The following is a 576,716-nucleotide window of genomic DNA, read 5'->3' on the forward strand; positions in this document are numbered from 1 at the left end:
CGTTAAACCCTACAAACCAAACGAAACAAACTTATTGCTTTTAACAGCGCAGCCGATTTGTTTTCCGTGGTTGTCTTAACTGCACAATTTCGAGTGCAGCATGAACTCTGAAAGCAAGATTTTATAAAGCACCTTTATAAGTTACAACATTCGCATCTACGTTCAGAACATCATCTTAAAACATTCCGCACCTGCGTCAGTTATAAATGACGCCGCATAAACCTGGATTTACTTTGATCTCTAAGGGGCAAATAAGTGATAGAAAAATTTTCACATGTTTTGTGAAGGTTTTGTTTTCGCTCTTATGGTTTAACGTCCTAACGTTAATTCGACTAAGATGGAAGGAACAGTGCAGGGCTGCGGAAATATCGACCATCCGGAGCTCCTTTGACGGTCGCCTTGACGCCGTGTACTCGGTACAGATACACTGGCTGTCGCGGCTGGGATTGAATTCGACTCCTTGGGTTCAGCATTCGAGCGATAAGGCACCATGCCCCAGCGACGAGGTAGTTTTAATAATAATATACATGCTTTTGCAACGCACACACCTCCCGGTTACAAAACAGTCATTCATAAGCTCCATACTCGTTTTTAAGCTTTATAGAGATGTCGGCATCCTATAAAAGCTGTAATTCTTATAAACACATTGAGCATGCCATTACTATCACAACCATATTTTAGAGATCTCATTAGCTCGTTCCGCAAAGGCGCATACCAAGTTCTCGAAGAAAAGCAGCGGTGCCAGGTACACGGGAGCAGAGATCCCAACGATGTTCCAGGCCTGACGGCCCTTCCTGGCCATCGAAAAGGTCGGTCGAGCTCCTCACAAAAATTGCGAGGACGTCTTCGACAGGTATTTTGCGATGACCCCTGTTGTAAAGTAAACATTGACCAGCTTGTCAGTCTATTTTGCGATTCAAAGACTGCACCCGCTCTTCTAAAGAATGCTGGTAACAGCAAGGATCGAGAGACCGGTTGGAAAAGGCAGCACTGCGACGCGACATCAAGTAAAGCCACTCGTAAAACGATGGATGTTAAATGCGCTCAGTATACCAAATTCATACATCCTAAGTTCGCATCTCCAACACGCGCTCCTTTCGTAGCTTCACTTCTTTGATTCCGTCGATCGGTATGAAACAATGGCTTGGTTGACGCTCACCTGAATACTGATTTCTTACGAGAGTATTCTTTTTTCTGATACACATATATGACGTCAATACAATGATAAAGCCCGATTTAATGAACCGTAATTTATTTATGCAATGAAATAATTATAGAATGACATCATATAATCGAAACAAGAAATTATTTTTATAACCTCTTCTCACTGTGCAGTACACACAATATTTGAATGCAAATTTTTAAAGGAGACCATACTCACAGGATAGGAGGAACCTACCCCACGTTTAGATCACCTTAAGAACAGGTCAAGAGCCTATGGCTATATGAATGAAGCCTTTCCGAGTTTTCAAAACAGAGAATATGGGCTGGGACGAAAGCCGAAAAAAATTAAAAGGCGCTGCCTTACTCAGGGATCGAATGCTTGCTAATGGCCAGGATCTTGAAACGAGTCTCAGCGGTCGTGACAAAGATGTAGCCTGGTGATGATCATCTTCATCTTCTCAGAACGTGAGATGCATCCGCACGCACCTGCAATAAAGCACGACCTCGTAAAAGACGTACTTTAAAATGACACCATAAATATTTAAGCAACTATAGACGACTTTTTTCATACATTCTGGTCTCATTTTTGTCCCAGCTTGTTTTGAAGCAAAAATGTGGCCCTAATTCGTTTAGTAAAGAAACTTCCTTACGAATACAGACGTTTCACACTTTTTATTGCGAAAGCAACACTGCTCGCAGTTTGATCCGTCAGCGTGGCCCGGCGGTGAACGCCATTGACCTTTGACCTCTAGACGACCGCCGTAGATGACCCCAAGCTAGCAAGAGGTGCAACTTGGGTCTCTCGTTTCACATGAGACGGTTATGTCAGAATCAGCCTGCCAGGACCCTGGCATTCACGTTACTCCTAGAGCCCAATAAGGCACGTTCATACGGCTTGATTAAAGAGGGGCTTTATATGTGGGCTGGCAGGAGCTGCCAACTTGGGTCTCGTTTCACATGGGACGCTTATGTTAGAATCGGCCTGCCAGGACCTTGGCATTTCGTTACCCCTCTAGAACACTAAGACATTCATACAGCTTGGTTAAAGTGGGGCTTTATGTGTGGGCTGGGGAAGAAGAAGAAAAATTTGGAGGACGCATAAGCTTCGCCTTCAAGAGTAGAACGCGATAGCGTTATTGCACCTCGTTCGCACCGCCCACTCATTCGCTAGGTATGCTCTTGAGTGATCTAAAGAAAGGAAAGACGCTTGATTCTACAACCCGTGAGGGTGCACGGCGAAACGTCAGGGGTGAGTGGGGCGCCACGTGTCGGGGCAGCGCCGCACATTGCGAGGAGGGGTTCTTCTGTGTTTGCCGCAAGATGACTCTGCATGTGCGCAGAGCGCAGAAGAAATGTAGTGGAAACGTACTTCGCTGCATACTTAGATGCATATGGCATACGATTTTTACCTTTTCATAATACAGAGGAGTTTCCCTTTGATACAATAATGCTCCTGGACCTCCACAGCTTGTGGAAAACCAGAATGCAGTTTAACAATGCAGATATACAAGTCAATCCTGTACGAGAACATTTCATACACAGTGTTGTGCGGTTCAGGGAAGTGCATATGACACTCCCCGAGCAGCCACAATGGATTCATGTGCTTGACAGTTTGGTAAAACTGAAAAAGTTTTAACCCGCCGTGTCACGCGAAAGTGTGCTGGTACGTTTTATTGTTCATCGTCTTGTTTTGAATGTCCAAGTCAGCAATAAAGAACAAAAAAAAAAACCGTGGCTGAGTGGTAGCGTCTCCGTCTCACACTCCGGAGACCCTGGTTCGATTCCCACTGAGCCCATCTTGGAAGTTGCTTTTTATTTATGAAGTGCATGCCGGGATTTATCGCTCACGGCCAACGCCGCCGACGCCGACGACACCGGCTTTTCTGCGACACGAGCTCCTTAACGCTACCGCGTTAAAAGAAGAGGAAGAATTAGAATTCTCGGTCACCCACAGCTCTTGCTTTCGCTCAATATTCGGTTCAGCTGCGTTGAAGTCTTCTAATTTTTTAGCCCTCGCGCAGATCGAACGAATTGCCTAATGAATCCCATGACAGGCCAAAGAGGATGATAGGCGCGTAGGAACGCAATCATGTTCAGCACCCCATCCTGATTGCCTTACCCTTCGTAGTGTTGAGAACACCTTGTGACGCAGAGAACGGAGCTGGTTGAAATGCCTACAAGGTGCATCTTTACACGCTTAACATAAATGAAAGTGAAAATGTAGAGAAGCCATTTAACATTTTAAGCTGTGGCAAATTACTCACTCGGTATCGATACACCCCCAGCCAATACCGAGTATCCTTTGGATACCACTTCTAGAGTAAGGCCCCATGGAATATACATCAACAGTCTGTTTCTCTCATGCCGTACAAGCAGTTCTTGCGCGGCGTAGTTGGTATACTTGTCACGTTCGCAATCCAAGGACCAATATAGTTTGGATTCCGCTTGACATACCTGAAAGTTTTCCAAAGTGAAATCACTTCAGACGTGCGACAACATCCAATATCTGTTTTTATCATGTACATTCCACTCGTAATGTCACGTTAAACGTCAGCATTGAGGCGAGTTTGAAAATTCCGCGCAGTGTGATGGACCCGTGGCGTCATGACCATGTCAACCATCCACGATATTTTGTTCACAGCCGACGACGCCCACGCCGGCTTCTCTGCGATACAGGATCTTAATGCTGTCGTGTTATAAATATGTAAAGCCTAATATTGGTCAACTAGCATATTACAGTCGCGTGCAAAAATATTAGCGCTATTGGCGCGTTTCCGGAGCGGGAATTAACAAAGCTCGGCGCATGCGGTTACGAATACGCCAATAGCGAAAGTGTCAAGCATATTCGCAAAGAACGCAGTGACGCCAACCGCGTGGTTGTGTTTTCGCCTCTTCGTTGACATCGCCATGTTTTTTGTTTTTTTTTTTTTTTTGTTCACTCGTGAGTGACAGTACAACGGGGCTGCGTGTTGGCACTGCTGCGCAAGAAACACGGGGACTGATATAAAGGTAGCCAAGGACTGACGCAATGCTACTTAGCTTTCTTCAATCGTGTAGACACGATCTAATTTATCCATCTTCACATGAGGTATGACCAAACTTATGGCAACAGGACCAAGGTGGCGTTTTTATGAGTGCGGAACGATTCGAGCTCTAATAACCTCACAGTAACAGAGCAAACCAGAAGGTTTACTTGAGAAACCGGGGCGGCAACCATAATTTGAACTGGGCAATCAATAACTACAGAGGCGGGACAACTAAAAACGTAACCTTAGCCAGTTGTCTTCGTTATTGATCCAGAAAGAGCAGCCAACGACCAGCCCAATGGTGAATTCCATTCGCAGAGCCAAGAGTGGTCCGCACACTCCGCGACAGAGCACCCGCATTCTGCGGATGGCATGCGTTCCGACTCTGCGTTTGGAACCCTCGTGTTCCGACCTGAAGTAGGTGGCACTCGCGAACTGGCGGAAGAAAAGCCAGTCATTCCTTCCGCTTGCCTATAGCTGCGCTTCATGTATCATCTTCGACAAAGGTAACTAAACTGCGTGTCACGCTTCTCGGTTGTATTCTAAAGCCAATATTGAATACCAGAGGATACATGTCAAGAAGTGACGACAGGAGCTCGCCTTTACTTTGAACAGATTTACAGGTTGAGAAGTGGTACGAACTCTTCACTGCGCGATTGAGATGCGGAACACGCAGCCTGGTTACGTTTCGCAAATACAGTACTTATCGTATCGTCTGTTTTCAAACCTGCTTTCTTGAAATGTTGACATAAACAGTTCACGCATTATTTCATTCGTTCATTCGTGGTCGCACAGCCGAATTTTTCGGCATTTTATCAAAATAATGTCGCGGCGCGCTGTTTTTAGCCTCCCAAAGCATAGCATGCATTAATTGAGTGGCTTCGAGTTTACGAAATAGAACCATCAGTCGCTCTTCGAGCTGAAGCTGCTCTTCGACTCGCTGTCCCCAAGAGAAAGCGCGAGAGCGCCAGTTCGCGACGAGAATTTGAGCAGAAAGCGGCGGCAAGTACTGATCGTCTGCTACAAAAAACAAAGGGTGGAGCCGGTGAAGCGAGGACAACAAGCGGACGAAAATGTAGAGTGCCATTGAAGGAACACGTCACACAAACTTCAGGCTGACTGCCTATTTCGGCGGAGCAGTCTTTACTGCTCCATAGAGCGACCATGGCTCGGCGATTGCTTTCCATCTGCATTTTGAACACGCCATCCGTGTCCCGGATCTGCATTTGGAATACAATTGCTCTGGAAAGAGCAGAACCATGATAACGGCGCTCTAAAGCTGGCTTCAGTAATAAAATGGCGCTCGAAAGATCCTCTGAGCTCTAACTTGCAGCAACGCATCTCCCACTATGCTATGCTCTCACACACAGAGTCTTCCATCCGCTAGCCTCGCGGGGCCTGACTCATTTTCCCATCTGCTCGTGCTCTCACGGTACAATGCATTCAGGAATGAACCAGCTGGGTTGTGCCAGAAACTCCTTCAGCGATGGCTCACACTGACATCATTTCGAATGTTGGCATAATCACATCACCCCAAGGCACGTTTCCGACCAAAGCGGTCTCGTTCCCGTGCATCACTCTCGCATCCTTCGTTGAAACCCAACCAGGCAGGTGTTGGCCAACACTGTGTGCTTATTATCATACCTCTTCTTGCCAGTACAATCTGGCTTCTTCAGTTGGACAAACACAACACAAGTTTAGGTTTAGCAACTGAAAAGTCATGCAACAAGTAACATCCCTCACCAGCGTGAAGAAAATGAAAGAAGTAATAATGACCTTCATGAAAGTTACTTAAATTTAAACCACAGGAGCCAAGAAATTAGCACTGTCCGAAAACATTTTGCGCAGGAATTTGTTCGCTATCCTCGTGGAGAAATCTAATGGGATGGGTTTGTTTTCTTCCTTGCCTGTTTTTTCTAGCGTTAGCTGTATTTGACCTGCATTCTATTCATTAGCTTCCTAAGGTATACGCCATACACAATGCTCGGGGAATATAGGGTCGGACGCAGAATTACATTTTGCTATTTCAAAGGTTATTTTATTTGAATTCAAAGCCAGATCGAAGTTTAAGCAATGTGTTAGGGTGAAATACAAACTGATTTTGTTTATTTCCAGCAGGTGAGCGGTTTCCTTGTTCCGGTAGAGGTGGCATGCGCATATATAGTGCAGCCGCAGACTTCGCTTGGGACGTCCTTTTCATGTATTGATATTTTGTTATATGCATTTTTTTTCATTTCCTGTGAAATTCGCTTCAACGAGGTATGGAAAGCCGTTTATTGTGAAGAAGCTCTTTACGAACAGAGTAAAACATGTACTGTCGTCAGTGATGGTCACTTGTTCTCCTTACTTTTGCTATTCGATTTTCAAATGCAGAAACGCGTCCAAGTATGCATAAATGACTGGTGCTGCTTCAGTTATTATTTCACTTGTCGTCCACATTGAATTGCAGCCAGGCCAGTACTAACGTTGTGATCTCGTGACTAGAAACAATTATACGGAGAGCGCGTGTCTTTCGACATTTCGAAAGACTGTGCCGTTGTTGCCAGAGAACTTTGTCCATCAAGTCCAAGGAGTAACAACGAAGCAGACATGCATAAAAGTTGGTGATGCGCTTTCTTAACTTATTTCTCAAAATCAACACCAAACAGAACTGATTTCTCAAAATCAACACCAAACAGAACTGATTTCTCAAAATCAACACCAAACAGTTCTTGATAGTTTCAGCTCTTTTCAAGGAACGAAAGGCATGCTTTCAGAAGCAGCGCTGCCCGGAAGCGAAGCCACTCCCTACTCTGAAAGGAAAACTGTTGATGCGCTGCTGTTCGACTGCTGAGATGAACCGGTTGCAATTCATCGGTTTTGTATGTCTGAGCTGCTTTATCAGTGCTGCAGCGTGCTCGGCTTTTAGCTCCAATATAGCTTCAGAGTCATCATGAACGAGCGCCAGCACAACAATTACATAGTGTTCTGTGCGGTCAGAATGTACATCGATGGCTGTGAAGTGTAGTTCAATATTGAGAACCAATGCGAAAAACTAGGGGATCACCGAAACATATATACTTGCACGAATACTTGCATTACGTAATAAACGTTGTGAGTTAGACATTTCCGAGGCTTTCAAGGGCCACGCTAATTCAGTCAGAAAATATCAATGAACGTTGTGCAGGTTGATGGTCTGCGTAGCGAACGTAAATAGCAAGTCAGAGTGCGCCATCTATACGCTTTTATCATCGACTGTGAAATAGTGGTAACAGCCGCATAATAGGATTAGATCTTGCCATGGACGAAGTATTTGGCGGAGTTTTGTCGAGAGAGGCCGTATATTCCTATATACCACTCGGTGAGTATAGTAAATGCAAAGGACTAATTCAAGCGACTTTCATACAAAGCTATCGTTATAGACAAAGCAGAAAGCTGGGCTAGTTGGTGTGTCATCATAAATAAAAAGACTAGAGCAAATAACATAGACACAGACATAGGAGAAGACAGGACGAGCGCTCGTCCTGTCTTCTCCTCTGTCTGTGTTTGTGTTATTTGCGCTAGTCTTTTTATTTATATCGTTATAGAAAATCGACATGGACTCTATTATGGGCTAATGTTAACATAATAAGTATGTTGATGTATGTTGTGGATAACAGCCCTTCGTTTTAAAGGGTGCATGACTCGTGTAGCGATTAAAAGCGCTCTTTTACTATAGGCTGTGGCTAAAGGTACGTCGGACGGACCCGATCGATGGTCTTAAAGGTACGTCCGACGGACCCGGTGCGTTTTTCTTCGGGATACGACGGACGGATCCGGGAAATAATTTTCAGAGGTACGGCGGACGGATCCGAGCGGTAGGGTTCTTCCGACGGACCCAACGCATTTTTCTCCGATATGGGCCTTGGGATCCGTCGGGAAAGCCGGACGGATCCGAGATCCCCAGATGTGGTTGTAGCAACTAGTAACGTTGGTAGCAACAACATGGTAGCCATATGTAGCCAAATCGAAGTTGGTATGAGGTGTACGTGCGAGGTGCAAGAAGTATGTACTACATCCTGCATGCGTGAAATGTGAAATTACAAAGAATAGTACAGTGGCAAGAATAGTGCCTAGAATGGATGATATACTACGTGATGGCATGATGATAGGTTTACGTGAGTTGGACCGCGGCAGGGTGGCAAGCACCACCAGAGCGCAACCGCATGTAATCGCGGTGTTGACGGCCAGCCCGCGGCCCGCACGCCCGTTCATTTGGTCCTCGTTATCATGTGGATTAACGTCTACGACGGTCGTTATGTAGTTATGTAGTTTTGATTCTTCAAAGTTTCGTCACTTCCATCTGTGATGAGAAGCGTCACGTAACGCATCGCTTTCTGCTCGCATTGAGGTTTGGTGCTGCAAGTTCTACGTATATAGTACATTTACAAGCGGCGCTGAAAAAGCTGGGCGCCGCCGGCGTGTCTCTAGCCCAAGCATTGCGTCATTCGTGTTTGTTGGAGGTGTGGTTTGTGCTTACCGTGAGATGCTGTGATGTACGGATTAAGTCCTACTAGAGTGCTGTGATGAGTGCGCCGATGTCCGGACGGACATCAGTGTATCCGTTTATGATCGGCGATGTTGCACGTGCATGTCAGTGTTTATTAGGTGCAGTGGTCATTTATTTACACGCGCTGTGCAGCAATCAGACGAAAATAAGTCATCGACAATTTGTTAGCCTGCACTACAAAGCTCAAAACTCGAAAAATGGGAATGCACATGATGCAGTTGTCGCATGTTGGAGTGGACCGAAAAATAAGTGCCCAGCCCACACCGCCGCGATGCGCATTACTACAGGTGAAATGGTTCAGGTTTCTGTAAAATAGCTGCCTGGCACAGCACCTTCCTAAATGTTCAGGCTTTGTACTATTGTTGAAGGCCACTTTATCATAATAAAGGAACGAATATGCTTTATGTGTTAATGACTATATGCTTTTTCAACATATGTTCATTTTTTTTCGTTTTTCCTTAGTTGCCTTTGTTTGTCATGCTAGACAAACACAAATAGTACACTTTTAAACTTGTCAGTCCAAAGCTGAACATGAATATCTGCCATGCATGTGACAGCTTTAATGCTAGAAAGGTTGACGTGTATAGCATGCACGTAGACGCTGCGACATCTTAGTGGCACGTTCCGCTACTTGCCCCAAGGTCGTGATGTTTAATGCCAGTGACGGCAGTCGCACTTTGGTGCAGGTGAAATGCAAATGCTTCTCTTTCCTGCAAGATGTCAACGCAAAGTACAAAGCCCGGCAGTCAAATTACTCTGGAGCTCTCCACTACGGTATTTTTCATAGCTACATATGTCACTTTAGGATGTGAAACCCTACGTGCCACAGGTAGGCTGCATTGTTTTTTTAGATTTTGTAACCTCTCACCTATGTTTTGCAACATTTGGCTAATTTTAGTTCTCAAACAGTTGTTAAAGATGAAACCGAAGCAGTTCTTGGCATCGTTTCCTGCTTGGATTAATTTGCTCATTGCAGTTCTGTGAAACTTGCATCAATGCTTGACAGTTCAAATAGCAGGCAGTTGAATTACAGAAATTATGTGGATCGTGCATTTCAGTTCTGACAAATGGAAAGTAACGGTCCCCTCCTTGCATGCATAGGTGCCCTTAGACAAATACATACTCGGGTGTGTGGTTGTGACGCATATCAAGGGTCAACAGAAGGCCATGTGGAGCCAGTGTGATATTCTTCATGAAGGCTAAAGTAAAATTGTACAACAGCTGCTGTACCATGCAGAAAAAAATCGATCATTTAGTGTATGATTAACTGACCATGAATAGCATCTTACTCAGAGTATGATGCGATATATATCTGGTTTAGCATCCCAAAATAACTACGGCTATGAGGAACACAGTAGTTGAGGGCTCCGGTATAATTTCGACCACCTGGGGTTCTTTTACATGCACTGACACCGCACGGTGCATGACGGCCTATTGTTTCGCCTCTATTGAAATACCCCTGCTGTGACTGGAACCAAATCTGCACCTTTCGGTTCAGCAGCCAAGCACTCTAACTACTGAGCCAGCACAACGGGGCCAAGTATCAAAATGCATGCTATTACATTTCCTTCTAGCCGGTGGTTTTCTTCACAGAACTAATGTATACAAGGAAAAGTAAATAGCAAGAAAACCCTAGTTTCATTGCACATTATATTCACATTTCAGCAAACATTCCCTAGGAAAAAATTTCTCATAATGTTTGCATGGAAACCATGAACATCTTACAAAACAAAACAGTGCACTTACTCCACTCTAATTATTAATGGGCAACGTTGCATCTATGCTACTACACTGCACTTATCACAAAACCACAAGCCCCATCTGCTTTGGCCAATCACTTGATGAAACTAACGGAGACAGATGTCGCGCACCACAGACTGGTCGTCTCGCAACATATCTCTGCATATGAATTGCATTTCAATTTCATGCCTTTCCACTTAGCTTCAACTGTTGCCAGCATTACTAGTCACCCATCTTTTCTGAAGTTCCTTTTTACGCTGTTGGGATCAGCGTCCTTGTTAACGATGGTCTCTGAAATTTTCGATGCTATCATTTTCACATCTTCCTCATCTGGAAGAACGAAGGAAATGACAAGCTTTGAGCAGAAGAAAAATTAGGGAGACTCCTAATCTCCACCTGTAAGGGTATGGTGTGCCAGCATTAATGGTTCTTGTCTGCAGATCCCACTGTGGATTCCCGTTGATTTACATGCCATTTGCTACAAACATAATTACTAACTCCCTAATTCATGTCTCTGTTATCTCAGATATACTCATTAGCATACGGTCGTAGGCTGCCCTGTTAGGTGATAGACAACCTGGCATAGACCTCTGTAAGCCTTAACCTTTCTTAATTGGAGCTGAAACCTCCCAGAACATATTTCAAATATAACTTTGTAAGCTTGACTTAACAGCTCCTGCCATGTCGTGTGGCCTCGTGACATTTGGCTCGTGGCACTTTTGGCTTGTGCACAGGGGTCATCTGTTAAATACTGGTTAACATGCATGAAAATTACATTTTCACACAAACTGGTGGCAAATGGTCAAGTGGTGCACTGCAGATTCTTAAATGTATACCTATATGCATGCAAGGATCGTATCATCACATAACATGATCAAGAGTTCTATCAGTACCTGTAGTTACATAGCATTTCAATGCCCATTAAAGGACCACCTCAGACAATGGTTGCTGTTACCACAAGACCTGTTCTAACAGCGTACTGACACCATTCCACTGAGCGATGGACATGTATATGCATACCCTAGATAGCTCATGATTGTGGATCTCATTTATTTCTATGACTTCCAAGGAGTTTCTGTCGTCAGAAATCCTACACTTTATGAAATCGGGACAGTTGTCTTGGAAGGTGATTAAAAGAAATAACCAGGTTACCTTGACACAATGCTAAATTACAGAGGGTGAATATGCTGCATGAAGATACCAAGAAGCTTGTACAAAGAAAAGTGAGAGTGAAATGGCAGGATTTTTGAAACATTGAAATAAACTACAAACTATACTTGTCAAACCTGTCATTAAGGAATGGAAATCATGCAGTAATCAAAAACGCAACATGGAGGCCATTTTAGGTCATCTTCACAAAACACATACCCACACCTCACACACAGCTTCATACTTATGAGAGAGGACAAACCAATATGCAAGGAGTGTGGAGATGAACTAACAATAAACCATATCTTACATGTGCGCCAGAGTCGAGAAAATAAGAGGAAACATTTTGTACAATTTTGCAACAGATCCCTTTCCATCCCAGCATGATCCTAGGAGAGACGTGCAAATTTCCTGCATTTTTGGTTTCCTAAAATGTTCCTAAACAAGCTACATCCTAAAGACCATTTTAGTCATTACACACAAAATAAATACATTAAACCTTGTTCTTGGTGCATGGCAGCATTAGTCGCTTATGCCCATAAAAATCAACACAATGCTGTAAGGTATACCTTGGTTAGCTATGTTATATGAGACAAGCTTTCGGTCTGGTGTGGTCCTTATTCACGTGACAGCGCTGTCATGAGGGGATCTATGTTTCAGCGATGGGAAAGTGACCTATTCCAATAATTTTACAAATTGAAGGCGATTCTACAGATTTCTAAAGACTGGAGTGCTCAAATGTTTTATCAACGTTCCGCCTGCTTTGACAGCCTGGAGTGAAACTGTTGAAGAGAATACATTTTTGAACATTTAACGCGTTTCTGAAGGCGTTGCTTTCAATTACGGGGCCCACAAAAACCAGCTGAATGTCAAGCGCCGCCTAGGTAGGCTTTCTAGCAAGACAGCAGTGTAGCGTGGAAAATCGCTCCGCCGGTCCATCGCTGGCGCCGCTGACTTGACAGGCGAACTGTTCAAACTTATAGCTCCTGATCACACCTGAAACACTGAATTGCGCATGATCAAAGCAGAATGTCTCTAACACTGAGAACTGGTAGCTATCGATTTCGCGCCCAATATTGTGAAAATCTGTCCTCTATTCGATCATTGATACGTCCACGGTTGAACATTTATGCGCCTCAGGGTAGGCCAGCCGTTGGAACATGGATGTGTGGTTGTAGCAACGATCACTTGCATGGCACACTCTGCAAAATTCCAAGAGTCAGCTTCTTCAACGAAATGTGCAGCGCAGATTTTCTACCGCGTACCTAAGTCCGGCGATGCATGCATATCGATCCCGATCGTTTCGAAGCTGCGCGGCCGTTCAGTCGGGTCACGCTAACCTCGAGCATGTGGGGGTTTACATGTACGCAAAATTCAACGACAAGAAGAAGATGCAGGCTAAGCAGTTCAGTCTAGTCTTCCCCTAAATACCAAAGAACATTGCTGTTCACAGGGAATTCGGATCATTCGCGCTTCCGGCTTTCCGGTTGTGCACTCTTGCGGTGCGGTGCAGTAGGTCTTCGCCTCGACGAGTCGATGTGCAGCTCGCCGCAGTAGCAGCGCAGGCCTCTAGTAGATTCGGCATGTCTTTTGCCACGGCTCTGAGGTAGAATTTAAACGAAGAAGTTAGCCAGAAACATCCTGTTTCTCGGTCTGCATGTGAGGAACGAGCATAATGCCATTTCACATACATACTTTGGACTGCCGAATGTTCTGCACGGCGAGGTGTGTGTGTGTTGTGCCGGCGCTAGATCTTCGGAGGTCGATGCAGGACCTAAGACAGCGTAAATGCTAGGAATAGCTCGCTCGCATCACGGGCAGATCGAGGTGATAGTTAAGTGCGAAGCGAAAGCTGCTCGTGAATGTGCGTATCTCGATGCCAGCTGGTGGAGCTGGTGCAGTACGTAGCATCTTGCCGTACACAACCCTAAGCGAAGACCGTGATTTATGTTAGAACGGATGCACTCTTCGTAGCACCTCATCGAAAGTCGCGGCTAGCTGATATCATAGAGGATAATAGATTCATTCACGCGTAGCAAGCGGAATGTGGCCGCGTTCGACGTGCATATAGCCATGAGCCTGTATATCGACGTCCGCCGTATCTTTACGAGAATCGAATGGATACGTCGGACGTACCTTTAGACACTTCGTTTACTATATGTCCCTTTTTACGGATCGTCTTCCACAGGCTAAGCACTGATAAACTATGCAAGTACCGGCCTAACAAGTGTGGTAAACATGACATGGTAAAGACTGATGACCAGAACAGAAAGAAAAATTTTAGCTTACGATGGTATTCAGCTTGTTTCCTACTAACGGCAGTAGTACGTAAAGCGTTTAAGACATCTACATTTATAATTGTTCTCCTCTGTCCTAAAGGTCCGACACGGTGTGAATATTTCCCACGGTACGAAAAAAAGAATATTGGACTATTTGAAATCGTCATAGTTAAAGCAAGCCAATCTTGCAATGCTAGTCACCGATCATCTGACGAGGAATACTTCTGTCATTAAGTATCTTTGTCAGTGCGCATTTCGTCTTCGATTGGTGACTACCGTTCATCGAAATACTAAATGCATAGACGCTTGTTCGCAGAGTCAAAAGTGCTAGACATTTAGGGTTTTTAACACTGTTGGACAGGCATATGTCTCGCTTGCTTATACTCGTTTCAGGTATATGCTCCTGGACTGTACTGACAAGGCTCAATGCCCTACATACAACTGCTCTGACAGGTGAAAGCTTTGCATTACACTTTGCTCTGTGCATTCCTTCTATAGCTGATAAGACCAACCGCAGTGGCGCAATGGTTAAGGCGCTCAATGACTATGCCATGAGAGATCGAATCCCGGCAGCGGCGGCCGCTTATGATGATGAATCAACATTTATTGGGCCCGAAATAAATCGGTGGTGCACGCACACACCAGACGGGATGCCTGCATATGCTCCTAGCAGCTCCTGGCCCCTGTTCGTCAGTGCGAGCTGAATCGATTGAGCGAGGCTGGATAACAAGGTATCCCATCGCTCAAGGTGTTGGGGATTGGGCTATTGGCGGGAAGGGGAGGGCGGTCTTGATGGTTGGTTGGTTTGTGGGGTTTAACGTCCCGAAGCAACTCAGGCTATGAGAGACGCCGTAGTGGAGGACTCCGGAAATTTCGACCACCTGGGGTTCTTTACGTGCACTGACATCGCACAGCACACGGACGCCTTGCTTTTTGCCTCCACCGAAAAGCTGCCGCCGAGGCCGGGATTCGATCCCGCGTCCTTGGGAACAGTAGTCGAGCGTCGTAACCACTGCGCCACCCCGGCGGGATGGCGGTCTTGAGTTTTGTGCACTCTACCAAAACGCATGGCAGGGAGTCTTTTTCTCTTTTGCAAAAAAGGCAGAGCATATCGTGTTCCACATGGTATATGCGGTTCATCAGTATGCGATGCACAAGCGATCCCGCCTGCGCTCGACGCATGATTGTCTGGTGTTGCCTGGTTTTATTGGGGCGCGATTCTGGCATTCTGCACCTTTCCTCTCGGTACATGCGGGTAATCTCCCGAAAGCTGGTAAGCGGATGCGGTAGCTCTTCCAACAAAAGAGGATCTGAAGGGGCGTCGTGTGACTGATCACTCTATCCGAGTCTCCGAAAGTGCATCTGCAACCCAGAGATTTGAAGCAGACTTTCTAAACAATCCGTTTGGACACACGTGTAGTGTTCGCGAGAGACTGTTGCACCAAATGGACTTGACGGTGGTGAGTAATTCAATGTATGAGACTTTGCGTTTGGACTCTGCCAAATCGAAATACTATACAGACAAAATTGAGACCGCTGCATACTACTTCATAGTTCATCGGGCAGTCATCGCCTCTGTCAAGCACAATGAATAAAAGATATGTGTATACCCAACGTCTCTCTTTGCTAAACATACATGACCCCAACAAGCTCAGCCAAGGAAACGTACCTCTCGCTACGTATATCCTGACATAGTGGCAGTACTAAGCCACTGCCACATTTTTGTCGAAGCTGAAAGGTAGCACCCGCATATACCTAGATATATCGTCCCAAGAATATCAGATCGATGGAAGTTTTCGTATTTTATATATGAAAAAAATCTGCCGCGACGATGCTCAGTAAGGCGAAATCAAAACGCAGCTCTTTATGTATTTTGGGTTTTAGCTAAATTTGGGCAAACAATTTTAGAGACTTATGTAGATATGCAACGGTACAAAACACACCTTATTTTCCGCGCATACTCGTCCTTCAAGTTACTCGCTCTTAATTCTCAGTCCTTCGTTATAACGAAAAAAGCCTTGTGGTCGGAGAAATTGATAGAAATATGTTCCACTTGCTATCCCAATGGCTGGTTAAAAAAGAGCAGATATATCCAACTGTTTCGTGAGGTCGCCAAGCAGTGGGACGGGTTACAAACGAGGGGAATGAGATTTTGTCGCGCCTAACCATAGCCTGGAGGCTATGGCCTAACTTGTATGAAGTTCTCGTTTGTGTTTGTATCTAGATTAAAGTTCCGCAGTACTATAGCACTGGTGTCGATCTATGAGCGGTTAATTCATGACGAAGTAAATGTACGTAGTCTATGGTGAAAGCGGTAGGAGAGAAGCAGACAGCCACTAGCAGCAATACGATGCAAATTTGCAGCACACAGTTCACTAGTAAAGTACCAAACTACTCGAGGGTGAAGGGAACGATCGCCCATCGTTCCCTTTAAGGTCGACTTTCCCCTGCAGTACTAACTCTAGCTATCACAAGATGGTGCCAGTGTCGGTGGTTAACATTAATTATCAAGAGATGGCGCCAGCATCCCGGCAGCCTGAAAGTCTGGCAGCACCAGAGCCACCAGAGGCCTCGTCCCTGCCCACGCGGGGAAGGTCAGATGTATTCGGCATCGAAAACTCAACGCGACCGGACGAATTCTCGCGGAACTCCGCAGTCGCCAGCGAGGCGGAGCCTCGCGGGACTTTTCCCACTTGCTCGCCCTGTCCAGTCTCGGGGCTTATATCCCCTGCCCTAACGTGAGAAAACATTCGCCCGTAACCTTGTTGGAAAGCTCGACGGCCTATAGATTCATTAGCGTGTTTTATTGCTAGCTAGCGTTGTTGTTAGGGAAGCAATAAATGCCTGTTGTTTGTCAGCACGTTTTTTTTTGTTGTTGTTGTTGTTCCCAACAGCATGGCCCTCAGTGGTCGGTGTGCGTTCGATAGTGCATGCGATCACTGGGTAGGGTCGGTGTTTTGGATTATCAGCCGCGAATGAGGAGGCAAAACGTATTTAACTCTTGTTAAAACCCCACTTCTGCCACTCTGGCGGATATTGCAAGCGCCACAGCAGTGCTGGTAGTTTATAATTACCTCAACACACGGACAAGCGCAACTACTTAAGCATGTTGACCACCCGCGGAAATCTTACAGCACTATAGTCTAGGCAGAAGGGAATACGCGCCACCTGATAAAAACCTAGATAAATAACAATAAATAACACCGATAAGAATTCAAACAAACACGTACTCAAATACACAAAGACTTGATGTAATCTACCCACATGACTATGAACTACAATGCGCCCTCTGTGACAGGGAGGCACACCTTATACAACATGGTATGGCCTGTCAGTACAGCACAGCAGCAGAAAGGATAAAATACCCGACGAATGAGCGGTGGGTAGAAATTCTGTCTAGCTCGGGCCCGAACGTTCAGCACCAGCTGAATTTAAGGGCAAGAGCGGCTGCAAAATCCAACGAACTCCTTGAATAGAGCGGCCGTCCGCCAAATTTTGTTTCATTAAAGAATGTTTTAATCGTCATCATCGGTGGACAGCTTGAAGTTATCGCGGTCACTAAGCGGAGCAGGTTCGTCTACGAGATCATTACGCTGTTCACCGAGCCATCAGAAACATCAGTGTTGCGTATACGACTATGGAAGGTTGCTCGAGGTTGAGCAGAATCATGTGCCCTAGGTTGGCCTTCCTTTTGAAATTGGGTGGCAACACAGGGCACTTTTAAGCTTCGCACATATGTATAAGATGCGACAGAGTTAGGAGGTCCGTCAGGTTGTGGTGGTGAAACTTCATTTCCCTCAGTATCCCAAAGCTGCAACTAACCAAACTGTTGAGACGTCTTCGTTCCGGATGACCAAGGCACGTTGCGGCCCAAGTCGGCCAGTGCTAACTGTGATGGGCTCTACAATCCTTCAGATGCCCACCGGTTACATAGATGACGATGCTCTTAAAGCCAAAATCAGGGTTCTAAGAAAAGTGCTCTAATATTTGGAAACACATAACCTTAAAACCCTTCTCTGTCAGCCTCCGAGGGAAATTAGTGCTGGAAGGCGACATCAGCATGTCATATACGTATCACTTTGGCTTGTAGATGGTACTAGGTAGAGCAGAATAAATGTTTCTGAAACGTTCAAAACGAGAACAAAGGTTATTCACAGTGCAGGTATTGTTTTTACAATTACAATGTGGATGCTGCAAGTTGTACAAGGTATTCGCTTCGTATCAGTAGATTAAGTTTCGGTATTTTTGACCTCAACTTTACAGCAATCTTGGGAAGTGGTTTTACCGCGAGCGCTGAAAAGTGGGAACCAAAAACAGTTTCCAATTCAAGACAGTTAGTCATCAACGGAAGAAAGTAAAGTAATAATTAACCAAACTTTAATGAAGCTTGGTTTGGTTGGTTGGGTTTAACGTCCCGAAGCGACTCAGGCTATTAAAGACGCCGTCGTGGAGAACTCCGCAAATTTCGACCACCTGGGGTTCTTTAACGTGCACTGACATCGCACAGTACACGGGTGCCTTGCTTTCCGCCTCCATCGGAAAGTGGCCGCCGAGACCGAGATTCGATCCCGCATCCTTGAGCACAGTAGTCGGGTGCCGTTACAACTGCGCCACACCGGCCTTTTTTTTTTTTTTCCTTATTGACTATGCCACCCCGGATGCAGTCAATAAAGCTTGGAATAGAACCAAAAAGCGGTTATTTCACTGAGTCCTGCAGCCTTTCTTTTTTCTGTTTGCTGTCATGTCAGCAACAATAAGCCGGTATCAGAGATAAAAAACAGGTGTTCCCAAACATATTTACTTCGCGATAACCAAATGCCTTCAATAGCTTTCAAATTGTGCAGCGTCGCCTTCTATTACTGCTTCGGCGTGTTTTGGCCTTTCGGCACAAATGGGCTCGCCGGCGTCAAATTTTACTTGCAGCGTTCCATCCACAAATCGCCGAAAAAATGCTCGAAAAAGCGCTCTTTAGAGGCGCGTGCTTTCTTTTTATCTTGACTTGGCTCGGCATTGCGGCCCAAGTCTCCGTCAGCTGCTCGCCTGCGCGTGCGATGCCGATAAGAAAAGGAAAATCAAATGCAGGTTGATAATGATTGTAGTAAGTTAAAAAAAAAAAAAAGCAAATGCATGGTGTAGAGGTAATCTTGTGCGGCGGTAATTTTGGGCGAGCTCGTAGTGTTTACTTTTACAGCGACAGCTTTAAAAGCCCCATTCGCCGAAAATCAGGTTTTTGAGATTCGCAATAATATAAAAAGTTGGGTTCTCATGAAAATTAGGTCGTTTTAAGCATATGATTTGCAGCTCGACAAGTCTCAAAGAAACTGCTCTCGTGAGCTGGAAGGTGTAGCGGCATCATCTTGTGAAAGCGGTCGTGAGGAAGCAAGGTTCTTGCGCAGTACAAAAGTTCATCCAAAATGCAGCTTTTCCTTCCCTGTATAATTAATTACGCATCGCGAGGCGATGTTCACACCCGGTTGTACCCGCAAGTACTCGTCTGAGGTTAAGCCAAATTTAGGTGAAGCTAAATTTTTCCGCCTGACACCCGAATTAGTGCCGTCGCTTGTTTGGCATCAATGGAAAAATTTTGCGATCTTACACCTAAATATAGCATTGTTTCCATAATGTGTTTATTATTTCATTCATTTGCGTGCACACTGCAAAATACGCAAAATGACTGTTTCGTCGCCTATCTCATTTCAGCGCCAGTTCGAGGGCAAACACAGTCTATGGACAGTGGCTCCTCAAGTCAACGGCTGTCCCGACATTGTTTTATTGCGTGTAAAAATTTATCGGAACAAAACGACATCTTCCATTTGAAGAGTCGAGTAAAATCCTAAAAATACCTTATCTAACAAACCATTCCGATTCCAGTGGTTGATTGCGCGGAATACCCAAAGCTTATGAACAGACTGTTAGAGCGGTTTGGGACGATGCGCTTGCGCATTTACTTCAGTTGGCTAAGTCAGCCAGAAAAATCGAATGATGGGTACGGCAGCAAAACTGTACCTGGCACCAACTATTAAAAGATGTCTCCTAGGCATGCATCCAAAATCAGCTTCAAAGTCTTAATGAAGATTGTTTTGGAATAAAATGCCGTGTCCATCAGCATGCGACACGTGTAAAGGTTGATTTACGCATCGTTTTTTTGCTGTGTCTTTTGTACGGTTTACGATGGGCCATTGCGATACAAATTATTTTCGATATACGGCTCCCTGAAAAGTACACATGGTTGTTGATCTATAGCAATAGACGCAACTGAATGTTATGCACCTCATAAACTCATTCATGTCCGGCAGTGCAAAATGCATTGCTTTATAAAACAGCCAGTCGTCAAAATAACCGCATTTGAACATCCGAGACGGCGAAAGAGTAAATGCTTACCATCTGCAATTTGATCATTTTCTCTTAAACTACGTATGCTAGCAAGCAGTAGTTGCTTCCACATTTTTTTCTTCGAGCAAAAAAGAGCTCAGGATTGAGAGTATGTGTGTAAAAACGGTACGCAGCTGAGCCTGCTAGCGCAAGCGCGTGCTGAAAATGAAATCGGGCCGCGGCTCCATAGCCCGCCGTATCTGAGCTTGCCCCAACATGGCGCCGTCGAAGGCGGCGTGCTGCATCGAGGCACCCTAGGGGGCCTGTCTCGTCACTCGTTTCGCTGGCGTTTCTATGGGCGCACCTAGGATGGGCACTTGATTTTGACACATAGGGGCGTTCGCCTGTTTGAAACAATTTTTTTGGGTTGGAGGTATGTTCCTTTATATTTCTGCCCACGTTCTGAGTTACAGTTCGACTCGATGCCGCATGAATGATTTCTTAACATATATGCAGCTTTGCGGTTCAAGAAACGTCGTTATAGCGTCGTAGATGAGGCGCTGCCCAAAAGACGGACTGGGATCCCAGTGACAATTAGTGAAAGCCCCTGCGAGATTTCGGTATGCTCAGCCCGCACGGCAGACTTCGCCTGTAGACCATAATTGCAGCTCTTTTTAACGCTCACCTCCTATGCACGACACCACAGAGCACGCACAGCACATACGGTTGCGTACCCAGGAAGATATTGCATCATATTTCCCGGACAGGCCTGGAAAAATAGAAATATGAGAATATGTAGCAAATGGATGGATGGACGGATGAATAACAACTTTTTTCGCCCGGAAATGGAGGCTCCCTACTCCCCACCGATGGAACGCAAGCCTTGAGGACGGGGGCCAGAGCCTCCACGACTAAAGGCTGAAAATGAAATTTTGTCTCTTCGCGCATGAGCAAGAAGATGAAGTCGATATAACACGTGACGTTTTGCGTATCAGCAAGAGTTTTGCTTTTTGTTTCGCATATTCACATTAAGAAATGGAGTGGCTGCAGCGGGAATACTGGTTTTGGTGAAAATGCATATTAGACTCCCCTTTAAACCTGACAGGGAGTGAACCTCCTGTCAGCAGACGAATAATGAACTTGAATAAAAATCCGCTCCTTTTCTTATAGGAATTTGTTGTTCGCACGCAGCGGTGAACAATGGTGGCAGGTGCGCTCAGCAAAACACTCGCGATAGCCGTCACGGAGGAAGAGGGGCGGGGGGCGGGAGGAGCGCGCGGTACCCCGGCTGCGGAGCTGGTTATGAGGGACAACGGCGACGCGAAATGTAGGGACGGGCGCCAAACCGCTTCGCTCTAAATTAAAGAACACCGGATAAACAAAACGACGGTCAGGGCTTTACCGCGGTAAGACAAAACACACTGCGGCGCGAATAGGGCGAGCAATAGGGCCAAAACGCTAACGGCGGCACAAGAAACATTGCTCCTCGCGTGGAGACAACTCACTCAAATACGCCGAATCCATCGTCGCAGGCAATGCTTCCGTCTTCATCTCGCAAGTCTTGGTTCCGTCATCCGTGCACATCCCGCTGGCCTATGACGCTTTCTGGCCGTTCCTCACTGGCCTCCTTGCGGGCAAAAGCCACGAACTTCGCTTTCTATGCGTTTGTTTACCTTCGTTTCTCCGCAGATAAAAGTCCGCCCCCACGATTTCCAGCTCGCTCATGCGCACTCGTGCTGCCCGGCCGAACACCAATACAAACAAGAAAAAGCGCGCGCGGTTTGCAACAATAAAAGAGGCCGCAGGGCCCCACAATAAGACGACGAAAATTTTGAACGATTTTGAGAGCGCGGGGCCAAATAACCTATATATATTTTACTATTTTACCCTTACTAGTACAAAACGAAAAAGAAGCAACACATCGGTTAGGGGGGGGGGGAGTCTATCTTCAAGTGGGCAAAGCGCACCCACCCAATGTTCACTCAAACGCCGGTTTTTTATACTCGTTATTTTTTCTTGCGTTCTGGTGACATTGCATGTATGGGCTTACAAACTCTGCTTTAGGAAATGCAATTTCGCGTTCCATTCGGTAAAGCCTACCCCAGTTCTCGGCGCAAAAGAGGTGGCTTTGTTTATGTCCCTGAAATAAACAGGTTTGCTATCTGCACTCATTAGTACGCAACTAAGACCACATTAATAGATCGATCGATCGATCGGTGATATTGATCAGTTAATCAATCAAAGCTTCTCTGCTCGTATTTTACTTGATTCACTTTCCTTGTAGCCACTTTATGCCAGCATGTGCAATTAAGCAGAAACGAACTCATCGGTAGATTCTATAGACTGGCCTCTCACGTCCGTCAGTTTTCGTTTCGTACAGAGAAGAAGCAGGGTCAACAACGCGAAAACAGCATCCGTGTCATGCAGTCGTCGTCGTACGCCGTGTTCCTGGTCGCGCTGTTCACGGTTCTTGAGTCAGTCCCACTGGCTGTTGTGTCGCTGGTTCCCCGGGTGGCCGCAGCTTTTATCAGTGCTTCGAGTTGTGACTACGGACACCTCGTCAAAAAGAGCGCAGCTGTGAGTAAATATTAAAATTTTAACCTATACGTGCAGTCGTGAGCAATAGGAGGGGTAAGGAACGTTTCTGAGAAAAGTTTGGATTCTCTGCTTGTTTAGCCATTGAATCTGAGAATAAAATTTGAAATATTTAGGTCAAAATGAAAACTACCTATACAACAAAAAACTATGTTTTTTCAAAAATAACTGGGAAGTTCTCAATTCATGAATGCCCAAATTGTGTTCCCTCTCATAGCGCCAACGAGCGCACTTACAAAATGTAGCTAAATGAAGGACTCGTACTAATGCCGCTTAACTCTGGCACCACCCACGCTGTACCATATAACGTGGGAATGCCAGAGGATAAGCGTAGTACCCGTTATAACAAACCCGAGTGCGGAGCAATGGGAGGGAGTGTTCTACAGCGATCGCCGAGTCAACCAAGAAGGTCTGATTCGGCGAGCACAACTGGCAGCAGCATCCAGCGGAGCCCTGGATTAAGGGCAACCGACCTTTGTCTTAGAAGATGGACGAAGCCATCTGAAAACCACAGAAGACAAGCCAATCTAGAGCTTAATAAAGTTTTTCACTCACTCACTCACACTCGTTGCAAATGACACACATAGATGGCGTGTCTCTGATCTTTGCCCTTGGACATGACCAACTTTACATAAATTGGGTTCAGTCGAAGAACTGCAATATGCGTAGTTTAAGAGGAAGTCAGAACTTTCGAGACGGACTGCACTGGATCGCGGTTACAGAACCAACATAAAGGTATCACGATAGTGGAAAGAAGACCGGGAAGCGATGTGTTGGTTATGAACTTTGATTTGATATTCACGTCAACAGTGTTGGCGTTCAGAACGCAGTCGTGCCATTTTATTTAATACCCTGTAGCCGAGAAACGTTTTTGAACAAAACATAATTATGTAATTCCAATTCCGCTCAGGCTTGTGAGCCACAACGAACCTCACAAATTAGTCTGTGTTGTTACTTGCGGAGAAGTGGGCTGTCACATCAAGAAGTAATCGCTTATTGCAGCAACTTAACGCGTTGCTCTTATCTCATTTTCAGAGCTGACAGTATCAACTTTTCTTTTGCGCCATATTATAACACTGCTGCGTGAGGGTTGCTTCTTTTATGCTTAGCAAATGCAGTACCTACCTAATTGTTCCGTCTGCATGTCACCATATGATACATCTTTTTAAATCCTGCGCATATGTTTTCGACCATGCTAAACTAACAACAGCAAACAGATGATAAAACATGTTTCTGGGTAAGTTGGTACACTTGTCTTTCTCAAACACAGCGAAACAAAAGACAACGACAATGGGAAAACATTCCATGGAGCTGTGTGCTGTGTCCTTCCATTGCCATTGTTCGTCGTTGCGCTGTGTGTATGAAAAGCGGATGCTGTGGCTAGCATAACAATTTAGCTTTCATACACTACATGGTGTTAACGTCCCGAAGCGAAATGGGCTACGCAATGGTGGAAGGCTCTGGAAATCCAATTTCTGCTCACAAAATTTACATTCCACTGAGAAAACTTCTGACGCAGTCGAGTGAATTCTTACTGGATTATACAAACACAGTTTGTAGCCATCGTAAATTCCAATGTTCTGCTTTGTCCAATTCTTGGTTGAGCACTAAATCTTTCGTCTTGGTAAGCTCTAGTGCTGTAGACGTCCGCGTGGGAACACTTTCTGTGGTGAACACAAGTTTCTAGGCGTTTGGTTCAATGAAAACCTTTCATGGAATACGCACATTTTAAATTTAGTAAAATACTTGAGTAGAATTGTAGGATGTCTTTACAAAATTTCTAATTTGGTACCCGTTTGGTTAAAAATTTCAATTTATTATGCTCTTTTTTATTCCAAACTAACATACTGTATTCTCATATGGGGAACCACAACTTCTACAAATATTAATAAGTTGCTTGTTCTTCAAAAAAAAAAAAAAGCTCTTAGAGCTATTGAAGGTTATTACGGTATACCGCGCGACTTGCCTACAGAAGCCTTATTTAAAAAATATGCCATATTAGCCGCTAATCAGATTTACTACTTTCGTCTTCTGCAGTACATTCACCATAATAGGCTGTATACTACTCTACCTGATAGATCTACAGTAACGTATGACCTGCGAACACGAAAAAAACTTGTACCTATTACCCGAACCAACTATGGAAAACAGAAATTAACTTTTCAGGTGCCATCCCTAATCAACAACACACCAAATGTGGAATTTTCATTTTCACCTAAGGTATTTAAAAGGAACGTAAAACAATATTTAAATGAATATCCCCTATAATTGCAATGGTGGTAGTAACTGTATTTTTCTCATATGTAATCTTTTTTGTGTAAATATTTTTTGGTTTTAGTGTAAATATTTATGTTATTGACAGCGTGATCTGTTGATTTGTATATCCAATGAATACTGCATGTATTCATATCTTTTACATATCGTATGTAAGTGTTGCATAATGTTTTGTTTTATTTTATTTTACACTAGAGGTGTGTGCTGTTGTCTGTTGTTATCTGTTTTGGAAGCCAAGGCCCAGTCAGGCTTGTCGCCTTTTGCCTTGGCTTCCCCTTTCTTGTAAAAGAAAGAAATAAACTTTAACTCCAACTCCAACTTCGGGGAGGGAGGGAAGGAGGAGAGGGGGGGGGGGGAGAGGGAGAAATGTTCAGGTGGCAGCGTGTGTACGCTCAATTTCTTCTACGCCATTATGGCCGCCCGGTACCCAAGTAGTCTGCGCGAAACGAGTACCTCAGATTGTTTCAAAATCTTGCAGTCTAGCGGCGCAATTTTCCCAGCATATAATGTCTGTACGCAGTCAAATCTGGGATGGTGCAAAACTACCATGGCGATGGCCTCCTCTTCCCGCTCTTCAATTTCCCCGAGCTGGTCAAAAAGTACATTGATCGTCTGCCCCTGATGCGCCACCGACATTGTCGAGACCCCACCTACAGGACCCGCAGTCCCGGGAAAAAGGCTCCCTCCAATTTAGATCTGCCCCTATTCATTATCTTGGCCCTGACACTCTTCTTTGCTGGATGATATTCCGGGTGCATATTTTTTAGGATGAGACACAGTCCAAAACTTGCCTCTCTATTATACAGGGATGTCTTGTTTTGCTTCCGCGTTTCAAAGCAGGTAATTTTTAAGTCTTCCAGTAACTTTCACGCAGCTTTTGTTCTCGAAAATACTGAGTTGAGAGGTGGGCCTCGTTAAGCTCCTACGTGGCATTTTGCACCCCCACTGCACTGATCGCTGTGTAGTTTTTTACAGCGACATTCCCAAAGCCTTTTTGTATGCTGGCGAGCGATTGGTGACCGAAAACGCGTTTCGTCTAAACATCTTTCAGCCCACAGCACGTCGATCCGACTAATTCCATTGTTTTTTAGTCAAATCAATACTTTTGTATTCGCATCCACAAACTCAGATGACTAAAAAAAATACCGCGCATTCATTTATCTCGTGTTAAGAACAAACACAAAAATAAAATATCACGGCACAAATCTGCTTATAAGTAGTGATTTCCAGTTCCTGCCTTGCTTGAATCGTATATTGCACTTTTTTGAGGGCAATCCAGCATATCTACACTCTAGTATGGTTTCTGCACGCCCAGGAGCTGGCATGGCTGGCCTCGTTCCTGACCGTGTACGTGGTGGTGGACTCCACGCGGCTCTGGAGGCGGCTTTCGCTGTTGCTTCTGCTCAAGTTGCACATCACCCGCGTAAGGTCACTGTTTGTGTCACTCATGGCGTTTGCCTTCGCGGCATCGCTGGTGCTTCCGCCCACCTTCGTTACCTTCCTACTGGCTGCCTTAATCTGGCGTCTCGTGGACCATTGCGAGTATGCACTTCCACCTCACTTCTTGTTGCCAACACTGAGACTAATGAGAATGTACTACATTAACGCTAGTTCGGGAGGTTACGCAAAGAGTCTGATCGAAATGCTGTTTCCGTACTCCAGTTTCGGCTCGAGTGTTGTCGGAAATTGTCGGATGTGTACGGAAGGAAGCGGGAAAGATGGATCTATTCTTGATCGATAACAGCTAGGTAACTGATGGAAAGTGTGGCAGCTGACTGGTCCTTAATACCGTAGCCAGAACTGATTGAGTAATTATCAGTAATCTATAATTTTACAAAGTAAATTATTCGATATTAGTCATTGTTCCGTAGTCTACTGTACTAAAAGCGCTAAGGCATTGAGTCGTAGTCCATCGCAGCTTATAAAAACAGGTGATGCAAACAGAAAAATATCAGGGGCTGGCCTGCACCCTAATTGCCCTTACTTTGCCCTTCTCGGGGGACCCGATTGAAGGTTCAGCATTACAGTAAATACGGTTCAGTTCAATACAGTGAGTCCTGGAATTTAAATAAAAAACGCCAAAGTACAAAAGCCTCCAAACAAACAGACAGAGTAGGAGGAGGAGGAAGAGGAGGAGGAAAGGCAGGGAGGTTAACCGGTTTGCTACCCTGCACTGGCGGAAAGAGGTGAGTGGATATAAAAGTTGTTGGACAGGATAGGACTGGCAGAGCTATCAATTTGATCAATATGTGCAAAGTGTCCGACATTAGTAAGTATAACATGGAGAAAATCGAGCATGGTATAAAAAATAGTGGTAGCCTTAAAACGAAGAAGAGGAAATTAGGCATAGGCAAAAGTCAGGTATATGCGTTAAAGGATAAGGCGAGGAATGTCATTTCTAATGTACACAAGATAATTAAAGTAGCCTAGGGGTTCTATAGCCTAAGTAGTGAGGACAGTATTATGATTGGCAGTATTAAAGGGAAATTAGACGTTCCAGCAGCAATGAGGGAAGGAGCGAAGACGGTTTAGAAGAAAGGGGAAAGCAGCTGGGAAGGATGAAGTAGCTGTATATTTCTTGATTTACAAATCGGCGGGGGGGGGGGGGGGGAGGGATCGTGCTAGATAGACAGGCCACCCTGTATACGCAATTCCTTATGATATCGACGGTACCGGAATCATGAAAGAACGCTAATAGCCTAATTCATAAGAAATGGGACTCTAAAGACTTGAAAAATTTCAGATCAATCAACTTCATATCAGTTATCCGCAAGCAATTTACTGGTATAATTGCTAGTATAGTCAGGACAAGCCTAGTCTTCAATCAATATCAGAGGATTAAGCATATTTTCAGAACTGGTACTTACTGTCCATCATATCCATACTATAAACCAAGTGATACAAAAATGCACGGAATATAACCAGCCCCTATACATAGCAACCATTCGTTACGAAATAACATTTGACTCAGTCTAAACACAGCAAGCATGTTGGCATTGCGAAATCAGGCTGTAGATGAGCCGCATGTGGAAGTACAGAAAGATATTTATAGTGGCTGCACAGCAATCGTATTTCTGCATAAAGAAAGTAATAAAAGTCCTGTAAAGAAAGGTGTTAGGGAAGGAGACACGATCTCCTCAGTCTATTCACAATTTGCTTAGAGGAGGTATCGAGAGACTTGGAATGGGAGCAGTTAAGGATAAATTTTCATGAATAATACCTCAGTAATCTGCGATTCGTTCATGACATTGCCTTGCTAAGTAACTTAGAGGATGAACTGCAAAGAATGACTCATGACCTAGAGAGGAAAAGCAGAAATGTAGGCCAATATAATATGCAGAAGGCTAAGGTAATGTTCAACAGTGTCTGGAAGGAACAGCAGTTTACAATCGGTAGCGAAGTACTGCAAATAGTAGGTGAATTTGTCTATTTAGGGAAGGAGGTAATAACCACAGATCCGGACCATAGAAGGGAAACAACCGGGATAATAAAATTAGGATAGAGTGTATTATTCAAGTACTCGCAGATTATGACTAGCAGCTTACCGGTGTCTCGCAACAGAAAAATATATAATAGTTTTATCTTACCTATACTCACCAAAGAGGATGAAAAGCAGAGGATAACGAAAAGGGTTCTGCCAGTGAAACTGCTGACGGACGAGTTAGGAACTCATCGAGGCACGCAAAGCATCGCGAAGACTCACGAGACACAAGCTAGAACTCCCGGTAAACACAAGAGCGTGCTAAACAGCTTGAGAGCAATTGTGCTTCAGTAACTATATAGGCCGACTGACTGTATGATCGAGGGTCCGCTGCCAACCATTGCTAACTTTCGTTTCCGATCAGAGCAAATGACGTTAAGGACAACGCAGAGAGCAATTGAACGGAAAATGGTAGGTGTAACGTTAAGATATAGGAAGTGTGCAGACTGAGTCAAAGAAGCAACACGAGTTACATGACATTCTAGAGGTAATCGACAAGAAGAAATGGGAATGGGCAGGGCATGCCGTGCGAATAGAGAATAACCGATGGTCGATAACGGTAACAAATTGGATTACAAAGGGAAGGAAAACACCCCGCCGCGGCCTTACAGAGGTGAGATGCCCGAATACTGTGCCGGGGTTCCCGGGTTCGATCCCGATAGCCGGCGACTGCGTTTCGATGGAGGCGAAAAGGAGCGGCGTCCATGTGCTGTGCGATGTCAGCGCACGTTAAAGATTTCCAGGTGATCAAAATTACTCCGTAGCCTCCACTATGGCTCCTCTTTCTCTTTTTTTACTTTTACTCCCACCTTCCTTCCTTCCCTTATGGCGCGGTCGGGTGTCCACAGAACAAGTGTGACAGATACTGCCCCTTTCCTTTCCTGTGAACCAATTATTATTATCACGGGAAGAAAAGCGTTGCAGGGGGCGGCAGGACAGATGAGGTTAAGAAATTCTCAGGGGTCTAGTGGGTGCAGACAGCACAGGACCGCGTTGATTTCAGTGGGTATAGGCCGGCTTATTATGATGATGACGAGCCCTGGAGTTTAAATCTTGATGAAATACTTTCTTCTCTTATAGGGCATTCTTACAGGCTTCAATTTGATCTTCTAGGAAAATCAGTAACGGGAACAGCTTAACATAGACCTGACGCGAAAGAAGTAACACAGCCAAGTACTAATTTTAGACAAGCGTATGTTTTCGACATGATGTTTTGTGGTACGGTATCTCACGGTGATGTATGTGGAGGTCACCGTCTCAAAGCTGCACATGGGGTAAAAATATAGTTGAGATAAAACAGGCATGATCATCATTGAGCAACATGTGAGTCGAGATATATTGCTAACATATTACGGCATATTGGTAACTAATTTACCCATCTTTCAATCTGCCCTGAGTATCGCTGTATAAACGCGCAAGTTATCTGATCGTTGCCTGTAAGCCAGTCGTCTTTCAGGGTCCCGCGGGGTGCTAGAACTAGCCGCAAAATGTGGGTACCGCGCTGCTTTCATTGATAGGTAATGTTCACGCTGGTATCTGATAAAGCGAAGGCCAGTTTGGTCAACATAAACTTGGCCACAAGTCAGCGTAATTTTACTATATTGCATCAGCATTGTACTCTGAATACTTTGGCTGGAATGTTTACGCCTACAGAACTGCTCTCACCTGAAGGTGCTCCTGCGTAAGCACTATTACCTCACTTTCGTTTGGCTGAAGTCTGCAAGAAAGGGTGGTTATATCGCGATTTCAGGTAAAATTGCCTGAATATTTCAAATAACCGAAACGAAAGACAGGGAGGTTAGTCAGGCATCGGTAACTTTGTATGAGGAGGAGTTCATTTTTTAGAACACAGACATACGTTTTGAATTATGCTCATTTTTCTTCAGTTACCACGTGCCCTTAGAGCTCAGTCGAAAGCTCAACTGTACAAGCAAGTCCAAGCAGGTTTGCTTAGACGATTTTCCAATTGAAATTCTGGCCCACTCAGGCTTTTTTTATGATGAGGGCGGCCCGGTGATTGCAGGCCGTCTCCGTTTAATGAGCGGGGCTCATTAGGTGCAGCTGATCAGCCAGGTGAGCGGACCGCGGTGAAAATATTTATTTAAATGAAGTGAGAATGTTGTGAAGGGGAGGGTGATGCACTAGTCCGGAACTCCATTTTCGTAAGCTGCTGCCCTCGGTTCTTCCATAAGCTGGAGCTGACATCCTTCGTTGGAGCTAGATAGTGCACGTTACCTCCCACCTATTTTTGTGCGGTTCCCACCTATTTTATGCTATTTACAGCTTGCTTAGAGAGTGCTTAGAGAGCTTGCTAAGAGTAACCAATTCAATTCCAAGGGAAAGTAAGCGTAGCAGAGGGGGGCAGGAAATTAGGTGGGTCGATGCGATTAAGAAATTCGCAGGGGTCAAGTGAATGCAGATAGCACAGGACCGGTTTAATTTTAGGAAAATGGTAGCGGCCTTCGTTCTGCAGTGGGTACAGTCTGCCTGATGATATCCTCCCACCCCTGCCGCGTTGACTGAGTTATGATATCAACAACTTGTTTTTGTTTTCAGCAGGCCCTTACAATGTGGCACAGGTCTGCCTTCTGCCCAGAAAATCTGCATTTGGATTCCATGGAATCCGGGTATATTTGCGGGGCACGAATAGTGAGGTCATGCCTGAGTCTGTAGCATACGGATGTAAATCTAATTTTTGCTAAAGTTTTTTTGCTGGTGAGACACACATCTGATGCTGCTGCTCTGGTCGATAGCTGAGGTGTTCTCTTCTATCCCAGCATTCGCGCTCGGGCTCATCCTTATCCGCTTCTTCGCCAGTAGCGCAGGTGGCTTTGGTGCCGAAGGCAGTTCCGCGGCAAGATCACTCTACTCAGCCGCTGCGTGATCATGAATCCTTGAACTGTACCTATATCTGTAAATGATACGAACAGCTACATTTTAAATAGGATACCCTCCATTAAAACGTATGCAGCTGAAAAGCTTTGCTCGTGCAATTTATCATGTTAATAAACTTGTACTTTTCGCCTCGAGGGTCCAGACATGGTATGAAGAGGCTGCGATCTTGAACGCGGCCGCAGATATTGCATGCGGCTCTCAATATCCCCGCAGGACGACATGGTGGTGGTTCAGGCACGTCTGAATCTGCGCGCAGCCGTTACGCCGAAGATGACGGGCGCAAGAAGGCATGATATCGACTCCTGCAATCCGTCGCAGTTGCCAACACCTCTCGGGCCCAGGTATCTCTCGAGTGGCAGCAACCGCGCTGGCTCGAGGGCCAGCCAGGAGAATGTGCTGCCGGAACATCGGTTCCCTGTTTCGCTTATGCGGATCAATGAAATTTCGAGGCAGCTCACCAGAGCTTTCCGATCAGCCTGCACCGAGTCTCCCATATTGCGAGCTCTGCGTACCAAGGGGCTGTCCCGTTCTGCGGACGCTGTGGACAGCCAGATCAGGAGCGAGCTGTACAGTACCGGGTCGGATACAAGGAGCATGACGTCCACACAAAAGGCAAATAATTTTTTTAGTAAACGAAAACTGCAACAGAATAAGCTTAAGAGGTCTCACCAGCGCGAATGCCGCCCGTATAGGTTTGCTTTGGTTTATGGGGTTTACGGCCCAAAGCGGCTCAGGTTATAGGAGACACATAGAGCTTAGGGAATTTCGACCACCTGGTGTTCCTTAACGTGCGCTGACATCGCACAGCACGTAGGTGCCTTGCTTTCCGCCTCCATCGAAAAGCGGCTGCCTCATTTTTTTCGTTCATTTTTGTTTTTATCGTGATATTTTCACCTAAAATAATAAATTGCGTGTTTAGAGTGAACTTTTACTTTTGTTCACGTTAGGAAAGCACTGATGCAACGGCAAATAAGGGACGAAAGATGGAGGAACTACTCTGCTGCAATTTAATTACACATTATTGTTTTGAGCCCCTTTTTTATCCTCTCATTATGCTTTCCAATCGTTTTTTGATCAATATTTTTTTGTTTCTGCGTTACACAGATGATCGCAGGGTGTCTGCGATTCATCCTTCAGCTGATTACCTGAGGCAAAGTGAAAAGATTTACGCGTTGCTAAAACTTTCTAAGGGAAGGAACGAAGTGAGAAAGATGCGCTTCGTTTGTGGGCACAGTGTGCAGCGAATCCATCAACTATTATGACTGCATTAACCGTATGGCAGATTATACGAAGCATCGTCTCAGGGCATTTCTCTCATTTACAAGCCGCTAGTGTACGCGCACAGAACGCTGACGACGAAAGCGTGTAGCTAGCTGTGGCTAGGATCCTTTATTGTACTCTTAAAAACATGGCTTCTGATGAGGTCGAATTCTGCAGAAACCCTCTCACACAAAACTAAATGGGACAAAATTTCGTTCGCATTGTCATTCCTTGTTCGCACAAGTGGAAGAGCTCATACTTTCGTTCCAGGGTGGTATTTGCAATTTGGAGTCAAATATTGTCATCTATGAACACAAAACTTTAAAATTTCATTTGTCTTCGAGCTGGTGAGACCTCCTAATGAGAAAAAGTTAAACTGATGAGTGGCGAACTATTTCTTTTAACTTCGCGAGACCTGTATTAACACTGTAATTTGGTTTATGTAAATATTTACAGCTTATAATATGATCCTGCAATCAAAGAAGGAGAACACGAACAGAACATTATACTTCAGAAAAATCTATTTCCTACTCGGCCAAAACGGTGCTGACTATGAGGTCACTGCGCAACGTCTATATATTTTAGCGCATGATGAGCTGCATGCCGAAGGGAGCCCTCAGGTGATCTAGAATGAGCAAACAATTAGGCTCATTTTTAATGTGGTTACTATACTAACATACGCAACACAATTGTGGGTTGGCTACTGGTATGTAGCGCTACGAGTACCGTCTACCATTGTTGTCAATTGTAACCAGGCAGGCCACTGGTTTGACCACGCCCCATTTGCAGCAACGTTAACCCAAAGCTTTTGCGTTTAACTTGTCAAGTGTCACTATACCATTAGATATGGTGGCTGTGCAATGAGATACACAGGATGCTTAACGGACATAAATTATTTAAGACATTTGAGGTAAGGCTGTTTGCAACCGAGCCCTTACTACACCACCCAAAACCATAAGGTCTCACAGATGAGGAAAACGGTTCCTATCTTCCACCTAAGAAGCGTAACAAACTCCCTTGCCATGTTACCTTTCGAAAAGAAGCAGCATTAGACATATCTCGCAAAGCTAATCCGAAAGATTTTGCTCGCTGTATCGTTTCTCTCCACTGGGGACAAGAACCTCACGTAGAACCGAAATCAAGGACGATGTCTTCTACAATCTTTTATTTGTACGTATTGTAGCTCCATAGGCGATGTAATACGCGTGGCGATATACGAAACAGGGCAAGTAGTTGCGTATATATGTTCATACATGAACACATACATACACGTACATACAAACACACAAGCTGCAATATAAAATGAGCAAGCCATAGGTGTCAGTGACATTTATTAGCAGTCAAAAATTGTATAAATGAAAGTGAATGAACTGCACCGAGCAGGGACTGCTCCTGTCTCGATACGAGAACTTCTATATGTCAGCTGATTGGCTCTGGAGGTTGTTGGTTTCTCTACATTGATTGCTGCCCCTCGATTTTATTCATTCCTAGCGGTCTGGCACCGAGACGTCAGCAGTGAAGTTCCATCGAGTGAAGAGGTCCTCAGCAGGGTCATACACCAAGAGGCAACGTCGCCTATCTGCGCCACCGCTGACTTCCAGTTCCGGTAGAAGCATGCAGAGCGCTGGTCCCACGTTCCCGCGCTTCATTACTCCCACTCTGAATCTTCGAACCGGTTGGTACACGCCACAAAGCAAGATCAGAACTGGGCAGCCGTCCAGGGGAAGGGCGGGCCTGCCCTTACCGAGCGTCTCGTCGACCTCAACACCACCGAAACGGACGAGGTCTCGAAGCCTTTTCTCAAAGGCGGAAAAGCCAGACAATTCAGGGTAATTAGACTCTTTCTGCGGTTAGAAAGCCGAATAAAGATTGCCACTGCTTTGACCAAGCCCAATCGCACATTTATCAAAATATGTTGCATCTAACTTGCGAAATTTTGCTCCACCAATCTATGAGATTAGGGCTGAAGATGAGACTGGCAAAGTTCAGCGCGCCCCTTTTCTGACTGAAGACCCGTTTCTCACCTATTGAATTAAATCGAATCAAATCAAATTTTTATTTCCACCATGCACATTCCACAGATGGAGGACGACGGAAAAAAAGCTGCTAAGAGGTGGCTTGACGAGTCTGTAGGCCTAGTCAATGAGTGGTGTTTGGGCAACAACAATGAAATACAGTCAAGCAAATAAAAAACACTTGATCAGTGCAGAACAAAAAGTAAGACAAGGGAGTCCGAGAAACAAAATCCCAGGATAAGCAAAATCATTTTTCATCTTCTGTAAACATAGATCGAAGCTTCGCAGTGGAGCAGATAAATAAGTCAAAGTTAGTAGACAGATAATGGTTTAACAGTGGTGGTAAAGAATAACAAGCGTTCCATGCCAGAGCTTAAACGGGGTGCAACGACTTTCCAATATTCTCTGTGTCTGGTAGCGTAATATTGCTCATTCTTTTCTAAATGCTCAGAGTATCAAGGTTATGTATATTATACCTGACTTCATATTTGAACCTAGTACTCAAACGATAGAGGTATAGATGGTAAGCCGTAATAACATGCGCTCTGTGAAAAAAAAAAAAAAAAAAAAAAACCTGCAGTTGTTGCGTTGTAACCAGTGTTGTACACGTGGCACAGGCATCGTTTCTGTATAACGTAAACTTTTTGTAGGTTGGAGGATGTGGTTGTACCCCAGACAAGTTGGCAATAGTTAACGTGTGAGTATAAAAGGGAATTATAGACCAATAGTTTAAGTTTTGAAAAAAGAATGCATCTGAGACGACCGATTATTCAAGTTATTCGAGCTAGATTTGTCACTAGTAAGTTCACATGAGGTTCCCAGGACATGTGCGCAGTAAATGCAACACCAAGGCATTTGAAATGTTTAACTATGTCAACAGAACGAGAGTTAAAATAATATCGGCATGAGGCAGGATTGGCTTATTCTTTGCCCGAAAGATAACCGCTTTTGTTTTATTCTCGTTAACCCTCATAGAATTATATGAGGATCATTGTTCTAGCTGAACTATTGTGTCATTACAATTAGAGATAAGGTGATCAATGTCCCTCGCCAATATCTATACGTGCGTGCCTACCCTGCGCCAAGCGACGCTGCTTTCGAAACAAAAAAAAATTATTTCGAAGCATCTGCGCCTCTTGTGCTAAGAAACGTTTCTGTTTATGCCTGGAGAGAAGTTCTGTAAGTTTCCAGCCTATTCCCTAACTGTTTTTACCGGGCAGTGTTCTTATCAGCTTCCTTCTCCTTGGCAGCACCAGTGCGGCTACGGTGGGCGGCTCTACTGTGATTAAGTTAAATGAAAACTGGAAAGAGCATGGTATGAGAAATAGTAATTGCCCACACTCCTCAACTAGCGGGCCGATCGTTAGCGAATTCAAGGACGTGGATGTCACCATGAACTACTGGAAGCCTCTTTTTCATATTAGAACCTTTGCTGGGTCTTCTGCTACTACGAAAACCGCTCACTCTAGAGAACGTAGAAAATTATTCGGCATCTTCAGCCGTAAAGTTTCTTCCGATGAGAGGCACTCGACCTCGTTTATTCTTTGTATCTTCGCAGATTGCGCTGCCAATTTAAACTATTCTAATCTGTTGATGAAAAAAAATAAAATGTTTATAAGTCCAGGTCATTCACAGATAATGACTACATTGGCGGTCCTCAAGAACGTTCTCATGTTCCATGCTTGGATTTATAGGAGAGAGGCGAAAGCGCAAATGCAAACATTATATATAAACATCTTCCATGAACTTGCAGCGAAAATTAAGCTCACTTTTCCGAGTTTTTGTAATAAACCATGAAATTGTTTATTGAAACATACGTCACCTTATTACGCTTATATTGTATTCCTCATAACCGATTTTCCTTTTTGGACATTGCACTACATATATCATATATGCCATAATTATACGTGGACGTTTTTCGTCTTAGTCAGGTTCTCAATGACTTAACTTTAATAAAAGAATTGAGATAATCTGAGAAAGAACACTGAGTGACTGCGTAGAGATCCTAGCAACGTTTACTCCCTTTCTAGGGCTGCGATGACGGAAGGGTAACTTCTTGAAACTCGTAAAAGTGAAAATGGAGCAAAGCAGATATATCGGCAACAGCGCGCTTAGTGGCTCGCCATGAGCTGGCCGCAGCTTTTCTGTCATTTCCTGTAAGAACAGAATTCCGGCAGTATAGTACAGGTGAATAGGTTTTGTAAGCTTGGCCACCCTGCGTTTAAGATCCCATGCACATGAAATATCTTGTCTAAACTTCTGACCTTGAAATTACAATAAAACGTGCAAGAACTTCGGGCGTTAGTTCTTACGCTGTTCGTCGCGTCAACGAAGAGCAACCACAACTACTAAGAGCCTGAAACGAGTAATCAAGTTTCAATGCAGAAATGCAACGCGCGATGAAGGCGATCTTTCCTCGAAGGGTAGTGCTCTACTACGCTGCCCTTCGCTTCCATCTCTATCCGACCGCGAGAAACATCTGAAAACAGCCTTCGTCTTCGTTATTGTGTCTGGGGGCGCAATCAGCGGCACCCCATGTTGCCGGAATATTGGTAATTGTACTCGGAAACACAGCAAGCGCCGCGAAAACCAATGCAGACGTGACAAAGGTTTTTGCATACGCCACGAAAGTCACTCCTGACGCCAGCGCCACCGCATATCCACTGAAGTAATGGGCTGACGCTGGTGCATAAGCTCCACGCAGAGCCTTTATCACAAATGCAATCTCTATGAGTTTCTTGCATTAGAGTAATCTTAACGTTTTAGGCTCCTTTAAGATAATATTGTCGTCCTTCCAAGCATCACAGAAGATCAAGGTATTGAGGCTTTGTACACACAGGGCGGCGAGCTTCTCTAAACAAATCTCCCCATCTTCCCGGCTGTCCATGAACAGTGCTGCAGACATCTAATCCTTGTCCGCTGCTTTTGTCCTTCGCATTGCTTCCAAGGTTTAGTTTACATTCGCTTTCGTTACCGGCGCACAGCCCAGTTCATCTACTCCGCTGTCTCGTTATTAGAGTCCCGGTTACTTCGGTTACTGCACAGATCAGTGTATAACACCTCGGCTACGTTAACTACCTTATTTATATTAGCAATGACTTTGCCCTGCTCGTGCTGTAGCGCATAATTTTCATTACTTCTTATGCCTCAACATTTATCCGCCTGGTGCTTGCAGGACTAGCAAAGCGAAAATAACGAATAGAACTACGGGGGCGCAAGATGAAACCTCCGCTTTTTTCTGGACATTTTTTCGTTGTTAGTTTTCCTGTGAACGCTATGAAAGATTGACTAATCAAATAGCGCATCAAAAGATGCTTTTAACTAGAATCTTCAGTTTAGACTTTTAGGCATTACAGTTTAGATAAACCAGTTTATAATTAAAAAAACAGCATATTTGAGCAGGACATTTGAATTTTCTGTTGTTGTTTCTTTTGTCTTTAAAAGAAAAATGAAGCATTGCTTTTTCCCGTCTGGTGGCTCTTCAGACGCAGGAGTTTTACTCTCGCATGTTCTTGTAGATTCATTCTGGACATATAGGGAAATATTAGTGTTGCAGGGAGTTTATGGTGCCCCTAACACGAACATGCTGTTTATCACGAAAAGCTGAGGGTTGATGAATGAAGCATAAGTGGCGGTAATAGATGTAATATTCTTTGGGGATTGTAGTGCAGACGCTGGATCAGCAGATCACTGCACCACACAGTGACTTCATCAGCGTACAATAAGAACCTAATGTCTCCGGAAGAACGTTATTTATTTGTCATGAGATAGGAATCGAGGCGATAGTAAATAAATCTGGTGTGGCCACTGATGAATGCTGCGGCCACGGACGAATGAGTACGAAGGCGCCACCACTGAGGCATTCCGGAGATGGACTGCCTTCAAGAAAGGATTTTACAACAAAGCGCTCTTCGTTCGGAACAACAATTGGTAGTTACCATTATTAGGGACAAGGAGGGTGCAGTGTGGGCCAGAGAAAAAACTCGAGGTAATCGCTTTTTGAAGAAATCAAGAAGAAGAAATGACCACGGACAGGGCATGTTGAGCGGAGGGAGGATACCAGATGGTCGCTGAGGGTAATATTAGATTTCAAGGGAAGGCAGGTGTAGCCGGGGGTTGGCTGAAAGCCAGATGGGCGAATAAGATTATGAAGGTTGTGGGGGTCAAGTGGATGCAGGTAACCCAGAACCGGGTTAATTGGAGGAATATGGGGAGGCCCATGCCCTGCAATTGGTATAGTCCGGCTGTTTCTGCTGCTGCTACTGATGATGATGATGATAATTGTGCTCTTCGTGCATGCCATTGTCTAAAAGCGCTAAAAGGTTGTAATTACAGTAGACGACATCTGTTTACTTATTACACGTGAACCATTTATCCTCATTGTCCTCTATTTTTGCGTTTCTTCTAACATTCATTTATTTGCAGACGCGTTCACATAACAAGGCATCTAACTTGGTCTTTTCACATCACTTCCGTAATTAACAATGCCAACCGCGCTCTCGGCTACCTTCGTCGCAACTTTTTTTCTGCTCCCATCACACTTAAACTTCTGCTCTACAAATCTCTAGTTCGCAGTAAGTTGGAATATGCTGCATCCATCATTGATCATCAGCGTTTTTGTTCAGCGTCAGCTAATATTGTATGATTAGAATTGTAACACCCTGTACATAACTGCATATCTACTGCACTCTATATATATCTATTGTATTCTACCACTCCCCTCTTAAATGCCTCGGGCCTTGAGGGTAAAATAAATGAAATGAATTATGTGGTATACTATATGCAGTGATTCGTTTAACGCCTTTATTTACATGTTACACGCGAAAACTTTATCCCTGCAGTATGTGATATACTGCAGTGCGCTTGCCGTTCAGGTCACAATCCAGCGGAAGCGATGTGTCCAGTCTTCGCTGGATATCCGCTTCTTCGAGTAAGGGGAACTCGCCCGACGTCAGTGCCACGAAGCAAGAGACAGTCCGCGAGCGGACTGTCTTTCAGGTCAAGCAGTTCCCGGCAAGGGAAAGAGAAGGTATGGCAGCTGTAGTCAGGTGACAATGAAATGCCCACTTACTTTCATGCCCTCCCGTCTGTCACACTGAACTGCCGTTGGGACATGCTCCAGTGTGTCGCTTGTTTCTCTAGATCAGAAATATTGTAGAAAGCCTCTGAACCATCTTCTTGGTTCAGTTGCGTCCGTGGCGCACGTAACTATGGCAGTGACTGTACCACACGGCATGACATAATCTGATGGCACTGATAAGCAATGTGAGCCCCTAATCCAGTTGTGAGAATTCTGAATAATACCTTCGAAATTTGAAAATCATATTCAGAGGCACACAATTATAGTTCACACTTGACATCCGCCTTTAAGAGTATGACGCGATAGCGTAGCCTACCACCCCACGTATAAAGCCCCGCTTTAATCAAACCGTAGCGTGCCTACGTGGTCTAGGGGTAACGCGAATAAGATGTTAAGGCAGGCTGATTCTGATATCACCCTCCCATGTGAAAAAATAGGACCTTGTTAACAGTTCCTGCCAAATATAACATCAGGCAAACACATCGTCCAGTCAGTGCGCATAGCCATGTGAGCTGCCAGCGCTATTCTTGTGATTTTTTGCTGACAACGCCAGCGTCGACGCCTCGGAGAAACGTATGCTTCCAATGGGTCCGCAGTTTACAAAGAATGGTTGTTTATCGAAGGAGTCTGAGCAATGGTGCTATCATTCCAAAACTTCGAAATATCCGAAAACACCAGTACGCTTTGTGTTTTAGTATTGCGTGCACTCGCTAAACAAGGCTAGTTCAAGAATTCGCATTCTTTGGTAACTCCAGCACATGATCAATATAGCGCAGTACCGTAGTAGATAACACAAGTGATTTCACGAATTTTTAGATTCCGCATCCTTCTTAGATTAGATTATTTGTCGACGATTGTATAGCTTGCAAAATTGAATTGCCGTGATACGGAAATTCTGCAGGAAGATTTAAACAACAACAACCTAGTCTTGGGAGCTGCAGTTGAATACTGAAAAATGTTATCATCTAACATTTTCGATAAAAAAGGGTAATAGCTTTCGTTCGAAATTGAAAATAGTATGCTGAAACTAAAGGCCGAACTAAAATACCTAAGTGTTACTTTCTGAGATCTCACATGCCATCAACACGTAAATAAAAGAAATCCTTAACTTAGTAAACCATACACCTCGTAATGCTGCCCATAAATTAAAACTTCCAACTTATAAGGCTCTGGTAAGGCCGCACTTGGAGCACGCTCGTCGTATGGAATCCCAATCAAAGCAATTTCATCTATAAGATCGGTAGCTGTTATTAAAAACGTTTACAAAACCGGGAAGCCAAGTTCATATTAAAGCCATATTCAAGAGACGCGCAAACATCACTGAAATGAAAACCACAGTCGGACTAAAACTATTGGCGGAAAGGCAAAAAAGTAGGATAAATGTCATGCACTCCATGTATTATACAATGACAAAAAGGGAGAGGCAAAATATATTCAAGCCCTGTCAGCTGGAAGGGACCACGAAAATAAGATTCGCAAAATTAAGTGCAACACAAATTACATGAAATTCCTCTCTTTTTTTTTTTTTTTTTCCTAAAAACAATCACTGAACGGAATACGCTTCCGGCGCATGTGGCGGGCGCTAGTAGCAACACGTTTGTTTCCTCACTGAACGAGATCTAGTCCCACGCACTGTAGTTGTTTGTTTCTGTATCTGTTCACAAGATCTGTTTGCACTTTTTTTGCATACCTTGATGCTGTCTGTGAAATTTATTCCCCTGCTGTAACACCTTGGGACTGCAGGGTGCATAGTAAATAAATAAATAAATAGAATCATTGAGCCCATCAGTTGAACACCAAAGCCACTTAGCCAGCGTAACAAGACTCATGTGAAGGTTATGCTTTTGAGCCGAGTTCGCGAATAAGACCACTCGCAAGCCCGACATGTGCGCCTTTTCTGCGCATAAATTCACTCCGAGGGCCACGCTGAGGTAGTGCAACGGTTAGGGCTCTCGACTTCTGAGCCCAAGGATGCAGGAATGAATGCCACATGCAAGGCTTCCGTTTGTTGTGCGATGTCAGTGCACGTTAAAGAACCCCAGGTGGTCGAAATTTCCGGAGCCCTCCACTACGGCATCTCTCATAGCCTGAGTCGCTTTAGGACATTAAATCCCACAAACCAAAAAGAAAAAGGGATAATCTATTTTATGCGTTCAAACTTAGCCTGTAAACAGTTCTGCCAGGGCTCAGTGCATGTTACGTACCAACTGTATATTTTTACATGAGTACACTTTTTTTATACTTTTCAGGTCACATTGGTGACAAGTCAAGACATGAGCTCGGAGAAACGTATGTTTCCAAGGGGTCTGCAGTTTGCAAAGAATCGTTTTTCTTCATAGTGCCTAGGTAGAAAAGTACCGTATGACATCTGCCAGAGGGCTCTGAGTATGGGTGCGAATATCCGAAAACTTCCAATGGTGATGCAAATATCTAATGCTCGAGCGAATCAGTTACTGTATATTCAAAATTATTCGAAATGAGTCGACTATGTACTAAGGATTATGAATTCTTTTTCAACATAAGAATGCTTGAAGCACATCATAATAATATTCGTTGATGAATGTTCCAAGAACAAGACCAACGCAAACAGCACGTATAATTCTGCAATGATTGGTGCGGACGGTAAGAACAGATCAGCTCTTCACCACCGAGAGCATCACAAGGCCGGTGCATCGCCTTCTTTCCATGCAGCGAACGTCATGACAACAGGATTCGCCGTGATGGGCAAATGAACCAACGAGCCCACATCTGACTGAAGTCACATGGTGTCACCTCACTATGTTACTCATTCGCGTGCGCACAAACTCATTTGCATACCCATCATTGCCCATACGGTAATCGTGACGTTCGTCGCTGAGAAAGAAGGTGATGCGCCGCTTTTGTTAACCGCTGGGGGGTGACAATTAGCTCAGTTAAGTGATTCGTTCATGTGCCTGTGTTCATAATGCTCTTGCATGGCTTATATTGGGGCTGCATGGACAACATGGCTAGCTCAGAGAGGTCTAATCTCTTATTTTATAGCTTTTTTTTCTTGCACCTCCTCTTTCTCGTAAGCAAATGTTTGCCATCTCATCTCCTGAGATGGGGATCTTGTATACACTCGGTCATCATTGATGGGAAAAATTATTTTAGTGCAAATGTACTATTTCACGAGGTCTATTCGGGCCTTCAGGATGAGCGCCACAGACACAGCGCCTTTCTTTCCTTGTAAACCAATTTCTAATGAAAGCATTAGTAGGGTATGTAAAAATGATAAATCGTGATGATGGTAATTACCAACATGGTAATAAAATAATATTTTATGATAATTAGTGGGATAAAAGAATAAAAGAAAAACTAAAAATAACAAAAATAAATAAATAAATAATATAGCATCTTGCTGCGCCTCATGGTTGCCTGCATAGGCGCACTGCGCAATCTACGGTGCGTCAGACCACACTAGGATAAGCGTAACCAAATCGAAATTTAAAGAAAAAAAAAGTAAATAGCGACCAACAGCTTAAATTTATTAAACCGTGTTTTCCCGCGTCTCACTCGGTGTAACCTTATTTGAAACCCTAGTAATTTTTTTTCTTTGGGTTAACTTGAGGCTCATAGTTTACATACCAAGGTTACAGCACTTTAATAGTGATTTTTGGTGTAGATTTATCGGCGCATTTTACAATCCCGGATGCACTGTTTTGCAGTATTACTCGTTTGGCACAACTGTTCTGAAGAGTAGCGAAAGTTAAAGTTCTGTTATTATTAGATTCGGTATACAGCGAAGCTACACTATGCGCATTCGGTTCGTGCCAGAGCTACGCTATTCATATCTAAGTTTGGAAATATAATAAGATATTATTCGCGCTCCTGGGATTATTCGCGCTCCTGGGATGGATGACTCTGAGGACTTCATATTTTGTTTGGCTCAAACTTATCCTACAAACCGTCTCTCGGGCAAGCAGGTATTTTTTGTTTCGCGTCATTATGTTTTTGAGCGTGATTGTAGACCAGGTTCAGAAATGACTGGCCCTTTTATCGAGCTCTCATGAAATCAGCTTAGTGAGCTGACAGTTTACACATAGTGCATAGTAAACTACAGATTTTACGATTTGTGACTGATGGCAATTACTGTGTTCAGAATACGGAACCTTAAGTTAGAATCACCCGATCGCATTCAGGTTTAGAGTTTATAAATAGATTATAGATGTTTTAATACCCTCTACCCCATATCTGTGTCCAGGGTGTACAGGCGAATACAGACTGTGCTGGTGGTAGGCGTGGCCTACACTTGTCTCGTGGCTACCGAGTGCAGCTTCAGAAGTACAGCCAGGCTCATCATCGACGACGTCTACGCCGCGTAAGACACCGCATTCAATATTTCACAACCCATGCATGTGAACCAAATGAGCATGCACCCTCTGCGGCCTTTATTAAAGATTCGTCAAAGAAGCTTGCTCCTTCCCTACAGGCTCAATAACACTGGAAATACAGCCATGCATTGCTGATAAGCCTTGCAGTCACTATCAGGGTGTTATCCTCCTGCGCATTTACCATCTACCAGTCCGATATAAAAGGAAGTGCAGTATTGTCCATCCCAAACTCCTTGAAAACCTGCTTCTGACAGTAAACCTTCACTTATGAAAGCATTTTCTGCCGTTCGGCGCCATAACAGCACACATTTGAAGAAGAGAGCAACTGTGTACGAGTAACGACGGATATTGTATGAGCAATAAATTAGGAATAAACTGAGAACGAATTTGTTTGGCCATGAAAGGAAATTATAAATGTTAGCTATTTGATAATGGTGGTTGAGAATATATTTTACTTCGGATCATAGTTCTAGCTCCTGGCAGAATGAGACTACGGCATACGCTACAACCCAGCTTAGAGAATAATAATTACGACCATTATTTTCTGGACCAAAATACGAAATATTATACCTTCTCTCGTTTATTCCTCCATCTTTAATTCAGTGGACACTTCACCTGCGTAGATGGGCCTTACAACGTTATATGCCAATTACGTATTTTAGATTTTTACTTTATTTTGAAAAGGCAAGAACTCTCTTTTTGTGTGTGTGTGTGTTTTCTCTTTCCACTGTCGCACATGCAGCCAGAAGAAACCGAGCCCGCTCAACATGTCCTCGTACCTGGTCATCCTTTTCGCCGTGCCTCTGATTTCGATCGTGGTGTTTTGTGTCTTCATCTACCGTTTCTACCTCACCGACAAGTGCGTTAGGAACACCGCTTTAGAGAGTAGAAGATTTTGTAACCCTTCTCTTAAGGGGCCTAGCTCCACTGTCACTTGAATTACACCATGAACAGGACATGCTTCCTTGGCCTGCAACAAGGTACCAACTCTCCTGAGACCGTATTCGGAGCTTGCGTCGTTATCGAAAGTGTCGCTATCTCACGTGACCTCGAGTCATCTGATTGGCGGAAACGCCGGAACATGATGTTGCCACCTCTTCCTGTTCCGCAGTGGCAACACCCGGTTCCGGCGTTTCGACCAATCAGATGACTCGAGGTCACGTGAGATAGCAACACTTCGATAATGACGCAAACCCTGAATATGGGCCCTGTGCTCGCAGAATTTGTTTCAAATGAAGGCACACCACTCTTTCCCTCATGCATAGTTCGAGGATCTACTACGAATCTTAAGCGATTCCACATACACCCTAAAATATGTGGTAGAAATGCTATAAAATTACAGCACGTGATAAAATTTTATATAAATTTAGCATTGAAGGGGAGAGCTAGAATCTCTATAAAGTCACCAATTTTGTTGCAACTTTCTTCTCTCACTAGTCGAGGCTTTTATAGAAAACATTGTCACATGTTCGGTGGCTCGGAGGTGGCAATAAGAAGGCAAGGAGCTTTTAAAAATGACAGGGGGCTAGCCCAAAGGAAACGGCTCGAATTACACAGACGCGCAAGCGCGAGTGACACTTGTCGTCCTTTGTTCTTCAGTCATGCTAGGTGGCATTACCCCCCCCCCCCCCCTTTCCTCCCGCTTCCGAAAAAAAAAAAGAATGAAGAAAAATGAAGAACGCGAGAATGAACAGTACGGAAATCAAGACAGGCAAAAAACAAGACATGCTGACATCGGTGGCCGTGCGTTAACAAAATAGTACGGCTTAAGCTGCACAATGTGCGCCATGTCGAAGCTGGGCTTTTGACGTTTTGGTTGTGTCGACTCCGGAGCCATCTGTAATCACTTCATAGCTTGATGTCACGGACACTGCGTAACACTTTGTAGGGCTCAAAGTAACGGGGAAGAAGTTTCTCAAACAAGCCTTGGAGGCGGACTGGTGTCCACACCCAGATTTGGTCGCCCAGTTGATAGCCAGCATAGATCAAAGAAAAACATACGTAAATTTGGTTTATTGTCCCACTTGATTCATTTAGTGCGAGTTAGCTTCGATAACGCCTAAGCGAGCTCTTAAACTTAAGCGAGCTCTGGGAATTAAAGAAGGGGAACTGCAAAATAATAATGCATTTGGAAGTGCAAAAACGTTGATCTTAAAGATCTTACTTATGAATGCGTGATCCCATACACGTAAATCAACCGCCTTACTAAAATGAGGACATTTTGCTCCCTCAATGTTATGCTACGGGCACGGCGCCTATTTTCCCATTGCTTATACACGACATTTCTTTCTCAAAGCATAGCCTTATCGATTTTATAACATATAAAAGCAATTTAATGTAACCGTTTTTAAGCATTGAAATTTTATAGTTGCTAATAATTCATCCTACGTCATTGCATCTTCTGTGAGGAGACTTCTGTATCACTGAAAACGTGTAGAGCAGCTCCGCAGCCCTGACTGCTGCCCCTCCGACGCCGACAATGAACACTGCATTTAACAAAACTTGAAGTTGGGCTAGATGGTGCATTGCAACTCGACTGAAGATAAAGCGCACAGCAAGACGCACACAAGAGAAGAAGACACAGGACACGCGCTAACTCTCATCTGGTCTATTTGCAGCAATAACAGCAAATATATGCTGAAAAGGGGTCATGCGCAGTACATATCAATAACATAAAGACAGAGTCAAAATAAGGAATATTACAAAATATGATCAAGGAATATCACAAAACACGATCAAGAAAACTGATCTCTGCCTTCCAGAGCCGCACCGACGTATCGCTGACACACCTATCTCCCCTTTTCCCGATATGGAATGCCTCCAAAAGCTCTCGCGCTGTCTTATCACGGCCTCTGCGCAGAATCTTAATGTTATCCAGTCGCGGCCCGCACGCAGTGCAGTTCGCGCAGTGCGCTGCCAAATTTGACCCTCCACCCCTGCTCGATCATTGATGCAGCGCCCGGTCTGTCCAATGTAGGCCTTCCCACAGGTCAGCGGGATCTCATATACGACCCCCATGCAGCAGTCGACAAACCGCTTAGCATGTTTTTTCTCACAACCGCTCGGTTTTCCAACACGCGAAATGCGTGAGCACAGCTCCGCCGTCTTCTTCGGAGCGGAGAACACCGCCGGCACGCCATGTCTGTTCGCCACTTTCTTCACGTGGTGCGCAACCTTATGCATATACGGTACCACAACAGGTTTAGCCGTATTTCTCACCGGAGCAGTTTTTTTCCCAAACATGGCTCGCTTGGTTTTCTGGAGCAGGGCTTCCGTCACTGACATAATGACCGCGCAGGGGTAACCAGCAGGCAGCAACCGCTGTATTTGCCTATTAAAACTCGACTGCACAGCATGCGGGCACGACTTCGTGAGGGCAGACCCTAAGCATTGGCTAGCGATAGCTCTTTTAACAGTTTTAGAATGTGCCGAAGAGTAGGGCAAAAGTTGTTTCTGTGCCCGCGGAGCGTACAACCAACAAACATGACCATTCCCTAAAGTAACGTTAATATCTAAAACCTGCAATGAACCCTGCGAAGGAAGTTCATGAGTAAAAACCAGACCTCTCCCATTCTGCCGAAAGTCGTCCAAAATCCCACCCACCGCGCCAGTGTACGTCGAGTTTGGAAGCTTGTTAATAATAATCAGAAAATCATCCACGTACCGAAATACCTTTAGCACACCTTTCCCATTAAAGCTCTGCTCAAGGGCGCGGTCAACAAAAGCTAAAAACACATTACAAAGAACCGGGGCAACACAAGAATCAATGCATATCCCTTGTTTCTGGCGATAAAATCTGTTCTCAAAAGAGATAAACGTAACACCAATATAAAACTCAAGCACACGTATAAAATTATCCACTGTTAGACCACTAGAGTTCTGAAATCGCACAACCCCACTTTCTTCAATAGCATCTCTAACAGCAACAAACAGGGCAGCATGAGGCACCGAATAAAATAAATCTTCCACGTCTACAGAGAATACATAGCCAATCGACGCATTATCCTCGAGAAAGCTCACTACTTCATTCGAATTCTTCGTTAAAAAGGGGTCTTGAATCTGCAGTGAATTTAAATGCTTTTGAAGGTACTTGCTTAATACATGCTGCCAAGTACCATTTTCACTAACAACTGACCTAAAAGGCATATTCAGCTTATGTGTTTTAGCCGTAAAAAACACTGAGAGAGCATTGCACCTAGTACTAACAATATCATTTGCTAACCTGTCGAGAACAAAGTATTTGCACAAGGCAGCCGCTTTACCCTTCACTCTAGTGGCGCTGGACTTTACTTCCTCGAAATTCTTGGCGATCGCATCCTGCGCTCTCCTGTGGTATTCCTCTTCAGTCAACACCACGAAGCCTCCTTCCTTGTCCGACTGAACCAGTCGTAACTTATTGTGCTGGAAGAAGGATACAACCTTCCCCCACCCATCCTTGGAACGGCCTGCATAGGTCCTGACAGTTTTCATCAGCGCGTCCACACCATCAAGTAGGCATCTTTGTTGGTCTTCTCCTGCAGCCTTCCTAGCTATTTGCCGATTCAGCGCTAGCAATTCATGGCCCGGTACACTTGGTTCCAGACAGAATTTGGGACCCTTGCTTAAAATATTGGAAATGTCCCCCGGCAACACCGCATCTCCAACCACTCAGTAGCCCGACGAACACTGCTCTGCCTGCCCTCAGTCGAATGCAAGGCTTGGTTCAAGGTTTGGGCCCAGAGGAATGCCGTCAGATTAGCCGAACACTACAGAACGAACACTACATTATATTTCACTTCGTCGTCATCACTACCTACACCTTACTTGCCTTACCGGGCCTACGTGGTTGCCAAACCCCAGCGAGGACCTGTAGTGATCCGTGGCCTAGCTGACAATCGATATATTGGACGCCACTGTATTCATACTGTCAATTAAAGTATTCCCCCCCCCCCTCTTGTATGGGGAGAACGCATTATGAGCATTTATACTTGATACGCGTTATGACTTATCTGGTATGATACTCAATTACACTAAAGGCAATTGATCTTCTCAACGAGGGAATCTGCGAAGCAAAAATCCCTGTTCTTTATAATATATTCACTGGGGTTTGTCACATCGAGCGCTCAGCAGTAGTTTCGACCAAAAGCTAACAATAATAGAAATAATAGCGGTTTTTTCATGTTTCAGAGTATTTGTACGTCTTCCCTTCCTGAATTACGAATGTAATTCAGGCGATGAAATACCAAATTTACTAAGCGAACAAGCATGACAGTGAACAATACGGGAGACCTTGTTGAAAATCACAATAGTGTATTCATGAATGGCATATATCTTATATTTCAGGGACGTCAGTCATACTGAAGATTACGCCTTTGCCATGCATGAGGTCATCAAGGAAAAATGGGAACGGCAACGTCCAATCACGTATGTGTTTCTAAGGAGCTGCGTTCGCAGCCGGTTTCAGCACTTCTGTTAGCGAATGTTGTCATCACTCATCAAACCTCAATCAACACATGTTTCCATGCGTTTACGACAGTTCTGAGTTTATTATGCACCCACTAAAGCGCTCAGAATACTTCGACATTACCATACTAAAAAGCAGCGCTTTGAAGAGTCTAGCTTCCGTAGAGTAGGGACCACGTGAAGAGAGTGGTAAATATTTGGCAGTGACCAAAGATTGAAGCGAAAGAAAACGGATAAGCTTCACGAGTCATATAAACACATTCCGAGACTCTTAGTCAAGGAAATACATCAAGCTATCCAGGAGGAGAATATAATTGTAGAGGATTTAAAGCATTGCGGCATTGCACATAAAATGACGGTCTGCCGTTTTGATCAGGAAGCCTTCGGACCTTTCCTTGGACTTTTCTTTACCGGCATTTTTTTTTTCTAGTGCGTTGTGGTGCAACTGGAAATATATTCAATGATAAATTCTGTTGCTTCAATGTTATGTTGCTTTATCATTCCATCACACACAACTATGAAGCTCAAATTACCCAGCGCCCTCTACTACGGCAACCCTCAAAGTTTCAGTCATATGAGGGTATTAAACACCATAATAAAAACGAAACAAAACAAAACATCTATGCCAAAGTTTTGGCTTTATCCGAGGTAATTTCATGCCATCATTCACCCTCTGACAGTGACCTTTGTCGATCTGTGCCTAATACAACCTTTCAAGTAACAATCAATTGCAAACTCCTAAGGCATTGCATCTAGGAGCTTTCTAAGTGGTATGCCTCTAAAACATGTTCAGCAGTTTCAATTTAACAACATAGGAGTCAATGGGCAGAAAAAAATACGAGCGCAACCTCGGAGAAATAGGCGAATCTCAGTCGGGAATGACTTAAAGTGTTGCCATGAAAGAATACAATGGTTAACCCAATGTATGGTTTTATCTCACTTACGTAATGCACTTTAAACTCTCCTGCAGTGCAAAGGAGATCGTGGGCCTCCTGATGCTGTTTGGAATCGGCCTTTCGCTTGCAATTGATACAGGCCGTTGCTTGGGGTACGTTTGCCTCTAGAAAATACCCATTGCCTTGGACTAATCATATATTCTTATATATACATTATCCCTTTATATTTCCGTCACTAAGTACTCTCGCTGAAAATTAAACAATATGTATATTTTTTCGGTTGCTCAGAAGTAACCCTGGATCTGCTCTCGGCACATTCGTTTTAGAGCTAAAAGATGGCCGCGATATATACACGATAGCGTAGGTTACCAGTCCAGTTTCGAAGCCAGAGTTAAAGGCTTATACTCTATCAGCTGGGACGAGAGGTTAGCACGAGTAAACAGATCACTTCCTTCACCCTGCTCAATTTTTAGAGAAATTTTTCGTTTCGATGCTCAAAACAGTCGTCGAAGCAACTAACCTTCCTTCAAAGACCTAGCAAATGTTGTTTATAGTAAAACTTATGCTTAGGCTTGCAGTGTTCCGGCAATGAAAAAAAAAAAAGGCCTTCGAAACTGAAGTGCGGCACCACATCCCTGCTTTCTTTCTTTTTGTTGTTTTCCTACTGCACGCCACCAGTCCTTGTGCGTTGGCCTGACGATTCAGGGTTGACTAAAACTGATGATGTGAATAATAAAAGGCTACCTAAATACGGGTCACTACTGATGTATTGGATGTTATTGTGCCTGGGAGAGAATAAATAGTGTGCATGATTAAGGTAACATATAGAAAGCGAGAAAAGTGTGTCAAGAAAAAAATGCAAGTTGTAGTCGAAATCGCGAAGAAGAAATGGGCAGGTTATGTAATGGGAAGGTAAGATATGCTTTGTGCGCTATGGATGATTGGATTATAAGAAGATGCATGCGTAGCGAGGGCGGCTGAAAATTATTTTGTGAAGGAAATTATCGGCGATTAAATAGATGCAGCTGGCACTGGGCCGGGTTAATTGGAGGGCCGTGGGAGAGACATTTGCCCTGCTGTGGGTGTTGTCACCCCTTCATGGATCACTGCCTTGTCGTGGCGGAGGGGCTTGCGAAACTCGATGAAGTCGTGAGCTCTGCTGTGTAGGGCCACCCAAGATAGACAGGTCACGGCAGAGAGTTCTGACAAAATGTGATTCACTGGAGAAGGTAATGGCAACCCACTCCAGTATTTCCTGCCAAGAAAACCCTATGACCAGTCACAATACCATTAATTGCGTGGCGTGAAATGGTCCATAGGGTCACGAAGAGTCGGACACGACTGAACGACTGAACTGAACTGGGTGTTGTCAGGCTGGTGATATGGTGTTTGGATCTATGGAAAGCGCCCCAACCTCACTGGACACTTAGTAGAACGTTAATTTGGGCCAATTGGTAGCGATTCATAATATAAACGCGTCAAAGCCGATCGACAAGAGAAAGGAAAACAACGGACAAGCGCTAACTCACTGCTAAGGGTTTCATTCGCTGAAACTTTTATATACAATAGAACAAGCAAGGGAACGAAAGCAAATGTACCATAACACATAACTAAAAGCCACACAGACATGCGCACAACTCTCGAGCATTCTTGAGAAAATGCATCTCCTTATCGCGCAGTAAAACAGTTGGTTTGCTGATACAATTCGCTTGTATGATACAATTCTATCGAAAGCCTTAACCACTTCCCATGTTGCCTGACCTTTGTGGGTGTTTAGTATCCGTGTGTGATAGAGTAATGCAGTGCAGTGAAAGATTCACTACAGTATGTATCACCAAGCTGTTTGAACTTAAACGATCCAGAGGTGACGGTGTGGCTGTATAGCTTAACCATGTATGCCACCTTCGGAGTACCACCGCTTGGCCTTTGATCTTGATCTTGTACCTTTGACCTTGAGCTTTGATGGCGAATACAGCCTCGCGTGTTCCACCTTGTAGTTCAAAGCGTTCTTGACTCCAAAGTCTCGGCAATTTAATCGCTTTAAAACCAACTCTGGCCTTGTCTAAACCTAAGCCTAACCAAATCAAAACCAGGTAAAACGATCCTTTCCCTTTGCCGGGCTAAGTTCAGCACGGTTACATCTCAGCCATTTTTCCTTTGCCCGAGAAGAAATGTATTCAAAGGTGCAAGCGGAAGACAATCAAAGTAAAAACGAAATGCACAACCAATACTGCATAGCAACGCAGGTGCGTATCACACCATTGTATATTTGTGGATGATTTTCTTTTCGTATCCGGGGGACGTGCTCCTGATAAGAATCTGAAAAATCTAGTCCTCGTCATCCGAAATTCAAATTAATTTAGTGCGTACTTGGGTGCTCGGAGGGAACTCCGCAACAGTAGCGCGCCGGAACGCGAAGGCACGTCGGAATGAGGCCTTGAAAAGTCGGCGTGCCGAAGAGACCGATGAAGAGCATGCTTTGTGTTTAGAGAAACGCAAAATTTGAAAACATACACCGCATTCTTGTGTGTGGTGTTTTCTATGCTCACTCTTGAAAAGCATAGCAAAGCAACTAACATAACAGCATGCGGTCTCACAGCGTCGACTCGACCACGATGTCCTCGTTGTGCGCTATGGTGGCGGTTGGCTTCCCGCGGGCGTTGGGCAATCCCATGCTGACCGACAGCGCCATCAGCTGGCGGCTGGTTCTGCGCTGCTTGCCCTGGGACCTGGTACTGGTGCGGCTAGGAGGAAGCGCCCTGCAGCTGGTAGCCAAGGTGCGCATATTACTACACGATTAATAGGGCAGGCAAGCACAGCTACAGGACATAAAGCTCCATGCTTCATTCATATGGGTGTCCTCACTTCAATGTGCAGATATGTCCATAACTATTGCACGCACCTCTGTCAAGGCCAATGATTCAACCTGAAAGAAAATCCAACTAAAATTGAAAGATGGCAATACTTCATTGAAGAAGGCACACCGAGCTCTGAATATAACAGGCACTCAGTTCAGCGATGGGAGCTGTGTTTTTCAGCTAAATCGACGACCGACAGCCAGGCATCTCAGGGGAGCGATTGAAGCGAACAAAAACAAAGAAGCGGAGAGGGCGGAGATACACGAGAAGAGACAGTGTAAAAAAGATAGTAGAGCCATGGTAAAAATGGCTATCACTCGAATCCATATACTTCGAGTCAAATAAAATATAAAAATCTGTTTTGCTAGTAGAGACTGGAACCTGGCCTACAGAAGCAATGTGGCGCTCACTAACTAGTTGAGCGCGCCTCGCAAGTGATGTGCAGAATTTGTTTGGCTCGTCACTTTAGATTATGTGATTAGCAGGTGCAACAGCAAATACTCTGTGTATATGAAGACAGCCTGTCCGGTATAGAGGATGGGCTAAAACGGGAGCGCCAGATAAAGAATTGCATTCGCCGTTTGCAGCCGAGAAATAAAACTCATTTTACGCGTCGTGTGTGTGCCAGGAGAAACAGTAGATTTTAAGAGGGACGCATCTAACAGAAGTGGACAGGTGTTAAGTGGCCATTGGCTGACTGTGCGTACTGAGCTGCTTGTTTAGCGGGTACAAATGTTTCCCTGAAAAGTTATGTGCTTGTATAACCGAAAAGGAGAGCCCTGTGGTGGTAGCACTTGTCTCAGGCCAAAACTTTTAGAGCTTAAATCCGGGATTACTTGCTATTACGTAAGGGTGATCGTAGACAGGCATTACACACACTCCCAGAACAATTTTTCAGCGTAATGGAGACCTTTATTCCCTAGGGTACGGTAATTTGTCGTTAGAAAGGCAACAAAGAAATGTTTTCTCCTGACGGCTGTTTCGGGCTTGGTAAGGATTATCTTTGAGCAATAGCTCTACTCCTCCGGGCACATACCTGAGGATCGCTTGGTTCCGTCGTTGTTACCTTTCAGCTGAGCCAAGGTCAAAGTGGCGCTTAGCCTATCTAGCGACAAGTCTCGTCCAATGTGTTGTGGCATGACGACAGCTGGTGCATGACCACAAAACTAACTACTTCACCATCATTAATGAAGTTTGGCTTAGAAAGGTGAAAAGTTTTCAGTAAAGAGAGCGATTATGGGATAGGCGCTCCATGGTCTCAGCAGAACAAGTAGTATCAGCAAAACAAAGAGACGTATCCCTCGTCAAACTTGGTTAGCCCCTTTTAACCATTGCTAACCGTTTGTTTAGCTGGTAAAAGTCAGCCAATCAATTTTAGTGAATCACAAAACAATGTTGTGTGTCATATACCGAAAAAAAAAAGTACGGTACCAATATGTATTAATCACTAAATTACGAGCATGTGTGCGCGCAAAAACTGTGAACTGTGATACGTGAACCTACGTTGACTTATGTTATTACGCAGCATTCCGGTGCTTCCTCGTGGCTTCTGGAGACTGCGCTGGCGGACAGCATCAGGCCCGAATTGCGGCCTGAATGGTGTCTGATTGCGCTGCTCGCTACCACAGCGGTGGTCGCTGAACTAGACACCACGGACATCGACCCAAAACTCGTCAGGAGCCTGGTTTTTCTGGTGAGAAAGCACACACAAAAATTGGCTATTTTGGCAATTGTGCTGCCGTGATATTCTTTGGACAAAAATGAGCTGCCTGCAAAAAATTGTGCTGTTTTGTTCTGCTCCCGCGATATTAACGCAGTGTTGTAAATTTACCATCTGCAGTAATCATCAAACCACTCATTCCTCTGTGAAGTATTGCACTACATATATTGCACTGGTTTTCAGAACACATTGAATGTGTTCGCTTGAGGTAAACATAATATCTTTGTGTCGTCTCTGCTGTATAATATTTCTTGTTTGTGAACCTTTGACGCTGATTCATTATCTCGCTTACCACGGGCGAATTTCACCCATCTCCGTCACGGCGCAGTTGAATGTTTGCTGACTGTGTGATGGTAAGTGAGGAAATATCTTACAACTCTGAAACAGCTACACGCACTAAAGATGACGGGGAATAATCACCATCGGTGTGCATGTAATACCGTAATGTGTTTCAGCGGGGAGCTTTTGTTTATTATTTCTAAGCGGAGCGCAGACCACGTGAGTGGGCCAGCTCCTGCTTTGTTTTGCTGTCTTGAATGGATCGACAATCCAGACAGTACGCCTGAGACGTAAGTCTCTGCAGCTGGGTTTCATTTTTGTAACGAGTAATGCAGATTCAAAACATCACATAGAAAAGAATGAAATCGCGGTAATTCATCTTGTTCTCGTCTTCTATGCGTAGTGTTTTGAAGTTACATGTGATCTCGAGTTAAAGTATTGCTCGCAGTGCAGGTCGTGCTATAGAGACGCCCTCATGAGCAAATAGAAGACGTTTCAAGCAAGCAGACGTCATGTATATGCATCTAAATCAAAGGTATTTGACATGTGTGCTCATAGTAGAGCGAGAAGAACGACCGACCAGAAATAGGCAGTACCCTTACGCCGGTACTACCTCTGGCGGCCGCACGGTACATAACAGTTTAGCGGCTCCTCGTAGGTCGGTTAGATCACCTCTTTTTCACCGTTGTCTGTATCCTTACATCGGTTGAAATAATGAAACCGCAATTTTGCCAAGCGCGTCTCCAACGGCTCAGGCCTAAGAGATCGATTGCCGCAAAAAGACTGCGTTTGTTTGTGATCGCAAACGCCCCAGCATCTCACAAGCACAGTGCCATCACTCGGAAAAATTGTGGCACACACAGCCTTTGAGAAATGTTTAAAGTTTGAACCCTGTAGTTAACTTCCTGTAACATTTACACTTTGATCTTAGGCGAAAGGCTGAGAAGCGGTCTTCGTAACATCTATGGAAATGCTATCATTCTGACGAGGAAGGAACAGTTCTTGTTACCCTTTAAAAGCTACGTTCAGAACGCTGCAGGCGCATAACAAGCTATACGACGGGGTGCTGAAAAGAAATAAAGTCTTGGAAAATGCTGTACGTTTTGCAAAAGGAACTGGGATTATTATAGCGGTGAGGCTCACCTTTTGTCAGCGCTCACGTTTCTTGCGCGTATTCGCAGGCGGAGAAGTTCGAACGCCACCCTCTGTACTTCGCGCTGCCCGTCGTGATGCAGTCCCGCTACGTGCTGCTCATGCCTTACACGCGGCCATCGCTCATCTTCCTGCGCCTACACGGCAACGTACGCAGCGCGCAACTCGTGAGTTTGCATCCGTTTCTCGCTTTTCTTAATGATAAGCACTCGTAGGGTCACCTTGTGGGGCTTTAACGCAATAGCGGGAAAGATATCTTTTTGAGGAAAATTAGCCGTTGGCATTGGCGATGTGAGCGAAGCGCCACGAGCATTGCTCTGGCATACAGACGGTATACATGCCGGTTGGCATGACAGGCCACTGACTGCTCAGTGAGCTTTGTACGTCACGAGAACACGTGACCTTTCTGAGTTGGCGGAAGCTGCTAACTGCGGCCGCTTCTTTGAGACGGGAAGGCGAGATGTAAGTTTCACACTTGACAGCTGGATCCCAGACCATAGGACCAGTGCACCGCCAGCATGATGCCAATATTGTGTCAATGTGGAGTGTGCTTTCACGAATCGGTACCCGGCCATGTCGTCAGCCAACAGCCACCTGCCAAGGTCATGACCCGTAATAATTCGCTCATAACGTCTAACAATGCCGGCTCTTGTGCATAATGGGGCCTTTAAAGTTGTTGCGTTAAAACTGGATTAAAATTAGCGCTGCTTTCCGGCCCCGCTTTTAAGAGCGCGATAATAAATAAAAGATTGAGCACGAAAGATTAGCCGGTACCCCCCCCCCCCCCCCCCCCTCCGCCCCAAAGAAAGAAGGCAATGAGGGAACGGAGAGGCCATCACAAGCTCGAAAATATGTATGAGTCTTCATAACATCCTTCATCCATCGTTTGGTTTGTTTAATGCAACACCTGGTGGCCCTACACATACCTGTAATTAAAAACACATCTGGAGTTGCCATAAAGGCTCATTTTTCTCTATCATCCTTAGAGAGAGTGCAGGGATGTGTATACTCGACGATCCGAGGCAGGTAGAACTTGAAGCCGTTGGGAAAGATAACACACTACGAGCGGGAGCCGAAGGTGTCGCAGGGAAATGAAAACAGAACCGCGCATATCCTGTTGACAGCAAAGATTCTTGGATAACTGCAATTGGAACCATGATGTGACAGCTAGCCTCGGTAGCTTTTGGCTCATCTTCTCTTATGAAGAAGGTCAGTGCGTAGCGAGCCTAGATATAAGAGAATGCGTCGATTATTAAGAGCACCGCAGTAAAAAAGTGATGGAGTCCGTGTGTCCGTATGTTTCCATCAGGTGAATGACATATTCAATTTCTGCGGTTCTTCTTGTGCGCCAAAACCTCCTTGCCCGACGCCACGTATATTGGCGTCAAAAGCTATGGCTATTCGCTTGGTTCTTAATTCCTGTCTGTTATTTTCATTTTGTTTTTTTGCACAGCTCATGATTGGAATCCTGATCAAGGTCGCTACCTTCGTCTGCTCCGTGATTGCATCCAACACAATGCTCCTCGTGTAGCTGCTGCAGACCTAGAGCTCTGTTCATTGCTGTGTTTTTCATTTCTCATTTTTTTCTGGGAAGCTACTTGTTCATCAGTATATCTCTTTTGATCGTAGCCATCACGGTGGTGATCTCATGAGACTTTATCGTCATATGCATTGGCGCTTACTATATTACCTGACTGTCCATAATCCAGTTTAAAGACATTAATCAAGCTATCTTTATTAAGATAGAACTGTGTGGCAGCTCGTCGTTTTCCCGAAAAGTACTTTAGATATTTAGCTTTACCTCAAAATCTAGGGCGTCCAATACGATTTCAATGACTGCGCTAGAATAGCGGCCGTTATTACGTTTACAAGAAATCGGTGTATTATAAAATAATTTCCGTTGAGAATATTTCATTCCCGTACGGTCCGCGGGGAAAAAAAAGTTTTATATGTCTCAGTGCGGCATGAGAACTCCTTCAGTGTTAAGGAGTAGTAAGATGATGTTCAACAACCAGCGACGAGCTCAACGTACTTCTCCTGTGAATTCCTAAGTTATTGTGAACGATCATATACGTGTACGTAATTCACTCCCGGTATCTCCTGAGCTACAAAGACTTCAAATTTGCCTTATTAAGTAACATGGTAGGGGATGTCCGCCGACAGTAAAAATTATAAATAAATCGTACTGACATTCTTTGAAAATTTTCGAGATTTTTTTTCTTTAGTAAAGCGATCGCACACATCTGAGGCGTATTATAATGCAAATCGAATGAAGGTTTTGCGTGCTTGCTTAATTTCCTGCGGGGAATAGCGGCGAGGCCATCTTAATAGCTAACTTTTTTCAAAGCCTTTTTTTGAACATTAGAATTGTTTGTTCCACTGTAGATCAGAGGTTATTGTTAATTCCAAGCACTTGTAGCTGTTCACGACGAACAGAGGGCGAACTTCTTAAGCATTAAGAGGAAAAACTTAATGCTTCCGGGTTATAGACATTTAAAGAGTTTCTTCGGTATTAATACTCATCAGCCACGTTGAACAGCAATTTTGAGTTTTAGCTAAGGCATATTTAAAAAAAAAAAAAACGCTGGCCACAAGGAGTTCATATTTCATGATGTGTACACAGTCGTCGGCAAACAGCTTGATTTTAGCAGGAATCTATTTAACAATGTAATTTATAAATACTAAAAGCACAATGGCCCAAGCACTAATTCTTGCGAGATACCGGAGCTTGCCAAAGCTGGGCTCGAACACGCATTGTCGATTGTTATGGATTGAGATCGAAACGATAAGTACGCCTGTAGTCCCCCGCCCCAAACAGTAAATCGTTTTTAAAGATATTCTTCAGTTTGAATAACAACATTGTGTGTGAGATACGGTCAAGTGCTCTTTCAAAATCTAAAAAACATAACATCTATTTGACACTGGTTATGAATGGCAGCGGCAAAGTACTGAATCGCCTCCAGAAGTTGGGTCACTGTAGATAAGTCCTTGAGAAAACCTTGTTGCCGGTTGTCAATTACGTTATTAGCTTCCAGAAAAGCTTATATGTGTCATTACTGTTTGGTTTGGTTTGGTTTGGTTTGGTTTGTGGGGTTTAACCAAACCAAACCATTACTATTCCTAATTTACATCAATGATCTGCCTTCTAACATGAAATCTAAATTGAGATTGTTCGCCGATGATTGTGTCGCATACCGCGCCATGTGAGATATAGATTTCAGTAAGGCGCTTGATACACTAAATCATAATACCCTCTTTGCAAAACTCAAACTTTGTAGTATACGTGGCCATGCTCTCATCCTTCTCAAGTCATATATGTGCTCGCGACCCCAATATGTTGTTATCAATAATTGTCGTTCCGATGTGCTACAAATATCGAATGGCGTGCCACAGAGCAGTCTTCTGGTTCCTATACTCTTTAACGTATACATTAATAATATTGTTATTATATGCAATCAGATAAAATTTATTATTTACGCTGACGACACTAGCTTATTCTGCTCCTCTACTGATATTAATCAACTAACGGATTCTGCGAATAAAGTACCCACTTCTCTGAAGGAATGGTCGTTCTTAAATTCTTGGACGATAAACAAAGAAAAAACAAAGGCAATAATATATCATTATTAGGTTGTATTGATAAGAAATGCGTCTGTCAACGATTCATATTTTTTATTTTTTCTTGTCATTGTATAATTTTTGTTCTGTTTCAAAGCACTGTCTCATTTTGTAAAGCGTGAATTGTTCGTTTTATTTCGAACAAACTGCCGCTGCTGCTTATCGTCGACTTTACGGGTGGCGAAGTCCGTCAAGCGGTCATTACGAACTGCTTTTTTTCGTCACGACAAAAGCGGAATAAACATTCATTCATTCATTCATTCATTCATTCATTCATTCATTCATTCATTCATTCGTTCATTCATTCATTCATTCATTCATTCATTCATTCATTCATTCATTCATTCATTCATAATAATAATAATTGGTTCACAGGAAGGGGAATGCGCAGTATCTGTCACACTTGCACTGTGGACACCTGAACCGCGCCGTAAGGGAAGGGAGTAAGGTGGGAGTGAAGGTGGAAAGAGAGAATGGATGAATGTAAAGGGGGAGCCGTAGTGGAGGGCTACGGAGTAATTTCGACCACCTGGGGATCTTTAACGTGCGCTGACATCGCACAGCACACGGACGCCACTTCGTTTCGCCTTCATCGAAACGCAGCCGCCGTGGCCGGGTTCGAACCCGACCACGGCGGCTGCGTTTCGATGAAGGCGAAACGAAGTGGCGTCCGTGTGCTGTGCGATGTCAGCGCACGTTAAAGATCCCCAGGTGGTCGAAATTACTCCGTAGCCCTCCACTACGGCTCCCCCTTTACGTTCACTCATTCAATAACTAATCAAGACGACACGTGCACCCTCCAACAAGACCCAAAACGCTATTCACTTTGGTGTGAAGCATGGCTCATGCCTTTAAACGCAACCAAATGTAATGTCATGGCATTTTCCCGCCTTCACAATTAGATTGAGACTACCTACTACCTCAACTCCACCCGCGATGCCTACTCATTGTCATACAAATATCTAGGCCTGCACAGGACACCATCGCTATCATGGATAACACGTGATCTGAAGCCTCACCCGCCCTGGGCTACATGAGACGTAATCTCGGCTACTCGTCCCCAGACATAAAAAGCTAGCATATCTCACGTTCATCAGACCTAAGCTTGAGGTCGCGTCAGCTATCTGGCACCCGTCACAATTATATCTCACCGCAAACCTTGAAGTCACTCAAAACCGCACTGTACGATTTACACCTCGACCTATGCAAGACATTTCAGCGCCACCTCAATGAAAAGAGACCTCGACTTGCCGTCCCACGCATCACGCCGCATGATATCTCGTTTGTGCCTTCTCTACACATTTAACAATATTGACAATCCATACTTGTCTAGTGTTTCTGTACTTTTAAATGGCACATGGAATTATAAATGGAAAACAAAAGAAAAATATGACAATACAATCCAGCTGAAGACATGTTTCACTATATTTGTGCATGGGTAAGCCTAACATGGGTAAGCCTAACTATTCAAGGAACAGTTGGAAACTGTGGAATGAAACTATCTGGTAATGAGCAATTAACCACTTCAACAGCTAAAGCATTCCATTCGCGGACCGCTAGGGAAAAAATACAGGAACGTATAGCGGAGCGATCGATACTCGTCTAAATTCTTAGAATGCTGCGTTCTTTCGTTTCTATGGGTTGAAATTGAAGTGTATCAGTTGCGATCAATTTTAGTGGCTCCAGTAAGAAGGCAAATAAACCTGAGTTGTGTGTTCTTCGCTCGGGTATTAATAGTGCTAAGACTGCCAGTCTCTTTGATATAAAGTTCGGAGGGGGAGTCAAGTCGGCGATACCTGTTGTAGACAAATCTCATGGTCTTGCGTTGGATTTTTTTGAGTATGGTAATTAAATTTTTTATCTGGGGTAATCAGCATATTATGTTGTACTAAATGATTGATAGCACGGCGGATGTATATGCAGTTACTTTTTTGACTATTCGTGTTAATCTCTTTATCTTCTGACAAGCCTGAGGGCATCGTAACTGTTATCTATGCCCATTTGTAGGCTTTCTAGAATATTTCCTTCGCCATAGCAGTGCGACGAATATCGGGATACACACGGCAGGAAGCGAACTTTGAAGGGCGACTGACCTAATGCTTCGGTCAGGTATGTATCGCAGATATAGTCAGCGAAATACCGCAGATATGCAGGCGCCTAAAAGCAGCAAAAAATACAAAGCAAAGCTCTCTCACATTCCTTTTCGAAATGCCAATCTCCTCTTTTCATACGCATGGTCAGTGGAGCCATAGATATGACATGTCTGACAGGACGACATATTTGATCCGTCTCTCTGACTGACGAGTGAAGCGCGTCGCGTGCTTGTGTCGTGCGCGCCTTTCGTTTTCGCTCACGAATACAACCGCGCAAAACGGATTTTTGTTCTCTGTCTCAGTCCACGTAGACGCTTCACACTGTTTCGTGCCACTCGTGCACTCAAGCAACCGCGAACGCAAAAAGCGCCTAAACACAAAGAGTGCGCAAACACAGCCACGCTTACGAGCATTGACCTGCTTTTCTGAGAAATGCCGGAGAGCCCTTTGGAAGGTCGACACTTGGCACGGATGGCTCCTCACCGATAGTAATGTATTGTACAGAAATAAAGATGGTATTGTAAAATATCAACACAAGATTACGTGTTTTATAGATCAAGAATGCAGCTCCAGTTTCTTGCTCTTTATTTTTTTGACATATTTCTCATTTTGCCTCTCAATTTTCCAACACAAGACCGTAATGCCGGTGTTGGCAAAGAGATATACTACGGAGAGAACATCCAATCAGCGACTTGCACTGCGGTTTCACATGGTGGACATCCAATGCTGTTCATTATTTTATTAGTGTCATTGGGGCTAAGTAGCTCAACATCTTATGAAACAACACCCACAGCTCATTCGCACCAGTCACGACTCCGTTCTTGCATTTGCAATACGGTGGTCAACGGTTTTCCTCTGCAACGGCTTCTTGACGCATTATTTTCTTCCAATCGTTTCAAAAAGCCCATTTGGAGAGTTGGGTCCCAGTGAACGTGCTGCAATTCTCGAAGATAAAAATCCCTTTAGGCTTAATCGCACAATTAGCTAAAAGTGATAGAACCCGAAAACGGTGTTAGTAAATATTGATTTCTCACGAGAAACCCACGTCGCCAAACGTGTCGGAAAAACACGAACGCTATCGCGTCAAGTGCATGTTAAGCGGAGTCTAAGCGTCTTCCAAGAATTTTTAAAGTGGGACTTTCACGACTACGTTTTATCACAATGTGTCCTGAGCTATCACTTGAGAACTGGGGTTGACAGTTACTGATGAACATCTTTAACATTTGTCACAGTGCCAATAAAGTTTGCTGTATTATGGATTTTCTGAAGTGGCCCCTCGAAACAAATGAGTTCTGGTCTTACCCTGTAGAAGGGCTCCCTTAGATTGATACTAACAATCTACAAATACCCTTGGAACTGAATATATGCCTCTGTTGTAATTTGCATGTCCCAGTGTCTGCGCTTTGTTATCTGCGTTTTGGTATACCATCTAGTTATAGCTGTAGTTAGGGACAGTTGACGCAGATCGTTCATGTCAAAATTGAAGAGCAGCGGTTCGGAAACACCCTTGTGTCACTTCATATCTTAAAGGTTGTATAAGTCGCTGGTTATATTGCTTAACCTAGCTACTTGATAACGGCCCTGAAAACAAAACACCGACACCAGTGGCACTCCGTACTTTTAGGTCTGAAGATCACTTGCTATATTTCTTATGTGAACTACTTAATAATGACCCTAAAATGAAACAAAAAGTGCTTAATATGGCCATCCTTTTCTTGATAACTTTGCACTCACTGTTTTTTATGTATTATCTCAAAAGCCCTTTCAACGTCAATGAGCTGCTCTATAGCACTTTGGATCGGGGATACACTGATTATAAAATCAAATAATGTTCTAGGTTAAACTTGATGGTTAAATTCAACATGCTCATGGCTTAATGTCACATGGAATGTGTGCAAACAATGAAGCAGTCAGAGCAGATGGCCTGTAGGTAATCTGCGCTGAGAATACTGGAGAATTCTGAGGAGCACAGACAAAGGGTACAGTTTATTCAAAACACGTGCGACATTCTCCGACATTCTCACGACATTCTCCGTCGTAGGCAGTGCAAGCTGAAAGCACCAATATTATGGCACCTGTGCCGTTATGCGCCACTTGTCTACAGGTCGCTCGTGCGTTACTCACAGGCTACGTTTGCTACGAAGGTAAGGAACAGTATAGAAATAACTGTTCAATGTTTATTCTCAGAATTCGTAATTCCATTCCCTCGAGTCATCACTATCGTGTCTGCGCCAAAGGACACTGGCGCCATGGCGCAGTTGGCGAGCCATACCTGTCTTCGTTCTTTCAGGACATCTTAGCATAAGAGGCCTCGTACAGCCAGTGTAACACAGCGTTCATCATCTTTGCGTCTCCAGGGGTACGTCCAGGTGAACTATCGCTTACTATCGCTATGCGGCACATTTGAATACTTGAAAAAAAAACAACGACAAAGCTAAGATATCTACATTCCTTGTTGCTCTACTTCTGACCCACTTATTAATTTCCTCTATTTCATATTAAATTCTGGGGCACGCTAAGGCAAGACACCTTTGTTTACCGGCTGTTGCAGAAGGTGATTATGACTGATTTCTCTTTCCGTATCACGAAGTCGACTACATGCAGCCATTAGTGATCTCTGTTTTACGCAACATCATTTTGTGAGTGACTACTAAATCCTATCATGGTACGCATATAACATCCGCAGCCTTTATATGTGCCTGATGTTGCTATTCTCTTTTCCATATACGCACACCAACGCTAAGAACAATTACGGTGCCGTATATTAAGCTGCAATTCAGTCGATGTACCTTGCATGATAAGCACACGCTCGCGTATTGTTCAACTGTTTTCTACCATAAACTGTTTGCTACAGAAAACCACGCAAACATTTTCCTTTTTTTTAGAACAACGCTATTGTGCTATATTGTACTACCTCACCAAAGCAGGCAACTTCAAAGCAATCAGACGTGCGAAACAGTGTCTCTTACATCTGAAATTATTGCCTACTCTTAGGAGCAAAGAGTAGCAAGGTGTGCACACTTACTATTAGCAGAGCAGTAACTGCGTCTTTATCGAAAGTTTTACTTCGTACCCGTTGGGGCTGCGGATAAAGACAGCGAGGCCAATTCACAGTACGTGCATGCCGAAGTGATAAAGTGCAAGAACACCACGGCAATACATATACTATGGAGAGGCAGGCAAAAAGTAAAGAAAAATAAAGTGCCTCTGCCCGTGCCACTAAGTATAACGGGCTTAACCACGGCAATACATATAATATGGTGAGGCAGCCATAAAAGAGAATAAAATAATATGCCTCTGCCCGTGTCACTAGGTATAACAGGCTCAATCCAATCGAATATAAAATAATTGGTCCCGAAGGACAAGCTTGGTCTGTGTTTGCACCTGTAGGCGAAAGAACCCGAAGGTTCCAAAAAAATGCGGGAATCTCTACGCAGCGACCCACAGCCGGAGAGCGGGCCCGGGGAGATCCCCCGTGATCTCCCCTGGGAAGTAGAGGGAAGGGATGGGAAAAGGGAAAGGGAAATGGGATATCGGGAAAGGGTTACGGGATTGTGGGAGGGATCGGAGCACCTTCGGGATTTCCTCAAATGATCCTGATTCGATTCGAGCTCCAATTCCTTGGCCTCACTTGAGGGCGAGCACTCGTTTTAGCCAATGCACGGCCCTCGGCCTTCAAGCGCATTCACATCCACATCACGTTCGCCGGGTCTCCGGCACATGAGACAGGCTGCTGGGTCACTTTGGGGTTCCCCGTCCCCCAAGTCAGGCTCCCTCGCCCCGACTGTACCAGGGCTACTGGAGAGGCGCATTTCGCCGTACTATGATTCTTTCAGCCCTACTCCAGGTACTCCGAAGCGGTGCCCAGAGTTCACCCTGTTATAGACCCTCAGTGGTTTCCATTCACCGTTTTCTCTCCAACATAGTATGTTTGACGGCTACTTCGCCAAGTTGGGATACCTGGCCCCATCCGGTTTGACCGGTCTGATTATGTCCGCAAAGATACTCGTGCGCGCACCTACAGAGGTACGACACTAAAGGGTCTCCACTCCCCTTTTTTGGCCCTGAGTCAGCGAGCCGCGGTTCCCTTAGTACTTCGCGAGCAGCGCCACCGGGCCCATGGCAGCGGGCTGGGCTTTCCCTCGGCCAGCACTACCGCCCAAGAACAAGGGGTCTCGAACCCCTCGCCTGAGCCCTTAGTTAGCAAGCCGCGGTTCCTTGCGTACTGCGCGTGCAAAGCCACCTTTAGGTGGCCGACTGGGCTTTCCCTAGGCCAGCTCAACCAACCTCGGTTCTGCGAGGGGTTGCCCCTGGAGGAAATCCAAGTCAGCGAGCCGCGGTTCCTCTCGTACTACGCGAGCAGCGCCATCGTTCCCTTGATGGCCGGCTGAGCTTTCCCTCGGCCAGCCGTACCGACTCGGTTCCTCGTAAGGGGTCTTCACTTCCCCCTGCGTGCAAGCATATGAACCAGCCAGCCGCGGTTCCTCGCGTACTGCGCGGCTGAGCCATTTGCCCTTGACAGCCGGCTGGGCTTTCCCTCGGCCAGCCAACTGACTCATATCATTGCGGGGTCTGACTCCCCTGAGTAGTTCTGCGTTTTCGTTGAAGATACTGACAGTGAAGGACACGGTGTGCTTTAGCACCAACCCAAAATGCTTTAGCACTTTGTGCGACCACTGTTCTTTTCCCAAGTTTCTGGCTTACTAGAGATCATGTAGGCTACTTTGACACCGTCTTTTTCGCCTTTTCGAGCCTAAAGGCAAGTTCCCCAGAACATGGACTTGGTTCGCCCCAGCCGCGGCCCCGCGAGGACCCGCTCTCCCTGGCAGCGAAAACCAACGCGTCTGCGGCTGGGAGATTCACTTTCTCGCACCGAGGGGTACTTTTGATCCAACATACGGAGTCAGCTAACTGCATTTCCTTTAGTACTGTGCAGCTACGCCACCGTTCCCTAGGCGGCGGGCAGGGATTTCCCTCGGCCTACCGACCACCCCGTACATTGGGAATTTTGTTTGCTTTTAATCGGATTCCACGTGCCAAGTCCGAACCCCTTCAGACTTGCCACCGTGTTAGGCAACGGGCTACGTGGGCGCGGCACGCTCACAATGCCGCAGGGAGTAAGCTGACAACCTCCTCGGGGATTCGCAACCCCTCAGTATGGGTTCCGGCTGCACCCATACTGACCGCTGGCCGCTGCAACTGGACAAAGCCTAGCAGCCTTAACCGCTCCGGCCCATCCAGCCGGCGGGGGGGACCTCGTGCAGGTCGCCAGATTGGATTTGCCACGGCAATACAGTAATCACAATACTCCCAAGAACTAGGCAAATCAAATTGCGTAAGAAGAGCCAAAGGCTCGAAGTAAACAATAAAATAAAGGCCCGCACTGCTGTACTTCTTTAACTATTTGGCTTTAGATTGCCTCTCTAGTAGCGCTCGATTGGGAGCGGTGGGTAGCCAAGCATGCTATACAAGTGCATAGTTATGCGATGCGAATTCCGCACAGCTCAGTTTCTCTTCCGCCGCAGTACTTCCTTGTGCTGCAGCAATGACAAGGACGTCATTTTCTAAATTGTAACGACTGATATGGATATTATTTAGGTAGGCACAAAACAATAAATAGGTTAAGAGCATATCATGAATAGTTAGAAGGGTAACTACAGAAGTAACTTTAGTTCACTAGCCGTCTAGTTAATGAGACTTCTTGTGCAATCTGCATACTAGAAATGCCAAATAGCTCTCTACGACGCACCCACTAGTTTTATCGCAACAGCTAGGGAGCCTGGTTCACTGCTTTTCGGCTGACCGTTAGCATCACACAGGGACGCGTAATTTCGATCACTCAATGGTAGGGTCCCGGAACTTCTTCCTCCTCTCAGGTTGTATATGTAAGCTAGTTAAACGATGATTGCGGTGCAGAAATGTGTCTAAACACCACCTAAATGTAATACACCCACTGAAGGTAAGAAACAAGTACCGAAATAATTACAGAATTACGTAGTGTGAGCGGTGCCATACCATGTTGCCTCCCATCTCGTAGACGGCTGCTTTTACTTTCACAGCAACTTACAAGTAAAACCCTCACATAACTGAGCCTAAACGAGAACACACCCCACTGAAATATGTTGGTGATTTATTTTATTGTTGTCAATGGTAAACACGAGTGCAGAAAAAAGTATCAAGTGGATTTTAAGCTCTGTTTCGTGTTCGAAAACGCAGCCCTAATCCACTGCGCCACAGAAGCGATGAGAATTACAGGGTTTAATTGCGCTCTTCGTTTTAAGAGTATTTCTGCCATTTGTGGCCAGGTGACGCTGCTCAGAAGACCCTACCGTTGAGAACACGGAATCGCGCCACCGTGACGAGGTTATCATTATTTAGTTATATCTTCAGGATCTTCGTATTGGACTCGCATAAGATGCGTGCGTGTGTAAAGAAATTATTAGTGACTACATTGCGGCAGCCGTGGCAATGACAAAACATTTTGTTTATAGGCAGTATTAGAACAAGCAGGAGGGTGGGTGGGTTCCAGGCATCCGGGAGGGCCATAACAGTCCTGAGCATTAAGGACGAAAGAAGTCTCGTGAAACTCGGCTGTGTGGGTACGTAGGAGACCATGCTACAAGGAAGAGATGTGCTTGTTGTGTTCGATGCAGTGATTGCATGAGCTGACTGTCATGGTGTAAGGTATTAAAACATGATGTTGTGAAGGTAAAGATACGAAATTCAGTGGCGAGGAGGGAAATAAAGTAGTAATTGGAGTTTCGTGGAGGAGATGCTAGAGTACTATAAGAAGCTTGAACGAATGAACCAAGTGAAATGACTCTGGCCAAAACAGCTAGTGTTATTGTAAGCTTGTCAGAAAAACAAGATTGGCCCTAAAACCATGTTAACATGTTCTCTAAAACCTTATCATGTTCTCTGTGATGTGCTGCACGAAGCACTGCTCAGTGGCTCTAAGCGCTTCCTGTGTCTGCAAATGAGAGGCGAGATAAACAGTGATCATATTTTAGGTATGATGACCAGTTCACTCGAATAACAGCGCTTGGAGATTTTTTAAAATTCCGTCGTCAGTCCTCAGCAAAAATACAAGGAAAACACTGTCATCACGTCCTTTTGTAACAACGAGACACGGCTATACGCGATATAAACATTGGTAGGGGTTACCTTAGTTAAACCGACTATAGTTCGAAAGCAAAAGCTTTTATGTTGTTTTAATTCTCAATGTAATTGCTGTTTTTATTTATTTATTTTATTCAGTGATTGTGTGGGCAATACATGGTACTGCCCGTGGGGCAGGACAAAAGGAGGTAATTAGTCTCCTGACGAGGTCCTGGCCCCACTGGGCGCAACAGCAGCGGGTACAAAGTACAGGCAATGCACATGCAACTACATACAACAATCTTCACCGTATATAACTACACATGAAACAAAAACACTGAGTTAAAAACTATCACCGCAGTACAAAATACGCATTCAGACACGTGCCAATAACAAAACATAAGGAAATGTAACAACAGTTATGAAACTCTGGAACAATGTAAAGGAATAACACAATACATTTCGATTCCGCATCTACTTTAGTCATGTATTTGGTTTTCTATTGAAGTGAAAAGAGGTTTTATTCTCCGTTTGAAAGTTGGCAGACTTCTACTTGTTCTTGCGATATCAAGTATGACTGGGTAATTATTACATAGTTTCATGATTTGATGATCAATTGTCTGTTTAGCATAATTAGTCCGAGGTTTATCTACAACAATGAAAGTCCTCCGCAGATTGTGACCAGTAACCCTATTTAGATAATGACTAGAAAATCTATTATAATTGCTCGACACTTCAGAAAATACGTACACAGATAATTTCTGCTTATATATATCGTGGAAAGGTAGGTTATTATGTGTTGCCATGAACGTTACGGTGTCTAAACTTTCCTTATATAATGCTCTAATGGCCCTCCGCTGCAGTGCAAATAGTCTGTCATTATCAGTCTTAATTCCGGTACCCCATACTAAACAACAGTAATTAAAGAGAGAGTGTATTAGTGAGAAATAGAGCTGCTTTTTGAGCCTGACAGGGATAAGATTTCGACGTGGCTTCTTAGTGGCTTCGGTGATTAAATTTTCACAACCATTTGCAAGCATGACTTCTAGAAGTTATTTTGGTTGCTCAGCTGAAAAAAGGTCAACATTGAAATCACCAATGAAAACAACGTTCCATTTTTTGGCGTTTACTAAAACCAACATTCTCTCAACAAAGCTAAGAAAGTTTTTAAGAATGCCATGGGGAGGCCGGTAGAGTGCAAGAACTAGTACATTGTGACACACAATCGCAACTGTTTAAAAATCGATACGATACTTACCTGATATAAACGTTCTGTGTCCATGAGCCTGGTGACCTGCAACATCAGCTGTACATTGGCGCCATCTGGGAGCCACTCCGTCAAATACCTCCGCAACAGAGCCAGTATGAATAATTTGGAGGTGCGATTGGTACCTTGATTCGAGCATCGGCCTGCCTATAACTACAAACGAGCAAACTACATCTGTCCACGTTCCGCTCTGCCGCTCCTTGCTCTATTTACGTTCCTTTTCTATCTACTGCCACTGTAAGCTCGCATGTACACGGAATATAATCCTGGATATCGTATGATTTATTGACGTAACCGGAGGGAATTCGGGGAAATTACGAAGTTTTTTAAGCTTGCTGGTAGTCGTAAGGAGCGAGCGAAGTGACTTACGAAAGGCAACCATTGTCTCGCTTGGACTTTTTGGGCAGTCCTGACTGAGCACGGCCCATGATCACCCGGTCAGTGCAGTTTATCACGTCTAGTGAGCGGAGCAATGATTGCACAGTATGCTATGTGATCCTCTCAAGCGAAATAATTCATTAACCCGCTTCCCTGAATGCCGTCACGTATTCTCGCTTCTCAGCTGCCCTTAGCGCTGCAGTTATGCTTCGCACATTCATTGCGGCATAAGTTGTATGTTCAAGCACTTTAGTCGCTTTGCTGATCAGTTACTGTGTAATCTGATGTAGGAGGCGAAGTCGCGTTCAGACTGCGCGCTCTAGCTCAGTGTGGTATGTGGAAATGTGAATGTCACTTATGGAGGCCGGCAACACAAAGGGCACAAATGCAGAATCCTGCCGTGATTGCCGTTGGAAAGTAGGAAGTGGTCGCAACCTAAATCGTGTGATTAGAACGAGGTGACGTCAGTAATCTGGAATAACCCCTCTGAGCAGCGCTTTCTCTGCCAGATTCGATAGTAAAGCTGGCGATACCAGAACCTGCTGCTCAAGTGTAACATGAAGTATAACTCCTCAATATATTCTTGAATTGCTTGATAATTATTTTTACCATGCGGGTAATATATGGCGAATGCCTTTCTTGGTTCATGGGTGGAGTGGACGAAAGTATCGGCAAAAGCGTCAGCCAAAAATGTCGACTGGGCGTGTCCGCACGAACTGTCAATTATCATATAGTTAGTGTTAGAAATAGATATTGATGTAGGTATAATAATATGATCACACCCACGCATTATATATATATATATATATATATATATATATATATATATATATATATATATATATATATATATGTGTGTGTGTGTGTGTGTGTGTGTCCTCAATTCTACCTTGAAGAAGGACGGTCCACCGTCCGTAACAGTTGTTAGAATAAAATAGGATCATCGGGAAAGGTTATGTGACATCCTGTTTTGAAGTTCCCTGGGCCAAATACCATAGTTGACGATAGTATAGTAGTGATACTTGGTGATAGTGTTAGTGTCAGTTGCGATGCCGATGGTAGTTATTGACAGGGTGATGATGATGGTGGCGATGACGATGAAGATGTTGCCAGTCATAGTGATGATAATGATATGTTGACAGTAGGGATAGGGATAATAATATTTCGTATAGTGATAATGATGATAATATTGATCACGTAACGTCCGGGTTTGAGAGGAAAGAGGAAGGCGCTCGCATCTCCACTCTTAGTCAGACTTAGGCGCTAAACTGTTTTTTACATCTCCCAAGGCCAAACGCACAGTTGCATCGAATCAATCCATTAATCACGTTGAGAAACTGAGCAAATTCACCATACTCGCATGCTGTCCGGCACTAACTGTTGACGCAAACAGCCGAAAGGCGCAGTTATTCTCACCCGATTAGTGCGGTAGTGCTGTGCGCAGACAGCGTGATATTTGCAGATGCCTCGCACCAGCTGAAAAAAGAAGCGAAATCACACTTAATGACCTATCGAACATTTGCGCGACTGAACAAGGATAAGTGAATTATTACTTGATAATTCGCTCAGAAATCACTGGCATTCGGAATCAGTTTAAGTGCTATCTCGATCAATTTTTGAATTATGCTACTTCATTCAGGGATTGGATAACACCGAGCCAGGACGACGATCGAGCCCAATCCACGCTGCTAGCCCTCTGGCAGTTTGCACGTGAGGCAGGCATTGACGCCAAAATGTGACCGCCCTGACCCAGCTACTCATCTTCCAGGCCTTCGTGCCAGCTATACTTATAATTAACGATTACTCATCCACTCACAACTTGAAACAAGCTGTAATGTTCTTCAAACCTTCTCTCCATACACTTTCCATAATTCATTTTAGTTAAAACTGATAGAAAAGTACTTCTATGCTGTTATTTTTTACTGCTCTCAGGGGAACAGGTTGGACTACTGGGCACCGGTTCCATGGACTCAGCCTCTTGCGTCAATGTTCACGCTTTAGCACACTTAATAGATAGCATGACTACAAACATCGCTATGGTACTAGCTGTAAGTGAGTAGCCGCTACGTAAATTTGGTAAGATAAAAATTTGAGAAAGAATGCGAAACTGAAACTTAAAAAAAAAATCCGAGCAGCAGAGCAGCAGGAATAGTAATGATACACAGGGGAAGTTATCGAACGTACGTTATGTAGTTCGCAGGATAGACATAGGTCATTTTTTTACTTACATTCATAACAAATGTCAACCGGACCTTGTATCGAATTATGATATCTGACGTGCAGTCGACGAGCATCTTTGACGTCGGTCGCAGCACCAATGCCATGTCAGCGGAGGCTGCAATGCGAATTCCAGTTTATATAATTTCAAGATGCTGTACGCTGTTCGATCCATTTGCGTGAAATAATCGGGTCCTTCGTAAGAAATATGCTATTTGATGAAAAGGCACTAAATGTTAGCAATAAAAAGTGGTATTAGCAAAAACAAAACAATTTTTTTTGAGATGCAGTGAGAAGTACTGGGTTGAATAATCTGCACATCGCAGCATACCTACTATCACGGCACCGTTAGGGTTACTTAAAATAAGTTGAAAATAGCATTATTGTAATGACGTGCTTGTTTTGTTCTTTGCTAACAGCAGTCGAGAAGCAACCCGGAGTCAGTGAATACGCGTTGAATATATAAAAGCGCGGGGGGGGGGGGGGATTACACTACGGAATTACCTTATTGAAATCAATTCCGGCCTTCAGTGAGCATATGTTACCATTAAACTGCATTCAGACGCACCTCTCCGCAAAAATGGCCATTTTAACTCGCCGAGAGACAACTAGTGAGGAGAAAGAAGTTGAGGGACCCTATCGTTGAGAAAACTAAATTATGCCACGCCCATATCTAAGTTAACTTGTTCAATTAACGTAGCAAAGATGGCGTGACGGACGCAACTGATATATTAAGTTCAATTAACGTAGCAAAAACGACGCGACGGACCCAACCAATATTTAAGTTCTCTGCTGTAAGTAAATCAGAAAACAATTTAATTAATACTGCATTTCAATTTGTGTACTGCGCTGTATGCTCAAATAAAGCGTAAGGCTTTTATTGACTTGCTTATTGTTGTTTTATATTTTAGTGGCGTACCCGGCACATCACTTTCTTCAGTTTTCAGGGAACAGCAATACGCGCCACCGCTGTCGATAACTGCATGGGAACCCCCTCGCCCCCCCCCCCCCCCCAAAAAAAAAAAAAAAAAAAAAAAGATGTGGTACTCGCGATTGTAGACTCGACGGAAATGCTCAGCAGGTGTCATTGTGCTAAGTTCGACTTAGATATTTTGGAGCGTAGTGTTTATGGGGCCCGTTCTGCCTTTGAGCTTCGTCGTTGGTGTCGCTGACGGCGTTAAGCGAGAGCCCCGAGCCACAAAAGCATGAGCCACAGACAATTTCTGAGAAGAATAATGACACATGCGAGTTTTGCGCTGTTTATTGCCTCAAGCCATAAAGGAAGTTAGGAAAAAAAGGCAGGAGTTGTAAAATAAATGATAAAAGGTTAGCCAGCCGAATGAAGTCGAGGAGGGAGCGGTGATGAGGCCCGTACGTCCTGGCAGTATATGAGGATGAGGATGGGTTGTTCGTCGGGAGACCCGCTGCTGCCATGTGCGGACTAATTCTTGTTGGTTTTAGTCCAAGGCAAAGGGGTGAATATCTGCCCCATGGTTTTCGCAGACAGGAGCCACGGCATTACAGGGCGGCTTGGTGTGCATTCTGCATGTACAGACACAGAGAGCGCTGCGCCGTTCGACACCTCACCCCCCCCCCCCCCCCCCCCTTGTGGCTCTTCTTTCTATTCTTATTCTCTTTGGCGCGTGATGAAAAATAAAGCGCCTTGTAACTGCACATGCATACATACAAATATTGCTCAAATTATTTGCTTTAAAATATCGTAACAGCGCTTAAATTGCTGCGCTCCAATTTCGCATTAAGGGGTATCGTATTCTTTAGAATACTTTATTCTTCAGATGGTTCAGACAGTTCTTTGGCAACTATCACACTGCAGCCGACCTTGTGCATTCATTTTAGCCTTGAGCAGAAAAATACCGGTACGAAAACGATTCGTCGCGTGGCTTTATTTAACGCAGAAAAAAAAAAAAAAAACACTCGATATATATCTTGTAGAAAACATTTTATTCAGAAGTTTTTGAAGGTGCCTACAAATGATTTTGTCACACTCAAGAATCTTCAACCAATACCTAAATACTTCAGAAATTACTAGTATGTTAAGGGGAAAATAGCCTGAGTAACTCTAGGCTTTAGTGCCAACATCGTGTCTCCGGTTCCACTCGTATCCGAAGTGCATTTTCATTTTAAATTATTCGCTTAATTTACCTGAGACAACCTGTACATATATATTTATCATCTGCAGCTTCTTGTTCTTAACAGAAAGCGCTTTTTATCCACCACCAGCCGGAAGAATGCTTTTTTCTACAGATTTACTATTTTAGCTTCTGCTTCACTTATACTGCTCTCAGAGAGGGTCAGTGGACTGCATTGCAGGTCCTTTGTAATGAGGCGTTTCAGACAGCTACCCGTTAAGAGCGCGAGAAGTGCTTGTTATTTTTGCTGGACTATTGCTGTCCCACTTTATTGAGCACCCTAAAAAATCGGCTTACAGCTTCTAACTGCGACAATGTTTGTTCAAGATTCGACGCTTTATACTCATGTTAACAACGCATGTCAAGTCAGTTTAACATTTTTTTAATTAGCATGCCAAAATAGTATGACCTGGAAATATTAACGACACTAAGAAAAACAACTAAAGTTGTTATTGTCAGATAACTATGAAAAGCAATAGAATATACATATGTTAAACATATTACAAAGCACAGCACGCATTTCAACCGCAGGGCCAGAATGCATGGTTTCCACAGAACTACAGCTAATAACCTCACGGACCGCGCTCTGGTAAAAAAAAAAAACGCTTTAACCTTCTTTGGAATCGCATTATGGGCAGCAAAAGAACTGAGAATCGATCGCGTACTACTCTTTTTTTTTTATGCTTCTCCATTAGTTATCTTCAAACATGTCCTTTTATATTTAATTTGTCGTTCTTGCTGTACATGTGCTTTTAACCATGCTTTCCGTTGATATGTTGCCAGTTGCTGGCATTTTTTTCTGACAGTTCCTCGCCATGAATGGCCTGGAGGACTGCACTACGCTCCTAATAAGAAAACGAAATCACTATAACTAGCCGCTGTGTACTAACTAATATTCCATATCAACTAGACTCTATATAACAGATGTAGTCCTGCAACAATGGGCCTAATCACCACATACACACAAAGACATGGACTGGCTTCAAATGTAACGTAAATATAATGAACTTGCCATCACTTCTCGCATCACTTGCTTTACGGTAACGCATGATCTGCCATTCCAGTGCATCTTAGAATGCATATCAATGAGGTCCGTTGTCACATGTTTAAAACATTCTAAGTGCCGGTTTTGCAGAGTTTACATTCGATTAATAAATGAATCAATACAGAAGCGAAAATACTTTGTGAAATTCAGCGAGTGCAATAAACCGCATCGAACTACTGCTGCAGTAAGAGACTTAACGAAGCATCGGTATAACTTCCATAAAAGCCTATTCCGTATAGTGTTCTCCATTATTGTCGAGGATCATTGAATGGTCATTCGTAATCCCCGCTGTGTTTTGATGATGTGCCGACACGCACACGAGGGCCCCGCAAACATCATAATAAGGTGAATATATGAGTCCGTCAGAGGAGATGTGCGTAGAGAACCTGGTCGCTAGACGAACAACACGATGTTGGCCGCGATCACAAATCCCACGCAGATGAAGACCTTGAGCAGCAGTCCGAGCCAGAGCTGTGGAAAACAAGAAACTGTTTAACTAATGCGTTTTATACGATGAATATGAAATACTTTTCATTTTCATCTTGACTTGTTATTTTCCTTCAGGTCTGGTAGAGTGCGCGTGAATCCCCAATGCTGTCATTCGTGATATCACTGTCAGCCTTCTCAGCGTGGAGCATTGTCATGTAGCGTTTCAGTAGCGCCTCGCATGACTTCACCGAACATTGACCAAGCCATGACGTTAAGATTACTCCAAGCCATATAACGAGAAAACTTCTCGCTATGAAAAGTATTGGCGTAACAGACCGTAATATATTGACTTATGAAATCCATCTTTTGACGCACACCTGTCTGAAGGTATTATCACGCGGGAAAGCTTCGAGCGCCATCGACTCTTTGAATATTGAAACTCAAGCAGACTAAAAGCTGAAGAAAGGCCGCTACAGCTTCTCTAAAGAGTACAATTAAAATAAGACCCCATGCAGCCATGGGGCTATTTCCGAAATGGAGCAGAGGGAGTACGCATGAGACGATACGCAACAGCGGATTTCCTCTTTCCGTTTTCTCCTCACGACGTGCGAGGAGCAGAACAGCAGGCACCAAAGTTTGTTTGTCTGTCTTTTGCAGCGATCGAAAAAAAATACTCATTTTTCGACAGCAACTCTCTCAACGTCCCCGCAAAGTGAAAAGTTACGTCATCATGCCGTGGCATGAAACTTTGTTTAGGCAACCAGCCTCATGTATATGTGCAGCGAAGTCGCAGGCAACGCTTGTCTTCAATCATGTGACATGTAAATGTGTGACAAAGCTGGCTGGTGCAGTGCGACAACGTGAAAGTCGAAAATGTTTATGAGTTTCGCCTTTATCGAAGGATGCCAGTCGTGCCCATATTACGACAAAAGGTTTTGCAGAAGCGCTGAGAGATGAAGAAAGATTCTGACCAGTTCTGAGCCGCGCACGTTTCCGTACAGGTGCAGGAAGATGAGCGGCGTGTTCGTATAAGGCAGCAGCAGCACGCAGCAGGACTGCATGGCCACGGGCAGCGCGAAGTACAGCTGGTTCATCTGGAACCGCTCCGCCTGCGCCGTGGTGCGTCATCAAATTAACGCCTCTGAGTTCATACAAGTACATTAACCAACCGTATAGGCCTTGACAGAGCCTCACGTACAGTACCGCAACATTCGGCTTGACTGCTCACAGCTGCAAAAATTGGCACGTTGAAACTCTGCGGCATTCTAAAACAAGCTAACGTGAAAAAAGCCCTGGGTGCAGATACTGCCCTGACGTTGTCGTTCGTTTAGGGAATGCATACTAGTTGGAAAATACACAGTGCGCCGATTTTGATTGTGATCGAAGAGTATCTGTGAAAGTACGATAAGACGCATTCCAATACTCTTCATGGGTTTCGGATCTCTCGCATTTCAAGAGCAGCCTTTGCCTTGTACTCAGCTTTTTCGAGGACGCAATGTGTGTGAAAGGTGCGCTTAAGCGGAATGCCCAACATCATTAATTATTGCGCACGGACCAAATTCATTCATGGCCAGTTGTGCTGTGTCATGCTAATCAGCTCTTCCTTTCTTATGGCGGAGGGGAAGGGAAATGAGTTTTTAAGTTCCCGATGACGCTTCATGGGCCAGCACTGCTTCTAACAGCAGGTCGCAGCATCCTTAATGTCAACAGTTGGGCGAGTCGGTATTTTCTGGAGAAGTACGAACTTGAGATTGGCACGAGTAGACGATGCAACCCGCAACCAAATTTTCATGGAGGGGCTTCGAATATATGTACAGAGAAATACAAACACCAAGCGAGTACACCCGTTATTAAAATATAAAAGCAGAAAATTTTCTCCAAGGAGAAAACATTTGTTGCCTGCTAAGAAACTAATTTCCTCATTCCTGGGAAGAACCTAATAGGGGCTATTAGGATAACCATTGTCTGGCTTTTAACGCGTAGTGCCTGAATATTTAATGAATTGATCAGAATGCATGAAAATAACTATGGCATAACCAGAAATGGGCACACAAGGACAATGATTCTTCTTTCCTTCTTGTGATGCATAGAAATATGAAAAGGTGCCGATCGCAGTTCAGAGCAATTATACGCTCTCTGAGCCAAGCATTTCAAAATTTTACAGCTATACTATGCAATTAGGCTACATCATCAGAGGTAGTCATATACGCGCCAACCGTGTCCTTCTTATACTGAGTTCAAAATCTCTGATCCGCCGTTTTGTAAAAAAGGCCTTTGTAGATGGTAAGCGTGGGCGTAGGCCACACTGAAAGGCATGCACGCCCAATTAGGGTCGTGCCTACACGCGTGCAGAACAAATTTATAAGCGAGAATATCACTCCTTCTCAATCCATTAGTCTTCCCTGCATGCCGCTGGCCCTACATTGCTCTAAAAATATCTATAATGCTTAGGCGGCTCTGGGTGAGGTCCACCTCATGCCTAAAAAATACCCCTGGCACCCGTTTAGGTCGCGACAAACTGACATCCAATCCTGAACAATTAGAGACGCATGTTCGCCTATATTCCTTGCATAGGAGGCCTTTACATTTACTAGCTAACTGACGCACTCAAAGCCACTTGTGACTTCGGCATAGCCGGGACCATAAGGAGCAGGAAATTGTCTTAGCAAATAAACACAGGCCCATCTAGAGATGTTTCAACTGTATCGCGGCTGTAACTGCGTGATGGAGCTGCAATCTAATCGCCAGGCTACATCACGGGCTTTTTATAAGCTATTCCTTCATCCTTGACCCTCGTTCTCAAACCCCCACCCACAATGCCCTTTTTCGTCTGCAGAAGTAACACATGACAATTGTATGTATTGCGCCTACAGGCAAATGTTTATCTCGTTGGCACAATTATTGGTTTTAGAGCAGCTTGCCTATTCAACTGTATCATTATTTTAACCGATCTTATCTGAAAATAGCCTTTGCGGCCAGAGTCATGTTTCGAAACTATACCCAGCAGCCTCGTCATGCTTAGAAGAAACGGATTTACATAGTTCCTAAACTAGGGAACTCGTTTGCGTGCATGCTTAAGTTCAAAGACCGGGGACGCTGCCAGGGAAGTTTTTGTGGGGCCATCTTAAGCAGCAAGACTGCTGCTACACAACATGCACATTCACGTGCTCAACACATACAATACAACATGCACATTCAACATTTTGAATTCGCTTGATAGCCAGTGCAGCCATCAGGTGAGCAGTCTGGAGAAGCAGAGAGCCAAGTTGACTTTCTGGTAGCGCACCTGTAGATAAGGAACCACCTGGAAAGCTTCATGGTTGCTTATGCACTACCCGCTTACCAAGTGCGTCAATGTGCCGACGTTATCAATGCTGACGGCGGTGCTGTCCATCTCGGAGACCAGCGCTGTCGCGGCCATCAGCGCCACTAGGCACCAAGCAGGGTGCACTTGTGGACCCATGTGGGATATCAGCTTAGTCAGCACCCACGTCGACGCTCTAGAACGCTGCACATGTTACGCTCCTTATAGAGTAAGCGTATTTATTCGAGTGTCCATTGCATTTTTTGCCTGTAATGGCATTGCGCGCTGTTTCACATTGTGTTTAGCAACAAGTGATTAGCAGGGCAAGCTGGATAGAAGAAGTGGATGCCTGCGTATAAAAGCGACCACTCAATAAAATCTCTGAAATTCGTGACTTGTGCAGTATGTGGTCCTGGCTACATTCAGAGAAATGTGACCAAGAGGAACAATCTGCAAAACCTGAACGGGCACCTTTAAATCGCTTAACTATGCAGATGCCGGTCGGGTGTTTGTGCTGAAGAACTAGCTGAAGAAGCGTAGTCACTGCGCATTGCTACGGATACAGTGTCAGTTGCTCTAAACGCTGCTAGGGTCTAATTCAAAGGATGCTAAAAATAATATATTGAAGGAAATCGTAGCATAGAGTCGCTTCAGTTCAACTGGGTGAACCAAATGAAAGCTTTTGAGCGCCTCCACACATACCATAATGGAAACCAGGCCTTTCGAGAGTTTTCTTCAAAATGTTTTCTTTGCATACAAGGATTGAAACAAGAATGTGTATTGGTGTTTGGCACGAGAGCAGCTATTTCCTAAACACCCTGCGGAGAGTCTACAATTCGTATTCCTTGCATTCTTATTCATTCCTGCATGCCTCTTAGTCCTACTGGCTTTCATACCTAAAGTTACGTGTTCAGTAAGAGCAACAAATTTCACTAACGGACATATATCCCATTTTTCAGTAGTGCTAGGATCAGGGTTCCAGTCAAGGTTATCACGGCTCCTCCAGCCCCTTAAAACAGGAGCCGAACGGGTGCCGACGAGCTGCGGTCATCCAAAGCTCCATTGTGCCCGCATTCTAATTCATCTGGACGCAAACTTCTCGCCTAACGCCCCTTGACAAGTGACAAGCTCCAGTGCTGCGCCGCAAGGCAGCTGTGCCGTGCAGGGAAGCCTCACCCACCAGTCAACCTGACGGGTACCCTCCTCTCCCCACTCGTGCCGCTATAAGACCTCTTGGGCCGCCGCCAACTACTGCCTCCGAATTGGGCAGCTCAAGTGGCAGCGGTTTCCTGGTCTGTACAAGCAGGAGCGCTGCTGCTTGGAGACAATCCAGAGGGCCCATCCAGTGCTGTGCTGCTTGACTAGGGGGGAAACGGCGGAATTTCTCAGGCCTTCGCTGTGCGAAGACAGTTGCGTGTAGCCAGTAGCTTTTGGCCTCCGTGAAGATGCTGTTCTGTTTATTACGATGACTGTAAATATTGTATTAAGCCACTTTTCGCTAACCTCATCTCATAAGCTCGAAGCTTTGATACCCGGACCCGAATCGCGACACTAGCTTCTTTAAAGTGTAATAAAAAAAATTTGAAACGAAACACTAGTTAGGTCGAACATGAAAAATCAACATTTTACTTGTACAACAGCTATCATATACATTAAATGAATAAAGTCCTGCTTCCCTGGACATTTTTTAACGGTAATGTGACTGTGGAATGTTTGTTCTACCATACTTTGATCAATATATTGATAGTATCTAATCTTCAAATATGCAATGAATGTTTTATTTTTATGTTTATCCTGCGCTCACAACAAGGCATAAACATGTATTGTGAGGCAACTTCGGAATATTGTAAGCTATACGAGCATATATTGTTTGGAATGTCAATAGATTGCAAACTTCCGATCATAGCAAAATCTTGCTTCAAATGTTTTTCTTATGTTCGCACCTATCTTTTGATGTTTTGCTGGAAAACCAATGAACCTAGTTCTTGAAAATGAAAACCATAAAAGTACAGGTGTCTTGAGGGTGGATTCGTGAACATATAAATAATTATGGCGGTGTTATAAGATACCCGAAAACATGCGCTGATAATAAACTTCTTGTTAAAGATTGCATTTGTGTTGAATTCGGTAGTATATACGTAGTGTTCAGATATATATTATATATATCCGAATGCTGTTAAAACGGTCTTTCCAAAACCATTGTGCTGAATTTGAGTAAGGACATGCTAAATGTTGGAATTTTTTATTAGGAGCTGGCATATTGCTTCTAACCATGAGATCGATATAGACTCTGCAGTCCGCTATTTTTTGTTTGACTGCCCAATTCATTTTAATCTTTGAGATACCAGATTCTGACTTTATTTCTTATTACTTATTTCTTCGAAATCTATGTGAAGCTCTTTTTACCTGTGGTTATACATTTAAAAAAATGCGTCTATTCAAGGCGCACCTCAGTTAACACAGAAGAGACGGACTCCTCCCTGCTGCGGGAGTATATCAGCTGCGCTGGAAAAAATATGGCTGTCGCGACGGCGGTTACAATGGTTTCCCAATGCCAGTAGTTTTATTACAGGCCAGAACATGGCGCCATCACAAGGTGTGCCACATGCTCCTCTTCGCATTTCTTTTTTGGTGTTTTCCAGTTCAAATAAGCTTCGGTTCCACGAGGACGATCTCTGCGATTACAAAGTGGTCCCATACAATGCAGGCCAACTTCTGTATTTCCTCAGTATCCGTTTGAAAGGTTTTTCTCTACTTTGGGAACGTATGGACGTAAATCTGAGAGCTGCGGGGGTTCCATAAGCTCCGGACAAGGCGGCTCAAAGGCAAACCTTCTAGTCTGAACTTTTAGGACCGAAGCTGAAAACCTGCCTCCTACTGTATGCACCTACCTCAACTACCAGCTGCAGGGCGCTTCCTCCAAGTCTGACCAGCACCAGGTCCCAGGGCAGGCAGCGCAGCACCAGTCGCCATCGCATGCCGTCGTCGGCGAGTATGGGCAAGCCCAGGCCTCGCACGAGAACTGTCAGAGCCACAGCGCACAAGCAGGACGCCGTGGTCGAAACACCTCTGCGGAAGGGAGCGAGATCAAACTCACAGCGGTGGCACATAGCAACCAATAATGCGCTCGTGTGATAAAGGCTGCGCGAAAGGCGAGCGAATTCAAAGAACTATATCAGACGAATGAGTCGTAGAGTTTTAGCATTTGCTCTTAGAAACGTCCAAAAACGTTCCACTTCAAGAATTACATTACTTGTCCCCTTTTTAGGGTTTAGGTCCGCTCTTGCTAAACTTTTTAGATTCTACTTACTGCCCATGAGTCAGTGTGCACTAAAGTTCGCCTGAAAACTCTAGAAGACATCGCCCACAGGTCAATTTCTGCCATCCACGTGCATTATCAAGAGCATAAAACCAAACTTACCCGTTGAGTATGTCATGTTCCATCGCAAGTGATAGGCCGATTAGAAGAAGCGACGCGATGGCAATGACTTCCTTAATCCTGCATAAATGTTAGTAAATAATTGGCATGTAAAGAAGCAAACAAACTTTGCTTTTAAGTAAAAGCTTCTACCACAAACTATATATGTACATACACAGGGTGTCCAAGCTAAATTTAGCCAAGGGTTAAAAAATAAAACAATTCAGGCAGGACAGAGAAACCACTTCTATACAGCTTCCAGCCATCTGGCACACCACAGGCAATTTCTTATTTTGCCATTAACTGATTAATAATTAAGACAAGGTTTCTAATTTACTACCTATACACTTTAGGTAATAAATGTGATTTGCAAAGTTGGAGAGCACCTTCTGAAATCCGCATTCCATTGATTTCCTATAAAGAAAGCCTCACGTGCATCTTTTTTCCAAACCTTTCAAAAAGACCGCGAAGTACAAAAATATCACGTGACTAACGCATTCGTGCGTCACGAATGTGCTGCTCTCGATCGTGGCCTCAGTGAACGAAATCAGCTGTGGCCGTGACTCGAGAGCCAAGTCCTAACGGTAGGCTATGTTGGCGATGGCTGCAGCCAGCGCGGAGAGTGCGCTGCAACTTGCACCGTCACGTGCGCCGACTGCCTGAAGCGGACTAAGAAACCACCCCACACACGTGTATATATATACCCCGCACCTCCACCAAGTGAAATGGGTTTTACTGAGGGTTCAACATGGAATATAGCCCTCTGTAAGCTGCACGGCGAACAGCACAGAGAAAACAGTCCGTTACGGCACAAACCAGCGAGCTCGAGCAGCACAGCGGCCCTTCGTCGCTCTCTTCCTTGTCTTCATGACATCCGCTCTTCGTTTACTACAATTTGTATATATATATCCGAAGTGAAAAAGCCGGTGATCCAGAGTAAGCAAATAACTTAAGGTGGTCACGGCAAAAAACACTTATAATACTGATGTTTCGGCCGGAGTCCGGCCTTCGTTGGAGTGAACAAATCTGAAGTTGGAAAGAGGCTTTTAAGCCAGCATCTATCAAGAAATATGACTAGTAACAGAGCACAGAACACACTGAGCTATTTTTATACAATCAGAAATGATAATTAAAGCCAGAATCCATCAAGAAACATGATTCGTAACAGAACACAAAACATTTTGCTGTTTAGATACCATCAGTAATGATAATGAAAGGTACAAAAGAAGAACTCGAAACATGGCAAATGCGAACGCACATGTCAAAAGCCAATTAGTCAGCGCAGCAAAAAGGACAGAGCACCAGGATTTTCGTTCAAACCTGCGGAAATAGTATCAAATTTATATATTAGATATGACTCACGGGTTTCTCTGTCATGATGCGCCCGAAAACCTGACTGCAAAATGATTAATCTTATTTTGTCGAATGAGTGACCAAGAATGCGGACGTGTTTGGAAAGCGGAAGGTTGGGGAGAGATGTGCAATGAGCCTTATGGTTGTTGAAGCTCAAATGGAAGTTTCAGTTTGCCCAATGTAATGCTTATTGCACACTGAGCACTCCAACAGAGAGATTACGTTTGAAGTATCGCAACAGAAGGTACCATTTATTTTAATCTGATACTTAGAGGCGGTGCTAGTCGCTGTTACTGAGGTGGTCATCTGTGCACAGATTTTACACCTTGGCTTATTACACGGGCGGCAGCCTTCCGAGCTGTGTGAAAATTTAGAAGAGATCAGCATATCACGTACATTTTTTCACCGCCTATAGACTACCCTGGGTGGATCAGGAAATATCACTTTAATTCGTTCGCTTTGTCCGATGATGTTGTGATGCTTGTGAAGGATGCCAGTGTCATTAGGAATAGAAGCTGAATGCGTCATTATCAAGTTTGTCGGACTGGGTTAGGGCGATGTGATTCATCCAAGAGTGCTCTTCGGTCAAGCTGATCCGCACGTTCAAACGCGTCGTCAATTAGAGAAGCAGGGTACTTTTCTTCAATTAGTGCCTCTTTCAGGGTCAAACAGTTACGGTTGAAATCAGATTGATCGGAGCAGATTCGTTTGTAGCGGAGTGCTTGGCCGTAGGGAATACTCGTTTTGCTATGTTTTACGTGGCTGCTATGGAAGTGAAGGCGCCGGTGTCTATCTGTGGGTTTCCTGTAAAGCGTCTAAACTAGCTTACCATCTTGTAAGAGCACATTCATGTCCAGAAAGTTCATACGATCACTTGAGTAAGCGTGTGAAAACGATATCGACCTGTGTTCGTTATTAAAAGCAGCTATAAAAGATAAAGTTCAGCCTCGCCATGCTCCCATATGAAGAATATGTCGTCAACATATCGTTTATAATAAAATGGCTTGAGTGGCGACCGGACAAGAATTTGTTTTCTAATACGCCCGTGATGTTTACATAGTTAGGCCCGATTTTTGTGCCCATCGGTGTACCGCTGATTTGAACGCAATGTTGGTTATTAAATTGAACATTGTTCAGCTCAAGAATTAATTTCAGCAAAGCAGCAAGGGTTAAGGCTTCGACACGATTGTTAGCGCATGACGATTCATAGATATGCTGTACGGATTGAATACTATCTTCGTGGGGTATGTTTGTGTATAGCGAACGCCAGGCTTGTGCACCTTCGGCAATAGATAAAATCTGCCTGGAATCGGGCTTAGTGGAAGAATGGAGTGCTTGTCGTTATTAGTGATTCTATTTTCTTTGCACAGTTTGTCAGTGGCTTTTTTGATTATCGAATAGAACTGTTAAGTGGGATCATTTGTCACTTTCTTATAAAACAAGGAATCGCCCAACTGCCTATGAGCCTCTGCGATGTAGTCAATCGTGTTCATGACGACGATCGCACCACCTTTATCGGCGGACTTGATGACTATATCACTGTTGTTCGCAAAGTTCTTAATCGCGCTGCTTTCTTTAGCTGAAATATTGTGCTTAAACCGACGCTACCTGTTATAGGCGTCAAGGATGTCATGTTGAACAGCCTTAATGTAAAGATCGAGGCAACTATGTCATTGGCTTGGAGGTTTTTTGTTGATCATGAACGGCTAATCGCGGCTAATCATATTTGGCAGGAAGGAAAGGAAACCAAAAGGTAACCTGCTAAGTAAAAACCACCGAGACAGGAACTGTTGATTTCAAGGGATCAGAAGCACTGCCAGGACATATCCCGAGTATGGAAACAGCTTACACCTTTGCTTTACGCAAGAAAGGGGCTACTTCTATGCCTTCCACGCAACGAAACGTAGCCTCTATTACTGCAGCATGTTACCAAACCATAACACACACACACACCAATTTCTTCTGTATTTCTAACTACAATATCTTATTCCTTTGCATTCGTTTATGGGTGCATAAGTATTTTCTTAATATATGGCCCCATAGATGGTTAAATAGCGACACCAATGAATCGCACTCATTGTCTTCTGGTTGTGCTATGAGGCATGGACATCGATTTGATTTGCTTCCTTTTCAACCAGAAATATAATGTTTTTAAATATTAATTATTTACTCGCATGTAATTGAATAGAAGAGCCGGGATACTAGGTGGTGAAATGGATAACATACAGCAATTTGAAACGTTCATTGAACATAATGTGGAAAGTCTGGTCGTTACCATTAGTTTCTTGTTTGTTTGTTTGTCTGCTTGTTATTTTTTGTGTGTGTGCGTGTTTACAAGGTTTAACGTCTCAAAGCGACTTCGACTATGAGAGACGCCGTAGTGGAGGGCAAAGGAAATCGCCACCGCCAGGGGTTCTTAACGTACACTGACATCACGCAGCCCACGGGTGCATAGCTTTTCGTCGCCATGGGAGAGCAGCCGCCTACGCCGGGATTCGATCCCGGAACTTTGGACACAGTATTCGAACGCCCCAACCACTGGGCCACACCATCGGAGCCAATTAGTTGTAGTGTTTTTTTCTTGTACTTCCATTCATGTGTCTACTGTTTCATGTATTGTGCCATTTTAGACATTATTATATTTAATTTTGTGGTTTTGCAATGTTGATGGTTACTGTAGTCAATCCCACCCTGTCAGGGATCTTACCTTGGGTATAGCACCTTTGTAAATAAAGTTAATAAATAACTAGATAAATTAGCTATAAAACTGGCAGTCAGTACCCAGTACTGTGTGTATTTCAATACAGACAATTAGGCTTATTGGAAATAGGTAGTTCGAAAATTCAAAGAAAATCGAGGTCCACAGGAAAAAGAGGACACGTACAAATTACCGCCCACCAATGAGTATCTTTGGATTTTGCTGCAACGTGCTTAATTTGAACACGAAGGCTGCTTCGAAATGCTACCTGGTTCGCTGCAATGCACAGACAGCCATTTTAAAATACCGGTATACCCACAGCAGCACGACTCACGATATTCGGTCTTCTTGCTGCCACTTTTCCCTGATGATCTCTTGAATAGCGGTGCGATACTCCACGCTGTGGCCTATGTTCCTGCAAACACACATTTGCTTAGGGTACAGCGCTGTGAGAATATTTCGGAGTAGTTAGCAAGTCAAAAGAGCACCTCACGAAGATCAATCTATCGCAGCAACTTCGGCTACGGAACGGTGATATATACCAACGTATATTTATAGATCTATCAACGAAGGACGCGACGCGTTCCTGTCGCACCACTAAGGCTAATCTAAACGTAAGACGAGGAACGATTTTATACTGCTAACCAGGTGAATCATTTCCTTGAAAGAAAGTCACAAATTGTTTTTGTTTTGCAAGTATGCCGTGTTGAGCGCACAGGTACTCATAGTGATGCCCTTATGTGTTCATATAATTGCCAATATCCCCTACGGACACTCATATGCTGTATGTTTCGGTTAACTTACACGTCCTTGAGGTAGAAGTGGTAGATGAAGACCAAAAAGAGCAGGATCGAGATAAGGGAGACAGGAATCATGCAGGACACGAAGATGGCCATGTTCAACGGGCTGGGTTTCTTCTGCCTGCACACAGAGAGAAGTCGGAAGGAGGCTCCCGGAACGGGTAATTTTGTGCGAACGCGTTATTTTGTGCGTACGCCATAGGGGCGTTATACGTGCACGGGGGCGGTCGGATTGTTGTCCACCAGCCCTCACTGTACCTGCGCTAGGACACATGCATTAAATCGGTACTCTGCACGCAGTGATCATCAGACTGCTCCTAGGAAGGTGGCACTATTAAAAAAGCAGCTCTAAAGGCCGAAATTACGGAACTGGTGAATAAACAAACAGCAGAGTGCTTGTACGTGACCGAATATCTGCAATGGGACTCCAGAAGGAAGCCACTAACGCTATCTCGTTATACCGTTAAAGATGGAGCCTAAGCGTTCCCCACATTTGTCTTAAGTTACCTGGATTGAGCGTTACGAATCAAACGCCCGCCTCAGAAAATACATGTCCTTTATTGATTCTTTGTGTCGGAGCTCGCAATTTGTACCAAGGAAAGTTAAACGTGAGGAGCCGGCACACCCGTGCGCTTCTTCTAGCTCACACGTGTGATAGCTTCGGACCGAAGCCTCGAGAACTAAGCATATTATTCGTAAACTTTTGTTACGGCTCAGTCGCAATAAGAATTGTTACGATCCAGGTTGTGTGCTAGAGACCGAATGCCAGATCGAAGGGTGGTACGTTTAGCTCGACAGTGCGGCAATGCGTTAATGCAGTCACAGTAGCCACTTTGAAACTATAGAAAAATATAGGACTCAAACTTGCCTGTCTATATGCAAATGAATTAAAGAATTGCTATTGGCAGAAAATCTTATTCCAGTTATTCACGTTATGACTGTGTCCTAGTATGCTCTAGCTAACTGCAGTGTGTTGGCGTTTGTTCACTTCAAAAAAGATGTTCAAGAAACATTTCGGTAGCCCCGAACGCATTTTGTGCAGATGGCGAGGCATTCGCAAGAGCAATTCCACGAACGTTAGATTGTTCTGCCGTATTTAAGATGCTTTAGAACTTCGGAATATAGTCGCCACTATAACAGTGCCACTTCAGATCATGATACTGCATGTGATTGTGTAAAACTAACGTCAATAAAAAAAGAGCTTTAGTAGTCTCGACGAAAGTTATGCTGTCAAGCAACGTGTCTCCAATCTGTGAGGCAGCACTGACTTACGAGGTGTAGTAGGCGTCGATCACAACCCTGGCCTGGCTCTTGAGTCCGCACTCTCCGGCCACGATGGAGGTGTAGGCGACGCCCATTATGAGCCCTTTCTGGATCCGCTTGTACACGCTGCATACGAGATGCAAATACACATCAGAAAGGAGTCGGTAAGAACAACGACGCGCTATGATCAGCGCGTGACACGGCCGCAATAAGGTGAGCCTAACCAAACGCCTTCGTATAGCAAGCTGCAAGGTGATCAGTTGTGACACCAAGAACGCGGTTTGCACCAAAGCGGAGAGCCCTGTAATGACCCCGGCATTTTACTGGAGTGCTATATAGAGATATCATGTGCCCTATATAAATTTTAAACAATTGAGACAGAGCTGCTGGCAGTCGCGTGGACTAACTGCAGTGTTTTCTCTGCTCTAAAATCACTAATTAGTAAAGACTACATAGCTTAGTTTGATTTTGGTTCCAGTAACGAAATGTCCATTCAGATCGATATTTTAGATTTTTTCAGAAAGCAGTTGGCGGCATTGATGGGACCAAATTACAAATACGCAGTTTTATTTTTGAATTGCTTGACTGAGCGGTGGCTATTATCCCCCTCGTAGACCACATGAAAAGCCTCATGGGGGAGAGCGCCATGAGATGTGTCTTGGGACGATCGAGTAGCACCGCTGTGACGTGTAAGTTTTTTTTTATTACAAAAGTTATCTGAATATCGATAGACAAAAAACTAACTACTCTACTGAAATGGTAGCTCGCTCCAAAGATATTCGTCCGCTGTTCTTCAATACGGTCTAAAACTTCTCAATTGGGGATTTGTTCCTTAAATCAATAATTAGAAAGTTCGCTAATCGTATAAAGACCCAGCAATAATGTTTTGGAAAAATACTGCGGGTTACACCGCGCCACTCTGAACAGCCCGTACCTGGTTTCATTAAACTAGAACACTTCGTTTTTTTTTTGTTTTTTGTTTTTTAAAGCTAAGGTACGTTTTGCTGGGACACCTGATATGCATTACGCTATCATTGCTGATGTATACTACTAGTTGCTACGCATCGGTTAATCGGTTTTTAACAATAGTTCGCCGTTTTTTATGTCATTAGGAGAATCACCAGGCTGGAGTACAATTTGTAATGAGGGTGCAAATACTCATTAGCATCCAACGAAGCGGAGCCATACAGGTACAAAGGAAAGCTAAAGATCTTTCAAAGAAGTAAATGACAAGACAGAATAGCTTCTTTTGAACCATATCGCGTAGGCTGCAATTACTTACGTTTCAGAGAGATCAATCCTAGACTCGGACCCTGTAATATCTGAGAAAACACACAGGCTATGAGCAAAGAGTAAAATAACTCCGAAAGTGATAATGCTGGAAAACATGCACCTCGCATCTTTGGTGTTTATCATGCTTTTTTTCTGCGAACCCTACTGAAAAACCAAAAGCTCTACATAAGGCAATAACCTCATAAAATCTTATATAATATCATAGACTCTCATGAGGTTCACATCATTGTCATAAAATATCGTACATAATTTATGTTAATGTACAAGAAGCTATGAGACCTTATACAATTATATGCGACTTGTATGTGATTTCGTATGTGAATTTAGTGAGATTGTGTGAGAAAATGTGAGGTTATTTATTGCCTCAAACAATTTTTCAGTAGGGAAGCACCTAAGTATAGCTAGCCAAACACGTCGTTAAAGATTCTGGAAAGTGCGTGTAAAAATGTACAGTCTTGGTAAAACGTCCTCGAGTCAAAATATTTTCCTCTAAGCTGCAAAATGGAGCCATCAGGGCAACATTAGAGGCCAAAGGCATTTAGAATGAAGGGAACGGAAATGATCTCTTATCACAGAAGGAAACTGACCCAGAATTGCACGACCCTATAGTCTTTATTGATCACGTGACGGGGCCATTTTTCGGCTAAGAAGGAAATTCTTTGCCTTCAGGACTTATTTCTGGAACTGAGAAATGATTGAGAAATAGAAATAAGAAATGGAAATAAAATAAGGTCAAAGTGTTCTTCACATTATCCAGAATATTTATTTCACTGCACGGCGACACCTAACGGTGCCAGCTTGGCCCGCCGGGCTAGAATGCAATGTAAGCATGCATTTCTCTTTCACAGACACTGGTTCATGATATCAAAGTACATGTCAGGTACTCGTGTCATCGATCAAGTTACTCGGGATCCCGAAGTTACACCGAATGCGATGGCGGAAATGGATTAAAGGTAAATCCGTTGCTTCCTCCGTTTTAACGCGATAGCATTAAAGAGCTTGCTACGCAGAACATCCGGCCTCACTTCCAGTGTTGGTATTGTGAGCGAAAAGCCACGGGCATGATGCCGGCTGTTGGTAGCAGGTGACATAGCGGAGCACTAATTCGTCTATGGTTACTGCGACTTAACGAGACGACGTGTTGTCAGAAGATGGGAGGAGCTGCCAACCAGCTGGGAAGATGGAATAAGTATCAGCCTTCTAGTTCTCTTCGGGCTTTATATCGTGTGGGTGATAGCCTACTCCATCGTGTCATACCTTAAAGGCGGAGCTTAATCGTCCTTCATACTTTTTTCTTTAAATCACAGCGTCTGTCCATCACCCCCCCCCCCTATCTTCCCTCCTTCCTCTAATCCCGGCTCTTCTCTGTTCTGTTATCTTTTATTCTTGGCTTTCATGACCTGTGGCTTTGGACGGACATCATGCACGTGCAGTGCAACGTTTTCACCCGGGATGAGCATAGTTTCTCGCAGGTACTTGCATATTTGCTTTTCCAGACGTATATGCAGGATGTGTGCTTGATGCATGCTTGTGTTAATTCTGTGCCGTTTTTACACCCGAGTCCTGTGCCTTGTACTTGAACAGCACAAATATGCTAATCTCCGCAGTGTATCAACACATTGCTTGTCCCTTTTTCGCCAAGGCCAGGTTACCAGGCCAAGGCCAGGCTGCCAATTTTTTTGGACCATGAAACACTTAGCCTAAAGAAAACAAGTTAACCGCTACGGACTATAGGCTTTAGTGGACATGTTTCCGGGCACGCAGCTTGAAGTGTCATCAACATAAACCTGGCGTCGCCCTTACATGCCGACCTAACAACCTCCCTTACCATGTCTTGCATGCGGGAAAGACAGGTTGACCGGCTCGCGTGTGCTTCCAGAATGATGGCCTTTTTCGGGAGAGTCCAATCCAACGGAGCGAAGAGACCCCCAGTGGTCAGGAAATGGCTTCTCTAACTCGCTGGCGTACGACCTGCGGAAGCCGAACCGACGTCAAATGTGGTCCGCTTAAACGGACATTCAGCGCTATGAGACTCTCATGGCAAACCGTGCGATCGCACTTCACCAAGTGCTGGTAGGACTTTTCTCAAGTAAGCGATGTCAAGTTTAGAAAGTGACGCTCGCTGGGGACTCGTGGAGAAGTTAAAGCGCAGCTCCGGGGTTTCATTCAGCATTTCGAGCTTCTAATCGCATCACATACTCTAGAGTTGGCTCTTTCCAGTACAAAAATGTTTTTCTTTGCTTTTAAATACGGAGTAGATGGAATTTAACAGACAAAAAATACCGGGAAACCGAAACCGAAAAGAGGTTTCCACGTGCCTGTAAAGTCACTAGCGACCAATCCGTGACGTCCTGGATATGGCCACATATGCTATCGTGTGCGACTTCACTACCTACCCTGGTGACTAAGTTGCAGTTGGAGCCACAATCTGTGTTAAATGGCCAAAAGGAGGCTCCACCATTTGTCCTGCTGCAGACGCAGAGCAAATATAGACGGCCATGCGTCCAATGACGTCACGCAATCAAGGTTTAGGGTAGAAACCTTTCTTATTTGAGCAATCATGTTGACGAGAATCGATGCGGGTGACTCAACTATAGAAAGTAAAAATTGTAAATAGCGTAGTTCAACGTCTCTAAACATAGGCTGTGTCAGTTGCCACGGCGGAGGGTGCCGGATAATTAGACCGGATGGTGTTCTTTAAAGTGTTCTTACATCTTACAACACACGGATGCTTTTTTTTGTTTCATCTCACTCTTTACGCATGCCGCGACACCAGGGGCATCCTGCTCAGTAACCGAGCGAGCGAATCATTGAGCCAACGAGGAACAAAATGCTTCTTTGCGGATGACTGGCATGTGTTGTGCAAAGCGAGTGCATGTTCTTCTGCATCACTTCCTTAGGGCTAGCTTCTTCCTTCTTTCACACTCACCTCGCCGCCTTCCTTCGACCACTGAGAGCGAGACAATGCGTCCCCGCTCTCCTTGCACCGCCTGGTAATACTTGCCGAAGTACATTAGAAGATCAAATTCTTATTCCAGCCTCATTCGGGGTCAAGAAGCTCCGCAAAATAATTGGATTAGGAGCGCACATAACAGACTCGATTTTTGGTGCAAGCCACAAAACGAAATATTGGAGGACGCTTAACGGAGGACGCTTAGGTTGCCCTAGAAATATATGCGATAGCGCCTTTAGCAACGTCCTTTTCATTCTATGGATTTTCGACAATTAGAGACAGGCACAGGTATTGGGAAAGTGTTGAAACATACTTACGTAAAGAGCGGACACATCAGTCGTTTCACCGCTGAATCATAGAGAAAAAGTATGTTTCTTTATGGCTGAATACCCGCGAGGCGGCGTAGCGATGCGCGCTTCCACTTCACTTCAAAGGTAGACAAGTTATCATACATACACCGGGTTGCAGCTAAGCGTCCAGTTTCCATATTAGTATTGATGCTGCGCCGGGCATGTGCCACCGGGTACCTCCACGCCCACCTCACTGCGCTTTACAAAAACGCGCCGCCTTGTTTTGCCGTTAACTTCTTTCATTTTGTATGCAGAATTATTGCGGTGTTTCTTTAGCTAGGAACGCTGTTAACAAATCGTTTGTTGCACTGCTTGGACGTATTTTGCACATGTTGCATAGAATACGAGCCATGACAATATTTTACTGTGCAGTCAATGTTTGTTTATGGGTCGTGTTTTTCTGAAGAACATGTGCATTGCTTTCAATGGGTAAGTTTCTAAAACTCACTCACAGCATTTATCGGTGGCTCACAGCATTTAAAACGCAGCATTCATCAGTGGCTCACCCGCATAATAACGCAAGCTTTTATTTGGCACTCCATGAACAGTGTATGGCACATTTGGGATTGCGATGTTTACCTCACTCTACAGGCACAATGCATGCGCTTTTGCCGGTTTGTAAACATCATTTTTACATTACGCGTTCCTTTTCATGACCAGAGCATTCTCGTTGCGGTGGGAAAAGCGCTGTTGCTTGTTCGTGGCCTGTATTTTTGAGGACAGCTACTGGTGTTAGACAAGTACAGCAGGCCAGACATGGCAGTAATTGAATTACAGTAATGAAAAAACTGTAATTTAATTCATTTTCAAAAGTAATTTTGCCATGTATGCAGCAGGCTCCCTGTAATATCTTTGTTATACATGCAGCGGGCAATTTCGATCCATGAGTATAAGCATAGTATTTTGAAACTATTCTGTATTCAGTGGGTCGTGTTTAAATTTTTGAGCAGACTATTGCTCAAGTGTGATGTATAAAATTCAGCGCGGGCTGCATGAGAACTTTTTTCTCCTCACTTGTGTCTAACCATTCACAGCTTCTTTTGTGTTGTTCTCACGAGTGATGTTTCAGAGGAAAAACATGCAGCGAGCATGCGCAATTTTTCTTTTCTTCGTGACACTGTGCCACGTGCTTTACCATACCTTATTTTTGGTTACTCTTGATAACATGATGCTTTTTTTGTAAAATATGTGATCCAGGCTTTTTTCTCTGCAATTCGAAATGTAAAGAAGAAAAAGAAATGTTTTGTATGGAACCACTTCCTGTTATTGTGTGCACCTCAGAAAAGCGGCTCAATAACGGCAAAAAATTAAAATAAGTACAGATTCGATCACATTATTCTAACCTGTATGAACTACATTAGCCGCGATTAGGCTCTGCGATAAGGTTGGCAGTATATCTGGTAAAATATTTCGATCCGTGACTTTACTATATATATTGTTACAGTCTATGTGATAAATGAAGATGAGGAACTCGGGGGTAGTCAGACGAAGAAGGAGGCAGTGGGAGTGGAAGTGCCGCCTGTTTCATGTGCACCGTATCTTGGGCTCAGAAAGGTTGTGGTACATAAAGACAAGAGTGTCACATTGGTGGAGAGTGCGGTTTCGATCCCACGTCATTTCGCCATCGACGCACCCCTGGCGCCTCGTCGTAGCCACCGCCTTGCTGCACTCCCGCCACTCATCGTTCCAATGCCGCCGCCAACTGAGCCTAGCCCAGTGCAACTTGCCACTTCAAATCAGGCAAGTTCCGGCCTTTATCAATCTTACCGAGAGCCTCGTCCTTTCGCTGGCGCAGTGGGAGAGGACTCTGACGTCTGGCTCCGCCACTACCAACGGGTAAGCCGTTACAACCGCTGGGACGTCGCCACTCAGCTCGACAACGTCGTTTTCTTCCTGACCGACACCGCCCTTGTCTGGTTTCAAAACCATGAGGACACGCTGACGACATGGGACAGCTTTGTCACCGAACTTAAACAGTGTTTCGGCGATTCGCCAGCGCGCAAGAAGCAGGCCGAGCAGACACTAGCCCATCGTGCCCAACTACCTGGCGAGACCGGCACTACCTGTGCCGAAGCGGTCCTCAAATTGTGCAGAACCATCGATTCTCGCATGTCCGAGGAGGACAAAGTTGGGCATCTTTTGAAGGGCACCGCAGCTGATGTCTACAACTTCCTCACCACCAAAGATGATATCTCGACTGTCTCCGCTGGCTCAGTCACATCCGCACATTCGAAGCACTAAAGACCCGTCGAGTAACTAGTTTGGAAGGCTTACCAATGTGACAACCGTCGCCAGCGTTGACGAGCATGTTCCTCCGGACCTTACTTCAACTATCCGGCAGATCATTCGTGAAGAATTACTCCGGCTCGATTCCCGCTTCCGGAACACGTCACCAGTGTCCTACCGCCAATCTTTTCTGTGTGAACCTGCCTACAATCTGCAATCGCAGCCTGAGTTTTCTTCTGTTCACGCAGCACACCCTGCCTCTTCCGAAGAATGCTCGCGACAACATTTCGCAAGCCCTGTTTCTTCTAGGCATCTTGATCTGCCTAACGATCTTCGGCCGCGAAGACCTAGGCGAGCACTCCGGTTCACAGATCAGCGCGATCCTGGCTTTCATCGACGGCATGACATCGAATCCTTTCAGGACCAACCCATTCTTCGGCTTACTCCTGTCTGTTACCGATGTGGCCGGCACCCCGGGCCATATTTCAAGACAATGCCGTCGTCGTCAAACATCGCGGTATGACCGGCCAACGTATCCAGACCCGACCAGTGACCAGACCAGTCTCCTCCGCACTACCAGTTTCAGCGCGGTGGCGTACGCAACCACTCCCCGGCTTCCGACCGGAGTCTGAGTCCACCGTCCGTTTTTCGTGCCCGCCGCTCGCCATCCCCTCGGCGTCGTTCCCAGTCCCCTCCTCCGAAAAACTAGGCGCCGAGGCCGATGGAGGTGAGGCTGCCAGTGAAAGCCCTCTTTTCGCAGAAATACCTCCTTCCGTGACTATGCTCAAAAATAAGATCTGTGTGTCTGTTGACGGTACTTCTACAATGGCATTAGTGGACACTGGTGCGACAATATCGATTATGAGTTTAACATTTAAAAACTTACTGGGACGAAAAGTGATGTTTCCTTGCGACAGAAATACAAATTTTCATAGCGTTAGTGGCGATTTATTGTATCCCGTTGGAGTGCGCAGTGACAAGGCGTCTCTTGGAGGAACCGTGTTTTCTGCGGAATTCGCCGTGCTGCCCCACTCCACACATGATGTAATTATTGGCATAGATTTTCTGCGCATGTGTGGCGCAACCGTAGACTGCCGCACGGGCGAGATCAGTGTTGACGGCTGCCTACCGCCTAAGTTCTTCGAGGATCGAACCTCTTGTTTGTGAAGATGTGCTGTGCGTGTGCGACGATACTGTTGTGCCTCCGATGTCTATGCAGCACATTCCGGTTTCGTGTTCCCATCGTGCGATCGAAACGTTTGATGCGACCGTAACACCTAACTATTCGAACTGCGCGAAGAAATCTCTCCTGGTTCCTAATTGTTTGGATTCGGTAACTAAAGGGTGCACGCGATTATGGACTATTAATTGCTCCACGCAGCCAGTTCTTTTAGCAGCTAGGATGAAGCTTGCCTCTTACAATTCAGACATGCCAATATCAGTGGCTTTGGTTACGGACGCACCTCAGTGAAATGTCGCACCATCCCAAGTGAATGCGCAACTGCGTGGTATGATTAGTAATTTTCTGAGCGCCGCAGAGCGTGATGCTTTGGAAGATCTGCTGTTGAAGTACTTCTCGAAACCCATTAGTTCACGCTCCTTTCCCGGGTCTCGCACCAGTCGTCGCATTGACACCGGTTATGCCCATCCAATTCGCCAAAAACCGTATCGTGTGGCGCCTCCGAGCGCAAGGTCATCAATGAGCAAGTACTTGAAATATTGGACCAGGGTGTCGTTCAATAATCGTGCAGTCCCTGGGCGGCTCCAGTAATATCTTGTGCGCAAGAAAGATGGCACATGGCGATTTTGTGTAGATTACCGCCGCTTGAATTCAGTCACTGAAAATGATGTCTACCCGCTTCCCCGCATTGATGAAGCCATTGACTGCTTGTATTCTGCATCATACTTTTCATCAGTCGACCTGCAGTCAGGATACTGGCAAATCCCAATGCACTCAACAGACAAGGAAAAGCCTGCTTTCATCACTCCCGATGGACTGTTTGAATTTAATGGTATGCCTTTCGGCTTGTGCAATGCGCCCGCAACATTTGAAAGATTCACGGATTCTATATTACGTGGTCTGAAATGGGAGATCTGTATGTGCTATCTGGACGACGTAGTCATCTTTTGCCGGACATTCAAAGAGCACAACGACCGCCTAGTCCTCGTGCTGGACTGCTTGCGCCAAGCTGGGCTTGTTCTCAATTCAAAGAAGTGCCGTTTTGGTGAGCGTCCGGCCTGATCCCCAGAAGACCGTAGCCGTTGCCGCGTTTCAGCAACCTCGGAATGTGAAGGAGCTCCGCAGTTTTCTTGGCCTTTGCTCATATTTCCGACGCTTCATCCCTCGTTTTGCAGATGTCGCCTACCCGCTCACGTGCCTACTACATAAAGACGCTCCATTCCAGTGGACATCTGAATGCGACTCATCTTTCAGACAACTGAAGCTCCTCCTAAAGGGACCGGGCGCCCGTTGTATGGCGCCACGGTCGCCTCGGTGGAACCGCGCTGCCCGCGGCGGAGTGCCGAAAAAGCGGAATGATGGCGAGGCAGCTGAGCGGCGCAGTCGTTTCCGTTCTGCGAGGAATTTTTGAGCCTGTTCCTACCCGTCGTTTTGCGGTGTGGCTTTGAGAGCTTTGAGCTGCGTTGAGTAATCGCAAGGAGTATTGTTTGACCGGGAAATCTTGAAAAATAAAAGGGCCGTTCTCGGCACGGCGTGCGTGTTTTTTTTTTTTTTTTTTTTTTTTTGAAACCGCCCGGTGCCTGGTATTTCTGTTATATACTCGAAAATGCCGCGCGCGTGATTTCACCATGCGCTAGGAACACTTTCGTATGGCACTTGTTAAGGCGACTTCAAAGACAGGAATTGTGCCTGCACTGCGCGTCCATCTTATATTAGGTCTAGTCGAAACCTGCCTGAAGATCAAATACCGCCGAGCCGTGTAGCCGCGGCGCCGTAGTAGTGGTAGTTGTAATGGTCAGCGTTCATATAAAATGAAAAAGATGCTGCACCTGTCTTTTTGGTAATAGCTAGGCTCAAACGATTCAGAGTAGAATAATAGCAAATGACATTACAGTTTCAACCTTGCAACGAGAGCTGTAAAAGGAGAAAAATAAACAAGCAAGACAAATGTAGGATCCTATTTATGGTTGGAAAAGCAAACACACATATACTTCCAGGACTTCCTGCACAATTACGCTACAATAGCTCACTGAACCCGGCCTTAAAACTATCAAACTTAATCATATTATAAGCCAAATAAGTAATACCACCTCAGCATCATTTTTACATATACGACAATGCTCTTGTTGAACACGTCAGAGCTGCTACATATAATTGACTTAGAAAATATTATACTATACATGTCTTTCTCCTGACATGCTGCGGAGGTTGTGAAAAGAAAAAAAAATAAATTTCCTGCTAGCGCTCTCTCAGGAAGTTCAATGCGATTGACCGCACCTGCCTTGAACATCTGAAGGCAATAGTCCAATACTGTCAAACTGTTAAATACAATCGAAAAAAAAAAACACAGTGTGATGTGTTGTAACATAAGCCACCGACCACTAAGAAAGCGTTCAATTGTTAAATGAATCCCTCTGATGGCTCGTTCGCTAAGGTGGTCTATTTTCTCAGCGTACCACGAACTTGCGGGGCCGATACCTAGCTGACCTCGATACCTGATGAGTGTGAGGGGACGCGACCATGTATGTAGTTTTCTATTTGCACGTAAAGGAATCCGGATAACTGAAAGCCATTGCTTTTACAACTTTGTCACTGCAGCTTGCCGGACTGCTCCTAAATCTGTTTACATTGGCCATAGAAGCAATTTCAGAGAGAGTAAAACGGTCTTGTCTTACTATGCCACAATCGGGAAATCTCACGTTCACTAAAACGCCGATGAGAAATACATGTATTTAGGCGGGCCAGGAAATGGACGCTGCTGAGAAAATACGTAAAGCCGTGTCAGGTGCAACTGCTACACGGCCTTCGAAATTAAAAAAAAAAAAATAATGCTACGTTTATGCTCGTTTCCACACATTAAATTGTATTTTTTTTTCTTGTTCGACTTTTACATGAAACCGATAGCAAATTTTGTGACCATGCGGTATTGATTGAGGTGTGAAATGAGTGATTTTATTAGGCAAAATGGACATGCTAGAAACAAATGTTAACAAATTCTAAGAGTATCAACGCAGAGCTCTCAGCGCATTTTCATTGGTTGACAAACGAAACGAGGAAAAATGGCAAGATCATGGTAATAGGAATTGTTCATGTCTCCTATCTGCTCTTTCTGTTAAGAGAAAAAAGTAAATTATCTTTGACTACGTCAGCGAAAGTATCTGCACAAACATTGTCTCTGCCCATCGCTGAAGATCGTAACGCAGCCCGAACGACGATGGTGGAGCTGCCTTTTCTTTTTCCGTGCTAGGGTTTTCTTGTACACAGGCGGGGAAATGCTAGCGTTGTAATTTACGTTGTAGGGTTATTTCGATTTCGAATTGTCAATAAGGTAACTACAGATGAAGGAGTGCGGCTTCGACTCCGAGGCTCTCGTGCCGTCACTCCTGGGGAACAGAAGGCACAGAGCATCCGGTAGCAAGCGGAATTTTAAAAATTCGGCACTTTCCATGACCACACAGTAACCAAATACGTAGATTCGTGCCTTTGCCTTTCAAAGAACCATGCTTAGGTCGCCCGCCACTCATGCTTCTGTGGAAACTCGTAGAAATGAATCGACTTAAAAACATCCGACGAGTTTGCGTAGCTGCCAGTGGAGCCAACAAGGCACCACGTTTCGCTAGCCTTGTTTGGCCAGACTTCATTTAACTGGACATATTCACACACCTAGCCCAACTTTGTTCCCTTGGGGATAGTATATTCACGCACATCATCTAAACCTTAGGATTTCCAATTTCCACACAAACCAATGACAAACAGTACGCTCCAATGCGCTGGCAATACGCCGGCCGGGGCCGGCGCATTCCGGCGTTTGAGCGATGTGCCGAGAGGCGGCGCCACCCGTACAGCTGTCCGGTCCCTATAGGGAACCTGCGCTGCCCAGGGGGTGCGCTTAAAATCGGACACCCAGCGCCGCCTGGTTTCAAAATGAGCAAGCGTATAGTAGGACGGAGCACGCCGCTCGTCGTGCCGTGGCTGTGCCCAACGGCGGATTGTGAGCTTTCTATTTCGTGCATAATGCTTTTATCGCAGATTTACGGTGTAGTCCACTTAGGGTGAACAGGAGGGCAGGCTGTTGCACGCCGCTCCACCCGACATGGTCCTCCTAGTGTTCTGAAGAACTTGGAATTTCACTTTTGATTGACTTAAAGGCGCAACCTGATCTCCTCAGCTGCCGGCCAACTTTGTTCGCGCTGCCGCTGCATTATCGTAGCTATCACGTCGCTACGCGCAGGTTTGAAATGGTTCTCGTGAGTTCAGTCTCTTTTTTGCTTCTTGCTATATATGGGGCGCTTTGAAAGCGTCCCTGCGCTGCAATTACGCGCGCACTTTCTAGCAAATAAGATTACTTCCGTTGAAGCATCGCTAATGGAGGGTAAATATATCACACCAAAGTGAAACAACCTCCCTGCTATACTAACATTAGGTAGGATTTGGAAATACTGCGCGCGTTAAGCGCATCGAACGCGTGCAGTACTTACCTACTGCCCTTTGAGGAACAGTAATGATTCAACAGCTTCATGATGAGAAAATTTCTCGGCCAAAACGTGCCTTGTGTTTTGCGAAATATAACGCATCGTTATTTAGGGCGATGCTGTTGACCGCATCTATAGAGAAAAAAGGCCTGTAGTCGCATTTCGGCACTTGCCTGTTTACGACAGCGAATGACTATCAATTGGTGGTTTGAAGTGTATTTTGTTCATTCTTCGAAGCGAATAAAACCGAGATCCGCTGCGAATCATCGATCGAAAAGGCTCGCACAGGAGAGTAAATAGTTAAGTGGCCACAATTGTTCCGCTGATAAATTTTCGGCGGAAATTATCGGCGCTCTACAATCAGAGAGCGTGGAGGAGAGTTGCCATATCTTAAATCTTCTTAGTCTAAGCTCGCGCTCTATCTTAAGAGACAAGAATGAACTGCATCGAAAGATGGGGTTAGTATCGGTGATGGTTAGTGTTAAAAAAAAAAGATTGCACGAACATGAAACAACAAAATTGCTATGCTTTGTTCTTTGCACTGAATGAAGATCGCAGCATGAACCATTTAACGGTGTGATGTGCGTGATCATACATTGGCGCCCCCCCCCCGCTCCCCAAGCCACCCTGTGCGCCGACTGCGACTAGAGATCGGCGTATCTAGATTATTTCGTGCCCAAATAAAATACTAGAGCAATCATGCTGACAGCAGCATACGTGCTATGCAACAATCATTCAGCGTGAAGCAACTAGATCGAATAGCGTGATATTTTCAATACGCAGGTTGTTCTGGATTGAGCATGAAGACTAACTATAAAATTGTACGTGTGCAAAAGAAATATTGCACAAATGTTTTCAGCGATACGTCAGCCATCAAACTAAAACATCCAACTTAAACGCAAAAAGTGCTTTCTGTGCTCCTGAAGCAATACATCTTTTATTCGAAGCAAATAATGAATGAATTAATTCTCTATTTGGAGAGTTGTTTTCAAGGAAGGCTCACTTACTGACCCATAGGGAAATGTTGAAGGGTCACGTGGACTTGCGATAGTTAAAATCGGGAAGAAGTATGAAAGCATGCCGGTTAGGGCTCTTTGCACTTCCGACAATATTGTGTAGTCGGTTAATGGGCTAACTCTTTCGTTTTTTCATCTTTGGACGATTGCAATATGCACACCAGGATGCCACTTACTATCGTCCTTTATTGACTTTGAGTTGCCGTTCATCTTGCAACGGCTCACTCAAGTGCCCGAGCAACGGTCAACGATCCGATGTTCGCGCGTGAACCTCAAGCCCAAGCCAGCTCTAGGGCGCCCTTCACAGCACGTTCTCATCAGATTGTGCAAATGATAAAAGCGAATAAAAAGAGCTCTATATGTACGCTATGACAGGCGAAGCCACGTTATAAAGCCTAATAAGTAGCGTCTCAACAATCTTCCTTACTCATGCAGTCTCCTGAATCCAACCGAGTTCTACCGCCACTGTGTTTTGTACGACTGCGGTGGAATGGAATACAGAGCAATCTTGTTATCGTAATACAGCACTTTTTAACGCAGCAGCATGCCTTTGCTTTCGGGATAAATTAGCCGCTCTTCAGCGCCTCCAGCCGCGGCAGTCTCAGCCGTCCGACCAAGATTGTGGCGCGACAGCCACTTGGCGGCGCTGGCGGTACGGGGAAAACTCCAGCGCAGGTTCCCTATCTTACGGCACTTCAACCCTTCTGCTCCAGCTCCAAGTGGCATACGCCTCGGTGCTGTCCTCGTTCAGCGCTATGACGACCGTGAACACGTGATTGCTTACGCCAGTCTGACTCTCAGCAAGACGGAGCGCAACTACACCATCACCGAGCAGGAATGTCTCGCGGTTGTTTTCGCCGTGCAGCGGTTTCGCTGCTACCTGTAAGGACGGCCTTTCGTAATAGTAACCGATCACTATTCACTATGCTGGCTACTCAATCTCCGTGATCCGTCTGGTCGCCTGGCCCGCTGGGCACTTCGCTTGCAAGACTACGACTACAGCATTTCATACAAAAGTGGCCGACGGCACGCAGATGCCGACCGCCTCTCCCGGTTGCCACTTGCCACGACGGAATGCGACGCGGACACCTTCGACCACTACGTCGCTGCTTTGTCCTAAATTTCCTGATACTCACACCTTTCGAACAGAGCAACACAACGATCAGCACCTGGAGCCGTTCTTGAATGCTGCTCAGGACCCAGCCTCGAACAGCCAGTTTTGCCTCCGTGATGGGCTTACAAGAAAGTTCACTCAAACACTGGCCATTGGTTCCTTCTGGTAGAACCTGATAGTACCTTCTGGTAGTTCTGAAAGCCTCCGTCTTTCTATTTTACGCTTCATGCATGATGATCCAGCTTCGGGACACCTGGGATCTTCGAGAACTTTGCACCGCACTCAGGAGCGAATCTACTGGCCGCGGATGCGCCACACGATTGACCAGTATGTTGCCAGCTGTCCTCAGTTCCAGAATCACAAAGGGTCCTACTGGTGTTACACCTGGAATGCTTCACCCTGTAGCGCCGCCCAAGGCTCCTTTTGAGGAAGTCGTAGTCGACCTTTTGGGTCCCTTTTCAAAGTCGCAAGGGGGCAATCGTTGGATTGTTGCATGCGTGGACCATCTTACTCGCTACTGTGAGACAGCCGCTCTTCCCGCCGCTACAGTGTACCAAGTTTCCCTGTTTATCCTGCATTCAGTCATATTGCGACATGGTCTTCTGAGAGTTGTAATTAATGACAGAGGTCGCCAGTTTACTGCCGATGTAATTGAAGAACTTCTCCGTTTATGAGCATCTGATTTCAGACATTCGACCCCTTACCACCCTTAGACAAATGGTTTACCTGAACGCACCAACAGAACTCTCACGAATATGCTTTCAATGTACATCGCATCAGACCATAAAAACTGTGACTGTATTCTTCCGTTCATCACGTACGCCTTCAACACTGCCAGGCATGATACCACGGGATACAGTTCATTCTTCCTCCTGTACACCCGCTCCCCTCGACACACCCTCGACACCATCCTCCCATTTTCCACTGAAGACGACCCGTGCTTAGCCGAAACCCTTTGCTTGGCCGAAGAAGCGCGGCGAATAGCCCAACTGAGGACTATGGCAATACAAGAACGATCGAAAGCTCGCTATGACGACCACCATCGCCAGATCATCTACTTCCCCGGTGATCGAGTCTGGCTTTGGAAACCAATGAGAAAGCGCGGCTTACACCAAAAAATGCTTGCCCACTACACTGGACCATACGTGATCCTAGAACGACTCGACAACTACCGAATTGCACGCCTTATGGCCAGTGGACGATGTTCGGCAAAAACTGAGGTTACACATGTCGCCCGTTTGAAGAAATGCCACTCTCGTGACAACACCTGACTCGCCCGGAGGCTTCGTTTGCGTTAAGCAGGCCATTGACAACGACCAAATTGATGGAGCTATTTTTATTCACCTAACAAAAGCTCTTGATACATTTAACCATCACATGCTTGTTCATAAATTTGAATCATTTGGAATCTCCGGTCCAACCCTCGAGTTAATCCTCAGGTAATTTTAGTAATCTATCTCGCGGTGTTTTTATAAATAATGCTTTTCTACCCCTCAGGCTGTAAACAAAGGTGTTCCACAAGGATTGTTACTAGAGCCCCTACTCTTCTTAATGTTCATTTATGATTTGCCCGTTGCACTAAACCATACAAAGTATGTTATATGCGGACAATACAACTATGTTTCTCACAGATCAACCGCCACACTTCAGCATATGCTTCACACAGACCTTAATATCATTACCATGTGCTGCAAAAATAACAGGCTGCCAATAAATAAACAAAAAGCGACTTTCATGTTATTTCACTCTCCTTTCACTTTCATAAATGTTCTGCCAACGCTGACGATTGATGCCATGCGCTGCCTACCAGAAAATTCCAAGTTTGTGGGCGTAATTCTCGACAAGCCCTCAAAATATCATCACCATGCTCAATCACTCATGCTTAAAGTTTCGTTCGGCATTCACATCTTATTCACATCTTAATAAAAACCCATGAATAATTTCAACCTCACATAATGCGTTAATTATTTATGCCTACATCCTTAGTCACCTTAACTACTGTTGTCTTACTGGGGAAATACATATTACACGCATATTGAATGACGTCATCGTCTACAAAATCAAGCCATCAGGCTCATGTCACTCAGTTCATTCCAATCACAATGTTTGTCACTGTACAGCAGCTTGAAAATACTTTCACTTCAATTATTCATCCTAAAATTATTCATGAGCATGTATAAACAAAAACAATCATGCTCATATTGATGCCATTACCAGTCAGCTTGTAAATACTAATCCTATCAGGTTTAAACAGCACAGTAATCTCCTTTTGCCAAAATTCAGGACTATTTACGGAAAATTTATTACCTTGTTTGCAGGCATATTCTGCTGGAATTCTTTACCTCTAGAAATTAAAGCATCACATACTGTTCACTCATTCCATTTCCGCATAAAAGTATATTTAATAGATATGTTACATAGTTAATTTGCTTCAACAGTTATAGTTCACTGTTTATTTTGATATTTTGCCTGTTCTATGCACTCAAGTTGATGATCTGTATATTTATCTTCTTTAGTTTCATTCGTGTATTTTTTCCTAACGTTGTTTGTTTTGTAGGTTGTACATTTATACTAATTACTTGCTACACTGCATCCCGTTTACTCACATTTCTACCTCACTTGCTTTGTTCTGGGGGTGCCCCCCACAGTCTTGTACTACGGGACCTCCTCCTATAGACCTTTTACTGCATTCCATTTTTTGTATGTATGAAATGCACTTGAAACTATATACTGCACTTTCCAACTGTCTTAAAATTTTAACACGGCGATTATAAAAACAATGGTTCTGAGTAGTATGCAAGAGAAATGCGTAACAACTTGGACAGGGCACAGGAATGAACACATACAACAGTTCACGAGCGCAACTACCAACTGTTTAATGGGGTGAAGCAACAACAGCATATATACAAAAAAGCAGAGCATGCGTAAAGGTAGCGCAGGCACACACATCACAAACACCGCAATTTTACACAAACGAATCAAGATATGAAACTTCAGCATCATAGATCTGCAACGAAGCATCACTTACGCAGCGATCAGATAGTTTCTTGACATGGAAGGTCTCTAAGACAAGCCGGACTTTCACATTGGTACACCTGCCTAGAATCTTTGTCATGTTAAACCTTGCCCTACACGTGCTAATGCAGGAAGAAATATGTCTTACAAGGTTTGAATTTTTATCATTATTGTCTACAGTTTTTGCATGCTCCCGTAGCCGGCCATTAACGCAACGGCCAGTTTGGCCTACATAGAAAGAGCCAGAAGAGGCAAGCTGTATACCACTCCTGTGGCGCACCATGCCTTTTTTGCAACCCCTTTCACAAACGTCAGAAATGCGGCAGCAAAGCTTTGATAGCTTGTTGGGGGCTGAGAACACCAAAGGTACATGGTGTCTACCGGCCACTTTCTTCAGGTTATGAGACACCTGGTGCACATAGGGGACCACAACCGGCTTTGAAGTCGAGTAGTCAGGTCTTTTTTGGGCGCCTTTTTGTTTCTGCAGGAGGGTTTCAGCGACGGCAGATATGACCGGACCAGGGAAGCCTACCGCCAAGAGGCGGGAAACCTGATAGTCGAGACTTTCCTGCATGCTATGAGGGCATGACTTGTGAAGCGCTGACTCCAAACAGAGAGACGCAATGGCTCTTTTTACAACCTTGGAGTGTGAGGAGTCGTATCTCAATAGCTCCTTGTTAGCACGGGGGGAATACATATGGCAAACGTGGTTGCCACAAAACGTAAGTTTGAGGTCCAAAAAACGTAACTCATGATTATCTGGGAGTTCATGTGTAAAAACCAACCCTCGTCCCAATTGATTAAAAGTAGTTAAAATCTCTGAAACAACCTGGTCAAGGGATGTAAAGGTCCCGGACTTTAAAAGGATTAAAAAAATCGTCAACATATTTAAAAACTTTTAAAACCGGGCTGTCACTTAGGGTTAGTTGCAATGAGTGGTCAATATAAGATAAAAAGATGTCGCATAAAATGGGTGTAACACATGAACCTATGCAAATGCCTTTGTGCTGCAGGTAAAACTGGTTGTCATGAAAGATAAAGTTAACATGCAGGTAACGCTCTAAAAGCTTAAAGAAATTATCTGTAGACATGCCGGCTATGTTCTGGAATGCCACCGCCCCCGAGCTTTCGATACAATCTTTAACAGAGGCCAACAAGTCAGCATGTGGGACAGAATAAAACAAATCTTGAATATCCACGGAGAAGGCCGAACCTATCTGATCGCTATTTTGCAGAAACTCGGCTACATCAGCTGACTTTTTTACCAAGAACGGATCGGTAAAGGAAATGCATTTAAGCTTAGCAAGAAGGAATCAGCTGACTTGGTATTGCCAGGATCCCTTCTCACTTACAATAGTCTTAAACGGAAGATCAGGTTTGTGCGTTTTTGCGGTAAAAAATACTGACAAAGAATTCTTAGAACCGGCATCGATTTCATTTGCTAAAGACGTCAGTTGCAAGCTCTTACAAAAGTTGCTTCACCCCATTAAACAGTTGGTAGTTGCGCTCATGAACTGTTGTATGTGTTTCTTCCTGTGGCCTGTTCAAGTTGTAGCGCATTTCTCTTATATACTCTGCAGAGTCAACTAGCCCGACAACACGCTTTTCTGAATGGTGCTGACCTCGACGTTTCCAGCCTAGGCGACGCGACAGACGGGGGCGGCACGGGCAGGCAGCTGTCCACAGCACTTGACGTCTTGTTTTTGGCCGAGGACGTGCCCGCCAGCTCCGAGCCTGGAGAAGACATCTTGGACGCTTGTCTGGAGCTGGTTTTATCAAACGAGGGGGGGGGGGGGGGGGGGTGACACATTGGTATGTTATCTCTTCGCACCGGTCAAGCGGTAGTAAAATGTACTGACAACATGTCCGAAACATTAAATGCAAGCATATCCTAACCTTCAATAAACTTATTGAGCGGCATATATTTGCAATTGCCGCTATAATTGTCAAGTATTCTGGCAGTACAGGGGTCACCAAAAGAGCACAGACTTCCATTCAGCACTTTTAAATGAGCAGAAGGTGACAAGTGCAGTGTTAAGCCTTAATTACGAGCCAATGCCACTAATGCGTATAACTTAATTATTCGATCATTTTAAGTGCGATAAGATAGGCCTATTGCACGACCAGCTATTATTGTGCTGAGCAGTAGTAGTAGTAGTAGTAGTATAAAACTTAATTCGGCTAAATGGAAATGGATTCAGGAGTTGGGGTCTTGAGCTGCAGGTGGTGTTCACAAGTTTCCGGCATTATCCGATAAAGAGTAACGTTTTTCTAATGCAATCATAGCGCGTTGATGCGGCCTATTACAATATTATTTGAGGGGACGAATGTAATTATTGTACAAACAATGTAGACAAGGACATAACGATTGACATAAGCCTGTAATGTTCTTATATACACATTATCCGAATATTGCGTTAACATTTCGAAGAAAACCTTAGCAAAAGCCTAGCTTAAGCCTTAAACCAATATTTGAGATGTAACACAAGCAGTATTTGTTAACCTCTAAACATTAGCGTAACGTTTCGATTTATACCATGCACCGCTATTTGAACTTGCACAACGTGTATACAACATTGTTTTGATATCTGGCGCTACCTGGGATCTTGGCTGCACTGTGGCGAAGATGTGCCCGCGAGTGACTTGGAACTCGTCTCCAGTTGGGGCTGCTTGGCAGCAGCCGCACCTGGTGAGGAACGCGTCTCACGAGAAGACTTCGTGGACGGTCTTTCGACACTGCTCCTGCTAAGGCTTCCGTGAGGCGTGTTCGTCACTCTCGGCGACTTGGAAAGTGAGTGCTCCTCTCCAAACCGGGGAACAGCACCCTTCTGCGATGCCACGAACAGATGAGAGGTGCTTTCGGTCGCCAGCGCAATGCTGCTGCTTCCAAGAATGCCCTGGCACGTAGGTGAGCCAGCTACTATCTTTAATGGAATGGTAGAATGTGACTCGTACTGACGAGAACCAGTAGCCCTCATGGGAGACCCAACGCGAGACGAACGGATCTTCCATGGCTGTAGAGTTCCACCACCCCTGGCACAGTTTACATGGGACGTGGTTAATCCCGATGATGATGACTTGGTACTTTCTTGCCCACGGGTAGACTGCGGAGATGTGGCCTCTCCAGGTCTCACGTGAGGTGTGCACCCTTTGTATGTCGGTATGTTCTCTAATCCATGACTACGGTTGGTTGGTATTTGGCTGGTCGACAACGGTGCCTGAGGCTTGGCATTACCTGGTGACGTAGCTGCACGCTGGCCTTCTACGAGTGGAGACACGCGGGAGCGTCTGCGGGCAGCCAGAGCCTCTAAAGGATACCGTGCTATTTTTAGTGCCCGGGAAGGCGTAGGTGCTTTCGTACTACAGGGCTGTAGAGAAAAGTAACAAACGCATTAGGTAATAATGAACCATTGTGAACAAGAGTGCAGCCAGTCAAGCTAACTGTTTTAGAGACAAGCACTCATTCCGGGCAATACAAAGCTATGGCTGCATAGACAGGCACAAGAAGGGGATTTCCCCTTTTTTTTCAGTAACTTTAATAAAAAAATGATTTTACATATACAAACACTGTTGGGACCGATAGCTCATGAGTCTAGTAGCCGGTTCAAATACAGGGATTTCTTTCAACCATGCAGGATGAAGGTTTCAGAATTATTGATGGTGTACGCTCAACAACTTTACTGTAGTAGTACGCATTTGCGAAAATGCATAACAAAGTGCAAGTGTAGTAGAAAACGCACATGGTTAGGCAGATAGTAGAGAACAAAATATTAAACACAATTAAGATACCATAGGGCAAAGTTGAACAAAACGCGCAATTAACAAAAAAGGGCCAGAAAAAAATTTGGTTACAAAACACAAAACAAAACAACAAAACAAAATGCTACCAAAATGTAGGAAGCTCACAAAATTAGGTATGCTGCCTTAAACAAATAATAGTCCATGTGGAGTTATACTGTAAATAAAGTTGCAAAACGAGATGTCAAATGAGAGGTTCACTAAGCAAGAGATTCGGGCTGAATTTGATAATATTGTTACGAAGCGGCAAGCCGATGAAGACAGGAGACAGAACATGACCGATGGTGATGGTAGATGACGTTTAATGAATGTTTGCGGGCCTAGCGCGAGCGCTCCTTCCCGCGCCACTGCCCGCTTCTTCCTTGTCGTCCGTAACATGACCCGGGGCCACCGAGCGATCGTCCCGATCGTGGACGAGGAAGTTTAGCGATGTTAATGATTTTATGGCATGATGATGGGCGTGTCTGGATGCTTGAAGAAGAAGAGGAAGAAGGAAGAATAGAACGGCTTGCCGGTACGATGTCTGATGCGTGGGTGATCCGCCTCCCTTGGAGCTGTCAACCATCCGTCACCAAAGTCCATGGGACCGATGGCTCGAGGTCACGTCGGGCAGCTTGGGCGGAGGTTGCGTGTTCGTGTCCATCGGTTCCTTCGGGTCCTTTGGGTCTTTCGGGTCCTTCGTCTCGGTTCTGATTCGTATGCCTGTTCTTGTCTTCAGGTCCGGGCTGGGGGCTTGGCGGTGGTAGTTGTTCAGGTCTGGGCTTGAAGGGCTGGGGCGAAGCTGCTCGGCGATGTCCCTGGGCCCTCGGTGATGGTCCCGGCTTGAAGATGGCCTCGATACTCCAAGGCGAGGATGGGGATGTCGTACGCCGCACCTCCAACCAAATGTTACGAAGCGGCAAGCCGATGAAGACAGGAGACAGAACATGACCGATGGCGATGGTAGATGACGTTTAATGAATGTTTGAGGGCCTAGCGCGAGCGCTCCTTCCCGCGCCACTGCCCGCTTCTTCTTCCTTGTCGTCCGTAATAATATTTCTAATAAAATTTGTATGTCAGTTAAAAATTCCCAGCTGCTTTTACCTCTATGGGCAGTTCATTCCATATTTTAACTCCATTGAACGCTATCAGGCGCTCACCGTATACATTTCTACAATTGAGAAGGTTGCAATTCGATGCTTGCATAGTGTTTCGTGAAAGTTCGACGAAGAGACTCAACGAAATAGGAGAATTAGGGATGACTATATTGATAACAAGTAAAACGCTATAGTGGCGCAAGGAGAGTAGCGGTAATACTTTATTGGCATCACAATGTTGCTGCTAGAGATATAATTACTAGTAATTATCGTGTTCAATGACATTTTTGATTATGATGCAAAGGAGATAAATATGTTTTATATGTTTTACCCCATGATTAGAAGCAGTAAGTGATATATATGGGAATGAAAATAACTAGAAGTATAAGTATTGTATACCGAAATAGTATACGTTGCTAATTTTGTTCTTTCCAGGGTACACGACCATAAAAAATATGATTTAATTAAATATATAAAGGAATAAATTGGTTATTTTAACGAATTACTAAGAGTAATTGTGCCTAGAGTGAAAAACTATATACTTAGTTTTGGATACGTTCAGCGTTAAGCGATTGCTGAGGAACCATGAAGAAATCCTTGTCAGCTCAATCATTACTGCTGTTGGAATAATAGAAGAGATTCCCTAGTAACTATTAGTGCAGTGTCATCTGCGCACAGTATAAATGGGAAACTGAAGTATACCTGCGGACTATCATATGTGAAGTGAGAACAAAATGGGATCCAAAACCCAAATAGACTATTTGAAAAAAAAAAAAAAATACACCACAAGATACGTTTTTTTACCTCTGTGTAAAATCCATAATAACTATTCTTTGTTTACAGCTAGATTAATAGCTCCGAAAGAATTCAAGCCAACTATCGACAAAACCGTAGGTTTGTATTTTTGCAACAAGATAGGATGGTAAACCATGTCCAAATGCCTTTTGAATGTCTAAATACACAACTATTTTGTTTTGACGCATGATGAAATTAATAGCTCGCGATGAGGCAGTACTGTTGTGGAAGTTGACCTATTTTTGGCAAAACCTCGTTGCTGACGCGCAATAATATTATTCTTATCAGCAATGTTTTTTACTTGTTGCGCGATTAGGTTTTTTTGAAATGTGTGTTGATCACGCCTAGCACAGATATTGGCCTATATCAAAGTGGCTGGTTACTATCCGCTGCTTTGTATATGGGAACGACTTTGGCAGTTTTAAAAGTATCTGGTTAACGATTATTTTGCAAGGAATGATTGGACAAATGGCAAAAATAAGGACAGAGAATATCAATGTTATCTTTGAGTACCTTTCAGTGAATGCCATCAAGACCAGCTGCTTTGTTTACCGCCCCCTTACAACTTATATGTCTTCGGTGGTAAGTGCATGAAAATGAAGTGTTTCATGTAGTTTTCCGCACCGGTAAGCTAGATAGCGATAGTGAGTATTGGCTAGTAAGGCCAATACCAATGTTAATGAAATAAACGCTGAAATCATTAGCAGGTTGCGGAGAAATGTTACTTGGTGTGACTTCTTTTTGTCGATTAATTCCAGCTATTTTTGTAATTATATTGCAATTTTTTTATTATATCTTTCGGTGGAAGAGGGGACGAAGTAACCAGGTAAGAGAATCGCAGTTTCGAGATTTTCTGAACATAGCAACTGGTTTATTTAGGTAATAATTAAACTGCGTCTGGCAATATTCATTTGCTTTGTTTTTATGCCATTTGTTGCACCATGATTCTTTAGTCTTCAGGACATCAAGTATATCTTGAGTTATACATGGGCATATAGAATCTTCGTATTTGCGTTTGAGACACCACCTGTTGACAGGTAATTTCGGTCGCGATGTACATAACAGAATTTTCAGCTTCAATATTTACGTAGTCATTACGTATAGTTTGGAAGGTAATATTTACACTAAGTATAGTTCTAACTCTCGCGTAATCAATACCGAAAGTGTGCAGCGGGCGACTTTCACAAGAAGGCAAAATACAAGCTCCGGACAAGACCCTAAATGTTTGACAAATGAGCGACCAGAACATCGCGCACACCTGCCGGGAAGTTCATAAAAATGTTGCACAACGTATGTTCAGTGAGGTGTACGGTTTGATTGGTTATCCGAGTTAGAAGCTTGATGCCGTTTTTTTTTTAATTGAAGGAATTAAGCAAAAAAAAGTAATCACTGCAGTTGCCCAATAAAAAGTCAATGTTAAAGTAGCCGCAAACAACAGCGGAATTTTTAATACTCGCATATGACATCCATTTTATTTCTATGTCAGAAATAAATTGTCAAGTTATAGCTCGATGGACGCTAAACCACGTTAACTACCTTGCCATGCTGAAGCCTAATTAAAAAAGCTTCAGTTACTTCACTACTCTATATCTTAATATAGGAGATGCTGTATTGTAATGCAGCTTTGACAAAAAGGGTAACGCCACCGTCCCTCGTACAGCCAGTTGCACCAGACTTTCGTGTTTCGCCCTGCGCAGCTCCCTCTCATGATCTCTCTTTATACTGGGGAATTTTTTTAACGGTTGATTATACTGAAGCATACATCTGAACGGTTTGTGCACGTGATAGAGCCTAATTATTACACTTTAAATTAGCTGAAATACTTATTCCCATGTTTTATCTTCTATTTTATTTTGCGATATTGAAGGCCATCATCCTCCAAGGCGAGTGGAAGTTTTAGAGTTTCTGAACCAGTGATGCTGTTTAACATATAGATCGTCAAAACTGCGCAATTGCTGTGGTCCTTGAGGTGTCGTTCCCATGGTGCTTATCATAAAACGATGTCACTCGAATTGCTGATTCGTCAAACTGAGACTGCATTTATGTGTTTCACGATGTCGAATGTTTTCACGACGCTGGTGACAAAAATATGCGCAATCCCATTGTATTATAAACTTGCAATGCGAGAAAGCCCACTCAACGAGCTCTTAAAAGAACATTCTCATCATTAGGTATTTAAAATTATATTTTGACTAAGAAAGTTTGAAAATCGGGCTAACCTCCAATTTTTATAATTTAACACCTCATAATAGAGAATATTCCCAACAGTCAAAAAATAAAAACTAATTAGTTAAATTTAGTTTATCATCTAATTGTTTTGCTCTCTGAAGACGTAATGTCTGCTTTGCTATATAATCCAGCTGGACCAACCACACTGACCATCGGTCGCCAGTTTAACAAAACAACGTTAATGGTAAATATATCGCCTAGTATAAATCTGATAAAGAACCAAGAAGCCTTTAGAAAGAACAATAATAAATTTCGGTAGGTATTTTTTTTTTCCATTGACATGTATTGCAGCCGGAGACAACGGGATGTCTTCGTTAGTTTCACCTCGCCCCCCTCCCCCGATTGTGTGATCTTTGCACATCCGCGTTAGCGTATATGCCCAAGGATTGCACGATGTGTCCGGTATCTTGCTGTCACCTCCAAATAGTAAAAATGTTTAGAAAAGCGTCAAAATAAAACGGGAAATGGTGATGTATTCGGAATGAAATGCTGGAGACCTTTCCTTCTTTTTTATTTTTCTGGAGGGAGGGGGGGGGGGGCATTGCTTCATTCTGTTTGTCGTGCAGTCTGATTATGTTCAAACAACAGCCCGTTATCTCCATTTACACTAAAGCGCTGCGGACGCTTGACTTACGAGACCTAAGGTTACTGCACTAACCCGGCCGTCTAATCACACACAGAGGAATATTTCCCTGTAAGCGAACGACGCGGCGCTGCAGACTAGCTTGAAAAGCTAGTGTTATTAACTCATAAACACAATTACACCGCACATTTGGTACGTCGAAGATAAATCCTTTACATGACGAAAAAATGATTCATCGGCAAAAGGTAAATTCGTATAGCGAAAGATTCATGCCGTAATTTCAGGGCAGCTCCCTGGAGAAATGATATATCCGAGCAGAAATCACAGAACTGTGCAAAGTGTCCCAAGAAGCTCCAAGTATACACCGGAAAATATTGAGTGTGGCAGACCGATAATGAAGTCGTTGAAGGCAGCTGACTCAATGCGCGCTTGTGAATTGCATTATTAAAAATCCGCAGAATTCGGCCGAAAACTTTTCTTCTAATCATGAAGGGTCTCGTAACCGCAGCTCCACCTGTCATAATTATTGCTCCGGTTCAATATTGCGCGGAAGTGCCAATAAGTTTGTCAAGGACACTTAATCAGTCCAATGTGCTTTAGCCAACATCAATATGTGCTGTTGATTGGAAATAAAGTAAATTACGTACTCTTAGATGAACTATCTCGTGTTATTGGGTAATTATACGCTCTTACATCTAGGCGAAGTTTGGTGTGGTTTATCCATAGTGTTTAACATCCCAAAGTGACTTGGGCATGAGGGACGCCTTAGTGGAGGGCTCTAGATAACATTCACTGCCTTGGGTTCTTTAACGGGCACTGGCATCGGGTACCCACGCGCGTTTTGCATGACTCAGCTTTTCTCGCTGCGTAGATATAAAGAAAGCTTTAATGCAGCTTAAGCAGCGAGCTCACCTCTGACAGTGTGATTTTGGTCACCGTGACATCCACCGGTTGAAGCACGGTCGATTCGGTTGAGGTCGGAATATCGGCGACAGAGCCGCCGTGTCCGGAGCGCCTCCTAGAGCGCAAAAGCCTCAACCTGGGGGAATCGGTGCATGCCGATCGGAGCGCTGCCACCAGCTGCTTGGAAACGTCGTCGATACGGACAAGCGCTGCTGTTTGTTCCACGTCGGGTGCAACCGCGCCCTGTGCTGCTGTGTATAGCACCTCGGCTTGTGGCTTCCACTGACGGGCCGTCGAAGGCCGCTGCTGGGGACGCCTTCCGCGAAGCAGGAAACTTCGCTTCCTTGCAGGAAACCATGGCGTGTGGCCTGTGCGCAGTTCCATGCGCGAGTGCAGCGTCGCCACGTCGTCCTGCGCGCATGCGCAGAAAGGCGTTTAGCGGCTGTTAAGTGCCAATGGTACCCCGAGATATTATGAAAATATTGACTACAGAGGAAAAGAAATTCAAGGTGGAGCAGGATGTCCACATTGCCACCATTCACAGGACAAGCTGCCTGAAGTAGCCTGAAGTCGGTCCCTAGCTTGCTTTTTCTTTGAGCATTTCACAACCTGACCTTCAGTATAGGCGCGGCTCAGGCTCTGGAAGCAAAACCTACTTTCTTTTTGTACCCTACATTTTTTTAACCTTGTGCTTGGTATATCATAGTCTCAGTTTCTTACGCGCCATAAAACACAACATGACAAAGCATATTTTTATACCTAGGTTATATAAGCCATCACTTCACTCTCGCATCACAGCGATTTTACAGCGATAACTTTTAGACGCCCTTTTCCCGATTTCTGTCTAGTTGTAGTAGTAACCGAAGTGGTAATGCGTACGCCAGACCGAATGGTCGCTACTACGTGAAGCATCCGGATGGTTGTCGTGACGGCATGATGAAAGCGCTGGAATGCACGTTGAGAAGATAGCAAAGCGACCGCTGTTTACGCATGGTTGTCGTGGTAGTATTTAGTGATAGCATTTAGTGATAGTATTGGCAATATCAGGGACGTCAGTAGCTGTGGCATTAGCAGCAGCAGTTACTAGCAGTCTTAAGTAGTTCTAACGACAGACATAGTAGAAGTGACATTACTAGGTAGTAGTAGTTATAGAAACAAGTCAGAGAAGTAGTAATCATCGTCATAAATACTCTTTAGTTAGTAAGCATGGCAGCAGTCATAAGTACTTAGTATATAATAGTAGCGGTTTTAGTCGTAAGACTTTGTAGTTAGTATGTAGACGCAGTAGCAGTAAGCTAAATTAAAGGGAGTGCTGTAGTAGAGTTTAATCATGAATATATCTATGTCGGTCTCAAATTATTTACCTCATTATATAGTTAAATTGAAGTATTCCCAAAGATGTCATCGAATCTAGCCTTACATATTGGTAACCATCCAGTGAACCTATTTCCCCACCGGGGTATGCACGCAGAGATGAGCAGCACCGCCGGCACCAGTATGATGGTACATGCCAAGAACATTCAGATTTCCTAATTTAAATAAGTTGAGAAGCTGCTTTCACTGGTGGCACACGCTTAAGCTTTAGAAATTAGGGACATACGCGCGGCACACTTCGTTATCAACTTTCAGTGGCACCCCATAATTAAAAGAAGCAATCTTCATCAGCTTAATTTTTGACGGCCACATAAAACGTTACAAGTAGTAGACCTATATACGTGTTCTGGCACTACTGCAGTCCTACGCGAGTTTCATTGGCAGTCTCACGACAGAGGCCGAATTACGCTCCAGTCACTTTACAAACACTGTAACAAACCTGTCACAAAACGATCGGCTAGCCGCGCTCCTATTGGTCCACGACCTGTCCACGAATAGATGGCGGCTGACTGATATGTTTGTGACAGTTTTTGAAATGTGATAGGACCGTAATTCGGTCCCTGGTTTCAATCGACGTCTCAGGCGAAGAGGCCCCCCGCCTGAAACATTTCAAGATCCCATAGCACTCCTGGAGCTCCAGAGTTGGGTGCAAGGAACAGAATTTGCGTGCCCTTAAGTTCTCAACGTGGCGGCAGATGAAGGCGACTAGTAGAAGAGTGACGAAGGTGGTCGGCAGCACGAGTGACGCCAGGAAGGCGATCAGCATGAGCAATGCAAATGTGGGAGCCACGCTGACTCCATTCCACTTCAGGAGAAGCGCCGACAGCCTCGTCCACAGCCGTGTAGAGTCCACCAGCACGTACGCTATCAGGAAGCTGGCCAGGGACACCAGCTCCTGCACGCACGACTTTGCATGACTCGGGGCCTCAATCATCAAAAAACCAAAAATGATTAATGATTCTCAGCGACTGAACCGAGGCTTAAGCAAGGGAACCACGCAACACTTTAGGACAAAAGGGAAATGAAAGCCACTTTGTCTTCTCTCATACAGCCAGGCGTTCATGTTAGATTGGTTTGGTTAATGACGAAGCAAATAGTCAGGCAGTGAGGAAAAAAGAGCGCTTTTAAGGCGGAAGCCTTTCTAGGTTCATGGAACGAAATCTCGGATGCGAGAGTTGTTCATGAGATTTGTGCGCGAGATCTGTACCCGATATCTGTCATATCCCGCGAACATTCGTGAGATGTGTTCTTGTCTAATATTCCTGTCATTTGAAACTAACACTTGCACGCACACCAAGGAACGCCACGCGACAGAAGCGATGGTGTAAAATCCGAACACATTTTACACAAGCCGGAGAAAGTGACAGATACTGCACATTTCCTTTCCTGTAAACCAATTATACATACATACATATATATATATATATATATATATATATATATATATATATATATATATATATATATATATATATATATATATATATATATATATATATATATATATATATATATATATATATATATATATATATATATATATATATTGTGAAAGAAAAAGAAGGCTAAGTTGAGACGGCAAGGTCGTGACGGCAAGGCCAGCGATGCCTTGTCTAGCGTTTTAATCCGATGACAAAACCCAGGCGCGTGCAGGAGCCGGCGCCACGGGACGACGACGATGATGATGATAGATATATATATATATATATTGTGAGCCTTCCACGGATCTTCTTTCATTTGTGCATATACCATAATCTTCTTTCTTTTGTACATACCATCGTCATCGTCCCGCAGCGCCGGCTCCAGCACGCGCATGGGTTCACCATCAGATTAAAACGCTGACACGGCGTACCTTGCCTGCCGTCACGACTTTGGCGTCTCGACCTGGCCTTCTTTTACTATATATATATATATATATATATATATATATATATATATATATATATATATATATATATATATATATATATATATATATATATATATATATATATATATATATATATATATATATATATATATAAGTGAAATTTACTACGTTCTGCAGAACCATATCACTGTGCTCTGTTTCATTGCCTTACTACAATATTATCTATATGTTTCGTTGCTAATACCTCCATCTCAGTATTGGCTACTCTTTGTTGCTTTGTTGTTCAGTGAAAGATGATTTCTATTACGTATTTTAATTTTTATTGAACTGAAGGTTCTAGCCTTTGTCATGGGCTCCTAATTTCCATTTGGCTGCTTGCAGCGTTCTGAAATATAATATTTGTGTGGCGTATAGATGCTCCACGCAATGCAATATGCACCTTCTGTTAGGACCATCAAGCATATAGAATCATGCATGACACAAATAAAGATAGTCCATAGTCACCTGCCACTGTTGAAGACTGATGCTCAAACGTTATGGTAGTGTTAGTATTGCAGAGGTCTTTTGTAGACTGCAATGTACATTGACATTTTGCGCAGAGTGTGTCAAAGAGGTCTGATGCCACAGTTAGTCTACACTGTCATACAGCACATCATTCTACGTCACACTTTGGAAAAATTTAATGAGCCTAACTCTACCAAACTACATGCTTATTACGCTCCTTGTGCTGACGTGGCGCGATTACTGAATCTGTTTGACTGTATCCCCGAAGCGGGTAAATCGCAAGAAAGCTTAACTCCAAACAACATATTAACTACAGCTCATTTTTAAAAAGATACGGAAATAAGTAAAGCCTATAGGACATGCAAGAAGCTGCCATCAGGACATTCGGACATAACAGAGACAAAAGGAATGCGGACATCAATATTATTTTCGCAGTCCTTCAGGTTATGTGTCTGAAACGCCTGCCCATTAGGAACAAATTTTATAAGCACTTCAAAAATCAGATGAAATCGTTAGACAAAAGGCTCTTCCAGCTTATACCGGGGCGCTCTGCCTGAAGGTGTCGTCGAAGCCGGATGAAGAGGTGCCCTGCAGGCCCGTGGCCACCCATGGGACCAGAGACACCACGGTCAAGGGCAGCGTCTCGAAGACCGTGGACAGCGCCACAAGGAGCACTGCATATGAATGTGACTGCAAACAGCAAAAAATTGCGAAGGGTTATGCATGGCATGAACCATATGATAGAACGAATGATGTGAGTGTTGTAGCGATAACACCCGCTTTTCAATGCGCGGTTTCACATAATTTTTATTTAAGTCAGGACGCTTACTCGTCGCATGGCCTGCAATGTGATCTCAATTTCGATCTATTGCTGAAATTCATGTTTCATGCTTTGGAGCCCTCTGCCGCATTAATTTTCCGAATGTGGATTAAATTGGTTCGCACCTGGTATAAATTCGCTGGCGCTTGTATTAATTGCGTTGGCACTCGGATTAAATTGGTTGGCGCTGACATTATTCGAGTTGGCGCTTGGATTAAATATGCTGGCGCTATGATTAAATGCTTGGCACTAGAATTAATTTACATGGCGCTTAGAATATATGAGACGGCGCTCAGATTATTTCCGCTGGCGCTAGGATTACATTCAAAGGGAAAACCTGTAGAGGCCACCCTGGACTCGCCCCAGCCCGAAATAATTCCTTGCATTTTGTGGCAATAAAAGTTGTTACCACCCCCACCACAACCCAGGGCTGCATTTCCGTTTACGTTAGGGTTTGGGGAAAGGAAAGCACAACATACATTTGGAGGAACACCAAGCAATCATGGACATCCACAATTAATAAGGTCAAGGTGACTTGAAGGCCAAATTTAGCGTCGCACAAAGACCTGCTATACTAGCGTATACACCTTTCGCTTCCACTGTGAAGCGGTTTAAAAAAAATAACATGCCGCAGTATATGTCCAGGTCACTTGAAGGCGAAAACTTCAAGGTCCACGACTGCTGCCCGAGGCTCAAAATATGGTGGCAGCTTAAGCACAATGTGAGCCTAGTTATACGAGCTAAAGCTCTGTTTAGCATGGCACTGCATGTCTTAGCAGTATAGTAAGGCAATATAAAAAATTAAAGAGCACTGCAGAATCTGCATTGGAGTAATGCGAAAGCAAGGATGCTGCTGTTGGTTGCTTCTAGCTGCTTAATTCACTTCTTGTTTACCCATTTTAGTCTTTGGTACTTTCAAATTGCGCGCCATTTCATTCATATGCCCTTTTTCGGCTCTACTTTCGGTTGCACGAGATCCGATCCACTACGGCAATCCATTCTCTCTTTCCGCTTTCACTCCCACCTTCCTCCCTTCTCTTACGGCGCGGTTCAGGTAACCACAGAACAAGTGTGAAGCGAAAAGCTAGAACGGTTGTTTTATGAGGTATCTCTCGGGTTCTCTTCACTGCTAGAAATCCCATTACAACTTGGTGGAGCGTGCTGGGTCAATCCCTCGTTTACCATCCTGGAGCTCTACATTGGCACCATCGCACCAACTATTACCACTGACATAAGCCAGACCTCTGCTTCCTCGTCTGCCCTGTCGTTTGCGCAGGCATGCTCCGAAGCCGGGACCCAGCCATTTTCAGAGGGACCGAAGATCCCGAAGTAGACGATTGACTTGCATCCTACGAGCGGGTACACGGCAGAACAGGTGGGATGACGCCATGAAGCTGAACAACATAGTGTTCTATCTCATACATTGCCAGCCTGATATTGCCAGCCAAAATAGCGTGGTACCGAAAACGCCCCTGTCGCCGCGCCACCCACGTACGCCGGCATCCACAGGTACCATCGCTACAAACTCAGTTATCCCGTTCCGCCCTCCATGGAAGCCAGACCATTTCGATGCCCGCTGCCATCCCCTCTTCGTTTGAACCCCTGGCACACTCGGGCCAATCATTTTTTATGAGTGTGGTTTCCTCGGACAAATGATCTGTTACTGTCGTCGTGCCGCTGTGGATTACTCATGACCCTACGTCTACGCGCCTTCTGAACCCACGCCACTACATCCTCTTCCACCGACCTTGATTCCTTTGCCGAGAGCCCGCCTGCTCGCTGCCGTTCTCCATCACTGTGGTGCTAAGTCTCACCGCTGCGTCGATACATCAAAACGCCTCAGAAAAACTAGCTACCGCAGTTCCCGGAGCAAGAACTGCGAGTACGTCGGCCAATGGAGGGCCTCGTCTTTTCTCTGTGAATGTGCTTCAAGTTGTTGTGGAGGGTGTGACTGTCTTGTCTCATGTCCATATTGGTGCTGCTGTGCTTGTGATGAGTCTAAAACTGTGCTACAAGCTACGCAAACTGACAACGCCTTTATCTGACCTTTCGCTTCACACAGCTGGTGTACAATGTATCCGGCCTTTGGCGGCTTGCACAGCCGGGGTTGTCATTAAAAGCTCTTATATACCACAGAATTCCTCCTCCTGTTGTAGCAATCACATGATCTCATTTTAGGCTGGAACTTTCCCTGCAACCATCACGCCATCATCAACTGCACTCGCGCCGAACTCGACCTTCTCCCGTGCAACGCCCCTTCGGACACCGACTTGCTTCCTGTGCTCAGCAAACTGACTATGGTTGACGACATCAAGGTCACTTCATGCTCATCTATCACCATTCCTGTTTTCTGCCTCTCTGAACCTGACGGCGCCATCATTTTCGCCCCATCCGACATATTCGCACCTCGTCACGGCCTGCTTCTATCCTCCGCTTTGCTCACTGTCCAAGACGGCCGGCTGCAGCATAATGCAGGTTTTAAATCCTTTTCTGAGCCCTTGCTGCTTTATTCATAGTGAGTGCCTTGGTCATGTCCAGCACATCGATGCCTTGATCATCCCGGACCGCCGCGCTGAGTCATCTCTTCCTGTCCAATCTCTTAATTTGCCTTAGACTGTTCCTTCAGCTGCAGTCTTTTCTGGTTCGGCCGACACAAACCTGCCCCTACCAAGGCGCGCCCAGCTTCTTCACTTGCTGCACAAGTATCGCTCCTCGCTTGATATTTTAAAAAGCCCACTCGATCACACGTCTCTCGTAGCCTACGGGAGTCACACCGGTACCCAAAAACATACATACATACGTACGTACACATATACATACGTTCGCAAGTACGTCCGCTAGTGCGCTGACTGCCAACCTAGCATGTCTGGCACTCACACCTCAGTCGGCCCGATGAAGCCTCTTCCTTGCCCCTCATGGTCCTTTGACCGCATTGGGATCGAATTCTCCTGCTTCAATACATTGCTGCCGGCAATCGCAGGGATATTGTAGCCCTCGTTCACCTAACTCGTTGAGCCGAAACCGCGGCTCTCGCTGAGGATACGACATCCCATATTGCATCTTTCATCTTGCACTATTTCTGCGCCTTGCATGTGCACCCCGCGAGCGGTTGAGTGACCGAGGGCATGTCTCTATTTCAGCGGTTGGGGTTATCTACTGCAAAAATGTAACATCACTGACCAAACTATTACGGCATAACTTCAACAGATGAATTATTTGACAGAAAGGTTTAACCGCACTTTGGGCGACATGCTCCTAATGTAGGTCGCGAGTGAAAATTCACTGAGAACAGCTTCTGCCATTCGTTACGTATGCTTACAACTATGCAGACCACTACTAGTTCCTCAGTGTATTTTCTTCTCTACGGACGCAATCCTTCCTAATATGCCTGACGCCACTCTCTCTCAAGCTTCTAAGCGCGCTGTGAAGCGCCGTCGCTCGCTCAATTTTTTATGTCTGGAGAGCAGCGACGCCGAAAATCCCGCTTTGACTCTACCAACTCTCCTGGAATCTTCAAACCGGCTCTCTCGTCTGGCTTCGCGTGGCGTCTATCACATTCGGTCTCTCCTCCAAACTTCTGCTCAAATATGCCCCGCCGAGTGGCGCAGTGGTTACGGCGCTCGACTACTGTTCCCAAGGACGCGGGATCGAATCCCGGCCTCGGCGGCCGCTTTTCGGTGGAGGCGAAAAGCAAGGCGCCCGTGTACTGTGCGATGTCAGTGCACGTTAAAGAACCCCAGGTGGTCGAAATTTCCGGAGTCCTCCACTACGGCGTCTCTCATAGCCTGAGTCGCTTTGGGACGTTAAACCCCACAAACCAAACCATCTGCTCAAATATCTTGGACCCCATGACATCCTCGAGTGCACTTCGCCAGTCAACTACATAGTGAAACCCCTAAAACCAACAGCTGATCTCCTCCAACGTAACCGAGAAACTGCCCATGTGTGCCGCCTCAAGCCGTACTATGACCCGTGTGTGTTGTTACCGCCGTGAGCCGCCAGGGTGGCTCGTCTTTTCGCCGGGCTTAATAGCAAAGAGGAAGATAAGTTCCGGCCGCAGTCACACCCTGAGCGCACGGCGCGAGATCCAGTTGTTGACAAAAAAAAAACTAGGATAGCGTTTTACAAGTCTCAGGTGCTCTTCGCTGCTGAAATCCCATTACAGTAAAAATATGTATTATCCGAAATTCCAGGAGGGGAGTACGCGCAGCCTTCTGACCTCCCCTCCTCCTGTATGCTTATGAGCGCATGAAATGCATAAAAAGATTTTGCTGCCTTGCAGACAGTAGGTGATTTCAATGAGTCTGCTAATTGTAATATCTTACACTGTTCCACAGGTGCCTCTGCATTGCTTTAAATAACTCCAGAAGGTGGAAATTCCCATAGACCATCACTATGCCGTACCTCATAACCAGAGTCACTTTAGCACGTTAAACCCTACAAACCAAACGAAACAAACTTATTGCTTTTAACAGCGCAGCCGATTTGTTTTCCGTGGTTGCCTTAACTGCACAATTTCGAGTGCAGCATGAACTCTGAAAGCAAGATTTTATAAAGCACCTTTATAAGTTACAACATTCGCATCTATGTTCAGAACATCATCTTACAACATTCCGCACCTGCGTCAGTTATAAATGACGCCGCATAAACCTGGATTTACTTTGATCTCTAAGGGGCAAATAAGTGATAGAAAAATTTTCACATGTTTTGTGAAGGTTTTGTTTTCGCTCTTATGGTTTAACGTCCTAACGTTAATTCGACTAAGATGGAAGGAACAGTGCAGGGCTGCGGAAATATCGACCATCCGGAGCTCTTTTGACGGTCGCCTTGACGCCGTGTACTCGGTACAGATACACTGGCTGTCGCGGCTGGGATTGAATTCGACTCCTTGGGTTCAGCATTCGAGCGATAAGGCACCATGCCCCAGCGACGAGGTAGTTTTAATAATAATATACATGCTTTTGCAACGCACACACCTCCCGGTTACAAAACAGTCATTCATAAGCTCCATACTCGTTTTTAAGCTTTATAGAGATGTCGGCATCCTATAAAAGCTGTAATTCTTATAAACACATTGAGCATGCCATTACTATCACAACCATATTTTAGAGATCTCATTAGCTCGTTCCGCAAAGGCGCATACCAAGTTCTCGAAGAAAAGCAGCGGTGCCAGGTACACGGGAGCAGAGATCCCAACGATGTTCCAGGCCTGACGGCCCTTCCTGGCCATCGAAAAGGTCGGTCGAGCTCCTCACAAAAATTGCGAGGACGTCTTCGACAGGTATTTTGCGATGACCCCTGTTGTAAAGTAAACATTGACCAGCTTGTCAGTCTATTTTGCGATTCAAAGACTGCACCCGCTCTTCTAAAGAATGCTGGTAACAGCAAGGATCGAGAGACCGGTTGGAAAAGGCAGCACTGCGACGCGACATCAAGTAAAGCCACTCGTAAAACGATGGATGTTAAATGCGCTCAGTATACCAAATTCATACATCCTAAGTTCGCATCTCCAACACGCGCTCCTTTCGTAGCTTCACTTCTTTGATTCCGTCGATCGGTATGAAACAATGGCTTGGTTGACGCTCACCTGAATACTGATTTCTTACGAGAGTATTCTTTTTTCTGAGACACATATATGACGTCAATACAATGATAAAGCCCGATTTAATGAACCGTAATTTATTTATGCAATGAAATATTTATAGAATGACATCATATAATCGAAACAAGAAATTATTTTTATAACCTCTTCTCACTGTGCAGTACACACAATATTTGAATGCAAATTTTTAAAGGAGACCATACTCACAGGATAGGAGGAACCTACCCCACGTTTAGATCACCTTAAGAACAGGTCAAGAGCCTATGGCTATATGAATGAAGCCTTTCCGAGTTTTCAAAACAGAGAATATGGGCTGGGACGAAAGCCGAAAAAAATTAAAAGGCGCTGCCTTACTCAGGGATCGAATGCTTGCTAATGGCCAGGATCTTGAAACGAGTCTCAGCGGTCGTGACAAAGATGTAGCCTGGTGATGATCATCTTCATCTTCTCAGAACGTGAGATGCATCCGCACGCACCTGCAATAAAGCACGACCTCGTAAAAGACGTACTTTAAAATGACACCATAAATATTTAAGCAACTATAGACGACTTTTTTCATACATTCTGGTCTCATTTTTGTCCCAGCTTGTTTTGAAGCAAAAATGTGGCCCTAATTCGTTTAGTAAAGAAACTTCCTTACGAATACAGACGTTTCACACTTTTTATTGCGAAAGCAGCACTGCTCGCAGTTTGATCCGTCAGCGTGGCCCGGCGGTGAACACCATTGACCTTTGACCTCTAGACGACCGCCGTAGATGACCCCAAGCTAGCAAGAGGTGCAACTTGGGTCTCTCGTTTCACATGAGACGGTTATGTCAGAATCAGCCTGCCAGGACCCTGGCATTCACGTTACTCCTAGAACCCAATAAGGCACGTTCATACGGCTTGATTAAAGAGGGGCTTTATACGTGGGCTGGCAGGAGCTGCCAACTTGGGTCTCGTTTCACATGGGACGCTTATGTTAGAATCGGCCTGCCAGGACCTTGGCATTTCGTTACCCCTCTAGAACACTAAGACATTCATACAGCTTGGTTAAAGTGGGGCTTTATGTGTGGGCTGGGGAAGAAGAAGAAAAATTTGGAGGACGCATAAGCTTCGCCTTCAAGAGTAGAACGCGATAGCGTTATTGCACCTCGTTCGCACCGCCCACTCATTCGCTAGGTATGCTCTTGAGTGATCTAAAGAAAGGAAAGACGCTTGATTCTACAACCCGTGAGGGTGCACGGCGAAACGTCAGGGGTGAGTGGGGCGCCACGTGTCGGGGCAGCGCCGCACATTGCGAGGAGGGGTTCTTCTGTGTTTGCCGCAAGATGACTCTGCATGTGCGCAGAGCGCAGAAGAAATGTAGTGGAAACGTACTTCGCTGCATACTTAGATGCATATGGCATACGATTTTTACCTTTTCATAATACAGAGGAGTTTCCCTTTGATACAATAATGCTCCTGGACCTCCACAGCTTGTGGAAAAGCAGAATGCAGTTTAACAATGCAGATATACAAGTCAATCCTGTACGAGAACATTTCATACACAGTGTTGTGCGGTTCAGGGAAGTGCATATGACACTCCCCGAGCAGCCACAATGGATTCATGTGCTTGACAGTTTGGTAAAACTGAAAAAGTTTTAACCCGCCGTGTCACGCGAAAGTGTGCTGGTACGTTTTATTGTTCATCGTCTTGTTTTGAATGTCCAAGTCAGCAATAAAGAACAAAAAAAAAACTCGTGGCTGAGTGGTAGCGTCTCCGTCTCACACTCCGGAGACCCTGGTTCGATTCCCACTGAGCCCATCTTGGAAGTTGCTTTTTATTTATGAAGTGCATGCCGGGATTTATCGCTCACGGCCAACGCCGCCGACGCCGACGACACCGGCTTTTCTGCGACACGAGCTCCTTAACGCTACCGCGTTAAAAGAAGAGGAAGAATTAGAAGAATTCTCGGTCACCCACAGCTATTGCTTTCGCTCAATATTCGGTTGAGCTGCGTTGAAGTCTTCTAATTTTTTAGCCCTCGCGCAGATCGAACGAATTGCCTAATGAATCCCATGACAGGCCGAAGAGGATGATAGGCGCGTAGGAACGCAATCATGTTCAGCACCCCATCCTGATTGCCTTACCCTTCGTAGTGTTGAGAACACCTTGTGACGCAGAGAACGGAGCTGGTTGAAATGCCTACAAGGTGCATCTTTACACGCTTAACATAAATGAAAGTGAAAATGTAGAGAAGCCATTTAACATTTTAAGCTGTGGCAAATTACTCACTCGGTATCGATACACCCCCAGCCAATACCGAGTATCCTTTGGATACCACTTCTAGAGTAAGGCCCCATGGAATATACATCAACAGTCTGTTTCTCTCATGCCGTACAAGCAGTTCTTGCGCGGCGTAGTTGGTATACTTGTCACGCTCGCAATCCAAGGACCAATATAGTTTGGATTCCGCTTGACATACCTGAAAGTTTTCCAAAGTGAAATCACTTCAGACGTGCGACAACATCCAATATCTGTTTTTATCATGTACATTCCACTCGTAATGTCACGTTAAACGTCAGCATTGAGGCGAGTTTGAAAATTCCGCGCAGTGTGATGGACCCGTGGCGTCATGACCATGTCAACCATCCACGATATTTTGTTCACAGCCGACGACGCCCACGCCGGCTTCTCTGCGATACAGGATCTTAATGCTGTCGTGTTATAAATATGTAAAGCCTAATATTGGTCAACTAGCATATTACAGTCGCGTGCAAAAATATTAGCGCTATTGGCGCGTTTCCGGAGCGGGAATTAACAAAGCTCGGCGCATGCGGTTACGAATACGCCAATAGCGAAAGTGTCAAGCATATTCGCAAAGAACGTAGTGACGCCAACCGCGTGGTTGTGTTTTCGCCTCTTCGTTGACATCGCCATGTTATTTGTTTTTTTTTTTTTTTGTTCACTCGTGAGTGACAGTACAACGGGGCTGCGTGTTGGCACTGCTGCGCAAGAAACACGGGGACTGATATAAAGGTAGCCAAGGACTGACGCAATGCTACTTAGCTTTCTTCAATCGTGTAGACACGATCTAATTTATCCATCTTCACATGAGGTATGACCAAACTTATGGCAACAGGACCAAGGTGGCGTTTTTATCAGTGCGGAACGATTCGAGCTCTAATAACCTCACAGTAACAGAGCAAACCGGAAGGTTTACTTGAGAAACCGGGGCGGCAACCATAATTTGAACTGGGCAATCAATAACTACAGAGGCGGGACAACTAAAAACGTAACCTTAGCCAGTTGTCTTCGTTATTGATCCAGAAAGAGCAGCCAACGACCAGCCCAATGGTGAATTCCATTCGCAGAGCCAAGAGTGGTCCGCACACTCCGCGACAGAGCACCCGCATTCTGCGGATGGCATGCGTTCCGACTCTGCGTTTGGAACCCTCGTGTTCCGACCTGAGCAAGTAGGTGGCACTCGCGAACTGGCGGAAGAAAAGCTAGTCATTCCTTCTGTTTGCCTGTAGCTGCGCTTCATGTATCATCTTCGACAAAGGTAACTAAACTGCGTGTCACGCTTCTCGGTTGTATTGTAAAGCCAATATTGAATACCAGAGGATACATGTCAAGAAGTGACGACAGGAGCTCGCCTTTACTTTGAACAGATTTACAGGTTGAGAAGTGGTACGAACTCTTCACTGCGCGATTGAGATGCGGAACACGCAGCCTGGTTACGTTTCGCAAATACAGTACTTATCGTATCGTCTGTTTTCAAACCTTCTTTCTTGAAATGTTGACATAAACAGTTCACGCATTATTTCATTCGTTCATTCGTGGTCGCACAGCCGAATTTTTCGGCATTTTATCAAAATAATGTCGCGGCGCGCTGTTTTTAGCCTCCCAAAGCATAGCATGCATTAATTGAGTGGCTTCGAGTTTACGAAATAGAACCATCAGTCGCTCTTCGAGCTGAAGCTGCTCTTCGACTCGCTGTCCCCAAGAGAAAGCGCGAGAGCGCCAGTTCGCGACGAGAATTTGACCAGAAAGCGGCGGCAAGTACTGATCGTCTGCTACAAAAAACAAAGGGTGGAGCCGGTGAAGCGAGGACAACAAGCGGACGAAAATGTAGAGTGCCATTGAAGGAACACGTCACACAAACTTCAGGCTGACTGCCTATTTCGGCGGAGCAGTCTTTACTGCTCCATAGAGCGACCATGGCTCGGCGATTGCTTTCCATCTGCATTTTGAACACGCCATCCGTGTCCCGGATCTGCCTTTGGAATACAATTGCTCTGGAAAGAGCAGAACCATGATAACGGCGCTCTAAAGCTGGCTTCAGTAATAAAATAGCGCTCGAAAGATCCTCTGAGCTCTAACTTGCAGCAACGCATCTCCCACTATGCTATGCTCTCACACACAGAGTCTTCCATCCGCTAGCCTCGCGGGGCCTGACTCATTTTCCCATCTGCTCGTGCTCTCACGGTACAATACATTCAGGAATGAACCAGCTGGGTTGTGCCAGAAACTCCTTCAGCGATGGCTCACACTGACATCATTTCGAATGTTGGCATAATCACATCACCCCAAGGCACGTTTCCGACCAAAGCGGTCTCGTTCCCGTGCATCACTCTCGCATCCTTCGTTGAAACCCAACCAGGCAGGTGCTGGCCAACACTGTGTGCTTATTATCATACCTCTTCTTGCCAGTACAATCTGGCTTCTTCAGTTGGACAAACACAACACAAGTTTAGGTTTAGCAACTGAAAAGTCATGCAACAAGTAACATCCCTCACCAGCGTGAAGAAAATGAAAGAAGTAATAATGACCTTCATGAAAGTTACTTAAATTTAAACCACAGGAGCCAAGAAATTAGCACTGTCCGAAAACATTTTGCGCAGGAATTTGTTCGCTATCCTCGTGGAGAAATCTAATGGGATGGGTTTGTTTTCTTCCTTGCCTGTTTTTTCTAGCGTTAGCTGTATTTGACCTGCATTCTATTCATTAGCTTCCTAAGGTATACGCCATACACAATGCTCGGGGAATATAGGGTCGGACGCAGAATTACATTTTGCTATTTCAAAGGTTATTTTATTTGAATTCAAAGCCAGATCGAAGTTTAAGCAATGTGTTTGGGTGAAATACAAACTGATTTTGTTTATTTCCAGCAGGTGAGCGGTTTCCTTGTTCCGGTAGAGGTGGCATGCGCATATATAGTGCAGCCGCAGACTTCGCTTGGGGCGTCCTTTTCATATATTGATGTTTTGTTATATGCATTTTTTTCATTTCCTGTGAAATTCGCTTCAACGAGGTATGGAAAGCCGTTTATTGTGAAGAAGCTCTTTACGAACAGAGTAAAACATGTACTGTCGTCAGTGATGGTCACTTGTTCTCCTTACTTTTGCTATTCGATTTTCAAATGCAGAAACGCGTCCAAGTATGCATAAATGACTGGTGCTGCTTCAGTTTTTATTTCACTTGTCGTCCACATTGAATTGCAGCCAGGCCAGTACTAACGTTGTGATCTCGTGACTAGAAACAATTATACTGAGAGCGCGTGTCTTTCGACATTTCGAAAGACTGTGCCGTTGTTGCCAGAGAACTTTGTCCATCAAGTCCAAGGAGTAACAACGAAGCAGACATGCATAAAAGTTGGTGATGCGCTTTCTTAACTTATTTCTCAAAATCAACACCAAACAGAACTGATTTCTCAACATCAACACCAAACAGAACTGATTTCTCAAAATCAACCCCAAACATTTCTTGATAGTTTCAGCTCTTTTCAAGGAACGAAAGGCATGCTTTCAGAAGCAGCGCTGCCCGGAAGCGAAGCCACTCCCTACTCTGAAAGGAAAACTGTTGATGCGCTGCTGTTCGACTGCTGAGATGAACCGGTTGCAATTCATCGGTTTTGTATGTCTGAGCTGCTTTATCAATGCTGCAGCGTGCTCGGCTTTTAGCTCCAATATAGCTTCAGAGTCATCATGAACGAGCGCCAGCACAACAATTACATAGTGTTCTGTGCGGTCAGAATGTACATCGATGGCTGTGAAGTGTAGTTCAATATTGAGAACCAATGCGAAAAACTAGGGGATCACCGAAACATATATACTTGCACGAATACTTGCATTACGTAATAAACGTTGTGAGTTAGACATTTCCGAGGCTTTCAAGGGCCACGCTAATTCAGTCAGAAAATATCAATGAACGTTGTGCAGGTTGATGGTCTGCGTAGCGAACGTAAATAGCAAGTCAGAGTGCGCCATCTATACGCTTTTATCATCGACTGTGAAGTAGTGGTAACAGCCGCATAATAGGATTAGATCTTGCCATGGACGAAGTATTTGGCGGAGTTTTGTCGAGAGAGGCCTTATATTCCAATATACCATTCGGTGAGTATAGTAAATGCAAAGGACTAATTCAAGCGACTTTCATACAAAGTTATCGTTATAGACAAAGCAGAAAGCTGGGCTAGTTGGTGTGTCATCATAAATAAAAAGACTAGAGCAAATAACATAGACACAGACATAGGAGAAGACAGGACGAGCGCTCGTCCTGTCTTCTCCTCTGTCTGTGTTTGTGTTATTTGCGCTAGTCTTTTTATTTACATCGTTATAGAAAATCGACATGGACTCTATTATGGGCTAATGTTAACATAATAAGTATGTTGATGTATGTTGTGGATAACAGCCCTTGGTTTTAAAGGGTGCATGACTCGTGTAGCGATTAAAAGCGCTCTTTTACTATAGGCTGTGGCTAAAGGTACGTCGGACGGACCCGATCGATGGTCTTAAAGGTACGTCTGACGGACCCGGTGCGTTTTTCTTCGGGATACGACGGACGGATCCGGGAAATAATTTTCAGAGGTACGGCGGACGGACCCGAGCGGTAGGGTTCTTCCGACGGACCCAACGCATTTTTCTCCGATATGGGCCTTGGGATCCGTCGGGAAAGCCGGACGGATCCGAGATCCCCAGATGTGGTTGTAGCAACTAGTAACGTTGGTAGCAACAACATGGTAGCCATATGTAGCCAAATCGAAGTTGGTATGAGGTGTACGTGCGAGGTGCAAGAAGTATGTACTACATCCTGCATGCATGAAATGTGAAATTACAAAGAATAGTACAGTGGCAAGAATAGTGCCTAGAATGGATGATATACTACGTGATGGCATGATGATAGGTTTACGTGAGTTGGACCGCGGCAGGGTGGCAAGCACGACCAGAGCGCAACCGCATGTAATCGCGGTGTTGACGGCCAGCCCGCGGCCCGCACGCCCGTTCATTTGGTCCTCGTTATCATGTGGATTAACGTCTACGACGGTCGTTATGTAGTTATGTAGTTTTGATTCTTCAAAGTTTCGTCACTTCCATCTGTGATGAGATGCGTCACGTAACGCATCGTTTTCTGCTCGCATTGAGGTTTGGTGCTGCAAGTTCTACGTATATAGTACATTTACAAGCGGCGCTGAAAAAGCTGTGCGCCGCCGGCGTGTCTCTAGCCCAAGCATCGCGTCATTCGTGTTTGTTGGAGGTGTGGTTTGTGCTTACCGTGAGATGCTGTGATGTACGGATTACGTCCTACTAGAGTGCAGTGTGAGACTACGAAGAGTGCTGTGATGAGTGCGCCGATGTCCGGACGGACATCAGTGTATCCGTTTATGATCGGCGATGTTGCACGTGCATGTCAGTGTTTATTAGGTGCAGTGGTCATTTATTTACACGCGCTGTGCAACAATCAGACGAAAATAAGTCATCGACAATTTGTTAGCCTGCACTACAAAGCTCAAAACTCGGAAAATGGGAATGCACATGATGCAGTTTTCGCATGTTGGAGTGGACCGAAAAATAAGTGCCCAGCCCACACCGCCGGGATGCGCATTACTACAGGTGAAATGGTTCAGGTTTCTGTAAAATAGCTGCCTGGCACGGCATCTTCCTAAATGTTCAGGCTTTGTACTATTGTTGAAGGCCACTTTATCATAATAAAGGAACGAATATGCTTTATGTGTTAATGACTATATGCTTTTTCAACATATGTTCATTTTTTTTCGTTTTTCCTTAGTTGCCTTTGTTTTTCATGCTAGACAAACACAAATAGTACACTTTTAAACTTGTCAGTCCAAAGCTGAACATGAATATCTGCCATGCATGTGACAGCTTTAATGCTAGAAAGGTTGACGTGTATAGCATGCACGTAGACGCTGCGACATCTTAGTGGCACGTTCCGCTACTTGCCCCAAGGTCGTGATGTTTAATGCCAGTGATGGCAGTCGCACTTTGGTGCAGGTGAAATGCAAATGCTTCTGTTTCCTGCAAGATGTCAACGCAAAGTACAAAGCCCGGCAGTCAAATTAGTCTGGAGCTCTCCACTACGGTATTTTTCATAGCTACATATGTCACTTTAGGATGTGAAACCCTACATGCCACAGGTAGGCTGCATTGTTTTTTTAGATTTTGTAACCTCTCATCTATGTTTTGCAACATTTGGCTAATTTTAGTTCTCAAACAGTTGTTAAAGATGAAACCGAAGCAGTTCTTGGCATGGTTTCCTGCTTGGATTAATTTGCTAATTGCAGTTCTGTGAAACTTGCATCAATGCTTGACAGTTCAAATAGCAGGCAGTTGAATTACAGAAATTATGTGGATCGTGCATTTCAGTTCTGACAAATGGAAAGTAACGGTCCCCTCCTTGCATGCATAGGTGCCCTTAGACAAATACATACTCGGGTGTGTGGTTGTGACGCATATCAAGGGTCAACAGAAGGCCATGTGGAGCCAGTGTGATATTCTTCATGAAGGCTAAAGTAAAATTGTACAACAGCTGCTGTACCATGCAGAAAAAAATCGATCATTTAGTGTATGATTAACTGACCATGAATAGCATCTTACTCAGAGTATGATGCGATATATATCTGGTTTAGCATCCCAAAATAACTACGGCTATGAGGAACACAGTAGTTGAGGGCTCCGGTATAATTTCGACCACCTGGGGTTCTTTTAAATGCACTGACACCGCACGGTGCATGACGGCCTATTGTTTCGCCTCTATTGAAATGCCCCTGCTGTGACTGGAACCAAATCTGCAACTTTCGGTTCAGCAGCCAAGCACTCTAACTACTGAGCCAGCACAACGGGGCCAAGTATCAAAATGCATGCTATTACATTTCCTTCTAGAAGGTGGTTTTCTTCACAGAACTAATGTATACAAGGAAAAGTAAATAGCAAGAAAACCCTAGTTTCATTGCACATTATATTCACATTTCAGCAAACATTCTCTAGGAAAAAATTTCTCATAATGTTTGCATGGAAACCATGAACATCTTACAAAAACAAAACAGTGCACTTACTCCACTCCAATTATTAATGGGCAACGTTGCATCTATGCTACTACACTGCACTTATCACAAAACCACAAGCCCCATCTGCTTTGGCCAATCACTTGATGAAACTAACGGAGACAGATGTCGCACACCACAGACTGGTCGTCTCGCAACATATCTCTGCATATGAATTGCATTTCAATTTCATGCCTTTCCACTTAGCTTCAACTGTTGCCAGCATTACTAGTCACCCATCTTTTCTGAAGTTCCTTTTTACGCTGTTGGGATCAGCATCCTTGTTAACGATGGTCTCTGAAATTTTCGATGCTATCATTTTCACATCTTCCTCATCTGGAAGAATGAAGGAAATGACAAGCTTTGAGCAGAAGAAAAATTAGGGAGACTCCTAATCTCCACCTGTAAGGGTATGGTATGCCAGCATTAATGGTTCTTGTCTGCAGATCCCACTGTGGATTCCCGTTAATTTACATGCCATTTGCTACAAACATAATTACTAACTCCTTAATTCATGTCTCTGTTATCTCAGATATACTCATTAGCATACGGTCGTAGGCTGCCCTGTTAGGTGATAGACAACCTGGCATAGACCTCTGTAAGCCTTAACCTTTCTTAATTGGAGCTGAAACTTCCCAGAACATATTTCAAATATAACTTTGTAAGCTTGACTTAACAGCTCCTGCCATGTCGTGTGGCCTCGTGACATTTGGCTCGTGGCACTTTTGGCTTGTGCACAGGAGTCATCTGTTAAATACTGGTTAACATGCATGAAAATTACATTTTCACACAGACTGGTGGCAAATGGTCAAGTGGTGCACTGCAGATTCTGAAATGTATACCTATATGCATGCAAGGATCGTATCATCACATAACATGATCAAGAGTTCTATCAGTACCTGTAGTTACATAGCATTTCAATGCCCATTAAAGGACCACCTCAGACAATGGTTGCTGTTACCACAAGACCTGTTCTAACAGCGTACTGACACCATTCCAATGAGCGATGGACATGTATATGCATACCCTAGATAGCTCATGATTGTGGATCTCATTTATTTCTATGACTTCCAAGGAGTTTCTGTCGTCAGAAATCCTACACTTTATGAAATCGGGACAGTTGTCTTGGAAGGTGGTTAAAAGAAATAACCAGGTTACCTTGACGCAATGCTAAATTACAGAGGGTGAATATGCTGCATGAAGATACCAAGAAGCTTGTACAAAGAAAAGTGAGAGTGAAATGGCAGGATTTTTGAAACATTGAAATAAACTACAAACTATACTTGTCAAACCTGTCATTAAGGAATGGAAATCATGCAGTAATCAAAAACGCAACATGGAGGCCATTTTAGGTCATCTTCACAAAACACATACCCACACCTCACACACAGCTTCATACTTATGAAAGAGGACAAACCAGTATGCAAGGAGTGTGGATATGAACTAACAATAAACCATATCTTACATGTGCGCCAGAGTCGAGAAAATAAGAGGAAACATTTTGTACAATTTTGCAACAGATCCCTTTCCATCCCAGCATGATCCTTGGAGAGACGTGCTAATTTCCTGCATTTTTGGTTTCCTAAAATGTTCCTAAACAAGCTACATCCTAAAGACCATTTTAGTCATTACACACAAAATAAATACATTAAACCTTGTTCTTGGTGCATGGCAGCATTAGTCGCTTATGCCCATAAAAATCAACACAATGCTGTAAGGTATACCTTGGTTAGCTATGTTATATGAGACAAGCTTTCGGTCTGGTGTGGTCCTTATTCACGTGACAGCGCTGTCATGAGGGGATCTATGTTTCAGCGATCGGAAAGTGACCTATTCCAATAATTTTACAAATTGAAGGCGATTCTACAGATTTCTAAAGACTGGAGTGCTCAAATGTTTTATCAACGTTCCGCCTGCTTTGACAGCCTGGAGTGAAACTGTTGAAGAGAATACATTTTTGAACATTTAACGCGTTTCTGAAGGCGTTGCTTTCAATTACGGGGCCCACAAAAACCAGCTGAATGTCAAGCGCCGCCTAGGTAGGCTTTCTAGCAAGACAGCGGTGTAGCGTGGAAAATCGCTCCGCCGGTCCATCGCTGGCGCCGCTGACTTGACAGGCGAACTGTTCAAACTTATAGCTACTGACCACACCTGAAACACTGAATTGTGCATGATCAAAGCAGAATGTCTCTAACATTGAGCACTGGTAGCTATCGATTTCGCGCCCAATATTATGAAAATCTGTCCTCTCTTCGATCATTGATACGTCCACGGTTGAACATTTATGCGCCTCAGGGTAGGCCAGCCGTTGGAACATGGATGTGTGATTGTAGCAACGATCACTTGCATGGCACACTCTGCAAAATTCCAAGAGTCAGCTTCTTCAACGAAATGTGCAGCGCACATTTTCTACCGCGTACCTAAGTCCGGCGATGCATGCATATCGATCCCGATCGTTTCGAAGCTGCGCGGCCGTTCAGTCGGGTCACGCTAACCTCGAGCATGCGGGGGTTTAAACTACATGTACGCAAAATTCAAAGACAAGAAAAAGATGCAGGCTAAGCATTTTAGTCTAGTCTTCCCCTAAATACCAAAGAACATTGCTGTTCACAGGGAATTCGGATCATTCGTGCTTCCGGCTTTCCGGTTGTGCACTTTGCGGTGCGGTGCAGTACGTCTTCGCCTCGACGAGTCGATGTGCAGCTCGCCGCAGTAGCAGCGCAGGCCTCTAGTAGATTCGGCATGTCTTTTGCCACGGCTCTGAGGTAGAATTTAAACGAAGAAGTTAGCTAGAAACATCCTGTTTCCTCGGTCTGCATGTGAGGAACGAGCATAATGCCATTTCACATACATACTTTGGACTGCCGAATGTTCTGCACGGCGAGGTGTGTGTGTGTTGTGCCGGCGCTAGATCTTCGGAGGTCGATGCAGGACCTAAGACAGCGTAAATGCTAGGAATAGCTCGCTCGCATCACGGGCAGATCGAGGTGATAGTTAAGTGCGAAGCGAAAGCTGCTCGTGAATGTGCGTATCTCGATGCCAGCTGGTGGAGCTGGTGCAGTACGTAGCATCTTGCCGTACACAACCCTAAGCGAAGACCGTGATTTATGTTAGAACGGATGCACTCTTCTTAGCACCTCATCGAGAGTCGCGGCTAGCTGATATCATACAGGATAATAGATTCATTCACGCGTAGCAAGCGGAATGTGGCCGCGTTCGACGTGCATATAGCCATGAGCCTGTATATCGACGTCCGCCGTATCTTTACGAGAATCGAATGGATACGTCGGACGTACCTTTAGACACTTCGTTTACTATATGTCCCTTTTTACGGATCGTCTTCCACAGGCTAAGCACTGATACACTATGCAAGTACCGGCCTAACAAGTGTGGTAAACATGACATGGTAAAGACTGATGACCAGAACAGAAAGAAAAATTTTAGCTTACGATGGTATTCAGCTTGTTTCCTACTAACGGCAGTAGTACGTAAAGCGTTTAAGACATCTACATTTAGTAATTGTTCTCCTCTGTCCTAAAGGTCCGACACGGTGTGAATATTTCCCACGGTACAAAAAAAAGAATGTTGGACTTTTTGAAATCGTCATAGTTAAAGTAAGCCAATCTTGCAATGCTAGTCACCGATCATCATCTGACGAGAAATACTTCTGTCATTAAATATCTTTGTCAGTGCGCATTTCGTCTTCGATTGGTGACTACCGTTCATCGAAATACTAAATGCATAGACGCTTGTTCGCAGAGTCAAAAGTGCTAGACATTTAGGGTTTTTAACACTGTTGGACAGGCATATGTCTCGCTTGCTTATACTCGTTTCAGGTATATGCTCTTGGACTGTGCTGACAAGGCTCAATGCCCTACATACAACTGCTCTGACAGGTGAAAGCTTTGCATTACACTTTGATCTGTGCATTCTTTCTATAGCTGATAAGACCAACCGCGGTGGCGCAATGGTTAAGGCGCTCAATGACTATGCCATGAGAGATCGAATCCCGACAGCGGCGGCCGCTTATGATGATGAATCAACATTTATTGGGCCCGAAATAAATCGGTGGTGCATGCACACACCAGACGGGATGCCTGCATATGCTCCTAGCAGCTCCTGGCCCCTGTTCGTCAGTGCGAGCTGAATTGATAGAGCGGGGCTCGATAACAAGGTATCCCATCGCTCAAGGTGTTGGGGATTGGGCTATTGGCGGGAAGGGGAGGGCGGTCTTGATGGTTGGTTGGTTTGTTGGGTTTAACGTCCCGAAGCAACTCAGGCTATGAGAGACGCCGTAGTGGAGGACTCCGGAAATTTCGACCACCTGGGGTTCTTTAACGTGCACTGACATCGCACAGCACACGGACGCCTTGCTTTTCGCCTCCACCGAAAAGCTGCCGCCGAGGCCGGGATTCGATCCCGCGTCCTTGGGAACAGTAGTCGAGCGTCGTAACCACTGCGCCACCCCGGCGGGATGGCGGTCTTGAGTTTTGTGCACTCTACCAAAACGTATGGCAGGGGGTCTTTTTCTCTTTTGCAAAAAAGGCAGAGCATATCGTGTTCCACATGGTATATGCGGTTCATCAGTATGGGATGCACAAGCGATCCCGCCTGCGCTCGACGCAGGATTGTCTGTTGTTGCCTGGTTTTATTGGGGTGCGATTCTGGCATTCTGCACCTTTCCTCTCGGTACATGCGGGTAATCTCCCGAAAGCTGGTAAGCGGATGCGGTAGCTCTTCCAACAAAAGAGGATCTGAAGGGGCGTCGTGTGACTGATCACTCTATCCGAGTCTCCGAAAGTGCATCTGCAACCCAGAGATTTGAAGCAGACTTTCTGAACAATCCGTTTGGACACACGTGTAGTGTTCGCGAGAGACTGTTGCACCAAATGGACTTGACGGTGGTGAGTAATTCAATGTATGAGACTTTGCGTTTGGACTCTGCCAAATCGAAATACTATACAGACAAAATTGAGACCGCTGCATACTACTTCATAGTTCATCGGGCAGTCTTCGCCTCTGTCAAGCACAATGAATAAAAGATATATGTATACCCAACGTCTCTCTTTGCTAAACATACATGACCGCAACAAGCTCAGCCAAGGAAACGTACCTCTCGCTACGTATATCCTGACATAGTTGCAGTACTAAGCCACTGCCACATTTTTGTCGAAGCTGAAAGGTAGCACCCGCATATACCTAGATATATCGTCCCAAGAATATCAGATCGATGGAAGTTTTCGTATTTTATATATGAAAAAAATCTGCCGCGACGATGCTCAGTAAGGCGAAATCAAAACGCAGCTCTTTATGTATTTTGGTTTTTAGCTAAATTTGGGCAAACAATTTTAGAGACTTATGTAGATATGCAACGGTACAAAACACACCTTATTTTCCGCGTATACTCGTCCTTCAAGTTACACGCTCTTAATCCTCAGTCCTTCGTTATAACGAAAAAAGCCTTGTGGTCGGAGAAATTGATAGAAATATGTTCCACTTGCTACCCCAATGGCTGGTTAAAAAAGAGCAGATATATCCAACTGTTTCGTGAGGTCGCCAAGCAGTGGGACGGGTTACAAACGAGGGGAATGAGATTTTGTCGCGCCTAACCATAGCCTGGAGGCTATGGCCTAACTTGTATGAAGTTCTCGTTTGCGTTTGTATCTAGATTAAAGTTCCGCAGTACTATAGCACTGGTGTCGATCTATGAGCGGTTAATTCATGACGAAGTAAATGTACGTAGTCTATGGTGAAAGCGGTAGGCGAGAAGCAGACAGCCACTAGCAGCAATACGATGCAACTTTGCAGCACGCAGTTCACTAGTAAAGTACCAAACTACTCGAGGGTGAAGGGAACGATCTCCCATCGTTCCCTTTAAGGTCGGCTTTCCCCTGCAGTACTAACTCTAGCTATCACAAGATGGTGCCAGTGTCGGTGGTTAACATTAATTATCAAGAGATGGCGCCAGCATCCCGGCAGCCTGAAAGTCTGGCAGCACCAGCGCCACCAGAGGCCTCGTCCCTGCCCACGCGGGGAAGGTCAGATGTATTCGGCATCGAAAACTCAACGCGACCGGACGCATTCTCGCGGAACTCCGCAGTCGCCAGCGAGGCGGAGCCTCGCGGGACTTTTCCCACTTGCTCGCCCTGTCCAGTCTCGGAGCTTATATCCCCTGCCCTAACGTGAGAAAACATTCGCCCGTAACCTTGTTGGAAAGCTCGACGGCCTATAGATTCATTAGCGTGCTTTATTGCTAGCTAGCGTTGTTGTTAGTGAAGCAATAAATGCCTGTTGGTTGTCAGCACGTTTTTTTTGTTGTTCCCAACAGCATGGCCCTCAGTGGTCGGCGTGCGTTCGATAGTGCACGCGATCACTGGGTAGGGTCGGTGTTTTGGATTATCAGCCGCGAATGAGGAGGCAAAACGTATTTAACTCTTGTTAAAACCCCACTTCTGCCACTCTGGCGGATACTGCAAGCGCCACAGCAGTGCTGGTAGTTTATAATTACCTCAACACACGAACAAGCGCAACTACTCAAGCATGTTGACCACCCGCGGAAATCTTACAGCACTATGTTCTAGGCAGAAGGGAATACGCGCCACCTGATAAAAACCTAGATAAATAACAATAAATAACGCCGATAAGAATTCAAACAAACACGTACTCAAATACACAAAGACTTGACGTAATCTACCCACATGACTATGAACTACAATGCGCCCTCTGTGACAGGGAGGCACACCTTATACAACATGGTATGGCCTGTCAGTACAGCACCGCAGCAGAAAGGATAAAAGACCCGACGAATGAGCGGTGGGTAGAAATTCTGTCTAGCTCGGGCCCGAACGTTCAGCACCAGCTGAATTTAAGGGCAAGAGCGGCTGCAAAATCCAACGAACTCCTTGAATAGGGCGGCCGACCGCCAAATTTTGTTTCATTAAAGAATGTTTTAATCGTCATCATCGGGGGACAGCTTGAAGTTATCGCGGTCACTAAGCGGAGCAGGTTCGTCCACGAGATCATTACGCTGTTCACCGAGCCATCAGAAACATCAGTGTTGCGTATACGACTATGGAAGGTTGCTCGAGGTTGAGCAGAATCATGTGCCCTAGGTTGGCCTTCCTTTTGAAATTGGGTGGCAACACAGGGCACTTTTAAGCTTCGCACATATGTGTAAGATGCGACAGAGTTAGGAGGTCCGTCAGGTTGGGGTGGTGAAAACTTCATTTCCCTCAGTATCCCAAAGCTGCAACTAACCAAACTGTTGAGACGTCTTCGTTCCGGATGACCAAGGCACGTTGCGGCCCAAGTCGGCCAGTGCTAACTGTGATGGGCTCTACAATCCTTCAGATGCCCACCGGTTACATAGATGACGATGCTCTTAAAGCCAAAATCAGGGTTCTAAGAAAAGCGCTCTAATATTTCGAAACACATAACCTTAAAACCCTTCTCTGTCAGCCTCCGAGGGAAATTAGTGCTGGAAGGCGACATCAGCATGTCATATACGTATCACTTTGGCTTGTAGATGGTACTAGGTAGAGCAGAATAGATGTTTCTGAAACGTTCAAAACGAGAACAAAGGTTATTCACAGTGCAGGTATTGTTTTTACAATTACAATTTGGATGCTGCAAGTTGTACAAGGTATTCGCTTCGTATCAGTAGATTAAGTTTCGGTATTTTTGACCTCAACTTTACAGCAATCTTGGGAAGTGGTTTTACCGCGAGCGCTGAAAAGTGGGAACCAAAAACAGTTTCCAATTCAAGACAGTCATCAACGGAAGAAAGTAAAGTAATAATTAACCAAACTTTAATGAAGCTTGGTTTGGTTGGTTGGGTTTAACGTCCCGAAGCGACTCAGGCTATTAAAGACGCCGTCGTGGAGAACTCCGCAAATTTCGACCACCTGGAGATCTTTACCGTGCACTGACATCGCACAGTACACGGGTGCCTTGCTTTCCGCCTTCATCGGAAAGTGGCCGCCGAGACCGAGATTCGATCCCGCATCCTTGAGCACAGTAGTCGGGTGCCGTTACAACTGCGCCCCAAAGGCCTTTTTTTTTTTTTTTTCCTTATTGACTATACCACCCCGGATGCAGTCAATAAACCTTGAAATAGAACCAAAAAGCGGTTATTTCACTGAGTCCTGCAGCCTTTTTTTTTTCTGTTTGCTGTCATGTCAGCAACAATAAGCCGGTATCAGAGATAAAAAACAAGTGTTCCCAAACCTATTTACTTCGCGATAACCAAATGCCTTCAATAGCTTTCAAATGGCGCAGCGTCGCCTTCTATTACTGCTTCGGCGTCTTTTGGCCTTTCGGCACAAATGGGCTCGCCGGCGTCAAATTTTACTTGCAGCGTTCCATCCACAAATCGCCGAAAAAATGCTCGAAAAAGCGCTCCTTAGAGGCGCGTGCTTTCTTTTTATCTTGACTTGGCTCGGCATTCCGGCCCAAGTCTCCGTCAGCTGCTCGCCTGCGCGTGCGATGCCGATAAGAAAAGGAAAATCAAATGCAGGTTGATAATGATTGTAGTAAGTTAAAAAAAAAAAAAGCAAATGCACGGTAGGTAATCTTGTGCGGCGGTAATTTTGGGCGAGCTCGTAGCGTTTACTTTTACAGCGACAGCTTTAAAAGCCCCATTCGCCGAAAATCAGGTTTTTGAGATTCGCAATAATATAAAAAGTTGTGTTCTCATGAAAATTAGGTCGTTTTAAGCATATGATTGGCAGCTCGACAAGTCTCAAAGAAACTGCTCTCGTGAGCTGGAAGGTGTAGCGGCATCATCTTGTGAAAGCGGTCGTGAGAAAGCAAGGTTCTTGCGCAGTACAAAAGTTCATCCCAAATGCAGCTTTTCCTTCCCTGTATAATTATTTAGCATCGCGAGGCGATGTTCACACCCTGTTGTACCCGCAAGTACTCGTCTGAGGTTAAGCCAAATTTAGGTGAAGCTAAATTTTACCGCCTGACACCCGAATTAGGGCCGTCGCTTGTTTGGCATCAATGGAAAAATTTTGCGATCTTACATCTAAATATAGCATTGTTTCCATAATGTGTTTATTATTTCATTCATTTGCGTGCACACTGCAAAATACGCAAAATGACTGTTTCGTCGCCTATCTCATTTCAGCGCCAGTTCGAGGGCAAACACAGTCTATGGACAGTGGCTCCTCAAGTCAACGGCTGTCCCGACATTGTTTTATTGCGTGTAAAAATGTATCGGAACAAAACGACATCTTCCATTTGAAGAGTGGAGTAAAATCCTATAAATGCCTTATCGAACAAATCGTTCCGATTCCAGTGGTTGATTGCGCGGAATACCCAAAGCTTATGAACAGACTGTTAGAACGGTTTGGGGCGATGCGCTTGCGCATTTACTTCAGTTGGCTAAGTCAGCCAGAAAAATCGAATGATGGGTACGGCAGCAAAACTGTACCTGGCACCAACTATTAAAATATGTCTCCTAGGCATGCATCCAAAATCAGCTTCAAAGTCTTAATGAAGATTGTTTTGGAATAAAATTCCGTGTCCATCAGCATGCGACACGTGTTAAAGGTTGATTTACGCATCGTTTTTTTGCTGTGTCTTTTGTACGGTTTACGATGGGCCATTGCGATACAAATTATTTTCGATATACGGCTCCCTGAAACGTACACATGGTTGTTGATCTATAGCAATAGACGCAACTGAATGTTATGCACCTCATAAACTCATTCATGTCCGGCAGTGCAAAATGCATTGCTTTATAAAACAGCCAGTCGTCAAAATAACCGCATTTGAACATCCGAGACGGCGAAAAAGTAAATGCTTACCATCTGCAATTTGATCATTTTCTCTTAAACTACGTATGCTAGCAAGCAGTAGTTGCTTCCACATTTTTTTCTTCGAGCAAAAAAGCGCTCAGGATTGCGAGTATGTGTGTAAAAACGGTACGCAGCTGAGCCTGCTAGCGCAAGCGCGTGCTGAAAATGAAATCGGGCCGCGGCTTCATAGCCCGCCGTATCTGAGCTTGCCCCAACATGGCGCCGTCGAAGGCGGTGTCTCTACCCTATACGACGGCATGCTGCATCGAGGCACCCTAGGGGGCCTGTCTCGTCACTCGTTTCGCTGGCGTTTCTATGGGCGCACCTAGGATGGGCACTTGATTTTGACAAATAGGGGCGTTCGCCTGTTTGAAACAATTTTTTGGGGTTGGAGGTATGTTCCTTTATATTTCTGCCCACGTTCTGAGTTACAGTTCGACTCGATGCCGCATGAATGATTTCTTAACATATATGCAGCTTTGCGGTTCAAGAAACGTCGTTATAGCGTCGTAGATGAGGCGCTGCCCAAAAGATGGACTGGGATCCCAGTGACAATTAGTGAAAGCCCCTGCGAGATTTCGGTATGCTCAGCCCGCACGGCAGACTTCGCCTGTAGACCATAATTGCAGCTCTTTTTAACGCTCACCTCCTATGCACGACACCACAGAGCACGCACAGCACATACGGTTGCGTACCCAGGAAGATATTGCATCATATTTCCCGGACAGGCCTGGAAAAAATAGAAATATGAGAATATGTAGCAAATGGATGGATGGATGGATGGATGAATAACAACTTTTTTCGCCCGGAAATGGAGGCCCCCTACTCCCCACCGACGGAACGCAAGCCTTGAGGACGGGGGCCTGAGCCTCCACGACTAAAGGCTGAAAATGAAATTTTGTCTCTTCGCGCATGAGCAAGAAGATGACGTCGATATAACACGTGACGTTTTGCGTATCAGCAAGAGTTTTGCTTTTTGTTTCGCATATTCACATTAAGAAATGGAGTGGCTGCAGCGGGAATACTGGTTTTGGTGAAAATGCATATTAGACTCCCCTTTAAACCTGACAGGGAGTGAACCTCCTGTCAGCAGACGAATAATGAACTTGAATAAAAATCCGCTCCTTTTCTTATAGGAATTTGTTGTTCGCACGCAGCGGTGAACAATGGTGGCAGGTGCGCTCAGCAAAACACGCGCGATAGCCGTCATGGAGGAAGAGGGGCGGGGTAACCCGGCTGCGGAGCTGGTTATGAGGGACAACGGCGACGCGAAACGTAGGGACGGGCGCCAAACCGCTTCGCTCTAAATTAAACAACACCGGATAAACAAAACGACGGTCAGGGCTTTACCGCGGTAAGACAAAACACACTGCGGCGCGAATAGGGCGAGCAATAGGGCCAAAACGCTAACGGCGGCACAATAAACATTACTCCTCGCGTGGAGACAACTCACTCAAATACGCCGAATCCATCGTCGCAGGCAATGCTTCCGTCTTCATCTCGCAAGTCTTGGTTCAGTCATCCGTGCACATCCCGCTGGCCTATGACGCTTTCTGGCCGCTCCTCGCTGGCCTCCTTGCGGGCAAAAGCCACAAACTTCGCTTTCTATGCGTTTGTTTACCTTCGTTTCTCCGCAGATAAAAGTCCGCCCCCACGATTTCCAGCTCGCTCATGCGCACTCGTGCTGCCCGGCCGAACACCAATACAAACAAGAAAAAGCGCGCGCGGTTTGCAACAATAAAAGAGGCCGCAGGGCCCCACAATAAGACGACGAAAATTTTGAACGATTTTGAGAGCGCGGGGCCAAATAAGCTATATATATTTTACCCTTACTCATAGAAAAATTTTTTATTGTTCTCGCTAGGTATCTGCGAATTAAAATGAGTAGCTTTAATGAAAGAAGAAAAGCGGTATGTTGTAAAGGGAGCTCTATACTCGTGCAGAAACAAGTGATGGAAAGTTCGGAAACGTGGAGTAACATAATCACATGTGGGTTTGAAACTTGTCCCTATAATTACCTGTTTATAACAAAGGGAACAGTAATTACCGACTAAAAATACATGCACACAGAGCAGCGGTAAAGGAAAGGTGGGTGGAGGGAAGGGGGGGGGGAGTTGAGATGGCATTACTAGGCTATTGCTGGGCTTTATTTTATTTTTTTGTCAAGTGGACAGCAACTATGCCATTTTTGTTAATTAGTAAAGAAAATGCACGAAATGATCTGTTTGACATCCCTGCTGCCGCAGGAGAATCACGCGCGCATACTTCGAGCTCAAAAGTAGTTACAATTGCCTTGGACGTACGATAAGATAGACTCATGCACCGCCAATTCGATGAGTGATTATTCTAGTTTCTTGGCAGAAAACTAACCGTGTTGAGTTGCTTCACAAAGTTGTCAAACCAGACGGAAAGGAGTAAGGAAGGAAGGCGAGAGTCGAGAAATGTGTTCCTTCTCTTGCTGCTGATAGCGAAATTTTCCATAAAGACGTCATCCGTATCGTTGTAATTGTCTGGAGGATTCCTATAACTCACACTGTTACGACACAGCAACGTCAGTGTTAAAGCGTCGCCAATGTTGTCTCGGTCATCGGCTCCCTGATTTGGGTCATTACTGCTGAGCCAGAATCCCTGGCAACCAAACGAAAACCCATGAATCCGTGCAGATTGGCAGATACTTCCTCCCTTGTCCCGGCCTCTATCATGAAACGCATCTGCCGTCCTGCGCTGGCTGAATGACGTCTCGCGCGAGACTTCTGCCGTGTCGTGGTCCCTGGATTATAGACATAAATAAATGTGGCAGGGCTCTTGACGGTGACGCAACAGAATCACCAGGACTGATAGGAAAGATGGCGACACCTTCGTGCACTGACTCGTGAGACGCCATTTTTTTTTAATGTCTAGTTCTGCGATCACTTTGGACAGGACCTGAGCACACTGTGGCGGCAGTACCATTGCTTACAAGCTGCAAAGAGGCTACAAGGACAGGCAGGCCATATGTGCACTTGCCGCGTTGGACGCGGTATGGTCATGTAGTACATAGCTATTTGGTCTCATTTAAGTGCTCTATTTTATGGCATTTCGATCGCACTTCCGATGCCCCAGAGCTTGTATTTACTTTCCTTTCAGAAGTGTTAATGCTAAAGCAAGATTAAAAAAAAATGAAAGAGCGTGATATGCTTCCAGCGAACACATCACAACAAGACGAGGGCGAACACAAAACACCTCAAGGTTCTCGATTCCAAATGCCGGTATCATAGAAATGTTTACATCATATGTTGTGAGGTCTTGTGTGTTTGTGCTAAAACGGTCACTTAGCCATTGTGTGATGCCTGAACCCTACAGGCTCGCGCATCAGTGGCGCTCGTGGGACACGCCTGGGTCAGAGGTTTGTGTGGCGTCATAAAACCGCATTTTTGGGCCAAATTGGCAGTAGTTGTCAACATAGCCAGTATTTTTGATATAGGAATTCAAGCCATCGGGATTCTTGGATACCTATCCCAACGCTACACACAGATTAAAATGGGGCTTGATGGCGGGTTGCCTTTCAGAAAATGTGGTAAATAATATTACGACTGCACACTAATGAGTGTACACTCTCGAGAATATAATACTGCTGGACGTGGGAGAGAATGGTATACCTGCGTTCCACGCCACCTAATGCCAAACGTCCGCTCTCTCGTCACTTCCAGGCAGCTCTGTATCCTCACTGTTACCGTAAACCAGCCGTTCACAACTAGAAAATGGCATCAGGTGCCGTTTCGATCATTTGCGCACCGAGACAACCTATGTGCGAGCGTTTGCGCTATCCAGTGTAATCGCCGAAAAAGACCACGCGCTGCCTTTAGTTGGGCTGAGAGTTTCGCAAAAGGGTTCGTGCCCACAACCATTTTACAGAAATAATCAGCTACGTCAACTTCATTGCGGCGTTGATGAAGGGCTAGGCCACGAAACGGATGCTTTCCTTGCGGAGGTGAGCGCAAACTTCTCGCAACATGCCAGATACGCGACAGTGGCTTACGGGGATCCAGTGATGAGCAGAACTGCTCTAATGTTGTCATCCTAACCTCTAGAGGTGGCGCAAATCTGGTCGTTTAGCTCGGCGAGAAAGTGCGAGATCGTACGCGGATTTCGTTCTTCTGTACTTCTTTTCAGCCCGCCGACTGACAGCGCGGCTTCTCGAATTCCACGTCAATGCTAGACACTGGCGCAGGCTCACAAATATACCGAGAGTGCTCACTGAAAGAGGGTGTAATCAGATCCTCTATTTGAAACGGTGACTGGAGATGCATGCAGGTCCTCTCCACAGATGCCCTAAAAGCGGGCCAATCTGTGTGTGCACCCAAAACGAAGTGGTAGGTGGAAACCATTTGACGCTTACGTAAGTTGGTATAATTCCGCGCCATCATGTATGCTTGTTACATACACTGCGTTTAAATGTGGCGTTTACGCGCTGGTACTTGCATTTAATTGGACAGGTGGACTCCGCACAATGTTCAACTTGTGGCATCCCAGAGACTGTGGACCAGATATTATTGGTGTGCCCAGTGAATGCGCGTGAAAGAAGTGTGCTAGCCGTTTCCTTGAAACGTTTGTACAAGAGGCATCTGTCGGAGGAGTTGTTGCTGAGCGCTTGGCAGGACAAGGGCAAGGGTGTCCAGGCAGTGAGAGCTCTTTGTAGTTTTTTGTGCGCCACCGGATTCGATTCGCGCTTGTAAAGCGAACGTTCGTGTCTGTATATTCCTTCATATGCCTTCTCCCACATTGTCACCCACCCATGATCCTCTTTCTTCTCCCCTCCCTCGGTGCAGAGTAGGAGGCCAGATTTTAATAAATCCGGCCAACCTCATTGCCTTTCCTTTCAATAAATCCATCTATCTATCTATTGGCAAAAGGGGAAAAAGGCAGCTTGAATGCGCGTATTTTTCGCTTTCGGCTTGCTCTCGTCCTCTTAAGAACCGTGGTTTTCAAGATTCGTGGTCGCTAGACTAAATGTTAGCGAGACTCCCAATTTCGAGATAGTAAGCTGCTCTGAAAGCAAAGGACACCTCGAGTACCTGAAAAAACCGAAGAACTAAAGCAAAGATTTGAATTATTTTAAGGATGAACGGAACAGCGAAAGTATTGCTTGAAAACAGCTTCGTCAACTATGTTCTCGAAGTTGGCGTTGACTTGTAAGTAGTAACTGACTGCAGGAGTTTTGGCTTAAGCGGTAGGTTATATGAAGGCCGAGCTCAGGCAAAAAAAAGAAAAACTATGCTGCACCTCAGTCAGCTAACACTCAAGCTGCAAGCATGGCGGAATACGTTGTAAAAATTTCAAGGATTTTCCCAAGGAAAGAAAAAAGACATACACAGAAACTTAACACATTGCTAGTTTTCCTCGAAACTGCACAAACAGCTGTCGCAGCGACTGGCGCATGCGCCATCCTTAAATGACCTTGGTGCGAGAGAAGTAGAACCTACACCTGATGTCAGTTCCTATATCTATACCCGGCAGATGCACGGAAAGGGCCAGGATACAGAGATGCATGAGATAGACGAGAGTGCTGGCGCGTGTCGTTAGACAGCAGGGAATGCAGCTTTGCCACGCAGTGCCACGTCCCGTAATAAGGTTATTGCTGCCGTAAGACACGAATCTAAAGTGAAATCCAAAGTGATAACGCATATAATTTTTATTTGGCCCAAGCACGATATATCGAGTGTCATCTTTTTACACCTGCGATGTACATCGTCCGCTAAGTCAGAAGCAATACCTTTCCGTTCAAGCACTGAGAGCGAAGGGAACAAAAATTCCAATTTGATTAGGCAGATTTTAACGTGGAAATTTGACCCGCGTCCTTGAGGTCAGCAGTAGAGCGCAATAACCGGAGTGTCACTTCAGATGCAAGTGAGCGAAAAGTAAAAATACGGCTTTTATTTCTTCTTGGCATTCACAACTTGATGTACAGTGGTTTTCAAAAATACACGGCCCACGTCTTCGGTACGCGGAGCGGCTGCCAGGCCGCACCACGGCGCTGCTATCTTTGCTCGGCGCTCGGCGCGAGGGTGCCATATGTGACGATAGCTATCTCCCTCCCTCTCGCGCTGTCAAGTAACACGCCTTCTGAACACTATGTGCGGCGTTCGTCCGTTTGTTTCGCCGCTGCCTCTCGCTACAGAAAGAGGGCGTCTGGACCCTGGATGTTCGGGATGTTCGGGTCATCTGGAGGATTGTGTGGGCAGGTCCACACCCTGTGGTGCAGGTCTGCCTTCTCCCCGCATTATTTGCATTTGGGGCCTCCAGATGACACAAATACAGTACCAACAATTGAAGAGTGGGAGGCTGCCCTATCCAGCTCTAGACTAGAGGCCCAACGAGCCCTCGTGACACGGGCGCGGATAGCAGCGGCAGCCGCTGGAGTCCTGGACTACGGACCCCCACCTACACATCCCCCTCCCTTAAAGTTTTTCACTCACTCAGTGAGGATGTTCGCATCGCCGGTCTCGGCGCTCACCACGTGGGCGATTGGCGCGCGTTTGCAAATACTGGCGCCCTGCTACCTTGCTCCAACATACGTTCATAGGCGAGCGTGCATCGAGACGCGAAAAACGAGTTCCGTGGCTCTCTCACCGCGCCGTTATGCGGACCTATGTCCACGAAGCGTTGAGATGCTGCGCTCTGCAGTGGCGAGATCTTCCTTCTCAGTCCGCTTCTCGTGTGCAATTGTGGCGAAACTCAGTATGACTTTCCTAGAAAAGATTGCTCTCCTCAATGAAAACTCTTCGAAAGAAGAAATACCGAGTTTAATGGGAACAAGTTTTCTACCATTAATATACTTGCACTCGACAAATCAGAGATCTTAAACATCTACTGTAAATTATCTAAGTGTGAATATATTTGAACATTATGCTGCATTTAATGATATATCACTGGATAGCTTACGTCAAGTAGGATTACACTGTACTAACTGTTGGTATAATGAGTTGTCACTAATTTGTAAATTGCGAATAAATATTTTGCTACACCTTCAAGCCATAAATAGTTGGATAGTATTGCGCTGGACTAGCTAATAGTACTTTTTAAATAATGATCGCCCTCTCTTTAATTGTAACTAAAAATGCAATATGCATGGTTGGAAAACTTATATAAAGTATTATATCAGGTAAATAATGGGAGGCGTTAATTAATTATTAATAATTTGCTAATCGCGAATATATATATATATATATATATATATATATATATATATATATATATATATATATATATATATATATATATATATATATATATATATTACACTACAACCTCAAGTTACATATTATTAGACAGCTTATGTCGAGTATTATGGCACAGAACTAATAATATGGGTAATTATTTATCGCTAATTTGTTATCTTCATAGACACAGTTTGCCACAGTACACCAGATTTAGCCTAATTCAAAGCAAGATGCTGTAATCCTTACTGATCTTTCTTGATTGTGGGGTACAATTATACACAGCATAAGCCATTCAAAGATATATAAATTGAACATTTAGCATGGCACTCAATATTTAATTACAATTACCAATTTAGAGATAATTAGGTAACACCCATTGTCAGTTCTGCGCAATAATACTCGGCATAAGCTATCCAATGATATATAAATTCGGGTTGTAGCGTAACATATATATTTATTCACAATTAACAAATAAGCAATAATTAACACCTACTAGTAGATCTGTGCAATGATACTTAACATATGCTATCAAGTGATATATAAGCTGTGGTTGGTGAGTATTATATATTTAATCGCAATTAACAAACTAGTGATAAATAATCAACCAATATTATTCTGTGCAATACTCGACATAAGCTACCCAATGATATGTATTTTGAGGTTTTAGTGTAACATATCTATTTATTCGCAATTACCAAATTAGCACTAAATAATCAACGCCTATTATAAGTTCTGTGCAATAATACTCGATATAAACTATAGGAAGAAGATGGTTTGCACGGTATAAAAAAGAAGAACCGAACAAGGGTAAATAGGGTACGCCTCAGGTCGCAGATGAGCCAACGTTTCGACAAGTGGACTTGTCTTCGTAAGTGGACTTGTCTTCGTCTGGGACGAAGACAAGTCCACTTGCCGAAACGTTGGCTCATCTGCGACCTGAGGCGTACCCTATTTACCCTTGTTCGGTTCTTCTTTTTTATATCGATATAAACTAGTTAATGATACGTAACTTGACGTATTAGTGCAACATATATATTTAATCGCAATTAACAAATTAGCGATAATAGTTTAGCGCCTACCAATCATAATTTGCTGTAATACTTGATACAAGTTTTCCAACTATGCAAGACTTCATGGTGTAGCATATTTCATGCTTAGCTGCAATTAAGAAAAGAGCGATGCTTAATTGAAAAGAACAATTAAATAGCCCAGCGCAATTATACTCTGCATAGCTATCCAACAATTTATGACTTGAAGGTATAGCGAAATATTTAATCGCAAATTACAAATTAGTGACAACTCATTAATACCCACAATTAGTACAGTGTTATCATACTTGACAAGCTATCCAGTGATATATCATTAAATGTAGCATAATGTTCAAATTTATTCTCACTGACATAATTCACAGTAGACGTTTAAGGTCTCCGATCTGTCAAGTGCAACTGTACTAAACAAAATGCCCAATGGTAGAACCTCTGTTCCCAATAAACTTGGTATTTCTTCTTTCGAAGAGTTTGCATTGAGGAGAGCAGACGTTTCTAAAAAAAGTCATACTGAGTTTCGCCACAACTGCAGAAGAGAAGCGGACTCAGTAGCAAGGTCTCGCCACTGCAGAGCGCGGCATCTGAGTGCTCCGCGGACATAGGTCCGATAACAGTGCGGCGAGAGAGAGGCACGACACTCGTTTTTCGCGTCTCGATGCACGTACGGCGTTGAACGTATGTTGAAGGAAGGTAGCAGGGCGCCAGTACTCGCAAACGCGCACCGAGACCGATGATGCAAATATCCAGAGTCCAGATGCCCTATTTCGTAGCGAGCGGCAGCGGCGAAACAAACGGACGAACGCCGCACATAGTGTTCAGAAGGCGTGTTACTTGACAGCGCGAGAGGGAGGAGAAAGCTGTCGTCACATAGGGCACCCTCGTACTGAGCGCCGGGCAGAGATAGCAGCGCCGCGGTGCGGCCCGGCAGCCGCTCCGCGGGCTGAAGCCGTGGGCCGTGTATTTTTGAAAACCACTGTACATTCAAACGAACAATTCAAATGTTTCCAAGTTAATAAGTATAAATGCAACCAAGTGAAATGACAAAATTTAGTGATATTTAACGTTATTTACAGAACTCTAAACTTTATATAGGACTGAACGCCTGGAAGGCACGTAGACCGTAACATTTTTCGGGAGGGCCCCAAGGCAACTTCATTTATCAATTGGTGCAGACTAAGAAGTGTTAAGAGAGAAAAAGCAATCGGAATGCCAGGAAAGGTGGAGAAGTCGGCCGACGGTAAGGTGACCGAAGAAAAGAAAGCTGGGAAAGTTGGCTTTTGTTATTCATATTCAAACGACGCGAAAAAGACACGGACGGAACAAGCTCAACAACATAAGCGTTGCCTTCTTTGTCAGCAACCAGCGGTCTCATATTGTTGGATTCCAGGTAATTCACTCGAAAGCCTCACGTTCGCCAACTGCACCTGAATAGCAGAGAAGCACTCAGAGGCAGAGACGCATTGCTGGCGTCGCCTTTCTCGCACCCGACGAGTGATGGCTTTGGACAGGGCCAGTTCTTCAAGTGGAAACGTCTTGGCTAAAAACAAAACTTTGGCCTCACCGTTGAGGCACGTGATCGCAAGATATTGGTAATGCAGAAAAATTCTGTTTTCAGCCAAGTCTGTTTCCACGTGAGGAATTGGCCCTGTCCAGAGCCGTCACTCGTCAGGTACCAGAAGAGTAACGCCGTCAATGCGTCTCCGAGTGCTTATCTGCTGTTCAAGCGCTCGTATTGGGCTTGTTCCGCCCTCGTCTTTTTCGCGCTGTTTGAACAAGGGTTGATGACCCAGGCGGGCAACTCTTAACAGTGGAGAGTGGAAGTAAAAAATTGAGCGAATGGACGGTGATGATGCCAGAGTGAAATAAAATCATTGGAGTGATCCAGTTGAGAAAAGAGATCACATACACACTGGCTGCCACTCGGCTAGAGTAAAGTGGAAGTGCAGCACGTAGACACGTTGAGGAAAAAGTTGGGCGAACATTATGCGAGAGATCCACTGCAGAATAAAAACAAAAAAAAGAGGGGGGGGGGGGGGGGGCATCGGGCCACGCTATGGATACGAGCCTGAAGCTGTCATTCCAAGAGGCTAAATATCACACATACGTAATACAGGTCCAAACTGCGAAGGCAAAGGAGAAGCCTGTATCCTTGATTTGTTCAGACATCATAGCCTTGTGGACATTGCGCACTCTTGCTAGTTATTGGTTTTGATCCATTGCTGATAAGCAGGGGTCATTAGTAGTGCGAAATAGTTCAGCTGCTTAGTAATACTAATCAGTTATCTTAATTTTAACTAACGGTCTGTAATGTAATGTAGAGCTGCTGCCTGCAGCCCTCCTATAGGCATTCGCATAAAGCCTCTGAGCCATCGCACTCAGCCAACTCTTCTCCGTGGTATACAGGTCCCCTTGCTTGCTACCGAAAGTACTGCGGTTCAATTCCTTGTTGACCACCTATAGCTTTCTCTTGAGCGAAACTGTTTCGCTTTCTTCAAAGGTACTTTTAAATACTGTCTGGTTCAGGTGCACACGAAACTGTTTCCCTTTCTTCAAAGGTATTTTTAAATACTGTTTGGTTCAGGTGCACACGAAACTGTTTGCCTTTCTTCAAAGGTAATTTTAAATACTGTTTGGTTCAGGTGCCGACCATTTGCATGACGTCACAACTGTACAGAAATACCTGCCAGAGCATCTGCCTACTTGGCCACGGCACGTATTCTTGTGGTGTCGCACTGCGCTCAGCGATGCCAACTGTCACGTGCCAGAGCCCTTGCTAACTAGGCTAAGAAATTGCCCGATTGGTCGAGGCGTTACTGATGTCACAATTTCACGTGACTGGGCAGTCAAGAGACCACATGACCACTCCAGTTCAATCGCGTACTTTCATGGCACCAACGGCTTGTTTAAAGCGATAGCTTTAAACGCCGTGTTCTTCAGAAAATTACGCGTCGGCGTTGTCGGCGAAAAATAAGGAGCATTCCTCCTACTGGTGGTAGCCGGGAGGTGGTAAGCCTGACATTGATTGGTCAGCTTGTTGTGTGACGCCACGAGACTACGCCAAGTGACCTAGATGGCAGCAGCTGCCCACTCAGGGAGCCCTCTCGAGATGGGTGTGCGAGATGGGAACTGAACCCTCCTGAAGTCATGGATCCCGAGTAAAGCACTCTCTCCTAAGCATACATAGCATATTTATGTATGATAAGGAATGAAATTATTTTACTGGATAATTTTCTAAGTATAACACGAATGTAACTAAATTACTTTACCTTCCCATCGGGCCTGGCACATATGACAGCCTTATTTGCTTATGCATCATTACACCCAACCAACACAACAGTAAATTTCTTTACCAATACTGCTCCCATGAAGAAATGCAGTTGCATCCAAATCGCTTCAGAAGATACTGCAACTACTTCTAAATTGCTTGCGTTCATGAATTAAAAATAAGCAAACAGTGGAAAAAAAAAAGTGCGACCTCTCTCGGAATGCGGCGCGCACGTTTCTTCGTCCTCCCCTCCAAATTTAACCCGAAACAATTACTCCCTCTCTTTTCTTATATCTAACCGGTGCATTACAAGGATAAGACAACGACAACAGCCGAGCTGCGAACCCAGCGCCTAGTTGGCCCGGAGCTGTCTTCACCATTTTAAGCCTCCGAGGCAGACAGTTCATTGATTTGGTGGTCTTAGGAATGGACCTCGGTAGCTGAAGCTTAGTGTTGTTGCCATGCGCATATTTGGCTGCCATTTTCACCCCCTCTCCATCGGCGCACCCTTCAGGCAATCCTTCAGAAACAGAAGCCAGCCAAATAGGCTCCCACTACGAACAGAACTTCAACCAAGTACCTCGCTGACGTATTAAACTACTCGCAAACAGGGGAGGATGTAGAAGATACATATACGCAGTGCCTGCCAGCCACATTCCGCACCGAACGCTGCCGCAGATGCCGACACGTGCCTGTGATGTAAAGAACATAGCTTCCCTCAATAAACGCTCATTCTGTTCTGACCTGTCTTAACTGTACCAGCTTTAGTAAAATCCCTTACCCGAGGTCGTGTTTCTATGTACATAAGATTGGACGAAAGGTAACCTGATGCAAGCTTCCGTTAACGAATTTTGATCTCCAGATGTCGGCACCAAAGTAGTTTTATTTCACGTAACATAAGGGGAATTTGCTGCATTTTTCTGTATTACTGCCAGTTGGTCAAATATTTAACAATGCTGGCATTACAAAGTTCAACTACGAAGCTCAACTACAAAGCTCAAGCTAAGCTACACTGAATTTATTAATAATCTTTTTATTTTTTGTTTTTATATCGTGCTGCAGTGACGTATGCATTGTACAACACTTTTAGAGGTCATAGTGGCATATGCATCCAGTCTGCTGGCTCAAACTGAACAACGGTATGCGTAGATTGAGAAGGAGGCGCTCTGCATTTCCTTCAGCTGTAATGTATTTCAGCAGTTTGTTTAGGGACAAAATTTTAATCGAGACAGAAAATAAACCTGTGCTGTCTATGGCTGCTGAAGAAATTTGTGACATGCCGCTTCCACTCCGAATTATATTTTTCTAAACAGCTTATGGTACGATTTCGTTTTGCAGTAGGTTCCTGGCAAGCATCTCATCTTGGGAGACATGCTGCAACGATCATCTCCACTTCAGCAATGGGACCGTTCAGGAGCCCCAGATGATATGGAGGTACACACAGTTGCGGTCTTGGCTACATGGTCACAGTCGCAACACACCAAGCGCTCCAAAACGGCGATGGCGGTTCAATCTTCTTGTAGACTGCGGTAGGGATTTATGGCGCACGAATTTGCCGGGGATCACTGGCCTTAAAGAAAAACCACCGTGGGAGAGCTGCTCGCGCATATTTCTCGTTCAGCCCCGTTGGAAACAAAGCTCCAAGGGAAGCGGACTTCGTTCACTCAAAGCCGGTGTCTTGGGACGATGCAGCCGGCCATTTAAACCGTGAAAGCTTTTGTATTGCGTTAGCTATATTACGGCCGGTAAATAAAACTGCTTTGTAAATTATAACTTGGCACAAATCTTTCACTCAGCTGATTTTAAAAAAAAATAACTTCTGAATTGACACTTTATTACTGAGACGAACGGTCGAAAGGTTTCCTAATGAGTCGTCTGTAATCAACCCTAAACGACGAAAGACATGCAGCAGGGAAGACCATGCGAACATTCTTAAAAGCCACCAGTTAGTTGTGTGGCCGTGGACGTTTCATATCATTTAAAAGCTTGATTACCTCTACGCCGAGAGACTCGGTATACATGGCCTCGTAGGTTGAAGAATACCCCATTCGTATTGTTTAGGCTCGAAAACAAAGAAGAGGATGTACCTTCTTGACAAGCATGGCTTTCTATGAGACCTATCAATCGGAAACGCAAGCGGTTGAAATACTATACAGCAGTAATCGCATTCGGTCAATGCAGCTGCCCGCGAGAGCGTAGATTTCTTCCCGCCTTCCCATCAGTCATCTTGCATTAGAAAAACATGTTCTTGCAGCTGACTTCTCTGCTCTCCTTCATATAAAAACCTTTTTACAACAGCAAGCTTAGGTTATATCAAGCAACACCAACGCCGGTGTTTGACAAAACGTAAGGGCTCACTCGACCACAAGAGACATTTCTCAATAAAGTAATAACAAACTCAGCCTACACACCACACATACTTCAAAAGTGGTTTCTCAACACTCACCAAACACTCAAGCTTAACACATGCACGAACTGCCACGAACAGTTTTCAGTTCAGTTCAATTCAGTCGTTCAGTCGTGTCCGACTCTTCATGACTCTATGGACCATATCACGCCACGCTTTTCGGTCTCTCACTATCTTCCTAACATCACATAACTTCATCTGCAGCGTCTCGAGGATGCCATCTAACCATCGCGTTCGCTGCCTACCCCTTCTCCGGTGACCCTTAACCTTTCCCAACATCAAATCTTTCTCCAGCGACTCCTCTCTTCTCATCAGATGACCAATGTAGCGGAGCTTTAACTGTAGAACGTGATCCTCCAATGAGCAGTCAGGGTTTATGGCCGACAATATCGACTGATTTGATCTTCTGGCAGTCCAAGGAATTCCCAAGAGTCTCCGCCAGCACCACAATTCAAACGCGTCAATCACTTCGGCGGTCAGCCTTCTTCACAGTCCAACTCTCGCATCCATGCATCACAACTGGAAAGGCCATAGCACGAGTTCTACGGATCTTGGTTGGCAGTGTAATATCTCTGCTCTTTACTAGGCGGTCAAGGCTAACCATTGCTCTCTTTCCCAGAAGCAGGCGTCTCCTAATTTCATGGCTGCAGTCTCCTTCCGAGGTAATCTTGGCGCCCAAGAACAGAAAATCTGTCACAGCTTCCACTTCTTGTCCATTGATGCTCCAGAACTTGATAGGGCAAGACGCCATGATCTTCGTCTTTTTAATGTTCAGTTTAAGCCCAAACTTCTCACTCTCTTCTTGTACGCGCATCAGAAGTCTCTTGAGTTCCACTTCACTTTCTGCCCTTAAAGTTGTATCGCCCGCATATCTGAGGTTGTTGATACGTTTTCCAGCAATCTTCACTCCAGCTGAAGACTCGTCCAGACCGGCCTTCCTCATGATGCACTCAGCATATAGGTTAAATAGGCAGGGCGACAGTATGTAGCCTTGTCTCACTGTTTTCTCAATCGGAAACCAATCAGTAAGACCATGCCCAGTTCTGACTGTAGCCTCTTGACCATCATACAGGTTTCTGAGGAGAAAGATGAGGTGAATTGGAACTCCTATCTCTTGGAGAGCTTGCCAAAATCTGCTGTGATCTACGCAGTCAAACGCTTTCACATAATCAATAAAGCAGAAGTAGATGGGTTTCTGGAACTCTCTTGCTTTTTCCATGATCCAGCGAAGGTTGGCAATCTGGTCTGTAGTTCCTCTGCCCATGCGAAACCCAGCTTGCACGTCCAGAAGCTCCCGATCCACGTACTGCTGCAGCCTACCTTGGAGGACTTTCAACATCACCTTGCTAGCATGCGAAATAAGCGCGATCGTGCGGTAGTTGGAACAATCTTTGGCACCCTTTCTTTGGGATGGGGGTGTAAACTAACCTCCTCCAATCTTGCGGCCACTGCAGGGTTATCCAAATTTTCTGACATAATGTATACATAACGTTAACAGCGTCGTCATGGTTGAGGTTTTGAAGCAACTCAGCTTGAATGCCATAAAGTCCGCTAGCCTTGTTCTTAGCAAGGCTGTTTAAGGCCTATTCAACTTCACTCTTCAGGGTCCCGGCTCGAGATCAGTAATCACAACCATCTTATGAGGGGTTTGCACATCCGCGTCCTTCTTGTACAGTTCTGTGTATTCCTGCCACGTCTTCTTTATCTCTGAGGCTTCAGTGAGGTCCCTGCCTCGTTTGTACTTCATCACGCCCATCTTAGCACAGAAGCTTTCTTTGATATCTATGTACGAACAGTGTACAGCAGACCAAAAACACCTTATATGGCAATGCGCATACTTTACACGAGGAAGAAACAAAATTACCCATATTCCACTGAACGACATGCCCACTCTAGCGCGTCAGATACCATCAAGCACCGCAATAAAGATGCCATTGCCACCTATATGAGTGAGAGCAGCCTGCTTTGAGTAGTGTGAGAGTGGTCGACTTACAAAGCGCATATCGGTAGCATGGCAACCGACGAGAACCATATTGAAGGAAGATGAAGAAGCGAAAAGCTACGCTCCCATTCCTCTTAATTCCCTAATACGCAAAAAGCGGCCGAGAGCCATCCCTTCAATCAAATAAAGGCTTTATTCATTCATTGCAGGGAACCATTAACTGCCCCTCTAGGTTATGATTCCCTCTCTTGGAATCCACTCCAATACTACACGAGACCTTATGCTCGTATTACGCGCCTACATTCTTCGTGTTCTTGACTTGAGATAGAACATCATTACCTCGCAATGGCTACCATTGCCACTCTGCTCTGTGTGTCTCTTAAGGGTGTCCTATACTATTTCCCTTTTCATGGGTAGATGCTTCATCGTCTGAATTTCTATCCTTTTACCTACATTGTTTTTGCGATCGTTATATCTTTATGCCCTCGCCAAGGTAACACAATGTTTACTAGTATATTCACGTACACGCACTCTCCCTATCAATATCCCGACGTCTAAAAAATGAAAGAATGAAGAAATCACGTGCAATATTCAATGAGTCCAATAATTTGGATCGCCTTACATGTTTTGCCGGCTCTGTGGCAAGAAAAATTTTGGTTGTACACCTTTACTGCAGCAACACAAATAAGCCTAGGCGCCATGTTTATGAACGGAACACCGTATATCATAAGCTTAATAATGGCACATTCTTAGACGCAGAGGTACTAAAAACGTGACGACCGCCATGAACTCTATACATCTGGCCGTCGCATATTCTACCAGTCAAGTAGCCAACGCTCTTGTTTCAGGCATGAATAATCTTAAAGTCAAGTAACGACTGGTTCCTTCGCGGCAAAGAAAACTAACGCTTAAAGTCTTGGGACAGCCGAGTCTAGAATACAAAGCGCGGATAGTTATGCACTCACGTGACACGTGTTTCCAGATTGCTTTGTCCTGATCCACCGAAAACTTTTTGTTTGACGTCAATGAAAGGTACCAAAATACGGTCTTCCGTACGCGAGACACGCCGTTACTTTACGCAAAACGGCGTGGAACTATATTGCACAACCCACATCACGTTTTCGGTAGTATCTCGTTCTGGAGCGCACACCTCGTATACCTAGCTTTCCTGGTTCTGCCGGCAAATAGAGTGCGGAAGGGCGGAGTAGAGAGCGGAAATAAGTAAGGTTTGCGCCGACATCGGACCTTATTATGCATAATTAGCTTCTTCATAACAATCTAACTCGGTTCGACAGCGGGACAAGGCAACTGTGTGGATTTCAAAAATTAGTTACTTCTTTTACTTTGTCTATATAAAAGCGAGTGTAACCACTGCCCAAAGCACAAGAACCGGCTCATTTGTTGCTCTAGATAAAGCCTTCCACAGCAAGGCCTTTTCAAAGTGAATTCCAGTGATGCGAAATCAATTAACCATTTTCCTGGTATTTCTTGAAACGTCCTAGAGACTCATCCATCTGAAGTTTAAACAACACCACAAAATCCTGCCAATATACTTTTTGTCAACATACTGATACAAATGGTCTAAGCATCCAATGTATAGCAAACTTTTGACTTGTGAGGTTTGACCTGCACTCAAAATGAATAATTCCCCGCCGGGGTGTTGCAGTGGCAGGGAGCTCGACTACTGTGCCCATGGATTCGGCGGTCGCTTTTTGATGGAGGCGAAAAGCTAGGCGCTCGTGTGCTGTTCGAGGCCAGTGCACTTTAAACAACCCTAAATGGTCGAAATTTCCTGACCCCTCCACAACCACCTCACACACAGCTTGTGTCGCTATCGGCCGTTAAACCGATAAACAAAAGCCAAACAAAACATAAAATGAGTATATATAGTTAAGAATTTCCGTACAAAACCAGTGGGGTGGGCTGTCTAATAATCGTGAAGCAACTGCGGAATATTTCAGAATACTTTTATCAACAGATTGACAGAAATGGTTTAAGCTTCCCACGTGTACTAAACATTTTGCTTCTGAGTTTTGTCCTGCGCTCACAAAAGATGTCAGGGACAGAAATATAAAGGAGCCCGCAGATGATAATAAAATAAAAAAAGTAAGGAGCCTGGCCATGAAAGCTCTGCGGAAATAATTATTGTCAACGTGAAAAACTTGGACTTGGGCTCTCTAGACCGGTGATGCAGGAATCTCGGGACTGCACTCGAGCTTTGAATCTCGGGTTCACGCCTTAGAATGTAGAGCTCACTTCTAGAGCGCCTGCCATACTGGCTGTTTCGGAATAACTATGAAAGTATTAGTAGAGAAAATGAAGACTCTGTTCAGTGGAAATAGTTGAGGTGTGACTCAACGACGTTAACGGTCAGGCACTCGAGGCTACTGCATATGCGGGGTATAGGCAAACTAATACTGCGCAATGTGGAGATGAGTGCAAGATAGGGGTGAAAAGTTAGGTGGGCGCTCAATCATCGCAAGTTGGATAGATATTAAAATCAGAGATTAAGTTGTGCGGCCACCACCTTTATAAATATATTTAAGAGCAAAAACACGTCAGCATGAAATGGCAGTATTAACGCTCGAGGCGCATGCTGCAATAAATTACGATGTTAGTTCTATCATTGATTCTTCCATGGCTGCCTAGTGAATTTGTGCGGTCTAAGCGCATCGGTAAGGTGAAGTTTGGACACTTGCTTCTTCAAGCATTTCATCTTCATATCTGCTAAGAGAGGTAAAAAAATTGAAGGCATGCTTTAGTCAGATACTAGTCAAGGAATTAGCGGGGAACACCCCTCAAAGGAGGCATTCCAGAAAGCAGCGTCGGTTGATCATAGGTACATTGCACGTACAAATATGTGCAAGCACTGCTTACGCCATTGACCGAGGGCTTGTATTGTGTCCAATGAAAACAACCACAAGAATGTGTAGGCAACCACCTGTTAAAATGTAAGTAATTAGATAAGTAGATGGGAAACATACAAAATGTTTTATTTTGCCCGTTGGTTGTTTGACGTAGAGCCGAGCGAGGAAGAAATTAGATGCACTCGTGCGTATCTACTTCATTAAAAATTAACCGTTCAATTTCTTCTTCGTCCGAGGTCTTGTCTTCATTGTGTTGTTGTTCTTGTACCCACGAGGAGGATTGGCCACATGCGAAACTAGTATTAAGGAAGTTATGATGTTAGCTATGGGAATAAAAAAATTCAATACGACAGAAAAAGGCCCTACTGACCAGAAAACAAAAAGGTATAATTTCAACTCAGGAAGAACCTGAAGAGGAAAAGCAGCGGAACCGGTACACCTAGCAAGGATTTTGAACAGAGGCATTAACAAATTTGTGTACCGCTGAGCGTACTGTTCCGCTGCTGAAACCCAGCTGAGTAGCGCCAATCGAAAGTAAATTTGGAACAGTCAACGATATAGATACATTTTTGCAAGTAATTTCAATGAAAAGTTTTCGGGTGGCGGTGAAACGGCGACAGGTCAGGAAAAAAAGGTTCCAGCGTGTCAGATTCATATAACCCAGACAGCATTGGCCGACTGCCGACCTATGGCCTATCATCGGCAGCTGGTCGGCAGCCGATCTGCCGGAATTCGGTACTCGGTCGAATGACGACCCATGGCTGGCCATGTACCAGATAGGGCGAAAGGCGGCCATCAACCAAGGACCTAGCTCTTGCACCCGACTGAACGCCGACCAGTTCGGCCATGGTAGCTCGGCCATTGGGGGGCCCATGGTCGGCCATGTACTACGTTGGGCAGAAGTCGGCCAGCATCCATGGCCCGTGCTTGTAACCCCGATTGAACGCCGACCTGTTTGGCAAAGGTTGCTCGGGCATTTGGCGGCCCACGGCCGGCCACGTACCATGTTTTCCAGGAAGCCGGCTAGCCCTCAGGACCCAATATGCTGTATTGAACGCCGATTACATCCCTGGATCTACTTAATCTCTAGTACAAATCCAGTTGTCAGTGAGAACGCGCATTCAAAACGAAACCGTGTGGTCATAGCACGATCATGTGACATTAAATTAGCGATTAGATGGTAGCTTTTTCATTGCCGAGAAGGAAAACGTTGCCTCAAGTTGATCGAACAAATGACCATTTTCTCAGCGACTTTTTTGTTCTAGTGCTTTTGCATTATCCTTGAGGAACTGCGCGTAGCATCGCCCGATTACCTGGGGAAAGGACCGAATACGATGTATGTACTCTAGATGCAATACCTGGAAAACGAGAAGCCGGAAGACTCTCGAGATTACCATTTAGTTTTGGGTATTCAAACGGTGGTAAAAAAGAAAATCAATGGCAGTTTTTCGCGCAGACTGCGAGCATGACAAGCCCCGGTACACTTATATGGCGCACAACATATATATCGGCAATAAACAACAAATTAGTTTGTTCCACCTATTAGTTTTGAGTTCGATCATTCCCACCGCGCTAGGCGGTGGTAAATGAATAAAGAAATAGTCGAATGTTTCCGCGTAAGATAAAAAAAGATTGTCGGTCGACCTTTTATATTAATTTCAAAACTTTATATAATATTGTCTGATGACTGGAAAGAAGAGATTTGCAATTGGTTTTGCTGCCAGAAATTTTTTTTCTGCCACACGAAATTATTAATCAAGAGGCGGAGTTTCGGGCTTATCTTCTCTGCTCTTTTGGACAACTTTGGTTATGAAATACGCAATTTATATTAAAGGTAATTGAAAATTATTGGGCTGAATATATGCATGTTTTTATTTCTATTCTGTTATTTTTCGCTTTTCAGGGTAGTGTAGATGTTTTTATAAATTTGCGCAAATTCGGCTCAAAAACAAAATGTTCCTACTTTACAGATATAATTATTTTAAAAAAGGTTTATTGCAGACCAGCAATAACTCCGCACTATGTTCTCAGCATAGCTATGTATTAAAGCGCTAAAACTTATATTTTTATAACGTTTCATTACAGAGATACGATCGCGCTAATTTCAAGAAAACAGCGAACATTGAAAATTTCTTAGGAAGGTAAAAAATAAAGTTTTAAAATTGTTTAAACTTTTTCCACGTATTCTCCACTACCCTAGATTTCGAAATAATTAAAAACACCTTACATAATTTTGTTACGCTAGTAATTACGGCCACTTCAATAAGACCCTGGTGCAAGGTGTAGCACACCACGCAGATCTGAAAATTCTACGGCATTGGCGCATCGCCCACGATTTTGAAATTGTGGCATATTATTGTAACAGGGAGAAATATATTTACAAAAGAGGAATAAAGATATATACAATGAGAGACAGCCAAAGAGCTAGGCAATGAGGGTCCCCCGTTCGACGCACTTCTTATCTTCCGCAAACGAGCGCGCCACTTCGTCCTCATAACCCTCATCATTATCTAGTCACGTTTTGTCTCGACGTTGCAAACTCGCTGTGACCGACACAGCAATGAATGGCTCGGAGTCAGGGCAACGGCACAGTACAGCACAACAGCAGCGGAACCAGCACGCGTGCTAGACTCTAGTCACGGCAGCAGCGTCGCCGTCTTTGTCGAAGCGATCGCGCTTCTTCTTCGGGCGCTACAATATGCATTTAATTGCTTTCAAGAAGAAACACAACGCAAAAATACGCGTAACGGAATCCATAAAAGTAATATGACAACAGCTCAAACCACGAAACGCGAAAAGGAGGAAAAATACAAACTCGACCAATTAAGCGAATAAGCATCACTATTTATATATTACAGGCAGTAATAGGCGAGATTATATATCAAGACCGGAAAAAAAGAAAAAAGAAAACGCACTCGGAGAGTCAACATAAAGGGACTACGACGAAAGGTTTGGCGATTGTCGACATCGTGCGAGCTCGAAAGCGGCAGGCCCAATACGATGAAACGCGCTCCTCGGCGCCTGTAATTTGGCCTCAACGCGCCCGCAAAGTAAACATCCACCCTCTTCCTCCGCCTGTTTCTCACTGACTGTGCTGGCGCGTCTCACATGAGCTGTTGGCTTGCGTACGCTCTGTGCAGACTACCGGGGAAAGGCAGGGAGGCGAGAGAGGCTGATAGAGGCGAGAACCTCCTTCGGTTTCACGTTCCAGCTTTAATACGCAGCCTTGAAGCAGCACGTACAGCTTCGAGCAAATCGCTTCGATTGTTTTTTTTTTTTTTTTATATACAAAACGATGCGCCAGACAAAATTGTTTGGACAAGATGGCAAGTACATTTAGGGGAGTATCTTAAACAGAAATAACCGCTTCACCGTCAGAAAAAGCGCACGTGCAGACTTGTCAAAGCGTGTGGTCTCTCCACTTTTTCTCGCAGGTGTGCATCCCTCGCTAACATACGTCTGAAAAACAAGGTCGCTGTCGTCGGCCTGTGACCAGAAAAGTCTCGTAAATTGCCTCTGCCCAACTTTTTTTTTTAGTTGGTCCGTCGCTTCCAGAGTGAGGCCTATTGAGCCTTAGGAAGAACGGCGAGAAATTCAGCCTATGCATGCACGCTATCGCTTTCAGGACCCATCATAAGTAGAACATTCGCCCACAATCCACAAGGATTCTGCAACATGCTTAAGAAATTGTTAACCGAATCTGAAGCATAGAAGGCGTGATGGCTCAGTGGTTACGCTCGAGTTCTGAATACAAGTGCGCGGGTACTTGTATTCAGCCAAGGAGCCAGGCAATGAGTTCGGCGCACTTCTTTTTTTAACAAGCGTTGAGGTGCCGGCTAGTTGGTAATACATTTTGGAATAACAGCGCGAAGGACGAGGACGAAGATAGAAGGACACAAACACAGCGCTTCCTCAAACGAGCGCGCCACTTCGTCCTCGTCATCCTCTGTCATTTTATGTCTCGATGTTGCGAACTAGCTGTGACAGACACAGCAATGAATGATTCGGAGCCAGCTTTGTATGCGTAGAGTTCCGATGCCCTGTGGCATAGGGCAGCCCACAGACGTTTTTCGAAATCACCTTCACCATTTGGTGATCGATTCAGTGGTCACTGACCATGGTCAATTTTAAAAACAAATGACGTTTCGGGAGCGCTACGGCTCCCTTGTTCACAATGAACAACCGGCCGGACGTCCCGGGCTTTTTGTAGCAGTTAGTACTGTTCTTAGAGATTTCGCGTAGATAGGATGCAGTGTGCCATCATTCTTGTTTATTGTGTTAGATGTTGTCTGGATGATTAGTGACTCGAGATTTCGGCGGGCTGATACGTTCTTTTCCGTTGTCATTATTTCTGCTTCATCCCAGTTAATTTCATGGCCAGTCTCTTGCGCATGCTCTGCGTTTGCATTCGTTGCCACTTTTCCTTTACGTACATCGTACTGATGATCTTTCAGGCGTCTTGTGAAATCTTTCGTTTCGCCTACGTAAACTGCTGAACAGTCTGCGCAGGAAATTTTGTAAACCACGCCGGGAAACTTCGCACGTGGGAGCTGATCTTTCACATTTACAAGCTCATTTCGTATCTTGCTTGTCGGGACATGTGCCACATTGACGCCATGCTTGCGGAACATCCGTGCCTCACTGATTCCTGATACGTACGGGATAGGGGCTCCTTTCGGTTTCGGTGCGCTGGCACTTTCGTCTTCCCTGGCTTCTTCGATGGAGCCAATCTTCTTTGCGTGTTTCGAATGAACGACAGCGGGTAGCCGTTTCTTTTCAAGTCATTTTCGATGGTCTTCATTTCGTGGTTTAGGGCTTCGTCTTCACTGCATACTTCCCTGGCACGGTTGATTAGAGACGCAACCACGGACCGCTTATGACTGACTGGGTGCGCTGAATTAAAATCAAGGTACCTTCCGGAATGCGTCGGTTTACGGTAGACGCCAAAACTGAGACCAGTCGGGGTACGGGATACCACAGTGTCGAGGAACGGAAGGCAGCCGTCGGTCTCTTCCTCAACAGTAAAGTTGATTGAGGGCTCCAAGGCGTTGAGGTGATCGAGGAAAGTGCTCATGTGCTTTCGGTCTATGACGCAGAAGCAGTCGTCCACATACCTTAGAAACACCTTTGGTCGGGGTTGGAAAGTGGCCAAAGCTTTGCTTTCGATGGCTTCCATAGCGATGTTAGCCGCTGTGACCGAGATGGCTGCCCCCATTGCTGTGCCAAAAGTCTGTTGGTAGAAGTTGCCGCTGTACGTGAAATACGTGTTGGCGAGACAGAAATGTAAAAGTTGGCAAAGTTCCGCTGCTTCAAAAGGCGTCCGTTCTTGCCACGAGGTATCATTCTTGAGACGTTGTTTGCATGTTTCAACTGCAAGATCAACAGGTACGCTGGTAAATGGCGAGCAGACATCAAAAGAAACGATCTCCTCTGTGTCCTCCAGGGCAACCGCTTTGACTTTGTCGATGAAATCGGATGAATTCTTGATGTTCGTGCCTGTCTTGCCCACTAGCGGAGCCAGAACGCCATGAAGGTACTGTGACAACGAGTGCAACGGCGACTTTCTAAAATCCACTATTGGGCGAAGGGGAATCCCTGGTTCCCCTGCGCCCAATAGTGGATTTTAGAATCGATCACCAAACCATGATTCCTGACCAGACGGTATGCCGTCGAACCCTCGACTACATCACCTTCACCATTACAATGAAAATTTCTGAGGACAATAAAAAAAAATCCGCTTTTGATATCTTTTCAGACTTTGTTCCCGTATTCTTCTCTAAATCAACTTTCAATATCAATAAAGTATATTGCACAATATTGATGCACTAGTAGTTAAGACCAGTCCAATAGGACCTTTAAAATAGGAGTTAGCAATTGCTGTAGGTCTGACTTCTTGGCCACTAAGCGAATAAAATGCAAGCAGGATTGGATTTCAGGTTCTAGAAATATGTCCAACAGTAGGGAAAAGATGTCGACAGAAATGAGGATGTTAATGTTCAGATGTTGAGATTTCCGGAGCGGCCATGAGCACGGGGGTGTGCTCACCCCAGACTTTCGTTTTAAGAGGCGGAGCAGTGAGAGCTCGTTTTTGCGTCTTCAGACCGACAGACTTCGATACATATATAATGGTGAGGCTACCCAAAAGTAATAAAAAATAATATGCCTCGGCCCGTGCCACTAGGTATAAAGGGTTTATAGTAACTCTCTTGTAGCAGTTCAACGCATCTGCACTGGAGCTTCACTTTTCTATCCGCCTGTTTTTCGCACCGCAACCAGACACCAATAACCCGGGGTGTAGCAAATGGGATGCGACCACTGTCGGGGAGCCCGCTTCACCAGCGCGGGCGACAGCCTCTGCCGCATGAGAAAGTGCTGCGACAAATGCGATCGGTGGGAAGCAAGGATGTGGTGCGGCAGTGGCAAAGCAAGATATCGAATGCTAAAAAAAAAAAAAAAAAAAAAAAGAAACTATTGGTAACCGGATGCCGTTGCCTCTCTCAGATAACGGCATTCAAACGGCCTGAAGTAGGCCTTTTGCGGCGCGTTCGATCTGCTGTTCACACTTCATGCAGGCACGCCAGCCGGGACTGCATGGAGGAAACTATACAGGAATGAAAATAATGTGCACTGTTGAGACATTCGAAAAAACGAATGCAGCTCAGAAACACTGTGTTTTAATGAGACAGTTTTTCACGTCATTTACAATATTTTCGTTCTACTAAAATTGTATGGAATACGCTGCTTGCTCAATGAACGTTATCGTCTTTTAGTTTAATCCGCGTTAAGGTGAAAGTGATTGCGAAAAACGTATGTGTGTTGCCTGATGCCATAGCGAATCAGGAACTCGACGCGTACAAAACTGATTCTGAAACCTTCATTGTTGTTTCTGTCACCGTCAATTTGCGAAGTCGAGACAAAAAATGACCGAAGAAATATTGTTACAGCTGGAGAATGATGAGGCCGAAGTGGCGCGATCGTTTGTGGAAGATTAAGAAAAAGAAGTGCGTCGAACGGGGGGCCCTCATTGCCTGTCTCCTTGGCTGTTTCTCAATGTATATATCTTTAATCTTTTTTGTAAATATATTTCTCCCTGTTACAATAATATGTCAAAATTTAAAAATCTTTAACGATTCACAAATTCCTCAGAATCTTTAGATCGGCGTGGTGCGCTATAATTGGACAAATGCTTATCGAAGCCGCCATAATTACTAGCGCATCAAAATTATGCAAGGTGATTTTTATGATTTTGAAACCTGAGGTAGTGTTGAATAGGTGGAAAAAGTTTAAACAATGTAAAACTGTTTTTTTTTTTTTCCTAAAACTTTTTCAATGTTCGCGGTTTTCTGTAAATAAGCGCGATATTATCTCTGTATTCAAATGTCATATAAATATAAGCTTTCTGTTTGCGGATAACTATGCTGAGAATATAGTGTTGAATTATTGCTGCTCTACCATGAACCTTTTCTGTAAGAAAGGCCTGCAAATTAGGAAAATTTCGTTTCCTGGGTCGAAGTTGAGAATTTTTATAAAAACATCTACTCCTACCCGAAAAGCAAAAATTAACTGAATACAAATAAAAACATGTATAAATTTAGATAATTGTCAGCTAGCTAACTGGAACATAATTTGTGTAATCTATAACCGAAGTTGGCCAGAACAGCAGAGAAGCTCGGGACTCCGTCTCTTCGACATTATTAATCAGTCATCACGCAACAATATATAATATTTTGAAGTACATATAAAAGGTCAAATGACCATCCTTTGTTCGATCATAGGTGGGGAACGGGAGGGGAAAGATGACGCGCGCATTTGTCGATGCACCAACTCTATGGATTTACGCAAGGTTGTGGATGGTAGATGGAGAGGCTTTCATATTTTTAGAAAATGTTATGTCCGTGGTTGACTTGAAGAAACAATGCGTTTGCGAACACACAAAAAGTTGCCCACGATTACGTTACTTCCTAATGCGAAATTTGAGCGCAGCTCATCACCTGTTTCATCTTTTCGATAAATTGAGGCAAAGATTTCGAGCAAGGCACGAATGTACAATTAGAGACAGCTTTTTTTTTTTCACACGTATTCCGTCAAGAAACGCTCCACTAACAGTTCTTGGCTGTCATGAAAGAAGCTTTGTGGTCGGAGAAGCGCAATTGAGTTATCGTAAGGTTGCGGGAAGCAACGCGTGGGCCCATAAGAACGTTGCGCGACGAACAGATAGCAGCGAATGACTGATGCCGCTGACGTCGCTAGCGAATGAAGCGAGTGAGAGTGGGATGCACACACTGTGATCCGCTGATAACGAGCCGCGGCGTTTCGGCAACCGCAGAGCACCCTCGCCGCCACGCATGAAGAGAGGGGGAGGCTCTCCTCCTCTTTCTGCATGACGGCGACGGTGTTGCAAGCGCGGTCGCTGCTAGCGCTGCCTCCATCGACCCCCCCCCCCCCCCCCCCCCCCTCTTCCCTTTCTTCGTGCTCTTCGGTTGCTGCGCGCGATTCTGCCACCCTCGTTCGCCGCTGAGTGTACCCCCCCTCCCCTCTTCCTGCGAGCGTCCGGTTGCCGAAGCGCCGGCTCAAACTGGGGGCTGAAATGGGGGCGGAACTGGTTACGAGGCCGACGCCGCCGCGAAACCCAGGAACGGACGCCAAAGAGCTGCGCTCTAAAAAAAAAACTATTTATTAGAACTTACTCGAGCGGTGCGCGCTGGCGGCCGCTCATCGGCGCGGTACGAAGTCCCGGCTGGCCGGTGCAGACAGGAGAGGGCTGGGTAAAAGAGGAATGGAACGTCGAGAGGGTCGTTGGTCCGTTCCCACGCGCAGCCCTTGCGAACACAACACCGCGGCGGGAATCGCGCACTGGTTGAGCTGTTCATTGTTCCCTCTCGCCTACGCGTCTACGCGCAAGACACAACAGAAAGCACCCCTAGCTACGCGGTTGTGCGGCCGCCTCCCGAAGCGTTCATTCAGAGCTTGTTGAAGACGGTAGAAGACTTGTGACAGCTTCTTATACTTTTCTTTAATTTCTTCCCTGATTAATTATCTTTTTCATTGTGCTGTGCATAATTTTCTCTTGCGCCTATGTGCTACAGTTTGTGCTTGCTACATATCTGTGAATAGCAGAGCTGTGAAATGTCGCCGGAGTGCGGATTACAGCAACGGCGGGAAACCATCGGCATTGTCGGACTCAGTGAACGCTGTCATATTAGACCGCGTGTATATATTTTTGCAGCATGCAATTGATTCATAATTGGTTCTATATAATCTACCAGTCACAAATGTTCTCTTTCTGTGTTCTCCTCGAAACAACTGCGCGAAGCATGACTTCAAGAACTAAGCGAAGTTTTGTCCGGGCTATATGCAAGCAAGTGCGTGGACTTATTTGCTGGCTGCGATATGAACAGCATTTGCGCCGAAAATAGAGAAGCCGTGCGTAACAGGTGTGTGTGCCACCAACGCGCGACAGAACACTTCAGGCAGCCATTTGCGCAATGTTTTCTGACTTCGCAGCGTGCCGCAATCAATTAATAACCAGATACTATGCGCCCGGCTTTGTACATATATTTTGGACAGCGTCTCTTCTGCGCGCAGGAAGCCATGTTCGCTCAGGTTTTGGATTTTGTTAAGAGTTAAAGGCAGTTTTTTGTTTTCAGGTGTACAGACGATGTTTTGAAAACTGTCCGTGTGGTCTGTGCAATTGCTGTAATATTTATACCAACAACTGCAGTGAAAAAAAAAAAAAAAAAAGGTGACTCTGCATCACTTTAACTGCTGCATGCACCTTTAAACGCGCCTTAATTTTATTGCCTATTCTTATAGACGCAGGACCTCTTGCTATTGGCTTTGTTCAGTAAGCAACCGTCTTTTTTTTTTTCATCTTTCATCTTTATTTTCACTGTGAGGTACATGTGCATGGATTATCAGTATTGCTTCAATTTCTCTCTCCACCACTTTCTTGTTGCTCCGGGTGGGATCTTTGATTTCATTGTTCAAATCATATTGTTTTATAATGTGTGAATGATTTCGCCTACACATACATGCTTTCATTTATTTTTTTAGGTGCTCATCGAGAGTGTTTTCTACGTAGAAATGGATTGATTGAGTTGTATCCCTGGTGCGAAAACCAACAGTTCGGTACCCTCAGAAGATTTGTGTCCTGTGGTTGGAAGGGGAATAAAAAAAAGGATAATCTGTGGAAAAGCCTGCCTAAAAACTTACAAAGATGACGCAAAAGCGAAATGCTGATCAGGGTGAGTGTCTGATTACTTCTGTTATCCCCCTTCACTTGCTAGGTGATGTGACTATATATATGAAGCACCTTAGTGTATTTTGTGGTATACTCGCTGAAAATTGTGTAGACACCAAATTTTTCCTCGTTCAATTATTTAGAGTGACGCACGAATTGGAATAAAACGAAGTCATCCACACATCTAATGCCCATAGAGATTAGATGCGTGGATGAGCTCATTAATTGTGTTCCTTTGTGAACATGCAATAGTTTGTCGAATATATTATCATGTTAAAAGTCAGCTTTTGTACTGTCACCCGGAGTAATACATATGCCCCATATCATAGCATTAATTGCCTACAGTTTGTAACTGCTCTTAAATTGTATTCTACAGAGTATACGTGTGTCATCTCGTACGTCTATTTAACTCGCGAACAATTTGCAATCGCATCCCTTTTGTGATGTTGTTTTAGCTACAAATAACAGATGACAGCTGTGACAATATAGGTGCCATTAGGTATAACGTATAGCGTGAAAATCTTTAATATATGTGGTGATATTTTTATTGACCGCATTGCCTAAACCAGCCTGTTTGAAAAGACAAAATGAAAACAAATATGGATGTCTTCGGACAGGAACAGTAATCGTGGCGACATAACCATTTTTGTTTTTCAATTAAATTTTCATATGTCGTGGGCTAATGTCTCGACACAAAGGAATGATCCGTAGGTTTGCAAGATGCGGTGTCGGTTTCCCAAAAAAAAAAAAAAAAAAAAACGCCTATCACTAAAGCTGGAAAACGCCGTTTTTGTCATTTCAGAAAGTTGCACGTTTGGAGGCCGGCTGCTTGTGCAGTAAAATTTTGTCATCCATTGTTCTTTACTCACCACATCTGCGTAACATTTACTTGTATAAGAAGTATTAAAAGCTTGTTTCATTGATACAGTTGATTTAGTAACAAATCGCAAACTTAGCTTCAGGAGCAACGGGCTATACAAGAATGTTAATTTTCAACCTTACATACTGGCGTGATGCGTTACGTTGTTTGCCCTAAAACATTCTGTGTTTATTACGCCGGTTATATTGTTAATTTAAGGCAGAATCTGGAGCTCTAAGCTGCTATGTGTGTTCTCTGTAACGCCACCAAAATTGTTATGCTGGAAAGCGATTTGCTTATGATTGTAATTATAAAAATTACAAATTGAAAAATCATCTTCAAAAATATAGTATTGTTAGTTATTGTCAAAGCCGAGAAATGGAATAATATATTAATAAACTAGATTGCATACTACTGCACCTAGCAACAAAAAAAAATGCAGGACAGAGAAAAATTTCAGCCTTCACTTGCGTTCTGCCATGAAATTGACAGAAATAGCGAATTAATACCATTTTATGCTATATCAACTCTTTGCCGACAAGCAGAAAAAGGGTTTATAAGCGCTGACAAGGCTTTAAATTTTACTTAGGGTAAAATGTAACTAAATTCAGCAAATACTAAATTAAAGTTTTGATGCCTACTCCATAAGAAGGAGCCATATAAGCACATTTATAGAATAAAAACAGGCATTTTTATATTTCTAGTATTACATTTTGCAGAATTCAATATATTTACTGACTCATATTAACAAAGTGCATTGGATGTTTCCAGAGATTTCGATAGAAATCGATGTGGCGGCAGTTTCTTCAATTCTAATTAGTTTTCCTTATTTTACCATTTTTTTCCTTTTGCCCAATTTCAAAATAATATGCAGAAAAAAAAAACACAAATCTAGAGCTTCAAATTTTTCCACAAATAAAGAATAGAACCTAGATAATGTAGAGAAATAGTTTCAGTGCCAAGATATTATTGGATCTTGCAAGAATGCAGGCTGAATTTGGCCATTATCAGGACAAGCACTCGGTTTAATATTTAATGTTATATTTTTAAACAGTATAACGCAGCACTTATTAGTCCGTGATATATTTGAGGTACTGAAGATTCTTGAGAAGGATTTGAATGAAAATCGAAGATGATCTTTTTTTTAATTGCAGCAAACTTGCCCTTTTCGAATTTGGAGTAATTTTGATGCGTTTTGGAGAACACACCTAGTGGTCTGGAGCTCCAAATATTGCCTGGAATTAAGATCAAGCTTTAGGAAGTGAAAACATATTTAGTGCAACCAACCTAATGCATCATATGCCAGTATATAAGGTTAAAAATGAATATTTTTGCAGCGCATCGCTAATGAAACAAATTATGCGATTTTTTAATAACTCAACTGCAAAAACAAAACGGGTTTCTAATAGTGTTTGTAAATGTAAAACCTGCATATATTTAGTGAGTAAACAATAGTAGATGACAAAATCATGGCATCAAAACTTGCAACATTTTGAAATTGCAAAAAGAGCGTTTTCTACCTCTAAAGATATACCGTAAAATTTTTTTTTTCGAGGGAACTATGCCGTATCCTGCAAAACTACGGTTAATTTTTTTGTGTCTAGATATTTGCCCACCACGTATAAAAATTTCATTGGAAACGAAAGATGGTCGTGGGACCTCGATTGTTTCTTATCTAAGGCACCCATATATACGCTGTGGGAAAGCCCCTATCAAGGGCTTATTTTTAAAATTACATATTTCGAACGGTTGTGTCATCTAAGAAAATTTGAAAACTAACAACACCTTCGGTTTCGCCGTCCCTCACTTTCTGTTACAGCTGCACTTGCTAAGCTGAATTAATACTTTTAGTACTTTATTTTAACCACGAATATTGCGCTGTTACGTGTCAATTTTAAAGAAAGGTCGCAGTGACGTGATTCTCGTAGTATTTGTAAATGAAATTTGTAAAGCTTACAAATCTAGCCATATATTTGATCTCATGCAGGTTTTATTCATGCTACATTGCACCTGCTGTGCCCGATAGCTTGAGCCAAGAGTTAGAAATAAACCATTAGAAACAGGCGATGGAAACCGGTGGCGCATTGCTGGCAGCCACTTAGGACAGCGCAGTGAATTTTTATTTTGTACGTGAGGCTATTTGCTCCAAGTACTAAATATTCACTTTGGACAATAAATAGGACTTACAGAGGAGCACGTTCGGAAACCCTTGTTTCAATATTTGCGGTTAGAAACCTCATGTGTACCTTGTTTTCCATCTGCAGAGAAATTCCGGGTTATGCAGATACCGAAACCGTTAACAGCCCAATCGCGCACCTCAATTGTCCTGCTCTCAACATGATTTCGAGCGGACTGTGTTTGAGCGGACGAAACAACCTGCCGCTATAATGGCTGGCCCCATGCATGAGTAAGGGCGATATGCTGGCGATGGTTGCTTCGCGTCCGCCCTTTGGCGCACATCAGGGTGCTAGTTACTGTGAGCGCGCCGAACTTTTCAATGCGGATAATGACTACAAAGCGATAAGGATATAAATAAGTGGAACAGTATTTTCCAGCTGTAAAACACAAATACAGTCTTGTTGAACGGTTGTGCTGGCGCGGACGAAGAAACCATAGGCAACTTATGGGTCTAACGTTACACAGGGTTGTCGAGCCAAGCCAAGCCCGCAATTGTATTGTCCGGGAATCTGATTTTTGTATTTTCGAGGTTTCCTATTGTATCTGGGGAACAAAATGCAGACGTGAGGGTTCTTTATCGCAAGTAATGAAGCGTGGTTTGTGCCGGTACTCTTCAAAGTAGAAACACCATTTATTGTGCAAGTCATTAATCAGTAATTTAGGTAAATAATGTCAATTAAGGATTCCAAACAAATCCTTTTCTGTGGTGCTCAAGGTAGCTTTCAGCAATATGTATCTGGTTTCCTTCGCCTGCCTCGGAAATGTCTTTTTTATCCCTTCGATCAAATTTGCTTGGACAAGCAGTATATGTGTAAAAATGGTACACATGTTTAAATTGACTTCAGATATCATCTGACGACTACATCACCACTGATCCCACTGAAGGTCCTTATAATTGCTTGAGTGACAGCCTTTTATCACTTTAACAGGCTAGAAAATTCATATAAATACGGAATAAAGGTTGATATTTTCTTTCGTATATTTTCTAGGATGCCTGAGGAGAGACAGCGTGTACCTGTGTGACGTCCTCTCCAGGAAGACCGCGGCAGCAATCAAGCGATGGCTCGTAACAGTGAAGTAATGGGACGGCGGGCACAATGAGCAGGAAAATATGACATCTTCAACTCAGCCTAGAAGCTGGAAGCCAGAATAAATTGCTGTGAAGCCTCACAAACTTAGTAAGCTGTAAGTGCCACTTTTTTATTAGGAGGGCTTCGAGCCTGTTTCGATTATTTAAGAAAAAACAATTAAAAGTGCTGTTTAAACCTACACTTGTTGATGCGCAGGCTTTTTTAAGCTACATACGTATGGGTTGCTTTTCACTTGCCCGGAGAACACCATTGCTGATGCCACAAAGTAAAAGCCCGCTTGGAGTAGAAGATGCGCATCTCAAAATACTGTCTCAGCACTAACTTCCATGCAAAATCGAACTGCAGACGTTTTAAGAGGTAAACCACAGACCATGGATGAGTAGACCATCCCAGTCGGAAAAACCTACAAAAACTTTTCTGATGTTACGACAGAATTTCTGTGCGGTTTTTGACGGGAAACCTGTTGTGACAACAGAACATTCTATAGTAACATCAAAAATTTCTGTAGTTACAACAGAGAAGTACTACAGAACTACAGACAACAGAAATATACTACAGAAAAACTACAGAACTACAGAAAAGTACTACACAACTACAGAAAAATGTGATGGTTACGACAGAACTACAGGATATTTTGTCGTATTTTTGACACAGTTCTGTAGTTTTTTTTCGACTCGGTATATATGGATAAACCACCGGGCAGCGTGTACCGCCGAAGTGGTTGGGCCATGTGTGGGTAAGCCATGAGCCATGCATGACCCTAGCGCGGCAGTAGTATGGCCAAGTCGGCCATACGCGTTGGCCCGAGGTCCACTGTCGACGGTGGAAAAACTACCGGGCAGCTGGTACCGCCGAAGTGGTTGGGCCATGTATGGGTAAGCCATGGCCCATGCATGACCCTAGCGCGGCTGTAGGCTGGCCAAGTCGGCAAGCCATGGCCGATGCATGACCATAGCGCGGCAGTAGACTGGCCAAGTCGGCGATACTCGTCGACCTGAGGTCGATTGCCGACGATCGGCCGTTTTTAGGCCATTGTCAATCCCCGACCTCAGGCTGAGGTAGGTGGCTTAGGTCGGCCCGATGAGTTTTAGTCAGCCATATTGGCAAGGGCCGAGCACGGGCCGACCATAGGCTTGCCGCTTGAGCTTCTTCTATGACACCTTCAAAGTAGGCTATCATGGTGCCGTTAGGGATGCGTTGAGGTTGGTTCCTGAAGTTTGTAATTAGTACATGCGCTAGGCCATTGGTTAGATGGATTATACCGCGTGCACCACACACGCGAGGACGTAGCAGAAGCTCTGTGTTCTATTCGGTAACGCTGGCAGAACAGTACTGGCCGTCGCACCTGATCGTGACTAAGACAAACAAGCGCGGTGGCATAGTTACATCCGCATCAAGAATGCATAAAGGTGCGTGGCGTCGTCCGGAGTCTGCGGTCGTCGTTGCTGACATGACGTAGTGTATGGACACGTGTCCAAGGCGATTGGGTCGTTTGTGTGACATCATCAGGCAAGCTGCCTAGATATAGTTCTGTGTTTGAGAAAATAAAGCCGTTCTGCGTTCGCCACCTAACCGGCTCTTCACTCTGTCTGCCGCTGCAACAGTGGCGACGAGAGATACGGCTCCGCTGGATTGGGCGTTCCTCAAGCGACGGCAGGTCTACCGTCATGACCCTGGCTGCGAACATTGGCTTCTAAAGTTTCAACGAAACCCAAGATATGGGGGACATTGTTTTTACCCGCCTGGAAGCACTGTTTGAAGGCAACGATGTTAAGGCAGAAGATAAAAAAGGAGCACTCTTGGTGTCTGCACTATCAACAAAGACAATTGGCGTTCTGACCCGATGCTGCGCTCCACGAAAAGTAAATAAGTTAAGCTGCAAGGAAGCAGTTGCATTTCTTAATGACCATTACACGCCAAAGTGCAACGAAATTGTCTCAAGTTGCAAGTTCTTTTCAAGAAACCAGACATCCAGCGAATCTGTTCAAGATTGTCGTTCAGCTCCGCAAGCTTGAGGATCAGTGTAATTTTGGCACCAACCTTGACCGCATGCTACTCGACCGTTTTGTTTGTGGGATCAGAGATCACGCCATCCAACAGACTCTGCTCCCAAAGGCCACCCTTACACTGGCCGAAGCTGTAACTATTGCCACGGCAGCAGAAACCGCCGCAAAAGAAATGACCGCCATAGCAGCGTCTGATAATGAGACAGCTGTGTGCGGTCTCGGTGGTCAGTCGCGGCAAAATAAGAGCCGGGGCAAAGATAAGATGCGAGCTCAATATGAGTGCAACCACGACGCAAACGAGTGTTCGCACAAGAGAGAGCAATGCTTTCGTTGTTGCAAGACTGGCTATTTTGTAGTAAAGTGTCCCTCACGACCACGCGTTCGGCCCGGACGCAGTCGGCATGACGGAGACGCTTGCGTCGTTGAACAGGACAGCGTGCTGTCTGAAAATGAGATAAACGATATTTCATCCGTCTTCACACTTGAATAAAAGCCTTGTCTGTCGTCGGCATTGCGGAAAATGATTCATTGGGGTGGCGTCTCCCTCAACATGATAATTGTTGAGGGAGGAATTATGTTATTCCGTGTACAACTCGACGGATTACGAACATAATTTGCCCATGGGATAATTCTATGTTGATGTAGGCCTCGGGAGTATGAGAGGTCGTATGTGTTGCGGTGTAGTTCCTTGCCTAAATTTCTATTTATGATGATGTGTATTCGCTCCTATAAAGTTTGAAAATCGTGTGGGGATGTTAAATCCTAGAGCATTACGTATTCTCTTGGCAGTGATTCGCATTTCACAAAAATTCCTATGAAGATGCCTCTCAAAAATTTAGGAATTACTCTCCGATTTCTCGCTCCTCTGGTGCTAGCGCCGGGACCATGCGTTCAATCCGATTTATGACTATTTTCAAGATTTTAATGTTTCGACCAGAAGACTATACTATTATCTTCACTCATAATTGTCTTATATTTTCTCGTGCTTTTCGCTGTTTATTTATTATTTACAATGATTTCAGTTTTTTTTTATATTGTCAAGACGTCTGTATTAAAGCGTAGCTGTATACCTGTACCGTCCAAGGAAATTTTCGCGTCGTTGTCGTTAGCAAAAAACGCCAGGCTAGATATTGAATAGAAACAGCATGCGTCCCTAGAAATCATGCAGGCATACAAAATACAGCTCCACAAAACAAGCATCAAAACCACATGATGGATAAGGCGCCTATGAAAAATGGGAGCACCGTCCGATACGTTCCATCTGATGATTCTCAAAGGAGATGACATCATTCGAAGCCCTCGAGTAAAGGGCAAACCGCATAATGTATGATAACGGCGCCTGTAAACAATGCGAAGCTCGTTCCTTCTCCTCGAGTGTGTTTCCCGGTAAATATTACGGTTGCATAAGCTACTCCGAGTTGAAAAGTGCCCAGCAGCATAGGAATCACGTTGTGGCATCATCGTGCTTTCATGAGTAGCATGCAATCGTGGTCCGGCCGCAGAAGACAACAGCATCAGCACAGCTGTAAGCACGCGCAGATATGATTTCGTGGCTGCTGAACTGAATGCCGGCGGCGCGCTGTCCCGTTCCCGCCTGACTGAGTGGGTCCTGCCAAACATATTTGTGGAGGCTCGACAAGGACTTATGTGTGATTCATCTTCACACATATATAACAGGCAGACCGATCTAGCAATTCATTCAGTTCATTCCTGGCTACCATGGGTCGACCACGGATTGTGAAGACGCCAGAACAGCAGCGTAAATATAATATTATGCTCGACGAAAAGAACAAAGCCGTGCGACGTCTCAACGGGTAATTTGGTGTAGTTTTACAGCTTTACTGTCCAGCCACCTTCACAGTGTGGATTGGAGCCACAATATTTCCCTTTCACATCACTCGGTAATGCTCATATACGCTTAAATCGTCCATTTTGATTGCATCCCTTCAATTACTTTGTTTGGTACTGGTTACCAAACCATGACATACTCCTACCTCGTGCGAAAGTGCCATATGTCTCAGTCGGCGATCAGCAAGAATACAGCGTTTTTACCTGAGTTGCCTCAGAATATTTGTGAATTCGTATTTAGCATTCAAACTCAATAGAGCTCCTCAGTCCCCCAAATCCAACTTCCTTGGACATCCCTTTTTAATCGGGAGGCAGCTGTCGAATACTGTTATGCACACGTTGATGGGAATGCTCTAAGCATCCGATGCGTTGAAAAATATTTTAAAGTTTCTGCTGCTGTCGCCACAAGTAGCTAAGGCTGCCACAAGAAACCACTATTGCGCGTTTTGGGCAATAAATAGCAGAAAACTAAGAGTTCCAAGGAAATATAGCCGGATATATTGATTTTTATGGTCAAATCTCATGATAGGCGTACAACCGTACACAGACAACATCCTGCTGAAAAAAAGAAATGTCATTGTTCAGAAGTTGTGGGTGGGGTGGCTGATCATGACGGGAGGAGGAGGAGATTACGAGGAAAAGGTCGTACCACTTCAACTACACCTTGCCGCCACGTATTCGCGGACATGAAACCAAATATTTATTAAGTCTGGAGTTCTGAACGAAGCTAGCACATCTAATCCCAAATTCGCATTTAAGCAGAGCGCAAGGTCTCTGAACACTTGTTACCCAACAATTTCCGTTAATGCCAGTGGTAATAATTTTTTCGCCCTCAGTGACGATATCTCACATGAAGGCCCCGTGATGCTTGGAGTGTACATTTTCCCTTGAAGCAATTCTTCATTTTTGCTGCACGGGTATTAACACGAACGCGCTTAGCTTGATATCATCTTTGATGAACGTTAACATTATTCTGCGAGTTCTCATCAGCTCTGCCATTGTTTCTTCAAAGGCGCCTATTTTTTTCAATCCCAACAGAGCGCTCCTTTAAAAAATTCCACGAATTGACAGTGGCGGCCGTGTACTCATAGTTAAAAGTTGCTCGCCTCAAAAGCGGAACCAACTGTGTGAAATGAGAGCCGGCAAGGCGTTGCCATCTCCTTGGATATTCGCTATCTCGACGCCGAGGGGAGGAGTTAAGTTTCCATGCCCGGTATCGCAGACCGTCCCTTGACGCAAAGCCCAAGAAGCTGTCTCGAACACGGCTCGCATTCGCGAATGACCCTTTAGGCGCTCTTCACGGCGCCTGGATTCCGCAAAAGCATGATGCCTCCATGGTTTCTCGTCCTGGCGGTTGTGTTCTGCTCTAGATTGGCGCTTTGCGAGGATATTGGTAAGCGGAAATTCGTTTTTCTTTGTTCGTTTTTCCTAATTGGTTCTTTGTGAGAGCTGCTAATGATTGTTTACGCCGCCGTGGTTATTGTTTCATGTCGGCGAAAACAATTACGGTTTCTTTTTTCGACCTGGTTGTTATCGCACAGCTATCATGAAGAAAGGGCTGTGGCCTACGTGTAGGCTCCGCAGCTTCTTAGCAACAGTGTAAAAAACATTGAGGGTTGTCGCTCTTTCTTTGTCCTCTCGCTTCGAGGTAACAAGAGACAACTGGGATTGAACTGCGCTATATACAAGCGCAAGCTCTCTGTATACAGCAGCATAGTGAATGACACACTGCAGTATCATCCTCTCTGTGAAAATATGACACCACACCCTAATGCTTAAATGGGTCTCTGTCTCGAGTGATCTTTCAATGCGACACGAAAGAGCCCCGTGCGTCAGCCAAATGGGCTAAAGCGATGGGATCCTCACTTGATATGCAAGGATTTCAGAAAGCTCCCGCGGGAGCTGTACAGAGCATCGCTCGTAGCGATGCCCTGAGGAGGGGGAAAACATGGCGCTTCATGTGAATCAAAATCGTAACGCCGCCAGCCAAGATAGCGCACAGTGGGGGGTGTTACGACCAAGCATCCGCATTTGCGCGCTCTATTGTTCGCCTGTGGGCATGGATAAGTGCTGTGAATATGTGGTGATGGTCCAATGGCTCTAAGTGAGCCTGTTTCCAGGAATCCTGTTTTGTAAGCCTGTTTTGCTTTGTGGACACTCTGCAAATGCCAAATTGACCCTGCCAAGAGAACGTCTGGAAAAACACAAAGAAACGTCCCCCTGCGGGAAATGCAGGAAGTGCTTTCTTTCTTTTGTTCACCCTTCCAGTCGATAAGCCCTATCGTCCAGTGAGGAATGCCTACTTTCCAAAGGAGACGACAGAGTGACATGTCCGCTGACGTGCAGGACAAGAAAGGAGCATGACGCATACAGCCATTAAGTGATTTCCCAGGAATGCAGGAAAGATTTACAATTGTCGAAAACGGACAATGCTGGGAGCGGATGCGGCGCCACGTGCACTCGGGTTTCTGAGAAGTAAAACCACTTGTCAGAACCAGCCTGTGGTTTCTTTGCTGAAGAATAGAAATGTACCTCCTCTCCTCGCCGTTCCCAAGCTTTTCCCGCCAACAAGTGATCACGCCCAACGAATGAATGCCGGACCAGTCAGTGCTTCAGACCATCAGTGCAGTGATGTGTTCGATTGGATGCCGATACCTGAGGGGCGTGCCCTGGATTTGGTTGGTCAGCATCTTCAGAGAGGGGCTGGACATAGGGGGTTTTAAGGACGCTGCAGAGCACGAAATGTCGCTCTGGGCCCTGGGTAAACGGCTCATCCAGTCGCTTCTCGCTATGAACTCTTAACGCTTGCCATTTTGCTGATGTACCCTTCTTTTTCGTGTAAATATTGTAAATAAGTTTTCTCAAAGTGCCATTAAACCTGCTTGTACATATTTCACCAACTTCGAAGATTCAATCCTACTTCAACCCCGAGTCTCTGCACGCTACCAAGTGAAGGCCGGGTCGACGTAGCCCCAGCGTCACGACAACTGGTGACCAGCGTTGGGATCTGAATCTACAAGCCACAACATCTGGTAATTGGAGGTAGGATCTGGATCTACAAGCTACAACATCTGGTGATTCGAGGTGGATCAGAATCTACAAACCACAACATCTGGTGATCGGAGGTGGCATCTCAAGCAACAAGCAGGAGCAACAATCGGCCAACAAGAGGGCAGCTCGGAACATCGATCGCATGTGTGGGTGAGTGCTTGGCTTTTCTTCTGATGTGGACCAGGTTCTAGAACAGGGTTAGATTTTAGAACTGGTAAAGGGAGTGTGGAAACGCCTTTAGGTTTGGTAGTTTGCACAGTTGTTTTGGAAGTAGCCGACACTCGGAGCGATCATGGACCTACAAAAGCTGCAGAAACCGGACCTGTTGCTGTTGTGTGAGGAATTGGGAATTGATACAAGTGGTTTGGCACGAAAACCTTTGATTATAAAGGCAATCACAGATTTGGGAGCCGATGATGAGGAGCTCAGTGAAGCATGGAACCTCATCGCCCAAAAAAAGGAGGAACAGCTCAGACAGCAGAAAGAGCGGGAAAAAGAGGAAAAGAGGCGTGAGCGTGAACTTGAGAGGGAAAAAGAGGAAAGGGAGCGCGAACGTCAGAGGGAAAAAGAGGAAAGGGAGCGCGAACGTCAGAGGGAAAAAGAGGAAAGGGAGCGCGAATGTCAGAGGGAAAAAGAGGAAAGGGAGCGTGAACTTGAGAGGGAAAAAGAGGAAAGGGAGCACGAACGTGAGAAGCTTGAGAGAGAAGCAAAAAAGCGGGAGCTAGAAATTGAGCTCCGGAAATTAGAAGTAGAGTTGAGCAAGAGGTCGGGCAATTGTCCCCAGCTAGCGGTACCTCTTCTCAACAAGGAGGCAGATTTCAAGATGTCAAAGTACATGCAGCCATATGTGATATCAGGGGATATCGGTCTGTATCTGGCTAACTTTGAGCGAACCTGCGAAAAACTGTCCTTCCAGCGAGACACTTGGTCTCAGAGATTATTGACGGTTCTGCCCTGCGAGGCAGCGGAGGTTGTCGCGCGGCTAAGCAAGGAGGACGCGGACAACTACGAGAAGGTCAAAGCTTGCCTTCTGAGAAAGTATAGGCTTAGCGCCGAGGCGTTCAGACAACGTTTTCGGAACGCTACTAAGTCCAGGGACGAGAGTTACCCTGAATTCCTGTACAATTTAAGAGTTAATTTGGGCGAGTGGCTAAAGAGCACTGATTCCTACAGTGATAGGGACGCTGTAGTCGAGCGAATTCTTTTGGAGCAGTTTTATAACTGCCTCCCAGATAAAGAAAGAAATTGGTTACAAGACCGAGGCGAAATTAAGTCGGCAACTGAAGCTGCCGAACTCATTGAGGAGTACGCTTCGCGCCGACAATTCAGCAGCCCAGCAGTGGATAGGCCCCGCAATCCCAAGTTGAGAGTGAATAACCGTCAGGAAAGGCTCTTTGCTAGAGTTGGAAACGAAGAAATAAAGGTTTCTTCAGGCAAATTCCCTAGAAAGGACGGTAGTGAGAAAAGTGGGGAAGTGACCAACGCGCAGAACACAAAGAATAAGCTTGAGGCTAGGAAGCCGCTCACATGCTTTAGGTGTAATGAGCAGGGTCACATTGCCGTCAACTGCCGGAAAGAAAAGATTGCTTTCTCGTATGTCAGTGACTGCGATGAAAATATGCAGCTTTTAGAACCCTACCTGCATGACCTAGTAGTCAACGGGAAGCCTTGCAAGGTACTGCGCGATTCGGCCGCAACGATGGATGTTGTCCATCCGGCGTATGTGTCGCCTGCCGACTATACAGGACAGTGTGCGTGGATCCGCCAGGTAGTGGAGGAACAGAGTGTGTGCTTGCCAATCGCGAACGTGGTCATCGAGGGCCCTTTCGGCGAGTTAACAACCGAGGCTGCCGTTTCAGAAAAGCTGCCTAAGTGCTATCCGTATTTGTTTTCCAACAAATCGGACATGCTACTGCGAAAGAGGGGCATCCTTTTCGGAGACAGTGTTGTGCAAGCATTAACACGTTCAAAGGCGCGAGAACCAGCTACGCTGCTCATACCAGAAAAATCCACAGCGGAGGAAACGGCAGTTAAAACAGTGGTCGATGCGGAAGATAGCGGGTCAGAAAACTTGGAGAGCGAGGCATCTCAGATAAGTCAACTAGAAAGTGAGCTTGATAAGACACGGAATGAGGACGTTCTAGAGAGTAACCTCTTGCCGCCGGTGTCTAGTAATCTCACGAGACTTCTAAGTGGAACCCGAGAGGACTTAGCTATGGAGCAAGCCAATGATCCCAAGAATAAGCTCGAAGTACAGTGGGAAGGACCTGCTAAAGTCGTTGCAGAGCTTTCTGACACTAACTACGCAGTGAAAATCCCCGATAGGCGTAAAGCAGTGCGCATTTATCATTGCAATCTTATGAAGCCTTATGTGCAGAGGGAAGCCGTGGTAAATCTAACGTTAAACCTTCCCGAGGAGATGGGGGACAACTTGATTTGCCTCAGCGGAAAAGGAAGCAACGCTCAGGAGCTTCTCAAAAAGACGGAGCAGAGAGGAGAACTAAAGAAATCCCAGCTGTCCGATCTGGGCGAGATAATAACAGAGTTTGAGGCCTGCTTCGTGGACAGGCCAGGCAGAACTGATTTGACTGAGCACGATATTGAGCTGACTTCAGACGTGCCAGTGCGATCAAGGTGCTACCGATTTTCTCCAAGGCAAAGAGAAATTCTGGATAGGGAGGTAACTCGCATGCTGGAATTAGGAGTAATAAAACCCTCGGAAAGCGATTATGCTTCGCCTATGATCTTAGTAGAAGCTCCAGGTAAAGACCCTAGGCCTGTGGTAGACTACCGAAAGCTAAATTCTCTCACCAGGGATCAAGTGTATCCTATTCCGAATATTGAGGAGAGAGTAGAACAGGTCAGTAGAGCGGCATATGTGACTACGCTGGACCTTACTCGAGGATACTGGCAAGTACCGCTCACTGAACGCGCCAGCAGATACGCGGCTTTCGTCACTCCGACGGGCAGCTACCAGCCAACAATGATGAGTTTCGGGCTCAAAAATGCTCCATTTTGTTTTTCCCGACTCATGGATAGGGTTTTAAAGGGGTGTGAAACATTCGCAGTGCCTTACTTAGATGACATTGCGGTTTTTTCCGACTCATGGGCGGACCATATGATACATCTAAGAGCTGTACTGAGCCTTTTGCGTCAAGCTGGACTAACCGTAAAGGCCGAGAAATGTTGCCTGGCAAGGGCGACCGTGGACTACTTGGGTCACAATGTAGGTCAAGGTTTCAGGAAACCCAGCGAGATTAAGATTTCTGCGGTAGCAGACTATCCGCGGCCGAGCACGAAGACGGAAATTCGAGCATTCCTAGGTCTGACTGGGTACTACAATCACTACATCCCTAACTATTCAGCTTTGGCTAGCCCTCTGACCGACGCTCTCCGCAAGACAGAACCGACAAATGTAGTCTGGGACGAACAAAGGGAAGCCTCCTTCGTAAACCTGAAGGCTGTGCTGATTAGTCTTCCGGTATTGCGAGCTCCAGACTATGCCCGAGAATTCACGGTCCAGTGTGATGCCAGTGATCGAGGGTTAGGTGCTGTTCTCTGCCAGAGAGATGACGACGGTAATGAGCACCCCGTGCTCTACCTGAGCAGAAAACTGAGTTCTAGAGAGAGAGCTTATTGCGCGTCAGAGAAAGAGTGCGCTTGCATTGTATGGGCCATTCAAAAATTGCAGTGCTATCTTGGAGGGGCCAAATTCACCGTAGAGACGGACCATTGTCCCCTGGCTTGGCTGCAAACTGCGACATCGAAGAACAGTCGCCTTCTTAGGTGGAGCTTGATTTTACAGCAGTACAATTTTGAAATAAGATACAAAAAGGGGAAGTTAAATGGGAATGCGGACGCGCTTAGCCGCTCTTTCTAAGCGGTCCGAGATGTTCCTCACCATGTATCGAAATTGATAATCAGGTTTTTTTTTTTTTTCCGTGCGCTTGTATATGTGTGACTATGTAAAGCAGCACGTTTGGTTTTCTAGGAATACGTGGGTCCTGAACGTCTTGAGAGTGGGCTTTTCTCGAACAACAATGGCAGTTTTCTTTTAACCTGGTCTCTTCAGACGGGAGCCGAGTGCTTGCTTCGACATGTGGTTGAGTTTCAGACAGCTCGAGCAAATTGGCCTACAACAATCAAGACAACGCGACAAGCAACAGCGAGCTTCAAGCGTTCACGTGCAGGCCATTAAGTCGTCTCTTCATGCAGCAGCTGGGACTGCTGCCCTCCGAGACTCTTCTGGCGGGGGAGGAGGCTGTTACGACCAAGCATCCGCATTTGCGCGCTCTATTGTTCGCCTGTGGGCATGGATAAGTGCTGTGAATATGTGGTGATGGTCCAATGGCTCTAAGTGAGCCTGTTTCCAGGAATCCTGTTTTGTAAGCCTGTTTTGCTTTGTGGACACTCTGCAAATGCCAAATTGACCCTGCCAAGAGAACGTCTGGAAAAACACAAAGAAACGTCCCCCTGCGGGAAATGCAGGAAGTGCTTTCTTTCTTTTGTTCACCCTTCCAGTCGATAAGCCCTATCGTCCAGTGAGGAATGCCTACTTTCCAAAGGAGACGACAGAGTGACATGTCCGCTGACGTGCAGGACAAGAAAGGAGCATGACGCATACAGCCATTAAGTGATTTCCCAGGAATGCAGGAAAGATTTGCAATTGTCGAAAACGGACAATGCTGGGAGCGGATGCGGCGCCACGTGCACTCGGGTTTCTGAGAAGTAAAACCACTTGTCAGAACCAGCCTGTGGTTTCTTTGCTGAAGAATAGAAATGTACCTCCTCTCCTCGCCGTTCCCAAGCTTTTCCCGCCAACAAGTGATCACGCCCAACGAATGAATGCCGGACCAGTCAGTGCTTCAGACCATCAGTGCAGTGATGTGTTCGATTGGATGCCGATACCTGAGGGGCGTGCCCTGGATTTGGTTGGTCAGCATCTTCAGAGAGGGGCTGGACATAGGGGGTTTTAAGGACGCTGCAGAGCACGAAATGTCGCTCTGGGCCCTGGGTAAACGGCTCATCCAGTCGCTTCTCGCTATGAACTCTTAACGCTTGCCATTTTGCTGATGTACCCTTCTTTTTCGTGTAAATATTGTAAATAAGTTTTCTCAAAGTGCCATTAAACCTGCTTGTACATATTTCACCAACTTCGAAGATTCAATCCTACTTCAACCCCGAGTCTCTGCACGCTACCAAGTGAAGGCCGGGTCGACGTAGCCCCAGCGTCACGACAGGGGTGACATATGAGCCGCTAGGAGTTGCTAAAGCGAGCCGAGTACGCCTTCGGCTTTATGGACTGTGTGTTGAAGTGCTTTCAACTCTCATTTGTTGCTTTCAGGAGAGTCAGAATTAATATTTCAAGTTGTTGAGCGTATTGAAGCCTTCGAGTGGATAATAAACTTGAATGGTCGGCATTGAAAATTCCGCTGCCTGTCATTCCGTCCTCTCCTTCTCCCCTGCGTTCGCAGTGAGCAAAAAAAAAAATGGCTTTGATATAGTTGTCCTTCCTTCTTCTGTCAGAAAAAAAAAGCAAAAACAAAAATATTGCCTGCCCCTGTAATCGAAAGTAGATGTAATAATGAAACTGTTACGGGCATAGCACATTGTCGACTGGGGCAGATAGTGTTCTATTGGGGCGCATAACCAGTAAAGCGATCGCTTTATGGAAGACGCCTCCTACCTCTCCTTTCATGAAGCTCAACGCTCGGCTTTAGCAGCTGTGACGTCATTTAAATGCACAGCGATACAGAAGTGTACGTGGCCACGACGCGACGCAAGCCCGAAAAGACTATAGAAGAATCAGCGCCTAAGTGGGTTCCCCGAGCGTGTATGTACACGTCCGCCTGCCAAAGGGGGAAACGCCATGAGCTGACGCCGCATCACCGTAGTAGATTTGATTCCAAATACGGGTCCCGAACGCGCTTGAAACTGCTGCCGCCTCGACCACCGGCATAGAGCTGTCTTGTACTGGCGGGAGCGTGTGGTACCACGGCACTACCCTTGGCGACTGCGCGGAATCCGCTGTTACGCGCAGAGCGGCCCTCTTTCCTACCTCTCTTCTTAACATCTGTCCCAACCTTTATCATTTCTGATTGTTACTGCACAGTACCGGGCAAGATTGCTTTCGCCCTGTATCAGGAAGAAGACGCCATCGGATGAAGACGTCAGGTTTTTTGGGGTGCTCGGCCTATCACAGCCTCCTGTCGTGTACTCTCGTGGTACTTTTCCGTGCGGCTGTTGTTTCATTGTTCCAACCTCATGTTGCATTATCCTATAGAGTTTTCCCGTTCGGCTGTAATTCCAGCGTTTACATATGACCCAGCTAGTTCAGATCCAGATCGTCCTGCACCCCTCAGAAGTCTCTGATAGGCAAAGATTCTGTAGGAGGGTTAGAGAGCGCAGAACTCGTCTCATTAATTCTTGTTCGGTTTCCGGGTGGTTACGGTTTGTCTCCTGGATAACGGACAATTGGTGTCCAGATGTTGGCTATAGGTTTTGGATCGACATCATCTTAAGCTCACCGACAACGGGAGCCGGAAGCATTTCATGTTTACGAGGAAACCTTTCGGACACAAACTTGGGGGCAAATTTCAAAGATGTAGTTTAATCGGATATTTGTTGAAATATAATGCCATACAATGAATGGGCAGTTTCCGGAATATTGGAAATTTTGGCATGTCTGCTAAATTCGTACGAACTTTGTTCCAAGACTAGCCCTTCAGAATAATACAAGCAATTGTTTTTAATACGCACTTAAAATGACAGACATTAATACGACTTCCTCTGGAGGATGGTTAATTTCCAATGGTTAATTTGGATTGAGCTCGCAAATACCAATGGCTGGCTTTGAATAGCAAGGCGTACTATGAAAATGCAGATACCTCGTACGAAGTTGTAAGCTCTTATTTATATCCCTGTGTTTCTGAATGCCGAAAGACGATATTCAGAATGTCACACAGTTGTCCTTAGCTATTAGTGAAAATTTTCTTTTCAGTTCGCTGCATGAATTTTTTTTCCCTATCCAACGGCACCGCAATGTTATCTTGGGTTATCATTAGTGGCCGAGATTTCATATGAAACAATAAGATAATAAAACGCGTCTATTAGTCGCTAGTAACCTCCGCACCGGCTCACGATAACGTCCGATGTTATCAACTGTTGCATATGCGAATCCAACGATGACGAACAAATCCCGATTTCCCATACTTAAGGACCAAATGTGGCATTAACAGACAAGCACGCAAAAATACTCATTAGCAGTGGAGATCAATCTTCGGCGCAACTCCTTTATTCGCGATGCGTTGTTGGCTTTATACGCGAGAAATACAACGTACCTTTCCAGATTCTGCTTGAAATAGTAAAGCGCGTGCCAACGACTCTCGATGGAGGGCATATGAGTATCTCTCTAATAAGTCTTGTCGTTTTCACTTCATGTTGCTATGAGCCAGAGCTACAGTCGCAGCTCAAATCCTTAAAGCCTTTGCAAAGGTGGAATGGTGACTCATATGAGGAACACGCAAGCAAATGGTCGCTCTCTCCGAAGGTCGTCACTTTTGTTACAGCCACATGCGGAAGCAAACTGGCGCACGCACATAGAAAATCAGCGACCTTAAATAGGTGATTTGCAGAGCTTATCACTCCGCGATAGGCCGCCATTGGAAACTGACCAAACAATGTTCAACGCTAGAACCCCAGCTAGTGAGGGTAGCTTAGCATATACTGCTAGAGGAATTAGAAGGTATGAAATGGGATGTCATAGGGCTTAGTGAGGTTAGGAGGCCAAATGAGGCATATACTGTACTGAAGGATGGGCATGCACTGTGTTATCGAGGTTTACGGGAAAGACGAGATTTAGGGGTAGGGTTCCTTGTCAACAAGGCTATAGCTGGTAATATAGAGGAATTCTATAGCATTAATGAGAGGGTGGCAGGCACCGCAATTAAGCTTCATACGCTGTATAAATTCAATGTTGTACAGGCTTGTTGTACATGTAGGTTGTACATGTAGTCATAATGATCACGCAGTTGAAAGCTTTTACGAAGGTGTAAAATTGGCGATGGGAAGTAAATTGGAAAGTAAAGATGCAGTATACTTTACTAATGGGTGACTTCTATCCTAAGGTAGGGAAAACGCAGGCTGGAGACCAGGCAGTGGTGTGACTATGGAATTGGTTCTAGGAATAGCAAGGGGAAGTTGCTAGTTGAGTTTGCAGAGCGCAGTAACTTAAGAAGCATGAATACCTTCTTCAGCAAACGGAGGAACCGTAAGTATACATGAAAAAGCCCTGAAGGGGAGACTAAAAATGAAGTGGACTTCATTAAGTGGCACCAGCATTAGGCAGGATGTAGTAAATTGGAAACGTGCGATGCAGTGACCACAGGATGGTAAGGTCTCGAATTAGTCAAGATTTGAAGAGAGAACGGAACAGATTATTACGAATGAAATCCATCACTAAATTTGCTGTGTGTGTGTGGGGGGGGGGGGGGGGGGGGGGCAGGCAAATTCAGGATCTCGCTACAGAATAGATATTCAGCTCTAACCGAGGATGGCGACATTACCCCTGAAGCAATGAACAATTATTTCAGAGATATAATTACTGAGTCAGCGTTAGAAGTAGGCGCTAGGATATATTTAGAGAGGATACCGGTAAACTACCTAGGGAGACGAAATATTTAATTACCAAACACCAAAGTTTGAAAGCTTGTAACCCAACCGACAGGATACAGCTGAACGAGATATCAAAACTAATCAATAAGCGTAAAGCGCAGATCCAGACCATGAAAGGGAAATAATTAGAAGCACAAGGTTGGGATGGAGCGCATTTGGCAAGTATTCGCAGTTTATGACTAGTAGCTTACCGGTATCGCTCAAGAGGAAACTGTATACAACAGTTGCATCTTACCTGTACGCACCTGTGGGGTTGAAACGTGGAGGCTAACAAAAAGGGTTCTACTTAAGTTGAGGACAACTCAGAGGGCAATGGAGCGAAAAATGGTCGCTTTAACGTTAAGAGATAGGAAGCGCACAGTGTGGGTCAGAAAAATAGCTCGAGTTAATGACATCCTAGTGGAAATCAAGAAGAAATGGGCATGGGCAGGGCATGCAGTGCGTAGAGTGGACAACCGATGGTCGCCTAGGGTAACGAATTGGATTCCGAGGGAAGGAAAGTGTAGCAGAGGGCGGCAAAAAGTTAGGTGGGCTCATAAGGTTAAGAAGGTCGCATGGGTAAAGTGGGTGTAGCTAGTAGAGGACCGGGTTAATTGGAGGAGTATGGGAGAGGCCTTGGCCACGCAGTGGGTATAGTCCGGCTGCTGCTGCTGCTGCTGCTAACGCTACTAGAACCAGTTACTAGAACCAGTTACTAGAACCGTTACTAGAACGTTACTAGAACCGGAGCGCCACGCGGAGCCGCCGCTGCATTGCGCGGCGAGTGGCGCTGCAGTCGAACTATAAGCTTCACCGCGCCGGCGCGTTTGCCGGCGGCTGCAGGCGTTTCAGTTTTCAATGGCGCGCTCGCGAGTTCAAAGCGCTGACTTGACGCCGTGGAACCTAGCGGCTCCGGAAATATGAATAATTTAGTATTCTATTATATCCTTGATTTTCTTTTTCATAGTTCGCTAAGTTGAGTAATAGATTTCATTTATGTATGCGGCGTGGTGTGCTAAGTTGCCACTGCCACTAATAACGGCAGCAAGAAGGATTGGAAACGAACTAGAGCCCTGCGCAGGCCTTATTTTCCGACACGAGCCTATCCTTTGAAGACCGAGCCCAGCCCGGGCTAACTTCTCCAGGCCTGGGCCCGGCCAGGGCCCACGTTGACATGAAGCAGGTCCGAACCGGGCCCGCTCTACAAAGTCTGGCCCTTGCCCAGGCCCGGCCGTCAGTCTGAGAGAATTTCTTAATAATTACAGTTATGGCAGTAAAAGAAGTGCTTAACGCGTTTTTATTACATCAAAAATAATTTAGTCCTCATTTACATGCAGCAGTACATAAAAGAGGCAACATTCCAATAAACGCGCTACAGAAACTCCAAGCACGTAGAAGAAAAAAATTCCAAAAGACGGCATGAAGTATTCCTTTAATTGTTATTGAAAGAGCGCGAGATTGTACTACCAAAGCTCTTACCTGGGCTAGTTGGTTGCTAGATTCAGATATAGTTGCTATCACACGAGGAATTGCCAACCTATTTTCTCTATGCACCTTCCACGTGCGCTAGCCTGCGCTAGTCCGAAGCGAGATTGTGATAAACTTATCAATAATATTGTATGTGTGATTCTCTCCGCTATCTGAATTGCTGAATTAGCGCTTGTAGGTATGCTGTTCACAAATTCTTTTCCTTTGGTGATGACAGTATTTCATGTGTATTGTTTTAGTTTTTTACTATGGGTGTACTTTTGATGTAACCAACCCCCTCCTTAGTCCTAAATAGGACTGATGGTAATTTTGAAATAAGTAAATGATACTGCTTAAATGTTTCGTAATCACAAATCAAAATTTAAGGTTTAAGAGCTATAGATTACTGGAATTTTAAATATGGCTTCTTATCAGCAATTAGTTCTTTGGGCATGTTATTTGCTCAATCACACAGGCTGTCCCCGGCAACTGCACAAGAACTTGCCTTAGCAAGGGCAGGAGAAGAAAAAACCTACATATTCTTGTGAACAGTTCAATACCGTACTCCGTATCTCTATGGAGACGAAGAGCAAAACATCTGTTTATTGTGCATGTATTTGTGTGTTAATAACCGCAGATACCTATTGCTATACGCGCTGTTTATTGTAGCCTAAAAAATGTCTTTTTTTTTTCCGGGGAGGGAGGGAGGCTAAGGCAGAGAAAGGCTATCTTTGAAATGACGTCTACCTGACAATCAGGCTTTTATGAGGCTTCAAATGGCCAGTCACTCAGGTAACACAAACACAAAATCGAGAAGATACAAGAGTGCCTTCTGCTAGATCCGACGGAGTGTGCTCATCAAGGGCAAGGGGTTATATAGTTCTATATAACCTCTTTGGTGCTCACTAATTGCTGAAAATTCCCACTTTTATATATATATATATATATATATATATATATACATATATATATATAGAGAGAGAGAAACAAGTTGATTTGAACCAATGTTGTGAATTAGGGCAGGTGGGTCCTGTGTGGCCCCCAGGTGGGGCGACATCCTGGGCCCACGAAATAAGTGGAAGTTGTAAACGAGGCTGGTGTCATGCATTGCAGTGGTCCATAAGACCTGTAACATAGAAGAGCGCGCTGCGGGGTTTTGCGCTTTTTCGTTTTAACTTTTTTGTTTGGGTCGTTGAACAGGCGTGAGCGCCCAAAGTAACTTGGGCAAACCAATGCCGCTGATTAAAACCGGTCTACAAATGAGATTAACCTCATTCGGCGTTAGCAAATGTACATTTCGTGGTTTATGAACAAACCACTTGTACGATTTTAATGCCGAGATTCCTTCATTTCCGAAAAACGACTACCCAGCTAGCTCTAGCCTGGCCTAGGTCCACAACTTCAAGCCCTAGCCAGGCCCGGGCCTGGCAAAACAGCCATTTTGAGGCTCTGCCCGAGCCCATGTAGTGCTCTAATACAAACCACTTTATTAAACCTGCCTGTAAGTTCATTTTTGAAGTGTGCGTACGTCCGTGAGTTTTTTTCGTGCTTGAAGGCCCCTCTTTGTGGTACTATGCACAGTAAGCCAATGGAAGACTAAAGCGCGCGCTCAAAGACCCGCCCACGCTAATCGGGCACGTTATATTCCTACAATTCTGAAAAGAATAAAGCAGTGTGCGGTGTGAAGAATTTAGCGCGACACCCTGAAGAGAAAAAACAAAAACAAAAAGAAGACGTACACCGCACAGTCGCCTCAGTTTGTCTACGCTTCCATTCCTCTCCAAGTTGCCGCGCTTTCTGTTCACAGCAAAATGGAACACCAACTTGCCTGACAGCATGTTTAGTGCAATCTACCCCCTGATTTCGCAATGCCTGCATCACCGCCGAGGTTTCTACTGAGTCAATTGCTTTTTCGTAATCAATGAATGCTATGTATAAGGGCTGGTTATATTCCGAGAATTTTTCTATCACCTGATTGATGGTGTGGATATATGATCGGTCTAGAGTACCGTTTCCGAAAACCTGCTTGATCCTTTGCTTGATTGCAGTCTAAGGTTGTCCTGATTCTATTAGCGATTACCTTAGTAAATACCTTATACGTAACAGACAGTAAGCTGATTGGTCGGTAATTTTTAAGCTCCTTAGCGTCCCCTTTCTTATGAATGATGATAATGCTTGCATTCTTCCACGGTTCCGGTACCGTCGATGACACCAGGAATTACGTATACAGGGTGGCCAGTTTTTCTAGCACGATATCCCCTCCTTCCTTCAACAAAACTGTAGTTATCTGATCCTCTCCAGCTGATTTCCCCCTTTTCATAGTTTCTAATGCTTTGTTTTTCCCTACCGCCATTCTCATTACGGTCCTGACTACTTTGGCTACAGTAGGGATCTGTATAGTACTCCTCGGCTACTTTGACTATCTTGTCCATATTCGTGATGAGGTTGCCCGCCTTGTCCTTTATCGCAATCAGTGCCTTAGTGCAATCAGTGGTGCAATCGCAGTCGATACGAGCTGTGCAAAGATATATGATTTGATTGCGTAGCGTAACGTTTGCATTTATGTATTCACAATTCACTAATTAGCATAATAAATACAGAAGTGCAGTTATATTAGTCATACGCTATCTAACGATGCAGGATTTGATGCTGCAGCATGAAGGTATATATTTTAATCACGGATAAGTAATTAATGACAACTAAATAAGTCCTACGCATAGTCCAGCGATACACTTTACAAAGCCATAACAATGTAGTACTTAAATGATGTAGCGTTCAATGTAGTCCCAATTTAATAATTAAAGGGTAATAACAGAGAACTACAATTAGTCGAGTGCAATCACATCAGCATAAGCTACACAGCCACTGCAGACACATTCCGTACACACATTCCGTACATGGTGGGTAATAAACAAGTAAAGCTGCGCATTAAAATTACGCATTGATCAATACGCATGTACGCTCATTTCATTTCCGATTACTTAACCAACAATAACCAACAACAGGGAATAGTCCTTATTGATTCTGGCAAATTGCACGACCGGCAGTTCTTCGTGCCGCTGTTGTGATACTTCGCTTTTCCAATTGCCAAATGTGGCTGGGAAAATATTGCAAAGCCTGATCTCGAAGCTTTTTGACGCATAGATAACTTGTCTTAATTAAAGCATGCGCACATAACTAATTTATCAAAAGTAGGCGTGGGCGTTTGATTGTTCGCACTAATCGCACAAAATATACCAGAAAAGTGTAGTCTTCCCGGTTAGCGAAAACCAAACATCCCGCGCGCGGCCTGCTGCACCTTAAGTATAGCTGCTTGCAAGGTTTTGCATAAATTCGCAACCGTTCTGTGACTATGAAAGTTGCAGCTATTGAAAAGAAAAACACACACACACACACACACACACACGAAAAAAAATAACAATCGCATAATTGCTTCAGACAAATGATTACATCTGAAATGCTGCCCTTCGCGCATCGCACCCCAGCATTCGCTGCCGCTCCAAGGCGGCAGTCAGGAGCCGGTATCGACCGCCACGCCACCAACCCGGGAAAGGCGCCGGGCACCTCCCGCGATGTACAGCTAGAAGCAAACTGAAAGGGAACACGGGAGCATGCGGCTTCCGCACTTTGCAAACCGCTGCCACCAACACAAGACGAGAATGGGTGGCACGAAGGGTACGCTCGGAAAGAGCAGCCGACCGAGATTACTTCGGATGCGTCTTTACAACTATTTTTTATCAGGTGTCGGTGACAGAACATTTGAAAGCGTGGAGGCCACGCGCTCCCGTGTTCCTTTTCATATTGATTCTAGCTGTACAGCAGAGGCGGGGAGTTTTCAAGGGGAGTTTTCAAGTTCTAGTAACGTTGGCTGCTGCTGATGATGATGATGATGATAACTTTGCATCGATGCGTGGCCAGGCCGGACGCACTGAAGATCTGAAAGCAGCTGATAAGCGCTCGCTTGTTTACACTAAGAGAGGGTGGCCTTGTACACTGTGCAGGCCTATAGCATCTCCGACTCGCGCCGCAGAATAAGTGGCGTGTCCCTTTACAAAGTAACAGAGTGACCCACTTTCGGCAAGCGCTGAAGTTGAATAATAAGATGGAGATAAATCAGGCTCACTCTCCCTAACGTGAAGTGAGCTAGGCGCTTACCTTGTGATATTTTCCACTTTGTCTTTGGAAAATATTTCAGAAGCGTTGAACGAGAAATCGACATTGAAAACAAGAAATACCTGGACTATAATCGTTCCCTACGCGTTTGGATGGCCATGTGCAGTTGCGGACGTAGGTAAACGGAGCACGCTTTTCTGTTCAAATTAAAATCGCACCTTCTGCACCGGAGATACGAACACAATATTATTCCGAGTGAAAGAGCACTGGCGACTGCTACCGGTTCGCATATACCATTATTTCCAAATTTCAATTATGTAAAGCGCGGAAAATTTAGAAGGAAATAGCGTGCTCCGTTTACTTTTGTGCGCACCGGTACGTACTGTACAATACGTTCAACTACTTCCTGAGGTCACACACGAGTGCCTATACCCCAGCTTCAAGAGCCTACTTTTTACCTGCTTTTCACAGTCAATATATATATATATATATATATATATATATATATATATATATATATATATATATATATATATATATATATATATATATATATATATATATATATATATATATATATATATATATTTGACGTATGTCAGTGAAACCAGTTCCATACAACTACCAGCCTGCTTGCGTACTACAGGCAATTTTTGTTTTGCAATTACTTAATTGGCTGATTATGTTAATTTTTCTAATTTATTTAATATTCACCTTAAACCAAAAATGTGAATTAGAAAGTTGTAGAACACCTTCAGAAACCCCCATTCCATTAATTGCGATAAAGAAAGTCTAACGTGTATCTTTTTTTCCAAGCTCAAAAGAAAGCCCGCGAAATACAAATAATACCACGTGACTAGCGCATTTGAGCGCCGCGGTTGTTTGCCGTCCAGTGCGACCGAGCATCTGACTCCGTCCCGGGATGAGCAGATACGCCAGTTGTTTGGGTCACACGGGGATGTATTTCAGGGACGGCCGGGAGCGGCGCGCATCGGAGAACACAGGATAGTACTAAGAGAGGGGTTCATCCCGAAAAAGCGGTATACCTATCGCGTGCCTCAACTCCTCAAAAATGAGGTAGCGAGACAGGTGGACGAGCTGCTAGATTTAGGGCTCGTATATCCGGCTTCGAGCGCGTTCGCACATCCGGTGATGTGCGTAATTAAGAAGGACGGCTCACTCAGGCTTTGTGTGGATTACAGGGCCTTGAACGCCGGTAATGTGGACGACGCCTTGCCTATGGCCCGCCAGCAGGAACTAATATTTCGGGTGGGTGGCGCGAAATTCATTACCCTAATAGACCTAAAACGAGGGTACTGGCAAATTCCTCTGGAAGAAGAAAGCCAGGAGAAAACGGCCTTTGTTACCCACGTCGGCCGGTCTGCGTGGCGGGTCATGTCCTTCGGACTGAAAAACGCGGCCGCGACATTTCAAAGAGCCATTAACGAGCTGCTACGGGCACACCAAGAGTACGCTTGCGCGTACTTGGACGATATAGCAGTATTCTCCAGAACTTGGGAGGAACACCTTGATCACCTCAGGGCGGTGCTCAGTGCTGTACGCGAGGCGGAATTTAAAGCCAACCTACAGAAATGCCAGGTCGCGGCACCGCACATCCGGTACCTGGGACACGTCGTGGGATCGGGGCAGCATGGACCTGACCCTGAGAAAGTTGACGCCATCAATGAGTTGGCGACGCCTGGCACAAAACGCGAGCTCAGGAGTGCTCTCGGTCTCTGCGGTTACTATAGAGACTATGTTGAAAACTATGCGGAAATCGCTAGACCCCTCACAGCGCTGACGGGAAAGAAAGTGCCAAATTGCATTCCGTGGAATCAAGAGGCGGAAGAGGCTTTTAAGAAACTAAAGGCAGCACTTTGCAGAACGGCGATGCTCTCAACTCCGGATCCTTACAAGCCATACTGGCTATTTACGGACTCATCCGCTTTTGCGGCAGGCGCCTGCTTGGCCCAGATGGATGGATCAGGCAGAGAGCTTCCCATATCGTTCGCGAGCCACCGGTTCAACGAAACGCCGATGAGATGGGCCACAATTGAGCGAGGGGTCTTCGCAGTGATGTGAGCTCTACGCAGATTTGACACTTGATATATGGGGCGCGGGTGCATGTCGTATCCGACCATAATCCTTTGGCCTACATCACGGCCAGCCAGCCAGCCGGGGCAAAACTGGCGCGTTGGGCTTTAGCGCTGCAGCGAAACAATGTGACCGTAACCCACCGAAGGGGCACCGCTCACGCAAATGCTGACGCACTGTCACGCTTGTCTCGCGCACAGGGAGGTAGCGATCCGATTTAGCGCCCAACACCGCTTTTGCCACCAGTGGGTTTCGGGGACAATGCGGTCGGGCCACTCAGGGGACTCTTTGTGTGAAGTGTATTTGCATGGCGTCTTGTTCTACGCCTCCCGTGAGGTGATTGTATTTAGGGTTCTGTAACTCGGCGTCATATTGTTCTTGCGGATACGTTTTCTTTTTTTTTTTTTTGTGCGTTGTAGTGAAGTTGTGACGACCTTTTTGTTATTTATCGTGTGCAGCAACCAGTGAGGTTGTTGCAACGATTTAGGAGGGGCGTGTAAGGTCGTCAACAGTGGATGTTTTCTCGAGTTTTCTTTTTGTGTGTGTTTGTGCGCCTCGCGGGCGGAGCGGCGCCCGTACCCAGGGAGGGGGGGGGGGGGGACCTTTTTCTTGTTTTTGGGTTACAGTGTGAAGTGTCCTTGCTTGTGCGCGTTATCTGTTGTGTGTCTTTCTTGAGGGGCGAGGGGTCTCGCGTATTGAAAGGCACTCTGCCGTTCTGTGTTTGGCCTGGTGGTTAGAGCGCGAGGCTCCGAACGCCGTCGGCGGACCCCGTCGAGCGTCCGTTTTTTTTTTTTTTTTTTTTTTTTTTTTGTATGTGTAAAGTGCGGTCGTAAATCTCGTGCGCGTCCTCGACAGTGGAATGCCAGTGGTGGAAAGGCCGGGCTTCGGCGAACTGGACCTCGGCTACGATTTTCCACGAATCTGTGTAAACGAGGGGGGGGGGGGGGGGGCACCAAGGACGTTTCACGGAAACGGAAAGCGCGCGAAAACGACGAGGTGCGAGGGGTGGCCCGGAGAGTTGCGGCCCGAGCGAAGGAGAAGACGGACGTTCTCCCGTACGCTCGCTTGGGACGACGAACTGTCCTAAGCTGGAGGGCGACCCAACTCTGTGTTTTATTTGTTATTTCTCTCAACTGTGCTGTGTTTGTTCATCCATCCGACCTATTAGTTTAATTAAATCAGTTTGTCAATTTCATTCGGCCCATTGAAATTCTTTCGGCGAAGCAAGGAGACGGCATAACCAACGAGAAGAAGAAAAAACTTCAAGAAACATCGAAAAGAAGTTTACTGCTCCCATTCTAAGTCTCTGAATACTTCCTCTAAGTAAGCTGTGAATAGTACTGGGGAGATCGTGTCTCCTTTCCTAACACTTTTCTTTGTAGAAATTTTGTTACTTTCTTTATGCAGAACTATGGTTACTGTGCAGCCACTATGTATATCTTCCAGCAGTTTCACGTACGGCTCGTCTGCCCCCTGATTTCGCAATGCCTGCATCACCGCCGATGTTTCTACTAAGTCAAATGCTTTTTCATAATCAATGAATGATATGTTTAAGGGCTGGTTATATTCCGAGCATTTTTCTGTCACCTGGTTGATGGTATGAATATGATCGATAGTAGAGTACTGTTTCCGAAAACCTGCTTGATCCTTTGCTTGATTGCAGTCTAAGGTTGTCCTGATTCTATTAGCTATTACCTTAGTAAATACCTTATACTGTAATTTTAGTCAGTAATCTTTAAGGTCCTTAGCGTCCCCTTTCTTATGGATGAGGATAATGTTTACATTCTTCCATGGTTCTGGTACCGTCGATGACACCAGACACTGCGTATACAGGGTGGCCAGTTTTTCTAGCACGATATCCCCCCCGTCCTTCAGCAAATCTGTAGTTATCTGATCCTCTCCAGCTGATTTCCCCCTTTTCATAGTTTCTAGTGCTTTCTTGACCTCGTCCTTTGTCACTGGTGGAACGTCTGTTTTTCCCTACCGCCAATCTCATTACGGTCCTGGCTACTTTGGCTACTGTAGAGATCTGTATAGAACTCCTCGGTATACTTTGACTATCTTGTCCATATTCGTGATGACGGTGCCCGCCTTGTCCCTCAGCGCATACATCTGGTTTTTGCCTATGCCCAATTTTTGTTTTACCGCTTTAAGGCTTCCCCCGTTTTTTACAGCATGCTCAATTTTATCCATGTTATACTTCCTTATATCGACCACCTTGCACTTATTGATTAGCTTTGATATCTCGGCCAATTCTATCTGGTCTGTTGGATTGGAAGCTTTCATACTCTGGCGTTTCGTAATGAAATCTTTCGTCTCCTTAGTCAGCTTACCGGTATCCTCTCTAACTATCCTACCATCTACGTCTACAGCTCACACAGTAATATCTCTGAAGTTATTGTTCATTGCTTCTAGGATAATGTCGCCATTCTCGGTTAGAGCTGAATATCTATTCTTTAGCGATTATCCTGAACTCTTCTGCCCACCCCCTTACCGCTCTTTCGTTGATGGGTTTCTTTCTTCAGATTAGGCTAATTCGGGACCTCACCATCCTGTGGTCACTGCATCGTACTTTCCCGATTACCTCCACATCTTGCATAATGGCGGAGGTATACTTCAATTTTAGTCTCCCCGTTAGGACTTTTCCATGTCAATTTCCGGTTCTTCCGTTTGCTGAAGAAAGTATTCATGATTCCTTACTTAGTCAGTCAGTCAGTCAGTCAGTCAGTTCAGTCGTTCAGTCGTGTCCAACTCTTCGTGACCCTATGGACCATATCACGCCACGCTTTCTGGTCTCTCACAATCTTGCTAACATCATATAACTTCATCTGCAGCGCCTCGAGGATGCCATCTAACCATTGCGTTCGCTGTCTACCCCTTCTCCGGTGACCCTCAACCTTTCCCAAGATCAATTCATTCTCCAGCGACTCCTCTCTTCTCATCAGATGACCAAAGTAGCTGAGCTTTAACTTTAGAATTCGACCCTCCAATGAGCAGTCAGGGTTTATGGTCGACAATATCGACTGATTTGATCTTCTGGCAGTCCAAATAACTCTCAAGAGTCTCCGCCAGCACGACAATTCAAACGCGTCAATTGTCAATTATTCGGCGGTCAGCCTTCTTCTCAGTCCAACTCCCGCATCCATACATCACAACTGGAAAGACCATAGCACGAGTTATACAGATCTTGGTTGACAGACTAATGTCTCTGCTCTTTACTAGGCGGTCAAGGCTCTGCAAACTCAACTAGTAACTACCCCCCCCCCCCCTCCTGTTATTCCTAGAACCAATGCCATAGTCACCTACTGCCTGGTCTCCTGCCTGCTTTTTCCCTACCTTGGCATTGAAGTCGCCCATTACTACAGTATACTGCGTCTTTACTTTTCGCATTGCGGATTCTACATCATCGTAGAAGCATTCAACTGCCTGGTCATCATAACTACATGTAGGTGCATAGGCCTGTACAACCTTCAGTTTATACCGCTTATTAAGCCTAATTACGATGACTGCTACCCTCTCATTAATACTATAGAATTCATCTATATTTCCCGCTATATACGTATTGACAAGGAAACCTACTCCTAGTTGTCGCCTCTCTGGTAAGCCTCGATAACGCAGTACATGCCCATCCTTCAGTACAGTATATGCCTTATTCGGCCTCCTAACCTCACTAAGCCCTATGACATCCCATTTCATACCTTCTAGTTCCTCTAACAGCACTGCTAAACTACATTCACTAGCTAGGGTTCTAACGTTAATCGTTGCCAGGGTCAGTTTCCAATGGCGGCCTGTCCAGCGGAGCCAGAAGTTCTTAGCACCCCTGCTGCGTCACAGGTCTGACCGCCGCCGTGGTCAGTTGTTACGCAGCCGCTGGTGACTGAGGGCCGGGGTTTTATGGAAGTAATCATGAGAGGTTGCGGCCAATTACTGCACCAGGGTGGCCATTTCCTGTTCTGGTGAGGGAGTGCGTTATCTACAGACGGGCGTTATCTACAGATGGATGGGTATCTAAAGACGGGCTTTGTTCACTAGAAGGAGGCGGGACATGTAACGCCTTACGTCCTGGTTAAGCTTGTTCCTGGTGGGTGTCCTGCTGTTACGATATAATTATGGTTATATCTGTTATTAGTTTCAGCGGTTGTTTTGCAGGTTGCGCGCGGAGTATATTCCAGTTAGTCGCACGGATGTCTCCTATCGGCTACATCTCTCTCTATTATCATGTCATCATGGCCTAACTATTTATTAAGAGATTTCCATAAGGCATGGTAAAAGTTTTTTCCAATTGCTAAGTCTAGACAGGTGCTCCTTGTAACCCTGTTTCTGGTGGAAATCGTAGGGTGAAAGATGAGAGTTAGGTCGTCATTAATAATGCAGTCAACCAGTACCCTGTCAACTACGTTATGATAGTAATATACCCATTATGCATGGGGTGCGTCAAAATTGCCAACTACACTGAGCTTTTTTTGCCCCTACCTTCTTTTAGTCCTGCATGTTTGAGTGAACGAAGGTTACAGGTTTTTTTTTTTTTTTTCGTTTCGGATGGCAATATACATTAAGAACAAATATTCTTCTATTTTTAGGCTTGCGGTAGGGCATGATCTCAGGAAAAATGTGTTTTCGTTCCGCCGTAGATATAATCTGTCCAGTGATAACCCTATTCTCCTTATGAGGGTGAACGCATCCCTTGTGTCATGCGAAGTGCGTTTTACGTAACCTCGAATTGTAGCTGAAATATTAGTTTCTTGAAGGGCTACGATATCGAAGGGGGGGTGGGTAATGTTGAAATGTATTGTTTAAGGTTGGTTTGCTTGTGTTTATAGTCACGCCAATTAAATTTTCAAATGCGGAATATTTTCGATTCCTGTGCTTCACGGATCACCATCCTTATTACTTATGTCAATGCGCTTACCCTTGGGTATGCTACTGGAAGTACGATGAGTATATATGTTTTTGCTGACACTCCCCGCGGACTTACGTGATAGGACGATTCTCATAGTTCTCGAAACGGGCATTAATCAAGGCAAATGAAGCTTGTATATTCTGTTATATTGCGAAAATTATGCCAATGGACACCAACTCCAGGGCTTGTGAGAGCGCTGTCGTAAAGACTCACTGGGAGGTTGTGGGTTGTATTATGTTAGATTCCATGTCGTTAGCGGAATGTCATGCGCCTATTTTGCGTTTATTATCCATGGTAGGGTCCACTGAGTTTGGTGGGTGATTGGGTTGTTTTGCTGTTGACGATCAGCTGATATTGAAAAGCTGGAAAGAGGTGGATATCCGAGGAGCATGTTGATATCTACGGCTGAAAGCTGTTTAAAAGAGTATGCGACCCCGAACAAAAGAGCTTAAAGAGAGTGAAAAGAAGAGACAGGTTGCTGTCCTGCCCTACGTACATGGCATCTCACATTCTCTTAAGATCGCGAGCCAATTTGAAATTAGGGTCATGCTGTATGCACCTAACAAGTTAAAGTGTATGTGCAGGAAGGTGAACGTAACGAGTGAGACCAAGGAAGGATGCGGCGTGCTGCACAGGGAACGCTTTGCCAACTGCCGCAAAGGTGTTGTGTACAAGATTCCGCTGACATGTGGGAAAGCCTATGTGGGGTAGACAGGCCGATACCTCAATGAGAGGCTAAGGAACCACAGAAATTTGTGTGCCGCATTGTCTGCTGCGGGAAACCTGACGACCCAATTCTCTCGTTGTCGAACGGAATGCGTTCAACAGGACTCGAGGGATGATCATTGTGTAGCAAGGTTCACCGAAACTAAGGTGCTGGCTGGTGCAAACGACACTTTGAAAAGAAAGATTATCGAAGCATTTAAGATGATTTCGGATGGAGAAGGGAAATGCGTGAGTGTTCCGTCTGTGGCGCTCAACAGGAAGGAAATGATACTGTTTGATTCGGACAATATGACAAGAAGATAGACGCAATTTATTATTATTTTCGTTAAATTTTTTTATTCAAAAATTTTCTTCGCATTTTTTTCTGAATCTTCTGTTTTTCTTCTTCTTATTGTACCCTTACGTGTTTTGGTGATGCTTTCTTCTCCTTCGTATCAAAACAACAGCCAGTTGGTAGTGAGTGCATAATCGGTGTGAAAGTCTTTTCTTATTGTCTTGTGTGTGTGTTGTGTTTGTGTGTAACTATGCAACACCGGAAGTGTTCAGAGAGGTCAGTATCAATCACGCTAGCGATGGGTTTCGATCACGAGAACGAGCATATAGGTACTCCGCTTTCAAGTGAAATAAATATATATTTGAAACGTTTGCTGTAGGAAGCACTTGGCTGTGAGGTTCCTTGCATAAAGAGAAAGCGCATAGTGGGCTTTTTATAGCCTCACATAATGGTACTCCAAACGCTTTAAGCCATCTGTATGCCAGTTAATGTTACCGTATTATTCTTCAGTGCTTTGAGTTCGAGTATAGTTGTAGCCCGCACACGGCATTTTGGTTTCTGAATTGAGAAGACCAGCATGGCAAAAGCAAGGTAATTGAAAGGCGGTCAGGGGGCCAACAATTTACAATTAAGAGACTTACGTGTAGGCACTATGGTAGTCGTGGCAGTATATTGTTGGCTGTTGCTATTCAGTGAGGCCGCAAGTTTGCTCGAAAGAATACGCTTATTTCTTCTCGAAGACCTGTGAACTGATGCTGACATGCTGGCAACAGTCTGTCATGTAAGATAGCAGAAGATAGTGCGCGACGTTTTCACCTTTTTTCACCTGCATAGAACTGCTGCTGTGCGTCAGCGAACCTCTGTTCCTCCCTTCCAGAATGCGAGGAACCGGAAAGCCTGTACGTCCACTTCCGAACGGAACAAGGAGGGGAGATCCGCGACAAGTTTCCCGTAGGCACCAAGCTCACGTAACTATACATTTTCCCAATTCACCTATTTTCTTTTTCTTTATGATTGGAAGCCGTCGATGATTAACTTAAAATTGAGGAGCTACCAAAAATCTTATTTATTCCCCGTGAGCGAGCTGGCATTATTTTGCGAAAAACGAAATGCACTCTCATGTTTTCACAAAAATTAAGAATCAGGATCGGGCCCGCGAGTTGAGATCGGTTGAGACCTTTGAAATGTTTTGCAAATATTGCCTGGACAGTAGTTGTAATCAGATCTGTGGTAAATAAATATTGAAGCTATTTTACGCAGCTTGCATTAGAGCCGCAAAGTAAATTTTTGTTGGATGAAAGAGCGCGAAGGACGAGGGCGAAGATAGAAGACACACATAGCGCTGACTGAGAACTTTTTTTATTTTAAGAAACCTAAAAGAATATATACTTGGCTTGGTGTACGACGGAAGAAAACAAATGTGATGTGGATGCCTAAAACGAAAGCTAATTACCTTTTTTTGCGGCTTGCCAAAACCGCTAGCTCTTTGTCCGATAGAGCAGGAAAGGTGGGCTGACACAATGGTCCCCGAGTTCGTTTAGTTTCATTTATTTCCCTTGTGATAGGGCCTTTGTTTTTTCTGTAGGTACAACACTTTTCGAACAGCGGTTTGCATTATTCTTTATGTACCTTTATGCATACTCCCCGTTTGGGTTGTGTAGGTACCGTTGTGGGACTGGATATATTACGAGGGCAATAAAAACCTGGACTGCGACCTGCCGCCAGAAGGACGAGAATTCAGGGTACTGGGATATCGACCCATATGACTGCAGGCGTAAGTACAAGTGTTTATAAAATATCCCTCGATATTGATGTGCCATTGCGAATGCAGCGAAATGCATATAGAAAACGTCTCTCCGTCATCATTGCACCAGTTGTACCACAAATGTTCACAAAAACGGCAGCCAGAAATGTGCCCTTGTTAGGACGCAATTGTCCCCATGAACCCACCTTGTGCTGCACTGCGAACGAGACTTTTTTTTTAATTCTTTGTCTAAAATAAATGCTGCTCCTTCTGAATACTCATGCCATTACACACTGAAGACCCATGCGCTTTAAATTATCAGGAGCAAACTACGAGTATTCTTGTTTCATTTTGCATTTGCATAGTTTTAAATCGCGTTTAGTTTTTAAAATGCAATAGATCCATAGATCCGTAACTACTTCGGAGGCTTACCCCTCGATTCTGGAACTTTCAATGAATGAGCATGTATTCTATTTCCATTCGGTTTCATTTCGGCTGATAATATGGTTAGCCCCGGAACGGCTATAGCAAGTGTGAGAAAAAGACAGAAAGAACTTCCATTTAAATTGCCGCGAACATAGAGGTTTAGATGCTCTCTATTTTAGAATCACGACAGCCTTAAAGGAGCACAGTGACGTGCGTAAGGCCGTTAATTCCAGCCAACCTCTAGGTTTTTTACACCGTGCTGATGTCAGTAAAAAAGAATTACAAAGATCGGCACACGGAAACAAAAGTTAATCGGTTTCTAAAATTATAAATACAAGAAAAAAAAATTGCGCATCTGAGCTGGTGCAAGAGGGAGCCCCTTTCCCATTTCGCTCGCCCAGCGCTCGACTTGGGCGGGGCCTATGAGAAACGCAGCTTTCTGTTCACGTATAGCCTGTCCAACCCAACCTGCAGCCGCACGTTTTGGCAGCGTCGTTACCATGGTAACGACGCTGTGAAGCACGGAGGAGCGGCTTCGTCTGCTCAAAGCTAGTCTAGCCCACCAAACGCTGCTCCAAACCATCTTTGCCATCTAAGTGTAGTGCCCACATATCGCTCAATGCTGACAATAAATGTTTTCTAATTCAACTGCGGGGGTGTCGACGAGGTGGACCCGACGGTCAGCAAATCTGCGTCACCGTTTTGGTGTTCCTCCGGCGTCCGTCGCTGCTGCTGTCACGGATTACTCGAGCGCTACTTGTACGAAAGTTCGAGAATGAGTGCAAAAGGCAAAGACGGGGGAACGGCGTACACGAGCTTTGGCGAAGCCTAACCTGTACCTGTACAGGGTAGGGAAGCAGCGAGCGTGCTTCACGAGTGATTTCGACACAACTAGTGCCATCTGTGGAGCGTCGGCAGAAACGATCAACCACGAGATTTTCGCCTGTCCAGCGATATTGCCGACCTCCGAGATCCGAACGTTGTCAGCTGCCTTGGGATTTGGGGAGCCTGCCTGTGGGAGTGATCTTTATGATTATGACCGTAGAGCCGGGACAGCGAATTGGCGGACTTTTTTTTTCTCTGTTCTTTTTTTACTTTTGTCTCCGCCGCGCAAGCAGACGCTCTATCGCGTTTGATGACAACACGCATGGAGGAAGGAAACAACTTAGGAGAGGCCACCGTGGGAGAGGCCCTTGCCATTCCAAATGCGTTGGAGAAAGTGCGGAGGAAGTGACGTCAAAATTTAGGGTTAGCCAAGTCGGGCCATTAGCAACAGCATCGCTGTTGCTATGAAAACTCGGGCCACTAGCAACAGCGTTGCTAAGGGCCCAAGGCACATGAGCATCGCGGAGAAAGAAAATGCGGATGGTAAAGGAGGAGGAGAGACATTTTCGGTCGCGGTGCGGCCGCGTGGCCATGCTGGCTTCAAGAAAGTAACGTCAGGGCCTCTCCTAAGTTCTTTCCTTCCCCCATGACAACACCGCATTTGCCTTAGTTTACAGTCCCCATCTTTACAAGCACTCCAAGAACACATGCATAATTAAAACACCTTTTACTTGTTTTCTGCGTAGTAATTTGAAGAACATTCCAATGTAAAATCGGAAGTGCGTGCCCAACCAATCAGAGAAGCACCGCCGAAGCGAGAAGGAAACGTCATATTCGTTAACGAACTTCGCCGTCATGTGTCTCTCACACCGGTGCCAAAACGCTGAATATTAAGTGGATTAAAATATTAGGCGTTATGATTTCGCCGTTATGATTGGCTCTGGGGCATCGGGAATGCATCATGAGCAGCAAGGCGCTATGTTCGCTGGTAGTTTCTATTTTGAGCAGTGACAGTGACGAATGTCCCGTCTTGCTTTTTTTTTTTTTTGTTCTGTTGGCGCTGACTAGCCAAAAAATAGTTGGCTAGCTGAGAATTCGGCAGGAAGGTCAAATAATATCTGCGTCGCATCTAATAAAAAGTGTTTGGCATTTGTTTTGCTAATGATTATTCCGTTTTTTTTTTATACGTGGAAACCGAAATATTTCTTAAGAGCAAGTGTGTTAGCTTTAGTTATTTTTTAATGTAATGCAATGCCATTACTTTTGCGAATAGTAATTGCTAACGTAATTTAATTGCATAAGCCAATTTTTTATGAAAGCAATACGTAATATGAATTATTTTTCTAGCCAAAGTAATTTTTTCATGTACGACCACGAGGCAAGATATATGGGTGGAGACACTGCGTGCCGCACCGGTGTCAGATAAAGTCCCCTAGTTCGTTTAAGCCCTACGAGAGGACAGTTCGCTCAGCGCCCGTGTCATAGTGGGTGGCAATGCTTTTATATGGGGAATAAGCGCTTTTTGAGGGCCATTTTCTCGTAAACTGCGGCCGATGATGAGAAAAAAAAATATTTTTGCCGCGTTGTTTTTGGTTGGGTCTAAGAGCAGTTTGGGCAATCAGTGGAATTGTGCATGCTTAAATAAAGGCGTAGAAGGTGAAAATTTTTTCGCGCGTAATTTCAACCTGCTGCACGAATAAGCGGCGGCGGTCAGTTGACAACAAAGCCTTAGCCAGCGATCGTCTCGTTTGTTCTTTAACTTTGCCTCTTTGGCTCGCGCATCAATGTGCCCGCTCATCTGTTCGCCCTCCCCCGTGCCCTAGTCTTAGCACCAGTTCGCTCGTTCCTTTGTTCTTTCCCTAAATTAGAGGATCCTTACTGGGTTCTGCGACCTCCTACCGCATACCCCTCCCCCCCCCCCCCCTCACTTTCTCTATACCATTATTTCTCTTTTTTGCTCCTTTTTTTCTTTTCTCTCTTACTTCCTTTCTTTTATCCTCAGGGCACAGAGTACAGCAAACAGGGGGAAATAATTTCACAGCAGTGAAAAAAGAATATCAAGTATAACTTATACAATACAAAACAATGGAGGTAAAATTATGGTTACAAATTTTTTTTTACAGCTACATTAGAGGTTTCATGAACAGTAATGCGATGTGGTACACCAAAGCAGCATAATTAATCAGTTAATGAACGCAAACACATTACTCAGCTTTGTGAGGACCTTTTTAAACTGAATGGGATAATTCATGCTGGTTGAAATGCGGATAAGGAATTTCATTTTTACAGGTTCTTAAAAAATATGATTGTGGACATGTTACCGCATTGCAATGGCACAGCGAGACTTGTTACGACGATAAGAAATGAAGGCTGATGGTTGCTGCACACCATGCGCACTTCCTAGTTCGTTGAAACCTAGAGAGTTAGCCTTACCTAACCAGTTCTTTTATTTTCTGCCGTCGGCGTAAGGGCAAGAAGCTGTGCAGCGACGGGTTGTTATGTTGACGGAAGTGCCGGCGGCTGCTGCTCACTCGGTGAACTTGGCAGCGGGCAACTCGCTTAATGATTACCTACATATCAACCCTCAGAGGATCTGTAGAACAGGCTCAGTTGGTTAGTCTTCTGCGGATCATGCACTCGTTCGGTACGTTGAGCTTCGTGCAAATTTTGATGGCTACTGGGCTTGCTTGAGATAAAAAAAGCCTTAAATCACGGCAGCATTTATTCCGATTTTGGTACACGTAGCTCGCTCGTACTTTTGTTCGTATGCTAATCCCATTCGTCCAAGTCCCTTGCACATTAGTGATTTGTGGGGTATATATGCGGTAGGGAGCGCGGTCGTATTTCCTTTGTTAAATAAGTGGCCAGGCGCTTTATATATTCTGCCCTTCGCCTTATCAAACGCGGGATTCGCTTTCCATGCCCTATTACACTATATAATGTGAGAACACTGTGCTTCCCGAGCGCCTTCGATGGAATAACAATGACTCAATGGTTGAGTGGCATGCTGCTCACTGCACCGCATTTCAACATAAAGTGCAACTTCAACCTTTTCTTCGCTACGTTGTTAGTTACGCCAATAGTACTGACACGCCAATATATTATTCTAGACTTCGCTCCTCCCCTAATGCGACGGACAAGGCTCAGTAAAGTGCTACGATGACGCTTCTGGCAGTACGGAAAGACTGCTCAGGTCACGCGAACGGCTAGCGCGCCGGAGAAACGCGCCGTGTGATACCATGCAGCTGGTTGCTATCGCAACGGGGGCTTTCATGTATGCATTTTTTTTTTCTTCTGGCGAAGATGCACCGCTATTCGACGCTGACGCTGCGATCAGCGGTCCGGTTCGGATGAGCGTGGCTGGTATTTTATCTAGTCGCTTGCATCCAATGCCTCGTCCGTGCTGTGTCCCCACCTGTATATCTTGCAACGTGTGTACGACTTGAAAGGTTTGGTACTAAGCCGTGCACTGGGTCTCCGTAGCATATTTGGCATTTGTAAGTTGGGAGCGCTGAGAACTTGTTTCCTCTGCTTCGAGAGATTATGGCTGCTCAAATAAGCAGAATTAGCCACGTTTTCAGGTTCTCAAGTAAACCCCCCTGGTCTCAGGTTGTATATTTTTTGCTTATCCAGGTAATACATGCCGTAACTTTTTGTCGCGACCGGCGGCGCTATGCACTGTTGATGTACGCAAGGCTGAGCTTGAATTTCTCCCAGGAGCAGTGAAGGGATAAAAACAGAGGTAAAAAACATAGAGGCTGTCGTTATCTCAACCTGAACATATTCAGCTTGTAAATAACGGACGCTAAAAACGCGCTGTAGCGCGCACAGCCACTATGATATCTTGAGAATACTGCTATCTCACTGTCAATATCGGCGAACAGAGTTGGCCCAAATGCAAGTAGACCCCGTTCATTCATGTTGCGTTGCATTGCTGCAGCCGTGTCGTGCGGTCATCCGGGAGACATCCGGCACGGCCGCCTGTTGGACGCTGTGTTCGCGTTCCCGAAGAGCGTGCGTTACCAGTGCAACAAGGGATACCGTCTCGAAGGAGAGGATACACTGCACTGTCAGAGTGACGCTCAGTGGCACGCTCCCAAGCCCGAATGCCACAGTAAGTACAACATTCACCAGATGGATATAGCCTCTTCAGGCTGACCCCCTTTACTGGCCCTTACAACGCTGGAATCTTGGCGTGCATCGGCAATCCCAAACGCTGCTTTGCCCGGGCCAGGCATTCGACAATCCTTTGTAGTAGCTGTATGTTCTGAGTGATTAGAGCTCGTACAAGAGTTCGTTTCCCATGGTTTCTTACCACGTTATTCCGTACTACATACATTCAGGCTCTTGCAAAGTTTACAAAGATCAGCACCGTGAGCCACGACTTCAGGATGTCAAAATTCTGAGCAGAACTAAGGAGAGATTAGCCCGCGAATTATCGGAAGCGCTTTTTATCAAGGAAAGGGGCGACACGTGCATCAGCACCACATCAGTATCCCTGTGAGACTGCGAATACAGATTATTAAATAGACGGTATAATGTAGTCTGCTCTCCTTAATCTAGAAGGAAATTTCCTTCGCGCATGTGAGTCACTCATTGTGTATAAATGTAGAATGTGTCGGCTTCAATAAAATTGGTTGGAGTCAGCGCCTGTCCTCTGTATTTCTTCATATATGTGTGCGTCATATATGTAGCGCTGAATAACTTATTGAGAAACCATTGCTCACTAAGTAGCCTATGAACGTAATTAGTTCAATGAACTTCGTTTTTCATCTTGTGCCGCCTTTTGAATAAATAATAGGTAGTTGCATAACGCCCAGGGAAACCGCATTTTAGCCCCGCGTTTGGGATTCTCTCCGAGCCCGCAGCGAGAGCAGACGCGTTTTCACCACCTCCCGCGCCCGTCGTTTCGAAGCTCGACCCGCCGCCCCAAGCCCCCCGGCTCGATTCCCGGAAAAGCGTCTGGGCCACCTCGCGCTGCCGGCTCTCCGCCGCCGCTGGCTACGCCGGAGCTGGGCCTGGCAGGCCTAGCAACCGAAGCTCTCGACACCGAGGAGAACACCGGGGCTGCGATGCAGTACCAGGTGCCTGGGGAAACTATCACTCCGGCCGAAGCCCAAAGCGATGACTGGGAAACCGTCATTGCTCTCCGGAACCGCCACCGACCACCGAAAAAAGGCACCGACGCAGCTATTGAAGGTGGTGGGCGAAACGGAACACCACCTACCACACAAAAAGCTCTGTCGTCGCCGCTGCCACGCCGGCGAGGCACTCCATTGCCACGACTGCCGCAAGACGACTTAAAGATTGTTGTGCGCCCGCGAGGAGGATGGAATATCACCACAGCTATCCCGAAATCCATACTTCTAGCGTCCTGCAACGCTGCTAAGATACATCCCCAAGAAGCCATCCATCAGGACAAAGTGCGGCTGCACCCGATCAACAACACATTCACCATCAGCACGCCAGCAGAAGCACGAGCACGAGCCTACGCCAAGCTCTCGGCCATCAGCATAGGGGGCCAAGAATTCACAGTGACAGCGCACCTTGCGCCGCCTGACGAAGCAGTAAGAGGGGTCATACACATGGCCTACGATGGGGAACCACGCGCAGAACTCCTAGAAGGACTGATCCCCTTCAACCCTCATGCACCAATTGTTGATGCACGCCCCTTCGGGCGAAAGGGATCAGTCCTAATCACCTTCGCCAAAGGACCAATTCCAGATTCCATCTGCTACTGGGGAGGTGTACATGTGTGCTACCAACACAAACCCAAAGTAGAGGCCTGTTACAACTGCCGAGAAGCCGGCTACCGACGCGACGTGTGCCCCCTAGCAGATAGTGGGCGATGCCACAATTGTGGCGAACAACACACACCATCCGACCTCCCTACTTGCGCGCCCAAGTGTATTGTGTGCGGTGGAAACCATCACACTGGCAATATCTTATGCCAGCACCGATACCTACGACCACGAAGACCCCCGACCCAGTCAATGCAAGGCCACCAGCCCAGGACTGAAAACCATTCCCGCCAGTCAACACGGGACAACAGCCACTCCGAGACGAATTCCCGTTCACCATCCAGTGAAAAAAAGCCTAAAGTACAGAAAGGACTAACGTGGGCAGACAGAACCAAAGAAAAGCCAGCCACAATCCATCCAGAGGCCCGCGAATCTGGACAAGAGGAGCTCCGGGCCCTGAGGGCGGAGGTAAGTCGACTAACAGCTCTACTCCATAACAGCTCCACCATTCCCGCTCCACAACACCTAACCCCTGCCCCAGTGCCACCCCCACCCCCGCCGCATGCCGCAATGGAGACGAATCAAAGCCCAGTAGAAGATAAACCTAAAGAAACCAGCTCCAGCCCCCCAGCAAAAAAGCAACGAATTACCCCCAACCCAAAAACGCAAACCGATTCCGCCCCTGCCGAACAACTCGACAAACATATTCAGAAACTAGTCGAACAATTTGACAAAAAGCTTCAAACCCTTAACTCTCAATTTGAGAGCCAGTATCAAACTTTGTCAGCAAAGTTTGCCGAATATGCCGCTGCCTTAGAACGGCGCATGGAGGCCCATATGGAGGCAATGTTTCAGAAACTGGTAGTCATGCAGACCACCGCACTTCATGCAGCTCCCCTACCCCCACCTCAGATAGGAGAGGCTGCACGGCCAGCAGACGCCTCTGCTGCTCCCGTTTTAAAACCCCCAACGCTTCAACATGGCGGGGCGGGTCCGACTTGATTCCCTGAACATTCTGACATGGAACTGCCGTGGCTTTCGCGGCAAGCGAGCACCATTTCAGCTTCTTCTTCCTACCTTCCTCCCCACCCCTCAAATTCTCCTCTTACAAGAAGCCGGGACGAAATCCCACATCCCCGGCTACACTCCCATATATTCCGACTCCACAGACGCACCGCGCGCTGCCACATTTATACACCGTAGTCTCACCTATATCACACATCAGGTAGCTGCAGATGCCCCATGCGTAGTTACAGAAATCATACACTCCACCCACTCTCTCCCATCCATCTACGTCGCCAACATATACCATTCACACTCATTACCCATTGCCTCGCTAGAATCTCTCCTAAAGAGTATATATAAATTGGCGGGTAAGCACCCTCTACTCATTGGGGGGGACTTTAACAGTCCCCACACAGACTGGGGCTACATCAAAACCACACACAGAGGCCGCAGATTATGGACCCTTCTTCAAAACCTTAATTTTTCCGTCCACAACAACTTCAACACACCCACGAGAATTGGCAATAGTGTATGTGTCGACACCAGCCCCGACCTCGTATTCAGCCGCTGTTTAACAAATGTGACATGGGACAGAACTCAACATACATTAGGCAGCGACCACTACATCATTCTCGCCTCCATCCCCTTTCAACAAAAGCGCAAAGCCTACACCACACACAAACTCATCAACTGGGACCACTTCAGGGCTACCCGGCAATCACGTGAGTCAGAGCCCATCACTGACATAGAGGCCTGGATGAACTCGCTCACACAGGATCTCCAGACCCACCTCCGATACATTGAGACAAAAGGGGAGATTCCTACCCTTGACAGCCGCCTCGCTCACCTCTGGGAAGCTCACCATAGCCTCTTAGAGCGATGGAAAAGCCAAAAAATGAACAGAACGCTAAAGAAGCGTCTCTCAGCACTTCAAGCACAAATCCAACAGCACTCTGAAGACCTCTGCCGCTCCAATTGGAACCAGATCTGTGACAGCATGTCTGGCAAACTATCCTCCAAAAAAGCCTGGCAACTCCTTCGCCACCTCATAGATTCAACACGAACAAAATCTGCCACGCAACACCATGTTACTCGCCTCATTCATAAAAACATAGATGACACAGATATCCTAATCGACACCCTCAAAATCACATACACGTCTCCGGGCACTCCTACCGCTCTTCCATGTTACAACGGATGCCCGAACCCAACATTAGACGAAGAAATCACGGTGGCAGAAGTCCGAGGGGCACTTCTTGCGCTACGAACAAATTCTGCTCCAGGGGCAGATCAAATCACAAATTCCCTTCTCCGTAACTTGGACGATAATTCTATCGTGCAGATTACGGATTACTTCAACAAATGCTGGAATGAAGGCACTCTGCCCCAATCATGGCGGCATGGCAAAATCGTCTTCATTCCCAAGCCAAACAAACCCCTCACGCTACAGAACCTTCGCCCCATTTCCCTGACATCATGCCTCGGAAAGCTCTTCGAGCATGTTATTCAAAACAGACTTGCCCGCCATATGGCTGACAACGACTTGTATCCGCACAGCATGGTCGGCTTTCGTCCGCACCTGTCGGCTCAGGACGCTATGCTGCAGTTAACGAACGACATTCACAACCCCCTCACACCAGGACACACCAAAGCAGTTCTCGCTTTAGATCTCTCCAAAGCCTTCGATCGCATCCACCACTTAGCGATCGTTAGTGCACTCTCCTCCCTCAATGTTGGAGAACGCACGTACTCATACATCAAGGCCCTCTTATCAGATAGAACAGCTGAAATCCATTTTGGCCCCCTAACCTCAGAGAAATTCACCCTCAAAAGTGTAGGCACCCCACAGGGGTCTGTACTATCGCCTCTCCTCTTCAATATCACCCTCATACCCCTTGCTAGCAAATTGAACACCATCCCACACCTACGCCACACACTATATGCTGACGACATAACCATATGGACCACACATGGCAACGACGGAGAAATAGAGGAAGCCCTACAAACAGCAGCTACCACCACCCAAACTCACGCAAGCAGCATAGGGCTATCATGCTCTGCGGAGAAGTCAGAGCTCCTCATCATCCGTCCACGAAACTCTCCGTGTGCCCCGATTTCAGTCACCATTGAAGACCGGCCCGTCCCTGAGGTTCCCAACCTCAGGATACTAGGACTCCACATCCAATCCAATGGGAAAAACACCATCACACTCAAGAAACTCCAGCAGATTACTGGTACCATATCGCACCTCATTAGGAGAGTAACAGTAAGGCACAGGGGAATGAAAGAACGCGATTTATGTCGCCTCATTCAAGCCTTTGTCCTTAGTCGGGTGCTCTACACAACTTCCTACCTCTCACTTGCAAAACACGACATCAACGCTTTAAATATACTCATTCTCAAAGCCTATAAGACCGCACTCAAACTACCCTGCAACACGCCTAACGAACGCCTTGCAGCCCTAGGCATACACAATAGCATTGAGGAGCTCATTGAAGCCCACAAACATGCCCAATACATACGACTCACACGCACATCAACGGGTCGCCACATACTCTCTCATCTCGGAGTCAGGATACCCGCAAATGACCCAGACCTCTTCCCTATACCCAAGCATATCCACAAGGAGCTTATTATTAAGCCCCTTCCCCGAAATATGCATCCCCATCTCCACGAACAGCGCCGTATAGCCCGTGCTAAGGCACTCCACCGACAGTACGGCTCCGACTCCGAAACCGCATGGGTGGATGCAGCATGCACAGGCATAAGCGCCGCGGCTGCAGCAGTAAACTCCTCTCTCTCTCCATAGTCCAGCCTTTGACATTCTAAGCTCGTCTGCTGCGCAAAACCTGTCCCGCCAAGTGGAGCTGATTTGGGTGCCGGCACACTCCGGGAACCCTGGCAACGAGGCTGCCAACTTTTTAGCCCGAGGTACCATACACCGGGCACAGGGAGCCTCCGACCTGGGATTCACGAGGGAACGCATGCACACTTTCAGCGAGCTGACCGAGGCCTACAGAGCCACTCGGCAGCTATACCCTCCGCCTCACTCATCCCTAGACAATAGACGTGCCACTATTTGGAGACGTCTCCAAACGCACACCTTCCCATCCCCTCAATCTCTTTCTTACTATCATCCCCTCTATCCTACACCCGCATGCACCCTCTGTCCCGAATCACACGCTAACGCCCTTCACATCTTAACACTCTGCCCGGCGGACCCTCCCCCGCGGGGCCTGGAGCACCTTATCACCTGGGAGGACTGGGAGGCCCTGCTGCGCTCTACGGACCCGGCTGATCAGGAAACTGTCACAAGCCGGGCTACCAGCGTAATGGACCTTCGGGGCATGAACGCTTGAGTACAGTGGGGCCGTGCGGGGGCCCAGGGATCTGCGAGTCCCAAACTCCTTTGCTCAAATAAAGTTTTATCCATCCAACCCCGCGTTTGGCCGACGGGTGTTACTGGGAGGGGTTTTGTAATACCACAAGCACAGAGGAGACGAAGGTGGAAAAGGATGGGAAGTCCTTTTCTGCTAGCATATAAACTGGCGACGTAATCGCTAAACAATGTGGCGCTGACATTTAAGCTTCTGGTAACATTCCGGTGAAGGAACAGTTCCTTGAACGAAAACCAACGCTACTGAAGGAAAGGCTCACGAAGCGTTGTCTGGCGGCACTGGAAGACGCACGGCAGCATGTCGGCGAAGCCAGCGACAATCTGAAAATTCTGCAACAATGACGTCATCACAAGTTTCTTCGCACTTCTCCAACGTTTTGAGCTGAAGCCCAAACTTCGTCACGGTTTTGATCGGCGATTACACGATCATTTTAAATGCTAATGCCAAAATATTTGAAATTCTTCGCCTACAAGCCTAATGCATTCGATTCGTTGAAACTCATTCAACTGTCAAAAAAAAAAAAAAAAAAAAAAAACTTTTAACCTTCTCTTTGATATGCAGGCAGAATTGGGGTTTTTCTATTTATGTCGGCAATTGCTTCACCCGTGGCTTGCATATTAAAAAAAAAATTGACCTCTGCAGCTAATAACTGAGAGCAAACTCCTCTAAAAAAAATGAAAAGTGTCTAAGCTAGCTGCCGCACGTGCGCGTGTCATGTCCGAATCCCTTATTGAAGACAACGATAAAGACGACGTTTAATCACATGCCTCACGTCTTCTGAAGACGCGCAGCAAGCCTTGGCTCCCGTACTGCAAGGGATGATGTATTATTAAGAAACACTGTGCGTCCGCTACCCCACCACAGTTCGGGCGTAACCTGAAAGAGCGCGGTAAACCTGGCAATAAGTGGGCGTTCGAGTCGGTCTTCTCGAGATTAAAGCACGAGAGGTCGTCTTGCGCGGCCTCTTTTATCGCAAGAGAGGTGGTAAAGGGCATTCCGGTTCGGCACCATATACCTCGAAGCGGTGGAAGCGTTTACTTTGTGCTCCACTTTAGGGTCCATTTATATGATGTACTGCGTGGAATGAGGCATGACAGCACATAAGTGTGAGCTTGAGATAGTGGCGTCCGTCATAGCCTGATCCACTTTGAGACATTAAATCCCATAAACCAAGGCAAACCAGGTTTTGTCGCATGGGAAAGTGAGATTCCAACTTTCCTGCCCCCTGTGAACTGCTAATAGCGGCCTTATGTGTATTGCATTCATTATCAGCCGAACTACGTTCTCTGCCGCAGTCGTGGAGTGCGATGTCTTGGATGACATCGCTAACGGCACTGTGCGCCTCTCGGGAACGGTGTATGGCTCGAAGGCCGACTTTTCCTGCGACCCGGGTTTCAAGCTGATTGGCCACAGCGCACGCACCTGCGACGCCGACGGCCTCTGGAGCGAAGAATCTCCGCATTGTGAAGGTGGGTGTGCAGTTTGATTAATGCCGTAAACATTGCTTGAAATTCACTAGCGATTCTTTAAGAAATATACTCTGCTCTGTTTAGGTGCCTGTCCAGCGTTTGTTTGCGCACTTGGAACTGTACAGAATACTTTAATTAGGTCCACCTAAATTGTTTAAACACAATATTTTGAAGACTAATGACATCTCTGCAATTACTACTAGTTGGCGGACGTCCGAAAACCGGTGAATCCGGTCAGCTAGTGCTCCTGTTAATTAAAATTTTAGAAGTCAAGTTTTAACTAATACAATTGGACGTCTGGCAGTAATAAGGAAGCCGTTACGGGGGGAATAGCCATGACAACTTTATGAAGAAATTGGCTAAACTATAGGTGACTGCTTAGTCAAACAGCCGGCGTGAGCCGGCAAGTGGGCGGCGCTTTCTACTTTTCCTACGCTCTCGCTCTAGTCTGATCCTTCTAAGCAGAGGCGGCAGTTCCGAACTTTCATAGAAGGTTCACCCTGTATGCGTGGTCGCCGGCCACGCTTGCGTCGTCGTCCACCGCACCTAGGTCTTGCTACGCCCCAGCCGACTTCTTCCTCAGCAATGAAAACATCTTACGCCCCTGTCATACGGACACGGACGAACTCGTTTCAACTCCCTTCCCCCAAGGTTGTCTTTATCTCGAGCAAGCTGTGTCACACGGCAGTCGCTTAGGAAAGGAATTTCAAGGAAGTTCCTAGCAAGAAAAAAAAACAAAACAAAATCGATCATCTTCCTTGAGGGGTGAAGGGAGGAGCTGCATTTCTAATGCGTTTTATTTCTGAGTCACTAAATATTCTTTCTATTCGAGTATGTTATTTTTTCTCCTAGATATATTAGATTTTATGGCATAAAATTAGTATTCCAGCTCGATTGGTTGCGTCTGACTGCGCCTGCGTCACTTGTTTTGATCCGCTGCACACACGCCCACGCTCGAAGCTTGCACGGGTAGACGGCGGGCAGAACACTAGCACGATATGGTTATCACTCGTTATGCGGCCAAAATGCACCAAAAATAAGTACGCCGATAGCCACTGTGGACGGAACGACGGAAGAGAGCGGCGGCGGGGACGCCGAGTCGCAAACTCCGCACATGGTGTTCAGCAGAGCAGACAAAATAGCTGTGCTTAGAACATGCCCGTTGTTTTTAGCCACGCGACCTTATTTTTAGCACATGTGTTCGATGATATGTCTTGATTAGTTATATTTTGCGAAGAAAAGAGAAGTGTAAAAGCATATTAGATGTTTTGAACGTAAGTTTTGTACGTGTTTGTACGAAGTAAGCAGCGCCTAATAGTCCTCTGGCGGCTTCTCTGAAAAGCTTGTTGCAGGTCGTGTGACATGGAGGAAACTGCTTTGAAATGAAACTCGCTATGACTCCCTTGCGCTCCTTTAGGCCCAAGAAGTTCAAAGTAGATCTGAGTGGGCCGTGTGGCAGGGATTTTAGTCTCGTCTACGCCGATACAAAGCCTGCCGAGCGCGACGCTTAGACGGGGGCAGTTTAGCGCCATTTGTAGGATATCGCGCGAGCGACGACCAGCCTAGCGTGCCAGGCGCCTAGCAGCCGGTTTCGGAACAAGGAAAATCACGGGTTCGCATTCTGGCAGAGAATGCTGGTATGTGGCGCTGCTCTTGCTCTCGGTCAACGCTCGCGAGATTACCTTCAAATCGCGCTAGACTATACACCGCATCGCTCGCAGCAGTGCGGAACGGAAGCTGCTGTGACATCCACGTGCGCTGTCTTTTGGACTTCTTACTTTTTTTTTTCGAGCTCGCTGTCGCTGGGACCCTTCGATACCGATTTGCAGCCACCTACATGAATGATGTAGAGATTGAGACACGAATATAGCGACGGTATAATAAGGCTTGAGGGCAATGGATGTCTAGCGGCACTCCTGTCAGTGATATCCGTCGTGAGCCAGGCGGTGCACCGATAGCGGTCGGCAGGAACGATAGAAAAGACAGCCACTGCTCTCAGGTTTCGCTTTCTTTTTTTTCTTCTATCGAACTCACTGTTGGGGACAGCATCTCCCCATTTCCATCTCTACTTCTTCCCCTCTTTCTGTCATTGTCGCCCACCTCAGTTCTCTTATATTTAAAACCTGGTAGGCCTCTATCGATGGCCTTAGATGAACTTCATCCACGCGAAGGCTCGGGGGAATGCTCTGTATAACGGCTCACGCCGTTAACGCTCTCGGTGCTGTAATGCCACAAAAAATACTACTATTCCGCCGCGTTTAACACAAACCTTGTGGCTGCGGAGCTCATACAGCTACATTTACTAGCACACGTCAATTGCATCATGTGTCACCTGACTTCATCGCGCCAGGGCGGGAGTAGCGCAGCCGGATTGAACAGAGATGGTGGAGTGACATGCGCGCCTCCGATTGATGTGTAGATGGTGGGCGTGGGCTGAGCCCCCTCCATCCACGCGGTTTTCGCTTCAAGTGCCAGGAGAGTCAGAACTCTTGGAGCCGGTCATAATCTCTGCAGCCATGAGCCAGGTAGCCCAGAAGCAAAGCCCCACGGCTGGCATCTTCAATTCCCCTGAAATGTTTGTGAATTTCAATGACCTGCTTTTTGGTGCGCAGAAATCTGGTGCCCAGGAGAGATGATTACACGATTTATGGAGCAAGGAGGCAGTGTGGTGGTGGGCAACGAGGCCGTCTTCGGGCGCCAACGGAGTGAAACCAGGGTGCATTACATCTGCCCTCCGAACACTCAGCTGGTCGGATCCGACGTTAACATCTGCCAAGAAACCGGGCACTGGCTCTTCGAAACACCAATTTGCAAGCGTAAGTACCGCCAAGCAGAGGTGGACATTAGGCCTCAAAAACCTCGACCTCACCTCAACCTTACCTCGCTCAGCCTCACCTCAAACTCAAATTTTGAGCTTCAGGTCAGGCGCTCGACATAGAAAAAGAGCAAAGAGCTCCTTAGTTAAAGGAAAACTAAAAAGCAAAAAATAAAATGCATATGGCAGTAATTTTGTGATATAGACAAGCCAAATCGCTTTATAATGTGAGGGTTAAAATTCCCTACTAATTTTTTGCAGGACACATCGTCCCTGCGAACAGCAAAAAAAAAAAAAAAAAAAAAAAAAAAAATCCGACTTCATGCAAGTGCAAAAATGCAGGGAATGTGAAAAATGCAAAGAAACTTCTAAAATTCTCTAGCTCCTCTTTCCTCTCCCCCCCCCCCCCTCGCTTGTCATTGGTCTCATTATACGGCCCACATGGATCCCACGCCCCTATAAATGTGCTCATGATGCAATGCAAAAAGAGTGCCTTCAATTTCAGCCCATTTTGCACGAAATATTCCCATTGTCTAGCAGGCAAACGAGCCACTTACCATCAGAGGTGGGCACATGACCTTCACCTATACTAATTTCACCTCAATCTAAAACAAAATTTCATGACCTCACTCAAACTACACCTTATCAGTTGAGGTTGAGGCCGGATGCACAACCTGTAGAGAGAGAAAAAAAAGGTAAAAATCCAGTAAATGAGTTATGCACTAGAAAATGTTATGCACTAGAATACCGCTATAAGTACTTATTACGGCAATGATGACGGCTGTGTCCAGGGAGTTTTGGAAACTCTAGACAAGGGTTTAAAAAAGCGGGGCACCATTGCTGGGTAAACTTAAACGGACATTGTTTGCCATTACGTGGTGTCCTCCCCAACATTATTATAGTCCACGCAATTAGATATTTACGAATAATAATGTAGCACTTTTTAAAACATTCCTTCCAAGACACAATGCGCTTCGTTAGACCAGTTGTATAGGGTTAAGAAGCAACTGATTCGTCTCTTCTATAAGTGGCTCTTTTTCAGGCATTTGAAGAAAGCCTATAAACTTTGAAAAAAAAAAAAAAAAAAAAGAAAGATTAGCGCGTGACTGCGCACGCTTTGCTGATTCAAAACATTTTTTTTTTTCGCAGCACTGCAATATGGTAGCTCAAGAGACCGATGACGCGCCTGTGTGCTTTCTTTTATTGTATCTGCAGATTTCCTTAAAATGCTAGAACCTGGAGGTACGGCCTTTATCAAAAGTGTAGAGCCCGGGAGGGGGGAGAGTCTACTTTTGAGCCAAATAGCGGCGGTAATCTAGCGTTAGTGGAGGTTCTTTCCATTGGAGAGGGTAGGACAAAAAATCTTACCATGGAGAGATTCGGAACACTGGACATGCATTAAAAGCCGCAAAAAGCGGCTCAGAAGCAGACCCCATGGGCTCTACACTTTTGACAAAGACTGTACAGTCCCGGCCATAACAATACGGAGCATGCCTCAGCGATGAAATATTTTGTCACGCGTAACCTAGTGAATATTAGGAACCATCTTGCACATAATTAAGCACATGTCATTGGTGTATTCATGTACAGATCCAAGTAATCATCGTGTCTTCCGTACTGAAGGCGTGATAAATTTTCAAACCCTAGAACCATGCTCCGTATTATTATGGCCGCACCTGTACGTGTGGGTAACAAATTTGTAGCTTTCGAAACATATTTAACCCTAATGTGAATAACACAAACGCATAATTTATCCCAACCAATTGTCTAATTACCAGGAATAAAATATTCCTAACAGCGCTATTCCCTCTTTTTCCCTACGAGTCGAGAGTGGGCCTTCGCCTCTCTCTCCACTTAGCCACCTCCCAAAAATGGAAGGTAGCAGGCGGCTTTCTCGTGCGCAAACTGTACAAGGTGGCCTGTTTATACACACCACTTAGCCATGCGCCACATCTTATTGACGATTGGGCTTCTATAAAAACGCATTGAAAAGGAAAGTGTAGTAAATTTTATTTTGCAGGAATGTGTAAATTTAAAGCTGTGATTCATTCATTCTGGTGGTGTTTGCACCGTAAAACATGCCTGTTTCATTATCCCTACCATCAATAATATCGAATACGTAAGGGAATCTAGTAGCGCATGACCGGCCAAAGTACACGGCGGGAAAGAATATGTCCCTTTCTGCATCCAGCTGTGGATGACCGCTTTCTTTAAACCCTTTATTCAAATAGTCTCAATTTTTTTTTATGCAATATGTAATGCAAATATCGGGTCAAATTCTACTGGTTTTGGCAGGCTTGGCCTGATTTGGACGTGAAAGAGCCTGCAACTCCCGCTGTAGCTGGAGACCCCGGCGCATACCAATTGAAACATTAGGCAACAGTGTAAGCATACAGAATACTGTCTGCAAGGCGCAGCTCGCTAGCCAATATTCTTCCATGCGAGTTATTTGCATGACTAATCGAGAAATTGCTAATGAACAAAATGCAAACAGTGGTAACTGCGCTCCTTCCAAGAAGACCATCCTCTAAGCTCGGAATGGAGAGACATGGTGGAAGCGCCCAAGATTTGGAGCGAGCCGCAACATTCAGTCTTTCAAGAGGGAGCAGTCGAGCCAGAAAAAGCAGCACTGGTTACCATAATGGCGCACTTGAACTCATGTTCGGAAGCAGTGCTCCTCAGAATAAGCCGTGGAAACTGCGAAACGCCTCAACCTCAAAGACTTCACGAAAATACAAATTCGTTCATCCTCAAACTCACAAATGAGGTAGAAGTCCAATTTCCTGATCTCAAATCTAAAGTTTTCACCCGCACCCAACCTCAACTCGACCTGACCTCACTGCGTGAGGTTGAAGTAGACCACTTGAGGCTGCCCACATTTGCTTAACATACTGTAACAACACAGGCTGTTGGCCCTCGATATGGTGACACGGTGACGACAATTGCGCATCTTTTTGATCCCAAGACAGATGAAATATTTAAGTTGCTCTCTAATTAAGTAACATTACGGAGCGATCGAACACAATAAATAAAGGAGTCAATACATGCAGAAAATGTTTAACAAGAGTGACAGTGTTGTATAAGCCCAAGCAGGTCAAGCCACTCCCACCTTTATTTTGCATTTATTTATTTAACAAATACTGCGGGCCCTGGGCCCTGGTAGGAGGGGCAAAAGAAATACAGTATTGTGGAAGATCAGTTCATCGCAACATAAATACGAAACATAGCTAAAACAATGCGACATGTTTAACACTAAAAACAAAATATCATCATCATCAGCCTGACTACAATCACTGCAGGACGAAGGCCTCTCCCATATTTCTCCAATTAACCCGGTTCTGTGCTAGCTGCATTCACTTGACCCCTGCGAACTTCTTAACTTCTTAACAAGAAAATATACACAAATACTAAACAGAACTATGGGTAAGACGCCAAGCATTTGTCATTAGAATAAGAGGAAAAATTGCATCACAAGACAGCTTGTTCCATTCCTGAATGGTACGTGGGTGAAAAGAATACTTAAACACGACGATTTTCGCTTGATTCGCATTGAATTTCGCTTGGGAAATTTCAGCAACTTCCCTTAGAGGGAGGCTGGTGGTGAGTTCAAAGCCAATAACTCGGTGATCCCGTGGCGCATTGCCAAAAACAGGCTAGATGAGATCTTCAAACACCATGCATTTATTCACAAAAAATGTATATACAACAGCTGGGCTAGGGTGTTAAAAGAACCGCTTTGCGCATCGCGAACGCCGTATCACCTGTCAAACTTTTCCTCACCAAAATCTCTGCTCGAGTCCCTACTGGTCGGAAAATTAAGACAGTTAAACACCTGTACGTCCGAACGGAATTCTGGGTGAAATTGTGTCAGCTATTTAGACGCGTTTTCTTGAGGCATTTGCTCGTTTTTCGTCCAAACTGATGTCTTCGAAGCTGTTCAGCCTCGCGTGCATTCTGCTAAACAGTTTACACTGTTAGGCTCACACACTTACAGCGCACGCGCATGACAGAGACAAGGACAACAGTAAGGAGAAAAACACGCAACCCTTAGGGAGAGAGCTCCCAGCTGAGCTGCGGACACTCTCCGTCCTTCGCAGTCCACCTCTAGGCATTTGGTTTGCTCTTGTGGTAAAATGCCAGGCTCCCACCAAAACACCCTAAAAACAGTGGCATCCGTGTGTCAGTTCGACTCTCAGAGACTACACCACGGTTTTCACTATTTGCTACAACTGAAAACAACAACAAAAAAGGCAGTGACACGGCAACACCCATGGCCAGATAAAGGAATGAAATATGGGCCTCCGTAAAGCAAAAACAAAAAATATCCAACTGTGGACAATGTGGCCTGTCCTCTACTGGGCAGCACGCAAGCGCAACTGATGCCATAAGAAAAAAGAACAATTCTGACAAACAAACAAATGTTGCACACTAAAAATATAAAAAAAAAACAACCTCGCACCCCCATGGAACCTCTGGTAAGAAGGCTTTTTTTCTGCGCCTAAATAAGAGGCCCTAACTAAAATTGTTGCCAGTTAAGAGAGCTGAGTCATGAACTTTTCTAATCCATAACCTTTCCCATTTCTCCTGCATTTCTCTGTTTTCGCTCGAATTCAACAGATGAACAATGTGCCTTGAGGAGCGCGAGCTCTTTTTTACTATGCTCTAGTACTAGACCCGAATGAATTTTTGCCTCTTCCTCCTTGGTAAACGCTTGTCAACAATGAACACGCGGAGGAAGCTTTCCTGTCCATCAATAATCACTTTCCCTCTATACCAGCTGCGTCTCACAACTGTAACGCCTCATCATTTTGCGATTTTCTATTGCTACACTATATTTGTGCAAAGAACGCTGGCACGTATGTAGAGTCATGAGCAATATGGGGGAGTTATAACAAAGTTTGAGCATTCATGTATTGATTACTCTTTTCTTTGACAAGAACCGATTATTTATATTTTTAAAGAGGTTTCCTTTGGATGCATAATATCCGTAGGTCGCCATCATATTGAATATAGTAATACCGAGAATGGTCACAATTTTGAGCAAAAACTTTGGTTTAGCTCATTATGCTCATGACTCTACATCCCTTGCTGCTGTGTTAGGGCGTGGCACCTAGTTGAATTACTGCGGAAGATTCAGGGTGGAGGAAGGAAAAGGAGGCCAAATAATTGTTATTCTGGAGAATAAAAAGAATATACTTACACGCAACGGGAATATACAAAGGTAGCACGTGATTTGAAAGGGAAGGCCCGATAAAAGCTCCGACGGTATTTTGCAGCTTTCCTGGCTTCGTGCTTTTTTCATCCCGCCAGAATCGCATTCTGTCCCATTTCTGTTGGCTCAGTTGTGTTCAGCCGCCGTGTAATGTGTGTACAGCGGAATCATCTTTTAATCGATTGTAAGGCAACAGTCGTGACGTCAGCGCCTGGAAAGGGGCGTGAACACCACAAAAAAGCCTCGTCTTGAGCCATCCGCACAACGATGAATTTCTTGGCTGCCTTTTACACTCAATACATTTGTTTGCGCCATCAGACAAGGATATTGCGAGCCATTATGAAGTACGTGCTTTTCATTCTCCTGGGTGAGGGTGCAGAGTCAGTCGCAGTAACTATAGGCAAAGAGTGGGAGTGCGGAGTCTCCGGTTCATGGGAAAAGACTTCTCCCAAGAAAACCACATGGAAGCGTCCTCATGTTCTCTCGGGCTGAACGACCAATACGGGGAGGGGCTGCGACACCGGTCATTCCAGCGGAGTGTAACCAGACACAAAGCATGACTGCATACACACCGCGGCAGTAGCACGGCTGTGGCACAAGGAGTCTGCATCAGAAAGTATGCTGCTCGGCGCAACCGCGGGAACTGCAAAAGGCCTGGACCACACAACTTCGACCTAACTCGATGACAACCTTAATAAACCGGATAGAAGCTCACGCGTAAGGTTTAGGTCCAATTTTGTGATCGGCGTTACGAGAGAAGTCGCGTGGCCTCAGAAACCATATCTATATTTCGTGTACTGTCGGTGAATGGGTATGATCGATTGTTATCACTTCTAACATCGAGTTGAAAATAGATTGAATTGAATTGAATAATTAAGGCAGCACTTGCACTCATTGTCTGCTTCCAGGTTTCCGCGCACTTGACACTCATGCTTCGAAGGCGGAAAACACAGGTAGTTGTGCTAGCAAAACACACATGTGTTTCGGAAACATACCAAGACGCCTGAATACATAAGCAGTGCTTCGAGAGCCTGTAATATATGTATATATATACGTATCAGTCTCTATGCACTACGTGACGGTGCCTCGACGATGTCAGCGGTCGTACCGGTAATCTTGCCTGCTGCCGACACTGGTGACACTCCGGCATTCGATTATTAAGGCGTAAGCGCTGTATGGCTATGTAGGCCGATTTCGCGTCTACATGGCTTTGTCGGAGCTGTAAAAGAGGAACAAGCTAGTATATTTCAAAATGAATGGTACCATAGGATAGCGCCTCAAGGAAAGGTGTGCAAGGGACAAAATGGTTTATGTGATTAAACTAGGTATTTAATTACATCTAATAACAATAATAAATGGTTCACAGGAAAGGAAATGCGCAATGTCGTTCACAATTGTAGTGTGGACACCTAAACTGCGCCGTAACGGAAAGAAGGATACGGGAGTGAAAGCGAAAAGAGTGAAAGGGCTCCATGTAATTCCGACCACCTGGGGGTCATTAACGTAAGCTGACATTTCCCAGCACACGGACGCCTCTTCGTTTCGCCTCCATCTAAACTTAATTAGAGCCAGTTAAGGGATTTACGGGAAAGGAATGGCCCATTATCTGTCACTCGTGAAAGAGGAGCTAGTTGGTATATCGAAAAAATAATGGTACCATCAGATAGAGTATCTACAAAAGATATGGAAGTGACCAAATAAGCATGTGTGGGTTGATTACGTAGTTAATTAGAGGCAATTAAATGGTTTACAGGAAAGGAAAGGTCCAGTATCTATCACTCGCGGACTCCCGCTGACACATCTCGCGGACAAAACAGCAACGCTTAGGCGCAGCTGCGGTACCGCTTGCGCATCTCGTACTCATGAACCGCATGTACCCTGCGGAACACGATATGCTCTGTCCTTTTTGCAAAAAAGAAAAGGGCACCCTGCCGCACGTTTTGGCAGAACGCACAAAACTGGAAAACCACCCCTCCTCCCCTCCCCGCCAATACCCCCAATCCCCAAACCCTTGAGCGATGGGAGATCTTGTTATCCAGCCACGCCTTATCGATTCAGCTCGAAGTGACGGACAGGGACCAGGAGCTGCTGAGAACATATGGGTCCCGCAACTAGGGAACCACCCCGACTGGAACCTGTATAATAGATGTTGATTCTTCCTCCTCCTCCAGTGCAGATTCTGCCGTGACCTCGGATTTTTTTTTTTTTTTTTTTTGTATTCATGTATGCAGTAAGCCGCAAAAGCCCTCAACAGCATCGCGCTATCTTTGGGGCTGAAGTCGCTTAAATGCAGGCTGGAGTTCTTCCGTGAACGTTCTTGTCGACGTAGGGAAAAGTCCATAGCAAGGAAGGCTGGTTGCGACGAGGCGACGGCTTCATTTTCACCCTAAGTTTCAGAATTTAGCGCGTTGCTGGACCGCACCGCTCGCTCCTAGCTGTGACGAAATACGCGTTTGCATAATTTCCGGTGATTACGTCATCATAAAATCATGAGTTTGGATCAGAGTGGCGGGAAACACGTCTGTAGCTTCGAATCCAAGTCTCCCAGCAATAAATATGTGCTTTTCTGCTGGAACCAAAGCCGCTAAAGTTTGTCTATCGGATTTCGATAAAATAAAATTTCGACTCAGTTGTCCTCAGCGTCCCTTCAAATAAAAATCAGACATATCTAAAAGAAATCACTGAACATAAAGAAATAAAATATATGAAAGCGAGAAGTGTTGTACAAGCATCATTTACTTTTTTTTTTTTTTTTTTTTTTTTCAGCCGTTATGACGCTCTAAAAAGTATTCCTTATATGTTGCAGTGCTTTCTGTCTCTTACCCTTCTGGTCACTGTTCGCCAGCAGACACACGCAAGGGACAAATAGCAACAGCAGGCATTATGATTATGACACTTATCGCAGAAGTCGGAAAAAGCTGGAAAATTATCTTCGTTTGCATTATCTAGGGGCGTGAGATCACGTTCTGCACAGTAAAAGGCTCTGCCCGTATTGGCATATTTGAATTGAGGAAAGAAATTGTTACGTGACTCTCCTCAGACGTTTTACGCTTGGCGTTCGTACCTCATGAAAGAAACGATGAAAGCTTAGCATCAGTTCATTTCCTTCGTTCTCATTTCATTCACTTACCGCTTTCAGACAATGTCGGCCTGCACATCGCTTTCTGACACATGAAAGCTGTTCTCTAAATCTTCGTGTTGCCGCGAGGTTTCGCCGATAAAAAGAGATATATAGGTTTGAATCAATTTTTCTTTTCTCTCCTATGGCACCCTAATTTTTATTTCGCCATACCTGGACGACCAGCTCTTAAGCGTAATCTATTGATTTCTTACACTATTATGCAAGGTAAAGATGCTGCTTATTTGTTTTTATCGCTAAAATAAATAAACAAAAAGAGGTGCACATGGGAACAGTTGACGGACAAAGCGCATCCATTCCAGAATTTTTTTTAATCTCTTGAAGATCTGAAACGACAGCAGAAGTTGTCGAAAATTTTCGAAAACCTGTCTCCTAAGACGGAAGGAAGGTTAGTCAACCGTCAGTGTCAGTGCTGTTTTGTTAAATTGGCATCTCGAGTGATCTAGGTGAAAATTGTCTCCATCACTCAGTGCTGAAAATGTGGGTATTCTGCTAGCCGCGCACTGCTTCACTGCTGACATGCATAGGATCGATGTGGCCGCGCGAACATGAACTGGGCAACAAGCCTGGAAAGCATGCCCAGACCTGGCCTTTTCCACCTCCAGGCATACAGTATTAAGGGTCCTCCATCGAGAGAGGCTACCTAAACTTTCAGGGGCACTTAATATCCGCCTGTAAGGACGCGACAGTATTAATGGCTCCCTTCGGTCCTTGTGGTAACCCCTTCACGTTCATATACAGTTTGCTATTCGCTCAATCACTGCTCCTTTAACTTATGCCTCTATTTGCCCACACATACGCATCAGCATAGAGTCGAAAGATGCTGCATTATGCGAAATACCACCCGACATAGACATGAAGACTCACTTACAAACCTGCCGGCGTGGCCTTGGGCTAACAAGTATATGTCCCAAAATCAAAGGGTTCCGATGGGTTCGATTCCCTTCTTTAGGGGGCTACTCGAGTCGGCAGCTCCGTTCACTGTCCGCAGACCAGTCAGTACACGGCCACTTCACTTCCAAGAGATATACTCGTAAGTTTTCGCTCCCACTGTCAATGCCGGACATTTCGCGGAACGGGAGCCTTGACACTGTCGGTTTAGACTGACTTCAAGTCATTGTTAGGGCGTACTCTTTCTGTGGAAGCGGCTGCCATGTGCGCGTCGAACTGATCCGAACTCCGCGTGAATTAGCGGGCAGAGCGTAGCTGTCGACGACGATATTTGAGTAGATATGGGCTGACACTGGGAGGCATTGTTTTGGCCGAGAGTCCCCACCGCCACCCATGAGTGAAAAAAATTCAGTCGAGGCACTTAAGGCTGCGTACTTGTGGGAACGCGATAGCATTACTTTTTGTTGCGCGGCCGAGCTTCCTTCATTAACCGTGCCATTTGTAGAGAAAGTTCGCAAGCTGATATTTTCTATTATATTCCAGTCAAATGTACCGTAAGCCCTGGCCCTGGTTCTGAAGTCTACCGCAAGACGTCCGCAAGATTTCGCACACGGGTAAGTGCTTTTTTTTTCGTCGCTGTCATGGTTTCTTATCGTCATCTTAACGGCGACTGGGAATACAAAAGCAGTAATATATCAGAATCAGTTGTTTTCGTTTCCTGCCAACATTTTCGTGCAACTGGTTTGCTTAACCGAGAACATGCTTTCTTTCTTTCTTACAACTATGCAACCTGATAAATAAAAAAAAGAATAGGCTGTTTATTAACCCTGAGTTGCGTTCAGGAATAGAACAGCTCGGCACGGCCCCAACAAAAAAGATGTGCAAATCACATAACACGTGTCTTTACAGTTTACGTTACAGATTTAAATTCAACACGATTACAATGCGGAAATATGTCAAGAAAGTAAGAAAAACACTAAGGCAAATATTCCGGATGTTATCGACAGGATAAGCTACCATGCCAATTAAAGCTGTACGCTTTAATGCATATTTTCAGTCTTCAGAGTGTACAAGCGCTGTAACTTCTTTAAAAAGCACTTCCGTCTTCCCAAAGGTGAATTATGTATTTTTTTCTGAAGGGGGGGGGGGGGGGGGTCACGGTATCTTTACAACAGAATAATGTTCACTCCGCCCCTGGTCCAGATGAGATATTCAATTTCGTTCTTAAAAAACTGCGCTTTAGCCTTGCTCCTTTTCTATATACTATTTAAGGCGCCCCTTTTACATGTAGTCTCACACCCTGAATGCATTAAGGGAAACGTAATTCCGATCTACGAAAGTTATGAATAAACGAGGACAAATAACTGTATGCCTATTTTATTAGTAAGTTTATTATGTAAAATACATGAGTATGTCATTTGAACTAGCCCAATAGATCACCGAGCAATAACTTCTTTTTTTCAACATATCATGTCTTTAGAGCTGGGTTCTCTTGTGATACACAATTGATTGAGTTTATTTAGAATACAGGAGCCACGATTAACAGAGGTGCACAGATTGACTGCATATATTTATACTTTCGGAAGGCGTTTTAATATGTTTCGCATGCACTTCAGTTACATACAACATTCATCCTTAATACACCGGCTAATCTCTTAACATTAAATAAAGCGTGCTAACCTTTAAAAAAAAAGCAGTGCGTGGGTCTGGATGTTAAGTATACTCCTGAAGCGTGCTCCTCTTTTGTGATGTCCCGCCGGGGTCCGTCTTGGGCCGCTTGCCTTTCCTGATCTGTATATGTGACCTTGCTGACCATGCACCAGCCGTGCAAAATTTAACGCTGGCGAATCTCGTATATATACCGCGAGATTACTAGTTAGGCGGATAGCCGAAGTTTACAGAGTGATCTGAACTCTGTTTAATTGTGGCATCGCTCCGCGAAGACTACACTTAATTTTTACAAGTGCAACGCCATGAGGGCTGCGCCTGAAAAACTCCCAAAGCTGATGCCATCATGGAACCTCCCTATCCACTGCGACAGTTTACACATATATGGAAATTGTTTTCTCTGCCACCTTATCATGGAATACTCACGTATATCACATAACATTGAATATTGGTCGAGTGCTATATTTTCTCGGACGAAATATTAAGCAGTCACCTGTTAACCTAGAGTGATATTGTTACTAGTGGAAATCACGCACCAGTAGGCAACACCACTCTGGAATCGATGGGCACCGCTTAATCGCACAACTGAACACTGAGCGTCGTCCTCGTCCACACACCCAGACACTTCGTTCTTCACTTGCTGAATGCCAGCGTGGTACGCCACGTAACATTACCCCTCTGCAGAAGCACAGTCCCGGTGCGTTCTAGGTAAACGAAGCAGGGCGTGAATAATACGGCTTGAGTCGTGTCACGTGCACAATGTCGAAAGTTCGTGGTGCTGAAGACTTCGGGTTCAGTGTAGCGTGGTAGAAGTTTTTCGCACAATGTAGTGATCATATATGTCTGTTCACACGTGCTGAGCACACTACTAAATGTTACCGGTGCTGAACCATACAGAAAAATTCATAGTTCCGCGTGTCTATACAAATTACGGGAAAAAAACCCGGAATTTTTATGTACCTTCTATCTTCAATAAATTTGAAATGGATACGTCACCCACCTCTCTTCGAAAAATTAAACAGTCCATTCGGTCAATTGTGCAATGCGATTGAGCATTTTACGGTTAGCCTCTGCTGTTTCATTCTCGATACATTATCAGTAAGGAATACTGTATAGCGGATTTATTTTACGCTTTCATTGATTTGTGTTGTAAATGCTTTGTCATTTCTTTTCTTCTTTTCATTCCATGTATTTTTCGTATCAATGCGGCACGTATGCAGCGACGCTGTACTGCCTAGCTCCGTTCACATGCATGTTTGCTTAAACGGGCTGGTTATTATTCTGTAAATTTGTTGGCAATAAATCATTATTATTATTATTATTATTATTATTATTATTATTATTATTATTATTATTATTATTATTATTATTATTATTATTATTATTATTATTATTATTATTATTATTATTATTATTATTATTAGCGCGTGAGATGGCATCAAGAGCTTAAGTACTAGCGGCGTCAGTAGCGGGTAGCGATGTATCAAAGGAAGAGTAGCCAGCGGTATCATGACGAGAAGAGTTATAGGCGAATGTTAAAAAGGGTAGATCATTGTCCCAATTCCGGTGGTCGCCGGAGACATACATTGATAACATATCTGTGAGCGTACGGTTGAGGCGTTCTGTGAGGCCGTTGATCTGAGGATGATAGGCGGTGGTAAATTTGTGGCGGATGGTGCACACACCAAGTAACTCGTCAATTACTCTGGAGAGGAAGCAGCGACCACGATCCATGAGTACTTCACAAGGGGCACCGTGTTGTAGTATCACGCCATGCAGGAGGAAATCAGCGACGTCTGTAGCACAGCTAGTAGGAATCGCGCGGGTAATGACGTACCGCGTAGCATAGTCGGTCGCTACGGCGATCCATTTGTTGCCCGAGGAAATGACCGGGAAGGGTCCAAGCAAATCAACATCAACACAGAAAAACGGCTCAGCCGGGATGGAGACGGGCTGCAGGTGTCCACATGGCAATACGGCAGTTTTTTCCGACGCTGGCACAGCTCACATGCGGCCACATAATGCTGAACTGAGCGATAGAGACCCGGCCAGTAAAAACGTCGGCGCTCGTTGTCATACATGCGGGACACGTAAAAATGTCCAGTGGTGGGGGCATCATGAAATTGTTCCAGAATGGAGGAGCGCAGATGTTTCGGAACGACGAGCAAGAGCTCAGCGCCATCAGGTCGCATATTGCGGCGGTATAATGCGTCCCCTTGGAGTACGAACATGGCGAGAGCAGGATGAGACTGGCCGGTAGTCAGACGGTCGATGATAGACCGGAGCGCGGAAACCAAGCGCCGTTCATCGCCTATGTGGGGAAAGGCCGTTAAAGACAGGACGTATGCGTCAATGTCACTGGCCGTAGAGCTGGGAGGATCGACAGGATGGCGGGACAAGTAGTCTGCATCTTGATGAAGCCGACCAAACATATAAACCACGGAAAAACCGTATTCTTGCAACCTTAACGCCCAGCGTCCCAAACGTCCAGTAGGGTCTTTGAGTGAAGAAAGCTAGCACAAGGTATGGTGGTCCGTGATAACAGTAAAGGGTCGCCCAAACAAATAAGGCCGGAATTTCGCAATAGCACAAACAAAAGCTAACCACTCCCTCTTTGTGATAGAGTAATTTTGTTCTGCCTCAGATAGTAGGCGGCTGGCGTACGCAGTCACTCTGCTGCGGCCATGGTGTCCCTGAGCGAGGATAGCTCCAATTCCATGACCACTTGCGTCAGTGCGGAGTTCGGTAGGGGCCGAAGGATTGAAATGGGCCAAGACGGGTGGATTGGTGAGAGCAGCGATAAGTTCAGAGAAGGCTGCAGCTTGGTCAGGGCCCCAAGAAAAAGGTGAATCTTTTTTCAGTAGGGCGGTGAGAGGGCGAGCAAGGGCTGCGAAGTTCTGGATGAAACGACGGAAATACGAACACAAGCCGAGAAAACTTCGAACATCACTAGATGAACGTGGCGTGGGAAAAGTACAAACGGAGCGAATCTTATCGGGGTCAGGCTGAACACCAGCAGCTATCACTAAGTGGCCAAGAATATTGATATGCCGATGGCTGAAACTGAATTTCTTGGAGTTGAGTTGAAGGCCGGCGCGGCGGAATAGCCCGAGAATGGTAGAAAGGCGAGAGAGGTCGCTGTCAAAAGTGGACGAGAAAACAAAATAACACAAGCAAGTCGTCCACTTGAAGCCGCGCAGCAACGAGTCCATCATCCGTTCGAAAGTTGCAGGGGGTTACATAGGCCAAAAGCCATGACTTTAAATTGGTAGAGGCCGGCAGGAGCGATAAAGGCAGTTTTTTCGCGGTCTCGTTCATCGACGTAGATTTGCCAGTAGCCAGAGCGAAGGTCGACGGTGGAAAAGTAGCTGGCTCCATGTAAGTAATCACGTGCATCGTCGATGGGCGGAAGAGGGCGCACGTCTTTTCTGGTCAATTTGTTGAGGTGGCGATAGTCAACGCAGAATCTCCAGCTCCGATCTTTCTTCTGTACTAGCACAGCAGGGGACGCCCATGGGACTGTTTGAAGGCTCAATGATGTCGTCGGCCAGCATCTTGTCGACTTCACGTTGAATCACCTGGCGCTCGGAAAGCGAGGCACGGTACGGTAGCTTGTGAATAGGAGCAGCATCGCCGGTGTCGATGCGGTGGGCTACAACAGATGTTTGGCCAAGAGGTCAGGTCCCAAAATCACAAATGTCGCTATATGAAATCAACAGCCTGTAGAGCGTGTCGACAATATATTTGTCTATTGTTGAGGGTCGTCCGCTCCTTAGTCGGTACACGGCCGCTGCCTTCAAAGCTCCATCGCGCCCGACGCGGTGGCATGTCGAATCAAAGCACAGAGCGACCTGTAGGTGGCCTCTCACTTTGCTACAGTGCGTGGCAGGGTCGGACGCCATAGCGCTTGGAAGGCAGCGAGCCGTGTTCAAGCGAAGAGTGTACGACTCTGTACGCCTTATCCTTCAGTACGCTTGCAGCGCTTGGGGCCCATGAACTTAGTCCGAAATAGCAAACCTTGAACATGTATAAGCAAGTGCTGCACGCTTTGTCTCAGGTGGCAATCACTTTTCGAAAATATATCGCGATATTTCCAAGTATCTGGACTGGTCGCTGCTTTAAAGAACAAAAAACTTCCGCCTATCGCATATGGTATCATATATGAGCTATGGTATATGACATATGGGATTTTATACCGTATTCAACTCAAGGATTGAAATAACTAAGAATAGATATATAACATAACTTACCTGCCTATACATACATACCATTCTGAAAAAGTACGTTAGCACGCTCGCAGAATAAACATATTCAGAGATTCTTTCCTTAAACAAAACGTAAGTGAAACAGTTTTGTCAAAGGGATTTGTCTCGAGGAAACAGTTATCTTGCACCTCAGACCCGAAATTCTTCCTTTTATTGCGAAAGCAATACTACTAGTACTTTCAAGCCTTCGCGTAACCCGGCCGCAGTTACGTCTTACCCACGTGACGCTGTGACGTCACACTCCACGTGACACAGCTGCCAACTTGGGTCTCTCGTTTCATATGGGGCGGTTATATCAGAATCAGCCTGCTAGGACCCTGGCATTCACGTTACCCCTATAGGCCACTAAGGCACGTTCATATGGGTTGGTCAAAGCGGGGCTTTATATGTGGGCTGAGGAAGAAGAAAAAGAGAAGAAGAAGAACGCTCGGTCACCCGCAGCTAATGCTTTCGCTCAATATTTGATTCAGCAGCGTTGAACCGATTTAATTTTTGAATGAGTGTGACCTTTGCTTTTCTCTCTGCTGTATGTTATTTATCCCATGTACCAAAGTGTAACTTTTTAATTTTTCCAACTCTTGCCATGTGGCATAAGGGCATTATGAGTGAAGTATACAATCATCACAGAAGACACTGGTGTAGCATTTTTTTTTTGCGCCGATTTGCAATTGACTTGGTTTTGTCATCTGTGCTGTCATATTGTTTCATTCCATCCCTCTACAATAATTTCCTTCAATAAAACGGAGAGTTGAGCTAGTACATTTTTAAGGAATAACAGCGCAGGTGTTGTCTTCTTCCTTCTCCCTTGTCCTTCATTTCCGCGCTGTTATTCCTTAATAATAATTTCCTTAAGGCATTATAGGTATTTTTAATCCGTACATAAATATTAAAACACATCTAAATGTGAAAGTGGCCAAAAGTGTGGTTGCTGAATGCAATGGGTTGGTCTGCGCACCAGTACGCCACGATTCTGATGCCACAACGCCGCAAGAGGTGGGGCGGTAATCATTACCGTCCCAGAATTCAGTAGGCTAACTACAGCGCTGTATGTAGAACCTGCATGGAGAGGTCAGAAAAAGTAGCAAGTAGAACGGCTATGGGGGTTTGTGAACGGCCCCTGTCGAGTGCCTTCCTCTGCATTGAATGGAAACAGTAGGCGCGGTATGTCGTTTTTGCCAATCCAGCTGTACTAGCAGCTAGTGGACATCATTATAGTCCCCTTCGTTTTCTTTTCCGGTTCATGCAATCCGTAGGTTTTTGAAAGGGCGAGTTAAGTTCTATTCGTAATCGAAAATGTATCTACAAGCAGGCTTTAATTCAGGGGGAGTGTCGGGGTCCTGAGACCACACATAACCATTAAAAGGGGTCTGAAACCCCCGAGCTCGAATCTAAAGGAAATGTATAAATACGAAGCAGGTAACCATTATGTATTACTCTCATTGGCAGCAAGAACATTTCTTCGCTACCATTCCTTAAAAAAAAAAAAAAAACGCAGTGAGTTTTCGTGAAAATCTGAATTTTCAGATACTCGAGATGGAGAAAATAAAAGGTTGGTTGCTTTACACAAAAGCCGGAACGGATTCATGCTACAAATATGCCATCTCTTCGAGTTCGCCGGATCAAATGTACTGTATTATAAGAGCTGACTGACAGAATTGATGTCCTCGCGCGATATTACTGAGAGGCTATTCCAAGGAGGTTATGGCTATACTCGTCCCCTGTCAAACCGACCAACCTTGTCGTTTTTAGAATTTTTCGGTTAGTTTTCACTTTCCTCGCTTGCGGAGAAAACAAAATAATTGTTTATATTTTTCTCACCTGTTTCATTATACGTTTATAGGGATTTTCAATCTCGCGCTTCTTATATAAATTGTATTTAAAACACATCGAGCTCGCGCAGCTTCAATAAAGTGCAATAAAGTAGCAAAAATTTAATTGACACCTAAGTACTTTTACAAAATCTCCGTCGTACCAGCCAGTCAAGACTGTTCGAAAACCCTACCTTTGTCCTGGGTGTTATGAGTTCTACAATGAGATAGAGGTCTCATGAAAAAATATTCTATGCATTACAAGTGCCACGTACCACTATACCTTACACCACATGCAATCGAACACACCGGCAGAGCGCGGGGATCACTTTTTCTGGTGTGTGGTATATAATAATAATAAAAAAACCTGCTTTAAAAATTATTTCTTTTGCTATATTAAACGATCCGAAAGAATACCACCAGTTGCTATTCCCTTTTTTTTTTCATTTTCCTTCTTGCGCTTGAATCTCTGTCCTCCCCCCCCCCCCCCTCCCCCCTCTTATGGAACCAGACTTTAGGCATTGTCTACCAGAGAGTGTAGCTCTCCATGTCCTCAAAGCGTAAAACAACTGCAAGAAATTAGCGGGCACTTGCGCGTACATCCCAGCAGGTTGTTTCCAGTTAAGTGAGGACTTTAACCTCTTTCAGTTATTTGTTAATGACGACTCTGCTTAATTTAAGAGAAATACAGAAGTATGCTTCAAAATCGAGAATCACAAATGCCGATAGTGATCATATATGTCTGTTCACACGTGCTGAGCACACTACTAAATGTTACCGGTGGTGAAGGCATCCTGCTCTTGGCTCTTTTGCGTCGGAAATCACCGTTGTGATATCGAATGTTGCCGCAGCTTACAAAAAACGGCAGGCAGCTCTTACACGAGCGAGAAAGATCTGCCAAGGGTATGTTACGTACGTGACCAAGTAATTAAACAAATGAGCGAAAAATACATCGAATTTATTGGACATAACCGTTCATTTGCACTGCATTTATTTAGCTATGAAGAAAGGAAACAGGGTTTTATGTCCCGAAAAAAGGAGTAAGAGTAATTGCGTTTTCGAATTTTTAAAAACTGGTCTAGCCGTTACTAGTGACCGGTTGCAAGTGTCTAATTTCACTGAGGTGCTTGGCTTGTCTGTAATAGTTAAAACTTCGCTATTCGAATATTGTTAATCAGCCACGTAGTTTATTTTTTTCTTGATGTCTACCATAACAGCTAGGTATCAATATACCACAAAGGCAAGGTTTTTATCCAAAACGAAATCGTCTTCAAAAATTAGTGGTGGGCTTCTGTGAAATTCCTGGTATAGACAGTTATTGGCGGGCTTGCCTCGAAGATCTGGTGTGCTTTAATAATAGGACTCACTATCTGCGCCGCACTCTGCGCGATACCTAGCAAAGAAAGGCTAGTCGCAACTTGCGTGCGCCCTCGGTGGGAAACCTAACCATCAACTAACACCTGCATGTGTGCCTATGGGAGAAAAAAGCTTGCTTAGAGACCTGTGAAGTGTTAACGAGACCTACTCATGTATTACTGTCGAATCGACCGATTGATCTGCTGGAAATGCTTTCTGTATTCTAATTTCCTTTTGCAATTAGGTAATCTTAACAATCACTAGGAAATTTGGAATTTCATGCGGCGTCTTAAAATTTACACTACCAATCGATTCGCACTATCAAAAGAGGAATTGTTTTTCTTGGTGCACATTTGTTCAGCGCAGAGATTTCGAAATTAAAATATAAAAAAATTTGCCGACGATTACGTTACTTCTCAATGTGAAATATGAGCACAGATCATCAGCTGTTTAACATTTTCGATAGATTGAGGGAGAGAATTAGAGCAAGACATGTATACACAATCACAGACAACTTTTTATTTTCACACATATATTCTATACCAAATAGTTCCTCTCCCGCGAGTGACAGATACCGGACCTTTCCTTTCTCATAAGCCACTTAACTGACTCTAATTATGTTTCGCTGTAGGTGAAACGAAGAGGCATCCATGTGCTGTGCGATGTCAGTGCATGTTAAAGATCTCCAGGTGGTCGAAATTACTATGGAGTCCTCTACTGCTACACCCTTTTCACTCTTTCTGCTTTCACTCCCATCTTTCTCCCTTCCTTTATGGAGCGGTAAAGGTGTCCACAGAACAGGTGTGACAGACATTGCGCCTCTCCTTTTCTGTAAAACAATTATTATTGTTGTTTGCCCTAAAAAATTAACTAATAAACCACATCAACCGTTTTGCCACTTGCACACCTTTTCACGACGCTCTGTCCTATGGTAACATTCCTTTTCCGATACACCAAGTAGTTCCTCTTTTACAGCGCCGAAAAGGCCATGCACACCTTTCCGCTCTATCCTATGGTAACCACTCTTTTTGGCTGCGGAGTAGGTTACGAGGGTAACGACGACGCTGGCAATTACGTTACTAGTTAGTTACCAATTCCTCTTTTACAGAGCCGACAAAGCCATGCACACCTTTCCGTCACGCCCTATCCTATGGTGACATTCTTTTTTGGCTGCAAAGCTGGTTACGAGGGACAACGGCGACGCCGCGAAACGCAGGAACGGGCGCGAAAGAGCTGCGCTCTAAAAATTTGCGCTAGGCAGCCACAGAAAATGTTAACCACTCCATGCGGAATGTGCAAACAAGCATTGCGTAGGTGCGCAAAGTTAGCCTTTTGACGACCGCCTGCTGAAGTTTCCTGCAAAGCGACGCGTGCTAATAGAATACAGCATTTGTAGAAAACTCCGGCTCACGGTGTTCGCTGTTATGCACTGAGGTTCTGGTGCACCCCTCAACAGCCGCAGCTAAACAAGAAGAAAGGGGAGGGGGAGATGAACGGTCTACTCTCCGTCAAAGATTTAGACCTCTATGAGTGCACGCGCCTCGACTGAGATTCCTGTGAACAGGGCATAAAAACAAGGATTGTACTTCCGCAAGCATAGCCTGGCTGCGCTTTGAGTCCTGAACCAGAAACTCCAGGTCCGAGCCCGGCCCCAATCAGGGCTGCTACATTATCACTCTAATCAGCACGGCCATTGCTCGCCAAGCTCGATGTGAGGCCTGGTCCGGCCCATGAACCAGGTCCGTTACCGAAGCGGAGATAGGGATAAGGGCAACCAGCCTTCTTCTATGCACAAGTAAAGAAGTAATCTGGAAAGGCGCTGGCACTAAATAACAGTTTAAAAATTGGTTTGTTATGGACAACAATAATGAACAAAGACGAATTCACACACTCGGCTTTCTGAACAGTGATCTTGTGTGCGAATAACTCTAAAGTTTCGAGAGACAAGTAAAAGATGTTGCACACACGCACAATAAACTTTTTAATAACTTTAGATTTTAATCAGACATCTTTTAATGCCCGTGATGGGCAAATAAAAAAAAAACATCCTCGTTGACATAGCAATGACATTTTTTCAATGAGCACAATTTCGCGGGCTGAATTTACGGCCGCAGTGGTCGCATTTCTGCGTAGGAGAGAAGCGAAGCCAGGATAATCCGGAGCCAATACACTCTCTTATTAGCGTAGAATCTGTTATTGCGAGGCGAAAGCAGGTATCAGACTCCACCTCTGAACAGGGGCTGCCTGTCGATCGAGCAATCGAATGAAGGTCCTTCTCCAGTGGTTCTTAAGGCCCTTCATATGTCCAGTCGTGAGAGGTAACACAAACTCGAGCATCTGCGAAGCTCCTTTGGTGTATCCGGCGGCGTTCGCTAGCCAACAGCTGAGATCCCTGAGCCAGCGATGCCGCGTAGGAACGCACTCGTGCGAATGAGCCGTGCTCCAGACTCAATTCTCAAATATCCACAAAACACGCCTCGCGTGTGCAGGTCACCGCAGGGTCTTGCGCTTTGCGTTTTCAACTTCTCTTGTATCGTTCAGCGCGGTCAGATGTACGCGTCCTTAGTTGCTCGAACATAGAGCACTGTGCGGAACGGTGGTTAAACTCTGTCTACAAATGAGCTCTCCTTCATTCCGCGTCAACAAAGTAGTAGTAAGGGCTTATCAACAAGCCTCTGAAAAAACGTTTAGCGCAGGGGTTCTTTCATTTTCGAAATGTTTCTGGCAAAGGTTCGACAAATCAATATTGTTTGTAATTTTTCTAGCGTGAGGAAAGTGCAGCATAGTAGACACCAAGAATAGGTACGTATATCAGCGCTGAGTATTTGTTTTCTTTCTCAGTCAGCACCATACCCCAGTTTTATTCGTGTTGCTCTTTGAAAGCCTCTACTTTTAATCTGTGCACAACCCCTTTATGAAGGGGCCTGAGATCGGCGCAGGCCCGTAACTTAAAACTTGCGGAAGCCCTGGACCTCAGTATCAAAACGGAGCGCGGGCCAGACCCGAGGAAGCAGCCCATTTTCCAGCCCACCCTAAGCTTTTGAGCTGACCCGAGCCCGTGCGGTAAAACAGTGCCACCCTCCCTGTATTTTGATCATATTCTTCAATAACTCGGTGTCGTTCGCCAAACCGGGGAGGTGGTGAATGGATGCGGAAGCCATGAAGACCGAGACGGACAATCACGGTAGAGATGGTCGGGTTCTCCGCAGTGGACGCAGAGCGGACGGCGGTCAGGCGTGCGCCAAATTTCGGCTTTACGTCTGGGCAAGGGTCTATCGTCGAAATACTGCACTGGTTGCACTGAGGGCAGTGGAACTGTTGGCGGTGCGAGAATGGGCGGCGGTGAAGTGGGAGCCTGACACTGAAGAGCTTCCGTATATGTGAGCCGGGTGTCTGTCCCTGGCAGCGATAGTGGGCGCGTATTGACGGGAGAATATTGACGGGAGAAAGGGGGCTCTCGAACGTAGTTCTTCGCGCACGATGCTACGAATCAGTTCCCGCAGAGTCAGAATGCCGCTCCGAAGATCAAAATGATTCCGTTATTGTGGCAATATGGAAAGGTCGGCAGTAAGTCTGGGCGCGTTGTTGTACGACCTAGATTTTGATTCTGGTAACCTCAGCAAGAAATCCGTTGACAGTCAACGGTGGATTGCGCACAAGACCCGAGAACAGCTGCTCTTTCACGCCCAGCATTAAGTGCCTCACCTTTTGGTCTTCAGGCATGGCGGGATCGGCTTGCCTGAAGAGGAGTGTCATGTCTTCGACGTACGCTTGGGCACTCCCATTCGCTATCTTGGAGCGAGAATGGTGGGCACGTTCTGCATGTACGCGGAAATCTGCGCTGGTGTAAGCCTCGAGCAGTTGACGACGGAATTCTGGTCACGATGTTAAAACTTGCTCTTGGTTCTCGAATCAGGTACACGCGCCATCGTCAAGGCTGAAGTAGACATTCCTTAGTTTGACGGTGTCGTTCCTCTGCTTGAAAGCAGCGACAATTTCAAACTGAAGGAACCAGTCCTCCACATCCTCAAAAAGGTCCCCGTGGAAATACGTCTGCACCAGAGGGACCTGTAAGGTGTAGTTAAAGGCCGGCGTGACGCCGGCAAATTGCTGAGTAGAAGAGCTGGATGTCACGGTGGCGGCTAATGGCTGAAGTTCGGAGAGTCCCTGGAGCCGTCAATTGGAGCGATGTACTGGGGTGTCCAATAGTACAAGGCTGTCGTGACGTCTTCCACATGGTGTCTTTTAAATAGGCGACTGTTTTACCCAGCCCCTCAACCAGAATGTCACCTAGTCGGTAACTCGGGACACCAAGGAGAGCTTTCATGATAGGGGGTCAGCCCAGACACAACGGCAGAAACCCGCACAGGCGCGCAAGCGCGAGCGACACTTCGTCGTCCTTCTCTCTTCTGTCATGTGCCACCTGGCAATGCTAGGTGGCAATATTACATTTGAAGCAACGAAGACTGCAACAGAGAGTCCGCCAGCTATTTTGAAACGTGCTTTGGAAGTGAAGGAACACTCAGCCAATGAAAAGGGGTAGACTTCCAGTGACCAAAACGATGCTTTGTTTCCCGTCATGACCAACCCTGCGGTTTTCAGTAACTTTGATGTTCAACTGTGGAGCCCATGGTTGCGGAATCTAATCTTGGCTTCGGCGGTAGCTTTCACAGTCAAGTAAATTCAAATTTGGAGTTGGCTGTCAGACATCAGAGCCTGTTAAGCATTCTTGCGTGGTTGAAATTATTTTGCAGTACTTACCTACAGTATCCCTCATACATTTTTGTGCAGTTAAAAGATGACAAATTCAACATATATCGCACCACATCACGCCTACCATATATACCGTACACTGTACCGTACCGTTACAGAAATGTGAGTTGAAGATGAATAGAAACACGAGTAAGTAGACCAATAACGAAGGAAATTGAGCTGACCTAGCACAGAGCTCAAATATTTCGGTTATGTAATGGATACCGAAGACAGCGAAAAATTGGGGAACATACATGCTCCGCTTTAAATGTAGGTATGACGTGACAGTAATAGCTCCCATGAACCGGCTCCGATTGTGGGTCCCCGTTCGCGTTCATTTGCTTTCTTACTCTCTTATTCTATCACGCATCCCTTAATACGCATTTCTCTTATCTCACAAGTTTCCCACGTGCTCATGTACCGTTTTGGAGAAAAGTTACTAGGCTGCAGGGCTTGCTTTGCAGTCACGTAAAGCAGTTTTTAAAGATGCATGAAAGAGAAAAGAGGTCCTAAAACTCGAGGACAAGAGTTGTCTTTACCATACAGGTTATATAGGTTTTCAGAGGTGCCGTGACCGCTATGCTACAAGGCTGAAAATGATACCGTGCAGCCTAGTTAGTTTTGAAAAAGATGGTAGATGGTGTATGAATTTATTAGCATATACATTCTCAAGCTGACATAGTATGTGAAAGACTTTCCGATATAGATGCGACGCCCCACTTTAACCGGGCTGTACGAGCTCCTGCCAACGTGGCTATGTCATGTAACTTTGTGACGTCACGCACCCCGAGGACGAACCAGTTCCCGGCCAAGTTAGCTGCAAACTACCAGCTGCCATGATTCTCTGCTAAAAACTCCGACGCCAAAGCCAACCGCCGGAATGACGCCGGTGTTTCTCGACAACAGGGCTTTCAACGCTGTCGCGTTAAAAGGGAGCAATTACAAAGCAGGCACATGAAAACTAAGGGAACGGCGCCCCTGACAAAGGAGTTTTATTTGCGCATACATGCCCATTTATAATAAAACGAGCTACACCACGTATGCCCTTCCACAAAGTAATAAACAATGTACTACAACGCACGGTATTAGAATCACTGTAACGGAGCTACGACAAAAGAAAGCATCGCGATGGAGACGAAAAAAAAAATTACGAGAGACTTTGGCGACTAAAGTAGTGAAAGGTGAAAGCCCGAGTGCCGCATTCTTCTACACAACTGGCACTAATTAGTAAATAATTATTTAGTCATAGAATAATTGGTTAACAATTAGTAATTAATTGGGTAATCATTGAATTACTGAATTAGTTATCAATTAATAACTAAATATGTATTACCCCGCCGGGGTGGCGCAGTGGTTACAGCGCTCGACTACTATTCCCAAGGACGCGGGATCGAATCCCGGCCTCGGCGGCAGCTTTTCGATGGAGGCGAAAAGCAAGGCGCCCGTGTGCTGTGCGATGTCAGTGCACGTTAAAGAACCCCAGTTGGTCGAAATTTCCGGAGTCTTCCACTACGCCGTCTCTCATAGCATAAGTCGATTTGGGACGTTAAACCCCACAAACCACCACCGCCAACTAAATATTTATTAGTTTTTGTCGTTGACATATATGGCCATACAAGGCACGCATTCGCGCATACTGTGGTGGTGCTTGGTTGAGACCTCCATGACGTCATCCCGCCTCGGCCAATAAGAGCCGCCGCATAAGCGGGACACATTCTGTCCACGACTGCGTGAGCCATTAAATGCTTTCGCCTTAAAAGCACATTAGCCGGCAAAGACCGATAACCATCAAGTGTACCAAAGAAAGAAACAATAATGCCAAATCGAATTTTTATTTATTCATTTATTTATTTGTACTGGAGTGCCCATGGGACTTAGTCAACTAGCCTTTCTTGTGGTGTAGACTGAGGTAATTTAATCGTGACCGCGTTAAGGCTCCCGTTAAGTGAAGAATCCAGGCGTCGGCGTTGTCTGCATTTGCGGGCGAAACGATGAGGCCTCTCCGAATATTAGCAGCCGTTGGCAGGTGATATGGTCGGGCTCTGATTGTCTGGCGGGTTACGTGACGCATCAGCACCACATTACATGGACGAGTTGACAGGAGCGCCTTTGATGTGAGAGGGTGGGAATGGAGCCCTCCAGAACCTCTGGATCCCGAGTCAGACACGCTACTCAAAAGCTACGCAGGGACGTTCGCAGGGCTTTGTCGAAAAAGCGGGGCTTCATTTCTGTTTCGGGGGATCTTTCACCTAATTTGGCAGCTGATAAGTGTACGCTGATGAGTAAGTGTAGGATAATAGAGACTCAAATTAAATGATTACCTAATTAGCTAGTAGCAAAGGGCATACACGCGAGCTAGGATCCGCAAAGCAGACGGGAACCGTTTCTGCTGTCGCGCCATACCCTTAAAGTCGGAGCTAAAGTGTCCCCTCAACATTTTGTCGACTTGTCAGCAGGCACTCCAAATCTGTGTGCTCTAATAGTTGGTTGACAGGTTCGTTTTCGTTTCGTTGAAACGCATCTGTGATATGGCTCAGTTGTATTATAAACGGGCAGGCATGTGGGAATAACGCTCATTTGTAAGCGGCGCTGGTCCCGCCGTTTCCGTGGGTTTTATTTGTCCACCTGTTCTCTTTCCTGCACCTTCAACACCTTTTATAATTACCAAGTAGGTAGTCGGTACCGATGTATTACTTCTTAGGGAATATCTGGAATTTGGATAAACCAACCCATGCTCTCTACACCGCTGAATGTATAGTCCGCCAGTACCACTAGCGTATAGCTTGCGTGTAGTCCGCCTAGCGTATAGTCCGCCAGTACTACTAGCTTGCAGGAAGCGATACATACCGGGTATTCCGACATGATGTTGTCGCTGGCAGCAGACAGCGGGCAGCGCACCCAAGCTGAACTAATCAAGTGCCTTGTCGTTTTCGACGGTCCACCGAGAAAACACGCGGCTTTTCGTGCGCTGTCCATACGTGAGTGCACTTGTCGGCAGATTCCCAAATAACGTACGCGTCGACGCTGTACCCGAAAAATTGGGCGCGCTTTAGAGAAATGCACAGCAGTGCGACGCGGACCTGTTAAACTACGCCTCTTCAAGCGCGAACGACTGACTGGACTATGCGTCTGGACCTGGCCGCCCGTACACATCGCCGACATTCATGACTTCTAGTTCTGGCAAGCAGTTTGATACTTGCCCTGATTGGCGTCGATCGCGCGTCTGTTGGCCCGTGCGAGCCATTCGCGACGGCGTCGCCAGAGGGATCCTTTGCTATCTCGCCCTCATGCACACGTATTTTGGGAATCGTGAAGAACCCGCAGTCGGCCTGTTCGATCGTGCCAGCATCGTCTGGGCGCACTACGCACGCGACTATGTAGACGAGGCTATGTGACAGTGCCGTACTGCCTCGTCGGCTGCCGACATCATCATCATGATGGATTACCCACATGCATCGCTTCATGCAAGCTCCCTAAAGGGTGGAATGAGAGCAAAACACTAGAGGCGATCACATGGAACCGACAGGGATTGGTTGAGTTGAGTTATCGCGTCCAAAATCGGTTGCAAGGTTTATGTACATGCGTATGGGTCGGATCGGAGAGTTGAGTCAACTCCGCCGCAAGGAGTGGGCTGACTCACTCGACCTCCCTGCTGGAAGCATGTAAACACTGTTGAATAGAGTCGGGGAATCGTGAGAGAGCAGAACGGGATGGAAAATGCCGGGGATGCTCTGGGGTGAACACCGGATTCCGGTGCCATCTGCTAGTTACTGCGTCTCTCGATGAGGCGCCGCCGTAATCTACACTTGTCGGGTCGGGTTCATGCAAACCCAGCAGGGTCGAGTCCACTCAACTCAATCCCTCAACTCTACCCCCGCAGTCGAGTCCATGTAAACAGGGCTACTGCTTACAAGAGCCTAATTTATTTTATAATTGCGATTCCTGGGTTTGTATTAAAGTATTTGAAATATAAATATTTTAGATGCCCTTGACTTCCGTTGATTGCAATGACAAGGTAGTGAAGAGCATCGGGAAAGCAGACAGACCTAGTACTGCCTTAAGTCCCACTCGTGGTCAGGACCAGTAGACTGCAATTACCAGGCTTTTATGGGAATACAAAGAAGTAGCAAAGGCCAGCGCGAGACCATTGCGGGTATTAAATAATGAATACCGAAAATGAAATTGGCTGTGCCTCAAAATGAGAGATTTTTACAAAATGTAACAGTTGTTAGCTTTAACATTTCTTCATTATATTACAAATGGAGCTAGTACGAGGTCATGGCTGTACGTATGAAATTCTGCCGCTGTGTTAACAAATTTAAATAGCCGTTTTTGCGGCTGGTGGAACAATTTTTGTATGTGGGTTGTAGGTTAGCTGTTCATAGGTGCATCCATCCGATGCGGTAGGTCACTGACTTTGGCGTTCTGATGCCGATCAGAAGTGTGCAAGATCGATCGACGCAAATCGCGAAAACACCCATATAGCGTGCGACTCCAGTAGATGTTAGAGATCTCCGGGTAATCTAAACTACTCCGGAACCCTCCTGTGCATCGTCCCTCATAGGAAACCTTTCGACTGATAAACCACGCAAATTACTCTTTCTACCAGCTTGTAGCATCTTCTTTATACGTTCTTTTCTCTTTCAGTTGTCAGCGGTGCAGCCTGGCACTCAAGTGTCTGAGTCTGACAGCAACCTCTTTGTGAAATGCAAAGACGGTTATCAGTTTGCAAAGCAGGAGTTGCGTCCACGCGGAGACCGAACAGAAATGCACCTGAACTGCAGAGACGGCCTGTGGGATCCACCAGAGCCCTGGTGCACAGAAAGTAAGTGGATGTATTGAGTCCATGCTTCGGGGATAGATGCCAACAGTGCTGAAGTGGGGCTGATGTTTTAGCCATAGGGCTGATAAACAAAACAAACCATCGGTATGCGGAAGGGTTTGAAGTAAAGCTTGCCCTGGTTGAGGAATTAGTCAAGAACGAGCACCACGAACAGCTCGGCCTGTACTGTGTATTTTGCCTTTGTGCTTCAGTTCTGAAAATATACTTTACCTTCTTCGTTGCTAACGAAAAAATGACGGCAGAGGGAAAGACGATAAAACGCAAGCGCTTTTTGCGCTTGTGTTGTGCTGTCTTCTCTTTCGTCGTTATCTTTTTTTTCGCTCGTCAACACTTATTGCGTAGCACTAACCCAACGAATGATATTACTGCATTTTACAGAACCCAAGAACGACGACAGGAGCAGCTAACCAAAGTTGCAACCAATACTTTGAGATTTGTTTGCTTCAGAAACAATTAGATAACAAAACAATTTCTCGTAGTACAGTATATCCTGTCTGTCAGCTACGTTTCGCAGTGAAATCATATTATCGAGAATTGCAGGTCAAGCAGTCTCGGACATGTTTTAATTGTAAGGCAACTGTAAAAATTTTTAAAATCTTGATTTGCATATATTAATGAGAACGGTTTAAGGTTTCGACGCGTGATAAAAAAATCTGCTATTGATGTTTCTCCCGCACTCTCAGCGCGTACTTAAATTGGGCATGGAAAACCAATGGGCTGCGTTTCTTAAAGTAATTTCCAGTCAAATGTGGAATATCGTAACGTACTTTATGTACATATATTCATAGAACTTCTCGGAGCTTCCAATTCGTAGTAACATTTGGCTTGTGAAGTAGGTCCTGCGCTCGCATTGGGTAATTAGGACTTTCCAAGAAAACGTGTGGGGAAGTAGGCCAGGTAAATCAGATCTACATATATATATATATATATATATATATATATATATATATATATATATATATATATATATATATATATATATATATATATATATATATATATATATATAGATCTGGTTTCCCTGGCCTATACTTTCAAAATTTGACTTTTGAACCACGGGTTACAAAACAAAATATTGGAGGTAGGCCAGGAAAGCCAGTGAGATACACCTGCCAGCCGTATTGCGCAGCACAGACACTTATTTTGCACTTACTTATCGAACTATATGCTATTTCTTCTCATTTACTAAATAGGGATTTTAGACAATAAACAGGATTTGGAAAGGTAGACAGCACCTTCAGAAACTCCCGTTCCGTTAATTCCAATAAAGTCTCACGTGTACCTTTCTTCCAGGCTCGAAAGCAAGCCCGAGAAATACCAATAATATTGTCACATGTGACTAGCGCATTTGCGCGCCACGATTGTGGTGCTCTCAGTCGTGTTTCCAGCGAATGAAATCAGTCGCTGTCGTCACTTGACAGTCCCGTTGCAGCGGCAGGCTGACATGTTGACGATGGTCGCAGCGAGCTCGGCGCGCTCGCTGCTACTTGCACGGTTACGTGCGCCGGCTGACTGACGCAGGCGAAGAAACCATCGCAAGCATATCGTCTTGCAGGTACAAACAAGGCGAAGGCTGATAAAAAATGCGACAAGGGGCGATGAGCGGTAGCCTTCATTTCGCCAGTTGCTACGCCGCACCGCTCACGACAGGCAGCGATGACGGAATAAGTGTTTACGTTATGGTTCACGCTATATTTCGCCTATTTGGTCGTAAAGAATGCATAGATTTAATCAGAGCGGCGGGAAAAGCCCTTTGAACTTAGAATTGAAGTCTCGCAGTAATAAATGCGCCTTTTACTGCCAGACAAGCTGCACACAAGCAGTAAATGTCATCTGGACTAATACTTTCAACGAAAAAAAAATAGTAATAGACATGTCTTCAGTGCCTTTTAAAAGATCCCCAGGTTACCTCCGTGCACTCGTGCACCCGGTGGCCTCCGTGGCTCCGTGCGCCCGCCGCAGGTGCAGCCGCCAACGGCGCTGCGTTCAGCCTCACCAGTGGCTACGTCTGCGTCCTCAATGCGATGTCGCCCTTTGGAATACATCTAAACAAAATTTTTAAAAACATATTCATGATTTCAGAGTGCAGCTATGATCCCACGGCTTAGTCAGGAATAACCGAGTACACATTGAAACAGATTGTAAAAGAATGGAACGACATTTCAAATGCGATGTATTTTTAAAAAGCGTGTTCATGTGAGTCATCCCTGGCTGACGGCACCAACGGGAGCGTGGCCCAAAGAAACACATGAAATGAAAAGAAAAAAATTTCCAACACTTCTCTCTCGACGTGTATCCATGCAGGCAGAAATTCGTTCACAGTTGACGTGTGTGCTTTCATTTTGACAAAATATGCTACTGCATTTCGGAGCTACATTTTAAAAACGCCGCAATAAGTATATGTTGGAAAGCCGACATACTTTTAACAAGTGTTCAATCGGCTGGTGTTTCTCCGAATCGTACCAGCTTCTCTCCTGGAGTCCCACACACTGTCACGTTTATTACCGTGGCTCAATAGTACGGTCATTGAAAATAGCCTATACTCTGTTTCATAAATCAGGTGCAACGCAGCGAAAGCTACGCAAGTATAGTCCGCAAGAAAAAAAAGAGTAGAAGGACGCAGGGTGCAGGGCACCTCTGTAGCAGTTACCGCGGCTATATCTTGCCGTCAAATAGGTCTTTTGAAACAGATGAAAATCACCAGGTGATTCTTTCTACTCTGCCTGTATACAGGAAATATTGCTTTAAATACCGTTATTTTGCACACCAATGTGCGGGTTCGCCCTTATCGAGTCGAAGATTTCAGGGAAGCGCTGGCTCGGCTGATACTGTTCGCCTTTGGGAGCGTATCGAATGAGCCATGTGTGGGCCTTTACGTTCGCCACTGCCGCGGCGGTAAAGAGTGAATGTGAAGGAGCGCCGTTGTCTGGTCATCGACCGCTGTCAACCAGGACGTTCGCCTGAAGCTGCATTGGTTGTTGCACAATGTGCCCGACGACGACATGAGGGTAGCCTTTGTTCTGTGCAGCAAGGTGAGCGAAGTGTCAAAGGAAGGGTGGGACGTCCAAGGGGTAGCCAACAAAGGTTTAACGACCCAAATGGGTCGTTGAAACTGAAACCAGGCGTGAAGCTTGAGGACCTGCCTTATGAATTCAGGGTGTGCGGTGAACTCGCTCTTGTTATTGTACCGGGCAGAGGCCCTCTCTGCCTACGCTGCCACGGTAAGGGACACATCCGTCGTGAGTGCCAGGTTCCACAGTGCAGTCCCTGTAGCCGCTACGGACATAAAGAGAGCAAGTGCGCACGAACGTGGGCGAGTGCAGCTGTTCCTGTGAGCACTGACATGGCGTCATCATGGACAAAGCGGGCGCAGAGGAGGCTGCAGCGGCTGCAACTGATGCAGCAGTCAAGGGGAAATCCCCAGCTATGCCACACGTGATCTCAGATATTGAGGAGTCTAACAGTGGATGCCAACCACAAGACCTGTAACCACCTGAAGTTGAGACAGCAAAGGATGAAAACTACGTAAACAGCACGGAGCAAGCCACCAGCGTTACCCGACATGTTGACAATATGAAGGGGACAGATGGGTCCGCCAGGAACCAGTCAGGAAATCAACCATACGAGAACATTGGGGACGGAAGACATGAATCAAGTGGGGGCAGGGAGCCACCGCAGAGGGCTGCTGGAGTACGGCGAGCGACGTTAAGACCGTGGCCCAATATATAATGGCTGATCTACGAGCGCCGGCTAAGCAGCCGCCGTAGTGATGGGTGCGTGTTCTGAAGGGCTTCTTTAGACGCGAGATGGCCCCCTTTGATGACGGAGTGTGTAAGCTGGACTTCCAGACCGGACACACTGGATGGTTGTGCAAGAGACTCGGAAGAAGAGGCATGTGAATTCTCACCACCTTGAACTAGGCATGTCATCCTCTCCCGTCGTCTGCTGGTCTGAGGTAGGCACCATACGGTTTCGTTATCCACACTAGAAAGATGAATTCAACATCTTTAGCAGCAGTGCGTGTTGCAGCTTTTACTGGAGCAACTTTTAATGTCAGGCGACGTGATAGGAAACGCCAATACCAGTTCAGCAGGCCGTGCCTCGAAAATAAACTAGACACAATAGCCGTACAGGAGACGAAAGTCGAAAGTCAGGAACAGAGTGACCGTATGGTGCAGCCCTTTTCAACACGCTACAAAATATGCGTATGTCATTCTTCTAGCACGTCCGGTGGGTGTGCTGTGTTTATCAAGAATTCTTTGGGGATTCTGGTGCAAAGTGTAATAGTTTGTCAAAGTGGCCACTTACTTGTAGTCGACTATTCATATTGTTATTTGCTATTGAGACTGTTATGTGCGTATTCCCACGACGGGAAGAGCGAGCGCATAGGGTTTTGGAAGATTTGAGCAATATGTGTGCTGTGAGCATTTAATTTTGCTTCTGACAAAACACCCGTCCGTGACAAAAGTGCGTATTTGTTGAATTCCACTCATTCAATAAAATTGTTTAGATGATGTCACTGAAGTCCTTTCGGCCTATGCCCCATTTTACTCACTTTCATGGTGAAAGTCACGCGAGGTTGGATAGAATTTATGCGTCGCTTGAACTGATTACTTTGTGCAATAACTCTGAGGTAAAACATATGTCGTTTACTGACCATAGCTTAGTAATGGTCAGCTAGGGGGGAAAGAAAATAAATCCAGATTCTCATTGGACTTTGGAAGGTGAATTCACAATTACTTGAGCACTAGCATTTTGTATTATGTTAAAAAATATATTGCAGAATTACTCTCAGCAAAGCCTGGGAACTGGGTAGGCATGTGGGAGGATTTTAAACAGAAGGCGAGAATAAACGCGATTGAAAGAGTAAGCATTATATGCCGTGACAAACAGATGAAGGAAAAAGAGCTACACTGCCAACTAGACCTGCTTGTATGCCTGGAAAGTTCTCAGCCTCGATTGATAAGAAAGAAATAAGAGAAACAAAAAGTAATCTTGAGAATATCGATAAAGGCAAGTACAGAGCTGCTGTGATACGGGCGCGTGCCGAGCGTCTATGGCTCGACAAAGTGCCCACTAAGCGTTCGCTGAGTTATAAAAAGAAGTAGGCGGCTCAGAATGAAATCAAAGAAATAAAGTACAAAAATGAGGTAACGAATGACACTCACATATGCTCCTTCAACATGGCCTGCTGAATTGGAATAAATTCAATGCCGAGCAAGGATCTCTAAAAGCGCTTCCATCGATCGCATGCCGTCCGGACATTTCAGAGTGGGATCGGTCAGCACTCAAGCACGATTCGTTTGGAATCGCAATAAAGGAAACTAATAAGTGCTTGTTCGTTCTCCGAGAGATAGGTGAACGCACGGATATGCCAGAAAAATATGGGCTTACTGTCAAGTACAATATCGAGGTCTGCCAGCACATGAAATCAGTCGCCTCGCTTTTTGCAAAGATGAAAAACACCTTTTTGCCTCTTCTAGAACAGAAGAAACACATGCCGATACTCATCGTCGATCTAATATCGCATTTCACTACGCGAGAGCTTGACGGTATTGAGAAAAAAACACAGCGAGTTATCATCAGGTGAGACCTAATACTCGCTACTACGCCACCAGCAGCGAAATGTTTTGCCCACCAAGTCAAGCCACGTGGCGGCCGGACCAATCGCCACTCCTCCGATACGTCATTCGTGACCTAGGTCAAGAGAAATCTACTGGGAGAAGAGCATCGGTTGTTGGCACGGTGAATGGGATAATATACCGGCAATGTTTGCTAAGGTGCGGTGGACGACGGTTCCGGCGAAGTACTTAAGTGTACCGTTAGAGTATTATCAGAGCAGCGACAGTTGTGGAACGACACAACGCAAAAGACTAAGCAAAAAGCGGATGGGTGGAAAGGGCGCGGCCTCTCAGTGTTCGCACGTGCAAGTGTGTGCAATGTGTTTTTGGTTACTAAATTTGGTATTTTCTGCAATTTTCGTGCATCTCCTGTTTGAATGTGCAGAAACTGCATAGAGTATTAGCAGTTTTTATTTGGAGCTTTAATTAGGAGCGAACTAGCCGCACTAATTTGTATCTTCCCATGAAAAAAGGTGGCCTTGGTCTTTCGAACTTGTTTCTGAGAAAAGTTGTGTTACGATTGCTTTTTTTTTTTGCAAGATCAAACAGACCCTTTGTTGCGCATGATGATGCAGATGCGCTTAGATAATGTGATACCGGGCTTTGCTGTATCTAGTCATCCGGCCTCAAATAGCACTGTCACTGGATTTTTACGAGAAGTTATGTTTGTCTTAAACATTTTGCGTACAAATTTTTCGGTAGTGTCTTAGTACTGTACCCAGGAAAAAATTGTATAAGGATTTGCTGTACCTATTTGTACCCGTATCCCTACACCGATCCATATACTGTGCAGCACCAGGACAAGATGTCCTGAAAAGAGTTTGGAAGATGTCGACCGTCAAATCGGTTTTCTTCAAGCTTCCCGTAAAAAAGTGGCGTAATGATAAATGTATATTTTTACCTTTGACCCTTTACTGCATAATCTGTAAAAAAAAAAGAGACCATCGATCACATTATTGTTGACTGCTGGGATCCTGTTTTTCACTGAGGTATATTACAAAAAAAAGCCTTACAAAAACAATTAATCCTCATAGCATCCGGTTTCTACCCGTACAAAGTGACGAGGTCCCGTACGACATGATTATGGTGCTGGGCCTCATAGCATTTGGAAAACGCGGATGGCATTTCTGCACGCTGTAGGAAATGTATATCGGTCAGGGACAACTTGATTAAAAGTGTAATATTTCTCAGAGATGTTCTCCGCCGTCAGACTGACCACCCTCGGTGGATGGATGTGGTCGGCGGAATAATCAAACTACATAGTTTTGATACATCGCTTTAGCCAATAGTAGGCTAGTGATTTTTATTCATGCATGTACTTTGTTGACCGGCAACAAATAAAAAAAAATCGTGGCCAGGTTGTTAAGACATCGCTTTGGGGCGTCAGATAACTTCGCAGACGTACATTCGCATTCACCACAAGACTTTTCTTTTTCCTTTTTTTTAGTATTTCGCACTTTGCATGACAAGGAACTTCGGGTACCTAGACTCCAATCCACCTAACGACTTATTTTATACAATATTTTGTGCTTGGCACTAATATAAATTGACTTTTTTTCCCCATCAGAACAGCTTCAATAAGGGCGGGAACGACGGGTAAAAATAGTATTTTCTTCCCGATTCAAGCCATCTGTATTAGTCGTTTTGGTGTAACCGAGGGCATTGCTAGTTTCTCTGCCCCAGTCACAGTACCGGGCACGTCGTAGATGATTCCGTGCGTCCTGCAAAGCAGCGTATCGAGTTTCTAAGACGGTCCGGGAGTGACGTGCACTCCATTGTGGAATAGCTCGATGCACTTTGTGCAAGCAGTTTTGTTGTTTTTTCCTTAATCTCAGACTATTTTATTTATGTTTATTTTTTGTTTCTATCAAAAAATGCGTCTTCTGCTTCTTGCCATAAAACAGAGTGTTAAGCGGGGATCCAGGCACTGGTAGTGGGCACTGGTGGCGAGCAAGACCGGAGCGGTGGTGGCTCAGCTTGTAGACAGCTAGTCCGCAAAAGGCACTTCCTCTTTCTCGGCGATCTGTCCGATTAATTGGAACTTCTTCTTTACAAGAGTTTTTCATTATATGCAGAGCAAGATGCTGAAAGTTTTGTCAAGAAACTTCTTACGCCATGCACAAATGGCATCTTCGCATCTAAGGAAAGAAATAAATTTAGAAAATCCTGATTCATGCAGTGAGATAGTGTTAATTCTGATTTTTTTGGTGTCTTGCATACTGGGGTAAGAGAATCATCAAGACTCCAACGCAGCAATGAACAGGAGGCCAACCTTTGCAGTTGTTATTGAGAACATTTATCGGTAACTAGGGGTTTAGGAAAGGAGAATAGGTAGGCGGGTCCTCATTCAGACTTCGTTGGCGAAAGCTGCTCGACGAGTGCTCGTTGCATTGTTCTAGACAAAATGCCTCCCATGTTTGCTCCAAGGTATTAGCTGACAGTCTAATACTATATGAAATATGTCCACTTTTTGGCCACAGGCTTTCGAATGGAAGCAATTCCCAATAGCGCATAGTTTATATGGACTGGTGTATGTGATAATTTGGAGCCATCCGAGATGGCAGTCTTCTGACTTACGCAGCCCTTTCACAGTGTCTGGAAACGTTTATCCTTCAAGGCAGGGCTGCTGGAATATTTCTGCACACATAGTCATCACGGCAAAGGAGATCAAGTCGGTAGGGGATAAGAAGGGCGGCCGAGTAGTGCACGCACTCGTCTCCCTGTACACCCTGGTCACCGAGCAACCACAAGCATGTACGTGTGACATGTACAAGAATTTTGTGAACTTGCGGGAGCACTGTGTTTCGGTGAGTTCGATAAGACAATGCAAAAGGCTTCAGACGGATTTGGCGCCGAGGATTCCTCAGAAGAGACCGCACTTAGAAAGCCAAGTGTCTTTGCCAAGGGTGGAGGCGTAAAGATCTGCTTGTTGCGTGAGCTGGGTAGTTTTGAGCTTGAGTTTGTCATTATGCTGTTGGCGACACCAGCACCTAGTGAGACGTTGAGCTTCTCATATGTGGAGATGAGTTTCTGTCGCAGGGTGGGCGTTTGTTGCTTGTAGTGTCGAAGAAGTCCAGTAGTGAGCTTGGCTCGTCCGCATAGCGGACTGTGTTTGTTGTAGTCGAGGCTGATGTGGTGGATGCAGTTGCCTCTGCCAAGTGTTCCTTGTGGTTTTTGCCATTCGTATTTCAGGAGTCTTTGGCCAGAGTGAGGTCTTGGCAGGTACCTCACAAGACGCTATTATAAACATTTTTGTCATGGCCGAGCCTGCTCAGTGGTTAAGGCGCACGACTGCTTAACGCAAACATGCAGGTTCAAGCCTGGCCACGGCGGTCGCTTTTCGACAGATGCGAAAAGTACGACGGCCGTGTAATATGCGACCTTAATGGACGTTAAAAATGCTGTACCCAAAGACGCGATTTGAATCCTGGCCACAGCAGCTACTTTTTCATGGAGGCCAAAAGCACGGTGTTCGTGTACTGTGCGTTGTCAGTGCGCGTTAAAAAACACCAGGTGGTCAAGTCCTTCACTGTGGCATCTCTCAGAGACTCAATCAGTTTGGGACGCTTTGGGATAAAGAAAGCCTCACGTGTATCGTTTTTCCAACCTTTAAGAAAACCACGCGAAATACAAAATTATCAGGTGATTGGCGCATTCGCGCGCGATTGTGTTGCTCTCAACCAGGGCTTCAGTGAACAAAATCATCTTTGGCCTTGGCTCTACAGCCTCGTTGCAGTGACACACCGATATGTCTGCGATGGTTGATTCGTCCGCTTCAGGCAGTCGGTGCACGTGACGGTGCAAGCTGCAGCGAGCTCACCGCGCTTGCCGAAACCATCACTAACGTACCAGCCTACCGCTGGAACTGGGCTGTCGAGTCACGGCAGCAGCTAATTTCGTTCACTGAAAGCATGATTGAGAGCATCACAATCGTGTCGAACGAATGAGTCACGTGGTATTTTCTGCATTTCGCGGGCTTTATTCATAGCTTCGAAAAAATCTGCACGTGAGTCTTTACCGGAAAGAAATTGAATGGAGGCGTTAGGAGGTGCCCTCCAACTTTGAGAATCACATTTACTGTCTAAAGGCAATTGTTAGTAAAATAGAAAACTTTCCTTCATTACTAATTAGTTAATTGCAAAGTAAAACATTGCCTGCGGTGCAGCAGAAGGCTGGTAGCTCTGTACAAGTGCTTCCTCTGGACTACCTCAAATGTTTTATTTTTTACACGCTTAGCTAAAGTTAGCTTAGACACCCTGGTTGTTAGATGCACGACATACTTGCGACTGAAGGCGTACGCTTAGTTTCCGATTTCGAAAGGTGCTAGTCCTTCAAATAGCTGTCAACAAGCGCTGATCGTTAATTTATATGTTTTCGCGCGGGTACTGTACATGGCTCCACGATGTGCGCACTATTATCTATTGTAGGTAGCCCTGCCGTGGTGGCGCAGTGGTTGGGGCACACGACTGCTGTTCCCAAGGAGATCGAATCCCGGCTACGGCGGCCATTTTTCGATGGGGGCAAAAAGCAAGGCGCGTGTGTGCTGTGCGATGTCAGTGCATGTTAAAGAACACAAGGTGGTCGCAATTTCCGGAGCCTTCCACTACGGCGGCTCTCATAGCTTGATTCGCTTTAGGACGTTAGACCCCACAAACTAAGCTAAACTAAGCTAAACCAAATGGCTCGGTTACGCCGCTTTGAATAATAGCCGCCTACAGCATGTGCATATAGTATTAAGGGCCCAGTGTTGGGAAATAACGGATGGTTTACTCCACCTGACTGACGTTTTACTAGATGTGTGCATCGTCTCGTGCAATATACAAAGTTGCGCTTTCATCCTCTCTCTCACAGAGCCTTGTGAAATCCCTCGCCGTCTTCCGGTGGGGGTTGAATCCGAAATAAGAGGAGTGGTGCCTCACGGTCAACCAATGGGATACAGGTGCATGAAAGGTTACACGCCGCAGAACACCGGATACGAGCAACGCCAGCCTCTGTGCCAGTTCGGAAGGGTCACTGGCGACGTGCTCTTCTGCAAGCCAGGTAATAAAAGGCGTGCATGTACGCTTTTGCCGGGAAACAGTCAGCCCTTTCTTTTTAGCGAGCGATCCTAAATATCTCATCTCCATCTCATTTATGCGATAAGAACAAGTTTTTTTAGACAGCTTTGTTCATAGCTGCCTCTTACGTGTTTTATGCGTGTTAAAAAATGAGTGAACAACAGCAACTGTGAGCAATTGGACGGAAGGCAAGAAATATGCACCCCTTTAGGAAGCATATTAATTTTACAGCATAATGCTATAGATACAGGTGTGTAAAGAGAAAATATATGTATTGCAGGCAATTCATATTACACGCAAATTTGTCATTGGAATTCAGTCTTACTGCTGGGGCTTTTAAGCGATGGAACACAATAAAATTCTTTCCAATCCGTCCACTCCCCCCCCCCCCCCGTCTCCCCCCGAAGAAAAAGAAAAAGGAACGAGCATGCAGTTCGTTAGCCCGCTTTCTTGGCAAACTCAGACGAACATCGTCCTTCAACTGCCGCTAGCCCGAATACGAAGGTGAATCGAAGCCTGCAGCTGCAGTTGCAACCGTATATATAAAGCCGGACCTTTCTGCAGCAGCTCCAAAACTTTCGTTCGAATGGCGTCTAGTGGGGTTTAAATACAATTTTAACGTGCCTAAACTTAGCCTAATTGACGAAAGCACTAGTTTGGCGTAGTTTATCTATGCAGTTGTAGAGCCAGATGTTGTGGTCGCTATATATATTCACTTGCGGTTGAAACTCAGGGGATGCGCATGAATCCGTTGTTCTATCGTAATGCGGCGTAGCGCGCGCGCTGTTAGGGAGGATGGTGAGAAAATGCACACTGGCTAACCCCACTGCCATTCCACCCTCCCGCAGTGACGCCACCACGGGCTTCCGTCGTTCCCTTTCATAACTCGAGACACCACCCCTCCACAGCCCTGGAGGAGTGCGTCTCTCACTATTGCCTCTTGTCTTTCGACCTGTGGACGCGCACGCGCGAGGTGCAGACTTTCTGCCGCGGAGAACGCTGCCGTCCGCTGAATCGCCTGAACATCGTACGCACTAAACACTGCGGGGTGCCTCGGTAGAGCAGAATATTCGTCTCCCATTTTAACATGCGCTGACCCCTTCGGGCGGTTTATCTCACCCACGCACGCGAGTGGGACTTTAACGCGCTATGGCAGTAGTTTTGTGTGTTCTTTTGCGTGTAATTACTCGGTGGGGGAGAGGGGGAGGGGGGTATAAGCCCTACTTCGAGCACGCAACTCGTGTCTCTATCCTCTGGCCCGTACCCACTGTGGTGGTAACTTATCGTACCGCGTCACAGCTCTGGCTGTTAGGACTGGCCGGTGGCGCTAAAAAGTGACTACCGCGTCTACTCATTGGAAAGATATCACAAGAAAAAAAAAAACATAACACAACGTTACTGCTGACGTCACACACACACACAACAAATTCAAAGCAAACAACCATAAAAGTAAGCAATATAAATTTAAAGGAATATGACACCACAGAAACAGCTTAATAATCAGTGCTTGGCCATGCATCTCACCTGCCAGAGGAATATTAAATTTGAAAGGTCAAGGCTTCAGAGATACCCCCTGTTTTCCATCTAAAGTTTTCGCAATAAAGATCGTTACCATATTCTAGCCCACAGCTGGTTTGAAACGACTACCGATGCGAACAGAGCAGCTTAGTTTCTCGATGCGTTAACCTAAGTGCCCTTCGCCGAAGCCTCTAGCGTTGAATGGTTTATATGTTCGTGTTCATCGTTTTTTGTTCGTTTTTTCTGGTCCACAAAATCCGCAACTGCGCAATAGAGACGGTTAAGCGAAGAGATAGAAGGGCCTCCTGCGTTTCGTTTTTTCTGGTCCACAAAATCCGCAACTGCGCAATAGAGACGGTTAAGCGAAGAGATAGAAGGGCGTCCTGCGTCGACGACGCAGGAGGCCCTTCTATCTCTTCGCTTGAGAAAGCGGGCACTTTGGCTGAAAGTGTCGGTCAGGTCAGTGATGATCGGACGAGCGCAATTTTACATCAAGCAGCGGATGCAGTGAGAGACTCCGAGCAGTGTCTTAAGCACTAAAAAGCGAACCAGCGGAACACGATGACGGCGTGCAAAGAAAATGAAATCGCACTATTCTACGACAAATATCAATCCTTATATTACCGTCAAAAATGAATGGAACTAAAGAGAGCTTGAAGGCGCGTAACGATTCTTTTTCCACAGATCATGAGCAACTGGAGAAATACATTTCCTTATGTAATATAAGGCAATAATCCTCGGTCGGCAATTGCCGGCACCTGTACGCTGTGTTAGTCTCGAGAGGCAACGACAGCAATGTTCATGGCAGCTTGCGACTTACAGAACACTGCCAAAAGCCGGTCCACTCGAGCGTTTAGTGTCTATGTTCATGCCCGGCTTTCTTTCTCCTTGGATGCAGATGACTGTCGTATTGAGGATCTTCCTCATGTGAAGAACGGGCACCCCAGAGAAGGTCAACGCGTCGCACATGGGTCATATGCCAGATATGAATGCGACCGCTCGCTGGAACTTCAAGACGGAGGAAAACTTCACTGCAATCTTGGACAGTGGGTTGGCCCACCGCCAAAATGTGTTCCAAGTAAGCAGATGACCCTCAGCAATTATGGCACAGTGTTCAAAGTTTTGAATATGCCTTGCAAAACCTTCTCGGGAGTTCATAATCTGAAAGCCGCGGAGGACACAAGAAGTTTGGTGACTGTACCACGTTACGACCATTCTGGTCTCTGAAATCCCGATACTCAACTAATCTGTTCCCACGGCGCTCAATCGAATAAATAAGCACCTTCTAAGCCCGTCCAGTAGCATGAAAACAGCATATGCATGTGGCTTCCATGAGCAATAAATACAAAAGCGGTAACATCACGTTATGAAAGTGGCCACGTTGTGATTCCATGTAAAACGAGTAGAGGCACCGAAATTGTGGATCCATATTTTCTTATTCTGAATAAGATAGTAGTGGAATTCACGTGCTCCGGAGAAATAACCTATAATTGATGTTTCCCTCATGCAGTTTCGCTTTCAACGACTACACGATAGCTGTGAGGTCACTGATGAGCTGAGGCCATTTGAGCCATGAATCACGTGCCATAAAAACTCTGCTTATTAATTTTTCACGGCTCTAGCTTGTGTAAGAGTTGGTGGGACATAAAGGGGGCCAGGTGTCTACTGAACTGTAAATGTTTGTGCACCTCACGTAACCCAAACTCGTCTGTGACAACACAGCCGTCGTTCAGTGGTTTAAATAAAAATCTAAGCTGCATGCGAGGAACATTCAGTTATAATTTATTATTCGTTTTTATGCGTAATCCACATGAATGGACATCTTTTTCTACGTGTTCTGCATCATCAACGGGTAGTGACCGCAAATATTTCTCGTGTGGTCTGTAATCGGAACGATGCATGAGTATTAGCAGTAGTAGTAGTAGTAGTAGTAGTAGTAGTAGTAGTAGTAGTAGTAGTAGTAGTAGTTGTTGTTATTATTGTTTGGTTTGGTTTGGTTTTGGGGTTTAACATACCAAATGGACTCTGGCTATGAGAGACGCCATAGTGGAGGACTCCGGAACTTTCGAACACCTGGGGTTCTTTAACGTACACTGACATCGCACAGCGCACGGGCGCCTTGCTTTTCGCCTCCAGAGAAATGAGGCCGCCGAGGCCGGGATTAGATCCCACATCCTTGGGAACAGTAGTCGAGGGCGCGTAATTCTGTCTCCTCAACGGTAGGGTCCCGCAACTTCTTTCTGCTCACTGGATGCCCCTAAGCGGGTTAAACGGCGATTGTTACCGAGAGATGTGTCTGAACGCAACCTAAAGGTAACATACACTAACTGAAGGCAAGGAATGGCTAGGGTGAAGGTAATTGAATGTGTTACCGTTGTCACGCCATCACTTCGTGGCTCTGTTCACGGCTGGTTTTGCGGCTGTGAAGAATTAAAAACATCACATAATGCAATCTAAAGAGGAACACACCACAGGTGAGATCTTAGTAGCTTAATTTAGCTTTGCAATTAAAAAAATAAAAAAAAAGTTGGACGAATAAAAGCAGAAAAGAAGTTGCACTTACAGGATTAGAACAGATGTTTTTTTCGCTCAGTGGTAAAGTAAGTGGTGTCAATTCATTGCGCCACTGAAGCACCGATTGCGGTAGGCTTTAAATGCGCTCTTATTTATTTTACAATATTTCCGCTATCGGTCGCCAGGTGGCGCTGCTCAGAGGACCCTACCATTGAGAGAACGGAATCACTCGTCGAGGGCCCTAACCACCCCGACGGGGGCAGTAGTAGTACTTGTAGTTGTAGTGTTAGTATCAGCAGTGGTAGTAGTAGTAGTGGTGGTAGTAGTGGTGGTGGTTGCGGTAGCAGTGGCAGCAGTAATCGCAGCATTGGTAACAATAGCAGCAGTAGCATGCAGCAGCAGCAGCAGCAGCAGCAGCAGCAGCAGCAGCAGCAGCAGCAGCAGCAGCAGCAGCAGCAGCAGCAGCAGCAGCAGCAGCAGCAGCAGCAGCAGTGGTGGTGGTAGTAGTAGTAGTAGTAAAGTTGGCAATAAGAGTTGTAATGGTGGTGGTAGTAGAAGTAGTAGTGCCCAGGTAGCACAGAATGTGGGGCCCCAGTAGGTCCGATGTTGGCAAGTAGGGCTGGGGCAACCATCATAAAACCTGCATCGGTCCCGGATGGGGCAAATGTGGGCAAGCCTCGTTTGGACTTGGCGTTGTTCCTCCTGCATGGGTCCCATAAGCGGCGTTGCGCGGGCTAATGCAGAGCATATTCCTGCATCCAGAAAACAAGGGTCCCTTGTCGGATATTTGAGGGCAATCCAACCTAAATGTGGGCTCTTTATGGGAAAGCTAGCCCTCTTAGATCCGAAATGAGGCCGCCCCCATTAAATCTTTGTGGGTCCTACATTGGCAGTAGTGGGGCAAAAAAACGGACATACCCACATGCTGCCCCAATTGGCCCCTTGTAGGTTACTTGAGGGCAGGTGAAATATGAATAAGAGCTCAATTTGGACAAGCCCTCATGAAGCCCAAATGACGCAGCCTTAGCAAAACCGCTTTAGGTCCCACATAGGATGTAATGGTACCAAAATAGGTCCCTTGTGGGGACTTTGAAAGCACGTGCAACAGCAGGTGGGCTCTAGGTTCAAAAACAACACCCAGCCCAATTGGGACTGTCCACGCAAAACTGCTTTATATCCCACATGGGCCGTAATGGGGCTGGAAGGCGGGAGGGCCCACATGATACCAAAATCGGTCCCTTGTGGGGAATTTGAAGGCACGTGCAAAAGAAAGTGGGCTTGAGGTTCAAAAACAACACCCAGCCCAATTAGGGCTGCCCACAAAAACTGCTGCAGGTCCCACATCGGCCGTAATGGGAATAGAAGGCATCCGTGCGATTCTGTAATCATTCTTTCCAACCTTCATTTGTATTAGATGTTGCCCTAAATTACTATTATAGATTATTTATTAACAGTTGTTGCCATGTTTAGTCGGTTAGAAATATTACATGGCTTTAGTTCTCGCGCTCATGCAAATTGCGCTAGAAATACTAAAACATATTGATTGCTAACTGTTGCTCCAAAAGTGCTTGCTGTGGACAGACTTCAACTCTCAGCACAATATTACTGGTCAGAGCCCACGTCTCCATAGCCTGAACAAGATGTACATGAAGTAATTTAGGCTAGATTAATGTTATGAATCATTGTAAAATTTAATATTGTGGCTGTTTAGAAAGGGCAAACATGTATGAAATAATTACTCAATGTGCATAAATATTGATTGGGATAACTTGGACTAGGGTTTCCCATCAATTACCTGCGTCGGACCCCTATGAGAATAATGTGGGCAAGCCCAAGTGAGGCTAGCGTTATGGAGCCCGCATCGGTCCTATGCCATTATCTGAGGGGCTAACCAAAATAAAAAATAAATGTTCATCCAGGGCGTCTGCCCGAGTCTGCCCAAAGTAGGACCATCGAGGAGAGTTATTGGGATGTGCCGTTGTGGCAATGCGGGAAAAATGTGGGCAGCCCCGCAAGGGCTGCCTGCATCGGTCCCTAGTGGGGCCCATCAGGGCTTTGTTGACTGCCCCCTTCAGGCCTACGCCGGCCCCTCTTGCAGCACCCACATAGAGCCCACCGGGGCTGTCCTGCATTGCCTACATTGGGCCCACCGTGGCCCACCCTTCATAGCTCACTTTGTGCTACCTGGTTGGTAGTAGTACCATCAGTTTAGCTAGCCGCGATATCTGCCATCGCTACGCGTGGGCACCTGTGTTGCGACGCAGAAATAAATGGACAGCAAGATTAAGAAAGGGAAATAAAAGATGTTAGCGACAGAAAGTACAGGGTAGGAGTGTACAAAAATAGTAAGTAAAATAGGGTAAAATAATAGGGTAATTATCTGCGCACGATGCCTGTCTGCGATTGTTAGGTGTGACACTTCGTATCTCCGCTGAAGGGTATAGTTTCGGTACAGAAGGGTTCGTGCGTGCAGCACGCTCAAGTACATAAGAAAAATTCCTGACACACTCGGCTTGAAGCAGGTCTTGACGATCCTAAGGTTAATGATTCAGGATTTAGCTATTTATACCGGCATGTACAGCCGCCTAAGTTTTCAATCGTCATGCGTAATGGCTGCCTTTTCTGTGCTCCTACGCATAGGGCGGATCAAACTTGCCGTAAAGTCAAGCTTAAGCAAGGGCTTGGTGTTCCCTTGCTTATACTTCAACTTCTGACAAGTCAGCTCCTCTGTAACACTCAGTCACACAAAATGCGGCTATGACGCACGCCAGCTAAAATTTTGTGCACCTGTACAAGCGATGTCAAGGCTCAGAACGGAAAGTGCAATAGTGCTGTTTGTAAACTTTAGAAGCCATTGCGGGCATTTTTGCCTTCGTTTGTGGGCAACATTTTCTATCCCAACACAGATGTTAAAACGACCCCAGTGTCAGTGGAGCTACATCATGAATAAGTGTTAGTATTTATTGTCGGCGAAAATAGTACATTATAGTTGCCATCAGTGGCCATGCAAGGGAATGTTAACAATTTTCATGCTATCGGCGTCCGGCTGTGCGGTACAGCAAACTAGTCTTAAGGAGGATTGGCTGCGCACAGAACGGGCTTTTTTTTTTTGCTCGTGAGCGAGAGCTACATGGCGCCTTCAGACATTGTTGCAATAATGTCCAATAAAAATATTACCAATTTTCGCGCCATGGCACACTGCGTCCGCCCCACTGTCCCGTGGACGGAGAACTTGCTCGGCGGATTCTCGCCATTTGCGGTTGCCGCAGCGTAGCAAAAACTTCCGCATGTTGTTTAAGATATTGTTATCAGAACAGCCCATGACTAGTTTTCTACGGCATTTCGGGTCGTGCGCAGCTATATACATAAAGAAATTTATTGTGCACACCTGAATGTTAGGCCATCCCATCTCCGTGTTCCACTGTTGTCTCAAAATCATTGTCAAAAACGCACGCCACTGGTTTCCTATGGCAGACTTAGACAGCTCGGTGGACGCGCAGAGCTAGCTTTAAAAGAAGGGTCTCGCTGTGCTTGTCAAGGTTTTCAGTGTTAGGGAGTTAGTGTTGGGGGGGGGGGGGAGTAAAGCCCACTCATAACGAACTTGATCGTCAAGCGGCATTTGTTCGTTGTATCCAAAGTTCGTAGTAAGTGGACCACTTATAATACTGGCAAAAAGAGCAAGCGAGACGAAAGTTAACTTTATTTTTGAAAAAAAGTCCGTGATGCATGTCAGCTTCTTCAAAGCTGATCGCATCACTGCCGTTTCTAATTTTTCCAGCGCGCTAATATGTTCATCGCCAAGGCCTCTGCTGCACACGAGTCCCTTAAGCGACGCGATGTAACCGATCGCGGTTGAAGCGTTCAGAGCAACCGGCGGTAGAGCAGCATACTCGTCATCGTCCTCGTTGGTCTCTGGGCAGTCAGGAAGGGCTCGCACTTCACGCACAATAGCTTCGTCAGTGCATGGCTCCGCAATGTCGGCGTCGTCATCAGCAGAAACGAAATCGTCCCAGGCAACGTCAGGTCCGGCCAGCTGCGTGTCAACGACGCGTTGCCACAAGTCCTCGTGCGACCGGCCTTCCGGTGGGTGATCTATGGCGTCCTCGGTGCCTGGGCCCATAAAACCCACCTTGCGGAAGAAATTTGCTATGCACTCCGCGGTGAGTTCCATCCACGCCGCTTTCAACATCTCCACGGCGGCAAGCAAGCTGATGCGAATTGGCATGGCAGCATCAATCGCGATCAACAAGCGTTGGATGACGCGCCGCCGGTAGCACACCTTGAACGCATGAATGATGCCCATATCCAGCGGCTGAATTTTGCAGGTTGCATTGGGAAGCAAGAAGAGCACTGTCACCGCACTCAAGGAAGGCTGCACATGGTGCGCCGCACAGTTATGCACGAGCAGGACCTTCCTGTTTTTTCGTGCCATGTCGCGGTCGAACTCGACAAGCCACTCGGCAAATAAGGCATGACTCATCCAGGCTTTTGTTTTGTTCCTGTAGCGTACGGGCACGTAGCTTCCAAAGCATCGCGGCTTACGTGACTTGCCAATGCCAAAAGGCAGCCGCCGGTCACTGCCGTCCATATTGACACACAGAAGAACGGTTATGCGCAACTTGCTGTTCTTCCCTCCTGCGCACTTGTCGCCTTTCAAGGCATGCGTTTTAGATGGCAACATCTGATAAAACAACGCAGTCTCGTCGGCATTGTAAACGTCCCGTGGAGCACAGCTCGTGATTGTTGGGAGGTGGTCGGAAAGCTACGCATCGACGTCCTCGTTGTTCACAGACGCGGCCTCGCCGACCACCGCCTTGAAAACAATTCCGTGGCGAGCCTTAAACCGGTGGAGCCATCCATTACCTGGGCTGAAATCGGGAAAGTCCAAAAAGAAGGCGAAGTCTTTAGCCTTGGAGAGCATTTGCGGTCCACTGATCGGAACGTTGCGAGACCGGGCGTCAGCGAACCACTTCAGCAGTGCGTCCTCAACGTTCGCGTAGGTCGCCTTCCGAAGGCGCTTTCTAGTCGTCGGGTCGGCATTCACGGTAGCACCAAGAATCTTTTTCTTGCCCTTAGCAATGGTTGAAATGGGCGATTTCGACAGTCCGTACTTCTTTACCAGTTCGCAGTTTTTTGCACCTCGAGCAAGTTCATTAACAATGGCCATCTTCGTTGCGATGTCGACAGCTTTCCTTTTAGTACCTGAAAAGGTCGGCGTACAGTCCTCCATCGCACCAGGCGCAAGTCAAGCCCTTGGGCTCGCGCGTTGAGGCAGCCTTCAACTCCCGATCTGGGAAAGGCACGGATGCGGCAACGATGTCAACGCAGTGCCATCGCACAGAAAGAATCGACGGCGCAATGCCCTCAGCGCGGGAAGGCAACGGAGCAACAAATGGAGAACCGGTTTGAGCCGGTAGAGCAGGCGCCTGACTTTCCGGATTGGCCGACGCAGATCACGTGGATGCATCACAGCGACGCGGGCGGCGCCATTTTCAAAACGCGCGCACGTGCGTTTTTTTTTTTTTTTTTTTTACTTTATTTTACCCGCAAAGGAACGCCGGGGGACGCTTTGTGCGCTCTGTGTTCGCGTCGTTCGGGAACACAAAGTGCGCGAAATTCGCCTGCCGCGGGTTCGCAGTCGAGCGAAATCGCGCCAAACACCGTCGGCTCGATCAACTATGGGGGCCCGACAGCTTCGCGTTCGCTCTAACCGAGTGTTGAGGCCACAACAGTTAGTTCTATGCGAGACACTGTGCCATTGCCCCAATACATATTTTGACGGTAGCACCGCCCTCGTTCGTACTAAGCGAGCGTTCGTTATATCTGCGGCTGTTATAAGTGGGCTGGACTGTAATGGACATTTTACCCCACCTTGTTGATGTCCGTAATTTTTATAACGTTATCACTAGAGGGATGAATCGCCATGTGCAAGAAGATGCAGAGTTGCTCTTTCAAACTGTCTGTTACAGAACCTTGTACAATCCCCGACCAGCTCCCGGAAGGGGTTGAATCTGAAATACCAAGAAGAGTGGTGCCTCATGGCCAACCCATGGGATACCGGTGCAAGAAAGGCTACACGCCACGTAAAACTGAATACGAGCAGCACCCGCCTCATTGCCAGTTCGGAAATGTAACTGGCAACATCCCTTCTTGCAAGCCAGGTGAGAAAAGCATTGCTATCATTTTTCGAGCATGCCAGCAGCACCACTGCGCAATGGAAGATTGTATCCGCGGATCGTCCACAATTACCATCTGGCTGCCGGTGCAAGCTACCGTGTGGTCATTATGAGTGTATTAAATACTGCTGGGAATGATGTGAGCCTTTTCTTGCTAGAATGCCTATCAAACTCCCCTCTTCGAATATCTAGTCAACTTTGTATTCATGAAATATTGATGATTTCTATTACACAGTTTGTTCACAGCTGGCGCTATCGTTTTCTTATGCTTGTTCAAAACAATTAGTGAGAACTGTGAGCAATAGGGCGGCAGACAAGAAATGTGGACCCTTTTACGAAGTCTATTAATTTCATCACGTATGTTAGAGATAGGTATGCAAATTAGAATTATGTGTATTTCGACTATTCACACGCATTTTTTTGCCATTGGCATTCAATCGTACAGGTAGCTTTTTTACCAATGAAATACCATAAATTTCTTCCCTCTTCACCCCCCTCTAATGGAAACGAGCATTTATTACCCCTAGCCCACTTTCAAGGCAAACAAAGGCGGACATCATCCCACAACTGCCGCGAGCATAAATCAGCAAATTCGGCTGAACATGAATCCGAAAAGAAAGAAGCCTGAAAGTGATAACGAAACCGTATACATTTTAGAGCAACTGTGTGCAACATCTCGAAATATTTCATTGGAATGGCATTTAATAAGGAAAATACTGCAGAGGTTAAACGTGAATAAACATAGTATAATGTGTGAAACAACTAGTTTGGTGGTAGCTTATTTTGGTAGATGATAAACGAAGATGACATTGTCGCTGTTCGTCTGGTGTTGAAACGTACGTTACTGCTGACGTCATGCATACATTCGAAGCAAGCAAACAAAAAGCAAATAATTTTAGGGCATATCGACTTGCAGATACTGCGGATTAATCATTGGCAGCCCATGTTACTTGCCAATTACCACTTGCCAGAGCCTTCCTGGAAAGGTGGAGGCTTCACAGATACCCCCCCGTTTTCGATCTGGCGTTTTCGCGATAAACATCGTTACCATATTCTAGCCCACAGCGTGTTTGAAACCACCACCGACGCAAACAGAGAAGCTTAATTTATCCATGTGTCAAAGTAAGTACCCTTCACCACAGCAATATCCTATGAATGATTTAGATTTTCGTCTTGGTTCTATTTTATTCGTTCCTTCTGTGCCATCAAATGCTCGTTTTCAGGTTCCCAGGTGCGGCAGTGCAATAGACATGGTCAATAAAAGAGATAGAAGGGCCTTAGAAGAGAAGAGATAGCATGCCAGTGAAATCTAAACGCCGGCAAAATTCTCTGTTTTTCCATTAAAGAATCTCTCTCTCTCTCTTCTACGTCGACGACCGTAGCTTATAGTAGCCGTACACGGAGGTGAGAAGGTGCGCGAGCACTGTGGCTGAACGCGTTGGTTCGGTCGACGACGACCGAGCAAGTGCCATTTCACGTCAAGCAGCGAAACCAACGAGGGACGATGAGTGGCCTGTTGAGCACGCAACAGCGAACGAGCCATACACGACGGTACGCAAAGCACCAAAGGCGGCCAAGGGAGCCTCAAGCGTCCAGTCCAGCTGAGGAAGCAGCCGTCTGATTGAGTTGCGTCGAGTCGGGCTTTCAAGGATGTCTTGAGCGAACGACGGAATCGTTCGATAATGCCATTGGTGATGGGGTGGTACGCAGAAATTGGGATTCGGGAAGCTCCAAGTATAGTCATAAGGCTGTTAAGAAGTGAAGATTCAAACTGGGCGCCGCGGTCTGTGTGGATTATCGAGGGAACCCTGTATCGGGTGACCCAGCCGGCAACAAAGGTTCTGGCGATGATGTCACTACTTGCGTTGGGCAGAGGGAACGCTTCGTGCCAGCGAGTGAAGGGATCGATGGAAGGGAGAAGTATGCCCAGCTGAAAGCGGCAATGGGCCAGGGGCCCAATATATCGATGTGGACGTTGTCGAAACGTGCTGATGGCGGAGGGAAAATGTGAGAGGAGAGGTACGTATGTAACTAAGATTTTGACTGCTGGAAAACTAGACAGGCACGGGCCCAGGCACGTGCGTCATTGTTGTTGCTGGGCTAGAGGTTGTGCAAGGAGATGCTGCATGGCGCGATTTCCGGGTTGAGGCTGGCCTGGAGGGAGTTGAAGACAAGGCGATGAAAGACAGAGGGTACCAAAGGGGTCTGGCGTTCATGTCCAAGTGTTACAGATGACGGGGACGCGGGCCACGCAAGGAGGAGAACGTCACGAAGAACCAGTGAGCAGGGGGCTTTGCGAAGGTCCTTGATTTTAGTGTCATATTACTGTGCTTTTGCGAGGGTGGCAACATCAAGGTTGGCTGATGAGGTTGCAGAGGCGAGGGAAACGGTAACACGTAACAGTGCATCAACCGAAGCATTGTCAAAGCCTTGCAGATGTCTGATGTCCGTCATTAATTCCTCCACGTACGAAAGTTGTCGGTTTTGAGGCGGCGAAAATTTACTGCTCCTCGATTTGTTGGCAAATCTGAGCGGCCTGTGGGGGGTTATAATGTGGAACTGCCGACCCTCTAGAAGCTACTTAAAATGCAGCACGGACGTGTACACAGAGAGGAGTTCACAGCCGATGGTACTGCAGCGGCTTTTGACAGCGGAAAACATGGGGGAGAGAAAGGAGAAAGGGCTCCAGGCCCCATCCATGAGTTGGTGAAGTACGGCTCCAACACCGATGTCAGAAGCGTCGGCCATGAGGCCTAACGGTGCGTCAGAATGCGGAAGGGTAAGACGTCGGAAGCAAAAGCTTTCGCGGCGTGGAATTAGTCCACTGCAGCTGAAGACCATGTCAGTTGTGCGATGTTTAATTTCTTTACCTTCAGCATTTCCGTCAATGATTTGAGGAGTCCTACGCAGTGGGGAAGAATACGACGATAAAAATTTATAATGCCGATAAATTTGCGGAGTTTGCGGATTGAAAAAGGCTGCGGAAAAGTTTGAATGGTCTGGACTTTGGATGGGAGAGGCAAAAGGCCAGAACAGTTGACAAAGTGAGTAGGGTAGTCTAGCGCCGACTTGCCGAATTTACATTTCGCTCTGTTGATGATGAGGCCGTATTCAGAGTGACGTTGGAAACGCTACCGGAGGTATTTTAAGGGCTGATCATCATCGCAGCTGAGTACGAGATGGTGGAGCCGACGAAGAGGCAGTTAACGCCGTCCGCACAAACGAGGATCTCCCTCCCGCAGAAAGGTAGCAATTGCAAGAATTGTTGCTGCGTTTTACAGACTGCTTTACCTCGTCGTCTAAGGTACTGGACAGACGCCCATTACTAGGCCCGGATAATAACGAATGATGGAGCACGTGCAGTACATAAGCAGCCTTATGGTGTCTCTCCCAGAGAGCGGGAGGCCATCCCACGCATGTCAAGGAGAGGCTCAATGACGGCATAATTCAGCCTTCTAATAGTCCGTGGTCATCACATGTGGTTCTAGGAAAGAAAGATGGAACACTGCGCTTCTGTGCGGACTACAGAAAATTCAACAGCGCGACAAAATAAAAGGATGTTTATCGGCTACCTCGTATAGATCAATCCCTCGACAGAATGCGACAAGAAAAAGTACTTTTTTTCGATCGATTTGCTCAGTGTATATTTCGGCAAATAGAAGCTGATGAGAGAGACCAGGAGAAAACTATTTTTCTCCCTCCGAACGGCCTCTATGCATTTCGGGGGCCCTCCTTCGGGCTGTGCTGTGCTCCGGCAACGTTCCAGAGAGCGATGGATACTGAGCTCACTGGCCCTAAATGACAATTATGTTCGGTATACATGGATGATGTATTCATTTTTTCAAGAAGCATTTCGATCGAAGCATCTACAGCGGCTCAGTACAGTGTTAGAAGCCGCCCGGTCAGCTCAACTTTCTAAGCCGCAAAGGTGCCATTTAAGTTTTACTGAATCGAAATTTCTCGAGCACGTCAACAGAGCCGTGGGAATCCGGCCAGACCCAGAGAAAATTTCTGCTGTTGCGGATTTTCCGGTTCTTACTGGTAAAAAAGCCGACCGACGATTTCTAGGCCTTGTTTTTACTACCGGCGTTTCTTCAAAAACTATGAGGAGTCTTTTTTGTGGAGAATTGAGCAGCAAACCGCTTTTGACAACCGACGACGTCGGCTACAGTCACCGCCTGTACTAGCCCATTTCGACGATGCATGATGCCGCCACCGAAATTCGCACGGACACCAGCCATGCCGGTCTTGGAGCGGTTCTCGTTTCAGCGCCCGAAAAGAAGAAGGTGCGATCGCTTATGTTAAGCGCACACTTTAACGCGATGTAACTACTCTAGAATCTAAAAGAATGCTTGGCCGCTGTATGGGCTATCACAAAGTACCGCCACTATCGTTACGGAAGGGAGTTCCATGTATTACTGACCACCATTCATTGTCACTGTGCTGGTTGACAAACTTGAAAGACCCATGTGGATGGCTTGCGCGTTGAGCCTTACGTTTAAAGGAATTTCACTTCACCATCGTTTACAAGTTTCGTCGCAGGCACAGCCGCGCTGACAGCCTGTCGCGTACACCCGTGCAACCTCACCAAGACAACATAAAGTCGATGCGTTTCTTGGCGCAATCACATCGTCCGACAAATTACCTGACGCGTTACGACGAAATGCAGGCTCTCTCTCAAGGCAAGGCGTTCGAAGTAGCGTACTTCTCTATACGGCCAATTGTGCTCCGACACGGCGCTGCATCCGTCGTCATTACAGATCGGGGCAAGACATTCACAGCTTAGCTTGTTCATGACATCTTCGAGTTCAGTCACACCTGCCATCGAACTACAACAGCATGCTATCCATAAACAATTGGGCTCATAGAACGGCTTAATAAAAGGCTGGTCGACATGGTTTTGATGTAGGTGGATGTGGAGCACAAAATGTGGGACCAAATACTTATTTACGTTACATTCGCGTAGTGCACTGCGACTCAAAAAACAACCCCCTTTACACCATTCCGTCTAGTCTACGGAAGAGAAGTGCGGATGAAGCTGGATGCCATACTCCCGTGCGCAGATGATGACTTGACACCAGACGCGGGCTCCTTCGTCGAACAAGCCGAGAAATCTCGCCAGCTTGCTCGCTTGCGCATCAAAACTAAAAAAGAAGTGGACTCCAGACATTACAACCTGCGCCACAGGGAAATTGCCTTCAACCCACATGTGGGTGTGAACTCCTTTCCGCCAAAAAGAATTGTCAGAAAAACCGCCACACCACAATTTAGAACCTTAAGAAGTGCTCACTGTGTTGGCAGCGTGGATTACTAAGTTATTGCTCGTCTAACTGTGGCTCTCTGTCTCCGGCAATGACGGGCTGACATTGTGCATGTGATGCGACTTAAGCCGCACTTTTCGCGTGGGCGCAATGACGCTCCACATTAAACTGCGCTCGTATTCTATGTTTTGTTTTATTGTTTACCATTTCTTCGTGCTTTTTCTCTTTATGTACTTTATATGCCGCGATATTCCCGTTTAGGTTTCTACATTTTGTTTCTTTTTGTGTTTATCTCTGCTTTGTACTTATACTCTCGCAACGGGACGATGCTCTTTCTCGGGGGACTAATGCCACGGACCTGGTTCGAGCTACCTGCATGCTAAGCCGTGACGAGGACGAGGCGGTCGCGGTCGCGAGAAGAGTGCTCGAGCTGGCCCTCGGCTGGACGATTAAACCTCGGCCATTGTACTGTCCCCTCTACATCTACGACTGCGCTTCGTCTAGTCTGTGACAACATATAAAAACCTATTAAGGTCTCCCTAAATTTCGGTTCGTCTCTAGTTCGACGACGACCACCTTATCTATGTCCGAGTGCCTGAAGCCGATGCCTTACAGAACACCTGACTGCCTTATAATCTTTGTCGGCACTGTTATAATTTATAGTCATTGTTAGCGCTTTTAACATACTGTTTACTGATCCGGAGCCCTCCAATTCGGCTTTGGCCACCCGCTAAAATCGTTCTTGAGTCGTTAACTTCTCTAAACCTACTATCATTACATTGCCTTCGTACGCTTAAAGCGGCACCGCTTTTGCGCAGTCACTTGGAAGTCTATAACGTTCTGTACTGCAGAGATGTGCTGCTTGCTGTCTCATGTGTACGACAGAACGTTGCATATGCAATGGCGTCGGCCATTTTCGCCTTTGAAATTGTACCTGTTGCCAGTTAACAGGGACCGAGTGAGTGCAAACTGTATAATGGAGGGCCGCCTGAGTACTCTTTCTTGTTCACGCAGGCGATATATCATTTCAATTACTTCCCGCGGTTATATAGCTGTAGAGTCATCTATTGCTATTTCATTTGCATATTCAATTCGCGGCATCCGCCTTGAGTTTCAGTGCTTAACACACAAGCCAGTAGGTGAATGCGTCATCTGAGGAAAGCAGAACGTGAGGGAAGCAGACAAGACGCATTCCCGCTTTTAGGCAGCTGCGAGTCGCCTCAAACATATTACAAACCTACCCACCGACGAATTTATTCAGCGTGCGGAGCTGCCGCCGGGTATTTGCTTGCACCTACCGCGGTCGAGAGGTGACGAGTGCAACGCAACGTGCACGAGCAGCATGCGGAAAGAGAAAACGTGCCCAGCCCGCCCGTGTTGCATTCTTAGTCAAGACGACCGCCGCGCGCCAGGGGAGCGGCGCAGACCGCTAGAGAAAGAGGAGCGCGCCGCACTAGCGCAGCCAAAGTTAAGTAAGGGTTTTCACGCTCCGGAGAGATGGAAAGGTTGCATTCCAGGTATGCACGCCACTGCGGAGGAGTGAGAAAGAAGGCAAAGGCAACCCCGCGCATGCGTGGGATGCTGTACTAGGTGCGCTTAATCACGGGACATCGGGAGATGGACGCGCGGTGTTCGATCAGGAGAGAGTTTTAGCATACCGTGATCCGCCACCGCGCGTTCCACTGCGCATGTCCAGACCCCTTGACGCCGATAGATGGCGCCACATACTGGACGTCGGCACATAGACCTACCGCATCGGGACCAATCAGCTTGCGCGCCCCGCACACGCACGGTAGCGGGTAACGGTGGCGGATCACGTATTACGGTGAGCTAAATCTCTCTAGTGTCATTTGACGCGCTTAACTATGAAGCGGTGCATTGTCTGCATCGCTCCTGTAGTGATGGGTTGTAAATCTGCCGCCGGGTCGAGTGCATTGACGGTTATGAGGAGACGTCGCGCCTTTTCTGACGATCCTATAATCTGTACAGATGAAAGAAATCCATTGAAACCAGAATTATGTCTCATATCAAAAGGTCTATCGCTCGACATTCAGTACAGCTGACTCGAACGAGTAAGTGTGTCAAAAACCCTTCTGGTAAATAAACACTGCAGATAAATCTAGCCCCAAAGGCTTTCGCCTTATCGTTCTTAAGGGGTCTTAAGTGCCTCCCACAATTTTCTTTACCGATAGAATAAAATGAAATTTCCATCTCCATCCCCTCTTTCCCTCCCCCCGTCCGAAGGCAAAATAAAGGAGTAAAAGTGCTTGTAGCCCACTTTCTCGGTAAACTCATATCGTCATTAGACTGCCGCAAGCATAAAACCCGCGCATGACGCTGAGCACGAAGACAAACAGAAAGAAGCCTTTAACCCAAATTTACCTATTGCAAAAACACGTGCCACTGGCTCTCAGCGCTCCAGCGCCATACCTGATTATGGTCCCAGTATGACGCTGGAAACTGGGCGCACTGGGACGCGGCATACTGGGACGCTCCGCACTGGCGGCACTGTTCGCCAGGAGAAAAAAAAAGGCGTGGGATAAAAATTAAAAAGGTAAAACTAACGAAACAAGTTGGGTACATAAAGAAACCATAAAAGAAGTAAAAAAAAGAGCATCTAGTTGGCTTCGAACTAGGTCCCTCACCACCTATTTTAATCAATAGCTCACCACGCTAACCACTCGGCCACGCTGAGTTTTTTTTTTCTTTATTACTCGGCCAGCTGAGAACTGGAATTCTTTGAAACATTTCTGCATTTTATGTCGTGACCCGCCTTTATACGGTTGGAACTTCATGTTTCGCAGTCTACAGGCCATTGCTGCCGCTCTAACAATTACAACTTCTTGATCATTGGAGCTTGCTGCCTGCTCTCACGACTTGCAACTAATGTTCTGGGTGCCTATGCGTGCTATTTTGTGCACTGGAATCATTTTAACATGTGGCGTTTGACACCGCTGGCAAATTTACCAACGCCGGCTCTTTGGTGGTGCTCGTGCTCTGCTACCGTGGGCGTAATGTTCGCTGAACACGGAGCTTTAGTACAAACCTTCAAGAAAAAAAGTGCAACCAAGCTTCAATACCGGCAAGCGCAGCAGCGACGACACTATTTTGAATGTAACTAAACCTTATTTGTATGTAAACATTTCGGGAAGCGTTGCGATGACCGAGGGTTCGGCTGGTTTATAAGCAGAGTAAGAAGGAGCGCAAAAGCTTGAGAAACACGCAAAATATTATGCATTACAAGCGCTGTATGTTGTTTTTTCTCTCATGGGCCCATCGCTCGGTAAATTACTCTCTTCCTCGTTTTATTTTTTCTCTCTGCTGTCTATACTGGGCCGTGGTGCAGGCTACGCTCGCCTGCGATTGAGCCCGCATTGAACATTTTGGCAGTAATCATTGTGTTAGAGCGCCCTTAAGATAAGCTGTGAAGTTTGTTATGCATGGTAGCCCACATTATTCAATTCCAGTTTAGTTGTGCATTAATCGTCAGTGTGAATGAGATATCAGAGGCGCGGCGGTCGTGGTCTCTCCCGAAACGCTCGAAACGACCTATCGAAACATGAAAACTAGAAAAAAGATACTGCCTTTGTTTTCTTACAAGTGCGCAACGACTTCGCAGCAAAAAGCGCTTGCTTGAACCATATTTTTCATATGCGCCCCTATGGTCGATTGCGAGTATGCTGTTGCCATGTTGGGCCCTGAAGGATGCTACTCCGGTTGACGCCGCAGGCGGCAGCGGCTATACTGGGGCACTGAGACCAGTGCGGCCCCAGCGTACATACAGCGCTTCTCCCATTGCATCGCGGATGCCAGCGACACACCCAGAGTCAAAAAGCTAATCCCAGCGTTTTTCGCCCATCTTCACGTTACTGCTCCAGTGAATATTGCAGACCTTCAGCGTGCCCAGCAGATCCAGTGCAAAACCAGCGCGAAAATCTTACTGGTTTCGCACTGGAAGAGGCTGGGAGACGCTGGTTTTTGCAATAGGATTCAAATTATGTACAGGAAGCGGAAACACTTTGCAACATCTCCAAATATTTTATTGGAATGTCATCCAGAAGAGGGAAAGATTGGGTTTAACGTGGCTAAACCTAATATAATGGACAAAAGCCCTAGTTTGGCGTAGTTTGTCTAGGTAGATCGTAAACGTCGATGACACTGTCGCTATTCGCCTGCTGGTCACACATACGTCTGCAGACGTCAGGCACGCATTCAAAGCAAGCAAACACAAAAGCAAGTAATTTCAAGGTAGATCACCTCGCACAAACCGCGGACTAATCAGTGCTAGGTCATGTCACCAGCCAACTACCACCTGCAAAAGACATCCTCGAAGGTCAAATGTACAGGCATCAAGATCGTCACCATATTATGACCCACAGTGAGTTTGAAACGACCACCGACGTAAACAGAGAAGCTTAGTTTGTCGATGCGTCAAATTATAAGTGTCCTTCGCCACAGCATCTAGCGATGCATGATTTAAATCTTCGTCTTTCTCATATTTTATTCATTTCGTTCTGTGCAACCAAATTTTCGTCGTCAGGTTGGCGCCGCGGCCTTGCAATAGAGCCGGTTAAGCGAAGAGATAGAAGGGCCTCCTGCGTCGACGTCTGCGACTTAATGTCGCCGTGCACGGTGGTGAGAAAACGGGTACTGTGGCTGAACGCGTCGATCAGGTGGACGAAGATCAGAGGAGCGCCATTTCATGTCACGCAGCGAAAGCAGCGAGGGACACTGAGTGCTCAATGTAGCAAACAAAAGTGAACCATCTGAACACGACGGCAAGCAAAGCAAAAAAAAATCGGCCAAGGCAGTCTCAAGCGTGCAGTCCATCCAAAGAAGGCACCGACTGATAGTGGCGACTCCTCAAGCAGCTAGAGCAGCCAGGAAGAGTATGCGCACTGCCTACCTGGAAAAATTAACAGAAGCAGCTGAAGAATGGGGCGAGTTCAAAAGACAAAGACTCTGAGTCTGACAAATACTAGTGGGGATATCACCATCTACGAGCCGTCCAAGAAATATCTAACCCTTCCAGCGGTACATTTAAAGGGTGCACTTAGTGAAAGGCCACCATAGTTTTATTTATAGTTATTATAAAAGCAACAGCGTTAGTCTTCAATGACCGAAATTTTTTACCTCTGAAAAAAATGGAAATCTGAACCATAGCCAGAACTCCCAATTTGTGTTCGGGAAAATCATAATACGATTTTTATATCCTTGGATGTCCCATGTGCACTACAAAACTTTGTGCAGACAATTGACCAGCATGAAAAAGGAGACCTTTCCTGCGTCATTCTTTTTACTGCAGTACTTCCGTTTACTTGGACGAAGCTTCTAACAAACTTCTAACTCGATATTCTTCTAAAAAACCGGAGAGAACTAAATCGTCATCGGGAAACGCCTTATTGTACGACAAATATCAATTCTTATGTTACCGTCAAAACTGAAGGAACCAAAGAGAGCTTGGAGACGCAAAACAATGCTTTTTACGCAGATAATGAACAACGGCAGATACTATTTTCCTTATGTAATATAAGGTAACACTCATCGGTTGGCAATTGCCGGCAGCCGTGCAGTATGTGTGCTAGTCTCGAGCGGCAATGACAGTGAAGCTCATGGCAAGTTGCAACATATAGAACACATGCCAAACGCCGTTCTACTCGAGCGTTTAGTGTCTGTGTTCTTACGCGGCTTTCTTTCTCCTTGGTTGCAGATGACTGTCGCATTGAGGATCTTCCTCACGTGGAGAACGGGCACCTCAGAGAACGTCAAAGCGTCGCACATGGGTCATATGCCAGTTATGAATGCGACCCCTCGCTGACACTTCAAGACGGAGGAAAACTTCACTGCAATCTTGGACAGTGGGTTGGCCTACCGCCAAAATGTGTTCCAAGTAAGCAGATGACCCTCAGCAATTATGGCACAGTGTTCAAAGTTTTGAACATGCCTTGCAAAATCTTCTCGGGAGTTCATAATCTGAAAGCCACGGAGGACACAAGAAGTTCGGGGACTATACCGCGTTACGACCATTCTGGTCTCTAAAATCCCGATACTCAACTAATCTGTTCCCAGGCGCTTAATGGAATATATAAGCACCTACTATGCCCGTCCAGTAGCATGAAAACTGCATATGCATGTAGCTTCCATGAGCAATAAATCCAAAACCACCTCCGCGGTAACATCATGTTATGAAAGCGGCCATGTTGTAATTCCATATTAAATGAGTAGAGGCACCAAAATTTTGTGCGTATTTTCTTATCCTGAATGGTGGGCAAGACGGTAGTACTATTCACATGGTCCAGAAAAATTACGTATAATTTGATGTTTCTCTCATGCAGTTTCGCTTTTAACAACTACATAATATCTGTGAGGCCACATATGAGCTGAGGTCACGTGAGTCATGAAGTATGTGTCATGTAAACACTACTTTGAGTTAACGTTGGGGGGAATTAAAGGGGTGCCAGGTGGCTACCGTACTGCAAATTTTTGTGCGCCTCACGTAATCTCGTCTGTAACGACACAACCGTCGGTCAGTGGTTTAAATCGAAATCTAAGATGCAGACGAGAAACATTCAATTATAAATTATTTTTCACTTCTATGCGCAATGGTTATGCGTTATAGTCACGTTTTGCTACGTCCTCTCTATCATCAAGGAATAGCGACGGTAAATATTTCTTCGTGAGGACAGTATATGTAACGATGCATGATTAATAGCAGTAGTATTAATAGTAGTTTGGTTTCGTTGGGTTTGGCTTGAGAGTTTAACATTCCAAAGCAACTCAGGCTATGATAGACGCCGTAGTGGAGGGCTTCGGAAATTTCGACCACCTGGGTATTTTAACATGCACTGCATGGCACAGCACACGGGCGCCTGCCCTTTCGTCTGCATCGAAAAGAGGCCGCCGAGGCTAGGATTTGATCCCGCATCCTTGGGCACAGTAGTAGAGGGCCCTAACCACTGCGTCAGCCCAACGGGGACAGTAGTAGTTGTTGTAGTAGTATTAGTAGTAGTAGTAGTACTTATAGTGATAGTAGTACTACTACTAGTAGTAGTAGTAGAAGTATTAGCAGTAACAGTAACAGTAATAGCAGTAGTAGTAGTAATAGCAGGAGTAGTAGTAGTAGTAGTAGTAGTAGCAGTAGTAGTAGTAGTAGTAGTAGTAGTAGTAGAAGTAGTAGTAGTGGCAGCAGTAGCATTGGTAACAATAACAGCAGTAGCATGCAGCAGCAGTGGTGGCAGTAGCTGTAGCGGTAGCGGTGATAGTTGTAGTGGTGGTGGTAGTAGTAAGTATAGAAACAGCGCAGACACCAGACCACCTCTCTCTGCGTTCAACCCCCGGCTATCCCCACGGCTGTCAGTATAGCAACATGGCACTCAATCCCTATCGCGCGCACCTCCCCTCAAAACCTCTTCTTCCTCCTCTTGGTTTCGCTTTCAAATTCCTTTGTGAATCTGCTACACACTCCGAGCCCTGAGGTGAGAGGTAGCTCGAAGCTGGAACACTGTCACATCAATTTTCTCTGATATCCACCATGCTGAATTGAGTACTGTCATGTCGCTCGTGAATCTCGTCAATGATAACATGAGCTACTCCACGAAGACGGGCTACCAAAGGAGGATTGGCGGCGCGCAGAACTGGGTTTTGTTTCTTTTTGTTGGTGAGCGAGGGCTTCTTGGCACTTTAAAACAATGTTGGCAAAAATTTTATATGAACATATTGCCAATTTTCACGCCATCTATGTCACACTGCGTCCTCCCCGCAGTCCCGTAGACGGAGAACTTGCTCAGCGGATTCTCGCCATTTGCTGTTGCCGCAGAGTAGCAAACACTTACGCATGGTATTTAAGATAATATTATCAAAAATGTCCATGACCAGTTTTCGACGGCGTTTCGGGTCGAGCGCAGCTAAACACAAAAAGAAAATTTTTTTGTACACACTTGCAGGTCAGGCCATCCCACCAAGCTTTTGGTTTGGTTTGTGGGGTGTAACGTCCCAAAGCGACTAAGGTTATGGAAGACGCCGTAGTGGAGGACTCCGGAAATTTCCACCACCTGGGGTTCCTTAACGTGTGCCAAGCTTTTGATGAGAGTTTCTCAGTGCTCCGCTGTTGCATCCCAATGATCGTCAAAAACGCGCGCCACTGGTTTCCTACGGCAGCCTATACTGCTCGGTGGACGCGCAGGGCTAGCTTTAAAATTAGGGTCTCGCTATGCTTGTCAAGGTTTTCAGTGTTTAGCGTTTGCAGTGTTAAGGAGTCAGTGTTGGGAAGTAACGGACATTTTACCCCACCTTGTTGATGTCCATATTTTTTATAACGTTATCACTAGAGGAATGCATCTCCATGTGCAAGCAGATACACAGTTGCTATTTCAAACTGCCTGTTACAAAATTTTGTACAATCCTCGACCGGCTCCCGAAAGGGGTTGAATTTGAAATACCAAGAAGAGTGGTGCCTCATGGCCAACCCATGGGATACCGGTGTAAGAAAGGCTACACGCCGCGTAAAACTGAATACGAGCAGCACCCGCCTCATTGCCAGTTCGGAAATGTAACTGGCAACATCCCTTCTTGGAAGCCAGGTGAGAAAAGCATTGCTATCATTTTTCGAGCATGCCAGCAGCACCACTGCGCAATGGAAGATTGTATCCGCGGATCGTCCACAATTACCATCTGGCTGCCGGTGCAAGCTACCATGTGGACATTATGAGTGTATGCAATACTGCTGGGAATCGATGTGTCTTTTCTTGCTAGAATGAAATATCAATCTCCTCTCTTCTTCGAATATCTAGTCAACTTTGCATTCATGAAATATTGATGGTTTCTATTACACAGTATGTTCACAGCTGGCACTATCGTTTTCGTATGCTTATCCAAAACAATTAGTGAGAACTGTGAGCAATAGGGTGACAGACAAGAAATTTTGACTCTTTTACGAAGTCTATTAATTTCATTCCGTAGTGTTAGAGATAGGTATGCAGATTGAAATTATGCGCATTTCAGCCACTTCACACGCATTTTTTGCCATTCGCATACAATCTTACAGGTAGCTTTTTTAACAATAGAATACCATATATCCCCCCCCCTTCACCCCTCTCTAAAGAAAACGAGCATTTATTGCATCTAGCCCACTTTCGAGGCAAAAAAAGGCGGACATCGTCCCAAAACTGCCGCAAGCCTAAAGCCGCAGATGAGGCTCAGCACGAAGTAGAGAAGAAAAGCCTGAAACCGATACTAAAACCGTATACATTTTAGAGCAACTTTGTGCAACATCTCGAAATGTATCATTGGAATGGCATCTGATAAGGAAAATACCACAGACGTTTAACGTGGCTAAACGAAGTATAGTATACAAAAGCACTAACTTAGGGGTAGTTTATTTTGGTAGGTGACAAACGTAATGACATTGGGGCTTTTCATCGGCTGTTGAAACGTACGTCACTGCAGACGTCATGCACACATTCAACGCAAGGAAACACGAAAGCAAATAATGTAAGGCAGATCACGTTGCAGAAACCGCGGATTATACAATGCCAGACCATGTCACTTGCCAAATACTACTTGCCGGAGCCATCCTCGAAAGTCAAAGGTCGAGGCTTCAATGGTACCCCTGTTTTCAACCTAGTATTTTTGTACTAAAGATGGTTAGGTTACCATATTCTAATCCCGAGCGGTTTTGAAACCACCACGGTCGCAAAACAGATGAGCTTAGTTTGTCGATGTGTTGAGGATTATCTGCCCGCAGAAAGTATTATCGCATAAGCAATACTGCGGCAGGTTTCGAGTCGTCGCGTATCACCGGCGGACGCCACGCTTGACCTTCAGCCGCAGCTGTGTCGACACCTGAACCACGCCGTAAGGGAAGGGAGGAAGTGGAGAGTGATAGCATTAGAAGCGTCCGCTCTCCGTGCTGACGCAGCGCTCACTCCTGTCCTCACGCACTTCGCACTCCTGGCGTTCCCCGGATCGCACTCTCTCCCCGCATGCGATGCGAGCAAGGTTCGATGTTGCATGCGCCCTTCGAAATCCAAGCACGTGCGCCAAAGCGGTGGTCGGGACGCGCAACTCAGCGTCCAAGGGGCGAACGGCCGCCGCCCAGGGTAAGGAATTGCGCAGTAATAAAAAGACGATCGCTAACGAGAGTGAAAGTCGAAAGAGAGAAATAGGAGTTCACGTCGGGGCAAACCAGTTGCTACGCGGTTTTACAAGGAGAAGCATCGGCGATGCGCCGAAGCCAGAAAACGGCAACGGGCTCAAGAGACTGCTGAAGAACGTGAACAACGGCTAGCAAAACGGCGAGCGCAAGACGCTGCTAGACGAGCGCGCCGTGCACCTCTCGACACTAGTACGTCTGATGATGATCCTGCATGGAGTCCTCAAAATGCCTTGAACAGTGATGACTCGGAATCAACAACAGGAGGAGAAGAATCACAGTGTAGCCAAGAACGGTGGAATGTAACTAGGCGATAACGACGGGCTGCTGAAGAACAAGAGAAAAGGCTTGACTAAACACGTCAAGCTACACCCGCAGCTACACTACATGCCGAACTTTAAGTGCAACCATTACAGTATTGCTTGCGCCACTTACCAGGTTTAACCAGAGATACTGGCAATTTTTTTTTTTTTGCTCTATGGCGAGAGCTTGTAGGTATCAACCGGGATGAGATCGACACATTGAAGCGATCGCTAATTTATTGACAGGAATACTGTGATTCCTAAAGCCATGGCGTGAGAAGAGGCTCATTTTCGCTCCATTACTCTGTCGACGTGTACCGCGGCTCGTGCTAGGTGATATTGTTTTGCTGGCACAGTAGCCACCCCCTCTTAGCGGAGGAGTCCTTTGGATCCGGGAGCCGGAACGATTCCTGCCGCTTCTGCGGAGCGGCCGGGATAGATGGCGGAGGCAGGCACCTATTCGGCTTTAGTAAAGAAACTCCACATGTCGATGTTGTAGATGAGGCGTCTTCTGTGAAGGCGAGCTTCAAGTGGTCGACAGAACTTTGGTCAGGGAGTTCATGGATGCCGACGATAAATGACTTCAGTTCCCGCTCTGGTACACGGAACGGGCCATCGTAGGGGCGCTGAAGTGGCTAGCTAAACGAGCATTGCCGAACAAAGACGTGGTTGCAAATTGCCAGATCAGATGGAAAGTGGGACAATGAACGAGACTGGCGTCGAGGATCTGGCGTCCGGAGATAGCAGCAAAAATTGCGAAGCTGTACATGAAATCGGCAGGGTTTAAACATGGATAGTTTTCAGTGGTTTCGAAAAATTCACCTGAAATACGCTGGGGCGAGCCGAAGACACGTTCTGCTGCAGTGCAACGAAGATCTTATTTCAGCGTAGCACGGAGGCTGAGCAGAACCAAAGGTAGGCAGGTAGCCAAGTGAGTGGTGTCGAGTGCTTTGAGGGATGTCTTGAGCGAACGCGGAACCTTTTGATCATGCCGTTGGCGATGGCATGGTACGCAGTACTTAGAATTCTGGAAGCTCCAGGTATAGCCATAAGGGTGTTACGAAGTGAATATCCAAACTGCGCGCCATGGTCTGTGTGGATGGTCGAGGGAATCCCGTATCGCGAGACCCACCTAGCAACGAATGTCCTGGCAATTATGTAACTACTTGGGTTGGGCAGAGAGGACGCTTCGTGACAGTGAGTGAAGGGATCGATGCAAGTGAGAAGTATGCCCAGCAGAACGCGGCCAGGCGCTCAAGATAGCAATGTGGACGTTATCGAAACTTGCTGATGGCAGAGGGAACAATGAGAGGGCAGATGTCATATGTCACTGAGTGTTTAGTGCTGGCAAGCCAGACAGGCCCGGGCCCAGGCACGCACGTCCTTGTTTCTACTGGGCTGTTGCTGTCCTCGCCACAGTACAGCAATATTCAATGCAATTCGGTGACCCTGAACTCAAGGACCTTCGCGAAGCCCCTGACTCACTGGTTCTCCGTGACTTTTCCCCCTTGCGTGGCCCGCGTCCCCGTCATCTGTGACACTTGGACAGGAACGCCTGACCCCTTTGGTCCCCTCTGCCTTTCATCGCAATGTCTTCAACGCCCTCCAGGGATTGCATCATCCCGAAATTCTGCCCACGCAGCATCTTCTCGTTGCGTGAGAAGATGCTGCGGGGGCAGAATTTCGGGATGACACAATCCCTGGAGGGCGTCGAAGACATTGCGATGAAAGGCAGAGGGGACCAAAGGGGTTAGGCGTTCCTGTCCAAGTCTCACAGATGACGGGGACGCGGGCCACGCAAGGGGGAAACGTCACGGAGAACCAGTGAGTCAGGGGCTTCGCGAAGGTCCTTGAGTTCAGGGTCACCGAATTGCACTAAATATTGCTGTACTGTGGCGAGGAAAGCAACATCAAGGTTGGCTGATGAGGCAGCAGAGGGGAGAGAAGCGGTAACACGTGAGAGTGTATGAACCAAGGCGTTGCGAAAGTCTTGCACATGTCTGATATTGGTCATTAATTCTGCCACGAAATCTATCGGTTTTCACACGGCGAGATTTTACTGCTCCTCGACTTGCTGTTAAATCTGGGCGGCCTGTGGTCAGTTGCAATGTGGTACTGCCGACCCTCTAAGAGGTGCCTGAAATGCCACACGAACGTGTACATGGCAAGGAGTTCACAGTTGATGGTGCTGCAGCAGCTTACGGCAGTGGAAAACTTGTGGGAGAGAAAGGGCTCCAGGCCCCATCCACTTGCCGAATTCATATTTCACTCTGTTAATGATGAGGCTGTATTCAGAGAGACATTGGAAAAGCTGCCACAGGTGTTTTAAGTGCTGATCATCATCGCGGCTGAGTACGAGGAGGTCGTCAATGTATGGCAAGCAGAGAGTAGACTCCGTGTCGCTGTGTCCACAAAGCATTGAAATTTCTGTCCAGAATTACGGTGGCCAACGGACATGCGGATTTATTCAAAACGACCAAATATTGTAATTATTGCAGTTTTTGGTATATCGAGTGGTTCCGCGGGGATTTGGGGATAGACCTTGACCAGATCTATTTTTGAGAAAATGGTGGCGCCATGCAGTGATGCCGAGAATGCCACGATGTGAGTTAGGGGATAACGATCCGCAACCGTGGCGTTGTTGAAGGGCGATAATCACGACAAGGCCGCCAGTCTCCAGGAATTTTGTCCCTACTATATGTAAAGTAAACTCCCATGGACTTGATGAAGGTCGGGCAATGCCGAGCTCCAGCATATGCTAGAACTCATTGCGAACGATCTCGAATCAGTCCGGAACAAGATGACGGGGTCGAACGTGTATGGTGGGCCCGTAGACATGATGCGATAGATGACCTGGTGCTTGACGAAACGTAAGAAGCTGCAGGGACGAAGCACAGACGAGTATTCATGCAGGAGGTTCTCATAGTCCGACTGGTGTGAGGTGGATGTCGTGGCAAGCGGCTCTCGAAGGGAGAGACCCTAATAGGTTCGTGGTGGCGCCCAGGAGACGCTTGCTGTTCATATTCACAAGCAGTTTGTAGTGGCGCTGGAAATCAGCTCCGAAGATCGTTTACCGCACGTCCGCGACGACAAAAACCCATCGGAACACACCTCAGAGACCAAGGTTTGGTGTGAAGGCATTCTCTCTGTACGTAGCGATGGAGTTGAGGTTGGCGGCTGAGCGAAGGGCGACAGCAGTCAGAAGACGATGATGCTAGGATTCGGGGTAGGATGCTCATCTTTGCTCCGGTGTCTACAAGAAAACGGATGCCCGAGTTGTAGATGAAGATTAAGCGGATAGACTCCGTGCCGACGGCTCATGCCGCGCTTCTAGTGGTGCCCGGAGAAGTTTCCCTGGAAGCGACAGGGATGGGTACACCAACGCGCTGCTTCAACGAACGTGCGGTGGTACCAGCACTTGCCGCCTTGAGTATAAGGGGAAGGCGAGAGTTAAATATGCAGTTTATTCTCTTGTTCTCTCTTCTAATTTCACTTCTCTCCAGATTAATCTGGATCTCACTAATTACTGAATACAGAATATTGTCACGTCTCGATAGAACGCCAAGAAGGACCCAAAGACAGGACGGGTTTATTAACCAACCAGGACGAATCTTGCGTTCAAACTTCCTTCTCTTCCAGGCTCGCGGTTGTGGGGCCATTCATCATCTTTGGCGTCGTCTTCTATGCGGCATTTGCCCCCTCCTCAGGAAGCATCATCCCGATGAGCATAAAAAGAAGTAGGAGGTCAAGGTCAGTCCGAGTTGTACGGCTTCATGCGTACAACGTGAACGACGTCGGCTTGTTGCTGACGTCGCTTTGAGGTCGACACCCCGTCTGGCACCACCTCATAAGTGGCGTCAGTTAAACGCCGCTGAACAACATAGGGCCCGAAATATCGCAGCAATAGTTTTTCGGAGAGTCCACGGCAGCGAATAGGCGTCCAGACCCACCCTTTGTCACAAGGTTCGTACATGACATGTCGGCGTCTATGATTGTAGTGTCGTGTATAATGCTCTTGCTGATTTTTGATCCGCACACGCGCTAGTTGGCAAGCTTCCTCTGCACGCTGAGCGATTTCCTTGGCGTCCTGATCGAGATAGTCGATGTCGGCATTCAGGAGCAACATTGCATCCAGCATAGTTGTTACTGGTCACCCGAGAAGGAGGCTGAATGGTGTCATACGAGTGGTGTCTTGGCGTGCTGTAGTGTAGGCGAACGTGACGTAGGGAATATTTTCGTCCCAAGTCTTGTGGTTCACGTCATCTGCGATGGTTTTATTGAGGCGTTCCGTCAACCCATAGGTTTGGCGGTGATAGGCTGTAGTTTTACGGGGACTGGTACCACTGAGGCGGAGAACGGTCTGGAAAAGTTCGGCCGTAAATGCAATTCCTCGGTCAGTTATAATGAAGCGCCGGAGCACCATGCCTCAGGACAATGTTGTCCACGAAGAACCGAGCTACTTCGGCGGCGGTACCCCTTGGCAGAGCCTTTGTCTCCGTGAAGCGGGTTAGATAATCGGTGGCGACAATTATCCATTTATCCTCGGCTGTGGACATCGGAAATGGTCCCAAGAGGTCCATGCCGATTTGCTTAAAAGGTGTTGTTGGCACTTGAAGAGGGTGGAGTAGACCAGCTGGTTTTACAGGGGGTGATTTACGGCGCTGGTAGTATATGCACGTACCTACATAGTGTTTCACTGTCGCCGGCAGTTTTGGCCAGTAGTATCCGTGCTGGACTCTAGCCAACGTGCGGGTGTAGCCTAGGTGACCGGCGGTTGGCTCGTCGTGACACGCTTGCAAAACTTCACTGCGGAGAGCAGATGGGACGACGAGTAGATGACTGTTTCCCCCAGGGCGGAAATTCTTGTAAAGTACGTTGTTGCGAATATAGAATGAAGAGATTACTCGGGCGAAACTCTTAGGCAGAACCGTAGTTCGTTTTTCCAAGAAATCAATAAGAGGGAGCAATTCCTAGCCTTCTCGCTGCTATTGGGAAAGCGTTGCGTCATCTATGACAACTAAAAACGCAGTGTCTTTATCGGTCATAGTGGAAGGTTCGACCGGCGCTCGCGAAAGGCAGTCAGCATCCGTGTGCTTTTTTCCGGATTTGTAAATAACTGCCACGTCGAATTCTTGTAATCGAATGCTCCAACGCGCGAGTCTCCCTGAAGGGTCCTTTAGATTCGTCAGTCAACAGAGCGAGTGATGGTCGCTAATGACTTGAAACGGGTGAGCGTACAATTAAGGGTGGAACTTCATAACTGCCCATACCACTGCAAGGCATTCTTTTTCAGTTGCCGAGTAGATCGCTTCAGCATTAGATAGGGTCCTGCTGCATAAGCAATTACTTTTTCCACACCATCCTGGCGCCGCACCAGCACAGCACTTAAGTCCACGTTGCTGGCATCCGTTTGAAGCAGTGTAGGAGCATCGTCATCAAAGTGCGCCAGGACAGGTGGTGTCTGTAAACGCCTCCGCAGCTCATTAAAAGCTTGTTGCTGTTCTTCACCCCAGCGCAACACAGGGTTGTCATGCGTCAGCGAAGTTAATGGCCAGGCAATTCGTGAGAAACCAGCAATAAACCGGCGGTAATAGGCGCAAAGATCCAGGAAGCGCCGCAATGTCTTTTTGTCCGTAGGTGTTGGGAACTTGGCGACTGCGGAGAGCTTTTCAGGATCAGGCCGGACACCTTCTTGGCTAACGACGTGACCTAAGAACTGCAGCTCCTCGTAACCGAAGTGGCACTTCTCGGGTGTTAGTGTGAGGCCCGCAGATCGTATGGCCTGAAATAGAGCTATCAAACGGCGTAGATGCTCTTCAAATGTGGCCGAAAGCAATCACGTCGTCAAGATACACTAGGCATGTTTGCCACGTAAGTCTCGAGAGCACAGTATCCATCAACCTCTGAAATGTTGCTGGTGCTGAGCATAAACCGAGCGGAAGGACCTTAAACTCGTACAATCCGTCGGGCGTGACGAATGCCGTCTTCTCCCGATCTCTCGTCTACTTCTATCTGCCAATATCCACTTTTTAAGTCCGTTGATGAGAAGTAACGTGCATTTCGTAGGCGATCAAGGGAATCGTCGGTGCGAGGAAGAGGGTACACGTCTTTTTTAGTTACTTGGTTGAGCTTGCGGTAATCTATGCAAAATCGTAAGCTGCCGTCCTTCGTTTTAACAAGTACCACGGGGGAAGCCCAGGGGCTCTGTGACGGCTGGATAACGTCATCTCTAAGCATCTCGGCCACCTGGCGCTGAATGGCTTCACGTTCTTTCTGAGCCAAACGCTAAGAATTTTGTCGAATAGGACGAATCGAGTCCCCGTGATGATTCGATGTTTTGTCAAAGGCGTTTGGCCGATCCGCGATTCGGAAGCCAAGCAGTCTAGAAATTGGTCTATGAGATCCAAAAGACGGTCCAGTTCTGAAGAAGACAAATTTGGGCTCACATCGACGATGGTTACGGGCGTCTTGCACATTTATCCTTCCTGTTGCAGTGAGCAGTGCAGCGCATTTGGGAGGTTGTCGAAAAAGGCCACAGTTGTGCCTTTCGGAATTTGCTGATGCTCGTCGCTGAAGTTTGTCAGCAGCACTTCGGTCTGCCCATTGGTCAAGTTGACTAGCCCTCGAGCTATAGAAAAACTTCGGCTTAGTACCAGGGCGACTGACCTTTCGGCGATACCATCGCCGGTATGTGCCATGTCGCACTTCACTTCAACAAGAGAGCATGATCGCGGAGGTAATGTCACCGTCTCATTGGCGACGCGTAAGGGCATCAGTGGTACTTCCGCATAACCAAGATCTTCATGATTGTTGGTGAAGGCAACGACGCTGTCACGAATGCTGATTACAGCCCCATGAAGACGCAGAAAGTCCATGCCCAAGATTATGTCTTTGCAACGGTCAGGGAGAATACTGAAGCTGGCCACAAACACCGTGTTTCCTATCCCTATCCGGGCAGTGCACTTCACTGTCGGTGCCAATAGCTGGCCCCCAGCATTTCTTATTACTGGCCCAGTCCATTCGGTTTTTACTTTGCGCAGCGTGTCAGCCAGTTTCTGGCTAATAATTGAAAAATCCGCCCCGGTATCCACCAGAGCATGTACCTCCAGTCCATGAATGAAAACGGCGAGGTCAGCGCTAACAACGTTATCTGGGTTGCTTGTCTCTTTCGGCATTTGCGGCGGAAGTGCGGCAAGGTCAGCTTCAGGTGTCAGCTTCGTCGTTGGGGCTGCTCATCTGGTGAAGCATTTTCGGCGGTAATGTAGGCGGCATTTTCGGCGGTAGTGCGGCAATGTCAATGCTAACGGCAGCGTCAGAAGCACGGGTTGTCGGCAGTTGCGGCGATGGTGAGGGTTTTGACACTTTTCGACTGTGTGCAACCTCCCCTGGTGAAGTTGCGGCTGTTAGTTTCCCCGGTGAGGGCTAGGGGACCGCCGTCCGCTAACATCAGCATTGCCACGACGCATCGGCGAAGAATAACGCTGTGGCGATGGGGAGGAGCGGCGGCGGAAGCCCGGGGATTCGATTTCCCTGCTGACCGGAAGGCCGTCCTCGGTTTGGGCAGTGTCAGCGTCGAAGCGGCGGCGAGCAGAAGCAGGCTGAAAGGCCTGCCCCTCTTCGCGGTAGCGGCAGTGCCGATATACGTGACCAGGTTTTCCGCAGTAGAAACAGAGTGGCCGGCTGTCATACCTGCGCCACCTGTCCGTTCGGCGTGGTTGAGAGCGCCTAGAAGGCGCCAACTGAGGCCCCTGGAAGAATCGCATCTCCTGACGGCTTGGTTAGCTCAGTGGGGCGTGGTCTGGAGGCGGCCGGAGTAGGACCGCGACATAGCTCTCAGATTGCGGCTCGTGATAAGGTGCAGGAATGTTGGCCGTGTAGTTGACCGGTTGTGGACCGCGGTATGGTTCGGAAATGGCTGCCGCGTTGTCGACTGGATGAAATTCGTTGCACTGGGCAGACGGTGATAGGAAGCACCGAATTTCATTCCTTACAGCTTGTACGAGGTCCTCTGACGACTGAGCTTTCGTAACCGTAATTCGCTGCAGCTCCTCAAGGACAATTGCTCTATTCATGTCTCGAAGAGTGGTCTGATCTGTTGCAGTCAGCGCCGCCTCAGTCGTCGGGGCACAGCTGACAGGTCGGTTGTTCTGGCGGCACCGATCTCGGAGGGCTCGCTCTATAGCCGTAGCGTCCTTAATGAACTCGCTCACGGTTTTAGGTGGGTTGCGTACTAAGCCGGCAAGCACCTGCTCTTTGATACCATGCATGAGATGCCGTAACTTCCTAGCTCACTCATATCAGGGTCGGCACGGCGAAATCGACGAATCCTGTTCTTTTTGCATATATTATGTATTCGCCCCCTCCTGCTTGGGCCTCAGTATGTTCTGAATAAATAAAAAAAAATAAATAAAAAGGCGAACCATGTCTTCCGCAAACACAGCCACGCTCTCATTCGACTTCTGGACGCGCACTTCAAGCAGGCGCAGCGCATTGTCTCGTCGATCAGTTCTCGCAAAGGTGTCTACGAGCTGGCGGCGGAAGTCATTCCATGTGGATAAGCTGGCCTCGTGGTTTTCAAACCACATTCTAGCATTATCCTGAAGGGCAAAATAAATATTGCAAAGCTTGTGATCTGCGCTCCACTGTTTAATCTTGGCCACATGCTCAAACTGGTGAAGCCAGTCCTCGACATCTTCAAACGCTTCCCCGCGAAAGCACTCTGACACCTTGGTGTTCTGAAGAGTCACTGGCGTAGGGTTGGGATGTGCCATGGCTTGGGAGACCTGATGAACTTGGGCGCGTGCAGAGTCGCTCGGCAGATAATTGTACTCCGGGGCTATAGGCCTAGAAGGCGGCGGCTAGCGCGATGGACAGGCGTGTCGGTGTATGGGATCCGCTGTGAACTGCCGGAAGGAGTCTTATGCATACCCCAGCGCGCTCCACCAGTGTCACATCTCGATAGAACGTCAAGGAGGACCCAAAGATAGGACGGGTTTAATAATCAACCAGGACGAGTCTTGCGCTCAAACTTCCTTCTCTTCCAGGCTCGCGCTTGTGGGGCCAGTCATCACCTTTGGCATCGTCTTCTATGCGGCAATATAATTACCGCTATAGACAACTTGCGGCCCAATTTCGTCTCTGTCAGGGTGCGGCCTCTCTTCGTGGCACCCGAATACAGTGTCTCATTTTCTCTTGCGTTGATTGGCTCGCTTTAAAATTTCTCTCCCTCCCTCGAAGTTCTCCTCGCCAGGCTCCTGTGGGATCCTACTTCCTCCATCGTTTCTCCGAGGCTGTTTGTGACCGCTGCAGGCGTTTTCTACCGTGTTGCAACTGTTGACCGCCGGTGCCAATCAACTTCTTCAAAACCGACTCGCTAGCCCAGCTGGAGATGATTGCGGGAAGATCGGATATCCTTTCGGAACCGTCGCTACTCTTCGGCCGATCTCATTATTCTTCCGCAGGCCGTCTGTGCTGCGCCAGCCCGTAGACCTCGTCACAAGTTGGAATCATTCAAAGGGTAGAGGCGTCTGCCACGGCCGCGCTGTTTGCTTACACACAGACACGCGCGCAAACGAAAATACACAAACACACAAAGCAGTGTTTTCGCCCGCTCGCTCTGCCTGCGATCAGGGCGATGCAGCCGCGCACTTATCAGCGAGCAAGCGCGAAATCGACAGTGCGGAGATCTGGTCGGATAGACGTGTCATCTCGGTCTGGAACTCGCTACGGAGACTCTGTACGTCCAACATATAGAAGAGAAAGATTATGGAGTTGTAGGAGGGTGCGAGACTGCACCGAAAAAAATCTAGAATGGGACACATCCATGACGGAGTCTGCCATTTCATCGAGCTTCAGCGAAAGAACCCTTGGGCAGGCACGAAGACCTTGCGGGCCGACGACAGCAATGGCTGAAGAAAGAGCCCACGCAGGAAGGCTTGGTCGAATGTATCAGTCTTCTCGCCCTGGAGCAGCTGAAGCCGCCACAACAACTGTATAGGTTTGTTGTCCCCAGCTCTTCGGAGGAGATGAGCTGCTGCTGAAGGCGACGCTCCGAGGTGGTATGCGGTGCGCTTGATGATTTCAGCAGCCAATCTGTCAAAAAGAGCTGACGCTGGAGGTGTTAAGAGGAGCCCTTGGAATTTTGGCAATCTCAGGTGGTAGCGATGCCGCAACGTGATGAAACTGCATTCAGGAGGGGATGCGGGCACTAGTGATATGGCTGTTCACCTTGGAGAGCCAGAGCTGAGGATCAACTGCCCAGAACTGGTGCTATCGTCGGCGTTGGCCATGGTTTGAGCGGGTGTTCGAGCGGACGTCCGGAGTAACCAGTTTGTAGGCATAACCAAAATGAGATCGGCTCAGTGAGGGCGATGGCTAACTTATTGACTGAAATGCTGTGATGAACAGAGCCAAAAAAATAGCTGAACCACACCAGCCATAGCGCGCGGCGGTGGCTCAGTTCGGCAGCACTTCATTGTCGTCGGCCGCGGCTGGTGCCTCTCGTGCTAGGTGAGAGTTGTGCTGCTGCAAGCTTCTGCGGCGCGAAACAACGACTGGCGTCATTTCCTATGAAAACGTCTGATTGGGAAACAGCAAATTTTTTATGGAATTTTAGTTATTTTCATGCCATGTATGCCACACTGCGGCCGCGCCGCTGTCCTGTCAACGGAGCACTTCCTCGGCAGATTTGCGCTGTTTACTGCTGGCGCTGTGTATGAAACACTTCCGGATGTTGTCCCGGAAGCGTCGCCGCAAGCGGAAGCTCACCCGCAGTGCTGTGTTCTTTTTTATGGGTCACAGAGGTAGAAAAACTAGGCGGTATCATTTCTTCGTTTTCCCACAGCCAACAGTCTGAAAAGAAAGCAGCTTTGGGGCGAAAAAAATGGCAGATTGACAAGCCAGTCATAACAACGATGGTCGTGTCGTCGCGGCACTTCAGGAGAACTAAACCAAATATCCAAAGCCTCGACTGGCGTTCAGTTTACGTAGGAATTGGTGACACCAGCAAGATTCCCTTTTGTTGCATGTGGTGCCTTTAACTTAGTGAGCGCGCACCTGATTCTTGCGCCATCGTATCATGGGCATCGCGAGCTCGCTAGTCGATATCCTTTTTGCCGTTGACGCTTTATCTTCGCTCTATAGCTGATGGACTCCCCATATTTACATATTAATCGCTTGCGCGTGCGTGCTTCGTGTTGTCCGTGAATTTCCCCCTATAGTCCTGCCTTTGCTATACAGCGCCACCGGTACACTTATTGCCTACTCTCTCGGAAGCCACGCAGCACTCACTTTATGAGCCTGTGACGTCGAAGAAATTCGGACGCCAAAAACTGTGAAACAATCCTACCAGGGTCTCAAACCGAAACTGAATCTCAACATGAAACCAGAACTGAAAATTAGTTTTTGCCTAATTCTTATAATCTTCGGGATCATGGAACCGAGCCCGAACCGGAACAATTGACAGGAATCGTTACGGATCGGTTCTGAACACTGTTCTGCCCAACGTTAGGGACTCCGCGAGTTCCTTCTTTTAGACGAAATAAGAATTCTCCCAGCACATGTTTAGCCACCCAGAGCTGCGCTAGACAGTACGAAAATGAAGCATATATATGTGAGATAACGAAAATGTGAGAGAAGCGTGACGTTCATGAAGCAAACTAGTGCATTCTTCCGCAATGCGCATTTGGTAATCGTAAACCATTTTACAGCTTATTGATCAGAAACCGATGCGTTTATTAGGCTTCGTATTTCACTGCCTATTTTGAACGAATCATGAAAACCTGTCGCACTCTAAAGCACAGCTTGCGAGCGCCTCTCCTTTCTTTGTACCTTATATATACCCCCATATGGGCAGCAATCAAGCCGCGTCGTGGCGCATTTTATTTCAGGCGATTCATTGCTTTAGACAGCAGCTGTTATGTCAACAATATACCAACTTGAGCTATATTGGCTCTATATCTATCGGAACAGGCATTTATACAGAATGAAGTCGTTGTTTGCTGTAGGCGATGGAAATAATCACAGAAGTGCGAACTTGGGGCAGTAGCAGATTTAGTACGAAAAACAAATCAATGCAATTTCACTTCTTACATTACTCCCGACTATATTAATGCTGATGTCTAGTTGCGGTCATCATCTTCTGACCAGTTAAAGGGCCACCATTTCTTTCCTTGCTCCTCCGATGGACTTGCGCTTAATAGCAATGTTTTGCGCTTTGTGTCTCATAGCGAACTGAAACGTCTGTCACATCTATTGTCTTAATTACGAACTCGATGCCTTGCAACTTGTCTGTTAAATTTAAAGTGTATAAAGTTCACCATGAGCACAACCATATAACGTTCCAACAGAGCACATATCCGCATGCCAGTACTGCGGTGGCATTACGTCCGCAGCAACAGTAGCCCACTGCGGCTGTCGTTAAACGTACTGACTCTGAATTCTTCAATCTTAGAGGAATGTCGACATGTCTTGTTTACCGAGTGATAAAAGCTTGGTATGTTCAGTGGTGAGTTTTCATCCATGAAGCCTGGCTCTACTTCCTGGAAGCAAAATGTGTGCCTACAGTAACAGCCACTACTTATTACAAGAAAAAGCTCCCCGATGGGGAATTGTACACCACCTGGCTGATTTTTCGCATTGAGGTGACGAAGGAAAACGCCTCGGTTGCGACCAACCGGTGATCAAAATGGCCACCTCCATAAAAATGCGTAGACATCATAGTATGGAACCCGCCCGTTCTTTGCCGCGATATGTACAAATCCTGCTTACATGTTAAGTTGTAATTTCTGACGCGCTGTAAATATTCCCTTAAGATTATAAGGAGAGTAATGACATCAGCAAATTGGATATTATGACAAGCACATATCGAGCTTTGATATTTCGGACGGTTGGTCTTACCGAACATAGAGATAGTATTTCCTGGACAATCCTGGGTAAAAGTGCAGAACAGTCAAGAAGTATACATTACATCAAACTAACATTCCGCCGGTAGTGCGATATACAGAACTGCATTTACCGTCCGTCCAAGCTGTCCTCATTTTATATGAATCTAACGGCGCCCTCAGTCACTTTCAGTGTGCTGAAATGGCCGGGCGGCGCGGCCTTGGGGATCTGCTTGCAGCGCGAGCGCTCTGAAACCACGTAACGAGGTGAATGTGGGATGAACTCGAAAATGGGTTCCGCATACTTTTCTTATTTAAAACTCACATCTGCATAAGAATGAAGCCAACGTAACTAAATAAATTCTGGCGTTTTCACTAATGTCTATAGCGTACGCTTCAAGTCGTGAGGCACTTTACGTACGAGATGACAATAGTCTTCTCTAACACAACCTCTGCATAGTATCTCTCCCCTAATATACATAAAGTATCAATGTATTTCCACCTGATGTCCCCATGTTCTTGCTGCGCCTGGAAGAAGAGGACACTGAAATTGACTCGCGTGCTGTGCGCCGAACTTTGCCTGCTGGTACAGCTTCGTCCCGTCGTTTTAGTCACGTCTAGCCCTGTTGTCCGTGACATATTTTGGTGGAGGTGCTGGGTCTCCCTTGATCGTCTGGATATTAGTACAGATCTCTCAGAAACACAGCAGCACGGCCTGCGTTCTCTCCTTCTAAAATACAGTGCTTGTTTCACGACATCATCGAAAATTCGGCAAACGCCTCTTGTGAAGCACCGTATAATTACTCCCGACGATGCCCGCCCTATACGCCAGCAGCCGTACCGCATCTCAATGACGGAACGTGAAGCGATTCAGTCACAGGTTCAGGGGATGCTTCATGATGGTGTCATCCAACCCTCCAACAGTCCGTGGTCATCCCCTGTCGTGCTGGTGGAAAAAAAGGATGGCACCCTTCGCTTCTGTGTTGATTATCGAAAGTTGAACGCCATCACTAAAAACGACGTCTACCGGCTGCCCCGTATCGACGATTCGCTCGACAAGCTTCGTCGCGCCCAGTACTTCTCCTCCATTGACTTTAAGAGCGGGTGCTGGCAGATTGAGGTCGATGAGCGGGACCGCGCACAAAAATCTTTTGTCACCCCAGACGGACTGTATGAGTTTAAAGTGCTGCCATTCGGCCTATGCTCAGCGCCGGCTACTTTTCAGCGCATGATAGACACCGTTCTCGCCGGCCTCAAGTGGCAAATCTGTTTAGTTTATCTCGACGACGTTGTCGTGTGCTCTGAAACCTTTGGAGAACACCTCGAACGCCTTCGCGCAGTATTAGATGCCCTCCGGTCAGCTAACTTGACGCTCAAGCCCGAGAAGTGCCACTTTGGCTACAGAGTTGAAGATTCTCGGTCATCTTGTGAGTGCCGCAGGCGTTAGGGCAGACCCCGACAAAACTGCCGCTGTCGCCAAATTTCCCGTTCCTGCCACGAAGAGGAGCTTAAAACGTTTCCTGGGTTTGTGTGCGTACTACCGCCGCTTCATCGCCGACTTTTCCAAGATAGCCGCACCCCTCACCCGCCTCACGCGGGATGATGCACAGTTCGTGTGGGCCGCCGAGCAACAGGAGGCTTTTGTGGAGCTGCGCAGACGACTGCAAATTCTACCCCTGTTCTTGCGCACTTTGATGAAGACGCTGCCACCGAAGTCCACACCGACGCCAGCAACATGGGCCTTGGCGCTGTACTCGTTCAACACCAAGGTGGCGTGGAACGGGTCATTGCGTGTGCCAGCCGCAAGCTCTCCCGCGCTGAAACAAATTATTCCACTACGGAAAAGGAATGCCTCGCGGTTGTGTGGGAAACTATGAAATTCAGGCCCTACCTCTATGGCCGCGCGTTTAAAGTCGTTACTAACCCCCAGTCTGTGTGCTGGCTGGCCAACCTCCGTGACCAATCGGGGCGCCTAGCACGATGGAGCCTTCGCCTTCAAGAATTTGATTACTCCATTGTGTACAAATCTGGTCAGAAGCACGAAGATGCTGACGCGCTCTCGCGGGCACCCGTCGGATTTGTCGATAACGTCACGGATGACAGAGGTTTTCTTGGACTAGTGAATGCCTCAGACATAATGACCAGACAGCGAGCTGACCCAGACCTTCGACCTGTCATTGAACACCTGGAGGGTCGCGCTGCTGACGTCCCCCGCCAGTTTGGAAGGCACCTGTCTGCATTCTGTCTTCGGAATGGCGTTTTGTTCCAGAAAAACTCCACCATTGTTGATCGAGCGCACCTCCTTGTCGTGCCGGCCGACCTTCGCGACGATATCCTTTTTGCTTGCCACGATGAGCCCACCTCCGGCCACTTGGGCTTTGCACGCACACTCGCTCGAGTTCGTCTAGCCTATTATTGGCCTAAACTTTCTGATGCCGTCCATCGCTACGTCAGAGGCTGCCGCGAGTGTCAACGTCGAAAGGTGCCTCCTCTCAAGCCCGCGGGTTTGCTCCAACCTATTATTCCACCTTGGACGCCGTTTGACCAAGTCGGCATCAACCTACTGGGCCCATTCCTCTGTCATCGATGGGTACCAAATGGATTATAGTCGCGACCGACTATCTCACTCGTTATGCGGAAACGAAGGCAGTGCAGCTGGGCACACAAATTGAGATCGCACAATTCTGTATGCAGCAAATCGTGTTGCGTCATGGCACACCGTCCCTAGTCGTAACCGATCGAGGCACCGCGTCTGCGGCACAGCTCATGCACGACGTGCTCGAGCTTAGTCATACCAGCCACCGAAAAACTACTGCATATCACCCGCAGACGAATGGCCTCACGGAGAAACTCAACAAAACCATCGCCGACATGATCGCAATGTACATAGACTCGCAGCACAAAAACTGGGATGAAATACTCCCCTACATCAAATATGCCTACAACACGGCCACCCAAGAGACGACGCGTTTTGCACCATTTCGCCTAGTATACGGACGTGACGTTCAGATGATGTTGGATACCATGCTTTCGAGTTGCACAGATGATCATCAACTCACGCCAGACGGCGAGCAGCTTGCTCAGCGCGCTGAGGAAGCACGTCAACTTGCCCGCATTCACATTCAGCAACAGCAGGGCACGGATGCACGCCGCTACAACCTCCGTCATCAACACGTCGCATACCATCCTGGAGAGAATGTTTGGGTGTGGACCCCGGTGCGTCGGCCCGGCTTGTGTAATAAACTGATTTCCCGTTACTTCGGACCTTACGAAGTTCTGCGCCGAGTCACGGAAGTGATATACGAAGTTGTTCCAGTAGGTACTGTGCAGCCCTCGCGTCGGCAACCACGCTCCGAGGTTGTGCACGTTGTCCGCATGAAGCCCTATTTCACGCGGTAGTGCGCTATGGGCTTGTTTCGTTGTCGCGTAGGACACCTTACACCGCCTTCGTTATCTATGCTGTCCATGTGCTGATCTTTGTTTTCGTTTACATTGGCCATCGCTCGCGCTCCGTCCCTTATTTGTTTTTTTAAGAGGGGGAGTAATGCCACCTGGTGTCCCCATGTTCTTGCTGCGCTGGAAGAAGAGGACACTGAAGTTGACTCGCGTGCTGTGCGCCGAACTTTGCCTGCTGATACAGCTTCATCCCGTCGTTTTAGTCACGTCTAGCCCTGTTGTCCGTGATAGTATATCTCTGGTGCATTTTCAAACACAGGAAATCAGTTTTTTCCTTTATGAAATTGCCCAGTCTCCTACATCATTTTACGCTGTATCAGTTCGCAATTAAACATGTTATACAGCCTTAACAAATGTTGCTAATGTTGTGAATAAAATCTATGCCTTAGTGGAGGACTACAAGCCGCGCGGCGATGTTTCCTAAAATTCAAAAGTAGTGTGTACATACACCAACAAGTGATGTTGTGTCTTAGATGGTTATCGTTCAATTTTTGCACACAGAATAACATATCAAGCCGCACATTTTTTTATTTGCATCTCGTGCTATCTCCTGAATTTTTCATGCTGCTTACGCGGACAATACATGCAAGTCAGTGAAGTGCGAATTGTTGCGCAGCGGCAAGTCGAAAGCATATCTGATTATAGACCATTCTGCCGAAATCAAACAGAGCAGAAGGGAAATACTCTCTAACCAAATTCGTTGCGGCGGCCCACTGTTGCCTGTCCCTAGTGCGTTGCGCATTCGCGCTCTTTAGGCAAAACAGAGCGCATTTTCAGTCAATATATATTGCGGTATCAATTACTTAAACCCCTTCTATCAATAACACTCTTGGTGGTAACATCGTCGGAGCAGCAATGCGTGATCGTGGTTTGCACAATGCCAAGGTCATATGCAAGAAGCATGCAACGATAGCCCGAGTGCGGCTGTTAAATGTTCCTGCTTGCCGCGTTCCAACAGATCTCGATTAAAGTTTTTACGGGATTTAACGTTCCAAAGTGACTCGGGCTATGAGAGACGCCGTAATGGAGGTCCCCAGAAATTTCGACCACCTGAGGTCGTTAACGTGCACTGAAATCGCACTGCAAACGGGCACCTTACTTTTCGCCTCCATCAAAAAGCTGTCGCCAAGGTCGGGATTCGAACCCGGGTCCTTAGGTTAAGCAGTAGAGTGTCCTAACCACTGAGCCACCTCGGCGGAACAGATCTTGATTTAAATCACCATTGAAAGTTATGTGTAACCGGGAGGACATACTACCAACGATGAACTCTCAAACATGATGTCCGTTCCACCGAGATGTGAGACAGATAATGCGCCTTTCTTCCCCAAAAACCAAACCAATTAGTCTGCAAAGCCAAATACAAAGTTCCATACGTCGTGCGGCGACGGCGATGGGAACGCCGTAACGCCGAAGAACATCACAAGCACGCACTCGACTCAAGCTCGTTTCCACGTCTTGGACGCTCTCACTCGCGCAGTGCTTCCCGTACCGGATCCCGAAGAGCGTCGCGCAGCGCGTCGCGTGGCCGTAACTAATCTCACAGGAACAGACGCGACGCTAAGCGTTCGCGCTCCCGTGACAGAATCAGTTGTGCGGACGCAGCGAAGGGCGAAGTTAAAAGCAGCAACGCAAGCTCTAACAGCGCCACTAGTGGCCGAAGCACACAGAGCAGCTGGCAGGAATGGACTACCAGCCCCTACTACAAGGACTTCGAACAACTCCATGTCGCCAACACGACGCTGTTGGAAACCACGCGCCGGCTTACCCAAGAGCTAGCCGACGTCAAGAAAGAACTACAAGCACGGCGATCTCAGCCAACCATTGGCCCAGCTCAGTCACCCGAGACACTTACACCCACCGTTATCCCCGAGAACACCGACACGCCATCACATCAAGGTACACAATCAATGGACATATCACAAGACGAGCCCGAAGAGGAGAAAACCACTGACCCAACCCCCAAGAAACGAGCACGCACCTCATCACGACATCATAAGGACCTAACCCAATTGGAAACTCAGCTCGAAACCAAAATTGAAGCGCTCACCAACAGCTACGCCGACACGATTGCCGTCACTGACCAACGCCTGGCTCGGCTGAAGGAACTAATCACCACGTCCTACAGAACCATACAGGAACACTTCGACTTCATTGAACAAACCCTGAAGTCCATAGTATGCAGCCCCATCTTTGCTGCGCAATTGGCAAACCACCCATATCTCCAAAACCAGACGCAAGCCTCAACTCCATCACAACCATGTCCCAGCCCCAAGCCACAGTAGGATCGTTGCCAGGCGTTACGGTCTGGAAGTCGAACTTCCACAGTTACAACAAGAAGAGAGCAGTACTGCAACAACACATCACCACGGTAACCAAGAAACCTGACATCATTCTGCTGCAAGAAACAGTGACGGTGATTCCAACCCTCGCTGGGTATCGCGCTCACGTTAGCCCAGCGGAGGGACGAGGCGTCTGCACATTCGTCCGCGAAGGGCTCCCGTTCATTGAACATCAGCTCAGACACGGCCGCAGCAGCGTGGAATACACCCCTGAAATCATTCCAAACAGACAGCCTGTTCATAGCTACTACAGTAACCCCAAGCACAAAACACAGAAATTCAAGACCCTGCTACACACAGCCAGAACCCAAGCCAAAGGCAACACTTTGCTCATTGGAGGAGACTTCAACGCCTCCCATCGAGCGTGGGGTTACGTGGAAGACACGACAAAGGGACGGGACCTACTACAGGATACCCTGGGCCACAACTGTACCCTGATCACGGATCCCAATCATCCTACCAGAATCGGCAATTCCGTAGCACGAGACACCACACCAGACCTAGCATTCATCAAGAACGACTAATCCGGCAAAGTAACATGGCGCAACACCGTCGTTGACCTGGGCAGTGACCACTACATCCTCGAAATTACGATTCCCAATCAGTTCCGAGGCAACACCATTACACACAAATGGACGGACTGGGACGGTTTCCGTAAGGGACCACCAACCACACCGCAAGACATCACAGACACTGAAACCTGGTCGGCAGAGCTCCGCGATGCAGTGCACTCGGACACCAAGACCATTGAAACGGACGAGGACATCATAGCTATGGACAGTCGTCTGGCCCATCTCATCGAGGCCAAACGTTCGATACAGGCGCGCTGGAAGCGGCAACGGCTGAATCGAAAATTGAGAAAGGTGGCCGACTTAAACAGGGCCATTCAACATCACTGCAAGGTCCTATGTCGTCAGCAGTGGAACGAAGTCTGCAACCGAGCTGACGGGCAACTACATCGTAGTTGCACATGGATTCTATTTCGGCACCTCCTAAACGAGACTAAGACCAAGTTACACCAGCGCGATCGCCTGGCCTGCCTCATACACACCACCACACAACAACAAGGAAAAGACGTCATTATCAAGACCCTGGAAGCCAAGTATCTGCCACACACGCCAACGGAAACCCACCCGCCATACGAAGGGCTGCCCAACGCGTGGCTCGACCGAGACATTACCATGTTAGAGGTACGGGTAGTGCTGCACGAGCTGAACACCCGCTCAGCAGCCGGCCCCGATCTTATTAGCAACAAGATGCTGCGCAACCTCGGCTATGCATCGATCGAGGCCCTAACCCGCTACTACAACGAATGCTGGCGTTCGGGCAAGCTCCCCGGACAGTGGACAATGGCAAGAACAATCCTAATCCCGAAACCGGGCAAGCCATCGGACATCGGCAACTTGCGTCCCATCTCAATCATGTCCTGCATGGGCAAGGTGCTAGAGCACGTGCTTGACAACCGCTGGCAGGAGTACCTGGCAAAGGAAGACTTACATCCGGATACGACGATCGGCTTCAGGCGCAGACTCAGCACACATAACGCCATGCTACAACTCAAACAAGAAATAATCGACAACAAGACACAAGACAGCAAAGTAATTCTGGGACTTGATTTACAAAGCGCATTCGACAAAGTCAAACACTCAGCCATATTAGCACAAGTATCGAGACTCAATAGGGGGGTAGCGAGCTACAAATACATCCAAGACTTCTTGACCAACCGCACGGTGGAACTGCACGCCGGAGACTTAAGTTCCCCGAACACAAGCTCGGCAGCACTGGTACCCCGCAAGGTTCAGTCATCTCGCCGTTGCTCTTCAACCTTGTCATGGTCGGGTTAGCGAGGGCAGTAGAAGGGACCGGCGTCCGGCATACGATCTACGCCGACGACATTACCCTGTGGGCGGCAGGCGGCACCGACGCTAGCATTGAGCAGCAGCTCCAAGAGGCTGTTACTGCCATCGAGCAACACCTTAACGGCACAGGCCTAGTGTGCTCGCCCGCCAAATACGAGCTGTTCGTCCTCACACCATTACAACGGGTACAGAAACGCGCTCCCCCTCTGGAATGCGATCACATAAAGTTCGTGACTGCATCGGAGCAGCGCATTCCCGAAGTTCCCAAGATCAGGGTCCTGGGCCTGCTACTAAACAAGAACGGCCGCAACGACGAGACCATCACCAAGATTACCACCAAGGCAATGGACGCTATCCGGCACATACACCGAGTCTCGACACGACGGGCAGGCATGCGTGAAGACAGTCTTTTGCACCTCGTCCAGTCGTTCGTGATCAGTTACATCGCCTACGTTGCGGCTTAACTCAACTGGCAGGCCACTGACCGGACAAAGATAAACACACTGATCAGACGGGTTTACAAGACGGCGCTGGGATTAATGGGGACCACGAGTACGGCTCGGCTCCTGCAGCTCGGCGTCCATAACACCTTAGAAGAAATAGCCGATGCGCAGCTCACTGCGCAAATGGAGCGCCTCTCTACTACCAAGACAGGCCGCAGTATATTGACGTCCCAGGGTTACAATCCCCGAGCTCCCAGTCGGCAATCGTGTGTGATCAGCATTGAGGCGTGGGCCCACATCCACGTGGACCCCATCCCGAAAACCATACACCCCGAGTACAACCAAGAACGGCGGCAGGCGCGGGCCAAAGCCCTCGTCGAGCAACACGCCCAAGACCCGCACGCCCGGTTCGTGGACGCTGCGGAATACAAGCGAGAAGGATTCGTGGCAGTGGCCGTTGCGGCGGCTACCGGCATCAAGACAACAGCAGCGAGCGTGTGGTGCACGGACGCCAGAGACGCCGAGGAGGTTGCCATCGCTCTGGTGATCTCGGAGGCCGAGTGTCGCACCGGGCTCAGCGACTCGAGGAACGCTGTGCGCAACTTTGCCAAGGGGCGAGTGTGCGCGCCGGCGGCCGCCATCATCAGTAAACTCCAGCTTCAACACCGCGGCAACACTATCCGCATCAAGTGGTTCCCGGCGCACGCGGGAGATTGTGCATCCTCACCGAATCACAACGAGACGGCCCATTCGGCGGCGCGAGCTATTACCTTCCGCGCCCCCAAGAGGGACAGTTCCGAATGGTGGTTCGAAACAAAAAACCGAATGACCAGTTACGAGGAAGTGACTAAATTTTACGGCCTAGCTCCACGGACAATGCCGCCGCCTCACCCGGCACTTAGTCGGGAGGAAGCGGTCATCCTAATTCAAATGCACACCGGGTCACTCCTAGCCCCGGCAGTGCTACACGTCCTACACCCAGACATCTAACGAGTGATATGTGCAGTGTATGTCAAGTGGGTCCGGCGGACCAATGGCACATCATGTGGGACTGTGCCAGGTTCCCGACCGAAGCCGCATCAAGGACATACCCGCCGGAACTTCAAACTGCTGTGCAGAATACAGACAAGGACATTCAACTATGGGCTGTCCAGCAGGCCCGGGGTGCGCTCGAAAAGCACAAGCCTCACAACCCACCACAAACGGGCCAAATGAGGTAGTGCAGAGTAAGGCTTAACCCCGGGCTGACGCTTGGCCAGCGTGACGACGCTTTAACCCCTAGTTTGCCGGATCCCTAATAAAGTTATACATACATACATACATACATACATACATACATACATACATACATACATACATACATACATACATACATACATACATACATACATACATACATACATACATACATACATACATACATACATACATACATACATACATACATACATACATACATACATACATACATACATACATACATACATACATACATACATACATACATACATACATACATACATACATACATACATACATACATACATACATACATACATAACTTTGCGACACTGTGCTAACGATAACCAGTTACGAGTTCTGTCTCCTAAACAAACAAAAGAATGGCAAAGCTCACTAGAAGAAAGTTCCGCTCACAATAAACCTCGCAGTCAAAAATTTAGCGCAGTTGTTCCGCTCTAGGCAGCTAGTCATCACACACCTGGGCTCTTTGCACTGCTCTACAGGTTTTCCCTCTGAATTTATTCCCAGCGCCAGCGGAAATAATCTGAGCGCCGACTGATATAATCTAAGCGCAATGAAATATAATTCGAGTGCCAGGTATTTAATCATAGCGCCAGCATATTTAATCCAAGCGCCAGCTCGAATAATGTCCGCGCCAACCAATTTAATCTGAGTGCCAACGCAATTAATACAAGCGCCAGAGAATTTAATCCGGGTGCCAACCAATTTAATCCACATGTGAAAAATGAATGTGGTGGAGGGCTCCAAAGCATGAAACATGAATTCCAGAAATAAATAGAAATTGAGATCACATTCCAGACCATGCGACGAGTAAGCGAAGCGTTAGCTTATGGGATGACTTTCGTCAATATTATGACAAACGCACAATTTCGGCACTGAAATACTGAAGGGTCCGAGAGCTGTGGCTTACTGGCTCTATATTCCAATAGGACAATTAATTCCACAAATGTGCGCACTGCTGATTACAGAATATATGCAGAATTAAAATGTCTTCGATGAAACACAATTATTTTGTCACGCAATTAAAAAACGTTTTAATTAACCGTATATAATTTAGCTATATGTAATTTCATCAGCCAAATATTACACAGCCAATGCCAAAAAGTTGCAAAGCAGACGGCAAGTTTTCCGCCTCCGTTTACTCGGTGTCGAATTGTCGTCTGTTTTTGCGCTATGCTAGGAGAATGGATGAAAGCACAGACACGTGAATTCACTATTAGAAATAGGTGTACTTTCTTTTGCAAGAAATAGAAATGTTTTCTCAAGAGCATAAAACAAAAACTGCTAGAAACGCAGAAGACAAGAGATTTGAAAGCAGGCGGCAATCTTCGCGCCTCCGTTGTGTGTGCCGCGTTGTCGTCTGCATTTGCACGACGGAGTAGAGCCGGACGGTGGTGGTGCGTACTCGTATATTATAGGCAGGTGGTAGTCTGCGTGTTTTCAATAATTTTGCATGAACTTTAACGCGCATTATTTTCTTCCATGGAAGCTGATGAGCAGTGCCCTGACATCCTAATCGGGCACCGAAAACGGGGACCGCCGTTCAAGCCTTCAGGTGCACCAAAAAGAAAGGACAGCAAAGTCTCCGAGCATGACAGGACCAAAATTCTCGAAGTGTCAAGGCGTGGAGGAGATGTGAAAAAATTGCCAGACACGCTGGGAATCAATTTAAAGACGGCGAGATCCATTGCAGCGAGCGATAGAGAAGCGTTGAAGAAAGGCGGAACATCGAAGAAATTCGGAAATGAGGTAGTAACGGCTCTAATGAATATTGTGGATAACAACCCTGCTTTCACGCTAAAGCAAATAAAGCAAGCAGTGGAAGAAGAATTGCTAGGAATCGCCATCAGCACAAGTAGCATTGATCGCCTACTGGATTCGCACGGTTACGCTATGAAGTTGATGACTCAGAGGCCGATTGACCGCAACAGAGACGACGTGAAACGCAGCCGCAAAACATACGCGCAATGGTTGCAGTGTGAAGGACCTCGCTTGTGCAGGTTTTACATCGATGAGACCAACTATAACATATGGTGTTCAAGGAGCTTCGGCCGTGCAGTGAAGGCACAGCCTGCGGTGCAGACGACGACTGGCACTAAAGGAGCAAACCTTAACATTCTCGCCTGCATGTCCGCAAATGGTGTCATTCATTGGACGGCCATAGACAAGGTTCACTGGGTCGTTTTCAATGCATTTTTGAGCGACATATCAGCCCGTGTCAAAAGTGAAGAACCTGGTTCTGAAGCGGTTTTTATTTTTGACAACGCTCCAGCTCACAGCTGTGCGGAACAGGCAAGCCTGGCCAGTCAGACGCACTAGATCAAGCGGCTGCCTCCTTACAGTTCATTTCTCAACCCTATAGGGGGTATTCACGTGACGTCACAGCTGACGTCAGTATTCAGTCGACGCCATATTTGTGTCCTGCTCTGACTACAGGATTTCCCTCTGAATTTAATCCTAGCGCCAGCGGAAATAATCTGAGCGCCGACTGATATAATCTAAGTGCCATGCAATATAATTCGAGTGCCAAGTATTTAATCATAGCGCCAGCATATTTAATCCAAGCGCCAACTCGAATAATGTCCGCGCCAACCAATTTAATCCGAGTGCCAACGCAATTAATACAAGCGCCAGCGAATTTAATCCGGGTGCCAACCAATTTAATCCACATGTGGAAAATCAATGTGGTGGAGGGCTCCAAAGCACAAAACATGAATTCGAGAAATAAATAGTAATTGAGATCACATTCCAGACCATGCGACGAGTAAGCGTCCCATCTGCATGCGCTATTTCGCTTTGTTCTTATATTTTTGCAACAACCAAGAACCATATGTGCAGCTGAAAAAAAAAAAAAGCGGTTTGTGACACGTCTCTTGCAGCTTTTAGCTCAGACGCATGGCAAGTGAATAAATATACCTGTCAGCTGCTAATTGTTTGGTTAAGCACTGCTTATCATGGGTTCTGTTATGCACTGAATCTGCATGCTGATGGCCAGTGCGGTCTTCACACAACAGCCGGCTGTTTTTAGAAATTGCAACTGGTGCAGAAATGTATTTGGGTTTCTAATCATGCTTTAACACCACTAGCAGAAAAGGATCAGCGTAACACACAGTTGGTTTCGGCGTGAAGACTTATAGTAACGCTACCACGGAAAGAGAGAGCGCGCCCCTGCTTTCAGTCAGGCCGCGACACGGTAGAGTGAATGATACTATGTACAGCGGAGCTTACAACTGAGACCAGGAATAGCTACTGGCTTCGCACTATGGTCACCTTAGCAGCAGTACTTAATTTGCCTGGGCGGCAATCCTAGCAGCGTAGGTTGCCAGCAAACTATAAGCACGTACAAGCACAGAAGTAGCCGACTGAAATGCAATTTTATTTTCTAGGAGACATTAGGCAGGTCTAAGTATAACTCAGAACGTTTTACATATCGTCTTCATGCAAAGCTGCCCGCATAAAAGAAAAGTTATGGCGGTCAAAAGCAGCACACTCTACCCTTTGTATTTGCTGCATAGAGTGTCGGGCAGCGTCTAGCAACAAACTGCGCCGATGGTCCTTTTTAGTCATTCCGGGAGGAGTGATTAGCACCAGGTCTCTCCGCTCGCTGAGGAAAGCTTTGACTTCCGACTTGAACTTCGAAAAGACTTCCTCTATAGGGTTGAAAAATGGACTATATGGAGGCAGCCGCTTGATCGAGTGCGTCTGACTGGCCAGGCTTGCCTTTTCCGCACGGCTGTGAGCTGGAGCGTTGTCAAAAATAAAAACCGCTTCAGAACCAGGCTCTTCACTTTCGACACGGGCTGATATGTCGCTCAAAAATTAATTGAAAACGACCCAGTGAACCTTGTCTACGGCCGTCCAATGAATGACACCATTTGCGGACATGCAGGCGAGAATGTTAAGGTTTGCTCCTTTGGTGCCAGTCGTCGTCTGCACCGCAGGCTGCCCCTTCACTGCACGGCCGAAGCTCCTTGAACACCATATGTTATAGTTGGTCTCATCGATGTAAATCCTGCACAAGCAAGGCCCTTTACACTGCAACCATTGCGCGCATTTTTTGCGGCTGCGTTTCACGTCGTCTCTGTTGCGGTCAATGGCCCTCTGAGTCATCAACTTCATAGCGTAACAGTGCGAATCCAGTAGGCGATCAATGCTACTTGTGCTGATGGCGATTCCTGGCAATTCTTCTTCCACTGCTTGCTTTATTTGCTTTAGCGTGAAAGCAGGGTTGTTATCCACAATATTCTTTAGAGCCGTTACTACCTCATTTCCGAATTTCTTCGATGTTCCGCCTTTCTTCAACGCTTCTCTATCGCTCGCTGCAATGGATCTCGCCGTCTTTAAATTGATGCCCAGCGTGTCTGCCAATTTTTTCACATCTCCTCCACGCCTCGACACTCCGAGAATTCTGGCCCTGTCATGCTCGGAGACTTTGCTGTTCTTTCTTTTTGGTGCACCTGGAGGCTTGAACGGCGGTCCCCGTTTTCGGTGCCCGATTAGGATGTCAGGGCACTGTTCATCAGCTTCCATGGAAGAAAATAATGCGCGTTAAAGTTAATGCAAAATTAATGATACGAGTACGCACCACCACCGTCCGGCTCTACTCCGTCGTGCAAATGCAGACGACAACGCGGCACACACAACGGAGGCGCGAAGATTGCCGCCTGCTTTGAAATCTCTTGTCTTCTGCGTTTCTAGCAGTTTTTGTTTTATGCTTTTGAGAAAACATTTCTATTTCTTGCAAAAGAAAGTACGCCTATTTCTAATAGTGAATTCACGTGTCCGTGCTTTCATCCATTCTCCTAGCATAGCGCAAAAACAGACGACAATTCGGCATCGAGTAAACGGAGGCGGAAAACTTGTCGTCTGCTTTGGAACTTTTTGGCATTGGCTGTGTAATGTTTGGCTGATGAAATTACATATCGCTAAATTAGATACGGTTGATTAAAACGTTTTTTAATTGTGTGATAAAATAATTGTGTTTCATCGAAGACATTTTAATTCTGTATATATTCTGTAATCAGCAGTGCGCACATTTCTGGGATAAATTGTCCTCTTGGAATATAGAGCCAGTGCGCCACAGCTCTGGGACCCTTCAGTATTTCAGTGCCGAAATTGTGCGTTTGTCATAATATTGACGCAAGTCATCCAATAAGCTAACGCTTCGCTTACTCGTCGCGTGGTCTGGAATGTGATCTCAATTTCTATTTATTGCTGGAATTCATGTTTCATGCTTTGGAGCCCTCCACCACATTCATTTTTCACATGTGGATTAATTTGGTTGGCACCCGGATTAAATTCGCTGGCGCTTGTATTAATTGCGTTGGCACTCGGATTAAATTGGTTGGCGCGGACATTATTGGAGTTGGCGCTTGGATTAAATACGCTGGCGCTATGATTAAATGCTTGGCATTCGAATTAAATTACATGGCGCTTAGATTATATCAGTATGCGCTCAGATTATTTCCGCTGGCGCTAGGAATAAATTCATAGGGAAAACCTGTAGTACTAGTACGGGGCGGCGGTTAGGTTAGCTGTTCGCGCGCGTTCGTTTGATCTGCCACTCTGCCTCATGCCAGCACCGTTGTTATGAAAACTCAGTCGGTATTATGAGTGGCAGTTTGATTTATCGGCAAACGGCAAAGTGTGCGCGATGCGGACAGAGACCTGTACGAAACAAAACTTTGGTATCGACCCGTGTCCAGTCGATATGCGCAACTGCACGGTAAGCGTCGGCCTGTGCCCACGCATAAATATGTGCGACATTAATATGCCTTGTCCTACGGACGAGCTTCGTCACAAGAAACCAATCGCAAGCCTACTGACCACTCGAAAAATGCAACTACGTTACAAACGGCTGGGTTAAGAGCCGCGGTTGAAGCAGACGAACTCGCTCTTTGTGCAATTACGTGCGTGCCGTCCAACGTTTATACCAACTAAACCGCTGAGTGTTTGTAGCTGATATTCTGCATAGAAATGGCATTTGGTAGTCAGTATCTTTTATACAAAACGTGTTTCGTGTACTTGCCGCAATCGATCAGAAGAAGTCGGATGTTTGCATCGTCTGTGCCGGTAAGGAAGCAAAAGAAACCGCTGCCACAGGCCACAGCGATGACACCGGTGGCGCCACCTCGTTGCCTTGCGGGCTCGAAATAACTTTTTGCAACAAAACTCTTTAAATACAGCGCAGTTTTGGCCAAGCTAAGCTTGATTTGTTATTAGAGATAAATAAGTTTGTAAAGTTCTTCAAACCTTCTGCAAAACAACTCTGCCCGCCTACGTTCCTTCGCCGAATCTGCATGCGGTCTGCTTTGATTAGCAGCCGACACAGACGATGCGAACATCCGACTTCTTCTGATCGAATGAGGCAAGTACGACAAACACAAAGTTTAGCGAGCCCTCTATGAAGGATTTTATTGCAGCAAACCACGACGAGGAGGTGTTGGCGGCGCGCTGCATGCATGCGCATGACTGAAAGCGATACCGCGCTGCTCTTTTAGCGGGAATGTGTCTTCCGAGTGCGTGAAGGACAGTCGTGCACGGATAGTGACAAGAGCTCCTGGCTGCTAAGGCACATCCGGAAGATTCCAGTCCAGCCCATTTTGACATACATTTCTCATATTCCATGATACTTGTGCGGTTGAGCCGTGCCAGCCATACGTGACGTCGCGTCTCGGTGAGGTATCTCGTTGTTGTTCGTGTGTACTTCCGGAACCATAAAATGCCGAGGTCGTTCGCGCAGCTCTTCAGCTTCCGTTGTTGACACTGTGCACGCGTCTATTACAGTCTACGATAGCTCAGTAAACAACATATAGCTGCGGATGCCACTGCTTGTAGAACCGCACGACAGCACTTGATACGTACGTTCGCCCTGTTTGTTCCGTGGACACAAAAATGGCCGATTGTGCCTCAATTACCCACAATGCAGCGCGTCAGTGAATACCCCCTATAGAGGAAGTCTTTTCGAAGTTCAAGTCGGAAGTCAAAGCTTTCCTCAGCGAGCGGAGAGACCTGGTGCTAATCACTCCTCCCGGAATGACTAAAAAGGACCACCGGCGCAGTTTGTTGCTCGACGCTGCCCGACACTCTATGCAGCAAATACAAATGGTAGAGTGTGCTGCTTTTGACCGCCATAACTTTTCTTTTATACCGGCAGGTTTGCATGAAGACGATATGTAAAACGTTCTGAGTTATACTTAGACCTGCCTAATGTCTCCTAGAAAATAAAATTGCATTTTAGTCGGCTACTTCTGTGCTTGTACGTGCTTATAGTTTGTTGGCAACCTACGCTGCTAGGATTGCCGCCCAGGCAAATTAAGTACTGCTGCTAAGGTGACCATAGTGAGAAGCCAGTAGCTATTCCTGGTCTCGGTTGTAAGCTCCGGTGTACATAGTTTCATTCACTCTACCGTGTCGCGGCCAGACTGAAAGCAGGGGCGCGCTCTCTCTTTCCGTGGTAGCGTTACTATAAGTTTTCACGCCGAAATCAACTGTGTGTTACACTGATCCTTTTCTGCTAGTGGTGTTAAAGCATGATTAGAAACCTAAATACATTTCTGCACGGGTTGCAATTTCTAAAAACAGCCGGCTGTTGTGTGAAGACCGCACTTGCCATCAGCATGCAGATTCAGTGCATAAGACAACCCATGATAAGCAGTGCTTAACCGAACAATTAGAAGACGACAGGTATATTTATTCACTTGCCATGCGCTGTTACGACCGTGCATCATCCGCACTTGCGCGCTCTATTGTTCGCCTGTGGGCATGGATAAGTGCTGTGGATATGTGCTGTTGGTACAATGGCTCTAAGTGAGCCTGTTTCCAGGAATCCTGTTTTGTAAGCCTGTTTTGCTTTGTGGTCACCCTGCAAATGCCAAATTGACCCTGTCAAGAGAACGTCTAGAAAAACACAAAGAAATGTCCCCCTGCGGGAAATAGCCGGAAGTGCTTTGGTTCAATTGTTCACCCTTCCCGTCAAGAAGCCTTATCGTCCAGTGAGGAATGCCTACTGTCCAAAGGAGACGACAGAGTGACACGTCCGCTGACGTGCAGGACAAGAAAGGAGCATGACGCATACGGCCATTAAATTATTTCCCGGGAATGCAGGAAAGATTTGCAATTGTCGAAAAGGGACAATGTTGGGAGCATTATGTGGCGCGCACGTGCACTTGGGTTTCTGAGAAGTAAATCCACTTGCCGGAACCAGCCTATCGATTCTTGGCTGAAGAATAGAAATGTACCTCCTCGCCGTTCCCAAGCTTTTCCCGCCAACAAGTGACCAGGCCCAACGAAACAATGCCGGGCCAGTCAGTGCTTCAGACCATCAGTGCAGTGATGTGTTCGATTGGATGCCGATATCTGAGGGGCGTGCCCTGGATTTGGTTGGTCAGCATCTTCAGAGAGGGGCTGGACATAGGGGGTTTTAAGGACGTTGCAGAGCACGAAATGTCGCTCTGAGCCCTGGGTAAACGGCTCATCCAGTCGCTTCTCGCTATGAACTCTTAACGCTTGCCATTTTGCTGATGTACCCTTCTTTTTCATGTAAATATTCATGTAAATAAGTTGTCTCAAAGTGCCATTAAACCTGCTTGTATATATTTTACCAACTTCGAAGATTCAATCCTTCATCAACCCCGAGTCTCCGCACGCTACCAAGTGAAGGCCGGGTCGACGTAGCCCCAGCGTCACGACAGCGCCTAAGCTAAAAGCTGCAAGAGACGTGTCACAAACCTCTTTTTTTTTTTTTTCAGCTGCACATATGGTTCTTGGTTGTTGCAAAAATATAAGAGCAAAGCGAAATAGTGCATGCAGATGTGACGCTTACTTGTCGCATGGTCTGGAATGTGATCTCAATTTCTATTTACTTCTGGAATTCATGTTTGATGCTTTGGAGCCCTCCACCACATTCATTTTTCTCATGTGGATTAAATTGGTTGGCACCCGGATTAAATTCGCTGGCGCTTGTATTAATTGCGTTGGCACTCGGATTAAATTGGTTGGCGCGGACATTATTAGAGTTGGCGCTTGGATTAAATACGCTGGCGCTATGTTTAAATACTTGGCACTCGAATTATATTGCATGGCGCTAAGATTATATCAGTCGGCGCTCAGATTATTTCCGCTGGCGCTAGGATTAAATTCAGAGGGAAAACCTGTAGTCATGCCGTTCAGCATCGCAGCTTACACTTGACCGCTTCTCTTCGCTGGCGCCTCTTGGTGTTATCCCGTCAGTAACATTCATTTGTGCAGGATCATTCTTGAAGCACCCCACAGCAACTTACCAGTTTTTGCATTGGGTGTGTGGACATGCCAGCTTGGCCAACAGTTGAACTGGGCTTGCAAGCCCCAAGGATAGCGTTGGCTTCGTGACTCGGGTTACCGCGGAAAGCATCAGCACATCCTGGCCAAACACGCATCGTCTAACACAAATAATGTTTAACATTGTATCCTGTAATTACGACCCGAGTAGCAGGTCCAAAAAAGAAAGGCGACGCGTACACACATCAGGTGTCTCGACGGCGACTGTTCGGCAGAAGCCACCTCCGCTTTTATACGCACAGAAGTCCAGAGGTAAAGGGGGTACGGACCCGAAGAAGCATACGCATCGGTTTATGTATCCTTTTTCGGACGACACAAAATTCACTCGCCGGCATTAGCAAATCTGCTTGCACAGCAGGGGGCGACGACTCTTTCCCTCTAGATCCTCACTTCGCAAGCTTTCGCAAAAACACGCGCACATACACAAAGTCAAATGGTGATCTAACACCTCGGAACACGCCGTCTGGAGAAAGCGTTGGTCGCCGGTCTGCCATCTGCGCCGCGTTGAAATGGCTCGAAATCTCTTGTCGCACCGACTGATGTACTTGAATCCGCTGCCGATGGCCACGGAGTAGTGCACGGACAGAGCACTGCCATCCAGCACTCTTGTGGGCTGTGCCGCTGTGGTAAGCTCGCCGCATCCGCTGCTTTAAGATTTGCGAACTTGTCTACTTTCATTGCGCAGCTGAGATCGAACGCTTTTCGAGGTTGCGCGCAACAATACATCGCGCAAGCGACGCTGCAATCAAGGGACGGGGCTGCTTTGTAGTACGCTGTTGCTCTGACTTCGGACGTACTCGAAGGCTCCGCAAACGGGGCATCGGACTACACTCCAAACACAGCTTTGTTTCATGTGCTGTTATTGAAACGCGATTTAGCGCGGAAAACTTTGAAGCGAAAGCTTCTCTACGCCATGTAAAGCCAAAATCAGCGGAGCTGGTGGAGGCCACAACTGCGCATGCGCCGTTGCCATGACAACCGGTCGATCCACGCGCTGTCTGGCGATGATACCACACGCGGCACCGCACGCTGTCACCGCCTAAAGTCCCTTAAGGGGCTTTATCACCGCCGCCGTCGCCGCCGCTCCTCCCGCGTTGCCGCGTGTGGCATCATCACCAGCTACGCACCTCACTACGTATGCGCCGCGTACTCGTTCTGCAGCGGAGAAAAGCCGCGGCCACGGAGTAACGTCGGAGAAAGCTTGGTGTCTGATCCGAAAGATGTTTCTAGGGTTTATCACCGTCTAGGGCTCCCTATCACCGTCCCCGACGCTGTTGAAGCGTACCGCCGCCGCGCCATCGCTCCGACAGTTCTGTGCTGCCGCTGCATTTATCGTCTGCTTCCTGTCGCTGCACTTGCCTATCACCTAGCTGCTTTGCCGCGGGAATATATGCCTTGAAATCGCGTTGTTCTGCATATCCGAGCTGCACTAAGGTGTCACCTGTTACCTGCCTCATCGCTGGCTTATAGGGAGCTTGCATGAAGCGATGCATGCTGGGTAATCCGCCATGATGATATCGCTGGGAGCAGACGGCGGGAAGAGCAGCCAGGCATGAATGGAGCGAGTGCCTTGTCATTTTCGACGGTCCACCGAGCAAACAAGCGGCTTTTCATGTGCTGTCCTTAGGTGCGTGCAAGATCTTGTAAGATATCAGTGAGGAACTAAGTGTCGACGCTGTGCCCTAAAAATCGGGCGCGCTATGAAGAAAGGCAAAGCAGTACGGCGCGGACCTGTTCACGCGAGGCGCAAACTGTGCTGTACTATGCGTCTGGACCTGTGGCCGCCCGTCGACATAGTCTATATCGCCGACATTCATGACTTCTAGTTCTGGCGAGAAGTTTGATACTTTCCCGGATTGGCGTCGACCTCCGTGTGTTGGCCCGTGCGAGCCATTCGCGTCGGCGACGCTAGAGGGATCCTTTGCCTTCCCACACTCGTGCGTACGTATTTTTGGAATTTTGAAGAACCCGCAGTCGGCCTGGTCTGATCGCGCCAGCATCGTCTGCGCGCACTACGCAACCATGCAGACGAGGCTAGTGTGAGTGACGTGCTGCGTCACTGCTGCCAGCGACAGCATCATGGCGAGTTACCCAGCATGCATCGCTTCATGCAAGCTCCCTATATCTCTTTCAGTCGCGTTGTGTTCGCTTGCTTCATACAGCCCACATGGCGCGTCCTGCTGACTCCTTCCCATACGCGAAATCCGAAGATTCCCATGCAGACAGCGGGTTTCACGTCTCTGTGTTTTGTTTTGCGTCCTGTGGATGAAAGTGTTGTGAGTAATACGATTAGAAAAATGGTACTGATGTTACATTCAGTGTCCGGCGCCTGCACATAGGCGAACAGAGTCCGAAGTGGATGGTTCTGGATCGATTTTGGCTACCTAGGGCTCTTGAATCTGCGCCAGCATCGCACAGCGCGCGCATAATCCGCATGTTTGTCACATTTCTGCCGCTCAATGTTGTAGATGCAGCGTCTGTGGCAGAAAGATAGGTCACCGTCGAGCGAATAACTTGGTATGGCTGTAAATGACTGAGGGTAAATATTGCAACATAAGTGCGAGCCGTTTCTCGGCCATGTAGCCAAGGCCATGCAAACACACACCGGGGAAAAAGTACTTGAATGCAAAGCCATCACTGCAAGCTACTATGAATATTTTAGAAATTTATTTATTCCAAAAAAGAGAAAAAGAAACCGGCCACTGCAGAGTGCACTGGCGTTCACCCATCATACAAGAACAGCGAGTAGCTAGGACACTCCAATAGAGTAATATTGTTTTTTACACTACAAGCGTCATTTCAAGTTTTTCCCCTGATGCAGAGCGCACAACAATCTTAAAAAAAGGTACAGGTTGGCGTACACGCAATGATGACCACGATTCTACTTGTGCGTTTTCCGGCTAGCAGACGACGCTCGCGCGGTCGCCTGTATCGAGCTCGGCCGAATTTCGTTTCGCAACACTGTCAGAAAGTGGTGAACCGATTTGTCGCTTTCTGCAAGGAGGATAGAGAGGAGAAAAGCGTGGCCAAAGCCACGTAGGCGAGGAAAGGGGAGAGGAGGGAGAGAGTAAGCGCGAAGCTGAGCGCCGGATGCGGGCTCGGCGTTCGCGTAGGAAAATCGACCTACGCCGAATTCATTGCAGCGCGCCAGTGTCGGCGCTCCTGTCTTATTTTACTCCGTGACCGGGGCACGTGCGCTGACTTGTCAGATACGCGATGAATGGTTGGTTAGTTGGGTTTAACGTCCCAAAGCGACTCAGGCTATGAGAGACGCCGTAGTGGAGGACTCCGGAAATTTCGACCTGGGGTTTTTAACGTCCACTGACATCGCACAGCACACGGGCACCTTGCTATTCGCCTCCACCGAAAAGCGGCCGCTGAGGCCGGGATTCGATCCCGCGTCCTTGGGCACAGTAGTCGAGCGCCGTAACCACTGCACCACCCCAACGGGAGACGCGATGATTGAAGAGACGAATTGCAAGCGTGCGTACTCAGTGCAGCATCAGCAAAGGCTACGAGAAGCTACGCCGACGGATCCCAAAGTCGCATATAGCTCCGTAAGCCAATGTCGACCGTTCCTTAACCGTTATGTCAAGCTGTGTGCCAAACCTTTCCAACCAGGGAGAACTCACTCTAATGATGAGAGACTTAAACAAAGATCCCAAATGAGACCCTGCTTTCATCCTTAGCTTCAACCAAAGATTCGACTTGGAGTTAAGCCACTTCAACCAAGGTCTCCGATTCAGTGGGATTCCTTTATGGACACCATGCAGGATGGGCGCGCACATCGTGGCGGAAAGGACAGAACGTCCGGGAGACGCACGCCCGGCAGCACCGTACAACTGCTGCGAATATACGCTGGCGTGGGTAGCATTCCTCCTCGGTTCTTATTATTCTTGACATTCTTAGGCCACATATGGATTGATGCGTTGCAATTTGCTATTCGGCGCGACATCAACCTAGAGGTGGAGCCACCGCCGCTTCGATAGTGGGGATCGGTAGCCGGCGATAGAGTCAGCGGCTCTCGCAGAAACACACGCGGCGTATGTCTGCTCCCGAGTTTACGGCGGGTTTGTTGGCGATGAAAACGTACCTTATGCAATACACCAGCGATTTACTGTTTAGAGTGGTTGAGAGTGTTCCAGTGTTGTAGAAAGAAGAAAAAAATTCGAGGATTTCGCCAATGTAGCAAAAAAAAAAATTAAAATTAACATTCGCGGATTGTGGGAAAATAAGGCTACTGGCATCGCTTTGCTCGATTTTTGCGTTGTACGGCGCTCACAGGTGTCATACTTAGGCCTGAACATGACATATCGTCATTTTAAGAGCGTGCGCGTGTCTTATACGAGTGAGACATGCAAATTTAGTGTCAAGCCAACGGAGATCAAGGTTCGTGCTCTGACCTGTAGTATTTAATATTGAATCGATGCAGCCTGGTTCATTATATCGAACTTGAGGATTAAGCAGGTGAAATGCAGCAGTGACAGCGTACTGCCCGGCGGGTTGCCGTAGACTGAGTGTACATCAACTCTGGCTGACAAACAGGCACAAGTATTCCCCAAAAATTAGATTAAACCGACACTCTACGGGGCCCCTCGCCGCACAGGAAAGCTGACTGCTCACGTGTAGAGCGGTGAGTGGACTGAGTTTGCCTAGCTGACAAGGCGGATGCTTCTTGCGGCAGATAATCTGGTATTGCACTGTGAAATGATTCTGAATGATTTTGTGAAACTGAGGGAAGTATAAAAAATTTCGGATGCGTGTGATATTTAGAAATGTTAAAATAGTAGTGTAATTATTTTTTTCACTGACAATGAATTTCACCATGTGACAGAACTTTCACACACTTGACAAAATTTAGGACTATCAGTGATTAATTTTCAGTAACGTTAAAGTGCAAGCTACGAATCAGTATCTGCGAAGACATCGTAAAATCTGCGGTCGCTGTGATGTTCTGGCTAGAAGTTTTGAAGGATGATTTCTTTGCCATTGTTATTAATTTTGAGCAGTGACTTGCTGTGCGGTCTTGTCATTTACTTCCAAGATAGGTTTTATGCGCACAAAAAGACGACACAAAAAGACAAGGGAGACAGGACGGAGCGCATCCTGTCTCCCTTGTCTTTTTGTGTCGTCTTTTTGAGCGCATAAAACCTATCTGAGTATGAACCAACTAGCCCCACAACGCATACTACTGGATTTACTCTCAAAACAGGTGCCGGATATAAAACTATCCTGGAAGAAATGGAGTTCATCTTATTATGAGACTATAAATTGTGGGGATATTAGGGGGACGGTCTTCCGCACCGCTCCTACTCCGCAGGTGCAACGTCCTCGCTGGCGACCCGCGGAGGGAACAAAGGGGACAAAGGACTGGCACGACACATAGTTAATAACTCCAATGCTATTTATTGCACGTGCAAATAATACAGAGCATGCCGGCTAGCTATACATCAACAAGGTTTTCCTTGGAAGGGCAAGGCTACGTAAGAAGGGCTTTTGACTCACCGGCTGGGAAATGGGGGTGCGATTTCGGCGGCGGACATTTGAACGCGCCGTGAATATGGCGGCCGGGATCTCCCGTGCGCGCCGCATTCTTCGGACGAAGCCATACCACGGCGTTTGCCGCGGTAGGCGGCGAGAGCGTGCGGTATTTACCGGTCGCTTCGCCGTTGGGAACCAGAAGATGGGCGGTCGTGCACGACGGGTCCTCCCGTGTGCGCAGCGTACTCCGTGCCCGCTATCCCCCGGCATTTGCGGAGAGAGGCGGCGGGAGACGACCGCTCTCGTTGCCAGCTGGATCCAGAAGCTTCCTCTCGTCTTCTCGCGGAAACCCGCGTAGACGTCTTGGTGGCGCACCCATCGCTGGTCTCCTTCCCCCAAGGGGAGGTATTTACCTCATCTCTCAGCCGGCGCTGCCATGAAGCTCGTTGGGATGGTGGTTGTCGGTCGCGGCGAAGGGGGAGGAAACTGGTTTTCCACATCCCTCCCTCCTTAAATGTTCACCTAAGCTGCTCCTTGGATGCCATCCGCGGGGTCCAACGAGGCTTGCAATGACGACCGCAGGGCAGCTCGCACAGGCAAGAAACTAGTGCAACCCAAACGACGAGCAGCAAGGTGAAGGGGCCCCGCTGTCCATCGGCAGGTCCCAGAAGCCAGCGTGACGGGAGGGTGTTGGCCTCGCTGACGCACCTTTGTCGGCAGGCAGGGGGTTGGCCTCCCCTCCCGTTAAGCCGGACTGGTTCCGTGAGACTCCGAGCTTCGGTGATTCACGGCCGCAGGGCAGCAGGCAGGAACGTAAACAATGGCAGCAGGTCCAGGCGGCTTCACTTGATGTCTGCACAACCCTCCGGATCTCCAAAAAGGTTGAATAAATTGAGCAAAATGACCATTTGGTAAAATGCGGGCCAATGCAAGCGCCAAACAATTTTATCCGGCACCGCACTGCGTTCCGTTAATCCGAACGAAGCACGGGCATCCGCGGTTCGTTTGCCGGCATAATAACCTCGTTCCACGAAATTTCCGATTTGCCTTCTCAGCCCCAAAATACCAAGTTCATTTGAACGAAGTTAGCTTTCTCTAATTCAGCGAGATGTTCGGCTACAGCGAGGTCAATATAAAACAAGCAAAACGCATTTGCGCATGCTGTATGCCACGGTTAGCCTGTCCTGCGATGTGCGACAGGCAGCTCCCAAAAAGAGCCTTAAGCCTACTCGCTCTAGCGCTTAGGAAAATAGCTAGAACGCAACGCCGCGAGGATGTGCATCTCCGCCAAGGAACCCAGGGTGACCCTACTCGCTCGCTGCCATCCAAAGGCAACTTCTGAGCGAACGGCGCCCACCGCGTCCAGCGGTGTCGGAGCGCCCCGGTGCTTTCCGGCAATCACGGCTGCAATACCAGTCAGCCGATTGCGGCACCTGGCTCCCAGAGCCAAAGAGACAGAAGAGGAAATATTTACAGGTTACAACTATATACAAGAAAAGTAGGGCCACCGTCCCGGCTGAGGCACTCACTCGCTTCCGGCGTGCTGTTCTCCGTGGACGGCTCGGTCTCGCGCCCCATGTACGGACCTCGTGGCTGCACCTCTCGAAGGTCTCGGCACACATAAACACACACACACACGCACACGAATAAAAATGCTCCACACACACACAAATACATGCACGACCATTTGTTCTCGCTGCAACCCTTCCCACCTCGCCGTCAAGAAACCATATTAGCCTTGCTAGCATAGCGATGTCGGGTCAGGCCTAATGTTAAAAGTCCGGGCAGGCACTCCACGCCGCAAACTGACTATCGTCCTTTGTCCCTAGGGAGGGGTAAGTAGCTCAAGTGCTTCTGCACGAGAGAACCACGTTGAGGCGCCATTATGGGGATATTGAAGGGGAGACGGTCTTCCGCCCCGCTCCTACTCCGCAGGTGCTGCGTCCTCGCTAGCGAGCCGCGGAGGGGAACAAAGGGACAAAGGACGGGGACGACACATGGTAATACTCCAATGCTATTTATTGCACTTGCAAATAATACAGAGCATGCCGGCTAGCTATACATCAACAAGGTTTTCCTTGGAAGGGCAAGGCTACGTAAGAAGGGCTTTTGACTCACCGGCTGGGAAATGGGGGTGCGATTTCGGCGGCGGACATTTGAACGCGTCGTGAATATGGCGGCCGGGATCTCCCGTGCGCGCCGCATTCTTCGGACGAAGCCATACCACGGCGTTTGCCGCGGTAGGCGGCGAGAGCGTGCGGTATTTACCGGTCGCTTCGCCGTTGGGAACCAGAAGATGGGCGGTCGTGCACGACGGGTCCTCCCGTGTGCGCAGCGTACTCCGTGCCCGCTATCCCCCGGCATTTGCGGAGAGAGGCGGCGGGAGACGACCGCTCTCGTTGCCAGCTGGATCCAGAAGCTTCCTCTCGTCTTCTCGCGGGAACCTGCGTAGACGTCTTGGTGGCGCACCCATCGCTGGTCTCCTTCCCCCAAGGGGAGGTATTTACCTCCTCTCTCAGCCGGCGCTGCCATGAAGCTCGTTGGGGTGGTGGTTGTCGGTCGCGGCGAAGGGGGAGGAAACTGGTTTTCCACAAAATATGTATTTATTCTGAACTATAAACGCCGATGGTTAACCCCGTATGAAGCTATTTTACTCCCCTTGTCAGAAACAACCAGTTTGCTCGAAAACAGCTCATACGAAAAGGTGTTCTAATGATTCTAGCTAATGGGCTGCCAGTGTACATTGATCTATGTGTGTTATGTAATATTTAGTTTAACAGGTGCTGCGAAGATTTCGTTCTCAAACGTTCGAGCATTTCTCTAAAGCGAAATGTGCTCATCACCACTGTTACGGATGCGCAGAATCCTTCAACAGAAAAAAAAAGAAATTAAATGCATATATGACATCGGCTATATGACGGATGATGTAGGGGTGGGCCTCGGTGTTGTCGACCTCATAGAATTGTTTAACATGCAGTCAAATTCTACAGCAGATAATTGCCTTTCGAAACGGCCGGGATCGAATCCTCGTTCTCAAAATCAGCAGTCCAGTGCCCTACCTGAGACATAGCGACAGAGGCTTAACAGAAAAATAATAATAATAATAATAATAAAGTACTCAGACAACTCTATCTTGAATACCGAAGGCACAGAGTGGCTTGCTCAAACTGGATTTTGGCATGCAGCAGTCTGCGGTTGCATGTTTCAGTAGTTGCGGTATTCCAAACAGAAACGGGTATATACGATTTTCGAGCGTTTGCATTAAGTTGTATTGACGGCAGCAACCTGTTTTGCTCTGACACGGCGCCTAACGACTGCAGCGCTTCGTTTCAGACACCGCTTTCCCGTCGATCGCTGAAGATCGCGACTGATGATATGTCCTTTCCAGCGACATACTCTGTATGGACAAGAATTTTTTTTCTTTATTGAAGCGGGGCGTAATAGCCTGTTCATAGTTCTTTTGCAAGATGCAGATAAGTAAGCAAAAGCGAACAGGAATCGTGAAACGAACAAAAAGCACTCTTGTACACACCGCACGCGCGCACGTAAATCCCTGCGGGCTGGCACGAGACGCGAACTCACATCCACATTGGGTAGGGTTTGCTACTACGACGCTAGGGGATGAATCTGCTCGATCTCGAGGCCAATAGCAGACATTTTCACTTACCAAGCACAATGGATTTCATGTCCCCAAACACGTTTTAAGCAAGAAAACGCCGAGAACATTGGATCACTGTCGTTTCGACGAGCAGTTAGCCGGCAGTCCATGTCCGGGTTCCTCACACCACTTCCTTCCTAAAGAGAGCGCCGCTACAATCCCCTGAATACGTAATTTTTCTCAGCATATAAGAAACAAAATTTGGACAACAAATCAATTAGGCTCCTGTATTACCTGTCCCAGTTAGCGTGCCCGACAAAAGGAAAGCGCGTGGACTAGAACTACAGTGCGCGTCCATTAGAGTGCCGTGGCCGAAGTTGATCATTACATAATCTTTATTTAATCTGTGGCGCGGCGTATTTATTTACAAAATGAGTCACTATCCACAACAGCATGCACTACCACTGGTGCAATGTACAGAGAATTGACGGGCCCATCTATAGCCCTTTCATTGCGCATCTAGTTGTCTTTCTTGCGCAGAATATTTTAACGAAATTCTCTTGCGGCTTTTTTATTGTGCCTTTTCTTACACTCCTTTTTCTTTCTCTTCAGCTCATTCCTTTTTTTCAGCCGCATCCTTTCCTCCGCGCTCTGCCGTAATTTGTGTTCTCCTCATGAGGGGTACGTCGATCCCCAACTTCTTTTTTTTCGCCAGCCTTCACTTCTCTCCCTCCATCCCCAACCCTTTTTTTTTTCTTCCCTAAGAATGCTTCCTCAGCCAGTTCTCTTTGGTTGAAGCGTTCGAGGCTGGCTTTGTGTGAAGTTGTACCACATGTGCCGAGGGGCCCGGGTGTTGCCCACAAATGTGTACTTTCTACTTCCTTTTTCGTCGTATAATTTTAATCCTGTTCCCTCGTTCTTTTGCTCTGCCTAACTTTACCAGCCTTGCTCCTAGCTGTTGTCTTCCTATTTCTCGTGCTTGCAGCCGTGAAATAAATGGCCAGCAGATAGTCAGGTTTGTCCGCATCTCCTCGTCTTGTGCGGTTGTGGCTCCCGCATCATTTATCCAATGCCACGCCACTCCAGCTAGCACAAACCGCCGTCATTTTCGGCACTGACCGCGGTTACTTTCTCACAGATGCCTAATTTAGGCGCGCGCCCTGCCTATAGCGGCAGCGACTCTCCCGGAAAATCTCCTCCGGCGACCGCTCATGGCGCTGCCTCTTCACCGCGAGTGCTGCCCTTTGGGCTTTTTTGCACGCTGCCCATAGACTGGATCTTACAGCGAGAATCTCCACTGTCCACTCTACAAGTTCGTCAAGTTGAGACTAACAGAAACTACTTCATTTCTTTGTGGCAATATCCAAAGAACCAATGGTGTGTAAATAAGGAGCTTTACCACGTGTAACCATGAGTAATGAAGCTTTCGCTTATACACTAGGTTTAATTAGGCTAAATATTCAGAAATTGTTGTTGAAGCAGGCGAGCTCGATCGTACGCTTTCCGCATTTGGGCACCGGTGCGCCACATACGCCTACACTTCTGTTTCTCATCTAACTACGCAAACCGAGGTCGCCAAGCTTGGTTCGCGATAACAGCAGTCAGCGATTTAACCACGGCGAACGTTGCCCGTGAAACAAGGTATTACCATTGCCTTCTTTCTTCCGCTTGCATGGAAACGTGGTCACCGGGGCAGCAATGAAGCCGTTCCTCCTGATCAGATGTTGACTGTCCGAGCTACTGAGCCTCAGCGGGTCCTTATGATGTGATTACTTGCTCAACCTGAATTCATTTAATGGTAATTGAAGCCAGCCCATTGTCGAACAGAAATAGGCCTTGCGGAGAAAAAATAAGCACAAAACGGGCCGCACTGCCCACTTAATCCGTTCGGCGATAAACTGAAAGCATCTCTCGCGTAGTGAATCTACATTCCGCTTTCGATAGCTGGCTCCTATCTGAGCAGCTTTACAATTCGTCGTCTTCTACTTCAGCACATAGCCTGAGTGCCTACAGTTAGTCTTACAGTTATAAAACCTAACTGAAAATACATGCATCGTGAAATATATAACAGAGATTCTCATAAGAAACTGTGAAATTCACCAGTAATGAGAGTTCGGCCTGTGGAAGCGGAGCGCAGTACGCAGTCGCTTTGTCCGCTAGTGCTGCTTCCAGCCACTTCCACAAAGCAACATGGATGGTACGGCTTGCTGGCACGCTCAAGCAAAGCTCAAGAAAGCACCACGGTACCGGACAGCTTTTACGAGCGCCGCGCAGTAGCTATTATAAACTACCGCTACCGTGGCACCAAGAGCGTATGCTCAGCCCCATACGGCGTCAAGAAGAGTCAGTGTGGACTTTCCCTGTTTGGCTCATAGGGATTGCAGCGATATACTTGAGATAGCAGCGTACAGGCATCAAAACCAAAATCGTCTATAGATGGTGATGTGATTGAATGGCTTAAGGAGTGGGCAAATGCTGCTTCCTGTGCAGCTTTACTATTCGTTGTCTTCTAGTCCAGCCCAAAGCCAGAGTCCACTGAGCGTCATCCCAATCGCGGAAAGGAAGAATGCAACATAAAATGAAACGCACGAGGTAACGATTGACGTGCCGAATGGTTGAATAGAAGAGGTGAAAAATTTGCCGCCACAGTTGACGAGACAATCAGCTGATGAGCAGATGAAGCCTGTTTACTTCTGAGCCACCGGCCGCCACACGCCAATCGCTAGTCCTATGGGCGCATCCTACAGCAAAGGGGTGGGGGGGTGGGGGGGGGGGTGTATTCTTCTTATGTTTCAGTGGTCGGTGCGGTCTTGAGTGAGATGGCGGTGGTCTGAGATCGGTGGGTGGTAGTGTTCATGTAGTCGTGTCTTCTGGGAGAGGATGACGGATGAGGCAGAGGAGTGAGGCCTGTTCGGTGCACGTCTTACAGGTTTAGGCAGTGCCGGCAGGCAAGAACTATGAACAACTCGCCGAAGACACGGCGGATGTGAGACTCCGAAGCTCGGGGCCAGGACGATAAAGACCTGTCCTGCACATCTATCAAAAATTGCACGGCGACGAACTGAATAGCAAGGTGGGAAGATAGGTGATGAATGATTCAACAGTTGCCGGCTTGGCGCGAACATTCTTTGACGCTGTACTAATGAATTTGACCTCTTCTGGCTGGTAACATTACACGGGGCCAGAGTGGTTATCCTGATCAAAGACTGAATACCTAAGAGATGAGGTAATGGTGGATATGGGCACCAAAGGGATAGAAGAGGACATCCTTGCCACCGCGATGAATGGCCGATGTGATGAATTTTGACACTGGTGCATGATAACTATCAGCGGTTACAATCTGAAGGCCAAAGTCTATGGATATGCTGAACAGTGTGAGCGGAGGTGTCGCGTTCCGTGGTGTTAGGGTGCTGTAGCTTGGCGCCTGCGATCTGGGGACGCGCAGCAACCGTATACCGCGATGGAATAGCAGCCATTGTTGCACGCGCTGTGGCGACTCATCCTCCAACTGGTGAACTTTTTCCTCTGCGCGCCGTCAGCTTGCATATTCGAGGAGTTTATAAACGCGCCAAGCAGCAGTAGTTTGGATGAGGGCCGTATAATGCCAGACTACGGTCACACCTTCCAGAATTCCCTGCACTTTCTGCATAACCGATTGTGTCATTGACAAAAACATGTCAGTCTAGGTGTTGTATACCTTTTATATTAGTTTTTAATATTCCTAATTCAATGACAAAACATGGGAAACGCGCTTACAGGCTGTCATTCTTGTTCTAATTATTAAAGCAGCCCATTGCCGTATATAATGTATACACTGCATCGTTTTCTGTGACGGCGGCATTGCTATCCATAAAACATGGAATGTCAGGAATGTTTCGACAATGAACTAATTTATCTACTATTTCTGCTTTCAGAGAAATGTATCGTACCTGATATAGACGGCACTACTGTACATCGTCTCAAGCGAATCGGACAGGTATTGTGTTCTGCGCTCCAGGCTTTCAACTCTTCCAAGCGGTTATGTAAGGACGGCTACGCACAGCCGCACTGTACAGTCGAGCGCAATTTGAAGGTTATCGCGCGAGCGTCGACCGGTAACATGAACAGCGTCATGGCCCAGAATTCTCTGCCGAGGCGAGGGAGGTATCAGGGCAGCTTCCCTCACTCTTTTTGCTGTTCCTTCAGCAGCCGTCACTCCCTGCTGGGACACCGCTTTCTTTTTTTTTTTCTTTTGGTTCTGCGAACAGGCAGTGACCATTGTGCGCACGACGTATTCTTCGGTATTATCTGAAATTCGACTCTTTATCACAACAAATAGAAAGCTTAGAATAGAGAGAAAGGGCGGTGAGTTTGTCGCGGGGGTGAGGCTTGTTGTATGGAACAGCGAACAAAGAAGAGAAGAGTGCGAAATGATAATTTTTCCTGTTCCAAACCCGGCCGCCAGGTGCCTGGAGTGCTAGGCTGGTCGATGCTCGCGCGATAACCTTCAAATCGCGCTCGACTGTACACTGCGGCGCGTCGCTTTTCTCGTCCTTATCACTTATTCAATTTGAGCGTGAATATGCACTATACCGCCCCTAAGATCGGACATGCATCGTCCCCTTCAAATTACAAGCATATAGTAGGACGGAGCACGCTACTCGCTGTTGCTTGGCTGCGCCGATCGGCAGATTGTGAGCGTTCTCTTTCGTGCATGATTGTTGCATCACAGCTGTAATTTTCGGAAGAAGTTCTGTTTCTATAAATTAGCTTAAAAGAGCACTGACCGCCTCGCCTGCCTGCCAGCTTGGCTACGAGCCGCGCCTTCGTTGTATCTACATTTAATAACAAAGTTGATAAAGAGAGTTAATAGGAGCAAAGATGCTTTTGGCTTCAAAAGAAGGGCCCACAAGCAGCGGTAGCAAACTGGAATGTCGTGAACACAACAGTATGTGCACTCCTAATTCATAGCAGCCAAATAGTATCGTATAGTGATATATGCTACATAAATACAGCGATTTTCGAGAGCAAAATAAACAGTGACAGAAACGGAACCATACCGGAAACCATAACGTCGCTACGCGTAGGTTTGAAATGAAACTGCCGTGTTCAGTCTTCTCTTTTTGTAGCGAAAGCTACTTTGGGGTAGGTTGTCAACACCTCGGGTGGGCGCAGCTACGTCGTGTGAAGAGGCGTAGCTACAAGAAGAAGAAAACGAGAAAGATAAAAAAAAAGAGAAAGGAAAAGAGAAAGAAACAGAGAAAGGAAAAGAAAAAGAGAACAGGAAAGTGAAAGGGGAAAGAGAAAGAAGAAGAAGGGAAAGAAGAAGAAGAAGAAAAATAAGAAGGAGACGAAGAAGAACAAGAAGAAGGAGACGAAGAAGAACAGGAAGGCGAAGAGGAAGAAGAACGCTGGATCACCCGCAAGCGTCAATGGGTATGCCTTAAAACCAGTTTGCGATTTTATTCATGATTACATAATTTCAGCAGGTAGATTCCTATGCTAGGTACGATTTCATTACCTTTTCTTTTCCTTTTCATTTTTTTTTCCAAATTCTAGTTAAAGATCCATATTTATCTGAATACTCCAGTCCTTGAACATAAATATTTACAATCTACAATTCACCCCGGCTAGTCCCCCGCCGTTGGTATGTGCCATTTTGTCTCAGGTCATCATCATCATCATCATCATCATCATCACCCGCAGCTAATGCTTTCGCTCCACAGTGAGTACAGCAGCGTTGAACCCTTCTCATTTTTTTTTATCACGAGATACTGCGAATCGCGGCGTCTCTGCAGAGCAAAGTAAATGCACGCTTTTGACTAGGTGTGATTTAGGTGCGATATAGTATTGATACTGGAGGCGAAATGCCACACCGGAGGGAAACGATCTTCATGTGATGTAAGCATTCTGGTGTATTTCCCCGCATCACTCGCGCTAGGCGGAGTGAAAATGTGCTACACTTATTACTGTGCTTTTAAAGAACTATACCTACTCAGGTAGGTTAATCAGGAAAACAATTTTGCCATTAAAATTGCACTGCATGTGCCGGAATATATAATGCACTTTTGGCGAGGGCGAAGCGGTGGAACACATCTGTAGAAAAAAAAAAGGAAAAGAAAACAAAGCTCTGCTGTCGCATTTATGACCCTGCACGACGAGCATTCCATGGGTTTAATTCTTCTTATTCGAAACTGATAACAGCAAGACCGGCATCGAATCATGCATTTGAAAAGCTCGCTTTGGTGGCACTGTAAGCAAATTAAGTAGCCGCTATTGTCCATTTGATAAATGATGGGTTTGAGGTGTCGGCCACCTTCGATGCCAAAATATGGGGGAGAGTTGTTACACCTTGTAATCTCCTTAGCCTCAGCAGGCGCTCTCCAATGAACTGCATCGGTGGATCGATGGGGGGTGTTCCAACCAGTGCCGATGAATGCAAAAAAGAATCACAGCTGACAAAGAAAAAAATCTTGCTACTATGAATGATTCTTTGCACTAGATGAAATATCTGCGGTAGGCATTATTTTAACAGTGTGATGAGCGTGATTATATATTGATGAACCCCTCCTCCCGTGCTCCCGCTGAGACCGAACATCGGCCTATAGAATTTCTCGACCAAGAAAAAGACTGGGCGATGCGTTAGTACCCTATTTAAAATAAAACAGTCATTCACCGTGATGCGGCTGCTGTCTGGCCTGACATTTAGAATAGGAAAGTTCTGAATTAACCCGCAGTAATTACCTAATTGCGAGAGATCCATTCGTAAGTACTCTTAATAAATAATGCATGGACATTTTAGCGATACGCTAGCAGTGAAATTAAAACATCTAAGTAACTCAAGAAAAAAAAAGCTTTAGTGCTCCTGAAGCGATATATCTTTTATAGCCCAGGACTTGTTTTCAAACACAGCTTACTTACTCTGGTACCGAAATTTTAATGGGACAGTAGGTAAGCTGCGATAGGTTATTGTCGGAAGAATTGTCAATGTATGCCGGTTGGTGCATTACTTCTCTCTTAGCACTTCCAACAAAATAGATGGTCGCAACATCCTTACTAGAATACCACGAACGTCAGCCTTTGCTCTCCTGTTGTTCACTTAGATTCTTTCTGTCCATCTCGCGATAACCCACGCAAGGGAACGAGCCGCACTTAGTGGTTTGATGACTGACAGGCACCTTTGTTATCACGTTTTAATCAAGAACGCGCAAATGAAAAGATCGAATAAATAAAACGCTATTTCCCCGTACAGTACGACAGGCGAACCTTCATTATGAAGCGTGATAAAGCAACGCACAAACGAGAAGCAGTGCGATTTACCGTACTTGTTCATCCGCATAAATCCACCTCAGCTGATTCGTTTTAGACAGCTATGGCAGGATCGGGCACAGCGCAACTTTTTATTGTAGCCGAAATTTTGTAAACGCTGCATCATATCGTCGGTTACGCGATAATTTAGCCACCCTTCTGCGCCTTCAGCCACGCTAATCACCGTCGTCCTACTAAGAGAGGGCACGTGACGGCCACTAAGCCGGTGCTAGGAGTACGTGCACTTTAGAGTCACTAAGGCCTTTCCTAACAGTTGGATAATTGCTGGAACCTTCGCTCTTGTCTCCTGCCATACGTCCGGGAGTTCTCTTGTAACTCCTCCTTTCCTCTTCAAAAGCGTCGATCTAAGAGTATGTCGGAGCTGCAGCGAGTAAGGACAAGCTCCGACAGCCTTGAGGTTAGAACTGACTCGTCTTTATTTGCGCCGCCTGCGCTGCTGCGCCTCATGCCCACTTCGTCCTTGTCGGACGCCATGCCATGGCTCGCTATCGAGTATGGCGCGAGCGGCGCTACAGGGCTCTCCCCCCCCCCCCCCCCCCCCCCATTGAGCGGAAGCGACAGGATCTGCGCAGCGGACTTGTTTGGATGAGACCGCACAGAAAGGTGGCTGAGTCGGAACCAGGGTATCTGGAGGGGCCACGGGCGACGGAGTGTCATATAGGCAGGTTTGAGCCTGTCAGCAGACACGACGTCTTCACGGTCGTTGATAACGAGATGGAAGGTCTTCGGTGCCCGCTAGGGCGTGCGTAACGGTTCGTCATAAGCTGGTTTTAGAGGAGGACGGACGTGGTCACGGAGGACAAAACATGACTGCAGGAATACAGATCGTGGCTGAAAAACAGACTGAAGGTAACGAGTAGCAGGAATGACCAGAGTAATACTTCGAAATGTGTTGCCCAGGTCCCGTAGTTAAGGGGAAGCATCATCTACGAGCGTTGGTAACAAACGAGAGAAGAATTCCCCAGGTAGGTGCAGGGGAACACAGTGGACTATCTCAGGAGATGAGCAGCCTATGTCACCCTTCAGTGCTGAGCAAATGCCCACAACGACGAGAGAAAGGTGGTCAGACAAGCGTTCCCTCGCCTGATAGGTGGTAAGGGCAGCATTCAGTTGCCAATGAGGACGTTCCACCATTCCATTTGCCGGAAGGTAGGAGGCGATCATGTGGATGTGGTGGACCCCCAGCATGCTGGCAAAGACGGTGAATAGGCCCGATTGAAACTGGCGACCGCGATTGGTGGTGAGAACATAGGGGTAGCCAAAACGAGACACCCAGCCGGCCATGAAGGCCGTAGCAACTTCCTCTGCCATAGTGTCAGCAATGTGCAACGCCTCGGGCCAGCGGGTGAACTGGTCCACACATGTGAGCAGGTACAGACCCCAGTGGATGACGGAAAGCGTTCAACAATGTCTATGTAGACGTGAAAAAACCTCGCGTCGGGAGGCCGAAAAGGAGTGGAAGGCGTGACAGCATGCCGGTGAGCTTTGACGCGCTGGCCTTATAGGCAGGTTCAGGCCCAGCGATGCACATCTGAATTGATGCTTGGCCACAGGAAACAAGATGTGACCAGCTACTGTGTCGCACGAATACCAGGATGGCTCATGTGTGGTTTGTCAAAAAGGGTGCGACGGGAAACGAAAGGTACGTATAGGTGCGGAGCACCTGTTGATGTCTTGCACGTAATCAACGTGGAGGAAAACGGTAGCGGATATTCAGAGAAGGACAGGTATGTGGAGGAGGAGCGAAGACGATGCAGCTCTGGGTCGTTGCGCTGCGCTGTTACTAGCTCCTCTATATCCACTTGTGGGTCAGCCGCCATGGCACCGACATGGTAAAGTGCCTCAGCAGCATTTTCGGGCCCCGTGGACGTGACGGAGATCAACTCTAAACTCGGAGATAAAGCACAGCTGGCGAATCTCGCGTGCTGTATAGGCGCTGTGATTCCGTTGGAAGGCAAACGCCAAGGACTTATGGCTTCTGACAACATGCAAATCTTGGTCCTCCAGAAAGTGGCGAAAATACTTGATGGCCAGGTATACCGCGATGAGTTGTCGACCCAAGGTGCTCTATTTAGCCTCAGGTGGCCTCAGCTGTTGTAATAAAAACCGCGGGGCTGCCAACTAGAGACGTGTTGCTCAAGAATTTCGCCGACTGCAATGTTGGGTGCAGTCGGTGACGACACGCAGTGGAGCGCCAGAAATGGGATGCATGAGCAAGGTTGCGTTTGCGAGCGCCTTCTTGGTAGAGGAGATTGCAGCTGCAGCATCATCAGTCCAGCTGCAGTATCATTAGTTCAAGAGGGGCAATAATATCTTGTTAGGTCGGTTAAAGGCTTCAGGAATGGGGCATATTTTGGGTAAAGCGGCGATTAAAGTTTAGAAGGCCCCAAGGATTTTCTGAGCTTCGTAAGTGACATGGGGGGGGGGATCCTGAATTGCCTTGACTTTACTGTGAAGAGGTCGGATACCTAGTGGAGTGATGAGATGGCCAGGGACCTCTATAGTAGCGATGCCGAAGAGGCACTTGTGTGGATTGATTACGAGGCCTTTTCATCAAGGCGTTTCAAAACAGCACGCAGGTGAGCTGCATGCTCAGACGGGAAGAGCTTACGACGAAGGGATCATCGATGTTGGCGAAAACAAAGTTGAGGCCTCGCATAACCTCGTTTATAGTTGGCTGGAAAATCTGTGCAGCACTGTGCAATCCAAAAGGCATCCTGGCATACTCAAAGAGGCCGAATGGTGTTGCAATGGCCGTCTTCGGAATATCAGCGGGCTCCACTGGAATTTGATGGTAAGCCCTCACTAAGTCAATCTTAAAGGATATCGCGAACCCAACCAGATTTGATGGACGTCCTGTATATGAGAAAGTGGATAACGGTCTGGCAAGATGTGGGTGTTGAGGACGCGGTAATCTTCACATGGCCTCCAGTCGCCCGGATCAATTTCTTCGGCACCTTGCGGAGTAGCGACGCCCAGTTGCTTGAGGAAGGGCGCACGATGTTAAGTTCAAACATCTGTTGAAACTCATGGCGAGTGATAAGCGAGGCGTTCTCCAGGCAGGCGGCGAGGGCCAGCAAGCACTGGTGGTACCGAAGTCACAATGTGGTGCGTGACCGAGTGTTTCACCGGTGGCTCTCTGGTCTGCGGCATTGTAAAGTTGGGGAACCCGGCAATAATTTTACTGTATAGCGAAGCGAGGACGAGAGCTCGAAGAAACTTCGCCGAAGTGGTGGAGAGTACGCCGTTCACTGAGAGGTTCGTGCTGAGGTTGATAAGTCGATGAGCATGCATGTTGACCACGAGATTAAAGAAACTGAGGAAGTCAGCGCCGAGAAAAGCTTGCGGGGCCTCGGCGAAGATGAAAATCAAGTTAAATGGGCGGTGAAATCCGAACTTACGTATAAGAGACCGTTGGCCGTACTTGCGGGTGGGGTAGTTGTTTATGGCTTGTAGCAGCTACGCTGTTCCGTTGCGACGGCGATCGATCCAGGAGGCCTGAAAGATGCTGATCTGTGCTCCCGTGTCAACAAAGAAACGGCACTAGTGATCTTGTCGGAAACGTAAAATACGCGGCATATCCGACCAGCAGTACCACTTGCCGCCGTCCGTGGCCGGTCGCAGAATTTCTCAACCAGGACACAGATGCATGGGCGCTTTTGCGGACAGAGCTGCCGAAAGTAGGGTGGTATCAGCACACCGCCTAGGAGGAGGTTTCTTAGTGCGCGTCGGATAGTTGGAGCTCTAGGAACGTAGGAAGGGCAAAGGTGCCGGTGAGCGACGGCGCGCCCGGAGCCGCGGCGAAGAACGGCGTGGCAAGGGTGCGAGATCATCGATCCGCATGGCGAGAGCATCCAGTCGATCTTCTCTGCTCAGAAGCTGGGAGTCTGCGGTAAAAGCTGGAGGCTGAGTGGTCATGGCGCTGAGATTTGGGTGCCGTGAGTAGTTCGCAACACGGCCTGCGAGGTCGGCGAGTTTGTTCAGTGGGACATCACCCACAGTCGCGAGGACAGGAATCACGTTTTGGGGCATGCGCTGGAGGAACCGCTCAAGCAGAATAGTGTCCTGCTGATCGGCGGAGTCTCCAAACAGCTGACGCATGCGATGGTGGAGCTGCGAAGGACATCTGTCGCCGAACTCTGCAGCGGTGAGAAGCTGTTGGAGTCTGGTACACTCTGATGGTGGCGCACGGTCCACGAGAGCCGCCTTCAAGGTGTCGAAAGGGCAGGCTGGGTCCGGTAAAGTGATGATCTTCGCTAATTCCTCAGCAATGTGAGGAGGCAGGTTGGACACGAGATGAAAGAATTTGGTCTCCTAGCTGGTGAAACGCCGCAACTGGAAATGCGCTTCAACCTGGAGCAGCCAGGCAAGAGGGTAGTTGGGGTAAAATGGCGGCAGCTTGACTTTTTAGAACGCTGCCTATGAAGGGCCGCTAATACGGTCATCCTGGTGCGATTCGCCGCCTGTAAGAAGGCCGGAAGAGCCAGCATAATCCATTTTGCAGGGTGAGGTTGCTTGTGAAAATTCGAGTCACAAAATCTGACATCCGGTGTCACCAAATCTGTCGGAGCTGCAGCGAGTAAGGACCAGCTCCGGCACTGTTGAGGTTAGAACTGGCTCGTTTTGTTGTTGTTGTTGTCCAAATATCTTATGGCACATACCCACAGAGGGGGATCGGCCAAGAATTGGGTAGCAAAAAAAATTTTTTTTGAAGTATACTTGCATAAGAAAACAAAAATTGATTTGAGGGATAGAGGAAAGGAAACAAAACGGGAAATAAGTGAAATATAAAATGAAAAGTGGTAACACTCACGGGAAATTGACACTGTAATTGTAGAACAAGTGATGTTTAAATATTTAGCAAGGCCAACGATTTGATTCCAGTAAAAAAATTTGCATGGCGGTAAAAACAGAGCTGTGACTGTGCCCAAGGATGGCGGCGCCAAATGATAACAATGTCGGGCTGCTTAAACTAAGGCCAAGCTGTTTCAATGGTTTTTCCATCAACTGTCTGCTCAACGTAGTGAAGCGGCGGTAAAACAATAAAAAAGTGATGTAATGTTTCTTGTTCACTGCAAAATGCGCAGACGGGAGACAGTGCCAAACCAGACTTGTAAAGATAGAAATTTAAAGGTGGGATACGGCATCGCAGCCTTGTTAGAGAAATCTCAACTTGCCGTGAATGACATAATTTTCTATTCTAAGAATAATGTAGATGCAGGTAGTCATCAGATCTTAAAAGATGTCCATTTTTCATATTTAATATAACGTTTCTCCGAAACCTCGCTGCGGCGATGTACGCTGTCGCCGGAAGGATAGATAATACGGGGTCATTGAGGGACTATTTTGCCAAACTGTCAGCATATTCATTTAAAGTCACATTGCTGTGGCCTGGTACCCATACCATATGTACAATTTTCAAATGTCTAGGGATCAGGGAGACAAAGGTTTTTACTATTGCAGAATCCACCGATGAAGAAAGGGATGAACACAATGATAGAGAGACGGAAATTACAGCAACTTTAGAAAAAGAGGAGTCTGATTTCCGTAAAGCAAGTACCACAGCCAGAAACTCCGCTTCAAAAATTGGGGTGAAGTCCGGAAGCCGGACAGAAAAAGACCAGTCTAAATGCGGACAATATATACCCACACCCGCCTTTTCATTACATTGAGATGCGTCAGTAGCTACTACTAAACTAACAGAAAGGCTTCCCAAATGATCTTCTAATAATACGTTTAGAATAACGGATGATAAGTCTTTAGCATTATTCGGGAATATGTCGTCAAAGACAATTTCAACAGATGAACCGATGGTTTGTATGGGTAGAATACTAGGAAAGGAAACATTTAAAGGGTCCAGCAAATTTTTGACCATAACCAGCGGGGTGTGAAATTTAGGCCAATGGACACCGAAAAGGGAGGTCGGTTGACAGCAAAAAATAGACATAGATCGGTGAAACTCTGATTCATATAACCTTAGGTACGCCTGAACATTTAGAATTTGTAATCTATATATCAAGGGAGGAATCCGGGCTTCAATATAGAGCACATTTTTGGCAACAAATTTTGGAAGTCCAAGACACAACCGAAGCGCTTCTCGCTCCAAGAGAACAAGCGGTCGAATTTTATAAGCTGCTGAACCAGAAAACAAGACTGAACCGAACTCTAAAATTGGACGCACATACATAACATAAATCATTAAAAGCACATCTTTCCGCATTCCAGACCGGGGACAACTAAATCTGCGCAACATTCTCACGGCCCGAGCCCCTTTCGTAGCAATATGGCTAATGCTTTATTTGCGCCGCTCGCTCTTCTGCGCCTCGTGGCCACTTCGTCCTTTTCGGGCGTCATGCCGCGGCTCGCGATCAAGCATGGCACGAGGGATGCTACAAGTACAAGGTCAGAGGTGACGGCTATTTATTACTGGTCGTGAATTCTGACGCCATTTCTCGATTAGGATGCCATTTTTACATCTTTTTGCTAGAATGGGCAGCATTTGCTGCTTGCTTTTTGGAGCACATCATTTTCAGGGACGGAAGCTGGTCAGCTGGTTCTAGCGTCTTCACTCTTGTCCTTTTAGTTTGTTTTGCATAAAACTAGAAAGGAATAATAAATGAACCTAAAATTAAAGACTTTAAAAGAATGAACACCATCGGTTGATAATAGCTTGTGCAGGCAAGGGCATGAGTTAGGGAGTCGTTTATGACTTCACTGGACTGAATGCTTACCTTTTGCAGGGAATTTGAGATTACCACATGAAATAATGACACATACAAAGCGCTACAGTGAAGAATTAGGTTCAGTATGGCTCGCTCCTACACATTGTGTGTTCACTAAAAAATGGCTATCGCAATACGACTGCTCAAGAACCCAGATTTCTTCCTATGGCAATATTCCTAAAGGAATAGTGAGATTTCAGCGTAGTTAGACCGAGTAGGACATGTGAAAGCGGTAGCGTAACGACGACGGGCATTGCGTAGCGCGAGAGAGTGCTGCAGCATAACTGAAGGAATAAAGCCAGTCTCGAGTATAGCACGACGTTAGCCAACTCGACGTGTTTCGACTGGACAGCGGGACTTTGCCCGCTAAAGCATGGTTGCAGGAGAAAGAGATCTTCTGTCTTGCAAATATACCGTTTTTGTGAAAAGAGGATGAAACTATTGAGTGTGATTTCATGTACTGCTGTGACGCAGCTTTTTCTGTGACATCCTCCTCTTAATAAGTAGTTTGCTCCTGACATCCAGGGCTTCAGGTATACCTTCAGATTTAAAATGACGACTGTATTTTATATGACCTTGTAATGGCGTTCGGTCTGCACAGTATATGGAGAAGCAATATGTCAGTGCATCACGCATTTCTTGACGCACGATTAGTCAGAGAATAATTTAAAGTCGCCATTGTAAGATATATTGAGGTTATCAAACTTGTGGAGCCAATACCTGACGTATTCCTCTGCACTAAAACCTTAAAGGCAATACAATAAATTTAGTCGTGTTGCGTCAGTGAAAAGCGGCGGACGTTGCGTACATATTGTATATTTTGAGTGCAATGAGAAATAAGAACGGCGATAGCTCCGTATTTCCGAACTCGCTTTCCACGAGGAATTCCTGGGTTCTAATCCAGGTCTCCCGTACGTTTTTTTTTTTCGTTGTTCTCTTGTACCAGACGCGTACGCCAGGAAAGCAGTGCTCTGGCAAATAGGTGAGGCACAAGGCAAATTTCTTTCGTAAGGTAGGATGGCTGGATGAGTGCTCTTGCACTGATAAACTCGGCCTTTCTCTGGTCCAATGAGGAAATAGTTATATATTTGCCCTTTCCCTATAAATGTTCTTGCCGCGTGTTTAAGCAACTCTCCAGCTAACTGAAAGTTTGAGATACAAGCCTGTTTCTTGGATTAGGATGCTAAATATCAAACGACAGTGATGTGCTCCCACGCAGTCGATGTTCTGATAATATCCCCCCCCACTGAAGGATCTAAATCTCTGTATAATGTAACAACGACTGCACGGCGAGGGGATTGAGTAAAATAGCTTTATCGCCCTCTGTACGCACATTATATCACTACCGAACAAAAACTACCAGCTTACACGTTTCGGAAAGTTTGATTTTTCACACGGTTTTCAAATTTACTGGAGCTGAAACACTGAGATGACATCGTGCCTGCCAGCTGTCTTTTCCTTTGGATGGAAATCTCTATGATGCATGCATGGTGGGATGACCGGATGCTTTCTATCACCATTTTGTCTTCCATCTGGTTACTTCAGGTTCCTTTTCATCTTCAAGGATTGCTCTGCTACCAATACTAAAACGTTTGATTACACCATATTTATCTGCGTTTGACTCCCTATTACTGTACAAGTGCTTTCTTCCTTTGATTTCATGGTGCTATGCTGCAGGATGTTGTAATACACGTTATAATTACGACAGCATCGAATCTGCTTTTAAACAGCGTATGATTGGAATACTAACAGATCAATCGCACGCACACAAGACTTAAGCAAACTGATGAGAGAGAGAGAGAGAGAAAACTTTATATAATGCAAAAAAGAGCAAACTGATGAAAAACAATACTTATATTCTTGATTCATATGCACATATGTTTTCTTCCGACTACTCTTCTTTATTATTTTTCACCATGATCCATTGGTCTTCCTTTACACGCGGAAAGGTGACAAGGCTCGATGCCCACCGGAAGCCCTTCCGTCTCCCCAGTTCCGCGCAGGCGAGTGGCCAAGTGCGCTATTTCAACTTCGGTCCTCGCCTGCACGTTCACTGCGGAGCTAACTTGTTAGCGAAATTTTATAGAGCAATCCACTTGGTTGCCCACGGCCTCCATCTGGGACTGTAGTTTGGTTCCTGTTTCTCTAATTACTTTTCTTTCTTGCAAATCAAGTTCCGTGCTTGGCGCCCAAATTCCTTACGCCGGTTTTCTCTCTACTCTTTCATGCCTACCGATCGTGCTCCCGAGGCTTCTCCTCGTTAGTCGAATCACATCGTCAGAACTCCTTACTCTGAGTGTACGAGTATACCTCCTACTGTGAAGCATCTCACATAGCACATAAATTTTAACTCTTTATTTTTACCATATCGCTCTGCGGTTTCCCAAAATGTTTTGCCCTTTTTCCATACTTTTACTACAGAAAATGCGTTCAACCAGGTCTTAGTAATCAATGATTGCATGTGACACTTTTTTCACTACATTTCTCCGAGTGTTCGCCCCTTATCGTGTATCTGCTTCACTGCCTTCTCGAGCACGTTGCACGCCCCAAACGTCTGATGAACCGCTTGCACAGCTTTCTGTTCTGCAAGCTGCACGACAGGTGTGTCTTTCCAGAACAATGATTGATCAGGGAAAATGAAACCAAGAACACAGTACATTTTCTCGAAAATATACCGTAATATCCCGAGTCGTCGTCCAACTTCCCGCCATCTGAAATTCAGAAAAAAATATTGGGGCGGATGTTTCGGCGACCAAACAAAGCAATTGGAAAGGCTAGAAATGTGAATTTTGGTTTCGACTGGCATGGCTTCACGAGAGATACACTCTGACATAATTATGGGATCTCATGTTGCTCGCAAGACTCATAAAACAATGTTTTATACTCCGCGAGATGCTCACTGCTTGGGTCACAGAAGGACAGCTCCAGAAGAGCGGTTCCTCCTCACGTAGAAAAACGCATCAATGCCAATGGCAGCAACAGAGACAGTGGGAACGCGGACCGCATAACTCCCGCTTAACTATAGAATCCTTTCAAAAGAAAGTGCCACCGATTGCACACACCTATACTAGGTCTGGCGCCATTAGGCAGGAGTTGTCCGGCAGTCGAATCGCGGCATTTGAATCGCGCTGCATATCGCGACCAGACTTCTTTGCCGTAAGCTTAAGGAAAAAAAGAAAGCTTACATTTGTTATCTCGATCGTTTCCTCTTTCCGCACGACTCTTCGTTAGATCTTAGGGTCGGCAAAATTCGCGAGTATGAGTCATCCTTTATTTTCGCGGTCGAGATATTCGGGTGAATGTTTTTCGCAAATTGCTAGGCCCGCAGTTGGTTTCTAGGGATGGGCGATCACTCGGAGGATTTTACATAATCAATATTGTGAATAAATAGGACTGGGAAATGAATTGAGAATGGACGATGACTCGGGATATTACGGTAGGTTGAGAGATATCAGATCAAACACGTTGTTTCGGACATGTATATGTTCATAAGAAATTCCTTGGAAAAAATGTATACCAATCTTGCGCCTTAATTGCAACATAGAAAAAAATGTAGTGAGGAACAACGCAACCAGGAGCGAGCAATGCATATATGCACTACTTCTATTACCCTCACAAATTCAGAGAGAAACAGAGGAAGAGAGTTTATTTTCAACAGTGGTGTATGCGAAAAGAAAAAAGTACGTCATTCTCGCACTGTCTCGACCGCTATGGACATATTTAAGTGGTCATATTGTTGTGTACCATTCAAATCTGTATTTGTTACAGCCGCTGGCATGCAGCCTTATCAATGTGATTGTAGTGAAACGATAGATTCTGTACTCTTTTTTTTTTTTGTTCATGCTCGTTGTAGCGAGATACAGCTTTATCATTTTCTTTGTCGCGAAAGATGCGCCTAGGTGTATCTCGAAGATTTAAGCCACTCGCATGTGTTTCTACAATGTTCCAGGTTATGCTAATCACCGTTAGCGGCTTCATATAGATGTTTTGTCGCCGCCTTTAAGTTGAGCGTTGACAGGTACGACGGGCATTCTGAGTTCACCGACCAGAGAGCACGTTTGTTGCTATCGCTGCCGCTGAGTTGTTTAGTTCTTTTGCGGCCGCAAATCAGTCCAATAAAGAGCTGATTTCAGCGCGATTACGCCTGTCTTCTCTTTTGGTGGCTACAGCCTTGTCACCATCACGCGACATCTGGTGGAGGTGCTCCCCTCTGTGTTCCGGTCTACCTCTTCAAGCGACCACAGCCCTGTTCCTATTACCTTGGGGGACTAGCCTACAGGCTACCGAACCAGCCAGCGACTTCATAGGCTCCAACCCTAACTCGGTCTACTGCTGTACCCCGCTTGAACCCGGAAGAACTTCTCAACATTAGCAATGGCCCAGTCTCCAGTACCGATTGCTTTCTAGCAGCCCCGACAGCCCCCAATTTTCAACAGCAACCCGAGAAAAGATCCAGAGAACTTGTTAAACGGCACTACACGAGTTCACGCATTTAACAATTGGGACGACGTCTTGCAACTCCGAAAGGTCTTCCTCGCTTTTGATGGAAAAGGGCGGATGTGGTACGAAAACCACGAGTTTTTGTTAACGACGTGGGAGAACTTCAAGAAGGAACTGGTGAAACAGTTCGCGACCGTGGTTAAGGAAAGAGCAGAACGGCTTCTTCAGACTAAAGTCCAGCTCCCCAATGAGTCTCTCCACGTTTACATCGAGGAAATGGAGCACCTCTTACGGCACGCTAACCCAGCCATGACGAAGGAGGAGAAAGTGAACTGTTAATGAGAGATGTGAAGGAATCGCGTTTTGCAGACCTTGCCAGAAACCCGCCGGAATCAGTGGCCGAATTCGAAAGAGAAGCACCATTCAGTAAGAAGGCTGTTGAGGCCGGCATGCGCCAGGACAGTCGACCACCTAAAACAGTGTATGCAAATCCCTACAACAGATCACCTGCAATCGAAGACAACCTGCGAGACCTTATCCGCGAGGTCGTCCGGGAAGAGCTGGGCCAGCTGCTTCCATCATCCCAACAACCTCAGGTAGCGACACTTGCGGACGTCATTCCTAAAGAGATTTAGCAGGCACTGGGCGTTCCTCAGGCAACGGCTCCGATGCAACAGCCCAGTGAGGTGAAGTACGCTGCCGCGTTACGCCGTCCTGAGCAGCGACGAGGCCCTTCAAGCCCACTTCGACGCAAGCAAACTCAACCTGAACGCCGCCACTTGGCCCCCGCCCTCCAAGTCTACGAACGACCATCAAGTCCCAGCAAATGCGAAGCCTGGAGGACTTTAACAATCGACCATTGTGCTGAGGCTGGACACATATTCCACCACTGTCCGTGCAGGCGTATTGGCCTACGTGGTTTCGCCATCGACGCTCCACGACCCCGTCCTGACGAGCGACCACAGGAAACGACGACTTCCTGCGAAGGGGCGAGCACGCATCGCCGAGTCATCTGTCACGCTCCCCATCGCCCTTCAGGTACCACTTTGCGTCGCCCGGGCCGAAGCTACGTGCAAGAAAGGTCCCCGAGCCCGCGCAGGGGAAACTAAAGAGAGCAACCATTGGAGGTGAGTTTGTTTGACGGCGAAAACACGTGCTATGGGGGACAAAAGTATTTGGACCACATGTCTGGCAATTTTTGTCTATAAGCACGATGTAAATGAAATTTGACCTTATTTATCTAACACACATGAAAGAACCAAAGGCCAACTTTCAAATTGACAAGTATGGTCCGAGACTGCTGGTTGATATGAAAGTAATGCGCTTCGGTTGCAGTTCGCGTGATGCACAGACTTTTGTCCCCGATAGTACATCCTCCGTTACGACGACGACACCGCTTTTACACCGATGCTCCGTATGAACACGTCCCAGGCGATAACGCGCCCAGACTTCAAAGGAACACCGCCGCGAAGCCACATCACAACAGCATGTCCCAGTCACGACTTCGACTTAGGATGAAGCCGAGATAGAACACCGAAGGCAGCATGCAATACACGAACAAGTGATCTCGAAGTTGCTGCCGACGGTCGTACGGTTACCGCTTTAAATGACACCAGAGCCGACTGTTTATTTATTTATTTATATACCCTCAGGGCCCGAAGGCATTAAAGAGGGGAGTGGGAAAGATACATTGTTACAGGGTACAGTGCAGCATAAAACAGCATAGGAGAAACAATAACACGGCGAAAAGTGATAAAAAAAAAGATTGGCGCAAAAAAAAAGCGGAAAAGCAGGTGAGACAAAAAAAACATTTCCGACAGTCAACAATGTCACCGAAAACGAACAAAAACAATTGACTACCATCTATAAATATAGATTACATTAGATATAGCATTTGCCGCCCAGCTCAAGAAAGTGAACCACTTGGGATCACCCGCTAATCCGCGCTTCTGGTGGCAACCTTATTACGCTGTCCGGATGATGCACCGCAAAAGTGACAGTGAATGGGCGTACTTATCCCACGAGCTTCGTGGTCGTACAGAACCGCTCGCGAGACGTCATTATAGGTATGGATTTTCTTAGTGAACATCGGGCGATTATCAACATGCGCTCACAGCTAATCAAGCTCTCGACGACACCATACCTGCTACGACGACATCGACGCATCACATCGCTCTCAACGTCCTTGAGGAGACTTAACCGTGCCGCTTCGATCAAGCGTCGTCGCCTGCGTGGGTAATACAGACATCGAAACCGCCGAAAGAGTTGTATGAAACAAGCAGTTGTTCTTGGAACGAGGACTAGACACCACAAGAGGTATCGCCCATCTCCGTGGAGGACATGCTGAGGTGCTGGTGATGAACTTCACCGAAGAATACCGGCAGCTTACCAAGGGCACGACGATCGCTTTTCTCGACGAGCTATCAGGACCCGAAAAGCCTTCGTCCTCCCCTCCCAGCCCACATCTGATTAACCCACCCGAGGAGATCAGCACAAGTTCGACATCAGTCCAGCACTGCCTCGGAGGAGACAAGACGAGATTCGCTCTGTTCTTGAAAGCTACAGAGAGTGCTTTTTGTCAGAATGGAAGATGCGACAATCTCTGTTGGCAAAGCACCGTATTATCACAGACGAATACGCCCGACCTCTTCGTCAAAGCCCCTATCGTGTATTGCCACGAGAATGCCATGCCATTCGCGAGCGAGTAAATGAAATGCTTCATGATGACGTAATCTAGCCATCGAACTGCCCATAGGCGGCTTTCGTCATTCTGGTGAAGAAAAACGAAACATTTCGTTTCTCCCTTGATTATCGCCGCTTGAATAGCATACGGAAGAAGGATGTCTACCCGCTCCCTCGCATCGACGATACCCTGGATCGGCTCTGCAACGCTAAGTATTTCTCGTTGATGCATCTGAAGAGCGGTTACAGGTAAATTGAGGTCAACGAAAGAGGCCGTGAGAAGACCGTGTTCATCCTACCTAACGGCCTCTTCGAGTTCAAGGTAATGCCATTCGTCCTCTGCTCACCACCGGCGATGTTCCTGCGGGTAATGGATACCGTTTTGGTTGGCTTGAAGTGGCAGATTTGCCTGGTATACTTAGACGATGTTGTGTCTTCTCCTCATGCTTTCAAGACCATCTGAAAAGACTTCAGACAGTGCTGGAAGGACTCAAATCATCAGGGCTAACACTGAAACCAGAGAATCGCCTCTGCCTACTAGGAGCTGCTGTCCTGGGCTATATTGTAAGCAAGGAAGAAGAAGAATTGGTAGTACTGAAAAACTCTGCTTGCGACGACGTGACGCAGAGTACAAGCCGGGAAACCATGTCTGAGTACGGACGCCGATTCGCCATCACGGACTAAGTGAATAGTTGTTACTTCTATACTTTGGGTCATACAAAATCTTTCGACGCGTCGGACAACTGGACTGTCAAGTCATTCCCGACGATGTGACAGCATCCCAATGACGACACGCGTACCCAGAAGTCGTACATATTGCACGTCAGAAGCCGTATGGCGCGCGTTAAAGAATTCATGATGTTTAAACTTTCTAATGTTTATGCGTATACCTTTCAGTGTTTATTTTTGAGAACATCGAGACGGCTGTTTTTTCAAGGGGGCAGTAATGCTGCGTACAATTCAAAACTGTATTTGTTACAGCCACTAGCATGCAGCCTTATCAGTGTTATTGTAGCGCACAGATCGATTCTGTACTCTTTGTTTGTTCATGCTCGTTGTCGCGAGACGCAGCTTTACGATTTTCTTTTGTCACGCAAGATGCGCCGAGATGTATCTCGAAGATTCCAGCTAGTCGCATGTGTTTCTACAATGTTCCAGGTTATGCTAGTCACCGTTAGCGGGTTTTATCTATATGTTTCGTCGCCGCCTTTAAATTGAGCGTTTACGGGTGCAACGGGCATTCTCAGTTCGACGACCAAAGCACGTTTGTTGCTATCGCCGCGTCCGAGTTGTTTAGTTCTTTTGCGGGCGCAAATGAACCGAAAAAAAAAAACGTGATTTCAGTGCGATTACGCCTCTCTTTCCTTATGGTGCCTAATGCCTTGTCACCACCACGTGACAATATATAGAGATATATAAACCAATAAAATTAAACTAGTAATACCGCTTTCTCCTTCGCAATTTTCTGCGCTTTATTATTTTGTTCTGTGTAGCAGATAAACACTGAATGTTACAGGTTATTTGTCTTTTCTTTTCACATACCGTGTCTTCTATTGGCTCCAAACGTTTCTTTCGAAGCAACATTCTGTAAATATTTAGCTGGCCGGCCGCTTCATGTGCTATTCAGTTTCTGTTTTAGTGGTGGTGAAACACAATTATTTAATAATAATCTTAAAGGAACACTAAAGACACGCAAATATTAATCAAAATCTAATAAACAACATTTGGTGACACTGTCGCTGCATATCGACAGCAAAAAATCCAATTATTGTTGAGATATCGCGATAAGAAAAAATGAGTTTTTTTTTTTTTCGTTCCCGCTGATCGAATTCAAACTGTTTATCCTACTACGTAGTGGGGTAGTATGACGCACACTATGACGCAAGAAGAGACTCCGTGATTGCTGGCGTGCGGGGAGCGGAGAATACTTTGCAGGTGCGTGATCAGTTATGATCTTCATTCGATACGCACTTAAGGTAGGCGCATCTGCTGCTCCGAGCTCGTATTTCAGGCGCCGCAGGTACAAAGCGATTGGATTGGAAAACATTTATTGTCAGCAATGAGCGATTTGTGGGCGCTACACTTAGATGGCCACAAGTCGATTGCTGTCGGCGATCTTTTCCGAGCACGCACGAAGTGCCTGAGCCGGAACATAACCGAAATTGAAGTGGACGCCTGTGGCACCACCAAGAATATTTTTATATTTGCCTTGCAGCATTTACGTTGCCTTTTCACCGTCGTTTACGTGTGATAAAAGCATGTTATCATATTCAAGACAAAACTTACTACCGTAAACGGGCAACGTAATTCGCATTTGTCAACCTCCGGGATCCCTCGCGCGTTACGTGATTTGTAGTTGCGAGTCTCGGCCGTTTCGACTGTGGTGGCGATACCTGTATTCATGTTCTTCCTCTTTACTACCTTATAACAGCTATATTTTCAGTAAGAGTGGCTTTTTTGTAACCAGGAGCTGGCATTCTATAGATGCAAGCCCATTTCATTTTTCTCTTTAGTGTCCCTTTAAGAACAGGCGTTTAAAAGATCCTGGTGCAAAGGGATGAGGGTGCGTTTCAGGGTCAAGTTTCAGAAGGCGAACAATAGGCCGCGTTGTGGTGGGAGAAGGTGTAAACGATGGACTGGAGAAGACTGTTGGAAGTGGGGTGTTGCCGGGCACCGCTTGACACATCCTCCGCCAAGACGACGACCATCCCAGCCAGGACAGGAGTGCTTTTGAGTGACGGGGATCGGAGATGGCCGAAAGAAAATGAAAGGTTTTATTTTTCATTTCAGCAAACAGATGACCCTTTGCTACCCAAGAAGATGAGTTTTACAGTGTTAATGTTTCCTAAAATCCTTAGATATTAGGCGGGCCAGGCAACGGGGCGGGGGGAGGGCGAGAGTTTCTCATAGATACGCCTCCGGCAGGAACTTGATTGAGGGAAAGGAGATCGTCTTGCGCGACCAACACGTGGGCGCATCAGACCCGACACGTGTGGGCGTGGCTCAAGAAGGCAGCATACCCGGAAGCTGTCCTTCTGTTCGCCACCCCGGAAATTTTGTGGGCTGCCATGAAAGAGAAGAAGGTCTCGTGGTGCTCGGCACGTGCAGATACCGGATATTGACCCTCTCCTGCTGATTGTTCGCTCAAGGAGTTGTTGGCGTGATTCCGAGGTAATTGCACCGGAGGTTAAAAGCTGTTAAGAGGATGGTTCGGGCTGGCTGTTTTCGCGACCCGCTGACGGCGTTCGCCGAACCACGGAGAGGCTCAGACTAATTTCTGCAAAATGCTATACCAGGTGCTTTGCCCTGGCACGTATCTTCATACTACACCGATCTGCTTCTGCTGGCACCCGACGTTGAAGAGATTCAAGGAATCCAAGAGACGTCCCCTCGTTCTGCTAAGCCGATCAGTTCCGGGTGACTTGACTTGGCAGCTGTGTCCAAGACTGGCTGGAGCCGATCTTAACAACTTGTATTAACAGTTACAGCACTGCCATGTAAAAGTGTACGACTACAAACGCCGTTTGACTTGCATATGAAGGAAATTGAATTGTATTCGGGGAATTTGTGAGCTTGACGTATGGATAAGTTTGGGTGCGCGGGGTAAAATCAGCTAAGCCCAATTTTTGGTGAGGGTCGTACTAGTGGACGGGGTGTTTGTAAACCCTGGTTTTGTCCACCGTCCAAAGAACAGGATTTTCCTCGTCTCCATCGCCCGACTGAAGGGTCTGAGTAGCGAAAGAAAGCGGGAGAGCCAGCTCATTGCCAGTGATGTCCATGTGGCCAGAGATCCGATGAATGGTGTGAGTGTGGTATATATGGCCGACCGAGTATGGTAGGGAACTTCTCTATTGAGAGATTCATTGGGAATGTCGGAGTGTGTGCGTGGGCTGTGTACGAAAACGATGGGGGATGGGGGGGGGGGGGGGGGGGAGAAATGTTTTATAGCATCGATGACGGGTGACCCCGTGTACTTGTAGGGCGAAAGTGCTGTGTGTGGTGGTGTACGGGCTTGTTGTGGAATTGTTTGCTGTATTGAAGGAAGGATTGAGGAAGACGGCTTCTGTGGAGCCAGCACTTTCCGTGGGGCTCGTGTCTACGTAGGCCACCAGCGTAGTGTCCATGTGTGATTTTTGGCTGTATGCATAAGCTTGGCGGGTGGTCTGCTTGTGTGCGCGTGTACGTGGATATGTTGCATGGGATGGCGGCGAGGCGGAGGTTGTGGGGTAAAGGAAGACTTCAGCGGGTCTGGGAAAAAGTTTTTTTCTATGTGTTCAGAGAAGAAATGCGCATTTTCTCTTTATTTTCGCTTTGTTTCTCGCTCATGTTTTCAGTACCATATTGGGATTCTTAAAACTAAGGTGGAACCCCTTGTAGAGGTAAAAGACAACGACCAAGACCACTTCGTGAGTTGCACTCAAGGGTATAGCTTATTAACCACCAGCGAAAAGGAGACTCAAATCATCTGCAAAAATGGTGCATGGAAACCACCGGCGCCTTGGTGCACTGAAGGTAAGGGAGCTGATTACAAAAAGATATTAATACTAGTCCTTTAGAGCCTTCACTGATTACGAAGCTTGACCGTAAAGCTTCGGCAGAAGTTTGTAATTTTCAATGAGTAACCGCGCGGCAACGCTAAGCGGCGTCTAAGGGTGTCGCGGACGTAGAAGTGCAGTGAGCAGTGAGCGACATCTTGACTGCTGGGTGCATCGTTTTAGTGCGAAAGAACTGCTGCACGAGATGCTAAATGTGAACACCGTTTGTGTGTCCTTGAAAGTGTGAGCAAAAGTGAAATGAAAATAGAAGACCGCTAGAGCATAGCGAATTCGAATGGCAGTATTTTTCGCGAGAAGAAATTAAGTACGAAACTTCGTAGGTGTATCGCCACGTTTTTTTCTTAAATATCGTACTCATTACATTGAAACAATGTTCTATGTACAGCTAGAAGCAATATGAAAGGGAACACGGGAGCTCGTGGCCTCCACTCTTTCAAATGCGGTGTCACCGACAGGTGATAAGAATCAGTGGTAAAGACGGATCCCAAGTAAGCTTGGTCAGCTTCTCTTTACGAGAATACCCTTGGGGCCACCCATTCTTGTCTTGCGTCGGTGGCAGCGCTTCGCAAAGCGCGGGGACCATGCGCTCCCGTGTTCCCTTTCATATTTCTTCTAGCTGTACATGAACTATGCACAGTATATGAGGAAAACAGTATCCGTAGCTCTCGCGCAGTTGACCACCCAGAGTGCTTTACCGCCTCTCTCTAGCGTTGTGCATTGCATGTTCTCGTCTTCAACTCCCATCCGTTAGAAATGCAATGGATCCAGACACACCTCAATTGAATGTACCTCTTAAGGTAGTTTCAGCCGTCCTAAATCTTTATAACGTGGTACCGCTAAGGTCTCTATCAGATTTCGGCGAGTTTTGCTTGAAGCCTTAGCTTGACGTCCTAGCCCAGAGCCGAAAGCGCAATAGGAACTTGGCTGTTTGCGCCCATGCTTTTCACTTGGCCAACTTAGCAAAAGTGGCTGCAATTTTTGCCGTATATTCTGCCTGTTGCTATGGATACGATGTGTGTAAGTGCCGCAGTATACCAGAACCTACTGTGTCGTAGCTGGCTGCCTTTCCGTCTACAGAGGAACCCGAGAAAAAGTGTCCTTATCTAGTGAGACCGAACAGCTAGAAAAGTGGAATCAGACCACGCCGCTTTGGTAAAAAACGGGACGGGCGAAGAGGGGTAGAGCCTTTACTTTCGACTCCGAGCAAAAACGTGTTAGCCAACATTGAAAGGTGTATGACGTAGTTCATGCCTCTTGACGCACTTTCTCAAAACCTATGACCACAAATGGTACCAACGAAAATGATATAAAAAAATAGGGCCAATTACACTTTCATGTATGACTGATGACAGAGCATGCTTTTTGCGTTTCACTGAACTACGTTACCCGTGATTATACTTCGAGACTCGTCATTTATGTCCCTTTCACTGTCGAATAAGCGTGACAGATACTGCGCCTTTTCTTTGCTGTCAGCTATTTTGAAACGCCGGTGATGCCTGCGCCGAATGAAAGGCGCCGCACGGACGCCTGGATTGGACGCCCGGCAGGGTCTGCTTCGTATAGGCGTGAATCGCTTGGTGAAGTCATCGGCCAGGACCGAACGTGACGTCATTATTGCAAACATATGCAGCTGCGCATGATACATGGAACAGCCTCGGGCTTAAACAGCATCGCTGTTAAAAATTTGGGACGCTGATGAATCTTTAAACCTTACGAAAAGCATTTGACTCAGTCGAAGCCTCAGTGGTCGCAAACATTGCCGCATCAAGGCATAGGTGATACATATCTTAAAGTGCCAGAATATATCTATCGCGGCTACATAGCAACCATATTTCTCCGTCCAGTAAGTAATAAAACATCCGTAAGGAAGGGTGTTAAGCAGAGACGCGATCTGTTCAGTACTGTTCACCGCTTACTTGGAAGATGTATTCAGAGACCTGAATTGCGAACAGTTAGGGATAGGGGCTGACGAAGAATATCGAAGTAGTTTTTTATTCGGTGATGACATTGCCTTGCTAAGTAACTCAGAAGAAAAAACTTAAATGATGATTAATGACCCATATACAGTAAAAGCAAAACCGAAGGCCTAAAATTAATACACAAAAGACTGAAGTAATGTTCAAGAGATTTGCAAGGAAACAGCAAGTTCCTGTGTGTAGCGAAGCGCTGAAAGTGGTAAGGGAAAACGACTACAGAGACAGGTAGTTACCGCAGATCAGGACCACAGAACTGAAATAACTAAAGAAAATGAGATATGGGTTGAATGGATTTGGCAAGTCCTCGAAGATCATGAAAGGCAGCATAAAATATCCCTTAAGAAGAAATTATTTAACAGCTGTATCTTCCAGGCACTCGATCACCTATGCGATAGAAATGTACAGGTTAATGACAAAGGTTTTACTGAAGTATAGGTCAACGCAGAGAGATATGGGGCACAAAGTTATAGATATAACCTTAAAAGACAGGAGAGAGCCGAGTGGGTCAAGGGAAAAACGGCAATGACTGATATTCGAGTCAAAATAAAGGAGAAAAAAAGGGCGGGGAATCTAAGGTGAAGGAGAAATAACCAATTGTCGCTAAGGATGACAGACTAGATTCCAAGGGAGGACGAGCGTAGCAGAGGGTGGCAGAAAGTTAGGTGAGAGGGTGAGATGCTGCTGGCACAGGACCAGACTAATTGCAGGGATATCGGAAAGTCCTTTACCGTGCAATGAGTCTAGTCAGGCTGATGATGACTGTTATGAGTATTGATATGATTGTGGTGATAGGGATGGTGGTAGTGGTTGTATCTATCGTTTTTGTGTGTTTCGTGCTGCAACCATGCGTAAATGGTGGCGCAGAAAGCACGTGGTGCTCGCGGGCAAGCGACCCAATGGGCACCCGCGTGCCGATGGGCAGTTCAGATTTGAAGAGATTCCTCCTACTAGCACGTGCAACAAATGGTCACTGGAAGTTCGGAGCAGACGTAGAGATGCCGTAGCTTAATCTCGAAGTCATTGGAGGTAGCTTGTAGCAGGTTCTAAGACCTGATTAAATTGGTTATTCTTCAGCTGGCTATTTTTCGTACACCAAGTGCGGAGTGCCTCGATAGACATCCGGTGACAATTTTCATTCTCAGATGGCAACATGTGAAAATGGGTGGCCAAGGAAACCATACACATGCATGCTTGAGTACATGCTTGCATGCTTGCTTTTTCTTCTACAACGAGAAGAAAAATAAAACTTTCAAAATAACTGCGCAGGTAGATAGAAGCAGGATGATATTATAAGTCGAGGTGAAAGCTGAGACCAAAGCGTATCACATTTCAATAATACGCACCGTGCCTCTTTCTTGTTTTGTCTTACGGCAATTTTCGAGTCAGCTGAGTTAAGGAGGCTCCCTTTGTCATTCCACCCAACGCATTTTTACCGCCAAAGGCAAGCTTTAGACAAACACCAGAAAACTATAATGTTAAAGAACGTTTGCACATTCAAAAGTGGCACAAAAACAGACCAATTTTGTTTTCGAATTCTGCTTAACCAGCGCAATTAAAGAACTCCAAGCGAATGAAACGAATCCCAGTCGCCTCGTAATGCTGCGAATTTTTCTTTCCTTCACCCCTTTATTAAACCCTTCGCTCACGGTGCACTTCGGGTGCCCACCCTGAGTGAGGCATCTACTGTGTATTTCGTTTGCTAATAGCAATACATCATTGTTAATGAACTTATTCACATATGTCTTCACTACGCTGTACAATACTGAAGGAGCTCTGGCTTACTACTTGCCATTGCTTAGAAATATGTGTCCACTTTTGTCCCGCTTCCTTCTGTGTGTCAGTATCGCTGCGTGATGAAGTTACAGAACGAAGGACCGTATATCGGCTACGGAGCGCAGCACAGTGCTAGCCCACTGCGACTAACTTCAGACTTGTCGACGGCTATTGGCCAAAGCAAGTGATCCCCCAGAGATTTGTAACGGTATTGCAGTTAAATTTAAGAGCTGGCCTTTCTGAACTCGAGTATGGGCTCGCCACTGATATTAGTAGTGTTAGTAGTAGCCACTGATATTAGTAGTGTTAAATGATGCGCAAAGAAAGCGTCACAGATCACCTTAACGGCACGATGCGGAGATCATTTTCCCGAGATTTTCTCCTCTAACAAGGCGGCAACAGACTGTGGAAGATCTTGTACCACCAGCAAAGCCGGTGGATATCCAGCGACACTAGGGATACAACCCCGCATCGATGGAGACTGAAACCTCTAGGACACACAAGGAACGAAGTAGATGTTGCATCGCCGTGAGGATTAGCTGATCGAAGGGGAGAGCTGCTCGTTGTCACAGTACCAGAGGCGCATTTGCGTCCCGCCCGAATACTATGAGACAGGATAGATGAAATGGGTGATCCCGTGCAGTATGAGGTCACCACTACAATGCTGTGCCCTCTTATGTGCCGACCACTGGATCAGCATGGGAAAAGAGCAATGGCAATGAATCCAAGGTACACCTGTAGGCGAACACTGGACCTGGCTTGGTAGACCCGAATCTCTGTATATCAGAGGATCCCGTGTTGGTGAGCTCTGCATGCATTGGTCCATGCGGACCAGGCCGGGTGTCGAACCGGAAGGGAATGCTAAACGAGAAAAAAAAAAGCACGAATTTTCGACCGGAGCTGGAACCGAATCGAACACGGAAATTTTTCGTCATCTTCCTTTTTGGTACTGAACAGGAACAAGTTACGGTTCGGGGCCCAGTTCCGGCCCACATTTGCTGTCAAATTGCCTTCATTATTTTCTCCTTTTTATCGCTGCTTGTAGCGCGCTCTTGTCGCTTATTTCCAAAGCACCACTCCATACCACTAACACTCAAACCATTATGAAAATTTGTTGCTGATAAAAATGATACGCCAGAAAAAAAAAAAAAAAAAACTGGCCAAAAAGGACAAAATTTCAATATAGCCTGTGCAAACTAAATAGACGAAAGAAATGCGAATCATAAAAGGTCGAGTGCTCAGCAGGCATTGGAATGAGTATTCTGGAAGGCCTTGGAGTGGAATAGCAATATTTTATGAATATATTTAAAATAGTGGAGTAGCAGTAGTTTGTATTTATAAATGAGGTAGTCATTTATAAGACAGTTTCATAGCATACCAGTGTTCCGAATAAAGGAAATGTCATTTTCTAAAGCTGTGAAGCGCGAGGAAATTCAATATTTTCTTCTGCGAAAAAACTCGAACAAATTACGCGATAGGCACAAGAACCTTCGTGCAAAAGCGATTACGTTCGCTGATGATATATTTAGACGCCCAACACACTCAGTTAAAACTGCCTACTCAATTGCACCACGGCATGTACACTTTTTATCGTCGCCGCTTGGTGCGAGAAGATGAGTATTCGGCGCTTACTGAGCGTCTAATTTTTTTGGTATAGCAATGCAGGGAAATGAAACTGAATGTGATGATACAAGGGAATAGGTAGACTGGATTCCTGCACCGCAATTACTGTAACACACCATCAGATATTTTATTTGCTCCGAAGTCCTGGCGGTGTCTGGTGCTGCACTTCTTGTTTCCATGCGGAAGAAGAGCTGCGTTTCCATCCACTCGAGAATTAAATAAGGAGAGATTAGCCGCTTAAGGTACCAATCTGACGTCATATTGAGCATAGCTGCTATCCTTCTAAGCACTAAGCACGTGACTGTGTTAACGAAACGCAATCATCCAACTGATTACGAATAATTTTGCTGCCTTTGCAGCATCTGTTAAGGAGACACAGGGAGGCGCTGAGGCTATGAGGCCCTCATAACGCTCGTCGGAACGTGATGGTACGTTCTGCGCACGCGCGATGGGGAAGTGCGTTCAACCTCCGTGTTTCGATTCTGGTCTTGTCTAAAATGTGGCTCGAAGCAACCACTGCATAATATCTAAAACCGAACAACGGAAACGGCAGATTTTATTAGTGGTGGTGGTAAAACCTTTGTTAGTAAGGAGCCTTGTATGCACATCCTACTCCTGGGTTGGATCGTAGGTCGCCAGTACTGCGGACGGTTGCCTGTTGCATTGTACTCCTATCCGCTCCAACAAATATATCCTCTTATTTCCGCGCATGCGCAGAACATGAGGTCACGTGTTGCCAAATGCCTGGTTGAGCCCGCGACGTACTGAAATCACTCTGCCGTCATCACGGTGTGATGTTATGTACCTTGTGATGGACGCATAATAAATAAAGCCCCGAACAGAAAGCCAGCGTATGGCAGCGAACGTGATTTGAAACCTCGGCGAATCGCTCAGGTCAACTCCCTCGGCCGCGTCGTTACGCAACTAAGCCATCGCCGCATTTTTTGTTTTCATAACTGGTCCTTATTACACCTGGGTATACACAAGTGCGATGGCATGCTGCGGCGATGGCTTCAGCATGTCATTAAACGTGTTAGACTGTGTGTCACAATCTTGATCAACTGCCATTCGTGCCCACAGCAAGACAATTCAGACAATTGCGCGTTAAAGACTCAATTCCAACGCTTGGCCGCATCCGCTTGGGCAGCCGTGCCAAGGCACACGAGTTAAAAGTTTTGGGATGGAGAGTTTGAGAAGGTTGAGGTTGTTCCGGGCTACAGTTGGGCTTCGCCTTGTGAGTTCTGCCTACATTTGCTCATGCCCCGTAGCGTCAGTAGCGTCCACAAATCAGGCATGTACACACAAACACGCGTTATAGTTAATAACCATGCTTGCTGTCACCACATAGAGTCTAGATCCGAGTCCTGTAGGAAAATGAAAAGCAGTCGTGAAACCTCCTTTTTACAACACTGGTTTCCGCACAATTGAACAATATCCTAAAGTGACCTGAGAGGGGCTCGATCATCTTTTCTTCAATGCTCTGCTTCAATGAAATGGCAGATCTGCACTGCCGGACTAGATCCTGAGCCTTCTGCACTCATTTCGGGGGAAATTCCAATCGTCTTACGCTGATTAATGGGCCAATCCACTGAGCTAAGCTCTGCCAACTTTTATCGAATGCAACGTGTAGGTGGCTGGTAGTGTGGTCTTTATTAGTATTTCTTTTCAGTTTAAAGCTTTGCATATTTAGGAATTTTCGAAACTGTCCGCTGGGTTTCCCAGTGTGCAATTTCTTATATTTAAATTGAATTCGCAGAAAAACGCCTGCGATCAGAAAAGTGGTTCTTGTTTCCTACTCGGAAAGTGCACCCAAACAAAAAATTACCTCCTTCGTGTACAGATTCTGCTGTTTTCATGATCCAGCTTCCGACATTAGTCCAATTATTCGTCTAATGCTCGGCTCCTTTTTTTTTTTTCCAGAGGTTTTAAAAAGGAACGGTCTAACAATACAAAGCTAATAGAGTAAACAAAAATGAAAGGAACAAATGAAAATAACTTGTAACTTTAAGTACCTGGAATGCGTAGCAGGTAACATATTATTTTGTTTTAGCTTGTTTCTGGTGCAAATTTGCAAACAACTTCTGGAATCGCGATTACAGCTCGCCTAAACTTCAAGCGCTGAGCAGCCCTCCAAAGACTCTAACAGTTATCACCAAGCCAAGCAATGTGCACCCGCAATTTCGCGTGAAACCTGCCGAGAGTCGCCGATACCAGGCCTACATAACAACAGGCTTATAGAAATATCAGAGTCGCTTGCGGCCGGTTTTCGGCGTTATTTGTTTTCGGCCATCTGTAATGTTGTGTCAGAACACAACCGCACATGAAGCCATGGACACCATGCCACCTCCGCACATGGACACCATGCCACCTCGGGAATTTGACAGCTCCGTCACTACGGCAGAGTGAGAAAGCGCGCTTGGCGGCCTGGAATTCCCGGCCTTCGTTGAAAAAAAAAAAATACCTTAGGTTCACGCGCAAACTTCTCTTTTTTTTTTCAATCACCTATTCTATGAAAATAGAGGAGGGGGGGGGGGTGGGGTGCTTGGAATAAGTAATTAGATTTACGAAAATACGGCGTACATTCTTCCTCATCCTGCTCTAATGGTTGGTCGCTCATTATAAACAGCTTGCTGTGGTATCTACTAACAAGTAGACGAACTAAATACATAAATTTTTTGCTTTTATTATAAATAGAACTCGAAAGAAAAATACACTCGGTATTAGCAAAAGCGGAGTAAAAAAAAAAAGCACAACAATGGGTTTCTAATTTTTTTTTCTGAACTCCTTTCCACCGGTTCGGGCAGGCTCGAACGTAATCGAACCGTCTCCGGGGTCGAACCAAACTCGAACCACAAGGGCGTGAACCCAAACCGAACATGAAAAAACATAAACAAAAAAACAAATTTGATTCGGCACTCTGAAAGGGACAGGGGCTGGCAGAGAAGAAAAACAGAGTACATGTCTTGCGAGTCCCAAAGTCCCCACTAGAGCGTTACAATGGGCAAGTGCCATGGACAAGACCCGAATGACAGGGATTAGTCACCCATTCATCTCTCTTCCCAGTAGGAAGCGAAAAGAAGAGAGCGTCGCATGACGCTGGCGTTGGTCCCGCAGTACAAAGACAGGACGAATAAGGACTTCCAGATTCCCATTTCCGTAATTACTCTCCAACCCACGAGAGAAAGCAGGAGGCAACGCTGAATGTCAGCTTTCTTTCAGAGTATAAGTTGGATCAGCTTTGAAGCTCCTCAGTGAGTTCAGGCTCCTCGTACGGTTTTCGAGTCTCCCTACTGGTTCTTCTCTTCCCCTAGAGTAGGAGACCAGGTAACGTCGATTTCTCATGTCGAACTCTCCGCCTTTCTGTCAGATAACCCTCCATATCTGCCAGTGCGGGAGGTACGAACAAGCGCTCAAAGCTCCAGTAGAGCGCTTCGGTTCTTATCTTTGCATTGACCGCTTCCCTCTGCAGATGACTGTCGTATTGAGGACCTTCCCCAAATCTCCAACGGGCGCCTCCCATGGAATCAAAGCGTCACACATGGGTCATATGCCAGCTATGAATGCGACCGCTCGCTAGAACTTCAAGGCGCAGGACAACGCTGCATTCTTGGACAGTGGCTTGGCAAGCCGCCGCAATGTGTTCCAAGTGAGTTGGAACGTCACTATTTTTGTTTTTGTAAGCCAGCGCTTTTCATTATCTTTTCTTCGTACGTTAATACTTATGAAAGCTGATTAGAATGCATGGGATTCAGTAGATGCATCACAGTACATGAGTTTGGAGATCGGAAGCTTGAGTGCAGCAGTTATTAATTTTTGTTCCTCACAGCAAGGGGCGCTGGCTCGAATGGCATTCTCAATTTCCGTGGTCGCCTGCGTGGGTGTCACATACAGCCGCAGCATTTGTGAACGGCAGCTGTCCCGTCTCCTCGTAGTTAATTTCTCTCCCACCTGTAATGGCGTATTACTGAGTATATATGCCCACGAAATGCATAAAACAAAAGAAGAGCGGACACGGTCAAGAGGCTCAATTTTTGATGCGCGAACGACACCGCGTTAGGCGACATACAGAACCATTTCTGCGCATTGATTTCACCTATACCGAAGCCTGTCTTGATCGCGGCCCAAGTCAGGCAACGGGCTAAAAAAATTAAAGCGTACAAATATGTACCAAAAAGCATTTGACTCAGTAGAAACCACGGCGGCCATGCAGGCATTGCGAAATCAGGGTGCAGACGAGCCTTACGTGAAAGTACTGGAAGATATATATAGTGGCTGCACAGTAACCATAGTTCTGCATAAAGAAAGTAGCAAAATTCCTATAAAGAAAGGTGTTAGGAAAGGAGGCGCGATCTCCCAGCACTATTCCCAGCTTGCCTAGAAGAAGTATTCAGAGACTTGGAATGGGAGCAGTTAGGGATAAGAATAAATGTAGAATACCTCAGTAATCTGCGATTTGCTGATGACATTCTCTTGCTAAGTAACTTTGGGGATGAACTGCAAAGAATGATTGATGACCTGGAAAGAAAAAGTAGAAAGGGAGGCTTGAAAATCAATATTGCGAAGACTAAGGTAATGTTCAACAGCCTCGGGAAGGAACAGCAGTTTACGTTAGGTAGCGAAGCACTGCAAGTAGTAGGTGAATATATCTACTTATGACAGGAAATTACCGCAGATCCTGACCATGAAAGGGAAATAACAAGGAGAATAAGATTCGGATGGAGCGCATTTGGCAAGCACTCGCAAATTATGACTAGCAGCTTGCCGGTGTCGCTCAAGAGGAAATTGTACAACAGTTCCATCTTACCTGTACTCACCTATGAGGATGAAACGCGGATGTTAACGATGAGGGTTCTACTTAAGTTGAGAACAACGCAGAGGGCTATGTAACGAAATATGGCAGGGGTATAATGTTAAGAAATGGGAATCGTGCAGAGTGGGCGAAAGAAATAACTCAGCCACTCACATTCTAGTGGAAATCATGAATAAGAAATGGGCATGGGCAGGACATGTAGTGCGAAGAGAGGATAACCGATGGTCACTTAGGGTAACAAACTGGATTCCAAGGGAAGGAAAGAGTAGCAGGGGGCGGCAGAAAGTTAGGTGGGCGGATGAGGTTAAGAAGTTCGCAGGGGTCAACTGGATGCAGCTAGCACAGGACCAGGTTAATTGGAGGAATATGGGAGAGGTCTTCGCCTTGCAGTGGGTATATAGTCAGGCTGATAATGATTACGACGATGACGACGATGATGCTGATGATGCTGATGCTGATAATGATGATATGAAAGAGCAGAATGTTTTTTACAAGCGGTAAGTATGCCGATGACCAGCGCATCGTTAGTGAATTGCGAAGCATCGGTTCGCTTATCTAGGTTAAATTGTCATCTCTGTTTAACTGAACGTGGCGTGTTGCTTGTGGATCTAACGGAATCGCATGCACATCGTTGCAAAAAGCCTGAGCATCATTGGGATAAGCGCTATGTTTCTACAAAAAAAAAACTGAAATCCGTCTTCGCTGGGTCGGCCTCTGTACTGTGAGGCCTGCCAGCTGTGATCTATATGCTCGAGCGTATTGTGGCCCATATGAAGCTGCTGAGTCTCTTCATTGGCGCTGACTCTGAAAGGTTTCGCAGTGCGCCAACTGCAACTATCGTAAATGTGCGGCCAGCTTTGGAATTCGCTCTGAAATGAGCTGATTTTCTTCACATGCCGGAGGAGCAAGGTGGCCTTCATTGCCACAGGACGAACACCGGTGGCACAGTTGGCGTAGAAGCTTTTCTCTTACTTTTTAAAGCGTTGTCATTGCCCCAGGACGAATTCATCGTGCACTATTTCTCCACGATATGTCCTGCGTGAGTATCAGATAGTTATCAACTGACATAAAATCATGAAAGCCACGTTCTGTAAGACGCAGCAGGAGAGTTTTTCTTCCGAACAGCTGCACACGCTATAGGGTCGCCGCCTAACTACACCATTAAACAAGCAGACTGATTATATAATGGTGTACACTACTGCTGCAAACGTCATGTACATGCAGGGTTCCACAAATAAAATTGGAGGCATTTAAGAACAAGAAAAAGCGTTAAGGATGGCTTCCGACGTAGGGCGCATACCTAACGGCGTACTTGACAGTGCGTGACCCCGCACCACCAGCATGGAGAAACGACCAAAGAAATAACGCGTTATACGTGACAACGTTCACGCCGTCTGCTGGCGCGATATTGGTGAGTACATTCAGGGTCAGAGTCAGTTGCCACACGGTTGCAATATGACCAGCTGATCACCCTTTCACTTATACTACCAGTTATGGAGGATCACCCATGCCATTAGACAGGTAAGAACAATACATATTAAACTAGACTGTATGTTTGCGCACGGAGTCAATGCGCAACATCAGGTGTGAAACGCCAAGCTTTCTCACTATAATCGCGACCTTCCCTGCCTTAGAGGCATAGACCTCGAACACCTTGCGCTTTTTTGTCTGTGTGTATAATTTCCTAGCACGTCAGTGCAAGGTTACAAGGATTTTACATGAGCAGTTAAACCCGCTATCGCTTTTAATATCATATATACATGCTTAACACATCGGCTATCTACCGAGAGAATGTGATGTGTCATTGCCATGCCTAATTACCGCGTGCTCAGCGGTAGCCCATCCCATTCAGGCTCAGAGATTCATTCAAGGAATTATACCAGTCTGATTTTTTTCCTTGCTGCGGTCCATCTTATTTGCTGTGAGCCTCTTCTATTCACAAACCTCGTGATATCCACTGATGTGCATTGCTATGAGATGACTGTCAATACAGCCACCTCATAAATGAGAGGGGGCCAGCTTCGACCAACTGTTAACGCCTTCGTCTTCTCTTTGCTGCAAGTTGCATTTGATCATCAATAAACTTTGCATAATTCGATCCATGAAGCAGATCAGCACGATAAAGCAAGGACAAAAGAGAAGAAATAGACTGATTGATTGCATTATGTGCTTAATTTCTCTAATGTCTTCTGTGTTTTACGGGTAGTTGGCTTCGCTGATGAATGATTTCTTCAATGGCGTCTTAAAATTATCAGCATTGGAGCAGTGCATGAGTTCTTCGTGTAGATTATTCCAGTCTTCCGCTGTTTGTAGGTGAAAAAAAAAAAAAAAAGACGCGACGATATGCAAATATGCGGAGGGTGTGCTGACATTAGATACCAAAAGATGCGAACGTCGTATACGATTCGACAATATTTTTAAAACCAAGGCACATTTCTACACTGCAGTCATTAGAAGAGAATTAAAACGCAATACACAAACGAACAAAAGCAGTTTTCGGAGATCTTTCCATTCGGCAAATTTTCATGGATCCACATGCCGACGAGCGGAACAGGAGCTGTTGCTGTGGCTCCAAAGCTTTTCTCTGAGCACCAGAGAAGACGCGGAGCACTGGGCTGCACTCCTTTAAATCATTCCGTCTTTCATTTCAAGACCTTGTTTCGTCTATTAAAATAAACCAGTGACATAGGGCACAGCCTCCGCAGTGCACCGAGACGGTTTCCCGTACCTACAGCTTTCAGCTTTCTTGGTCCATTTTCTGACCCTGGCAAAGTAGAGTCCGACCTTGGTAGGTTTATTGCTCTATCGGAATGTCTCTTTATGATAGGAAACGAGCTTCACTGTGCTGCTAAAAGGCAAAGCCCTTTTGTACATACGTCTTCGCGAAAGACTAGTGCCCGCCGTTATTTCGATGACGTATCCAAAGTTCTGCTTCGTAGTCCAACCAGTCAATAAACTAGATCATGTTTTCCTGTAATGTATGCGTTAAGGAATTCTGAAGACAGATGAAAGACTACTTTAAAAAGTTTGTGATAATTACGGCATTCAGTTATACTACCCTTTTGTTTCGCTATTTAGAGTTTCTTACGAGTGGAATATACGTAAGTCGAAGTGCTGCTGATGTTCGTCTTGCACACATTTTTATATGGAGCAGCCACATGCCCACAAAACGGGATGGATTGGCAATGCGCTAATTGAAAATGCTTCTTCTCTTTGCAGAAGCTGGAAGTAAAAGTTGTGAATTTATAAGAAGACAAAATCGTTTCAAGGCTTACCATAACGGCATCCCCGTGAAACCTGAAGGTTCTTTCCCGCACGGAACCGAGCTCGTGTTTCACTGTGAACCTGTAGGGGAGCTGATTTTCGAAGGGCCCCGCCAAGCTCGATGCGAGGATGGAAAATGGAATCCTCCACAGCCACCGTACTGCTACGACATCACTGCAAGTGATATCGCCGTACGCTTTTTTAACGTTACTTTCACTGGCCCAGGCGGTATAGTATACGTGCCGCCGAATTCAAAAATTGTCGTGGACTGCTGGAGCAATTCCGCAGTTAAACTGTACTTGACGCCAGCAGGACAGTCGAATGGTAAGTGCAAAGCTTCTGTTCTTTTTATTCTCTGAGATGTACTTATTTTCCATTTTGTATTACTTGAGCATGAATGCTCAAACAAGGCCAACGCATACCCAGCCTTCCGGGAGTGCGCTCGTGTCCTGGCTTAAAACGTAGGACGGACGGGCGTAATCAACAACGTGGTACAAATACCAACGATTGTATCCAAACCTCCACGGCGACGCCACTCACGGGCTGCTATGCAGCAGCACAATGAGGAGCCCTTTGAAGCGTACTCCCGTTGTTGTGTTTGCCATGTCTCTGCATAACTCCGACAGACAGCGGGTAATTAATGCGAAAGTCTTGCTTACCTTATCAGGCGTGCAAGCAGGATGTGTGGCAGAAAGTGCGTACAGATGGACTGACAGACGAACGGAGACATGGATGGATAAATACACAGATGGATAGAAATAATTTTTAGCATGCCATTTTCAACGGAACGTTCAAAGGCGCCACTTAGCTAATACCACGGGTCCTCAATATATCAGGATTAACTGTTTACTTCCCCTTCACTGTCCAAAACTACTCTCCTGACCTTCTCCACTGTTTGGTAATTGAACATATCATACCTGTCCCCAATCTCAAGCGCTTCTTGTATCCCTGCGTCGCCATCATGCGCAAAGAGCTAAAGTCATTTACATTGGATAATAATACGTTCAACCGTTTCCCTGCTTTGCATGCGGCAGCAGCAAATGTCATCTGGGCTATCAATTTTTTGTCGATAGAATTTTGTCGGTAGCACCCAGCCCTGGCCTCGAAATTTAATGCACCACCTTTGGAATGGTTAAAAACAGTTTCTTCTTGAATTTTAGTCTCAGCCGCCTTATAAAGCCGCATCGCTGGTTTTTCCAGCATTTTCTTTTTTCCGTTGGGTATTTTCCGAGTATGGCACTTTTTGTTTCAAGGTGCGTTTGCTATTATTTTCTTTCCTATGACATTTTATATCAATCTTCAAGACACGTAGTTCTCCTCCATGTTGTATCAATACTGCTCCGGCATAGGAACCTGAAGATCGTTATCACCTAGCGCTTCTCATTAATTTGCCTCAACCAGCCTTCATACTGCACCTTGCTTTCTGCCTCACGCGCTTCGAACGTCGTCCATCCCACGTCACCTTGAACTGCCTCATTAGTGGTGGCTCCTTGAGTCCTCAAACAAGTCTACCGACTATCTTCTGCTTTATTTCAAGCGCCGAAATTGTGGAAGATCCCAATCAAAGCAAAGCGTTTGCAAACGTCAGTCCTGGTACCATTCCATTGCGGCTTTCAAGATTAAACAAACGACTTCATATTTAATATACCCACAATCCAGCGATATTTTTGTTGGTGACAGCTGCGTTTCTTTTTTTCTTTCTATAACATTTCCTCTGTCACGCCGCTATAATATTTGCCATTACTTACGCAAATACCAAGCTACTTGTATGCTTTATCTACACGGTCCTTTCAAGGAAGGCTCTAAGTAAGATCAAAAAGTAGGAGGCTGAAAAAAAAAAACATATTTGCAGGGAAAAAAAAGCTTACTATCACGTGGACACAATATACAGCGCAACTCTCCTTATCCAGCTTTATAACTAAAGCTCATTGTTTAAGGGTTTGCTATCGCATTTGGGTGGTTATTTCCAATGCAGTGTTCGATGTCACGATACCATGTCAGTTTCTGAAATGATGAAAAACGCATTTTATAAAGCCCTGCAGGGCTACAAAATTAAACGCTTTGTTTTTCGCACGAAACCGTAACTGACCGCAAAGGATGCGCGGGAAGCAGACCATAGCAGCTGAGGACGTGAGCAGTGGACACATTCGATTTTCAGTCCAGAGAAATACCGGATGACCTGCTGACCAGAGTCCGCTGTTCGATTTTCTTGGGCAGACCAAAGCTCCGCCCTCCACTATAACTGCCGAGAAAGTAGCGCAGTGCCGGCAGCGGAATCAGATCATGCAGACTCCGTGCGAATTCTGAGTACTTTTCGTGTTCATACAGACGGTATCGTGCGTTAAATCGTGACACCAGCTCCGTAGCTGGTCACTAAGCAGACGTAAGACGTTTAAACCTTACATCTTCGCTTGGTTGTCTTCAAGTTCTTTACATACAACCGCGTTCAGAGCCCTAAGCGCGGATACTTTGCTCGTGCTATCCAGAAGTTCTTCATCTGTTTTACCATTTTTTCAGTGCCCAGGCCTGAGTCGCATTTGAACCGGGGTGTGCTGGGGCAGCTAACGCTGGTTGCAAGTGTGGAAACACCTTCGTCTGCTTTCGAGAGTGTTCCCTGTAACAGCAGCCGTTATCAATTTAAGAGAATGGAAAACTGGGCTAGATTATCGGAATAGGTGTCTCATTGTCATCTGCCGCATTTCTTTTCCAAGATCCGTTTTTTTTTCTAAGCGCTGAATAAAGTGCGTGCAAAGGGAGCAAAGGGCCAGTGTTGGCGACGCGGCCATATTCGACTTCTTTCCCTGTGTTCAGCCGCGTCGAAGACGCTCGGTGCTCCGTCAATATGAATCAGCATCATACTAAAAACTAGCTAGATTGTCCTCTGGCTACCCTGCAAAATATAAGCCTGTTCGCGAGCGACATTTCCGCTCAGACCTACCTACTACTCTAACGAAGCGACGGCTAAAACGAACTGATCTCGGGACCACTCCGACTTTGTCGCAACAAGAATCGACTTATCAGCCTTAAAATAAAAGTAACAAGTTTTATTTATATTCTTCTGCTCTTTCTTTCTGAAGTCAGCTCTTGCTTACGCTTGTGCATACTTACTTCCCCTAGTTCTACCAAACTCGAAAGCCGGAAATTTCATGCGGATGTCATTCAGGCTTAACATCAATACAACTGCAACCATTGTGTGTCATCATGATGGACCGGGGCGTTCCCGGAGCATCGTCGTACGGGGTCTGCGTAAGTATTCACTTCAATCTGCACTTCACTACATGAACTGCCCAGGGGGCGATAATGTGGTTGGGCATCGTGCTATAAATTTTTTTTCGTTTTTTCTTTTTACACAGAAACGCACCAAGTAACATGGTGTGTCCTAGAAAATGCTGTATGAAAGATCACTGAACAAGGGCTGAGGGGGAGCCCCAGTTCGCAAGCCGAGCCGACGTCACAAGTCCGCTTGTCGAAACGTTGGCTCTGCTTGAGAATTCTGAGGCTCCCCATCAACCCTTGTTTAGCGCCCTTTCAAATTGTACCATCCGTCTTCTTTCTCTCGTTCTACCTTAGGTAATGGTAGGCACTCCGTAGCAGTGATAGACAGAGTCACGAGAGCGGACGAGTCTGGGAATTTTGTTGGGATAAGGTGAGGCGGCGGTCAGAGCTGGTGCGAGATGGGACTAATGGGAGGCTGGTGGCAGAGGCATTTTTCGTGCCGTGGTCGTTTGACTGGGGCTGCTGACGATGATCAGCTGAGAATAGGATCTTCGTCGACGTATGGTGGCATATATGCGAAGGGCCGTTTAGAGGCGCGTGGTGAAAAGTGGCTGCGAAGTGAACAAGAGCAAATGGCACGTCTGCAGAAATGCAATGCAGGAGAGACGGTTATTGAAACCGCAATCAACGGCACGCCAATGGAGCAAAGTATTGCCATGTTCGTTCATTGATCGTGTCGCTTTAAGGGACACTGAAAACATATTTATGGCCGTATACTAAAGCCTCAAATCCATTAAGGTGGTGTTTATGAATATTTGAGTCGACTCAAATGCTATTTCTTTTTCAATCATTTTATTCCAGTAAATGTGCAAAGATACGTTCATATGTTGAGTCAATAGCTGAAGCTAATTAGACCCATTTCATTGAACTAATCAGCAGTGGAAACAAGCTTGGACAACTCAAGATGAAATACTTGAGAGTAATTTCACGCATGCTAAGTGAAATGGCAAATGCATATCAAGGATCGGTGGCTACAATAAAACATATATAGTGCAAAAAAAAAAAGGATGCCTCGTACACGTGCGCCGCTCGGGTGCCTAGATGCCATCGAAGCACCCTTGGGCGCCGCATGTTGTTTCATGTCGTGCTTTGTACCACAACCATCGCCGTCTTCATCATCGTGCCCAGGCACAAAAAAAAAAAAAAAAAAAAAACCGTGCTATCACCGAAACCGATCACGCCTCGTGCAATACTGCTACACACGTTTGCGCTGTGCAGTCAGCATTGTCGTCTTCATCAAGAGTCACCTGCAAAACTCTCGCACAGGGCAGCGAACATCGTCGTCTCCCATCTGAGACGCTCCTTCATTTAACCACGATAAGTATGCAATACATATACGCCACCTCGCTAAAGAGAGAGACAGCAGTCGTGCCATACAGGCTTCCCAGGCCATCAAACAACCAGAAGCCAGACTACCGTTGCCAAGAAGCTTACTGGGCGCGGAAGCGAGCCCAGATCGAAGCGGTAGCAGCGACTGCGGCTGCGGCCGATGGCTAACGAGCGTGAAGCTTGGTTCAATGATATTTGGACGTCTACAGTTTTTTTTTTAATTCATCCACCACTCGACACCGATACAGGTGACCCTCACCGCGCGTTCGTAGCCTGCTCTGCCCGTTGGCGTCAACTGGGCTATTTAATTGCGCCGGAGTGATGTGGGCGGGGCGCGGTTAGGCGCTGCCATGAACTGTTTCATTTTTTTCTTCTTGCTCATCGATGTTTTTTTACTTGAGCGGGGAGAAGAGCATCATTTTGGGTGCCATTATTTTCAATGTTAGTGCTGCTAGCTTAAAAATCTTTTCGTTTTCATAGGCTACCCAGGAATTATCAATTGTTCGTGCACGTTTGCTTGCTTTAGTAAATGTCGCTTCATGCTCAGCACGCTGCTTTTATCTATAGGCAAACGCGGCGACTACTGAGATACGCCAGGGTGCAGGGCAGCACTTGATCGTGATGGTTTGGCGAGTTATGATGAGCTTAAAAAAGCCTCAGTCAGGCATGCACGCTTATAATGAGCATGACTTTCACTGCGAGCTTGGCGTACTCAAGAAAGTATTTATTTTTATTTGTTATTAAATATTTTTGGTCGTAGGGCCAAACGTATTTGCAAACAGTGTAATAGAATAACTCTTCGTTTCGTAGTCAGGTTGAAAGTTGGGCGAGTTGAATCTGGTTCATTTTGAAGGTAGCGCGCAAAACGAGGACTAAGAGTAGAGGGACACAACGCGAGCGCTTTTGTTGTGCTCCAGTTGTGTCCTTCTACTCTTGGTCCTCGTTTACCGCGCTACCTTCAAAATGATCCTGGTTTTGCGGGGCTTGTATAGCTCAAGTCGAAATTTGTAGCTTTGTTGAGCATCAATTTTAATTACGAGGCAACTGTGGTATATTGTAAGGTATTCTTATGAAAGTAGTAAAGAGAATAAGTTCAGTCTCAGCAAAATCTTTCATTTAAAGCTGGTCTGTTGCTCACATTTAGTATAGTTACACAGGGCCGTAAAAACACATGGAATGCGTTTTTGACGAGCCAAAATATAAATAAGAAAAACCTACTACCTTTTGCGAAGCGAGACCCGCCGTTGTGGTTAAGGGGTTTAGCCTCTCGACTGCCGTTCCCGAGGACGCGGGATCGAATCCCGGCCGCGGCGGTGTGCTATGCGAAGTCAGTGCACGTTAGAGAACCCCAGGTTGTCGAAATTTCAGGAGTCCCCCACTACAGCGTTTCTCATAGCCTGAGTCACTTTGAGACATTATACCCCGTAAACCAAACCAAATATTCCGAAGCAAGATCTGCTTGTATTCTAATTTGTTAAAGTATATTTTACAACATGCGAAAAGATTGCGTTCGTAAACAGCTTCCCGTTGAAAAATGCGCTCGCTCACAATTTCTGGATAGATCAAGACATTTGGTTTCCGGACATGTAATCAAGTTAGGCAAGAAGGGCATGCTCCCTTTCTTTTTTCGCCTGCCTTTAGTCTTGATGCATAGCGGGAGCTTACCGAATGTGGTCTGCACGCCTCTTTCGTACGATAGAGAAATGAGCCTCAGCCCATTTTCCGGGGACAATCCGATATAGACAGAGTGCGCTGAATTTGCACGAAAAGGGAACAACGATCTATGAGTACGTATGGCATCTAAGCTGGATACACATCCAAGCGGCGACAAAATAAGACAAGGCACGCGGCAGCTTTGAAAAATAGGCAATACCAATTAGAATTGCATCGCCCCGCCATGTGACTTTGCACACCTGCCAGTTTAACAATACTAGGGCCCTGACCTTTGGTGCGTGCATGCGCGTCTTTCCGTGTTCTCAACCATGTTCTCTTCCTCGCTTCTAGAGAACAGTTTTGCCATATCCAAAGCTAGGCCCCAAAGTGTCGCCGTGTTTCAGTCAGCACCTCACGCGCATGGTGCGATGGCTCACGGCGCGGGATCATAGCGTGCGCTGTTCGCTTTCTGCTGATTACATATATTCATATATATATATATATATATATATATATATATATATATATATATATATATATATATATATATATATATATATATCTGCTGGAGGTTCCTATGATTACAGCGCCCGCCCTGCCGCCATGGTACCGCAGGAACCGTCACCACGCCTCGATAATTTTTAGTGATGGTATGGATAGAAATCGTAAAAGACATTGAACTGAAACGCTCCCCATTCCCTCGAGTCCTTCTCACTTTTCTGCCTATTATCCCTTTCTCCCCTCTCTCATTTCGCTATATTGCCCACATTTTACAGCGTAAATCATTCGCAGATAAAAAAAAAACTATTTTAAAAACCCACTCTCCCTTATGGAAACCGTCTCGACGTCTCGATGATTTTAGGTCACATCATTAAGAGATTCAGGAAGAATATCAATTATATACCCGCTACCAATTCCTTCCACTCCTCACTTGCCTGCTCGTTATTGTTTCTTTTCCCTCCCTCGCTTCCATACTACGCCCGGTACACAAATACTCCACGACTGCCAACTGGATACATCGGCCCTCCAAAGTAGGAAGTTGAATTAAGTCCTTCAAGCTTCTGTTAAACCTTTCCACTACGTCGTTAGCTTGCGGGTGATACACCGAGGCTACACTGTGTTTGGTGCCCCTCTCCTTTAGGAAATTCTCAAGCATGTGGGATTTAAACTGTGGTCCATTGTCTGAGACAAGTTATTCAGGGCTGAAGGCATCACACGGAAAATTGATTAATATTTCAGACGTCACTGTAGTAGCGAAGTAGACTTCGGGCCATTAAGAATGATAGTCTATGAGAGTTATTATGAACTTCGGGCTGGCCTTCGGCAAGTTGAGGGGACCTACAATGTCCAAAGCCAGCTTCTTCCGCGGCAGCTCCGGGGAATGTAACAGGCCACAGGGGTGCATTAACAGGCTTTGAAGACTTGTCAGCAGCTCGGCAAACATGACAACTTCTCGTTCCACCTCTCGGTCCATTCTTGGCCACAAATATCTTTCCCAAGGTCTTTGCTCTGCTCTTGTAATACCTGGGTGCGTGTCATGGGCGAACATCACTATTGATGTCAAAGTTTAGGGCACCACAATTCTGTCCTCTCTAAGCAAAATATGTTATCTACCACTAAGAGCTCATCCCTCGCTCCACAACAGGGCAGTAAATCTGGCCCAAGTCTTTTTCAGGGCCATTCTGAAGCAAGGCATTTAGCCACATTCTGTTTCATGTCCAGCAGTCACTGCTTGGATTTGTCCTTTGACAACAGGGCAGTACAATGGAAACCACTTCAGTATCTAACTCAGGCTCAGGCGCAGATATGACGGCTAGCCTGCACAAGGCGTCAGTAACTACATTATCACTCCTTTTCTGGTACCCAACATCAAAATTGTAGTACAAGTCTAGCAGATCGCATTGTAATCCGTAACGGCCGTCTACCAACGTCTCTTGTCGATAGCAACGTCACCAACGCTTGATGGCCTGTTCACAAAAGGAACCGTCGGCCCCATAAGTAAACATGCCAGTGTTCGCACGCGAAGACACATGCGCGACATGCGAGAGCCTCGTGTTCCCCCGCATAGTATTTGCGTTCTGATGCTTTCAATGCCTGGGATGTAGAGGCTACCGTTCGCAGCTCGTTCCCTGCTTGCTGGTACAGCACAGCGCCGAGCCCTGTGTCGGATGCATCATTAGTAAAGACCACCGGAAGTTCTGCTTCAAACATGGGGAATACGCTACATGACGATAACGCTTCTTTGATTGCATCAAAGCTATGCTATGTGGCTTCGTCCCAGATGTATGTTGTTTTTTGCGCAAGAGTTTTCTCAGTGGCCCCACGACGTTCGCATAGTGTGGCACGAAGCAGGAGTAGTAGCCTGCGAGTCTCAATAATGATCGTAAAGCAGGCGCACTTTTTGGCATGGTTGCCTCGGCGGTAGCTTCCACCTTTGAGTACGTTGAGCCAAGGCCCTCATCACTACTTACTACATGAACCAAAGAGGATATTTAGTCTACATCAAACATTTTTTATTCAATATGAGGTCTGCATTAGAGATCCGTTTCAGAACCTCAAGCAAATTCTCGTCATGCTAGCGGGCAATCTTGCCCGCAACTATAACATCATCGATGTAGCAAAGTACCCCATAGCACTCATTCAGTATGGCTGAGATAAACTTCTGGAAAGCTGTAGGTACAGATGCTAGACCAAAGCGCACCCTCCTAAACCGGAACAGACCTTCATGCGTTACTAATGTTGTAAGCTCCCGGCTTTCAGTACTGATGGTAAGCGTCTTTCAATTCCAGTTCAGAGAATCTACTTGCACCTACCAGTTGATGCAGCAGCTCCTCCTTGTGCGGAAGGGAAACCCATCCACTATAATCGGCTTGTTCACCGCGCGCAAGTCAGCGCATAGTCCCGTTGGGTTTCCCTATAGCGACGATCGGTGACACCCATTCGGATGCGTCCACGCGTTCGATGATACCAGGCCGTTCGATCGGCACAACTCGGCAGACACACATTCCCGCAGTGCCGGCGGCAATCTTCGTAGCTTGGCGGATACATGCTTCACAGAAGGACGGACTTTGGCTTGGTGCACGAAGCCCTTGGCCAGGCCAAGTTCGCCGGAGAATAGAAACTCGCCACGCAGATAAAGTGTGAGAACCGATGAAGTCTGTGATTCTGTTTGGAGACAACGGAGCGTATCCCCTTGAACGTGCAGTTGGAGATTCTGTATAGGATAAAGTCCCAGAAGCGAAGAACCGCGCTCTAGGACATCAAAAAGAACGGTTGTTCGTACCTGCTTGTAGGCTACATTCGCCAGAAAGCAACCATTTCCTGAAATTCATTGCTTCGTGTAGTCCACCGGTCTAACTTTCGCGGCCGTAAGTGGACAGCCGAAGAAATATTCTTGAAAACTTGCCTCACTCAGAAGCGAGGCCGACGAGCCAGTGTCGATGAGGAGGATCAGGATAGTATTTTTAACATCAACGTCGATGTAGACATCTTTTCCTAGTACACCATCAGAACTGAGGTTGAGAACAGAAACTGCAGGCATTCATCGTTTCAGAGGTGTCCTTGCTTCCCCGGTTGTCCAGAGACTCGCACTTGCTTCTTCACTTGCACGCCGATGCAAAGTGTCCGACTTTGCCAATATTTCGGAATTTCTGTTTCATGGCATTCTCTTGCATTCCCACGATTATCGGTAGACCTGCAACGGTAGCATGCCGTGAAGCCACTAGGAGTCACATGTGCTGGCTTGTCAAATTTTTTTCTGCACGACCAAATCAGCTAACAGTTTCTTCAGACCGCGACGCGTTTGTCCAATGTACTTTTCAAGCTCCACGGCGCGACCTAGCGTAAGGCTTGTTCCCTCGCAAAGCAGGCGTTCACGTATTTGCGGCGATGCAGCCCCTACAAGTAGCTGGTCTCTTATGGCTTTCTCCGCTTGGGCATGGAAGTCGCAGCCTTCGGCGAGCTTGTGCATTGCAGCGGCATACGCTTCAAATGGCTCATCCAGCAGCTCAAGACGCTGTTGAAAGCCGTGCCGCTCCATCAGCTCGTTGACGCTAGTGGAACAATGCTTATCGAGTAGTGCAAGTGCCTCGCCGAAAACATCGGTTTCAGGCACGGTCTCCACGTTTACGTTATTGAGCGCCGCCTCTGTTAGAGGCGCCAAACTGTAATATATTCGCTTCCTCTCCAAGTCCAGTGCATGCAGTAGGATAGCCTTTATGCGTCGCTGCGTGAGGTCCTCCGCACTGAAGGCCTCTAAGTAATTGAGGAATGCAATCTTCCACCGTTTCCACGACAATAATGCAGGACCGGGCGTAGCAAGAAATGGAGATGGCGGCGGGTTGCAATTGAAGAAGGCAGCTATAGCTTACCGGCGTGAAGTGAGGCGCAGGCAGGCGTCAACAGAGTGGGCCAGCGATCATCGGGGCCTAATTTGCCGGCGTAGTGTCGTGAACGAAGAAGCCTGCTGTCGGAGACGGTTCAATTCGAACTCGCATCCTTGAAGTAGACTATGCGTCAGGAGGAGGCTCTAGGCGTGCGTCATGCACAATATAGTTCTACCTCGTCGCTATTTATGTTCTATCGCGAGGTGCCTATGCAAAGTGCACTGAATAAGGATACACCGGGCGGACAGCCCTAAAATCAAGTAATGGTGAACACAACAAAGAGCGTTTATTTTCAGTAGCGAGCTTATATAACCTACGTCACATCGTTATTAGCACACTAAGGGAGTTATCTAGGTTACGAACATGCAACGTAAAAAAGTTAAACACTGAAACACAACAACCTTCACCCTCCATTTTAGGGCGAAAGCATTTTTTGGCTAATGAGTGGCGTGGACAGAGCGTGTGAGCAGAGCGCCTTCGCACGAACTGGCACTTAAGGAAAAAAGTCGTGTCACCGGCAAGAGTCGGAGCACCATCATTCCGTTCTCCAGCCGAGAGCGTAAACGCACGCCCACTCAACGCCGAATTCCTGAAAACGAGTCCATAATTCTTCCTAGCGTAAGGACGCCGGAGGGTGCTGAGTGAAAGAACAGCAACAGTAAAAAAACGATAAAAATGAAAACAAAATTTCAACAAAGCTGTCCTCTGAGTATATATATGCTATGAGGCAACGGAAGCATTTCGAAATCTCCGCATGCGAAATAAAAAAAAGCACTGAATCTCCCATTACATGCGTGACGCCATCTAGCGAGGTTGACAAAAGACACCACAGCACAGTAGGCGCGTGCGGCTCTCGCCAGGGGTGGGCAAATGAGCCTTGAATTAGCGCAAAACGCTTGTTAGAAACGGCCAAGGCATAATGAAACGAACACACAACAACACAGTCGGCAACAGTAAGAGATTTTGCATTACTGCACCTAAGCAGGCTTAAGTGCACCCCTGGACGTTTTAGCCTGAGAAGTAAGAAGTACGCATAAGCGAGCTCCGCCAGCACGGGTGAGCAAGAAAAAACACTGCGTGCCAAAGGCACGTTGTGTTTGCAGCATACACGCGAAAGTTCAAATTTCCTAAACCACAGACCCGACACCGACGCCTTTGTTTAAGGCAAATTTAGTATCTTTCGTATTTTAAATGGTGTGATTTTTCATCCGGAATAAGGGCGCAGCGAATATTTCTCAGGACAGCCAGCTTGTTTGCACGAGTTTCGCTATATTCTTGTATATATTGCAAAGTTCGTCATTCTGTTTGTGTTCCTTGAAAACTTTGTGCCAAGGTTTTTACATGCGTGTAATTCATTCCTGGGGCATGAACATGCTATCTAAGCGGGAAAGTTTTGTTTTGAATCGAAATGATAAGTGTCGCCTAAAGAGGCTAACCAGATTCCCACGCTTTTTCAGGTTTCGGATGTCCAACTACAGTACTAATAAAGCACCTTATTCGCCGTGCCTGTAGATCTGAGAGACTACTTTTAAAGACTTTGGGTCGCCTTCACTAAAGCAGTCTATATATGGTGGACTCTATAGTGGTAGTATTAAGCGGCTGCAGGCTTCCACGTCACTAATTCCGCGCGGCGTGCTGTATGCAACCGCCTTTGTAAACTATAGTTGGACCACATTTTCAGCTGAATGCTGCACTGGTGTTTTTTGCCGTTAACCATTGCTTGCATTGCTGTCCTCAAGACAGTATCGTACGAGCACCAGGATGCCCCGGGAAAAGCCTTCCTCGACAGCCCGACAGTTTTTCATGTTTCGTGGCCATCCGAACCCAGGAAATACGACAAAACATTGAGCTGGCAGTCGACCGAGTTGGCTGGGAAACGTCAGAACAACGTATTGTGGCCAGCGCCCAATCTTCGCCCTAGCTGATTCCGCCCAGTGCGCTGCTTCGTAGGTCTTTGCCTATCATGGTTTTAAAATGCACAGTAGAAAAAAACTTCCTCTACATACTTCGTGAAGCTCGAAAACGGACGTTCGAAATCACGTGCAAGTGTTCTTTTTCTTTTTTTGGGGGGTGAAGGAGCATCTTCCTCCTCTAAACCCCCCTTTAGGACAGCCACTACCTTTTCACCGCATTCCTCTGCCCTCTCCTATCATCTCTGCCATGTTGCTAGCGCAGACGAATGAGTGTTGGTCATTGTTGGTTAGCTAATTAGCACTAGTACTAGACGGTTGTGACTCTACCTGGGCCTGTTCTGCTACCCGCCACTCATTTCATTATTAAGACCCACAAAAAGACTAACTGCAGTACATTGTGTTGATGTGGAACTTCGACTATATTAGCTATCTCTGCTGTGTGGCGTTGTGTTTCATGGACAGTTGTTCTTTCTTGCATTTTTTAAGGCTAAGACATTACTAGTCAAATTAAGCGAAAATCATTCAGGTAGAAAATCATGCTGGATACGTCTTGCAACCAGGCCGTACAAACTGGTAAACTATGGTCGCTTTGTTTCGACAAGGCTCGGATGTCACCAATCTGGTGTGCAACAACACACGCTAACATCATATAAAAAAGAACTTTAAATAATTTAGCAACACTTTCAGCGAAATTGCGGCCACAGAAAGAGTGATCATTTCACACTCTGAAATATGAGCAGTCAGACATGTCGTCATTAAATATACTTTTTCTTATTTTCTTTTTCTCTCCATTGCGTCAGCTCCCTTTTCGTGTCCTCCACTGTCAAGTCCATCAAAGATCCTCCAAATGGAAAAAAAGAATGCACGCACATACCGATTCACGTGCAGTGATGGGTACGAAATGGAAGGAAAACGTAACCTCCACTGCCTGGAGCACGGACAATGGAGCCATCCCATACCCCATTGCAAGCCCAAGTCTGGAGCATCAACTAATCATTATACCTCGGCGATGCAAACTGAGCAGACTGGTGCCCAGCCGCCGGCAAGACCATCGGATGCAGCCATATCGACGCCTGCGCAACATGGTGAGGGACATGCCGCGCAGCGCTATTCGCAATGTTTAAGCCCTATGTGGGGAACGACAACCAAGTTGAGGACAACCCAGTAAGTTGAGGGCAACCCAGAGGGCTATGGAACGAAACATGGTAGGGGTAACATTAAGAGATAGGAAGCGTGCAGAGTGGTTCAGAGAAATAACTCAAGTTACCGACATTCTAGTGGAAATTAAGAAGAAAGGGGCATGGGCAGGACATGTAGCGCGAAGAGAGGATAACCGATGGTCGCTTAGGGTAACAAACTGGATACCAAGAGAAGGAAAGCGTAGCAGGGGGCGGCAGAAAGTTAGGTGGGCGGATGGGGTTAAGAAGTTCGCAGGGGTCAAGTGGATGCAGCTAGCACAGAACCGGGTTAAGTGGAGAAATATGAGAGAGGCCTTCGCCCTGCAGTAGGTATAGTCAGGCTGATGATGATGATGGGGCACGACGGAATGGTAAATGGAATGGAAAGCGATAAAGCCGACTCTGGCATAAACTTAGCAGTATGCAATCAGATGTAATGGCCAGAAACGTGCCACTGCTGTTCACTAACAAACTTACTTCTTCAGGCATACTGAAACGCACTGTAGCAGAACGGACCTGCATTCAATATGTTTGAAGGCGGAGAGCTGCCGATGGAGCACAAGATCCGCAATTCGCTAGGGCTTGAAAGCTTCTAAATATATATAGTTACGAGCAGACATCAGAGCTGTGAATTTTCTATCCGTTGTAGTATTCGAGCTTGCTAAGTACTCTCGCCGCCGTGTGACGTGCGTACAGCCTTAGCAAAAAGATTAGATACTGAAGAAGGGTTTTGATTCTAAGTTCTCCTATAGAGTTCCGTAAATCGCTGTGGAATACATAAGCTGGAGAAGGGTGAGGATAATATTTCTCGGCTCCTTCGAGGTTATGAGCTCTGGAGATTCACAATGAGTCCCGTTACCGGTCTTAGAAACTGGCCGCTTGGGCAGTATATTTTTAACGAAGTCTGTACACTGGGCGATTCCTCTACCCGAGTGAGATGCAAGACACACGCAGCGGGCCGTGAAACAAACATTTTTATCTTACAAAAGGCAGTCAAGTCCGTCCATGCAGATACAAGGGGGGGGGGGGGGGGGGGAGTCGTCGTAGGGAGAGCAGCCAGGGTGCGGGCAGCAAGAAACCGGAGAGAAGAGGGCGCGAGACGCCGGCGCGCCTTGTTTTATGGGGTCCGAGCGGGTACCGATCGGGGACAGGTTTCCCTGCCGGCGGGACAGTAGTGGGGCAGTGCACAGGGAGTGACGGGAGCGGCGCGTCCTTCAAATGTGACTGGCGCGCTGCGCTGTCTCGTACGTGAGCAGGGCCCCACAGCACAAATAGCCCGAAGGAAGCCCCATGCCGGCAGGTCACGGCATGTGCCAAGCTTGCGAGACGCGGAGCGCTTTCAAAGGAGGATTTCATCGTCCTTCGGTGCGTATATATAGTGTTTGGTTTGGTAAAACTTTATTTCCCACAGTAGGGGTCCTGGATGACACTCGGCTAGGCGCCAGGTGTAGAGGGCAGCTCCCACGTCGGCACAGAGAGCCCGAAGCTCTCCGCCGCCGCGCGGGCCTCCTGGACAGCCCGAAGCTGATCATGTATTGAAGCACTTTTAAAACTTTGTCCCAACGTTCCTTGTTTTTAGCGTAGGCGTCGCTCGATGCACAACCACACAGCATGTGGTTTAGGTCTACACGGTCACTGCACCGTTCACACACATGTTGTCCGTCGTAGTCTGGGTCGATGTGCTTCATGCGCCAGGGGTTGGGGTATGAGTTCGTTTAGAGCAAGCGTAATGTGACTGATTGGCTGCGGGTTAATTTCTTATCCGGGAGGGGAAATGCTCGTCTGCATAGATAAAAGTGCTTAGTGAGCTCGTTGTACGTGAATAATTGATCTCTGTACTCGATATGTGGAGTAGCAGGGGAAACCGGAGGGACGCGGTCGATGAGTCCTCGCGCCGCCTCGTGTGCGATCTCATTGAGATTCCGCAGGCCGCCCCCTAAGCTGCCCATGTGTGCCGGGAATCATACGATGGAGTGATCGGTGATGTTGCTTCCGCCTAAGATCCGTAGCGTCGTCTTGTGTATCTCACCCTTGGCGAAAGCTCGAGTGGCTGCTCTAGAGTCGCTGTATACAGTTGTGAAGTCCGAGTCTTTTAGAGCTAGTGCTATCGCTGCTTGTTCAGCTACCTCTGGCTTCTTGGTGTAAAGTGTGTGTGAGTTGAGCGTACGCCCGTGTCCGTCGACTACTGCTACCGAGTAGGCATGCTTTCCCGGTATGTACGCTGCATCCACGAAAGCTGTCTGGTCGGGGAACTGTGCCGCGTCCGTACCGAGGGCTTTGGCGCGGGCGAGCCTTCTTCCTTGATTGTGGATCGGGTGCACGTTTCTTGGGAAGGGGGACACTTTGATTGCTTCTCGCACGACTTTAGGTAACTGCAGGACGTTGTCCTTTTCTACTATGGTGTTCAGGCCGAGCTTAACGAGAATCTCTCTGCCCGCTTTAGTGCTTGATTGGCGTGCAATCTGTGCCGTGTGCTGTGCCTCGATGATTTCGGCAAGGGTATCCGTTGCATAGTTTTGGACTTTGTTCCGTGTTCGTCGAAGAGGTGTTTTATGAGTCCCCACCCACTTCCTCTGCGTATTTGGCCATTGAGGGAGTTACAGACTTTTTCCCATAGTGTTGAAACAGAGAGTATTATTAAGTGGATGAGAAAATGCCTTTTATGCAATAAAGGCTGCAGTAATTTTTGGAACGCGCAGTCCGTGTAAAAGCCTATGTCCTGGCGTTCTACGCATATAGCTATGTCAAATGAATGATGGGCGCTCTACTTCCCGGTGCGACCTGTCTAGTGCACTTCTTGGCGCAGCCCGTGGCAACGAGCACAAGAAAAATAGTGTTTCGTGTTTCGATAACTTCTTCGGGAGTGTGTACATTTGCTGGGCTTGCATGCTGGTCAGTTCTCTCCCTTGACACAACAGCGTTAGTGCTATGGGTCAACCAAAATACAAAGGCTGAGAAGGTTTGTGTGGTCGCGTGAGGTTTGGCCGAATTAGAAAAAAATTACCAGACGGTTTCATACGAATTGGAGCGTGAAATATAGACATTTACAAGCAAAATAAGATAATTACTCCAAAAATTCCTCACCCACAGCAGATGCAGGCATTGTCCAGAATGAGGTAAGTATCGCAACACATCAACTCGTCCCGCGGGGGTGGCATAGTGGTCACGGCGCTCGACTACTGTTCCCAAGGATGCGGGATCGAATCATGGCCTTGGCGGTCGCTTTTCTATGGAGGCGCAAAGCCAGGCGCTCGTGTGCTGTGCGATCTCAGTGCACCCCTAGATGGTCGAAATTTCTGGAGCCCTTTACTACGGCATATCTCATAGCCCGAGTTATTCGGCGCGTTAAAACCCACAAACCAAACCAAAACACCAACTCGTATTGTACATACTGTAGTTCATGTAATGCACGAACAATATCTCTCGTTTGCTTAGAATTCCCCGGGGTTCAGAGCGTAGCTGCGTTACCCAGAAACGCCACTTCTTTATGACCCATTCGGCTTTGCATTATGTAGGGCCTCTGGTGCTACAGGCACTTCGTAGCGAAACAATTTGCATTTCGCTTGACTGCTCAGCAGTGATCTTCTAGAAGCTGCGGTACTCTAGAATGAACATATGGCACTCCAGTGTGCAACGTATAGATAAGGATTAAAACCAGCAGAAAGACGCAGACAAAGAGAGAAGCACACAACACTACGCTGGACTGACAACTGAGTTGTGTTTATTACAATTGTTTCTTCTGCTCAGTAACTATTGCTCAAGAATATAGGAATATATGGTTACAGAGCCCGGTCCCCACGCTGAGGCACCCATAAGCATTTTTGGCATTTCTTCTATAAAAGAAGGCTTAAAGAAAAAGAACAATCGTTGGCTCTTGCCTATCCCCCTCTTGGATATGTGGCAATATTTGATGGCACAACAACAATAACAGCTCTGACTCAAAGAAAAATACGTTTAGGTTGCCGTGTCTCAGCGCACATTCAAGGTTGTTTGAGTTCTTCGAAGTGCGCTTGATTTCTGCACGGTAGGATGTCGATGCAAAACGACATCCACGTCAATGCGCGATAAACTGATTTTCAAACGTGGTACGTTAGGCATCGGTAAATGGCATACAGTTCGAATTCTGCGGCCAGCGAAGCTCGATCGTCTTTACTTACCCTCCCCTCCCCCCTCCCCACCTTTAAGCTTCAGTCCTGCTGAGGCCATAAAGTTTTTATTATAAGACCAACATACGGCGCCTGACGTTGCAGTCATGATTTAGCGAGAAAGACAAAAGTTTTTAAAGGTCGTCCCAATTTAACGTGACGCCGTCCACTGGCTCTGTCCGTTTGCACTTGAACGATTGTTCTATGCTGTCGTATCAAAAACAATTTGTTGTTCAGCTCTGATTAACCCTATGACTTGAGAAAGCAACGACGGAAGCTTATTTTGCCTGCTACATTATTCCCCTGTCACGCCCGATCAGTGTAAGTTGCTACATTATTGGGGACACAAGCTCATCCTTTAAGGGTATGAAGCGAGAGCGTAAGCTACCAACCATCATATAAAGTCACGCTTCCACCAAGCGGTATGGACATGTCTGCGTGTCGCAGAGGTAACGAGAATGCAAACGGTTCTGGCAGGCTGATTCTGACAATACACTCTCATATGAAAGGAGCGATCCAAGTTGGCAGCTCCTGCCTGTGGCATAGGGGTAACGTGAATTCAAATGTCATGACAGGCAGATTTTTTATGAGACCATAGCCACGCTTCTTCACGGGGTAACTGCCTCTTCACGGCATAGCTTCGGCCACCCGATGCCTCGATTTGGCTGTCGCAATAAAAAAAAAAATCCGTCATCGAGGATTGCCGCCGCGTGCAGAGGCGGTAACGGTATACAGCCGGACTCTGGCGCAATGTTCACGTCTTGTTTTTATCACTCAGGAAAGATGGCGAAAAAAGCTAATATGACAGCCTTGTGGGCAGCCATTGCTCTACTGAAACGCCGCAGTTTCTTGCTTGTTTTATTTTTCTTTCACTTGGAAGGCGAATTTTTGAGCCCAGTTCAATGCGCGCTGTTTGCGCATGCGTCTATACGCGTAGCACGAATGAAATTGACAATCAGCGCTGCCATTGCTATATTCACAATATTAACGTACCCTGATTCAGTTCTGCTCACAATTTAGGGGAAGAAATGCACGGAAGTCGCAACGATCACAGTAGAGTCATTCACACGGTCGCCACGTTGTAATCGAGAGCACATCGCGCCTTTTGGTGGCCACTGCTAGTGCCCCTTTTTTGTTTGGTGTGGTGTTGGATGAAAGACAGTTGTGGGCGGCTGCTGCTCGCATGCTTTTGATGATCCCTTGAAACTTACTTGTACATATTACGACTGCACATAACACAAATTTGCATGCCCGCCACCGAGGTACATGTGCGTGAGTGTGATCAGCAGTTTCACCTGCCGAAGGGTAATAATTTGGGATAGTTCGTCTAGCTAGTTCATTACCCTACATGATTCGAGCACAAAAACAACACAAAGAAAGGGGAAGAAGACTTCTGCTGCGACTACGTTCGGTAACTTCACGTAGTTTACTTCCACTCAGGAAGCCTACTGCTGCCGTCAGCGTACACTGCAATGACAGCAGCCGCAGGCGATGCGGAGGAGAGCATCTGCCTTTGAAGGGGAGCGGAAACATATTTATTCTAGCATTAAAATGAAGCTGTTAGTAGATATGGACTACGTGAGTATTCGAGTGAAGAAGTTTAAAACCTCTTCGTGGAGCCTACAATATATAAAAAAGATTTTGAAATGTGTTCCTGGAAATTACGCGAAGCCGATTAGGGCGACGTACACCTTACACAGTGTTCGCAACCGCCCTCCCGTTGACGCCAACTGGGCATTCTGACTCCACAACCTTTCGTTGTGCTTGCCCATGTGACGCACGCAAGATGGAACGGGGGTCCGTAGCTAGCTACCTGCTTTATTTATTTTTTCTTGCCCTCCGGAGTCCGTTTTCAGTTGCCGGGACAGAGGACGAGCATCACATCTTCTCGCCGATATCTGCTGCACTAGTCAAGCTAGCCCAAGCAGTTTTGCATTGCTAAGACGACTGGTGGAATAATTGTTGTTCTTGTGCGTCTTATAACTTTATAAAATAGCTTTTCACGCTATTTTTAATGGGAGTGGAGCTGCGGCGGCCTCCAGGTCATACACTTTCCAGCCGTGATGGCTGATTCTGTGAGCGGGCTAGTTCCAGCTTCCGCCCGGTCTTTGGAAGTAGCGCCTGTGCTTCGTCGGAAAGCTGCATCGCAAAGCATTATGAGGAAGACAAGCTTCGTATTAAGGCTATGTGCGACAGCGGTATTGTCTCCCGTCTTCGTAGTGCTACAAATCATATGTAAGTTATTGATTCGCAAAAGGTTTGAAGTTCACCCAAGCTGCTCTACGTGCCTAATGCGTACTATCACTTACCCCCCCTCACCCCTTACCCCACTTCCCCCCCGCATTATCATTGGCGCTGTTCGCAGGCGTCGCATCCGGCCCAGCTGTGGAGTCGACGGACAGCATCCACAAGACTTCGCATGGGGATAAAAGCCTTCAAAAGGAACCCCAGCTACCGTCTGTGCAGGGAGGACAGCAATGGTTCTATGCCGCCGACCAAACCTCGGGTGCCTCTCAGAACGTGAATCATGCGACCGGGCCTCGCAGCACAGGTGCGCTCTTGGTACGATATTTATAAAAAGATGTCTTCCTTCCCATGATGAGTGGAAGGAGGTTACCGATAGAGTATTAAGTGTGCGAGAGGCTTATAGCTCACTGAAATACCCCTGTTCTCGTGAAGCCCTCAACCACCCTCAACTTTGCACGAGAAACCGTTTCGTCCCAGTTTTGATACTAAATCACATGCGTATTTTCTCTGACGCCGTCTATCTCTATAATGGGTTACGGCACCGGCGAAGCCTCTTCGACCGAACGTCATATTTGATTTGCCATTTCCTGTCCACACTCCGTGTTCACGCCCCTCATCAGGCAAGTAAAGCAACCGCCTTAAAAGATAACCAGAAATGTGGCGCCTGCCACATCTGAACGTTTCATGGGCACCATTCGGCACGAACTAAAAGAGCAAATTTGTTTATGCTATCTGGACGATGTTGTGATATTCGGCAAGACATTTCATGAGCAAAACAGCCGCCTCGCCATTGTTCTTGATTGCATTGAAAGAGCCGGCCTCGTACTCAACTCGAAGTAATGCCATCTCGGCGAACGCCAGACACTTGTCCTTGGACACTTGGTTATTAAGGATGGCGCTCGTTCGGATCCACAGAAGATTGAGGCTGTAACCAGCTTCACAGTACCGAAATCAGTGAATGAACGTCGGAGCTTTTTAGGACTACGTTCTAATTTTCGCTGTTTTATCCCCAGGTTCGCTGACACCGCCTATCCTCTTACATGCCTTTCCCAGGTAGCACAGAATGTGGGGCCCCAGTAGGTCCGATGTAGGCAAGTGGGGCTGGTGCAGCAATCATAAAACCTGCATCGGTCCCCGATGGGGCAAACGTGGGCAAGCCCGATTTGGGCTTCCCCTGTTCCTTCTGCATGGGTCCCATAGCGGTTTTGCTCGGGCTAATGCAGAACACATTCCTGCATCCAGGCCGCAAGGGTCCCTTGTCGGATATTTGAGGGCAATCCTACCTAAATGTGGCCTCTTTATGGGAAAGCCCTCATAGATCCAAAATGAGGCCGCCCCCATTTAAACTTTGTGGGACCTACATCAGCCGTAGTGGGGCAAAGAAATACAGACATGCCCACATGCTGCCCCAATCGGCCCCTTGTAGGTTACTTGAGGACAGGTGAAGTATGAATAAGCTCAATTTGGGCAAACCCTTTGCGAAGCCCAAATGAGACAGCCGTTGCGAAACCGCTTTAGGTCCCACATCGGCTGTAATGCGGGCGTGCCCGCATGGTACCAATATCGGACCCTTGTGGAGAATTTGAAGGCACGTGCAACAGCAGGTGGGTTCTAGGTTCAAAAACAACACCCAGCCCTATTGGGGCTGCCCACACAAAACTGCTTTTTATCCCTTATGGGCCGTAATGGGGCTGGAAGGCGGGCGGGCTCGCATGATACCAAAATCGGTCCCTTGTGGGGAATATTTTTTTATTTGATACTGTGAATCCCATCAGGGATTGTATACAGGAAGGGCTGTGAGCATATCATACTAAAGCATAAAAGCATACACTATGATGCATGGTGTAGAGTGTTACATGCTGCTTACAACAATCGAAGAATACAGGATATATCACATATATTAATTACACGATTACGAATGATACAGCGAGGGGATCAGTATTTGTTGTGAATGACTTTCAAGGCACAATCAAGGTTTAAAATACTAAAAAAGGAGAAAATCGACTATAATGAACTCACAACTTGAATCAGGCACAACAGGCAAGTAAAACTAACAAGAGAACAAGAATGCATAAAAATAAGGGATACAATTGTAACCGCATTGGGTATAATTCATCTGCAACAAGGGAACAAAACTCAGCTAAGGACGTGCTGTTAGTAATGTGCGTGTGTAGATTGTTCCATTTTAGTGATGCCTTCGGAAAAAATGAGTATTTGAAAATATCAATATGAAATGAGAATTCGCCTAATGTATGCGCAAGGTTATAACTGGTTAATCTGTTCGAGGACGTCGGCATGTACTTTGTAATAGGCAGTTTTAGTTGATTGTGTATTATCTGGCATATGACTCTAAGTCTTGCAAGATAGGCTCTGTTTTGTAAGGTTAGTAGTTCTGCACGTTTGAGTAATTCAGTTGGTGAGTCCGTAATGGAGTGTTTATTGTATATAAATATATATAAATATTGTATGTAAATGTTGTATATAAAAGCCACCTGCAAAAGCAAGTGGGCTTTGGGTTCAAAAACAACACCCAACCCAATCGGGGCTGCCCACACAAAACCGCTGTAGGTCCCAAATCGGCCTTAATGGGGCTAGAAGGCGTGCGTGCAATTCTGCAATCATCCTTTCCAACCTTTATTTCTATTAGATGTTGCCCTAATTTATTATTGTTATAGATGATATGTGTAACAGTTGTTGCCATGTTTAGTTGGTTAGAAATATTACATGGCATTAGCTCTCGCGCTCATGCAAATTGCGCTAAAAATACTAAAACATACTGATTGCTAACTGTTGCTTCTTATGTGGTTGCTGTGGAAAGCCTGTAACTCTCAGCACACTAATACTGTTCAGAACACACATCTTCATCGCCTGAACAAGATGTACATGAAGTCATTTAGGCTAGATTTGTTATAAACCATTGCAAAATTTAATATTGTGGCTGTTTAGAAACGGCAAACATGTATAAAATAATGACTCAATTGTGTGCATAAATATTGATTGGGAGAACTTGGACTAGGGTTTCTTATCAATTACCTGCGTCGGACCCTTACGAGAATAATCTGGGCAAGTCCAAGTGAGGCTTGCGTTATGGAACCCGCATCGGTCCTATGCCATTATCTGAGGGGCTAACCAAAATAAAAAATAAATGTTCATCCAGGGCGTCTGCCCGAGTCTGTCCAAAATAAGACCATCGAGGGGAGTTATCGGGATGTGCCGTTGTGGCAATGCGGGAAAAATGTGGGGAGCCCCGCAAGGGCTGCCTGCATCGGTCACTAGTGGCGCCCATCAGGGCTTTGTCGACAGCCCCCTTCAGGCCTACGTCGGCCCCTCTTGCAGCACCCACATTGAGCCAACCGGGGCTGTCCTGCATTGCCCACATCGTACCCACCAGGGCCTCACCTTCAAAGCCAAATTTGTGCTGCCTGGGTTTCCACAAGGATGCAGCATTCAACCGGACAGCTGTCTGCGACTCTGCCTTCCGCCATCTGAAATTTCTTTTGACGTTGGGCCCTGTGCAGTGCCACTTCTGCCCTTCAGCTCCAATCGAACTTTACATTGACGCTAGTGGTGTCGGCGTTGGCGCAGTGCTCATACAGCACCACGGTGACGCTCAACTTGAATTAGCTTATGCCATAATCATCATCATCATCAGCAGCAGCAGCAGCAGCAGCAGCAGCAGCAGCAGTAGCCTGACTACACCCACTGCAGGGCGAAGGCCTCTCCCATATTTCTCCAATTAGCCCGGTTCTGTGCTAGCTGCATCCACTTGACCCCTGCGAACTTCTTAACCTCATCTGCCCACCTAACTTTCTGCCGCCCCCTGCTGCGCTTCACTTTCCATGGAATCCAGTTTGTGGACGCTAAGCGACCATTGGTTATCCTCTCTTCACACTACATGTCCTTCCCATGTTCATTTCTTCTTAATTTCCGCTAGAATGTCGGTAACTTGAGTTATTTCTCTGACCCACTCTGCACACTTCCTATCTGTTAATGTTACCCCTACCTTTTTTCGTTCCATAGCCCTCTGGGTTGTCCTCAACTTAAGTAAAACTCTCTTGGTTAGCCTCCATGTTTCAGCCCCATAAGTGAGTACAGGTAAGATGCAACCATTGTAAGCTTTCTTCTTGAGTGATACCGGTAAGCTGCTTGTGATAATCTGCGAGTGCTTGCCAAATGCGCTTCATCCCAATCGTATTCTTCCTGTTTTTTCCTTTTCATGGTCCGGATCTGCGGTAACTATCTGTCCTAAGGAGACATATTCGCCTACTACTTCCAATACTTCGCTACCTAATGTAAACTGCTGTTCCTTCCCGAGGCTGTTGAACATTACCTTAGTCTTGTGCATGTTGATTTTCAAGCCTACCTTTCTACTTTTCCTGTCTAGGTCATCAATCATTATTTGCAGTTCATCCCCCGAGTTGCTTAGCAAGGCAATGTCATCAGCAACTCGCAGATTACTGAGGTATTCTCCATCTACCCTTATCCCTAACTGCTCCCATTCCAAGTCTCTGAATACTTCCTCTAAACAAGCTGTGAATAGTACTTAGGAGATTGTGTATCCTTGCCTAACACCTTTCTTTATGGGAATTTTGTTACTTTCTTTATGCAGGACTATGGTTGCTGTGCAGCCACTATATATATCTTCCAGCACTTTCACGTACGGCTCGTCTACCCCCTGATTTCGCTATGCCTGCATCAGGGCCGATGTTTCAACCGAGTCAAATGCTTTTTCGTATTCAATGAATGCTATGTATAAGGGCTGGTTATATTCCGAGCATTGTTTTACCACTTGATTGATGGTATGGATAGATCGATAGTAAAGTACAGTTTCCGGAAACATGCTTGATCCTTTGCTTGATTGCAGTCTAAGGTTGTCCTGATTCTATTAGTGATTACCTTAGTAAATACCTTATACGCAACGTGCAGTAAGCTGATTGGTCTGTAATTTTTTAGGTCCTTACAGTCCCCTTTTTTATGAATGAGGGTCATGTTTCCACTTTTCCATGGTTCCGGTACCGTCGATGACACCAGGCACACATATACAGGGCGGCCAGTTTTTCTAACACGATATCCCCCCCCCCCCCATCCTTCAACAAATCTGTAGTTATCTGATCCTCAGAAGCCGATATCTTCCTTTTCATAGTTTCTAGTGCTTTTTTGACCTCGTTCATCGTCACTGGTGGAACGCGTACTGTTTCCCTACCGCCAATATCATTACTACTTTGACTACTTTGGCTACTGTAGAGATCTGTATAGAACTGATTTCAGCGTCGGTGACAGAACAACGAAGCGTGCAGGACGGCAGTAAGCTTAACATAATCCGCTCCTCAAAAGACTCGTTTAAAACAGTCGGATTAAGAGCTACAAATTTAGCCAGGTTTAGGCGTTGAATACAACCATGTTAAAGTAATCACTAATAGAATCAGGACAGCCTTAGACTGCAATCAAGCAAAGGATCAAGCAGGGTTTCGGAAACGGTACTCTACTATCGATCATATCCATACCATCAATCAGGTGATTGAAAAATGCTCGCAATATAACCAGACCTTACACATAGCATTCATTGATTACGAAAAAGCATTTGACTCAGTTGAAACCTCGGCGGTGATGCAGGCATTGCGAAATCAGGGGGTAGACGAGCCGTACGTGAAAGTGCTGGAAGATATATATAGTGGCTGCACAGCAACCATAGTCCTGCATAAAGAAAGTAACAAAATTCCCATAAAGAAAGGTGTTAGGCAAGGATACACAATCTCCTAAGTACTATTCACAGCTTGTTTAGAGGAAGTATTCAGAGACTTGGAATGGGAGCAGTTAGGGATAAGGGTAGATGGAGAATACCTCAGTAATCTGCGATTTGCTGATGACATTGCCTTGCTAAGCAACTCGGGGGATGAACTGCAAATAATGATCGTTGACCTAGACAGGAAACGTAGAAAGGTAAGCTTGAAAATCAATATGCAGAAGACTAAAATAATTTTTAACAGCCTCGGGAAGGAACAGCAGTTTACAATAGGTAGCGAAATACTGGAAATAGTAGGCGAATATGTTTGCTTAGGACAGGTAGTAACCGCAAATCCGGACCATGAAAACGAAATAACAAGAAGAATAGGATTGGGAAGGAGCGCATTTGGCAAGCACTCGCAGATTATGACTAGCAGCTTACCGGTATCGCTCAAGAGGAAAGTATACAACAGTTGCATCTTGCCTGTACTCGCCTATGGGGCTGAAACGTGGAGGTTAACTAAGAGAGTTCTACTTAAATTGAGGACAACCCAGAGGGCTATGGAACGAAAAATGGTAGGGGTAACATTAAGAGATAGAAAGCGTGCAGAGTGGGTCAGAGAAATAACTCAAGTTACCGACATTATAGTGGAAATTAAGAAGAAGAAATGGACATGGGCAGGACATGTAGTGCGAAGAGAGGATAACCGATGGTCGCTGAGGGTAACAAAGTGGATTCCAAGGGAAGGAAAGCGTAGCAGGGGGCGGCAGAAAGTTAGGTGGGCGGATGAGATTAAGAAGTATGCAGGGGTCAAGTGGATGCAGCTAGCGCGGAACCGGGTTAAGGGGAGAAATATGGGAGAGGCCTTCGCCCTGCAGTGGGTATAATCAGGATGATGATGATGATGATGATGTTAAACATGGTTTAGAATTTAAGCTGAAGGTGAGAGGACCAGACTTCTTCTCAGAGCACGCATGACAGTCCACAAAGCCTTCCGTCGCCGTCATCCATGTATGTGTACGCGGGTTTCATCAGCAGTTTCGTCTGCAGTTTGCCCCTTCACTAGGATACTTCAAGTACTTCCTTTCACACCCAGAGATCCTACTTCTAGCATACGCGCCCACAGAGCCTACTTCTGCAGCTCCCTCCACACTGATGTCAACAGGGCCTTCTGTCTCCGCCCTTTCCTTGTGCATGCCTATGTGACGCTGGAGAGATGTGGCTGCGTGAGGTGCCGTCGGGACCTGTGTTCTTTTTTTTCTCGCCGCCGGCGTGAGTTAGGTTTTAGTGAGCAAAGTGCAAGCATCAGTTTTGATCGCCGATATCTTCGATGCTGCTGAAGCTTCTCTACACATTTTTCCGTTCCTCCGGCGACTGGCGAAACAGTGATTATTCGTGTGCATATCTACTGTTTTTCATGGTCCCTTTACGAGCAGTGGAAACTTGGGCAAACTCTACGGCTTTCATCTTGCCGTCGGGCTTGTTGCGGTTTCTGGTCTCATTTCCAGTCTTAAGAAGTAGCTCCTGTGCTTTGTCGCAAAGAAAACATTTTCGGGAAATTTGAGCTCTGCCTTTAATGGTAGGACGTAACAGCGTTGATGTCCCCAGTCTGCGCGCTGTTACAAAAGCCTATGCACTGTAGTCATTGCAGAGAGGTTTGAAGTTCACCCAAGCTGCGCCACGTACCTAATGCGTACAATCGCTTACCCCCCTCCCCCCCCCCCCCCCCAACCCCGCTTCATCATTTGCGCTGTTCACAGGCGTCGCGTCCGGTCCAGCTGTGGGGTCGACGGACAGCATCCACGAGACTTCACATGGTGAGAAAAGCCTTCCAAAGGAGCCCCGACTCCCGTCTGAGCAGGGAGGACAGCAATGGTTCCATGCCACCGACCAAACGTTGGGTGCCTCTCAAAACGCGAATCCTGCGACCACACCTCCAGCGTACTGGTCTCGCAGCACAGGTGCGTTATTGTGGTTCAAGGGTAGCGTGCTGCCGAGGTGCGAACAGCAATGAAGCGAACGATAGGAGATCGAGTTGGAAAGAGCAAATGAAAAGGGCTTTACACAGCTATTTACAGCATGAAGGACAAATAACCCCGAGGAGCAGGACGGCAGCCTGTCTCCGTTGAGCCTTACGAGCAATCTCTGGTCTCTTCGCAACACACTCGTGTCCGGAAACGCGCCGCGTTCCTCTTGTGACCGGCCCCGCTCACTTACTCACTACATCATTGTCAGGCAGCTGGCGGCCGAGATGAGGCATTGAGAGATAAGCCGAGATGAGCAGCCACATGAGGAATTCTTCAGGTCAACAGTGTTCTGAGTGTAGAAAATATAAATATGTACTTGAAGACCGGAAAGTTTATACTTCAAAATATCAAGGCGGGAAGAGTTTAGGAATAATCAAATGTAAATCAGCACATCACCAGTAGAGACGAGCCAGAGAAGACGAATACTGGTGGTCGAGTGGCCGAATTGCAGGAAGCTTAACAGATATTGAATATAGCTCTAAACATAAGAAACTAATGGAATGTTAATTAACGGGTTCGCCCGCGTCAGCCAGCCGGCGCTCGTGACGGTGCAAGTAGCAGCGAGCGCGGTGAGCCCGCTCCAACCATCGCCAACATGCCAGCCTGTCCTTGCAGCGGGTCCTTTCCAACTTTGAAATTCAAATTTATGGCCTAAAGGCAGTATTTAGTAAATATGAAAAATTGCTCTCATTAAACACTTAATTCAATGCAAAACAAAAAACAGCCTGTAGTGCGCAAGATGGCTCGCAGCACTATGTACCTGGCTTTTCTGGCCGGCTTCAAATATGTTGCTTTTGAACCCTTCGATGAAGTTAGCATATATATATATATATATATATATATATATATATATATATATATATATATATATATATATATATATATATATATATATGCATGCCGGCGAATCATGCTAAGTAGTAAAGTTTCTAATTAAATTCTGATAGTTAGCTTTTTTACTATCGCCGATGGGCTCCCGCTTGTAATTATCGATTTGTAGCCGGCCGTTAGTAATAACCATATCAGCATTTAGAATTCCGAAAACGCAATTGCTCTCGCTGATGTGGCTGAACTATTTCGGGCATTGCTGGCACCATTCGAAAACCGTGCGCCTCTGAAGGGAAAAGAGCTACATCAATCAAACCGCATTACATTGTCACGTGGCCTTCACTGTCCCGACACAGTGACAATATGCGCTTCTGCTGGCGCTGCGCCGATGAAAAGTGGAAAGGTGCTCTGATGGCACCTGCGGCGAGAATATGCATTGCTGATGCATTGCGAGAGACACAGCTTCCAGCCGCCTGCGCGCGAGGGTAAAAAATCTGGCTTATAGAAACGCCGCAGCACATGCAACGTAGCATAAAGCGGTGCAATGTATTCAGAATTAAAACAAGAATGAAAGCAGCGGAGACAGTTATTAAATTTCTTGGAGTGGTCACCTTGTAAGCAGACAGCCTTCGCGTCAGTTGAGCGCTGACATGGTCGCAACTATTGGAGACCTCAACATGCGTAGACCCCTTTTGGTTAGCCTCCGCGTATCAGCCTCATAGGTGAGTATAGCTTCAGGATGTAAGTTGAGGACAACGCAGAGGGCTATGGAACGAAAAATCGTAGGGGTAACATTAAGAGATAGGAAGCGTGCAGATTGGGTGAGTGAAATAACTCAAGTGACTGACATTCTACTGGAAATCAAGAAGAAATGGGTATGGGCAGGGCATGTAGTGCGAAGAGAGGATAACTGATGGTCGCTTAGGGTAACAAACTGGATTCTAAGGGAAGCAAAGCGTAGCAGGGGCGGCAGAAAGTTAGGTTGGCGGATGAGGTTAAGAAGTTCGCAAGGGTCAAGTGGATGCAGCTATCACAGAACCGGGTTAATTGGAGAAATATGGGCGAGGCCTTCGCCCTGCAGTGGGTACAGTTAGGCTGATGATGATTATAATGATGAAAATTGGAGGCCACTCTTGGGCCACTGAAATGCTTGAAATTGTTACCGTGCGCACGTAGAAAAATGCCACTTCGCGGCACGGTTGTATAAGATGAGCATCCTGGTTGCCGTGTGCCCTCTAGCGGCACTTTCACAAGTCTTCAGTCGTTTTGCGAGAACAGGGTCGATGCACCCTCAACGTCAAAAACGTGGCTCAGTTTTGAGCGAAGAGTTTGAAACTGGTGTCTTGGCCTATGTGAACGTCAACCCAGAGTCCTCAACAAGTATAACATGTATCCGTACAAGGTATGCCTACGCCAAGCAATTGGAGGGTCTGATTTTCAGCGCCTAGCTGCTTGAATTTTGTAACTGGTTCCTGATCAAACGCGAGTACTGGAGGGCCCTGAATTTTTAGACAGTGTGATGTGGACAGATCAAGCGCTCTTATCCAGAGAGTCCATCGCGAAATTGCACTCTCTCTTTCTCTCTCTCTCTCTATATATATATGTAAATATATAATATATGTGTAATATATATTATATATAAATATATATGTAAATATATATATATATATATATATATATATATATATATATATATATATTGTTGCGAAGGAGACCGGCAATGGCCAGACACTAAATCATCGTTCACCTTGTCGCCATGTTGTGCTGTCTCTTTGCTTGTCCCCACGTAACATTTTGGTTGGAGGTGCGGCGTACGTCTACCCCATCCTCGCCTTGGAGCATGGACACCATCTGCAAGCCGGAACCATCGACCGAGGGCCCCGGGACATCGCCCATCAGCTTCGCCCCAGCCCTTCCTGCCCATGACCCAACCAACTACCGCCGCTAAGCCCCCCGCCCGGATCTGAAGACGAGGAGAACAGACAGACCAACCAGAACCGAGAAGAAGGACTCAAAGGAACCAGACATGTACACGCAACCCCCGCTCAGCCGCCCAACGTGACCTCGAGTCATCGGTCCCATGGACTCTGGTGACGGATGGTTGAACAGCTCCAAGGGAGGCGGGTCACCCAAGCATCATCGTGTTCATCGTCATCGTGATGGCAAGCGCACCATTCTCTTCTCTTGAACATCTTTTCTTGAAAATCTACACCATCACGTCACCATTGACTTCAACGAACCGATCGGTGCGATCGCTTCTGCACGATCGATTCTGCACGAACTAAAAGAGCAAATTTGTTTATGCTATCTGGACGATGTTGTGATATTCGGCAAGACATTTCATGAGCATAACAGCCGCCTCGCCATTGTTCTTGATTGCATTGAAAGAGCCGGCCTCGTACTCAACTCGAAGTAATGCCATCTCGGCGAACGCCATACACTTGTCCTTGGACACTTGGTTATTAAGGATGGTGCTCGGCCGGATCCACAGAAGATTGAGGCTGAAACCAGCTTCACAGTACCGAAATCAGTGAATGAACATCGGAGCTTTTTAGGACTACGTTTTTATTTTCGCTGTTTTATCCCCAGGTTCGCTGACATCGCCTATCCTCTTACATGCTTTTCCCAGGTAGCACAGAATGTGGGGCCCCAGTAGGTCCGATGTAGGCAAGTGGGGCTGGGGCAGCCATCATAAAACCTGCATCGGTCCCCGATGGGGCAAACGTGGGCAAGCCCGATTTGGGCTTCCCCTGTTCCTTCTGCATGGGTCCCATAGCGGTTTTGCTCGGGCTAATGCAGAGCACATTCCTGAATCCAGGCCGCAAGGGTCCCTTGTCGGATATTTGAGGGCAATCCTACCTAAATGTGGGCTCTTTATGGGAAAGCCCTCATAGATCCAAAATGAGGCTACCCCCATTTAAACTTTGTGGGACCTACATCAGCCGTAGTGGGGCAAAGAAATACAGACATGCCCACATGCTGCCCCAATCGGCCCCTTGTAGGTTACTTGAGGACAGGTGAAGTATGAATAAGCTCAATTTGTGCAAACTCTTTGCGAAGCCCAAATGAGGCAGCCGTTGCGAAACCAGTTTAGTCCCACATCGGCTGTAATGCGGGCGTGCCCGCATGGTACCAATATCGAACCCTTGTGGAGAATTTGAAGGCACGTGCAACAGCAGGTGGGTTCTAGGTTAAAAAAGAACACCCAGCCCTATTGGGGCTGCCCACACAAAACTGCTTTTTATCCCATATGGGCCGTAATGGGGCTGGAAGGCGGGCGGGTTCGCATGATACCAAAATCGGTCCCGTGTGGGGAATGTTTTTTTATTTGATACTGCGAATCCCATCAGGGATTGTATACAGGAAGGGCTGTGAGCATATTATACTAAAGCATAAAAGCATACACTATGATACAAGGTGTAGAGTGTTACATGCTGCTTACAACAATCGAAGAATACAGGATATATCACATATTAATTACACGATTACGAATGATACAGCGAGGGGATCAGTATTTGTTGTGAATGACTTTCAAGGCACAATCAAGGTTTAAAATACTAAAAAAGGAGAAAATCGGCTATAATGAACTCACAACTTGAATCAGGCACAAACAGGCAAGTAAAACTAACAAGAGAACAAGAATGCATAAAAATAAGGAATACAATTGTAACCGCATTGGGTATAATTCATCTGCAACAAGGGAACAAAGCTTAGCTAAGGACGTGCTGTTAGTAATGTGCGTGTGTAGATTGTTCCCTTCTAGTGATGCCTTTGGAAAAAATGAGTATTTGAAAATATCGGTATGAAATGAGAATTCGCCTAATGTATGCGCAAGGTTATAACTGGTTAATCTGTTCGAGGACGTCGGCATGTACTTTGTAATAGGCAGTTTTAGTTGATTGTGTATTATCTGGTATATGATTCTAAGTCTTGCAAGATAGGCTCTGTTTTGTAAGGTTAGTAGGTCTGCACGTTTGAGTAATTCTTTTGGTGAGTCTGTAATGGAGTGTTTATTGTATATAAATAAATTGTATATAAATATATGTAAATATTCTATGTAAATATTGTATATAAAAGCCACCTGCAAAAGCAAGTGGGCTTTGGGTTCAAAAACAACACCCAACCCAATCGGGGCTGCCCACACAAAACCGCTGTAGGTCCCACATCGGCCGTAATGGGGCTAGAAGGCGAGCGTGCAATTGTGGAATCATCCTTTCCTACCTTTATTTCTATTAGATGTTGCCCTAATTTACTATTATTATAGATGTTATGTGTAACAGTTGTTGCCATGTTTAGTTGGTTAGAAATATTACATGGCTTTAGCTCTCGCACTCATGCAAATTGCGCTAAAAATACTAAAACACTGATTGCTAACTGTTGCTTCTTATGTGGTTGCTGTGGAAAGCCTGTAACTCTCAGCACAATAATACTGTGTAAGGTGTTTATTGGAGCACCAAGACCGCAAGCAACGTCCGCAAACCAAAGCGACGGGGGTAGCGTTCGAATCAACAGTGCAGTGCCAACAAGGCTCCGGCTCCACTTCGTCTACCTATTCTGGTTGGCGCGCGAGCTGATGGCGATCAGGATTACTACAATACCCCCCGGCGGAAAAGGAGCCATCCTGGCGACTCATGGTGAGGAAAGGGTAGGGGGATCATAATACGGCTTGTGGCGGTCGACATGTACAGTTTCTCGGCCGCGGCGGCGATGATCTGGAGATGGGTTCAAGGGCTCTACTACGTAATTGACGGGAGAAGATTGTTCGAGAATGCGGTAAGGTCCATGATAGCGCGATAGGAGTTTGGATGAGAGGCCGGGTGCAGAGGAAGGCACCCAGAGCCAAACGAGGGCACCTGAGGGATATGAAGGCGCTGGATTTGTAGGGTCCCGGTTATGCTTTTGTTGAGCCTGGTTCTCCGTTGTGAAGGAGCGCGCCAATTGTCGGCATTCTTCGGCAAATGTGTGCGCTTCAGACAGTAGAGTGGTCTCTGAAGCGTCGGGGTGGTAGGGCAGGATAGTATCCATGATGGACGTGGGTTCATGACCATATAAAAGAAAAAAGGGGGAGAACCCAGTCGTAGTCTGCGTAGCCGTATTGTAGGCGTACGTTACGAAAGGCAGCACTTGGTCCCAATTAGAGTGAGCGCTATCAACGTACATGGCTAGCATGTCACTAAGAGTGCGATTAAATCGCTCAGTCATGCCGTTCGTTTGGGGGTGATACGCTGTGGTGCTCCACTGTTTGAGGAGGGCTTCGACAGTGTCGGAAAGAAACGCACGTCCGCAGTCACTGATCAATTCTTTCGGTGCGCCGTGACGAAGAACGAGGCGATGCAGAATGAACGAAGCAACATCCCGTGCGGTGGCAGACTGCAAGGCCGATGTTTCCGCGTAACGGGTTAGGTGGTCAACGGCTACGACGACCCAGCGGTTGTTAGCCGACGTGGTCGGAAGCGGGCCATACAGATCGATACCGACACGGTCAAAAGGGCGGCTGGGGCAAGGCAATGGCTGCAACGGAGCGGCTGGCTGAGGGGATGGATTCTTGCGACGTTGGCAGGCGGTACAGGATCGGATGTACTGACAAATGAAACGGTACATGCCGCACCAGTAATATCTCATACGCAGTCGAGAATAGGTTTTCATGACACCTGCATCGCCGCATTGGGGATCGGCGTGGAAAGAGGCGCAGATTTCAGCACGGAGATGTCGCGGAATCACGAGAAGCCACTTTCGCCCTGTAGGGTGGTAATTGCGGCGGTATAAGAACACACATCTCCATAGCCTCAACAAGATGTACATGAAGTCATTTAGGCTAGATTATTGTTGTAAATCATTGTAAAATTTAATATTGTGGCTGTTTAGAAACGGCAAAAATGTATAAAATAATTACTCAATTGTGTGCATAAATATTGATTGGGAGAACTTGGACTAGGGTTTCTTATCAATTACCTGCGTCGGACCCTTATGAGAATAATGTGGGCGAGTCCAAGTGAGGCTTGCGTTATGGAACCCGCATCGGTCCTATGCCATTATCTGAGGGGCTAACCAAAAAAAAAAATAAATGTTCTTCCAGGGCGTCTGCCCGAGTCTAAGACCATCGAGGGGAGTTATCGGGATGTGCCGTTGTGGCAATGCGGGAAAAATGTGGGGAGCCCCGCAAGGGCTGCCTGCATCGGTCCCTAGTGGCAAAGTATTAACGAACGATTAGACATATCAGACAAAAGTTGGTGCCGAAACCCGGGAAGAAAGCGAAGAGAAGAAATTTAGATCAACGAACCGTGGATATTCGCCTCGTTGTGGCCTTTCATCGCAACGGACAAGACATCTACCGAACGCTGCCGCATGAAGTCGTCTCATCCCCTGGTTATCTGAATTTCTGTGATCCTCAAAAACGCTGGTTCAACGATGGAGCGCCTCTTCAAAAAACGATAGGTACTGCGCACTCAAGTCACCAAAGTTACAAAGGAATGCCTTGAGCGACTCGATGAGCTAACGCAGAGCGATGCTAATGTCATGCACGCTCAACTAGCGTCTCTTCATGCTGAACTAAACGCTGTGAACAGTCAGCTCGAGGAGTCACTGGATGATGAGCAGGCCGAGACGGAGTACGAACAAGTTTTTGAGTCCAACGATCGAATCGTAACCGTCTTGGCCAAGCTGCAATAGTGCATCTCAAACCAGACCGGAAGATCATCGACTCAGCGGAAGAATAACGCCGCCCAGACAACGACCACCTCGAAGATTAGGGTCAAGCTGCCAAAGCGCGAGCTCACAAAATTCACCGGACGGCCCAATGACTGGCAGGCCTTCTGGGAGGTATTCGAACAAAGCGAGACTGTAGCACCAACAAGCCCAAAAAGCCACCCTTTTTATTCGAACAAGTTGTCGACAAAAACAAAGAACTTTCATCTGTCGACAAGTTCCACTACCTCAAGGCATCTGTCACCGGGGACGCCGCCGCTGCACTCGCCGGACTTCCATCGAGGGCACGGTGCTACAGCGACGCCGTAGAGCTCCTCAAGAAACGCTTTGGAAACGAAGAGCTCCTAATTCAAGAGCACATGAAGAAGCTTATTGACGTCCAGCCATTCGTTTCTCAGACGATGTACGCGGACTTCGCCGCCTCTACGACACCCTGGCTGCACACATCAAGGGTTTGGAGACACTGGGCCAAAAGCAGGACTCCTACACCACGATTTTCATGCCGATTGAGCAACGAGCACTGCCAACGGACATCTTACTCGACTACAGCCGCAAATGTGTCATCGAGACAACTAGTTCCATGGGAGGGAACGCCGAATCGACCGACGGTGCTTCGGAAAGCTCAAACGCAAGTGTCAAAGGTACGGTGAGGTCCTTTTCACGACTCATTTCTTTCCTCAAAATCAAAGTCGAGAGTCGAGAAAATTTGGCTGCCTTAAATAGCATGGATTTGGCCAAAAACTCTAAAGAAATCGGAAAAGATCAGGCGAAGCCACCTTGGAAATCGTATAAGCCCTTACCAACCGCAGCAACCTTGCATCAAAACACAACCAAGGCAAGTTAGTTGCTTCTTTTGTAACGCCGAGGAGCATCTGACGCAAGAATGCGATGCCAAATAAAGCGTGGAGGAAAGGAAACGGCATCTGCAAGCGGCAGGGAGATGCTTCAAATGCACGCGAAAAGGTCATCGATCAAGGAATTGTAATGTACACCTAAAATGCATGAAGTGCGGGAAGAAGCACGCGACTGCAATTTGTGATCCGTCCTATGCGGTAGCACGCCAGAGGGAAGCCACTAGCGGAGTCACCAACGCGCAAGTTAGCCTTGAAGTTGCAGCAGGAACAGAATCCGCTCCCGCGAAAACTGTCCTGCTTCAAACGGCGTCAGCTAAGTGCGGTGGCCTAAAGGCCTGGGCGCAACTGCGAGTACTTTTCGACGGCGGAAGCCAACGATTGTACCTGGCATCTGAAGCATCAAAAAGACTGGGATGCAAATTTCTTGGTGAAGAATTGCTAACCTTCGGTGTCTTTGGCGGTCACCAAGAAGAACGAGTGTTCAGGAGAGTATTGGATGAAATTAAAACTAAAAAAGGAAAAACATGCCAACTAGAGGTTCTGGAGACAGACGTCATTTGCGATCAGCATATCCCATAACCACGCGTGGCATTGATGGACAGGCTAAGAACGCTCGGTTATGAGCCCGCCGATTTCAGCAACGACGGAGGGCCTGGAGATATTGGGCTTCTCATAGGATCCGACCACATTTGGGATCTAACGACCGGCCGATCCACCAAGATCGGCAATAGACTGAGGGCAGTTGAGACAGCTGTAGGTTGGACTATTCAGGGACCAGTTCATGGCATGGAAGAAGGACCCTATTGCATGCAAATGGTTGCCCTGCGAACATCGGTCACGGAAAGAAGCGCAACGGACATACTAACGAAATTCTTGACCTTAGAATCGATTGGGATAAATGAAAATGAATCAAAAACTGTAACCAATGCTGTCGTGGAGGTTTTTGAGGACACCGTGCAGATGAAGGATGGTCGTTATGAGGTGGCCCTTCCATGGAAACCTGTGACAGCTTTGGAAGATAACAGGGAGGTTGCCCTAAAGCGCCTACATCAGCTCACAAGACATCTTCAATGATCCCCAGAGCTACTAGATGAGTATGACGTGGCTATAAGGCAGTACAGCGCACTTGATATGGCGGAGTTGGTTGAAACAAATGGCAGTGGCGCAAGCCCCACATACCACATGCCGCATCAGGCTGTCATCCACGAGGCTCACAAGCTGCGCGTGGTTTTCGACGCCTCATCCCACGATAGGTCAGCAAAATCTCTAAACGACAACCTCGAAAGTGGACCAAATTTAACGGCTGGCCTCGTGGGCATGCTGCTGAACTTCCGCAGGCACAAAGTAGCTCTAGTAGCGTACATCGAACAGGCCTTTTTGCAAATTGCAGTGAGACCAGACGACAGAGACGTTTGCGTTTCTGGTGGTTCGAAAAGAAGCCTGAGCCAGGTGGCACTTTTCCAAAAATCTTGACATGGCGTATGAAGAGAGTCCCATTCGGAACGACTGCCAGTCCGTTCTTGCTCTCTGCCACTCTCCAACATCACCTAAAGAGCGCAGAGGAGCAGTTCCCGATCACTGCAAGCCGACTACAACGCAGCCTTTATGTCGACGACATACTGATGGGAGCCAAAAACGAACAGGCCGCACTGAATTTCTACAACGAATCAAACGCAATTTTCGGAGCAGCCTCGATGAAGTTGCACAAATAGGCATCTAACGACGAGCAGCTTTGTCGAATTTTTGAGCAGGACTCAAAGGGGGCAAAGCCTCTTGGCTACCTGTCAGGTGTGTTTAAGGTGTTGGGACTCACTTGGGAACCAAGTACGGACATGTTGACATTCTGCCTTCGCACCGACAGAATCGCCACGACCGAGCCACCCAGCAAACGATCCGCCCTGCAGACCACTGCGCGGATTTACGATCCCCTAGGGTGGCTATCCCCTTTCATCGTGCGAGCGAAGGTGCTATTTCAGCAACTTTGGCGCCTGAACACAGGATGGGATGATGCCCTGCCTGAAGGAATCGCAGCGAAGTGGGCAGATTGGACTGAGGAACTCTCTTACCTGCCCGAGGTCAAGGTGCCACGATACTACAGGGCCAGGGCAGGCACAGACGCGACGGGCGAATTCGATCCTGCACCGTAAGGCTTCCTGGAGGAACCACCCTGCGTCGTCCACTACAAGTGCTGTGCCTAGCGGAGCTTGTGCAGTGAGTGCGTGTCTGTGAAATGCCTGTGCCATTTCAGGCGGGAATGTGTCGTGAACGTTGTTCGCGACAGAACGGTCGTCCGCGCGCGGAACACTCGACCTACCACCCACGCTCTTTCGGACACTCGGGTGGTCTAATTTATGACCTCCTGGCCCCTTCGAAAAATACGCCGCTCGACCCCCTGGGTCGCGCCAGGCGCTCACCGTTCCTGGAAGGCGCCCCTCACTGATTTATTTATAGGAAGGGAAAGGCGCGGTAACTGTCTCAGTTGTTCTTCTGTGGACAACGCAATCGCGCCGTAAGGGAACGGGGTCAGGTGGGAGTGAAAGTGGAAAGGGAGTAAAGAGGGGCTTCGGGGCGAGGACGGGGAGAGTGGGGACAATGAAGAAGACGGGAGTGGGACACAGTGGCGAGGAGTCGCTAAACGAACTTGGTGCGAAACGGACGCGTTTGAATGTGCTCCCTTTTCTATTACCAGTAAATTCAGTTGTAGTTTGTTGAATCGTTTGCTTTTCTTCCTAACGACAAAGTATTAACGAACGATTAGACATATCAGACAGCTTTGAACTGCCTGGTCATCATAACTGCATGTAGGTGCATAAGCATGTACAACCTTCAGTTTATACCGCTTATTAAGCCTAATTACGATGCCTGCCACCCTCTCGTTAATACTATAGAATTCATCTATATTATCCGCTATATACTTGCTGACGAGGAAACCTACTCCTAGTTGTCGCCTCTCGGTAAACCTCGATAACACAGTGCATGTCCATCCTTCAGTACAGTATATGCCTCATTCGGCCTCCTAACCTCACTAAGTCATATGACATTACATTTCATACCTTCTAGTTCCTCTAACAGCACTGCTAAACTAGCTTCACTAGCTAGGGTTCTAGCGTTAAGCACTGCCAGGGTCAGTTTAAAATGGCGGCCTACCCTGCGGAGCCAAGAATTCTTAGTACCCCCTGCTGCCTCCCAGGTCTGACCACCACCGTTTTCAGTTGTTCCGCAGCCGCTGGTGACTGAGGGCCGGGGTTTTATGGAACTATGAGAGGCTGCGGCCAATTACTGCACCAGGGTGGCCAACTCTTGTTCTGGTGGGGGAGTGTTGCCGGAGGTGTTCACTGGCATCAGGTCGCACCCCAAACCTGTTTATGCAATACCATCGACACGCAGACTTTTTTTTAACCGGTGGAGAATTGCGCGGCACCGGGTTTTGAACCCCGGTCCTCTTGCATGTGAGGCGAACGTTCTACCGCTACGCCACCGCTACACCTTATGCCAGTCGTTCGCTAAGTAGGTCGGGACGCAATGACACAGTGACCGAACAAGAGTGCCTTGCAGTTATCTTTGTTGTGCAAAGATTTCGTTCTTATCTATATGGAACTTATTTTACTACGGTCAATGACCGCCATTCGCTGTGTTGGCTTGTAAATCTTCGTAATCTCTGCGGGCATCTCGCGCAATGAGCTTTGCACTTCAAGAGTTCAACTTCACTGTGATGTACAAGAGCGCCCGTCAAAACGTCAACGCTGACTGCCTCTCACGCTTGCCGCTCCCGACTACTGGCTGCGATGGCGACAGCTTTGAAGACGCGCATATCATCACCCTTTCTTGACCTTCACCCCTTCAGAAATGAATAGCACAACTACATGGCTGGGAATGCTCTTCGAAGCGGCTGGTAACTCACCACATGGCCGTTTTTAGAGCGCAGCTCTTTGGCACCCATTTATGCGTGTCGCCTCGCCGTTGCTGTTATCCCTCGTAACCTGCTCCGCTGCCGGGGCAGCGCGCGCTCCTGCCGCCACCGTTCGCCGCTGCATGTACCCTCCCCTTACTTCTCGTGTTTCTCAGTTGCTGCGCGCGCACCGCTCGCCACCGTTCGGAGCGGTGTGTACCCTCCCCTCTCCCTCTTTCTCACAACCTCCCGCTGCCTACGTGGCGGCGGCCGCGTGTGTTCTCCGATTGCGGCGCGCGCTCCGGCCGCCACCATTCCCCGCTGTTTGTACACCCCCCCCCCCCCCACCTTTTCCTGCGTAGCGGAGATGGTGTTATCCGGTTGCCGAAGCGCAGGCACGCGATCAGCGGATCACGGTGCGTGTATCCCAAGCCGAAAAGCAAAGCCACGTTGACTTTACTCACTAGCAGCGTCAGCGGCTTGGGCCAGTCGCTGCTATCTCTTCGCCGCGCAACGTTTCTTTGGGCCCAAGTGCTGCCTCCCGCGAGCTCCCGATAACTGAATTGCTGTCTTCGCTTCTCCTCCTGTCTCACCCCTGTGCGGCGCCAGTCAGAGCTCCGGTTAGGTGGCGGCGAATCTTGATATGTGCACCGCCCGAGCCTAAGCGCGTACCTCAATCTATAGAAAAGCTGAAACAGCTGATGAGCTGCGCTCAAATTTCGTATCACGAAGTCACGCAGTCGTCGGCAATTTTTGTGTTCGCGATGGCTTACTTTACAAGCGGAATTTCACCCCGAAATCTCCGAATTCGAATTTTTGAAACAGTGCACGACGACGCCACTTCTAGCCGCTTGGATATTGCCCGGACCTTCACAAGACACAGGAAAGATTTTACTGGCCAAAAATACGTCACGTCATTCAGCGCTATGTTTCCAGTTGTGTGCAGTGCCAGCGTTAAAATCTCCGTACATCACGCCTGCCGGGGCCGCAACAACTGTCGCACCTTCGACCACACCCTTCGAGCAAGTAAGCATCGACCCCTTGGGCCCTTTTTCATGGCCTTCCAGTGGCAACCGATGAATCATTGTGCGTGTCGACCACCTCACCCAATACTTTGAGACAGCTGCAGTACCCTCAGCCACTGCTTCCGAGGTGTTCAAGCTTCTTTTGCGGTTTCTCGTTCTTCGAAAGGGTCGACCTCGAGTTCTAATCAGTCACCGTGGACGGCAGATTACTGCTGATGTTATTGAAGAACTTCTTGCATGCGATTTCCGTCATTCAATACCGTGCTATCCTCAAACGAACGGCCTCGTTGAAACCTTTGCACTGGCAACGTGCGTCGATTCCCACCATAAGAACTGGAATGACATCCTCCCTTTTATCTCGCACGCATCGCGCAAAATGAGACTACTGGCTACAGTCCGTTCTACCGCTTTTACGCTCGCGTTCCCCGCAGCTATCTGGATACCATCCTACCTTTTACCACACACGACGACCCTTCTATCGCCGCTACTCTCTGTCGAGTTGAAAAAGCTCTTCGCCTTACTTGTCTCCGCATTACTGACACCTAGGCTCACTCCAAGGAACGTCACGACAACCGACGTCCGCGTGTCTGCTATGCCCCTGGCGATTTAGTGTGGCTGTGGACGCCGCTGTGCAAGCGTGGGATATCCCAGCGGCTCCTGTGCCACTATGCTGGCCCTTTCGTTATCTTGGAGCGTTTGAGAGATTTGGTTTATCTCATACCACGCCGCACTGAAAGCGGGTTACGAAATTACAAGTGGTCCATATCGCCCGGCTAAAAACGTTTTATCCCAGACAGCCTTTCTCACTCCCCCTGGGGGCTTCGTCTGCGAGGGGGAAGTGTTACGTGCTGAGGTTCAGAAGCGAAGAGGAGGAGAGAGATGTGGAAGAAAAGAAGAAGAAGGGGAAGTTGGTGGGCCTTGGACTCTCGGTTCCCCTCCCCCCTTAAAAAAAAGCCTGGTTACGTACTCAGTACATAACAATATGATTTAAAGTAAACAAAATGGGGAAGATAACGGCCGTAAAAATACGTACAAGTAACTGCCTTTAATTCAATGGGCAATGTGGTACTGCCCACCCGATCGATATAGAAAGGATGCCAATAGTTGTAGTTATTCATCTATCACTATCTATACAATTGTTTTCCCGCAAAACTGAAGCCATGGTTTTAAAAATGAAACGCCCTTTGGACCAGAATGGAACCGAAAGTATAATTTTCACGCTAAGCTAGCGTTACTAAGGCTAATTTTTATTTGCCACTCACTTAATTTATTGATGTAGAAAAAACATTCATCGCGAATGAAGTAGCCCGAAAGCGAAAAGAAGCAGTGACAGGAAAGAGCGCTGATTGACAACTAATCCTTATAGACAAAAAGGAGCACAATATATATGGAAGCAGTGGCAAGAACAATCAGGTGCAGTCAGCGTCACGTGGCGCAAAGAGACTTAAGAGTGATGAAAAACAAAACAGGTGAAAAGGCTAAAAGATGGTGGAACTCAAACTAATTAATAAAATATTCCGTTCGTCTCGATGAGGTATATAGCAAAAGGAAAACACGGACGATAAACGAATCAAGCATGCGAGGAAGAAATGTCAGTAAGATGAGATGAGTCAACGCCACATGGTGTACTGGACCATAGCAGCGATAAAAACCAAGCGTACCAAAATATCTACGGGGTGCCCTAGCTAACTTGTACCAAGGTTTTAAAAAATGGGATGGGCCTCAACACACAGAAACCAATTCATAGGTGTTCAGAGCCGCCTATGTTAACCTTCAGGATTTTTTTCATTCACCAAAGTTAACTACTAACTAGCTATTTTGAAAGTATTGCCTTGAGATAAAAAGTGTCAAAACAAAAGTTGTAGATCTCCTCAAAAAACGGCTAGATACGTTGTTTCCATCACACTAACGTTTACGTAAAGTGACATTTTTATCAGCCGAGAACGACGCCTGGCGCAATAAAAAAAATTGCCCACGATTGCGTTACTTCCTAATGCAAACATCAAGCACAGCTCATCAGCTGTTTCACCTTTTCGATAAATTGAGGCAAATATTTCGAGCAAGACACGTATGTACAATTAGAGACAACATTTTTTTTATTTTTTCACACGTATTGTTTTAATAAACACTCTACTAACAGTTCTTGGCTGTCTTGGAAGAAGCTTTGTGGCCTGAGAAAATAAGAGAGCAATTAAGTTATCGGGAGGTTGCGGGTGGCAGCGCGGGCCCATAGGAACGTCGCGCGACGAACAGATAGCAGCGACTCGCTAACGCCGCTAGCGAGTGAAACGAGTGAGAACGGGATGCACGCACTGTGATCCGCTTAGTGAGCCGGCGTTTTGGCAACCGGAGAGAACCCTCGCCGCCAGTCACAGGAAGAGGGGGGGGGGGGGGCCTCCTTCTTTTTCTGCATTGCGGCGACGGTGTTCTACGCAGCACGTTCTCTTCACTCGCTAGCGGCGTCAATGGCATCAGTCAGTCGCTGCTAACGCTGCCTTCGGCGACCGCCCCCCTCCCCATCCTTTCCTCGTGTTCTCCGGTTGCTGCGCGCGCTCCTTCCTGCATCGTTCGCCCCTGAGTGTACCCCCCCCCCCGCCTCTTCCTGCGAGGCTCCGGTTGGCGAAGCGCTGGCTCGAACTGGAGGGCTGAAAGGGGGGTGGAACTGGTTACGAGGCCGACGACGCCGACGGCGCCGATGCCGCCGCAAAACCCAGGAACGGGCGCCAAAGAGCTGCGCTCTAAAAGCTTCCTCGTAACTGCGGCGTCACTCTAAAGCCTCGAAACGAGCCCGAGATAACAAAATCCGCTCTTCTGGGCCGTGCCCTCTATGATGAATCTGGTTGTACGCACTTGGCGAATGTTTTAAAATAACCGGTCACGTGACAGCATTTTTTTAAAGGCCTGTAGATGGGGCGGCGTAAGTCGTAGCGTGATGGAAATAAACTACCTAGCTGTTTTTCGAGATCTACGACTTTTCTACTGACACTTTTTCTCTCGAGGCAAAAATTTAAAAATACCTAATTAGTGCATGCTAATTAAGTAACTTGGGTCAACTAAAAAATATGGAGGTTTGCATAGCCAACTGTGAACAGCTTTGAATTGGTTTCACTGAGCTGGGCCCACCGCATTTTCTAAAACCTTGGTCTAAGTTAGCTGGCACACCAGGTATATAGAAGCGCCCCGGCATAAAACAAATGAAATGAAATCTTGAAGTGTAGGAAGGTGGACCAGTCGTCATTCGGCAGTCGCGAGGTTTTCAAACGTAAAGAGCCTTGTGGTAGTAAAAGATCAAGTGCGTTGCTCCTGCAAACGAAACCCGGTAAGATTGATGAAACTCTAAGAGGGTCACGACTCTTCTGATTAAGTAATGAACTATCAGTGGCAAAAAAAGACAAAAACCCGACCAGGGTGACTTCAAGGCGAGCGTAAAAAGGCGGAAATATTACCTCCTGGACAGGGAAGACCATGGATGAAGGAAACAACTTAGGAGAGGCCCTGACGTCACTTATAGGCCGGCGCGGCCGCGCCGCGACCGGCCACTGTAACGTCTCTCCTCCTCCTATACCCTCCGCCTTTTCTTTCTCCGGGACGCTCACGAACCTTGGGCCCTTAGCAACGCTGTTGTAAGTGGCCGGAGTTTTCATAGCAACAGCGTTGCCGTTGCTATAGGCCCGGATTGGCGAACCCTAAATTTTGACGCAACTTCCACCACACGTTCTCCAATGCATTGGGAATGGCAAGGGCCTCTCCTTAGTTGTTTCCTTCCTCCATGGGTAAGAGCGAGAGCAAGAAACTTATAACTACCCAGTATGAAAGAGAACTGGAAGAGGGTGGATGCGGAGCCTCAGTTTGCAAGCCGAGGCTCTCTCTCAGCCATTGCTCTGTTCTCTTTCGTACATCCTGGACAAGAAATTCATACCCAGTTCAGTGCCACTTTAATGTCATTGTGCACTCGAAGCGAGAACAAAGTGCGCCATAGTTCAGCTAATATCAATTACGATTTTGTCAACTGTGATGGGTGTGACATTGTGCGAGATTCAGTTATTTTGCTCGCGTTGTATTTTATGCTGAAAGAACACTGTGTAAGCGAAAACGGAGCGGAGTGCGCGAACAGTTTAACGTGCACTGGACACTTGTGTTTTCTCAAGTTTAACGCTCAAAATGCCTGCAATTCTATTCGGTTCCATTATGTCTTTGTGTTCAGTTGTACCATTGATTTCAGCGTCGGTGACAGAACAACGAAGCGTGGAGGACGACAGTAAGCTTAACATAATCCGCTCCTCAAAAGACTCGTTTAAAACAGTCGGATTGAGAGCTACAAATTTAGCCAGATTTAGGCGTTGAATACAACCATGTTAAAGTAATCACTAATAGAATCAGGACAGCCTTAGACTGCAATCAAGCAAAGTATCAAGCAGTGTTTCGGAAACGGTACTCTACTATCGATCATATCCATACCATCAATTAGGTGATTGAAAAATGCTCGGAATATAACCAGACCTTACACATAGCATTCATTGATTACGAAAAAGCATTTGACTCAGTTGAAACCTCGGCAGTGATGCAGGCATTGCGAAATCAGGGGGTAGACGAGCCGTACGTGAAAGTGCTGGAAGATATACATAGTGGCTGCACAGCAACCATAGTTCTGCATAAAGAAAGTAACAAAATTCCCATAAAGAAAGGTGTTAGGCAAGGAGACACAATCTCCCCAGTACTATTCACAGCTTGTTTAGAGGAAGTATTCAGAGACTTGGAATGGGAGCAGTTAGGGATAAGGGTAGATGGAGAATACCTCAGTAATCTGCGATTTGCTGATGACATTGCCTTGCTAAGCAACTCGGGGGATGAACTGGAAATAATGATCGATGACCTAGACAGGAAAAGTAGAAAGGTAAGCTTGAAAATCAATATGGAGAACACTAAGGCAATGTTTAACAGCCTCGGGAAGGAACAGCAGTTTACAATAGGTAGCGAAATACTGGAAATAGTAGGCGAATATGTTTACTTAGGACAGGTAGTAACCGCAAATCCGGACCATGAAAACGAAATAACAAGAAGAATAGGATTGGGATGGAGCGTATTTGGCAAGCACTCGCAGATTATGACTAGCAGCCTACCGGTTTCGCTCAAGAGGAAAGTATACAACAGTTGCATCTTACCTGTACTCACCTATGGGGCTGAAACGTGGAGGTTAACTAAGAGAGTTCTACTTAAATTGAGGACAACCCGGAGGGCTATGGAACGAAAAATGGTAGGGGTAACATTAAGAGATAGAAAGCGTGCAGAGTGGGTCAGAGAAATAACTCAAGTTACCGACATTCTAATGGAAATTAAGAAGAAGAAATGGACATGCGCAGGACATGTAGTGCGAAGAGAGGATAACTGATGGTCGCTGAGGGTAACAAAGTGGATTCCAAGGGAAGGAAAGCGTAGCAGGGGACGGCAGAAAGTTAGGTGGGCGGATGAGATTAAGAAGTTCGCAGGGGTCAAGTGGATGCAGCTAGCGCAGAACCGGGTTAAGGGGAGAAATATGGGAGAGGCCTTTGCCCTGCAGTGCGTATAATCAGGCTGATGATGATGATGATGATGATGTTAAACATGGTTTAGAATTTAAGCTGAAGGTGAGAGGACCACACTTCTTCTCAGAGCACGCATGACAGTCCACAAAGCCTTCCGTCGCCGTCATCCATGTATGTGTACGCGAGTTTCATCAGCAGTTTCGTCTGCAGTTTACCGCTCCACTAGGATACTTCAAGTACTTCCTTTCGCACCCAGAGATCCTACTTCTAGCATACGCGCCCACAGAGCCTACTTCTACAGTTCCCTCCACACTGATGTCAACAGGGCCTTCTGTCTCCGCCCTGTCCATGTGCATGCCTTTGTGACGCTGGAGAGATGTGGCTGGGGAGGTGCCGTAGGGACCTGTGTTCTTTTTTTTTTCTCGCCGCCGGCGTGAGTTAGGTTTTAGTGAGCAAAGTGCAAGCATCAGTTTTGATCGCCGATATCTTCGATGCTGCTGAAGCTTGTCTACACATTTTTCCGTTCCTCAGACGACTGGCGAAACAATGATTATTCGTGTGCATATCTACTGTTTTTCATGGTCCCTTTACGAGCAGTGGAAACTTGGGCAACCTCTACGGCTTTCATCTTGCCGCCGGGCTTGTTGCGGTTTCTGGTTTCATTTCCAGTCTTAAGAAGTAGCTCCTGTGCTTTGTCGCAAAGATAGTTTGGAAAAAATTTCGGGAAACTTGAGCTCTGCCTTTAATGGTAGGATGTAACAGCGATGATGTCCCCTGTCTGCGCGCTGTTACAAAAGCCTATGCACTGTAGTCATTGCAGAGAGGTTTGAAGTTCACCCAAGCTGCGCCACGTACCTAATGCGTACAATCGCTTACCCCCCTCCCCCCCCCCCCAACCCCGCATCATCATTTGCGCTGTTCACAGGCGTCGCGTCCGGCCCAGCTGTGGGGTCGACGGGCAGCATCCACGAGACTTCACATGGTGAGAAAAGCCTTCCAAAGGAACCCCGGCTCCCGTCTGTGCAGGGAGGACAGCAATGGTTCCATGCCACCGACCAAACCTTGGGTGCCTCTCAAAACGCGAATCATGCGACCACACCTCCAGCGTACTGGTCTCGCAGCACAGGTGCGTTATTGTGGTTCAAGGGTAGCGTGCTGCCGGGGTGGGAACAGCAATGAAGCGAACGATAGGAGATTGAGTTGGAAAGAGCAAATGAAAAGGGCTTTACACAGCTGTTTACAGCATGAAGGACAAGTAACCCCGAGGAGCAGGACGGCAGCCTGTCTCCGTTGAGCCTTACGAGCAATGTCTGGTCTCTTCGCGACACACTCGTGTCCGGAAACGCGCCGCGTTCCTCTTGTGACCGGCCCCGCTCACTTGCTCACTACATCATTGTCAGGCAGCTGGTGGCCAAGATGAGGCATTGAGAGATGAGCCGAGATGAGCAGCCACATGAGGCATTCTTCATGTCAACGGTGTTCTGAGTGTAGAAAATATAAATATGTACTTGAAGACCGGAAAGTTTATACTTCAAAATATCAAGGCGGGAAGAGTTTAGGGATAATGAAATGTAAATCAACACTTCACCAGTAGAGACGAGCCAGAGAAGACGAATACTGGTGGTCGAGTGGCCGAATTGCAGGAAGCTTAACAGATATTGAATATAGCTCTAAACATAAGAAACTAATGGAATGTAATTAACGGGTGCGCCCGCGTCAGCCAGCCGGCGCACGTGACGGTGCAAGTAGCAGCGAGCGCGGTGAGCCCGCTCCAACCATCGCCAACATGCCAGCCTGTCCCTGCAACGGGTCCTTTCCAACTTTGAAATTCAAATTTATGGCCTAAAGCCAGTATTTAGTAAATATGAAAAATTGCTCTCAAAACACTTAATTCAATGCAAAACAAAAAAACAGCCTGCAGTGCGCAAGATGGCTCGCAGCACTATGTACCTGGATTTTCTGGTCGGCTTCAAATATGTTGTTTTTGAACCCTTCGATGAAGTTAGCATGCATATGTATCTATATATATATAGGAGAGTGTATACCAGGTCTTTCAGGGAAGGTGGTCACTAATTTTTAAACATAGGGTTCTTGAGGTGGAAAGCTTTTTGTGGTATAATAACACCAGTGTTGGCGGACGTCAACAAACCGGCGAATCATGTTAAGTAGTAAAGTTTCTAATTAAATTCTGATAGTTAGCTTTTTTACTATCGCGGATAGGCTCCCGCTTGTAATTAGTGATTTGTAGGCGGCCGTTAGTAATAACCATATCAGCATTTAGAATTCCGAAAACGCAATTGCCCTAGCCGCTGTGGCTGAACTATTTCGGGCATTGCTGGCACGATTCGAAAACAGTGCGCCTGCGGAAGGGAAAAAAGCTACATCAATCAAATCGCATCACTTTGTCACGTGGCCTTCACTGTCCCGATACAGTGACAATATGCGCTTCTGCTGGCGCTGCGCCGATGAAAAGTGGTAAGGTGCTCTGATGGCACCTGCGGCGAGAATATGCATTGCTGATGCATGGCGAGAGGCACAGCTTCCAGCAGCCTGCGTGCGAGGGTAAAAAATCTGGCTAATAGAAACGCCACAGCACATGCAACGTAGCATAAAGCGGTGCAATGTATTCAGAATTAAAACAAGAATGAAAGCAGCGGAGACAGTTATTAAATTTCTTGGAGTGGTCACCTTGTAAGCAGACAGCCTTCGCGTCAGTTGAGCGCTGACATGGCCGCAACTATTGGAGGCCTCAACATGCGTAGACCCCTTTTGGTTAGCCTCCGCGTTTCAGCCTCACAGGTGAGTACAGCTTCAGGACGTAAGTTGAGGACAGCGCAGAAGGTTATAGAACGAAAAATGGTAGGGGTAACATTAAGAGATAGGAAGCGTGCAGAGTGGGTGAGAGAAATAACTCAAGTGACTGACATTCTAGTGGAAATCAAGAAGAAATGGGTATGGGCAGGACATGTAGTGCGAAGAGAGGATAACTGATGGTCGCTTAGGGTAAACTGGATTCTAAGGGAAGCAAAGCGTAGCAGGGGCGGCAGAAAGTTAGGTTGGCGGATGAGGTTAAGAAGTTCGCAAGGGTCAAGTGGATGCAGCTATCACAGAACCGGGTTAATTGGAGAAATATGGGCGAGGCCTTCGCCCTGCAGTGGGTACAGTTAGGCTGATGATGATTATAATGATGAAAATTGGAGGCTACTCTTGGGCCACTGAAATGCTTGAAATTGTTACCGTGCGCACGTAGAAAAATGCCACTTCCGCGGCACGGTTGTATAAGATGAGCATCCTGGTTGCTGTGTGCCCTCGCGGCACTTTCACAAGTCTTCAGTCGTTTTGCGAGAACAGGGTCGATTCACCCTCAACGTCAAAAACGTGGCTCAGTTTTGAGCGAAGAGTTTGAAACTGGTGTCTTGACCTTTGTGAACGTCAACCCAGAGTCCTCAAAAAGTAGAACATGTATCCTTACAAGGTATGCCTACGCCAAGCAATTGGAGGGTCTGATTTTCAGCGCCTAGCTGCTTGAATTTTGTAACTGGTTCCTGATCAAACGCGAGGACTGGAGGGCCCTGAATTTTTAGACAGTGTGATGTGGACAGATAAAGCGCTCTTATCCAGAGAGTCCATCCCGAAATTGCACTCTCTCTCCCTCTCTCTCTCTCTATATATATATATATATATATTGTAAAAGAAGGCTAGGTCGAGACGGCGAGGTCGTAACGGCAAGGACAGCCAAGCCTTGTCTAGCGTTTTTAATCCGATCACGAACCCAGGCGCGCGCCGGAGCCGGCGCCGCGGGACGATGATTATGGTATGTACAAATGAAAGAAGAAGATCATGGCATGTACAAATGAAAGAAGGTCCACAATATATATATATACACAATCTATGTATATATATATATATATATATATATATATATATATATATATATATATATATATATATATATATATATATATATATATATATTGTTGCGAAGGAGACCGGCAGTGGCACGAGAGGAAGCCTTGCGCTAGGCCAGACATTAAATCATCGTTCACCTTGTCGCCATGTTGTGCTGTCTCTTTGCTTGTCCCCACGTAACATTTTGGTTGGAGGTGCGGCGTACGTCTACCCCATCCTTGCCTTCGAGCATGGACACCATCTGTAAGCCGGAACCATCGACCGAGGGCCCCGGGACATCGCCCAACAGCTTCGCCCCAGCCCTTCCTGCCCAGACCCAACCAACTAGCGCCGCTTAGCCCCCAGCCCGGATATGAAGACGAGGAGAGCAGACAGACCAACCAGAACCGAGACGAAGGACCCAAAAGACCCGAAGGACCCAAAGGAACCAGACATGTACACGCAACCCCCGCTCAGCCGCCCAACGTGACCTCGAGTCATCGGTCCCATGGACTCTGGTGACGGATGGTTGAACAGCTCTAAGGGAGGCGGATCACCCAAGCATCATCGTGTTCATCGTCATCGTGGTGGCAAGCGCACCATTCTCTTCTCTTGAACATCTACACCATCACGTCACCATTGACTTCAACGAACCGATCGGGGCGATCGCTCGGTGGCCCCGGGAAGTGGTGCGAAGACAGGCAGTGGCGCGACAGGAGCCCTCGCGCTAGGCCACGCATTAAATTATTGTTCATCCTGTCGCCAATGTGTGCCGTCTCTGCTTGTCACCACGTACAATATATATATATATATATATATATATATATATATATATATATGAATTGCAGTGAATATTCAGTTGATTCAGCGTTGTCTGCACTACACTCGCTCCTTGACTCCCCGGGGTGCAGCTGCTGTTGGGTCAGGGGTGACATTTATCGGGACATGTGGCTTTAACTGCGACGCATGAAGCGTTCGATGCTGGTTTAGAAGGCATGGTGCCAACGATGACACCCGGAATGCTTTGAATGTTGCAGGTGTTAACTGCTCAAGGAGGCAATGAACGTCGTTGAATCAATTAGATGCCAATTTACATGAGGTACTGGCGCTTGACGTTTGACCCATACTTGGTCTTCAATTACAAAACAAAATGCGACCGGTGGCTGCAATTATTCATGAATAGACAGCTCCAGTCCTTAGCAGATCTTCCAAACTCTACGTTCCGACGGAGTGACGCGTTTGTGACTCCCGAGTCGCACGCTGACCAGTTCCGCGCCCCATGATAGGTATTGTACACAGCGTACAGCCTTAAACCATGGTCAATCAAAAAAGAAAATCACTTGGTGCTGTTCTTCAACCGCTTCAAGTTTATCATTTCCATCATATAGCTACCCAGTGTACGTCTGTAGTAAGAAATACGTGCACTTCTTGGCTTGAGTGGAAGGGATAAAATAGGCCAGGCTCGAGCAGGGCACGCTACAGCGGACTAGGTGAGAGCATCTTTACATGCAATGCTTCAATACGCATACCCTTCCGCGGTGTGTCAGCGTGGCCTCATGCACTACCTACTCTCTCAATGTAGCAGTCGATGAGGCTCCATTCGAGGCCTGCACCAAGAACACAGATCGAATTGCTGGCAATTGGTGCCGTGGAGTTAAATATACCAATTTTGACACGCAGAACAAGTGTATGCGGTGATGTACGGGGTATTATTGAAGTGGGATTTGAAGAGTCACGAGTTGCGTGAGCGTTGTTTCGAATCCTCCTCGGTGCGCAAGAAAAGTGATAGCTCTCGTATTCTTTGCTAATTTTTTTAAACACATAAACTGCAAATAAAACAATTTAGGATACTCTAAAACGTCTCTTATTGATCTCTCGCAAATCCTTACTATCCAAAGAAGGTAAAGAAAGAGCTAGAGTGATCCACGAAGATCTTGAAAATTCGCAATTCCCAACAAAAGAAGCCTGAACCTCTGATAGAAAGTTTGGATTTAGCCCTATCTGTTTCCGTAGATTCTTTCCGACCCCGTGGCACTACTTTTGCTCCCTATGCCTCAGTATAGAAGGTACAAATATGACATTCTTATATTTGGCCTTTCGTATGCCTTACGTGACTTCAAAGGCGCCTCAAATCGTCTGTGATGTCCCGGCTAAACCGAATCAGCATAAGAAAATGATTAGCTTGTAGCTGAATTTCTCAATTCTTCTAAATGGTACTGTATATTTCCTTCCTATTCAGAGAGTGTGCCAAAACGTCTGTAATGTGTTGATTGATTCTTTTCTTTTTTTTTCTGTTATTCAAAGCGAGCCCCACTTCAACATGCGCTGTGCTGGCTCATGGACAATTTTGGAAGACGGTGCGCGTGAAGAATATGACGACATGGAGACAGGTAGGCTTGCTGACGGGTCTTTTGCTTGCACTAGTTCAGAAACTGGCTGCAGGTTACACTGGAGTGCATAAAGACTTCACAAATACAAACGGAGCACCTCTATTCGGTTTGATATAAAACCCCCGTCTCATGGTTTGGAATATAATGTTTAATATAATCTTCAAAATGAACTGCTTTAACAAAAACATGCGTTTCTGAACGTTCCGAAATTGCGTATACGAATTAACATTATACGCTTAACATTCGCAGTCGATTAGAAAGCTGATCCTATCTTGCGCTTTGAGTGTTCGGTAAGGCTAAAATATTCGATACAAATTTATTAGCCGAGAAAGCAACCTGAAGCCTCCCTGTTTTTATTCCCGTCTTTGGCTTGGCAATACTTTTCGGCAGCGTAATGACAAGATTTAATGAACCGCCCCTCGACCATTCGGTAGCGTTAACACCTTTCAGTATGTGTAAATAGGGACACAACGCATTGTTATGTCATGTTTAGCCAGCTCCATTCTTAGAGGACAGGAAAAACTGCGGCGAGCCGTAAATGCCGCAGTCGAATGAGGCTAGTACATACGGCTCAAATATGACAGTATAGAGGATGCTTTTCCGGTGAGCCGGCATCAAGGGCGCAGGGATTGAGGTGCACTGTGCCTTAAGAGCGGTGAAAGAACGGACGTGAGGGGGCCTGTCGCGGGGCCGCATTGCCCCTATTGCTTTGCGCTGCCTTGTGCGCTGAACACTGCGGCGCCGGCTTCTGCAGCTAAGCGTTGTGTAAAAACGTACACACACAGCTGGAAAGCAGCGCTCGGGTTTCTTCCCTCGTCCACCTCATAAGCACTGCCCTGCCTTCCAAGTGGTGAATAATCGAGCGGCAGCAAGCGCTAGCGCTATAGTTACGGACGTATGTGATGTCAGCGAATGATGTCAGCCAGGACGATGGATAAAAACTACTCCAAGGACAAAGGAGCCTTCTTTATGGATGCTTCGGGTCCCTGTGAAGGCATCACAACAGTAGCCGTCCCTCGCCTAAGCCATACGGTAGCGGTGCTGACGGCTAAAATTCCAACGTCGCAGAAATGGAGGAGGCAGCGGTCGCATCAGCCGCTAATACCGATTCCATATAAATCGTCACCGACTCCCAAACAGCCTACAGAAAGTACATCCGAGTCCGCGTTTCTCTCTCGGCCTGTAAAATCCTATCCCAAGCCAGACACCAGGCCTTAGGTAAAGAACTAACGTGGCTACCTGGTCATCAAGGAGTAGAGGGAAACTAGTGTGCACACGCCGCAGCCCGAGCATTTTTCACCCGGGATCCCTCATCACTCCCCTCACATGACCAACCGCAGCTCCTCAGTACATATCCCGAGACACTGCAACACGTCCGCCTAGCGAGGCAAACATTCCCAGCTCCTGCTAAAGGTCTCGATAAATCAGAGGAGTGTCACCTCGGGCGTTTACAAATATGATCGTACAACAGCCCAGCTTGACTGCACAAAATATATCCGGGTACTTTCTCATCTGAATGCACATTTTGGGGTCAGAAAGCAGACCTTCGCCACATGATATGGGCTTGTCAAGAAAACCAAGCCAAACCTCGTAAAGAAAACCCAACGTGGGCGGTTTGGGAAGAGAAGGAGGAAAAAAACTTCATTTAAATAAAAAAACTGTAAACACTCCCAGGAGGACCTCTTAGTCCAGGAGCCATCTCGCTGTTCCTTCTAGCTTAGCCTGCTCGACCAGCTGCAACTGATCTGCAGGTTCCGTGGCTAGAAGGGCAGCCTCCCAGAAGAAGAGGTGGGGTGTTTGATGGGAGGAACGCGGATGGGATATGGGCATTCCCATAAGTAGTGGTAGAGGGTGGGTGGGGTTAAATCCCCTCAATACACTGGAGGGGTTTTAGGTGGGGTGGCATTGCATGTGGTGCAGTATGGCGGGAAGTTCGTGGGGTGAAAGATGTGAGCAAATTGAGGAGATTGGAATGAATGTGTCTGGACTTGTCGCCAGTATACGTGCTGTCGATCTGAGAACGCGTGTGATGCGGTGGCGGGTACGTGTCACGGCAACGACGATAGTTATAAACAATTGTAGTGAAGTCAAGAGGTTCGATGGGGGTGTATAATGAAGGTTTGGGGGGCCATCCACCGGCGCCCGGAAGCTTAGTTGTCGGGCAAACGCATGATCACGCTCATTTCCGAGGATGTCCTCGTGCCCAGGTAGCCATGTGATGGTGATAGGATCGGGAGGGGTAGATAGAGTAGAAAATATTTTAGCAGATGGAGTGTGGGAGGATTCCTCGCAGGAGATATCTGTATGCTCTTTGGGAGTCTGTGCATATCGTGGTGTGCTGAGTCTGTAACTGACTGATCTGTGCAATAACGAGTGTAATGGCCAAGCATGCGGCCTCGGCGATACTAGTGCATTGAATGGAGGCGGCATTGAACGTTGAGCGCCGAATGTCTGTGAACACAGCAGTGCAGATGTGAGGAATGTCCGGATTGTGTGAAGCATCCATGTAGATGATGTCCTGGCATGTAGAGTACTGCTTGGAAAAATATGAGGCACGGGATGCGCGACGGTCTTTGTGGTGCTCGGGATCCATATTTCGTGGGAGGGGTTTGAGCTCGAGGAGGCTTCCCAGATGCGGAGGTATGGCTATATGAGTGTGAGGTGAGGGATCAGGGTTCAGTCCCCTGACCCATCCCCTTTAACATCGCCCTAACTCCCTTAGCCCGGATACTCGAAACTATACCTGACCTCCAGCATGCAATATACGCAGATGACATCACACTATAGACTACTAAGGGTAGCCCATTGAGCGATTGAACGCAGGAGATGAATGTCTGTAAGTGTTGTGCGGAGTCGACGTTGTTGGCTGAAGAGGTGCGTCTCTATGATCTCAACATTGTTACGTATGCCTAATTGAAGGAGCTGAATCGTACTGGTATGACAAGATAAATGGAGGGCAGCTTTAACGGTTGAGCGGTGTAGGACGTTAAGTTCATTGAGTTTGGTTTTGGTGATGTGGTGGTAGGAGAGGTGGTAGGCCTGTCGACTAACGATAAGGGCGGCTACGAATCTTAGTGCCTTTTCCTTGAGGCCATGATTGCGGCTTGAAATGCGACGAGTGATCTGTGGTCTGGTTGATTTGGCGCTGCAGTAGGTGTATGGTGTGGGTGGCTCTAGTGTCTTGTTGAATCTGGAGACCCAGCAGTCGGAGCCGTGGTACTTTGGGAATCGGAGCATTATCAAGGAGTATACGGTGATGGTTGGGGCACGTGGTGAACGCTTGACGAATAGGAGCTCAGATTTCTGCGGTGCACACGCAAGACCTGTAGCCCGTGTATATGTGTGGTTGGCATCTGTAGATAGTTGCAAAGTATGTTCAACTTGGCCAGGGCAACCCTTAGTAGTCTATAGTGTGATGTCATCTGCGTATATTGCATGCTGGAGGTCAGGTATAGTTTCGAGTATCCGGGCTAAGGGAGTTAGGGCGATGTTAAAAGGGATGGTTCAGAGGACTGAACCCTGCTGTGTGTCTCAGTTGTGTAAATAGATGACCGGGGAGGTGTAGGACCCGAGTGCGATATGAGCCGTGCATTTGGTTAGGAATGCCTCAACGTAGCGGCAGATCGTAGCCCGCAGTTAGTTGTTGCAAGGGAAGACAGAATGTGGTCATAACTCATGTTACCAAATGCCCTTTGTATATTTTCAAGTATGGCCCTTGTGGCATGTTTATGGAGGGTATTGTCTAGGATGGTCTCTTTCAGGTGTAGTAGAATGTCTTGGGTGCAGAGATGTGGGCGGAAGCCGAATTGAGAGTGAGCAAAAAAAACGGTAGATTCGAGTTTAGGTTGAAGCCGTCTAAGGGTTACGTGTTCATAGAGTTTGCCAAGACAACTTGTGAGAGAAATGGGGCGTAGGTTGTCTAAGGAAAGGAGTTTTCCGGGTTAGGAATGAAGTTGATTGCAGCGTGTTTCCAAGAGGCTAATAAAGTGCCCTCCCTCCAGTGTTGGTTGTAGTAAGCTGTGAGTTGAGAGAGAGATGTATAATCGAGGTCTCGAAGGAGCTTGTATGTAATTTGGTCAGGCCCGGGTGTGGTGCCACGAGCGATGTGGGTGAGGGTGGCCCGTACCTCCGCGGTGGGTATGTCCTCATCCAGCCTTGGGTTATATAGGGGAGGGGATGGGGGTGTGGAGGAAGGTGGGAGGGGGGCGAAATGTATCGCTGTGTGAGGTATTGAAGGATGTCTGTGCCTTGTGCTTTAGTGTGAAGAGGCGGTGCCTGTTGATGGCTGTCTGTTGTTTGGTGGTTGTGGGGTCGAACAGGGTTCGGAGAACATTCCAAGTTTTTCGTGTGCCTAAAGTACCCTGAAGGCTGTTGCAGAGGTTTCGCCAGTTGGAGTTTGCCAGATTCGCTGCATGCTCTATGGCCTTGAAGGTAATGTGTGCGATTCGGAGGCGGATGTTTCTGTTGTGTCGTCTTTTCTATCTCTTAACGACGCTTCGCCTTGCCTCCCAGAGATGCAGAAGATGAGCATCAATTTGGGGTGCTTGCGGAGTGTTTTTGATGTGTTTAGGGTTGCGTTTGAGTGCAAACTGGAGCTTTTTTACCCAGGCGTCCAGTGGGAGATCGCTGTCCTCGGAACTGACTACCGCTAATTGCTCACGAAATCCTTTCCAATTAGTGAGATGCTAGGTCTTGGATGTGAACTGTTTTGCGCCATTGTGCAGTTGAGTTTGGATAATATAATGGTCGCTGCCCAGTGTGTCTTTAGTGTGTCTGTAGAAAATGGGAGAGCAAAATGTTGGTCAGGGTAATGTCAGGGGTGGTGACTCTGGTGGTGCTAGTGCCGATTCGGGTAGGGGCATTTGGGTCCGTGTTGAGGGTGAGGGAGTGTTGCATAAAAGAATTGTACAGGCGTGTGCCCTTGGGAGTGTTTTTAGGGTATCCCCAGGCTGTGTGCCCAACATTGCAATCACCTACCATCAGTGTTTGTGACCCAGATATGCGTTGGATGTCGGCCAGAAATGTGAGGAAGCCGTGTCTTGTCGCTCGGGGTGGGTCGTAAACGTTTGTTATGAAAAGGCTGGGGGCGTCTGGTGTAGGCGGGAGTATTTCTATGAGCGTATGCTCAATTACTTGGTTGCTGAGTGTATGGTCTATGGCCGTGAGAGTGTTTTTGACGAGAATCGCAGTGCATGCAGATAGGGAGGTGGTATTGTATCCGGTCAAAGTGGGCGAGCAGCTTTTTTCCTGAAGGGCTATGACATCCGGGGTAGTTGCATGGTTCTGAATGTAGAATTGTAGTGATACCCTTTTTCGTCTGAAGCTACGGCAGTTTCATTGCCAGACTGTGATGCCGGAGGCTGCAGACCGACACGTCTTCTTATTGTGTGCCATTTTCGCTGTGCGTATGTTCCGTGCACGGCCCATGCTGAGTTCGTGCACAGATCTTGTCCGAGCGTTCATTGAAAACAGAGCATGACACGTGTCCCGCATGAAGATTTGATGGCCGATCGGCGGCAGCACAAGGGGAACACTTAACGCTGGGATCCCGAATGGAACTCGGGCAAGCTGCCAAGGCATGCGGCCGGGTGTAACGGCCTTCGAAGGGTTATTCCTCAGCTTACACTTCTTCAAAGCGTGCCCATACTGTGCACAAAATGTGCACAGAGGTATAAGCAGGTCCTCGCACACCTCGACGGAAGTCCACCCCATGATTACTCGACGCGCGTTGCAGAGACGGGCAAAAGCGGGGGGGGGCGAGAGTCTGCTTCAATGACGTCAACTAACTGTCCGGAGGTGGCCCTGTTCAGCTCCAACCTTGCGGCACAAAGGACCTTGCTGGCGAGAGCTCGGGCAGCGGCATCAGCCAACGGAGTCTCGGACTGGGCACCCGACCAACTCCTCCCTTAACCCATAACTCATGCAATACAAATATATGTATTATACTACTACTAGTGAAGTCGTACCATGGTAATGTGCAGTACTGTGAACGGCGGTGCGCGACAGCAGCCAGGCGCTGCGTCAGTAGTCGCTATCAGTTACGCACGAACATCGCACCAGCTGCAAGGTCCCCACGCTGAGGCGGCAGGCGTTGGTGCCCCCGACCACAGAAGGCACGAGGAAACCGAAGAGACGAATTCTAAGGAACATCAAGAGAAGTATGTACGCTGGCAAGTAGGAAGGAGGTTATCAAAAAGACACGGGTGATGATGCGAATAAAAATGGGGCAGTTCTGGTTGCTCAGTTTGAAATTATGCAAATCTGGAGGAGCCCCGTCGCGGTGGCTAAATTGTTAGGCCACTCGACTGCCAATGTCGAGGACAGAGGTTTAAACCTGGCCACAGCGGCCTTTTTTAATGCAGGTTAAAGGGCATGGCGCCCGTGTGCTGTGCGCTGACATTTCATGTTAAAGAACCCGAAATGGTCGAAATGTCCAGAGCCCTCCGCTACGGCACCCCTCATAACCCAAGAAGCTTTGGGTGGCTAAACCCAATAAACCAAATTACGAGGCACAGTGGATGCAGTAGAGCCAGGCACGAATTGCGCCAGGTCGGCAGTGAAGGCCGTAACATAGGGTAATGATAGACATCTCTAACGTTCGTACCACGTGGACATAAGGACGTAGCCAGGAAGGCTAACCGATATGGGTGTGCCGGGAGGCGGCCATAACCGAAAAGGTGAGGGACAAGGGAACGAGAAGAAAAGGGCCTCGGCGTTGTTAGACGAGCACACTGTACCTCAAAGCAGACGAGTACTTACAAGATTATGAGTGAGTTTGGAGACAATCGAACGCCAAAACTGGCTTGGCAAGCCGCCAATGTACGCGACAGAGGCAACTCATTCCGCCAGCTCGTTTCCTCGGGGGAAAACATAAGCGAAGACATATGATGGAGGTAAATAGTACGAAGATGTGAGAGAGAAATACGTGTGATATTGAGTATCTCATACGGAAATCACGAGTGGAAACGGACGAGAGAGTCCGGAGAAGAGAAAGACTGTCTGAATATGAGTGAAGTGGATGAAGGAAAGGTGCACATTGAGCATAAAGGCGGACCTTGAACAAAGCTACAGCCTTCTTATAAAATGCGCTGGATGTCACAGTATGACGGAAGCGGACAAAATGTCACTGCTGGAGAGAAGAGAAAAGGGCCACGTACACAGTGCCCGCGGACGTGGAAGTTTAAGAACACTATGAAGAAAAAAAACTTATGTACTTAGAGGAGGTGAAGCAGTAGCTTTGCTAATGTGGCTCCGCAGCCGCAATGCTTCCATAAAGGTACGCAGCGTCGGTTTGTTTTCAAGTTAACGATGGGGATTCCCGCAGAGACAATGTGCTCTTTGCAATGAATGACTTAGTGCTGAGATTGTTCCAGTTTTGTGTATAAAATCGTAAAATTGGCCAGCGATACTGAAACGTAGCCGGTTTTAGGAAAACATGGCAAGCAGCCACCCCTGTTTTGAATTTCCTGACATCGTTTCGCACGCGTTTTGCGTTGTAGCGTGCTCGCGGGCCTGACATTTCCAGTGCGTCACACTTGTAATATGAGAGTTTTGTTCTTGTTTTTGTTTCACCGTTTCTGTGTGCGCGTGTCTCATACATATACAAGTGTCAAACATGGAAATTTAATCGCACTTCGAACTTTTCTACATTTCGCCTCGTTAGTCACTGTGGCCACAAGGAAAATTTAATCTAGAATGTACTCTTTTTTTTCGAGGGACGTGTACGTATGCGCTTTCTCTCGTGCTCCTTTATTTCTGTAAGCCGAAGATGCTGCGTCTGTATTTCCTGAGAGGCGCACTGTACGGCACGGCAAACTGTGGGACGATATGCTAATTATTGTGTTAGCACTACCCCGTCCTTTTATCGAGACTGGCAGCGTACTACCCGGCCGGTTGCCATAGGTTTCGAGAGCACACCACCTCTGGCCAGATAACGGCAGCCCTGCTCCGAACTAATCCGCAAAATAAGATCGCGCCGATTTTGTACAGGAATTCTCGCCACAAGAACAAGAACGCTCAGAGTTCGCGTGTAGAGCACGGAGTGGATAAGTTCCATGTATAGGCCACTGTCAGTGAATTTCAGTGTGACGCTGCGCTAATGACCCTAAGAGCGAGTAAGAAGTCGGCAACGTTTTTTGAAGCTGACGAAATCGTATCGGATTGTGTGTGTGTGTGTGTGTGTGTGTGTGTGTGTGTGTGTGTGTGTGTGTGTGTGTGTGTGTGTGTGTGTGTGTGTGTGTGTGTGTGTGTGTGTGTGTGTGTGTGTGTGTGTGTGTGTGTGTGTGTGTGTGTGTGTGTGTGTGTGTGTGTGTGTGTGTGTGTGTGTGTGTGTGTGTGTGTGTGTGTGTGTGTGTGTGTGTGTGTGTGTGTGTGTGTGTGTGTGTGTGTGTGTGTGTGTGTGTGTGTGTGTGTGTGTGTGTGTGTGTGTGTGTGTGTGTGTGTGTGTGTGTGTGTGTGTGTGTGTGTGTGTGTGTGTGTGTGTGTGTGTGTGTGTGTGTGTGTGTGTGTGTGTGTGTGTGTGTGTGTGTGTGTGTGTGTGTGTGTGTGTGTGTGTGTGTGTGTGTGTGTGTGTGTGTGTGTGTGTGTGTGTGTGTGTGTGTGTGTGTGTGTGTGTGTGTGTGTGTGTGTGTGTGTGTGTGTGTGTGTGTGTGTGTGTGTGTGTGTGTGTGTGTGTGTGTGTGTGTGTGTGTGTGTGTGTGTGTGTGTGTGTGTGTGTGTGTGTGTGTGTGTGTGTGTGTGTGTGTGTGTGTGTGTGTGTGTGTGTGTGTGTGTGTGTGTGTGTGTGTGTGTGTGTGTGTGTGTGTGTGTGTGTGTGTGTGTGTGTGTGTGTGTGTGTGTGTGTGTGTGTGTGTGTGTGTGTGTGTGTGTGTGTGTGTGTGTGTGTGTGTGTGTGTGTGTGTGTGTGTGTGTGTGTGTGTGTGTGTGTGTGTGTGTGTGTGTGTGTGTGTGTGTGTGTGTGTGTGTGTGTGTGTGTGTGTGTGTGTGTGTGTGTGTGTGTGTGTGTGTGTGTGTGTGTGTGTGTGTGTGTGTGTGTGTGTGTGTGTGTGTGTGTGTGTGTGTGTGTGTGTGTGTGTGCCTGCGTGCGTGCGTGCGTGCGTGCGTGCGTGCGTGCGTTCTCCTCGCTTGTGAGTGTAAGCGTCGCTGTGTAAGGAGAGAAGCGAGGTACTTAAACGCGTATGAAATATAGTGCTACTTTACTAGCAGCGCTGAGCCGAATGTCGATTTTATTAATGTAACAGTGGCGTACATTTATCTCGCTTTGGCATAAAATATTTGGAGTAACATTCAAGTACTGGGCTACATGTGCCTTCTCAAACGTTTTCGTGGCTGTCTGAATCAAAAATTGCTCACTGTCTTTTTTACGGATGCGTAGTAGCTTTCGAGCTTAGCAGAAAAAGAAGTACAAATGGGTTTAACGTTCAGGTGCGACGCCGGCTAGAGGGACGCCGTACGTTTTGCTAATCTTGATTACTTCGATTCAGTTGTTTAACGTGGCGTTAGGACGTCACACAGCACAGAACAGCCTCGCGTTCCAGCTATCCCTGGGTTCGAACCCACATCCTCAGACTTGGCAGTCCACCTCTCTAACCAGTGTGCCATCGCGGTGGTCGTTTAACCGAAAACACAATAATATACAAATAGTGTACATATATACTTCAGGAAGTATTAAAATCGCACGAAGAAAGTGCTCAAACAACTTCATTGCGCATAGAAAGGGCACGGAATGTTCTGTTCAACCGGCATTTAGTTCGGCAGCAGTATTCAGGCGGGCTCATCCTTCAGTAGCCGTCGGATTCTAAATAGAAACGGGAATATACATTTTCTGGGTGGTTGCATAGGTTTCGGACTGCAGTGGCCTGATAGTTTTACTTTGATACCTCGTCTAAGGACATCGTTCTTGTGTTTGAGACAGAAGCACTGGAAGTGGTAGGCGAATATGTCTATACTTAGGACAGGTAGTAACCGCAGATATGGATCATGAAGGGAAAATAACTGGGAGAATATGATTGGGATGAACCGAATTTGGCAAGTATTCGGAGATTATGACAAGCGGCTTATCGGTTGATAAACGGAGATTTGGTATAGTTGGTGATAAATCATATTTAAGCAACAGCGCGTAAAGGTCAAAGACTAGAGAAAGAAGTGACACACGAGGACGCTGATGTGTGTCCATCGTGTGTGCCTTCTTACTTACGTATTTGTCCTTTAAGCGCTGTTGCTTCAATATGATCTTATCGGCACCGGTATCGCTCAAGAAGAACGTTTATAACTGGTGCATTTTACCTGTACTCACCTATGGGGCTGAAATGTTGAGACTAACAAAAAGGGCTCTAGTTAAGTTGAGGACAACGCAGAGAGCTATGGAACGCAAAATGTTAGGTGTAACGTTATGATATAGGAAGCGTGCAGAGTTGGTGAGGGAAATAACTCGAGTTAATGACATTCTAGTGGAAAATCAAGAAAGAAAAGAAATGGGCATAGGCAGGGCATGTAGTGCGCATGGGGGATAACCGATGGTCTATAAGATCTGAAGGGGCGGCAGAATGGCAGGTGGGTGGATGAAATTAAGTAGTTCGCAGGGGTCAAGTGGATGCAGCTAGCACAGGATCTAGTTAATTGAAGGAATACGGCAGAGTCTTGGCACCGTAATGGGTATACTGCGGCTGTTCCTCATTATGACACCATTTCGCTTCCAATTTAGCATCCATCCCCTAGTCAAGTTGTCAGTTTGCGATGCGGATTCGAACCGATAATGTAAGTAACCCCAATTGAGTGCCGTTCATTGTAACCCTAGGTGTTCACCGAGGAGCGGGACCGATGCTGTGCATTCCTTACTCAAACACCAAGCCGACTGAATACGTTTAACACTTTCCCAAAGTTTCCGCTAGCCTCCCAGTGCCGACAATTCGCTGAATACAAATGCGTATTAAAGGCACTATGGCGTCTACTCTTGAGGATAAGCTTCAGCGTCCTCCTATTTTTTTTTCTTCGTGACAAGAGCTTATCTACCGCCTGCGCTCACAATTGCTTGAGAGTTTTGTGTTTTCTGCAGCGGTGCTACGGAACGCACGCGTCATTTGTTTAGAGACAAAGCAGTCGGACATCAGCATCTCGGTGACGCACTTATACTGATACTCTTATTGTACTCATGACTACTCTATGTATGCATATCAGGCGTCCAATACTTAAATATGCTCGCACCCCTTGGGATATTCATAAAAGCAAAATATTCGGAAACTAGAACGTGTCTAGAAGTGCTGCTCAGTGTGCCTGTGATGGTCGAAATCTCCAAAACAGGCCTTCTTGAAAATCGTGAGCCACCGAGCTGGCCTTTACTCGAAATCAGACGCAATTATTCGAGCCTCTCTTCTTTTAATGGCGCTTTGAATGGCACTTTAAGGAAAACGTAATAAAAATTAGTTGTGGTTCAGATCTGGTTAACCCTAGTTGAATTGCGATAGCAACGGCGGAAGCTTCTTTTGCCTGCTACATTATTCCCCCCTCACATCCTACGAGTGTGAGATGCTACATTATTGGGGACATTTAAGCTTAACCTTTAAGAGTATGACGCAAGAGTGTAAGCTACCAGCCCACATATAAAATCACGCTTCAACCAAGCCGTATATGGACGTGCCTGTGCGTCGTAGGGGTAACGAGAATGCAAACGGTTCTGGCAGGCTGATTCTGATATCACCCTCCCTTATGAAATTAGCGACGAGTTGGCAGCTCCTGTCTGTGGCATAGGGGTAACTTGAATTTAAATGTCATGCCAGGCTGATGGAGTAGGGGTTCCACGGACTACGGACCACGCGACGAGCGGCTAGACATGGCGTAGTATTGCTTTTCCGCTTAATACAAAAGAACTTAACCACAAATCCACCGCCCTGACCGCGCCTTAAAGGTTCGTGAGTACAAGGATCGAATCACATTCAAATACGGTATTATCCACGGCCAATTCGTGACGATAACAGTATAGTTACATAAATTGCCGCCGCCCCTCAAATGCCCGTTCCAACTGCTTTGTAAAGCCGACTGTTAAAACTATTGTTGCGTTTCTTGTTTCTAAGCATGAACAAGCACTGAACAAGTGTTCAGATGGAGCCTCAATTCGCAAGCCGAGACAACGTTTCTACCATGGGACTTGTCTTCGCCCAGACGAAGTCGAGTCCCCTTGTTGAAAGTTTGTCTTCGCTTGCAAACTGACAACTCTTGGTCAGTGCTTTTTCATTATTTGTAGCCATCGGATTTCTGTCGTTCTACCCTTTTTCTGCAAGCGTACTTTTCTTTTCTTCAACAAATTTGAAAAGCCTGCTCTTAATATTATTGCTTTACTTTCTGTTCGGTATTTTTATGTGCGGTCTGTTCCATTTCTTGTTGATTTCCAAACATCACATATTTCTGTACAATATATTTTTTCAATGATTAATTCTTAGCGCATCAGGCTGGTTTCCTTTCTTATTTTGCCGTTCTGTTTTTCACTGCATTGTTTGCCGCATAGGGCAGGGCTTCTAAAGTGCTTAATACTTTACATCATCTGCTTGCGCTAATGCATACTACCTACGACTTCGTGATGTGAGCCCTTCCATAGATTATACCAGTGTGAGCTCTGTAGGAAGTGCCCACGTAATTAAAATTGCATGAAGTTACATCTTTACTATGATAGCTGTGTCTGTATGTTTATGTAGACTTTATCTTTTTGGTCGGCGATTAAACCGATCTAAAGTGCTACAATCAAGCAAAGTCAATACGAACAACGTAATTTATAGATAATATTTAGTACTTTATTACCGTTTTGAAATGTCACATGCGAGCTGTGTGCCGAGAAAAATACTTAATTGCATTTCGATGCGTGTCCCCATTCTTCCAGCTTGTTAGGTCCGTGTAATTTTCGTGCATGTTCGTATGCAATTTTGAGCTCTCTGAAAAGTTCACCATATTTCACATGACATAAACGGTGCAAGGCACATTGCTCATCTCTCGTATGTATTCTATACCCTTGTAACTCCCGTTGTCAGCCTATGAAATAACTGTTTCCCAAAGGTGGTGACTCGGGCTTTATAAACTAGAAAAAACACCATAAGTGTTCATTGTGGTTGCGTGGTTCCAGAATGTCAATTTATGTTTTGTGATACCACGCCAAAACGAACAAAGGCTGTATCATGTTACACAAAGCAACCTCCGAGTATATGTACGAGCAGTTTGCAAAACCGACTGTTAAAACTATTGTTTCGTTTCTTGTTCTGTGCGCATGAAATAGCGCTGAACAAGGGTTCAGAGGGAGCCTGAATTCGCAAGCCGAGCCAACGTTTCGACAAGGGGGCCTGTCTTCGCCCAGACGAAGACGAAGATTTCTCAGCGTATTTCCTGTTAGTCACAGCACCGCCTGTTCAACGACATCGCCGCGGTGTCTCGGTGGTTCAGCACTTGACTGCTGAGCCAAACCCAGGTTCGATCCCAGCCGCTGCCGCTGCGTTTCGATGGGCGCCCATGAGCTGTGAGCTCTCAGTGTGCATGGAAAGAACCCGAGGTGGCCAAAATTACACACAGCCCTCCATTATAGCGTCCATCCCTGCCGGAGTTGTTTTGGCGTTAATTCCAATACCTCACCTCACCTAACCAAACCAAACATGTTAGAGGCGTAGTTGTACAATTGCAACTGCTTTTGAACTACCTGATAACAGGTTCTTGTGAACGTCTTATACTTCTTTCGATTTTTATGTCTGATTATGTTCTGAAAGTACCGCCGCCTTTAAGAGGGGTTTGCATTAAAGCAACACTGCCTGTAATGTCGGCAAGTTTCCCGCATATTAGTGTTTTCTTTCTGGATAATATAGAAATCTAAAATGATAAGAGTAGTCGCAGCTGCTCGTACACACACTCGGAGCTCAGCAGTGCCCTAGTGGTCTGAACATCCCCTCGCATGCCGATGCCCATTGCCACCAATGGGAACCCACCGGTCTTCTAGTGAGTGCAAGCTTTCCCTTGTCGTGGGGCTCGGGTCCTCTGAGTTGAAATAGAAATGGCTACGGGACCTCAGTTTATGTAGACAGAAATTATGTTGTGTCAATGCGCTCATTGGGCACAGCAGCCCTTGGGCCATAAAAAGGCAACTTCCAGTTTCACGTCCTCCCCTCCTTGCCTACGTTTTCAGGTGAACCAGTCGGAAACGTTTGAAGACAACGCTGTCATCTTTCTGGACTGTCACAACGAAGAAATTCGTTATAGAAGGTTACAATGTGTTCGTGGTAGATGGAGTCCTGAGGCAACATGCCAGCAAAGTGAGTGTACGGTGCGGCAGGCACCTTTTTTTCTTTTTTTTTAATTATTGCACTCGCTTGAGGAGTGTAATATTTGGATGTTTTCATTCGGGGGGGGGGGGGGGGGGGGGCACTCTACAATTTAACGCCCTTGTAGCAGGCGGAAAGCAGTCCAAAACATTTCGGTTAACTGATGCTAACCAGCTTAAAAAAGATGGTTGCGCGCTGTTTCAAGACCAGACTAACGCAGAGTTGTAGGCAAAGCTCTTAATCAGAGTAGCATATTTTATTACTGGACCTGGTACGAGGAGTAGCAAATATAGCTAGCTTTATCCAATCGGTTCAGAGCACACTCTTCATTGTAAAAGTTGTAGAGCGCGAGGAAAAATACCCTTTTCGTTATTTTGTCAAAGTAACTTTAGTGGAACTGTTTATTGTAATGGTCACCTGTCCATGCGGTCCTGCGGCGAGAACACCCCCAAATGCATTCGAATTGACGGAACCCGAAGCGCTCTACAAGCAGTAAAAACGAGGCCTGGGGCCGATTGTGGCACCGATCATCAGCTACTTGTTGCCAAAATTAAGCTTCGATTGAGGAAAACGCAGAAAACTAGAAGGCCTTTCAGATATGATCTGGATCAAATTCCATTAGAATATGCTGTGGAAGTGAGGAATCGATTTCAAGAATTAGATCTAGAAGATAGAGAGCCCGAAGGGATGTGGACTGATGTTCGTGATATTATACAAGAAGTTGCTACGAAGGTAGTTCCAAAGCAAAAGAAATGCAAGAAAGCAAACTGGTTATCTGAAGAGGCTTTGCAAATAGCTGAGGAAAGGAGGATGGCAAAAGTTATGGGGGAAAGAGAAAGATACAAGGTTCTCAATGCGGATTTTCAGAAAATAGCAAGGAGAGATAAGAATGCCTTCCTGAACACACAGTGCCAAGCAGTTGAGGACAACAGCCAATTAAGGAACACAAGAGCTCGGTATAAGACAATCAAAGATATCAAAGGAAGCTTCTGTGCTAATCTGGGCGTGATAAAAGACAAACGAGGCAAGGACCTCACTGAAGTCTCAGAGATAAAGAAGAGGTGGCAGGAATACACAGAAAAACTGTACAATAAGGACCCGAATGTGCAAACCCAACATAAGACGGTTGTGATTACTGATCTCGAGCCGGGCATCCTGAAGAGTGAAGTTGAATGGGCCTTAGCCAGCCTTGCTAAGAACAAAGCTAGCGGAATTGATGGCATTCCAGCTGAGTTGCTTCAAAACCTCAACCATGACGCTGTTAACATTCTGCATACACTATGTCAGAAGATTTGGACAACCCTGCAGTGGCCACAGGATTGGAGGAAGTCAGTTTACATCCCCATTCCAAAGAAAGGCAGTGCCAAAGATTGTTCCAACTACCGCACGATCGCGCTTATTTCGCATGCTAGCAAGGTGATGTTGAAACTCCTCCAAGGTAGGCTGCAGCAGTATGTGAATCGGGAGCTTCCGGACGTGCAAGCTGGGTTTCGCAAGGGCAGAGGAACTAGAGACCAAATTGCCAACCTTCGCTGGATCATGGGAAAAGCAAGAGAGTTCCAGAAACCCATCTACTTCTGCCTAATTGATTATGCGAAAGCATTTGACTGTGTAGATCACAGCAGATTGTGGCAAGCTCTCCAAGAGATGGGAGTTCCAATTCACCTCATCTGTCTCCTCAGGAACCTGTATGAAGGACAAGACGCCACAGTCAGAACTGGGCATGGCCTTACTGATTGGTTTCCGATTGAGAAAGGAGTGAGGCAAGGCTGCATACTGTCGCCCTGCCTATTTAACCTATATGCAGAGTACATCATGAAGAAGGCCGGTCTGGACGAGTCTTCAGCTGGAGTGAAGATTGCAGGAAAACGTATCAACAACCATAGATATGCGGATGATACCACTTTAATGGCAGAAAGTGAAGTGGAACTCAAGAGACTTCTGATGCGCGTACAAGAAGAGAGTGAGAGGTTTGGGTTTAAACTGAACATTAAAAAGACAAAGATCATGGCGTCTTGCCCTATCAAGTCCTGGAGCATCAATGGACAAGAGGTGGAAGCTGTGACAGATTTTCTCTTCTTGGGCTCCAAGATTACCTCGGAAGGAGACTGCAGTTATGAAATTAGGATACGCCTGCTTCTAGGAAAGAGAGCAATGGTTAGCCTTGACCGCCTAGTAAAGAGCAGAGACATTAGTCTGCCAACTAAGATCCGTATAACTCGTGCTATGGTCTTTCCAGTTGTGATGTATGGATGCGAGAGTTGGACTTTGAAAAAGGCTGACCGCCGAAGAATTGACGCATTTGGATTGTGGTGCTGGCGAAGACTCTTGAAAGTCCCTTGGACTGCCAGAAGATCAAATCAGTCGATATTGTCGACCATAAACTCTGACTGCTCATTGGAGGGTCAAATTCTAAAGTTAAAGCTCAGCTACTTTGGTCATCTGATGAGAAGAGAGGAGTCGCTGGAGAAAGATTTGATGTTGGGAAAGGTTGAGGGTCGCCGGAGAAGGGGTAGGCAGCGAACGCGATGGTTAGATGGCATTCTCGAGGCACTGCAGATGAAGTTATGTGATGTTAGGAAGATAGTGAGAGACCGGAAGCGTGGCGTGACATGGTCCATAGGGTCACGAAGAGTCGGACACGACTGAACGACTGAACTGAACTGAACATGCAAAGCTTCGGGGAATAGGCAGGCCACCGGAGCGATGGCTCTATGAACAGTGCGAGCACTTCGCTTTCCTAGGATCACAACATTGCACCATCCGCACGACCACACCGGACAGCATAAATCTATCGCTGCGATATGCAAGGGGTCGGAAACTTTCAAAGGAATCATATTGTTCCTCATTTAAGAAGCTAGCGTCAATTCCTTTTACACTGGCCGGAGGGAAGCCTAGTGGAGCGTTCGAACCACCATCGGCGAAAAAGGAGTTCTTCCCGGTACCGGCGCCTTCGACAACTCGGCCACCACCGCATCTTATCACATCGCACACGTGCGCAAAGGGAGTCATTCTTCCATAAACATCAGTTTCCTTCAGTGTGTAACTGAACAATCGCAACTCTTTCCATTAAGTAACGGTCGATTTGCCTACAAATATAGTAGTTCTACACTTATATTATTAAATCTATTACAGTCCTTTTCAGAACATGTAAAGGGCAAATTATCAAGCAATAGTAAAATAAACAAATCGGAAAATACGAAAAAACAGAGGGTAGAGACATACAAGGAAAATTAAATTTTATTGCTCCCTTCAAACACTTCCATAGTTTAGTAGACACTCCTTCGTACACTCCTCCCCCTCTCATTTATTTTCCTTTTTTCTGTTTTTTCTTTCTTTTCTGCAATGCAGAATTTTCTTTTTCGCCCATTTTTTTATGTTTTATTGCTCTAAGCCCATTGTGCTTTTGGCGGTTGGGGCTGGGCAACGTTATCTTTATTTTTTTTTAATTGCCCACGCTAACTTCAGTCACCAGGCGCGCTGATGTAGTTGAAACCGAAACTAGCGAGAGTTTGTTACCCCTGTCGATGCTGCGAAAAGAGGACGGCGTACCGCACTCCGGCTGCAGCATCATGATTCCATGAAAGCAATGCGGTAGCGCTCACGCAAAGCCAGTGCTGTTATCTGCAGCCATGCTTATTCACTCAGACTTTCTAGTGGCGCATTTGGGAATTCTGGTAGAACGACGCCTTAGTGCATAGTCAATTTTTCAATTCTGAGACCTTGCAGCTTTATTTTAACCTCAATAAACTGACCCCACGGAAGCATCTTCGAAGACAATAAGTAAAACGAGCACTTCTCAGCCTGCTCTACAGCTTTAACATTAAAAATTATTTAAAGGCTCGAGGGCAAAAAAAGTTCGCTATTTAGCGCCGTTAGTTAGCGAATAAGACACATTTAACGATATGCTGACCTGAACTAGTTCACTGCCTACAAGCCTGAATCTCCATAGAGAGCGTTGCCATTTTTCAATGCTTAGCATGAGTTAGCTGAACCGCCCTGTATAATTGAACGCTTCCTGACAGAGAGCGCGCGGTAAAAGTAGTAGGTAAGGGATCAAACTTAATGTTACCTTGGCGACAAGCGTTGTCACCGTGTATGTAATAAGGGTTCAGAAAGAAAGGTACTTTGGAAGTTCTAGCGGCATTCACAGGTAATACTTGAATTTGTCATGCTCTGCAGACTGACCGATTTCAAATAACAAGACGTGTGTAAATAGTGCAACTGATGCCAAATCGAATCGGGTCGAGCAATGTTTGCAAATATTTACAGAATGAATAATAATGTTGCAAAATTGGGAAGAGCTATGCGAGCTACAGCTTTTAGTGGCTCAGCAGTGGAAGCTAGACAGGAAGAGGAAGGAGACAACTGCTTGCCACCATACTATGGCTGTGTTGTTCGGAGTAGGGGTACAGTGGGATATAGTGGGATTGGAATGAGGTAGCCTATTTGATCACCATAGGACGGGGACAAAAGTCCGTTACCTTTCTTTTCTTTCCCAAACTTCGCTGTAGAGCCATAAAATGTCCATTTTGGCAGCACGGTGCTGCCATGGACCGGTCATGTGGGTTCATTCGTGTGCGGCCCGGCACGCAACACGCGATAGCATTCACACGGCGGGCCAAAATAGCAGCCGGCAACCCGGACCAGGGAGCGGATACGTTACTGACCTCGCAGTTGCACAGTATGCTATTAGCATGCTGCCTCCCACCTGTGTTGTGAACATCATTTTACAATGCCGAATCCACCCCCCTTCTCGCACATCCGCCGGCTCACCTGTTTGGATGACGAAACATGAGCATTCATGTAAGCCGCCTTTTTCTCAGGGTTCCTAGAGTATACCGGTAACTAGATTATTTCCACCTCCCAAAGCTCTCGTCCCGTACCCTGATTAAGCACTTGTGTCGCGGTGACAGATATTCCATCCCTCGTCAATTTTCGGATGGCTCTTTTTGAGTCAGCGTTATCAGGTCAGCGTTAGTGGGAGATATAGCTAATAACTACTTTATTCGTGCCGGTACATATCTCCCTAAATATACAACAATGTTGCCATAACTACCAACCTAAGCATGAAGAGTCATATTGCTAATGCATGCTCATCCTCCTAAAGAAAACTTAGTCTTCTTCGCCACAAACTTAAAAACGTTCCTTCCAGGGTGAAGCAATTAGTATACTACAGCCTCATCCTACCTAAGCTAGATTATACCTGCACTGTCTGGGATCCTCACACAAAGACGAATATTGAGGCATTAGAGGACATTCAGCGGAACGCCGTGCGCTTCATATTTTCAGTATATCGCACGTCTGAATCTCCCTCCATTTTAATGGAACAAAAATTCCATCGAATAGCTCTAACATGAAAGAAAATCCAGAGACTAATATTCCTATTTCTCCTGAAAAAAAAAACTTGTCATGAGTCCTGAACCTGATCTCACGCCCTTTTTAACTCCTCGCTCGCGAACAAGACATCATCATGCACTATCTTTAATTCCTTATCAAGCTAAACTTAATGCATTTGTGTTCTTTTTACCCACATACTATTGCGGAATGGAACAAGCTGTCTTCTGTTTGTAATTTTGAACATTGATTCTATTGACAAATTTTTAGCGTCTTACCCATAGTTGTGTTTAGTATTTCTGAATATTTTCGTGTTAGGGTTGAACATGTCTCATTGTAATATGCTTGTTAGCTATGTTTCGTATTTCTATTGCGATGAACCGATGTTCCACAATACTGTGTTCCTTACGCACCTCCTGTTTGGGCCCACTGAGGGCCTGCAGTATTTTATAAATAAATCAAATAAATGCCTGAAACAACGCTACTGTTAAACCAAAATAAAAAAAATAGCCAGCTTAACCGACAAAATGAATATGAATACGAACTAATAACAGTCACCGAACGTTGGTAGAAGGAAGTCTCGGCGGGCGCTCCCGGTTTCGCGTGCTCGGAGTGCACGGAGAGCCCGCTGTCCACAGACGCTTGGGTCAAGTCAGCAGGTGGCGTGGCAGCGGGAGACGCTCGGCCGAAGCGAGAGGCCTCAGGTTTTAGTCATGCGGCAGAGACTCCCGAATTCAGGTGCGTCCGTTCAGCACACTAGCACGACGCTGAACGTGCGTGCTGGCTACGTGCTCCAGGAGCACAACAGGATTCGGCTACTCCCAGGCCTGGTCACTCGGGTCATGGGACAGACGGGACGCGATCCGCAGGGGCTCCGTGACCACTCCAAAGTCTGGTATCCTGGGTCCTTGCCTTGTCAGATGGAAGGAAGAATGCACTAGGTGCGATCCTCCTGTGAGGGTACAGACCTCAATCTGCGACCATCATCATCCTACGGCTACCCAAGGCAAGGCCTCCCGCACCATAAGGTTTGGGGGGTTTTTTGTTTCGGGGAGCGGGCTTTTCCCAGCCAAGGGGCTCATGCAATCCGGCCTGTTCCCACCGGGGCGGGGTTGCAGTGCATATGCACTACGTCCGCACCACCCCGGTGGGTCGAAGCCTGACGCGAGCAAGTCTTCTAATATCTCACTTATAGTTTTCCGTTTTCGTCTTTGAAGATCACCATGGGGTGTCCCCATTCTTCAAAAAACTTCTTTCTCCCTAAATGGCGTCTCTCTCTAGGCGGAACCATAGTTCTTTTCTGATTTTGGCCTTCACTTCATGGAGGCTCGGAGTCTTGTTCGAGTAGGCCGCTTTGCAGCGGGCCAACCACACCTGATAGTTGACCTCTGCCAGCATCAAGACAAACTGCTTGCGCCCTTCCTTTGGAAGCGGGTTGAAGTAGCGCACGGTGGGGTATGGGATCCCGGGGAGGCCGAACATATCTTTTGGAGGCTCTAGGAGTACTGCGGGAATTAGGCAGTCAAGAAAGATGTGCTCCGCTGTCTCTCGGGCCAAGCAGAAGGGACACAGGTCAATCATTCCTGACGTCGCAGGGACGAAAGCACGCCTTCTGATTGGTAAGATCCCTCTTGCGAACCTCCACATCAGGGAGGCTCGGCGTGCATCGATGAAGTGGGCGGTCATGTACTGCCAACTGGGTCTTTCTGCACATAGCATGTAGCTTGATAGGCGGGCAGGGAGCGGAGGGGTGATCATATTGATAATATCTTTCACGCGCACGGTTCGTGGGTCAACGTCAGACGAGTTTTCTTTGAGGTACTCTAAGTCTGTGGCTGCGGTTCGGTAAAATGATAGGGGCGACCCTGCATGCGGGGTGTTGTGGTGTAGGGCCTTCTCAGTCAATGTTCGCAGCCGTGTCGACAGACAGTACGAATCCATCGTTTTTGTTAGCGGCATGTCGCATTAGACGGCTCTGAATGTCCGTTTGATGTGCAGAGCCCTTGCGAGAATATCCAGATCGGGCAGCCCCAGGCCACCTTGAAATCTGGGCAGGCAGACAATGGCTCGCTTTACCTTATCGGGGGCTCCCTGCCACAAAAAGCGGTATATTAGGATAAAACAGACGCTTGGGCAAGTTGGTAATCCATTGAGGGTAAACAGCGCAAAAAAGACGAGGACGAACGAAGTACACAAACGAGCGCTGAGCAATGGCCCTGAGATGGCTGGAAGCCGCCAAAAAGCTGCAGAACTGGATGCGGGAACCGCTTTTCCCTGATGAGAAAGGACAAGGTCCTGGCTTGGCATACAGCTTGGCATACAGTTTACCCTCAATGGTATATATGTTTCTGGAGCTAGGCCAGGCGGGACGCGATCAGCCGCAGCTCCTTGGCCACCCGTCCTCCTGCAACGCTGCTACACCGATCGCGGTCCTACGTGTCAATATCTTGTGTGTCACTTCCTCGCACACGCCTCATACTTGCGTCGTCATCTTCTCTTCTCCCTCGTCCCCGGAGTTGTAGCTTGTAGCGCTAGCTCCTTACAAATGCCCCCTCTTCGCAAGTTTTTTCTAGTGTCAAAAAACCTCAACCCAAGGAGCGTAGCGCATGGTGTTTTCGATCATTCGTCAATCTCACGCACAGCACACCGCGCACATCACATATTCTAGAAGGTCACCTGCGTTCAAATTCCTGTCTCCACAAGCGTTCCACACAGCAAAAAGCAAAGCTCTTATACAGTAGTCCACGTCATATATGCATTGTGTTCTGAAAACGCGGTGGACATGAGAGTACTGACAAAAAATCGATAAACGGAAGCGGAAGATGCACACCAAATCGCACACGCTTCAAATCTGCTTAACTGTTTTGTGAGCACTTCGGTTTTGCAATCATACCCTCTTGGATACAGTAACCACGCACAACAACGCCGTGAAGATTGATTAAATCAATCTACCTCCCGAAACCACCACAGGCAGGAAAACACAATTTTTTTTCAACAGCCCAGCGCACACAATGTCTCGATTATACCGAGAGCAAACGTTCTCTCACACAACGCGAAACATACTTAGGTCCTTGACCCTACCATTGCTATTCCTGAGACAGCCATTTTCAGTCAATGCGTCATGGAGACGCTGCTTGACTTCGAAGACAAAGTCACCTACGGAAAGGCTTTTGTACTTCGCTGCGATGCAGTATTGCTCGTCTTAGCCTTAATACTTTTAAAAGAGCAGTACACTTCGGAACCGTATGCCGTAAAACTAGGAGGTACTGACTCGTGTTTTAAGACTAGTGACCGCTATAGCCTTGAACGCAGCCCCTTTGCCTTACCACAATGCTGCATGACTTGGTTGTCTCACTGGGACTCTCACGAGAAGCAACCATCATCCCTGCCTCGCTGACATCAGTGCCCGGAAACTCATTCTACGATACACTTCGGTCGCTATTGAGCCCGCATTCCTCTTCGGCATGGCACATTGGCACGTGTCACATGACCTGACGAACCTTTTAACGTCCGCCTGTACTCCGGGCCAATAGAACTCACCGAACACATTAGCTCTGGTTCTCTGGATCCCATTATTGTCTGATGGTGAACTTTCATGCGCCAGCATGAGGACCCTAGGACGCAAGCACTTCGGTACCACTACCTGTTTAACTACTCGGTCGGAACACATTTGATACCACTGGAAAAGAACCCCGTTCTCAAGATGAAAAGAATGGGTGGTCTGCCTCTTGCCAAAACATGTTTCTCCTATCTTTTTCCGACACTCCTCTCAGGTGGTATCCTTTCTATAAGGTGGTATCATTTCCCTGTTCAAGATGCAACACCGAAAATGACACATTGAGCGCATTCTGAGCGAGATCATTGTGGCCCTCCGAAACGCTCGTCGCTGTAGCAGGAGAAGGAACATCAATAAATCCTACCGTGGCAAGGGAAGACGTCTGCTTCTTATAAACTGATGAATCACCTACAAATGGAGCCTTTGCACCCAGAACATTGCCATTTGCACCCAAAAAATGTGCACCCAGAACTCCTTCAATATTGTAACAGAAATGAAAACTATTTTGCATCTTCCATCATTGGCTTCATGATGAAACGTTTGCCAGCTAACCCTATTCCACAAATTATATTATCATTCTGTCTTACACAGCAATGTTTTTCAGAGACCCTATTACATATCGCATCGCATTAATCATCCCTGCAAAGTAGCCATCCCTTATGCAAAACAGATTTTTTCTTATGCTCAATTGTTCCCCGTACTTGCAAAGAATGGAACGATCTTTAAAATGAAATTATATCTATTACTGAACGGTTGCTTGGCGGGCTAGTTGGTTCATATCTAACTTGTATTACAGCGCTCTTTTCACTCTGTCTGTCGTCGTCCCTTCTTGTGGTTCGCGCTGTAATACAAGTTATCTATTACTGATACAAATAACTTTCGCAAAGCTTTAACCTGCATTGTATAAGTACTACTTTTGTTTTTACTGATGCAATTATTGCCGATTTCATAGCTAATATTGTATATATAGGATCTATTATTTATGTACCTGCTTTTTACAGTGTTTTTTTTTCTGTATTTGTTTCGCCCCCTCCCCTCTGAAATGCCTGTACGGCCCTGAGCGTAAAGACAAACAATTAAGTAAATAAATTATAACATCCTAAAGGGGAGGGGGTAGGCATCGTGCAATGGTCCTGCCCGAGAAGTATGGCGACGAGATCACCACCTCCGCCTCTGGAACTTCAATGCTAGTTCCATCCGCCATGAACAACATTGCCTTTTTCCCTATAAGCCCCTTCGCAGGTACGAGAGGCTGACCCACCACAATGCTATTGCTGCTGGTGTCACGCAACACGCAAGCTGGTAGTGCGAACACCTCACCGTGCATCACGGGCATTTAGGCATTCACAGGGTTCGAAGTCTGGACCATCTTTTCCAGCTGGCTTTCTGGATACCTTATCCCTGGAGATGCGCTGGGGGAAGAATTGCGAGGAGTCTGGCAACATGCAGACTCCACACGATCTCCTGAACTCTTACACATGAATCACTGTACACAATGTCCTCGCCTACGGCAGAGGGTAGAGTAAGGTTGATTTAGTTTCGCACAGCAATCTACGACTTTATGCCCATTCTTCTCAAAAATGAAGCACCGAACCTGGGATTGTGAGTGAGAAGCATAGGTTTTGGGTGTCACTTTATCTTGTTCTACCTTCTTTTTGAAAACTAGTAGATTACTCTGCCGCTGTGCCTCGAGGAAATGATCGGCCACCTTTGTCAGTTTGTAAACCATCTTACAATCCCTTTCACGTAAAAACACAGCAAGGTAGGAGTGACAATAGTATATGATCTGCCCAGCCATCATCGTGTCATGAACATTCTCAAATGTGTGGTCCTATCTCCGCATTTCGACCCACCGATCAAACAAGCTGAAAAGCCTAGCAGCATATCGCGATGTTGTTTCGCAATCCTGGGCCTTACTTTGGCGAACTTTCTCGATAATTTTCAGTAGTAAATCGAAGTCCCAGAAGCAAGCATAGCATTCTCATAGTCAACCGAATCCTCAGGCGTGAGCCGACCAAATGCCTTTAAGGCTTCCCCACCGAGGCATAAGCTCAAAACTGTGGCCCACTTTTCTCTTGGCCAACCCTGTCCTGTGGCCAAATTTTCGAACCTTTTCGAATAGGCATGTAAGTCATCTCGACGTTCATTGAACGGCGGTATAAGCTTTATGGGGGTTTAGGAGGCAGCCTGAATGACACTGCGTTCTGCGTGTTACTGATGAGCAGGATTTGTACCACCTTCCATAAGCCTTATTTGCAACTCCAAATAACGTGCCTCTAACTCCAGTTTCTTCTTCGTAGCTCGTGCCTCTGCTCCTTCGCAGCTCGTTTTAACTCCAGTTTCTCCTTCGCAGCTCGTTCTAACTCCACTTTCTCCCTTGTAGCTCATGCTTCTAAATCTAATTTCTTTTTGGAAGCTTCGCGCTTAGTGATTCTCTCTTCCCGTGCCTTCCGAAGCTCTTCTTACACCCAATCTCACAACTTGGCATCCTTCAATCCCATGCGCTCGCCTAAGGCAACAAACTCCGAAGCACTCATATTGCCTCCAAAAATATTTTCTTTATCTAGCCTGGAGAGTGGTTTGCTCCTGTCACGGATGCCAAAATTGTGAGGAGGTTCTTTAAAACCCACAATCAAATGGCTGATTTAGTGGGATTAAAGAAACACACGACCAGACCGGTCAAACTAGGAACATTTCTTTTTATGCATACCGCATCAGACTACACAAAAAACAACAAAAATAACGAGCTCAACACAAAACGAATATAAATATGAAATAATAACAGGCACCGGAACGTTGGAAGAAGGAAGTCCCTGTGGACGCTGCCGGTTGCGTGTGCTCAGAGTGCACGGAACGTCCGGTGCCCACAGACGCTTAGGTCAAGTCAGCAGATGGCTTGGCGGCGGGAGACGCTCGGCCGAGGCGAGAGGCCTCAGGTTGCCGTCATGTGGCTGAGACGCCTGATTGCCAAATGAATCTGTACAGCGCAACCAGCACGACTCCGAACGTGCGGGCTGGCTACGTGCTCCAGGAGCACAGCAGGAGTCGGCCACTCACAGGGCTGGTCACCCGGGTCATAGGACAGGTGGGACGCAATCCGCAAGAGCTCCATGGCCACTCCTAGGTCTGGCATCCCGGGTCGTAGGCCAGGCGGGACACGATCAACCGCAGCTCCTTGACCACCCGGCCTCCTGCAACACTGCTCTGCCGATCTCTGTCCTACGTGTCACTGTGTCTTGCGTGTGACTTCCCCGCATGCGCCTCACACTTGCGTCATCGTTTTCTCTTCTCCCTCTTGCGGGGAGTTTTAGACACCATTTTATGCTAGCTCCTTACAACCATGCAGCCTTTCAATCCCCTGCCTACCGCTTCCCTCCCGCCACCGCTGCCAATGTGGCTTGCCTCCTGGGATCACCCCTTCAACATCCAATCGACGCCTTCGTGCCTTCGTGTTGTATAGACCCTGGTGTAGTGTCCGTGAGGTTCGCAGACGTACATGAAAGAGTCGCGCGCTTGAACCAGCGTTTCGGCTGCGTTTCCTTGGCATTTGCAGACAGCCATGAAGGAGTTAATCTACAGCAAACAGTACGTGATCACCTTTAATTAAGCTGCCGTTCTTTAAATTACGCTATTTATATATGAATATAACCTGGCTTTGCAAACAAAGTATAACAAAGCACGACAAAACTCGCCTGCATAACCGTTATTAGTCGAGCTATGCCATAGCCTTTTTTTTCTTAAAGATTTAGACCTAGAATAAACGCGAGTCCACACTGAATAGCACGGAATGGCGGTAGATGCCATAGAGACACCAGCATAGCAGCTGCCGCTGACGCAGAGCCAGCTTTCTCCTCTTGTGCATTAGCTCCGCTGCTAAGGCTTCGCCATAAGTATCACACCTTTCTTTTATAACGACACAGTGCGTAGACCTTTATGTTTCAGTGAGTAGGCAATTTCCTATCACGATGGTCAATTCTAGACCGCCGTCCGCTGTGCCTTCGAGGCAAAACAACACAGGCTTAGAGACGACTAGGGAAATTAAGAGCGCGGCGTCAGAACGCCGTCGTCTGGCACGCTCGCTGCGGCAAGCTCACGGCATCCAGTGTTGCAATCGTTCATTTAACTTCTCTGCTTTCAATGAACCGCTCTGCCGGACCTTTTTGAATGTTTTCCGCTAACTATACCGCGCTAATGATGCTACAGACACCCCGAGACAGGGATGCAATACACGCTGTTGCTGCACTGTAAGGTAGTACTAGAGGGCTGAATACAAACGCCGGCGGACGCCACTCTAGATGCAGCCCAAGTGATTTGCTTGTCTTGAAACGAGTGCAGAGCATGCGTTGTTGAAGTGGGCTAACTCGTGGGCTTTACTCCGGCGCCCACGAGCGAACTTCACTCTCAGCCGCCGCCAGGTTCACGGTCCACGGCCTGGAAAAACTGTTCTCGCATTTATCGCCTGCTCCGGTCCACGGACCTGGCGCAGACCTCATAGCCCGGAGGTGGGACGTCATGTGAAGCTTGATCCGTGGGACAAAACTGGTCCGTGATCCGTCGTCTGGATATACCTTAAATTGAGCACTTCTCGAGCTAGTTCTCATAAGAAGCAATAATACTTCCAAATAGGGTACACAGCACTAACCCGGAGGGTAATAACTAGAGCATCCACCTCGCGTTCGGAAGGTACCAGGTTTAATCCCCGGTGCCGCTTGGTACCCACCGCCGGTTTCTAATGGGTGCATTATTTCCTCCGGCCTGATCCGCGGCTCATCTGGGGTGAACTGGTTGGGAAAGGGTCAATTACACAGGGATTCGTCCTGGTACCTCCCGAATGCGAGGCGGATGCTCAACCACAAGACCACCGCTTCAGTACCCTAAGCACCGTGTCATTCCCAATAAATAAGTTAGCGTCATTTATCAATAGATCAGTGGGAGAGGAGCTACGTTTCAGGCATGGTCTCAGAGACCGGACATCAAGGCACGGCTGACTAAAGCTTCTCGAGTGCTGCCACGCAGCCCTGCCATGGAGGCCAAGTAAGGGAATCATGAATGTCGCTGTTCAAATGGGCCGCATCATGGAGCTAAACTTTCTAAACCGCGCAGAACGACCGCTGCTGCGTGCTGCGCGGTAATGCATTGAACCCTGTTTTTCTAGCACTCCTAGGAAAAACTGTAATGATGTGCAATATTACAGCCTGAATGCAATTGCATTAAAATATTCCAAAAATTTGAAGCCCTGTTTGATTCGTTTCAAATAATTTTGAATTGATATTATTTGACCTTTTCTGCTACTTAGTAGGAGATTATTCGAAGTCGCTGTTCAAAAATTTCGTATATGCGCACTTCCTTACAAGTAACGTTTACTGAGAGCTGGAAAACAGCTGTTTTTGTGATATTTATGCATTATAAATAATATTAATTTCTTTGTTGTTTCTTTGTTTGCAGACCCCCAGCCTACAGCTTCCAGGACACCATCTGGAGGACAGCAATATGCACCAGAACCTGTTCCTACAATTACCACTGCTGCTGCCTATGCACCAGCTGTACATATAAGTAACAAAAGCAACGCACCGAAAACGGAAGATGGAGACAAAGCTACTGAGAGCCTTGTTTCTAAAGGCCGGTATTCTACGCGTAGCCAAATTGGTGTACATAACGTGCCGAGTAAAGACTCGAATGGTGGTTGCAACAGTGATTCCCCGATTGAGCCCGAATCGATGACTGAAGGGAAAGCTAAGGTGCCGGCGCATAGCCCCAACCAAATATCACATTCTGAACTCGCTTACTCACAATCTAGCGAGCCAAATACCTCCTCAGGCAGCTCAAGCGAGCGTGGAAACTGCACCGGATCATCGGTGGATGGCGAAAGAGTTTTCGCTGCAGCCACCCCGATTGCCGGCAGTACTACTACTAATAATGAAAATGCTGTTTCAGAGCGCGGCAAGCAGAGCACAAGGGATGCCTCAGGCAGCAGCACATCTGATGTTCAGCACTCAGTGAGCGAACTGGGAGAAGGCACGGACATTACGGCACTGCCAGCACAAGTACATGGGGCGCCTTCGAACCGCCAGCAAATTAGTAAACAGCAGCCACCCGATGCGCAGTACGTCTCTACAATGTCTACTGTCCAGCCTGCAACAAATAGTTCGAGTGAAGCCGCTGCAGACGTGCCATCCGGTGGTGAGTATGCTTCCTCCTAAGCGACGACAGTACCCGGGGCGTTAAAATTCTTGTTATGAGTACCACAGCTTTAAGAAAGGCGCACGTGGGAGGCATCAACAGGAACGTGCATCTAACTTCAGTGGAACATGAAAACTGCGCTCTATATAGCACCAAAGACTACCGCGAGGACATCAAATTAAAGATGGCAGCGTCCATCAGGAAATTGCAAGCAGTCCCAGTGATCCGCTTTCTGTATTTGAAAAGCCGCCGTTCAAAGAAAATTCATACCGAGCTAATGGCAGTGTATAGCGATAATGTTCAAACCTCTAGGAATGTCGATAAATGATTCAGAAGAGTTTAGGTCACTTACACAAGCTTCAACGACAAAGAACGGAGTTACCGCCCGTCTCTGGCTGGTGTACCAAACATTGCGACGAGTACGGGGTCTCTGACGTTCGCGGACCGGTGTATGACTGTCGAATAAATAGTTGAAAGTGTTATTGTGGGTGTAGACTCCATGCTCAGCATTTTTAAAGCAACCTGCGCATGACGAAGGTTGCTGTGCAAAATCTTTTGTCTGATCCATGACAATGCACCGCTTCAGTCAGCACTGATTATGGTGACACAAGCGGCCGTTTCAGGCTACGAACTATTGCATCATTCTCTGTACTCACCCCATCCCTCACGAAATGCCTTCTTTCTCTTCGTTCCCGTGAAGAAGAGACTACGCGAGAACATTACAAGGACATGGAGGGACGGATTGTTGAAATGATTGCTCTTCCAGAACAAAAAATAATGAAGAGGTCTAGACCGATGGTCGGCACCAGCTCGTCCATCAGCATCAGAAGTGCCGCTGTATTGTAGAAGTGTACTGGACGGAGAATATGTGTATAATGATGAAACTCCCACTCAGGCCGCATTTTTGCATCTGCCTTTCTTCACAGGGACATTATGAACGCCCCTCGTACGTCGTCATAATTTCGTTTCTAGATTCGCTGATGTCTGGGTAAGAACGTATTAGTTTTGCTACGCGTGTGCTATATGCATTGACGGTATTTAAACACGGCTTGTCTAGTAAATCGGCTCCATGCGAGCGACAGGAAGCCACGAACAGCGAAGCATACTATAATGACTGTTGAGGTTTTCTGGTACGCAAAATGTATCCCATACATGCTTCCATTGCGATGGACGAAGACCTTGCTTTTTTGTCAGCTCCTTTTCTACAATCTGGCTTGATTTCTTGGTTGAAATTATTGTTATGCTACCATGAGATGAATTTAATTCAGCGTTTTTTTTTTTAAATTTCGAGCATAATTTGGGTCACAATTCTCGCAGCCACCGCTCTGCCCTATATCAGTATAGAAACATAAGACGGCACTTTGCTAACACATCCTCATTCCCATCTTAGCAACATGTGGTTTGGTTAGATAAATTATTAACACCACATTTACTGAACAGACCACACAGAAGTAGTTCAATGCTGCAAATGTGGTGCTGGATCGATGTATACCCATCCCAAATCCGAGGCGTGCCACGCTTACATCCGCACCACTTCAGGGTCGCATGAGCGTTCTCCTCGAGCCCCTTCTGCAGGAGTTCTCTCTCTCCTTTCAAATTATTTTTTCTCGAACAGCTTAGTAGTTAGCTGGACCAAATTTACTTCATCTGACCCGAGGTTATTTTGATTACAAAGCACTGGAATGACAGCTCTGCGCTATTAAGCACGCTGTCACTGCACAGACCACTTATGTGCACTATGTGGCCATTCCTACACTACAGACAACTTTACCACAACCAGTTTCTTTAGATTTTTCGCTGTTGACTATGCAGCGATGAATTGCACTGGTAAAATACAAGTGAAAGTGGGCTTCATTTCTGTACATCTTCGGCACTTTCGGACACATCCCAAGAACGTATCGCGAGCGCCTGTATACCACTATGGCGTCTGAAGTAGGGTCACTGAAACAAAGTAGCATGTTACGTTGTGAGGGTACATGTTGCAGAAAATAGCAGCTAGATTCAAAGAAACACTGTTCGTCTGCAGAGGAACAAATGATGTTCTAGCAACTGTTTACTTTTGTTTGCTTGTGTGCATGCGTGCCTGTCCACGCTTCAGTACGTACAGCCTTTGTCATAAGTGTAGAGCCCAGGGCGTCTGCTTTTGAGCTGTATAGTGGCTCTGACTTAGCATTAGTGGAGGTCGTTCCCACTGGAGAGGAAAGGACAAAAATCTTCTTGCCATCATGAGTTTGGGAACACTGGAAATGCATTACAAGCTGCATAACGTGGCTCAGAAGCAGACCTCTTGGGCTCTACACTTTTGACAAAGACTGTACATGTTATTGATGCGAAAGCATTAGATGGCTATGTTCGCGAATTGGTTTCCGCAAAACGTGTCCGCACGAACTGGCACTTAGAAAAACGTGTCACCGCCAGGGATCAAACAACAGCACTTTCGCTCTTCAGCCGAGCGCAAACGACTACGTCACGCTGAAGCCTGAGATAGCGTTTGTAGCCACCCTTGTCCAGTGTAAGGGTGCCGAAGGACGCTGATGGAAAGGACATCAGGAGCTGTAAAAAAAAAAAAGACAAAAACTGAACAAATATTCAAAGAACATATACCACAGTATAGTTTACGGAGGGAAACGAAAACATTTCGAAACCTGCGCATGCAAAATTTAAAACAAAACTAAGACAGTGAATCTCCCGTTAGACTAACTTTAGACAAACGCGTTGAACCATCTAGCGACGTTGACGCAGAACACTATAGCACAGCAGTTTCGGGGTACCATAACAGCAGTCGCGCGCGGAAGGGAGCAGCGAAATGAGCCTCGAACTCGAATTACCCTTAATTTATAGCAGATAACGCGTCACAAACGGCAAAGGCTTCAATAAACAAAAATGCAGCTGCACAACCGGCAGCAGTGAGAGACATGCTTTCGCATTACATCACCTAGGCAGACTTAAGTGCACCCCTGGAGCTTTTCATCTCCCTTTTGCCGTCTCAGTGAATTGAAGGGGAAATAAAGGGCTCGTCACGATACACGAAGGAAAGAGTCCAACAGTTCACGAGGCCAATCATAGCGAAGGGATATTATTTTCTTTAGCTTCTCGCAAGAACACAATGCTCGATTATTTATTTATTCACTCTTCGAAAATATCACAGTATCCTTAAAATGCATGACAAAGAAAGTAGCGCGCCGTTCGCTCAACTCAACAGAACTTTTCTCGCTTTTCCTCTTGCATTCGTGCAGATTACAAGCAAAATAAAATAATAATAACTGAAATATGTGTTATTTTTATCGCAATTATGGCGTCAGCTATGCTTCAAAACAGAAGAACCCAAACTATAACGTAAGAAAGCTGGCAGCGATGCAGATGAATGTCTTTAACCGAACCAATATTGATATTACGTCATATAACAAACACAGTGGCAAAACTGAGCGATTCACTCCACGGTAGCGTTGTTTCGGTAGCATCGCGCAAGCTGGAGCGTTTTCATTTCCTAATTTGTGAGCTGCTGATTCGTGAACAGCTTCTCATTCGTTACAAATGCCCGAAGAGTTTCAAAGCAAGAGCGGTAGAGCGTCATGTGAAGCCCGAAACGATGTAATGATTAGAAAAAATGTCGCCATTCTGAACTTTCAATTCGTTATCAATTAAATTCCACACTGTACAAGAAGAGCGTAAAGCCTAATAATGATTGAAAAAAAAAAAACGTTACGGTCCCTAGCAAGCCCTGCTGCTATTCTGTGACTGGGACTATGGCTGAGCCAACCTGATGAGGCGTAAACATTTAATTTGATGTTTCCTATCTAATGTACCGAAAGGTTCTAAAATAAAGCGGACGCTACCAAAATAGCGCCTCCTGTGGTTTGTTTGGATGTTCGACAAATTTCCAGCTCAAAATTTTAGCCTTCTTTAAAAACTCAAATGAACATCATGAGATAACTTTTCGATGCAATAGATGAATTAAGAGATAACTTTTCGATGCAATAGATGAATTAAAGAAAAAAAAAACTATTACACTTGCACGACGCGACTGTAAACGAAGATGTCACACTGTAAGTGGAACCGGTAAGTATGAAACCCTTATTTTTGTCCGATATCGCAGGCGAACCGAAGCCATATTTTGGAATTGAAAGAAAAAGAAAGAAAAAACATCGTTTTTTCTTTTTTTCAACATAATAGTGACACGTTCGCTTTCTTTCGGCCAAAAATGTAGGCAGTGTTGCCTGATAGCTCAGCTCAGCCATGCCTAGCAACGTTTCGAACAAACATTTCGGCGTTGTCTTCAAAGTGAACGGCTGCGTTTTCGACACTCTGTGTGAGGTGTAATAATTGCTCCGCTCACGTCAACTGGGGTTGCAAAGTTCTGACAGCGTGCCTGCAGGTTTTTAATCAATATCTCCGCTGTTATCCCTTCTTTTTTTTTTTTTTCTTTGCAGAGAACTACTGTTCGGTGCAAGAATTTTATGAAATTTCCCCTCGTGGGCTCTCTGTCCCTGTGAATGAAACTCACGTGCCAGAAAACAGCACCTTCTGGGCGTCCTGCATTGACACTTTTACTTTGGTCGGAAATGCGAGCGTTGTAACCTGCCTGCCAAACGGCACTTGGGACCTTCCGCCGCACATGAAATGTAAGCCGCTGCAACTTTTATTTCTCTCTCTGTCTTTAAATTTGTGCGCTGCACTTCTCCTAGTGCTTATTGGCGCTTTACACTGCAATGACTGCATCCAGCTAGACGAAGTTAAACGTCTTTAAAAGTCGGTCAGATGTACGCACCCCTAATCTGTTCACCGCATTACACGTCCTACGTACGCCCTTTTTTTTTCGTCTTTATTTCAGCTAGGATATCATAAAATCGATGTTTCCTCTTATGCAAGTCAACTCTTTCTACCCCTCAAACCTACCCTTTTATTTTTGTCTCCACGGTACAATGTCCAGACTTCGTTTTATATTTCGTCCTATCCCCGCTCTTAATGAACTGAGCGTTCATTCTTTGCACCCACAAACCGAAACCAGAAGCCAAAGATGTTGTATAGGGTCTAAGAGAGCCTTTCAACGTCGGGCTGATTGGTGCAGTTGCTGTCACTTTTAAACGTCATCACACGGGATTATTCCGCGTTAAACAGAGTCACTTTCTTATATTTTATTAGACTGATGGCATCTCGACTAGGGCTATTTCATTTTTGCGTGACTATGAGTTCCTTCTTCAGGTCAATAAACCCAATTTGCCAATCACCGCCTGTGTTCTGTCATCACGTCTTTGTTTTCGCGCTGTTTTTTTTTTTTTTTTCGACAGGGTACCCCACCTAAGTCTAACCAAAATTGAAAAAAAAAAAAAAAAGAAAAAAAAAAGCGGGGTTCCCGAGCCAAGTGAAGCCGCGGGCTCAACTGTTGAGAATCGCGTCGCCAAGTTAGCAGTATCGTTTCCGTGGTCCAACGTTTGTTAATAGTAAGAACTAATTAGTTAACTTGAACCACACACTTGGGGAAGAACGTTTCAATAACACAGTTGTAGATCGTCCTTATATAAAGCTCACTGATATGTTGGCGCCAAGCTGCCGTTTACTTGGAGCAGTTTCTTTTATTGGCATTTTAACATAATATGTTCACAATCAGAGCGTGCCGACGTGACAGCTAAATTCAATGTCCCAAGACACGTCTCAGGAAAAAAAATACTCGCCTTTCTCTGGAGTCTTCTCTCCGGAGGGGCTTCACTTGTCCGTTGTGTGAGAGTAATGAGCCACCAGCTGGTCACGCGGTAGCTTTCTATTGATTAGGACCAGTAAATAAGGCCGCGTAAATGGCACTGTTGTGCCAGCACTGCAGTCACCTCTTTTTCAGGGATGATCCTACAACTTTTTAACTTACACTTTCTTTATCTAGCCAATGTTAAAACGTTAGCTTAGTATTTACTCACTGCTGAAATATGAGAAGAAAAAAAAAACACAGACTATGCAAGGCGATTGTAAGCCCTTAGATGGCTTCCCCGGTACTAGAATACTTCGTCTGTTTTAAAAGCTTGGTTACATTTAGCTGCGACACCCTGTATATCGAGAAGGGGAATTTTTCTCGACATTTCATTCAGCTGGGCAGTTTCGATGCAGAACACAAAACACAGAATAAAAATGATGCCTGACATGCTCTCATTGCAAAGCTGGTTAACGATAGCATTTGCCAAGAAAGACATTTTGCCTTTTTTTCTACCTGCGTAATGTGCACCGCTCGATGGCGTCGTTCCTTCTCACGCATTAACTCACTCTTGCTAATTATAAGCATGGTACCCCTTAGCATTTTGAAAGCGAAAGCTTCGCTGCGTCATGTGTCAACCAAGGGCAACCTGTTCGGCCACTTGACCTTCAAAAAATGCAGCCACCTCCGATAGGCGTTGAAATGCAAGCACGTAAGGTTTTATATATCACAATCTCATTTCTCATAGACATCGCCGAGACGAACTCTTTGATACCACCCGCATGTGTCTACAAGTGGCTCGCCTGATGCGCACCCCCCTACGAACGCAATTTTTAACCAGTTTGGACCCAGACAGGTCGATGGTGCGACTCCCCTCATCAAAATAAGAGTAGATTTAGATTGCACTTTTACGTGTACAAACCCAACTAATTATTAGGCACCATTCCGCTCCCTCTAACTCTATCCACAGGCTCACAATTTTAGCGTAATGTCATATCTATATTATGTGGGGTTCTATATATATATTTAAAAACACCACCGATCGACTTTCAATTGAAGAGCATTAGCTGTCCAAAGCAATTCTCCAATGAGTGTTAAACACGTTTGAATTTTACTCCTAGATTCGAAATACGTGTATCAACATGTTGAGCACGCAACGACGATTCGTTTTGTACCATCCCCGTCCTCCTGCTGCCCTCCTGTTCGCCCGCCATACCCGCCACGCTGGCTCAGTGGTTAAAGCGCTCAGCTACTCAACCGGAGTACCCAGGTTCGATCCCCGACCGCACAGGCCGCGTTTCGATGGAGGCAAATCGCAAATACGTCAGTGTGCTGTGCAATGTTAGTGTACGTATAAAATCCCCATAGGATCAATATTATTCCGGAGCCCTTCACTGCGGCATCTCTTTCTCTCTTCTTTGAATCCCACCTCCCTCCCTCCCCTTACGGCGCTGGTCGCGGGTGCCTTTTCTGCTCCTTTCTTTTCCTCTAAACTAATTTAACAATTTATCGCCACGGCTGCCGGAAGTTATACCCCGTACGGTTGCAATGATTAGAGGTCGTCGGTACGACAGCGTCACACAGTTTGAAGCTCGACTGGAGTAGCAATTTTGTCTGCTTTAACCCAACGAACCATTTAGCACCGGTTCGAACCTTGGACCTTAGCGTGGATGCCATGCTGGATTGCTGAGGTGCACACCACTACGATGAACACTGCTTCACACATAGAGAAATTTAGAGCCCCGGACAAACCGACAGAAATCGCCGAACTAGAGAAGTGAAAGCTCTTAAAAGCTCCTAAAAAGAGGTGTGCCTTGACCTGATTAGGTGTAGGTGTCTATCGTACCTCGGTTTCTACCCATTCCTTCTCACAGAACATTACGCAAAGAAAGAAATGTAAAAAAAAAAAAATCAGGGCCCGCTTGCACAAAACAATCTTAAGACTGTCTTAGCTAAGTACAGACTTAACTGGAGTCTAAAGAATAGGCCACTAGCATGGACGCTTAAGACTGGAGTCAAGACTGGGCTTTAGTCCTGACTTGAATAAGTCGCTTGTATGATTACGACTCTAGCGCTGTCTTGGTTAAGACACAAGGACGCCAGGTGTCTAAGTAGAGAAATTAGGGAAATACAGGGATGCGCTGGCACTGTCCCTGCTGTAAGATGTACACATTCCGTCAATTTTGTGTTGTGTAAAATCCGTGCCATTGCTTTTTGCGGCTTAAGATTGTGTTACGAGGAAAAATGCCCCAAGTGGTTGCTGAGGCCGTTCTGGGAAGCCACTCTGGTGAACATGAACCCGAAGCGTTCGACGTTCGGAACACGAGCCGTCTTAAATAAGCTTGGTCTTTCTAAAGACACCATTTAAGTCTGGACTTAGCTCGGACTTTATCGTGCAAGCCGGCCCAGGATTGAAAATTCGGTGTTAGAGGGGCTATCAGGCTACATCGAAGCTTGAGCGCGTCCCCCTAATTCGAACATTCAAACTATGCACAACCATGCCTGAGAAAGATTTCGCTTGTATTATTACTAGGTTCAAGCCATGCTTAACACCCCACAATTTCACCTACTTATTCATTGGATTTTTGTGCAAAAATGTGCGCTAAGTCGTCCAACATTGCAGGCGAGGCTCGAGTCAAACTTTTCTTCAAAGTTTTTTCAAAACCCGTCCTACAGCCGAAGCCATTTCGAATCAGTGTCGCTAAAATGCGTGAAATGCGTCCAAAGTGAGAAATTAAGTTTGATTGTTTCAGTTAATGCTTTCCTGAAATTTTCATATAATGTGTTGTATGTATTTATATAGCGCGTTTTTGCATATTGTATGCTTTAGTCATGACATATACGTTCAACACGCAGGTGTCGAAGCTTGTGACAACTTTTACCCTGGGCCGGATGGACTCAGAGTAGAAGGGCTCAAGAACTCATACGACTTCGGCGACAGCGTCACCCTCTCCTGCATCCAGATCGGGACTGAGCTGCAGCCTCGCGTCGAAAGGATCTATTGCTTGGGAAACCGCTGGTCTGAGTCTGCAATCCCAGTATGCGTTCCTGCGAAGAACGCAACTAATACCTCCCAAACTTACGGACTCACATCAACATAATCCTATTGGCGCTATAGCTTCCAGCAACACACGTGAACGCGTCTACTTCTTCGCTCATGAGAGTGTCTACCAATAAAACGTCTGCACATATTTTATGAGAAACTGTCTAAAGATTTCAACGGCGCCTAAGTCTAAATGTGTCATGAAGCCCCACGAACCCCTGCAACCCAAAAAGACTGCTGCTTAGGCGGGCCTTGGAGCTGAGCTCCTCGAGCAGGGCTTCGGTTCCGTTGTCAGTTCTTCGCCTTGGTGGAAGACTACAAGTCCGAGAGATTTCAATTTGTTATGGAAATAAGTAACGTGCGAGAACTGGTATTTGAAAGGCCACACCAAGAGGTGCTCCTGTTCCTCTCATTACGAAATAAAGAAGTGCTGGCCTGGAGAGCTGAATTGCGCTTTTAGACCCGTTAAAAATAATTTCAGCCATCGTTAAGTATCAGAATTCAAACTAAGAGAATTAATAGATGTTAATGAAGTAGGTTTATCAGTGCAGTTTCTCTGCATATACGTACCCTAATGAAGCAGCTCCAGATGATTTTATTAGCAAGTGTGACAAGGAATACCAGCTGCAAGCTCTCGTAGCCTTACCTGGCGACGGATTGCTCTTCTCCAACAATTCAGACCTGCACTGGTACCACGGTGAAGCCACCGCCCCTAGTTTCGCAATTCGAGTAAGGATTAACTCTTGCAGTTCGACACACATCTTGGCTGCCGGAGAGGGGAGACATCTAATCCCCTTAAGCATAGGCACGTTCCCTTAAAGTGTGTGCGCCATAGAAGGTGTGTGAGGTCCACCTTCAGGGCTCCTGTGGTGGCGCCAGTAAGCCACGTAATTCTTTAAAATCGTGGGCCCTGTCCCCAGGGTGATCGTAGACGCCCATATATAGAGTGAAATGCAAACTACTCGTTGCGCACGTGATCACTCACTTTCGGAGTTCTTTTCAAGGCAAAGCTCCTCCATCACACAGCCTGTGGCTCCCAGCCTGTGGCCTGTTGTGCCCGGGCAAGCCGCCTGGATTCGGCTCAGCCGAACATCACGCTTCTCCGGCTAATATCCCCTTTGCAAGTCCCTTTGCTGCTTCGCATTGCAGCGGCGCATTGCAAGGCAGCAACGGTAAGCTTCGTGTTGAAACGCCCGTAAAATTCCAGGCAGCTTGACGCCAGTCCCCTTGCGACGAATCGCTTTCGCGCCGCTGCAGATTTTAAACGGGCGATCAGCGCCTTCGCTGATTGGACCTTACGGGCAGCCATCACGTGCTGCCGGAATTTCGGATTGGGCAAAATGAGTGCCAACGGCTTTCCATACTATATAGGCAAGCGCACTGCCGCTGGAGACCTGAGACCTTTACAAGCGTTCGTCGAGTGCAGTGCCAGTCGCAAGGAGGGGACGCGTCGTAGTCTGCCCGGCCGTCGCTGTGCGACTACAGTTGTCTGGCAAGTAGTCCTCGGTACTTCTGCCGTTTTTGTGCTGTAAATAATGCCCTGTAAACAGTGGGTAATGACGCCTTTGTTCATCTCATCGGCGCTAACTCGGTTTCATCGCTACAGCCGAGGGAGCAGGCAGCCCTCGGTCACCAAACGGGTAACGAAAGCTACGGACCATACTCCTACGGCACAACAGGCCTCTGTACAAGTTTCCCGCTTATAATCGGCGGGTACCTCCAAGAACAGCAGCTTCTTCTCACTTTGGTTTGTATTATACTCTGTTGAACTCTAAAGGTAAGTATTGGTACAGCCGCTACTTACCCATAATTACCGAAAACAGATGCATGATAACACGTGTGCGCGATGCGCAACGCATTTGCACAGCTTGGGGAAAACAACTATTCAGATGTGTTGCCTGAGTGCGCCGAGACCGGCCACCTTGAAATACTGTCGACAGCAGGCCCACCGTTTCGGTCTACACTTCCGGTGACACGCATTACAAAACGCCGCTCCTTCAGTTTGTTCATGTGCCCCTTTCTAATACTTCTGCGTCCTATCGCACAGATGCAGTGATTCCCTTGCGCCGCGGCCGCTTTTCTACGTGCATTCATTTCCGCGCCGCTGTTCGTCCTGTTAATCGAGCATGCCCCGAATTTTGAAAGCGTAGGGTACGGCACGATCCCTACCAGCGATGTGGCTGGCTACACTTAACACTAATGGCAAAGCACAGCAGCTGGTAAATGGAATCGGGGCGGGAACCTTTGGAAAAGCAGCTGTGGTAAACCCTGCAATCGGAATCAGGCGTAAGGCCAAAAACGCCTGCGAATGAGTGCGGTTTAAACAGGGAAACGGCTCAGACCATTTACTCCTGCGCATAATAGCATCGCTGCTTACTTTATGGCGCGGATGTGACATTGTAGTTGGTTTTCATTGCGGTGTGTTAAACTGCAGGCGAAAAAATGCTACCCAGTCATAATAAAATGCTTTGTTGTGCTGTTTTGAGTTTCAGGTTGCATTGGTAACTAAAGGCATCATTCCCCAAACAGGAGTGGACTTTTTATGTGTATGTTAAAATTATAAAAGATGTTTTATTTTTCTTTAAAAAAAGGCAGTGATTTGCTGTGGCTGACTTCTTTGAAAAAGCTGAAAAACACATACAATTTCAACAAAGGCGTTTTCTTACAGAGCAACGCTTGGATGAACCGATATGTGGTCAATATAAAGACATGTATTTTTTTCCCCATTTTCTCCACTTTTGTGCATGATATTAGAAAATCAATTATTGTGAGCTCATCAACATGCTTCACATGTAGGTTTCTCTTTGAGGAGTAAGGAGATATGCGTGAGATGTGTCCAGTACGGAGACCTCATAGAATTACGCCGACAAAGAGCCATTATTGATTCCAATTATTCGGTAATGGACGTGACTATCGATGCAATTTGTTGCTCACCTCACTATTCCAAGAAGCTTCTTGTTCACTTCCCAGTTTACTCTCTACGAGCTTCATGCAGTTATTGCGAGGTTTGTTGATTTGCTTTTATTATAGCGTTAATGACCCGTGTACCGCATTTATCAACTTCCTCATTTCCGATATTTGCCACGTGCAGAACATTGCTATCTGTCCTTTTTCGGAAGCTGTTACTACACTGTGTACTATATATCTCCTATTATGGGTTCTATTGCATTTTTTAAAGGCGAAATCCTTTTCAGGTGCATGGGGAAAATCTCGCGTCGGCGAGATTTTTCCGCGACATTTCGCGAGTGACCGATACTGCGCCTTTCCTTTCTGTAAACCAATTATAGAACGCCAGCGAACCCTGATGGGTTCAACGAAACGCTGGTTGTGTTCGACAGGGGCGCGCGATGTACAGTCGTGAGAAAAAGTGGTATACAACACTCAGCCGCGGTGACGGAGTTCGGGAAAAAATTAGTTGTGGTTGAACTCTGGTTAACCCTAGTTTAATTGCGATAGCAACGGCGGAAGTCTCTTTTGCCTGCTACATTATTTCCCTATCACGCCCTATCAGTGTAAGGTGCTACATTGGAGACACTTATAAAGCTCATTCTTTAGGAGTGCGACGCGTGAGCGTAAGTTACCAGTCTTCTTCTTTCTCTTCTTCTTTTTCTTCGTCTTTCCTTCAGCTTTTCCTTCTTCTTCTTCACCTTTCTCTTCTCCTTCTTTTTCCTCTTTTCTTTTTCTTCTTCTCTTTCCTTCTTTTTTTTCTTCTTTCCTTCTTCTTCTTTTCCTTCTTTTTCTTCTTCTTATCCTTTTTCTTTTTCTTCTTATTTTCCTCCTCCTCCTCCTCCTCCTGGACAAGTTGTCGGGCCTCCTCTGCGCGTTGCAAGAATGGAGCTACGTCAGAGACGTCACTGTCGACGTGAGGTAGCATGGTAGCTACGTCACGACCGTACAGGAGGGAGTAAGCTGTCATGACGGTTGTTTCTTGTACGGCAGTAATGTAGGCGAACATGACGTATGGAAGTATGTCGTCTCATCGCTGTGTTCCGTGTCCACATACATACATGGCATATCTAGGTCTTGTTTAACAGCTCGGTCAACCCGTTCGTTCGGGGGTGATAAGCTGTAGCACGACGATGACTGGTGCAACTATAGCGCACTATCTGCTGCATGAGAAAGGACCTTGGGCCTCTTGCTATATTCGCCACGAGATCGACCTAAAGGTGGCGCCACCGTCGCTCCGATAGTGGGGATCGGCAGCCGGCGGTGCTCGCAGAAACGCACGCGGCGGATGTCTGATTCTGAGTTTACGGCGGGTTTGTTGGCGACGGAAACGTGCCTTATGCAATTCATTACGAATTTAAAGTTTAGAGTGTTTCACTATTGTAGAAAAAAATCCGTGGATTTCGCCAATGCAGCAAAAAAAAATACACGAATTTTAGGAAAACAAGGCATGCAACCACCCGTCTTTTAGATTTACTGGCATAGCTGTGCACGCTTTTTGCGTTGTACGGCGCTCTCAGGTCTGATACATGGGCCTAAACATAATATATCTTATCGCATTTTCAACAGCGCGCGCGTGTCTTATACGGGTGAGACAGGAAAATTTAGTGTCAAGCCCACGGAGATACAAGGTTCGTGCTCTGATCTGCAGTACTTTAGAATGAATCGAGGCAGCCTTGTTCATTATATCGTACTTGACTCGAGGATTAATCATGTTAAGTGTAGCACTTATAGCGTATTGCCCGACGGGCTGCCGTAGACTGAGTGGACATCAACTCTGGCTAGACAACTAGGCACAAGTATTCTCCAAAAATGAGATTACGCCGACACTGTACAGGAAACCTTGCCGCACAGGAAAGCGGACTGCTCATACTTGTAGAGCGGTGAGTGGACTGTTTGCCGAGCTCACAAGGCTGATGCTTTTTGCGGCAGATAATCTGGTGTTGCACTGTGAAATGACTCTGAATGATTTCCAGAAACCGAGGGAAGTATAAGGAATTTCTGATGTATGTGATATTTACAAATGGTAATTTAGTAGCGTAATAATTTTTTTTTTGCAATGACAATTTCACCATGTAGCGTATAATTTTCGGAAACATTTAAGAGCAAGCTACCAATAAGTATGCGAAGACACCGTAAAAACTGTGCTATGGTCGCTGTCATGTTCTGGCAAGTAATGTTTAAAGCTGAAGATTTCTTTATCATTGTAATTATTTTTGAGCAGTGACTTGGGGGGGAGGGCGATTCTATCGTTTACTTCTAAAACAGTTGCCGGATATAAAACTATCCTGAAAGAAATGGAGTACACCTTATATATGCGACTATAAATAAGTATTTGTTCCCGAACTTAACACCGATGGTTAAGCCCGTATAAAGAAATTTTACTCCCCTTGTCAGAAATAACCACTTTGCTCGAAAGACAACACAGACGAAAAGGGGCTCTGATGATTCTAATGGGCTACCAATGTACTTGATCTACTTGTATTTTGTAATATTTAGTGTAGCAGGTGCTAGGAAGATTTGTTTCTCAAACATTCCAGCATTTCTCTATAGCGAAATGTGCTCATTACCACTGTTACGGATGCGCAGAGCTCTTAAACAGAAAAGAAAAAAAAAAGAAAAGAAATGCATATATGGGTCTAACGCGCTGTGCGAAATCGGCTATATGAGAGATGACGTAGGGGCAGGCCTTGTTGTCGTTGACCACGTGCGATTTTTTAACGTGCAGCCAAATCTCACAGCCGACGAGCGCCTTTTGAAATGTTCGAGATCGAACCCCCCGTTCTAGAAATCAGCAGTAGAGCGCCCTACCACTGAGACATCGCGGCAGAGGTTTAACAGAAAAAAAAAGAGCTCAAACAACTCCCTCGCGAATTCAGAAGGCACAGAGTGGCTTGTTCAAACTGGATTTTTCTATGAAGCAGTCTGCGGTCGCATGTTTCAGTAGTTGCGGTATTCCAAACAGAAACGGGTATATACGATTTTTGAGCGTTTCATGAGGTTGCATTGACGGCAGCAACCTGTTTTGTTTTAAACCGGCGCCTAACGACAGCAGCGCTTCGTTTGAGACACCGCTTGTCAAAGAATATGAAGCACCTTAGACAGCGACTGATGATGTTCTTTCCAACGTGATATACTCGATCAAAGTGAACAAGTGTTTTTTTTTAATGAAGCGTGGCGTAATAGCCTCTTCATATTTTTTTGCAAGAGGCATACAGGTAAGCAAAAGCGCACAGAAACCGCGAAACCAACAAAACGCACTCTTGTACACGCCGCTCAAGCCCACGTAAATCACTGCGGGCTGGCACGCGACGTGAACACGCATCCACACTGAGTAGGGTTCGCCGATATGCCACTAGGTGGCGGCTGTGCTCGATCTCGAGGCTAATAGGTAGACAAGGTAGAGAAACAATCCTGTCATTCCTGTCATCTGAGGATTTCAGATTATTGGTTTCAGATAAGGAAGGTCATTTTGTTGTGCCAGGTAATATTTTCACGGAAAAAGCAGGGACTGCCGTAACAAGAAACTTTAAAAACGTCCGGCTTAACATTATTAGATAAAATAGCGAAGCTTTCAGGTTGTTGCAGGAGATGAATTTGGAACGCCTTCGGGAGTCAGTTAAGTCACAAAGAAGCCGTTTAGAAATTTTCTTTTCTGCTAAAACCCAAAAACCGGGAATTCCTTTCAGATGTATAGTTACGAACGCACCTCTTGGCAACATTCCGTATCGGGTTTTTGAAGAAATATTTGGACATGCTTGTAGTTGATGATCCTTTTTTTAGTCTCTTATTCAGGGGTCATTGTAGAGTATTTGCTGCGTTATAAGCCCGGTTCAAGTGGAATGTTCAGAATTGATGTCCAAGATTTGTTTTATTCTCTTCCTCGGGATAGGCCCTCGCAGTATGCTAGAAATTGTATAACGATTGATAATGATTAAGAGGGGTTTATTTCGGATTGTGGGGTGTTTGTTGAATCTTTTTTTGGAACTGTTAACGTTTTATTTGCAGTCGACTTCTGTGGAATGGGAGGGTGAACTGTATGTATGCTCAAAAAGCAGGGGTATGCATAGGTTCAAAAATATCCCCCGTACTAATATTGCCGGGGTGGCGCAGTGGTTATGGCGCTCGACTACTGTTCCGAAGGACGCGGGATCGAATCCCGGCCTCGGCGGCCACTTTTCGATGGAGGCGAAAAGCAAGGCGCCCGTGTGCTGTGCGATGTCAGTGCACGTTAAAGAACCCCAGGTGGTCGAAATTTCCGGAGTCCTCCACTACGACGCCTCTCATAGCCTGAGTTGCTTTGGGACGTTAAACCCCATAAACCAACCATTTTTCTTTGCTATGCAGATAGGGCAATAAAGAGTAGCTGGGGGTTATGGGTAAAACAGGTTTTTAAGGTCTGTTGATGATAATTTAATTTTTGTGGAAGGGGACTTAATGGGACAGGTCGGTGAAGCTTTCGAGGTCTTCGACAGTTGCGGGCAAGGTTTGAAGTTTACTTTCGAGGTACCGAGCGGCTCGGAGTTGCAATTTTTGGATTTAAGGTTAGTATTAAAGATAGATCATGTATGCGCCTCTTTCCGGCAGCGTTCGGAGAAGCCGTTACTTAGCTACAAATCAGTCCACTCAAAATTGATGAAATGTGGTATAGCTGTCGCGCGCTCGGGATCTGCCATTTTAAAATCATGTGTGCATGAAATGATTAGTAGTTTTGGCCAGCAGATTAACAGATTAAGATGGGCAGCATATCCAAATCAGCTAATCGTGCTTCCCAGTAATAAAATTTTAAGAAAACTAAAGTTGGTCGATAGTTCTCAGCCACACGAGCCGGGCAGTAGAAAGAAATTACGCGGTCATACCGTATACGTACACCGGTTGTCTCATAGGATCAAGATATGGTGTTGATGTGGTATTTTCAGACCCCAAGAAACTTGCTAAGATATGTGCCATAGCAGACAGAAGAATGAAGTTTAAGAATCAGCAAAAAATAGGCGAGAGGAGGTCGTTTCAAATATATTACCAGATTACGTTCTCACCATGTGCTGAAGGCGTGATGTATGACATTGAATTTTCTTGCGGAAAGAGGTGCTTAGGCCAAGCGGGTAAATGTATTAAAACCCGTCTACACCAACATAATACATCATTGGAAAATGCCCCGTCTTCGAACCTTGCCCTGCACTACAGGGACTGCCCTTTAAGTAATGATCCACAATTTCCTGATAATAAACTATGCACACCTGGTTTCAACAACACTAAAATAATCTACAGGCATAGGGGCCAACATGCCAGGGAGTTATCTGAAACATATCACATTCATAGAGAAGGGGATAGTTGCTTGAGCACGCATCGATGATCTGCTTGATAGGGAAATAGTATATCTGGATTCGTATGATTAGACTGCTGCTTGCTTGGGGCGCGCATGCATCCTGGTCCTTTAAAAAATGTAAAGTATCAGCTCCGATTTCTTTTCCATTAAACCTTCAGTTGTAAGTCAGCGCTTGTACGTTATTCTCTTCTTCTGTTTGTCTTAAGTCGCGGCGCTGTTTTTTTTATTTTACCCTGTATTTTATTTTAAACGCACATTTCAAGAAAATGAACTGCAAGTCGTCTTGGGCATTATTCCGCAGGAGACAACATTGTTTGGGGCTTAAATTTAATGCCCATGCTCTCCCCCAAATCCTCATGTGCTTTTCGGTACGACACTGCCAGCGAAATTCCGTCTTTCATTCTTAGCATTACCTTCTTCAGAAAGTTTGAAAACTTTCTGAATACAAATATGCTGTAAGACTAAAATAAACTCTAAAACATCCAAAGTCATGTCACAAATTGCCCTACAATCATTTCACGACGAGCTCGTTAAAGAATTCATATCCGCCATGCGCAGTTTCAATATAAAAATAGCTCCCCTATTTTGTGCTTATCACTGTCTCTTTTGGACGCTAAACCATATAAACCAAGCTTAGCATGCAATGTTACCAGATGGTCAATTTGGTAGAATGTGAGAAGATGCACTGATATTATCGCTCAGGAAACATCAGGGACATTAATTTCGTGCCCATTAACACATATTTCAGGTTGATTAACAGTTATATCGCTGTTGGAATACATGAACTACACATTACGTAGCGGGAAAGGGTAAGCGAGAGTGAAAGCTCAACAAACATATTGAGTCATGGGATGCGAAAGATTGCTTCGGGACCCTTGCACGTATGCTGCAATTGTTTCACGACGGCACACAGCAGAGATGCCAGGTCATGGCATCAGCTGGAAAGTTTACAGTAAAGGTATTTGTCATTGTGATACACCTTTTTGCCGAAGCTGTGTAAACAGTTGAAACATGAGAAAGCTGTAAAGGAATGAAATTACGAACAGTGTCAATATTATTTACCGAACCGCGCGTGCAAGCCCACGTAAAATACGCATATCAAACTACACAGTGAAGCTTCTTTTCTTATTAGTAAGTTCCAAGCATTGCTATTTCCCAATGTTAAGCTTTGGTTTGTAAAAGCTGCACTGACAGTCGACTTAGCGTTTCATTCGATAAACGTATTTCATACACGGGCAGCAACAACACGTGGGCTACCAGCAATATATGCCTAGTGTGTGTTAGGAGCATTAAAAATAAATGCGGGTGGAAGGCATGTTTTCAGAAACAGAGGACAGATTTATCGACGCACCATTTCTTTGTTATAAAGCTTTTTAAAAAGATCTCAGCGTTTCCTTTTGTGCGGCTATTTTTTAAAGCACATTCTCGTACTAGCGAGCGCAATGAGGGTAGAGTGTTCTGAGTCTTCGACGCCCAAGTTGCTGGATTTCCATCTTTTTTGCGATACGTTTTTTCGGCCATCTTAACAATAACGATCCCGCACGTATTGCATGAGATCGCTCGTCTTTACCACATTAGCATATTCCTTCGGTGTTCACATTTCACCCGGTTAACACATAGAACCTAAAAGGAATAGTGTGTTAGTGAAGGCCGTAAAAAACACTCCAAAGCGTAAAAGTTAACGCGAAACCACGCAAAACTAAACGCTAGGCAAAACAAGCAAATAGCGTCAGGAGTGGGTCCGCTCTTATCTAGCTGCGCACCAACCGGCGAGTACTTGTTGCACCATATGGTTGTGCACATAGGCCTTCCCTTCACAACCGCGCCAGTCAAAAAAGCTGAGCTAAACTGCTAGAAATGAAGCGTAGTTCGCAAGAAAACATTTCTCAGCTTCCCTTTGCTGAAAGCTGTCCTGGGCCGGCTTGCACGATAAAGTCCGAGCTAAGTCCAGACTTAGATTGTGTCTTTAGAAAGACCAAGCTTATTTAAGACGGCTCGTGTTCCGAACGTCGAACGCTTTGGGTTCATGTTCACCAGAGTGGCTTCCCAGAACGGCCTCAGCAACCACTTGGGGCATTTTTCCTCGTAACACAACCTTGAGCCGCAAAAAGCAATGGCACGGATTTTACACAACGCAAAATTGACGGAATGTGTACATCTTACAGCAGGGACAGTGCCAGCGCATCCCTGTATTTTCCTAATTTCTCTACTTAGACATCTGGCGTCCTTGTGTCTTAACCAAGACAGCACTAGAGTCGTAATCATACAAGCGACTTATTCAAGTCAGGACTGAAGCCCAATCTTGACTCCAGTCTTAAGCGGCCATGCTAGTGGCCTATTCTTTAGACTCCAGTTAAGTCTGGACTTAGCTATAACAGTCTTAAGATTGTTTTGTGCAAGCGGGCCCTGGTGTCACAAACTGACCCCTCCCATGACGTGCGCACCGGTGCCTGTTAGCGAGCTGCGTAATTCAAGCGACCGGCCGGCGGGGTCAGTTTTAAATGCAGCGTTGTTCGGCAAAAAAAAAAAAAAGAGAAGAAAACGTTCCTCATTTTGCCGTCCTGACAAACTGCCGTATTGCCGCTTCAAAGGCTAAGGGAGACTCGAAAATACGTGGTCTGTTGTCACGAACAAACACGCCGCGCGTGTCGACGGCTGCGCCCTTCCGCACTATCCTTTGTTCTACACCGGAGGTACCTGCGCGCACAGCGCGCGCAACCAATGCTGGTCGCACCATCCGCTCTAATTTACCAAATCCTTTCTCTATGCGCTTGCTGCTAACGTCGCCGCCGATTCCTTAGTTCATTTGTGGTCACAAGCCAGCCCAATAAAAAGTATACTACAGTGAATTTCAATACTCCTCATTTGTCGCCAACAGCACTGTCCCTCTACGGGACAATAGTACAAAAACGCGTGTCGGCACTGGGGTTTGATTTGGTTTACGGGCTGTAATGTCCCAAACCAACTCAGGCTATGAACACCGCACTGGATGGCTCCGGAAATTTCGACCACCTGGGGTTCATTAACGTGCTTAGACATCGCACAACACACGGGCGCCTAGATTTTCTCCTCCATCGAAAAGCAATTAGGTATTCGCGCTTTGAAAGCTGACGGCACCGGCGAAAGCCTTAGAAGTGGCAGGCGTAGCCAGTTTTAACAACTAGTGTGTCGAGGCTGGACCGGGCAGACCCGTGTATAAAAAGTTCGAGGACACTTTGGCGACTAAAGTGATGAAAGGCGAAAGCCTGAGTGCTGCATTCTGCTACGCGACTGTAGCGCGTGTAGCGATGAATGCTGCTATGAATAATGCTATGCTATGAATGCTGCTATGACTACTCTCACATTCTTCGAGTGCATTTATTCAGTGAATTCTGCTTAGCAGCGACGAGACCGCGCTCCTTGCATCTTCGCAGTTGTTCTACATTTGCTGTTGTGTGGTTGATTTTACCGGGGGCGCGGCTATAATCAGTGATTAATAATTATGCGCAACTGTCACTAATTAGTAAATAATAATTATGAATTGCCTAGCTAGCATTATAATTATTATTCAATTAGTACTAGTACATAAATATTTATTTAGTCATTAATTAGTAATTGGTCATTAATTGGTATATGGCCTAATAAAGCATGCATTCACGCATACTGTAGTAGTGCTCTCTGATTGGTCGTGACGGGATGGAGGTCTCGAACCAGCGGGTCTAATTAAGTAATAATAATTAATTAGTAATTGATCATTGATTGGCATATGGTCATATGTGGCACGCATTCGCGCATAATGTGGTGGTTCTCTGTGATTGGTCGATACCTCCATGACGTCATTCCATCTCGACCAATCAGAGCCGCCGCAAAAGTGTGACACTTTTGCTGATGACAACGGTGAGGCAATAAAGGCTTTCGCCTTAATAAAGGAGAGTCATGCATCTAGTTGGACCATGGTGAAGGTCACCGCAGGACAGAGCTCGCGGGAACCAGAGAGCCACTTCTCGCCTTGCACGGCGGCAAGAAGTACGGGAAATATGCGTCGAAACGTCACTGCCGAATTGGCGTTGACAACTGTGGCTTTGAATTGACCACAATTATGTCGACGCGTAGGCAACACAGGCGAAAGGAAAGGTTGCGTCCTCGTGTTTGCTTTACCCGCTCTCTGTAAAAGAGGGCCCTGTGTGCAGGTTAAATCTTGGGCAAAGTCCAGAATTTTGTCAAGTGAATTGTAGCCACTTGGGTCACTGTGTGCTAACCTTCAGTAAATTTAAGGGGGTGTGGCAGCCAGCAAATAACAAATCAGGTTGATACTAGCCGCAATTAGCTATGATTCGAATAAGGATTGCCCCAGGGCACAAACACTGGGTGCGAGGGTCTGGTAGAGTGTTCTGAGCGGAGACTTAACGCGTCCCCTGCTGCTAGTCCGAGGTAGCCAAATCTATGTTTTGCCAACCTTCTGTATGTGCTGTAAGTATTGTAAGGTTTTATGTACATAAACTTCACTTCATCTATTTGCTGTCTTCAAGTGTCGCTTTCTCATAATTCTTCGTTGTTCCACATCTCTCTTCAGAAGCACTGGCCCTTTGCGTCGTTAATGACCACCATCGAGTTTATTTTGATAGCAATACGTTTCTGCATGCGTTTTGCTCATAGTAACATTACTGCTGAATTGACCTTGATCAAGGTGGGTCGAATGAGATCTGAAAGACACGTGCATTAGAGCAGCGAAGTGGCCGTGACAACTGTGAAATTTACCGAAAGCGTCATGGCAGTCAGTCCCATTGGCTCCGCAGCGACCCTCTCTCCCGCTGTTGCCAAGCAGCCTCGCAGGACTGGCGAATCAGAGGCTCTGAAATCCTACCATTTTCGCGCCGCTTTCGCGCCGCCGGAGGCTGGCGGACGCATGGCCGGACTCGGAGCGGCGGCGGCACTAAAGTTCAGCTACGGGTGACGGCAGCCAAGAATGCTGCGTCTCCACGGTCGGTTTTGAAACGATGACCCTGTTGATGGAGCTCATCCACCGTTGCTGGATTGCGCAACGACGAGGAGTTCTCTTTCAGCCAAATTGTGGAGTAGATAAAGTCGTCGTACATTGTGATTATAAACAATGTCCTTGTGCGCTCACTGTAATTATATTTAGTTGTGCTTCGCCTTGTCTAATGCGTTCCATGACTGCTCTGTGGCAAGCATTTACTCATCATTTAGCACTGCGTCGGTCATTTCTAATCAGCAGCTTTCCTTCACTCTGCCTATTATTGAGGTGACTCAAAATTCGCACAGAAAGCACAAAGACCAAAATCCCAGTGTTCACAAGGAATATCTAAGAGCAAATAAATCACACCACAATCGCTTGTACCTTTCACATGCACCAGATTACGCGGCTGACATATTTCAGAGTTCTTTTTTTTCTCATTCTTCTGCGCGACGTGAGTAAAGATCCTTTGATAAAAGCATAAGATGTACAGTCAGCTAAATTACGGCGCGAATATGCCTTAGCTGCGTTCGCTTCGTGCAGATTATTACGTTAACACATTGCAACCAGAATGTAAGCAAATGTTATGGACATTCTCAACAGTGTGAGATGAAGCTTTATAATTAAGAGATTTCACATGCTAATTTATGCGCGATAACTGGGATGTCATCATCGTGCGCGGTAGGTGCCTTCACTTTCGTGAATTAGTTTTCGATAAGTCGATAACTTTCAGTCTTGCCTGAAAGATATCTGATGTCTTAAGAGGCATCACCGTTTTTCGTACGCACAGGAACCATTGTGTTTGCGCCATCGTAATCAGTGTAGACATAGTCATGGTAGAGCATTCGGGCTGGTTTTTTAGCCGGAATATCAAATATGCAGTCAAGTGTATTAAGACTGCCGTTAAAAATATCTAATAGTCCTTGCAGGTTACACCGCGCAGCTTAGTCTGAAGCCAACAGCCATAGAAACCGAGGAAAGCAAATGGTAAAGTAGTAATTTATTAACACGAAAGCGTTACTTCGCTATGTTCACAGATTTCTGTCCGCAAACCGTGTCCGCAGACCGCGTCCGCAAAATCGTGTCCGCAGCAGTTGCGAGTAATTGAGAAGTGGCAGATGTTATTGAGTGGTGCTTATAGATAGAGGTCGACGTAATGTTGCTGCAGAAAAATAATTAGGCGAATAATTCATCAGGTAATTAATTACAGGCAAAAAATTTTAAATTTGTCCATAGTACTTGTAATTGAGAAGTGGTGGAGGTTAATGAGTGGTGTCAATTGATAGAGCGTAACGTAATGTTTTGTCCGAAGTAATAGTTAGGCCAATAAGGTAATTAGGTAATTAATTAGAGGCAAACACGCACAATCGTGTCTGCTGCAGTTGTGAACGAGAAGTCGTAGAGGTTAATGAGTGGTGCCAATCGATAGAGAGTGATGCAATGTCTCATCGAACAAGAAAGCCGTGAGAATTCCTTTTTTGCTACAAACTGTTGGTTCATTGAATATTGTTTTGGCCATTGTTTAAACCTTGATCTGGCTTAATATATTAAGTTGTGCTTTTTGTGTAACTCTTGCCCCTATTTACTCTATCTGGAATACTTGCTTTATTATATTTATAGTCTTTTTATCACAGTGTTTGTTGATTGTCGGTTCTCCCTTTTGTCATTTATAGAGTCGTCTTTTATCACTGTCGTGCCATAGCATTTTTTTTTCTATTATTATTATGCAGCGTAATTTGGATAACTAGCTATAAATATTTCCATTGTGCGTAAAAAGTGAATTTCTTGGACTTATTCCTCAATCACACACTGACACACGCACTTCACGGGTTGGGTTGGTCGGCCTAACTTTTAACTGTGCTCTCAAACCTCATAGAGTGACGGCGGTTAACCGTGAAGGGAATTCTGTGGCTCTGCTGACTGTAAAGACGGGGGTTTGTGACAAAGGTACTACCATGAACTTAACCTAAGTTCATATTTTGCTAGAACCGACAAGTTTAAACACATTTTCCCCCGTACGATCGAGTCATAAAACAGGCTACCTTGTTCATATCGCTCTCTTCCATTGCATGAATTTGTTCAATCAATCAGCCACTGCAGATAATTGTCTTCGTGAACACAAAGCAATTATTAGTTTGCTTGTTGGCTTCCTAGTATTATTAATTTGCATTGTATATATTGCTCTGCAGTTTTTAATTTTTGAATATTCACCACCCCCTCCACCTCCTTCCATAGCTCCAGGTGGAGCTACAGTGTGCAAAAATAAAAATAACGCCCGGCGTCCAGATATTGCGTACCGGGCTTCACCAGACTTGCCCTCATGTTCCACTACGGTCAGTCTCCAACGTCTGGCTGGCAGTTCAGACGGATATCATGCACCTCATTACCTCAAGCACACAATCACCCGACGTAAAATGCAGCGTAAACGGCAATTCGTTCGATTTTGTTTATGTAGTTTAACATTCAAAAGGGACTGTCGTTTCTTCTGACGGACGAATCACAACATAAAAACGTAACAACTGTTTATTTGATTGGCTGTGCTATGGAACGAGCATACCAATCGTCTCAGTAGCGGAAGCAAAAAGCCGAACTTCCCAGCCGGGCAGCCTGGTTTTGTAGCCACCATCGGTGATGCATGCCTCGGGTCACGCAGCGGACGCACTGTTTTATCGGTAACGCAGTCCAGCGTGTGGCCGTGTTACGCTGGGCCGGATCATAACAAGACGGAGGCTGCGCGGAAATATACGCACAGTGTGTCGCCACAATACCGTTAAACTCATCAACACGTACCGCTTACTTTAGTTTGTACATATAAACTGAAGTTTAATCCCTTATTCCTGCCATCCTCAAAGTCGTCTCCAGACCGCCTCTTGCGGGAAGAAATAATAACAATAATTGGTTCACGGGAAAGGAAAGGCGCAGTATCATTCACATTTATTTCTGTGGACACCAGAACCACGCCGTAAGGGGAGGGAAGAATGTGGGAGTGAAAGTGGAAAGAGAGAAAGAGGAACCGTATTGGAGGGCTACGTAGTAATTTTGACCTCCTGGGGATCTTTAACGTGCGCTGACATCGCACAGCACACGGATGCCTCTTCGTTTCGCCTGCAACGAAACGCAGCCGCCGCGGTCGGGATCGAACCCGGGTACTCGGGCACAGTGATCGGGCGTCGTACCACTGCGCCACCCCGGCGGGCAATGTGCAAGAAGAAAGCATTCGAGATTTTGGCACCTTCAACTCGGGTCATCTACTAGAAGTTAAGAAGAAAGCATCCGAGATTTCGGCACCTTCTACTCGGGTCACCCACTAGAAGTTTACTTAAAGAGTGACTTCTTTTTTTCTGGCTGGCTAGTGCTTGTGGAGTGGTTTCTTTTTTCGTTTTGCGGAGCTTCTTGGCCACAGATTCTGCAACTGAGGGGTTAAAAGAAAGCACGAATAACCTGCCTTTGGCAACCGTCTCATTTGAATGTAAGAACTGGACAGCAACATATGGATGAATTTAACAACGCGGATTTAAAACAAGCGGAGGTTATACCCCGCTTTACCACCTTGGAATGGGATGAATCGAAAGGCAGCAAAGCTTTCTTTGACCTGGGCTGAAAGGCCGAGCACACATTATCACTTTGTTAAAAAAAAAAAAAAGAGCTTTTAATCTAAGAGCTCAATGGCCCCATTTTGCGAGCGTTCCAGAGTGAAATTGAGAAAGTGCGAACAAGAAAAGTCATCTAATACCTTGTATTCTTCTGCGATAACATCATAAGATGAAAGTTTCAGTATAATTAAAAAATCATGGACATAAGAATGAGTCTTTGTAATAAAGGGTAGTATTAGTTTCAACTCGAGCGTGCGGGCCAAAGGGGCAAGAAAGATTTTGTAAAGCACTGTGCTGTGCGACACTGGATCCAACACATATACACTTTTTTCTGGACAGACAATTTCTTGCCAAAGGAAAAAATGATAGACCCAAGATAAAAACAGAGCAGCTCCATAATAGAAACTGGCGACACGCCACAAGACTTCTGGAAACCAACTATGCCTGCATCATCAATCGGTCCTCCTACTGCTTAGAAAAGTTCTACGTGAGTATTCGTGGAAAGCAACTATTCCATATCAACGGCCATTGCCCAGTTGGCACCTGCTACACTTAAGTTGAGGACAACCAAGAGGGCTATTGAACGAAAAATGATAGGGATAACATTAAGAGATAAGAAGCGGGCAGAGTGGGTCAGAGAAGTAACTCAAGTTACCGACATTCTAGTGGAAATTAAGAAGAAGAAATGGGCATGGGCAGGACATGTAGTGCGAAGAGAGGATAACCGATGGTCGCTTAGGGTAACAAACTGGATTCCAAGAGAAGGAAAGCGTAGCAGGGGGCGGCAGAAAGTTTGGTGGGCGGATGAGGTTAAGAAGTTCGCAGGGGTCAAGTGGGTGCAGCTAGCACAGAACCGGGTTATTTGGAGAAATATGGGAGAGGCATTCGCCCTCCTGTGGGTATAGTCAGGCTGTTGATGATTATTATTATTATTATTATTATTATTATTATTATTATTATTATTGTTATTATTATTATTATTATTATTATTATTATTATTATTATTATTATTATTATTATTATTATTATTATTATTATTATTATTATTATTATTATTATTATTATTATTATTATTATTATTATTATTATTATTATTATTATGACACTGAAATTCATCGCTGCAATCGAGCAGTCAGACCCGGCGACATTCCCGGTGATTGTGAGGCTTCGCCCCCAGAACGCAAGACCGAAGAAAGTTTTTTTGAAAAGAGCAGATAATAACGCGTTATCCTCAACTTAAGTAGAACCCTCTTTGTTAGCCTCCACGTTTCAGCCCCATAGGTAAGTACAGGTAAGATGCAACTGTTGCATATTTTCCTCTTGAGCGATACCGGTAAGCTGCTAGTCATAATCGGGGAGTGCTTTCCAAATGCGCTCCATCCTGGTCTTATACTCCTTGTTATTTCCCTTTCATGATCCAGGTCTGCAGTTACTACCTGTCCTAAGTAGAGATATTCGATTACTACTTCATGTGTTTCGCTGTCTAACGCAAACTACAGTTTCTTCCTTAGGCTATTGAACATTACCTTATTCTTCTGCATATTGATTTTCAAGCCTACCTTTCTACTTTTCCTGTCTAGGTCATCAATCATTCTTTGCAATACATCCCCTGAGTTGCTTAGCAAGGCCATGTCATCAGCAAATCGCAGATTACTGAGGTATTCTAAATCTACCTTTACCCCTAACTGCTCCCATTCCAAATCTGAATACTTCTTCCAAGCAAGCTGTGAGTAGTACTGGGGAGATTGTGTCTCCTTGCCTAACACTTTTCTTTATAGAAATTTTGTTACTTTCTTTATGCAGAACTATCGTTGCTGTGCAGCCGTATATATATCTTTCAGCCCTTTCACGTACGGCTCATCTACACCGATTTCGCAGTGCCTGCATGGCCGCCGAGGTTTCTACTGAGTCAAATGCTTTTTCGTAATCAATGCGTGCTATGCATAAGGGCTGGTTATATTCCGAGCATTTTTCTATCACCTGATTGATGATATGGATATGATCAATAGTAGAGCATCCTTTCTGAAAACCTGCTTCATCTTTTGCTTGGTTGCAGCCAAAAGTTGTCCAGGTTCTATTGGCAATTACTTCGGTAAATACCTTATACGTAACAGACAGTAAACTGATTGGTCTATAATTTTCAAGTCCTTAGCATCCCCTTTCTTGGTTGGTTGGTTGGTTTGTGGGGTTTAACGTCCCAAAGCGACTCAGGCTATGAGAGACGCCGTAGTGGAGGACTCCGGAAATTTCGACCACCTGGAGTTCTTTAACGTGCACTGACATCGCACAGCACACGGGCGCCTTGCTTTTCGCCTCCATCGAAAAGCGGCCGCCGATGCCGGGATTCGATCCCGCGTCCTTGGGAACAGTAGTCGAGCGCCGTAACCACTGCGCCACCTCGGCGGGGCAGCATCCCCTTTCTTAAGAATTAAGATTTATGTGTGCGTTCTATGACACCAGGCATCGCGCATCCATGGTAGGTAGGTTTTCTAGCACGATATACCATCCCGTCCTTCAACCAATCTTCTGTACGTTGGCTTGTTTTCAGTGTATAAAACGTACAACGACGCAATAGCGGGGGTTTGCACGGTCACATTAGAACGACAGTGATCCCAGCACATCCAACAACCGGATAATAGTGCGCTGCAACATGTTTTTCAAGACGATACTGGGATAGCAGACCTTCAGACCCTGCGTATACAGGGTGGCCAGTTTTTCTAGCACGATATCCCCATCCTTTAGCAAATCTGCAGTTATCTGATCCTCTCCAGCTGATTTCCATATTTTCATAGTTTCTAATGCTTTCGTGACCTCGTCCTTCGTCACTGGTAGAACGTGTGACTGTTTTTCCCTGCCGCCAATCTCGTTACGGTCCTGACTACTTTGGCTGCTATAGAGATCTGTATAGAACTCCTCGGCTACTTTGACTATCTTGTCCATATTCGTGATGACATTGCCCGCCTTGTTCCTTATTGCAAACATCTGATTTTTGCCTATGCCCAATTTTTCTTTCATCGCTTGAAGCCTTCCCCCGTTCTTTGCAGCATGCTCAATTTTTATGTTACACTTCCTTATATCGGCCACTTTGCACCTATTGATTAGCTTTGATATCTCTGCCTATTCTATCTGATATGTTGGATTGGAAACTTTCATACTTTGGCGTTTCTTAATCAAATCCTTTGTCTCCTTAGACAGCTTAACGGTATCCTCTCTAACTATCCAACCGCCTACTTCTACAGCGCACTCCGTAATGATATCTCTGAAATGATTTCTCATTGCTTCTAGGCTAATGTCGTCATCCTCGATTAGAGCTAAAAATCTATTCTGTACCGAGATCCTGAACTCTTTTGCCCTCCCTCTCACCGCTGATTCGTTGATGAGGGCTATAGAAAAATGGTAGGAATAACGTTAAGAGACAGGAAGCGGCACAGTGGGTCAGAGAAATAACTCGTCACTAACATTCTAGAGGAAGAAATGGGCATGAGCAGGGCATGTAGCGCGAAGAAAGGATAACCGATGGTCGCTTAGGGCAACAAACTGGATTCCAAGGGAAGGAAAGTTTAGCAGGGTGCGGCAGAAAGTTAGGTGGGCTGATGAGGTTAAGAAGTTCGCGGGGGTCAAGTGGATGCAGCTAGCACAGGACCGAGTTCATTGGAGGAATAAGGGACAGGCCTTCGCTCTGCAGTGAGTATAGTCAGGCTGAGGATTATGATGATGATGAAATAATAACGCAGTTACAACCACCACAACCAACCGATTTTGCGTTTTCCTCTCTTTCTGTTCCTTCTCAGAGATTTTTTTACTTTCCTGCCCGGTCGTCTAGCCTCAGCAAGCCGAAATTCCCCTTCCTCCTTCCCGTTTGGTGGGAGGTGGGGCGTTTAGTCAAAGGGAGAGAAATTTAGAGTTCGCGTCTAAGTTAAAGCAAGAAAACGAAACTGGCGGAGAAAAAGCGCGCAGTGGGCGGCGGACACAATTAGTGGTGTACGTCCACCCTTCACCCACCGGTTAGCGAAACGGACCAATGGATTACGTTGCGATCCTGACGTCAGCCTCGCGGCTCGACGAGCCAGTGTAGAGTACGGGGAAGCTGGTTTCCAAAGGTTAGTATGAGAGAGCTTTGATTTGTATTTTTGCTGCTTTGCGGTGCGCGTATCGCTTTAGCATTTTGCAGAGGTTCTCTCCGGTACCTGATCGAAGCATTGAGCTCCTTAGATTGGAGGACATACCCTGGACAGTGACCCTTTAAGGAACTTGCTCCTTATTCCATGCTTTTAATCTATCCATGCTCCTTCTACCAACTGCTATCCGGCAATTGTTAGAAGCATAAAATTAACTAGGGTGTAGGCAACATTAGGCTTCCTAGAGCCGGCTTCTGTCAGAAACGGCCTTCTCTACAAATGAGTTGCTCCAGAGCTCGGTAGCGAACCTTCCTTGCGCGACAGCAAGGAGCAGTTCACTGACGTACTCAGAAGCGAAAAGGCAGCCTTTTCGTTTTCGCTTTTTTTTTCACAAGACAATTTCCCTGCACTGGCTTGCGACAAATCAGGGTTCGAGCAGCGCCGAAAGCCGCTTCCACCATGAGGAAGATTTTCGTCTCGATGGAAGGCTCTCTGCTCTTCGGAATTGTCCAGTGACTGCACAGCCATCCCCTGCTCCTAAGGCTTGGCCTGCGAAATTGGGACGTCTCCTTTGTCCCTCCTAAGCGTTTGCAGGTACTCATCACATTGCTTCGTCAAGCTCTGGATCTGCTCTCGCAGAGAGGCCTCAGTTTTCTTCCACTCGGAGAACTTAGTCGACCAATGCTGCTCGGCTTCATTTTCTTTATCTAGGAGCATCTGGTTCTCTATGGTGCGCATCAAAAGCATCCTCTTGATATTCGTGGGGTTGGACTGCTCGAGAATCTCGGAAACCTCAGCCTGGCGCTCCTCCGACATTATGCCCCTAGCGGGTTCGCCGTCCAGGTTCTCGGGGCACAGGTTATGCAGGCTAATAGAGCGCCGCTCCTCGGCTCCCTCTGGCTTGGCAAGCCGCAACGAGCTCGATCCATCGTGCACGTACTGCATGTGCAAGTTTTGCACCTTCTTTTCGAGCTCATGCTTCGCGGTGAGCGAGGCCTGCAACTGCTCTTCGTAGGCGACCTTCTCCTCATCCATGCGGAGGATAGTGACCCGCAGCTTGTGCTCCACCATGCGTTCTTTAGTATGCTCTAGCTCGATTTTTTTCAATTGCGTCCACAGCTCCTCCTGCAACTCGCAAACATCTGTGCAGCTGCTGACTCCATGCGCCGCGAACCACTGTATGACCTGCTCCGCCCGGTTGATGCCTTCTTTGACCTGCACGGCGCGCTTGTCAATGATGTCGAGAAGATTGAGCAGTTCGTCCTCGTCAGCGAGCGTGGACTCCTGCGAGGCGTCATTGGGGCAGTTGAATTCGGCCTCGCAGTCCTCCTTCTCACTCTCCAAGATAGCGAAGCTGGTATCGCCATTTGATGAAACAGGTAAACTGCTGGCGACATCCTGACCAAGCTCGCTGCCCCCTACAGCTGCACTTTCCCCTTCCTCTTGGCAGCATACCGTTGTCATCACAGCATCGACTTTGTGCGGCCAGGAACTGTTTGGTTTGGCTCCTCTCGAGCGCGAATGGAGATCACTTCCACAAGCCGGCGCTGTGTTGGAATGGGTCTGTGGCTTCGAACGCAGCCTGACCTGATGGGGCAGCTCCAGGATTGTTTGCTTGCTCTTTTGGCTATGTTGAATTTCGCAGACACACTCGCGAAACTTCTCCAACTCTTGGACTCTGACCTGCAAGTCCTGTTCATCAAAAGACAAAGGAATGTTATTGAGATTGCGGAATAATAGCTTCGATGAAATGCTAAAAGTGAGAAGATACCATCTGCGAAAAGACTTGATAATTCGAACAAATCAGCTGCGTGAAAAACCTCCCGTAGCGTAAAGCCCCTTAAATTACAGAATGCGCAGCTTTACCCAAATATTTTCAGGTCATACACGACAGCCGGGAGCGACTCCCTAATATGTTTACCTTAGATTCTATACACACCCTGTATACGCCAGACGCCACCATCAACGGTTGTCGTGGTTCATTAAACGCCAATATGTAACAGTCTTTGCGTTCAAATGGGGACGCGTAGCAGACGACGCAACGTACACTAGGCAACGGATTGCTTTTGTATGTACACATATATCAATATTAACAACCCATGAAACCAAAGAAAGTGGAAGACTGAACCGCCATCGCTGTAGGTCTGTTGTTATAAGCGAAAAACGGGCTATTCGGAGGCCATGGGATCGTGTCCCATGAGCATAGTGTTGGTTTTCTTCCGCTTTGTATTTGTTTCATTATGCTTAATCTAGAATACGATTACAGTATCAATTCAGGTGAACGGCACAAGTTAAAAAACCTAACTCCTATGGTTTCTATGGCTTCGCTGACTGCGGAGATATGCCTCCGGATAGTACCTACCTATACCAGCACTTACTGGGGACAAGTGGCTCAGGCCACATAATCTACAGAGTACGCACAGTGCACAAGCCGAAAGATTCGTTGTGGCCAATCCTGGATTTCATGAAGTCTAAAGTCTACAACCTTTGAAGTGCAGAGTCGATTAAGTCATTTCGCTAGAAAAACGGCCACACACGCGGCCAACTCTCGCGACGTTGTTGAAAATGTAGCAGATGACTAGAGGTAGCAGAGCGAAAACACGACGATGAACACAAAAGTTAACAGGACAGCTTCGCCCTCTTCACAAAGCGCAGCATCATCTGCCCATGCAATCATACCAACAAGCTAAACCGCAACTCAAGCGAAAAGATACACAGTGAAAAAATACTCACCCGTGAAAATAGCCGTCTCTGTGCGCAAAAAGAGCATTTACAGAGACACCGTTCTCACCAACCATCCGGCACTTCACGTCCACGACTTTTGCGGTTTACCCCGATTCTGTCTCAGCAATGCCAATTTTAAGTATCGCTATAAGTTCTACTCGCAGAAACACAGTACTGTCACGAAAGCCATTTCTGTGATTACCACAAGTATCGTAACAAAAACTCTGGAAAATGAAATTCAAACCTCCCACCGCCACTAAAAGTGTTTTGTTTTATCTTTACCCGCATAAATATTCCCTCTAATGAGAGACCCCTCCCAGCATTTCCATTAACTGAGGGCGGTCGAGTCGATATTACAGGGCGCAGCTGAGTACGAGGAAAGCGACCGTATCCCATTGCTGATTGTCCTGATAGAACATGCACGTAAGCGCGGTGGACGACAAATTCAACAAAAGCACTTGGAATTTAAATCGAATCGGGACATTGGCCTAATTAAATTGTTACGTTCTCACGAACGCATGAGACGCTAACCCGCAAAGAAGAATTGTAGGCCCAACTAAAACTGGTAAGCCCAGAGCTTTCCCCTATGGCTACCTGTGCCAATTCGTGGAAAGTATTCAAATAAATTTTTGCAGTCGAGGGTGGCCAATCGCAAGGTATTTGCCGCCATTCCGTACGCATCGATATGGAATGGATATAAAAACCTTATTATTGGGATTCCTCGGCAGCAGAATCCGTTAGGCTTGTTACACTAAGTGGTGTCGAAACCAAAACGGACCACATTTAACCTGCCTGAGTATGGCGCCGGGCTAAAAAGCTCGTAAATTATTTGGGTAAATGCTGGCCAAATGTGATCACAGTGGTCGCCTAGACCCAAAGTGCAGGCATTCGTGATGCAGCATAAAACACGGGGCACTGGAAAAGCCGAGGTGTACCGCCTATGCATCGACAGCTTAGCTGGGGTCACTGATAAGGACGATAATGAAAAGGACGAGGAGGAAGCTGTCCAGCCAGCTAGTGTGGTCATCCTCGTCTTAACACACTGCTTCAACCCGTCCTGTGTGTAATATCGACGTGAAATGTTAGTTAGTTATATGGGAATTTATGGCGCATAAGCAAGTATGGCTGTGATGCGCCAAACACAAGGTTATATGATTTGTTATATGAAGTCCGTACCTAAAGTTATATTCAGATTTGATTCAAAACATTTGCTTTTTTAGGAAGCATAAAAACAAGAGTAAAATTGACGAGTTATTGTTCGCCTAAAAGGAATGCTGATGAAATGGAATGTGTTCTTTGTAAAATGCAATAAAACACTTTTTCCTGAGCCGTAAAATGAAATCCGAACCGGGGATTCCGTGGAAAAATACTCAGCTGAGGCAGTCTCCCTGTCATCATCAGAGATTGGCTCCCTCTTCCGATTTGCGACTGTTTTTCTTGCTTCAGAGAGAGATGGAGGTTTCGCAACCGGAAGAGGCTGTGGCCAACGCGGGTGGTGCTAGCAATATTACGGAAGCCAAATCAAAACGCTATAGGCCAGTGAGCTAAGAGCGCTTACTTCACGCACGCAGGCTACAGCCGCTGGACAGAGAAACCACGCTGCGCAAGCCATCATCTTTGAAGAGAATAAATGTAGCGCTCCAAATGCACAACGAGAAGACTATTGTTAAATAAAAAACAGAAGCAATACAGTCGCAAACCGGAACAGAGCGCCCATCTCAAATGAAGACATTGAGACTGCTTAAGCTGAACTTTTTTTTTTCACGCACTCCGCTGTTCGGATTTCATATGGCGCCGAAAGTGCTACATTTTCAACCAGCTCGGAAGACTTCATGCCTGGCAGTCTCTCAAGTGAGATGACATAATACGCTGTTAACGTCCAAGGTTGTAGTCTGAATGACTTCTGATATCCATGATTGGCTGCAAGGATTTATAGACATTTGTTAGCCTACAGCTTGCAGGGGCTCAGCGATTCGTACAGAGTAGGTTGTTGCACATGCTGGTAGTGTCCGGACTCCGGAGGCACAGACATTATATATATGAAAGAAATTCTTCAAGCTTCATTTGTAGCCCACCTGTCAGGTTTCATGACAAAGTGCCTCTTGCTTGAGTCATCATTCATATAAACGACCCCCGATAATATGGGCCGGAAGGAAATAAAGACGTCCCAAACCAACATGCAATCATTACGTCATAAGCTGCGCATTTAATATTGGTTGGCTTGCCCCGCTACCCTCACCCTAAACAACGAACCCATAAGCGCCATGAAACAATTTGTACTCATTGACGTGGTCAAAGATCGTTTGCACTGTAATCTAACGCTTGACCAGGTGAGCGTTCATGGAATCCACTTACCTCGGAGCCTTATTGGAAGGTACAAGAGTACGAACGCGACAATGTTAACGATTTCCGTCCTTGGCTCCCTATGTGGATCTTGGTGTGCATACACTGCGCAAATAACTTAATCACTAATCATTTATTGCGACTCAATTCTCACGCATACTCCTGATCGTACAGTTGTAAGCAACCGTATTATTTGAAATATCACCGGAAATGTATATATATATATATATATATATATATATATATATATATATATATATATATATATATATATATATATATATTTCCACCTAGCGTTGCCAGGTGGCGCATGACTGAGGAGTGAAGGAAGACGAAGTTGAGAGGACGACGCAGTGCCGCTTGCGCTTTTACGTCTGTGCTGCTTGCTGCCGTTGTGTCTGGGCTAACCCCCGCTATTCTTGTGCTATTCTTCGCATCCTTAATCAGCGTGTACGTGACAGTCTGGTGGAGGTGCGGGTTAAAACGATCACCTATGCAACAGTCTCCATCTGAAAGACGTCGCGCCAGCTCTGTGCCATTGGACACCCCAGTGCATCGCTCCAGTCGGCGGCTCCAGCGACTGTCTCCGGAGCTTCAGCCATTAGCCGCCGCCATGACATCCAGTGCTTCTGCTCAGCACGTAACGGGCGTCGCACCGGCCTGTAACTACCAAGGAGGATATAAATATATCCTCCTTGATAACTACACCTTGCAGGCCCCTCGGGTACTGAAGTCTTTCCATGGGGACCCCTTTGAGGATGTGGTGGAGGACTGGTTCCTTCAGTTTGAACGTGTCGCTGCTTTTAACCAGTGGGATGATGCTGCCAAACTAAGGAACATCTACTTCAGCCTTGAGGATGGCGCCCGTACCTGGTTCGAGAACCGAGAGCAAGTGTTAACATTGGGGCGGGAATTCCGTCGTTAATTGCTCGAGGCTTACACTAGCGCGGATCGTCGCGAACATGCAGAACGTGCCCTCCACTCTCGCATCCAAATGCCGAATGAGAGTTTCCAAGAATACGTCGAGGACATGACGCGCCTCTTCAGGCGAGCCGATCCCGCCATGTCCAAAGACAAAAAGGTCAGGCACTTGATGCGGGGTTTGAAAGAGCAGCTGCTCAGGCCTTGTGCGCAACCCACCGTCGATTGTAAACGGATTCCTTGTGGAGGCCACCACAATGGAAAGGGTGCTACAACAACGTGGCGTAGCTTATGACCGACCTTTTGATACTGGCACAATCGCGGAATCATTCGCATCTTCCGAGCGGCATCCTGATGCTTTACGCGAACTGATCCGCAGCGTCGTGCGCGAAGAACTGAGCAAGTTCTGTAAACCTCTGCAGCCATCGCCAGCTTCCGTTTCTGCTATAGTGCGGGAGGAGGTGCGACAGGCGCGCAAGAGCCCTCTTTCGCCTGTAGTTACGAGCCCGCCATTGTTGTCGGGGATCGACAATCGTCCCACATATGCGGACGTTCTGCAGAGTCAGGCTCCCCGCGCCGCCTACAGTTCCTCTGCCCTCCGGTGCTCACTGCTTGGCCAGGTGTCTACCTTCGATCCGCCGGCGGTCATATAGTTACTCCAAAGGGGATGTGCACGGCTCGCATTCAGATTAACGGATGTACGTTCATTGTTAGTTGCATCGTTTTGAGTGACTGTTCCCGTGACCTTATCCTCGGCATTGACTTTCTGCGAGAGTACGGAGCAGTTATCGACCTGCGAAATAGACTCGCCACATTTGCGATGGGACAATCTGCCGATCGAGATAGTAGCAGTCCTTGCAATGCCGCACTCAGAGTTTCCGCCGAGAGCGTCTCGCTGCCGCCGCGAAGCAGTGTTCTTGTGGAAGTTACCTGTGACGCTTTCAGTGCCGGCGATGCTGTATCGGAAGCGAACCATTCACTCCTGCTTGCTCAGGGCATCTGCGCTGCTCGAAGTTTATTGTCGCTTCACAATGGCCGGGCTGCACTCCTTGTCACAAATATTTCTAATGAGCACCGGTACTTGTTTCTGGGAACTGCTGTCGCTTTCGCTGACCATTTTGCGCACGATCCGGTCTGTTTTGCATCCACGGCAGTAGAAACTAACGAGCCATCTCTTCACAACATCAGACATTAACTGCCACTTGTCAAACGAAAAACGGCGGGCCTTAGATCAACTGCTGCTGGACTTCACTGTTTTGCTTCTTCCTCGAAGGTTCGTCAAACGCCCATCACACAGCATCGCATCATAACTTATGACGACGCTCGCCCTATAAGACAGCAGCCTTATCGTGGGTCTGCCGAAGAACGGGAAATGATCCAGACGCAAGTTCAGGAGGTGCTGGATGATAGTGTTATGTAGTCTTCACAAAGTCCATGGTCTTAACCAGTAGTCCTGGTGAAGAAGAAGGACGGCACTCTCTGATTTTGCGTCGACTATCGGAAATTGAATAATGTGACAAAGAAAGATGTATACCCGTCGCCGCGTATCGATGACTCACTGAACAGATTGCGAAGTACTAAGTATTTTTCATCTATTGATTTGAAAAGCGGCTATTGGTAAATCGAAGTAGACGAAAGAGACCGAGAAAAAACCGCATTTGTCACTTCAGATGGCCTATATGAACTCAAAGTACCCCCATTTGGATTTTGCTCTGCCCCAGCTACATTCCAAAGGATCATGGACACCGTCCTCAATGCCCTCAAATGGCAGATCTGTCTTGTGTACTTGGACTACGTTTTTTTCCGAAACATTTGAGCAACACCTCGAACGCCTTCGAGCTGTCCTGGAAGCCCTCCGTGCTGCTGATCTCACGCTGAAGCCCCAGAAATGCCACTTCGGGCATACAGAACTCAAGCTCCTTGGCCATGTTGTAAGTGATGATTGGGTGCACCCGGATCCCGATAAGACTGCTGCCGTCGCACGGTTTCCCGTTCCAGCTATTAAGAGGGCTGTTCAGCGCTTTCTGGGTCTGTGCGCATAAATATCGGCGGTTCATTGCGGGCCTCAGATCACAGAACCTCTAACGCACCTCACAAGGAAGGACACCTTTGTGTGAAACTCTGAGCAACAGACGGCCTTCTCTTTGCTTCGTGAGCGCCTTCAAACATCCCCTGTTCTGGTGCACTTCGATGAAGCGGCTGACACTAAGGTGCACACTGATTTAAGTAGTATCGGTCTTGGCGCGGTCCTTGTTCAGCATCAAGACGGAATTGAGCGAGTAATAGCATTTGCTAGCCGTGCACTCTCTCTCGTGCCCAAACCAACTCCTCCACCTAAGGAAAGGAATGCCTGGCGGTCGTGTGGGCCACTATGAAGTTCCGCCCCGATCTTTACGGCCGACCATTTAAAGTCCTCACGGACCAGCATTGTTTGTGCTGACTGGCAACTCTGCGAGACTCATCTGGACGACTTGAACGCTGGTTATTTGCCACTAGGAACCGACGTCTGGTCATTTGGGTTGCTCACAGACGCTTGCTCGAGTGCGCAACATGTATTACTGGCCAGGACTCTCCGCAGCTGTGAAACGCTATGTACGAAGCTGTCGCGAATGCCAGCGCCGTAAAACACCGCCCCGGAAGCCTGCCGGATTTCTCAAGCCCGTTAAAGCACCAGTACTCCGTTCGACCGAATCCGCATGGATCTCCTTGGCCCTTTCCCTTTGTCGCAGGCGGGAAACAAATGGATAGAAGTCGCTACTAACTACCTGACTTGATACGCTGAGACAAGGGCAATCCCTCATGCCACAGCTTCCGAAGTAGCTGAGTTTTTCATGCACAACATAGTCTTGCGGCATGGCGCCCCTTCATACGTCATTACCGACAAAGGGACAGCTTTCAATAGGCAGCTCATCGACCGTATATTTGAGCTGAGGTGCAAGACCCATCGCAATACCACAGCGTACCATCCACAAAGCAGTGGTCTTACAGAAAGATTGAATAATGCGATTGAGGACATGTTATCAATGTACGTCGATGTGCAGCATAAGACCTGGGACGAGGTGCTGCTGTACGTCACATTTGCGTATAATACAGCCTTACAAGAAACAACGCGCTTCCCACCATTTCGACTTGTTTACGGACGCGAAGTTCAGAGCATGCTCGACTCCATGCTCCCGTGCCCAGATGACGACCAGCTTTCCCCAGATGCCCAGCAATATGCCATCCGCGCTTAGGAAGCCCGCCAGCTCGCCCGTGTGCACATCGGGTGGCAGCAGACCTTTGATGCGCACCGTTACAACCCCCGGCACCGCCAGGTTGACTACAAACCTGGGGACCAAGTATGGGTATGGACACCAGTTCCCCGTCCAGGCTTGTAAGAGAAACTCCTTTCCCGCTACTTCGGGCCGCACAAAGTGTTGCGTCGTGTGAGTGACCTCAGTTATGAGGTTATTCCAGACGGTGCCGCGCAACCAAAACGTGCCGCGCAACCAAGCCCAGCTCGGACATTGTGCACATTGTGCGGTTGAAGCCGTACTACCAACAATAACGTATGGCCACTAGCTCGCTGTGACCTTTCACATCGTATTACCGGCCGTCCTGATTTTTTTCAATATTTTTTCGGAAGGGGGGGGGGGGGGGGGGAAGGCCACCTAGCGTTGCCAGGTGGCGCATGACTGAGGAGTGAAGGAAGACGAAGTTGAAAGGACGACGACGTGTCGCTTGCGCGTTTGCGTCTGTGCTGCTTGCTGCCATTGTGTCTGTGCTACCCCCCTGCTATTCTTGAGATCCTTAATCACCGTGTACGTGACAATATATATCATATATAGACATCATTGAGCAGGGCTTTAAAAATAGATATATAAAGCCCTGCTCAGTGATATCGCAATAAAGTGCCTGCGTGGTAAAGGGTAGCATATGTCTGACTCGGAATGAAAGACTCCCTGAGGGTTCTATCTCCATCTAACCCGATTAGGTTGCTTCTGCCAAATGGACCATGTCACACTGACGCCTGACGTCACACACCCCTACGACCAATCAGTGCATGGGCCCTCTCAGCTGGTACCTACCATCGCCATGATTTTTCGCTCACAACGCTGACACAGAAATTTCTGGAGAACAGGGCCTTTCCTTCTATAATGCTAAATCTATCCTGAATATTGTGCACTCCTGCTTTAGTCGACAATGAGTAGAGTGCGTAGTTTAAAATAATTGGAAAATGTGCAAACTGTGTACCGCCTTTGTCAAAAGTAACTATGCGGCAAGGCTTGCTCCTCAGCCCTTAACCGAATCCTGATGTGCCCCACGTACAAATATAGCCCTAAAAGCTGGATACCCCGTGTCTCGGTGGAACAAGTAATTTATAATTTGAGATGCGCCATCACCACAACCAGAGCAAAGAAACATATCCATGCGGTCTGGGCATTTCTGGAGAAAACAAAAAGCAGTGTCCTGATCGCAATAATGCTGAACGTTCCACGCCATCTAACGTAATCCGCCCATTCTCTCACCTCTCATGAGGGTTTAACATTATCACTATTATCTTACGCGCGTCATGCATAGATACGACCTTTTATCAGGTGCCGCTTAGATAGCTCCCAAACCGAGGCTCTCTAAGCAAAGCATCGGCACCGGTTGTCAAGACGTTTCGCTAGATCCCCTCGTTTCTTTGTTTGCCTTGCCGTTCGAGCCGTCTTTGAGATCAGAGTATGTTGTCATTTGGGATGCTGCGACCATTTAGTCTATCTAACGTGAGAATTGACAGCCACGCCTGGGAAGCGCCTTAGAGGAAGCATAGAGGGTAAAATGCATGATTACACGCCCTTTACCCTATTCCTAAAATCGCAGCCATATGAACAGCAGTCGCCTTGGGCGGCAATAATGGTTGGCGCCCACGCTCAACGCACGATATTTGTCTGCAAAAGCTATAAAAGTGGCACCCCGCGCATGTTCCGATATGTTAACGAGTGGAGTAAGATAAAAGTGAGGGTAAATAACTAAATCAAGGAACGAGATTGCGCGCCTGTGCCTTTAGATGACGGGGTACGCAGGTCTGCCACGGTCTTCCGCATCCCCCAATACTGTGATTGAGACATTAGCTGGCATGTCTTGCATATGCAGCTGATTTATTCAAGAGGCCTGTAGTGGTTGGTACGATCAAACGCAACCCCTTCACATGCTCTAAAAAATGTATCAACCCAGACGCGTACGCACCTCAATCGCCAGTTTGGATTCGGCTTGCTCATTGAACAGGCAGCTAATAGGAATCGCAATGCCCGAGGCGAGGCTTTTGCCTGCGGACTTGAATTCGGCGTCTCTGGCTTCAAGAACACCTGGAACACCCGAGCCTAGGCTGCTCGCTGGCAACCCACAGAATGCCTCACCGGCTATGGAGAGGTCTGGAACATTCAAGGCCGGGATGCTGGCTGTGGAGGCGCACGCAGACTCACTGATTTCGTCTGGATCGCCCAAGAAACCTTCCGCGTGCTGCGCAAAGAGAAAATAAAAAGCAACACTGCCGATTTCCACCATTGCCAATTACTGTTTACAAGAACCACATGCACTCGGATATTCAATCAGTCAACAAAGACAGCCTACGACAAAATGTTGTTCAAGACCTCGCAGAGGAACTGCGCAGACACAGACGTGCAAGGCAGCCGGCACAAGTTGGCAGTGTACAAAGAGCCAGAGAACTTTTCCAACGGCCGGCATCACCTCGCAATGTTAGCATTGAAGCAAAAGGGGCGTGCCCATGAGTGGGTTCAAGCCTCTATGATGACGCTGCGGCCATGTTTTGACGCGTGAAATAGCTGAAATAGCGGCTTTGAATTTCAGGATGTTTACGACATCCGTGTTGCCGTTCCCTTTTCACCACATATGCATACATTGGGCTTCCTCTATCAGCTACAATCGACACATCGACAGATCGAGCGCCCGAGCGCTCGATCTAATCACGGTCAGTTGCAATCACCTGTTACGAAACAGATTGCAAGTGCTATGGAAGCTTCAGTGTCATTATAAGCGCATTACACTTAGGCTTCTTCAATGCAATCACATTTGACATCAATAGCAGTGCTGTATTATGTTTATAGCGCGCACTAAGGATATGAAGGATGAGCCGCAGGGGAGGGCTTCGGAAATTTCGACCACCTGGGGTTCTTTAACGTGCCCTGGCATCGGCTAGTTCACGGACGTTTTATTCAACGCCTCCACCGAAAAGCGGCTACCACCGCCGGGTTATGCATCCCGCGTGCTTGGGTTCCACAGTAGAGCGTCCTAACCACTGAGTCATTGCACTGGATAAAGGCGGGTAAGAAAGAAGCTTGGCCAGTCTGGTCGCTATTTGTCACAGAATTAACACAAATAAAGATTTTCTCTAAAAGTGATTAGCACCGAAAAAGCTTGTAATTCTATCAAGGCAGGCGAATGAGTAAGCTGGTGCATATGCATCTGGTAATAAAAAAATTATGACAAACGTCGCCTTTTTTAGTGCTTTTGTTGCGACCAGTGTGACACCATCCGCTACAACGCACATCACCGGAAGCAGAGACCAACGAAAGGGGATTATGTAGCGAAAGCTAAATAGAATATTGCAGATATGTCACCCGCATCCCCATGCTTTGAAGCCGCGATAAGTCGTTATTTCATGCTTTTCATTAGGCGTGCAAGAAGACACTCACGGTGCCCCTGCAGTACTGGATCTATTTGATTGATGTGTCATTCTATTGACTCTCGCCGTTCAGTGCAAGAGTCAGAGGTGCATTCCGGCTAGCGCAGCTGCTCTTCAAATACTTTCTTCCTTTAAAAAACTACCCAGTCGTTCTCCTTTTGGGCCCCGTTAGCTTTTCCACATCTACGACATATGAACCTAATAGAGTCTGAGAACCTTTTTCCCAACAGGGAGCGCATGTGAAGCACGCTGAGTGATCCCATACGCCTGGGCTCCTGAAAAGAAAAACGTTGAATCCGAGCAAGGACCTCACTCATTACAAGGTGCACCCGCCTGCAGAACGCGGCAATTAGCAACTAAAACACCGAAAACGAGGGTGCGACTTTCTTTAACATTATTGCCCCGAATTTAGTCCCACTTTCTGACTCCGCGTAAACAGGACGTTGATTCTTTGGCTTTCCAGGCTTATGCATACAATAAAACGAAATCTTGTCGGTGGTTGTTCTTGATTGTAAGTATAACGGTAATCTTGCGTATCTGGCGCACGAAAATATGCCCCACATAAACAGTAGGAAATATCGTCGTAAAATGTGCAGCCATTACAGCAGTACTCGCGAAGTCAGTAACGCTGCTTCCTAAAAAGCATCGCGTCGGAAGCACTGCCATCAAAATGATGACATAGGGAGTATGCATCCACATCATAGTCCGCCATTTTGTGGTGCAGGTTGCAAAACGAAACGCTGCAGGCATATCTGATTGCCTTATCGCCCCCTGCTTCGGCTCCGTTGCAAAGGCTATGATTAGCTCCTCAAAATAGTGCTCGTAACTCCATTTCAATACCTCCTATATATGGTGCACTAGGAATTTAGTCGGAAGCCGGGGCCATGCACAGAAATGAGGTGATGGCCGAAAAGGCGCGTGGCATCACGGCTTCGCCTGTTTAGGAGTAACACACGTGTTCCTCTTACTCCGTGCACGCTTGTACTGTTAGACCTTCCTCACAGTTCTGGGCCGCAAAAATAATCAGGAATAGGCACACGTGCCCCCAGAAACGAATGAGCCATGTGGCTCCACGCAATAAAGTAGGCGCGCCGATAACTTCAGAAATAAGTTTCGCTGTGCGCCCAAACATTAACCAGACTGTCACTTTCGTAGCCATACTTAGTAAAAAAAAGGTTTAAGTACTTTGGGGCAAAAGGAAAATCTCGGCCTTTGGCTAACACACTGTTCAAGAATTCTAAAACATAGTAATGGATATAACAAACAACGCCGGCTAGGCAGCGTGAAATCTGACTATTTGGCGACAAACTACTGAAAATGAAGAGAAGCGGTCAGTGACAGCCTGTAGAGAGCAGAACGTATGCACAAAAAGCTTAATTGAACCATTAACAAAAATACTTGACAGAGACTCTTAAAACTGCTTATGCGCACAAATGAAAAAGCGTCCCCTCGTGTGGCATGGTGGCGTAACCGGTGCGGGATGTTTCCTTTCCGCACGCGCCGCCCACTCCACTGGAGGACTTGCGCGGAAGGTGACCCATGAACGCGTATCTAAATGCGTGTATATATATATATATATATATATATATATATATATATATATATACCTATATATATATATATACATATACATTCGCTACTTCCTTCTTTTTCTTCTCTGAATTATTTGTGCGTCGCGCTTACCATCAAGCGCCATGACTGTTCATTGTGTACATTCCGCTTCTTACAACACGTTATTTTCTGAAATTTTGAGCCATGCTACATTGCATACTGCCCATGAGTCCTGACGAAACGCGAGGCATAACTGTGCGCTACGTTTCTACAAACTCTGCATCTTACAATCCGTCGCTCACTGATGTTCTGCCTCAGTTATGTGTATTTATCCCTCAGTCATGACTATCACATTGAAGCATGACTGTGCGTAATGTTTGCACAGCCTCTGTACTTTACAGCACATTATCCAGTAAAGTACTGAGTGATGTTACTTGTTATCCTGGCTTTAAGTGGCGCTGTGAATATGGCTATGACTGATTTCTCCGAGTTTATAGAAAGTTACGCTTCTTAATTCTCGACTACACGATTACTCTTAGAAGTGCTTTGGCATCGTAGTATGGGGGGCGGGGCGTAATAACCTCATCTAAATTTCATGCCTGGGAGGGTCATCGACCACAGACATCAGCTCTCGTCCTCATGGGACTTGAAAGTTTTAGCATCAGAGCTGAAACCACGAACAGCATGCACCGTCACTTCATTAGTTAAGCAGCAAGGAAAGAATCAGGCTGAAAGGCATAAAAAATTCCATCCTGCAAATACACTTTGTCCGCAAACGAGAAAAAGCGTAAGAAGTTCCGTTAAGCGGCTGATAGAAAACTGTGTGTGTTCGTCCTTAATCGGAAGGAGGTACCGCAACCTCGGGAGTTATCCCAACTCTAACACCAATCCTGCATAGCCGCATCCCCACTTAAAGCCTAATACTGCAGCAAAATGAGCTCCGGGATGTGGTTACGCGCCCCTAATCTATGTGCGTTAGCAGCCCCTCACAAAGCCGAGCAGTCAATGAGAACGGCAGAATCTCCTTCTGTGCGCAATAGCAGGGGCGCTGCAGCTAAAAAAATGAGGCAGGCCGTTTGGAACCAGGGCACCCCCTCTATCAGCGCTCTGACCTGTTCGCTGCAGGCGGTATCCGGAGTTATCCACAAAAGGCGCTGGGTAGAACCCTTATAGTGTCTTGCCGGAAACATAGCGGAGGAGCTCAGTGAAGAACACCACAGACTTGATTGCAAGGGACGGGCGGCTGCCAGCAACAAGCGGCACGTGTCTCGTAGCTGCCTCCTCTTTCTCTTCGTGGTCTCCAACCGTAGTTTTCTAATATCGTTAGAGTTATAGCAGACCGAAGGAAATTTTCAGCAGTGTACCGAAACCAAGTTATCAAGCAGAGATCGTTCCAAAAATGTTAAGGGCAATTTACTTCACAAAAAGGCGCAGGGTCCTCTTTATAACAGTCACTAATTTGTCAAAATATATATGTGACGTGGCTAGCACCGCGCGGCCTCGGCGCTGGGCAGCAACGACGACGTTGTGGTTGTTGGCACGTGGAGAGCGCTCACGCCGGACTTTATTCGAAAAGCGGTTCGTGAACGCTTGGAGAAAGTTTCGTTGGTCTGTCTGCACGTTGCTCTGCATCCCTCGTCTGAGGATCTTTGGGGCGTGACACTGGTGAGGGTGCCCTCAATGCTTCCTTCTGAGCTGAAACTGCTGCCCACCTAACTCTCGTGACCACCCCCGTGCATCGTAAAAGCCCTATAGGCTTCGAGGTTTGTCATCGGAGGCCTTTCCTCTTGAGGGAACGCCCCTGCAGACCACTCCAGTAGATATGGCAGTGTCATCGCCAACTCATACCGTCAGTACTCATTCTGCTGCTCCCCCCTGCACCACCCTGCGGACTCCTCGCCTCCCAAAGCCATTCCATGGTGCCCAATTCGAACATGCCCAAGACTGATTGGCTCAGTTCGAACGGGTCGCCGCATTTACCAACTGGGACGACCCGGCAAAACTCCGCAATGTTTATTTCCGCCTTGAGGATGTGGCCCGGACGTGGTTCGAGAATCGCGAGGCCACACTGTCCACCTAGCCGGGCTTCCGAAGTCAGCTCCTGAGCGCGTATGCCAGCAGCGACCGCCAGGAGAAGGTAGAACGGGCTCTGAAATCGCGCATCCAACTCCCAAATGAGGGAGTCGCAATGTACATCAAATGTAACGAGTCTCTGCTATCGAGCAGACCCTTCCATGCCAGAACACAAGAAAGTGCGGCACCTGATGCATCGTGTGAAGGAACAGTTGTTTTGCGGCCTCATCAGGAATGCACCTACCAACGTCGCAGCGTTCTTGCCTGACGCTGTCCTTATGGAAAAAATGCTGCAGCAGCGATCCAGCCTGTACGCCCGTCCAACGGCCCCAGGTCCACCTTGGACAAACTTGACTGCGACCCTCTGAATAATCCAAGCGCTTTACGTGAACTAATCAGTTCCGTGGTCCGCGTAGATATCCAGAAGCTTCAAGGATCTTTGTTCCCCTTCTGTTGATTCCCTGAGTAGCGTCATGCGTAATCCACGAAGAGGTCCAGAGCGCCCTCAGGGCACCAGTAATTCCGGTCAGCCTACCGGCACCCGTTCAATCGGTGACCTATGCAGACATGCTGCGCCGTTCTGCCCCACTATCTGCTTCGCCCACGTACACTCCTCCGGTGGTTGCGGTGCACGCGCTGCTCAAGAAAAAAAAAAAGTGTATATTACCTGTGCTTTTTTTCGAAAGAAACAGCGCTTGTCCGTTATTCTCCCTTCTCTGTTTGTCCCAAGTAGCCGCGCTGTTTTTTGATCTTGCGCTGCTCAACCGGCACTCCTACTGGGAGGAGAGGTGCCAGGCGCTACGGAAATATGACCTTTGGCGCACTCCAGATCGACAGCGGCCTCTCTGCTACCACTGTGGCGAGGCCGGTCACCTCTACTGGCAGTGCCCTTACGGCGAAGTGGGACTCCGCGGGTTTTTCCCCGACAGCCCTCGTCCACGGCCTGATCCACATGAAATTGTCGAGTACTTCATCCATCAGGGCTTTTCGCCATCTACGCCACGCCGCCAATCGCGGTCCCTATCGCCTTGTCGCTCATCGCTTTCCGGATCCCTTTATGCCACTGCACCACGTGGGCCATCCTCCAGCCCCCATCCGGAAACCTAGCTCCGGCGACCTTTTGAGGCGAGGCCACCAAACACCGATTCGCCGAAAAGCTTCCACCACCGCCCCGACCGTATTACGCCGACAACCGCCCTTATCACCGATCAGCCTTTATCATCCGACCGAGGAAATCACTTCGATGCGGACAACCGCAAGCCCCGAACATCTCTCGCTACCGCACCGACTGAATGGCACTGAAACTAACCGCCACATCGCAGAACATCGCCCGTCTCCGCACCGGCTAAATCCCTCCGAAGCAGATCAACACAGCAGCGAACAGCTCCCTCCACGACCCCATGGGCATCCCTGTTCTCGTCGACGAACAGGAAGTCAGCGTGTTAATCGGAAATACGTATGCCCGGAGGTCATGTTGTCCCACCCGTTGTATGTGTACGGCCTGAGTTACGGTGAGTGGCTACAAGTTCGTTGCTACTTTTCTCGTTCTGTGCGAATGCTCTCGCGAGGTTATCGTGAGAATCGACTTTCTCCGCGAGCACGGTGCCACAACTGATTTGCCGAATGGTTTGATAACGTTCTTCACCGAGATGGCGACAGAAAAGCCTGAGTTGAGTGACATTCGATCCGTACTGCGAATCGCCGATGATAACGCCACAGTACCCCCACGCGTCAGTATCATCGCGAGAGTTACCTGCGACAAGCCACAGCGGGGACTGAGAATTGCCGAGCGTAATGTATCTCTTCTGTTTGCTCTATGGGTTTATGTACCACGTGGTCTTGGTATCTTTCATGGCGATCAGACAGAAGTGGTCATAAATTTCAGCAATGAGCATCGCCATCACTTCTGTGAAACAGCCACAGCGTACCTAGACCCCTTCCAGTAAGTTGCCGAATGCTTTACATGCGAGACAACCAGGTCTAAAGCGCAAGAATATTCAATCAAGGGCGTTGACATAAATCGAGACCTTCCGCACGCTGAAAACAGAGAGCTGCAAGACCTCTTACTTGAGTTTGGTGCTTTATTCACGTCCTCCTCTAAATTGCAACAACAGCCTTCGTGAAACACAGGATTATTACACATGAAGGCGCTCGTCCCATCCATCAGCAGCCCTATCGTGTGTCTCCTCGTGAGCGAGACGCTACCCAGAAGCAAGATCGAGAGATGCTGGTCTATGATGTCATCCAACCATCAAGCAGTTCATGGTCGTCTCCTGTCGTCCTCGTTAAAAAAATTATGGCACACTGCGCTTCCGCGTCGACTATAGACAACTAAATAGCCTGAAGAAAGAAGTTTATCCACTACCGCGCATTGACGACACCCTGGACAGACTTCGACATGCTAAGTACTTTTCTTGAGTCGATGTCAGAAGTGGCTATTGGCAGATTGTAGTTGATGAGAGGAACCGGGAGAAAACTGCCTTCAACACACCGCTTTACGAGTTTCGGGTCCTCCCCTTCGGGCTCTCTCCTTCGGGCTCTCTCCTTCGGGCTGTGCTGCGCTCCAGCAACCTTCTCAAGGATGATGTACACGATGCTCACTGGTCTAAACTTGCAGACATGTCAAGTTTCCTTGAGCGATGTGATCATTTTTCTGCAACTTTCAAGAACATCTGCAGCGTGTCAAAGCTGTTCTTGATGCCGTTCCGTCCGCCAACCTCTCCTTTATGCCTGAAAAGTGCCACTTCGGTTTCACTGAATTGAAGTTTCTTGGGCACGTCGTGTGGGCTGGCGTCATCCGGGCTAACCCTGAGAAACTCGCAGCTGTTGCGGCATTACCAGTTCCCACAGACAAGAAAGCAGTCCGGCATTTCTGGGTTTCTGTTCTTATTACCCTCGCTTCATCAAATAACTTCGCGTAGCTCGCTAGCCCTCTTATGCTCCTAACTCAAGATGATGCAGCATTTTCCTGGGGCAACGAACAGCAGACAGCTTTCGACGAGTTATGGCATCGTCTCCAAGCTCCCCCGATACTCACACATTGCGACGACGATAATGACACAGAGTTGGACACAGATGCAATCAACGTCGGACTTCAAGCCTTCAATATTCAATATTCCAGCCTGTTGTTTCAAATACAAGCTGCATGACATGCATGCATTATATTGTTGCTTTAAATTCTAGGAGGGAGTTTTAGAATAGGGGGAGCCAATAAAAAGTATAGCGCGCCTCATCGCAAACCACGGGCCAACCGGTGAGATTTAGAATATGGGATCTCCCGACGCGTACTGCCATTCCCTGAAAACTGCAGCAACGGAATTGCCGGATGGCATCATTAAAAAATGAAGAACAACAAAAAGGAAGCTATATGTTTTTTGAGTATACACTGCAGCGAATAAACTAAAATACATATGCAATAGAATAGTTTACTGGATTAAAATTGCTTTCAGTAATCCTCTGCTCAGCCAGATGCGTCTGTCGCGCCATCTTTAGTGCATTGAATCAAAACGAATAAAAGCGCATTTAAAGGTCGTATTACACGTCGCTTCTGTGGCGCAAAAGACTAACACTGTGTACCTGATTGTAAGGCATGTGTTCGATTCCTTTAGGTACAATTTGTATTTTTATTTTAAATTGACAACATTCAAATAAATTACGATCATATCTCTTGAGGTATGTTCCCTTTTATGTTGCATAATACCATTTTTTTTGTTCTTAACAGCAGCAAAACCAGCCGCGAACGCATCCAGGATGTGACTGTATGACAACAGATACACTATTCAATTACCTTCACCGTAATTAATTCCTGTCTTTGGGGAGCGTATGTTACCTTAAGGTTGCGTTCAGAGACAGCTCTCAGCAACAATCGCCTTTTAACATGCTTTAAACACTTTTTTACGGGTTTGCGCCACGCCTATTTTTCAAGTTTACATATTCAACGTCGCAAAGACGGTGCGACGCAGGCCATTCGGTGTATTACGCTCTTTACAGTAAATAATTTTATTCCATAAAACAAATTAATAATATCGCATTTCAGTTTTCATACCGAGCTTCATGCTCGAACAAAACGTGAGAGTGTGATTTATTCTTGAATTACGTACCCGGCACTTCCGTTGCTGCAATTTTCGGAGAACAGCAATACGCTCCCATGGCGCAGTGAAGCCGCATCGATTGCAGCGCCCCTACGATAAATCAATAAAAAAACTACGCACAGCCGGCGAGGTAGGCGAGCTCCCGTACCAACTGCACGCAGGCGTTACTCGTACGCGACACGTGTCCCCAACCCGTGGCGCAAAGTCGCAGCCACGGCAGGTCCAGATGAAATGGGCAATGAACTGGGCACGCTAGGTAACTATGGTATTATCCCTAACGCAAGGCAACAAAACACACTGCGGAAGAATGTTCTTCCCGACAACATAAGAGTTCGAGGGGCTCACCGGGTCGTCGTAGTCGTCCACTGGTAGGGAGGGTCAAGATTATCTGTCCAGGGTCTCCGGGTGCAGGCGAGGCAAGAGGCTTTCCTCTGCCGGGCACCGCGGTTTTTCCCTGCATACCGAGAAGTAATCGGTTGCTTATCGGCACCAGACGAGAGAAGCAAGTCGTTCCTCCACGCGTTTGGAATGTTACCCTTCCCTAGGTTATCAGCGCAATGCTGTGGTGTCGCAGCATTGTATGGGGAGCGAGGGAAACGCTAAGTGCCTTCTCCCCCACCCTCTCCTGGCGAGCGCGCGTCGTCTCGAGACTCAGCCGCGCTCGTCGCTGGTTACAAAAGGACAATGGGATATACGTTTAAAGTATATAAAAGCTAACGGTACTATTGTATTCACTAAAATGGGTTATTATTGTATGAAATTAATTTAGAAGAACCAAGGGTACCAACCATTGGGGGGGGGGGGGTGTAAATATTAGACCAAAAAGAAGTTCCCACATATCAGAGCTTTTGGTTTATACCAGTTGGTGGGAAACTCCGCTTCGTAAAGCGATCGGATTTAATGCGCATTTTTTGGTTGCCTATGAATTTTCGCGTCATCTATAAGCGGTCAAAAGAAGCCTTGGGTTATTGTCGTTATTGATTTCTGGAAACTATTCTTATTCTTTCTTATATTTCACCTTAATTACCTGTAGAACTGCTATGTCCAATACTTTTTGCTGCTGCAATTCTTGAACATATTTTATTTTTCAGGTGATGGTGCATTTATCAACAATCTGAAAGTTTACAATTTAGACACAGTTCCCTTTAATGGCCGCGAGCGCCGCCACTATTCGTAAACACCAAATTTTGACCAATAAAAACCGCCTTTTTAAATACATCGGTCCTATGGTAAGTGTCGCAATTGGTAATATTAAAGAGCTTTGCCCATATTACAGTGAACTATGTAGTGCCACCATTATCAAACCCATCACTGTGGCCAGGGTAGGTTTTTCTCAATAAGTCAAAAATAAGCAAGGTTTGTACTGGAGTTCTACAAATACCAGTAAGTAAAGTAACATTACAAAAATTTTACGCAGGTTTTCAAGTTTTGAAACACTTTTCAGACATTGTTTGGGACATAAGGAGTTGAGGTAGGCAAATTGTGAACATGTTCCGCTGTTTGAGTTTCAGTTTGAAAGTTCCATTTTCGAGTGTGGCTTCAGCTTGCAATTGAAAGATCAAAGCATTTAAATTAGGCCATTCGTAACAAAAGGCCGCTTGCGCTCTCATGCATCGCGATGGAACCTTCATGATTTGGATGGAAAGACGAAGCTCCAAAAGACCCGGCATATCGCCTCACGTGCGTGTGAGTAAACGCGCCGCATTGAACTTGCATTTGCAAATTTCACGGCAGGCTCTTCCATCCACAACGAGAGCTATACCTGAGCGAAGGATGGCAAGGCGTGTGAACGAAAACATCTCCAGACAAATCACACCTAGCGAATTGAACATAATTATTTTCCAGATTTTCTTAGGAGAACAGTTGGACTGATTCAGCGCCAGGGGTTTACCACCGTCTCTGTTAGACCAGAACACGATCTCCTCGCAGCAGTCTCAATCGTCATTTATGAAAGAACATAAAGCAAATTAAGTAAACAGTAAAAACACACGCGAGCATCCTTAAATGTTAATTGTACGGAACGCTGTTCATTTAGAATAAGCCAGGCAGAAGATATGCATATGTGCTCGACGGACGAAATGCACGCAAAGTGCGTAACAGTCACAGGGCTAGCCGGCCTTAAGATAACAACGAAGTTTGACCCCTATGTGAGGTTACAAAAGATACGCGACGCAACATACCATCATAAATGCTCCATACACAACAAAGTTATCGTTGTTTACAGCAGCTACTCTACAGCAGCCGTGAGCTAACTCAGTGCCTCCTGGAGAACAGTGCCTGCAGCGTCTCGCCTTTCTCCATAGTATTGATATTGGCGGTCTGTTTCGCTGAGGGACTGTGTGGTGGCGCTTGCGTTACACCCTATACCAATACATGTGTTACGCGTGCGCGAAACATTTGCATTCGCGATTTTGCATTCGTAGCCCTTTTTTGATTTTCTGCTGGTTTGAAACACCTTCAAGACCATTCAAAATTCGCGGAAGTTGCCAGCAAGCGGCTGCTTCGCTGGCGCGAGGAGCGTCTGCTAATATGGTCTCCGGATCTCGGAGGCCATCCTGCTAGAGCATAATTTCGCGACGTGGCCGCGAGGCAGAGCCAAACTTACGCTCTATTGGGAAAGGGAGTGCGAGTAGAGGGAGAGGGTTTGGCGGGAGGAAAAACCCCCAACACTGCAAGCACGAATAGCACAAGGAGGCACTGGGTAACAGCACGCCACCATCTTCTAACCAAAATAACCTCCTTGCTTCTAACGATATATGTTGCCAGGTTCAAACCTCGTTCATCGGCCAGATTTACCAAGCAAACATCATCTGGAAACTACCAAACAGTTTGATGATGGCGACAATCACGCGGTAATCACTCCAATGCATTCTCTAGAGTTCGTGTATTAACTCTACGGTATAAACCGTTTTCATAAGACAACACGAAATTAGCCATTCTTAGCCAATCCAAGCTGAGCCGGGAAGCCTCATTTGAACCTTCCGATCATTCTGACGTCTGCTCTCTATGACAACCAAACAAGGCGATCTCGCTAAGCCTAGTAGCTCGATAAATTCGGAAGCAATAAAAAAATATAGCTGTTTTTTTTGCTACAATTTGGTGATGCGGGCATCTTTAGACATGGCACAAGCTTCGTAAGCCTTTCGTTTGCCGTGAACACGCGACACCATGTAACGGTAACGAAGAATCGGTGGTGAGGCGAGCGGCCGCTGCTTGGCGGGAGGCCGCCATGTTACCGTAACCAAGCAACAGGTCCATTTGTGGAAATTCTCCTACGCATGCACGACACAGGAGCAACTAGCGCCCTGCGTAGGCGAATTGGTTTTGGTTGGAAAACATGACCCACTTTAGCTCTGCCTAGCCGTACATTCTTGCGCTATAGTGCAACGGATGATTTGAGCTGCTTGTCTCGCTTTCGCCGTGTGTGTGCGCCCGTGGCTTGAGAAAACTTATCACGTATTTAAAAGAAACGTTGGACACGTGAAAAAAGGCCGTTCGGATACTTTATGACGGGTGTAATTCGGTTTTAGGGGTTTTGTTTTCCTTCTACAGCAGCACCACTTACGGAAAGGAGCCAATCTCCGCCTTGAGTCAAGGCAGTGTAGAGCTTGCCTTTGACAGTTTGCACGAAACGCTGAGAGCGCCATTTTCCTGTACAGTGCAGCAGTTGACCGTGGAGCGGGCCGCACAAATAGTACCAGAGCGATGGTTTACTGTGCGGTCGTGGATTGTAACCGCCGAACGCGGATTAAAGCGCAAAACGTGAAGTCCGGACAAGGAGACTGCGAGTTTTTCAAGATACCAAAAGTGCTCTTGCACGAATGCGCCAAGACCAGGAGCGATCGGAACGTCGCAGACGAGAGTGGCTTTCCCGCATCAACAGACGTGGCATTCACAGCAGTCCGGGCAAATACCAAGTGTGTGCACGTCATTTCGTGTCAGGTACGTAAACGATTATCGATGTACGACAGCCCATGCGTCGCAATGGACATTGTTTACTTTTTCGCCCCCTCGCGGTTTAAGTCTGGAGCGGCTCCGAGGTTGCTTTGTTTTAATGCGTGCACCTCGAATGTTGTACATATGAGCCACGAATTGCTGCAGGAGCTCCCCATTTTAGCTTCACGTGTTCTTTTTACAGGTCGGCCGTCTAAAATTTCGATGACTTCAATCATGGTTGGGTTCCATTGTTGCACCTAGGGTGCACGCATAAAAACAAAACCGCGGAGCCGTTCCCGACTTAAATCGCAAGACGCACAACTGCGAAAAAGTCAACAAATTCACCTGCGCGGCATACGGGCTGCTGTACATCGATAATGACGTCCACAGACTTGGTGTTTGTCCGGCCTGCTGTGAATGCAACGTCTGCTGATGCGTGCGAGCCACTCTCGTCTGCGACATTCCGATAGCTCCTAGCTGGTCTTGTCGCATTCGTGCAAGCGTACATTTGGTATCTTGAAACACCCGCACTCATCTTGTTCGGATATCACCTTTTGCGTTTTAATCATGCGTTCGGCTGTTACAGCCGACGACCACGAAGTAAACAATCGCATTGGTACTATTTAGGTCGCCCGCTCTACGGTGAACGGCTTCATTGTACAGGAAAATGGCGGACATCCCCGGATTACCCAGAATGCTTAGCGTTTCCAGCTTTCGTTCAAGCTCATTACAGAGAGTTTGCATGAAGCGATGCATGCTGGTTAATCCGCCATGATGTCGACAGCGTACGGCGGGCAGCACAATTCTACCAAAGCACAGCCAGGCTGAATTGACTGAGTGCCTTGTCGTTTTCGACGGTCCACCCAGCAAACACTCGGCGGTTCGTGCGCTGCCCTTACGTGCGTGCAAGGTGTGGGCAAATTTCTGAGGAACGTATGCGTCGACGCTGTGCCCGAAAGATCAGGTACCCTATGACGAAATGCTGAGCAGTGTGATGCGAACCGGCCATGCTACGCGCGGACGACTGACTGCAGTATGCGTCTGGGCCTGTGGCCGCCCGTCAACATCGCCATCATTCTCGATTTCTAGTTCTGGCGACTAGTTCAATACTTCCACGTATTGGCGTTGATCCCGCGTCTTTTGGCCCGTGCGAGCCATTCGCGTCGGCGTCACGAGGGAGATCCTTTGCCTTCTCGCAATCATGCAGACGTATTTTTGGAATCGTGTACAAACCGCAGTCGGCCTGGCCGATCGCGCCAGCATCCTCTGCATTCATTGTGCAACAATGCAGACGAGGTTGTGAGGCAGTGCCGTGCTGCGCTGTCTGCTGCCGACAACAACATTGCGGATTACCCAGAATGCATCGCTTCATGCAAGCTCCGTATACCTTTACTACGAACTATCGACTTACATTGTACGTCCGTGCAAGAAAGAGCATCATATATGCCCTCACAGAAACACTCAACAGCAGCCCTGCTACATGCTGGCAGCTTTCTCTGAGCCTTGAGTAAGGAATAAAAAAACGCAGAATTGTTCACTAAATCATGCAATCTTGTTACAGTCATTTGACTGCAACGCGTTTTTATTCAAGCTAAACATGCGTCATGCAACAGCGATGCTTGTACGTATATATAACGAGGGCCACAACGAAATACAAGGCGCGATAGACGAAGTCGTTGATGGGCTCGGTTGTGCGAATCCGACCCTTTCCAAAGAGGCTGGATGTTATTGCTGTATTTCGCGCTTGCTGCCAAATGAACACATCTCGGTCTTATAACCGTTTTGCCATCGACAAATTAAATGAAAAGTGAATTTTCTGTACTATATTAACAGCCACAATAAATGCAACAATAGCAAGGTGTGCTATCTGAACAACAAGAGCACGGCAGAGTGTAGCCTCACCAGCAGCAGGAAACGGCCCGTCAGTAAGCGAAGCTCTCACGAATCAGCGCAAGCTTGATTCAGTTAATATAGCTTTTTATTTACTAATGAGTAAATTTTGGGTTGCGACAGAAGCTGCAGGGTAATTACCTGTAGAACTCTTATGTCCCCAATTTGTTTGCTGCTGCAATTTTAGAACATATTTCATTTTCCTGGTGATGGTGCATTTATCAACAATCTGAAAGTCTGCAATTAGGACACAGTTCCCTTTAATGGCCGCGTGCGCCGCCGCCACTATTCGTAAACACCAAATTTTGACCAAAAAAAGCTGCCGTTTGTTAATACATGGTAAGTTTCGCAACTGGTAATATTAAATAGCTCTGCCCATATGTAGTACCGTCATTATCAAACCCATCACTGTGGCCAGCATAGTTGTTTCTCATTAAGTAAAAAATAAGCAAGGTTTGGACTGGAGTTCTACAAATACCAGTAGGTAAAGTAACTTTACAAAAGTTTTACGCGGGTTTTCAAGTTTTCAAACACAATTTTCAGACATTGTTTGGGACATAAGGAGTTGAGGTAGGCAAATTGTGAACCATGTTCCCGAGTAGACGCTCTTTGAGTTTCAGTTTGAAAGTTTCGTTTTGAACTGTCGCTTCAGCTCAAAGTATTTAAAAAAGATCAAAGTATTTAAATTAGGCCATTCGTAACAAAAAGCCGCTTGCGTTCTCATGCATCGCGATGGAACCTTCGTGAGTTGATTGGAAGGCCGAAACTCCAAAAGGCCCGGCATATCGCCTCACGTGCGTGTGAGTAAAAGGGGAGCATTGCACTTACATTTGCAAATATCACGGCAGGCTCTTCTTTCCACAACAAGAGCTATACCTGCAGTATGGACGGCAAGGCTTAGTGAACGAAAACATCTCGAGACAAGTGACACCTAGCGAATTGAACATAATTTTTTTGCAAATTCTCTCACGGGAACAGCTGAACTGATGCAGCGCCACGGGATTGCCCGTCTCTGTTAGACCAGACCACGATCTGCTCGCAGCAGTCTCAACCGTCATTTTGTGAAGGAACATAAAGCAAATAAAGTAAACACTAAAAACACTCGCAAGCACCCTTTAACGTTTGCTGTACGGAACGTTGGACAATTAGAATAAGCCAGGCAGAGCAGATTCGTGAGTGCTCGACGGACGAAATGCAGGCAAAGCTCGTAACAGTCACAGGGATAGCCAGCCTTGAGATAACACAGCAGAAGCTTGACCACTATGTGAAGTTACAAACGATACGCGACGCAACATACCATCAAAAATGCTCCAGACGCGACAAATGTATCTTTGTTTAATGCAGCTACTCTACAGCAGCCGTCAGCTAACTGCACGCCTCCATCTTCCAACGATCTACGTTGCCAGGTTCAAACCTTGTTCATCGGCCAGAGTTAGCAAGCAAACATCATCTGGCATCTACCAAACCGTTTGATGATGGCGGCAATCACGCGGTCACCACTCGAATACATTGCCTGAACGGGTAGCTTCCCTCTAGAGTTCGTGTATTAACTCTATGGTATGAACCGTTTTCATAACACAACATGAAATTTGTCATATTTAGCCAATCCAAGCTGAGCCCGGAAGCCTCATTTGAACCTTCCGCACTTATTGACGTCTGGTCTCCATAACAACCAACTCGCTAAGCCTATCAGCTCGATAAATTTGGAAGAAATCAGAAAATATGATTGGTTTTATCGCTAAAGTTTGGTGATTTGGGCATCTTTAGACATGGCACAAGCTTCGTACGCCAGTTTCGTTCGCCGTGAACGCGCTACACTATGCAACGGTAACGAAGAATCAATGTTGAGGCGAGCGGCCGCTGCTTGGCGGGACGCCGCCATGTTGCCATAACCCTTCCCGCTCCTTCCCTCCTCAGTGCTCCATCCTCCATTCATCATCCTTTGCATCTTGTTGCCACGTAATACTCGTATAGTTTATTAACAGGTAAAATATCCAAGTGAATAAATAGCTCCCGGTGTATGTGCGGTAGTCTCCATTTGCTGTGTTCTGGAGAAAATTATCTTGAAGTACATACAGATTTTCCAAATTCGATTTCATTGTATCGACCCCACAAAGAAGCGATAATTCAAATGAGTTAAGAACAGCATATGATGTAACATTAGTTTTATGTATGGAGGCAGAAATGACCGATATCGCGCTAGTATACCAACACGTATTGAAAGGCGACACAAAACCACGTTAGCGTAGGCGTCCCAGCTCATATGTTTGCTGAAACACATTTCAGGTGTTTAAGCAGTCACAGAAATTATTATGCCGAAATTCCCGATACTAGCTGAAAACCTGACATGATTGCCCTATTTCGCACATGGAAGGTTACGGCCTATATTTTTTTATATTTTTTTCTTGTTTAATATAAAGAGTTTGCTTCACTCCTGTGTTTCAAGTCATCTAGCAAGCTGTTAATTTCGAGGGCTTCAGATAAATTATAAATTGTGGATGCTCATCTATAATGATAATATCATTAATGTACAAAATATATTCCTTTGGTATCATGGTAGTGATGACACTAAAGGAAAAAGCGCCATTTTTTATTTATTTCATATTTTTTTTTTCATTTTTACGACCTCAAAGCAATTCTTTAGAGAAGATTCCATGAGAAGCAGTGGTTTCCCGCGTACTTCATACCGTTCTAGCTTCTCCAGTATTTTACAATTATTGAGAGGATCGAAGCCTTTTAAAAAGTCTGCGAATATACCAATGCATATTTTTTTGTTATCACAGGACTCAAGAATACTTTCATTTTGTACTAACAAAACTGTTTCGGCAGGTCTTTCCTGAAGAAACCAATACTGAGGCGAAAATTTTCAGTTTGATTCCCTGCAAAACTTTGATAGCCTTTTACAAATAATTTTTCTGACCTTTTAGAGAAAATTGGCAGAATAGATATTGTCCGCTAATTGGAGATGTCATTTTCATTACAGTTTTTCAAGATTAAGTTGATATCCATTGCTTCATCAGCTTAGGGAATATCCTGTTAATAGGGCAAGGTTTATATATGCGTGTCAGTGCAGGTGCTATAACGTTTAAACATACTTAACTGGCGTTGTAATAAAGGCGTAATTACTCACCGACATCCGCCTAAGCGCACCTGCATGTCAACAAAGTGAACGGTACAAAACATTCTTAGCAACTTTCTAGCTGAAAAAAAATTACTCATTGTACCGGGGTTCGAACCCGGAACCGCCTCCTATTCGTGGCAGTCGCTCTACCAACGGAGCAAACCAGGACAGCCAGGTGATCAGATCGCAGGTGCTATTTGTATGCCATTATTACCACGTGGTTTGCAATTATTGAATAAGGCATAATTGCTACAAACTTTTTGCTCGCCATTGGGAGCATGAACAAATGTGTTATATTTCTTCCGTTATGCGTCTGTAACTCTGAGCATTACGTGTTGTTCACAATTCGGATGAAAATTATGTATTAAATCTTTCGGCAAGTTCTACTCTTTGGAGTTGTCTGCACTTAACAAGTTCGCCAAAACCAGAAGCTTATGGTACGAGCTTAAGCAGTTTGTGTAACTTTTTCCATGTTTGGTCGCTGCCCTGACGGCAGTCTATTTGAAACTGTCCACGCAAGCTGTTTTTCTTCCCGCTCCTTAAGAACGCGGTCACTCTGCTGCAACAGGCCGTGGTGGTGCAGTGTTTAGGGTGCTCGACGGCTGCGTCGGCGTCGAATCACGGCCGCGGCAGGCGCTATTTGATGGCGGTGAAAAGCAAGGCACCCATGTGCTTTGCGATGTCATCATCATCATCAGCCTGACTATACCCACTGCAAGGCGAAGGCCTCTCCCATATTTCTCCAATTAACCCGGTTCTGTGCTAGCTGCATCCACTTGATCTTTGCGAACTTCTTAACCTCATCCGCCCACCTAGTGTGCTTTGCAATGTCATCATCATCATCATCATCAGCCTGACTATACCCACTGCAAGGCGATGGCCTCTCCCATATTTCTCCAATTAACCCGGTTCTGTGCTAGCTGCATCCACTTGATCCCTGCGAACTTCTTAATCTCATCCGCCCACCTAACTTTCTGTCGCCCGCTGCTACGCTTTCCTTCCCTTGGAATCCAGTTTGTTATCCTAAGCGACCATCGGTTATCCTCTCTTCGCACTACATGTCCTGCCCATGCCCATTTCTTCTTCTTAATTTCCACTAGAATGTCAGTAACTTGAGTTATTTCTTTGACTCACTCTGCATGCTTCCTACTTCTTAATGTTACCCCTACCATTTTTCTTTCCATAGCCCTCTGAGTTGTCCTCAACTTAAGTAGAACCCTCTTGGTTAGCCTCCACGTTACAGTCTTATAGGTGAGTACAGGTAAGATGAAACTATTGTATACTTTCCTCTTGAGCGATACCAGTAAGCTGCTAATCATAATCTGCGAGTGTTCACCAAATGCGCTCCATCGCAATCTTATTCTTCTTATTTCTTTTTCATGGTCCGGATCCGCGGTTACTACCTGTCCTAAGTAGACATATTCGACTACTACTTCCAGTGCTTCGCTACCTAACGTTTACTGCTGTTCCTTCCCGAGGCTGTTGAACATTACCTCAGTCTTCTGCATATTGATTTTTAAGCCGATCTTTCTACTTTTCTTGTCTAGGTCATCAATCATTATTTGCAGTTCAACCCTCGAGTTACTTAGCAAGGCAATGTCATCAGCAAATCGCAAATTGCTGAGGTATTCCCCATCTACCCTTATTCCTAACTGCTCCCATTCCAAGTCTCTGAATACTTCCTCTAAGCAAGCTGTGAATAGTACTGGAGAGACCGTGTCTCCTTGCCGAACACCTTTCTTTATGGGAATTTTGTTACTTTCTTTATGCAGACCTATGGCTGCTGTGCAGCCACTATATATATATCTTCCAGCACTTTCACGTACGGCTCGTCTACCCCCTGATTTCGCAATGCCTGCATCCCCGCTGAGGTTTCATTTGAGTCAAATGCTTTTTCGTAGTCAATGAATGCTATGTATAAGGGCTGGTTGTATTCCGAGCATTTTTCTATCACCTAGTTGATGGTATAGATATGATTGATAGCAGAGTAACGTTTCCGAAAACCTGCTTGATTGCAGTCTAAGGTTGTCCTGATTCTAATAGCGATTACCTTAGTAAATACCTTATACGTAACAGACAGTAAGCTGATTGGTCTGTAATTTTTAAGGTTCTTAGAGTCCCTTTTCTTATGAATGAGGATAATGTTTGCAATCTTCCATGGTTCCGTACCGTCAATGACACCAGGCACTGCGTATACAGGGTGGCCAGTTTTTCTAGCAAGATATCCCCCTCGTACTTTAACAAATCTGTAGTTATCTGATCCTCTCCAGCTTATTTCCCCCTTTTCATAGTTTATAATGCTTTCTTGACCTCGTCCTTCGTCACTGGTGGAACATCTGACTGTTTCTCCCTAATCCGATCTCATTACGGTCCTGACTACTTTGGCTACTGTAGAGATCTGTATAGAACTCATCGGCTACTTTGACTATCTTGTCCATATTCGTGATGACGTTGCCTGCCTTGTCCCTTATCGCATACATATGGTTTTTGCATATGCCCAATTTATTCTTTACCGCTATAAGGCTACCCCCTTCTTTACAGCCTGCTCAATTTTGTCCATATTATACTTCCTTATATCGGCCACCTTGCCCTTATTGATTAGCTTTAATATCTCGGCCAATTCTATCTGATCTGTTTGATTGGATGCTCTCATACTCTGGCGTTTCTTGAATCTTTCGTCTCCTTAGATAGCTTACCGGTATCCTCTCTAACTATCCTACCGCCTACTTCTACCGCACACTCAGTAATGATATCTCTGAAAGTACTGTTCATTGCTTCTAGAGTAATGTCGCCATCCTCTGTTAGAGCTGGATATCTATTCTGTAGCGAGATCCTGAACTGTTCTGCCCTGCCCCTCACCGCTAATTCGTTGGTGGGTTTCTTTCATACTAATCTGTTGCGTCCCCTCTTCACATTTATGCTAATTCGGGACCTCACCATCCTGTGATCACTGCATCGCACTTTCACGATTACCTCTACATCTTGAATAATGGCGGGGGTTAAACACAGTATGAAGTGAATTTCATTTTTAGTCTCCCCGTTGGGTCCATTTCCGGTTCTTCCGTTTGCTGAAGGTATTCATGATTCTTAAGTTATTGCGCTCTGCAAACTCAACTAGTAACTCCCGCCTGCTATTCCTAGAGCCAATGCTATAGTCACCTTCTGCTTGGTCTCCTGCCTGCTTTTTCCTTACCTTGGCATTGAAGTCGCCCATTAGTACAGTAACTGCGTCTTTACGTTTCGCATTGCCGATTCTACATCTTCGTAGAAGCTTTGAACTGCCTGGTCATCATAACTACATGTGGGTGCATAGGCCTGTGCAACCTTCAGTTTATACCGCTTATTAAGCCTAATTACGATGCCTACCACCCTCTCATTAATACTATAGAATTCATCTATATTACCCGCTATGTACTTGTTGACAAGGAAACCTACTCCTAGTTCTCGCCTCTCCGGTAAACCTCGATAACACAGTACATGCCCATCATTCAGTACAGTATATGCCTCATTCGGCCTCCTAACCTCACTAAGCCCTATGACATCCCATTTCATACCCTCTAGTCCCTGTAACAGTACTGCTAAACTAGCTTCACTAGCTAGGGTTCTAACGTTAAACGTTGCCAGGATCAGTTTCCCATAGCGGTCTGTCCAGCGGAGCCAGAAATTCTTAGCACCCCCTGCTGCGTCATAGGTCTGACCGCCGCCGTTGTCAGTTGTTCCGCAGCCGCTGGTGACTGAGGGCCGTGGTTTTTTAGGTCTAAACATGAGAGGTTGCGGCCAATTACTGCACCAGGGTGGCCAACTCCTGTTCTGGTGAGGGAGTGCGTTGCCGGAGGTGTTCACCGGCATCAGGTCGCACCCCAAACCTGTTGAGGCAATTCCATCGACACGCGTGTTTTTTTTTTTTTTTTGTTTGTTTGTTTTCTTTTCCGGTGGAGAATTGCGCGGCACCGGGATTTGAACGCCGGTCCTCTTGCATGCGAAGCGAATGTTCTACCGCTGCCCCACCGCTGCAGAACTTTGCGATGTCAGTGCACGTTAAAGAGCCCCAGACAGTCGAAATTTCCTAAGCCGTCCACTACGGTGTTTCTTGCAGCCTGAGTTGCTTTAACTTGTTAAAGCTCGTAAGCCAACCAGTCAATGGCCTTGTTGGAGAACAGCCTGAAGCTCTTTGATCCCCGATGGAGTGACCGGGTCTTAATAAACGTTCCAAAATGCTTTGTTTTTCTTTAGTTTCTTAACATTTCCATGCCTTCTTTGAATATCTACGGCTTACGGCCTTTACTGCACGTTTTACAGCACTTTCCATTAAAATTATCGTGATGAATTTTTCTGAAGGTAATAATGATTCGTGCGCTGAATCTGCTCTATCTGAAGCAAAAACGGCATCCCATATTGTTGCGTAATGTTTTGCGTCGTGATTATACTGCTAGGTGCAGAAGCATCTTTTTTTTTTTTTTATACCCACATATTCAGCGGGAATGTGGATAAGAAAGGCGTGATTCCGTTCTCTCAACGGTAGGGTCCTCTGAGCAGCGTCACCTGGCGACGGAGAGTGGAAATATTCTAAAAATAAATAAGAGCACATTTAAAGCGTGCCGTACTCGTTGCCTCAGTGGGCAGGATATTTTAAAACGAGTGAAGAGGATGCCAGTTCGACCGGCTGCCAAAACGTTCTTTTTTAAGTTGCACTCGAACACTCTACCCGTCAAAACCTGGCTTCACGAAAAAGGAATCTATGTCCCTTGGACGACAAACTGCCAGCTTTGCAAGAAGCCAGAGACAATCGAACACATATTCTTAGACTGCTGGGATGCAGTATTTCATTGGAACGTGCTACAAAGAACAATTAAAAAAGAGCTGCCACTAAACCCTTATGGCATCCGGTTTTTACCGGTGGACAACGAAGACGTACCCTATGATTTAATAATACTTCTAGGCCTCCACAGCTTGTGGAAAACACGAATGCAAGTAAGGCATGAAGATATTAACATTCGCAGTGTAAGTGAAAATTTTTTTGAAAGTGCTGTTTATCTACGGGAATGTATCTGCGTGCTCCCTGACCCACCACAGTGGGCAGAAGTTCTGGATGACCTGGTAAAATTGAAGAAATTTTAACCTCACACGCGTCAGCTCAAGGGCAGCTGAAGTGTTCTATTAAGTGTGACCATTTGTTGTTCATGTATACTTCAGAAATAAAGAAAAAAAACTCATTGACGCAATGGATAACATTACTTACCTTCGCACTTAGCGAATAAAATGTTTGTTCGAATTCTGCATTTGATTTTTTTTTCGAAATTTGTTTTTTTTTTAATTGCAACATTAAAATAAGCTACTAATATCTTTCTGATGGGTGTTTCCCTTTAGGTTGCATCATGTGATGTTTTTAATTCTTAATAGCCACAAAACCTGCCGTGAACACAGCCGCGAGAGAACAGAATGACAACACTTACACTATTTAATAATTTTCAACGTAATCATTTCTTGCCTTTAGTGAGCGTATGTTGCCTTTAGGTTGCGTTCACACACATCTCTCAGTAACAATCGCCGTTTAACCCGCTCAGTGGCAACCAGTGACGAGAAAGAAGTTGCGGGACCCTACCTTTGAGAAGACGGAATTAGGCATGAGAAAGGGGTCTAATGTCATTGCACATGACTCCTGATTGCAAATGGCTTGCACGGATGTTACTAACTAACGAGGGTCTGCTTTGGTTTGTGGGATTTAACGTCCCAAAGAGACTCAGGCTATGAAAGGCACCATAGTGGAGGGCTCAGGAAATGGTTCTTTAACGTGTACTGACATCACGCAGAACACGGGCGCCTTGCTTTCCGCGTCCATCGAAAAGCTACCGCCGCGGCCGGGATTCGATATCGGATTCTTGGGCCCAGCAGTCCATCACCCACCACTGCACTGCCACGGCGTGGCAAAGAAATCAATGAGTGTCGAGCGATGTGTTTTGGCACGTGTCGCCCTGCTTGCCACAATCGTATAAGATTCGCTTCCGCAATCCTTGAAAGTAATGCCTGAGTAGACAAACGATTTCATAGATCATATTAAAATCCCGTCCGAGAATTAAAATTCACATGTTTATTGAAATAATTTCATAAGCTCTCATGGCGCTCAGTAAACCTATTGACATTTGAATGAGATGGTCGATACAAAACACAGAACACCTGGTTTGCAAATGCTTGCATCGGGCATTTTAGCAAGACAAGGGTCTACAAATTCAACCTACATAAATATTTTAGCATCCCACACATATCCCACGCAGATTTTGTTCACACGAACTGCCATTTTTTTATCTTTCTTTCTTTCTAGCGACAGTCTTTGCCAAGCAACAATATAAAGCTGGACACAGGTGCTCGTGTATGTATATTGGACCATTTATCTTTTTACCAATGTATTTTTTGTGCCTAGACCTGTCGGCAGAATAAGCAGGCATTGTGTGCGCCGCCATTGGCCTTTCATGTGAAGTCACTTTTCTAGCTGAAATTCAGGATGAGCCTCTGTCTTTTGATGAGGCGCTCAAAATGTCCTTCAGAGCAACCGGAGCGAAATTTGCAGCCTGCATGGTTTATAGTTTGTGCTTACGATAAAGTGAAGCTAAACATAAATAAAAGCAAGGAACGAGCCCATTGCCCTTAACAAAGCAGTTTCGCTCCAAGAATTTGTTCCGCAGCCCACCACTGCGCACTCTCAGCGAGTCTGCTGATCAATGCTCATAGAAGGACGTTGCTCGCTCGACTGGCCGCACGTACATGTTGGTGTGAGTGACGTTGCTGAATTGAAATCCAAAGTCGGCGGTGGACAGCGAAACCATCGCGAACCATTTAGCTCGCAGGCATCATGTAACGATTTCACAAGCATCACTTGTCTGATCCAATGGGGTATTAAAACCAAGACGTGTTCGCATTTTTGAGTTACCGCCCGTGCAGGAACACTCACTGATGGTGATGTTCAGATTGAAGCCTTTTTAAACAAATATGTGTTGACGTTGTATCGTAAAGTTCAATTTTTAATCAGATCTAATAAACGGTGATGATTTAGGCCAGCAATTAGTGTAGTACAATCCCACTCGACATAGTCTATCCAGCAATATATGAGTGATGCTAGCCGAAATTTCGATGTTAATCACGTGTAACTATAAAAGCAATTATTACCTAAAATTAGTCAATGCAATAATACTCCACATAAGTTATCCATTGATAAGAGTTGATCCTGTACCCTGCAGTTCAGTTTCTAATCGCAAATAACTACGTGTAATTAATTACGCCACGTAATCAATGATGAAGTCAGTTACTTTGTCATAAACGATGAGTAATTCCCGTGATCGTTTCCCAGGTCACCATAACACAGAATACAGAACAATAAAGGAGACTTGTTCAGTATGATAGGTCTCGGTGTAACCTTGGCTGAGCTTGAAGGTCACCCGATGAACCGAGGCGGTCCCTGTGTTTGTACAGGGGCATCCACTTCTACCTATGACAAAGGCACTGCTTTGAGAGCAGAATTATGTCCGACGCAGGCGCACATCGAAGCAAACGATACAAGCACAGAGAGACCAGGAGGTGATGCTTCGCATTGTCTGTCAATTAGCTCTATTGCGTGGCCGAGTCGGACGCAGTGGCGCTTTTCTTTTTCTTTTGTAAAAGTTGGATAAATTCGATGGATAAGAATTATACCGAAAGTGTAAAGACAGATCAGGAAGGAAGCTTTCTTTGATAACTCAAGAGGCAGTGTCCTACTTTTTGAAGCTAGATCAGGGTGCCTTAAAACATGCTGCTACAAAAAGAAATATAACAATGAATATGACGCATGTGCTGTATGTGGTAACTCCAGTGAAACAATTGACCATATTGTACTCGAATGTATTAGTATTGGTATCCATCCGGAAGTCAATGCAGGCGTAGTCACTCTTCCTGAGTCTCTGGGGTTTAGAGATACCAGTGGCCGGGTGAATAAACCGGCGGTAGAAGCTAGCAAAAAATGACTGGAAGATTGGTGGCTTAAAAGCAGATAAGTTAAATAATGTTAGTAATATTGTCACGTAGTAGTGACGAGGTCAACGACACAAATGAAGGGGGTCGATAATTGCACTAAAGAAACTCTTTATTTGGGCTGACTTGCGCCCGCAAAAGAACTAAGCAACTCGGCGGCGGCGATAGAAACAAACGTGCTCGTCGATCGCCGAACAAAGAATGCTCGTCACACTCGGCAACGCTCAATTTAAAGGCTGCACAGAACAATCTAGATAACGTCGCAAACAGCTACCAGCACGGGCTGGAACATTGTGGAAAGACACCCGAGTGGCCGGAACCTTCCAGACAGATCTCGGTGCGTCTTGCGCTACAACAAAACTGATAAAGGTGTGACTCGCGACATCGAGCAGTAACAAACAAAGATTACAGAACTGATACGCGGTCCAGAATCAGAGTGATAAGCCTGTATGCCGGCGGCTGTTAAAAAACAACAAATACTGTTTTGCAGGTTTCGCGGCATTACATCCCCCCTTAAAAAAACATCGCCTCGATGTTTCAAAACAAAGAAACTTAAACATAAACACTGCAAAGTATAAACACCACAGATCCTTTAACGCGCGTAATATGGCTTCAGTCGTACAACATGTACAATTTCTGGGCGTGCGCGTCGCCGTTGTGATGCTGATGTTCCGTCGGGAATGACTTCATAGTCCAGGGGTCCGACGCGGCGAAGGATTTTATATGGCCCAAAGTATCGACGCAACAACTTTTCACTTAATCCGCGACGGCGAATTGGTGTCCAAACCCACACTTGGTCTCCTGGATTGTACTCTGCGTGGCGTCGTCGTAAATTGTATCGTCGGCTGTCGGTGCGCTGTTGGTCTTTAATACGCAGCCGTGCGAGTCGTCGGGCTTCCTCTGCACGCTGCAGGTAGGCGGCGACGTCAAGGTTGTCCTCGCTGGTTACGTGCGGCAGCATTGCGTCGAACGTCGTCGTGGGCTCCCTGCCGTACACAAGCTTAAACGGGGTCGCTCTGGTCGTCTCCTGGACTGCCGTGTTATACGCGAAGATCACGTACGGCAAGATGGCGTCCCAGGTCTTGTGTTCAGCGTCGACGTACATAGCGATCATGTCCGCGATCGTTTTGTTCAGGCGCTCCGTAAGGCCATTGGTCTGGGGATGGTACGCAGTTGTTCGTCGATGGCTTGTGTGACTGTATTCCAGGATGGCTTGCGTCAACTCTGCCGTAAACGCCGTTCCCCTGTCCGTGATGAGCACTTCTGGGGCGCCGTGTCGCAAGAGAATTTGTTCGACAAAAAATTTGGCGACTTCTGCCGCGGTACCATTTGGTAGTGCTCTTGCTTCGGCGTAACGGGTAAGGTAGTCAGTGGCCACGATGATCCACTTGTTACCCATAGACGAAGATGGAAAGGGGCCGAGGAGATCCATCCCAATTTGTTGAAAGGGCAGGATTGGGGGCGGAATCGGGTTTAGTAGTCCTGCTGGTCTGTTCGGCGGCGTCTTGCGTCGTTGGCACTCACGACACGTCTTCACGTAGTGGGCAACCTCGGCAGGCAGTCGCGGCCAGTAATACTTCTCCTGGATTCGACGCAACGTGCGCAATGCCGCGAAACCTGCAAAACAGTATTTGTTGTTTTTTAACAGCCGCCGGCATACAGGCTTATCACTCTGATTCTGGACCGCGTATCAGTTCTGTAATCTTTGTTTGTTACTGCTCGATGTCGCGAGTCACACCTTTATCAGTTTTGTCGTAGCACAAGACGCACCGAGATCTGTCTGGAAGGTTCCGGCCACTCGGGTGTCTTTCCACAATGTTCCAGCCCGTGCTGGTAGCTGTTTGCGACGTTATCTAGATTGTTCTGTGCAGCCTTTAAATTGAGCGTTGCCGAGTGTGACGAGCATTCTTTGTTCGGCGATTTACGAGCACGTTTGTTTCTATCGCCGCCGCCGAGTTGCTTAGTTCTTTTGCGGGCGCAAGTCAGCCCAAATAAAGAGTTTCTTTAGTGCAATTATCGACCCCCTTCATTTGTGTCGTTGACCTCGTCACTACTACGTGACATCTGGTGGAGGTGCTGCCTTTGATCCTTCAAGCGAAGACCCAAGCCGTGTTCCTGTCGCCCTGGAAAACCATCCTACAGGTCAACGAGCCAGACGCCGACTTCAAGGCCTACAACCCGAACACGGTCTGCTGCCTGACCCCACTCGATCTCGGAAGACATCGACGCTCACAATGGCCCAGCCTACAGCACCGGTTGTTTTCGTTCAACCCCGTGAGCCCCCCTGCTTCCATGGACGACCGGATGAAGATGCAGAAGACTGGGTGGACCTTTTCGACCGTGTGGCAGAATTCAATGGCTGGAACGACGCCACGAAACTCAGGCAAGTCTACTTCGTTCTTCAAGGACATGCCCGAGTTTGGTTCGAAAATCATGAGGCAGCTATGAAGGACTGGGACATTTTTAAGGAAGCGTTTTTGACTGCCTTTTCAAGCGTCGTCCGAAAAGAAAGAGCCCAGGACCTCCTTCAGTCAAGACTTCAACTTCCTAACGAGCCTGTGCTGGCGTACGTTGAAGAGATGAAGCGCCTCTTTCGCCGCGCTAACACTAACATGACTGAAGCTGAGAAAGTCAAATTTTTAATGCGAGGCGTCAAAGAATCGCTTTTTGCAAATCTTGTCCGAAATCCGCCAACAACAGTGGCGGAATTTGAAACGGAAGCGTCTGCCATCGAGAAGACGTTGTACACCCGGATGCGCCACTACGAGCGACCACTTCAACCAGACTACTCATGCCACTACCCCAGCGCATCTGCAAGCGGAGAGAACCTTCGGGACATCATCCGGGAGATCGTGCGAGAAGAGCTCCGCAGAATGCAGCCATCATCGCAACAACAAATACTGTTTTGCAGGTTTCGCGGCAATATAGAAACAAAAATTCAATAAATAGAATGATCCCATCTAAAACAATAATTAGTATATAGGGAGAAAAATGAGCAGGATAGCTACTGCTACCACCCCGTTTCTAAGGGGACGCTCCCATATTCCATCCATCCATTCACGTAGTAGCAGATCGATCACTCGAAAGTTCCCTGCCGACAGGCGACGACTTGTGCGGTTCGGTTTTTGAAGCGGAAGGTTCACTACGACAGCTTTTCAAGCCTTCAGCGTGGAAGCAGATTTGACCTTGAAAAACTTCGAAGGTAAAAAAAATCCTAAACCGCGCCATAAGGGCAGGGAGGAAGGGGCGAGTGAAAGTGGAAAGAGAGAAAGGGTTGGCGTAGGGGGGGTTCTGAGTACTTTCGATCACCTGGGGATATTTAACGTGCACTGACAGCTCACAGCACTCGGACGCCTCTTCGTTCCACCTCCATCGAAATGCGGCCGAGTAATGCGGTACCTTAGGTTTGGGTGAAAGGAAGGCGCAGGATATTTCGGGTGGACACCACGGAATCGCGGACACCCACACTTCATTAGGTCAAGATCACTTGAAGGCCAAATTTAGTACGACGCGAAGACCGGCACTACCTAGCGTAGTGAATATTTAACTTCAATTGTAAAGTAGTTTAAAAGAGACGATGCAGTTTCCTCCTCGGCCAACTCGCTCACTAGACACACACTGACATCATTTTAACTAAGCATGACCCTGCACTGGGAAGTCACTTTACACATTGTTCTTCAACGAAACCCCGTTACGTCGACCATAAAATATGCCAAGTATCCACCAAGTAGAACGAGGGGAAGGTGGCTGGACGGTATGAAAGAGCACTGAACAAGGGTAGAGGTTGGTTGGTTGGTTTGTGGGGTTTAACGTCCCAAAGCAACTTAGGCTATGAGAGACGCCGTAGTGGAGGACTCCGGAAATTTCAACCACCTGGGGTTCTTTAACGTGCACTGACATCGCACAGCACACGGACGAAGCCTCTGTTCGCAGGTCGAGCCAACGTTTGGACAGGTGGATTTGTCTTCGTCTGGGCAGAGCGATCATCACTGGCGGGGGTATAAATACGCTTTTGCTTCGGAAGAAAAGCTGAGGAGTGGAGGGGAGAGGGGGTAGAAGATAGTAGGTAAAGTAGTGGGGTAGGAGAGGGTGAGTGAGAATAAAGTAGGTCGAGTGAAAAAATTTTGAACAATGCTTCTTCAGTATTTATTTATCAGCCTGGAACCGGTGATCCTGCGGCCTGAAAAAGAAAAGCAGCAGTACCAGGAAAAACTACAATGCGGGTGGTTGATTATTTGTCAGCACCTAAAACGGGTTTGGTGCAGACACCTTACTTGAAAAGTAACAGGCATTTCAAAGGGTCCTGATAAGGAATATATTTGCAGGGGAACTATTTTAAAAAGATTTCCCCGAAGGGGGAAGGAGGACAAGAACAGAATAATATCAGGACAGACCACACCTGTCATGCCAAAAAAAAAAAAAGTTCAAGCGGCAACTAAAGCAGCAAATGATAAGAAGGAAACCTGTTTGGAGAACACGTGCAGCTTATGTTATTGCAGAGGGAGGATGGAGTGTACATGTGCTATAAATAAACTGTACAATTTGCGCTACATGGGGTCGTTTTCCAGACTAGTTATGGTGCAGAGGGAATATATTTAAGGGATTCTATCTTTCCATTAGAGATATTTATTTCTGCTGGTTCCAATGCTCTAAATTTATACTGTCCCTTGTAGATTTAAAGCCTCACTGGATAATATACAATTTATTTTCTTCGAACGTATGATCATTGATTGAAATGCTGGGAAACTGCTTTCGGGAAGTTTTTGCCTGTGTCTGCCCGATGGCCACGAAGCCTTATTGTTCATTATTCACGACATACTACTTTACAGACCACAGGAGCGTTTTCTTCCGAATCAACCTAAATAAGACCAAGCGAAAACATTGGAATCAATAATGAAGATGAAACCGAGTGAAGCCATGACTCACAATGTCAAGCTCATTGTCAAGCTTGGATTAACCAATCCAAGCTTGAAAATGAGAGTAGCTATATGCACATGAAGCTTTCACTTCCCTCCAGGGTTAACTAAAGTTAAACCACCCGCAATTTTTTGTTTCACACCAAATAACGCAAACAGCTTAGCTAACAGCAGGCACTCAAATCCGTGAACCAGCATGAAACGATGACGCAATCGAGGAAACTTGTCATTGCAGACAGCCAAAATTGCCAGGCTGATGAACGGAGTCCTTTTCGTCATTTTGGCTCTACTACGGCATCACCTACAGTTTGTGAAAATCGACACTATCATTATATCCTAAAATGTAATGAAGCACTCTAGAAATCTCCAGCAATGAATTGGCACGGTACTGTCAGTACGGCGTATTTGAACTTTTAACCTTTTAACGATATCAAGAAGCCCGAAAGCATGCAGAACAGATAACAGAAAACTTCGGCGATTTTCTTTCCTACCCAACAATAAGAAGAGTGATTCGGACTGACTGTCGCCGCAACACTGTTCATACCTCCTTTTAAATCCAGAAGCGTGACTTCTCACTGACAATGGAGGCCCTGTAGAGCCTGATGGAAGACGTACTATGCGCAAACCCGTTCGTCAAAAAACCACACACGAAATCTGCCTTTGACCGCGCGTTCTGGAGAGCGCGAAGCTTGCTCGACTTGGGAGCGTGCTGCCTTCGGGTCGAGGAGGACTGAAGTTTTAAAATTGGTGCAACCAATACAAGCAGGTTTATTGATGTTTTTACGAAAATTTACTTGCTTACTTGATTTAAAAAGTTCAAAGAACAGAACGACCAGTGTTAAAGCTTCAGTACTCCAATAGATACCCTCGAGGACCCGGAGGAGGAAAGAACGTTTAGTCTCCAGCAAAAATGAAACTTTCTCCTCTCCCACCCCTTGCACTATGGCAAACCAAGAATGATAATGATAAGAATAAAGTAAGGTTGAAGCTTCAAGCATGTAAAATGCTGGGACACTGTGCTAGCAATCCACCACTGAGCCCAAAAGAGGACGGGGCAATTTGCCACGAATCTTTCCAACGACAGGAGTACAGGCCTGAGACCACGTTCAGGGCACTTCGGCTTGACCTGCTTGAATTCAGTGAGCTAAATAGGTCACAAGCACACTATCTCTCGGCTTGGGATAATAGTTCAAACTTCCTGCAGACCATCTCAGTTTTCGACTGCGCGCCAACCTTGTCGTCCTCCTCACGGTAGTCTTCGAGACACGCTAGGCGCACAGCGGTGATTGCGCACTGCTCAAAAGCGACGATTTTGCCACACAAGGACCTTTCGCGGGAGTAAGCAAGTGTTAGTTTCGTCATTGAGAAATTTACAAGTTAGGCTCATCGTTTTCTTGTCTTGGCAAGAAAGGTTGCTGGAACTTGCGTGCGACTAAAGGGGGGTTGGAGTGCCGCTGAAATAAACTTCCGCCAGGCGGCACATTCTCATCTTGCAAGTACGCTCCCGGAACTTCAAGACTGTCAGGCACCCTCATACTCATACTAGAATCCTCAGACTTGGCCTCCACGACTGCGACATCTCCTTGGTATCTCCTAAGCATCTTCAAATACTCGTCCCGCTGCTGCATCAATTGCTGAATGTCGTTTCGCAGAGAGGCCTCAGTTGACTTCCACTCTGACAGCTTAACGGACCGCTGCTTCTCGGCCTCATTCGCCTTCTCTTGGAGCGCCTGGTTCTGCGAGATGCACTGCAAAAACATGTCCTTGAGCTTCTCGAAGTTGGACTCCTTGAGAATATTCGAGACTTTGGCCTTGGTCTCCTCCGAGATTACAAACTTCGTGCGCTCGCAGGCCAACTTCTCAGCGTCCAGAATAGGCAGGCTCTTCGAGCGCCGCAACTCGGCCGCGTCTTTCTTGACAACCGGCAATGAACTGGGACCTACACGCACGTGCTGCTTGTGCATATTTGTCACCTTCTTCTCGAGCTCCTTATTCTCGGTGAGCAAGACCTGCAACTTCTCTTTGCAGGCAGCCTTCTCGACCTCCATGCGGCGGATGATGGCCTGCAGCTCGCTCACTACCGTGGGGTGCTTGCTTCGTTCGACCTCAATCTCATTTATCCGCGCCCGCAGTTCCTTCTCCGGCAAATTGTGTGCGTCCCTGCGACTGCTGACCACCTGCGCCAAGAGCGAGTACATTGTCTGTTCCATCTGGTGGGCGCGCTCTGTGATTTCCACGCCACGCTTGTTGATGATTTCTAACAGATCCAGTAGCTCATCCTTGGGAGATAATCTGGACTCTTCCCAGTCGGCACTGTAGCAGTTTAATTGAAGTCCGGGGTCCTGCTTTTCGTTCTGCAAGAGAGCAGAGAGGGTGTCGCTGTTTGACGAGATACTAGTGGCCGTAGAAGAGCTGGCGATGGCATCCCCACCGGGCTCACCACCGTCGACAACTGCACATTTGCGCTTTCCCGTCGGCATCAAAGTCTCGACCTTCGGCCGCAAAAGACTCAAATTCTTTGGCTTGGCTCCACCAGAGGCCACACGAGAATCACTACCAATCGTGGGCGCTGTTTTGGAAGCTGGTGTTACGGGATGCAGCAGCCGGACCCGACGGGGCTCCTCTGAGTTTGTTTTCTTCGTCTTCAGAAGAACTTGATTGTCCAACGTGGCGCTCCGGAACACTTCTAATACTTTCACTTTGTGCTGTAGCACCTGTTCGGCAGACGGAGAAAAAATCCATTATGAGAACGCGGGATAATGTCTTATATGGAATGCTAAACGTAGTGAGATATCTTATGCGAGAGCCCCTGAAAATTTCATTGAACAACTCAGACGGTCTACCAAGGTGTCATGGCGCGTGTCACTTAAGTAAAGAGTGCACAGTTTTCAACAAATCTTTGCAGGTCGTGCATGAGAGCCAGAAACGGCTGCCATAATTTATCCTAGATTCTATAGGCACCCTGCATCTTCCAAGCGCCACTAATACCGGTTTCCGTGATTCGAGGAACGCCATCATGCTGTCATACTTTCGTTCACAGGTGGATATGTGTAGCAGTTGGCAACTCGCACGCTATGCAATGGAGTGAAAAATTAATAGCCCCTCTAAAGTTTCGAGGGGCTTTCTGGAGCTACAAAACGTTAATGTTCTCTCATCGCGTTGCGAAGTTGAAAGCGACTCATGACCGCGGCAAACATTGCGAGACGCGGCACTGTGCCTACCGTACACTCCGATAGCGAGTCTGCCGGGCACATTTTATTTCCCCGAAGCAGGCGTCGCCGGCAGAAGCAGCCCATCCCTACATTGGTATATCCGAAATCAAGCATTATGAGCAATAGTCTATGGCCTATATGATTTACTTTGTTTATTTCTGGTTTTGCCAGCAACGATAAATTTATCGCAGTTCACCGTTATAAAATGTTGATGGGCGATGCACTGTCAAAAGCAAAATACGAGATCTGTAGGGTAAGGCAGGGTCTGCGGCCCACCCCGGCTTGCAAAATGTAGTGTGCCTTGAAATCTGTGTATCAGTGCGTACGGGTATCGGCGCGTACGGCAACAATAGCGCCGCGTCTCGCAAAGTGTTTGCTGCGGTAATGAGTCGCACACAGCGCGCTGATCAGATTTTTTTTATTGTGCCAATGTTTTCCCCTTGGCACGCAAAGTAAATCTAAAACTGGAGCAGGCTGTGTTGCCAAATGATCGCTTCATTTGTTTTTGTCATTCACGCTGTCAAAAAATACTGAATTAATCAGCTGAGGAAGCAGATCGCTCGAGATTGTTTCGCGTGAATAAATATATCTCACCTTTCAGCCGTGATGAGGCGTTTATGGCGGTCAGATGCCTACGTTTGGTTTGGTTTGGTTTGGTTTGGTTTGGTTTGTGGGGTTTAACGTCCCAAAGCGACTCAGGCTATGAGAGACGCCGTGTGGAGGACTAGGGAAATTTCGACCCCCTGGGTTCTTTAACGTGCACTGACATCGCACAGCACACACGTTTGATGAGGATATAAGTGTCCATTCAGTCACGTCCTCCCACGAAAAAAAACTCCGACTGACTTACCCTTACCGCTCTCGGTTACTGCCAAGGGCACTTAGCTCTTATTGAGTGAAAAAGAAAAAGCGAAAATAGTCGCAATGTAAAAAAAAAAAAAAAGCTTTCCAAATGATATAGCTTTACTTAGATGGTCCTTTGGTTTATAATCTCCCTACAGATGTTCATAGTGTTCATAGTAGTTCGATCACTAATGACACAAAAAAAAAACGTGTTTTTTCACATGGATTCGCTTTCTCGAGTTCACGGACGGGAGAATAGGTGTACGAACAATCCGTGCTGGTGCAAATATATCGCTTCGCCATCCGCACGCACAGGTAAACACTTGTGTGGCGACAAAGAACTGAGTGCCTGGAGAATACTGTACACCACTACACCCCGGTCTCCCTTAATTAAACGCGGGCCTATAGCGAACAAAGGACACGAGAAAAACTACCGAGCTACAGACTGCAATCGGATGTGGAGTTGTCTGCGGGCGGCCTTCTGGCGGCTCTATGCTGGGCCAAGTTATACCAGAAGAGCGTCTATCGAATCTGTACCGCTGCGAATTTTCGTTTAGTTTATAACGTTTAACGTCCCGAAGCGACTAAGACTATGAGGCATGTCGTAGTGGAGGGCTTCGAAAATTTCGACCCCCAGCAGTAAGTCATAATAGGGGATTCTCAAGAACCTACATCTGACTTTGGCTGCGGCTATAAAATGTTGATCGATAGGAGCATGAAATCGCTGCTGTGATAGTGCCGCCAAAAATAGACGTTCATTTACACGCAACTCAACACATTATAAAACTTGACCTCTCTGTTTTTTTTTTGTTTTTTTGTTTTTTTTTCTTTTTTTGTTTTTTTTTTGCAGTGCGGCGAATACTTTTATTTAATCCACGCTGGTGTCATGCCGAGCATGGAGGCTAGTATGTGCGCAGCGTACGCTGGACGCATATCCTGGGCCGGCTTGCACGATAAAGTCGGAGCTAAGTCCAGGCTTAAATGGAGTCTTTAGAAAGACCAAGCTTATTTAAGACGGCTCGTGTTCCGAACGTCGAACGCTTCGGGTTCATGTTCACCAGAGTGGCTTCCCAGAACGGCCTCAGCAACCACTCGGGGCATTTTTCCTCGTAACACAATCTTAAGCCGCAAAAAGCAATGGCACGGATTTTACACAACGCGAAATTGACGGAATGTGTACATCTTAAAGCAGGGACAGTGCCAGCGCATCCCTGTATTTCCCTAATTTCTCTACTTAGACACCTTGCGTCCTTGTGTCTTAACCAAGACAGCACTAGAGTCGTAATTATACAAGCGACTTATTCAAGTCAGGACTGAAGCCCAGTCTTTACTCCAGTCTTAAGCCGCCATGCTAGCGGCCTATTCTTTAGACTCCTGTTAAGTCTGGACTTAGCTGAGACAGTCTTAAGATTGTTTTGTGCAAGCGGGCCTTGTAATACTAGAGACACTCAATGCTAATCTCCAAAGTGGAATTGATGTGGTCATTCGAAGTTAGGAGAGCTGGAAATTGCAAAATAAATACGTTTTCAGCTAGCCGTCGATATGAAAAGTACAGGGCTCAAGTGTACAGCGTCAAATATGAAGAAACTTTCGCGCTTATAGAGCCATTTGGAGAACTGTATGACTGGGTTGGAGTTCTCAGTTCTTATTTTTTGGCAATTCAAAACACAACTTCCGGTCTTTTTTTTTTTCCGAAGAGTATTGCTTGCCTCGCAAGATCAGCTGGTAATGCAGCAGTCATGTGTGACCAAAAGTCAATTGGAGCTCATTCTAGCATTTCAGTCAGCTTGAGCAGGTTAATTAGCAATAATAGACACTGTTAGTGATAAGAGTTGTGTATGCAGAATGAATTGCTGTCGATAATAAAAAAGTATCGCAAGTCGAATCAGACATCTACCCGGTGAGCGGATCCCTATAAAGCAACAGAACATTACGGAAAGAAAACATGAGCAACACTGCGCCTCGTAGCTTCATATGGGTAAAGTTAGAATTTGTCAAGCTTATTTAGCTACCGACAGCACAGAGCAAAACAAGGATGCTACTCAGCTAAAAATCATTTGCACTATGTCGTACAGCAACCAACAATGCTACTGAGTAAAACTTACTTGCACTTAACTGACTGAGCCTTAGAAAAGTACCATTTTTTTTTTTCATTTGCTCCTGCACAAGATCCGCAGACATTATCAAAAGCAAGGCAGCTACGTATTGTACAGCCAACGGACGGATGTCTGATGTCAGTTTCCCCGCGCCACCGCGAGGTGCAGTCTTTGACTTCGAGCGACCACGCGCTGGCAGCGACCTTAGCGCTGCCAGGGGAAGGCGCTAGATAATACTAAAATAAACACGACTACATGAGTGAAACTCATCGTCGGATGTTCTCGGAGCTTAAAAAAAATATCACGAATCGCCACGGAGGCTTTCTTGACGGGGAACAGCATCCATGGTGAGGATCGTTTCGCTCGTCCTTTCCGGAACATTATCTCACTCGTCGAATCTCAACTTTGCCTCCTCTTTCGAGGACGGTTCCGCTCTTCTTCACTGCGCGATGCCGAGGGCTCCTTCTCCATGTTGCCCAGGCATGCTGTTTCGTCCAGCTTAAAAACCCTACGCAGTCCTTGGCGCTCAGCGCAAAACCCCGTGGCTTGGTTTGCGCTCTTTTTTCTCGTAGGCGTTCCGCTGACTACGGACGACCGCCTCGGCAAGGATGCCGAACGTGCGGCGTACCCGCATGTAAAAGACTTTGTATTGTTTTTGGAAACCGGTGAAGTCTGCCTGAGCCGGTGACTGGCGCCTACACCGGTCATCGGAAGAGTAGGCCGCCCTCGTCCAGCCGTTGTTTTCGCGGGCCCAGATTGGTCACTTTGTCGGCGTTGGGGTGGCGAAAAGCCGCCTCCTCACACAGGCCTCATCCTTCCAGACATCGTAGAGGCTTTCCTCGGCCCAATAGTGAGCCCTATCCTGGAAATAGCCGATGGACACAAACGCAAGCGAAAGTTTACTTTTAAGAACTAGGTTGCCATCTTATCTTTGGGTTGTCGTGCCAGGTCGATGGAGACAAGCGAGGTATCGCGTTATCTGCGTGTTGATGGCAGTAATGGAACTCAGTCGTCGCAGTAGCCAGAACATGACACGATTTCCTGGCGCCCAGTGTCATTGTTTTAAACAAAGTCAATACAATGGGCGTAACCGAATAACCATTCAAAGCAGGCAATGATAATGAGCTTGTAAGGTCCAACGTCATACTAAAATCACAGTACTGTGCATGCTCAACCAAACGTCACATCGTTTCGCACCGCTATTGCTATCCTAGCTAAGTTTATTTTCACTTTTGGTCGAGAGTAAATCTTAATAGCCACCTAACGCATCGCCGTTGTGATGCACTGGAAAGGGCGCTCGACTATTATGCCCAAGGATGCGGGATCGAAATCTGGCCGCAGCGGCTTCTTTTCCATGGAGGAATAAAGCAAAGTGCCCGTGTGCTGCGGGACGCTAGGACACGTTAAGGAGCCTCGGGTGGTCGATATATCTGGAGCATTCTACTACGGCGTCTCTCATAGCATGAGTCGCTCTGGGACGTTAAACCCCCAAAACCAAAACCAAATCAATAGCCACCTGACCATATCTTGTACGTCTTAGAATAACTACCCTTTCCAGTTGAAACGGATAGTCGCAAACTAAACTTGCAGTTCTATTATCACTTCTGTTTCGATTTAAACGGAAATATTCAGTTTCTATTTATGCGAGAAATGGAAGTGCAATTGCAAAGTCCATGCCTTATATATCCATAGTTTCAATCGCTATTGGGGACAGACGGCGAAGTTTTTATTGTGCACATGTTTCAATTGTCGATCGACCTCCGATATCACAAATGGCATGAGAGATACTGCCGCCTTCTTATTTGGTATACATGTATCCCTGTCTCTCATCCTCTATATGATGAACTCTCAGTTGATTGTTCTCGTACCTTATCATTTATTTTACTCGTGGGATTAAACCCCCAGTACAGTAGTTTTGTTTTATTATTTTTTTGTAACCATCAGTTACAATTTGTATGTGAATCAACAGTATTTTAATCACAACCGTACCACAAAACTGGCCTTCAGGGAAATGAGTGTCAGATAAAAGGAAATTACTTTTTTTCTTGAGCGCCCTCAATACTTAAGCAATACATTTATTGTCAGCTTACATCTTAAGCACTACGCTGCTGCCACGCAGCTATGCTGTCGCCTGAAGTTGCTATGCGGCGCGTTGCCTCGTTACTAAGGACATACAAATCACGTATATTCATGGCGCGCCTCATATCTCTGCAAATAACTTTTCTTAGGAACAACGGTCACGCGGCTGAAGCACATCAGGTCATGAGACCAAACACAGTTTACCGCACGTTTGGCCACCTTTATAGCGGCAGCTGTACTCAAGGCAGAAATCGTTTTTATGTCAGACGGACATTTGATCTTTAGCCAACCTGTAGGCTAAGCTTTAAAAGTGAAACCAATGTAATATCAATGGTGAACCATGATCATGACATACGTGCCACAGCCACCTCAGGCAGATCACATGGGCGACTACTTGTTAGATGTCATGATACCATATCCTGTCACAAATTTGCGAAGATCTGCCGACTCGGGCTGCTCCTCTGAAATGGCAGGGTGAGACAGAAATCATTCTTTCGGGGCCCTTGGATGCCGAGTGTTGTACGTTGCTCCTAGGCCATGTCGTCGCGATCCTACGGCATGGTTAAAGATGGCACGATCGCTTATGACTGCTTATCTGGATAATATGGCAGCTTACGACTGAATTCTAACATAACAAGATCATGTGACCACTGTGTATAAAGAGGCTGTTCATCTCCGCCCAAGTTGCGAATCAGTAGACCCTCACGCCTAATAATTAATCTCTTAATGCTACTTGACGAAACCAGCTTTTGTAAGACGCTTGAACACTACCACTAATTTATTACGCGTATCTTCCCAATTTACAGCACTGCAATTCGGCCCTGTCAGTAAACCCAGTCAACAGTGCGCTGACTCAGACGCTGCATGGGGCCTCTGCAGCCACTCGAATTTTCGTTTTAAAATTTACAGCAACGAAGCGCAAGCAGCGCCACGGGGTTCAAGAAGCTCTGCCAACCATTTGTTGAAATCACGCTAGGATTGTGGAGAGCATCCTTAAGGAGCGATATTACGAATACATTTGCACGCAAAAGGATACGTCAAAGAGGAACAAACACGCCCAGCCAGAGCTAATTCAACCTGCATTCGAGCCTCTATTCGTCACAAGAAATAAGCACGAGCAGCAGTTACCATCAGATAAAAACCAACTGATCAGTTTAAGTTCAATTCTTAACAGTCAATAAACTACAAAGAGCGCGTGATGATAGGTGCGAAGTCATAAAAAATGACGCGCAGAAGAAATAACTAAGGTGTTCGCACCAGAACGTATCAGACTGCCGTATGTGTATCCGTGTGTCGCCGGTACTTCTTTTAAATTAATTCACATGACTAAGAGCTAATATATGAGCACTACAACTGCTTAAAACCTCGTGACCGAAATCGAGAAGCCAAAATTAGAGGGTCTGTTAGATGTATCTTAAGAGAAGAATGGCAAACGCCTACCCTTCCTCTCCTAACATTTGCCTCTTATCGGCGTTTGTTGCAGTGATAATTTTAAACTTGAAGAGGACAAGCTGTCGGGCTAGTTGGTTTTCCATAGCTTTTGCAGCGCGTAGCCGGACAAGGACGAAAACAGAGGAACACGTAAGGCGCACAGGCGCTGAACTGCAACTTTATTTTGGTAATCAGCCAACCATGTCATATATATACCAGTGAGAAACGCTCACAGGAGGAACAAAATCTAGACACGTGGCGAAAACCGGTGCAACAAAATCAACCATGAGTATATAAATATCGATAAATCTAAATGTCTAACACACGATTAACATGAGAAAGCGACATAACATAATAATAGTGCCCGTGGCGAAAGTGCGTGAAAAATCAACAAAAATTCCCAGTGCTTAACAAGCAACAGGCTAAAAAAAAGTGGATGCGCAGAAGACGTTTTTTAATAAGAGCTTGTTTAAAAACCGCAGATAAACTTATGAGATGGGCAAAAAATAAGTGAAACGTGGAAAAAAAGACAGAGATAAAAATGTTCAAACTAAATTGAAAGCCAACAATTAACACTGCAAAACAAAAACCCAACAATGAATTAAACAATGTGACTGACATGGGTATGTAGAATGAAAGATAATGAATTAACCAGCAATGAAAGTGAACGGTTAAAATCAAAAAGAGCGGGAAAACTAAACTGCAATTCAAAGTGTATAAAACAAAGGCATGTAAAGAGTGCAAATAAAATCAACGTTAAAATCAAGCACAATCAGATAAAAAAGCAATTTCTTCTTCGAAAGGAAAACTGAGGATGTGCTGACGCATTCATCCTCGTGCTTAGCAATCAAAGCGGCTTCTACTATTTCGCGTGTAAGCTTCATATGAGATCTGTTTAGAATGGTCGTTTTCTAAAGACAGAGGACCATTTTCTATTGCGGTCGCATGTGCGACAATGCACTGGCAGGTTTTTGGACGATGACCCTTAAAAATCATTTCTATGTTCCATTAAACGTTTATTAATGCATCGGCCGGTTTGTCCGATGTATTCCTTGCCACAAGATAGGAGAATAGAGTATAAAACCCCTTCTGCGCATGTTACGGCGGGATTCTTGAGCCTCTGATTGTGCTTGATTTTAACGTTGATTTTATTTGCACTATTTACATGCTTTTCTTTTATACATTTTGAATTGCAGTTTGGTTTTTTCGCTCTTTTAGATGTTTACCTTTCACTTTCATTGCTTGTTAATTCATTTTGTTTCAAATTTTACATACCTATGTCAGTCCCATTGTTTAATTCATTTTTTTCCAGTGTTAACTGTTGGCTTTCAATTTTGTTTGAACATTTTCATCTCTCTCTCTCTTTTTGCATATTTCACTTATTTTTTGTCCATCTCATATGTTTATCTGCGGTTTTTAAACAAGTTCTTATATAAAAAGAAGTCTTCTGCGCACCCACTTTTTTTAGTCATTGCTGCTTTCTAAGGACTGGGAATTTTCGTTGATTTTTCACGCAATTTAGCCACGGCCACTATTATCATGTTATGTCGCTTTCTCATGTTAATCGTGTGTTAGACATTTAGATTTATCGATACTTTTATACTCGTGTTTGATTTTGTTCCACCGGTTTTCGCCACGTGTCTAGGTTTTTTTCCTTGTGTGGGCGTTTCTCTCTGGTATATATATGACATGGTTGGCTGATTACCAAAATAAAGTTGCAGTTCAGCACCTGTGCGTCTTACGTGTTCCTCCGTTTTCGTCCTTGTCCGGCTACGCGCTGCAAAAACTGTATAATTTTAATTGGTTTAGAGGAAAGAAAAGACGCAGTATCTGTCGCATTTTCTCCGGAAAGTGTGAATTTGCACAGTACACCCTTCCTCATGTCGCGTGGTGTTCTTTGGCGCACGTTCAAGTGTGGGATTGCAGACGGCAGGCACGGTAGACAAAAACTAAACTCGCAGAATATGCAGATCTCGCGCACAAATCTCGCGCACGGGGTTTCGTTCCATGAGCCTAGAATGGCTTTCGGATTAAAGTCACGGTGGTTCACACCGCTCCGGGCATGCTCTCATTATGCTACGGCCTCAAGCTCTCGCTGCTGGGCGGGCGGTGAATACCCTGCTAATCAATACAAAAATCAATACAAAAAAGATCGGGAAAATCATTGGCCGCGAAAAACATAGTTAAACGAAAAATTCTCGATGCTTACAAGATCAAGAAACTGGGCAATGAATGCGCCCGCGACACCTCTGTTAAGTTAACAGCAAAAGATTACCGCTTAGTGTATCATACCCAGTTAATCGTCCTCACAAGAGTCCAGCAGGTGGGGCCCTGGATAGAGGATGATCCCAGTGCTTGGTTTCATACGTATCTCATGCCGCGGTGCTCCGTTGACTAACCCCAATAGCAAAGTGCACATTACGCTATGCAGGCCACTTGAAATAAGAGGATAAAAAGTTTTAGATGGGGACGCCTAACCTACGCCATTAAGGGATTTAAGCGAGTGCTCACGCCTCCCGTCCGTGGCTCCCAATAAGGATCTTGGTGTGCATGCACTCTGTAAATAACTTAATCACTAATCTTTTATATGTGGCGCTATTATCTAACGCATAATCCTTATCGTACCGCTGTAAGCAACCATATATGTGAAAGACCAATGGACATAAATATAAAGCCCTGCTCAATGATACCGCACTAAAGTCTCTGCATGACAAAGGGTAGCATATGTCTGACTCTGAATGCAAGGCTCCCTGAGGGTTTGATCCACCTTACTCGTCCAACTCCCGTGAGAAGCCATATATGCCGGCCTGCGCCGAATTGGCTGTGTCCCGTGGTTGCGTGACGTCGCACAACCCTGCAGCCAATCAGTGCCTTGCCATCTCTGCTGCCAGCGTTTCTTTTTTTTTGTACGCAATCTTGCCATAAGGCATATTATAGAAACTCATGTAAATGGTTTTCCGTGAGGAACCGGAGCATGCTCCGGTTCCTCACGGCGGTTCCTCACGGCAGATTCCCATCGGCATGTTACCGACGGGGTAAGGGCCGCCCCAGCTCTTATCCTTCTAAGGGAAACCTCCTCCAATTTCGTCAAGTTATTAGGGAGGGGGAATATACACGGGGGAATGAGGGCACGTGTACTTTTCCTTAAATAGGATGCTAAGATGGGAAGAGCAGAGCGGGCATCAAAAGGGAGCCTGGTTGGGGGCGCATTAGTGTTTGGAACTTCGTCTGTGGGGTGGTAAACTTTTCTCTGCTCAGCGTTCTCAGCATCGTCTTGTGTCCAATGTATCTGGATGCGTATCTTTGTTTTTTTATTGAGTGCGTGGATTTCCTGGGTAACAAATAGCGTCTTCGTCACTTTCTTTAGTTGTTTTATGGCGGCTAAGGAGTCTGTATAGATGTGGGCTTCTGTTATGGAATCTATTTTATTTATGGCCTCCATAGCATCGCTGATTGCATAGAGTTCCATCACAAGCGGGTCCGGGTATTCTGAAACATATTCTTTATGTACCTTTAGTTCGCTGTATGTTGGACTAGTAGCTGCTATTGTACCGCCATTTTCTATAATTGATGCGTCCGTATATGCAATGCAGCTACCTGGAAGTGCATCAACCAGAGGTCGAGACGCCAGCTTTTCTTTGCGACGAAGCCGAGTGGTCTTGTTGTCGTAATAGTCGTGAATTCCCACGGAGGGGGGTCAGCCATTGCTATGGGCGTAACGTACTTTCGCTTCATATCCCTTGTTGCCTCTTGTTGTTCAATTAATTCTGTCAACGTATTTATGTGTGCAAACTCTTGGAGAATAGGGATAGGGTTAAGTTTTGGTAAGGCCGTGATAGTGCGCATTGCGTTTCTATTGTTTCCAATTTCGCCCACTGCCGCCTCGTGAGTCTTTGGAATTGCGCTTGGTATAATATCCTCGGCTGTAACACCGATTGTACAAAACATCTTGCCATGTCCGCTCGAGCTCCTCCTCCCCTACACAAAATGCGTTTTATCAAGTTTAAGGAAGTCGCAGCTACTTTTTTCACCTTATGAAGCCGTTGTGTTCCTTTGCCGGATTTGTGAATTTCTAAGCCAACAACTCTCAACTCGTCCACCTCTTCCAATGCCTGATTCCCAATCTTTAGGGTGACTGCGTTGCCAATTGTTTCCTTCCAATCTTCTTGGCAACATGAATGTAATTGAACTTTTAAGGTGAGAATTCCAGACCTGCATTTTGGACGTACTCATCTATGGTATTTAAAGCCTCTTGCAGATACCGATTCTGTCTCTCAAGTTGTTTATGCACAGACCAAATCATGACATCATCTGCGTATATCATGAACCGCACTTGTGGTATTTCAGCTAATTTCCACGCCAATGGGATCAATGCGATATTAAATAGTAAAGGTGCTAACACTGACCCTTGTGGCACGCCTCTGTTCGAGGTGTAATTGCCAATTTGTTTTTCGTTTATCCGGATAGAAAACGTCCTGTCCTTAAGCAGATAATGTACTGATTTTATGACCAGCAAGGGAATGCCCATACATTCCATGTTGCTAAGAATCTTGGCATGTAAAACGTTGTCGTATGCCTTCGCCCTACCAGAGCTACCAGTGCTACCAGTGCCATTAGTTCAATTTTTCACTCACAACGCTTACGCAGAAACTTCGAGAACACGGCAACAGTAATGCTGTCGCGTTAAACCTACACCGAATATGATGGGCGACGTCTTTTGTCGACAGCGGATAGAGCTCCTGGTTCAAAAATAATTATTAGAAGGTATGCTAATTAGATACCGTCTTTGTCAAAAATAACAAGGCTGCAGGTCTTCTCAGCTATTGACTCCGTAACGTACCCCAAGAAAACGAGAGGACCCTTAAAAGCGAGAACCAAGGGGCCACCTTCGCAAACAAGGTGCTTATAAATTAAGGGAAGGCATAAACGCTCCAATACAGCGTATGAAACAAAACCACGTTGCTTGGTTATTAATAGCAACGACGACACCTCACATGTCCTGCCTACGCGGCTAGCACGTCCGTAAGGCACCTAAAGGTTTGTTCAATCGAACACTCCCCGTCACATACATCGACCTAAAAATGTGTAATCAAAACGCGTACGCACCGTGATGTCAAACTTGGACTTCGCTTGCTGCCTGATTAGGCGGCACATGGGGCTAGGACCTTCCGAGATGAGGCTACTGGCTTCCAAGTTGCCACCGGCCTCGATGGCTTCAGTACGGCCACGAAAGCCAGGGTCTAATATAGCTGGCTGGCCACAGCTTGTCTCACTGGCTAGGGAGGGGCCTGGAACACATGACGCCAGGCTCCGGGCATCAGAATCGGAGATCAACTTGCTCGCTTTCTCAGGGTCATCAATGACGTCTTCTGGCCACTGCGCAAGGAGAAAAAATAGGCCGACCCTACAGTTTTCCACAACTGCCACTTACTGTGCACAAGGAACCCAGACCTCCGGATACTCAACCAGCCGTAACAAAGTGAGCTTCACAAAGTTGTTCATCACGTCGCAAAGGACGAAGCTCAAGACCGGCGCTGCAGCATGCACTGACGAGCAAGGCAGTCGGCTGTTGTGCCGGTGGGGCTATCACACAGTACCCCACCGTCAACAGGGCTGTGCCAAGGAGTTGGTTGCGTAGCGCTCGTCACCCGTTTCGTGAACGAGGGCTGTCAGCTCCCTGGACGGTAGCGATGGATCCGAGTCGGCGCTGGTGAAATATAGAAAAAGCTTTATACACTATTTACAGGCATTTACACAGCGTGATCGGCTCTGGGGCCGAAAGCCGCGACGGTTCTCGCGCAGCGACGGCCGGGGAGATTCCGCCATGTCCGCTCTCTCAGGAGGCGAACTGCTCGCGATGGATGCTAGTGACAACCTAACTATCGGAGTCTCGAGCGGAAGCACTTGAGTCTCCGTAAACCGAGAATCCGTTGACGCTCAAATGGTCTAATCCGATGGCAGCACTTTCGCAGGACCAATGGGGCAGCTTGCAGCGCTCTTGCCTCAAATACGCCGCGGAGCGGGAAGGGTTCCACTGCCTGGGCCATGGCGCCGATCTGTCTCGTCGCTTAGCTCTAGTTGAAACACGTCGCTTCGCTCTCCTTGGTATGGCTCCCGTCCAGTGCACCAGTGCATTGCAGAAAAGTACCCGCATTTTGTGAAGTAGGCGTTCGCCAGAGAAGTAAGGGCGTCCGGCTGAATTTCTGGGCGGCTTTTACCGGGCACAACACGGCACAAGTTGGCAGCTTTTCAAAAACGCCAATCAATTTCTCCCCGGCATGATACCTCGTAAGTTCAGCGGTTTGCAGCAAAACTTTTCATTTCGCCTTCGTTTTCAGATCGTTACAGACCGAAAAAAAAAATTCTTTAAAGGCAATAAAGACTGCCTAAGCGCGGTAATGCGGAAACATTCTCTCGCGCTACATCTGGCGTAACTTGTGCTTGATGATCTCTCTCCGCCCGCTCCGCCCTCTCCTCCGCAGGAGCTGCTTGCCAAGTGACAGACACGCGCATGTCTAAGGGCGCCTTTGTTAGCGTCACCTGTTTTTAATTATCACGCTTGTTTTTTCGTCATGCATAGCATGTATCTACCATGCAGCGACACAAGTGTGCTCATAATAAAATGCCTGCGCCTTAAAATATGTTATTTCCGAAAGCGCAGAGCAATACTACTTTACATAATGACCATGGGTCATGCCTCACTGTGAAACATGACTGTGCGCAATGTTTATACAGACTCTGCTCCTTACAGTGCGTTACTCTGCTTCATGCTACGTATGTTATATGACTTGTAGTAGTGACTACATGTGGCATATTCTGTTCAGCATTTTTTCCGTTGCGCAGGCGTCAGCGTTCGGACTCAGCGTTCGGAACGGCAGCCGCTATCGCAGCTCTCTCCCTTCCCTTTCAATCTCTCACGCGACGCATGCCTATAAAAGGCAAGCCTACGTCGAAAATAAACCAAGGTTTTCTTCTCTTGCTGGCAGTCGTGGCTTACTGTTCCTTGGCGCGCCGCTGGCAGCCGTGGCGATACTACACTATGAAAATGAGGCATGAATATGAGTAATGTTTGAGCAGACACCGCACCTTACAGTACGTTAGCCAGGAAAGTGCTGAGTCATGCTGCTTGCCTCCTGGCTTGAAGTGGTGTCTTGATTATGAACATGATGTTTTTCTTTCTGGTCTTAGAACGTTAAGTTTCATCAATCATGACTATGCATATACTCTAACATGTGCTTTGACATCTTGCGGCGGCGTGGTGACGTTATTCGAATTTCTTTCCATGGATGGTCACTCACCGTGGGCGCCAGTTTTATTGCTCATGGGAGATACTTGTTTTAGCCTTAGACCACTCAACGTGAATAACAAGCGATGCAAAACCATCGCTTCACCACAAACTACAAACACAGGACGAGCCTAAGCAGCAGCCGTGACTTCGCACGGCAAATAAACACTTTCTACCAAAGCAAAACCAAAAGCCACAGCAAGTTTCCATAGCTGCCAATTGAAAACGATGCATCTTCTTCCTTAAACAGGTGGAGGTACCAAAACCTTGAGCCTTTCCCTATCCCTAACACTCGACCTATGACTACAGACGCACTTTTCCATTGAAAAGCTAAGAAAGGCTAATAATAATAATAATGTAAATGGTCCTCTGATTTCAAATCTCTCTACAGAGGTTCATTGTATCTTAGTTCAATCCCGAAGACAAACGTTTACTAAATGCCAAATAAAAAAAAAACCTGTTTATTCACATGGATTAGCTTTGTCGCAGCCACGGACGGGAGAAAAGATATACGAGCAATCCGTGCTGGTGCAAATATATCGCTTCGCCATCCGCACGCACAGGCGAACACTTGTGTGGCGACAGACAACTGAGGGCCTGGAGAATACTCTACACCACAACACCCCAGTCTCTCCTAATTAAACGCGGGCCTACAGTGAACAAAGGACGCGAGAAATTTACCGAGCTAAAGGCTTCAATCGGTTGTGGCGTTGTCCACGGGCGGCTCTATTGCGGGCCAAGTTATATCAGCAGGGCGTCTATAGAATCTGCACCGCTACGAATTTTCGTTTAGTTTATAAAGTTTAACGTCTCGAAGCGACTAAGACTATGAGGCATGTCGGAGGCCACGGGTTCGTGCCGCATGAGCGTTGTGTTGGTTTTCTTCCGCTTTCTATTTACTTCATTATATTTAATCTAGACTACGATCACAGTATCAATTCAGGCACAAGTTAAAAAAACTAAATCCTATGGTTTCCATGCTTCGCTAATTGCAGAGATATGCCTCCGGATAGTACCTACCTATACCAGCACTTACTGTGGTCATGTGGCTCAGGCCACATAACTTACAAGGTACGCACAGTGCACAAGCCGAGAGATTCTTTGTGGCCAATCCTGGATTTCTTGAAGTCTAAAGTCTACAACCTTTAAGTGCAGAGTCGACTGAGTCATTCCGCTCGAAAAACGGCCACACACGCGGCCAATTCTTGCGACGTTGAAAACGTAGCAGATGACTAGAGGTAGCAGAGCAAAACCCCGACAATGAACACAAACGTTAACAGGACCGCTTCGCCTTCTTCATAACGCGCAGCATCATCTGCCCATGCAATCATACCAACTAGCTAAAGCACAACTCAAGTGAAAAAATACACAGTTGAAAAATACGCACCCGTGAGAATAGCCGTCTCTGTGCGAAAAAAAAAGAGCATAAATAGATTCCCCGCTCTCACCAACCACGCGGCCTTTCCAGTCCACGATTATTGCAGTTTACCCCGATTCTGTCTCAGCAATACAAATTTTAAGTATCGCTATAAACTCTAATCGCAGAAACAGTACTGTCATGGACGCCTTCATTTCTATATTTATAAAAGTATAATGAAAACTCCGGAAAATAAAATTTAAAACTGCCACCTACTCCAAAAGCGTTTTGTTTTATCTTTTCCCGGATAAATATACTTCTAATGACAGGCGCCTCCCAGCATTCCCATAAACTAAGGGCGGTCGAGCCGATATTACAGGGCACAGGTGAGTACAAGGAAAGACACCGTATCAGTTTGCTGATTTTCCCGTGATTATGAGGCAGCGCACCATGAAACACACAGACAGGAAGAGGGACAAGCGCTGAGGAAGAGGGACGTTGTGTGTTTCATGGTGCGCTGCCTCATAATCACGGCATACCAACTAGCACAATTATCCGCTTTACTGATTTTCCCGATAGAACGTGCACATAAGGGCGGTGAACCACAATTCAATGAAAGCACTTGGACGTTAAATCGAATCGGGACGTTGACATAAAGAAATTGTGTCGTTCTCACGAACGCATGAGACGCTAACCTGTAAAGACGAATTGCAGGTCTAACTGAAACTGGTAAGCCCAGAGCTTTCCCTTATGACTACCTGTGCCAATTCGTGGAGCGAATTCAAATAAATCCTGCAGCCGTGACTGGCCAATCGCAAGGTATTTGCTGCCACTCCGTACGCGTCGATATGAAACGGATATAAAAACCTTATCATTGGGTTTTCTCGGCTGCAGAATCCGTTAGGCTTGTTACACCGGAAGCAAAACGGACCACTTTAAACCTGGCTGAGTATGGCGCCGAGCTAAAAAGCTCGTAAATTATTAGGGTAAATGCTGGCCAATTTTGATCGTCTCCTAGACTCAAAGTGGAGGCATTCGTGCCGCAGCATAAATCACTGGACATTGGAAAAGCCAAGATGCGCCACCTATGGGCGGCTCAGCTGTGTCCCTGACAAGGATGATAGGGAAAAAGACGAGGAGGATGCTGTCCACCCAGCTTGTGGGTTTGTCCTCGTCTTATATCACTGCTTCCGCCAATCCTCTATGTAATATTCACATCAAATGTTTGTTTTATACGGGGTTTTATGACGCATAAGCAACTATGGCTATGATGCGCCGAACACAAGTATAGATGATTTGTTATATGAAGTGCCTAGACCTATACTCATATTTGATTCAAAACAATTGCTTTTTTTAAGAAGTACAAAAGCAAGAGAAAAATCGACGAGGTATTGTTCGCTTTAAAGGAATGCTGGATTAAATGGAATGTGTTCTTTGTAAAATGCGGAAAAATACTTTTTCCTGGGCCTTAAAATGGATTGCCAACAGCGGAGCGCGTGCAACAATATCCAGCTAAGGCAGTCTCCCTATTATCATCAGAGATTGGCTCGTTCTTCCGATTTGCGGCTGCTTTTCTTTCTTGAGAGAGAGAGACTGAGAGATGGTGGTTTCGCAACCGGAAGAAGCTGTGACATACGCAGGTGGTGCGAGTGATATTACGAAAGCCATATGAAAACACTGTATGCCAGTGAGCTAAGAGCGCTCACTTAACCCACGCAGGCTATAGCTGCTAGACTGCAAAACCACGCTGCGCAAGCCATCATCTTTGAAGAGGAAAAATCTGGCGCTCCAACTGCACAACGAGAAGACTATTGTTAAAAAAAAAAAACAGACGCAAAACTGTCGCAAACCGGAACAAATTGCCCGTCTCAAATGAAGACATTGAAACTGCCTCAGCTGACCTTTTTCTTTTTTTTTTTTCACGGGGTCCGCTGATCGCATTTCATTTGGCGCCAAAAGTGCTACCTTTTCAGCAAGCACGGCAAAATTGACTGCAAGTCTGACAGCCTCTCAATGTAAGATGACATAATATGCTTTCAACGTCAAAGGTTGTAGACTGAATACCTTCTAATATCCACAATTGGCCGCAAAGATTTAGAGATGTTGGGTAGCCTACAGCTTGCAGGAGCTCAGCCATTAGTACAAAGTAGGTTGTTACACACGCACGTAGTGTCCAGACTCCGGAGCCACAGACTTTAATACATATGAAAGAAATTCTTCAAGCTTCATTTGTAGCCCATCTGTCAGTTTGTATGATAAAGTCCCTTCTGCTTGAGTCATCATTCATCTACATGACCCCCGATAATAATGGCCGGAAGCATACAAAGACGTCCCAAATCCAAATGCAATCATTATGTCATAAGCGGGGCGTTCAAAATTTGTCGGCTTGCCCCGTTACCCTAAACGCAAACAACCAACCCATAAACACCCGAAACATAATTAGTACTGATTCACGTGGTCAAAGATTGTTTCCACCGTAAACCAACGCTTGACCAGGCAAGCCTTTGTGGAACCCACTGAACTGGTAGCCTTCATTAAAGCTACAAGAGTACCAACGCGACAGTGTTAACGATTTCCATCCGTGGATGCCGTGCGGATCTTGGTGTGCATGTACTCTGCAAAACACTTAATCACTAGTCCTTTAATTGTGCCCCTATTATCTCACGCATACTCTTTATCGTGCAGCTGTAAGCAACCATGTTATGTAAAAGACCACCGGGCATAGATATAAAACCCTTCTCAATGATACCGCATGAAAGTGCCTGCGTCGCAAAGGGTAGCATATGTCTGACTCGGAGTGCAAGACCCCTGAGAGTTCTATATCCCCTCGCTGCTTCTGCCAAATGGGCCGTGTCACAGTGGCGCGTGACGCCACACAACCCTACAACCAATCAGGGCCTGGGCCCTCCCAGCTGCTACCCACCATCACCATGATCCGCACCGGTTGTTCACATATATGTTGTACAATAATTCGCTCGATCCCCTCGTTTCTTTGTTTGCCTGGCCTTTCGAGCCGCGTTCGTGATCAGAGTTGTATGGTATATTGGCATTTAGAGTGTTGCGATCATTTGGTCTGTCTAAAGTGAAAATTGACAGCCACGCCTGTGAAGCGCGCCAGAAGAAGCATAGAGGGCAAAATGCATGATTACACGCCTTTTACCCGATTCCTAAAATAGTCGCCTTATGAACAGCAGTCTTCTTGGCCGGCAATATTCGTTGGCGCCGACGCTCAACGCAAAGCTATAAATGGGGCACCACGCGCATGTTCCGATAAGTTAACGGGTGAGTAAGATAAAAGTGAGGGTAAATAACTAAATCAAGGAACGAGATTGCGCGCCTGTGCCTTTAGATGACATGGAACGCCGGTCTGCCACGGTCTTAATAATAATAATAATTGGCTCACAGGAAGGGAAAGGCGCAGTATCTGTCACACTTGCTCTGTGGACATCTGAACCGCGCCGTAAGGGAAGGAATGAAGGTGGGAGTGAAAGTGGAAAGAGAGAAAGGGGAGCCGTAGTTGAGGGCTACGGAGTAATTTCGACCACCTTAACGTGCGCTGACATCGCACAGCACACGGACGCCACTACTTTTCGCCTCCATCGAAACACAGCCGCCGTGGTCGGGTACGAAGTCGGGAACTCCGGCACAGTAGTCTGGCGTCTTACCACTGCACCACCCCGGCGGGGCATCCAGGGTATTCCGCATCTCGCAATACTGTGATTGATACAATACCTGGCATGTCTTGCATATGCAGCTGATTTATTCACAAGGCCGTTAGTGGTTGGTCCGATCAAGTGCAACCTCTTCACACGCTTTAAATAATGTATCAACCCAGACGCGTACGCACCTCAATAGCCAGCTTGGATTTGCCTTGCTCAGTGAACAGGCAGGTCATAGGATGCGCAACGCCCGAGGCGGGGCTCTTGCCTGCTGACTTGAATTCGGCCTCACTGGCTTCAAGACCACCTGGAACACCCGAGCCTAGGCTGCTCGCTGGCAGCCCGAAGACAGACTCACTGGCTATGCAGAGGACTGGAACATTCAAAGCCGGGATGCTGGCTGTAGAGGCGCAAGTGGACTCACTGCTTTCGTCTGGGTCGCCCAAGAAACCTTCCGCGTGCTGCGCAAAGAGAAAATAAGAAGCAACACTGGCGATTTCCACCATTGCCAGTTGCTGTTTACAAGAACCACATGCACTCGGATATTCAATCAGTCAACAGAGACAGCCTACGACCAAATGTTGTTCAAGACCTGGCAGAGGATCTGTGCAAAGGAACAGACGTGTAAAGCAGCCGGCACAATTTGGCAGCATTTAAAGACCCAGAGAATTTTCCCGACGGCCGGTATGACCTCGCAATATCAGCAATGAAGGAAAAGGGGCGTGCTCGTGAGTGGGTCCAAGCCTCTATGATGACGCTGAGGCCATGTTTTGACGCGTGAAATAGCTGAAATAGCCGCTTTCTTGTTCACGATGTTTACGACATCTGTGTCGCCGTTCCCTTTTCGCCACGTATACAAACATTGGACTTCCTCTATCAACTACAATCGACACATCGCCCAATCGCCCGAGCGCTCGATCTAATCACGGTCAGTGGCAATCAGCTGTTACGAAGCAGATTACAGGTGCTATGGAAGCTTCAGTGTCATTATAAGCGCATGACACTTACGCTTCTTCAACGCAAAAACATTTGGCATAAATAGTAGTGCTGTAATATAATTAAAGCGCAGACTGGCATATCTTCTGGCGCTATTCCGTTTCTAAACACGACTCAGCGCTACCAGCAAGTACACTAGATGCCGTAAACTCAGTGCTGTACTCATTTAAAGCGAACGAGTAGCCAAATGTGTCGTAACAATTTCGTTTTACTTTAAGTTCATTTCATCGTGACATCATCTATAACGAATACAAGAGGAGGTGAGTAAAAATACGAGTTCGTTCAGTTTCCTTTGTTTTATTTTATAGGATTGAATCTCACAAAGCGATTAAGGATATGAATTAAGGATGAGCCCTAGTGGAGGGAATCAGAAATGTCGACCACTTTGGGTTCTTTAACGTACCCTGGCATCGCCCAGTTCACGGGCGTTATATTTAACGCCTTGACCGAAAAGCGGCTGCCACCGCCTGGTTATGCATTCCGCGTACTTGGTTTACGCAGTCGAGCGCCCTAACCACTGAGTCATCGCACTGGATAAAGGAGGGTAAGAAAGAAGCCTGGCCAGTCTGGTCGCTATTTGTCACCGAAATAACGCAAATAAGGATTTTCTCTAGAAGAGATTAGCACCGAAAATTTTGATTTTGTTTAAGGCAGGCGAATGACCAAGCTGGTGCATATGCATATGGTAATACAAAGATCATGACAAACTCGCCGCCTTTTTTAGTGCGTTTGGTGCGGCCATTGCGACATTATCCGCCACAACGCACGTCACCGGGAGCAGAGACCAACGGAAGGGGATTTATGTAGCGAAAGCTAAATGGAATATTACAAATATGTCACCCTGATCCCCACGCTTTGAGGCCGCGATAAGTGGTTATTTCATGCGATGGAGTGGCGGGCTTTTCATTAGGCGTGCGAGAAGACGCTCACGGTGCCACCGCAGTACTGCGTCTATTTCATTGATGTGTCATTCCGCTGACTCTCGCCGTTCAGTGCAGCAGTCAGAGGTAAATATGGGCTAGCGCAGCTGTTCTTCAAATGTTTTCTTCCTTTAAAAAAGTTCCGAGGCGTTCTTCTTTTGGGCCCCGTTAGCTTTTCCACATTTACGACATATGAACCTATTAGAGTCCGAGAATCATTTTCCCAACAAGGAACGCATGTGAAGCACGCTTAGTGATCACATACGCCTGGGCTCCTGAAAAGAAAAAAATTGAAGTATCGAGAAAGGGTCCCACTCATTATAAGGTGAACCTGCCTGCAGAACGCGGCAATTAACAAACAAAACACCTAAAACAGGATATCACTTTCTTTAACAATATTGCCCGGAATTTAGTCCCGCTTTCTGGCTCCGCGTATAACAGGACGTTGAATCTTGGGCTTTCCAGCCTTATGCATACACTAAAGGGAAAGTGCGTCGGTGGTCTTTTTGATTGTAAGTAAGCACGTAACTTTGCGCATGTGGCGCACGAAAACAGGCATCACGTAAAACAGTAGGAAATATCGTCGTAAAATGTGCAGCCATCGCAGCAGTGCACGTGAAGCCAGTAACGCTGCCTTCTTAAAGGAGTATAGACACCATTTTTTGAAGCGTCGGAAGGAATACGATTGCTTTCCTGGTTATACAGAGATGCTGCCCAAGCAATCCCAACCTCGCACGTTTCCGCGAAGATATTTTAATTTGATTTTAAAAACAAGCCAGGCAAATACTCCGTTTTTCAAAACCCATTGGCATCGACATCTCTGTGACGAAAACGTGTACATAGGTAAACAACATGACGTCATCAAACAACTGTGACGTGGAGTCGGCAAAGCAAAGAGCAGTGACGACACATGGCCGGACTCGAACAGCGCCGCCGCCGCTTCCGGCCGTGCCCTGAGAAAGAACTCAGCTTCTGCTCGCTTTACTCGATGGCTTCTTCGTTGGTGCATGTTACAATTACCTCACCGGTGTACGTATGGAGACTGCCTGCTAAACTCAGGCCCCAACAGCATGCCTGCACAAGTGCAGGGCTTACGGCAACGGTGCCTGTCGATGGCGCGCCGGGAACATACTGCGCCGCTCCCCGCCTACCCTAGACGTCGCTAGCCCTAGCTGGTTTCACATCGAAGCGCCAGCAAAAGGCGCTTCGGAACGAGCTAACGCTGTAAAAAACGTCGGAGTTTAGCGCCGCTTTACTGGCAAGCCCATCTCGTAAAATATTTTTTTGCTTTGCGCGACGCCTTCAGCAGCAGAGCTAGCTGACATCAGGTGCGTCGCACCGGGCAGCAGCTGTCGGAAAAAAAAAAGTTCGCGTGTATCACTGTAAATATTTCTACCAGGACCTCCGTATTGGCCGAATAATCCTCGCAATTTAATCGTGACTGATAGTCCTTTGTACAAATAGCTATGTAAGCGAATGAACACCGATCTGCGATAGCTAGATTACCGATAGCGGATGCTGAGGCAGCTATGACTTGGGAGCCGATCGCGGCGGCCATGGCTTTACGCACCCAGATTGCCTTGGCTGCGCCAGATGGCGCCACATGCTTGGACGGCGGCACGCAGGCCTGCCGCGTCGGGACCAATCAGCGCGTGTACAAGCGTGAGCAAGGGAGCCATAGGGAGAGCTTACGGGTTACGGTGGCTGATCGCATCATTACTAAAACATTTTCTTAGAACAGCTTGGCTCACAGCGTTGGCCAACCGGACTGATAAAGCAGCATCTTCACGGTTCCTTTGTTCAACATTCCTACCAGTTGACATTTCCTGCGCGTCAACCCACCAAGCTTTCGTGGCTGCTGCTGATTCCTGCTTCGTCGCATGAGTCGCAGACGAGCGGGTCGGGATTTAATGTACCCGACAATGTTAGTAACATCCACGCTACTGGGCAAAACAACGTCGCAGGACTAATTATGCTACGCTGAAGCGCTGCTCGACGACGATATTTTCGTGCACGTGCGACAGCAAGCAGACGAAAAACGCGACCCGAATGCGTCATCAGATTTTGTGTTTACGCGATCACCAACCTTGCCAGTAGGGAGCGCTCGTGTGGCGTTCTCGTATCTTTGACGTCATCGCGCGCTCGTGTCCTGAGAGATCGAAACCGAAACTGGCCCTGATAAATGCACTGATAACAAATTAATTGATCTGTGCTGGGGCATTTTGGGTCGCAGTCCCTCTGTTTTGGACCACTGTGGATCGATTAAAGCAAAAATACCGGAACAGAAAATGTACGTGTCTATACTCCTTTAAAAAGCATCGCATCGGAAGCACTGCTTTCGAAATGATGGCATAGGGAGTATTCATCCACATCCTAGACCGCCATTTTGTGGTGCAGGTTGCAAACCGAAACGCTGCATTCAGATCTGATTGCCTTATCGTCACCTGCTTCGTCTCCTTTGCAAAGGCTATGTTCTATACCTCAAAATGGCGCCCGTAAATCCATTTGAATACCACCTATATAGTCGTAAGCCGGAGCCATGCACAGAAATGCGGTGATTGCCGAAAAGGCGCATGGCATCACGGCACCCCCTGTTGAGGAGTAACACACACGTGCCCCTCTCATTTTGCGCTCGCCTGTTCTGTTAGATCTTTCTCACAGTTCTGGGCCGCATGAATAATAAGGAATAGGCACACGTGCCGCCTGAAACGAATAAGCGCTGCGGCTCCACGCAGTAAAGTAGGCGCTTTGATAAATTCCGAAATAAGTTTCGCTGTGCGCCCAAACCGTAACCAGGCTGTCACTTTCGTAGCCATACTTCGTAAAGAAAAAGATGTAAGTACTTTGGGGCCACAGGAAAATCTCGGTTCCTTGGCTAACACACTTTTTCAAGAATTCTAAAACATAGTAATGGATATAACAAACAACGACAGTCAGGCAGTATGAAACCTGACTCTTCTGTGGCAAACTACTTAACATGAAGAGAAGTGGTCGGTGACGACTAGTAGAGAGCAGGACGAAAACACAAAAAGCTTAATGGGACCGTTAACAAAAATACTCAGCAGAGACTCTGGCGTAACCGGTGCGGGATGTTTCTTCTCCGCACGCTCCCCCCTCTCCATTGGAAGACTTGCGCGGAAGGTGACGCGTGAACGCGTGTCAAAATGCGTATATATATATATATATATATATATATATATATATATATATATATATATATATATATATATATATATATATATATATATATATATATACATTCGTAACTTCCTTCTTTTTCTTTTCTGAATTATTTTTGCGTCGCGCTTAGCATCAAGCGCCATGGCTGTTCATTGTATGTACTCCGCTTCTTACAACACGTTATTTCTGAAGTGCTGAGTCATGCTACATTGCATACGGACCATGCGTCCTGACTGAACGCGAGGCATAACTGTGCTCTACGTGTCTACAAACTCTGCCTCTAACAATCCGCCGCTCAATAAAGTTCTGCGTCAGTTGTGCGTCTTTATCTCTTAATCATGATTATCACATTGAAGCATGACAGTGCGCAATGTTTGCACAGCCTTTGTATCACACAGTACGTTATCCAGTAAAGTACCGAGTGATGCTACTTGTTATCCTGGCTTTAAGTGGTGCCGTGATTATGGCCATGACTGGTTTCTCCAACTTCGTAGAAAGTTGCGTGTCTTCATGACTACAGGATTACTCCTAGAAGGGCTTTAAAATCATGCAATGGTGTGATAACCTTATCAAAATTTGGTGCCTTGGGTGGTCAGCGACCGCGGACACCAGCTGTCGTCCTCATGGGAAATTAACGTTTTAGCATCTGAGCGGAAACCACGAAAAGCATGCACCGTCAAGTCATGAGTTAAGCAGCAAAGAAGGAATCAGGCTGAAAGCCATCAAAAATTCCACCCCACAAATACTCTAACTTTGCCCGCAAACGAGAAAAAGCGTAAGCGTTTCGTTAAGCGCCTGATAGAAAACGATGCCTGATCGTCCTTAATCGGAAGGAGGCACAGCCACCTCGGGAATTTTCCCAACCCTAACCTTAACTCTGCAGAGCCGCTTCTCCAATAAAATTCTAAATACTGCAGCAAAACGAGCTCCTGGATATGGTTACGCGCCCCCAATCTACGTGAGTTAGCAGCCACTCGCAAAGCCCAGCAGTCAAATTGGACGACAGAAGCGCCTATGGTGCGCGAAAGCTAAGGGGCGCTGCGGTTAAAAAAACGAGGCAGGCCGTTTGGAACCAGGTAAATCCCGCTACCAGCGCTCACCTGTTCGCTGCAGGCGGTATCCGCAGTTATCCGCAGAAAGCGCCGGGTAGGAGACTTGCGGTTGCTTGCCGGAAACATGGCGTGGGAGCGCAGCGAAGAACACTGCCGACTTGGTTGCAAGGGACGGGCGGCTGCCAGCAGCACGCGGCACGTGTCTCGTAGCTGCCTCCTCTTTCTTTTCGTGGTCTCCAACCTTAGTTCTGTGCGATGTGTGTTGTGCGATGTCAGTGCTCGTTAAAGAACCCCTGGTGGTCGAAATTTCTGGGGTCCTGCACAACGGCGTCTCTCATAGCCTGAGCCGCTTTGGGACGTTAAACCCCACAAAACAACCAAACCAACCAACCGTTCGGAAAATGGTATGGACAATGTACTTCTCAAAAAGCCGCAGTGTCCTTTGTAAAATGGTCGCCACGCCACTAATTTGTCACACAATGGCTCACAATATATATATTGTCTCGTGCCCCAGCACTTCGCGGCCTCGGCGCTGGGCCGCAGCGACGATGAAGAGGTTGTTGGCGAGTGCAGAGCGCTCGCGCCAGACCTTGTTCGAAGAACGTTTCGTGAACGCTTGGAGAACGTTTCGTCGGTCTGCCTGCACGTGGCTCTCCGTCCACCCGTCCGAGGCTCTTTGGGTCGTGACACTGGTGGAGGTGCCCTCATTTCTTCCTTCTGTGGCTGAATCTCCGACCCACCTATATCTCGTATCCACCCCCGTGCATCGTAAAAGCCGTAATCTTCAAGGTTTGTCACCAGAGGCCTTTGCTATTGGGGTATCGCTCCTGAATACCACTCAAGCAGATATGGCAACGTCACCGCCAACTTACTCCGTGAGTACTCCTACTGCTGCTCCCCTTTATGCCACCCTGCGGACCCCTCGCATCCCATAGCCATTCCATGGTGACCAATTCGAAGATGCCGAAGACTGGTTGGCTCAGTTCGAACTGGTCGCCGCCTTTAAGAAGTGGGACGACCAGGCAAAACTCCGCAACGTTTATTTTAGCCTTGAGCACGCGGCCTGAATGTGGTTAGAGAATCGCGAGGCCACACTGTTGCCGTGGCCGGGCTTCCGCAGGTAGCTACTGAGCACATATGCCAGAAGCGACCGCCAGGATAAGGCAGAACGGGCTGTGAAATTGCGCATCCAACTCGCAAACAAGAGAGTCGCAATGTACGTCGAGAATTTAACGCGTCTCTGCTATCGGGCAGACCCTTCCATGCGTTGTATGAAAGAACAGCTATTTTACTGCCTCATCAGGAACCCACCTACCACCGTCACGGCGTCCTTGACTGACGCTGTCCTTATGGAAAAATGCTGCAGCAGCGATCCAGCCAGTAAGCCCGTCCAACGGCCCCAGGTCCACATTGGTCCAACTTCAATGTCACCCTCTGAACAATCCAAGCGCTCTACGTGAACAAATTCGCTCCGCGGAGAGCGAAGAGATCCAGAAGCTTCAAGGATCTTTTTCCGTTTGTCTGGATTCCCTGAGTAGCGTAATGCGTTTTCCGCGAAGAAGTCCAGAGCGCACTCAGGGCACCAGTCGTTCCGGTCAGCCGACCGGCATCCGTTCCGCCGGTGACCTATGCGGACGTGCTGCGCCGTCCTGCCCCACTTTCTGCTCCACCGACGTACACTCCTCCGATGGTTGCGGTACACGCTGCTCAGCCGGCACCCTACTGGAAAGAGCGGCGCCAGGCGCCACGGAAATGTTACCTTCGGTGCCCTCCAGATCGACAGTGACCTCTCTGCTAACACTGTGGCGAGGCCGGTCACATCTACTGGTGGTGCCCTAACCGCGAACTGGGACTCGCGGGTTTTCCCCCGATAGCCCTCTTCCAAGGCCTTAAGAGCGGCCACACGAAATTGCCAAGTACGTCACCCGTCAGGCCTTTCCGTTATTTACGCCAAGGGGTCAGCAGGCACGGAGTACGCGGCGCACACGGGCGCACTCGTTGTGCACGATCGTCGGTCTTCTGGTTCCCAGCAGCGAAGCGACCTCTAAATACCGCCCGCTCTCGCCGCCTCCAGCGGCAGATGCTGCGGTATGGCTTTGTGCGCAAAATGCGGAAGATCCCGGCCGCCATATTTCCGGCGCGTGCAAACGTCCGCTGCCGAAGTCGACCACCATTGCCCACTCGATGAGTCAGAAGACCTTGTCACGTAGCATTGCCCTTCCGAAGAAAACCTTGCTGATGCATAGCTAGCCGGCATTCTCTGTATTATTTGCAAGTGCAATAAATAGCATTCGAGTGGTAACGCTGTGTCGACCCCGTCCGTATTTTCCTCCGCGGGTCGCTAGCGAGGACGCTTCATCCGCGGAGTGGCGGCAGGGTGGAGACCGTCCACCCCCCCCCCCCCCCCCTTCCATACCGCCACAATGCCAGCCCAACGTGTGGCAAACCCTCGGGACCAAGGACGATAGTCAGTTCGCAGCGTGGTGTGCCTGCCTGGACTTACGTTAGGCATGACCCGAAATTTAAGTGCCAGCAAGGCTATGCTTAATTGACGGCGAGGTGAGAGGAATACCAGCAAGAACAAATGGCCGTGCATGTTTTATTTTGTTTTGTGTGTGTGTAGCATTTTCGTGCGTGGTGGCGATAATTTTCACAGGTGCAGCCGCGAGGACCGCGCAAGGAGCGCGATACCGAGCCGTCCACGGAAAATAGCAAGCCGGACACGAGTAAGTGCCTCAGCCGGGACGGTGGCCCTACCTGTCTTATATATAGTTGTAAATATTTTCTCTTCTGTCTCTTTGGCTCTAGGAACCGAGTGCCGCAGTCTGTCAACTGGTATTGCAGCCGTGATTGCCGGAAAGCACCAGGGCGTTCCGACACCGCTGGATGAGGCGGGCGCCGTTCGCTCAGAAGTTGCTTTTGGATGGCAGCGAGCGAGTGGCTTACCCTGGGTTCTTTGGCAGAGATACACATCCTCGCGGCTTTATGTTCAAGGGATTGTCCTTAGTCCTAAAGCGACTAGGCTTAAGAATGTTCTTGGGAGCTGCCAGTCGCACTCGCACATCGGAGGACAGTCTAACCGTGGCAGACAACATGAGCAAATATTTTTATTGACCTCATTGTAGCCCAGAAATCTCGCTGAACTGGAAAAAGTTAACTTCTTTCGAATAAACATGGTATATTTAGGTTGAAAAGGCGAATCGAAAATTTCGTGGAACCATATTATCATGCCGGCAAATGAACCGCGGATGCAAGTTCGACAGAAGCAAGCCAGCCTCGTTCAAATGAACGCAATCCTATGCGGTGCCGGATAAAATGTCTTGGCACTCGCTTTAGCTCGCAGTTTTCCAAATGGTCATTTTGCGCAATTTTTCAAAATTTAGGAGATCCAGGGGGTTATACAGAGATCGAGTGAAGCCGCCTGAGCCTGCTGCCATTGTCTGCGTTCCTGCCTGCTGCCCTGCGCCCGTGAGTCACCGTGCCGTGTTCTCATGGAACCGGACCGGCTAAACGGGAGAGGAGGCCAACCCCTGCCTGCCAACCAAGGCGCATCAGCAGGAACAACACCCTCCCGTCACGCTGGCTTCTGGGACCAGCGGATGGACAGCAGGGACCCCTTCACCTCACTTCTCGTCGGATTTCACTGGTGCCTTGCCGGTGCGAGCTGTCCTGCGGTCGTCATTGCAAGCCCCGTGCGTACCTCGCGGATGGCATCCAAGGAGCAGCTCTCGACAACCATTGGTGAACATTTAAGGAAGGAGGGACGTGGAAATCCAGTTGGCTCCCCCTTCGCCGCGGCCGATCACCACTGCCCCACAAGGCGCCGGTTGGGAGAAGAGATAATTACCTCCCCTTGTGGGAAGGAGAACCAGCGAAGGGTGCGACACCAAGAGATCTACGCCGGTTCCTGCGATGAGACGGCAAAGAGAGCTTCTAGATCCGGCCGGTAACCGTACCGTCGTCTGCCCGCAGAAGCTGGGGGATAGCAGGCACGAACTACGCGGCGCACACGAGAGCTCTGCTTATCCCTGCTATACCTTTCCATCGCTTGCTGTCGCGCAGCCCGTTATTCTGGACTTTCTACGCACGTTTGTTCCTCTTCGCTTCAACATGCGTCTCACGGTGATGCTCAGTGTCTTGAACACTTTTCTGAGCATGCTGGGCACGTTTCCTCATTGTATGTGCTTCAAACTTCTTGCGACGTTTGACTGCAATATCAGAATCAGTAGACTCACGATCCCGCTGCCTTCTTAACCGTTCTACTTCAGCACGGCGAACGTGCGCCGCAATGCCAGACGGTCCGGCTTTATCCATTGTGACGCAAAGCAAACGCGCGGCAGAGCCATGTGCTCAGCTTTCTTTACACCATCTACAGAAATGAACGAAAACAGGCACAATGTACCACTTTACAATGCACTGCTTTGCGGCTGAAATGTCTGGGGTTGGAATAAAGGGGGAGAGGAAGAGAGAGGGAAACGCGATCGCCAGTTAAGGCACGGAGACAAGCTGCTTTACTACGAGGCGAACGGCTCGGAGCCGAGATCCAGGGAGCACTGCAAGTGAACGTCTGCTATCCGTGAAGGCTGAGGAGTGCCTGATGCGAGAGGAGGGATACCGAAGTTGAGGGCCTGCGAGCGAAACACGACTGCTCACTCCGAAGTAACACTCGCTTGTGCAACGCTGTCCAGTGACGGCCGCCACGCCGTCACAACCCTCTCTCACTATCTTACTGTCTCACTGGGTGCATCTATGCGACCGATCCAGCCAAAGTCACCTAGACTACTCAAGGCCTCTCCGCTTGGTCTGTGACGTCACGCTAGTTGTCCGGCCTCCGCTTGCCTCCCGTTCGCGGCTGCGGGGTTTCGGCGTTTCGCAGGCAGTTTTCAGCGCATTTTTTACTATTCGAGGCCCTAATAGGCCAATAAACATGAATTGGCGACTAAGGGAGAGCTTTTTAACTGCGGGTATTATTAGTTCACCGTATATCTACTATGTTAATTTGTAATTCAATTTTCTTTCATGCAGTATCTAACTACATCTCATACATACTGCTTTTTAAAAGGGAATATGTTTTTGTCGTTTTCGAAAACGGATGGCATGTTAAGCATAGAAATACCTAAATGAAGGAACCCATGCAAAACAATAACATGGGACTTTATGAACGTTTTATTGCTTGCTGTTCTTTGAACTAAAATATTTCAATTTAATTTTTTCAGCTTCCTGGCAGCTGCCTTCTTCTGACTGCTATCTTGAATAGCATCATTCTTCAACTTGCAGAAATTATTAAGCACAGTGTTCGTTGATGCTTTTATCATAAGCTGCAGAAGTAGTTTTGGTGAATGTCCATTTTCACACTCGCTGGCCGGAAAGTCTTCTTGCACGTGGGAAACTACTGAAGACGCTACAATGGCTTGTTGACGGCGGCTCAATAAAAATCTTCTTTCATTATCCCCTGTTGAAAGCTTTTCAAAAACGAGCTTGCAGACAAGAACCATATTGCTAACACATGGCTGCGGAAACTTGAGGCCACCTCTGGAAAGGTGCAGAATCATGTTGATGTATTCAGTTTCCAGGACGCTGTCCTTAACAACTGCGCTGGCACAGGAGGAACAAGAAATGTTCTTTAGGGCAGCATGTGCGCAATAGCCAACTATGTAGGCTATCACATCCATGTCACTCTTTGACGCAGTTATGTCGCCCTCTGTAATAATAACAGAAAAATTGTTATCTCTGTCTACAATTGCTTCGTCGTCCTCTTTAGCGCCTGAAGTCTCTTCCGCTGGCAATGTCAGGAGCTTCTGTAGCCTCAACTTTTTTTCCGACTCGTATAATTGACGCACAGAAATATGGTAGTTCTTGCCAGATAACCTCCTATAACTACCGAAACGGTCTTCCAGCGCGTCTGTTTGGAATTTTCCAAACAAGCCCCAGCTCTTTCCCAGCTTAAACCCCAGCTCTTCCAAACAATAACGTGACACTTCGACGAGAGAATAGCAGGTCAGCAGCAATGCAGTGTGCGTTTCCCTGGTGAGAGTGCCACTGGACATGTTGACTGAGTGCCAGGCGTCAAGCCAGTCTACAATTCCGCTGAGAAAAGTCAGCTCGTGATCAGTGATGGATTGTATTGGGGCTTGCAGACTGTCCTTGGCTCTTCGGCCCCCTTGAGGGGGTTTTACGTTTACTATTTTCCACCATGTCAGCGTGATGTCTATAAACATGGCGGTTTAATCGGCAAACGGGACCGGCAACACTGATCCACGAGTTCGGAGATCATTATAGACGAAGGAGGTAATTACATTTAGTACCAGTCTCCCGTTCTGGCGCTGCATAACTGCAGGATTTACAGCTTTTGCGCTGAGCCCGTAGGCAGCTTTCACAATTAAATGCTGTTTTTTTCCGAAGTATGCAGTTCCCTAACAGCTTTGAAGGATGCCGCTTTCATTCTAGGGGGACCGTCAGGCATACCCCCTGACAAATCAATTCCCGGGAAGTATAAACAGGTTCCAGAGTTTTTTTTTTATTGATCCAATTATTTCTAATACACTTCAATAAGTGCACCGCATCCACGATGTAAAATAGCGGGCGTTGACTGTCTACTGGGTGAGGGTACACAATGCTCAATTGCTGCTTTTTCAAAAATAATGACATCATTTTCCTGTTCAGAGAATCGTTATTACTTTTATAACAGCTATTACTTTTATCCCCATTTCTTCAATGCCAACTATTATCTTCTTCGTGTACTGGTGCAGGGTTTCCGCATTCATCCTACAAACAGATAGAATATGTATAACATCCTTGTTTGAGGAAAGCAGTGACTGCGTCATGAAGACATGGGCGGTTGTTGCTGGCTCGAAAGAATGGGCTGATGGTCCAATTATTGTTCCTGCCTTGAAGTCAAAGAATGACTTGAGATGTATCTCAGCAATCATTAGTGTTACAGTTTTTTCGTGGGGCTGCAACAGTTTCGCACGTTCTCGAATGTAAGCAAGGAAATTTGCTTGGTGCTGTTCCTGACTGGGGTCACCTTGATATTTAGAACAGACACGGCGTAGAGTTGATGGCTGTGGCAAAATTAAACTGGATGCAGATCTTGCGAAGTGATAGGCGTGGGGAGAAATGGAGTGAAGAAGGCTGGAAAAAACTAGCATCTCCAAACTGTACGCGCGCTTATTTGAGAGGAAAAGGCTGATTTGTTCATTAATAAATTTCAGGAGAGCAATGTCTTCTGTTCCTTCTTTAGTTTCTTGACTCTATTTGGATATCAGAAATCTAAACAAAAGACAAAATGTGCCGTCTCTCTCCACCCGAGGTTTCGGTATTTTTACGCAGCTGACTCTCAAGATTGCCAAGCAGTGCGGATAAGGCTGGAACATCGCAAGCCTTTTCCGTAATTGCCCTGTCACATGCTAATGAGTGCAGCTTCACCATGCCTATAGTGACAGATATCGACAGATCCAGGAGGACTGTGACGGAACATTTCACATGTGGAGACGGCTCGCTTTCGATACAAAGAAACATAATGGACTTTTCATTCGTAGTCACTGTCCAAAAGTTTCAGTCGCAAATGTTCTTTAGCTTGCTTTGCAATTCTTCAAACGAAGAAACTGAATTTTTGAGTTTTTCTTCCTCGCTTGCCCTGATCGAATTTTTAAGGGCTTCTTGAATGGCATCATTTTCACGGCGTGCCGTCTTTCTTGCTGGGAACTGTCAGCACGAAGGTGTAGAAGAAAGGTATGCAGGACAATTGGGGAATAGCGAAGGCACTGCGTCCTTTTGAAGTTGAACTCGATCACGTTTTAGCTCTATGGTTCTGCCCGTTTGTTTGTCATGGTATGAGAGCTTGGTGACAAAGTCTTGCTCCTGGAAATGGAGCTCGCACACCTGCATGAGGAAGCTTAATTACAAAACCATCCAATTCTCTCGAAAGCACTGTTTAACAACGTTTTAATTTACAGATTTTAGTTTTGTTTTGGATTTTATGGTCTATAAGCTAAGGCTATAAAATTTAAGGTGTTAAAATTCAGTTACTTACCTTGGAATGAATGGTCGGCGTAAAATATTTGCGAGGAACTACTCTCATTCAAGCTTCTCTTTGAGCTTCATACTTCGGAAAACTAAACACCCTAACTTTTGAGCCCCCGTCATAATTTCCGCGGCACCCAGGCACGCAGCATCGGCCCATGTTTCGGCGGCTGTAAAATAAACTTGCTTTTGCTTCAGCACCACATCATGATTTAAACGCGAGCACAAGCCAAGAGGAAACAGATCGATGTCTTGCAGTTCGAAAACCAAGTCAGAGCCAGCATGTTCCATGTATATAACCTAACCCCAGAAAAAAGAGCCGAGAGAGCGATGATAACTCGTTGACCGTCTGCACTTTGTAAATAATGTACAAAGCTCCCCCTGTCCTTTCTTCCTATCGCTCCCCTCTCTACTTCCCCTCGCTATCATCTCCCTATCCCCTTTTCCTTCCCGCCGGCCGCAGCTCAAGTGCTTCAGTTTTTTAGATAGCAGTTGCCACGGCCGGCAATACTATTTTCCTTTTTTTATTATTATTATAAAAAAAAATAAATCAACCACTACCACCAGAGATCCACCTGCATTGCCTCCTGCAGGTGCGATGCACCTGCATTTCTTCCCCCCGTGCACTGCACCGAACTTTCAGCATTGCTCGCAGTCGGGCAACTAGTGTGACATAGGCCCCTGTGGAGAGGAGGAGCGCGCAGGCCTTGTCTAGTCTGGGTGGCATTGATCCAGCCCAACAGTGTTAAATCGCGTGATGCGGGCATAGCCACTTACCTCCTGTTCAAGTTCACAGAGAGACGGATGGACAGAGAGAGAGCGGCTTCAGCTGCAGCTGTGCGGCCGCTCCGCCTCCTCAATGCTTAGCCACACGACGCGCGCGTCTCCATCTTCTCTTTCTTCACTTCACGTTCACGAAAAGAGAGAGAATGAGTGGCTTCGGACAGACATGGGCAAAATCCATGATTACGGCTAATAGTGCTACGCACTAAAAGCCGCTATGATATCGTCGGAATGTACTACGCCTGCAAGCAATGGGGCGGCCAGTTTAAATACGCAGTTAAGCCACTTCGAGTGCATTAAACAAAAAATGAGACCACAAGGTTTTGTGTTGCCCTGAATATGCAGGACAGATTAGGTAATCTAGTAATCTTAATGAAGAAATTCATATCAAGTCGGTTTCATTTATAACAAAAGGATGGGTTAGGCCCCGACCAAAAGTTAAAAAGATTTCACATTTGTAGATCACATGGTCACATTGTAAACAAGGTGAATTAATACAGCATTATATATATACATATACATATACATGTGTCTGTGTGTTTGTATATGTGTGTGCGTGTAATTATCACCCTGTATACATGCATGCATATACCGTCTTTGCCAAAAGTATACCCAGGCTGCGTGGTTCGCTTCTTAGCCATTTATTGCTGTGTTTAAAGGATATCTCAATATCTTAATTACTTGTACAGAAGGAGAGCCATGCACCCTCATTTGTCAAGGGCGTTTTTTTCTTTTGGGGATAAATAAAGGGCTCTAAACGCGGCTAAGAATCCAACCCTTCAGCCTGGTTATATATAGCTTTAGTTTGGTTTATAGGGCTTAACGTCCCAACGCAACTCAGGCTATGAGAGGCGCCGTAGTGGAGGACACTGGAAATTTCTACCACTTGGGGTTCTTTAGTGTGCATTTACACCGCACATCACAGGGGCGCCTGGCTTTTCACCTTCCTCGAAAAGCGGCCGCCGAGGCTGGGATTCGATCCCGCATTGATTATATATAGCAAAGGTGTATGTATGTATATATATATATATATATGTATGTATATATACTACTACGTGGCGACAAACAAGAAGACGGCACAACATGGCGACGGGGTGAAGGATGATTTAATGGCGGCCTCCTCTCGCGCCACTGCCAATCATCTTCGCAACAATGTATATACATATATATATATATATATATATATATATATATATATATATATATATATATATATATATAGGTGTAGTTATTTAGTTCACTCAAATCCCGGTTGAGAGCAGGGCGATCGTGGCGCGCAAATGTGCTAGTCATGTGACTGTTTTTTTTTCTTTTGAGCTCGGAATAAAGATATGTGTGAAACTCTCTTTATAGCAAATAAATGGAATGAAATTTTTAGAGCTGAGCTCTTTGGCGTCCGTTCCTGGGTTTCGCATTGTCGTCGGCCTTGTCCCTGTAACTCGCTCCGCCGCTGGGGCAGCACAATTCCCGATACTAGCTGAAAACCTGACATGATTGCCCTATTTCGCACATGAAAGGTTACGGCCTCTATTTTTTATTATTTTTTTCTTGTTTAACATTAAAGGGCTTGCTTCACTCCAGTGTTTTAAGTAATCTAGCATGCCGTTATTTTGAGGGCTACAGATAAAATTGTAAATTGCGGATGCTGACTGATAATGATAATGTCATTAGTATACAGAATTTATTCCTTTGGTTTCATGGTAATGATTGCAGTAAAAGAAAAAAACGCCATTTTTATTTACTCTTTTTTATTATTTTTACGACCAGCGATTCTTTAGATAAGATGCCATGAGAAGCAGTGGTTTCTAGCGTACTTTCTCAAGTAATTTACAATTATTTAAACGATCGAAGCCTTTTGAAAAGTCTGCGAATATACCAACGCATTTTTTTTTTTTTGTTATCAAAGTACGCAAGAATAATTTCATTTTCTACTAATAAAATTGCTTCCAAAGGTCTGTCCCCCGCCGGGGTGGCGCAGTGGTTACGGCGCTCGACTACTGCTCCCAAGGACGCGGGATCGAATCCCGGCCTCACCGGCCGCTTTTCGACGGAGGCGAAAAGCAAGGCGCCCGTGTGCTGTGCAATGTCAGTGCACGTTAAAAAACCCCAGGTGGTCAAAATTTCCGGAGTCCTCCACTGCGGCGTCTCTCATAGCTTCAGTCGCTTTGGGACGTTAAACCCCGCAGACCAAACCAAAGGTCTTTCTTGAAGAAACCAATACTGAGGCGAAAATATCCACTTTAATTTCCTTAATACCCTTTATAGCCTTTTACAAATAATTTTTCTTTCCTTTTTGAGAAAATTGGCGGAATAGATGTCCGCTAATTGGAGATGTCACTTTCATCACGGCTTGTCAAGATTAGGTTGATATCCATGGGTGCATCAGCTTAGGGAATATCCTGTTCATAGGGCAAGGTTTATATATGCGAGTCAGTACAGGTGCTATAACGTTTAAACATACTTAACTGGCGTTGTAATAAAGGCGTAATTACTCACCGACATCCGCCCAAGCACGCCTGCATGTCAACAAAGTGAACGGTATAAAACATTCTCAGCAACTTTCTAGCTAAAGAAAAATTATTCATTGCACCAGGGTTCGAACCCGGAACCGCCTCCTATTCGTGGCAGTCGCTCTACCAACGGAGCTAACCAGGACCGCGAGCAGGAAAGATGGCAGGGGCTATTTGTATGCCATCAATATCATGTGGTTTACAATTGTTAAATAAGGCATAATTGCTAAAAACTTCCTGCTCGTTATTGGGAGCATGAACAAATGTGTTATATGTCTTCCAATATGCGTCTGTAACTCTGAACATCACGTGTTGTTTACAGTTCGGATGAAAAATTTATTAAATTTTTCGGAGAGTCCTACTCTTTGGAGTAGCCTCCACTTTACAAGTTCGCCAAAACCAGAGGCCCATGGCGCGCGCTTAAGCAGTTTGTTTAACTATTTTCATGTTTGGCCGCTGCCCTGACGGCAGCCCACTTGAAACTGTCCATTCAAGCTTTTTTTCTTCCCGCTCCTAAAGAACGCGGTCACTCTGCTGCGACAGGCCGCGGTGGTGCAGTGTTTAGGGTGCTCGACGGCTGCATCGGGGTCCAATCCCGGCCGCGGCGGCCGCTATTTGATGGCGGTGAAAAGCAAGGCACCCGTGTGCTGTGCGATGTCAGTCCACGTTAAAGAGCCCCAGACAGCATAAGTTTCCGAAGCCGTCCACTACGGCGTTTGTTGCAGCCTGAGTCGCTTTAGGATGTTGAAGTTCGTGAACCAAACAGTCAATAGCCTTGTTGGAGAATTGTTTGAAGCTCTTTGATCACCGATCGAATGACCGGGTCATAATAAACGTTCGGAAATGCTTTGTTTTTCTTTATTTCCTTAACATTTTCACGCCTTCTTTGAATATCTACGGCTTACGGCTTTTACTGCACGTTTTACAACACGTTTCTTTAAAATTATCGCGATGAATTTGTCCGAATTGTTACTAATGATTCGGGCGCAGAATCTGCTCTACCTGAAGCGAAAACGGCATCCCATATTCTGTTCAAAATGCTTACGCGAAAAGCATCGAGCGCCTGTTGCATAATGTTGTGCGTCTTGATTATACTGCTAGGTGCCCAAGCGTGTTTTTTCTTTATTTTATTCAGCGGGCATATGGATGGGAAATTGGTCTAATGTCATTGCATTTGACTCTTGATTGCAAATGGCTTGCACTGACGTTACTGATTAACGATGGTCAGGGTTGGTTTGTGGGGCTTAACGTCCCAAAAAGACTCAGGCTATGAGAGACGCCGTAGTGGAGGGCTCAGGAAATTTCGACCACTTGGAGCTCTTTAACGAGCACTGGCATCACACTTAACACGGACGCCTTCCTTTCCGCATTTATCGAAAGGCTACAGCCGCGGCCGGGATTCGATGTCGGATTCTTGGGCCCAGCAGTCCATCACCCACCACTGCACTGCCACGGCGTGGCAAAGAAATCAATGAGTGTCGAGCTATGTGTTTTGGCACGTGTCGCCGTGCTTGCCAAAATTGTATAAGATTCGGTTCCGCAGTCCTTGAAAATAATGCCTGAGTAGACAAACGGTTTCATAGATTGTATTAAAATCCCTTCCAAAAATTAAAGTTCGGATATGTTCATTGACATAATTCCGTACGCTTTCAAGGCACTAAGTAAATCTATTGACATTTGAATAAGGTGGTCGATACAAAACACAGAACACCTGGTTTGTAGAGCGTCGGACATTTTAGAAAGAATAGGTGGTTTACAAATTAAAATTGCACCTTTTCAGCGTCCCACACATCGCTGATGTGTAAGATGCTTGACGCTTAAGCCTTTCGCGCATTTTTTATCCCCACGAACGGCCATTTTTTACCTTTCTTTCTTTTTTGCGACAGTCTTTGCCAAGTAACAAATCAAAGCTGAACACAGGTGCTGCATGGTGTATGTATATTGGAGCATTCGTCTTTTGGCCAATGTCTTTTTTGTGCCTAGATCTGTCGTCAGAATAAACTGGCATTGTGTGCGCCGCCATTGGCCTTTGATGTGAAATCGGCTTCCAGGATGAGCCACTGTCTTTTGATGAGGCGCTCAAGATGCCTTTCAGAGCAACCGGAGCGCAATTTGCAGCCTACATTTTTTTATAGTCTGCGCTCGCGATAAAGTGCAGCTGAACATAAATAAAAGCAAGGAACGAGCCCATTGCCCTTAACAAAGACATTTAGCGCCAAGAATTTGTTCCGCAGCACACCACCGCGCACTCTCAACGAGTTTGCTGATGACTGCTCATAGAAGGACGTTGCTCGTTCGACTGGCCGCACGTACATGTTGGTGTGGGTGGCGTTGCGGAATTGAAATCCAAGCAGTCGTCGGTGGACAGCGAAAACATAGCGAACCATTTTAGGTATCTGGCATCATGCAATGATTTCACAAGCATCACTTGTCTGATACAATGCGGTATTAAAACCAAGACATGTTCGCTTTTTTGAGTTACCACCAGTGCAGGAACACTCACTGGTGGCGATGTTCAGATTGAAGCCTTTTGAAACAAATATGAGTTGACGTTATAGTGTAAAGTTCAATTTTTATTCAGATCTAGTAAACAATGATGATTAAGGCTAGCAATTAATGTAGTACAATAGCACTCGAATAAGGCTATCCAGCGATATATACGTGATGCTAGCAGTAATTTATATTTTAGTCACATATAAGTAAATAACAGCAATTATTAGCTAAAATTAGTTAACGCAATAATACTCCACATAAGTTATCCATCGATAAGAGTTGATCCTGTACGGAATAGTTCAGTTTCTAATCGCAAATAACTGACTGTAATTAATTCGCGTAATCAGTTATTATGTCAGTTACTTTGTCACAAACGGTGAGTAATCCCCGTGCTCGTGTCCCATGTCACCATAGCGCAATATAAAAAACAGTAATGAAGTCTTATCGTTCAGCATGATAGGTCTCGGTTTAACCTTGGCTGAGCTTCAAGGTCACTGGATGACACCGAAGCGGTCCGTCGGTTTGTACAAGGGCATCCACTTCTAGCTATGACATGGGCACTGCTTTGAAAGCAGCTATACGTCCGACGCAGGCGCACACCGAACAAACGATACAAGCGCAGAAAGACCCGGAGGTAATGCCTCGCATTGCCTGCCAATTACCTCTATTGGGTGGCCGAGTCGGACGCAGTGGCGCTTTTCTTTTTCTTTTGTAGTAGTAGATCGATCGCTCGAAAGTTCCCTGCCGACGGGCGACGACTTGTGCGGTGTGGCGTTTGAATCGGAAGCTTCACTACACCAGGTTTTCAAGTCCTCAGGTAAACAAAATCCTGAACCACACCGTAAGAGAAGGGAAGAAGGTGGGAGTGAAAGCGGAAAGAGAGAAAGGGGTGGCGTAGTGGGGGGCTCCGGAGTAATTTCGACCACCTGGGGATATTTAACGTGCACTGACATCCCACCGCACTCGGACGCCTGTCGTTTCACCTCCATCGAAACGCGGCCGAGTGATTCGGTACCTTAGGTGTTGGGGAAAGGACGGCGCAGGATATTTGGGGCGGACACCACAAAATCGTGGACACCTAAACTTCATTGGGTCAAGATCACGTGAAAGCCAAATTTAGTACCACGCGAAGGCCGGCTCTACCTAGCGTAGTGAACAATTAGCTTCAATTGTAAAGTAGTTTCAAAGAAGCGATGCAGTCTCGGCCAAATCGCTCACTAGACACACACTGACATCATTTTAACCAAGCACGACCATGCAGTGGGAAGCCAGTTTACACATTTTCCTTGAACGAAACCCCGTTATGTTCGAACCATAACATACGCCTAGTACCTACCAAGCAGAACGAGGGGAAGATGGCTACACGGTATGAAAGAGCACTGAATAAGAGTAGAGGGGGGAAGCCTCAGTTCGCAGGTCGAGCCAACGTTTGGACAAATGGACTTGTCTTCGTCTGGGCAGAGCTTCCGAAGAAACAAAGCTGGAGAGAGGGGGGGAGAGGGAGTAGAAGACAGTAGGTAAAGTAGTGGGGTAGGAGAGGGTGAGTGAGAATAAAGTAGGTCGAGTGAAAAAATTTTGAACAATGCTTCTTCAGTATTTATTTATCAGCCTGGAACCGGTGATCCTGCAGCCTGAAAAAGAAAAGCAGCAGTACCAGGAAAAACTACAATGCGGGTGGTTGATTATTTGTCAGCACCTAAAACGGGTTTGGTGCAGACACCTTACTTGAAAAGTAACAGGCATTTCAAAGGGTCCTGATAAGGAATATATTTGCAGGGGAACTATTTTAAAAAGATTTCCCCGAAGGGGGAAAAAGGACAAGAACAGAATAATATCAGGACAGACCACACCTGTCATGCCAAAAAAAAAAAAAAAGTTCAAGCGGCAACTAAAGCAGCAAATGATAAGAAGGAAAGCTGTTTGGAGAACACGTGCAGCTTATGTTATTGCAGAGGGAGGATGGAGTGTTCATGTGCTATAAATAAACTGTACAATTAGCGCTACATGGGGTCGTTTTCCAGACTAGTTATGGTGCAGAGGGAATATATTTAAAGGATTTTATCCTTCCATTAGAGATATTTATTTCTGCTGGTTCCAATGCTCTAAATTTATACTGTCCCTTGTAGATTTAAAGCCTCACTGGATAATATACAATTTATTTTCTTCGAACGTATGATCATTGATTGAAATGCTGGGAAACTGCTTTCGGGAACTTTTTGCCTGTGTCTGCCCGATGGCCATTAAGCCTTATTGTTCATTATTCACGACATACTACTTCACAGACCATAGGAGTGTTTTCGTCGGAATCAACATGAATGAGACCAAGTGAAAACATTGGAATCAATAAAGATGATGAAACCAAGTGAGACCATGTCTCACAATCTCAAGCTCATCGTCAAGCTTGGATGAAAACAATCCAAGCTTGGCAAGAAGAGTAGCTATGCACATGAAGCTTTCGCTTCCGTCCAGGGTTAACCAAAGTTAAACCACCAGCTATTTTTTTCTTTTGCGCCATCTAACACAAACCGTTTGGCTAACAGCAGGCGCTCAACTTCGTCAACCAGCATGAAACAATGACGCAATCGAGGAAACTTGTTATTGCAGACAGCCACCATAGCAAGGCTGATAATGGAAGGAGTCATTGCGGTCTTCATTATGGCTCGACTACGGTATCACCTACTGTTTGTGAAAATCGACACTATCATTATGCCCTAAACTGCAACGAACAACTCTAGAAATCTCGAGCAGTACATTGCCACGGTATTGTCAATACGACTTATTTCAGTTTTTACCCTTCTGCAAAATCACAAAGCCAGAAACCATGCAGAACAGATCACAGAAAACTTCGGCGATTTTCTTTCCTACCCAACAATAAGAAGAGTGATTCGGACTGACTGTCGCCGCAACACTGTTCATACCTCCTTTTAAATCCAGAAGCGCGACTTCTCAGTGACACGGGAGGCCCTGTAGAGCCTGATGGAAGACGTACTATGCGCAAACCCGTTCGTGAAAGAACCACACACACGAAATCCGCCTTTGACCGCGCGCAAAAAGGAAGCGGTAAAGCATATTGTTAAGGTTTATTTACAAAGTGGTTCTGCCCCTTAGCCTGATGTGCTAACCAAGATATAGTGAGCTTCCTCTTCTTCCACTTCTATTCCGGAGAGCCTCTTTTTGCACTTCCTTGTTCTCTTCTGTTCGCATGCCTGACACTTCCCCCTTCGCAGACGAAGCCCCTGGGCTGTCAGAGTCCCGAGCGAGAGTGGCAGCGCTTCATTCTTGCGGCATGAACTACCTGTGTTTTCCGAGAGGGGCGACCTTGGGAACATTGACAAGACACGACGTAGTTCAACTCATTGATGCGTTTGAGCACAATAAATGGGCCTGTGTAGTACGACAACAGCTTCTGGGACAAAGCACGCTTGCGGAGAGGTGTCCAGAGCCACACTAAGTCGCCGGGAAGGTAGGAGACATCCTGATGCCGACGATCGTAGCGCTGCTTAGAGCGGTCCTGCGAGGCCAGAGTGCGTAATCGGGCGACCCGACGAGCCTCTTCAGCGCGGCAGAGGGGGCTCGAAACAGACAGCTCGGTGTCTAGAAAGAACGGCAAAATGGTGTCAAGAGAACGTCGAGGCGGACGGGCGTAGAGGAGGAAAAATGGACTATAAGGAGTTGTCTCATGCAGGCGTAAGTAATGAAAGGAAGCACGTCATCCCAGCTCTTGTGCCGCGAGTCAACATACATCGCAAGCATGTTCGTCAGTGTCCGGTTTGTACGTTCGACGAGGCCATTTGTCTGGGCATGGTACGGCGTAGAGTGACGCAACTGGCAAGTACAATAGCGCAGAAGCTGCTCCACAACATCTGCCGTAAACTGGCGGCCTCGGTCACTGATAATTACACGAGGAGGCCCATGACGGAGGACGACAGCGTGACGAAGAACGAACGAGACGTCAGCGGCGGTGGCGGAAGGGATGGCGGCAGTTTCACAGTAACGCGTGAGATGATCAACGCACACGATGACCCAGCGATTGCCTTTGGACGAGCGGGGAAACGGGCCTATGAGGTCAACACCCACTTGCTCATATGGTGTGGTCGGTGGTGTCACCGGATGTAAGTGGCCCGGCGGAGAAGTCGTGGGGAGCTTGAACCGCTGGCACTGCACGCAGGAGTTCACGTAATGCTGAGTCGTTCGACGCATATTTGGCCAGTAGAAACGTCCCTTAATGCGCGGAAGAGTCCTGGCAAACCCCAAGTGTCCAGCTGTAACGTCATCGTGCATAGAGTGCAGAACAGAGGAGTAGAGGCTAGCCGGAACGACTAGCAGAAAGCGTGCACCGCCAGACGAGTAATGTTTTCGATACAGCAAACCATCGCGAATGCAGAAAGGGTTCGCAGATGCCGGATCACGAGCTTTTCCAAAAAGTGATACCAAGTCTTGATCTTTTCGTTGTTCTCGCTGGAAAGTGGCAAGATCCGGAAATTGTACGGAAACGGCGGCAAGATAGTTGTCAAAGTTGTCATCGCAGAGGGCAGTTGCGAGAGGCAACCGCGAGAGGCAGTCAGCGTCAGCGTGTTGGCGGCCACTTTTGTACGACACTGTAAAGTTGAACTCCTGAAGGCGTAATGCCAAGCGGGCCAACCGACCGCAGGGGTCGCGTAGATTCACCAGCCAGCAAAGCGAATGATGTTCGGTGATGACTGTAAAGGAACGTCCATAAAGGTACGAGCGAAACCGCTGTACGCCAAAAACGACGGCAAGGCACTCTTGCTCCGTCACGGTATAGTTGCGTTCAGACTTGCTAAGGGTGCGACTTGCGTAAGCGACAACGTGTTGGTTTCCGTTATGCTGTTGTATGAGCACAGCACCCACGCCGATGCCACTTGTGTCAGTGTGGAGTTAAGTGGGAGCTGTCGGGCTGAAATGCCGCAGTATGGGCCGCGAGGTAAGAAGAAACTTGAGCTGGCGAAACGCAGAATCACATTCAGGAGTCCATTTGAAAGGAATATCTTTCTGCAAGAGGCAAGTGAGGGGGTAGGCTACGTCAGCAAACTTAGGGATGAAGCGTCGAAAGTAAGAGCAAAGTCCCAGGAAGCTCCTGAGTTCTTTCACAGACTTGGGCTCTTTGACGCAGCTGACAGCTTCAATCTTCTGTGGGTCAGGCCTAACACCGTCTTTGTCAACCAAATGGCCAAGCACAACGATCTGGCGTTCACCGAAGCAGAACTTCTTAGAGTTCAGTACGAGACCCGCTTTCTCCATGCAGTTAAGGACCACAGCTAAACGGCTGTTATGCTCGGTGAAGGTCCTCCCGAAAATCCCTACGTCATCTAGGTAACTCATGCAAATTTGCCGCTTCAGTCCACGCAAAAGAGCGTCCATAAATCTTTCAAAGGTAGCCGGAGCGTTGCATAGGCCGAAAGGCATCACGATAAATTCATATAACCCATCGGGAGTCAAGAATGTCGTCGTCTCCTTGTCTTTCGGATGCATCGGTATCTGCCAGTATCCGGACCGTAAATCAACACATGAAAAGTAGGAAGCTGAATGGAGGCAGTCAATGGCATCATCAACACGCGGGAGCGGGTAAACATCCTTCTTGGTGACAGTATTGAGGCGGCGATAGTCGACACAAAATCGCCAGGTGCCATCTTTGTTTTTCACGAGAATCACAGGAGCGGCCCATGGGCTAGATGATTCCTGAATGATTCCTCTTTGCATCATATCACGGACCTGTTCGTCAATTATCTTACGTTCTGAAGGTGAAACACGGTATGGTGTCTGTCTAATCGGGTGCGCAGATCCAGTGTCGATCATGTGACGGCTGCGGGAAGGCGGAATCGGTGGTGGCTGATCTCGAGCAAAGTCGAAAACGTCCGCATGTTTCATAAGAACCTCCATCAATATTCGGCGGTCGTTGGTGGGTAGCGATTAATTTATCATAGACTGAAACTGGGAATCAGCATGATCGGGACGTCTAGTTGAACGAGTAACACCGTCACTGAACGCGGCGATGTGCATAGAAAGGCGTTCTTCAAAGGCGGCGAGTTTCAAACCACGCGGCAATACGGCAGGTTCATTGGTATGGTTTACAGTCCAAAGCGTGGCACGGCCCTCGTTCACTCGAACAACGCTGCGGGGCACCAACACACTCTTTTTGGCACCGGAAAGGGAAGCGGGTTCCACCAGAGCGTCGAAGGCATTGGGAACCGCACCCGAAGACACAACTGGGACGAAGATGGCGGACATCGCCGGAACGACGGTATCCTCGAAGACAGAAAACACTTGGACCGCCCGCGGCGATTTTTCTATGAGGGCCGATCGAAGGCTGGGGCTTATTGATATCTCGCCACTGTTGAAGTCGGGAGTTGCGCCACACTGCTGTAAAAAGTCAACTCCTAGAATAACGTCGTGCGTATAGGGAGCACCGTAAATTCAGTTCTAAACTCGTGTCCAGCCATCGCTACATTTACATAACAAATACCAAGCGGAAGCATAGATTCTCCCTCTACACCTCGAAATATGAGTTCTATCCCTGCCAAACATAATTTTGGGGACGAGACGGTTTTTAAGATCTAAGCTCATCACGAAAACTGTAGCACCCGTACCCACTAAGGCCATAACACTAACACCATCCACTAACACTTCCAAGCGCCAGCCTTGCCAGAAAAGGTCCGCGGCTCATGGTAATGCTGCCATGCGGGTGCCGCTGGACCTGGCTGCCATGCATCGCCGTCTTGGATCATTGTGGGTGTCAAAGGGGGGAGCCCGGCGAGTCTTCGGCTCGATCGAGGTAGAGAGGAATCCGTGGTGATCTTTGCAGCACCTTCCACCACCATATATTTAATGGGTTGTCGTGAAGTTTTGGAGAGCGCGAAGCTTACTCGACTTGCGAGCGTGCTGTCTTCGCGTCGAGGAGGACTGAAGTTTCAAAATTGGTGCAACCAATACAAGCCGGTTTATTGACGTTTTTACGAAAATTTACTTGCTTACTTGATTAAAAACTTTTGAAGAGCAAAACGGCCAGTGTTAAAGCTTCGGTACTCCAATAGATACCCTCGAGGCGCAGGAGGACGAAAGAGCTTTTATTATCCAGCAAAAAAAACCTCCTCCTCCCCCCCCCCCCTTGCACTGTGAGAAACCATGAATGATAAGGTAAGAATGAAGGAAAGCTGAAGTTTCAAGCATGTAAAATTCTGGGCCACTATGTTAGCAATCCACCTTTGAGCCCACAAGACGACGGGACAACTTATCATGAGGTCCTGCCAAAGCCAGTACACCGCCATTGCAACGCATAATGGCTACTAAAGGTGTTGAAGGGGGAAACCAAGAATTGATAAGGATACTGATAAATTATGAGAAAGAGAATAGGAAAGATGGACCTGGGCGCAGGAAAGATATCACTGGCAATTTTCCCCTGTCGTGCTAGGAAGCGGGAGCCAAAGTGGAGTGCTGCCTACACCAAGGTGCCTTAAAGGTGAAAACATTTGGCGTGAGCTCGACCATCAGGATTCCATCTTCCCCGGACATAGCGGTGCCTTACAAGATAAAGCATGGGGGGTCGGGTTCTATGGTGTCGCACAGCACACCAAAAAACTTTAGGAGATACTTTCTGTGGGAAAATTTTATTCTTCATAACGAAGGTTACTACTGTAATACACACATGCAAAAAGTTCTCCGCGCTAAGTACGATAGACTATACGTGGTCAGCCTTAACGCAATCGAAGCCGCAACCAAACTACGCAGTATACCGTACCCTGGCAACATACGATAAAGACTCCTGAAGCAGTTAAAACAGCATGCACATTTTTTTCACAACTGGTAGTGGTGCCTAGGCACAACAGGATCCCTGCACGTCTCATTTTTATTCTTGCTTAAAGGAGCGGTGCTCATTGTCCAGATTTGCTTTAGGACAGCCGTTGACTGGCCTGAGTTCCCGTTTAGGACACTTTGGCTCGGCCTAATTGAATTCAGTGAGCTAAATTGGTCATAAGAATATTATCTTTCGACTTCGGATAATAGTTCGAACTTCCTGCAGACCATCTCAGTGTTGGACTCCGCACCAGCTTTGTCGTCGTCCACACGGTAATCCTCGAGATACGCTAGGCGCACAGCTGCGATTGCGGGCTGTTGAAAAGGGACGAATTTGCCAGGCAAGTGCCTTTCACGGGAGTAAGCAAGTGTTAGTTTCGTCATTGAGAAGATTACAAGTCAGGCTCGTCGTTTTCTCGTCTTGGCAAGAAGGGTTGTTGGCACTGCCGTGCGACAGAAGGGGGGTTGGAGTGCCGCTGAAATAAACTTCAGCCAGGCGGCACATTTTCATCTCGCAGACTCCCGGCGCTTCAGGATTGTCAGGCGCCTTCACACTCATACTGGAACCCTCAGACTTGGCCTCCACGATTTCGAAATCTCCTTGGTATCCCCTAAGGATCTTCAAGTACTCGTCCCGCTGCTGGATCAAATGCTGGATGTCGTTTCGCAGAGAGGCCTCAGTTGACTTCCACTCTGACAGCTTAGCGGACCGCTGCTTCTCGGCCTCATTCGCCTTCTCTTGTAGCGCCTGGTTCTGCGAGATGCACTGCAAGAACACGTCCTTGAGCTTCTCGAAGTTGGACGCCTTGAGAATATCGGAGACTTTGGCCTTGGTCAAATCCGAGATTACGAACTTCGTGCGATCGCAGGCCAACTTTTGAGCGCCCAGAATAGGCAGGCTCTTCGAGCGCCGCACCTCGGCCGCCTCTATCTTGACAACAGGCAGTAAACTGGGACCGACAAGCACGTGCTGCTTGTGCATATTTGTCACCTTCTTCTCGAGCTCCTTATTCTCGGTGAGCAAGACCTGCAACTTCTCTTTGCAGGCAGCCTTCTCGACTTCCATGCGGCGGATGATGGCATGCAGCTCGCTCACTACCGTGTGGTGCTTGCTTCGTTCAACCTTGATCTCGTTCATCCGCGCCCGCAGTTCCTTCTCCTTCAAATCCACTCACGGGCAAATGATGCAGCCATAATAGAACATATGGAAACCTGCCTCACAGACTTTAACGACAGTTACGTGACAACACTTTGGCGCCGTTTTAAAGACATTTGTCAGTTCTGTATTGATAACTTTGTGCCTGATAAATGCAACGTAATTCGCAAACAAAATCCGTGGATGACACGTGACATTATTCACATGACCCGCAAGATAAAAAGGTTAAAGAAAAAACCCCTACAACTCGATCACGTTAAAGAAATGAAATATAAACTTGCACGTGCAGTACAGACCTCGAAGGAACGCTACTTCAATACAGTATTACCAAACATTATTGTTGAACAGCCCGAAAAGTTCTGGAACCATATGAGCGAAAAAAAGAAACCAGTATCCCAGATTTGCATTGATGATTCAATCATTACTGATCACCGGGATATTGCGAGTCATTTCAATTGTTATTTTCATAGCGTATTTTCTAATTCTGGTATTTGTTCATCCAATGAAAAAATGTTTCACCCATCTGAGACAAATTTTATTTCGCACCCTGGCATAGTTTCGATGCTATTAAACTTAAAAACTAAATCATCATGGGGTCCTGGCAACCTTGGAAACATTTTTTTGAAACGATATGCTGAATCCATTGCAAAGTTCCTTGTTATTATATTTCGTGCTTCATTAATCACTGGAAAATTACCGAATGACTGGAAGATAGCCAGAGTTGTGCCGGTATTCAAGAAGGGCGACCGTTCATTGTTAGAAAATTACCGTCCGATATCACTGACATCCTCATGTTGTAAGCTAATTGAACATATTGTTGTCAATCAGATTAATGAATTTCTGGATAAACACTCAATACTGTCTCATTTTCAGCACGGATTCAGAAAAGGCTATTCGACAGTTACACAACTAGTCACCGTAATACATTCACTCGCCTCAAGCCTTGATAAAAATGGTCAAATTGATGCGCTGTTTCTTGATTTAAGCAAAGCCTTCGATACTGTTCCACATGACAAACTGATACTAAAACTGCGACATCTTGAGCTTCCTGAAATTTTGATCGCATGGATAACGAACTATTTAACAAATCGCCACCAGTTCATATCTGTTAATGAGCAACAATCTAGCTGTCTTCCGGCCACATCAGGAGTCCCTCAAGGAAGTGTCCTAGGCCCATTGCTTTTTTTTTAAATTACATAAATGACATTACCACTGCAATCAATTCCACTGTGAAAATCGGTTTGTTTGCGGACGATTGTGTGCTCTTTCGCGAAATCATGTCACCAAACGATCAAATTGATTTAAATGCTTCTCTTGCTGGCATTTCTGATTGGTGCAAAATCTGGGGAATGAGGCTTAACACTGAAAAAACTGTCTTTCTTCGCTTCTCTCGTCAAAAAGCTCCATTATCCTTTACTTACACGTTCGATTTGTTGCCTTTGCAGGAACAAACCAATTATAAGTACTTGGGTGTCACAATTGCTAACAATTTATCATGGAATTTACACATTGATAATATCTGTTCTTCGGCCCTGCGTAAATTATATTTTTTGCGGCACAAGCTTAAAAGTGCTCCACCTAACGTAAAATTGCTTGCCTATTATTCCTTAATTAGACCTTAACTTGAATATGCGCGTGTAGTTTGGGACCCGTTTACAAAACAAAATATTAAATGTCTCGAATGGGTACAGAGAAAAGCAGCACGATTTATCTATTCCAA

The 576,716-nt window shown here is 46.4% G+C and overlaps 5 protein-coding genes and 1 pseudogene across 8 annotated transcripts; 3 read left to right on the forward strand and 3 right to left on the reverse strand.

Annotated features, from left to right (window-relative positions):
- Window positions 1–34,190: 34,190 nt before the first annotated feature.
- On the reverse strand, window positions 34,191–49,396 carry LOC146202227 (uncharacterized). Its single transcript, XM_084600482.1, has 3 exons — window positions 49,348–49,396; window positions 47,823–48,796; window positions 34,191–34,547 (listed from the first exon to the last, which is right to left on the reverse strand). The coding sequence occupies exons 1-3, from the start codon at window positions 49,394–49,396 to the stop codon at window positions 34,191–34,193; spliced, it is 1,380 nt and encodes a 459-aa protein (XP_084456608.1).
- A 79-nt stretch (window positions 49,397–49,475) lies between these two features.
- LOC146202228 (solute carrier family 13 member 2-like) lies at window positions 49,476–58,267 on the forward strand. The gene is made up of 6 exons (XM_084584275.1): window positions 49,476–49,553; window positions 50,563–50,640; window positions 53,088–53,265; window positions 54,872–55,039; window positions 56,527–56,664; window positions 57,951–58,267. Exons 1-6 carry the CDS (start codon window positions 49,507–49,509, stop codon window positions 58,026–58,028), a joined length of 687 nt encoding a protein of 228 aa, XP_084440401.1. The 5' UTR covers window positions 49,476–49,506; the 3' UTR covers window positions 58,029–58,267.
- Window positions 58,268–76,756: 18,489 nt separating this feature from the next.
- LOC146202229 (uncharacterized) lies at window positions 76,757–108,994 on the reverse strand. The gene is made up of 8 exons (XM_084600491.1): window positions 108,870–108,994; window positions 89,638–89,754; window positions 88,370–88,486; window positions 87,900–87,980; window positions 82,988–83,165; window positions 80,136–80,300; window positions 77,764–77,901; window positions 76,757–76,834 (listed from the first exon to the last, which is right to left on the reverse strand). The coding sequence occupies exons 1-8, from the start codon at window positions 108,992–108,994 to the stop codon at window positions 76,757–76,759; spliced, it is 999 nt and encodes a 332-aa protein (XP_084456617.1).
- A 75,100-nt stretch (window positions 108,995–184,094) lies between these two features.
- On the forward strand, window positions 184,095–461,280 carry LOC146202230 (complement factor H-like). 4 transcript variants are annotated; one of them, XM_084588026.1, is made up of 26 exons: window positions 184,095–184,247; window positions 209,009–209,099; window positions 209,793–209,905; window positions 215,067–215,240; window positions 222,566–222,739; window positions 225,352–225,555; window positions 235,340–235,410; window positions 253,293–253,470; window positions 263,961–264,149; window positions 266,583–266,762; window positions 274,168–274,359; window positions 285,346–285,525; window positions 334,640–334,701; window positions 356,212–356,389; window positions 365,275–365,451; window positions 369,835–370,203; window positions 372,997–373,125; window positions 383,236–383,520; window positions 390,124–390,309; window positions 397,491–397,691; window positions 417,506–417,706; window positions 422,773–422,858; window positions 437,011–437,137; window positions 451,485–452,219; window positions 456,650–456,841; window positions 460,756–461,279. In XM_084588026.1, exons 1-26 carry the CDS (start codon window positions 184,178–184,180, stop codon window positions 460,998–461,000), a joined length of 4,989 nt encoding a protein of 1,662 aa, XP_084444152.1. In that variant the 5' UTR covers window positions 184,095–184,177; the 3' UTR covers window positions 461,001–461,279. The 4 variants fall into 4 exon arrangements, with proteins under 4 accessions (XP_084444152.1, XP_084444153.1, XP_084444154.1 ...); XM_084588027.1 differs by lacking the exon at window positions 417,506–417,706 and having other exon boundaries at window positions 460,756–461,280; XM_084588028.1 differs by lacking the exons at window positions 334,640–334,701; window positions 356,212–356,389 and having other exon boundaries at window positions 460,756–461,278.
- Window positions 216,062–220,043, forward strand: LOC146202231 (uncharacterized). The gene is made up of 2 exons (XM_084587504.1): window positions 216,062–217,335; window positions 219,993–220,043. Exons 1-2 carry the CDS (start codon window positions 216,199–216,201, stop codon window positions 220,041–220,043), a joined length of 1,188 nt encoding a protein of 395 aa, XP_084443630.1. The 5' UTR covers window positions 216,062–216,198.
- Window positions 315,697–316,858, reverse strand: LOC146202232 (uncharacterized; annotated as a pseudogene).
- Window positions 461,281–576,716: the final 115,436 nt, after the last annotated feature.

Source organism: Amblyomma maculatum, chromosome 1 (assembly GCF_055883805.1).
Source record: "Amblyomma maculatum isolate TAMU_Amacu chromosome 1, ASM5588380v1, whole genome shotgun sequence".
NCBI classification, from domain to species: Eukaryota; Metazoa; Arthropoda; class Arachnida; order Ixodida; family Ixodidae; genus Amblyomma; species Amblyomma maculatum.

Coding starts and splice junctions, on each gene's coding strand:
- LOC146202227 (XM_084600482.1), bottom strand. CDS start 49,396: ATGCTTGTTCGCTTAGTAAATTTGGTATTTCATCGCCTGAATTACATT. Junction 48,797..49,347: donor TCATCGCCTGAATTACATTC/GTAATTCAGGAA, acceptor CGGGCTACTGAG/TGGTTGGAGATGCGGTGTTG. Junction 34,548..47,822: donor ATGGGAAAGGTGTGCTAAAG/GTATTTCGGTAC, acceptor TTCTAACCGCAG/AAAGAGTCTAATTACCCTGA.
- LOC146202228 (XM_084584275.1), top strand. CDS start 49,507: ATGCATGAGGTCATCAAGGAAAAATGGGAACGGCAACGTCCAATCAC. Junction 53,266..54,871: donor CCCTGCAGCTGGTAGCCAAG/GTGCGCATATTA, acceptor GTTATTACGCAG/CATTCCGGTGCTTCCTCGTG. Junction 56,665..57,950: donor ACGTACGCAGCGCGCAACTC/GTGAGTTTGCAT, acceptor TTTTTTGCACAG/CTCATGATTGGAATCCTGAT.
- LOC146202229 (XM_084600491.1), bottom strand. CDS start 108,994: ATGTCTTCTCCAGGCTCGGAGCTGGCGGGCACGTCCTCGGCCAAAAAC. Junction 89,755..108,869: donor CCTAGGCTGGAAACGTCGAG/GTCAGCACCATT, acceptor TCTCGTATGCAG/CGTGTACAAGCGGATCCAGA. Junction 88,487..89,637: donor ATCGACGCCTACTACACCTC/GTAAGTCAGTGC, acceptor CTCTGTGTGCAG/GCAGAAGAAACCCAGCCCGT.
- LOC146202230 (XM_084588026.1), top strand. CDS start 184,178: ATGATGCCTCCATGGTTTCTCGTCCTGGCGGTTGTGTTCTGCTCTAGA. Junction 334,702..356,211: donor GTCTCAAGCGAATCGGACAG/GTATTGTGTTCT, acceptor TCATGTTTTCAG/TACCATATTGGGATTCTTAA. Junction 452,220..456,649: donor TGCAGACGTGCCATCCGGTG/GTGAGTATGCTT, acceptor TTTTCTTTGCAG/AGAACTACTGTTCGGTGCAA.
- LOC146202231 (XM_084587504.1), top strand. CDS start 216,199: ATGCAGTACCAGGTGCCTGGGGAAACTATCACTCCGGCCGAAGCCCAA. Junction 217,336..219,992: donor TCCGGGCCCTGAGGGCGGAG/GTAAGTCGACTA, acceptor CCCCGATTTCAG/TCACCATTGAAGACCGGCCC.